Source organism: Schistocerca cancellata, chromosome 5 (assembly GCF_023864275.1).
Source record: "Schistocerca cancellata isolate TAMUIC-IGC-003103 chromosome 5, iqSchCanc2.1, whole genome shotgun sequence".
Classification (NCBI taxonomy): Eukaryota; Metazoa; Arthropoda; class Insecta; order Orthoptera; family Acrididae; genus Schistocerca; species Schistocerca cancellata.
Genome location: NC_064630.1, coordinates 184782276 through 185358991, shown reverse-complemented (window position 1 = coordinate 185358991; position 576716 = coordinate 184782276).

Sequence of the window (576716 nt, the reverse complement as noted above, 5' to 3'; positions counted from 1 at the left end):
ATCATTAAATTTAATTTCTGGGTTTTTGGTAAAGATGTTGTAGCACCTAATCATTGCGTTTGAACTGTTATTCTTACTACCGTGCCTGCTGTGTTTCAGTAAAATTCTAATGTTTAAATGAGTTTAAGAGTTGAGTTTTTGGTAAGCTGGCCCTCAAGCCTGATTTTAAACTGATTATTCTCAAATTCAATTTAAATCTTTTTGGTCTTGTAAATTCAGTGTTAAATTTTTTTGGTAACTTGGCTATCGAACTTTGTTATTTTTTTCTTTCAATAAAAATTGGTATTGAATCTAACCCACTTAATCATTCAGACATTCCATTCACATATTCCAAATAGTGCCACAACAGTTGTCACGTAATTTGTAAACATGAGGTACAAAACAAATATCTGTCAACATCAAAATGACGGGGCAGCTGATCTCGTACCAGTACTATAAAGATTTATCCACGCCAGTAATATGTACAGTCGATTTGTTACAATTATGCCCTGTTAATATGTAACGCAGCAGACAGAAGCCCACCACTAATTTCCGTTATATGATGGTGATGATTGCCACAATGCTCTCACAGCAGGAGCACAGCGGTGAGCTACTCTCACGATAGGATCAGAATCTGTATACGCCATATGGACCTGCTCCAGAGCAGCAATTGAAATGTCACTAAAGAGCTAAAAAACTTAAATGTTGCTACCAATTACATAGCCAACTCCAAATTAAAGAATGCGCCACCTTTCATAGTGGCAATAGTCACTCTGCGTAATCTATGTTGGCTGCTAGCTGCTGCCAGAAGACTCCGTGGCCTACGTTCTTCCAAATCCCCTTCTCTTGACGACATGTGTGCATCATCTTCAAACCGCTGCACGCGGAATTCGCGCCCTCTTGCGATGCGCTTAAAACAAATTCAGATACAAGTGAAGATGCAGACGCTTCTTTATAATACATAAATACGAACCTATCAGCATGTACGAAACGAAATTTCGAGGAATGCTGCTATATTTACTGAACAGATCTATGGTGCCAAGGCTATCTGAACGATGAGTTTTGTGTAACAGGCTAGCGAAAGAAGTGCAATATTTTCATTAGTCCGAGCACAACAAAACTGCTGATTTAAGATTCAGCTCAAAGCGCACTTTTAGCAATAATTACCGGAGGAAACATTCTTGCTCCCTGTCTAAACTTTCATGTCCTAAACTAACATCAAAGTCAACCAAACGAATTCACCGAACTATTGTATTAACTTCATCTTTCAGTTCAAAATGCTGCCACTGTTACACTGTGTGAACTACAGCACACCTCGATGAAGTGTCATAGTGTGCGGCAGAACTAAACATTCATACAGGTAACAAACGAGAGTTGTTTTTAAGCAGTATGGTAACAGCATACTATACTACTAATTTTTCTTACAACATAGAAGATTTGTTATCCTATGCTCATAAAGATATAGGGCAAATGCTGTGACAAATGACATAAACCAGTTTACACGGTACAGGCAATGACATTCAAGGGTGACTACCATTACCCAGATAAGCACACTTACGCATCTTTGGAGGGGCCTTTCATACATCAAGTTCTGAATGCTTCCAGATAGTTCCCAGCAGTTCTGACTACTTTGACTTTTTCCACCCACCTTTGACAAGTCCCATCATCATGTTTCAGAAAATTCTGAATGACTGCCATATTCTGTTTGCTGACTATGTGACTACCATTACACTTTGATACTGTTGGGTTGAGATGATGATGGTCAGTTGATAAGGTGACTGCCATTGCCCAGGTACTATTGGTTGTGGCAATGATGGTCAATGAACAAATGAATGTCGCTATATCACGTAGATACTGTTGTTAGGAGGGTAGTGATGATCAGAACACAGGGCCATCCAACATGTCCATTTCTCTCATGTCGGCAGAATATGACATGCTTGGAGAGTGTTTCAATGCAAATACGCACATGTCAGTAAGTCTAATCGTGATGTTGACTAATCAAGTTCACGCTTGCTCTGACAGGCTGCGACTTGTTCCAACAACCAAAAGTTATCAGTCAGTAAGTTAAGAATAATCGGTTCATCACTTTCTTCTCTCAGTGCAGTCAGTGTCAATTACTGGATCTTAAATATTGTTTTTTATGTACAGTGAGTGTCAGCCACTGGAGAGATGCCACTTGCTGCATGTGATAGTCACTAGGGAAAATTTTATTCCTTTCAATTCCTCTTTAACATATTATAGTGCTGTTGCCACATTAAAGTAAGCGCTACAGAGAGAGAGAGAGAGAGAGAGAGAGAGAGAGAGAGAGAGAGAGAGAGGAAATTAATTATGTAAATCAGACAGATGATTATGAAAAGGCAGACGTGGAAATATGTGTACAATTTTTGATGTTATGTAAACACATAAACTGTATTAACATGCCCCAAAAGTGTAAACACCTGCACCTTGAAACTGTGATATCTTACCTTGAAACTTTTAAAATTTTCCCTCCCCTCCCAAAAATCATAAGATCTTGCCCAAAAATTGTAACAACTTGCCACAAAAATTGTAAAAGCTTCTCTCACAACTGCAACAACATTCTCCCAACTATGACAGCGCCTCAACTATAACAACTCGACCTTCAGCTATAACAGCTTAGAACTGCAATAATTTTCCTCAAAACTGTAAGGACTTATCCCCAGAATTGTAAACCCCAACTGTAACTACCTTTCCAAATTGTAACAACTTGACCCACAACTTCAGCAACGTCACCCACAGTTCTAACACTTTACCCTACAACTAAATCAACTTGCACTCCAAACATAACAATTTGTCCTCCAACTGTAATAACTTGAGCCACTACTGCAACAACTGGCCCCACTAAGCCAACAACTTGCCCTCAAAACTTAACAACTTGCCATAAAAGTGTAACCAGTTTTCCTTTTAGTGACTACGTATTTCAAGGCTTCCTGCTGCTTCAGCAAGTGCTTAGGTGAAACTTCCAAAGATTTTCGTATCTTGTGTCAAATGCATGGCGAATTCCGAGGTGACTGCTTACTGTTTCCGGGGAAGTTATTAAAGTTACAGGGATAATTGTTCAAGTAATTACGTGGCAAGCTGTTACAATTGTGGGGCAAGTTATTATAGTTGTGTTGCAAATTGTTCCAGTTGGAGGGGAGGTTTTATAGCTGTGGAGCAAGTTGTTCAGTTTTGGGGAAGCTTATAATAGTTGTTGGGCAATTTGTTATGGTGGAGAAAAAAAGTCGTTATAGTCACTGAGCAAGTTATTACAACTTTAGGTAAAGTTTCTTAAGTTTTCTTTGGGCAGGGGCAAGTTGTTACAGATTCAAGCGTCGAATAGATAAACTTGTGGAACTAGCTGCTACCCTTTCGAATCAAGTAGTTATGGTTACAAGGTGGATGCTGTTACTTTTGCAGGATAAATAGGTACACTCTACAAGTGTACACAACTTCAAATCACACGTAAAGTGTTCCCATATCTGCCTCATCACCATTATCTCTCAGATTTATGTTGTTGTTGTTGATGTTGTGGTCTTCAGTCCAGAGACTGGTCCGATGTAGCTCTCCGATTTATAAAGTAAATCTCTCTCAATGTACCCAATAGCGTCAAGGCGTAGTGCAGTCACCAATAATTCTCCTGTAACATGATTGTCTGACATTTCAGAGTTAGTTGAAGTTTGTCAGAAAGAGTCCATGCACTCAGTAATATTCTCAAGTATTCACAACTTGCTGGGTAATGTGAGGGATATTATGCTAAGATGTATATGTATTCACGTATTCTTATGTGGGTTAATGGTAGTCAGCATGTAAATTATGTAAGGTATCGCTTCCCTTCAGGTTAGATTTTTGTGATTTTAAGTGTAAATTAGAAAATAAAGAGGTAACAAGAAAAGGACACAACACATTGTCAGCAAGAAAATAAAATCTATAGTTACGAAAATTAGAGCTAAGGCTCTGAACTTCCCATTGTTCTTGAAGCATAAAACGATTCTCTAAGGGATTATTTCATGAGCGCAGCAATTTTTGCTACAGGTCTAATAATCATCATGGGGAAACAGAAAATTCGGTGACATAAGATCATGTTATTATAAACTGTTCATACGAAGACATAGTTTGCATGATAATAATAATTATGATAAGACTGCATTAAATATATAGGCTGCAGTTTCGACTTACAAATGTTCAACATTTTTCATTTTAAGATATTAATTTATACGTATTTGCCTTTAGTTAGCAACTTTGCTTATTATTTAACTTGCTGGAACATGTAGTATAGCATTAGTAATATGTGGCATGCAGTGCAGATACAGTGTAAAAAGGATTAAGTATATATTTTATGACAATGGAAATCAGGAGTTGCAGATGTTGGATTTGGGTTATGGTTGGACGATTCAGCTAATAAAGAAGAGATAAGCTGGCCCCAAGGACAAAATATAGGCGACGGTTGTCAGCTGCATAAGGGCCCATCGTATTGGCTTGAATTTGGACAGCTAAGTCGATTACTGAAACAGCACGTAGTTTCATTGCATACTGAAGGGGCATCAAGTAGCCCCTGATAATTTGGTTACATGTAACAGCTGCACAAAGGAATCGAGACTACGCAATGCTTTGCATATTTACGTTGTGCTGAGAAGAAGAACTTTTTTGCATAAAAAAATCTTTCTCATCGATACGAGTAACAGAGAATAACTTATGTACATTAAAAGGATCCATTTCGAGTGAGGGACCTTTCACATTTCATTTTTTATGCAGTGCTTGGTTTTCAGTCTACAGCGATTCAAGCAATCAATTGCCGCTTTTAACCAGCAGATGAGGTCAATACCAGTATTGTACAGGAAATGTCCACAACATGTTCCGAGAAAGTCTCTGTTCGGCAAACTTTCATGCAAATTTACTGTGCAGTTTATGTCAGTAATGGCTGCGCACACTATACTTCACATCAACAATCAAGCTTTTTCAGGAGGCAGACAGGGTTGTCGGCTCGTCCACGCGAAGCACACTGATCGTCAAGCGTCGATCACAGTTTCTCAGTGAGCGCCAGTGCAAATAAAACAGTCACAATATATACAGAGACGATAATAATCTTCGAAACAGCTGATCTGAACTTCGTTAAGTGCAAAATGTTTCACTTGTTTTTTTTTGTCTATTGTTCAACATGTGCATTAACATCACCTGCACAGATCGTAAAATTTTGCTTAAACAGCAAAATATTTACAGGATAAACATCTATGTATTCCTCTGGGAAGGATATTTATAATTCATAATAAGACAGAGATTCTACATAATTTCATAGTTATTTTTTCTTTTTACTCTAGTCTGAGCTACTAAAAGTCGTATCGTTTCGTATCTTACTATTCACGTAAGCCAAGACGACATTATGTATTTATTTGACTCAAAAGTAGTCTTTTATACCGATTGCCTGAAAATCAAATCTCTCAACGCAAATCCATCAAAACACAGAAATAACGGAGGTCGTGCTCCAATACAAGAAAATATTTAGTTATGATTAGGAAAATGTCATGGAAAAATGTTATTTATGAAACTCCACATATATATAATAATACCATCGCTCATACGACTTTGAACGCTGTTAATACAAATTTCAAACTTTCCTCACAACGAGGCAACAAGATATGAGACATATGTACAAACAACCAGTAATGAACACGTTTTCTTCATACACCAAACTCTGATACCATTTACTTCAAAGGTACTAGAAAAGACAGATAAATTAATATTTCTTCTAAGTACGTAATGGTGTAGGTGAAATTAATCATTGGTGAAAATATATCTGAAGATCTTGATGGGAATAAAATTTCATTTTAGTACAACGTGGACGTTACCACCAGGCTTAGCTACAGGCCAGCCGGGGTGGGCGAGCAGTTCTAGGCGCTACAGTATGGAACCGCGCGACCGCTACGGTTGCAGGTTCGAATTCTGCCTGGGGCATGGATGTGTGTGATGTCCTTCGGTTAGTTAGGTTTACGTAGTTCTAAGTTCTAGGGGACTGATGACCTCAAAAGTTAAGTCCTATAGTGCTCAGAGCCATTTGAGCAATTTAGCTATAGTTAATAAAGAGTCCGCAGCTCGTGGTCGTGCAGTAGCGTTCTCGCTTCCCACGCCCGGGATCCCGGGTTCGATTCCCGGCGGGGTCAGGGATTTTCTCTGCCTCGTGATGACTGGGTGTTGTGTGCTGTCTTTAGGTTAGTTACGTTTAAGTAGTTCTAAGTTCTAGGGGACTGATAACCATAGATGTTAAGTCCCATAGTGCTCAGAGGCATTTGAACCATTTGAGTTAATAAAGAGCTACAGTAAGGTGATAGTTATGGCTTACAATTTCCCCTTCTAAGGTCTGTGATATTTCTTTAGTAAACATCCCTCGTTCTGTGGAAGGGATGGAGTATGATATTTTGGTAGTAAATTTTATGTGGCAATATTGGTTTTCCATATGATATTAATAGGAGCGTATAACACCTAACTTCTAATGGAAAACATGCATATACTTTAATGACATTGCTTTTCGTTCAGCCTGCTGCTGAGAATTAATATTTGAAACTTCTGTGACTTAATCATTTATGTGATCTTAGTCATTTTTCATAGAATCACAATGCGGAGTTTACCTAGTGATTCGGGCGTCTTTCGTCTTAATGAACTCAACTTATACCTTGGAAGTATTTACAATGTTCGGGTTTTGTTTTATAAAATTTGCAATAGGATTCAATGATTCACGGGCGTCGTGTCGGATAATAGTGTGGAAGCTGCTCAATGTTTCAACGAGAGAGCCGCTCGTCAACTTCAGGTTCTTGCTGAAGTGTTGCTGCAATGGCTCGTCAATATATACGCTGACTCGCAAGAAAAGCGCAGGCCCCAAAGGTTGAGACAATGACGTCATTGTAGACGAATCACAGAGCACGGCGACATCCAGTGCCCCCTGCCGTACAAGCGGACTACGGACTTCTCAGTCGCGACGCGGGAAAAACGCGGGCCTCCGCAATTAGCGGTCCAGCGCGTGCAGGCGGAGTGTTGGCACCCAATTTAAGTGTGCGGACGTTGATTCCCCGTCTGTGTTAACAGGGATTCGTTCGTCTGCGGCCGACGATGCCTTAGTACCGCCAGTGCTGGTTCCCACGCCTTACTGAGTTGATATCACGTGTCTCTATTGATCAGATCGTTACTTACACGAATTTCGACTTCTTATTTAAGGATGGAGTCCCAGTACGTGGCCGTACGGGGTAGCCGCGAGGTCTAGGAGCACGTTGCCACACAGTTTGCGCAGCTGGCCCCGTCGGAGTTCCGAGTCCTCCCTTGGGAATGGGATTTTGTGTTGTCCTTAGCGTAAGTTAATTAAAGTTGGATTAAGTAGTGTGTAAGTCTAGGGACCGACGACCTTAGCAGTTTGGTTCCAAAGGAATTTACCACAAATTTCCGATTTTCCATTACGTGGAAGCTGACGAAAGGATCTTTGTCTCTCCGCAGTTCATTCTGTGTCCGTGTGAAGGCAATGTTCAGCCACAGAAGATTTTTCTGGCTGACCCAGTCTGGTGTGATGTCTGTGTTCAGCACATCTATGCATATCAGTGCGACACATCTGGCCAAAATATGATTTCCCCCATCGGCACAGGATTTTATACATCCCTGGTCTCCTTGGACATAGGTCGTCCTTAACAGAACCCAGCATAGTTTGTACTCGCGCTGGATAGCGGAACACATTTTATTTGACGTTTTTCGAGTAGCCTGCCAATCTTAAAACTCACGCCACCAAGATAGGTAGAAAACCATCCTCGTGGAGTTCTCTGTTTCTTATGGGTGTTTTTGAGCTTTAATGCGTGCAGGATTAAATGCATGACGGAACTGTTTATTAGAGTACCTGTTTTGTACAAAGAGATAGCGAAAAGGGCTAATCTTTGCTGATAGGCTTCCGGCACCAGAGAGCTCGAGGCCTATGAACGAGATTTCGCAACACGCCACTGCGTTGAGATTAGCGTCTATTATTAAACGGACTAATGGCTTCTGGGACAGCGTGATAAACGAGGCCATAGAGGTTAGAATTTCTGACAACACCTTCAATAGAGATGGTGGAATGCAGCTCAGTACAGCGTGGGATCCGGTGTTGAGGGAGTTGAAGCAGGCCCGGAGGTCGTGCGGCCAAAACAGTACCATACATGGTGCGAGATCGAGCATCAGTGACATCACGTGAGACGTCACGAGCGACGGCACGGCTATATAAGCACGGCAATGGCAACCACACGACAGTCATCCACTTGACAATGGAAGAGGAGATCTCCGCCAAAAGCTCGTGGGCAGTAAACCACTTGTCGAGGCTTGAAACCCGAGAATGCTTTACTAACGGATATCTCAGCGAAAGCATGCATTCGTACATACATTTCCCATGTCACAACCTGACACTGACTGCTCCAACCACTTTGCAGTTTTGTACTGGGTAATTAGGTACCCTAGTAGCATCACCGATCATATAGATCTCCTGACATCAAATTTACGATTATACCTGCGTCTGTAACAGTAGAAGTCAGAGTTTTTCCCACAACAGCATTTATAGTGGTAATATCTACATTTTCACACTAAGAGCAGGATTTATAATGGTCGTATCTAATTCAAGTCTAATGTCTGTGTCTTCATTGTTTCTTAACAGATTCACTTAATTATGTTCTATGCACCCACTTCACATACGAACGTCATTGCACCTGGTTCTAGTCTGTTGAAGAAGTCATAGCTGGACCGAAGTCTTCCGTCACCTCAGTAGCATTTACTGTTACATTTTGCAGTCACCAACCCGTGTCAACCGTGCTGTTTTGTACTGAACCACTTCGTTATTCAGTTGTGTTTGTATTTAATTAACTGTGGTTTCCTGTATTTGAAGACAATTGGTTGTTATTTGTTTGATTCCATTGACCTTCTTCGTTACAGTATTATGTGAGGTTTTATCTACTATGCGCTCATTTTTTTCGTGAGAACTCGAATCGCTGTTGGCACGCGAACATTGTGCAATAGAGGTGCCATCTGCTATGTCATGAAGTTGTCTTTTGATCTGCTGTTACGGTGTAACTGTTTGCACGGTGGCGTTTTTCATCATTATTGTTGTTATTAATCACCTTAGAATTTCAATTTATTACCTTAATAGTATCTGGTATGGACATGAAGTGTTCAAATATCGTCTCGGGGAGGTAGACTACTTTTTCTCTTACATCCCTCGGCAATTTCACTTTCATTATTCGAAGGGCACATCTGAACCAAGTCGATTCATACTAAAATCTACTTTTATTTGAATACTTTTCGAAATGTTTTCGAAGACTTCCTTGCATACTGTAAAATAATTTCGGGTTCAACATTTCTTTGCAGAATCTGTCCTGTATGGAGTTTGGCCAATGATTTGACAAGAATGATTGCTCAAATTTCTCACAACTTTGGCATTTTCACACTTCCAGTTGCCCAGATGGAAGCTTCCCCTTGGATGGAATCTGTAATGAAACGTATTTTTAGTTGGTATGATTAATTTCTAGGTGAAAATTGTCTGAATAAACGTGATGCTGCACATAGGGCCTTCAAGCGTAACCCAACTCCCGAGGCGTACGAAGCTTATAGGAAACTCCGAAATAGAACCAAGCAAAGCGTGAGGAATGCCAAAATCAGACATGCCCGCTCTGTCGTATGCGGTATAACAAATCCTGCTGCACTGTGGAGAAAGCTGCGCAGTTTCGGTATAGGGAAGCGAAGATCAGACGCTGTTTATCAAGCGTCTGCAGAAGAATTCAACGATTTCTTCTCAACAGCTGTAAACTGCCACGCAGCGACAAATTACCAGCCCCAAGATATCAATCTCTCGAGAGACAAGTTTTTCCTAAAACATGTAACTACCGGCACAGTAGACAAGGCAATTATGAGAATCTCTTCCGAGGCAGTAGGAAATGATGGAGTGAGCATTGGCATGATTAAGAACGTCGTAGACACTCTTACTCCAGTTATCACAGACATCTTCAACCTGTCTCTTGTCAGCAGTACATATCCTACTGAGTGGAAGCAAAGCTTAATTCAACCTATACCCAAGACTGACAACCCTAAGTCGCCAGGTGACTACAGGCCGATCAGCATACTACCTGCAATATCTAAAGCCCTAGAATACATCGTCCATGAACAGCTGACGGATTACCTCAAAACTCATAACATCCACGACAAATATCAGTCAGGCTTTCGAAAGCACCATAGCACAGCAACTGCATTAATCAAAATAACTGATGACATTAAACATGCTATGGACAGACGTGAAGCTACCATCCTAACACTGCTTGACTTTAGCAAGGTTTTTGATACAGTTGACTTTGATATATTACTAATTAAAATGAAACAGCTGAATTTCTCAAACAGCGCTATACACTGGTTCGACAGCTACCTCAAAAACAGAAGTCAACAAGTCATTTGTGGGTCGGAAAAGTCATCATGGAAAAACGTGCGCTCTGGAGTTCCCCAAGGCTCCGTCCTTGGTCCATTACTCTTCTCACTGTACATTAATGATATTTCTTCAGTGATTCACTCCTGCAAATACCATCTATATGCCGACGACATCCAACTGTACATAAGTGCAAGCCCCAAGAACATTGCTGACGCAGTAGCGAGTATGAACGCAGATCTTTGCTCTGTTTCTCGATGGGCACAAAACCTAGGTCTGAAACTAAACCCCAAGAAATCCCAGGTCATACTTATATCTCATCCAAAGTTAATCAGTCGGTACTTTTGCGAAACAGTCCCTGAAATACTCCTCAATTGTACCCAACTACCATACCAAAAAACAGTAAAAGACCTTCGAATAATCTTGGATGAACACCTAAACTGGGAAGAACAAACAGTCACAGCTTGCCGGAAATCGCTCTCCTCCCTACATGCAATTCCAAAATTTAGAAAAATATTTCCAACCCATGTTAAACAAAAATTAGTCCAAACACTAGTCTTGCCTAATCTTTACTACTGTGATGTAGTTCAACACGGCACAAATAGTGAACATTCGAGATGCCTCGAGCTAGTGATGAATGCTTGCGTTAGATACGTATGCAATATACGGTTGTATGATCATATCAGTCCTTCATACTCCCAGCTAGGTTGGATACGCCCACATTAGGCACGCGATCTCCACACGATGTGCTTACTTCATCGATTTCTTAGCCACTGGTGCCCCCAATACTTATCTTCTCACATTAAACACCTATCATCATTCCACAACCACAATACCAGATCGGATACGTCTAGCATCTTGGCTGTACCTTTACATAACACAAAATCTTTCTCTGTCATTCTCTATCTCAGCCATACGACTATGGAACGCGCTCCCCTGTGATCTGCGTCTTATCCAGAACCACTTAACATTCAAGAGGGAACTCAGGACTTACATATTAGGGACGGTATAGCCACCATTGTCGTGCCCCTCTCATCTTTTTCTTTCTCCTCTCCATCATAGCTTCGAATTTTACCATTCTATTTCTCTTCTTCTAACCTATCTACCTCTTCTATATCTCTTTCACCCCATTCTATCGTCTTATGTCTCTGCTTGATGAGAATAACTCACAAGCTGCAAGAATATAACGAGAAAATTCCCAACTAGCAATAGGACTGACATTCATAAAAGAAAAAAATATGTTTACTTTTCTATACATAGTCATAACTATTATTATTATTCTTGATTGTTATAATTATTTTTTATTGTTATAATTATGATTGTACTACTTTTATAATCTCTAATTTTTTTCTGTAACATTAATACTGTATAACATGTTATATGTCCTTAATGTTCTGTAGAAACTGAAACTTGTTGAATCTGAGTATGCCTGGTTAGGTGTAAGAGAGTGCCTGAAGGCCCTAATCTTGCCAGGTAAAATAAATGCATAAATAAATAAAATAAATAAAGGATCTTATTAACATGATAGGATGAGTTTTTCCTTATCTGGTTTGAAAATCTAGGACTGTCAATGTTTCTACAAATTTTCTTTTAGCAAAATGGATGATACAGAAGATGTCACCATCTCATCCGACATATATTTAGACCAGCTTCATCTACTTTATCTCTACCCATTCTGCAATATGGTACGGGGCTGTTATAGCCACAACTTGCCTTAGTAATAGAGGACGACATGTCGCGTGCTACTTGTTTGACAACGGGAAACTCCTGGTGCATATTACTAACCGAAGAACGGACACAGACGTACCATTCGGTAAATCTTTAGTTAAAGTAATTTCGATTTTATTACATTCTCTTAAAACTGATTCTTCTGAAGTGTGTGTTTGAGATTAGTCTTCAGTAAGAGACTTTTGTGTACCAAATTATAATTATGAATCTAATTTTGTGTTGATCTGGATGTCTTTATCTGAAAAGGGAGCAGCTTCTTTCCCTCTGTATCATACCTGTTCCCTGGTATTAATATCTAGTTCAGCAGTAAAATTATCAGTCCTGGCAAACGGTCACAAATTACTGAAATCAGTCATGTTTTGGATACAATGAATAAAAGTTTTATCTATTTGGCCCACAGACATATTCTTTTATATGAGTTTGTTCATCAGTCGATTCTCGTATCGCGTCATTAATGCCCAGGTATGCCGTTTTCAGTTCCGGAATTTCGGTTGTTAAGTCATCTTGTTGTGATCACAAATTTTTTAGTTTAGACGACATTTCATTTTATCTTGATAACATTCCATTTTAATCGCCTCTCGTATATGAATGTTTGTTACTAACAATCGGTATGCTCTTTAATAACTGTGTCAAGTAGTTTTCAATGTGTGACAGTAGAAGGGGACTGTTTTGAAATGCAAAATGAAGTTAATGTCCAAAAGTGTGGACTCATTACAATATATGGGTAGCTTTGACAACAGTTCTAGACATGAGGTTTGACTAGTTTAGACATGGGAACATCGAATGCTTTGGTATTTATTGCAGACAAGTGCTCTTTAAGTTGTAAGTTAGATCAGCGGTAGTGATCGTGTGGGTTAGCCTCATGATATCGAGCTGTTATCCCTGTCTTGATCCATTATCATCTTCGGCCATATTTCATCTCTGCCTTGTTATACGACCATCTCCGGGTATTTTGGACGGATGTAAATATTTCAGTAGTTCTTTTAGTGCCTTACACAAATAGGCAAGTTAAGTGCTACATCACAATAAAAATCCCATCTAAATGCCTACTTCTTTCCTGCCTAAATTAATTTTTAGTCACTTCATTTCTCTTTTGGCTATATTTTCTGTGTGTGTTTACATCACGTATTTTCTCCATATTTTTATATTATTTAATAATTATTTATAGGAAAAACAGTTACTGAAATTTGTAAGGAGCTTTAGCATCATAGTTTCAGTCGTAAATATTGCAGCATTACCAGAAAATTCGTTGTGTTCATACACCTAGTTCAAATGCAGGTGAAAAGCAGTGTTGCCCTGTAAATGAGGTCGATTACATTTTCCAGTGTAGAACACAACGCATTATCTCTTATACCCCTAAAGTGGTGCTTCCTAAGATGAAATAGTCTAGATACCACCAGTAAAAAATTTCAAAGAGAAACGCCAATACCCTTCAAAATTTTAGACGTGGAGATACCACTATAACATTGGATAAACGTCATAGAACAATTTCGATTTGGTAATATTTGATTTGAGTGTGTGCTGCTTAGTACAGTAATTTAGACCACTTATGGTTTCTACAGTTATAAGCCTATTCAGGAAGTATATTGCTCATTTAGGCCTTATACGAAATATCGACTGCCTGTTTAGTATGTTATTTATAGCTATTTTGGCTTGTAAGTAGCACTGGGTCACTTATTTTAGAGTTTCAGTTAAATTTTGTGAGCAGTTTGATAGAAACGTGTGTATGTGATTGTGCAACGTGAAATCAACATTATAGTTTTTGTATTTCCGACGTATTTTTGCGGATTTTACTCATAGAAATAGCATTGGGACACTTGACAAGGTTATAGAACTATTGAAATTTAGGAAAATAATTACTATGAGGCCCTGCTGTACTTTATAACATGTATGGTACAGAAATCGATCTTCACAAATTCATGAGTGCTTCTTGATCTGTAAGTTCAGGGCATATACGTTAGTGTTTGTTTGTTAGAGAGAGAGAGAGAGAGAGTGAGAGATTCGGACACCTTTGATCACAGCTAGATGGCTGCTCTGACGCTGTATTCTGATTGGTTGCTTCGTTTTAATGAACTGTAAAATTGTGGGATGTGGGTGGAGGGCATGAGATGGGAGAGGCAGGGCAAGGGTATTGGTTTGGCCCGTCACGTGACGATGACGATATCATTGATGAGGAGGGTGGGGCATGATGGTCCTGCTTGGTGATGTTTTCACTGCATTAAGTGGCTCATGTAATAGGTAGCTCTACTACTTACGAGTATTTCTTTACACAAAAATATTTTTCTATGCTCACAAGTTTGGCTTCACAGGTATAATAATTATGGAATACATTTTTATCTTTCACTTATAGGACGAATATCGTATTCCCGGTAAGACGCTAAAGAATCTCATCTGGCAGGGCAAGCGAATGAAATTTGATCAAACTTTCAATCGAGAGATTTGAAGCTCTTTTTCATTTGGAATCCCGAGATTAAGGCAGTCGTTGTCTCGAGGATAATGAATACACGTCTTCTAGCGTCGCAAGTGAAGAAAGACGTGAAGGTCCAGGTGAGACAGATAAAAGAAATGCTGCTTTCGTTATCTGATGTGAGGGGCCTTAGCGTAGTACAATACCACGACCATTGCGCAGAATCCGAGCCCACAGGCTTATTAAATTTTCACCTGGTCCTTTAAGCTGCACTGTAACTGCCTCTCACCGGTCCCATGCGATTTCTTTGTCTCACAAAATATGCTGGCTGAGGCCGTGTGCTACCCTACTTTGGAAGATACGTGTATTCCTAGTATTACGAAAAGAAAATGGCAGGAAAGTACCTCTGAGGAAAAGGGTGCATTTTTGGGAATCCTGAGAACTGATGTGTTGGTAAAAACTGGGATGTGTTTGACAGAAAGTACTTCATGGCGACTTCTATAAACTTACATATCTGATCACATTTTATGTTCACAAAATTGACGTTATACGAAAATCCTTGAGACTCGATCAGAAACACACGGCCACAACATGGCATCAATTAGGTACATTCGGGAACTGCTCGCAGAAAACTGCCAAGAAAGTAAATATTCGGAAGAAATATTAACTGTACATGAACGACTTGTCCTTTACAGAGGCCACTGCAAGCTTGTTTAGCAGTATGCCAGAAACATGCCTGTGTTCTGCAATAAATACGCTAACGAACTACTGAACGAACCTCAATAATTATTGGAATGGGTCGTTCTTTCTCAAGTGTTGCTATTGAAAGAATTATTGGAGCACAAGAATACTGAAGAAAAATTATGGAAGTTCCACCAAAAATTGAATCTACCAAGTCCGGTGACTTTCTATCCTAATTCTTGAGTTTCAGATAGTAATATTAAGCTACTCTCATCTGCTCAACAGTGTGCTGGTTAACATTGGTAACTCAATGTAGCATCAATTCAGCGAGGCACAATTTAGATAAGTAACTGGTAGGTTTCCAATCGTGCGTGGCAACAGATGTATACGCACATGCGACACGATTCCCTTAAATTAAGTGCCACTGGTTTGTGCACACTGAGATGCCGTTTCAGTTGTGTACCATCAGGTTCTACCCCAGAAAGTTTGGAGGCTAATATGTTAGTGTGGGTTCACTATCACACTCCTCAGGCCACTGTCACATGATTATGGCCTTGCGAAAAGAGCAGTTATCCTGTTGGAAGATGCTAGCCATCTGCGTACACATCAAGCAAGCCGGGATGCAGCTGACCCCTAGTAATTTTCTTGTAACGAAATCCTTCATGATGTCTTAGATTACTTCTACAGGTCCAATGAAAGTTCAAGTGAATGTCTCACATAGTATAAGACTGTTCCCAAAGGCTTGCGTCCGTGGCATGGTGAACGTTTCTAGCAGCGGTTCACCTGTATGACGGCGTATCGACTATACGTAACAGAAAATTTGGTTCTCCCTATCAGACGACCTGTTTCCATTTATCTACAGTCCAGCTTCGAAGAGTCTGTGCCTGCTGAATTCTCAGTTTACGTTGCTGTTGGGTGAAAAAGGGACTATTTGTGGATCATGTTCAACAAAGAGCACCCAATGATTCAGTAATCCACCAGCACTGCACTCTGCCACAGATCGCCATCTATCCTACTTTACAGAGCGGCCGTGAAACCGACCTGCACGTCCTATAAAAAAGCGTGGACATCGGACACCGTGCTGCCTGCACGTGGTTTAAACGTGCAACATCACTTTCCACAGACGCTGGAGCTCACGACTGTAGCACGCGTACAATCGGCCAACGTCGCGTTTTCGAAATAGATGTTCCATGGCGCCGGGCTAGAAAACCTTACCCTGTGTAAAATCCCTTATGTCAGTGTATTACCCCATCTCCGTCCCAGATCATCGACATAATTATTCCCTAGACTCCCTGTTCCAGATATATATTTTCCACACCGCAACGCCATCAGGCGGAATTCATTACTGCTAAATCAGGAACTGACTCTCATAACATATACTTGCGAAAGACAGCCATAAAATCCCTGTGTTTATTTGACAATAACTTCCGAAGTACCAGAAAGACTGATAGGAGAAAGTGGGAGCATCACGGGTGGGAGGTGACGGCCTTCACGTACGTCTCGCCACGTTACAGTGGCATGGAAGATATTTCCAATGACTCAATCGAGAGTCGAGTGTGACTGCCGTGACGAAGAAATAGTTGTGAATTGTCGCCGGGCTCTGTGTACAACGTGAATTCATATTTTTCAACAATTTCAAATAAACTATGGGGAAACTTGAATAGGTGTGTAGTATTTTGGATACAATTAAAAAAAAACCTCAAACGAAACAACGTTTTAAGTACTCGCCGCCTGCATCATGCGCTACTAACCTCAAACAACACCATTGTTTTGCGTTACCGTATGTGCTGTGTAGTGCCTACCCTTACTTCAATACAGTTAAAATGTCACGTGACTAGGGCCTCCCGTGGGGTAGACAGTTCGCCGGGTGCAAGTCTTCCGATTTGACGCCACTTCGGCGACTTGCGCGTCGTTGGATATGTGATGATGAGGATAGGGAAAACACAACACCCAGTTCCTGAGCGGAGAAAATCCCCGCCCCGGCCGTGAATAGAACCCGGACCCTTAGGATTGACATTCTGTCACGATGACCACTCAGTAACCGGGGGCGGACATTTCAAAAATGTAGAAAACTAAATTCGTCGTAACACACGACTTGCCTGCAGTCAGCAGGCAGGTATGTGTTGTTCGGCCGCTTGGGGGTTTGCAGCTCCATGTGTCGTGTGAGCTACACCCGACTCCACACGTGCCTGGCATGCAGTTCTCACTGCAACGCTTGCTCGGAAGCCGCTTGAGATGGATGTGACATCAGGAACTCCCGTCGGGTTTGTGAATGATATTCGGTGACAATGCATTGTAGTCGTTCCGATTCCTTGCAGGTTAGACGCTTTTACTACCACTGTTCTTACTACGTGTTACGTGAATGCGAAGGATATTGCGATTCCGTCCTGGTCATGGGTACGTCCAGACACTACACATCGGTTCTATCGTTCTGTGCTAACCGAGCGAGGTGGCGCAGTGGTTAGCACACTGGACTCGCATTCGGGAGGACGAAGGTTCAATCCCGTCTCCGGCCATCCTGATTTAGGTTTTCCGTGATTTCCCTAAATCGTTTCAGGCAAATGCCGGGATGGTTCCTTTGAAAGGGCACGGCCGATTTCCTTCCCAAACCTTCCCTACCCCGAGCTTGCGCTCCGTCTCTAATGACCTCGTTGTCGACGGGACGTTAAACACTAATCTCCTCCTCCTCCTCCCTCCGTTCTGTGCTTCCTCCATGACGATTCACTTTCTGCACTCACTGTATAGCTACATGCATACAAGTGACTGACATGTACACACTCCACGCCACATCACGGCCCAGCAGCGTGGAGGGTGGCGGGGCGGGATGTGTGTGTGGGTGTGGGGGGTTGGGGGATGAAATCAGTATTTGTCGACGTAATCTCCGGTCAGTGCGACAGCCTTACGCCAGCTTATCGGCAAGGCCTGTATATCCACATGGTACCACTCCACTGATCGACGTCGAAGCCAACGTTTTGTTACATCGGTGACCACCCATCATCCATGTGCTGCTTACCGCGGACTGCATCGTTCATTGGATCAAACAGATGTAAGATATTGGGCGCGCAGACTTGTGTGAGGCCTTATGTCGTCATGGAGAAGGAGAAGTTCGTTGGCAATTTTGGGATACGAACATCCTTAACTCGTTTCTTCAATTTCCTGGGACATCACATACACTGCAGAGCGGATCGTTGCACCATTACGGAGGACATCAAACAGAACAACTCTTTAAGAGTCTCAGTAGACCGTCGTCATGATTTTACCAGTTGAGGGTGCTCCTTTGAACTTTTTCTTCGGAATAGAGGTGGTATGACACCATTCTGCCGATTGACGATTGGTTTCCGTATCAGAGTGTTGAACCCATGTTTCACTACCTATGACGATATTCGACAAACAATTGCCACCATCAGCCTTGCAGTGCGCAAACAGTTCCGCACGCATGATGTTTCATTGCTCTTTATGGTCTTCTGAGAGGCGCTGGTGAACACAGAAGGCACACACCTTTGAGAACCCCGACTGGTGGACGATTACGAACAGAGACGTCAAGCTGTGCAGCGGGATGTTTAAAAACAATGTTAAAATGTGTGTGAAACCTTATGGGACTTAACTGCTAAGGTCATCAGTCCCTAAGCTTACACACTACTTAACATAAATTATCCTAAGGACAAACACACATACCCATGCCCGAGGGAGGACTCGAACCTCCGCCGGGATCAGCCGTACAGTCCATGACTGCAGCGCCCCAGACAGCTCGGTTAATCCCACGCCAGGATGTTTAAATATAATTCACCGACTACACAGAATGAGAGTGTCCGCACGTTCCAAACAGCTGTGTGTGGCCGGCCGGGACGCCTACAGGTTTGCGTGACGTTGTTGCGATGATGACGAACGCCTCAGCCAACGTCTAACCGTGCTTTTGATCACCGCCAAGTCCCCGTAGACATTCAGCAAGCGCCTATGAATACCTGCGATGCTCTCGTTTCCCACCAAAAGAAACGAAGGGACAGTTCTCTGCTGCTTGGAAAGAGACTCCGTTGAAGATACGACTTTCAAGTCTACGTACAGCGCCGCACCTATCGGAACTTCATGAAACTATCAGGCTGAAGCTGAAATATTCCAGAACGTCCCACCAGTAAGTCGACAATTTTTCAGCCGAAACTCCGAGACAAAGAAAACGTGTTGCATAACTTATCGAACGCCAATCGTAACTAATATTTACACTAGGTTAGACTGGGTATGGTTGTGACAATTTTCATTTGATTCCCTATATTGTTGTTACTATGTGAGTTAGATGGAGTAAAAATATTAAAATTTTGTCGCTAGTTACAATGGTTATCTCATAGGAGCAAATTAGAAAAAAAAATGAAAAATGTCACAACCGACCACACCCCAGGGGCGGTTGTGACAGTACCTGGGGTCGGTAGCGACACGTTAAATATTGCATCAAAATAATATAAAATCAGTTTTATTGCAACTAATATCTAACATAATAGCAACGTCATCTTCTTCTGTAAAAATTTATCTTTTATGCAGCAAAGGAAATATAATCTTGGAACACTTTAATAGCTTGTAATTAATAAGGAACTCTAGCATTTATAGCTGTTATTATAACAGTCATCATATTACAATCAGCAAAAGAATTTAACTAAAATATCAACTATCCAACATAATAAGTGTGTTGAAATACAAAACATATAAATAAATAGGCATTATAAAAACCAGTGAAACTAAAATCTTAAATTGTCTTATTCAAGGAAAATCTAGGCATTTGTGTAAATATGATCACAAAAAAACAAAGAACAGTAGAAATATAAGGTTGATTCTTAGTTCTAAAGTGCAAAAGTACGACACTGAGATCTAGTCTGACTCATCACAATTATGACAAATGTAAAACCGACTGCCAGCTGCGCCGTCCAAGTGGGACCAGAGCTCACATTTACCTTGACATTTTATCCATTTTTCGCCAGGCCTACTCTTTGAATATGGGCCTAAGCAAACCAGACTGAAATAATCTTCTTCATCCGATGACGATGGTGGTATCATCCTTTTCTTTGCTTTGTTTTTTCCTTTTCCTTTATTTATTCCTCTTGATTCAGTAAGGTGTTTCTTTACCTGCTGAGCCTTCAATCGTTTTTCTTTTTCATCATATTCTTGCCTAACTGCCTCTTTTTCGGGCGTGGCTGTGTAAATGGTTGACTTTTTAGTTCTGGAACCTCTTGTTTTTCTTTGCGGAGCCTTAGGAAAAGGCCGAACAATTTCAGACGAGAAAACAGGTGGAGTGGGTGAGAATGACGCAGTTAGCTCAATACTACTTGAACTTGGGATTGAATATTCGCATAATAAAGAAGCTGAAAGTGGCTCCAATTCATCACTGCGTTCAGGATTGTTCTCTCCAGAGTCAGGTCTTTCTATTTCAGACGATGGTGAAAAGCCAAATTCTTGTGTTAAAAACTGTGGTATTTCATTGTTAACTCCAGCATTGTTTTTCCCAGTCTCAGGGTTCGGTGTGTGCATTTCAAGAGATGGTGTTGCACAAGTGTTCTTTTCTGTGTCAGGGTTTGCTCTGTCCGTAACAGAGGAAGATGCAAAGTCAATTTCTTGAAATACATTACGATTATAGGGGTGAATACCAGTTTTGCAAAAAACAGCCTGAATGTTCGATTGCGTGAAAGCCAGAGGCATAGCAGTTTTGATAATACCTGGTATATCGTAGATTGTCGTTTTTCCATGGTGACTCCGCATCCAGCCATCACAAGCAGTATTTATACTTTACTTGAAGGGTCCGAACACAGATCTATCAAAGGGTTGAAGTTTGTGCGAACAGTGTGGATGAAATGAAAGCAATGTGATTCCATTTTCTTTACAAAAATCCAGTGTGTTGATATGGATGTGTGAGGAATGGTTATCCAGCAATAGCAACAATTTATGCGTTTGAGAAGCATTAGAGAATTTCTTAAAATGTTGGAGAAATACTAAGAACGATTCATCTTGCTGTAACGTTCCCTGGCAACACTCACACTATTAATAAACTAAAATTTAATTGTACTATATACGCCGCTATGAAGCAATTTGTATATACTGTAATTATTTAACAAAAAATATTATTTAATTTTGTGTAAAGGACATTCATTATTATTGTAATACTTTCTGTAGTAATATTCTCGATGTATTTATGATTGTAATATTTCTATACTCATACTGTAATTGCGAAATGTGTTAATATCTGCGATAACAGAAATGTAAAATTCAGCCACAGAGGAAAATAATGTTGTAAGATTACAAAGAGATGTTAATGGTCAGCAGTAGTATAAAAAGCACCACGTAGTATGTATTCTTTGTCGTCTTCCTGGAGAGCTGAAAGTGACAGGAACCTGTGACGTAGCATTTTATGAATCGGTAGACTTCTTTTGTCTGTATCTAGATTTAGCCGCCAATAGAGGAGAAATTGCAAACTAATGTAAGTAGAATTATTGTTGTGGTCTAAATACATTATAATTTATCAAAAGTGTGTATTACTAATGTAAATTAGCTTGCCCATGTCATCTATAACATTTCTTTAAATAATTTTCAGCATTTTTAGCGGTGTTGCTGGGCTGTGCCGCGACCGAACGATTTGCAGCGGCGGCACATTTAAAAAATTGTACCGCTAAGAAAAATTAACCAACCTGTAAATCGGGAGCAGATAAAAATTAGCAGTGAATTAAGAAAATGTTTTTCTTTTACAGCGATCCTGAGACTGACGGAATTTATTACTAGTTTCACATTTGTGCATTCATAGGCGGATAGTTAACGTTGAAATTTAACAATTTCGGTTCTTTCAAATAACTTAAATGTATAGTGAAGTGTGTTTTATCAATGATAATTAAACGTCGGCTTGGCAATATTTAACCATTCTCTGCTAATAGAGACAGTCTTGTGTTCCATAGCTAACGCCGGGAAAGTATTCAGTAAATATTAAAAAAAACCACTGCATTTAGAAAATGTGTGCCAAGGCCGAATTATGTAAAGGATATAATTCTCAACTAAATATTCTTAATCAGTTAATATGAATTCACGTAATTTTAAATGTACTTAATTCTGTGTAAATGAATTTTTACTACCACACGTAAATAAGAGGTCCTACAACTAAGTTCGTACATACAGAAGGAAAGAAAGGCAAATTAACTAAAAACAAATTTTATAAAAGGGTAACTGATTATTTTTTAATGTAATTTCATTAAATTGCGTCCATCCTGAAGGATTTGCGGTCCCAATTGATCCTACAGGCCCATCCCTAACAAAATGATCACGATAACGAACCCGTGGAAATATAAATAGAGGAGGCATAGTATTCCCCAAGGCATCTACTGCAAAAGCAAATGTGACTAATGTGCCTCGCTCAGCTGAAGTAAGAGCTCCCTCTTGGCGTACCCCACGTCTTGTTACCTCCTTGTCAGGTTTTTGGACAGTAGTGACGCCTGTTTCGTCAACATTGTATATATCCTGTGGTTCATATTTCTGTCTGTCCATAACAGTTTGCAAATTGTCATGAAAAGCTTTTACATTTGTTTTATTAAAGATCGTTGCTCTTGAAAGGCTAGTTGCTTGAGCTACGCGAACAGAGAGTGGAGGATTTCTATTCATGAATGAACGAAACCGTTCCTCGCCAGCCATCTCATTCTCGAGCCAAGTAGCAGGTCGCTTCAGATTGTATTTAGTACTAAGTTCGAAATCTAGCTTCCGCACCTCTTTCGGAGAAAGGCCAAAATATATTTCTGCGCATCGTGTTATATAAAGTGCCAGCTACTGTTCCTACTCCTCAGAGAACACTTTATTATGTGCGACATATCCCATGCTGACGCTGTCTTCATTCTGGCCTGCAGCGACTCCATCGCGTTTACGAATGTATCGTAGCAAAGACATGCGATTAACGTCGGGCATTTACGCGGCTCTGCATATAGAACTCCAGTTTTTCACTTCTTTATAAGCGTCCTCATATTTTGTAGTGCCACACTGCCCTCTGTCAGTCTTCCTCAACCTCTTTCTGGGCATCTAGAAAAAAAATAATTATCTTCGTGTCACAACGGTACCCAGAAAATATGTCACAACCGTACGCTTAAAACATGTCACAACCGTACTCAGAGAATATGTCAAAACCGTACCCAACGCACTCCTTCACAAGAAAAACATCGCAATGGCAATACAAAATTTTCTACGTGCGAAGTAATCACTGATATTAAACTACTAATGTTTAACGTTTAACGAGAAGAAACTCTCATTACTTTATCAGTACACATATAGCAACAATCAGTAAAAGAAATGGAATCAATAAACTTACTTTTGACTGTTGAAAAGTAATGTAGACCGATGCTAGCGTTATTGTCGCGCGACGGCTGACGTAATACTGTGACACAAGTCCAGACAGGCACGCCGCTTTTGTCTCCCTCCCACTCTCCACGTTATTCTTTTTCGTTTGGCTAATATAACGACTGTCACAACCGTAATCTGGCACAACCGCACCCAGTCTACCCTACTGGCCATTAAAATTGCTACACCAAGAGGAAATGCAGATGATAAACGGGTACTCATTGGACAAATATATTACACTAGAACTGATATGTGATTATATTTTCACGCAATTTGGGCGCATAGATCATGAGAATTCAGTACCCAGAACAACCACCTCTGGCCGTAATAACGGCCTTGATACCGCCTTGGATGACGTGTGCAGGTACAGCTGCCCATGCAGGTTCAACACGATACCACAGTTCATTAAGAGTAGTGACTGGCGTATTGTGACGAGCCAGTTGCTCCACCACCATTGACCAGACGTTTTCCATTGGTGAGAGGTCTCGAGAATGTGCTGGCCAGGGCAACAGTCGAACATTTTCTGTACGCAGAAGGGCCCCTACAGGACCTGAAACATGCGGTCGTGCATTAACCTGCGGAAATGTAGGGTTTCGCAGGGATCGAATGAAGGGTAGAGCCACGGGTCGTAACACATCTTAAATGTAATGTCCACTGTTCAAAGTGCCGTCAATGCGAACAAGAGGTGACCGAGACGTGTAACAAATGGCACCCCATACCATCACGCCAGGTGATACGCCAGTATGGCGATGAAGAATACACGCTTCCAATGTACGTTCGCCTCGATGTCACCAAACACGGATGCGACGACCATGATGCTGTAAACAGAACCTGGATTCATCCGAAAAAATGACGTTTTGCCATTCGCGCACCAAGGTACGTCGTTAGTACACCATCGCAGGCGCTCCTGTCTGTGATTCAGCGTCAAGGGTAGCCGCATCCATGGTCTCCGAGCTGGTAGTCCATGCTGCTGAAAACGTCGTCGAACTGTTCGTGCAGATGGTTGTTGTCTTGTAAATGTCCCCATCTGTTGACTCAGAGATGGAGACGTGGCTGCACGATCCGTTAGAGCCACACTGATAAGATGCCTGTCATCTCGACTACTAGTGATACGAGGCCGTTGGGATTCAGCACGGCGTTGCGTATTACCCTCCTGAACCCACCGATTCCATACTCAGCTAACAGTCATTGCATCTCGACCTACGCGAGCAGCAATGTCGCGATACGATAAACCGCAATCGCGCTAGGCTACAATCCGACCTTTATCAAAGTCGGAAACGTGATGGTACGCATTTCTCCTCCTTATACGAGGCATCACAACATCGTTTCACCAGGCAACGCCGGTCAACTGCTGTTTGTGAATGAGAAATCGGTTGGAAACTTTCCTCACGTCAGCACGTTGTAGGAGTCGCCACCGGCGCCAACCTTGTGTGAATGCTCTGAAAAGCTAATCATTTGCATATCACAGCATCTTCTTCCTGTCGGTTAAATTTCGCGTCTGTAGCACGTCATCTTCTTGGTGTAGCAATATTAATGGCCAGTAGTGTACTTTGTGTGATGAAATTAAGAATGTTCACGCAAGTAACTGTATTGACAAGTGATGAAAATGCGTCCGCGTGGCTGAAACAGAGGAAGCCGGGGGAGAAGGAGCAGCAGAGGGAGGAGAAATCTGTGTGCTGAGGCGGCGGCTGCAGGGGCGCGGTGAGCCGGACACGGAGCAGCGGGAGGCCGGAGGCCGCGACCCGCCCCGTCCGGCTAAGTAAATTACGGCGCCCACGGCGGGAGCCGCTGCCGCTGCCGCTGCCGGTCTTTCCGCCTGCCAGGCTGGAGGCCGTACCCACACACACCACCGACCGCCTCTGTGTCAGCCGCCTCCTCTCACAGACTAGGGAGCGGCGCGCGCTGCCCTAGTGCGCCGGGGACATGTGGCACCACGAGTACACTTCGTTCGTAGTTCTTAGTTGCTCATAAATTATAGCCCGGTTGCACAGGGTGAATCATCAAGGACTTCAGGAATAGTAAAGAAATTTATTGAGAGAACTTACAGAAACAGTAGATGTGTCATTTTCTAGCAAACGCCCTCAAGTTTGATTCACGTACTGAATCAATACACTACTCCTTCACCAGGAGCACCAGCGTAGGGCATTGTTAGAATGGCTACTTTCTCTGGTTCGGAGAGTGCTCACTGTGTGTTTTGGTTTCATGAAATGAACTCTGGAGGAACAGTTCGTGTATATTTCGCACAGAATATTGTTAAGGTGCAGGCATACAGTTAACTCTTGGCAAAAGAACTTATGGGGCTGTTCACTGTGACATGATAAAACAGCAGGTCGCCCGCGTGTTGTTGATTATGTCGACCAAGTTAGGCAGAGCTTTGCCCGGAGTCCACAAGAATTAATGCGGCGCGCGTCTCGTGAGGCTGGCATTGCGCAAAACAGCGTTTCCAGAATACTGTGTATATGTTTACTTTTGAAACCATACAGACTCTAATGGCACAGCACATTATTGACGCTTTTAAGGCTGCTCTTGGGGAACTCTGTGCAGTAATTTTGCATCTGACAGAGGACCACGATACATTCCTGAATACAATAATCTTCAGCGATGAGTCAGTATTTCATATTAGAGGCACGCTAAATACCCACAACTACAGAATACAGGGCAGAGCAAATCCACGTGCAACACTATAATAGGTTTGTGACAGCCCCAAAGCCAATGCATTTTGTGCCCTTACAAAATTCCAGTGTACGGACGTTTCTTCGTCATGGAGAAAACGGTCACTGGCATTGTGCATCTGGTCCCGGTGGAGGTTCGAGTCCTCCCTCGGGCATGGGTGTGTGTTTTTGTCCTTAGGATAATTTTGGTTAGGTAGTGTGTAAGCTTATGGACTGATGACCCTAGCAGTTAATTCCCATAAGATTTCACACACATTTTTATTGTGTATCTGGATATGCTTCAAACTTTTTAATTCCACAGATCGATGGAGATAACCGAGATGGAGGTTTACTACCGAAGTTTCCTCGATAATCGCATCCGAGGTCAGCGGATGGGCGTGAAAGGCCAATGTCAAGATCCCCATCACTCCCCAGACTTGACACCACTGGTTTTTTTTCTCTTGGTTGTCATTAAAGACCGCATGTATGTTCCTCTCCTACCAAAGAATTTAGCCGACATGAAAAATCGAATCTAGGCTGCCGTTGTAAGGTTACGTCTGATTTGCTGCAACCAGTGTGGGCAGAAATTGGTTACCGATGATCAGGTCGCTGTGGCCGAGCGGTTGTAGGTGCTTCAGTTCTGAACCGGGCTGCTGCTGCTACGGTCGCAGGTTCGAATCCTGCCACTGGCATGGATGCGTGTGATGTCCTTAGGTTGATTAGGTTTAAGTAGTTCTAAGTCTAGCGGACTGATGACCTCAGAGTTAAGTCCCATAGTGCTTAGAGCCATTTTTTTTATTACCGATGGGCTGCTTGCCGCATCAAAAAATGGTAGTCACATCGAACCAAAATGACACTTGACACTTTTATGTGAAACTGTAGGTTGTTTGCTACAAAATGAAACACCTACAGGTTCTGTGAGTTACGTCCATAAATTACTTTATCGTCCCAGAAGTGTAAAGTTCTTCTTGATCACCCCGTATCTTGGGAATACTTTGTTATTATTAATGAGGTTCTACATTATGTGTAGAGTTCCTGTTTGTGTAATGTAAGCTGACAAGTATTCTATAGTTTACTGGTACATGTATGGGTCGATAGTTACAACTGTAAGGATGGGTTAGGATAAGCTGGAGGGAAAATCCTCCGCGTGGAGGCAAAGGCACAGCTATGGAAAAGGTAGGGGCGGGAGGAGAGCGCGCAAACTGAGTACAAGCTAACAGCCAGTAGTTAATTTCCAGACTGTGTAGATACTGGCCTCATTGTGGATCTAAGAAAATGTACAGTTTCAAGGAAGTAAGCTTAGGCAGAAAGTTGATTTCGTCTGTAAAGATATGGAAATATTTTATAGTGTTCCATTGAAATTAGTATAGGAAGAGCTATGTCCGAACTACATAGATTTTTAGGTTATGTTGCTGCAATACTCGCAGACTTCCACGCAGGACTTAGTATCGTTGCCTACAGCAGAAGCAACTGTTTTCTTTAGTACTGTAAAAGCGTGTTTCCAGTATTTAATGTTGCTTGTGTAGTGAACGTGTAGATGAAATTAACTTTGCGTGTGTAGGTAGTTCCTCATCGGCCGGAGTTAAGTAACTTGTGGTAGAATCCTTGTCCAGTTCCTAAAAAAGTACCATAGGACTTAATGTCTGAATAACGATATGACAAGGATTTAGGAAAGTGGAAAGTGCTGAAGGTTTGCTTAATGTCAACGAAAAGTCCAATATTGCTTCACAGTTGTACAGCGTTCTTCAGTGTTACTTTATTCTTAGCATAACAATTAATTCTCGACAGCATTTACTACATAAGTAAATTCTGTTTTAGATTTAATGTAGACACCAGTTAATAAAAATTAAAACTGAAAAATAGAAACATCATACACTGTTACTTGCCTTACTAGGTGAGCGGTGAGGCGACACAAGCACTGTATCATTGTAAGAAGTACAGTGGAGACCGAGCGTGCCAACGCTTACCCCAGTTCACTTCTACCAGCACCACGTCATCATAACCAGCCAGAGCTTAGAATACAAAGGATTACACCATAATTTAAGAAATAAATAAAATATTAAGGTAACTTTTTCAAAATTTTACTGTCATTTGTATTTGTTATAGAAAGATTTACTTGCAGCGCTCCATTACATTTACGAAATAATACATCTGTACCAAGTTCCAGACATTGTTATCAATTACAATCATCCAAGGAACTTTAAAGACGCAATGTAGAGGTCACGTTCTACCATTAGATCCCTTCTAAAAATCCTACCCGGCAAAGTTTAAATGTAGTGGAGCTAAAGCTGTTCAGTGGGCTAAGGTATATTCAACTCTACTTATAATAAAGATTAAGAAAGTTGTAACCTGATTAAGGAACAGAAGTATATATATATATATATATATATACACGGCCAGAGGTCAGAGAGGCAGTAAGGGAGACACTATGCACCGAGAAACGAATGTGTCCACGTCAGTCAAACGCCTGCATGAGCTGCGCCTCGAATGACGTCAGAGCTAGGCACATACCAAAAAGGATTTTCGGCAAAAGTGGGAAAAGAACAAGCGACCACTGAACACCGTCCTAGTTCGCTTCGATGTGTGGCGCTCGTGATGTTGACTAAATCGCGTGGCAAGTGGTGACATGATTTTCCACTTTTAAGGCGAGTAATTAACTTCTGGGGCTTGGAAGTCAGGGCGATAGACCATTTGATCTGGAATTTTCCGTAGAGGTCGCCTCTGAAATGTTAACAGTGCCATTACCTTCAGTGACATTAGTATTACTATTACTACACTCCTGGAAATTGAAATAAGAACACCGTGAATTCATTGTCCCAGGAAGGGGAAACTTTATTGACACATTCCTGGGGTCAGATACATCACATGATCACACTGACAGAACCACAGGCACATAGACACAGGCAACAGAGCATGCACAATGTCGGCACTAGTACAGTGTATATCCACCTTTCGCAGCAATGCAGGCTGCTATTCTCCCATGGAGACGATCGTAGAGATGCTGGATGTAGTCCTGTGGAACGGCTTGCCATGCCATTTCCACCTGGCGCCTCAGTTGGACCAGCGTTCGTGCTGGACGTGCAGATCGCGTGAGACGACGCTTCATCCAGTCCCAAACATGCTCAATGGGGGACAGATTCGGAGATCTTGCTGGCCAGGGTAGTTGACTTACACCTTCTAGAGCACGTTGGGTGGCACGGGATACATGCGGACGTGCATTGTCCTGTTGGAACAGCAAGTTCCCTTGCCGGTCTAGGAATGGTAGAACGATGGGTTCGATGACGGTTTGGATGTACCGTGCACTATTCAGTGCCCCCTCGTGAGCGGAAGACGGCCTAACGGTGTGCGGGACCGTAGCCCAGCTTCATGGAGACGGTAGCGAATGGTCCTCGCCGATACCCCAGGAGCAACAGTGTCCCTAATTTGCTGGGAAGTGGCGGTGCGGTCCCCTACGGCACTGCGTAGGATCCTACGGTCTTGGCGTGCATCCGTGCGTCGCTGCGGTCCGGTCCCAGGTCGACGGGCACGTGCACCTTCCGCCGACCACTGGCGACAACATCGATGTACTGTGGAGACCTCACGCCCCACGTGTTGAGCAATTCGGCGGTACGTCCACCCGGCCTCCCGCATGCCCACTATACGCCCTCGCTCAAAGTCCGTCAACTGCACATATGGTTCACGTCCACGCTGTCGCGGCATGCTACCAGTGTTAAAGACTGCCGTATGCCACGGCAAACTGGCTGACACTGACGGCGGCGGTTCTTTTTTCCATTTCCAGGAGTGTATTATTGAAACTTCCTGGCAGATTAAAACTGTGTGCCCGACCGAGACTCGAACTCGGGACATTTGCCTTTCGCAGGAAAGTGCTCTACCATCTGAGCTACCGAAGCACGACTCACGCCCGGTACTCACAGCTTTACTTCTGCCAGTATCTCGTCTACTACCTTCCAAACTTTACAGAAGCTCTCCTGCGACCCTTGCAGAACTAGCAGTCCCGAACGAAAGGATATTGCGGAGACATGGCTTAGCCACAGCCTGGGGGATGTTTCCAGAATGAGATTTTCACTCTGCAACGGAGTGTGCGCTGCTTTGAAACTTCCTGGCAGATTAAAACTGTGTGCTCGACCGAGACTCGATCTCGGGACCTTTGCCTTTCGCGGGCAAGTGCTCTACCATCTGAGCTACCGAAGCACAACTCACGCCTGGTACTCACAGCTTTACTTCTGCCAGTATCTCGTCTCCTACCTTCCAAACTTTACAGAAGCTCTCCTGCGAACCTTGCAGAACTAGCACTCCTGAAAGAAAGGATATTGCCGAGACATGGTTTAGCCACAGCCTGGGGGATGTTTCCAGAATGAGATTTTCACTCTGCATCGGAGTGTTGCTGATATGAATCTGGATTACTATTACTCTTGTAATTATTATTACTATTATTATTATCATTCAGAATTGTAGTATATTTTATGTGTGTGAACTTTTCTGATTGTATCAATCATTTAAAACTTAAAAATTTTACTTATAGTCATGGTCCCTGATACGGCTGAGTAAAAAGCGGTATGAACATTTTCTTGCAGTGAACACAAGAGTAACGTCGAAAAGCAGATCTTAAATTATGGTCGGTATGTTTTCATCGCTTTCTGGCTGACCGAAAATATGGTTTTCAGGCTCTTGAAAAAGGCGAAGGGAGATGTAAAGCACACATACACAATTTAAGGGTGTTTTCATTAATGATATAATAAGTAAAGACCAGTCATATTATTTACCAGCCTCCCCACACAGGCTTTTATAAATCATACTGACCTTTGAGTAAGTATGCTCTAAACACACCCGTTCTACAATAACCAGAAAATTTATAAAGCTTCTCTTGTGATTAGCAAGCGTATATACCCACTGAAAAGCCATGTAAAATATACACTCGGCATTTAACCTAAACCTGATCATCAAAAGCAGTTTACTTCTTAAGCACTGTGCACTAGTTTCACCGGTGTGTTTCTCAAAACATCAGGCAATGTTACTCCTTTTCCTTTAAGGTGAACCCGACAGTAAAACTTAACGTAATTCCTCAAATTGCGAATAGCCAGCTACAGTAGGGTAAGAGTCCTACTGCCTTGGCAGCCACAGTCACCTTGTATTGATATTTTTTAAAAAATGTCATCTTACCGCTTTGAGCTTCTGGTGAAATACTTTATTGTACAATACGTTTCAGTCGTCTGACCATCATCAGGTTCACAGCAGTATCAACAGCATAATGTTAGGAGAATGCTGTGATTACTTTTATTAATCTGGTAATGGTCAAGTGACTGAAAATTGTTGAATAATAAAGTATTTTACCAGAAGCTCAAAGCGGTAAGATGAAGTTTTTCAAACATGTAAGAGCTATGGGGCACCACTTCCCGAAAGTATAAAGAGAACTGTAATATACTGTAATTGTGTTAGCGAGCATCCTCACATGTCAAGAACGTCGCTTCACTGGTTGTTAAGTCTGTCGACTCCTCCGATTTACTTACTATCTGTCTTAGCACGTAGTTGAACATCAGCTGCATGTTTCTCTGTCCTCGTCGATGCCCTGCCATTCGACGCACAGTGATAAAGCTTCTGTCGAGCAGAAGCTAACGGGTACAAATTCCGTCCACGTGTTGTGTTTTTGCACATAAAACCCGAATGGCGCTACATTTTATTGAAAGAGAGTTTTCAGTTTTATTGTCAAAATGCATTTTTAATTGGTTTGTTTCATTTTAAACCGTTTCCGCGCATTCAGTTCAGGCAAGAAAGAATTTACTTGCAACATTTAGCTCGATCTGAACCACTGTATCTCGACAATGGACAAACATTACCGGATAAAAAAAAGTGGTTTCAGCTTTATCCATTTATCAACCTTGGCGCAAAGTCATACACAATTCGTACAAGTAAGTATAAAAGTGTGGACTTCAAAAGCCGTCCACAAAAACTTGTTATTTTTTTTTTTTTTTGCACGCAAAATCGGGTTACATAAGAAAGAGCAGTCAGTTCACATAATAACAAATTCTATGGGCTACGTTGAGAGGTTACAGGTCTCTTGCGGCCTGTCTCCTCTGTTTTCTCAGTTTTTCTGATTTGATATCATTTTATTAATGTGTCTCAGTCGGGGCAGGCTGAGATAGGCCATTGCTGTGAATGAAACCCGTAACGAGGACTCTGATTTTTATTTGTGATATTTCAACTGATGCTGGGGCATTACTTGTTCATCTGTCCTAATGTGGGTGAGTTGGGGCTGGACAAGATTAAGATTGGACCGGGCAATCTTTTCTGTGCCAATGGGGGACGGGATCGTGGACAATGTCATGTGACAGCTCCTCAGGGCGGCCACTCTGCTACGGCTCAAGGCCATTGTGGTGGCATGAAGCGACGCCCAGCACGACTTTCTGGAGTAGCGTTAAGCGTGTAATTGCAGTTTACTTGACCGACGGCAGGTGTTAGTATCGTTTCTAGCGGTTCTCAGAATCAGAGGTCTGAAGCCATAGGACGTGTGACAAACCGTTGCCTAGTGCCCGAGATATATTTTGTTCGTTTTGGCGGTGGTTTTCGTGGCTACTTTCCCACATCCCGTGAAATGCTGTGTTGATCAAGAAGACTCGATGTGACGTCAGAGGATGCTACTGAAAATTGGTGGAAATGAACACGATTCTTACAGAAATGTTGCCAGCCAGGTTCATGGGATTTTTGAGAATGCTTTGAACACAGATGATGGGTGGATTTTCCCACGGCCTTATGTGATTGGAAATATTCAATCTTGGGGGGGGGGGATGGGGTTTTCGGTCTTGGTTCATTGTACAGGAGAGGCTGTTTCACCTCTGTAACACGTGGGAGAGAGAAGTTATCTTCTCTAGACCACCAGGGATAGCAGGTGTATTGATAGTGTGTCCTCCAGGACATACTCTTCTACAGACTTAGAAGTAGGATTGTTTCATTGGTTGGGACAGAACTTTAGGTTCTTTCCGGAATTAATCTCATCGGGTTTTATCAGCAGCCATCGATCATGAGAGAGCCCAGCAGTACACAGGTTTGCAGCTGCACAACCTAACTCCTGTCTGCTGCTAACACAATGAGATCTTGATAGTAAAGTATTTGCAGCACCAGCGTAATGGGAGCCGCAATTTTTCTCTGACGCCCTTAGCAGCCTAAGCTCTCTGTTTGGCTCTACAATACCTATGACTTTGCGTGTGGATTTTTCACATACTTCTCATTTTCTATCATCATTCTGTTGCACAGTCAGGTTTACCATTATCTCTATGGATTGACTCATGATTGTATTCAGTATTCCAGAGTAGGTGTCGCTCTAAAAAGCCTGCCAACTGCTTATTCTCAACACCAGTATTCTGTGACCTTGCTCTATTAAAGCATTGTTCACTGAGTCACTTATTTACATGTTTATTAGATAACATAATCTCTTTGTTATACTCAATTTGTTTGTCATTTTGGAGTGAGATGATAAATTTCATTTCCTACTCATGTTTATAACTACTGAACATAAAGTCTCATTAGTAACTTTAATAAATTTTAGTGTGTGTGCAACCACTTTCACTACTCATGTAGCAGGGTTATTAATAATTTTCTTAGCGTTCACTTCTCCACTGTGCATAAGTTAAGGTGGTAGTCAAAGGGGAGTCGGGAGGGTGGTTAAGTGTATGAGAAGTTCTCATGCAAATTCAGTTGAGTACAAGTGTTACATACACTTCTCCACCCCAGCTCCTCGCAACATTTGGATCGACTTTAAACCATCGTATCTCGACAACGGATAGATTACTCAATAAAAAAAAGTCGTTTTGACTATCTGTTTGTTTACCTTTGCCTGAAATATGAACCGAGTCATACAAGTTAAAGTATAGAACCGGTGCACTTTAAAAGTCTCCCAGAAAAAAAAAAATGTTTATGCATGTTCTTGCACGTAAAATGGTGCTATTATTTATGCATTAGTTTCTAACCAGTTAAAATCTGTTGAAAAATGAATTAATCTACTTGCACAATTCGCCTAGACGCCTGCTGCAGTTCGTCGTCGTTCAAGCCTGCGTGACACATGTAAACTGAAGGTGTGTGTATGTGGAGGGGTGGAGTGGTGGGGGGGTGAAGGGGAAGGAAACGGAAGAGATTACTAACGTCAGCTGCATCCTAACGTTATGCGGAATCAACAGAGACGAGCGATAATGTGTACCAGACAGGGACTGGCACCCACTCTCTCCTGCTTACTACGCAGGTGCGTTAACTTATGCGCCACACGGGACATATACACTCCTGGAAATTGAAATAAGAACACCGTGAATTCATTGTCCCAGGAAGGGGAAACTTTATTGACACATTCCTGGGGTCAGATACATCACATGATCACACTGACAGAACCACAGGCACATAGACACAGGCAACAGAGCATGCACAATGTCGGCAATGCAGGCTGCTATTCTCCCATGGAGACGATCGTAGAGATGCTGGAGGTAGTCCTGTGGAACGGCTTGCCATGCCATTTCCACCTGGCGCCTCAGTTGGACCAGCGTTCGTGCTGGACGTGCAGACCGCGTGAGACGACGCTTCATCCAGTCCCAAACATGCTCAATGGGGGACAGATCCGGAGATCTTGCTGGCCAGGGTAGTTGACTTACACCTTCTAGAGCACGTTGGGTGGCACGGGATACATGCGGACGTGCATTGTCCTGTTGGAACAGCAAGTTCCCTTGCCGGTCTAGGAATGGTAGAACGATGGGTTCGATGACGGTTTGGATGTACCGTGCATTATTCAGTGTCCCCTCGACGATCACCAGCGGTGTACGGCCAGTGTAGGAGATCGCTCCCCACACCATGATGCCGGGTGTTGGCCCTGTGTGCCTCGGTCGTATGCAGTCCTGATTGTGGCGCTCACCTGCACGGCGCCAAACACGCCTACGACCATCATTGGCACCAAGGCAGAAGCGACTCTCATCGCTGAAGACGACACGTCTCCATTCGTCCCTCCATTCACGCCTGTCGCGACACCACTGGAGGCGGGCTGCACGATGTTGGGGCGTGAGCGGAAGACGGCATAACGGTGTGCGGGACCGTATCCCAGCTTCATGGAGACGGTTGCGAATGGTCCTCGCCGATACCCCAGGAGCAACAGTGTCCCTAATTTGCTGTGAAGTGGCGGTGCGGTCCCCTACGGCACTGCGTAGGATCCTACGGTCTTGGCGTGCATCCGTGCGTCGCTGCGGTCCGGTCCCAGGTCGACGGGCACGTGCACCTTCCGCCGACCACTGGCGACAACATCGATGTACTGTGGAGACCTCACGCCTCACGTGTTGAGCAATTCGGCGGTACGTCCACCCGGCCTCCCGCATGCCCACTATACGCCCTCGCTCAAAGTCCGTCAACTGCACATACGGTTCACGTCCACGCTGTCGCGGCATGCTACCAGTGTTAAAGACTGCGATGGAGCTCCGTATGCCACGGCAAACTGGCTGACACTGACGGCGGCGGTGCACAAATGCTGCGCAGCTAGCGCCATTCGACGGCCAACACCGCGGTTCCTGGTGTGTCCGCTGTGCCGTGCGTGTGATCATTGCTTGTACAGCCCTCTCGCAGTGTGCGGAGCAAGTATGGTGGGTCTGACACACCGGTGTCAATGTGTTCTTTTCTCCATTTCCAGGAGTGTAGTTATCACAATTGTGCGCACTGTCTCGGTACGCCTCACAACGGACCCACTTCCCCTCCGAGGAAATGAGCTGTAACATAGCTATTGGAGGAACGAATGGCTACAAATCGCCGCTGGTCCCGTCTAAACTAACAACTTGTTACCCCATATTCCTGGCTCAAACACGTACAGAGCACCAAGACCCTTTCAAACCGCGTTTCTCGCCGGGGTCTTCTCATATTTCGATTTTTCTAACAAGGACTGTGAGAGATTAGCAGAAGTAGTTACAGTTTCGGCAAAGCCAGAAAAATATCAAGTTCACTATTTCGCAATTAAATAATGGTATATAAAGTTTATAAAAAGCTAATTTTCTTATCGTAACATGATTCGGACTATAATACTCAATGAATATTAAGATAAATGTCCAAATTTTACCCATAATTTTACTATGTGTAACACTGTATACCCATCTATGTGTACTTGGGCATTAGAACAAATCAAGTATGTGTGCTTGTGGGTTAACTTCTCAATTAACTTTAGAAGCTTTATTTAGGACTGCTTTTCCTATTAATCAATATCCTACAGTAAAAGGAAACAACACTATAACTTACTTTTATTGAAATGCTATGATATATGGAAACAGTTATCTTGTTTAAAAAAAAGTGTATTCCATATGGACTGCCGTGATATTAGTTTGCTAAAACTCGTGCCAACAGCTTTGTGTGACCTAACAGAAATGTTTGATAATCTGTATTTCTCTGTATGTTGATTTTCGTATGTTTCGGAGAGAAATGGATAATTAACTTTTGCCGACCGTTGTGACCAAGCGGTTCTAGTCGCTTCTGTCTGGAACCGCGTGGCCGCTACGGTCTCAGGTTCGAATCCTGCCTCGGCATGGATGTGTGTAAAGCCCTTAGGTTAGTTAGGTTTAAGTAGTTCTAAGTTCTAGAGGACTGATGACCTCAGATGTTAAGTCCCATGGTGCTCAGAGCCATTTGAACCATTTTAATTAACTTTTCATAAGTTCGTAACTCGTTGCCTTAACAAACCATTAGTAAAACTGCCCCGGCGGAAAATTGAGAAATGTAACTTCACATGACTTGTACAAATGGAAGATGTCATTATAGACAACCACACTACATTATCCATACTTAAAGGGTGACAATTATTGAACTATACGATATAAAATCGACATAACTTCTGAACGGGTTGCTTTATTACGTTCAAACTGCACGGTTGGAGGGAGGGGGGGGGGGCTGATGGGAATTAGTAAGCGCATTATGGTTTGATTCAGAGACGAAGCCCACTTTCATTTGGAAGGGATCGTCAATAAGCAAAATTGGTGCAATTGGGGGTACGAAAATCCGCATTTCGCGTCAAGAAGTCTCTTCACCCTCAACAAGTGACTGTGTGGTGTGCAATGTCCAGTTACGTAATCGGTGCGGTATTCTTTGATGGCACGATGACTACCGAACGTTACGTAAAAGTTTTTGAAGATGATTTCATCCTCATTATCCAAGGTCACCCTGACTTCATGCAAGACGGAGCTCGACCCCATCGAGGCAAGAGAGTCTTTGATGTCATGGAGGAGCACTTTGGGGACCACATTCTGGCGCTGGGGCACCCTGAGGCCACTGCAATGGTCTTCGGTTGGTCGCCATATCCACCAGATCTGAACACATGCGACTTCTTTTTGTGGATCTGTATTAAAGACAATGTGTATAGCAATAACCGCAGAACCATTGCTGAGCTGAAAACAGCCACCAGGAACTCACCGACGGCATTGATGTCCCGACACTTGAGCGGGTCATGCACAATTTCGCTATTCGTCTGCGCCACTTCATCGCCAATGATGGCAGCCACATCGAACATGTCATAACCTAAATCTGAATATCTGTTGTGACATATTGTATTTTACCCGTCTTTCCCTATATGTATCCCCATTTTCTCAGAAATTCTAGCGTCTGGATTCATTTGACACTGTCGAACGCTTTTTCAGCTCGACACATCCTTTGAGCCTGACGTAATTTTCCAGTGATGTTAAATAACGTGTGAGCACGCCATAGTTTGTAACTAATTTACTTTTTTCCATATAGTTCAATAATTGTCGCCCTGCAGATCTGATAGTCTACTTCAGAGTTCACTCACGATTAACTCACGCAATAGAAAAGATCGATAAATACGTTTTTATGACTGCTTCTAAAAGGTGAAGATTCACGGGACATTATCTCCTTTTGTGGTATTGTAGAAAGGAGTCATATATATAGGGCGTTCAATAAATTTTAAATAATATTTCGGAAAAACAATTTTGCGACGACGTAAGAGGTTTATAGTGTTAGTCCATCCCGACGTATTCAAGCTGGAATACGAGCTATTTCTCACAGTTATGGAAGAACCAGAAAAGGGAAATATTAACGCCCAGTCTAAAAATAGTGGGAGGCAGTGAAGTGAAATGGAAGACAAGTATTCCTGGTCAGATGAATAGCGGGTGATATTAACAGCAGTAGAAAATGGTATAACGGGAGTAAGATTCTTTACGAATATGAAGATAAGGCACAGAGTGAGTTACTGTGAACAGTTCACTGACGGAACTGTTACCATCAGAATCAATTGTGAAACAACACCGACAACGATAGTTCAAGTACCCACGCCGAGGTCCCAATCGGAGATGAATAAAATAGAGTATATGAGGATACTGAGGGTGCAAAGGGAGATTAAAGACTAATAGTCAAGGGGAATTGGAATTCGGTTGTAAGAGAAGGAGTAGAAGAATGTGGCGTCGGTACTAAGGAATGAGAGTGGAGAAACACTAACTGAGTTCTGTAATAAATTTTAGACACTAATAGCGAATACTCTATTTCACAATCACAAGAGGAGGACGTGTACTTGGAAACGGCTGGGAGGTATGGGAAGATTTCAGTTATACTACAACATAGTCAGGGATACATTACGAAATCAGATACTGATTGTAAGGCTATCCATGAGGATACAGAGATACAATTTAGTAGTAATGAAGAATTGGCTGTAGTTAAAGAGACAATTATGAATGAAACAAAGAGAAAGTAAAGGAAGCTAAGATGGAATGGCTACATGTAAAATGTGAAGAAATGATAGCCGGAAGGACTGACGTAGCGTACAGAACATGCAAAACAGCCGTCGGCGAAATTAAAAGCAAGTTCTAAATTCTGGGAAAAATAGGGATACGCCGGCCGGAGTGGCCGAGCTACAGTCTGGAACCGCGCAACCACTACGGTCGCAGGTTCGAATCCTGCCTCAGGCATGGATGTGTGTGATGTCCTTAGGTTGGTGGGGACTGATGACCTCAAATATTAAGTCCCATAGTGCTCAGACCCATTTGAACCATTTGAAAATAGGGATAAACTATAGGCAAAAACAGGTTATAAACAAGAGATAAAAGAGCCAGATTCCTTACCTTATCAGTCCACCTAATTTTTAACGTTCGTCTATAGCACCACATCTCAAATGCTTCGATTCTCTTCTGTTCCGGTTTTCCCACAGTCCATGTTTCACTACCATACGACGCTGTACTCCAGACGTACACCCTCAGAAATTTCTTCCTCAAATTAAGGCCGGTATTAGATATTAGTAGACTTCTCTTCGCCAGAAATGCCTTTTTTGCCATAGCGAGTCTGCTTTTGATGTCCTCCTTGCTCCGTCCGTCATTGGTTATTTTACTGCCTAGGTAGCAGAATTCCTTAACTTCATTGACTTCGTGACCATCAATCCTGATGTTAAGTTTCTCGCTGTTCTCATTTCTACTACTTCTCATTACCTTCGTCTTTCTCCGATTTACTCTCAAACTATACTGTGTACTCATTAGACTGTTCATTCCGTTCAGCAGATCATTTAATTCTTCTTCACTTTCACTCAGGATAGCAATGTCATCAGTGAATCGTATCATTGATATCCTTTCACCTTGTATTTTAATTCCACTCCTGGACCTTTCTTTTATTTCCATCATTGCTTCCTCGATGTACAGATCGAAGAGTAGGGGCGAAAGGCTACAGCCTTGTCTTACACCCATCTTAATACGAGAACTTCGTTCTTGATCGTCCACTCATATTATTCCCTCTTGGTTGTTGTACATATTGTATATGACCCGTCTCTCCGTATAGCTTACCCTAACTTTTTTTTAGAATCTCGAACAGCTTGCACCATTTTACATTGTCGAACGCTTTTTCCAGGTCTACAAATCCTATGAAAGTGTCTTGATCTTTCTATAGCCTTGCTTCCATTATTAGCCGTAACGTCAGAACTGCTTCTCTCGTCCCTTTACTTTTCCTAAAGCCAAACTGATCGTCACCTAGCGCATTCTCAATTTTCTTTTCCATTCTTCTGTATATTATTCTTGTAAGCAGCTTCGATGCATGAGCTGTTAAGCTGATTGTGCGATAATTCTCGCACTTGTCAGCTCTTGCCGTCTTCGGAATTGTGTGGATGATGCTTTTCCGAAAGTCAGATGGTATATCGCCAGACTCATATATTCTACACACGAACGTGAATAGTCGTTTTGTTGCCACTTCCCCCAACGATTTTAGAAATTCTGATGGAATGTTATCAATCCCTTCTGCCTTATTTGACCGTAAGTCCTCCAAAGCTCTTTTCAATTCCGATTCTAATACTGGATCCCCTATCTCTTCTAAATCGACTCCTGCTTCATCTTCTATCACATCAGACATAGAGGCTTTCAATGTATTCTTTCCACCTGTCTGCTCTCTCCTCTTCATTTAACAGTGGAATTCCCGTTGCACTCTTAATGTTACCACCGTTGCTTTTAATGTCACCAAAGGTTGTTTTGACTTTCCTGTATGCTGAGTCTGTCCTTTCGACAATCATATCTTTTTCGATGTCTTCACATTTTTCCTACAGTCATTTCGTCTTAGCTTCCCTGCACTTCCTATTTATTTCATTCCTGAGCGACTTGTATATCTGTATTCCTGATTTTCCCGGCACATGTTTGTACTTCCACCTATCATCAATCAACTGAAGTATTTTTTCTGTTACCCATGGTTTCTTCGCAGCTACCTTCTTTGTACGTATGTTTTCCTTCCCAACTTTTGTGATGGCCCTTTTTAGAGATGTCCATTTCTTTTCAACTGTACTGCCTACTGCGCTATTCCTTATTGCTGTATCTACAGCGTTAGAGAACTTCAAACGTATCTCGTCATTCCTTAGTACTTCCGTATCCCACTTCTTTGCGTATTGATTCTTCCTGACTAATGTCTTGAACTTTAGCCTACTCTTCATCACTACTATATTGTGATCTGAGTCTATATCTGCTCCTGGCTACGCCTTACCATCCAGTATCTGATTTCGGAACCTCTGTCTGACCATGATGTAATCTAATTGAAATTTTCCCGTATCTCCCGGCCTTTTCCAAGTATACCTCTTTCCTCTTGTGATTCTTGAACAGGGTTTTCGCTATTACTACCTGAAACTTGTTACAGAACTCAATCTTTCTCCTCTTTCATTCCTTGTCCCAAGCCCATATTCTCCTGTAACCTTTTCTTCTACTCCTTCCCCTGCAACAGCATTCCAGTCGCCCATGACAATTAGATTTTCGTCCCCCTTTACATACTGCATTGCCCTTTCAATATCCTCATACACTCTCTATCTGTTCATCTTCAGCTTGCGACGTCGTCATGTATACCTGAACTATCGTTGTCGGTATTGGTCTGCTGTCGATTCTGATTAGAACAACCCGGTCACTGAACTGTTCTCAGTTACACACTCTCTGCCCTACCTTCCTATTCATAACGAATCCTACACCTGTTATACCATTTTCTGCTGCTGTTGATATTACCCGATACGCATGTGACCAGAAATCCTTGTCTTCCTTCCACTTCACTTCACTGACCCCTACTATATCTAAATTGAGCCTTTGCATTTCCCTTTTCAGATTTTCTAGTTTCCCTACCACGTTCAAGCTTCTGACATTCCACGCCCCGACTCTTAGAACGTTATCCTTTCGTTGATTATTCAATCTTTTTCTCATGGTAACCTCCCCCTTGGCAGTCCGCTCCCGGAGATCCGAATGGGGGACTATTCCGGAAGCTTTTGCCAATTGAGAGATCATCATGACACTTCTTCAAATACAGGTCACATGTCCTGTGGATACAAGTTACGTGTCTTTAATGCAGTGGTTTCCATTGCCTTCTGCATCCTCGTGTCGTTGATCATTGCTGATTCTTCCGCCTTTAGCGGCAATTTCCCACCCCTAGGACCAGAGAGTGCCCTGAAACTCTATCCGCTCCTCCGCCCTCTTTGACAAGGCCGTTGGCAGAATGAGGCTGACTTCTTATGCCGGAAGTTTTCGGTCGCCAATGCTGATTATTTATCAAAATTTAGGTAGTGGCGAAGATCGAACCCGGGTCCGAAGGCCTTTTTGGTTATAAATCGATGACCCTACCCCTAGCCCACGTGTTATTCCTCCATAATTATATGAATACGTGACGTCTGTTCTCTCGGACACGTCCGAAAGAACGGACACCACGTGTTCATATCAACGATTTCACTGTTTTCCGCTTCCCCGTGACACGCTTTAAACACCCTCCACTGTTAGTGTGCCGTCTGCCGCCTGTGGATAGTTGACGTCGAGTATAGGCAGTGTGGTCACACTAAGCTGAGTATTTCTTAAACAGGTCTTACTTCCAAATTTAATTAGAAAAGTAGTTTGCTTCCAGCATGGTCCCTTGGTATCTCAGTCGGAAAAGATTGTTCTTTACAACATTTAATTCAGCAGATTGTGTCGCATACCTGTTCCAAATAAAAGTTGAAGCGCCAATAAGCACCTGAGAACTGGCTATCTTCACATTTTACGTCATTTGTGGAATGCTAAACTCCCATGGCTGGTAGCCATAGAATTTCTTCCTAAATGGGAATATTTTTGTTTATACTCCATCATGAGTGCTACCAATATCAATAGAAATTTGGGTAGTGTTACAGTTTTACTAAGTGTATCAAAGAGTGCCACCTCATTTGGCAGCAGTTTGTTGTCGACGACCCGCTTGAATCTGAATTTACAATCGACGGTCCTCCTGTGCCCGTACCGTGGAGGTGCGTGTGGCGCAATCAGCTGGCGGAAATTGTTTCACTACCCAGATTTACGCCAGTCGGAATAGGTTCGCAATCCATTATCTTCGCCCAGTAATTGTGGCTTCTAGTATAACTAACGGCTACTGCAGTATGTGAATGCAAATACGGAATTCAGCCTAATTAATTCTGGTGTTGAAAGTTAATCAGTAAAACAAGGCTAACTACAAAAGGAAAATTTCGAGTAGGAAGTGACAACTATTCTTCTGAATTAGCAGTGTTTTCTTTTTTTTTAATTCAGTATACGGGGAACTGGTTACGTTAACCCACAGGTGCTCAAAAATCGATCATTTTTTAATGTGACTATCATCAACAGAGGCATTTACAGAACAAATGCCGTGAAATTAGGACTGCTCTGTGGCTGCTTACAATGTTAGCTGCTTCTGTTCTGTTTCTGCTTCTCTCCTTTTTCTAACAAACGAAATTGCATATTTTTGATTTGAAGCACACACACACACACACACACACAAACACACACACACACACACACACACACACACACACACACACACACACACACACACAGTGGTGTTGTACATTCTGCTTTGGGAAATGAATAACCTTGTCGCATATACAAACACTTAAAAGCAGTTATATAGCCCTGATTCTTCTCAGGAAACCTGGACGTTTCCCTTGTACGTTACCCTTACCTAACAGGTGAATGTCAGAGTTGCAAAGCCCCCGCGAAACATTCTCAATTCGGTACACATTACTGGCATGTTGCTGTAAGGAACCAAGTTCTACAATGGTGCACACAACCCTCTTCAGTAAGTAATGTAAGATACGAAAAAAGAAAGTAATCAGTTGGTGAGCAAGTCATCGATTTCATAGCCTGTTGTAGAATGACGTGCCCTGGGCCGAAGTGGCCGAGACAGGTTCCATTCCAAGGCACCTGGTTTTCTATGCCAGTGACGCATGTTAAGTCCCTGAAAACCTGTAGTTTGATGTGATTATAACAGAAACCTGACAGATAATAGATTACTGACGTAAAATGTTAGTGGCACCACTTATATTTAGTGTAATAATATATGTAGTTTTAGTATACTGTCGGATGAATATTAGTGTGTCATGGGAGCTTGCGCTTGACATATGTACTTAAAAGCTTAAAATTGTGATTAATGGACGATACAAAAATATCTGTAAGATTCATGGGAGGCAGATGAAATATATCAGAAAATAGTGAACATAGGGCTTCACTCGGAGTTTTAGGTCGATGTAATTGCCGTAAGTGAATCAAAACAATGTTCAAGACGATTTCTGCGCTCCGCTGTGCAAAAACTTGGATCTTTGTCGATTGCGTACAACTGAATGTGGAGCTGCAATAAATAATCTCCTAAGTGACTTACGTGGTAAATCAAAGTTCCGTGGTCTTGCCCAGACGGGCTTAGCGAGACCGACCGACTGCCATGTTATCCTCTGTAATATCGCCATTCGGATGCGATATGGATGCGCAGGGAGTCAGCATGCCGCTCTCTCCGCCTCTGTCGGCTTTGGAGCCGCAACTTCACTCAGGTGGCTACACGTTGCTGTATACACCCCGCTAGCAGCACCGGGGAATCGAACTTGATTCCCCTGTAGAGCAGTCAGACACGCTTACCTCTGAGTCACGAAGGTAGGCAGTCAATTACGTAAAGCATGCCGTGGCTGTGCGTATGAATAAGGAAGCTACTCCATTTTGTTACTTTCTTTGTCACTTCTCACATTATTTTATAAAATTGTTCTGAAGGTAACGCACCCTACGCTGTTTGAGTAATTCATAGAACGACGCCACATTACCCACGTAAGGATAAACTGCAATGGGGATTCCACAGCGACGTTTCATTCTCTTTTTTTTAATTTGTTACCTTTTGATACGTGCCCATACAGCCATCGCAATAGTGCAGTGACAACTATAACGATATGAACCTGAGGAAAACATAGCATCCAGTCCCCGACACAGTCATGAATCGAACCAGGGCCCATTCGGTTAGTAAACATCTTCGCTGAATGCGCAGTCACGAAGGCCGACAACCCACTGATAATCTTACTCCACGTTAATGATCTACCATTTTATTTGAACCAGAAGGCAGAACTGGTCCAATCTGCAGATGTTACAAGCGTAGTTGTAAAGCTGAATAAAGATGCGTGACAGTAGAAATTAATACTGTATGTTTCTGTGAAAGGTGCTGACTGGTTTTGTGTAAATGGACTAACTTTACAGGTTAAGAAAATACAGCACATCCTTCCTTTACTGTCAAAAGTGTCACATCTCGAAGTAAGGTAGTACGCTAAAAAGGAACAACAGTGTAGAAAGCTCAGTGCTCTTAGATATGCATACTGTCGAAAACATAAAGGAGTAATACCATATCGTAGACCTTCTGAAATATTTAGGGTATGCTATTTTTGCCATGACAACCATTGCAGACTTCGATAACACAGGATTCCATTAGTTAACATATTTAGAATATTTTCATTCTCTTCATTCAGGCAAAAGGAAGCAACTAGAATTATATGTAATGTTCACACCTATAGCAGTCATTTCTTTAACCAGCTGGGAAAGTCAACCACAACCTCAGTACTTTTATTAACCTATGAAATTCGGTATCAAAAATCCGTCTGAGGTTGACAGTAGCAGAGGTAGCCCCAAATACAACGCCAGCTGTATTGAATCTAATTTTGGCATTGATAGGAGTGAAACATGCAGCTACAAAACTCTTCTATTATCTTGAATCTATAAAATAAATAATTTTTACAGAAACACCTTCTAAATTGGCACTTTATAAACATAAAGTCTCTTTCCTCTCATCCAATTGTAACCTCCCCCTCACTTATCGACCTTAACGACAGTGAAATATTAAACCGCGTGTACCTAGTGGAATTTTGGGATCAGCAATCGTCACCGAAGTTAATCTGTCGGTAAAGAGGGAGGAAAGGGCTACATGTAAATGAAAGTAAAAATGTAAATGAAATTGGTGGAAATTAATTTTGAAAAAGGGTAAAGTTAATAAAGAAAGTAAATGTGCGGCCGTTACGTTAACAATTAACTGGCTTTAATTAGATATTTGAGAATTGCGGAAAATTATGGTCGCCAGTCCTATGGACAACTACTACAATTACTGAAAAAGAAAGTTTAATGCACATATAATTAGCACTAAAAGCGTGGCAACAGAAGGTTGACACGTGCTGTGTGAAAACTGAATGTTTGTCAGAAATAATAGATTTCGCTACACTCTGACTTAATTTAGCAAAAGAAGTAATAAAACTGGAAATTTGAAAGTTAAGTTAGTGACTGAAATTAATAGCGAACTTTGCTTCTGAAGCACTACGAAATTGAATAAAATAAGGTTAGTCTTGGCTACCTCAACAATCATCTCAAAAGCTACATGAATCTACGCAATTTAGAGATAAGAGATTTAACTTTGAACTTGAATTAAATGATTTTGAACAATTAACAATAATAAAATTTTGTACTTACCAAGCTGAGCTGCTGTCATAGGTAAGTTAAAATATGGTAACAAAACTCGCACTCTTAATTTTTGCTTGTGTAATCTAAATATTGTAGCCAGCTATGAATACCTTAACTGAAAATTGAAATTAAAGCAGTGAAATGGAATGATATTACTTTAATGCTGGCGTTTGAATTTCAATGACACTCGGGTTCATTCCGGAGAATGAAGGAACCCTGCATGGTAATGCAATTGGGACAATGAGCAACAAAGATTCATGCTAAGTTGCTCTATTTTTGTGATGCAAATGGAACAGTTTGAAAAGCTGAGGTCTGGCATACAGTACTAAAACTGTATGGGCCTTCAGTCTCCCTTGTTGTTTGACTGAAGATTTCAAGTCGTCGATCGAGGACGTGGCGACAGTCACTTATTGTCGGCCGTCGCTGTTGTAGAGGCTGGATGTTGGGGCGCCTTCTTCTCGATACGGTCACCAGGCGAAACGGGCTCTTGATGTGTGCCAGCTGATGTTTCCCTTCCGCGACACCGTGCCAGAAACTATCATAGCAAGTTGAGCGCAATTACATGCTGCCAAACCCCGAAAGCGCGGCAACTCGCGGGAGCGTCACTCAACACACCTCTCCACCGCCCTACTCCAGCCAGACCCTGCTCTACCCGCGCTCTGCGTGGAAGAGCCAACACTGCCAAAGATCCTAAACACTTTGGTTCTCCACACGACCTATCGATGAAATCGTTCGATAGCATAGTTTTCCCTAGGTGAGACGCAATGTAAAAATACAAATAATATTTACAAAACAATTACAATATATAAAGACACAGAAATGTCATATCTTCTGGTAACATAATAAGGAAAAAATTATAGTACAATAGACGGAAATGGAAGGATATGCATTTCCGGCGTTACACAATCTTCTCTGTTGGATCCGTTGACACGTTTCAGATCGTAACGCTAACTGAGTATGATATTTGAAATAACTGACTAATGAACTATCTGGCCGCAAATGTGTCTCAGATCTCTCAGTTGGTAGTATGCCGCAGATGCTTGTTTAGCAACTTGCTGGCTGATTCGGTATGACAATTTGCTACACAGGACATACAAAGATATCTGCAACAAGGACTAGGGGACGTATCAGAACCTGGAAGTAAAGGCAGTGTGAAAATGAACATTCGCCGGAGCGAGTGTGCCTCACAGTTACGTCAGTCGATAGTAACGTACACTGCTTATTTTGTCCGTATATCTGGGCAACAAAACGAGAGATGAAGAAATGTACTGGGTGCTGTGCACACGCTTCCCTCTCTATGTAAGCGAGTGGCCATTTCACCATGAGTCTGAAATGTGGGGCCATGTCATAATTAATTAAAATTTTTATTGTAATTTCTTAGTTGTATGCAAACAGTGCGTTGGTAATACGGTACTACCAATTAATTAACTTAAAACGCTTTCCTCAGCCAGAAGATTTATGCAAGTAAACCGGATGGCAATTACAGATTTAAAACTCGCATCCACCACGTAACAAGTCTCTTGAACTTGTTTATTGCTCAAAAATAAAGGAAAGGGTGAATTACAGTCACAGAGTCTGTAAATGAGAATCACATTTTATAACCGCACTGCGTCACCCACATTCAGAACGACAGACTGGGAAACATCAGAGAGTGGTTTACATCCTCATACGATGTGCGCACATACATTACATATTAAGTTTTATACCTAGGCAGAATATTAAATAGAAGAAGAGCACTACGCGGTGGCTTGAGGAATATAAATATAGATGTGTGTAGGTAGAAATTAAATGGGAAATAAAACGACAGGAATATATGACTGGAGGCTTTATGTAAGTCTGCAGGCTTTCGTGTGAGTAGCATACAGTGGTCAAAACAATTAAGGCATCAGTTGAGATATCTAGGTTCTGTAGTATTGTCATCGGCAGAATTAACTAAAATGGTTCGATGTAATTCTGATGGTTCTACAGAGTGGAGACAACAAGATTACGGTCACCGAGATAGTGGTAAGTTGCTGCAGGGGGCGGGGGGGGGGGAGGGTTGACTTGTGTTTACTCTACGAAACAACGAATTACACAAGTAGCTGGGTTCAGGTGGTGTAGTGAGCGGGTATAGCAATGCAGCAACAACGTGACATATGCGAAGCTATAGAACGGTTGGAAGCGGGGCAGACACAGAGGGAGGTGGATGCAGCTGTTGGAGTGTCCCAAAGTGTAATTTCCAGGGCCTGGAGGCGATTTCAGACAACACGAACCGTTAAAACGAGGCGACGCCAAGGTCGTACACAGGTAACGTCAGCAAGAGATGTCCGTTATCTCCGGTTAAGAGCCCGTCGAGACAGGAGGCTAAAAGCAACTCACCTGCAACGCCCCCTCCAGTCAGCAACAGGACGCGCAATGTCAAAACAAACAGTCCGAAATCACCTTCAGGAATGTGGATTCTATGCACGGAGGCCTATGGTGTGTATCCCATTAAAACCACGGCACCGTTTAACCCACAGAAACTGGGCGGAGGAACATCAGGATTGGAGTTGTAACGCATGGCGCCTGGTACTGTTCACAGATAAATCAAGACTTTATGTTCAGTTGGACAATCGTCGTTCCTTCATCTGGAGAGAACGTGGAACTCAGAACAATCCCGCTTATGTGCAGGAAACATCACCATATCATGGTGGTGGATGAGTGGTGTGGGCTGGAGTCAGTATTGGCGGACATACGGACCTCTATACCGTTCAGAATGGCGCTTTGATTGCTCAGAAGTATAGAGAAGAAATCCTGCGAACTTTCGTTGTGCCCTACGGTGGTGCCAAAGGTGACCGGGCTCCTTCTGGTGGACGATAACGCTCGTCCCCACAGAGCTGCACTGGTGGACCACATCCTTGAAGCTGAGGGAATTGAACGGATGGAGTGGCCAGCTTGTTCACCGGGCCTAACCCCGATTGACCATGTCAGGGATGCACTTTGCAGGCGCATTGTAGTAAGACCAGCACCTCCCACAACGTTTGCAGGACTTTATATTGCACTCATGGAAGAATGGCCAAATATTCATACTGTCCATGCCACGCAGGTATGCAACTGTACTGGCCGTCCGAGGTGATCACACACCATATTACAGGGTAACGAGAATGACTGTTTCACTATTATGGTAGCCCCATGGAGCCTCGCTCTACGTAAACGCCATGTAAACCTCAAGTAAAGAGTTGAGACAGTTAAATATCATACTGTATCACACACAAATTACAGTTGTAACCGGTAAGTGAATAAAATGCTTTACCATATGCCTATTGCGTATGATATATCTCCAGATCCGTTAATTGTTTTAAGCAGTGTACTCGTAGTTTTGCAAATGCATAGAAAGAAGACATAAGGCTGAAGACTGACGCCGTTTAAAGGATGGTGTACATGTTCAGTTACAGACGGTTTTAAATTTCCCGCTAAAATATTAATTTAAAACATAAAGCTAGGAGGATAATCATTTCAGAGTTGCTCAGTTGTTAGACAAGATTCCTATGTGTCGAAGACTGCGCAGCCGATACATAGCTTTGAGTTCTGGGAAATGCAGTATACGGAGAACACACGTACGTGTTATGTTCCGGATGAGAAAGCGCGGAACTGTGGACTAGCGTGCAATCCAAAACCGGTCGTTGTATCGCATAAAGAGAAAAACACTGGAATTATTTTGTCATTCGTTGTGTTGTATTTCTTTTGTACTTACACATATAATAGCATCAGACCTATTGCAACATAATGGATTTCTGTTTCACAATTATCAGGAACTTACTACTAAGAGGTGCAGTTCCTGCAATGTTTTCAGAAAAGTATGTTCTGTTTTGTTCCCATTAATCAGGCGTTTTCTTCACACGATGAAACTAAAGTAACATGAGATTTTTTACTGTCAACATGGAGGTGTAACAAGAGGAGATGCGCTACAGATTCCACGTTTCTTTGAAGCCAGCGGTGCGGTATTAGGTCTCCTAAAAATTAGTAGACTATTGTTTACGATTGCTTCTTGTTCTTCATTTCTGTACTTGAAAAAGTGTCATGATGATCTCCCCACTGGCAAAGATTCCGGAGTAGTCCCCCATTTGGAACTCTGGGAAGAGGCTGCCAAGGGGGAGGTGACCATGAAAAAGGTATTGAATAACAAACGAAAGGAATATCAGAAGCTTGAACGTGGTATACTGTAGAAGCTGGAAAATCTGGAAAGGGAGATACAAAGGCTCAATCTAGATATAGCAGGGGTCAGTGAAGTGAAATGGAAAGAAGACAAGGCTTTCTGGTCAGATGAGTATACGGTAATATGAACAGGATTTGTTATGAATAGGGAGGCAGGGCAGAGAGTGTGTTACTGTGAACAGTTCAGTGATAGGAGTGTTCTTATCAGAATCGACAGAAAACCATCACCCACAACTATAGATGGTTGAAGATATTGTTGAAGTACATGAGAATATTGAAAGAATAATGCAGTACATAAAGTTAGACAAAAATATAATAGTCCTGGGGTATGGGAACGCAGTTGTAGGGGAAGCAGCAGAAGAAATGGTTACAGGAGAATGTGGGCTTGGGAAAAGAAATCAGAGAGAATAAGGACTGATTGAGTTCTATAATATATTAACACTAGTTATAGCGAATATTCTGTTGCAGAATCACAAGAGGAGCGGATATACTGGGAAAAGTCCAGGTGTTACGGAAAGATTTCGGTTAAATTATATCATCGTCAGACAGAGATTCCGAAATCGGGAGCAGATATAGACTCCGAATAGTAGTGATGAAGCGTAGGCTGAAGTTTAAGAGATTAGTCAGGAAGGCTCGATAAACAAGGAAGTGGGATACAAAAGTACGAAAGAATGACGAGATATGCTTGAAGCTCTCTATAGATACAACAGTAAGGAACAGGGCAGTAGGCGTACAGTTGAAGACGGATGGACATCTCTGAAAAAGGGAATCACAGAAGTAGCAGAGAAAAACATAGGTACAAAGAAAGTGACTGCGAAGAAATCATGATTAACAGAAAAAGTACTTCAGTTGATCGATGAAAGAAGGAAGTACAAAAATGTTCAAGGAAATACAGGCATGCAGAAATACAAGGCGCTGAGGAATGAAATAAATAGGAACTGCATTCAAGCTAATACGAACCGGCTGTATGAAAAATGTGAAGAGAGACAAAAAGAAATCATTTTCGAAGGACCGACTCAGCATATAGGAAAGTCACAACAACTTGTGCTCAAATTAAAAGTTGGGGCAGTAATATTAAGAGTGTAGCGGGAACATAACAGAGGAGAGAGAGGATGGGTGAAAAGAGTACATTGAACCCTCTATGAGGGGAAGACTGATGTGGTAGAAGAAGAAACAGTAGACTATTTAGAAGAGATAGGGGATCAAGTATTAGTACTAACTATATGGAATATTGTCAAACGGGAGAAAGGGCAGAGTGACAGTGCACATCATACTATAGCAATAAAGTTAAATGATGATGTTGTGAGTGATAATTCAGAAGTTGCAAGTATTTTTAACAATCACATTCTGAATGTAGCAGCAAAAATAGGGTTAAAGGTTCAGTTGAAGGAGCAAAAAATATGTTAAAAGTGTCATTCCTAGGACTTACAGCCTTTAGAAACAGCACCAACATCCAGCACTAAAATTAAGAGAATTATAAATATACTGAAAAAAGAGCTGATGTGGTGCTGATTGAGTCTATAACATAATTTTGATGTGTTGTTCTAATTCCTTAGTGATATACGTAATGCTTCGCTGGCACAGGGGATTTTTCCGGACAGATTGAAATACGCAGTTGTCAAACATCTTCATAAGAAAGGGGACAAGACTGACTTAAATAATTATAGACCAATCTCATTGCTGACTTCATTTTCTAAAACATTCGAAAACGTTATGTATTCAAGGGAAGTCTCACATTGAAATGAAAATAATTTACACAGGATGTCACAGTTCGGATTCCGGAAAGGTTACTCGACTGAGAATGCTATCTATACATTTACACATTAAATAGTACAAGCCTTAAATAAAAATTATTGCCAGTTGGTACTTTTTATGATCTTTCCGAAGCACTTGACTGTGCGGATCATGTCACACTCTTAGAAAAACTCAGGTTTCAATCATAATTAACCAACAGAAAGTTAAAAGTTGTGCTGAATAACACAAATATGTTGGGATGGTGGTAAATTCTAGTGTATGGGGAGTTATGACAAAACGACTCCCACAGGCTTCAATTTTGGGTTCTCTGCTGTTCCTTATTAATGTGAATGACCTCTCACTTAAAGTTCAACTAGCAGAATTCTTACTTCTTGCAGATGACACGACTATTATAATAAATCTCATTCCACAAAAAGCAGTTGAAGATATTGTTAAGGATGTCTTTCAAACAATTATTAAGTCATTCTCAGAAAATTGACTCTCCCTTAATTTCGAAGAAAACTCACTATATCCAATTCTGTACACTGAATAAAGTCATACCGACAATTGATGTAGCGTAGGAACAGGGCTCAGTTAACAGGGTAGATTTCTCCAAATTTTTGGGTGTTCACATTGATGACAACTTGAACTTGAATAAGCATACTACTGCGCTTCTCAAAGTGTTAAGTTCAGCTTCTTTCGCTCTTCGTATAATAGCTTGTCCTGTTAATAAACAGATTAGCCTCCGAACGTACTTCAACACTTTCCACTCCATAATGTCTTATAGAATAGTCTTCTGGAGTAACTCACCACTTAGACATAAAGTACCGATTACACAAAAGAGAGCAATGAGAATAATTAGAGGTGTTCATCCAAGGACGTCATGTAGGCACCTATTCAAGGAGTTAGGTATTTTAACTGCACCATCAGAGTACATATTGAGCCATGGTAAAAATTGCCGTTCTGAAGAGTGCGCCGCAGCACATAGTGTAAAGCCATCGTCCTATGTTTCTGGAGGTGGCGCCGCTGTGGCAATCGTAGCTTTGGTGTCTCCCTCTGGTGGGACAGGGGAAAAGTTGCCTGTGCACGTGCATTTAAGGGGCGCTATAATCCATTGGTTACAAACTGTAGATTAAAACTGAAGAAACTGGAAAAAGGTAGGAATTCAAGGAGTTGGGATCTGGACAAACTGACCAAACCAGAGGTTGTACAGACTTTCAGGGAGAGCATAAAAGAACAATTGACAGGAATGGGGGAAAGATATACAGTAGAAGAAGAATGGGTACCTTTGAGGGATGAAATAGTGAAGGTAGCAGAGGATTAAAAAGGTAAAAAGACAAGGGCTAGTAGAAACCCTTGGGTAAGGGAAGAAATATTGAATTTAATTGATGGAAGGAGAAAATATAAAAATGCAGTAAATGAAGCAGGCAAAGAGCAATACAAACGTCTCAAAAATGATATCGACAGGAAGTACAAAAGGGCTAAGCAGGGATGGCTAGAGGACAAATGTAAGGATGTAGAGGCTTATCTCACTAGGGGTAAGATAGATACTGCCTACAGAAAAATTTAGGAGACCTTTGGAGAAAGGAGAACCACTTGCATGAATATCAAGAGCTTTGAGGAAACCCAGTTATAAGCAAAGAAGGGGAAGCAGAAAGGTGGAAGGAGTATATAGAGGGTCTATACAGAGTCGATGTACTTGAGGACAATATTATGGAAATGGAAGAGGATGTAGGTGAAGATGAAATGGGAGACATGATACTGCGTAAAGTGTTTGACAGAGCACTGAAAGACCTGAGCCGAAACAAGGCCCCGGGAGTAGACAATATTCCATTGGAACTACTGACGGCCTTGGAAGAGCCAGTCCTGACAAAACTCTACCATCTGGTGAGCAAGATGTATGAGTCAGGCGAAATTCCGTCAGACTTCAAGAAGAATATAATAATTCCAATACCAAAGAAAGCAGGTGTTGACAGATGTGAAAATTACCGAATTATCAGTTTAATAAGTCACAACTGCGAAATACTATCGCAAATACCTTACAGACGAATGGGAAAGCTGATAGAAGCCGACCTCGGGGAAGATCAGTTTGGATTACGTAGAAATGTTGGAACACGTGATGCAATACTGACCTTACGACTTAACTTAGAAGAAAGATTAAGGAAAGGCAAAACCTACGTTTCTAGCATATGTAGACTTAGAGAAAGCTTTTGACAATGTTGACTGAAATACTGAAGGTGGCAGGGGTAAAATACAGGGAGCGAAAGGCTATTTACAATTTGTACAGAAACCAGATGGCAGTTATAAGAGTCGAGGGGTATGAATGGGAAGCAGTGGTTGGGAAGGGAGTAAGACAGGGTTGTAGCCTATCCCCGATGTTATTCAATCTGTATATTAAGCAAGCAGTGAAGGAAACAAAAGAAAATTTTGGAGTAGGTATTAAAATCCATGAGGAAGAAATAAAAACTTTGAGGTTCGTCGATGACATTTTAATTGTGTCAGAGACAGCAAAGGACTTGGAAGAGCAGTTGAACAGGATGGACAGTATCTTGAAAGGAGGGTATAAGGTGAACATCAACAAAAGAAAAACGAGGATAATGGAATGTAGTCGAATTAAGTCGGGTGATGCTGAGCGAATTAGATTAGGAAATGAGACACTTAAAGTAGTAAAGGAGTTTTGCTATTTGGGGAGCAAAATAACTGATGATGGTCGAAGTAGAGAGGACATCAAATGTAGACTGGCATTGGGAAGGAAAACGTTTCTGAAGAAGAAAAATTTGTTAACATCGAGTATAGATTTAAATGCCAGAAAGTCGTTTCTGAAAGTATTTGTATGGAGTGTAGCCATGTATGGAAGTGAAACGTGGACGATAAATAGTTTACACAAGAAGAGAATAGAAGCTTTCGAAATGTGGTGCTACAGAAGAATGCTGAAGATTAGATGGATAGATCACATAACTGATGAGGAGATATTGAATTGAATTGGAGGGAGGAGAAATTTATGGCACAACTTGACTAGAAGAAGGGATCGGTTGGTAGGACATGTTCTGAGACATCAAGGGATCACCAGTTTAGTATTGGAGAGCACTGTGGGATGTAAAAATCGTAGAGTGAGTCCAAGAGATGAATACACGAAGCAGATTCAGAAGGATATAGGCTGGAGTAGGTACTGGGAGATGAAGAAGCTTGCACAGGATAGAGTAGCATGGAGAGCTGCATCAAACCAGTCTCAGGACTGAAGACCACAAGAACAACAATATGTGCTCGGCATGGGTCAGTCTGTCAGTCGGCGAGTCTGGTCAGTTGGTCAGCTGGGTCATTGTGGGGCAGTCAGTGTCTGTCTGTCGTCTCGAGTGCTAGTAAGTGTTAGGCCGCCAGTCTGCTCGAGTTTCTTCAGGCAATAGACATTGGCTGTGGGATTGATCGGTAGGTTGGTCTCATCCCGGGACAGGATGTCGGGTAGCCTGAGGGCATGTTTCCTCTGCAGGGTCTGGTCCGACTGAGTGATCGCGTAGTCACTGTCGGTCTGCCCTCTAGGGTGCGAGGATGTCTGTAGTTCGAATCGACGTTAAGGCCAGTTGGATCGATCGGTTGGTTGGTCGCACACTGAGACACAAGATGGTTTGTCCGCCTGGAGCGTCGGCGTACGTGAGGTCACCACGTGAGTCCAGTGGCCGCGATGTATATCGAGGAGTAGTGGCTTCGCGGCTGACACGAGAGCAATAATGGACCGTGAATTTACTTTCAAAATCTTTTCTTTAGGAATTTACTTTATTTAATAGCGATTCATCAAGAACATTTAACACATTTAGTTGTGGATAGTAGTTGTATGGAAGTCACTGATGAAAATAAAGCTACCGTTAACACATGAGGATTTTATTCATAAAAGCATTTACAAAACAGATTTAAAATTTATAAACAGAAAAGCTCCATCGAAATATCAAATTACGATTTTATTTAGAGGTAGAAAGACAATACTGACAGCTTGAGCCTTCAGGCTGAGAGGCTTGCCGCTCCCTTTCTACACGGCCGTAGTCACGACCGCTCACAACAACCTCTGAAAGACTGCAGTGGTGCAATCTGCAACACAACAGATTACTTAAAAATAAAATTTTAACAACTCACACAGACACTTTAACTAAGCACCCCGTAAGAGGTATGGAAATGGTACAAACACTCACACTAAGATATTACACTCCTGGAAATGGAAAAAAGAACACATTGACACCGGTGTGTCAGACCCACCATACTTGCTCCGGGCACTGCGAGAGGGCTGTACAAGCAATGATCACACGCACGGCACAGCGGACACACCAGGAACCGCGGCGTTGGCCGTCGAATGGCGCTAGCTGCACAGCATTTGTGCACCGCCGCCGTCAGTGTCAGCCAGTTTGCCGTGGCATACGGAGCTCCATCGCAGTCTTTAACACTGGTAGCGTGCCGCGACAGCGTGGACGTGAACCGTATGTGCAGTTGACGGACTTTGAGCGAGGGCGTATAGTGGGCATGCGGGAGGCCGGGTGGACGTACCGCCGAATTGCTCAACACGTGGGGCGTGAGGTCTCCACTGTACATCGATGTTGTCGCCCGTGGTCGGCGGAAGGTGCACGTGCCCGTCGACCTGGGACCGGACCGCAGCGACGCCCGGATGCACGCCAAAATCGTAGGATCCTACTCAGTGCCGTAGGGGACCGCACCGCCACTTCCCAGCAAATTAGGGACACTGTTGCTCCTGGGGTATCGGCGAGGACCATTCGCAACCGTCTCCATGAAGCTGGGCTACGGTCCCGCACACCGTTAGGCCGTCTTCCGCTCACGCCCCAACATCGTGCAGCCCGCCTCCAGTGGTGTCGCGACAGGGGTGAATGGAGGGACGAATGGAGACGTGTCGTCTTCAGCGATGAGAGTCGCTTGCCTTGGTGCCAATGATGGTCGTATGCGTGTTTGGCGCCGTGCAGGTGAGTGCCACAATCAGGACTGCATACGACCGAGGCACACAGGGCCAACACCCGGCATCATGGTGTGGGGAGCGATCTCCTACACTGGCCGTACACCACTGGTGATCGTCGAGGGGACACTGAATAATGCACGGTACATCCAAACCGTCATCGAACCCATCGTTCTACCATTCCTAGACCGGCAAGGGAACTTGCTGTTCCAACAGGACAATGTACGTCCGCATGTATCCCGTGCCACCCAACGTGCTCTAGAAGGTGTAAGTCAACTACCCTGGCCAGCAAGATCTCCGGATCTGTCCCCCATTGAGCATGTTTGGGACTGGATGAAGCGTCGTCTCACGCGGTCTGCACGTCCAGCACGAACGCTGGTCCAACTGAGGCGCCAGGTGGAAATGGCATCGCAAGCCGTTCCACAGGACAACATCCAGCATCTCTACGATCGTCTCCATGGGAGAATGGCAGCCTGCATTGCTGCGAAAGGTGGATATACACTGTACTAGTGCCGACATTGTGCATGCTCTGTTGCCTGTGTCTATGTGCCTGTGGTTCTGTCAGTGTGATCATGTGATGTATCTGACCCCAGGAATGTGTCAATAAAGTTTCCCCTTCCTGGGACAATGAATTCACGGTGTTCTTATTTCAATTTCCATGAGTGTATTTGCCACCGAAAGTGCAATTTGTTTTCAAAAGGACTCTTACAGTGGAAGGGTGGCAACTTTATAAAAATGGCTATTTAAATAAAAACCTAGAAATTCAGACTTACATAAAATGTACAACATGCTCTACATTACTCATATACCGCCTCGCAAGATGATAGCCAAGATAAAACATATTTCAGGACTTCGGCCTTTGCACCTTAATTCTATAAATCCGTTAACACCGAATCCGACAAACATGACCGAGGCAGCTATTAACGAATGGCAAACCGACCGACAGAAAGACAGACACTAACTGCCTAAGAAATGCGGTCGAAAGACAGGCGAGCAAGCTGGGGACGAGAGACTGACCAAAAAAACAAGTAGAATTTAACAAGTAAATGAAACAACATATCAGCAATCACTTAACTTCTAATAAACGGCGAAGTCTGCCGAAGACCTGCCGCAGGACCCCCAAAACGCTCTCCCGAACCGCCCGCTGCCAGGCGCTTCAACGGACGCAGGAAGGCGCGCCGATCTCCCGTCTCACGGCGTCGTAGCTCGCGCCGGCCAGACCGATGTCGTGCGTTGACTCCTGTTTCTCTCGTGTCGGCCACGAAGCCACTACGCCTCGATATACATCGCGGCCACTGGACTCACGTGGCGACCTCACGTACGCCGACGCTCCAGGCGGACAAATCATCTTGTGTCTCAGTGCGCGACCGACCAACCGATCGATCCAACTGGCCTTAAGGTCAATTCGAACTACACACATCCTCGCACCCTAGAGGGCAGACCGACATTGACTACGAGATCACTCGGTCGGACCCAACCCTGCAGAGGAAACATGCCCTCAGGCTACCCGACATCCCGGCCCCGGGAAGAGACCGACCTACCGATCAATCCAACCGCCAATGTCGATTGCCTGAACAAACTCGACTGACAGACTGACCCATGCCGATTTTTTTCCCCTTTATTGTAATTTTGATACCTGTACAAAACAACAGGTAGGCTGGCAGCAGCATTCTACGAAGCTCTTCAGCCTTAAAGTAGACAATGAGAAAACAGAAAGAATACTCATAATTGACATAATGGCGGGTAAAAAACAGTAGACATAGAACACAAAATCAAGGAGCCGTTCACACTCGACGATAATACACCTACAAACCAATGACACGACGCACCAACACTGATGATTTCGATGGCACATGTGAACTAAGGAGCGTGACGGCGAACAATAAACACAAAACACGATGGCACACACGAGAAACGAATGGCGATGATCTCCGGCGCGCGAATGTCCACGAAACTTGTGCGGGTCCGAGGACCTGCCAAGAGGGGAAGAATGGTGAGGGGGAGGGAGAGAGGAGAGCAAAGATACCAATGGCAGAGGAGATGGGAGGAGGAGTGGGGGGAAAGGGGTAGGGGAAGCTCGGGGGAGGAGTGTGGAGAAAGGAAGGAGGGAGGGAACTGGGGAGAAGGGAGAGAGGGTGCCCAAAAGAACAAACATAGGAAGAGGGAGGGAGGATCAAAGTTGGTAGGAGGGTTATATGGAGGGGAGGAGGACATCATCAGGGAGGGGGAGCTGGCGGAAGCCACCTTGGGAGAGGGTATGGAGAGTGGAGAGATGGAGAGCAGGTGGGACGTGCAAGTACAGGCGCGGGCGCGGACGGGGGCGGGAGAGGATGGGAGAGAAAAGAGAGTGAGGAGGATCGAGTTTACGGGACGTGTAGAGGATCCGTATCCGTGCCCATAACAATCTCATATCGCCCCTTAAATGCACGTGAACAGGCAATTTTTCCCCTTTCCCACCAGATGGAGACACCAAAGCTGCGGTTGCCACAGCGGCGCCACCGCCAGAAACGGAGGGCGACTGCTTCACACTACGCGCTGTGGCGCGCTCTTCAAAACGGCAAGTTTTACCACGACTCACATATATTCGCTAATGAAATTCATTATAAATAATCAATCTCAATTCACGAAGAACAATAATGTTAATACGTACAACACTAGAGGGAAAAATGACCTTTCCTATCTGTAATTTAAGTTGTCAGTTGCTCAAAAAGGAGTACATTATTCACCAACAAAAATCTTTGATCACTAGCCCAACAACATAAAGTGTCTGGCAGGTAGATCATGTTTTAAATCTACGTTAAAATCATTTCTTTGGACAACTCCTCCTATCACATGGACGAGTTTCTGTTTCAGAACTGCTAAAATAAATATTTCAGTAATATTAATATTAGCACTATATATATATATATATATATATATATATATATATATATATATATATATATATTGTAATCTGACTTGTTTCACATCATATAGATAAAATAATCGTAAAACTGATATACGGAACATGACGTAATTAAACTAAAACTAAACTATCAGAATAAAAGAGGTTTGGAAGACTTATTATCAGGTAAGGCAGAAGGCATAGATAACATTCCATCAGAATTTCTAAAATCATTGGAGGAAGTGGCAACAAAGCGACTATAAACGTTGGTGAGCAGAACGTATGCATCTGGTGACATATCTGACTTCCGGCAAAATATCTTCCACACAATTCTGATAACTGCAGGAGCCAACAAGTGTGACACTTATCGCACAATCAGCTTAATAGCTCATGCATGCAAGTTACTGAAACGAATGACATACAGAAGAATGGAAAAGAAAATTGTGGATTTGCCAGTAGACGATCAGTTTGGCTTTATTAAGGTAAATTAACCAGAAAGGCAGTTCAGACGTTGCGGTTGGTATAGGAAGTGAGGCTAAAGAAAAATCAAGACACGTTCATACGATTTGTCGACCTAGAAAAAGCGTTCGACAATATAAAATGATGCAAGATGCGCGAAATTCTACAACAAATAGGGGTAAGCTTTAGGGTAAGACGGGTACCATACAATATCAATATGTCAAGAGTCAAGAGGGAATAATAAGAGTGGACGACCAAGAACGTAGCCTCGGATTCTTTTGTAAGACAGGGACGTAGTCTTTCGCTCCTACTGATCAGTCTCTACATCGAGGAAGCCATGATGGAAATAAAAGAAGGGTTCAGGAATTGAATTAAAATTCGAGGCGAATGGATGTCAGTAATACGATTCGCTGATGACAATGAAGAAGAATTACATGATCTGCTGAACGTAATGAACAGTCTAATGAGCACAAAGTATGAATTGAGAGTAAGTCGAAGAAAACGAAAGTATTGAGAAGCAGCTAAATGAGAACAGCGAGAAACTTAACAACAGGATTGATGCTAACGAAGTAGATGAAATGAAGGAATTCAGCTATCTAGGCAGCGAAACAACCAATAACGGACGGAGCAAGGACGACATTAAAAGCAGCATAGCAATGGCAGAAAGGCCATTTATGGCAAAGAGAAATCTACTATTATCAAACATTGGCCTTCATTTGAGGAAGAAATTTCTGAAATTGTATGCTTGGAGAACAGCATTGTGCTACAAACGAATGTTCAAATTAGGTTGAGTGATAAGGTATGAAATGAGCAGTTTACGCAAAGAATCGGAGAGGAAAGGTATATGTGGAAAACACTGACAGGGAGAAGGGGCTGGATGACAGAACATCCGTTAAGGTATTAGGGAATGACCTCCACGGTACAAGACAGAGCTTCAGAGGGCAAAACCTGAAGTGGAAGACAGAGACTGTAATACATCCAGCAAATAATTGAGGACGTGGGTTGCAGTGCTACTCTGAGTTGAAGAGGTTGGCAGTGGGTGCGTCAAACCAATCAGAAGACTGATGACTCAAAAAAAGGTGCTTCTGCAATAGTTGTTTTAAACTGAAAATGTTACAGTGCTTTCGTGTCAGGACTTGAATTTCAGACGTTTTTCTGGCGTTAAATGAATATAAGTATTGATTTGATCTGAAATTGTCTTCCTGATACGAAATCACTGTGACATTTTCTGTTTAAAACACCTGTTGCAGTCTCACTTCCCTTTTTTTCGTTTTATTATACTTTTGAATAACCAACAAAGAAGTATGTGATGTGAAGGGACTACTTCCGAAAGCGAGCATTTTCCGTAGTAGAGAATGATGAAACTGATATTCGGTCTATATCCTCTTCCCGAAAATTGTAAGTACAAATTTTTCTGTTTTTGGTGGGTTCTCACTCTTTTATTATTCACAGTCTTCACCAGACATCTTCTCGAGTTTGACCGCTAGGAAATCTAAAGGAAAACGACAGAAATAAAACTGCCGCAGTAAAAGTAAAGAGCGCAACCAAAATCCAAGAATGTAAATTAAAATGTCGCTTGAGTGAGTTCCAGTTAAAAATGAAATGTTATTTCTTTACACATTATATGACTACTAGAATTGTTACCATGCCCATAAATGAAAAAAACCTGACTTTTTTTCTGAACAGTTCTACCAGAAGTAAATGTTTGGCGCATTTGACATGCTGACTGTGGGGTTCAAGTTTACGCCGTTATGGCAACTTTCCTTATTACACCTCCTTGATATTCCATCAGTTAGTGTATTTTGCAACTGCTTAGCGTCGCGTGAAGCTAAGACCAGTATTCACTCATTGTATTGCCACTTAGTACTCCCTGGAGCAAAGCTGTATACGAAGCGGTGGAACATAATTGAAAAAAGTCAGAAGGATAATGTACGGCCCCAGTAATGAATCTTATGCACATAATTTGCATTTTCTAGGCATCTTTTATTTTAGGTCATTTATAGAGAGAAACTATTATAAGTCGAAATTTTACTTAACTATGGTGCCGAGGATTCAGTCCTCAGTATTTCTAGGCGCTCAGTCCGGAGCCGCGCGACTGCTACGGTCGCAGGTTCGAATCCTGCCTCGGGCATGGATGTGTGTGATGTCCTTAGGTTAGTTAGGTTTAAGTAGTTCTAAGTTCTAGGGGACTGATGACCATAGATGTTAAGTCCCATAGTGCTCAGAGCCATTTGAACCATTTGAACCTCAGTATTTTTTAGAAAGGGAGCTCCCCGCAAGGGTTACAGATTTTGGAGGTAGACTTACGTTTTGTCTGCCGACTGTTTTCATGATCTTCAGATCATTTATTGTAGTTTCAGAATAAACAGTCATAACAGAAACTTCAGTGCCACTACATATGAGTATACGTGTATAAAAAACTATTGAACGGGTTGTGGAATACACAACACTTCCACGCATATGCTTGTCCACTTTTGCGTCCATATTTGCGTTGGATGAATCTTTTGCGTGATACTGAGGTGAAGCCTTAAGATGCCTCAGTCTCTACGCCAATTTAGCAGAATAAAAAATATGAAATATACCTAAGAAAGCATTCTGAGTATACGTATAACTCCATCCTGCAGAATGCATGTGGTCGCAGTCAATGAATATCATTGATAGTCTTATCGTAAGTAATAATATCCGTGTATTAATTTATAATGCAATGTTTAACCTTTGGTCTTTAGAGAACTGTGATACAAGTGACCTTTGTGGGTGAAATGATTGACCGTTTTTTCTCTTTTGATGCCTGCTGGTACGAATATTAATAGAGCACCAAATGTCAGACGCATACGTGCCCACGACAGACCAAAAAAGAGCACAGTACTGGTAAATGCTTATAAGGTCGGAGATTCTGACTGGAGTAGTCACAGCACGACAGACAGTTTTATTACTTTAAAGATTTTCAGCCAAAAAGACGTTGTCTTTTATTGTATTTAGTAGCTAGCTGGTTAGCTGCCGTGTTACACATGTCACATGGACCATTTCTATCGTAATAATGTGCACGGACGTAACCATCTCACTATACTAAGAAGAATCTTTCACTTAGCTTTGTTCATTTCAGCAGGAGAAATCACAGTAATGATCTTAAGAAATTCGGGATTATTATTCACCAGAATCTCACAGGCCATCCTTATCAAAAGGGTATATAGATATCTGAGCCTAAATGAATAACATTTACTCAGATGACACGCACCTGGCGATTTTGTAGTCAAAGGAGACCACGTCTTCAGTACGTATTCAGTTAATACTCTGTAGAAGAAAGTCTGCACTTCTCGTGAGATTTATTTATTTATGTATTTATTGTTCCGTGGGACCAAATTAAGGAGAAGTCTCCATGGTCATGGAACGAGTCAATACATGAAATTATAACATGATATTAGAAACAGATAAAACGAAATATAAAAAAAAAAAAACATATTCAGGTCACAATGTGTAAGTTTAAATAAAGAAAATCAACAATGTAACACTGGAATTTGCTTAAATTTTTAGCTCCTCCAGGAGCTCCTCGACAGAATAGAAGGGGTGAGCCATGAGGAAACTCATCAGTTTAGACTTAAAAGAGTTTGGGCTACTGCTAAGATTTTTGAGTCCTTGGGTAGCTTATTGAAAATGGATGCAGCAGAATACTGCACTCCTTTCTGTACAAGAGTCAAGGAAGTGCATTCCACATGCAGATTGGATTTCTGCCTAGTATTAACTGAGTGAAAGCTGCTAACTCTTGGGAATAGGCTAATATTGCTAACAACAAACGACATTAAAGAAAATATATACTGTGAGGGCAATTCCCAGACTATTGAATAGGGGTCGACAAGAGGTTCTCGAACTTACACCACATATAGCTCGAACAGCCCGTTTTTGAGCCAAAAATACCCTTTTTGAATCAGAAGAATTACCCCAAAAAATAATACCATACGACATTAGCGTATGAAAATATGCGAAGTTGACTACTTTTCGTGTTGAAGTGTCACTTATTTCAGATACTGTTCTAATTGTAAATAAAGCAGCATTTAGTTTCTGAACAAGATCCTAGATATTGGCTTTCCACAACAGCTTACTATCTATCCGAACGCCTAGGAACTTGAACTGTTCCGTCTCGCTTATAATATGCCCATTCTGTCTGATCAAAATATCGGTTCTTGTTGAATTGTGATTTAGAAACTGTAAGAACTGAGTCTTACTGTGATTTAGCATCAAATTATTTTCCACAAGCCACGAACTTATTTCATGAACTACATTATTTGATACTGTTTCAATATTACACACAAGATCCTTCATTATTAAACTGGCGTCATTCGCAAACAGAAATATTTTTGAATCACCTGTAATACTAGAAGGCATATTTATATAAATTAGAAACAGCAATGGCCCCAGCACCGACCCTTGGGGAACGCCCCACTTAACAGTGCCCCATTGGGACTGAACATCACTACCACTCTCAATATTGCGGAGAATTACCTTCTGCTTTCTGTTCTTAAAGTAAGAGGCGAAGCAATTGTAAGCTACTCCCCTTACTCCATAGTGGTCCTACTTCTGCAGTAATATTTTGTGGTCAACACAGTCAAAAGCCTTAGTTAAATCAAAGAAAACACCTAGCGTTCGCAACCTTTTACATCCACATCAGCTCAACAGGTATGAAACACAGATCAAAAATCACTGCAAAAAATTATAGCTTCATGAAGGATCTGTAAGAGGAACATCAAAAGGATGCTACAAAAGACCACTGACGGCCAACAGTAATCTACTAAGTGTTCCATGTCGTATAATGCTTATGACTGCCACTCCTAAGTAATGAATTGCTTCCTTAGGTAGGCAACAGAAATCATAGAAGCATTTGATGCGTTCCTGTATCTTGCGCTGATCGAGTGGAGACTGTATTACATTGGTAATGACTCCTATGGAACACCATCCCTGCCGATGCACTTTATCCTTAACGCTTATAAGTATCGGAAAGTTAATCAAACAATATTTTTTTAAGAACAGAGGCAATCAGTTGCACACACTTTATTAAATTAACTTTTTGCCATCGTCAGAAGATCATACAATTAAGGTTACTTGACGACTGCTTTCCGATGGAAGTTTAATTGTATGATCTTCTGAGGATGGCAAATTACTTTGCCGAACCTAGTCAAGAAGTCTGTTCTTAAAACGTGTTTCTCATCTGCTGACTGGTAGCCATGAATAAAAAGAAAGCCAAACAAGAATTCATTGAAGATTGGATTCATACTACCTGTTCACAAGGTCTCCTAATTACACATTACATGGGATATACCGTTGCCTTTGGGTTACATCCCCAGGCTTGTCACTTGTTATTACGGTTTATTACGGAATAAATGAGTAGAAGAGCTAGTACGAGATGCGAGTATTACTTTTCTTCTAAACAAAATACAATTTTATTTCCAAACTCCCACTTAGAGAAAGTAACACCCAAATCAATTTTAATACAGCGACGTGGATCCCCTTCCTCAATTTCCTCAGCAATTATCAACTGCAGCTACAATAATTTGTGAAAAACACGATGATAAAATAAGTTTGATGAATTTATTTATAAATCCGCCTTTACCCATTTCTGGAAATATACTGCTTTCACAAGAATTACATAAAGCCTCAATAAGACAAAAAAACCGAAATAAAAGCATTTTCCTTAACATTAACAATCATTTCAGTTTATGAATATAGTCAATGAAATTTGTAATAACGTTTCCTTCAACTGAGCTCCGTTTAAATACAGTTGTCGATAAGGCTGGAGCCATCACAGGCCAACCTGTCTTTGGCCAGCTACACCAACTGTTTACTGAACCACAACCAGAGCCTTTCTGGATAACAAACGAGCTACGCAGCACTTCCGTGGATGGCGCGCGGTACAGCAGGGTCCACAACCCTTAGAAGGGACCACCAGAGGGTAGAAACAGCCCCTGTAGATACTGAGCCACAAAAGCAAAACACGGCCAACTACGGCTCCACCGGGAAGGACTCCGCCGATGGGCGCCGATGGTCACCGCCGGTTTTCTGCTGGCGGTGGAAGATCACCCGTTTGGTGTTACTCCGTGGCAGACGGTAGGCAGCCTCGGGTAGCAGGCGTCGCGGTCGCTCTGCCCTTAGCGCCACCGAGCGGCCTCAGCAGCAGAGGCGCGCGCGGGGGTTCAAATGCAGTATTGACTTTTGGAGGGCGCGTTGTTATATTTATTAACTGTGAGAAACGTACCTCTGTTTGAGTACATCTTTCATTAGGATTTATTCCATCAATCAGAAATGGTCTTATCATTTTCACATGCCATATTTATCATTTTCTACTCACTAGGGGTTGAAAATACCGCTACAGTTATAAGGTTCCTTTATTTAGAACTCGAATATTTTCGGGCTCTTATACGCCCATCTTCAGGTGTTATTAGTTCGTGCTGTTACCCCGAGCGCCGCGGTGGACTGGTCTCCATGCTCTGCGCAAGCTTATAATATACTGGGTCCTGCCCCAGTCCACCGCGGCGCTCGGGGTCGTAGTGTGAACTAATAACACCTGAAGCAGGGCGTATAAGAGCCCGAAACTGGTCGAGTTCTAAATAAAAGTACCTTACAAGTGTAGCGGTATTTTCAACCCGCGGTATAATGCTCAGTTGCGGATGTTCCTCCTACAGGATTGTTTATATTCTACTCAGTTCATTGCCTGTAGGAACTGATAGATGGGCAATGTGTTTTATTTAATATTAGCTTCCCCTTTATGATCGGCAGCCCATATTTCATGAACACCTCCTGTCTTGCATAAAATAAGTTCTGCTAGTTTGAGTGTGGGTGTAGGCGAATTTTCATTTCTCTTCGAGTTTATAAACGGAAGGCTGAGTCGTTGCAATGCACAGGATAATGCCAGCGTGGGAAGAGGGGGCCGGGGGATGAGGAGTGGAAGGCCAGTCGAAGCCTTCACTGGCATGCAGTATGTGACGCGGAGCACGTAGGTAGGACGATCTTGCCGAATTTGTGGTAGTAGATGGTGGTAAGAGGACAGTCTAGGGGTAGCGTCTTTGATTCATAATCAAAACGTCTTCGGTCCCGGGTTCGATCCCCGCCACTGCCTACATTTTGATAAATAATCAGCATTGGCGGCCGAAGACTTCCGCCATAAGAAGTCAGCCTCATTCTGCCAACGGCCTTGTCAAAGAGGGCGGAGGAGCGGCTAGAGGTTCAGGGCACTCTCTTGTCCTAGGGGTGGGAAATTGCCCCTAAAGGCGGAAGAATCAGCAATGATCAGCGACATGAGGATGCAGAAAGCAATGGAAACCACTGCATTAAAGACACGTAACGTGTATCCACAGGACATGTAATTGAAGAAGTGTCATGATGATCTCTACATTGGCAAAAGATTCCGGAATAGTCCCCATTTGGATCTCCGGGAGGGGACTGCCAAGGGGGAGGTTACCAAGAGAAAAAGATTGAATAATCAACGAAAGGATAACATTCTAAGAGTCGGGGCATGGAATTTCAGTAGCTTGAACGTGGTAGGGAAACTAGATAATCTGAAAATGGAAATGCAAAGGCTCAATCTAGATGTAGTAGGGGTCAGTGAAGTGAAGTGGAAGAAAGACAAGGATTTCTGGTCAGATGAGTATCAGGTAATATCAACAGCAGCAGAAAATGGTAACAACAGGTGTAGGATTCGTTATGGATAGGAAGGTAGGGCAGAGGGTGTGTTACTGTGAACAGTTCAGTGACCGGGTTGTTCTAATCAGAATCGACAGCAGACCAACACCGACAACGTTAGTTCAGGTATACATGCCGACGTCGCAAGCTGAAGATGAACAGATAGAGAAAGTGTATGAGGATATGGAAAGGGTAATGCAGTATGTAAAGGGGGACGGAGATCTAATGGTCATGGGCGACTGGAATGCAGTTGCAGGGGAAGGAGTAGAAGAAAAGGTTACAGGAGAATATGGGCTTGGGATAAGGAATGAAAGAGGAGAAGGACTAATTGAGTTCTGTAACAAGTTTCAGCTAGTTATAGCGAATACCTTGTTCAAGAATCACAAGAGGAAGAGGTATACTTGGAGAAGGCCGGGAGATGCGGGAAGATTTCAATTAGATTACATCATGGTCAGACAGAGATTCCGAAATCAGATACTGGATTGTAAGGCGTACCCAGGAGCAGATATAGACTCAGTTCACAATATAGTAGTGATGAAGAGTAGGCTAAAGTTCAAGACATTAGTCAGGAAGAATCAATACGCAAAGAAGTGGGATACGGAAGTACTAAGGAATGACGAGATACGTTTGAAGATCTCTAACGCTATAGATACAGCAATAAGGAATAGCGCAGTAGGCAGTACAGTTGAAGAGGAATGGACATCTCTAAAAAGGGCCATCACAAAAGTTGGGAAGGAAAACATACGTACAAAGAAGGTAGCTGCGAAGAAACCATGGGTAACAGAAGAAATACTTCAGTTGATTGATGAATGGAGGAAGTACAAACATGTTCCGGGAAAATCAGGAATACAGATATACAAGTCGCTCAGGAATGAAATAAATAGGAAGTGCAGGGAAGCTAAGACGAAATGACTGTAGGAAAAATGTGAAGACATCGAAAAAGATATGATTGTCGAAAGGACAGACTCAGCATACAGGAAAGTCAAAACAACCTTTGGTGACATTAAAAGCAACGGTGGTAACATTAAGAGTGCAACGGGAATTCCACTGTTAAATGAAGAGGAGAGAGCAGACAGGTGGAAAGAATACATTGAAAGCCTCTATGTCTGATGTGATAGAAGATGAAGCAGGAGTCGATTTAGAAGAGATAGGGGATCCAGTATTAGAATCGGAATTGAAAAGAGCTTTGGAGGACTTACGGTCAAATAAGGCAGAAGGGATTGATAACATTCCATCAGAATTTCTAAAATCGTTGGGGGAAGTGGCAACAAAACGACTATTCACGTTCGTGTGTAGAATATATGAGTCTGGCGATATACCATCTGACTTTCGGAAAAGCATCATCCACACAATTCCGAAGACGGCAAGAGCTGACAAGTGCGAGAATTATCGCACAATCAGCTTAACAGCTCATGCATCGAAGCTGCTTACAAGAATAATATACAGAAGAATGGAAAAGAAAATTGAGAATGCGCTAGGTGACGATCAGTTTGGCTTTAGGAAAAGTAAAGGGACGAGAGAAGCAGTTCTGACGTTACGGCTAATAATGGAAGCAAGGCTATAGAAAGATCAAGACACTTTCATAGGATTTGTAGACCTGGAAAAAGCGTTCGACAATGTAAAATGGTGCAAGCTGTTCGAGATTCTAAAAAAAGTAAGGGTAAGCTATACGGAGAGACGGGTCATATACAATATGTACAACAACCAGGAGGGAATAATAAGAGTGGACGATCAAGAACGAAGTTCTCGTATTAAGAAGGATGTAAGACAAGGCTGTAGCCTTTCGCCCCTACTCTTCAATCTGTACATCGAGGAAGAAATGATAGAGATAAAAGAAAGGTTCAGGAGTGGAATTAAAATACAAGGTTAAAGAGTATCAATGATACGATTCGCTGATGACATTGCTATCCTGAGTGAAAGTGAAGAAGAATTAAATGATCTGCTGAACGGAATGAACAGTCTAATGAGTACACAGTATGGTTTGAGAGTAAATCGGAGAAAGACGGAGGTAATGAGAAGTAGTAGAAATGAGAACAGCGAGAAACTTAACATCAGGATTGATGGTCACGAAGTCAATGAAGTTAAGGAATTCTGCTACCTAGGCAGTAAAATAACCAATGACGGACGGAGCAAGGAGGACATCAAAAGCAGACTCGCTATGGCAAAAAAGGCATTTCTGGCCAAGAGAAGTCTACTAATATCAAATACAGGCCTTAATCTGAGGAAGAAATTTCTGAGAATGTACGTCTGGAGTACAGCATTGTATGTTAGTGAAACATGGACTGTGGGAAAACCGGAACAGAAGAGAATCGAAGGATTTGAGATGTGGTGCTATAGACGAATGTTGAAAATTAGGTGGACTGATAAGGGAAGGAATGAGGAGGTTCTACGCAGAAACGGAGAGGGAATGAATATGTGGAAAACACTGATAAGGAGAAGGGACAGGATGATAGGAAATCTGCTAAGACATGAGGGAATGACTTCCATGGTACTAGAGGGAGCTGTAGAGGGCAAAAACTGTAGAGGAAGACAGAGATTGGAATACGTCAAGGAAATAATTGAGGACGTAGGTTGCAAGTGCTACTCTGAGATGAAGAGGTTAGCTCAGGAAAGGAATTCGTGGCGGGCCGCATCAAACCAGTCAGTAGACTGATGACAAAAAACAAAAAAACAGGGAGGCCTAACTGGGCAATAGATGGACCTGCTTCAGTGTTGATGGATAAATACGTCCGACCTCCTGTAGGAATCTCAGAGAGCGAATGTGGAGGAAATGGGCATGGACTGCAGGTAGGTGGCGCTCGATAGGAATGTGTATCAGCCTTGAGGCGGGCCGAGATAGCAAGCACAGTTGCAGTGATTAACGCACCTGTCCACTAATCAGGACATCCGGGCTTCGCATCCCGGTTCGGTACACATTTTCTCTTGTCGCCACTGTATCCGTGTACTGTCTCGATGCAGCCGACAGCAATGATCCACTCCCTTTCCTTTCCCTTCTTCCCCTCTCCACCTTCAATTTCATATTGTACTGTATTGTGTTGTATTGAACCGGGGACGTAGAAGCGACGGAGGGGCTTCGTCCCGCCGTAGGCTGCAGTGGTCCACAACTCCACAACAGGACACAGCAGTCCACCCACCCCGCCGCCGCCCCACACCGAACCCAGGGTAATTGTGTGGTTCGGCAATGGGCGAGACCAACCCTCCCCCCCCCCCCCCTGGAACGTCTCATACCAGACGATTGTAACCCCACAAGTTTGCGTATCAGAGTAATTATGGTGTACAGATATGGAGAGACTGTGATTGCGAAGCGATCACCGACATAGTGTAAATGAGGCCGAATAAGGGGAACCAGCCCGCATTCGCCGAGACAGATGGAAAACCGCCTTAAAGACCTTCAGCAGTGTGGCCGGTACAACGTACCTCGACACGAATCCGCCGGGAGGATTCGTACCCCTGGCTGACACACCTTCCCTTTCGGGAAGCAACGCGTTAGACCGCGCGGCTAATTTTCATTTGTTGTAATGGGGAAATGGAGCAATTTACATGACGACCAAAAGGGTCTAATCATTGGCTCTCGGATCGTGGATGGAAGGATTTCTGAAACGACTTAGTTTGTAAACGATTCGCGTATCGGTATGGTGAAAATGACAGAGTGAACGGAGGCTGCGGATATGTGTATGGGCGAACAGACGCGAAACTGTTGAGGCACTGACCGCTCAAATGAATCAAGGGGCTACCAACAATGTTTCCTCAACAAGTGTTCAGCGGAAGTTGCTGCCAATGGACTCTGCAGCAGGTGCCTGTTTCATAAACTAATACTGACGGCCGTTCGTTGGCGACGATGGCTGGAATTTGCGCAATACTATAAATGGGCTTCTTCTGAGTGGTGGGAGATGGCCTTATCAGATGAGGTATGGCCATTGGCGTGTACGACGTGAAACGTCTTAAAGCAAACACCTTGCAACAATCTTCGGAAGGATCCAGGCCTGAAGAGAGAGCGTTATGGTCTGGAAAATATTGTCGCGATGAGTGATATCGACATTGTGAAAAGCACGACGGATCAACATAGGTATGCATCTGCTCTTGGGGACATGTCCACCCCTACATGTTTGTTTTTCATCGGCACAATGGCATCAGACAGCAGAACGGTATAACGTGTCACACAGCCCACAATGTACGTGCGTGGTTCGAAGAGTACTAGGATGACTTTACGGTTCTCCCCTGGCCACCAAATTCCCCAGATTTATCTCAAATCGGCAATCTGTTGGAGCACCTCGTTCGGGCTGCTAGCGCCACGGGTTCTCATCCGAGAAATCTAGCTCAGCTGGCCATGGCACTGGAGTGGTCATGGCTTCACAGCCCGTGGATACGTTCGAGAATCTCGTTGACACTCTTCTTGCATCTCCCGCACTGGCCCGCACTGCAAAGGGTGATCACTGAGGCTTCTGACTGGTGTCCACATTAATGTGACTGCACAGCGCAAAACCTACAAAATCCATTTTCAGCTTTCAGACGAAGGAAAAGAAGACATGTTTATTAGACTGAGCTTACGACATTTACTGGGGCGTTATCTGGCCGACAGAAATCTTTGGTCTTTGTAATGCTGATAATGCGGTGCTTCAATTCGAGTGCACGTGAATATTCATGTAGTCAATGAGTTATTGGAGTGCAGCGGAGACTGTCAAAATTTTAAGGAAAAGAGGTACGTCAACCGTTCTTGACATGCAGTGTTCAATTAATGCCGATAATAGCTAGCATGAGAATGCGATGAGAGGAGGAATAGTAATTAGTGATATGCAAGGAAAGATTGTACGATATGCAACCATTTAGAAAACACTTGTATTTGAGATAACGCTAGACACAAACAGACGGGGGTAGACCAGTTGCGTACTAGAGGGAGGTTTCCTTTAATTTACGTCTATGGTCACTAACTTTCTGCTCACAGATTACCGCTTTCGGTCTATAATGATCATCATCAGATCTGCTTTATAAAAACAAAGTCCTGATGCACTGCAGCCATAGTGGCATCGTCAAATGAGCATTTAACATTTGATGATGCCACTATGCCTGCAGTACATTAGGACTTTCTTTTATAAAACAGATCTGATGATCGTCATTATAGACTGAAACCGGTAATCTGTGAACAAAAAGTTTGTGACCATAGGCGTAAATTAAAGGAAACTTATTGTATATACGTACCACTGTTTTATTCGCGACAATGCCACAGCTTGTGAAACTAGAGGTAAGTGGTGGCGTCAGGAAGGGAATCCGATGACCCGCTACGATTATCAGTGCCAAAACGGTGATAACATGACGACGCAGCGGAAACACGGGATAATTACAAGCAGAACTTCATGAAGAAGAAGAAGAAGAGCAAGAAGAATTCTGAGTGGAAGGTTGTGGAAAAATAGTGATTAGACAAAAATTGTGCTGATTAAATGTGACTCAACTGTTTAAGGTTAAAAACTGCGTGTGAATTCTAAGAGACATTAATTGCATATAAGATTGAAAATAATATGGTAAAAGTAGTCACGAGTGCGAGTGACAACTATATGTGTTAGGGTTTAGGTGATTTTCTAACAAATAGTTGCTATAATTTATGTTGCCCGTATAAATTACTCGATTCTTTTACCTATATGAACTAATGATAAATATTAACCACGTATTTTAGTCGAACTTGAATTGCGCGGGAAGGGGGGGGGGAGGGTTAAGTATCGGAAACACCGTTATAGCTCTTAATCTCCCCCTGTTTAACTGGACTTGAGTGCCAGGTGTGACTCGAATGGGTGGAATCGGAAAGAACGAACTTGACGACTGGTGACATCTGCCTGAGTGGTGTAAACAGTAGCTCGTAGCTTGTGACATGAAGATTGCATGGGCGGGAATAAGTCATTCGGCTATGCAAATATATCTTTCGCTTAGTTACCTTAAATCACTTAAGGCCAACGCATGAGTAGATCCTCCGGAAATGACAGTGCTGATTTTCTCCCTCGTCCAAGCATCGTTCTATCTCTGACGACAATGTCGTTGACGCATAGCGAAACCGTAATCTTCGTTGCTTTTAAAGACAGGCAAGAAACCGACGTCTGACTGTGTAAGCTTAATGGTAACTTCCCTAACCACTAACTTTAATCAAAATGGTTCATCGTTACTTCCTCTCCCGTGGCAACCACGTCGTCTCAGAACAGCACCAGCGCCCAAAGTCCTCAATTATTCTGATCTCTGTCTTCCAATACTGTTTCCACTATCCTCAACTTTCTCTAGTATTGCGAATGATATTCCCTGATAACTCAACTCATACCTTGTTGTTCTGTCTTTTCTTATTATCTGCGTTTTCCATATATTTCTAATCTTCATACTGTAGAGAATGTCCTCATTTCGAATCTTACCATCCCACTTAACTTTCTGCGCTCTTTTGTAGCTACAGGTCTCAAGAGTTTAGATTCTCATCTTTTCCAGTACAAATGCAACCCATCACTCACTTCCGTACAATGTTCGGCTACCTGAGTATATGCTAAATATTTTCTTCGCATATACACATTGAGCAACCAGAACATTATGATCACCGAATCACTATCGATATAAAACCGTCCAGACAATAGCAATGTTACCTGGCGATGAATGACTGATAGTCAGACACACACATGATGCATATAGTATGTGTGAGCGTCCTCACCGCATGGTAGAGGGAGCAAGGTGCGCAATCAATTTGAGTTTGACCGTCGGCAGATTATGATATCCCGGAGGCTCGGCACTAGCATTTCAGAAACTGCACGACTTCTCCGCTGTTCGAGGAGGGCTGTGCTGAGTGTCTTTAACATGTGGCGAAACCATAGTGAAATCACGCCCAGACGTCGTGGGGTTGGGCGACCACCCCTCATTACAGATGCCGGATATCGAAAGCTGGAAAGCCAGGTAAAGCAGGACAGGCGGCGAACTGTACCGTAACTGACATGCTGGGCAGAGTACAAGAGTGTCTGAAAACACAGTGCACCGAACGCTTCTGAAGATGGGCATCCACGGTGACATCCGCAACTGCGACAGAAATGGACATGTGACCATCGGCACCGGACGTTGGGGCAGTGGTAGAGAGTTGTATGGTTTGAGAAATTTCGATATAAATCCGTGGTCTTCCAGGGGAACAGTTCTTTTATATCTGTACTTCAGTGTGGAGACAAGCTGGCAGCGGCTTCATTATGCTCTAGGGAACAGCACGTGGGCATCCATCGCTGCAGTGGAGCTCCTGCAAGCCACCATTATTACCAAGGAGTATCGTACACTGGTAGCAGACCACGTACACCCCTTCGTGACTATCATATTCCCGTCGTGGAATTTTTGATCAAGATAATGCCCAAGTGACGAGGCCAAATGTGTGATAGAGTGATTCTAAGAACATAGTGGCGAGTATCAATTGATGTGCTGGCACGCAGCTCGCCAGAACTGAACCCGATCGGTCACATCTGGGATGTGACTGAGCATGGCCTCAGAACTCATCGCTCCCTCCCCGGAATTTAGGAGAATTGGTGAATGTGCGTGTAGATGTGGAGCCAGCTCTCTCCAGTGGCCTACCAAGGGCTCACTGCTTCCATGACACGAAGCGTGGCCGCTGTTAGCCATGCCAAAAGACGACGTCCGGCTTGTCACATTCTGGCTGATCAGTGTATCAGGAGCAGACAAATGGAAATCGAACAGCCACCACAACCGCACACTCTCCTGCTCTTCTTCGTACCGCGGGTATTAAGGTCTCCGAGGATGTGAGAATCACACGATGAAAGATCCAAGTAGGATAAATGTTATAACAGCTGTTGTGTTTACTTTTGAATGGAGCCATTCCTTGGTCCCGTTGTGGTCGGTATTCGGTTTTCATTTGACAGCCACATCTATATATTCGACACTAAAAGACTTATTTTTAGCAAGGAATGCTGTCTTGCTTGTGCTAATCTGTTTTTTATATCCACGTTATTTCGTCCTGCAGTATTTTGCTTCTTAGGTCTTAGAATTTTTCCGCTTTGTTTAATAATTGGTCCTCAAATATCCACGTTAAGTTAGTCCCTAATCCCATTTCTGCTGCAACTCATTATTTTCCTTTCTCTTTGGTTTATTCTCAGTCCATATTTAGAGGCTAAAACCAACAATTATAGGTAAATAGACGTAATGTGAAAGGTTAGGGCCCACGTACCGTCATGCGTGATTTCCTGTTACTACAATACTGACAAAAATATCTTTCAGATAGGCATGCCTCTGGCTATCAAAATGTCAGTTAATTACAACATAGACTGAGTAAGGTATCATATCTCAAAAATAGGGCAATAAAACAAGAAGGCTCTGATTAAAAAGAATTTAAAAATGGTTCAAATGGCTCTGAGCACTATGGGACTTAACGTCTAAGGTCATCAGTCCCCTAAAACTTAGAACTTCTTAAAACTAACTAAACTAAGGACATCACACACATCCATACCCGAGGCAGGATTCGAACCTGGGACCGTAGCGGTCGCGCGGTTCCAGACTGGAGCGCCTAGAACCGCTCGGCCACCCCGGCCGGCCAACAAGAGTTTCAGCTAACCCAAATTATGAAATAGCAAATATGATACAGGCAGGCCTTCAATGATAACAGTTTCATTTAAGTAAAATTTCCAAACAGAAAACAGGTAGGCCTTCAATGATAAGAATTTCAGTTAAGAAAAATATCAAATGCAAACAGATAAGCCTTCAATAATAACAACTTAAGTAAAATTACTAAACAGATAGAAGGTCAACCTTCTCTAATAATAGCTTCTGTTAAGTAAATTTACCAAAGAGAAATCAGTCAGGTCTTCAATGATGAGAGCTTCAGTTAAACAAAATTACCAAATGCTAACAGTCGGGCCCTCAATAACACAGATTGAGTTAAGTAAAATTATTAAATAGAAAACTGGCTGGCTTTCTCTAATAACATCTTCAGTTAAGCGAAATTACCAAATGCCAAATTGGCATGTCTTCCATAGTACCACTTAAGACCTCAAACAAGAAACTTAATTGGAGTTCACGAATCGAATGTGAATCTAGCCGGTTAGAAACGGGTCCCAGAATTCAGACCAGCGGAACTCCTTCTACTCTCTGATCAGTGTGCCACGTCCCAAAGCCGACTGGCCAGGCTACGCCCAAAGGCAGGACTCGAAGTCAGCCACGGATTCAAATCGTCCTGCAAATTTGCCTAACAACCACTCGCCCGTCTGTGCCCAAGACAGGTGCGCAAGTGCTCGCCTTACTCGCCAGGCGACATTCCACGCCGTCCTCCTCTCTCCATTCCCCCATGCGAACTTGCTATACCACAAGACGCCTCATTGCCATCAACAACCTCGAGCAAAGATCTTAGCGCCTTAAATCAGAGGGATATCACACGACAGATCGAGCTAGTGGCGCCTGGACAGCAACTGCGTCGTAGCTCAACCACCCAACCCCCCCTTAAACAAATGGATACCGATCCAGTCTATGGAAGGAGAAGAGGAATGTTTTGATTAATGGGCTTAAATTATTTAAGGTGCACCCTGAGGACCTTACCATTGGCCACATGCCTGACAACGAAGTTAACCGGACCCAGAATTTTGATAATGGAGCATTGGCCTATTGGAACTATTACCCCGGCCGTCTCTGACCAGTGGCAACTCTTGCACAGTGGCCACATAACATATCTGAGTACAGGGGTGCGCGGAAGGTAATTTACACACATGTCCGAACTCCAAATACCAATTATAATTGCTGTAAGTGCTCCTTCTCTAGATGCCAGAGTCTGGGACAGCCCAGGAAGCTAGCTCACAAAAATACGGAATAAATTAATACCATACTTCTTACACATAAGGATATTATCACAGGAAATGACAAATATCCAGAGAAAAGGGTAGACAATTCTAACCCCTCCCCCCCTCCCGCCGACGGAACGCAACCACACTCTGTGTATACCAGCTGAAACCTTCAACTATAGATACAGGGACGTCAGGGAAAAGTTTAGCCATGTACCATCGTTTGTCATTTCCTATTACCACCCAACTGACATAAATACCTCTGAAACAAGTCGGCCTGTGCCAATCACAATTTCAGTTAATTACGGTACAGACTCAGTAAGATATAAGATCCAAATAATGTGGCAATTTAACAAGAAGGCCTGGATTAATAAGAGTTTCAGGTAATCCAAATTATGAAATAGTTCTTAATTTAAATAAAAGGGAATACCTAGCCTTATAATAAACACTTCAATTACGTAAAATTACCAAATAAAAACAAGCAGGCCTTCATTAGTAAGAGCCTCAGTTAAGCAAAATTACCAAATGCAAAACTGGCAGGCCTTCCACCGTAATGGCTTTACTGAAGTAAAATTACTAAAAAGAAAATAGACATGCATTCTTTAATAACAGCTTTAGATAAGTAAAAACCAAATAGAAAACAGGAGGCCTTCAATAATATCACTTGAGACCTCAAAATAAGAAACTTAACTGGAGTTCATGAATCGAAGCTGAAGCTTGCCGGTTCCAAATGCGTCCCAGAATTCAGACCAGCGGAACTCCTTCAACTCTCTGATCGGTGTGCCACGTCTCAGAGCTGGCTGGTTAGGCTACACCCAAAGACACCACTCGAAGTTAGCACGGATTCAAATCGGCCCACAAATAAGTCCAGAAACCCTTCGCCGGATTCTGTGCTCAATACAATTGCGCAAGTGCTCGCCTTACTCGCCAGTCGGACATCTCACACCGTCCTCCTCTCTCCGTTACCGCACGCCAACTCGCCACGCCACAACACGCCCCGTTCCCATCAACAACCTCGAGCAAAGATCTTACCTGAGGGGTATCACACGACAGATCGACCTAGTGGCGCCAGGAATTTATAAGGCTTTGGAGTGGGTTAACCATTCCATTCCACAGATCCCGTAATTCTCCACCCTTTCACTGAGGAAATCGTTGCCATCAGTGAATTTTATAAATGATATTTACATATATCGTCAAAATGACGAAGGTATGCAATGTCTGCTTTGCTGTACACAACAGCAATACGTACTTCAAGCTTCTTTTATTTTCATGGCATTGTTATTATAGAGTTTATAGTTCAATATCGTTTGCTAGTATATTTTTTACGGAAATATCCACCATAATGAATAGGTTTATTAATGGTGAATTTATCACTGCCCAGTCTCCTGTATGAGTTCACGGAATGCAGGTACGACGATGGTATCTTCACCTATTCCTGCAGAGAAGGGATGAGTCGCCATAATTTTATTCATATAAAATAAACATATTTTACGGTGTGTGTTCTGCGATCATATTAAGACCGATATGACTTTTAATACATTTGTCTAAATATTTAAAAATGAACGGACAGAAAATGCTAGCGATTTTCTGGTTGTAAGCAACGAAATTTTAATTTGGTGGCGAAATTGAAACATCCAACACCAGCAATCGATGTCTTTAAAAGTTATTCAAGTCCCAATTCAACGTAACTTACAGTGACTGTTTACTAGTATAAAAAATTCAAAACGTTCCTGTTATGATACTGATCGCATGAATGTGATTTACCAGTGCATCCTGATACCAAATTTGTGTTCATTTTAGACATCCAGAACCAATGTTTGCAAGAGCATAACATTTTGACTTGGTGTGTATTATTACACTGCATACGTCAATCCAGGATGAAATTGATCGATCATCGCGCAATTTTTTCAGCACTTTCTATGCAGAGGCACCAGAAAAGGCAAGCTAGAAGTATGTAGTATCACGCACAGCCCTGCAGATGAGGTATGGAGTAACAATGACTTGACAAGGTCTTTTCTGGTAGCTGAGGACTGGCAAAAACTTTCTCTCTCTTTCTATCCCTCTCCAGCCTTCTAACTGCCACTAAGTGCATAATAACCTATTCAGATATGTATGTGTATGTGTGTGTGTGTGTGTGTGTGTGTGTGTGTGTGTGTGTGTGTGTGTGTGTGAGTGAGTTTTTGTGTGTGTGTGTGTGTGTGTGTGTGTGTGTGTGTGTGTGTGTGTGTGTGTGTGTGTGCGAAAGAGAAATGCAAAGCGCCAGTTTACGCTATTCAGGTGAAGCTTACGTAATTTTTGGGAAGACTGTAGTGCTAGTAGCAGTTTGTTTTTTAAAATGGCACCATTTTTACGGGATTCATCGGAAGCGTACATACTTTGTCTGCAGTGAAATACTATAGTTCTGGCAATATTTTGTTTTTATCGGGATTAGCAAAATGATTATATCTATCTAACATTAATTTATTTATGATGGTATTCGGAATTATATGGTGCCAGTTTGAGAAAATCAGGCGAACCTCGCGTAAATAGCATTCTCAAATATCTTCGAACACGACACTATTTTTGTTGCGGTTGGCAAAAGAGCCAACACGGTTTTACTAGAGGAGCGCGAAAGGCACGCGTTTTAGCTCACGCAGGCTGGCGTGAGGTCTGGAACAGGACAAGGAAATTATAATTTAGAAAAACGACCGTAGCTGGTGGAATACTTAACTTTACTCCATTAAAGATGAACGTCGCTCTTGACGGTACATGATTCACAATATCAATAGTAACTGAATATGGCGCCTTGCTAGGTCGTAGCAAATGACGTAGCTGAAGGCTACGCTAAACTATCGTCTCGGCAAATGAGAGCGTATTTTGTCAGTGAACCATCGCTATCAAAGTCGGTTATGCAACTGGTGCGAGTGCTAGGAAGTCTCTCTAAATTTGCCGTGTGGCGGCGCTCGGTCTGCAAGCACTGATAGTGGCGACACGCGGGTCCGACGTATACTACCGAACCGCGGCCGATTTAAAGCAAGTGTGGTGTCTGGCGGTGACACCACATTCCTCCCCCGCAAATCGGCGTACGGGAGGACCACATGTTGACGTATGCGACGAGGTGGGGAGCCTAACAACAGGCGAGGCTGTGTCACCCGCACCCTGCCATTCGGACCGCGGGGAGCTAGGAAACGCCTGAAAACCTGCTCCAGTGTGCACGCCAACATGCGGTGTATGCGCCGCAGAGAGACAGGAGGGGCCGAAGGGTCGAGCCCCATGGGGCCGGGGCACCCGACGGGCGAAGACGACATATGGTCCGGAGCGGGCAAGAGTTCCATGTCGGAGGACAACTGGTCACGGGAAGCGATCGGCGGCGCGTGACCCAGGAAGGCGCCCAGCGGTTGCAGAGACGCGTCCACTGCGGGCGTCGCCGGCAGGAGAACAGGCGGCGGAGGCGGTGGCGGCAGCGCGTCGCCATGGGGCAAAATGGAAGGCAGCGTCGGTAAGACCTGGGGCTGAGGCGAGCCAGCAGATGGGTCCCCAGGGCGCTGACCGGACGCCACCGTCGCTGAAAGCAGACGAGGAGCGGCAGATCCCTTGCGACGACAGAGGCGCAGCTGATTGAGATGCCGACGCACCTCACCAGAGGCGCCCAAAACCAGATACATAGCGCGGCCGAGGCAGCGAAGAATGCGCCCTTCGAGCCAACGCCGTGAACCGCGATAGTGGCGATAGTAGACAACGTCGCCTGGAGAAAAAGCAGGTGTCGGCCGCTGCACAGGAACCTGATGCGGCGGATGTAGCAAAGACATCAAGGATCGATGATGACGACCGTGGAGCAACTGAGCCGGCGGGCGACCATCTCAGGACTGAGAGCGATATGAGGACAAAAAGAGAAATAACGCGTCCTCCCGAGAATGCGACTTTTTCAACTTCAACATCTGCGATTTGAAAGTCGTTCAGCGGCACCGTTTGACTGTGGCGAAAACGGCACGGACATCAGATGTTGAATACCATTGGCCTTGCAGAATGATTGAAATTCTGCGGACATGAAATGTGGGCCATTGTCGGAAACAATAGTCTGTGGAAGACCTTCAATGCAAAAGATAGCAGATAACCGTTGGATGGTGGCAGAGGACGTCGTGGAAGACATCCGGTTAACAAAAGGAAAATTCCTGAATGAATCTACCACAACCAACCATCGAGCATTCCAGAATGGACCAGCAAAATCGATATGTAAGCGTTGCCAAGGGGAAGTGGCTTTTGGCCATGCAAAGAATTTCCGCGGTGGTGCTGATTGTTGTTCGGCATACACCATGCAAGAAGAGCACATACTCGTAATCGCGGCATCGATTCCGAACCAAGTACAGTGCTGACGAGCAAGTTGTTTCGTTCTCACTATACCCCAATGTCCTTGGTGGAGATGCTGTAAGACAGAGGACTGTAACGAACGTGGTACCACGACCCTGGACTGATCATTATCAGAACGCATCAGCAAAACACCACGTCGTACAAAAAGTCTTTCCTGGTGAGCAAAAAATCGGCGAACCAACGGATCCCCGATCCGTGACTTTGACAAGGGCCATTGCGTAGCAACAAAACGCAGAATGGTAGCAAGGACAGGGTCGGCAGCTGTGGCTGTAGCTACACGACGAAAATCAATCAGAATCGATTCGACCACGTCATCGGTTTCCGCATCAATGAACATGCAAGCAAGTTCGGAGGAATCGAATTCCCTATCCTCAGCAACAGGTAAGTGGGACAACGCATCGGTGTTTCCGTGCTTAGCAGTGGACCGATACAAGATATCGTAGCGGTACTGCAAGAGGAAAATAGACCAGCGAATGAATTTCAGCGCTGTACGTGGAGGTACAGGCTTGGTCGGATGAAAAAGCGATGTCAAAGGTTTGTGGTCTGTGATTATGGTAAAGTGACGACCATACAAGGAATCATGAAACTTTGTAACACCAAATACGAGAGGCAATGCTTCTTTCTCGATCTGTGAATAATTTCTTTGCGCCGGCAATAGCAATTTGTACGCAATGGCAATAGGGCGATCGTGCGATCCATCTTTGTGCGCAAGCACAGCACCGATCCCGAAATCCGATGCATCCACCATCAACAAAAGGGGCTTCTGGGGATCGAATGGCGTAAGGCAAGTATTGGAAAGCTGCGCCGATTTCAACTGGCGAAAGGCGCGTTCGAATTCCATCGTCCAGACGAACGGAACACCTTTACAGCGTAAGCGATGAAGCGGAGCTGAAATGGAAGAGGCATGTGGCACATATCTGTTATAGTAATTTATTTTTCCCAGCACACACTGTAGCTGCTTCAAATTCTGTGGCGAAGGCAAGTCTTGTATGGCACAAAGGTGCGTGGGACTGGGATGTATGCCTTTGGCATTGAGTACATGTTCCGGGTATGGCAAATCACGAGCAAAAAACACACATTTGTCCTTCTGCAAGCGAAGACCATTTTGTTACAAGACCTGAAATAAAGTTCTGAGATGGGCCAAATGTTATTTTTCCGTCTTTCCGGAGATCACAGTATCGTCCAGATAATGTGCTGCAGTAGGGAGCGACGCACAAACAGTTTGCAGGTATTGTTGAAACAATGCAGGGGCGGATGCACACCCGAATTGCAGTCGTTTGAATTGATACAACCCAAGATGCGTGTTAACCACCAAAACGCGCTGGGATTCTGCGTCCACCAGAAGTACGCATCTGCGAGGTCCAACTTCGAAAAATATTTACCCGGCCACAGTTTGTCAAAAAGATCTTCCGGGTGGGGTAAAGGAAAAGTAGCAATCACTAGTTGTGGATTCACTGTTGGCTTGAAGTCCACACAAAGTCTCAATTTTCCGGAAGGTTTTGGCAAAATTACTAAGGGTGATGCCCAGAGAGAAGCCTGCACACGTTCAATTACACCTTGTGATTCCAAATCGTGTAATGTTTTTGCGACCTCATCATGCAATGCGTGGGAAACATTGCGTGCTCTGAAAAATTTCGGTTGCGCGTTACTTTCAGTTCCAAATGTGCTTTATAGTTCTTAGCGCAATCGAGGCCCAGTGCAAAAATGTCTGCAAATTCTTCTGAAGGCACAGTCTAGTTCACTGATAGGACCTGATTTACTATAGACAAGTTAAACAACTGAAGTAAATCTAAACCAAACAAGTTCACTGCAGAAGAAGAACGAAGGACGTAAAATGACGCAAGTTTTGTTTGTCCTTTGTATGTTGCAAGAAGGTTGCACTGTCCTAACACAGGGATATCTTGACCTGAATAACAAGTTAACATTTGTGGCACACAATGGAGGTGTGCCCATCAGTTTGTAAGTGTCTTGATTGATCAGTGAAACTGCAGCCCTTGTATCGAGCTGGAATGGCATCACTTTACCATTAATGTCCAAGCCCACAAAAAGTTTAATGTCCAGCTGATGATAAGAGCGACTGTCACTTGCAACATGAACTGACACTGGTACAAAATCGCTTGCGACTTGACGGGAGTTCCGGCAATGTCGACGCACACTATTTGTGGGTCGAACACAGTCACTGTTAGAGAGAGTGGCACTGGGTGGAGTGGAATGAACTACATGAATTTCCCTGGGCGAAGTTTCTCGAGCCTGAGTATCCTTGGATCGATTCTGATTCCGGTGCAAAGCAAAGGGCCTGGAATGGTTTTGAGCTTCCGATCTCAGCTTTTTCTGGCAAGCACTCTGAACATGTCCTTTTTTATTACAATAAAAGCAAATAGCTTGGCGTGACGGGCAGTTCTCACGCGAATGTGTAGTAGCGCACCGCGGGCAGGATTTGAGCACTATATTTGCTTGCCAGCGTGACACACGAGGCTGAGAGCCTGGCGACATCGGCGCGGCAGGGAGCGAGGGCTGTTTACTGCTCCGTGCAGCTCGCCCGGCGGGCCGGTTAACCTGACACGCAGCTGGCGAAGTTTCAAATGATTCCTGAGCAAAGCCAAGTGCGTCCTGCCGATCCAATATGTCCATCACTTGTTGAAGGGAGGGATTGACTAGTTTCAAAATCTGTTCCCTTATACAAACATCAGAAACGTTCTGTGTAATTGCATCACGTACCATAGTATCTGAATAAGGGAGTCCACATTGACACTCAAAAGCACAGTCCCTAGTAAGGCTTTGCAAGGTTGCAACCCACTTCCGATTAGTCAGACCTGCCGTACGTTTTGTACGAAAGAAGGTATACCGTTTCGCAACGACATTTACTGACTCTTTGAAATATGCATCTAATGCAGACAAAATTTCTTCGTAAGACAGAGTTGCTACATCGCGTATGGGAAATAATTTGACTATCACACGGTATGGTTGTACGCTGACCGATGATAAGAGACAAGGCTGCCGCTTGTTACCTTAAATTCTGTAGGCGGCGAGATGGAATCCAAATTGGCGTGACCACTCCGTCAAGCTTTCCAGTGCAGCATCAAAAGGTAGAAAAGTTGGTGCAACTGCGTGTTGTGGCTGCGTTAGCAGTGGAGAGGCTGCTGCTGAATCGTTTTGCATCGCACGTTGACCCTGAACAAGCTGTCCAAGGGCATCCAGTAAGGCCTGCGTCTGCTGATTCTCTAAGCGATACAATTCGGACAGTACATCTGGAGATTGTGGCGAAGCCATTACACAAGTAAATCAGGGCAATATCGATAAGAACGCGGTTTTAACTCGTCGCTATTATTGTGGTTGGCAAGAGAGTGAACACCGTTTTACTAGAGGAGGCCGAAAGGCACACGATTTAGCTCATGCAGGCAGGCGTGAGGTCTGGAACAGGTCAAGGAAATTAGAATTTATAAAAACGGACGTAGCTGGTGGAATACTTAACTTTAATCCATTAATTATGAACGTCGCTCTTGACGGTACATGATTCACAATATCAATTGTAACTGAATATGGCGCCTTGCTAGGTTGTAGCAAATGACGTAGCTGAAGGCTATGCTAAACTATCGTCTCGACAAATGAGAGCGTATTTTGTCAGTGAACCATCGCTAGCAAAGTCGGTTGTACAACTGGGGCGAGTGCTAGGAAGTCTCTCTAGACCTGCCATGTGGCGGCGCTTGGTCTGCAATCACTGATAGTGGCGACAAACGGGTCCGACGTATACTACCGGACCGTGGCCGATTTAAAAGCTACCACCTACCAAGTGTGGTGTCTGGCGGTGACACCACAATTTTAGGCATCTCAATTTCAGATTTCATGAAAGAGATGATACTAGTGGTTTGAATTGAACATGAAAGATACGTACTGATTTTCTGTTTCATCAGCAATTTTTGAACCTCTCATGAATGTGACACCATGCTTACAATGTCATTGAGAGTGCATTACCACATCTTAGATGAGGGGGCATGGCTTGTGAAATCAGTGGTATCGAATGGTTGAGCACTATATTTCAGTGCAAAGCGACTGCCATTTTGCACTGGGATTGTGACGCCCATGATATCACGAATTTCAGTACCACTTTTAAGTACAAAGCGTGGCAGTTTTCCATAGCCATACCACTCTCATATCAGAGTTGTCCAAGTTATGGTGCCGACTTTATTGATGCTGTTGTCCACTGAACGAGGAAGCTGACTTTTCCTTTATCTTTCTTTTCCAGTGCTCTACGCAACATTTCGGATACATCTATTGACGCTTATTATGTGATACTAGATGTTTCAAACAGATTTATACGATTTATACATAAATATTTGAGGTTACTTTTAATTAATCGAAACAAAATATTTACCGTAGCACCAGTTACCGGTTCTAATGGTTGCTGACAGGCGTCTCACTGATGCAGCTAGCAAGCTCGCTTGTTCATGTGGCTCCCACCCACTGCCCCATAAACACGGCGAGAACTTCATTCTACAACAGGAAGGAGCATCTCGGCACTGGCATATCCGTGTAAGAGCATTTGTGACAACTCAGATTAATTGGGACGCCACGTAGTAAATGCAGTAACTACCAACACCATTGCATAAGTACGAGACGAGTATCACTATCGTTTGACTGTGCATCGTTGGTCTCGTAGAACGCAGGTTGAACATTTGTGAAAATTGAATGAAAACGTCGATCCTAAACGTAATTGTAAAATGTACCCTAAGCTTTTCTGTGCATGCATGTAAGAGATGTATAGCCGTAAAATCGGACAGTTATTTAAAGATAAAAGCTCTATAGGTATATGCGTAAGTTAAAATTCACCCTAAGTTTCTTTCTTTAGCCATGTAGAAGAATATTGTGGAATCTGATAAATATTTTATAAACGCCCTTTACTGTAAAACAACCAGCAGACAGCACCATGTTGTGTAAAGTGTATCGGCTGCATTTAATTTCGTGAAGGATGCTTTTCGCATTGCTGTTACAATTTTCACACGGCGGCTTCTTTTTGACTGCTGTTATTGTACGGAAATAAATCACTTCCTGCTTGCAACGTACCACCCTTAGATTACCGTTCTCAGGCAGTGGAAATTTTCAGGTAAATTGTGTTGTAGGAGGATCAGTACATCAGGACATAATGAGCGCATATTAAGGTGGTTTTGGGTTCGGCGATAATCACTAGTACGTGGCTGTGGCGGTGCGTGTGTTGTTTTGTGTGTTGCCGGGGGAGGCGCACACACACCTGCGTATGTGGCCGGCGGTCATTACGCAGTGATCGACTGAGCCGGTGGCTTACTGTGTGTGGCAGACAAACGGCGCACGCAACGCGGCGATTAGGCGCTCCCCAGAGGGCTGCGGGCACGTGGAGCCAGTGCGCTGCACGTGTGCAGTACAGTGTGTATGTCCATGTCGCTCTCTGTCGTAGTGTCACTCCTGCAGCAAATGTCTTTCTTCGTCTCAAGTGTCCTTCAGTCTGACGGCGATTCGTATGTGGCCTCATACTGGAGCTCTTTCCGGGTTCAAAACGTTTTCTTACCAATGTCTGAAGAAATAACATGGACAGGTGCCTGTAGATCTCGTTCTCCGAGGGTTCTGTACAAACTCAGTTGTGTATAAACAGAGTTCATCGATAACGGGAATCGAGTACCTCGACGATTTTGCTTCTTACAGGCGTTGATACTATGAAGGTATAGGCTCAGAGAATTCCAATAGTTTCGAGAATGTTTTACGTTTAAGTTTGGTGTCGTATCATAAAAGAATGGGGGAAATCCTTTTTGGGTGATATTGTTACAAATCAAAAGTTTTCAGACATTTTTCTGTACTTGTACTGTGAAATCTTGCTTCTTGCGGAATTTTATAATTATTAGTCAAAAAGAATTTCCGTATCGGTTTTTTATGACTGACTTCACGAGTTTCAAAGCATGTGTCATAAATGGCCGTATTTTTTGACTGGATTGACTTTGCAGCATAAATGTCCTGAGAAAAAGAGGTCTTCGTTGATGTAGAAGCTTCAGCTTTTTTCATCGCCAAGGGAGTAAAGATATTAGCATGTGGCATAGACTTCGACTTGATACGTCTACGAGTACTCCCTCTTCAGACAAACGGTTTTTAACAGTCTGACAGAGAGACGGACAGACGGACAACAAAGTGATCCCACAAGGGTTCCGTTTGTATCAGCTGAGTTACGGAACGCTAAAAATGAATCACGTGCTCACAGTTTCTAAGTTTTTCTATGCGTAGCTGTATGTACACTCCTAACCGTTGGAGACCTGTTTATAACATGAGATGTATGTCGCCCAAAACAGACTCATATTGCAATGGGGACCTCTGTACCTCAAAGCGCTGTGGATAAAACTCAACCCTTTCAGCTTTAACATTTTATGTATGGCTGTAAAATCATACGGCCAAAGGCCTATAACAAAGGGAAAAAACATGTCCACATTTAGATGCACGCTGCTAAGACCCTGCAAGAACCATAGAAACTGCAGAAACTCAAGACTGCCATTAAAACACACAATTGTCCTATTGATAGATTAAATGAGAAACCCACAATTTCTCTTAGCTCTTGACAATTCCTATCCAGAGTGCTGTCGTCGTCTACTTGAACTGTATTGGCTCTAGACGGAGCTGTAAGTATGAATACTTGTAGAACTGAGGTGTTAGTGAAATTTCCAAATTAGAGGATAAAACTTGTCATTGTTCATTCATGACGTCTTCGAACTATCAAGTACAAGAAGATGTTTTCAGTGTAGCATTTGAAATTAATACTAACGACCAATGTAATAGCTCGTGAAGTGTTGAGGAAACACAGCGAAACTCCTTTCATGCGAATATGAGTAGCTTTTATATATTTTCCTGATTTTGAAGCTGTTAAATTCCGACAAGCTTGTGTAGTACATTCATTCACACTTAACTGTTCATTAAATTAAAGAAACAAGTGTATTCAGTTAACTGTCGTAAGAGATAAGGTTACAATGTTAACAGGTAACATAAATTTTTCTGTAAGTGTAACAGATTGTTTAGTTTGTTAGGCTACGATAAATTTTGTGGTTGGAACGTGTTTGGCCTCCCAAAAGCATTAATCTCGACTTTAAAAAAGATCGAAGGAAAATTGTCTTCATTATTGTGCACTGTTGAGCCGAAAACGAAATGAAGACTCTCCCCTTTGAAATCACAAAAGAAGTAGAAATCTGCCTCTCATTAAGCATGAGATTTCTTTCTGTCAAATAACTCCATAAAGCCCTCCTCGTTATGACTGTTAATGACGACAGTGTTCAGTGACTTCAACTTCAGCCTCTGGACAAAAGTAACGAGCTGTATCACAATATGTCACGGCCACTGTGTTCGTTGGTGTGGCAAATACCACTGTGTTTAATAAAGTTAAATCAGCATCGACGCTTTGAGCTAAAATATGCTCTACAGTCATATAATTGTAAACAGCAACAGATATTCTTCATAATCTGATGCGAATTTTCGTATCAGATTTAAGTACTATAATACATCAACAATTTAAATCAAGTCACAGGCTTCTACAACCAGACCCTTATAGCCTGATCTGTCGCTACGTTCTTCACAGACAGGAGAAAGGTCCTATGTACAACCAGCAACGATACAGGTGCACCGAAAACTCGTTTGTAGTCGATATATTTGTAGTTGATACTCCGTGGAGAAACAAATATTGCTACCTAGACACATCAAAATTGGTTTCAGAAAGGAAGTTTTCTCACAGGGTAAGAACCAATCCCTCCCCCCATGAACTATGGACCTTGCCGTAGGTGGGGAGGTTTGCGTGCCTCAACGATACAGATAGCCGTACCGTAGGTGCAACCACAACGGAGGGGTATCTGTTGAGAGGCCAGACAAACGTGTGGTTCCTGAAGAGGGGCAGCAGCCTTTTCAGTAGTTGCAGGGGCAACAGTCTGGATGATTGACTGATCTGGCCTTGTAACACTAACCAAAATGGCCTTGCTGTTCTGGTACTGCGAACGGCTGAAAGCAAGGGGAAACTGCAGTCGTAATTTTTCCCGAGGGCATGCAGCTTTACTTTATGATTAAATGATGATGGCGTCCTCTTGGGTAAAATATTCCGGAGGTAAAATAGTCCCCCATTCGGATCTGAGGACGGGGACTACTCAAGAGGAAGTTGTTATCACGAGAAAGAAAACTGGCGTTCCACAGATCGGAGCGTGGAATCTCAGATCCCTTAATCGGGCAGGTAGGTTAGAAAATTTAAAAATGAAAATGGATAGGTTAAAGTTAGATATAGTGGGAATAAGTAAAGTTCGCTGGCAGGAGGAACAAGACTTTTGGTGAGGTGAATATAGGGCTATAAATACAAAATCAAGTAGGAGTAATGCATGAGTAGGTTTAATAATGAATAAAAATTAAGAGTCGTGTAAGCTACTACAAACAGCATAGTGAACGCATTATTGTGACCAAGATAGACACGAAACCCACGCCTACTACAGTAGTACAAATTTATATGCCAACCAGTTCCGTAGATGACGAAGAAACTGATGAAATGTATGATGAAATAAAATAAATTATTCAGATAGTGAAGGGAGATGAAAGTTTAATAGTCATGGGTGACTGGAATTCAAGAATAGGAAAAGGGTGTGAAGGAAACATAGTAGGTGAATATGGATTGTAGCTAAGAAATGAAAGAGGAAGCCGCCTGGTAGAATTTTGCAGTGAGCATAACTTAATCATAGCTAACACTTGGTTTAAGAATCATGAAAGAAGGTTGTATACGTGGAAGAATCCTGGAGATACTAGAAGGTATCAGATAGATTATATAATAGGAAGACAGAGATTTAGGAACCACGTTTTAAATTGTAAAACATTTACAGGGGCAGATGTGGACTCTGACGACAATCTATTGGTTATGAACTGTAGATTAAAACTGAAGAAACTGCAAAAAGGTGGGAATTGCAGAAGATGGGACCTGGATAAACTGAAAGAACCAGAGGTTGTACAGAGGTTCACGGAGAGCATAAGGGAACAGTTGACAGGAATGGGGGAAATAAACACAGTAGGAGAAGAATGGGTACCTTTGAAGGATGTAATAGTGAAGGCAGCAGAGGATGAAGTAGGTAAAAAGATGAGGGCTAGTAGAAACCCTTGGATAGCAGAAGAAATACTGAATTTAATTGATGAAAGGAGAAAATACAAAAATGCAGTAAATGAAGCAGGCAAAAAGGAATACAAACGTCTCAAAAATGAGATCGACAGGAAGTGCAAAATGACTAAGCAGGGATGGCTAGAGAACAAATGTATGGATGTAGAGGCTTCTCTCACTAGGGGTAAGATAGATACTGCCTACAGGAATATTAAACAGACCTTTGCAAAAAGGAGATCCACTTGCATGAATATCAAAAGCTTTGAGGAAAACCCAGTTCTAAGCAAAGAAGGGAAATCAGGAAGGTGGAAGGACTATATTGATTACTAAAGGGCGATTTACTTGAGGACAATGTTAAGGAAATGGAAGAGGATGTAGATGAAGATTAAATGGGAGATATGTTACTGCGTGAAGAGTTTGACAGAGCACTGAAACACCTTAGTCGAAACAAGGCCCCGGGAGTAGACAACATTCCATTAGAACTACTGACAGCCTTGGGGGAGCCAGTCCTGACAAAGCTCTACTGTCTGGTGAGCAAGATGTATGAGACAGCAGAAATAATCTCAGACTTCAAGAAGGATATAATAATTCCAATACTAAAGAAAGCAGGTGTTGACAGATGTGAAAATTACTGAACTATCAGTTTAATAAGTCACAGCTGCAAAATACTATCGCGAATACCTTACAGACGAATGGGAAAACTGATAGAAGCCGACCTCGGGGAAGATCAGTTTGGATTACGTAGAAATGTTGGAACACGTGAGGTAATACTGACCCTACGACTTAACTTAGAAGAAAGATTAAGGAAAGGCAAAACCTACGTTACTAGCATATGTAGACTTAGAGAAAGCTACTCTCTACTTCGAAATTACTATGGCCATCAACGAAATTATGGGCACGCCATCACGAATCTGACATATAAGACTTTAAATAAGCAAAAATATCTCTATTTTGTTTGTCGAATTGTTTCTGTAAAATCGTTTGAGAAAGGCAGGGTGTGCACGTCCATTCAGTCATCGCCGATCTGCCGAAAGGTTTCAGACGCTGTCGGCCTCCAATTTCGAACAAACGAATGAACTCGCCAGCGCTTTGGACGAAAATTGGACACTGCGCATCGGTCATTGTATTCGGCAGGGGCTGTACCTACAGCGTTGATCGTAATAATCACTCATTACTCCCGTTTGTGGCAGGTAATGAGATACTTTCAAATACATTTTGGTACTATTTACAGCAGCAAACGTGTCAATTCATATGTGACAAATGACGTCGTCACACTCTAGGATAATATTTACTGCAGAAATATTGGAGATCCCACGACGTATATGAAAAGAACAAAAAACTTTGCTGCTACGGTCATTAGGTGATAATGTTCTCTTTCCTGTGCTACCAATGACTGCTAAACACTGATCTTGCCTAGCACTGACCATGCCGTAGGTATCAAGTTTTGTGAAATGAGGACACTTGTACCTTTAGGTGAGAACCGTAACGTTTATAACGGCTTATATTGTCGAAATAAAGTGTTCGCCACATATTAGTTTATTACCGGTTTCCCATCTGCAGCCATTAAGAGACCTAAAACGAAAAGATAAACGAGAAATATATAAAAATTTATGAAACAAAGAAACAGTAATATTATATCAGCGAAAAAGTGAACAAGCTTTAGAATGACTGCATCAGTAATTTCTTTTTAAATTTTTTATTATTTTCTTTTATTATTTCAATTTTCAAGAAAGGTTCTAGGAGTAAGCCACTAAATGACAGGCTCATATCATTAACGTCGAAATGCTGCAGTGTTTGGAACATATATGGTGTTCAAATATATGAATTAACTCGACGAAAACACAGTCAACACGGATTTAAGCATCGTTCTTGTGAAACTCAACTAGCTCTTTAAGCTAGAACACATGGAAACTGTTGTGGGTAAGGCAAACCAAAGACTGCGTTTTATCGCCAGGACACTTAGAAAATGAAACAGATCTACTAAAGAGGATGCCTACACTACGCTTGTCCGTCCCCTTTTAGAATACTGCTGCGCGGTGTGGGTGCCTTACTAGATAGGATTGACGGAGTACATCGAAAAGGTTCAAAGAAAGGCAGTACGTTTTATATTATCTGGAAATACGGGAGAGAGTGTCACGACAGGGACATGATACAGGTTTTGGGATGAACATTATTAAAATAACGGCGTTTTCTGTTGCGGCGGAATCTCATTACGAAATTTCAATCACCAATTTCTCCTCCGAATGCGAAAATATTTTGTCGACGCCATCCTACATAGGGAGATACGATAACCATAATAAAACGAGGGCAATCAGAGATCGCACGGGAAGATAAGGTGTTCGTTTCTTCCATGGGCTATACGAAATTGGAGTAATAGCGAATTGTGTAGGTGGTTCGATGAATCCTCTTCCTGGCATTTACATGTGATTTGCAGAATATCCATGTAGGTGTAGATGTAGTTACAGGTAGGTGAGCAGTCAGTACATAAAAGGACATGAGCAGGCATTTTATTGTTAAAGATACAACTAAAGATCTATGTTCGGCGCTAGTAAGATAGCTGAAACATATTTTCTAAAATACTATTATTTTAATTCTATAATTTTACAAAGGATGCTATATTTAATATTTGAAAACCTCATTTATCAGCTCGTTATATGTACAATGAAAGAACGAAAACATAATGCAACTTAAAACTTAAAAACAGAGAAGGGTTTTTGAGGTACGTCTAAGAACTGCACTTCCTAAGCCAGAACATAAATTGACCACATGAAAGGAAATTGGAGAGCGTAATGTTGATAATATACTAAGGAGGAATCAGAAGTATAGACAAAATAGCATAAGATTCAAAACATTAAATATAAAATTGAAAGACAACTACAATAAAACACACTGAAGCGCCAAAGAAACTGACATAGGCGTCCGTATTCAAATACAGAGATATAATTACAGGCAGAATACAGCTCTGCAACGCCTATATAAGGCACTAAATACCCGTCACTGTTGTTAGATCGGTTACTGCTGCTACAGTGGCATGTTAACAAGATATAAGTGAATTTTACATGGTGCTATAGTAGGCGCATGAGCGATGGGACCCAGCATCTCAGTGCCAGTGGTGACGTGGGGATTTTCTTGTGCTACCATTTCTCGAGAATACCGTGAATATCAGGTATCTGGTAAAACATCAGATCTCCGACATCGTTGTGGCCGGAAAAAAGATTCTGATGACCGGAAACGTGTTGCCTGGTCGGACGAGTCTCGTTTGAAATTGTATCCAGCGGATGGACGTGTAAGGGTACGGAGACAACCATATAAATCTATGGATCGTGCTTGTCAGCAGTGGACTGTTCAGGCTGGTGCAGGCTCTGTAATGGTGTGGAACGTTGGAGTGATATGGGAGCCGTGATGCGCCTAGATACAACTTTGAGAGGTGACACCCTGTCTTATCATCTGCATCCTCTCACGTCTATTATGCATTCCGATGGAATTGGGCAATTCCATTATGGCAATGTGACACACCTCACGTCCAGTATTGCTAGAGAGTGGCTCTAGGAACACTCTCCTGAGCTTTAACAGTTCCGCTTCTCACGAAAGACCCCAGACATGAACATTATTGAGCACATCTAGGATGACTTGCAACGCGCTATTCAGAAGAGATCTCCAACCCTTCGTACTCTTACGGATTTATGTACAGCCCTGCAGTATTCATGGTGTCAGTTCCCTCTAGCACTACGTCAGACATTAGTCGAGTCCAAGCCACGTCGTGTTGCGGCGGTTCTGCGTGCTCGCAGGAGCCCTATACGATATTAGGCAGATGTACCAGTTTATATGGCTCTTCAGTGTATAAGAAGTGGATAACAGTACAAAGGTGGGAATACAATTCGAAAAATCTGAATGTAGTAATAGGCTTTTATTACCTTTCTGATAGGCGTTATTAATTACAGGCTTTTGCTTAATGATAATAGTAATAAATAATGTTACAGTCAGAATAAAGCACTTCTGCAATAAGTGACTAACGTGAAATAAGATAGTGAAGTTTTCAGTTGCATACACATTGATTCTCATAAACTTTTTATACCTGGGAATCACAGTCACGCAGAACTGTATAAAAGACATCGTATGTACGCCTATGACTAACACTTTCTTCATTTCACGATTGCAATTTCAACCTTAGGCCATTATCAAGTGAAGATGTTATGGCTATTAGGCCATCTCAACTTAAAATGAGCTCACCATTTATATGTCGTTGTCATTACTATTAAATACACTGGTGACGCTAATACATAGTGCGAGCTCACATATCCGTACGTCATAAAGCAACATAGACTGTAGACACTCATGTTCGTTGGCCCATCACTAGTCATATATGCACTAAACTGCAGCGGCAGGTTTTACGAAGCTTACCTATGACCACATCTTGAATGTAAGGTCAACAACACTTTATGTTATAGCCGTTGCTTTAGTTCTTCCACGCGAAATTTTCGATGCAGTATTACTGTATGGAAAAAAAGATGATGCAGTTTCATTTGGCAGTCCAATAACTGGTAGCTACGGTCATGTTTTACGCTGTGATAAACAGATGCAACTTCAACACGTATTATGGCATCTTCTTCAGACGTGTGTTTCTTCGCAAAGAAAGTTAAAACTGTTTTACTTTTAAGATACTGCGGTTGTGCCAGAATGTGCCTCTGAAGATCCTCAACAACTTTTCTACTTTCAAGTTTCATCGAAAACGTGGCGGGGTAAATCACACACTTTGCTGTGAGGTAATTTTCTTTCATCAACCTATTTGACAAATTTTTGTTTTCTAACTAGTTTTTCTTGAAAACCATATATCTTCCCATTTTATTCTTCGGAACAGGCTAGATTAACGAACTGTCTTCATTAATAGAGGAAGCACGAAACACATTTTCCGAAGGCCACATCTTCTTACCTGAAATTGTATGTGAAAAGCGTTGACGGTTTAAACACCCAAAAACCTCTAATTTAACAGGCATATATGTATTTTGAATCACGTGTAGTGATTAGGGTGAGGAATTTCATACGTCATTCTTTCTCTTCGTTCGCATGATTTACAAATTCGTCACAAGGTGGGATAAAAGTGTGTCCCGAGTCCCTTTACCCGAGATCGTAGACAGTACAATCCCACCAAAAACTTTCCGGTTGGCAACCCTACTGGCAGAGAGAGTACGCCGCTTCACTGGCCTACTACCTGGGATTCGTGCTACAGCTAAATGCCACGTAGTCGGAAGAGGTTATACGGCTGCGTACGGAGTGAGTTAACATGAAGAAAAAATGCAAATGCTCAATGTGAGAAAGAAGATTTGACGAAATATAGTACTCTAATCGTAAGTAAACTGAAGTTAATCGATATAATTATTTTTCTTTCCTTAAATACTTACGAAAGACTCTAATAAATATAATTAATATTGTGTAAGTAACTAAAAGAGGTATTCACAGAAAATTAAATTAGTGGTGGGCCTAGCAAGTTAATTCAGTGCTGGCCTGTGCGGTACTAAGTGCTTATAATGAAAGTGTAGCTACATACAGAGGTCCACTGTGAGCTGTCGTTATTGTATGGAAGCAAAACTTGGTAAATATTCTAACGCGTTAATGCCGAACATATTTACGCTGGAAAAGTTTAATTCTAATTTTGGCGACAGGTGCAAATCTGGTGCCGTGAGTTCAAGTAAGACATACAGAAATGTTTCCATATGTAATGGATTAGGAACGGGACTTGGACAGAAAGGTTAAACACGGGATAATGGTATAATGTTGATTTTATTATTAACCGCCGCTTACACTATTTCTTCAGTATGAGCACCGTAAACGTCGACCATGTCCTGCAGCCGTAAAATGATGTGATCAGAAACAGCTCGAAGCCGTTCCAATGGAATCTGTGTACTTGACTCCAGATCAAGTGGAGATCGAACGTGCCCCTGATACAGGCGTTCTATTACATGTCCCCAGAGACACAAGTCACATGGATTCAGATTAGGTCATCTCACAGGTCATGCATCTGAAGAACCTCTGGAGATAGCACGTTGTGCGTATCTTTCACTAGGATAGCGGTACGAGGTGTTATCCCATCTTTCCTGAAAACAGTGCTTTCCACACACTTGAGCTCTTCCAAAGCGCGAATCACAAGCTGCACCTGGAAGTCTCGATAACGTGCAGACGCCACGGTACGCCTGACAGGCCTTCTGGGTGTTTTCTCTTCCAAGAAGAGCGAACCGAGAATAAAGGCGTTTGTGAATTCACATACGGCGAGTGCAGTAACTCTTCGTGTACAACACATCGTTTACGCGTACCCCAGTACCCCATATTCAGCATTTATGTGCATTCACTGCATCGTCTAGTGTAACATGTGCAGCCTCGCTCCACAGAATACTGCCCGGCCACATATCGGCAACTTCGATTGGTGTCAGAAATCAAAGAGCACATTCAGAACGTTGCTGAGGATCATGAGGTTTCAGTTGCTGCACCGTCAAAATCTTGTGCGGGTACCAGTGTAAAACACTGTTGACCGTGGGATTGATAATTTCCGTGGCTCTCCACGGCACTAGCACTACCCGAGGCAACAGCAGCCCCGCCAAGGGCTTCCACTGGGACAGGACGCCTTCCTCTTCCAGCAGCCACACCAAGCTCACTCGCATCCTCTTCCTTATACCATGGAACGACGTAGGTGCCCCCTCAGGCCTTTCAGTCGGCGATACTCTCTCACTGAAGCACTATAATTGCTATCGCTCACCTAAAACTGTCTAGCGGCACACGGTCTATTTTCTCGTTAGCCGTACTGTTCACTGTCATACAATGTACAGCACCAGATTTGCACCTGGTGGCCACAAATGAAGCCATTTCTCCTCCAATGTAAATCGGTTCCGCATCAATACATTACCACATGTACCATGTTTCGATACCGTATAGTAATTAAAACCCACACTGGACCTCTGTGAGTAGTTTCACCTTCACTGTAACCTTCCAGTCCTTGTGGTCTACCGCTACGAGGCCTGTTAAAGCAATTTTTGAAGCCGTTTCTTACTGTGAAGGAGTGATCCTTAGCGTGTTGTTTACAACAAATTTACTTTCTAAATGCTTCTTGTTACATTCATTTTACGATCACGGCTAATATACTGGTAGACTCAAAGTCGATTTGCTAAACAGTCAAACGCTTATACACCTCTCTGATGTGCTCGTAACAATTTTGAATGCTTTTTTCCTGTACACATCAGGAACCAGCACTTGCGAGAACTGTTGCATTAAATTTTCAAGGACACCAATGCCTGATAGTCCACTAAAATAAAGTAATCAATTTCCCCTTAATCGTTTGCTTAGCCTGATTCCGGAAACTCACCTTTTCCATCCCTTATGTTTGGAGCTCCAACTATTTACTTATATATTTACTGTGTCTGCACCTTGTTCTATATTCACTTTGTGGTACATGGCAGATGGTGCATTGTGCATATCTGGCACTCTCCCCTTTTCCAGTTGCGAATGCTCCATAGGAATAACGATTGTTGGTAAGCCTGCGTGTGAGTTTCAGTCTCTCTGGCTGTACCTTCACGGTCATTTCGCAATGTGTGTGTAGGAGGAAGCAGTATATTAATTGACTCCACTTGCATCACACGTTCTCGGCATTTTAGCGGTAGAGCACACAGTGACACGCAAATCCTTTCTCGTAACGTCTGAGAGCTGCTTGAGCATCTCCGTGACGCTTTCGCGCTTCATAAATGAACCTCTAACGAATCGCGCTGCTCCTCTTTGCATCTTCTCGATTTCCTCTGCCAGCCATATCTGTTAAGGATCCCAAAGTGACGAGCAATATTCAGGCTTTGTACATATGCCCACAGGTATTTAAAGGCTGTGACTGTTTTTAGTAATTTTACTGAAATATCTGCCTTTTTACTCGCAACACGCTTCATTTTTTCTCTTGAGAGTTAATCAAGCTTCCGTCCTCTACAAGTAATCCACGAGAAACCTCGTTTAACCTCCAGCATGATCCACTAGGTCATTTATATACGGGGTGATTTCGTGATGATGTTAAAAACTATTTGGGGTGATGGAGAAGGATAAATGTTTCTGTTTAAGGTACGGGTTTCTGGTGCGGAAATGACCTAGTTGAAAGTTTCGTGCGAAAATCGTTATGATACCTCTGACTGTGGACAACACGCACCACTACTCCTCTCGCTAAGACTGTAGGATAGGCGACTTCCCGACTTGTTATTATGCCCCAAAACAAGAAACAAAGGCCAGTAAAAAGGATTCTAAAATGCATTCCTTAACAGCTATGACTATTTTTTCAGTAGGCCACATGTGTTTCATAGTAACGAATATGGGCGATTGCTCATGACTCTTGTGGTATGCTTTTCAGAAACCTTCTTTACTGGACATTTTTACTTTTCTATGGCCCGTACTACCTCCTCCAAAAAATGGAAACCGAAGAGCTTGCAGTAGAAGACAGGTGTTTTACAGTATCGAAGATGAGCAAGTGTTGTAGCTTGTAAGACAAACATTTTGAGGCCCAGGTTTACTAGACTTTTTTCCTTGTTCTGGTGCAAACTGTTACAGTCGCTTATGATACAGTCTTTGCAACAACAGTTATCGGTATATGTATTCCATTGATAGAGATGTGAGAAGAACGCTTTTTCTTATAACGTTCAACTTGGTCATTCCCAGTCCAGGACCCAGGACCTCAAATTGATAAATTTTCCCATCATCTCTGAAAGTTTAAAACATCATCGCGGAATCACCCAGCGGCCTCTGTTAGGGGTAAAATTGACCGGTTAAAACCGATACCGGTGTTTCAGTTCTGTATAAGGGATATTTTTTGTTATTTGTTTAGTCTCGGTTATGGATGGTGTACTTTTATTTTTTACTAATACTAAAATAAAATGAAAAAGGAAACAAACGAAGTATAAATTAGCCATTTTTCGTCTATAATAAAGCTTGTTTTTTTTCTAAAAAAAAGGAAGCAATCTTTATTCCTAGAGTTCACACTGATTGGAATTATGGCGTTATTATAGGAAGTGGGAAAAGGCTCTGTGCCATTCTAATAATAATGACGACAGAAACGAGCAACAAACATACGGCATGAGAATGGTGCAGCACTGTTGAGAGAATAACGTCCCTGTTGCCCGTGTGTGGTGTCTTAAGGTACGCTTGTAGGTGCCGTGTACAAGACTTGCTCCCACCTGGTCTATACGGTAGTTTGTTATTGTCATCGCCGGGTAGCCATTGCACAGCAGAGTGGCATCAGTCCTAGTCAGGAAATATTTTTACAGAGTGACGTAGCAATGAAGTATAGTACTTTATTTGCCTTACAAGATTAATGATTTGTCTGCCGTTTCTATGAAATAATAAAACCGGAAGGTAACAGTAAGTGACAGTAATGAAGCCCGTCCGGTTGGCCATGTGGTCTAACGCACGGCTTTCCGGGGGGGAAGGAGCGCCGGTCCCCGGCCGGATCCGCCCGGCGAATTTGTGACGAGGTCCGGTGATTCGATCAGTCTGTGGATGGTTTTTAGGCGGTTTTCCATCTGGCTCGGCAAATGAGGGCTGGTTCCCCTTATTCCGCCTCAGCTACACTGTGTCGGCGATTGCTGCGCAAACAAGTTCTCCACGTACGCGTACACCACTATTACACTACCGCACGAACATAGGGGCTACACTCGTCTGGTGTGAGACGTTCCCTGGGGGGTCCACCGGGGGCCGAACCGCACAATAACCCTGCGTTCGGTGTGGGGCGGCGGAAGGGTGAACTCAAACGGAAAATAGATTTTCAACCTCAATTATCACTCTTTGGCAATCAGTGTTCGTAACGCCAATGTGGCGTTACGATCCCCGATTACAACATGATTTTTGATTAGAGTTTCAAAATTTAGAATCAATAAGAGAACACTGGTAATTTTTATACCATTCAGCCACTTATAACTTTTCGATGAAAGCAGCGGAAGGTGGACAGACTGTTTTCTTTTATTTGTTTATTTGATTTGATTTTTTTCCTATTTAACGGTATCTAGAAATTATGAATGGTATCTATTAAAATTCCGCGAGCAATAAATGATTGTAATTTACCACATGGAGGATAAGGCTAATCAAACGGGAGTGTGCATTCTGTTCTCAGTCAGGCAATCAGTCTTTTCGTAGGCTATGTACTTTACAAAAACTGAAATTTTACTTAACAAGCAGTGAAATAAGCAGTCCTGCATCAGTTGCACAAAGAATAAAGTGTAGAATGTATCCTATGAAACAGAGCCATGTGTACTTGGGATAAAACATTAACAGTGAAATTTAATATATGTTAGATTGACCGATTTTTATGGAATAAAATTAGAACAACATTACACATTTACATAGAAACGTAATGGTTGCTGATTCCTGCTTTAAATAACCACGTGATTGCAACAGAGAATCAGTTGCCTTGTCTGATGGGCTTGTAAATCACTGGAGTCTCCTAAAACAGAAATACCTTAATGAGAAGGAGTCACATACACACTGAAAGTTCATATTAACACCACACAGAAAATAGAAAAGGAACTAAGAGTTATAACGTGCACCAAAAACACATATATTCCACAAAACATTCGCTCCACCGGCCTAATGCGCAACACGAAAAATTGAACCCATGGACTTGAACGAGAATTACGATCCGAAATGCAGATCAGATCGGGAGTGCTTGTAAAACAACACACACGTGAAGGCAATGTAATTGAAGGCCTGAAGGTCTAGAACAAGAACAGAAGATCGACGAGCTGAAGACTCGATCGTTTTTCTAACACGTGGCCTTACACACACAAATCCAGAATAAGGAAAAATGTACAAATTTCGGAAAGTTGCTTAATGTGTTCGAGGAATTATCCACATAAGTAAATTACCGTGGAATAATTACAGGATGAATCAGCCACCGAAAACTGAAAGTTCTCCATAACAACGACGAAGGAGAGGGATTGAACAAATAAAAGCACACACACTAAATAAGGGAAATTGGGGAATACCGATGAAACCAACGAAACAGAAAGTAAGTAATATTCGAAACACAAGCACATCCACATTCACACTGTGAAACACCAAGTATAACTGAAACTAAACAGAGTTTGCACACCTTGCTCCCACACTTCTAAACTCTGTCTGAACAAACTAAGTACTAGTAAAATCGAACAATTACAAATCTCTACCCCGAACGAAATATTATGCATTATTGTAATCGTTCAAATGGCTCTGAGCACTATGCGACTTAACTTCTAAGGTCATCAGTCGCCTAGAACTTAGAACTAATTAAACCTAACTAACCTAAGGACATCACACACATCCATGCCCGAGGCAGGATTCGAACCTGCGACCGTAGCGGTCCCGCGGTATTGTAATCGTCTGAAGCTAGAAAAGAAGTGGGTTAAAATTCAGCTAGATTGAAATTTACACAGACTTAGTTACCATATTAACTACTGCAAACGAGTTGCCATGAGCAACGTTTCGCTTCAACATCACAGGACCCCATGACCAGCACGCCGACCAAATCGTGGTCCACATTCAGGTAGCGGAAATTGTCAAAGAACACCCATACTGCACCTTGCGAACTTAAGCACAATAGCGTTTCTACCAGAGTGGAATGAAACTCTTTGCCAATATAACCTTAATCCAAAGTTGGCTAAACTGCCAAAGTAGCAGACAAGAGGTTTACCCTCCACCAGACATTACGAAAACTTAACACACACACATTCACTCAATTGTTCTTAGGTGGTTGAAATGGGAAAGAGTGCTAGCGTAAAGATATAAATACATTGTAATTAAGTGTTAGGAACTCATATAAATCAATACTCAAATGTAAAATGAACATAGAATAAATATGAATTCGGTAAATGCATGCTCACGTGCCGATTCTTCCTCCTGATATATCATTGACTACAACGAAAGTATAAAGTGCTGGAGGACACGTGAAACGTTAAATTATATTGAAACATTAGAAGGTGCTAATATGGAGACCCTTTACCATTTAGCTTGAAACTGACTGAGCCAAAATTCTTGGATCTATGTTCGATTAATTTTGAGCGGTTTTTAACAGTCAGTTTAATCTTGGGTGGAAGAGAAAACGAAATAACTGAAAACCAGTTGTCTCAGAGATAACCGCCAATCCTACCCTCCGTTAAGAACGGCGTGCTGTGTTTTCTTAGTTAGAAGCCCCTGAAATCTACCACACAGCTGATCTCATACACTGCAGCTATATCAATTGCAGTAAATTTATCGTTCGCATCAGCTGTTGCCTAATTACAGTGGAAAATTTTTGCCGATAAAAGGAAATGAGAGCTTAAGGGGTTTAATTGTGGTTTCTTGTCTATCGTTTACTACAGAGAAAGATTATAGGACCGTCCAGGCCAGCATGTTCAAAGTCCCATAATAGGGCAGCGTCCACTGTGGCAGCAACGGCTGCCAGCGTCCCAGTGTTCCGGTGGCCCTGGCCCGCGCTGTGCTGTGAATCGTGGTGGCCAATTCGTATTACGCGCGCCAGCTTCCGCCCTGCCTAACTGTCATTTACGCAAATGTCAACGATCTTGTGTTGACATTCAGGAGCTCACATCGTCCTATTTTAAGACTTTCCATATTATTCAGATCCAGATCATCTTTCATGGAAATGTTTATTATTATTATTAATTTTTAAGATGGAGAACATGTTTGAATAGCTTTTTGTATTGTGGAAAATTATCCATTCGTATTATACAAATGGATGGGTGTATGTATATATGTGAAGGTGTGTTTTTATTTGTATGTTCCAGATCTCCTCCTACACTAAACTCAACCAAAAGTGATACACAAAGCTCTTTCTATCAGGCAACAATCGCTGTGGGGGTAAGAAAGATCTGACATAAGTCCATCACAGATCAGGAGATATGACTACTAAAAAATGAGATGAATAAACAATGCACCATCATGCATGGAATTTCAGTGCATTTATTCCTTACTACTAAGACACTCGTACAGTCTAGACAACTTGACGAAATTGGTTTGGATAGTCTGCAACTGAGATGCGCAAACGGCTGCAAGCGAAAACGCTAGCCTTCTATAGAGCTATGAAAAGGCGTTGCCATAGAGACGTTTACAAAATCGCCTCGTAGTCAACCGAAACAGCTGCGCCCCGCGTATAGAGATAGAGAATCTTCGGGATAATGTTTATTAATATGGATACTGTACTTACGTATTTGTATATCTGGCATAATTCTTTGTATCACTGTTTTGCAATTTCAAAGGTGTCTCCACGAATACATGGAAATGCAAATTTTTCGCTACTTCACTACTAACACAGTTCTTTTATTTTATTTTCGTTTATAATAGAAAACTGGCAAAATGTGTAAACGGTCAGTCCTGGGTTTGTCAATTACTGGACAAATAAAATTTCCGTGATGAACTCTTCCATCTTGTTACGAGCAATTATCTTGGCTGATGGACAATGTTTTCCTGAACCGAAAGTCTTCAATCGGATTACACACCTTGAACGATACTCTGCAAACACGGATTTTGTGTACGGAATGGCTCGTGAGAGTCAACACGGTGCAGAAAGAACTATCGTTAGGAGTGCGAGCCTTCGCGTCTTCGCCCTGAGATGTTATGTCTCAAGAGTAACAGTAAGAGAGCAGCTTGCTCTGAGAGGCATTTCTTGAAGCAGCATCGTTGCGTCCGCTCCCGACGTGACGACGTGGGAGTCGTGCGTCAGGCGGCGCAATTTGCGAGGCACGGCTCGCGTGTCGCGCCTTCCGCCCTCCGACGGGCGTCGCTGCCGTCGCCGCCGCCGCCGCCGCCGCTGTAACTTCCCCTAGCAGCCCCGGGGCTCGGCTACGGCAGCTTAACGCGCCAGTTCTTCCTCCCCAGACCGCCGCGGGCCTTCATCCGTCGTTCTCAGCACTTCAACTGGCAGCGATGGCGTAGCGTGCGTCCGAAACTGGCGTCGACAAACAAAAAAAAAAAAAAGCCCTCCCCATCAGGGCTATCCAATAGTCACATCCAGAGATTCCTGCTGCTTCAATCCATTCCATGTCGATATTATTGGCCTGGTGGGTACGCAGCCTGGTTTAGTTTCCGTAAGACCTTAGTTGTAGACCTCGTCGCATTGTAAAACGAACGAAGATAGAAGCACAACTAACACACCCTAAGGCAGGAAACAGAAAAAAACGGCACCACGAAGAAATTATCCCAATGCGGCTGAAATCGGTAGTTATGACGTGCATGTACAGACAAACAAACGATTACAATTCATTCAAGATAGACAGCTTCATAAATTGAGCAATTCAGTAGAGGTTCAAATGGCTCTGAGCACTGTGGAACTTAACTGCTGAGGTCATCAGTCCCCTAGAACTTAGAGCTACTTAAACGTAACTAAGCTAAGGACAAAAAAATGCTTCAAATGGCTCTGAGCACTATCTGACTTGTGCCTAGTACCGCTCGGCCACTCCGGCAGGCACCTAAGGACATCACACATATCCATGCCCGAGGCAGGATTCGAACCTGCGTCCGTAGCGGTCGCGCGGTTCCAGACTGTAGCGCCTACAGCCGCTCGGCCACCCCGGACGGTAATTCAGTAAAGCGTTCGGTCACTTCTGGTTCTTACGTAAACAGTTCTTCGGCTTGGTATGGATCGACAGAGCTGTAGCTGTCATCCTCATTGATATCGTTCCTAGTTCTGACAAGCAGCGCATTATATCGTCTGAATCCGGACCTGGTTGGAGGACCCGACCCACAATGCTCCAAGCTTTTTCAGTCGGGGAGAGATCCGGCAACATTGGTAGCCAAGTGTGGTTTGGCGAGCACGAAGAAAAGCTATAGAAATTTTCGCTTGTGCGGGCGGGCTTTAGATGCCTGAAATGTAAACCCACAGTCGCTTGCCATGAAGGGAACAAAACGGGGCTTAGAATATCGTCGACACACGACTGTCTTTTAAAGGTGCAGAGGCTGACAGCCAAAGTGGTCCTACTGTAAAAATTAAATGGTACCCCAGAACAACAGCTCTGAGTGTCAGGCTGCTTGGCGAGAGACAGCCCAGTTGGTGACCCAGCGCTGTCAAGGCGTCTTCAGACAAGTCTTCGCTAGTCATCGGGGGCTCAGTTCGAAGCCGGGCTCATAACCGGTCTCATTACTGTAGACAGTTGTACTCCCGTCATCCCGTGAATGAGATTCCAGGCTGAAGGCTGGAGGCGCCCCGTCGGCTTTGAGATACCAACGTCACTGTCACCCAACGTACGGCCCGTCAACCAGGAGTAATGATCTGGGTGTCATTGCTTTTCTTTCTCCAGCCAGCTCGGTAAATTCACGATCTAACCCGTCAGTTCGACAGAAACTGGCACGGTATCCCACAGGAGGACATCAAAAAACTCTATCAATCAGTCCAAGCCGAACAACTGATTGCAAAAGAGGCGGAGGTGTACCAATGTGTTATTGACTTGCTCAATTTGTGTAGCTGTTTCACTGAATAAACCATCAATTTTTTGTGAAACTGCAATAATTCGTTTATACATCTACATCACACCGATTTCCGTCCCATTCATATATTCCCTTTGGGATGCGAGTGCATTTATTATTCAGGTGGTAAAGCCCCAACAGAATTATTTACCAGGATTACGCCAAGACTTTGGTTCATTATTAAATGACGCTGACGAGATATATGAGTTGTATGAAACACTATTTGTATTGTCATCTTACGTATCTTACGTACTTTATTTATTTCTTAGTTGCTTACACAGTGAAGCCCCATAAAGCTGGTATAGGCATGCGTATTGAAATACAGATATATGTAAACAGGCAGAATACGACACTGAGGTCGTCATCGCCTGTGTAAGACAAGAAGTGTCTGGCGCAGTTGCTATATCGGTTACTGCTGCTACGATGGCAGGTTATCAAGATTTAAGTGAGTTTGAACGTGGCGTTGGTAGTGGCTGTTCTAGAGGCGCATATTTATTTATTTAGTCGGTGTCCGTAAAAACACATGTAAATTTAACTGTGTGGTCCAATATTCAAAATTTGTTAAATGATTTACTTCCAAAAATATTACGTGAGAATGAAAATATAACATTATTATAATTAGCCTCGGCGTATTTGTACTTTAAAGAGCATGAATTCAAATACTGAAGTTGTTATGGACCCACTCGAAGAATACTCCTCTTACCATCATATTCAGGCTGTGGTAGTCGAATCCTGGTTCTTGGCGTAGGCTCAAAAGTAAAATCTTTAACTACAAATGCTGCTCTCCGCTGCAGCTCATAGCTGTCAAAAAATGTTTGTTAAATGTCAAAGCGGGAGATCTCTGCACTTCCGCTATGATTTCGCTTTTTATATCGAAGCGTTACGGCGTCCGTTGAAGCAGCGGTCGCTAAAATTGTGGAGCTGTAGACGTCTTAAGAAAAATTAAAAAATTGTTCAAATGGCTCTGAGCACTATGGGACTTAACATCTACGGTCATCAATCCCCTAGAACTTAGAACTACTTAAACTTAACTAACCTAAGGACATCACACAACATCCAGTCATCACGAGGCAGAGAAAATCCGTGACCCCGCCGGGAATCGAACCCGGGAACCCGGGCGCGGGGAAAAATTAAACCAATGCAAGAAACATGACAGAGGACTCACTGTACATCGAAATAAACTTTAACGTACTGTATCAACAAGGTTAACAGCATAAATGCTTACATCACTTTCGTGCAGCAAGATGTTTGCTTCTTAACATCATAGAAGCTATTAGATAAATAGTTTACTCTTTGATACCAAGATTAAATTTAATATTTACTATAAAACATGGACATTTCACGCCGCCTATGCGGTCGGTAAAACACATATCGTTCGTGTACATTTATTCCATCGCAAAATTCACTTCTCGTTCCAATTTTTTTGTTTAAAATGTCTTTACAACACGATTGACGCTGGGACGGCTCATGTTTTAGTCGGCGCTTGAGCGATGGGATACAGCACCTCCGAGGCAGCGATGAAATGGGGATTTTTCCGTACGCCAATTTCACGAGTATACTGTGAATATCAAGCATCCGGTTGAACATCAAATCTCCGACATCGCTGCGGCTGGAAAAAGATCCTGAAAGAACGGGACGAACGACGACTGTGGAGAATTGTTCAACACGACAGAAGTGCCACACTTCCGCAGATTTCTGCAGATTTCAGTGATGAATCTTCACCAAATGTTAGCGTGTGAACCATTCAACAAAACATCTTCGATATGGGCTTTCGGAGCCAAAGGCCCAGCTCAGGTACAAAAATGGTTCAAATGGCTCTGAGCACTATGGGACTCAACTGCTGTGGTCATAAGTCCCCTAGAACTTAGAACTACTTAAACCTAACTAACCTAAGGACAGCACACAACACCCAGCCATCACGAGGCAGAGAAAATCCCTGACCCCGCCGGGAATCGAACCCGGGAACCCGGGCGTGGGAAGCGAGAACGCTACCGCACGACCACGAGATGCGGGCAGCTCAGGTACCCTTGGTGGCTGCACGACACAAAGCTTTACGCTTCACCTGGACCCGTCGGCACCGAAATTTGACTGTTGACGACAGGGAACATGTTGCCTGGTCGGACGAGTCTCGTATTAAATTGTATGGAAGAGATGGACGTGTTCGGGTATGGAGACAACCTCATGAATCCATAGAACCTGCTTGTCAGCAGGGGACTGTTCAAGCTAGTGGAGCCTCTGTATACGACTCTCACAGGTGACACGTACGTAAGCATTGTGTCCGATCACCTGCATCCATTCATGTCCATTATGCATTCCAACGGGCCGGCCAGGGTGGCCGAGCAGGGTTTAGGCGCTACAGTCTGTAACCGCGCGACCGCTACGGTCACAGGTTCGAATCCTACCTCGGGCATGGATGTACGTGATATCCTTAGGTTAGTTAGGTTTAAGTAGATCTAAGTTCTAGGGGGCTGATGACTCAGAAGTTAAGTCCCATAGTGCTCAGAGCCATTTGAACCATTTGAACCATTCCAACGGACTTGGGAAATTCCAGCAGGACTATGCGACACTCCACACGTCCGGAAATGCTATAGAGTGGCTCCAAGAACACACTCCTTATTTTAAACACTTTCGCTACCCACTAAACGCCTCAGACATTATCATTATTGCGTATATCTTGGATGCCTTCCAACGTGCCGCTCAGGAGAGGTCTCCATCCCTTCGTATTCTTAGGGTTTACGGAGAGCCCTGCAGGAATCATGGTGTAACTTCTCTTCAGCACTACTTCAGACACTACTTCAGACACTACTTCTGCATGCTCGCGGGGGCCCTACTGTATGTTAGGCAGGTGTACCAGTTTCTTTGGGTCTTCAGTCTATATTCTTGCAGATGTGTCCTGTTTGTGCATTTAAATGAAAGGCTGTTTCTTCTGTGCCGCACGCGTTTTGCTTCTTTTCATTTCAGGAGAATATTCACTGTTCTCTTATGGTCAAAACAGTTTGAAAAGCTTGTAAGTGTGCTACAAGGTAGGCTGTGCTAAGAAATTCAATATGTAGTGCCGTTTATGACTTAATTATTACTGAAGTTAGAAAAAAAAAATCAGGTCGATGCGCCGTCAAGTTGAACCAGCTTGCCAGGGACAGAGTCGCCAAACGTGATCTTAGTCAGGTTTCGAAAAGGAACAAACGTAGTTTTCGCTCATTTAGTGTAAGTTCGTCACTTCCAAAACAGGCACAGTTTAACTGCTGATTACCATTTCAGCAAGTGGTAACTCACAGACCCGCAGATGTATGTGTATTGCCACATTTGAGCCCGTGTAAGTTCTTGAATTTGCACGCGCAAAGACCTGATGGGCTAACGTCGGAGGTAATTCAATCGGAAACGCCACATCGTATCGAATTTTTTTGCTAACCATTATTTCTCAGCACAACAAATCCTGCAACACACAAGCTTTTCACATGGTTTCTGACCATCGGCAATCGTCATTATGGTATATAGATATTCGAGCTAAGTTGGAACGTCGAATTTGTTTTTATTCTCTTGTTAGGGAAGAAACAATTTTGTGGAACGCAAGTTTCGGAAGGTTAAATTACTATTTGGTTCTGTTTACGATTTTGTAATCTCCCATTTGTGCTGTCCTGTGCACACCACAATACCAGATTTTCGATGTTCTCGAGCACACTTTTCTTTCAATCTCTCACTGTGAGTTGGTTGTGTGTTTACTGAAGCAAGTGTTGTGAATTGTCACTGTGAGCTTTCCGATCGCCTGTTGTCCGTGTTGTGGGTATCTGTGTATAATTTTATATTAGTTTATTTGTTATGTGTGAGTTCGTGTTTTAGTTTGTATATTGGGGCCTGCAAAGGGGAAAAATCGGGATCTAAAAAACCAGGGATCATTTTTTTAGTGTCTATGGTAGGAGATTAAGTTTCCCCCAGAAACGTCCTCACCATACATAACACACGCACACACATAATAAATAAAAAATGTCGAACTACACATACACATCACAACACAAATTAAAGAAGTACGGTTAACACATACCGACAACACTACATACAATGAGCACACACAGCGAACACACGAGGTCGTAAACGTCGAAAATCGGATATCCTGGTACATCCATATCACCTTGCTATGTGCAACTGCAGTACGACACATGTGGACTAACAGGATCATAAAATCGAAACAGAACCAAATTGTAATTTACGCTTACGAAACCAGCACTGAACAAAGTGCTTACCTAACAGGAGAATAAGATTAGACTGCAATACATCGTCTTATCTTAACACAGTATATAAGGCCCTGTTTGTATACAGAAACAAAAGTGTATTTTCAGGTCACTGAAGATGCACCACAAACTAAGCGAAACCGGTATGGTACAAAACAAACGGGATTCAATTTTCTTGCATAGACGGGCCACATTTTCCAGAGTACATATATTATTGATATTTATATGATCGACTGGTTACTGTCATAGTTCCATATGAAAGGAAAGAAAAGTCAATGACGTCATTAGAGACAAAGTGCAAGACCTAGTTGGAGATGGATGACTCACTTTTCTGCTTTACGCGACAGCCTCTTAGAAATGTTAATTGGTTTTAAAAATATGAAAATCTGGCAAATTGAATTTTATTTTTTCCATAAATGCAAGAAGTTATCGACTACTTTTCATGTAAACTTGGAAAGTGGGAGCAAAACACAATCCCAAAAATGGGCAGCTATTACAGACATTGGAGGTAGGTAGCAGTTATTGCGTAGGACAACGAAAACCAGGAGCATGTATAAGATCCCGCTACTCCGATTCTGTTTCCGTTACAAGTAAGTGGGTGAAATAGGATGTCTGATATGATGTTACCGATCTTAACCGTTAAGAGGATCATTAGGGTATAATTTACATTTACGATGGTATGAAAAGTATTGGGCAGCAAATGAAACATCGTAAATTATACTGAAATTTGTTGTACGGGAATCTTATCCTTCTAGGATATGGAAAAACAAGAACGTGGATGCAGTCAACGTAACATATCTACTAATGGAGCCCAATTCCTAATACAACACTTCATGAAAGTAACTAAGTCAAACATGTGTTACAGCGTGTAAGAAGAACCTGAGATATAAAAGTCTATGGACGCCCTCGGTGTAGCACATCTGTCGGAAAAGTAACTCACTATGGAAATTTATGGACAAGCGTTTCCTCCAGGTGTGTCTTGCTCGGTACGCTAGCTGGTTTGATAGAGCCTCAGGGCTAAAGATGTGTGTTAGGCGTCGGACAGACCGCAGCCTCTGTGGATACTCCACGAGGGATGGGCTTTGTGGTACCATGGTGCTGTGAGACATTAGGTCGTAACGATCACTGTGTGTGGTGTGGCGCAGAGCGTGGAAGGTAACTGCCGAGCGGGTCTTGAAACTCTTGGTTGCAAGTTAGAGGGCGTATTTCACTGCAGATTTACTGAAATTTCATATACGCGTCTGGTGACTTTTAATATTGTGAAACTGGACTAATAGGTTTGTTTCGTTGAAGACCCACTGTACTTTAATGTCTCGCATCGCGCTTAGCCGAACAAAGATAAGAGTAACAATGTTGGAGGGCATCAACGTGTGTAATTTACAAAGGGTTTTTCATATGGTGAGATCGTTGCAATTTTGCTTCTCTCGTCTTGAATTATAACTTTGAAATCTTTCTGCGTGGTAATGCCGTTCCGTGGCAAATTTGTGGTAATCTTCAATTATGTGACTACATAATACGTACTGAGGGTTCTCACCCTTCGTTTTTGGTATTCCCACTAACTTTGAAATGTTGGGACGGTAGATTGCTACACTCCATTTTGTGTGCAAACAGCCACTGGACGTATGAATAACCTCTGTTTTTTGAGTCATCAGTCTTATTACTGGTTTTTTGCGGTCCACCACGAATTCCTGTCCTGTTTCAACATCTTCGTCTTAGAGTATCATTTGGAACCTACGTCCTCAATTATTTTCTCGATAAATTCCAATCTCTATTTTCCTCTGCAGTTTTCAACCTCTACGGCTCCATCTTGTATCATATAAGTTGTGCCGTGATGTCTTAACAGATGTCCTACCTCCCTGCTATTTTTCTTGTCAGTGTTTCCAATATATTAATTTCTTCGCCGATACTGCGCGAAACCTCCTCATTCACAACTTTGTCAGTCCACTTAATTTTCGGTGTTCTTCTGTAGCAACACATCCCAAATGCTTAGATTTTCTTCTGTTCCGGTTTTCCCAAAGCCCATGTTTCTCGACCAAAAGACGATGGCCTACCAACGCACATACTCCGAAACTTCATCTTCAAAGTAAGTCTTATGTTTGATATTAGTAGATTTTTCATGCTCAACTGTGCCCTTTTGCCAGTGACACTCTGCTTCTTATACACTTATTGCTCCGTCCATAGTCGGTTATTTTGCTGCCTATGTATCAAGATGCCTTAACTTCATCTACTTCTTCACCCGGAATTTTTACCACACCCTTCAACCTTTCTTTTATATCTGTCTCTCCTTCATAGATTGAACAGTAGAGGCGATAGACTACGTGATTGCTTTACGCTGTTTTTAATCCGATTACTACGTTCTTAGTCTTCCAATCTTATTGTTCCATCATGTTTCGTTGCCTGTAGGTCCCTATTTTTTATACTTATTTTTCTGAGAGCTTCGAACATCTTGCTTCATTTTACATTCTTTAATGCTTTTTCGAGGTCGACAAATCGTATGAACATGTCTTGATTTTTCTTCAGTTTTGCCTCCATTTTCAATCTCAACTTGAGATCAGCCTCTATGCTGTCTTTAAATTTCCTAAAGACTAACTAAACGTCGTTTAACAAATCCTCCATTTTCTTTTGCACTCTTCTGTAGGCCTATATTATTGTTGTCAGAAACTTGGATGCGCGAGCTGTCAAGCTAATTATGTTACAATTCTCTCACTCCTCGGCTCTTGAAGCTTTGGATAGGTGAGAGTGATGTTTATCCGAAAGTCTGATGGAATATCGTCGGTCTCCAACATTGTAGGCACCATAGATTGTTTAGGCACTTCCACAATGGTTTCTGTACCACTAATAAATAACGATGATAAGCAGCGCTGACACCACCGTATGAGGAACTGAAGAAAGTCGTACCGACCGCAAAATGCTGTACCAACTGGCGGCATAAACAATGCCGCATCACGCTGTTAATGAAATATCGTTCTGTACCGATTAATTTCGAGAAGGACAAAGTAAAGCGTAGAGGCGCCGAGATAGGCCAAGCCTCGGGCCACATGCGTGCATCACATCGTGCTTGCGTGACATTTTGCCCTTTGTGACGACCGTAGCGTATAATTTCACTATTGTTGTCTCCCTTTGCTCGACAGATCAAGCTGACCATTCCGTAGGTCTTCGTTCCTAACAATTCAGTTTCCGCCAGAGGGAAGCTCACAGTTTACAATGGGAGGTTCCTACCCCATTCTGTGGCATCTAGTAGTCAGGCCTACAAGATGAGTGGCTTGCCAAGCGAGTTCTATTATTATTCGTACATCACAAATATTTTCATGTTTATCATACCCACTGCAACTATGCTTGAAATATGAGCCCTAAGGCCGGCAGCGGTGTCCGAGCAGTTCTGGGCACTTCAGTCCGGAACTGCGCGACTGCTACGGTCGCAGGTTCGAATCCTGCCTCGGGTATGGATGTGTGTGGTGTCCTTAGGTTAGTTAGGTTTAAGTAGTTCTAAGTTCTAGGGAACTGATGACTTCTGATGTTAAGTCCCATAGTGCTCAGAGCCATTTGAACCATTATGAACCCTATGGCCTATCAGTTAAGGTATAATTTATTCTCGTCCTCACTTCTTAACGCAACGGAATGGATAAAACATCTGACTAATACCTAGTGCACATTTCTGGACTCACTTCACCACGGCAAGGCCACATTTCCTTCGTGTGGTATATATTTTATCCAAAGCTAGGACATCCCAGCAACAAAATGGAAGTTATGGCAAAATACCTCAACAAAACGGCAACCCACAACTCAATAATCAAAAAATAGTTCAAATGGCTCCTAGTACTATGGAATTTAACATCTGAAGTCATCAGTCCCCTAGACTTAGAACTACTTAAACCTAATTAACCTAAGGACATCACACACATCCATGCCTGAGGCAGGATTGGAACCACCGACTGTAGTGCAGCGCGGTTCCGGATTGAAGAGCCTAGAACCGCTCGGCCATAGCGGTTGGACTCAATAATCAAGACCACTATTTGTCTCACATATCTCGTCTTTCATTACAATAAATTCTCTCACCCTAATGTTGCAAAATTTCTTGCATTACTCTTAAGGGGAGACGGTGGCAGTCTTGCACTGATATTTTCGTAAATCCATATCTTTGCCATTTTTTGTTCAATCTCATTGAAATTTTGCACACTTGTGTATAGAGATCTAATATGATTCTTAAAAAAATTTAGAATTTTTAATAACAATCTAATGCAGTGAGATAATTTTGAGTTTTCTATTGCGTTATTATTTTAAGGTACATTTTTTCATAATTTCGAGGCAAATTTGGCAAATTTTTTTAATGGTAAAATAATCTACACTAATAGGTGTACAATTAAGTGCAGTAACGTTTGGTAAATTAATACTATTATTTTCTGTGTGATTTTGGATTCGAACATTTTTTACAAGCAAACTTTTCAATATATTATCAACCACAAAACTGTGTATAATATCTCGATTAAAATTTTGTTCCAATTAAATATTGCTTCAAACTAAAAGAATAGGTGTGCCAAATTTCATTGCAATCCTTCCAGTAGTTTCTGATATATGTGTTCCTGAAAGGAGAAATATCATTTTAAAGTTTGGATGAAATGTAAAAAAAAAAAAATCTATCGTACCTTATCATACCTTAGCTAAAACTGCCCATATCCTTAATCCATTTCTTCCTCATCATCCTCTACAGCTTTTTTAGCTTCTCTTCCCCATTGACTAGCAATTTTTTGTATTTTCTGGACTGAAGTCTCCGTCTTCGCGTGATTCTTTGCTCATCGATGATGTGCAGTATCTGCTCAGTGAAGCCCAGGTGTAAAGCCCAACTTGCTGAGGTTGTGAAGTCTTGCCACATTCCCATCATTAAACACTGCTGCAGCTTCCAAAGCAGAAATCTTCACGCCCAAAGTGTAAACAAACACAGTCTTTGGACATCTTTTCCAAATAAGAGCATTGAAACTTTCATTTGGGTTGTGTTTTCCCATGCAGACATTTTTCTAGCAGTTATGGTGAAGCCAGTGCTGTAAAAGTTGGTTTAATGACCATTTAAACCTCATAAGGAAGGTTATTTTTATGGGTATAAGCTTCCCCACTTTCCTTACTTTTCAAAAATTTTCACCATTCATTAGAAGAGAGGCCATGTTGAGTTGTAGTGTCTGTCGACAAGTAATGAAACCAAATGGCCCATACTGCTTTCTTCATACTGTCCAAGCTTGTGAGGTTACTTCTAATTGCAGCACCATAATAGACTTGTAGGCTGTCAATTCTCTTCTTTGTTAGTCTGTTTTCACCTCCCAGTGGCTTCCCATCCACTAGTAGCTTGGCTTTATATTCTGCAACAAGTCTTCGGAGTCGTCCACCCATCCTCTTTTGAATATGGCCTAAGCACTCCAGTTTCTCAATAGTGCAATCTTTTCCATAGGACTGACTTTCAACTACATTCTTGAAAGGACTAGAGTCTCCATCTCCTAAATAGTGAAATAGTGTACCTACCTTACTCCACACTTTTGTAATGATCTATGGAAAATATTTTCATACTTGCAGCATCCCTCAACTGGAGCCTGCATAATTTATGCTGCAAACAACTTTATGGGCTTCTTGACATTCTGTTTCCTTACCTGCAGCAATATATTTCTTTTGCAAGGAACATGCAGAACAAAATTTTGACATCACCTCTAAGTCTAATATTTTTCCACTGTCGACACTAATGACTGTTGAAACTCCATGCAGTGAAGTATGCCTAGGAACTGAAACAGGAAACTGCTATATCGTTGCTGTTAGTTGCTTCACAATTTTCTTGAATAGCCCCCAGGACTTCCATTTTCATGCTTTCTTCACTTACTTCTGCAACTGCATTGAGGAGAGAAGTATTCATTGCAGAAAATTTTAGGGGAGGACCAGGAATGTTCATAATACCACATAAAAGGTTTCCACCATCTCTTCCAGTCCCTATACATCTTAGTCCATAAGAAAATCTCATATTGGCTTCATAGATTCATTTGACCTTTGATGTCTAGAATTTTCTGTCAGCATCACAGTTTTGACACAAAATGTGCAATGTACAAACCAAACCTTCCCTCTTTCCATCATCAATCAAATCCACATTTCCTCCACAAACAGATCACTTGCTGGCTTTTCTAAATGCTTCTGCCACCATTTCCAGATCCACAATTCTGAAACCTGTATTTCTGTCATGAATTGTTTCTTCTGACACAATCCCTTTCGTAAGATTTATTTTAGATGCACTTGGAGACAAGCTAATGTTTGCGTCTGCAGGCCCGACCCTAACCTCAATGTCAGTTTTTCGCTTTATATTGGAAATATGAGACTTACTATATTTTTAAATACTTTACCAGGCCTAGGCATTGTAAAAAGGGATCAACAGATTCAACCTTACACAAAGAATGGCACAATAAATCAAGCTTCACTCGAATTCCATTGAACAGCACAAAACTTGTTTACAACACTCCACAGCCTTCTATACCACACTGATTGAACCAGAAAATGGCTCCACAACCTTCATTACAACACTGGCGTTATGTATACAAAAAAATCGCAGCCTTCTAAAGCTGTATTTTCTAGGTTCACAGGCCAAATTCTGCAATAAAATTTGTCCTCCATTTGGTACATTGAAAAGCGGGCTTGAAGCATTACACTGCTTAGGGTTTCAATTTTTTTATGCCATTTGTAGTTTGAATTTCAAGGAAAAAATTTGGGATAATAATCTCAAGTATATTTACTATCAAATAAGCAAATAAAAATAATTTGTAAATTTATCATTATTTCTGCCACCGTGTCCCCTTAAACACAGTAGTTAAACAAGGGATTCTCCACCCAATGGTCATGACATAACATTAGCATTTTACCACGCTATGGTTTCGTAATATTTCTGTCTATTGCACATTCTTGATTAGTAAGGAATCTTTCGCTACTTCATTCTCTCCCACACTCTCTTAACCTCATTTATTAGCAACATAACGTATTTGCTGACTTTCGTGCAGTACTAGGAAAAATCATGCTTCACCCACCATATTTGAAACTAATCTGTCTCATGCAAATCAGACAGATTAAATACACATAATAAATCACACTGCAGTATAAAACACATCTCAAAAACAATGTTTAGTTTTCTACTCGTTCTGCTTTCCCACATCAAACAGTAGTCATCCCAGACTCACACGTCAATGACCTATGTAATAATTTTCCTACCACAAACTCTGGAGGATTTATGCACATCTCACTGTGCAATGCAATCCACATGGAGTTGCCGAGTAGATGGCTGACTCCCCTTAATTCACTCTCAGAGTATGTCAATATCAAGCTGGCGCCACACGAATGTATCTCATAATGGAAGTTTTGATATCTTACCTATCTCACACACGGATCCTCAACTGAATGCTAGGACAAGCACTTCTAGTTCTTTTTATTGTCTCATAGTCAGGTTAAGACTCACAATGTACACACCACGTGGAAGTGCTTCTCACTAATTGATGTTTGCACACGGAAACGTTAATTATTTTCAACTTAGATTTACACACGCAAGCCTTTCGTCATAAGGCCAGTACTGTACCCTTTCACCAGTTAATGCCAATCTTCGCTAAATCATGTTTTAACTTCTCTGCCCAGCAACTGAGTGTAGCTGTGCGGCTGGTCCCGGCGGAGGTTCGAGTCCTCTGTCGGGCATGTGTGTGTGTGTGTGTGTGTGTGTGTGTGTGTGTGTTTGTTTGTCCTTAGGATAATTTAGGTTAAGTAGTGTGTATGCTTAGGGGCTGATGACCTTAGCAGTTAAGTTCCATAAGATTTCACACACATTTGAACATTTTTTTGAACTGAGTGTACAAACACAGAAGCACAGACACACTACTCACCTACTTTGAAACTGAAAGCGGGATTATTAAAGATAGATAAAAATGGACCCCAGCTAGTGTTGCCATATTCATGTAACAAAATGACATAGATTCGAATCTAGGAGATATCATTTATTACTCATTTGAAATTAATTTACTGGGTATTTATCGCATATTGATTTCTAAAGCACGTCGGCATCTTAATAGCCAATACATCGATCTAATATTTTTTTAAATATTGTGCACTAGATATGATGACTGCAATGGGAAGGAGGATGAGGCAGCAGGGCTAAAGGTGTAAATTGCTGTTGAGAGTATAACATTTGCTCAGTTGTCTCATTTGTTACTATGGTGCATAACCAAGAATTTTTAAGTTATCGCTGGAGAGCTGTGATGGGAATCGAACCACTAAACAATTCTTTGTCATACAACGACATGTGTATACTACGAGTACAATAGTTCTCACATAGCTAGGTACATTGAATTTATGCTGACTATTGGTCGCTACGGACGACGTGCTTCTGTAAAATTAATTCAGGACGTGGAACAGTAGCGTTCGTATGTGACGGAAACCGCCACCTTGCCCCGTCGGAAGGCACGAGGCTGCCCGCCTGCACTGTACATGTCATAGAAGCACATAGCGACACGGCGGTTCGATACTCGTAACTTATTCAAGGCGCACGTCTGATGATTAGGGCTTTCATCTGTTAACGGCGCCGGGGACAGACTTAATCTTTCAGAGAGGCTTTTCTTGAACACTGGCTTCCGCCTACTTGTATCGTCCTGGATCCGTCACGAGCAAAGCCTTCTCGGCCGGAGTGGCGATCGCTCGTGCGCCGTCATATCGGCTTAGTAAATTCTCTTTATCGAGTCACTGCTGCACTACTTTACAGTTGACTCATTTCTGCTGTTGAAAAGTTTATGTACAATGCCCTGAATGGCCATGAGTAACCATTCCATTATACGCTCACGGTCCTCCTGGTGTAAGCTAAGGTTGGTAGCTAATACTGTGTGTGCTGGAGCCCATAACATTATGGCCGAATCAGCCATACGATATTATTCATTCACCTGGTTTTACTGTGTATATTGGCATAGTGCTATGCGTCCAGCAACCTTTTCCATAACCCGAGGAACTATTATGCTACAATTAAATACAAGAATCATCTATGCAAATAAAACATACCCCAATTTAATCTGATGCAGCAGTCTCTTTGCTGTAGCTTATGGCTCTTCTTTTCAGCAAAAACCACTGAATAACAATATACTTACTCATCGTATGAGTAGCTGCAGCTCTCTCGTCTATGTGATTAAGTCACTTCTTCGTACTTATGATAAAAATACATTGCACATCATAGCAACAAATAGACAAGATCTACTTCAGGCTGTCCACATTGAAACTGGTCTCATTGATCACGAAAAAGTTGTAGCAACAATTAACTACCTAAGTGAAAAGGGCAATTAAAACAGGTAGAAGCCTTTTATTTCCAGCACAGTAGATAATGAGTCCGCATTGTAGCACCGCAGTAAAGGATTCGGAACATTTAGCTTTGGAGAGGCGAATGTGGAGGATATCTGCCTCAAGTTTAGAAGATGAGTTGACCTGTACCTAACAGAAAAGTTCATATTGGGAAGCACATTCCATGATACACGGGCACTTTAGTGAAACTTCTAAAGAAACAGGCATTACGGCATAGCGCGTGTAAAACAAAACACAGCGTTCTAGAAAGGGAGATGATGTACGTTTCTGTCTGTGTTTGTCTGTCAGATGGGCAACCCGTGAAGCTTTCAGTGACAGAAATAGCAAAATATATAGAAAGCTCTCTCAAAACACCAAAATAAATTTTGGTCAAATGTAAAGTCCGTTAATGCTAACGACCTTAGTGCTCAAACACTCATGCACGAGAAAGAAACTGAGATTGGCAGTATAAAAAACACGTTAGCACAAATGGCAGGTATAACAGATTGCCAACAGTTGCAATAAATGATGGTTTTCAGATAACGTTTACAGTGGTTTCTACGGATCTAAACCTGTGTTCCTCGGAAGAAGAAACAAACTTCACTTTAGTAATCAGTCAGTAAAGCCATAGCCACACGAATTGTATCAGCAACGGTCAGTATGTCCGTATGTTAAAATTAAGACCCCTAGCAATTTGTACTTGTGGACATACAGACCGTTGGCGATTGATGTCATGTGGAGACACCTTTACTGACGTGGTTACTAATGTGAAGTTTGTTCTTGTGGAAGGCAGGTTTAAATTCGTGGAAACCACGGATTTGAAAACCACCGTTTATTGAACTGGCTGGTTGTCTATTATACCTGCTGTTGCTGTAGTGCAGCCATGTTCAAAATATAAGCAGAAATTTTAATCTCCGTTTTCAAATGTTCCTTCACAAAATAAAATTGAAGAGTATTGCCCCGACTGAATACCCACATAACTTTGTATAGAAGTGATATAGATATTTGTGTCAGTATTGGTGAGAAACTACTGACAACACTAAAACTGGAAAAAGCTCCAGGGACCGACGGAATACTTATGAGACTCTGTATCGAATTTGCGCCTGAGTTACAACCTGTTTCGGCTACAGTGTATCAGAGATTTCTGTAGTTGGAAAAAAACACAGGCCACACCTGTGTACAAAAGGTGTACCAGAAGTGATCCGCAAAACTACTGCCAAGTATGTTTGGCACCCATTTGTTGCAGTAAGGCCTGAGAAAATATCAGGAGCTCAAAAATAATGAGGTATCTCCAAAACAAAGACGTCGTCCTTGTCACCCATCACGAACTCTGAAAGCATCAATGATGTGAAACCCAACTTGCACTTTCCTCACACTACATCTTGCAAGACATGGACAATAGTTGCCAGGCGCATGCAGTATATCTGTAGCATCGAAAAGCATCTGATTAAGTACTTCATCTACGCTTATTATCGAATGTACCGTGAGGAGTATGAAGCGATATTTATGAAAGGGTTGAAGATTTCTCGAGGGAGGATGCAACATTTTATTGTGGACAAAGAGTCATCGACAAATGTAGAATAAACGTAGGTGTGCCATTTCTGCTCATGTTGCATATTAATGACCTTACAGACAATACTAACAGTAACATCAGACTTTCCGCAAATGTTGCAGCTATCCATAACGAAGTACTCTCAGAAAAAGTTACACAAACATTCAGTCGGATCACGATGTCAAAGTGGTCCGGAGATTCACAGCTTGATTTAAATGTTCTCAGTAGTAAAATTTTGTGTTTAAGAAAACGAAATAACAGTATGCTATGATTAAAATGTCAAGGAGTTGCAACTGGAATCGATCAATTCATACAACCACATGGGTTGACAGTATGTAGGGATATGAAATGGAACGATCACATAGTCTCAATCGTAGGTTCTTCCGGTTGTTGTGCATAATATACCCTTCCCTTCCGCTCACAGACGACTGTGAGACCTATCAGGATAATCCCTCTTTGGGATGTTGTGGAACTTGAGCGTCATGTTGGCTTCAACGTTAGTTGTGTCGTCAAGGCGTAGATACTTCATGTGAAATTCAACAGTTTGTCGTTTTGTGGCAGGTTCGTATTTATAATATCAAGTATCGTCACCTGTGATGATCTGTTCTCTAGAGGTGCACTCATTGTCTTATCATTAGTTACGCTATGTATCTTTCTGATCTCTGACAGTGTTCTGTAACACCACATGTAGAAAATTTCTACATGTGAAAAGGATAGTTGTTACCCACCACACAGCGGAGATGCTGAGTCGAAGAAAGGAACAACAAAAAGACCGTCGGAAAGCCAGCAAACTCAAATCACACACACATTACCAGAGTCGCTGGCAGTCTGGCTAGAGATGCGAGAGACTGTGGTCATGTGTGTGTGAGTTGGTCTGTGTGAGTATGTGCATGAGTATGTGCTGTCCATTTTTGACAAAGGCGTTGTTGGCCCACAGCTGGCTTTGAGACAGTCTTTTTGTTGTGCCTTTCTGTGACTCAGCATCTTAGCTACACTCCTGGAAATGGAAAAAGGAACACATTGACACCGGTGTGTCAGACCCACCATACTTGCTCCGGACACTGCGAGAGGGCTGTACAAGCAATGATCACACGCACGGCACAGCGGACACACCAGGAACCGCGGTGTTGGCCGTCGAATGGCGCTAGCTGCGCAGCATTTGTGCACTGCCGCCGTCAGTGTCAGCCAGTTTGCCGTGGCATACGGAGCTCCATCGCAGTCTTTAACACTGGTAGCATGCCGCGACAGCGTGGACGTGAACCGTATGTGCAGTTGACGGACTTTGAGCGAGGGCGTATAGTGGGCATGCGGGAGGCCGGGTGGACGTACCGCCGAATTGCTCAACACGTGGGGCGTGAGGTCTCCACAGTACATCGATGTTGTCGCCAGTGGTCGGCGGAAGGTGCACGTGCCCGTCGACCTGGGACCGGACCGCAGCGACGCACGGATGCACGCCAAGACCGTAGGATCCTACGCAGTGCCGTAGGGGACCGCACCGCCACTTCCCAGCAAATTAGGGACACTGTTGCTCCTGGGGTATCGGCGAGGACCATTCGCAACCGTCTCCATGAAGCTGTGCTACGGTCCCGCACACCGTTAGGCCGTCTTCCGCTCACGCCCCAACATCGTGCAGCCCGCCTCCAGTGGTGTCGCGACAGGCGTGAATGGAGGGACGAATGGAGACGTGTCGTCTTCAGCGATGAGAGTCGCTTCTGCCTTGGTGCCAATGATGGTCGTATGCGTGTTTGGCGCCGTGCAGGTGAGCGCCACAATCAGGACTGCATACGACCGAGGCACACAGGGCCAACACCCGGCATCATGGTGTGGGGAGCGATCTCCTACACTGGCCGTACACCACTGGTGATCGTCGAGGGGACACTGAATAGTGCACGGTACATCCAAACCGTCATCGAACCCATCGTTCTACCATTCCTAGACCGGCAAGGGAACTTGCTGTTCCAACAGGACAATGCACGTCCGCATGTATCCCGTGCCACCCAACGTGCTCTAGAAGGTGTAAGTCAACTACCCTGGCCAGCAAGATCTCCGGATCTGTCCCCCATTGAGCATGTTTGGGACTGGATGAAGCGTCGTCTCACGCGGTCTGCACGTCCAGCACGAACGCTGGTCCAACTGAGGCGCCAGGTGGAAATGGCATGGCAAGCCGTTCCACAGGACTACATCCAGCATCTCTACGATCGTCTCCATGGGAGAATAGCAGCCTGCATTGCTGCGAAAGGTGGATATACACTGTACTAGTGCCGACATTGTGCATGCTCTGTTGCCTGTGTCTATGTGCCTGTGGTTCTGTCAGTGTGATCATGTGATGTATCTGACCCCAGGAATGTGTCAATAAAGTTTCCCCTTCCTGGGACAATGAATTCACGGTGTTCTTATTTCAATTTCCAGGAGTGTATATGATAAGTAGAAACTATCCTTTTCAATGTATTGTTACATTCCAGACTGGATTTTCCATTGTTTGAAGTTACTACATCAACATTAACATATCTACCCTGCTAGCCACTGCAGACTCCATCAGTGGTTTTCTGTCCTATTCCAACAAAATATTGTACGACGAAAACAAAGGAATGTTTGGCTCTGTAAGCGCTGTAATTGCAGTCCGTGACTCTGATTTCATTTAAGTCGTGGCAGGGCTCAACGTGTCGCCTTTTCTGTTAGGGAGTCAAGGTGTGCGGGAGCATCATCTTAAAAACATTGTGAAGAATATCATGAACACATGACTCAGAGATGTTGCTCCATTGCGATTTGTGACAGAACGACGTTGACGCACTATGATCGCAAGAGCGCTGTTTCTCCTAACACCACCTGCTATCAACTAACTGATCCAATGTACGTCTCTTGTTCAGAGTTGTTAGTTCAAGTTGCCACTTTAGTTGCTACGTTGACGTCGCTTACCGCCAAGAATAAAATAAACCTCTGAACTTTTTGGGCGGACAGTGTACACTGAATTTGGCTGCACTAACCTGTCGGATGCAATTTCATTTATAAATTTACTGCACTTTCAGAAAAGCTCCCAATCAGATCTTCGTCGTATAGGACTGCTTGTCCCAGTTCCTTCAATTTCATATCATATCTAGTATTACACTTAAATAATTATACTATGTAAAATACTCAACGTGTTCTCCCATTACACTGTACGCAGATGCTATCGACTTTGTTACTATAATCATTAAACTGAGTTTATCAACGGTTCTTCCCTTTCAATAGTTTTATGTGGTTTTGAGTGCCGAGTGTTATTGGACCAGTATCCAACTTTAGAGCGTCTGTGCGTCGGTTATTCATTGGTACAGTTGCATCCTCATGTGTAAATACGGTTTTAAACAGCTTTCCCACCGACCGACGGCAAACTCTTTTACGAAAAATGGAAGAGATGGTTTCGATTCGGATTCGTCCATCGAATTTACATATTTCTGGACCTAACTAGTAATTTCTTTTTAATTTATTAGTTTTTGGAACATGCCCATAGAGACAGACATTCACATTAATTATTACACTCCTGGAAATTGAAATAAGAACACCGTGAATTCATTGTCCCAGGAAGGGGAAACTTTATTGACACATTCCTGGGGCCAGATACATCACATGATCACACTGACAGAACCACAGGCACATAGACACAGGCAACAGAGCATGCACAATGTCGGCACTAGTACAGTGTATATCCACCTTTCGCAGCAATGCAGGCTGCTATTCTCCCATGGAGACGATCGTAGAGATGCTGGATGTAGTCCTGTGGAACGGCTTGCCATGCCATTTCCACCTGGCGCCTCAGTTGGACCAGCGTTCGTGCTGGACGTGCAGACCGCGTGAGACGACGCTTCATCCAGTCCCAAACATGCTCAATGGGGGACAGATCCGGAGATCTTGCTGGCCAGGGTAGTTGACTTACACCTTCTAGAGCACGTTGGGTGGCACGGGATACATGCGGACGTGCATTGTCCTGTTGGAACAGCAAGTTCCCTTGCCGGTCTAGGAATGGTAGAACGATGGGTTCGATGACGGTTTGGATGTACCGTGCACTATTCAGTGTCCCCTCGACGATCACCAGTGGTGTACGGCCAGTGTAGGAGATCGCTCCCCACACCATGATGCCGGGTGTTGGCCCTGTGTGCCTCGGTCGTATGCAGTCCTGATTGTGGCGCTCACCTGCACGGCGCCAAACACGCATACGACCATCATTGGCACCAAGGCAGAAGCGACTCTCATCGCTGAAGACGACACGTCTCCATTCGTCCCTCCATTCACGCCTGTCGCGACACCACTGGAGGCGGGCTGCACGATGTTGGGGCGTGTGCGGGACCGTAGCCCAGCTTCATGGAGACGGTTGCGAATGGTCCTCGCCGATACCCCAGGAGCAACAGTGTCCCTAATTTGCTGGGAAGTGGCGGTGCGGTCCCCTACGGCACTGCGTAGGATCCTACGGTCTTGGCGTGCATCCGTGCGTCGCTGCGGTCCGGTCCCAGGTCGACGGGCACGTGCACCTTCCGCCGACCACTGGCGACAACATCGATGTACTGTGGAGACCTCACGCCCCACGTGTTGAACAATTCGGCGGTACGTCCACCCGGCCTCCCGCATGCCCACTATACGCCCTCGCTCAAAGTCCGTCAACTACACATACGGTTCACGTCCACGCTGTCGCGGCGTGCTACCAGTGTTAAAGACTGCGATGGAGCTCCGTATGCCACGGCGAACTGGCTGACACTGACGGCGGCGGTGCACAAATGCTGCGCAGCAAGCGCCATTCGACGGCCAACACCGCAGTTCCTGGTGTGTCCGCTGTGCCGTGCCTGTGATCATTGCTTGTACAGCCCTCTCGCAGTGTCCGGAGCAAGTATGGTGGGTCTGACACACCGGTGTCAATGTGTTCTTTTTTCCATTTCCAGGAGTGTATATTACAGTTGGTTTCGATAGTTCATGATAGACATTTTTAGGTCGTGCCCTGGTACGATAAAACCGATATCCCGGAGCATATGACAGCATGAGAAAACAAGACGTCATCATTCGTCGTTCACAAATCCATATTTAATTTTAACAAATATAATACTTTAACAAATTACATGAACAATAAGTGCCCAAGTTAAAAACGCTCTATATTTCACCCCTCAAATTTAACCAATAATTAAAATCAATGATACCATAATGTAACTTAAAACGAAATTATAATTTTAAAAAATCGAGCTATCTCGACCCTTAACATTGAATACCCTTACATTGAATACTTAATAAACCTCAAGTAAGGCACCTACATATAATTTTGGCATAGAGATAGGTAAACGCAAATGGCCTTAACAAACGATCTAAATGTGGACAAGTAGAACAATAGACAAATTTTCTTCAGAATTGAAACAATTTTTAGATGACACAAGTGACACTGTATTACAATATTAATTACTAAAAGTAAGGACTTAAAAACTACCCTTCAGATTAAGAGAAAATTTTAGCCTCAAAACACGACGTCTACTTGTACAGGCAGCCGTTAAAACAATAATCTTTAGGCGGGAAAGAGAAAGGGTGATCAAACTCAAATAATCTGTAGACAGCCGACGATAACAAACTTGCGCACCAAAGTCCGACACCACGCTAGCTACCAGCCGATGCCGCAAAACACCGCGGTCCCACACCAACAGGCCTTCCGCACGCGGCAAGCTAGCTACAATAGCGCGAGGGCTGAAAATTCATGAACAGAATTGGCAAGAGCTGCCAACAAGAAGTTCATAGCCTAAGCGCAGATACATTAAGCCAAGATAACTCAAGCCTCTTCTAACATTACTCGCCAAAAGGCGCCTTTAGAGGCTAATGCTAAGATACCAGAAAATTATTCAGTCAGCTACGCATCTAGAAATCCCTTTACACATTTTAACATAACTGGGAGTTTAAAACAAAATTTACATCACTGAGAGACCAAAGCTAACTCGAACCAGAAAAAACGAAGTGAACAAATTGTGCCGTGCCTTATCAATGCAGATCCTGCAAAGGTCCAATTAGCAATCACCGTCTTAAAGGATGCATAAACCCTACCTCTATAATTGACTGGGGTTTAGCGTAACCTTCTGGCCACCAACAAATACGGAATAGTCTTAACCTCACGCAATAGAACCTAGAATAACTCATACCCATACTAACAATGGCCTATAAAATCACAAAATTTCATTTTAAGAAATACACAATCTCAATAAATAAGAATTTAGATGCAACAAATTTCAAGATTATGTCTGATCACTAATTAACCTTCAAATTTTACACAAAAATGTTTTTCTCGTCGCCGTGGCAACGCTAAATCCAGAGTCACTACCAACTTTCGTGATGCCAGTTCATCAGAAAAATAAACGAGTCAACGAAAACTCATAATTTCCAAAATCATATAAGGTGAAATAAATATAGACCATTGCACTCTGAATAATTTACATCAAATTAAATTGCAACAAATCACTGAGAATCATACAAGGCAGTACCGAGTGAGCAGGCAGGTAAATAACACCGATCATTGCAAACCAAGTGCTGTCCTACCCAAACACATTAAATTTCAGTCAATGAACGGACGGCCAAATCCACAGTTTACAGCTGTGCAATACTGTCGGAGACGACTCTCAACACCAATAACGGTGACATTTCGTCGAAGCCACACACTGCTCTCTCGGCACGCAGAGCTTGTTCTTCTAAGAGCTGGCCTCCACCATGCGGCATCGTACTCCTGAACTCGGCCCATCCTAAGTACCGGTAGGTGCGCTGGACTTGGTTTTCTCGTCACCTTGACAACGGTAAGTCAAGAGATACTACGTTACAATCATACCACCAGTCGAGATGCCAGTACATCAGACAAATAAGCGAACCATTTAGTCGACACGAGCCGGCACGGCTCAGTAACTTAGGATTAACACAGGACTGCTTCGACATGAAACAATATTTACAATCAGAATATAGGACAACGAGTAAACAGGATGAAAATGGAATCCAGGATGTACAGTGATAGTTATAAAAATCCTCCTACTGGTGACACAATAAGAAATGTAAATCGCTGTTGGCACACATTTGTGTAATTCCCCATTCTATCCAAGTTAACGATTATCTGTTTAACTAAATTAACATTAAAATGTTCTTTATGCGTCCTGTCAGAATTGTTCAAAATCTGTCTGTATATTTGGGCACATGTATAGGTACCATTTAGACAGAACAGGTTTGCAAGAACTATAGTTCTGTATTACAACCACATGTATGGATACACCAATATTCGAACAGGTACACATAGGAGGTACATAGTGAAATACAATTACAGGATGAGTGTTCCACATTCTGCAGAGTAGCACGTGAAGATGTAGTCAGTTAATTGAGCATTGGTCTTATGCTGTGCGTCGAAACCTTCGGCAAAGTTTTGGTATTTTTCGACCTTGTGCCTCTCTGGTGGAATCGCTCGTTGTATAGAATCTCTTAGCCAGATAGTCTTGCGGTGCGAATGCGGTCCACGAATCGGCGTGCGACAGACAGTGATGGAACTCTTAGCAGCTCCACGAGACATGTGGCGAGCGGGACCCTGTGCTTAGAGCAGCCCGTCTATGTGCCGGAAAACGACTTGGCCGCACCTACATTGATAACATGGCCTAGTTTCAGTTGAGAGCCATTGTTTGGAAAGCTGTAATTCGGAAAGGTCCCCTTTGCGTGCAATAGCGCTTCGATTGCAGAAGACTGTTGTTGCCCGAAGTAGATCGGTGCTTAAAGCAACGGTTGGATCTCTGTACAGCCATCATTATACTGTCGCTGCGCCCTGGTTGCAATTTACACACGAGCACTGCATAACTCCACTTGAGGCTGAGTAACTTTACTATTGAGCACTTGCCGATCTGTGTATTTTAGTTGTTCGTCTCGTAACATTGTAAATCAGTCTGCCCTTGTGGGGCTCATTAGTTCCACTATTTCGTGACTGCTAATTTGTTTGTTTTAACTGTTCATGTTACGAGGTTATCATTGAGTTTACCATTCCGAGGGCAATTATTTCGTATGCGTAAGTGAGACAAGTGATAAGTGTTTATCTTTCAGGTCTTAATACGCCAATTTAATGATGTGTGTTATGTATTGCCAGGAAGTCAGCACAAGACCGACATTTGAATTAAAGTAAGATTGCACATGAATGTTGTTAGATAATCTGTGCCGCTAGACAGACATTCCTTGGGTTCCGGCAGCACAGCAACACTATGTGATCAACAGTATCCCGACACCTGGCTGAAAATCACTTACAAGTTTGTGGCGCTCTCTATCGGTAATGCTGGAATTCAATATGGTGTTGGCCCACCCTTAGCCTTGATGACAGCTTCGACTCTCGAACGCATACGTTCAATTAGGTGCTGGAAGGTTTCTTGGGGAATGGCAGCCCATTCTTCACGGAGTGCCGCACTGAGGAGAGGTACCGATGTCTGACGGTGAGACCTAGCACGAAGTTGGCGTTCCAAAACATCCCAGATGTGTTCTATACGATTAAGGTCAGGACCCTGTGCAGGCAAGTCCATTACAGGGATGTTAATGTCGTGTAACCACTCCGCCACAGACCGTGCATTACGAAAAGGTGGTCGACCTTGCGGAAAGATGCAACCGCCATTCCCGAATTGCTCTTCAACAGTGGGAAGCAAGAAGGTGCTTAAAACAGCAATGTAGATGTGCGCTGTGATAGTGCGACGCAAAACAACAAGGGTTGCAAGCCCCCTACAGAAAAATGCGACCACATCATAACACCACGGCCTCCGAATTTTGCTATTTTGCTTTTGGCACTACACACGCTGAGAGATGGCGTTCACCGGGCATTCTCCGTATCCACAACCTGCCATCGGAACGCCACATTGTGTACCGTGATTCGTCACTACACACAACGTTTGTCCACTGCTACGTCGTCCAATGTTTACGCTCCTTACACTAAGTGAGGCTTCGTCTGGCATTTACCGACGTGATGTGTGGCTTATGAGCAGCCGCCCGGCCATGGAATCCAAGTTTTATCACCTTCTGCCATACTGTCATTTTACTTGCAGTGGATCCTGATGCAGTTTGGAATTCCTGTGTGATGGTCTGGATAGATGTCTGCCTATTACACATTGCGACCCTCATCAACTGTCGGCGGTCTCTGTCAGTCAACAGACGGGGCTGGCCTGAACGCTTTTGTGCTGTATGTGTCCTTTCACGTTTCCACTTCAGTATCATATCGGAAAGAGTGGACCTAGGGATGTTCAGAGTATGGAAATCTCTCGTACAGACGTACGACACAAGTGACACCCAGTCTGACAACGTTCGGAGTCCGCGAGTTACGCTAAGCGCCCCATTCTGCTCTCTCACGTTGCCTAATGACTACTGAGGTCGCTGATATGGAGTACCCGGCAGTAGGTGGCAGTACAATACACCTAATATGAAAAACCTATGTTTTCTAAGTGTCCGGATACTTTTGATCACAAAGTGTAGCAAGCTGATTCCTCAGGGGCGAACCAACTAAACCACGGCCACACGTGCTAAGTGTCAAATGGTAGCTGTTAGCGCCTGCTTATTCTCGTTGGTGTGTTGGCCGCCCCAAAAACGTCTGCCAGAAATCATTGTGAGCTGGCAGAGTTTCCGCCAAAACAGTGTTCGTTCCTGCTACAGAAGCAGGCCCCGCGTGACGAAATAAAGTATCTCAGCGGCGTCTCAGAGTTATTCTTCGTTATTCCATGAACGCACAATTCATTTTCATTTACAACTTAATTTATATATTTTGAACATCTCTACGATCACAAGAACTAAATAAAACTATACTTCCAATTATTTGTCAATGTAAATATAAGGCAAAAACCTTTTCTTAGTGAAGCAACTGTTGATCATCTCCAATAAAGTAAATTAGCAGCAAATTTATATTTTGTGATTACTCCTCTTGTCCTGAATCGTTTTGCATAAAGAATAAAATGCAAACATACTTACGTAGTACTTGATAAAATTCGGTTTTTTAGTATTAAGTGATACTGACTGATACGTACTCAACTATTATCCTTGTGAACTTCTGACACAACCGTATTGAAGATTAGCGTTTTGTTGTGTAATGTCCCAGAGTGGCACAATATTATTTCAGCATTTCACCAATTCTGGAAAAAAACATAAATTTTTGAGTTGAAATTTAATTTTCAGGAAATAACTTACACTGAAAAGTTGCAAATTTGTTAAAAAATAACACCAAATTTTTATTAATGTGACCAGATGAAAAAAACTCTCTTAGAAGGTAGTCTGCAAAATTAACCCAGGTTATGAAACAACTTCGTAATCATTTTATTTCCGTCAAGTGCGATAGAGTATCCCTGTTTTATATTTAAAGTTGCTAACTCATTTTGTATGTACTAATTTGGAGGTAAGCTACTTATATCTAAGTTATGTTGTCATTTTAATCAAACAGACTGTGATGCCTAGCTATATTTGTTATCTTATCTGATGGAAGACTAATAGGAGTTTCGTCTTCTTTGGGTTCTGGTGTTTACTGAAGCAGGGGATTTTTTTATGCCAATACTGACTGTCGAATTTTGTGGCAATGGGAATTGTATTCTTTTCAAAAAGAGAGAGAACGAGGTTAGGGTGACGTGAAAATCACGTATCATTGAGTGAAATTTAACTATTTATCAGCTAATTTCATGGCTACTTTTGAGGAGATTGCGTGATTTGTTATCTATGAAAGAAAGCTTCAAATTATCTTGTTGAAAAACTAGTGGGCTCAGGAGCTTGTCCAATTGTCTGTCTTCATCACAGGAGGTGAATCACTGACGCTTTAGGGAAGCGAAGTAGGTCCTTGCGGTAAGCCGCTGTTCCACGCTTTTGTGGCAGATACAGTTTTCTCCTTTCATGGCAGCTGCTGCGAAACCACTGGAAGTCCCTAAAGTGTAACTATGCATGACGAATACACCTCCCTGTACGGAGATCGAAAAGCGGACTGCCACGGCACTCCTCAGCCACTGTCAGATAATTCGTTATCTTCCCCTTCAGATCTAGTTATCCAATCAAGTGAACCTTGCCGGCCACCATGCTTAGGCACAAATGGCTCGGCCAGCGAGTGGAACAGGCCTAGCAGCTCTTGAATGCTGTAAGCTAAGAAGTGAAATTGCTATTTACATAATTAAAGCGAAGTTCTTGTTGTTCACTGTGGCAATGGCTGTGTGTCCTCTCATCCATGCAGAACTTTTCCAAGTTGGGTATAAGGTTTAGAGGATTTTTTTTAAAACCAGACGTGCTGCTTTAGGCGGGGAGAGCGTTGTGGTACTGGCATCTAGTGGGACACTCATTCACTGAGTTTGGGATTTGTGTTGCATTTCGCATATGCGCTACCTACTACCTGAGCGTTTCTCGATTAACGGTATTTGCTACGCAGCTTGTATTGTCTAACTGTATCGTGTCGTGGGCCTTGGACTCGTTTGATTTGCATTTAAGAACTTACTGCGTATCCCGAGCAGAGCTCAATGAGGTACCCTCCCACAGTGTTGGAGGTACATTCATGCCTAAACTGAGCATCTAAAGACGTTTGTCTTCCTTTACTTTTAGTGACATTGTGCTCGTGGAGTTGGAGCAATTTCCCAGACAGCTTTACGAGACATAATGCTGCTATCGTTGGAGATTTATTTGCTTTGATTTTATTGTGATGTGGTGAGATCTTAGAGAAAATAAATGACGCGTTAAACTCAGATTTCATTTCCATCACTGAACAAAACTTTTGTCTTACAATTGATCCTGGTTAGGTGAACCTCTTAAAACTACTGTAATCCCACCATTCTTAATTTGCTTGTCTCACTGCGACGGTGTTCCATTGTAAAGCAAATGCGGACTCTATATATTAAATATACGAGTACATTGATCCGTGGTCATAACTTGTGATTTACAAGCATTGCACTGAGCTTGTAACAGATGTACTGAAGACAGGTTAGAGAGAGAGAGAGACTTAAGAGAGATAGTCACGGAAGGTTCTGTTCAATCTAATTATCTGCATCGTTCACTCGAAACAAATATTTTCAAGAGTTATGTCCCACGTAGACTTATATCTTTTGCTATCATATTTACCGATCTCATGAAAGCTTTCCATGCAAATGAGTTTTATATACACTTGACGCGTGCCGTCGACAGTTATTTTGCTGTTCGAATCTTAAGACTTGTCTACTAGTCTTAACATATAATTTCCTGGTGTAGTTCCTTCTGCACCACCTGGCTTAATAAAACACTCCGGTATGTTTTCTTTAGTGTTATTAATGTTAATCTTATACCCACTTCACAAGACGCTGTCGACTCCGTTCAATATAATCATCCAAGTAATTCTCTCTCTTTGACAGAATGTATTCTCACAGCCAACTTCTATAATTCCCCTGAAATTTCATTTCCTTTCCCCATTCCTATTTCGGTTTCTCTTGATGCTTGGTCATTGATATGATTGGGAAAGGTAGGGCATGTGGGGAGAATAATATAAGAATGTGTCTTTTTCCTAAGATTATTCGTAGTCAGTATTGTCTCGCATACATGAAAATTTCACCGGAGCTGAATCTCATCGACTTCAAGACGGAGTCCTGTTTGTCACTGGCGTATATAAACTTCGTCTGAAAACGAAAACCTGCATGTAATGAATTTGAATGTAGGACTAATAGTTATATTGAGACTGAAACAATGTAAAATGAACACACGAAATTAAAAATTTTACACTTGAAGACTAGAGTTGTTGAAGGCTACGGTAAAGGAGCACAGCTCGGTTTGATTTCGGCAGTAATTTATTGAATTCAGTTGCTAAACTTGTTTATCCATAAATGGAGAGATGCAAAGTTGGTATTTCTGGAACGGACAGGAATAGAAACAAAAGAACCTGAGAACACAATGGAGTAGAGGAAGCAACGACTACTGCGATGAAAATGGAGAGAAAATTGGTGGAGCATGCAGCCAGAGAATATGCGCAAAGGAAATAAATCTCTCTTAATTTATCAATGGTAAATAACATTCATCTGCAGTAACATTTGTCTTACGCAGTATGGATTACGCAAAATCGACACAGTGCAGTTTAGTGACAGAGCGAAAAGCCTGGATGAAAAGAGCTCTCAGGCTATGTAGCATACATACAAAAAGTATTCTATGGCAGTACAGCAAATCAGGCTGTATCTGTGAAAGGCTGGCATGGATTTCCCACTGAGCTACAGTGTTCAGGCATTGATTAAAGTCGATCTGTGCGAAAACCTATGCAAGTGCAATGCAGCATACAAAATTGAAATTGAATTGTGCTCTCCTCGTAAATTAGTAGTCGTTCTATAAATGACCAGAGGTGAAAGCACTGTAATTAGTGGTTGGTACTGTTGAATAACAGGTGCAGCACATAGAAATGGAACAGTAATTTGCTGAGGTGAATTGCTAGACACGTATAATGCAGGTCAAAATGTCTGTAAATGAGTAGTTCAGATTCGCAGAATTACGGCCCTATTGCTGGGTGCCAGCTATAATGTAGTGGCGTTGCTCGTCAACGCATGTAATAAGCACACCTCTTTGTTCCAGCAGAAACAGATACAGACTTCAGATCAATATGTACAATAGTTGTACCCAATAGGTTTTACCTAAGCCTACACAGTCTGCCACATGCATGTACACATCATGCGTGCTGCTGAAAGACGCTACCACATTTCGTACACGTCTACCTTTCGGAGAGCGCTCCTTGTAATGCATATTATATATCCATATATGCAAATTGTAATGCATATTATCCGCTCTCACAACTCAATAAACGAAGATATACTCCTATATTTAATGTTATTGCATGATTACAAAATGCATTAATTTATCTACTTATACGAAGCAATTACCGTCCCATTAGATGTTTAGTACAATAATGTACCTATGTGCATACTATGAGGGTCAACAGTGGTTCACATACGACAGTGGCATCTGCCCTACTATTTGAAGTAGTATCCGTTATAACAGCAACTGTAAAATGAAAGAAAATATATTTAGTCACACTGTCCATCGTGGATGGATACACCAGATAACGACTGGTTTCCGCCTCGGTGTGACAGATGGAGATCTCCGTGGGTGAGAAGGAGGTAAATTAAAATATATTTCACCAAATTATCATTCATCTATTAGCTCAATCAAGTGAGAAATAATTTTCTTGATACAAGAAGTGAGTTCCTATTGTCGCTCCTTCGTCCAGTGAACCATGGACCTTGCCGTTGGTGGAGAGGCTTGCGTGCCTCTGGATACAGATAGGCACACCGTAGGTGCAACCACAATGGAGGGTTATCTGCTGAGAGGTCAGACAGACGTGTGGTTCCTGAAGAGGATTAGCAGCCTTTTTAGTAATAGCAGCGGCAAAAGTCTGGACGATTGGCTGAACTGGCCTTGTAACATGAACCAAAATAACATCGCGGCAATGGTATTGCATATGGCTGAAAGCAAAGAGAAACTACAGCCGTAATTTTTCTTGTGGGCATCCCAGCTTTACCGTACTGTTAAATGATCATGGCGTACTCCTGGGTAAAATATTACGGAGTTAAAATAGTCCCCCAATCCAATTTCCGGGTGGAGACTACTCAGGAAGGCGTCGTTATCAGAAGAAACAAAACTTGTGTTTTACGGATCGATGTGTGGAATGTCAGATCCCTTGATAAAGCAAGTTGGTTAGAAAATTTAAAAAGGGAAATGAATAGTTTACAGTTAGATATAGTGGAAATTAGTGAAGTTCGGTGGCAGGTGGAACATGAAATGTGATCAAATGAATATAGGTTCATAAATACGAAATCATATGGAGGTAAAGCAAGAGTAGGTTCATTAATGAATGAAAAAGTAGGAACGCAGATAAGCTACTACGAACAGCATAGTAAATGCATTATTGCAGCCAAGATAGACAAGAAGCCCACTCCTGCCATAGTAGTACAAATTGATACGCCAACTAGCTCCCAAAAGATTGAAGAAACGTATGATGAGATAAAAGAAATTATTCAGGTAGTTAGTTAAGGGGGACGAAAATTAGAAAATTATGCAGGACAGGAATTCGATAGCAGGAAGGGAAGGAAATGTAGTAGGTGAATATGAACTGCAGCTATGGAATGAAAGAGGAAGGCGCTTGATAGCATTTTCACAGCATGTATCTTAATCCTTGCTAACACTTGGTTTAACAATCATGAAAGAAGCTTGTATACGTTGAAGAGACCCAGAGACAATGGAACGTTTCAGACTGATTATACAAAAGCAACACAGAGATTTAAGAAACAGGTTTTAAATTGTAAGACATTTACAGGGGCAGGTGAGGACTCTGACCACAATTTATTGTTTATAAACTATAGATTAAAACGGAAGAAACTGCAAAACAGTATTAACATAATGAAATGGCACCTGGATAAAATTAAAGAACCAGAGGTTGTAGAGAGTTACAGGGGGAGCATTAATCAACGATTGACAAGAACAGAGGAAAACAATACAATAGAAAGCGAATAGATAGCTATAAGAGACGAAATAGTGAAGGCAGAAAAGGATGAAGCAGGTAAAAATACGAGGGTTAATTGAAATACTTGGGTAACACATGAGATACTGAATTTAATTGATGAAAGGAGAAACTATAAAAAATAATGAAATGAAGCAGGTGAAAAAGAATACAAACGTTTCAAAAATGAGATCGACGGCAAATGGAAAATGTTAAGGTTTTTAATTAGTGCCACCAGTCACATAATTTGATCATTAATGTATTAATTATTTATAGTGCGACATGTTTCAAGGGTATAACTCATCATCAGGCTTATGGCATCACTAAAAGTTTCACAATAGGATGAAGTAAATATTAAACCGTTTTTTTATAAGCGATGTGATTATCCTGTGGAAGAAGAGAAGACCTAGTAAGAGGCTATGTCACCGTAACCTTGATTGATGTTTGCATTAAAATGTCTTATAGCTGTCGCTCACCTTGTTCTTATGGCGTGGCAGTCTCGTTGTGATGAACTGAGGTGTTTCCATTTCTGGGATTGTCTTGGCTTTCTTGATCACTGTTCACAAATTATCACATACAAACCAGTAACTTAGAAACACGACACAAAAATAAATCTGTAGTGCAGTGGACAAGATGGCGGTAAAAATACAGATCGTTTCGATTTGGCTATCGATCTGTCCATTTATGTGGATGTTTACGATGTCTTCTGCACGTTGTTGAGAAATAGCTTACAAATTAAGCACGTGTAACAATATTATTGCACAAATCATGATATAAAAACTATTTGTTTTACACAATACTATACTTTTTCTGGGGCTGGAGTCAAATGACTGGGATGTTATGTATCTTTTTTCTAGGAGAACCGTAATGAAACTGGAAAAGAAATGTGAATTTCTTCAAGTCCGCCATTTGCTTCAGTATCTCGTTATTCCCCATGTGGCCATGGATGAATATTTCCATTTCTTCCTAGATGTCCAGTATGCAGCTATTTTCTAAATTATGTAGTACTTTGAGATCGTTGTCTATTGTAACACTCTATCCTGTTTCATTTATATCTTTCGCTATAGCTGATTTATTCGGTTTGCCAAGTCTGAAACAGTCTATGAGTTCTTTAAGGGGGGTTTAGAAGTTCTTTCTGTTTGGCCAATATAGTATATGTTGCAGTGACTGCATGTCATTTTGTAAAATTCCTGATTTTTTCAGGTTCTTTGTATGATGTGAGATGTCATGTACCAGTTTCTTATTTAAGTTGTTGTTGGTTGCAAACGTGATCCTGATGTCTGTTTTTCTAAACCACTTGCCTATTTTGTCTGATATGACACATAAGTATGGTAATGTTATATACTTGGGTTTTTGGACATTCTGTGAGGAAGCTGTGTCACATTGTTTGTTGTAATTTTTAGTTGTGCATTGTGAAAGTGTGTCTACTTCATGTTCGTGATCGCTGATACTATGTGCAATGTATTTGATAGTGTTCACTGCTGTCTCACAGTCGGCAGCATTAAGTAGGAATTTCTGTGCTCTGTTTAACAAACTTCTGAATGCAGCGTATTTATGTGAGTTGGGATGTGTGGAAGATTTATTAATGACTGTGTCTGTGTGTGTTGGTTATGACTGTGTCTGTGTATGTTGGTTTTCTGTATAAATAGATATTTAGGGTTTGTCTGCGTTAGTTATTGTCATGTCTAGAAAATTAATTTTGTTATCCTTAATGTGTTCTATGATGAATTGGATGTTATTGTGAAAATTACTGAACCTGTTTAATAGAGTTTTAGTTTCTTCATCAGTTCCATTGTATACAATGAATGTGTCATCAACATATCTGCAGTAGTGTAAAATTTTCTGGGTTATCATGTCTTTGTTGTTGAGAAGTTTATTTTCAAGGGGGTTAATGAAACTGTCTGTAATGATTCCACTTAGAGGACTCCCCATTGCTAGGCCTACACCATGTTCATACATTTTATCGTGAAATATGAAGTAACTGTGTGAAAGGACAAGCTCTAGCAATTCTTTTAACTCAATTACTTCAGCTGTGGACATAGTCTGACCTTTTAATAAATTATTTTAATTATATCTATGAATTCTTTGATGGGTATGCTGTTATGTATGTTTACTATGTAATGGTAGATGAGCTTTGCATTGACTCAGTAATGAAAGAAAGCATAAGGCTCTGCCAGAAATATCGACTCTTAGACAGTGTGTCTAATAGTGTATTTTAATACGACAGTATGCCATCTTAGGTAAATTATAACACTTGAAACACTTGATAATGGCACTTTCAAGCCTAAATCATAATTGTGTAGGTTTAAATGTAACACTGTACATAAACAACATTCTAATGGCACTACTGACTTTAAAGAAATTGCATATAAGGTTGACGATAAAGAACAATTATCTAATTAAAATACTTTAGACAAATTGCATTCACAGCTGAAAGTCTTATTGACCAAAAATTCAAATTATTTGTCAGCTGAAGGCCCCAACAGTAATTACTCACAACAGTTTGATGGCTGAAGGCCTAGATAGCAAATTCGTACTAAAATGCTATAAAAAAGGACAATCACATAACGAGAAAATATCTAATTAAAATTCTGAAGACAAATTGCATTCACAGCTGAAGGTCTATTAGAACAGAAATTGAAATTCTTTGTCGGCTGAAGGCCCCAATAGTAATAACTCAAAAAACAATTTGACAGCTGAAGGCCTAGATAGCAAATTCTTACTAAAATATTTTTTCAGAAAAAGACAATCATAATAAGATCCAATATCTAATTAAAAATTCTTAAGAGAAATTGGATTCACAGCTGATGGCCTTACTGACAATCATCACAATCTGATCAAAACAAGAGAGAAGTGGTCCTCAGGCAGTGCTCTAAGGATCGGCCTGGGAAATGTCGCTCAACTCCGTAAGCGATTAGACAGGTAGCCAAGAGTTGTATTCACTTAACGGATGGCAACTAAAACTAGTGACAGTTTAAACGCAAACCAACACTCTTGCAAAATCTACCTAACATCTGGTAACCAACAGAACGGTGGAATAACCCATTCAAGGCGGAACGAGTGGACCACAATGCGTCTTCAGAATTCGGTGTTTAAAACATCCAAAAGCAGAAGGAACCACAGAGACCGAGGTAGTTCTAAAGAACAAAATATCCGAACCACAATCAAGGAGGCTGTCAAACTACATGACTTACCGGACAGCAGCGGCAAGGCGAGGAAAAGTGCACTGCCACGAAAATACGTTAACCTCCGGGGCAGGTAATTGGGGCGTTAGCGGCCACTAGGCAGAACCATACCGCTGATTGAACTTCATGAATAAACACAAGGAATTCAATGATTAATAATAAGAAGTGGAGGATAGCTAACTAATTTCGCCAACTCCAAGCACTCCACTCACTGCTCATCGTGTCAGCGACCCTGTGAGCAGCAACGCACGAAAAAAAAAAAAAAACGGCGTGATCTCAAATAGTGGAGATGTCACTACTGGGTTAATGTTCACTTAAATAAAACATCCCGGGTCCCAAGGATAACGAGGTTGTGGCCCTCGCAACTAGAGCCCATCGCTCCGGCAATGCCTGTGTGCCACCAACCGTCCCAGCATGTCCTCGTGCTGACGCACCTCCCTCCAGCTATGTCCCCACCGAACTGCCAACACACCAGACCTGGAAACACTTGATGTCCATCCAAAGATAGTACCATGGTACTAGATATCGACAAACTCTGCTGCTGCCACTTGTGGACAGATAACGATAGCAAATGTAGTGGCACCAGTAAACACAAGAAGAAAACGAGACGCTACTATCCCTATTACGCAATGCCAACCTACCAGCAGCACCAACGCAAGCCACACATGGCTAGAGACGGCAAAGAAAGCGTTTCTGAAGAAGAGAAAATTGTTAACATAGAATATAGATTTTAAGTATCAGGAAGTCTTATCTGAAAGTATTTGAATGGAGTACATTGTATGGAAATGAAACGTGGACGACAAACAGTTTAGGCAAGAACAGAATAGAGGCTTTTGAAATGTGTTGCCACAGAAGAATTCTGAAGATTAGATAGGTTGATCATGTAACTAATGAGAAGGTATATAATTGAGGAAAAGGTGAAATTTTTGCATAAATTGACTATAAGAAGGGATCGTTTGGTACCACACGTTCTGAGACGTCAATGGATCACCAATTTAGTAACATAGGGAAGATTGGAGGGTAAAAATCGTGGAGGGAGAGCAAGAGATTATTACAGCAGAAGGAAGTAGGTTGGAATAGTTGCTCGGAGATGAAGAGGCTTCCACGGGATGGAGTAGCACGGAGAGCTGTAACAAATCAGTTTTTGAACTGAAGACCACAACAACAAAAACAACATTATCATGTAAAACTCACGTGTAGGAAAGGAGAAATGGGCACGGGCTACATTCTGACTGACGACAAGGATATGTTGGTCTGTGATTTGTGTAGTTAGACAGGGGACATGACCAGAGTTGGCCAATCAGGGCACTGCAGCAGGGGTCTCCGAGGATAAGGGGTCCATGGCGCCCGAAATAACGAAACGAAAAAGAAGGAAAATTGAATTGGAAAATTAATGAGGAAGATCAGTCAAGTGAAGTCCTTCGTTATATTAAAATAAAAGTTTGTTACAAAAATCGAACTTAACGCAAAGATATGGGAATAATTTGGTCATCTTTACCTAGCAGGCCATGCTACGTTCAGTGCAGCTATGTACTCGTCAACGAGAGCAAACGTAGCACATGGAGTCTAACATTTCAGGAAAGTTGCATGCAACAGAATTTCAAATGGTTTAAATATACTGATTCGATCAATGAAGACACTCTTAGCTTACAACACTGAAAGCAAAAATTAGTACTAACTGAAAGCAAATGAATATCGTTTCTAAATCACACGAAGTCTTTCGACATCTATCGAGGCAGCTACTCACGTCAGCCACTGCTGCGAGTGTCATCTTAGTATGGTGGATTAACATATGTTGTGTCTGATCATGGAGCTACACAACGGCTTATGAGGTCATTTACAAGCGATACTGCTACAAATTATACATCATTGAAATGAACACAACATAGTACGTTGTCCTCGACGGCGAGTGTTCACCGGAGACATGGGTAACATCATGAGTGTCACAGGAAAATGTGACAGGACCGTTGTTATTTACTATGTACATAAATAACTGGCAGGGAGGGTGACCAGAAATCTTCTGTTGTTCGTTGATGATGCTGTGATGTACAGGAAGCTGTCGAAAATAAGTGACTGTAAGTTGATACAAGATGATCAAGACAAAATTTCTAGTTGATGTGATGAATGGCAGCTAGCTCTCAATTCAAAAAAAATTAAGTTAATGTGCATGAGTAGGACAAACTAACGGTTAATGTTCGAATACAGCATTAATAGTGTTCTGTTTGACACGTTGTTGTTGTGGTCTTCAGTCCTGAGACTGGTTTGATGAAGCTCTCCATGCTACTCTATCCTGTGCAAGCTTCTTCATCTCCCAGTACCTACTGCAACCTACATCCTTCTGAATCTGCTGAGTGTATTCATCTCTTGGTCTCCCCCTACGATTTTTACCCTCCACGCTGCGCTCCAATATTAAATTGGTGATCCCTTGATGCCTCAGAACATGTCCTACCAACCGATCCCTTCTTCTGGTCAAGTTGTGCCACAAACTTCTCTTCTCCCCAATCCTATTCAATACTTCCTCATTAGTTATGTAATCTACCCATCTATTCTTCAGCATTCTTCTGTAGCACCACATTTCGAAAGCTTCTATTCTCTTCTTGTCCAAACTATTTACCGTCCATGTTTCACTTCCATACATGGCTACACTCAATACAAATACTTTCAGAAATGACTTCCTGACACTTAAATCTATACTCGATGTTAACAAATTTCTCTTCTTCAGAAACTCTTTCCTTGTCATTGCCAGTCTACATTTTATACCCTCTCCACTTCGACCATCATCAGTTATTTTGCTCCCCAAATAGCAAAACTCCTTTACTACTTTAAGTGTCTCATTTCCTAATCTAATTCCCTCAGCATCACCCGACATAATTCGACAACATTCCATTATCCTCGTTTTTTGTTGATGTTCATCTTATATCCTCCTTTCAAGACACTGTCCATTCCGTTCAACTGCTCTTCCAGGTCCTTTGCTGTCTCTGACAGAATTACAATGTCATCGGCAAACCTAAAAGTTTTTATTTCTTCTCCATGGATTTTAATACCTACTCCGAATTTTTCTTTTGTTTCCTTTACTGCTTGCTCAATATACAGATTGATTAACATCGGGGAGAGGCTACAACCCTGTCTCACTCCCTTCCCAACCACTGCTTCCCTTTCATGTCCCTCGACTCTTATAACTGCCATCTGGTTTCTGTACAAATTGTAAATAGCCTTTCGCTCCCTGTATTTTACCCTTGCCACCTTTAGAATTTGAAAGAGAGTATTCCATTCAACATTGTCAAAAGCTTTCTCTAAGTCTACAAATGCTAGAAACGTAGGTTTGCCTTTCCTTAATCTTTCTTCTAAGATAAGTCGTAAGGTCAGTATTGCCTCACGTGTTCCAGTATTTCTACGGAATCCAAACTGATCTTCCCCGAGGTCGGCTTCTACCAGTTTTTCCATTCGTCTGTAAAGAATTCGTGTTAGTATTTTGCAGCTGTGGCTTATTAAGCTGATTGTTCGGTAATTTTCACATCTGTCAACACCTGCTTTCTTTGGGATTGGAATTATTATATTCTTCTTGAAGTCTGAGGGTATTTCGCCTGTTTCATACATCTTGCTCACCAGATGGTAGAGTTTTGTCAGGACTGGCTCTCCCAAGGCCGTCAGTAGTTCCAATGGAATGTTGTCTACTCCGGGGGCCTTGTTTCGACTCAGGTCTTTCAGTGCTCTGTCAAACTCTTCACGCAGTATCGTATCTCCCATTTCATCTTCATCTACATCCTCTTCCATTTCCATAATATTGCCTTCAAGTACATCGCCCTTGTATAGACCCTCTATATACTCCTTCCACCTTTCTGCTTTCCCTTCTTTGCATAGAACTGGGTTTCCATCTGAGCTCTTGATGTTCATACAAGTGGTTCTCTTATCTCCAAAGGTCTCTTTAATTTTCCTGTAGGCAGTATCTATCTTACCCCTAGTGAGATAAGCCTCTACATCCTTACATTTGTCCTCTAGCCATCCCTGCTTAGCCATTTTGCACTTCCTGTCGATCTCATTTTTGAGACGTTTGTATTCCTTTTTGCCTGCTTCATTAACTGCATTTTTATATTTTCTCCTTTCATCAATTAAATTCAATATTTCTTCTGTTACCCAAGGATTTCTAAGAGCCCTGGTCTTTTTACCTACTTGATCCTCTGCTGCCTTCACTACTTCATCCCTCAAAGCTACCCATTCTTCTTCTACTGTAATTCTTTCATCCATTCCTGTCAATTGTTCCCTTATGCTCTCCCTAAAACTCTGTACAACCTCTGGTTCTTTCAGTTTATTCAGTTCCCATCTCCTTAAATTCCCACCTTTTTGCAGTTTCTTCAGTTTTAATCTACAGCTCATAACCAATAGATTGTGGTCAGAGTCCACATCTGCCCATCTGTTTGACACAGTCACGTCATTTAGATATGTGAGTGTAATGTTGCGAAGGGATGTGAAATGGAAGGAGCATATGGGGATTGTAATACTGTAGGCGTATGGTCGACTTCGGATTATTGAGAGATTTTAGGATAGTGTGGTTCATCTGTAAAGGAGACTCCATATAGGAGGCTAGTCCGACCAAGTCTTGAGTACTGCTCGGGTGTTTGGGATTGTCAGGAGGTCGGATTGAAGGAAAATATCGAAGCAATTCAGAGACGAGATGCTAGATTAGCTACTTTGCGGATTCGATCACCATGGAGGTGTTGCGGATATGGTTTGGGAACTCAAGTGGAATCCACGGAGGGAAGAAGACATTCGTTTCGAAGAATACTGCTGAAAAAGTTTAGAGAACGGCATTCGAAGCTGACTGCAGAATGATCCTACTTCCAACAACATACACTTCGCGTAGGGACGATGAAGATAAGAAAATAGGGCTCATACGGACGCTTATAGATACAGGGTGGCGCACGGCAAGTCACGTGATTTCTTTCATGAATAACACATTTGTTGTCGACAAGATGTGTAATTTATTGATGTAGAAGTAAAGAATACATTTTGGAAATACAACCTAATGAATAACATGTTCAATATGACTACCGTTTTAGTTTACAGCTTCTTCAAATCACACACATGCATTTGTGACAACTCTCGGACACAAATCTTCTAGAATGGCGCTGCACAACTGCACAATGATGGCCCTAATTTTCACTGTATTTTCGGTTTTTCTGTGGTACACCTTCTCCTTCAAATGGTTCAAATGGCTCTGAGCACTATGGGACTCAACATCTTAGGTCATAAGTCCCCTAGAACTTAGAACTACTTAAACCTAACTAACCTAAGGACATCACACACACCCATGCCCGAGGCAAAATTCGAACCTGCGACCGTAGCAGTCCCGCGGTTCCGGACTGAAGCGCCTAGAACTGCTCGCCCACCGCAGGCTCGAATCCAGCCTCGGGCATGGATGTGTGTGGTGTCCTTAGGTTAGGTAGGTTTAAATAGTTCTAAGATCTAGAGGACTGATGACCTCCGATGTTAAGTCCCATAGTGCTCAGAGCCATTTGTTTGTACCAGCATTCACCAGTTACTGTATCATCGAAGAAGAACGGACTGATGATTTCATGGCTTGACATCACGACCCACAAGCACACTTTCTCCCCGTAGGTGTCTTCCGTGTGAATTATTCGAGGACGCTCACGTGTCCACAATCGAACGTTATGTTTGTTCACAACACCGCCAACTTGGTACTGGCTCTTCTTGTTGATTTACTCGAACTACGAGTCAAAGCCACTTGAACTGCTTCAATGTTTTGCGGCGAACGTACGGTACGTGCATGTGGCCGCTGACACTCCAAAGCAGATCCAGTACCTCCTTTTTTATGTAATTGGCGTATTGTTTGTGGGCTGGGAGTCAATGCAACGCTGTTCGGCACCGCAAACGGTGACACCATCTTCGTCTTTTGTGCGACAGTCAACCGTCCTTTGTCCGCCATCGCGGCAAACTGAAAAGGTGGACTCACAACGGAAATGATGAACTCGCAACAACATCTGTCTTAATTTCCATGATCTGCACGAAGTTGAGCGCACAATTTGAATGCTACTTCCCTAATAGTAAACTTGTTGGATTAAAATTCAATCCGCTTACTTATTGTGTGCCACCCTGTAGTTAGTTGTTTACCCCTCGCTCTATCTGTGAGTGGAACAGCAAAGGAATCGACTAGAAAAGTATACCCTCCGCCACGCACCGTACGGTGGCTTGCGGAGTGTGTATGTAGGTGTAGATGTAGATCTAAATCATATCTTCGAAATTAACATTCAAGTGATTCGCAAACGGTTCGCAGTGCCACTTTGAGTTTATTTCACGATCATTACACTCTTGAATAGCAGACGCGAAAAAAAGAAAAATGTGACCGTGCGAACTCTGCTTTCTCTTGCTTTATTACGGTGGTAGGTTTTCCCTGTGTAGGCTGTTTGAGACTTTCCTGACGTAGCAACTGCTTCATTGGTTCACGGACGTTGCGTGGAATAATGTTGTGGAAGCTGATCAATATTTCATCGAGTCAGCTGCCCGTCATCTTCAGGTGCTCACTGACGTTTCGCTGCAGTGGCTCGCCAATACATAAGCTGACACGCTAGAAAAGCGCAGACGCCAAGAGGTGAGGCAATAACGCCATTGTAGAGCACGGCGACATTCGGTGATAATGACTGAAATCCTGTGAAAAGATCTCGCCGCAACGGGAAGCGCATTAGTGTTGATGATTGCCACTCCATCTCTCGTAACATATTCGTGACGCTTCGTTCCCTGTTTCACGATAATACAAAACGAAGTGCCCTTCTTCGAATTTTTTCACAGTCTTCTGTGAAACCTGTCTGGTAAGGATCCCACACCACGTCTATGGCGTCTATAATTTAATATAAAAGCTTATTAGCGCTGTAGGAACGAAATTTAATTCGCTAAGAGTGAAAGAATAATTGGGATACATCTCGTCAGCAATTAACCTGTAGGAATCGGAGTGAAACAAGCTTCTCCTTGAAACGAAGTCTTATGAACTACTAGCAAAATTTTGGTCTTAACTTCAAAGTTGAAGTGAAGTGTCTGGAAGAATGAAAGAATTTGCGTTGATCATAATTTTAACGGTCAGGTAGAATCTAAATATAGACTCGGGTCGTACAGTGAAGGGTCAGATATGGCCTATTTCTTTTTCAAATAACCCAACTAGGCGCTGTCTTTAAGCATTTCAAGAAGAAAATGCAAAATACAAATCTCAATAGGCAATCAGTGTTTGAACTCTACCCTTCCCGGATTCGTATTCAGTGACGTAACCAGCAAGAGAGCTGTCTATGTAAGTCGACGTTCAGGTTCTAAATATAGCCGCTGTGGATAATAAGAATGAATTGATGAGTATATTTTAATAAATTTAATGAGTGAGACAACCGAACTTTCTGCAAAATTCCTATTTGATTACTAATTCTTATTTTTCACCTTCGTCACCCTATAACACGTTTTGGCAATGATATGTTTCCTGAAACCGTGAAAAGGGAATTCCTGTTTCTCAACCCGGGTCTCAGAATCGTCTGGATGTCCTCGACTATATTCATTTTGGGTGAAAACTATACTCACAGGGTACTAAATCAGCACTGCATAGCGGATAAGGCAGCAAGGCGAGTTTCAGCGATCCAGATTCCTCTATACTAACTAATAATTGTTGCAATAATCCATTGTCTTTCCAACCGGCAATTATCGTTTGGCGCTCTTTTTCCGATGGGAACGTTGATAGTGATACCGTTTAGTTGGAATCAGTTTCTCGATTTTCCCATTGTGAAACGAGTCGTTTGCTAGCAGATGTTGCCTGTTTCCGGTTCAAATGGTGCTAATGGTTCTGAGCACTATGGGACTTAACTTCTGAGGTCATCAGCCCCTAGAACTTAGAACTACTTAAACCCAACTAACCTAAATACGCCACACACATCCATGCCCGTGGCAGGATTCGAAACTTATCTCTTTTTGTTTGTCCCACAATTCCATTCTTCCTAGTTGGGCAGCTATCCATCAATTTCTAGACATTTAAAAGGAAAGTTACCAAATTCCAATTATTTTAAATCTGTAAACCTCTTAGTACAAAACAAGCGGCACAATAAACCGTTAATCCCACAGTGATGACAAAAATCTGTAAGTGCTATCAAGGAAGGAGATAGGGAAATGAATTATGTCAGACATTGAAAAGTGACTATATATACCATTCATACTTTTTTTAAAGAACACTGGTCATTCAAATGGCTTCACATTGTGCTGTGTCTTTACAAATTAGTCTTTAGCTAGCGTACAATACCTAAAAACAGCAGTTAGAGGAATAATTGTATCGTGAAGTAAAGTTGTTGTTAATAAATCAGTAATTATATATGAGACGTGGGACACGCTCTCAAAGACGTGGTCTTCAGTCCTGAGACTGGTTTGATGCAGCTCTCCATGCTACTATATCCTGTGAAAGTTTCTTCATCTCCCAGTATTTACTGCAACCTACATCCTTCTGAATCTGCATAGTGCATTCATCTCTTGGTCTCCTTCTACGATTTTTACCCTCCGCGCTGTCCTCCAATGCTAAATTTGTGATCCCTTGATGCCTCAGAACAGGTCCTAGCCACCGGTCCCGTCTTCTTGTCAAGTTGTGCCACAAATTCCTCTTCTCCCCAATTCAATTCAATACCTTCTCATTAGTTATGTGATCTACCCATCGAATCTTCAGCATTCTTCTGTAGCACTACATTTCTAAAGCATCTATTCTCTTCTTGTCCAAACTATTTATCACCCATGCTTCACTTCCATACATGGCTAAACTCAATACAAATACTTCCAGAAACGACTTCCTGACACTTAAATCTATACTCGATGTTAACGAATTTCTCTTCTTCAGAAACGCTTTCCTTACCATTGCCAGTCTACATTTTATATCCTTTCTACTTCGACCATCATCAGTTATTTTGCTCCCCAAATAGAAAAACTCCTTTACTCTTTCAAGTGTCTCATTTTCTATTCTAATAGCCCTCACCATTACCCGACTTAATTCTACTGCATTCCCTTATCCTCGTTTTGCTTTTATTGATGTTCATCTTATATCTTCCTTTCAGGACACTGTCCATTCCGTTCAAATGCTCTTCCAAGTCCTTTGCTGTCTCTGACCCAATTACAATGTCATCGGGGAACCTCAAAATTTTTATTTCTTCACCATGGATTTTAATACCTGCTCCGAAATTTTCTTTCGTTTCCTTTACTGCTTGCTCAATATACAGATTGAATAAAATCGGGGAGAGGTTACAACCCTGACTCACTCCCTTCCCAACCGTTGCTTCCCTATCATGCCCCTCGACTCTTATAACTGCCAAGATCCATGGTTCATGGGGGAGATACTTCAACTCAATAAAGACATTGCTATAATTACTACACAAACACAAACTCTGGCTTGTAAGCTCCAACAGATTTTATTTAATAATTGCCCGACAATAGCAAACTACTGATACCCCAGAATAATATACATAATTGCCCTAGAATTTGAATCATTACTCAACAGTCAAAATGTCTAGGGGCGTCAAAGCCCACCCCAAACAACAAGTAATTTTAAAACACTCTTTACTTAAATCTTAAGTATCATACAATAACAAATGTTTATTGCGAAAAACTCCCACAGAAGAAGGACACCTTTTAAGACATAACAGCAAGAAAAACCCACAATTTCTCTTTTTGAATAAGATATTAAAAACCCAGTACAATGCAAGGCATCTTTCAGGTATTACCAAATTTCAGAGCCAAGTAATGGCACATTAAAGGTGCGAGGAAACTACACTTCAGATAGTGCCTGAATGAAAGCTGAAAGGAACGGTGGAGAAGGAAAGACGGGCGCTTCGGCGTCACCAGGAACAAATAATAAGATACTCAACTTAAATTCGCTGAAGAACTGGAGCCTACTGACAGACACAGCCACCTAGCTATCGGTTACAATTCACTGGCTCCCGCCAACGCGTCGTCCCCCAGTTAAACCGACCAGCTACGACGGACGACGCACGCCGCTGATTATATCACTCAAACAACAACATAAAACCACACAGCAACTGGGCAGTATCCAGAGCAACACAGTCCTTAAAACATTAGAAAAATTTCTAAACAGGACTAGATTCACACTTTGCAGCCAAATTGAATCTCTTGCAATCACTGTCTACAACAACAGTTCGCACTGTCTTATCACAGGAACCACGATACATAAACATTCACATGAGGACACTGTTGAACGTGTAGAAACCAGAACACATAATCTGTCTTATACTGCTCAATAGTAATTACATACAAGAAAGAAAACAGTATCATAGATCTCGTAATTTTACAAAGAATGCCATAGAGGTGGATTACACGTAATAACAAAAGGCAGAAAGAAGTGCCACAAAATGAGATCCGTCGTTTTTCGAGAGTGCGCAGACCCCCACTTAGATATACACTCCCTGCCAGTATCTCAACTGCATCCAAAACAGGCAAACCACTGTTCAATAAGTTGTGCAACAGTAATCAAAACGAAACAGATACCATAGGCGTCCAAACACTGGGAGAGCCGTTAACTGCAAACAGCACGAAACTCAATATACATATATACAGGAGGACTTTAAAAGTACCTGAACAATTCCCATCGTTTGATTCTGTAGCATATTCGGTTGCAGGCTGATGCACTCCAAAAGCACTAGCACAGGTTCATATCGTTCAGCGGCACAGACTAAACCATCTCTGGAATCACGTGACCGCTACAATCGTAGGTTCGAATCGTACCTCGGGCTTGGATGTTTATGATGTCCCTAGGTTGGTTAGGTTTAAGTAGTTCTAAGTTTCAAGGGACTGATGACCGCAGATGTTAAGTCCCATAGTGCTCAGAGCCATTAGAACCATTTTTTGAACGAGACCGTCGTCCTCTCACTAGTTGCAGTACACGCTTCCAACTGGACGCATGTCTCCGTCACAGCCGATTTGCCCACGTAACGGAGAGAGGCAGAAGATGCGCAAAGAGCGACCGCCGACAACCAGACTGCACGGTGGATAGCCAATCAACTGACTGAATTCAGCCCTCTCAGAAATGGTTCAGATGGCTCTGAGCACTGTGGGACTTAACATCTGAGGTCGTCAGTCCCCTAGTACTTAGAACTACTTAAACCTAACTAACCTAAGGACATCACACACATCATTGCCCGAGGCAGGATTTGAACCTGCGGCCGTAGCGGTCCCGCAGTTCCAGATTGAATTGCGTAGAACCGCTCGGCCATCGTGCGCTTAAATAGCCGACAAGCGACCAGAGAGGAAAAACCGAGGCCACGCCATACAGTGTCGATAGCCGGTATGTTACATGAGTACAGACACGGCGCCGGTATCAATATACATAAAAATTAAGGGGCGTACGCTAAGTTCTTCTTCCTAATGTGAGTTTAACTGACGTTACTGATTGGAGTTTACGGCAGTTTACAACCGATAGAAGACTGTAGTAGAAGTTGTCTGGCTCCGCACCTGAATGGTCAACCCGGCTAAATACTATGCTGAGGGCTCGGGTTCGATTCCCATAAGGGGCTTGAGGTCTTCCTCCTCTCGAGGACAGCGTGTTGTGTTTCCCTTATCACCATTTCATCTTCATCGACACGCAATTCGCCCTTCTGGAGTCAAATAATACCAGGTGATGGAACGCCTTGATAGGGGGCTCCCGGCCAAATATGCCATACCAACATTTCATTTTTTAGTAAAATTTGAAACTGCTACTGTCTAAAGAATCAAGTTGAGTTAAGTGGAAACTTTTTATTCCATGTATCCTTGACGTCTGACTCTTTAAACATCTTCCACCATTATATGCACAGCTACCCTAGATAACAACAGAGATTTTTGTGGGTTGTATCTCCTCTATTATCTTATGAACGTGCTAACGTGCTGCTTACCTCACATCTCTCCTCACACTCACGCTCTTGTCTGAAGAACATGGCAGAAACACCCGTGCCCATCAGAGGAAAATCCTTTTTGTCCCACTTCATCGCTCAGCCACACTATCGAAATGTTTCTCAGTAACACGAACCGGATTCCGGAGTAACTTCAACCATTGTACTAGAGGACTGAATAACATCTACAGTTTCAAAAGTGAGTTAACCCATTGTAGCAACAATAACGACTACCATTGTCGATGTTCTCACTCCTTACCTCTTTGCATCCTTATTTCAAAACAGATCTTCCTCATTTCCAATTATTCGTAGCTGCTGCAGTCTCCTTAAATTTCCCTTACCCTGAGCTCGCTATATCAGAAAATATCTATTTTGTACAGCTACACCGTCTTTCATAGTTTTTCCATTACTACTACTACCACTACTACTACGACTACTATTCTTATTATTACTGGAAGCTCCAGTGGTAGAAGTACTGACAGTATTACTTTCATTAGCTCTTAGTCAATATTATTCATGGTTATTCTCTCTGCAGACACTCAAATCGTTTTATTACTATTTGTCATATTAAATTTTTTAAATGCTTTCGGCAGATGAGATATAAGAAAAGGCACTTTATTTGTGAATTCTCGATATGATATAAGAGAGAGCCTGAAGGTAACAATCTGATAAGGTTAAATAAATCAGTAAAATAAAACGTTCGCGGAATGATAAATAATCAGTGTGGATTACAGAATTGTGGGTGTGGGCGAATAGAGGGGAACATTCACCGCTGAGCAGCTGTAAAACAAGTTTAAAGACACGTTGCTGCCATTTTTAAAATACTCAATTGTACTCGTAATTAATATTTCGATCACCATTAATTACATTTTCTGAACAATAGCTAGACTTTAACAATCAAATGCAACGGTCTCTACCGCAATAAAACGTTTAGTTCGATGGCTACCAGTTTTGGTCAGTATATGGCCACCGTGAAACCCTTTATATTACGATGAGAGCCGGGGCGGTGGAAAGAGCGAGTTTTATAACTTCACGATCAGCTCGATCAGCTGACCTTCGTAGAGGCATAGGCATAACACCTGCTTCATTCACCGCCACCGCCTCCGATCATGGTATAAAGGATCTCAAGGTGGGCACATATTGACCGAAATCGGTAACCGTCGAAATCAACGTTATATTGCGGTCGAGACTGTTTGTAATACATTTTTAAAGTACTTTTAGCCAGACCGCTATTTCTCCACGTGAAAATCTCTCAAAAATTACTGAATAGCTAGACAGTTTGTTTTCGTGTCGGACGTGAAGCATTGTAAGCTGACTCCGTTAGAAGTCCGATCGCCAGAAAGTTAAATAACCTGTAATGTACCTAATATTCGAAGCGGAATACTTACAACAGTATAAACCTTCTAAATATACATATTGGACTGAGATTAATTTAGGAGCTTTCATCGCAGTGCTGTCGCTGCTGTTACGAATTAGTCCGATACTGCTTTGTAATGGCGGAATCCCGGCCACCGCAGCTCCTGCCCAGACCTCCGCGACCCCCGTCGGCTGCCCCCTCTCCCTCCTCTGCGGTCTCGCATAACGGTCCGCCAGAGGTCACCCGCAGGTCCACAATTCGCCAGCACGAAAAAATTTATCAGCTGCCCGCAACGTGGCGTTCAATACGGTCGACGAAATTACCTTTTGCGGGCGAGTTGACACAATGGCCATCGTTCGCTTTGTTTCCGGCCTCCCATAATCGGGCCGTGGGCCCCTCACGCGTGGGCGGACATAACTGCGCGATCCGGTGCGCGGGGGCCGGCGAGCGCACACGCGGCATCATGCGGGCCGGCCTGTGACAATGCACAGTGGCGGGGAGCGCCGGCGCTATGCGGGCGCACAGGAGGCTACGCAGCATAGCGCAGCACGGCAGACTACAGAGGCGGGCTGCCTCCTCCAGGCCGGCAGATAACGCTCCGCCTGCGTGGGCGTGCAAAAGCCGGCCTCAGGTGCGCCGAGACAATGTGGCGGCAAACAGGCCGTGCAAGTGGCGGCGAGCCAGATCGCTGTGTGCGGTCGCGCCGGCTGCCCCTAAACACAGCACAGTGTACCGGACGCCCTCCTGTCTAATCCATGGACGGCGCGATAGTGTATTTACCTTGCACAAAACTGATACACACAGTAGGGGAACGAAACTGGCCCGGAGCTCCCTGGTTCAACTGGCAGTTGATGGTCGGAGTGCTGACACATTATCTGCGTATCCAGTAATGCTGGCAACTGACGTGTTATGCACGGGCATCATATGAACCTGTATCGCATCAAACACCGCCTGAAGATGACGCACAGAAGAATCGAAACTGGCAGCGACAAAATAAAATCTTAAGGACGGCTGTAGGTGTTTTTATTTATTTGTCACGATAGTAAACGGTCGTCGTCCTAGAGACGTCCTGCTAAAAGGATGGACATAGAAAATCTATTCTAAAGATGTTTCTAACAGTTATTCAATTCCATTGTGGCAGTCTGGTACTGCCACAAGATTCGTATTATTTCGGAATAAAAACAGTTCAGGTTGCGAAATCATTTAATGTAATCGACGCGTTTCACCCCTTTGGGCACTTCCAGATTGTAGAAAAGTAAGTGGATATGAAAAACATTCTTCGTGTTCTCACTTAAAATGGAAAATGTAATTCACCCGTCATAAAAACGCACATCCAGCTACTGTTATACGAGGATTGACTGAAAAGTAATGCCTCCACCTTCGTAACTCTTCAACAGTAGGCATAATTTGTATGCTCTAAGCACTGGCTTGTTCCGTAGCCTCTTCTCTACAGCTCCAGTTGGAGGGAAGCCCTAGCACAGTGTAAAGAATGGAACCCTGCGCAGACGGTCGGTCAATGCGATTTAAGCATCGTGAGGCCATCGAATTCTTGACAGCAGGAGGTGTCACCCCAAAGGAGATTAATCAGAGAATGAAAGCAGTTTAAGGTGATGATGTTGATGTGAGTTCTGTGCGTCGTTGGGCGACTATGTTTAACTATGTTGAGGTGGGAACATATGACTTGCGTCACAAATAAAGAGTTGGACGTCCTGTGACAGCAACCACGGCATCCTACATACAGTGCAGATTTAGCTCTGTCTGACTTCCATCTGTTCCCTATAATGAAAGACGATCTGCGGGGACTTAATTATGCTTCTGATTGAGACGTTGAGACAACTGTGAGATTGTAGTTGCGGAAACAGAGTGTAGACTTCTTCCGTGACGGCTTCAGAAAACTTGTTCATCGTTGGCAGAAATGTTTCCAAGTGGCTGGTGATTATGTGGAAAAGTGAATGTTGTTAATTAAAGAGCATATTCTCAGGATCACTTCTTCGTTCGATTTACTAAAATGTCCCCACCCAGACCCAATTAACGAAGGTGGAGGCATTGCATTTCATTCAACACTCGTACAATCTGTTGTTCGCCCGAAATGCAGCACTGACATTAAATAATTTCGCAACCAAGACAGTTTCTGTTCTGGGATCGTATGAACTCCATAAGTATTCATTGCTGGTACCCATGATCCGAGAGTAGACTTTTCAATCAATAAACGGAACGTTTTCGGTCCCGGGTTCGAATTCCGCCACCACTTACATCTTGAATGATAATCAGCATTGGTGGCCGAAGACTTCTCGCATAAGAAGTCACTCTCATTCTGCCAACGACCTTTTCAAAAGAGAGCGGAGGAGTGGAAAGTGGTTCAGGACACTTTGGTCCTTTGGGTAGGAAACTGCCCTAAAGGCGGAAGAATCAGCAATGATAAACGGGATGAGTATGCAGAAGCAATGGAAACCATCACATTAAAGACACCTAACGTGTATCTACAGGACATGTGGCGTGTAACTAAAGAAGTGTCATGATGATCTCTCCATCGGCAAAAGATTCCGGATCTCCGGGAACGGACTGCCATGGGAGTAGTGACCATGAGAAAATGATTGAATAACCAACGGAAGCATAACGTTCTACGAGTCTGGACGAGGAATGTCAGAACCTTGAACGAGGTAGGGAAGCTATAAAATCTGTAAAGGGAAAGGCTCAATCTAGATATAATAACGATCAGTGAAATTAAATGGAAAGAAGATACAGACCTCTTGTCAGATGAGTGTAGGGTACTATCAAAAGCACCGGAAAACTGTATAACGGGAATAGGATTCGTTATGAATAGAAAGGTAGAGCAGAAGGTATGTTACTGTGAAAACTTCAGTGAAAGGGTTGTTGTAACCGGAGTCGACAGCAAACCAACACGGTCACGATAGTTCAGGTGTGCAAACCGACGTCGCAGGCTGAAGATGAGATTATGACCTTCGGACAAGTAATGAGAGAGGAGAAAGACTGATTGAGGTCTGTAATGAATTTCAGCCAGTGATTCCGAATACTCTGTTCAAGAATCACAGTAGGAGGTGGTATACTTGGAAAAGCCAGGTGATACGGGAAGGTTTCAGTTAGATCATATCATGGTCTGGCAGAGATTCCGAAATCAGTTACTGGATGAGGAGCAGATATACGCTCGGATCACAATGTCGAAGTGACGAAGAGTAGGCTGAAGTTTAACAGATTTGTCAGGTATACACAAGACTCAAAGAAGTGGTATACAGAAGTACAAAGGAAAGAAGAGGTACACTTGAAGTTCTCAAGATTATAGACACAGCAACGAAGAATAGCTCAGTACGCAGTACAGGTCAAGGGGAATGGACATACCTGAAAAGGCGGGACACGGAAAAAGGAAAAGAAAGCATAGGTACAAAGATGGTAACTGCGAAGAAACCATGGGTAACAAAAGAAGTACGTCAGTTGATCGATGAAGGAAGGAAGTACAAAATTGTTTAGGGAAACTCTGGAATACAAAAATACAAGTCGCTGAGGAATGAAATAAATAGGAAGTGCAGAGGGAACTAAGATGAAGTGGCTGCATAGAAAGTGTGAAAAATCGAAAAAAAAAAGATTGTCGGAATGCCTGACTCAGCACACAGCAAAGACGAAACAGCCTTCGAGGAAATTATAAGCCGGGGTGGTAACATGAAGAGTGCAACGAGAATCCCACTGTTAAACGAAGAGGAGAGATTGGATAGGTGTAAAGAGTACACTGAAGGTCTCTGTGAGGGGGAAGATTTGTCTGATGTGATAGAAGAAAAAACAGAAATCGATTAGAAGATGTTGTGGGTTGGCAGGAGAGTCAACACCGTATTATTAGAGGAAGCCGAAAGGCATGCGTTTTAGCTCACGCAGGCTGGCGTGAGGTCTGGAACAGGACAAGGAAATTAGACTTTAGAAAGACGGACGTAGCTGGTGGAATACTTAACTTTAATCCATAAATGGTGAACGTCGCTCTTGACGGTACATTATTCATAATCTCAATAGTAACTGGTAATGGCGCCTTGTTAGGTCGTAGCAAATGACGTAGCTGAAGGCCATGCTAACTATCGTCTCGGCAAATGAGAGCGTATTTTGTCGGTGAACCATCGCTAGCAAAGTCGGTTGTACAACGGGGCGAGTGCCAGGAAGTCTCTCTAGACTTGCCGTGTGGCGGTGCTCGGTCTGCAATCACTGATAGTGACGACACGCGGATCCGACTTATACTAACGGACCGCGGCCGATTTAAAGGCTACCACCTAGCAAGTATGGTGTCTGGCGGTGACACCACAGAAGAAAAAGTAGATCCAGTATTAGAATCGGAATTTATGAGGGCCTTGCACGATTTAAAATCAAATAAAGTCAAAGGGATAGATAATATTCCATCAGAAATCCTAAAATCATTGGCCGCAATGTGTATGTATGAGTTTCGTGACATACCGTCTTACTTTTGGAAAAGTATCACACACAACTCCAAAGACTGCAAGAGCTGACAAGTGCGAGAATTATCGCACAATCAGCTTAGAGCTATACATCCACGTTGCTGACAAGAACAGTATACAGAAGAATTGAAAAGAAAGTTGAGGATGCGCTAGATGACGATTAGTTTGGGTTTAATAAAAGTACAGGCAAGAGAGCGGCAATTCTGACTTTGCGGTTAATAATGGAAACAAGACTAAAGAAAAATCAAGACACGTTCATAGGAGTTGTTGACCTGAAGAAAGCGTTTGACAATGTAAAATGGCGCAAGACGTTCGAAATTCTGAGGAAAATGGGGGTACGCCATAAGGAGAGACTGATAATAGGCAATATGTACAAGAGCCAAGAAGGAATAATAAGGGTGGACGACCAAGAGTGAAGAACGCGGACTAAAAGGAGTGTAAGACAGGGCGTGTTCTTTCATCCTTACTGTTCAGTCTGTGTATCGAAGAAGCAATGATGGATATAAATGAAAGCTTCAGAAGTGGTATCAACATTCAAGGTGAAGGAATATGAATGATACGATTCGCTGATGACATTTCTATCCTGAGTGAAAGTGAAGAAGAATTACAGGAATGAGTGCAATGAACAATCTAAAGAGTACAGAATCTGGATTGAGAGTAGATCGGAGAAACACGAAAGTAATGAGGAGTCGCACAAATGAGAACTGAAAAACTTAACATCAGGATTGACGGTCACGAAAGTAGGTGAAGTTAAGCAACTCTACTAACTAGGTATCAAAATAACCAACAATGGACGGAGCAAGGAGGACATCACAAGCAGACTGTCTCTGGCAAAATAAAACACTATGTTTGATAGTAGTGGACTTCCCTTGGCCAGGAGTGCCCATCTCTGGCAAAATGGACACTCCTGGCCAAGGAAAATACACTACTGATTTAAGGAAGAAATTTCTGAGACAGTACGTTTGGAGCACTGCATTTTATAGTCACGAAACATGGATTTTGGGAAAACCGGAACAGATGAGACTCGAAGCATTGGAGATGTAATGGTACAGAGGAATGTTGTAAATTAGGTGGACTGATAAAGTAAGAAATGAGGAGGATCTGCACAGAGTCGGAGAGTAAAGGAATATGTGGAAAACACTGACAAGGAGAAGAAACAGGATGATAAGACATCTGTTAAGACATCAGCGACTGACTTCCATGGTAGTAGGTGGAACTGTAGAGGGCAAAAATTGTAGATTACGACAGAGATATGAATATATCCATCAAGTAATTGAGGAAGTAGGTTGCAAGTGCTACTCTGAGATGAAGAAGTTGGTACAGGAGAGAAGTTCTTGGTGGGCCGCATCAAACCAGTCAGAAGACTGATGACTGAAAAAAAAGGCAATTATTATGTTTCCTTCGTCACTCCCAAAGGTGTTCGGGGAATATAGAATGGCAGATCGGTTAGTGCCTATTAACACACGGAGGTGGACCAAAAGGACAACTCATTATCACCCCTAATGCGGTGTAGGAGAACCTTTGGCACTCAAAACAACTTCCAGTCGTTTGGGATGGATAAATACAGCTCATGTATGGTTTCCAAGGACATACGAGTATTAAGCCACACCCGGGCAAAACAGTGGCGAGTTCGAGTTGGTGGCGGAGGGGAGCAGTTACGCGCCCTTCTCCCCAAAGCAGACCACAAAGGCAAAATACGAGGCCTGTGGAAGTGTGATGTGATAGGACGCGAAACGGAAGCCACAGTGACAATCCGATCTACGTAGTTTACCAGTCGATCGCGTCACATTTTTTGTTTTTAGTTCTGAGCGCAGAGTGAACATGGAGGAATGCCTAGAAAATAATATCTCCCGCCAAGTATGAGGGCCTGGTGATACATTTCGGCTGATGCCACGCAGCTCACATAAAACAACTACCATTCGTGTCCTCCTGCATGACAATTCTTGGCCGCACAATCCGGGGGAAACGAAACGTTTTTGATGAGAAGTGCGGCTATGTAGAGAAGTAGCTGGTAGGTATATTTAACTGTTGCAAATTAAAAATTTTTGAATTTCACTGTAGTTCCCATTTCGCGACCGACTAAACATACGAATATCCCTCGAAATATTGACATTTGGTAACTGTGTTGTTCAGGGCAGGTGCGTCAGTTCATCGTCAGGCTCACAAATCCAGTAGAGCACAACTTGAAGTGTGGGAACTACGGCTTGTTTTACTGTGTTCTGTGCAGAATGAGGTGGGTTGTTGCCGGGGAGCAATACCTCTCTTTTGGGCAGCTTCCCGTGATGCTTCCTCTTGACAGCCTCTAATTAGCTCGTTTGGTGTCTCCGACAGTGTGTTCCTGTCATTGTTTGCTCCTTCCTCTTTTTCTTCCTTTCAAATATTACGCCTTTGTCTGTCATGATGCCCACCTGACTTCATTGGTCTATTGGGTTATAAGTTATGACTTTGTAAGGCAGTCTGACAACTTCATTCTGTCGTTAAATTCACTCTATTTTCTTCTCTTGTCTTCATGTCTCTTCCTTATGTTAAATTGTTTGATTGCTTCCAAATGTCGCAGTTTCTGAAATTGTCTATTCTGGTAGAGGATTTCATAGCCCTCGTAGTTCTTTACCTGCGTGATTCCTACTGCTTTGTCGTTTGTAAATGTCCCATGACTAAATTCCGTGGAGCAGTGTAGCAACTTGTATTTTTTTTTGTCAGTTTCCTAAGTACCTGTTTGTTTTCGCACATAAATTCCCAAATTTTGCTACTTATGGTTTATTTCTTTGTCTTACTTGAACGTGAGATATAAAATCTACTACTATATTTATAACATAGTTCTTACGGGGTTTCGTCTTACGTAAGTCCTTTTTTGGTTACTGTTGTAGTCATACTGTAGTATTCACCTGTTTTTGTTGGGTGGTAAATTGCTGTTTGCATGCCAATCTCTTTTGCCCCTTCTGTATAAGCTTCTTAAGGTGTTTATTAACTAGGGCGGGTATCCTGTTTTCTCCGTTAGACTCCGTAGTTCCTTCACATCAGTTTTATCAAATGCTTTCTTTAAAAAAAACATACGTTACATGGGTCTCTCATGACTGGTTTCGTCACAACTACTCCGTCCGTAATCAAACTTCCTCTACTGAAACGCATTTTTCGTCACTTAATAACCATTCTGATATTAATTTTAATCAGCTATGCTGTATCATAGCGTAAGCCTTATTTGCAGATTCTGGTAAGCTAATCTCACTAACATTCTGCCAGTTACCTATATTTCATTTTTTAGTCACTAATACAACTTCTTTTGTTGTCATTCTCATTGTAAACTTCAGTTCTGATACTGAATATAATTAGTAGTCCCGCATTTCAGAAGGAGAGGAATCCAACCATACTAAGAGCTCAGTTGATGGTCCCCGTGCTTGCAGCTGAACAACGAAAAGGGGCTTCCAGAATCGAAAAGGGCACAAATAGGATCGCCACCTACTCGAGAACGAATATAAGGCAGGGGAGGTGACGATCGAGCAGCGACACGGTCACACCAAGATTTAAGGTCTTGATCCAGAGGTCGCTGCCCAGCCCAGCGTCATTTATTGGCTGTGGGTGCTCGCGGTTGAACGCAAGAACGAACTAAATGAGGTGTCCGACGGCACCTAAAGCAACTCCGCGGTTACCTTTTAGCAGACTCAGCTGGTGTAAGAAATCCGGTGTTCTCCTTGATAACGTGATAACGTCCGCAGGCTGAAACTTAACTTCACGGTCTAGATCGTCCTCGAGCTGTAACGCAGTTATCGATACAACGGCGACTCGAAGTTCTTCCCAGGTGGAGGGACGACCACGAAAAACAAAGTGCGACTTATCCGCCGCTCGCATTCCCCTTAGGACAATAGAAACTAAATCCCGTTCTGGCAAATCGACTAACAAGACCAAGCAGGCCGTTTTGACTCTGTCCACATATTCATGTAACACCTCCTTATCTTGCTGCATGTGCCTAATATAGCGACACTCGAGCTGTTTGCGAACTTCCAAGGTCAATCTTTCGTTAATTACAAGTTCCCTCAATCGCCGCAAGGAAGACCCTACTGTCATGGCTCTGGATGTGAGGGTCCTCATTTCGCCTCTAGCTAAGAGATATAATAGAGACAAAACTACTTGACGCGAAACACCTAAGGCATCAGCGTGTTGCTCAAGGCAAACCAACAACCATAATAACCTTTCAGTTTGTTCGAGTGGGTCTATTACTAATTCTGTGATGTCCTGAAAGAGATGCACCAGCGGATTAGGCAATTTAGCAGACGCTGCGCCAAATCTCTCAGGAGACATGAGTGCATTATTCCCGGGCTGGCTCGCCTCCCTGAAGACAGCAAGTCCTGATTTTCAGTCCTCTTCCCATCAATCTCTCAACATGTAATCTTAATCTGCAATTCATTAATCAAGGAGCCCAATTTAGCGGTTGATTCCTTATAACGATCCTCTAACTTTAATGTCCTTAAATCCGCTATCTGGTTGGTTAAATGTATTGACTGTGCCCACACCCTGTCTAACTGACTGCCACTAGGTTGAGTGCCCTCCAAAAAGCCGATGGTGTCCTCAAGACCCCCAACAGCCTTACACAAAAACTCAAAGGTTGCTTCTGTCTCACCCACAACATCCGGCGTGACGTCAACCAGCTGAAGAAAAGTAGCACGCAAACGGGCGGCTAAGTCTGGGACACTACCCTCAATAGGTTGGCGCTGTATCCTCAGCTCATAGATGAGGTGGTCCTTCCTCAAAAGGCCGATCCCGGTGCACTGCCTGACCACCATTAGAATTGGTCACCTGAAACAACCAAATAGTAAATACGAATATCTGTAACACTGACAGGGTTATAATTCGAACCAACGGTTACTGTAATGATAATATTACAATCATAACCACGCTCTGCTACCACTGAGACGGGATTCAGTGTGCACGGGGCTGAACTCAGTTACCGTTGTTTGCTCCGTTTTCCTTTTATCTAATCACGTAAACTTTTTTTTGAAAATAATTCCAAGTAAGGTTGACAATAAGAAACAATTATCAAATTTGAGTGTTAAGACACAGTGTCTAATTAAAAATTTCTTAAGTAAGTTGCACTCACGGCTGAAGGCCTTTTTGACAAGAAATTCAAATTATTTGTCTGCTGAAGACCCCAATAGCAATAACTCAAAAGACAATCTGACAGCTGAAGGCCTAGATAGCAAATTCTTAATAAGAGGTTAACTTCTCCAAGAGATACTAAAATATCATAAAAAAGAACAATCATCAAATTTTCACTATTGAGAGACAATATCTAATTAAAATTCTTAAGACAAATTGCATTGTCGCGCGGAATTAGCCGAGCGGCCTAAGGCGCTGCAGTCATGGACTGTGTGGCTGATCCCGGCGGAGGTTCTGGTCCTCCCTCGCGCATAGGTGTGTGTGTTTGTCCTTAGGATAATTTAGGTTAAATAGTGTGTAAGCTTAGGGACTGATGACCTTAGCCGTTAAGCACTATAAGATTTCACACACATTTGAACATTTTTTTTAAATTGCATTCACGGCTGAAAGCCTTATTGACAAGAAATCCAAATTATTTGTTGACTGAGGGCCCCAATCTGAGGGCTGAAGGCCTAGAAAGCAAATTCTTAAGAACGAGTTAACTTCTCCAAGAAATACTAAAATATTATAAAAGAACAATCATCAAATTTTCACTAGTATGAGACAATACCTAATTAAAAATTGTTAACACAAATTGCATTCATGGGTAAGACCTTATTGACAATTATCACAATCTGACCAAATGAAGAGAGAATGGGACCTCAGACAGTGCTCCAAGGATCGACCTGGGAAAGGCGCTCACCTTCGCAAACGGTGAGACAAGCAGCCAGAGTTGTATTCAGTTAACCGGATGGCAACTCAAACTAGTGACCGTTTAAACGCAGGCCAACACTCTTGCAACATCTACCTAATGTGTGATAACCAACACAACATTGGAATTACCCAGGCAAGGTGGAACCGGCAGACAGTACTGCGTCTTCACGATCTGGTATTCAGAATATCGAGAAGCAGAGGGATCCACTATGACCAAAGTTGTCCAAAAGAAACAAATGTCTAAATCACAATCAAGGTGGCTGTCGAACTACCGGACAGCACTGGCAAGGCAAGGAAAGGTACACTGCCGCCAAAATATGCTAACCTCCAGGGCAGGGAACTGGGGCGTTAGCGGTCATTAGGCATAAAAATACCGCTGGTTGAACTTCATCCATAAACACAAGGAATTAAATGATTCATAATAAAAGGTGGAGGTCAGCTAATTAATTTCGCCAACTCCAAACATTCCACTTGTTGTTCTTCGTCTCAGCGACCCTGCTAGCAGCAACGCGCAAACAAAAGAAGTGATCTCAAAATAGTGGAGGTTTCACTACTGGCTTAATGTTCACTCAACTCAAAAGTCCTGGGTCCGGTGGAGAACGAGGTTCTAGCCCTCGCAACTACAGCCCCTCGACATGGCCGTGCCTGCATGCCGCCAGCAGTCCCGGCATGTCCTCACGCTGCCAGACCCCACTGCTGCTCCATCCCAACCAAACTGCCTGCCATACTCCGACCCAGAAAACACTTGACGCCCTTACAAGGATAGTTCTAGGGTACTAGACATCGATAAGCGCTGCTGCTGCCACTCGTGGACAGACAACGCTAGCAAACTTAGTGGCGCCAGTAAAGGCGAGAAGAAAACGAAACGCCACTATCCCTATTACACAATGCCAACCAACGAACGGCACCAACATAAGCCGCAACACGGCTCATCTCTCTCATTTCCTTTTCAACCACTGCTTAACTTATATGCCCCTCAATTTCTATAATTGGTGTGTGGTTTTTGGACAAGTTGGACAAGTTGTAACTAGACTTTCATTCCCTGTTCTCCTCCACTGCTACCTTCTGAATTTCAGATGGAATAATCCAACCATCATTCTCAAAAGCTTTCTCTTACTTTGAAAATGCTATAAACATAGGTTTACCTTCCCTTCAACTATCTTCGAAGATTAGTCATACGGTCAGTGCTGCGTAATGTGTCCCCAAACTGATCTGACTTCGGCTTCTACCAGTTTTCCATTATGCTATAAGGAACTAGTGTTACTGTTTTGCAACATGACTAACTGAATTGATAGTTCGGTAATGTTGAGACCTGTCAGCACCTGCTTTATTTGGAATTCGAGTTATCTCATTCTTTTTTAAGTCTGAGTTTATTTCACCTGTCTCATACATCTTTTTCAAGGCTATCAGTAGTGCTCACGGAATGTTGTTATTGCAGGTGACATATTCTTGTACTGAAGGAGTCATTACATAGACTTAAGAAATAACTGCAATGACAATACGAAACTCAACTGTTATCTACTTAAATGAATAGCTACACTACAAGAGAAGCAGCTTCTGTGACAATGTCTGTGATGTGCTTAAACAACCAACCCTGGAGTCGGAATAGGCAGCGGCACAAAGACCTGGGGCGCTACTGGTCCGGTACTGCCGGTGTGTGACGGCTGACGTGCTGCTGGTACAGAGCAGAACGTACTGGGCGGGACTGCCGGAGTTAATCGCTGAGACGAAACTGCTGGTACTACCAACTTGTAGCTCAGAGACTGAACTGCGGCCAAACGGAACTGCCGGTACGGTCGGCTGGAGGTGCAGGCATAACTCACTTTACACGGTGGGCCAGTGGCCGATAAATTCGGGAGCGGTTAAATATGCGTATGTAGCTGCGAGAACAAGTGAATTGGCGTGGCGAAATAGTGCTCAGCCGATAGTGGTCTCTGTTGCGATAGGCAGCCTGTTAGCGAGGTTGGCTGCTGCGGAACCCGTGGGAACGACATATAATTCCTTGGTGAATAACCCAGGCCATACGGGAAAATTATATTGATACTATATTTATCAAATGAGTTCACCCACATCCTCCTGGCAGGGCGGCTGCCTGCACGTCCAGCCTGGTGTGCAGTGGAAACGACAAATAGGCGAATAAAACACCAGTGGCCTCGTTTCGACTTAATTCTTTGCATATTTTACATTGAAGAGCCAAAGAAACTGGTACACTTTCCAAATATCGTGTAGGACCCCATCGAGCGCCCACATGTTTCACAACACGACGTGTCATGGCCTCGGCTAATGTCTGAAATAGTGATGGAGGGAATTGACGTCATGAATCCTTCAGGGCTGTCCATAAATCCGTAAGAGTACGAGGGGGTGGTGATCTATTCTGAACAGCACTTTGATAGGCATCCCAGATACGCACTATGATGTTCATGTCTGGGGAGTATGGTGGCTAGCGGAAGTGTTTAAACTTAGAGTTATCCTGGGGCCAGTCTGTAGCAATTCTGGACCAGTGGGGTGTCGCATTGTTCTACTGGATCCGCCATGTCCGTCGGAATGCATAATGGATATGAATAGATGAAGGTGATCAGACAGGATGCTTACGTACGTGTCACCTGTCAGAGTCGTATCTAGACATATCAAGAGTCCCATATCACTCCATCTGCACACCCCCAACACCATTACAGGGCTTCCAACAGACTGAACAGTCCCCTGCTGACATGCAGGGTTCATGAATTCATGAGGTTGTCTCTATACCCGTGAACGTCCACCCGCTCGTCCAGTTTGAAACGAGACTCGTCCGACCAGTCAACATGTTTCCCGTTATCAACGTTCAATGTCTTGTTGACGGATCCATGTGAGGCGTAAAGCTTAGTGTCGTGCATTCATGAAGGGTACACGAGTGGGCTTTCGCCTTCAAAATCCCACATCGATGATGTTTCGTTGAATGACTTGGGAGCTGATGGCCCAGCATTGAAATCTGCAGCAGTTTACGGAAGGGTTGCACTTCTTTCTCGTTGAACGATTCTCTTCACAAGTCGTTAGCCCCGTTCTTGTCGTATCTTTTTCCATCTTCAACGATTTCTGAGATCTGACGTTTTACCGAGTTCCTGACATTCAGCCGGCCGACGTTCTAGGTACTACAGTCTGGAACCGCACGACCGCTACGGTCGCAGGTTCGAATCCTTCCTCGGACATGGATGTGTGTGATGTCTTTAGGCTAGTAAGGTTTAAGTAGTTCTAAGTTCTAGGGGACTGATGACCTTAGAAGTTAAGTCCCATAGTGCTCAGAGCCATATGAACCTGACATTCACAGTACACTCGCAAAATGGTCGTACGGGGAAATCTTCACTTCATCCCCACCTCGTAGATTCTGTGTCCCATTGCTCGTGCTCCGACTACAACATCATGTTCAAACTGACTTAAATCTTGATAACCTGCCATTGGAGCAGCATTAACCGATCTATCAACTGCGCCAGACACTTCTTCTCTTATAGAGGCGTTGGCTACAGCAATGCTGTATTCTGTATTTGAATACTCTAGCCTATACCAGTCTTATGGGGCTTCAGTGTATAATTTTCATCAGCTGTTTGTTCTAAAGTAAATGCAGAGTCTTCTTCCATTTTTTGAACAATTGTTTTGGGTATCAGTATAAAATTACGTGATACCTAGTGAGATATCCTTTAAAGCTTGAGGTCTTTCACTCATTCCTCTTGTTTGTTGTTGATTTTTATGTAATCTATGACCGATTTGTAACTTCTCGCTGAAAATTTAAATTTGTAATATCTTTTTTTCAAAAAGCTATGTTTATTGTTTGTATGTCATATGTGCCTCACGAGCAAAGTTTTCTATTAGCACACTACTTCTGTCATAAAAAGACACTCACCGTTACTATACCCATTAACAGACCTTCACCTTCCTCAATGGTGGTGAATCCACGTATTTCCCCTGCTTGCTTTACTCCTTTATGTCGGAATGGTAGCAAATTCTAAGAATGCCGATTGCGCGGATGGAGATCTGGGTTGCCTCACAATGCTGCAGCTATTACGCTGCTGCATCGTTTCGGCGACGACCCTTTGTAGACTTCAAAATGTCGTTGAAATGTTCAAAGGCGAACCATGGCGGACTACGGACTATCGCTTTCATTGTTGTAAGCCGGTCGTCTAGCGCCAAGCCATCCACATCTCCTATGATTCTCTCTGCTGAACAGAGAGATGGGATGGTACCTTATTATTCGTCATGCCGACCCTTGTAGCCTCAGTTCAAAGTCTGGGCCATGTACCGACGGTGTCAAATGACGGTACGTTGTTACCGTACACTTCCCGGATCTCAACACGGAGTGTTGTCCCACTGTCCGCCTCAAATACAGAAAAGAAATTATCGCGTGGTAGTCCAGTCTAGCAATGGGCTACACCACTCTGTTTCGACTTCCATAGTTAGATGCTACAGTACTGTGGCGTGGGTGTTTCAGTGTGTACGAGGGCTGCAGTTATACATCTGCGAACGAACATTAATTTATGACCGTCACCTTTCCGTGGCAGTCATTGAAATTCGTCACTACTCCTCGTAATGTCCTCAGGAGTCCTTGGTGTTTCATTGTAGAGCTTTTGTTTTAGTTTTCTCCACGAATATATATGCTGAAGAATTTAGTCATATTACCACGCAGTCTATTCTGTGTTTCTCGAATACCAATCCAACGCTCTACACATGTTCTATTAACTTTAGAATGCCCAATCTATTTTATAACTGTAGACACCTGAGGTGAGTCTATCTAGCAAGAAGGCTGCTTTATGTTTCTCGAAAATACATCCAATGTTATCTTCATAATATTATTTTTACCCATAATATAACAATAAAAATATGAACAGTATTTTAGCAATTTCTTATAGTTATCAACATAAATATTTAATGTGGTGATACAATAAATTCCACTGAATGTCTAACCCTTGAAACAACGTCCTATATATCTATTACAAATTTATTTGCTGGAGTTCTTTCTTTTACTGTCACACTGACGTCTTCAGGTTCCTGCACAACGATTTCTATACAACGGTTAACAGTTTTCTGAAGTCCTAGTTGTGGCCTTCTGTTCACGTGTTGTTGGATCAAGTCATCAGTGAGTCTGGTACCTTAAATCTGACGTCTAGTGAGTACACTCAACGACTTTCCCTGTAACATCAGAAGAAATGTGTATTTGAAGTGCGTCTATCGGCAGTACAATTGTTTTCTAAGGAGGGAGCCTGACTACATCACTTGTGGTTTTGTTATATTAAGATTCCTTAATTTGTTTCTTCGCATGCAACAGGCACATTTTTCCTAGATATACACTTTCAGTACTTCCAGTATTATTAATATGAAGTTCACTTACTTTACTGACAACATCTTTACTTCACTAACTACATCGCTACCCATCTTTACCTTCACCTGTTGGTATGTAACCCGAATCACTGAAATCGCTGAGATCGTCAGATTCTTCAAATACTTTAAGAGTTTTACCATCTGTTAACTTTCTCTTAGAAATTTTGTCAGACTAATAACAAATATGTTTTTTACCTACCAGATATTCTTCTACAGTGGAGAATTAAATTGCGGAAATGTACAATAAACAATTAACTATAAATGAAGCGAAGAGGTAAAAAGAATGCATGAAATGTGTCTGACAGACCCGGCTCAGGTATTAATGCACAAATATTTCTGAAAATCAGTTTAGATATGGAAAATCAATAAGATGTCTCAGTGTTTATCATTTATAAGAGGAAACCGTGATGCTAGAAGAATATTCAAATGATGAAACTGCAGTACAAATATTTACGGCTAATAAATAAGAAAATGTAAGCTAATGTATCACAGAGACTCACCTTAGGTGTTCTTCGGTTAAGAACGTCATTAAATATCTGCACCGGTTGACGGGTAGATACGTTATGCTGGTACGATCGGGAATGCCTCATGTCCAGTAGGAATTCTTTTTTTGTGAGTTAGTTATTTACGTTTCACAGATGATTTGAACAATTTATTTATCGAGATGATGTAAGACTAATTTACGAATTTGTGGGATATGTACACATGATTACTTTTAACATTAATGAACACATTTCCAATTTCCTACTCAAAGAACTACGCTACAGGCCTTTTCTGTTTCTCTTTCCTTTCTTTATTTTAAATAATAATTGGTCAATAGAATAGAAGGAGTTGTCGAGGAGAATTGATTTTACTCTAGATTTAAAACTTGCTGGGTTACTTGTAAGAAATTTTGTGTTGTTTCCTAAATAATCAAAGACATGTTGATGCATATTGAACTTCTTTCTACGCCACTGGCAGCTTAAAGAGTGGGAGGTGAATGTAACGTTTTCCTTAAAGGTTGTATCTATAGACATCTTCATCCTTGTCATATTACTTTTGGTTATTTTTGAACTTTTTTGTGTGCTACCTGAATTGTTGGCATGGCTAATTGTGGTATTTTCTCGAGATTTATGCACAGTCCATTTTCAGAGAACCACTTAATCGCTTGAAAAAGGCCAACAACTATATCTTCTCTCCAAATGGATTTTCACAACAATTAGTTTATTTTATAAAACGTACATATCTGCTTGATGATGTTAAGTGGAAGGTCATTCTCATAAACAAAGAATACTAATTCTTTTTTACTAGTTAATCCTACTTCCTCAGCGCAACGACCTCTCTTGGCTTAAAATCCTGGCACACCAGCATCTTGAAATTCTATGCCCAGTCCCTGATCCTGTACCAAAAATCCAGAAGATTCACCAGACATAGTAATCAATGTTAAAGATCATATGGCTGAAAGGCATAGATATAACAGCTGAAATAGTTTTTCTGAAGGGGGAGGGTGGCGGAGGAGGGGAGGGATAAAATTCCTGTAGGTGGATTTATTCCTGAAGGGGAAGAGCGCTAAAACAGATTTTTATATCTGTTTGGGGGGGGGGGGAGGGGGTAAGGGGGAAACTGGTTGATTTTTTTTCCCTGAGGAGACAATTTCTCTCGCAAACCTAATCCCTGTAATATGAATGGGGGGACGTGTAAGAACAAACAGACACAAATATATTGGATGCATCTACAGTAGGAAGTATCCGAGAGTAGGGGAGTATCTATAATAGGAAATACCTCAAACATAACCATAAATCTGAGGAAGAGTTTTCAGAGAATATACGTTTCGATCACAACAGAATAGAGGAGTGTATCGTCGGTTGTGGGGAAATCGGAAAATACGAAGGTACAAGAGTCTGAAATTTAATGTTGTAGAAGAACGTTGAAAATTGGACAGACTCGTCAGGAACGAGGACGTTCTCCGCAGACTCGGTGAGGAAAGGGACTGACGTAAAACACTGAAAAGAAGAAAGGTCAGGATGATTGGGCATGTGTCAAGACACCGGAAAAAGCTACCGTCGTACTAGTGGGCGCTGTAAGGGGTGAAAGTTGAAGGGGAAAACAAAGATTGGGATGTTAGATGAAAGTGCAACTCTGATATGAAAAGTTAGATCCAAGAGAATAATTCGCGGCTGGTGGCATCAAACCATTCACAAGAGTGATGACACAAAAAAAAATTCTATGAAGCTGATGATGCCGGAGAGCGATGATTTGAAAAATAGAAAAATACTACTACATATTGTTCAGTGTGTGGTGAAAATAATACCTGTAGACGAAATGGTCCGATAATGTTCGATTACGAGACAGGTGATAAGACAGTGGAATTGATCAGTGCCGTTGAAGACACATAGTGTACTCCATCCAATTCGTATGTTTTGGGATAATGTGCACCGACATTTTCAAGGTAATTGGTTATAGCAAGACAACGACCTTCTCATATCTGTCAGTCTAATGTCTTGAATTCAAACAAATGCCGGTGGTGGTACAGTCTTGAAATTCTTTGATAGTTGTTTCATCGTACAGCAAGCATTTGAACGCTTCAGTTGAAAGCTGAGGATTGTTTCCAGAACGATTCTTTCACTGTGTAGTGGATATAATGCTATTTAGAAACTTCATGACGAATTAAAACTGGGCTTGGATGGGCCTGGAAAGCGGAACCTTACCTTTCATGAGTGAAGTTCATACAGACTCATTTGTGCAAACACGACCTACCTTTAGCTGCATTCTTCTGAAATGCAAGTTACAAGTTCAACTTCCAATCTGTCACATACTTTTAATCTCTCACGGTTTCCTAAGAGGTTTTTATATCACTTAGCACCCCCGATTTAATTGTTTTGCCTTGGGAACGTTTGTCACAGCTAATAAAATATCTTTGTTACTAGTATCGCACTGCCGTAGTGTCGGGTGATGTACCTTATTCAGTGAGAAACTACTGACTTTCCCCAGTTTTGTACAGGTATCACTATGTATACGCGGCCGGGCGACTATTCCGGCGTAGCGGTAATGAATCACACGAGTATACACTAGCCTAACTCTGCGCCAGTGGAAACAATATAAAACTTACTACAATAGTTTATGAGATTAGCCTTCACACATGGACAGAAAAAAGGTACAGGGAACTGTAATTTGTAAGATAAAGTGCTGAAATGAAAAGCTTGTATGTACAAATCTGACATTTGTTACGACAATAATAAAGCAATGTGTCTCTTCTGTACAGGAATTACTTATCCAAAATCTGAGACGGTATTCTGATGCCACAGAAAGCAAAAAAGGCTCAAATGAGAAAACGAATAATTTATTAAGAACGCTCTGAGTCCTCTACCAGGCAACAGGTTGTTTCCGATTACCAGTAAGAAAGCTGGTTTTGCAGGTGCCATTACGTCAAAGAGACTAAGTTTTATTTACCATCATGCAAGCAGGTAAGTACAGCACTAATTCCTTAAGTAGTAGAACTGTAGTCAAGAAATATCACATTTATTTTAATTTTTTTCAGTAGAGTACCATAATTAAATTCAAGGAAAACGATCTTAGGCACTGACTTCTATTTAATACACAACTCTATTCATGGGGTTAGATGCTGCGAAGCTTAGTGTAATGCTTCACCAACAGGCCTTTCTGTTTTGCAACAGATAAACTTCGCTGGTCTTTCAGATGATGTACGTAAAGGCACACATCTAACATGGTCTTTCTTCTTTTCAATACACAGACATCTTTCTACTCTTCTGTTTCAGAGAAGGAATTTTTATATAGCTATTTCAGATGAATGCGTATGAAACACATTGATCATACTGCATTTGGAGGTCTTATACGCCTGCATCGACAACAATAATTCAGCAGCATCTTTAATATCAAATAACTTAATTTTATGCATTGGATTTACATGGATTGGGTTCATAGCTTTAGGTATCTACTTCCAATGCAACAATGTTGTGCAAATCTAGCGGAACAAAGGCTTTATTTATAATTCTTAATGTACATTCACAAAATCTCTGTCGCAGCTCAAAAAGCTGTAAGCACTGACCAAGAACTTGTGTTCTATCTGTTCAAAACATCCCAGGCTAAATGGAGGATAAGTTAACGCATCGCACTTGGAACTCCATTGCGAAGAATTTTCTCATATTGGGAAATAAGGAGGAACAATTTGGTTTACTCGATAAGAACTTCCTAAAACTAAGATCGCATAAACAGTTCCTTATTTACAAACAAACGGTTCTACACACTTCGCTGTCATCTCACGATCTTAAACAAAGTTTGTTTTAAAATGCATTAATTTCGAGTTAGATTTGTTGTCAAGTTGACATGTACATAAAATGTAGCACATTATATCGAGGATTGTCGTAAATGATTTGAAATGTGTTATTTATAAGAAACCGTTATATAATACCTGAGTTCGAACTCAAGACGAACAGATTAAACTGGTTATTTGTAAATAACGAAATGTTTATGTGCTCTTGGTTATAGGACGTTTTTCTCTAACACCGCTTGGTGCAATGGCCATGATCCATCTAATAGTGTATATTTACAGCATTTTCTCAATGGCAAATATGAGCAGTACAGATTTTGATCTAGCTTCGCTGTTTTAAGTTGTGGCGGATGTTTACTTTACAACTTTTCGGTATAGATACACCTACCTCCAAAGTTAAACACACCTTCATTGCAACGAGATGTCATTTATAACGCCAATTAAATAGCGAACGGGTACATATAGTACACATTCATCATTACTATAAGTATAAATAAGATACACAAAAACCTCCCTTGTTAATCAGTATATTTGTTAGGGAAAACCGTATCATTACCCCTACAGTAGTTTCTAGATTACCCTTAAAATATAGACAGAAAAACGGGGGTTTCAATCTAATAATATGTATAACTGAAGCCAGAGGGCATTTAGATAGTCCAATATAGGAGATGGAATAAGGTAGAACGAACTAATGGCAGTGGTTACCCACTATTGGCGGTTTAGGAAGTCATGCCGGAGTGCGGGACGGGTTCGCCTTTGTGCCGCCGGTGGCGCCGTAATCGCAGCGCAGAGGTCGTGGGGCGCGGTGCGGCGGTATCTGCACAGTGGTGGTGCTTCCATTACGCGACCTCGGCCCCAACGTATTGGCCCATTACTGTATCGAATGAACACGAGGCAGCGCTCCATAACGGCAAAGCCAATTCTTTCTAATTAACGAGCTCGTTTGCATTTACCATGATCCGTAATGAAGCACTCGGCCGGCGACACAATGGGTTCGCGCGCCCGGCGGCCTATCGCAGGGGCGAGCAGCTGCGCTAGTGATCTCTGCCGGCGCTGGGTAACCTCCGCTGACGGACGGTCGCTGGTGGCGGACGCTGTGTTACAGGAAGCGGTCGCTCGCGCTCGTCGTACGAGGACAATCGATAGCCGCGCCGAACACGTGGCACCGAGCGAGTTCGGTCTTGTTTTCTTTACGAGGGATGTGCTGTAAGTCTGTCCATAACCCGTTTAAAAGAGTCGACGACGGCACATCTACTGCCCGCTGCGACGTTAAATTTACTGTTGCGGAGAACTCGTGGGCTGGGTCCTCCTATCTCGGCAGTTAACCAGCCGGCACTAGACAATTCCGTAAATGTCCTGATTTACATCCAATCACACACAAAACTCACAAATAACCGTACAACCCTTCATTTTATGTACACTCAAAGCTTCAAGGCTTCACTGTTCTTGGTGAAACACTACCAGCGTATAGAAAAACACTGTCTGTTTACTTGTCGCGTGGAATCTGGGTTAAATCTCGAACTTTCGATGAAAGTCTCCACCATCTGCGTCAGAAATCCAAGACTGTCGTGGCTGGTGTTATAGTGATCATTTACAGCCCATAGGCGGCTTCCGATAGCTCAGTGTACTACACTACATCATGCTGCCAGAGGTGGTGTCCACGTTTACACTGGTGGTAGCGGCGCTCACATAGGACGTAAACAGTTCACATAGAACTTCGTAATGCAGGCAGTCTTAGCCGTTTAACTTCATAAGGAATGAAGTAAAATAATCTGCAAGACAGCTGTAATTGGTGACTTCTTCATTGTCACAACCGGTTTCACTACATTAAAACTGCGTTTACAGGTGAACTACATAAAAAGGATGTGATCCCACGTAATATGTAAGACAAAACTCCATAAAAATCATTTTAAAAATATTGAAAGAAACATAAATTTCTTAGAAAACATTTAAGAAATTTTTTATAATATTTTTGAAGACTCGGTGTGTAAAGTATTAAAAAACAGATAGAAAACATGAAAGAAAAAAACTACAGTGTCACGTATGCGCATAGAGACATCCCCTACGGTCGTAGGAAAACATCAAACCCCTGAAGAGGAGCAGTCGTCAAAACAAGTATAACAGGGAATCAAGGCGAATAGTACAAGTGAAAATGAAAGACATAAAAAAGGACTCATAAAATTGGGTCCTCCAGCGAGTTAAATAACCACCCCATACCTACTTCCCCATCCCCTGACCCCTCTAATCTTTGTCACACCCTGCCCTCTGCACTTGCCCACTCCATTACCAATGAATGTCAGGACCGTAATGCTGACCGAGCCAGGTGGCGTAGTGGCTAGCACATTGGAGTCGCATTCGGGAGGACGACGGTTCAATCCCGCGTCCGGCCATCCTCATTTAGGTTTTCCGTGATTTCCCTAAATCACTCAAGGCAAATGCCGAGATGGTTCCTTTGAAAGAGCACGGTCGACTTCCTCTCCCGTCCTTCCCTAATCCGATGACCTCGCTGTCTGGTGTCCTCCCCCAAACAACCCAACCCAACCGTAATGCTGACTGAGCAACAAGACAATAAGCGTATCCATGAGAAATTCATGAAATTGAGGATACTAAATTGCAAGTGCAGTATGCTGACCCACTTATTCACACTTTAGAAATTCCACACAGATACTCTTATCGTCTTCTCGGTGAATCGATCCTACGGTCTTGGCTTTCATTAATAATGGGGTGAGGATGCATGAAGGGGGGACGTTGTGTAATGGGTCTGTAGGGGGGAGGGTGTTGGTTATCTAGCCTACTGGAGATTGCAGTTTTGATCTTTGCTTTTTTGTGTCTCTGTTTTCACTCATTGTACTTTTATGTGGTTAACTATTTGCCCCAATGTCTTGGTTTATTTATTTTGATGATTCCTCTTTTCAGGTGTTTGATTTTTCACTGCGAATTCTGACGTGAGACCGCGTCAAGTACGTTTTAATTTTGATTTTTCTGCCTGTTTAAACACTTTACATATATTCTATAAAAATATTCCGACAATTTTTCTTTAAAATTTACAGTAAAATTTAAAACCCTTTAAAATTATTTAAAAGACTGATATTATTTTTACCATATGTATTATCTCGCATGTTCTCCTTCTTCTGTAGTTCACCTGAGGATACTGTTTTGATGCAGCTAAACCGATTGTAACAATAAAGAAATCACCAAATTAGCATTCCTGCGCTTCATTTTACTTCCATTCATTATTGTAATCAATTCAGAGCATTTCTGTGAATCTTCTCCGCGTAGACAGCTTGCTTCCATCACCGCTAAATCATAGCCGCTGTCACGGTACAAAATATCTCTCTTGATTTCTAATGCGTATCATTTCGTTAGTAACAGAATCACGCTAAGCAGATGCGTACGACAAGGTTTTAGTTTCATCAGACGTTGTTTTGTGTTTGATTAAAAGACTGTTTTCATTTCACATCTGATTTCTCAAGTTTTTGACTGTCAATACACCTGCTGTGTTCTGCACAGCAATAGGTAACAGTGTATTAAAATCGAGAACTCGCTGAATCAGCAATTACTGAATACAGTCCCAGAAGCAAAGGCTTCTTCTGAATTTCTGTGTATTAAGACTGTGTTACCGAAGAAGATTTAGAAATGAAAACGTGCTTGATCATCTTTCACCGGTACAGTCTGTGTTATCTTAGTTGTGCACACAGTCGAGCTCTCGACCCGGAAGACGCAGACAAGTACACTGAAATATTTGACTTCCTACAAGAGCACTCGCATCACCGCGCAGACACGGACACATTCTCAGTCGGCGTGACGTAGTGACGTACGCTGACCAATCATAATCTGTCACCACAAGATCACTAATGATTTTTGTTTCTTCCAGCTGAAGATAGTAACTGATTCCGTAGAAACTTCAAAATTTTACCCAGATCTGAGGCGACAAACAAACGGAGGACGTATGGATGTCATAGAGAGAAATTTTTATCATTAATAGTTGATGCGCCAAACATAATGCACAAAAAATCTGCAGCATATTTTGCATGTAGTCATCGGGTGGCAGAACATTATCCCGTTTCTATTCACTCCCTTTTTCGTCTTGGGTCGTCTGGAGCTCCAAACTCATCAAAAAAGCTGAAAACCTCAACATGTTAACGTTCTGTAAATAAACGTTTGACTTATTACTTACCTACAAAAACTGTGTATGTAACCCGACAATACGCAGTAACCGATCTCGTGTTATAGTGTTGGAAAGGACAACATATCCCTCGCGCTGCAGGTGCCAGGAATTTTTAAATAGTTTTCAAAATGTTTTATTTCTGGACTAAATCTCATGTAATTTCATAAAGGAATTACTGACTTTTGGCGATCAGATCATAAGAATGAGGCAGTGTATCACTGCAAAATAGTCAGAAAACCATTTCTCCAACATTATCTTTGACATAAGCTCCTGCCTTCTTTTTATGCTCTGAAAATCACCTGTGACTGCCGAAACCAGTAATTTCGTCCTGAAATCGTGATTGTGCAGGAAAATAAACTATCTTTAGAAAGGAGTGTGGTAGTACCGAGGGGTAGGCAGCTCCCAGCTGAATAAAATATACACATTCGTTAAAAAACGGTGCGGGAAACAGCTTTGTATAAAACTAATCAGGAAAGCACACATTGATTCCAGGTATCAAAAATTAACATTAAACATTAGTGGCAGTGAAATACACTTTTAAAAACCATCCACAGAGAGCTGTTGTAAAGTCTGACTGTAAAACAGCTGTACAAGTACTGCAGCACCACCGTAAACGACCCCAGAATATAAGACAATTCAACACGTTCATCAATTGCTGAGAATAAAGTTCATTTTACATGTACCAGCATCCCACTGAATGAACATACTAACCTTTCAACAAAGATTTTACTCGATAGCGCATAACAGTGGCATATCTAAATATGGATTACGATAGAAATAAGATCTGCACCGAATTGCGGAGGTAGACTGACTTATTGTGACTGTGGAGAATAAGGTACGAAGTTACAAAAAAGAATAAAAATAAAAAAAAATGGCTCTGAGCACTATGTGACTTAACATCTGAGGTCATCAGTCCCCTAGAACTTAGAACTACGTAAACCTAATTAACCTAAGGACATCACACACATCCATGCCCGAGGCAGGATTCGAACCTGCGACCGTAGCAGACGCGCAGTTCCGGACTGAAGCGCCTAGAACCGCTCGGTGGCCGGCACGAAGTTGCATAAAGGACTTCCTACTCCATCAGTTGCTCAACCTGGACCACAGCGACACACTCTTAAGTCTATGGATGATGTAAACTTTGTCAAACAACTCACTTACTGCGGACGCGGCGGAGTTTTGACATTAATAGACTCAATTAACACTTAAAAGTAGCTCAATGTTAACGCGATGCTTAAAGCAGTTTCGTACGTACTGTTGTGGTTTTCATTCCCTAATTTGATGGAGCTCACCATACTTCCTTACCGCGAAAGCCTCTTCATCTCTGCACTGACAGCCAAACGCATTTTAACTTGACAACTGTTCTCAAGCTTCTCCCTCTACAATTAAAATGTCTCACACTTCCGTCCATTACCAAACAAGATTCGTCGATGCCTCCGAGTGCATTCTGTCAACTGATTTCTTATTTTACTTGTGTTGGGCTGCATATTTCTTTTTTCCCCAGTTCGATTCCGTGCCTCTTCTGTAGTTGTCCAGTCTACCCACCTTCAGAATTTTCCTGTAGGACCACATTTCAGAAGCATCTATTAGCCTTGGATTTGAAGTTTATCGTCCCTTTTTCCCTCCAGAAAAATGTCTGTAGAAAAGACTTCCTAACATTTACAACTATACTGATATTCGACGTTCACTAATTCTTGTTTTTCAGAAATGCTTTTCCAACTACTGCCATTGTGCATTTACGAGTAAAAGCCTAATGACTTCGAACATAGTCATTTATTTTGCCGCCCAAATGGCAAGACACACTCACTGCTCTTATATCAGGGAGTTAAGAGCAGTGAAATGTTTTAAGTAAATAAAACTAAATTCATACGATAAAATAAATATGGGTGTTTTCGTAAATGCAAAATCGGATTTCAAACCCCTTTAATAACTATTTTCGCTGTCTCATTACCTCACGTAGTTTTCTCAGCATCATCTTCTTTGGCTCAGTAATACTGGGAATGACGTGCAGCCGTGTCTGACATCGTTCTACACTGCTTATGTCGTCCGATTCCTGTGACTGCAGTCTGGGTTCTACAGAAGTTATATATAAGCTTCTTATCCGTTATTTTATACCTGTTTCTCTTCGAACGATGATGTGAGTGTGTGTGGGTTGTTGTCAAAACAACACCATGTGTTCCTTGGTAAACTATTCTCTACAAACGACATTCCTCCTTCCCTTCTTACCGCAAAATTTTCACGGTTATCGATCTTTTACGACAGACAACCAAAAAATCTACAGCAAGATATATATATATATATATATATGTCTGTCGTAAAATCTGTGAATGCATTCTTAAAAACTCTATGTGTGAAGACAGTAAAACTGTACTTCTTTTATTTAAAAGAAAATAAAAAAAAAATCCTCTCATGGTCCTATAAACTCAGCAAAACTGGTCTCGGTAAAAAGAACAAAAAATGTGCTTTGTCAACTCGGAGCCCATTCAAAATCACATTATTTTGCAAACAAACATGGGACACAAGAGTGACCTTCAAGATAAATATGTCTTTCGTACCACCTTTCTTATAAAGAGTTTAAATCTGCCTGGCAAAATTCGCTGGGCCAGTGATGCGTTACATGTAGCACTGAAGACATTATGTATTAAGCCAGAACAGCTTTTGAGAAGTCTGTACGAAATCAGATCAACGCCATAGGAGCTTTTCTTTTCTAGTATTTTGTAATTCTGTTAATTTCATTGAAGGATGTTGGTCCTACTTCTTGTTCCTTCGTCAAAGATTCGATTAATGTATTCTCTTATTTCTTCAACTGAACGATGTTATCCTATTTATGCTGCTACGTCTAGTAAGAGATGCCTAAATATATAAAATGTGAATTATTAGTCACAACATTGGCATTTAGTTTAATTGTTATGCTGCCTTTTACACTGATTGGGTATCCTGTCTCTTGCTCCAAAAGTCCCTTGCAGTTTTACTATTGTTATCTGCTATATTAATTTCTATCATTCTTTGCACGTTTTGGACATTTTAACGACTTTGCTTGAAATTAACTATTTTTAATAGCATGCAAATAACGTGGAATCTTGAGTTGTTCTGAACTGCATACAATTTTCTCCCATTTGCTTTACATGATAATTTAATCCCTTCGGTTATCCATGGATTAGTAATTTTTTTTTTTTTTTTGACGGGCTCTCAAGATAACTGTTTACGAAAGTTACTTTCATATATTAACCCAAATTTATTACAGAATATATTGCATTTGTAAACTTATCATCTCTTTTATGTGAATATGTTACAGGAATGAAGTCACACAATATTAGAAAATATCTGTGTGGAAGATCGGAGGAGATTATTACCACAAATTATTATGTTTAGTTTTATGAAATAAGTTAGCAACTGTAATAATATATCTTTGTGCACCCGTATCTTTCCAGTTTAATACTGGTGCAGCGCTCACTGGTTATTATCTTTGAGGTTGGGCAAATTAATTAACAACTACCATAGTGCATTTGCCACATTGTACACGCTTTGTCAGCTACAAAATAATAACGTATCCTGTACGTAATTTTCTAGCTTCCACAAATGTTGAAACAAATAATTATGAATATGTCAAATGAGAAAGATAACTAGAATTTCTGTGATTACATAATTCTATCAAGATTTCTGGAGAATTTCATTGACTTATCGTATTTGTACAGAACACATGATCAATGATCATCTACATTTTACACTAGAAAATAGTTACTTGAATTAGTAGACATGTGTTTTACCCTAATGACCAATACATGAAACGGATGGAGCACCGATAATAATGATTTTAGTTCAGCAATTACAATTTTCTGCGTTTGTCCTCTGCGAAGCACTTCTGTTTGTACACATTCCGAATAGCTGTCTTTGAAATAAGCTACAATTTCCGACAACATCCATCTCTCATACTACCACTCATTACTTTCTATAAGTTTTGTCTGTTCAAGCCCTTTCCTTTCCGCTTATTTCAGTTTTTCTCCGGGTGAAGAGAAGCATACAGCGACTCGTCCTCTGTTTATATTGTTTGGTCTTCTAAATATAATAAGGTGGATCGACGCAACAACGCAACGCACTTAATTGAGTGACGAATCACCTCTTTCCTCTTTTTTCCCTCATATCTTCATGACGATTCTGCTACGATCTGTAGCAGTCTTTAGAACCATAAAGTGAGCCCCTTTCACTTTACAATTTTCTGTTATTTCATAAAAACACTGAATAGGCGGAAGACTATACACCCGATTTGGAGATCAACGTGAGTGATAATCGTAAGAAGGAGCTGAATGGTCACGATAACCAGGTATGTTCCTCGTGATCTGTTGTGGCCCAATCTGTTTTTGCGGTCTTGAACTAAATTGTTTTGCATGATATTTTTGAAACATAATGAGAATACACGCTGAAGAACCGAAGAAACTGATATACATACAATATATTGAGCACACAGAAGTGCCGCAACATGACGTGGCGTGGACTCGACTAATGTCTGAAACAGAGCTGGAGGGAGTTCACACCACGACTCCTGCAGGGCTGTCCATAAAACCGTAAGAGTACGAGGTGATGGAGATCTCTTCTGAATAGCACGTTCCTAGGCATCTCTGATATGTTCAATACTGTTCATGTCTGGGGAGTCTGGGGGCCAGCGGAAGTGCTTAAACTCAGAACAGTGCCCCCGGAGCCACTTCGTAGCAGCTGTGAATATGTGGGGTGTCACATTGTCCTGTTGGAAATGCCCAAGTGCGACGGAATGCAAAATGGACATGAATGGATGCAGGTGATCAGAAAAGATGCTTACTCTACGTGCCACCTATCAGAGTGGCATCTAGGCGCATCAGGGGTCTCATACCACTCAAACTGCACTCGCTCCGTACCATTACACACCTCTACCACCTTGAACAGTACCCTGCTGACATGCAGGGACAATGGATTCAAGAAGTTGTTTCCATACCCCCACACGTCCATCCACTAGATACAATATGAAACGAGACTCGTCCGACTAGACAACATGTTTCCAATCACCAACAGTCCAATGTCGATGTTGACGGGCCCAGGCGAGGCGTAAAGCCTTATGTTGTGCAGTCGTCAATGGTACACGAAAGGGCCTTCGGCTCCGAAAGCCCATATCGACGACGCTTCGTTGAATGGCTCCCATGTTGATACTTGCTGATGGCCCGGGATTGAAACCTGCAGCAATTTGTTGAAGGCTTGCACGTCTGTAACGCTGAATGATCTTCTTCACTAGTCGTTGGTCCCGTTTTGCAGGATCTTTTTCCGGTAGCAGTGATTGCGGAGATTTGATGTTTTACCGGATTTCTGATATACACAACACACTCGTCAATAATTCGTTCGGGAAAATCCGATTTTCATCGCTACCTCGGAGATGCTGGGTCCCATCGCCCCCGTGTCGACTATAGCACCACGTCGAGACTTACTTAAATCTTGATAACCAGTCGTCATTGTAGCAGCAGTAACCGATCTAACAACTGCGCCAGATGCTTGTCTTATGTAAGTGTTGCCGACCGCAGCGCCGTATTCTGCCTGTTTACGTATGTCTGTATTTGAATCCGCATGCCTATATCAGTTTCTCTGACGCTTCAATGAATATATGTCTGAAGTGAGTAAACTACCTTTGTAATGGTTCAGAACATAATCCAAATCTGGTTTCTTAATGTAAATGAACTTTGTTGCAGAGCTGCAATGTTTTTGTAAGAACAGAGTTAATGCCCGAACCTGGAACATTGCTTCTTGTAATAGCTTTTGAACATAGTGCCATATTTGGATTATAGGCATGGTTTAATGTTTTCTAATGTTATACTCATTTAATAGTGAAAAAACATAATCCTTCAGGTAGTAAATGTTTACAGTCGAAAGAAAGAAAGGAACATCTGAAAATTAATGACTTATTTTTTGCTGTATTATGGTAATAAATTTGTGAAGATACTATCTGAAAGAAACAAACGATTATCAACTTGACACTCCGGATTTCCATTAGGACCATTGATTGTGTGCTGTCATTAATTTTTAAGGTTTAATTAGTTTCATTAAGCTACATGAGATAAACAACACTACGACTCATAATACCGATTGTTAGACACTAGTCCCATCTGCAGCTCCATATTAACCAGGAAATGAAACGAAACATCCGGTTTGTTCTTGTGGTCTTCAGTGCATGGGGGCTAAATTAAAATTAAATATGAATGCAAATATTTTTAGTAGCTGTATGTCCGATTACGCAAGTCTCGTCAACGGCTGGCCCTGACAACTAATTGTTACGCTATCTGACTGCATAGAATGACAACTAAGAATGTAAGAAAATTTTCGTTAACACAGTTAATTAATTAAGTCCCCAGCAACTATAAAACCTACGAAGCCAACATAGCACAAGTGTAGCTGTTCTGTGTGTGGTAGTGTGACTCAACGCACATCTGGCACGGTTCTTCTTCAACAAAACAAGAATTTTTAAATACCAATTATACTGACGTGATAAAAGAAAATTAGAAATACAATAATTGCGTAAGGAAAGCAGAATTACACTCTAATACAAGAACACAAGCCAGATGCTTTGTTGACTGAACCTGTAATGAAGCATTATTCAGGCACACAAATAATAAGAAAATAAAGAACAGTAGGTAGTTACCTTAATTTATATTGACGAAAAGCACTCAGATCATTACAATATCTCCATTGGAACAACATCTGCTATCTCTCCCATCAAATAACTGCATAAACATGGAACACCACTCTCCACTACCGCATCTCACTCTGACTTCAGCCACAAGCAGTGTCCACCACAACTTATCGGCAAGAACTGCCTGTCGCTGCGTCTCAATAATCACTGCCAGTGGAGGCGGCGGAACAGTACTCTCTGGCGCGATTTCTGGCGCTGTGGCTCAGTGTAGCCACCTTTCATATACTCTCTGGCGCGATTTCTGGCGCTGTGGCTCAGTGTAGCCACCTTTCATATGCCCTTCCTCCACGGGCTAGAATTTGATGGTATTTTTGCCAGCATTGGTGGTGAAAATACCACCAAATTCGTCAAAAAAATACAGACAAAAATAAAAGATAATATTAATACGTAAGTATCATATAACTAGATAAAATTTTGGCTTTGCACTGACCTTACAATAGCCTAATATATAAAATACAGTAAGGAATACAAATTCTTTCATACATATGACTTTACATAATAGTTTACAGAAATATCATGTGGTTAAACAATTCAATCGATAGCGTCAGCAATGACGACTATGAGCAGGTAAGAGTCTTATAACTTTTCACAAACAATAATACACAAAAAATCAGTTGATACAATATTCACATAAAATGTTTTCATAACAAGTGGTTGACAGTTCCAGCAGTAGCACCCAGCAATGTTGAGTAGGTGCAGACACCATCAGGTGACATCATTTCAGTAGAAGCAGTCCATCAGTGGCACCCAGCATTGTGGAACAGGTGCAGACTCCAACAGGTGACATCATTTCAGTAGAAGCAGTCCATCAGTGGCACCCAGCAATGTTAAGTAGGTGCAGACTCCAACAGGTGATATCATTTCAGTAGAAGCAGTTCATCAGTGGCACCCAGCAATGTTGAAGATGTACAGACAGCAAGAAGTAACACATCATTTCAGTAGAAGCAGTTCAATCTGTGGTACCCAGCAATGTTGAAGAGGTACAGACAGCAAGAAGTAGCATCATTTCAGTAGAAGCAGTTCCATCTGTGGTACTCAGCAATGTTGAAGAGGTACAGACAGCAAGAAGTAACCATTTCAGTAGAAGCAGTTCCATCTGTGGTACCCAGCAATGTTGAAGAGGTACACACAGCAACAAGTCACATTTCTCAGTAGAAGCAGTTCATCAATGGCACCCAGCAATGTTGAGTAGGTGCAAACAGCAACAGGTGACATCATCTCAGTAGAATCAGTCCATCAGTGGCACCCAGCAATGTTGAGTAGGTGCAGACAGCAAGAAGTAACATCATTTCAGTAGAAGCAGTTCCATCTGTGGTACCCAGCAATGTTGAAGAGGTACACACAGCAACAAGTCAAATTTCTCAGTAGAAGCAGTTCATCAGTGGCACCCAGCAATGTTGAGTAGGTGCAAACAGCAACAGGTGACATCATCTCAGTAGAATCAGTCCATCAGTGGCACCCAGCAATGTTGAGTAGGTGCAGACAGCAAGATGTAACATCATTTCAGTAGAAGCAGTTCCATCTGTGGTACCCAGCAATGTTGAAGAGGTACAGACAGCAAGAAGTAACATCATTTCAGTAGAAACAGTCCATCAGTGGCACCCAACAATGTTGAACAGGTGCTACAGCAACAAGTGACATTATTTCAATAGATGCAGTCATCAGTGGCACCCAGCAATGTTGAACAGGTGCAGACACCAACAAGTGACATTATTTCAATAGATGCAGTCCATCAGTGGCACCCAGTAATGTTGAACAGGTGCAGACACCAACAAGTGACATCATCTCAGTAGAAACAGTCCATCAGTGGCACCCAACAATGTTGAACAGGAGCTACAGCAACAAGTGACATTATTTCAATAGATGCAGTCATCAGTGGCACCCAGCAATGTTGAACAGCTGCAGACATCAGTCCATAATATTCACTATCACTAATCACACTGTTGATCAGAGTTTATCAGCAGAAATGAAACATGTCCTAGTGGCACCAATCGCGTAGAAAAAGTGCAGGTAACAGTCCATAATATTCACTATCACTAATTAGACAGTTCATCAGCAGAAATTAAACATTTCCAGGTGGCACCCATTATGTTGAACAAGTGCAGGTAACAGTCCATAATATTCACTATCACTAATCAGACAGTTCATCAGCAGAAATTAAACGTTTCTAAGTGTCACCAATCATGTAGAAAAAGTACAAGTAACAGTCCATAATGTTTACTATCACTAATCAGACAGTTCAAGCATGAACAATAGTCTGAATGCACATACAAATGCTTTTACAATGCTCTTACACTAAACATACAAATTCTAATAAACACACAAATGATATCAGATAATTGTCATATTACTATTACAAATACACAAACATCAGTAAACCTATAATATTTATGGGTGTCAGTGCAAGCCACTACAAACAAATAAAATAATATTCAGGAGATAGGTGGGTAGGATTAGGAAAGGAAAACACACAAAACACACTCACTCATCTTTTATCCACATTAAGTACTACTGTGTAATTGAATAGTGTTAACTGTGTACATGCAATTCTGTCAAAATTTCATGTTCATCATGTGTATCAAGTAATAGTGGCAGCAATGTATAACAGTCAATAATAGTTAAGTCAACGTCATAGTCATCATGTCAAGACCAATGTTTGCCAAGCCAAATAAAAATGTACGGTTGCTGAACAACTGTCAGTGTGCCAAGATATGCAACTTCCTCTCTCCAAAAAAAAGTACATACTGCTTAGTGATTTAACAAAGTGTGTGTAGACAATCTTCCTTCCATTTTAGTGTTCTAGTCTGCTATCTTCATCCTCCTTGTTCCATATAGACCAACCAAAAAAAAAAAAAAAATTATGCACCTCACTTATTTTACCTCTTATACACCAAAACTCCAATCAACTTCATATAATCTCAATACCTCAATAATACCTCTTCAATACGTCGATACATATAAACCTTATTGCCAGTATCATTTCACTTCCATAACAACTCTTTCTTCTAGTCAGTCTCCTCAAACAAGTACGGATAAAATCCTAATGCAAACCTCCTCTTCCCATACAATCCGAAGACACACTGTCAACACACAACCTCTGTGTAATCCATCTGACCAAATCTTCTACTCATTATGAATTATAAACAAAGAATGCATACATGACCTCTAACAGACTTAGTTCGAATAACTCTCAGTAATTAAGTACGATTACGGAGTGTGAATGATCCTAATATTTCACAGTGTGTACACCACTTCAAGAATTATGGCAAACAGAAGCAAACATGTGGAGTATTTCTTGTGTGAAGTGTCACTTCCTATTTCAATTGCTCACGAAATTGCAGTGTAATAACTGTGTTGGTATGTCATGTCGTTAGCTTCCTTCCTATTGGCATACATTTATACAGCTTTCATAAAACCTCCAGCTCATGTGACTTCTATGAAGTTTCTTGTACTAATGTCGTTCGTCGAATTATAGCAGTTCATTTTCTTATCTTAAAAATATAAGGCACTGAGCGTAAGCAAGGCAAGCAATAGCGAGTAAATATACCAGTAGTGAACAGAATGTCAACAAGTGGATGCAGCACAATTCTTACAACGAGGCTCTGCCAAGCGAACAATCTGTAACTACATCTGCTATCTCTCCCATCAAATAACTGCATAAACATGGAACAACACTCTCCACTACCGCATCTCACTCTGACATCAGCCACAAGCAGTGTCCACCACAACTTATCGGCAAGAACTGCCTGTCGCTGCGTCTCAATAATCACTGCCAGTGGAGGCGGCGCGATTTCTGGCGCTGTGGCTCAGTGTAGCCACCTTTCATATACTCTCTGGCGCGATTTCTGGCGCTGTGGCTCAGTGTAGCCACCTTTCATCAGTCAAGAGACTGGTTTGATGCAGTTCTCCATGCTATTCTATCCTGCAAGCCTCCTCATCGACAAATAACTACTGCAACCTCAATCCTCCTGAATCTGCTTATTGTAATCATCTCTTGGTGCCCCTCTACAATTTTTACCCTCCCCGCTCCCTCCTATACTAAATGGGTGATTCCTTGATGCCTCAGAATGTGTCCTACCAACCAAACCCTTCTTCTAGTCGAGTTGTGCCACAAATTAATCTTCTCCCCAATACTATTCAGTACCTCCTCATCAGTTACGTGATCTACCCAATTTATCTTCAGCATTTTTCTGTAGCACCACATTTCGAAAGCTGCTATTCTCTTTTTGTCTGCACTGTTTATCGTCCATGTTTCACTTCCATACATAGCTATACTCCATACAAACACTTTCAGAAAAGACTTCCTAACACTTAAATCCATATCCGATGTTCATACTCATCTCTTCTTCAGAAACTCTTTCCTTGCCATGGCCATTCTACAGTTTCCATCCTCTCTACTTCGATCATTATCAGTTATTTTACTCCCCAAACAGCAAAACTCATCTACTACTTCAAGTGTCTCATTTCCCAATCCAGTTCCCTCAGCCTAACATGATTTAATTCTACTAAAGTCCATTATCCTCGTTCTCCTTTTGTTGATGTTCATCTTATACCTTCCTTTCAAGACACCGTCCGTTCCGTTCTGCTGGTCTTCGAGGTCCTTTGCTGTCTCTGAGAGAATTATAATGTCGTCGGATAACGTCAAAGATTTTATTTCTTCTCCATTGGTTTTAATTCCTACTCCAAATTTTTCTTTTGTTTCCTTGCTCAATATAGGCTACAATCCTGTCCAACCCCCTTCTCAACCACTGCTTCACCTTCATGCGCCTCGACTCTTATAACTGCCATTTGGTTCTTGTACTAATTGCAAATTGCCCTTAGTTCCCTATATTTTACACCTGTCACCTTCAGATTTTGAAAGAGACTATTCCAGTCAACTTTGTCAAAACCTTTCTCTAAGTCTAAAAATGCGATAGACGCCGGTTTGCCTTTCCTTAATCTATATTCTAAAATATGTCGTAGGGTCAGTATTGCCTCGAATGTTCCAACTTTTTTACAGAATCCAAACCGATCTTCCGCGAGGTCGGGTTCTACTGGTTTTTCCGTTAGTTTGCAGAGAATTCATGTACCTATTTTGCCACCATGACTTATTAAACTGATAGTTCGGTAATTTCCACATCTGCCAATAACTTCTTCCCTTAGGATTTTAATTATTATATTCTTCATGAAGTCTGAAGGTATTTCGCCTGTCTCATACATCTCGTTCACCACATGGGAGAGTTTAGTCTTGGCTGGCACTTCCAAGGCTATCAGTAGTTCTAATGGAATGTTGTCTACTCTCGGGGCCTGTTTCGACTTAGGTCTCTCAGTGCTCTGTCAAGTTCTTCACGCAGTATCGTATCCCCATTTAATTTTCATATATGTTCTCTTCCATTACCACAATATTGCTCTCACGCACATCGCCTTCATCTACATCTACATTTATACTCCGCAAGCCACCCAACGGTGTGTGGCGGAGGGCACTTTACGTGCCACTGTCATTATCTCCCTTTCCTGTTCCAGTCTTGTATAGACACTCTATATACTCCTACACTTATATACTATATACACCTTTCTGCTTTCCCTTCTTAAGAGTGGTGTTCCATTTTAGTTCTTCATATCCATACTGGTCGTTCTCCTTCTCCAAATGTCTCTTTAATTTTCCTGTTCACTGTATCTATCTTACCCCTCGTGATATAAGCTTCTGCATACTTACATCTGTCCTCTAGCCATCCCTACTTAGCCATTTTGCACTTCCTGCGTTCCTGTGGATCTCAGTTTTGAAACGTTTGTATTCCTTTTCGCCTACTTCACTTACTGCGTTTTTATATTTTCTCCTTTCGTCAGTTAAATTCAAGGTCTCTTCTGTTACCCAACTACTTGATCTTCTGCTGCCTTCACTAATCATCCTTCTTTGTCTGTATTTCTTTCCCCCGTCCTTGTCAAACTTTCCCTAAAGCTCTCTCTGAAACTCTTTACAACCTCTGATTCTTTCAGTTTATCCCGGTCCCATCTTCTTAAATTCCCACCTTTTTGCAGTTTCTTCCATTTTAATCTACAGTTCATAACCAATAAACTGTGGTCAGAGTCTACATCTGCCCCTGGAGATGTTTTACAATTTAGAACCTGTTTCCTGAATTACTGTCTATAAGTATATAATCTATCTGAAACCTTCAAGTGTCTCCAGGACTCTTCCACGTATACAATCTTCTTTCATGATTCTTAAACCAAGTGCTAACAATGATTAAGTTCTGTTCTGTACAAAATTCTACCAGGTAACTTCCTCTTTCATTCCTTACCCCAGTCCATATTCACCTACTACTTTTCCTTTTCTTATTATTGGATTCCAGTCCCCCACGACTAGTAAATTATCTCTCGCTTAACTATCTGAATAACTTTTTTTTATCGCATCACACATTTCTTCAATCTGTTCCTCATCTCCGGAGTTAGTTGGCATATAAACTTGTACTACTGTGGTAGGTGTGGGCTTCGTGTCTATCTTGGCTACAGTAATGCGTTCACTATCCTGTTCGTAGTAGCTTATCTGCGTCCCAAATTTTTTATTCATTCCTTCGTTGCCGTTATTTAACTTTTTATTTATAGACTTGAATTCACCTGGCCAGAAGTCTTGTTCCTCCTGCCACCGAACTTCACTAGTTTCCCACTGTATCTAAATTTAACCTATCCATTTCCACTTTTAAATTTTCTGACCTACCTGCTCGATATCAGGATCTGACATTCAGCGCTCCGATCCGTTGAGCGCCAGTTTTGTTCCTCCTGATAATGACGTTTTCCTGAGTAGTCCCAGCCCAGAGATCCGAATACCTCCACAATATTTTATTCAAGAGGATGCCAGCATTCTTTAACCATACAGTAAAACTGCATGCCCTCGGGAACAATTTCGGCTCTAATATTCCCTTGATTTCAGCCGTTCGCAGTATCAGCACAGCAAGGCCGTTTTGCTTGATGTTACAAGGCCAGATCAGTCAATGATTCAGAATGTTGCCCCTGCAACTACTGAAAAGGCTGCTGCCCCTCTTCAGGAACCACACGTTTGTCTGGCCTCTCAACAGATACCCCTCCGTTGTGGCTGCACCTATGATACGGCTGTCTGTATCGCTGAGGCAAGCAACCTTCCCCGACGAGGCAAGGTTCAGGGGAGGTGGGGAGGACTGAACCACCTAATAAATAAGATATATGAAGTGAAAAAGTCAACTGAAACGACTTTAGTACTTTCAGTGGAACACTGGTCATGAAGTGAGAACAGGAGACCTGAACAAAGAAATAATTGTACAAGAATTTTTCGCAAGATGCAAATATCGTCCTCTTTACAGATGATATAAACCTTACAAATAAACGAATAAACCAATCGCGTTACTGAATATTAAGCGAAGGAAGTATTCGAAAACATCAACAGATGTTTCAATGCAAGTATATTATTATAGAATTTTGAGAGGACTCAGTAAGGTAAATACATCTCAGTACTTATTATAGAACCCCACTGGCTGTAAAAATTATTCTTTGAAACAATTATATGCAGCAAGCAGAAAGTGCTAAATTTTTCGTACTTCCAGCTGAACAAAGCCTTAATTGGAAAACCCATTGGTTAGAATTAATAAACTGCCTCGTTTCAGCTTCGTTTGTAGTACACTCCTACGATTGATTTATAAAAGAGAAAGTAGTATATCCCGAACACATCTATCCAGTAATGGTTTATTGTATATCTTGTTTGATAAGACACGACATGAAACTTGCAGGAACAACTTCAATAAACCTGGTATTTTGACCCCTACTTCACAATATACACATTCATTAGTTTTCTTTCTGATTTATCAACATTTTCCTCTTCTCGAAAAATAGTGAAGTGCATTTCTCTAACACTATGGCCACGAAAACCTCAATAAAGGCTTCAGGGTTTAACATTAATATAGAAAAGAGTTAGTGGCATGGGTATAAACATATTGAACAATGTGTGCAACTAATATGTAAAAAGTGGGTACAGTTTTAGACTGAAATAAAGAATTTTATGTTAACATGTTAAAAATCTTTTTTCTAAAACGTTTTAATTGGCTAGATCCTATACACGTATGAAAATTAAAACATGGTGACTAGTCTAACCTCAGTTGATAGTGCAACTTCCTCAAATCCCTGAAAAAGCAGAAAAAACACAAAATCGGCTTAGAAAAACCCTTTTTTACAAAGTAGCCGTAGTGTTTAAAATGTCTGAAGTAGATACAGATACAAAGCTAGTAGCCTATCAGTCATGGTAAAAATGTCAGTATAAGACTTCGGCACAGAAAGTAAATATTATCTGAACTTGAATGTCATGCAACTTTAGAGTGTTACACTGAAGGAAAAGTCTTTTTATACCTATCATGCACGTATTAGATGCATGTTCAACAAACACTCGATGTACCAGTAACAACCATATCACACTATAACTAGCACATGTATAAAAGGCAAGTTCAGTGAAAGAAACATTTGGTTTTATCAACACAATAAAAATACTACTGGTTGTACACATGTACAATCAAACATGCAGATAATCGTTGTTCAAATACATTTGGGGTCCAAGTTTGGTAAAGAGACACCGTCACAACACTTCTAGATAGGCGAAGCAATTCGATGAGGCAAGATGTATAAACAAGAAGAAAATCACGGGGTGGTCAGCTGACGACATTTAAGTGGCGGGAGATTTTCGTACGATCTACGAAAGAAACCCTAGGAAATCCACACTTTGTGCTAGCATAGATGTAGAAATGGTGCAACAACCAATGTGGCGAGTGTTGCACGAACATCTACATTTCACAGCTTACACAATGCACAGGTTGCAGGCGCTAAAATCTGCCAATAAAATAAGACAGAAAAATTTTTCTTTGAGTTTCAAGCGCGGATGAATGTGGATGGTTTCGCAGACAGACAGGTGTTCTCTGACGAAGCCACACTTCAATTAAGTGGAAAAGCGAACGCTGGTTATTTGAGGATATGGGATGCTGAGAGCCAGGATGCCTTTCCGGAACACGAACATCGTTCTCTGAAAGGTAATTTTCTTTGCGCCATAACCAACCGCAGAGTCCTTGGTTCTTTCTTCCTTGTAGAAAAAATGTACTGCCACATGCATAACTTAACTCGATATGCTTTTTCTCGGGTTGTTGAATCTTTTACATCTACATCGATACTCTGCAAAACACATTTAAGTGGTTGGCAGATGGTAAACACAAGAAGGCGACAAAGCACCGCCACAGTGGCATAAAACCTCGTACGTAGTCACCTCAACGAATGTCTTCCACAACACGGTATTGGTCATGCAGGGTAGAAAGATGTACCGTGTTGTAGCCACCCAGGTTACCTGACCTTAAACCAATCGATTTCTACTTTAGGGGATGTTTAAGTACCCATACTTCCAGAGGACTAACCTTTCACAATGTAACGTTAAATGAATAACCTATTTCGATGCCCTTTCATTCGGGTTTTTACTTTTGATACAAGAAGTACCCGACTACACTTCGCAGCACCGCAACGCCACTTTGGAATAAACTCGTACTTAGTCACCTCTACCAACATCTTCCACAGCAGTGGGTCTATAGAGCAGGGCTCAATGACTCACCGTTCATGTTGTAGGCCCAGGTCTCCGACCTTACACCAATGGACCTATTGTGTTGGAGTTATGTGAAAGATATGGCTTACTTACTTCTGTTTCCACAGGACGTACGGAAGCTAAGGCTCGGTTTAGTCGACGCTGTTAACTCCATTAATCAGGTTACTGTGGGACGAAAAATGGACAGGAAATGCCGTACCAGATAGACAGCTGTCGTCTTACAAGTAGAGCCCGCACTGAACATATGTGAATGTTCATAGGAACCGTGAGAGTTATCCTTTCAATCTATATGTACAGTTCTGAATAAACTCATTGCGGTGGTCACAGGAATACTGTTATTTTGTTCCATCCACCTTCAGTCACCCTCTACAATTACTGAATCGTTTCCAATACTGTAGGATACTTAAAGGTACCTGGGATAAGTACGCAGAACATGGACGTTAAAGATTTCGATAAACCGCAACGTCTTCTAGAAAACCACGTTAAGCGGTGTCTCGAAGAGAAAAGAAGAGTATGCCTGTTTATATTATCCAATTAAACAACAAGCACCCACAAATACTTCATGAGATACACGTCTGGTGGCTGCAGAATTTCCAGAAACCAGCCTCTCGCTTACGAACTCGTGGTCACTGCCAGCGACACAACAGATGTCGTGACGTCTCATCAACTAATATCCTGGACAAAGCGACTACTTTATAAGAAAACTCGTGTCAATGGCGTCAGTCTGTGGCATCATTATGTACACTGCAGGTGACTTCTTCTCTATGTCAGTGGTGTAAACTATCCTAAGACATTACTAGAGACAGCGCCGAAGGAACGATCAGGATTAGCACCCGATATTAAATAGACATGAGTGATGATCCAGAGAAACTTATTTTCACTGTGTAGAAGAGCGTATAACAAATACGAGGGTCACTCTAAGAGGAAAAACTGTATGACCTGATGGACCGGGCAATGCTCTCTTCACAGTGGTAGTCATGTCATACACCTTCCTATTAGTTGGGATAGTATGACGCTGTCATCGAGTAGGAACGGTCATTTAACGTTTACTTTATAGGATTTCAAAATGTGTGACAATTTTACAGTGTCAAAAAGTGTGGGATTCGTACTGCAGTATTGTTCCTGAATGCATAAAAAGTCCATCTCAGTCGACGTTTGTGGATAATACTAGTTTTTGGAACATCATAAATGAAGCTTGAGTTCGAAAACGGCGGATAATGTTTAGTGACAGCCGAACGAATATTCTTCATGAAGAACGATCAAGCCGACCTTCAGCTGTGACGAACTCAAATCAAGGCCTTTGGAAGAACTTAAAGTAAATAGACGTTTCACAAGTGATGGATTCAGATTGAGATTTCCTGTAATTTCAAGATTGATCCCTTACCGGACTATCAGCCGTGATTTGCGCTATTGAGAAATTTGTGCCTGGTGGATTCCTCGACTTTGACAAATGGACAAAAGAAAAGGTTTTGGGATTAAGAGATCCGGGTTTTAAATTGAAGCCCGTAAATAAAGCGCCAGTCTATAAAATAGCCTTATTCCCGAAGACTAACAAAACCGGAAAAGGCCAAACAAATTCTCAGCACGAAAAAGCATTACGGCCTCAGGGTTTTGGGATCGGAAGGGCATCCTACCCAGCAACTTCACACCAAGAGGCGAGACCATAAATGCTTCCAGACCATACACCGACCACCTCGGGCCGTACAGAATAAGCGGTATGGATTGTTGTCCTCCTTCACGATAACACTCACCCGCTTTATGTTCTGTTGACGATCTATTTACTTCGGTATTTTAAGAGGGAACATCTACCTTACAGACCGGACTTGCCCTCAAGTAATTATTGTGTTTCTTCCAAAATGACAGATTTTTTTGTGTGAAAAGCTGTATCGGAGTGACTAAGTACCTAAAGAGGACGTTAGTGACTAGTTGAACAATTTAGTACGCAAAAGGCACCGAAAATATTGTGTGGCGTAGAGTCAAATGTTTAAATTTAAGCAGCAACTATGTAGGAATATAATTTACATATCAAGGTATGCTGAAAAATCAATTTTACTTTTTACTTTTACAATGACCCTCCTGTTACACACATCATCATCCAGCAAAACATATTACTTAAATTGCTAAAAATGTATAAACCGCGATACATACATAAACATACAATGCAGATTAGAAGACGTTAATGTTGTGCTTGTTCTGGATTTATGAGGTGGTTGTAAAGGACACCAAACACATGGGCGAGAGGAGAACAGAGTTATGTAAATGACGAAAGTGAAGATTCGATCTCGTTGCGTGTACGGCAGCATCAGAGTGCCATGGAAAATACCTATAATATTAGGTAAAGAGTTTGTCTTACAGGCTGGTGTATAGGGGCTGTAAAAATTTAACGAGAACTATCCAAGTTCATTCTTGTTTGTTCCTCTGCCTCGTTTTCTCACCGTAATCTCCGGTATTTTCTCCATAACGTACACATTTGTGTTTCAGAATCCTTAATAAACCTTCGCATTCATGATGACACTCACATGTCTATATACAGTTCTCCAGCAACAATTCACATGAAGTCGGCAGTTGCATGAATAGCCTCATTCGCCGATATGTTTCTGTATGACGCCAACACTCATTCCATAAAGCAAAGCTCCTCATTCGAGGAGGACAACCGACTGTAATATTCTCCTAGTACTGAAGACAGAAATTGTTTCGCCGCAAAAGACATCCGAAGACTAAATCCATAAAACTGTCACCAAATATTTACAACATGTTTATTCCTAGCGCGTTACATTATGTAACTGCTTGCGCAGTCTGCCGACTATGTTGTCTGCTACTCTTTTATAATTACCTGCGATGTTTGTTTAGCTTTATTCTTGCCCATTTCTTGCAAGTCGATCTGTCATGCAGTGCTATGGAACATAAGGCCTTCATACTGATTGAAAAATCAAATCAGACCTTATCTTTACATGCTGTATATTGGGGCTTAACAAATCACTCAGAGCATTATGTGTCAATTGTTCTTCCTTCATGGCCATTATCATAGTAACTTCTTTTACAATGGAAAATTTAAATATTGAAATTTAGATGCTTAAGGAATTGCAAATTACACCCAATAAAGGAAAAGAGAAAATATTGTTAAATCCATAGCGACACCATTTCGCTGTAACGAGCGGAATTTAAATTCAAGAAAGACTTAGCAGCATAAAGTATAGGGAGGAATAGCTTGTCAACAACCTACATAAAAAGCAGACATGGAAGATAGACAATAGATCAGAATAGAGTGACAATTTAGGAGACTGCCTTCTTGTTATTGACTATGTACGTTGAGCAAGCAATAAAGGAAATTAAAGAGAAATTTGAGAAGGAAGTTAAAATCCAGGGATAAGAAATAATAGATTTCAGATTTTCAGATAATACTGTAATTCCTTGGGATACGGATGTGGACTTCGAAAGTTATGTGAATGGAATGGATGACAACATGGACACAGGTTAGGAGATAAAAATCAGAAAAACCCAAAACTAAGGTAATTAAACATAGTCCAGTCACGTATGATAATATTGGAGAAATTACACTAGGAAATGAGACATTGAAAAATGTAGATCACCTCTGCTGTAACTGACGATGGCAGACGTGAAGAATTTCATAAATCAAGTAATCACATTTCTCATTTAAATCGAATCAAGGGAAATTTTGTTTTAGTAACATGGAGCAATCATACACACCTGGCTCTGGGAAGCAGTAGTTCACTGTTGACATGTTATTGTGTTGTAAAGTTATATTAATCTTGTGACATGCAGTTTTGCAGTTTCTCAGAAATGAGTTGCCAAAATTATTTGAATAAAGCAAAGGTATTCTGTTATGTTTATGGTAGTTATTTTACCTTTAAGGAAGTACAGAACATTAATAGTTGGATGAAAAACGTCTGCTACACATACTTAGGTATAAGAGATAAAGACAAAAGCTAGGCACCGCACAAGGGGTGTGCCAAACATAAGTTGAGGGAGTGAGACAGTGGGAAAATGGGAAGAAGAAATCAGTGCCATACGAAAATCTGATGGCATGGAGGAAGCCACAACATGATTATCATTTCTGTATGGTTAACACTGAAGGTCGTAATACGAAAATTGAGACGTATATAAGATATTCCGACAATGTTACAGAGCTTCATGACATTTGGCGATGTCAATAAAGAACAAGGAGAAGGGACCTAACAGATCTTCAAGGGGATTGGAAAGGGATACCAGAGAAGGTGGAATGCCAACATTGTGCCTTAATGCTGCTTTATGTCTTAGAGAGATGGCTCTCGTAAAGGGAGCTAATCACGGAACAGAAGTTTCACCCAATGTTAGAAAGAAATTGATACAATGAAAGCAACGATTGAAAACTGAACTGTCATATATGCGATGTGTTTTCTCAATAATTATTGAAATTTTTAAGTGATGGTGTTTGATGCAGATAAGCTTCTGCTGGCAACTAATGCCCTCTTGGGCTAGGCTGATCTACCTTTTAGGTTCTCTCTCCTTCGTCCGTCATTTGTTATTTCGCTTCCAAGGCCGCAGAATTCTTTCACATCATTTACACGGTGGTCGTGACTTCTGAAAATTTTGTGGTTAATTTCATTTCTGCTACTCATCAATGCTTTTCACCGTTCTTCGGTTTACGATTAACTCACATTCTGTATCAACAGGTCCTGTACTTCTTCTTCACTTTAACTTAGGAAGAGTATTGTGTGATAACTTTTTACCCTGAATTTCAGTTTCACTTTAAAGCCACTCTTTGTTTACGCTACTGGTTATACAGGAGGGGCAAAATTTGCGTTTCTATCTTACACCCTTTCCAATCAGACCATTTCTTTTTTGGTCACCCATTCCTGCTCTTGTACATATTGCATATAGCCCGACTTTTCCTACAATTTACTCTTATTTCTTTCAGAATTTCGTACATTTTACGCTGTCTAAAGGTTTTTCTTGGCCGGAAAATCCAATGAGTAAGTATCAATTTTTCGTCTAACACATCAAACAAGTACGCCCTCCCGTAAAGGTCTTCTCGTACTCTTTCCATCCATCCGCTGTCTCCTCTGGGTTTAACAGTCACATTACCATTGCACTCTTCTATGTTGACGCTCTTGATTCTAATTTCGCCGAATGTTGTTTTGACGTTTCATTGTGGTGAACAAGTCCTTCAGACAAAAATTTCTTATTCTATTTATTGTATTTTTCTTGCAGCTGTTATACCTTGGATTTCCTAAAATGCTGTTTATTTCTTTACAAACTGACCTATAAAACTGAAGTCCAGTCTTTCTCTGAACACTTCTGTACGTCTTTCTTTCGTAGAATAATTGAATTATTTTTGCTGTTCCTCATGGTTTCTCCGCTACTGTCTTAGCTGTACACGCGTTTGTCTGTCCATATTCTGTGACTAATAGTTTTAAACATGGCCATTCTCTACAACCAAATGGCCTACTGTGGTATTCATTATCTCATTATTAGACAACTCCAAGAGCATCTCATCATTCCTCAGTCTTTCCGTATCCCCAATATGTCTACACTGATCCTTCCACACACCACTGTATGGTAGAGAAACATGGACGGTAGGGAAACTGGAAAATAAGAGAATCGTAGCTTTAAACGTGCCCATTGAGGGATATTGAAAATTTAGGGAATTTATAACAACTCGGAGGTTCTCTGCAGAACTGTTGAGGAGAGAAACATGTGGACGACATAGACAAGATGAATGGAAAGAATGACAGTACATGTGTTAAAACATCAGGGCCACTTTTCAAGGCACTCAAGGGCTCTTTAGAGTGCAGAAACTGTAGAGGCTGACAGAGACTATTACATATATATATATATATATATATATATATATATATATATATATATATATATATATATATATATATATATATATATATATAATTGAGAACGTAGGTTGCAAGTGCTCCTCTAAGATGAAGAGGTAAGGGCAGGAGAGGAACTCCTAGCGGTGTAAGTCAGATCAGTCAGAAGACTGATGTCCAACGAAGTGTGAAAGGCCTAAAGTGGTCCCAGTTCTAAGGGTAAAATTTTACCAACAGAATTTGCCAAATTATTTCTTTTATCTAATTTGAAATTTTTATTCTTTATTTCAATATCTAAATTTTATGAATAATAATAAATATAAAAATAGCCTAAGAATATGTACATACTGATATTTGGGATGTGTCAGTATTGGTGTTGGATACTAAACGGTATTCAAGTCTGTATTGTTTATTTCTCATGATATGGCACAAAGCACTTCATACACAGCGTCACGCGGCCATATGTTTTTCGTTTACCTTTGCGTATCTTTTTGTATGTTTCTTTGATCAGTTATACGACCAATTCCATTACACCTGACGTCCAGTTTCACCTTCATCTGACAAGATGGAGATTCTAATGGGTGTCCGAATTTCTTTCTTTCAGCATCTAGTGTCAGGTATGTAACTGTAACATCATGTCAGAGAGCCATTAAATCCAGCGCATTTTCCCCAAGTACTAGTCTCAGAGTCCGTCTTTTATGCGTGTCATTTCCTGCGTACCTATAAGTAGGACCCAATATCATTTTTTCCCTCTGATTCCTGTAGCATATTTTCCCACTAACCAGTTATGATGATCAGCTCCTCACGTGTGTCCATTATGTGACTTCAAAATGGTAGGTTGTTGCACTTAGGTCTCTATTTGCTCGTCTACTATACTTGGTAGCTGATACTAAAGGTTTAACGTTGAAAAAGTTGTACTTTTCTAACACACCTAGTGACGTGCCATCTAACAAATAAGACTTTATCACTCCTGCCGAATTGATTGTCACATTCACCTTCTGCTGTCTTTTTCGGCTCCTTACAGTCCCAGTTGCACGATAACCTATATTTTTGAGATAAATCAGAAGATACAAGATCTATATTCACATTTACGAATCTGGTGAAACTCCAGATGTACAGTTTATTAATGTCAATGAAAATCTGTGCCCGACTCGAGCGTGGATTTTCAACTTTACGCGAGTGGTCGTCTTCACCGTTTCAGCTATCTGAGCACTTTCCTTGACAGACCTAAACTTCCATATTCACCGTTTTCCTACATCTCATACACACACAGATACGAGGTGCATTCAAGTTCTAAGGCCTCCGATTTTTTTTTCTCCAGACTGGAAATTGATAGAAACATGCGCATTGTTTTAAAATGAGGCCGCGTTCATTGTCAGTACGTCCCAGAGATGGCAGCACCGTGCGGCAGATGGAAGTTTACCGCCAGCGGCGAGAATGAGAACTTTTTTAAATACTTAAAATGGCGACGTTTTCCTTACTTGAACAGCGTGCAATCATTCGTTTTCTGAATTTGCGTGGTGTGAAACCAATTGAAATTCATCGACAGTTGAAGGAGACATGTGGTGATGGAGTTATGGATGTGTGAAAAGTGCGTTTGTGGGTGCGATAGTTTAATGAATGCAGAATATCGTGTGACAACAAACCGAAACAACCTCGGGCTCGCACAAACCGGTCTGACGACATGATCGAGAAAGTGGAGAGAAATGTTTTGGGGGATCGCTGAATGACTGTTGAACAGATCGCCTCCAGAGTTGGCATTTCTGTGGGTTCTGTGCACACAATCCTGCATGACAACCTGAAAAAGCGAAAAGTGTCATCCAGGTGGGTGCCACGAATGCTGACGGACGACCACATGGCTGCCTGTGTGGCATGTTGCCAAGCAATGTTGACGTGCCACGACAGCATGAATGGGACTTTCTTTTCGTCGGTTGTGACAATGGATGAGACGTGGATGCCATTTTTCAATCCGGAAACAAAGCGCCAGTCAGCTCATTGGAAGCACACAGATTCACCGCCACGAAAAAAATTTCGGGTAACCGCCAGTGCTGAAAAAATGATAGTGTCCATGTTCTGGTACAGAGAGGGCGTAATCCTTACCCATTGCGTTCCAAAGGGCACTACGGTAACAGGTGCATCCTACGAAGATTCCTTCCTGCACTGAAACAAAAACGTCTGGCAAGGGCTGCGCGTGTGCTGTTTCACCAAGACAACGCACCTGCACATCGAGCTAACGTTACGCAACAGTTTCTTCGTGATTACAACTTTGAAGTGATTTCTCATGCTCCCTACTCACCTGACCTGGCTCCTAGTGACTTTTGGCTTTTTCCAACAATGAAAGACACTCTCCGTGGAAGCACATTCACCAGCCATGCTGCTATTGCCTCAGCGATTTTTCAGTAGTCAAAACAGACTCCTAAATAAGCCTTCGCCGCTGCCTTGGAATCATGGCGTCAACGTTGTGAAAAATGTGTACGTCTGCAGGGCGATTACGTCGAGAAGTATCGCCAGTTTTATCGATTTCGGGTGAGTAGTTAATTAGAAAAAAAAATCGGAGGCCTTAGAATTTGAATGCACCTCGTACTCTGAATCCTGTACTGGGAGAGACTAATGATTAAAGTGGTCTTCTTTTTAGTCATGAAATATTATATTGCAGTGCCTGTGCTGTTCCAGTATATTCTGCATTGTCCTTCTGATATCCATTCAGTAAATAAATAGACATGGTACAAGTATCACACACAAATATAATATATTGAATGTTTTAAAAAATCACTTGGTATAGTAATAGACGCTCCTAAGAACGATATACATCTGCAGTCTCAGCATTTCAAGTTGAAAAAGGCACCAAAATGGATAACTGAAGTGATAACTCCACGTTCCAGTGTCCTTTTTATGGTACACAAAAACGTGCAACCATGCAAAATAATCAACATGGTTGTTATCAAGCTAACAATACAACGAGCAAAAAAGGCAGATGGTTGACTATAGATACCAAAAGTTCATTGCTATATAGTTAAAATTCGCACTTGTTATCAGGAATGAAAATACCTGTAACAACTAAAAAATGTGACTCTGTATTGAAGAAGAAATTAAGGATAGAATTTATTGTTTTTAATTTTCAGCAAGCGTCAGTTTTTTTCAAAAATACTAATGAATAATATAGAGCAGTAAAAGTAAGACAATAGTAATTAATTGTAGATTAATAAATAAATATGTGCACTGCTCTTTAAACTGGAAACTGGGAGGTACTGGGCTATCTTCGGCAGGATATGTTTTAAAGATATTTCTGTCTGTGCAGATCCTTTAGGACAGCTAAACTAGGGGCAGTTAACTATTCAGCTCATTTACAAGAGTCAGTATTCCATCGTAAACCACTTATTCAAACACTCTAGAAACGATTGAAAGGAGTAAAATACGAGTAGTTTTGTAATTCGGTCTAGGTTGCTTATCTCCACATTTATAGATGGTTTTTGGTTCAGTGTACTCAAGTCTCTCAAGAAATATACCCCTGGGTGCAAAATTATCATAAGGGCAATACTATCCTGTCAGGTCAATGTTTTTGTTCTGCTGCGCCATCATAGCGTAATTACTAATATCTATTAACTTGATATATATTTAAGTCTTTTTAGCGATTCTGTTTCGGAACCCATTGTCTCTTGGTGGTTCATTCAAAGTCTGAATAATGTAATGGATGTATTATTTATTAGTCCGTGTAGTGTATCCTGCCACACTAAGGCAGTAATAATTGAATTTGGTTGCTTTTGATTCGACTATATCACAATTACTGACAGAGTTATAAGCTGCCAGCTCAATTTCGGTCGCTATTTTTATTTGCTACTTGTTTAATAATGTTCCAGTTTTTTTAGTCTCATTTTGTTGTATTTTATTGATTTAACACAGTTTCGCTCATTTAATAACAGTATGGAGTATATTACAGTTTCAACACTTGACCACGGTTTTCCCTCTCTTCTTAGAACACTATACTTTACTTTCAATAGTTATCCATTATATTTGTACGATATACCATCCATCAGCATTGTACAGTCGCTTGTGGGTTATATATCTAGATGTAGACTATCACTTATCGTTGTTTCTGTTGGATCTTAAGCTTGTTTATTGAGGGAAAACTAGAATCAAAATTGTCATCTACACTTTCAGATAAGCTTATCACCAGCGTCCTTCCCTTACTTTACTTTTCAATATTGTGATCGAGTCATTGTTCACGTGTCTCCAATATAAGACTTTTATTCTATGTACTTTGCGTAATTATTTATTGTATAGAATTCTTAAAATTAGACCATAATCATAAGATTCGCCACTGACTGCTGGTTTCATAAGACAGTTGTAGAAAGTTAAGCAATCTAAATGCGGGCATGTGACTTTCTTGAGATCAAGAAGAAGGCAGTTATCGGCTTATACCAAGATTCATGAAGCAACAGGAAAAACCATAAACATTGTACTTAAAAGTATTTTCTTCGAATGGTCTCATTCTCAATTTAAAACTGATACAATGGATTCAATTCCGCACATCTACTACACCAATGAATACTCTAATAAATGGCGAGGAAACAATAACTAGGGTTAAAACCTAAAAATGCTAGAGTCTCCATACTGATGAGAATTAAAAGCTGATAAAATATAGGTTTGAAATTCTAAAACCAGTTCAGTCGCACTAAGCTGACATATTCTGCGTACTTTCATTCAGTAGTGCCTTATGGGCTAATGTTCTGGGATAATTCATCTACAAGAAAGAACGTTTTCATTACTCAGGAACGCCACAATCATCTTTTAGATATCTGTTCCAGGAGTTACTCATTGCAACTACTGGTTTCCTTACCAAGTATGTGGTGAATAACACTCTACAGCTCAAAAGGAACAGTGATGTACAGAAAGAGAGTAGCAGAAGAAGATATGACAGTCATTATTTCAAATTAAGGTCATGTTTAGTACAATAAGGTAATACAGTATCATTAGGAACATTTTTGGTTACTTACCTAACGATATAAAATGTCTGGAAGACAAAAAAGTTAAATTCAAAAACGAACGGAAAAAGTTTATTCCAGACAACTTATTTCTGTACTAGATAATCTACTTATAATAATCATAAAAGTAAGTAAGTAATTAAATGAGAAATATATCAAGCAATAAAAGCTAAGTCCCGAAGGAAGTTGTATCAGGAACTAGAGGACTGGAAGACTACAGTGGTCACATCAGCCTGATTAAAGGGCTGCAACGGTTATTTTCATGTTTCAGGGGCAGTCTGTGTTGTTCCCAGTCTTTTTCGTCTTACACGGGTTCTTATTTTCGGCATCTGTCTTTTTCCCGAGAAAGGTCAAAGACGGCTGGCGGCGATGTAGCGCGGCGAACGTTTCGGAGGTCCATTAGGAATTCCGTCAGACAGGGCACCGAACGGATGGACGCTCGGAGTGTGGCTGTAGAGGGTGAGGCGGAATTGAGGAGGGAAGGGGGAAAGGGGAAAGGGTGCCATCGAACAATGGACACGTTCGAGTTTAGACGACCGTCTCTGACGGGACGCAGAAGCGAAGGAAGCCACATGCAAGGCGATGTGCTAGGGACAGCCAAGGGAATGCAGCGGAGCTATGGAAGAAACGTGCCCCCTCACAGAAAAAGAAAGTGAATAATATGTAGATAGTTAACAGATGGACATTGCAAAGAAGTTATTAATTAATCTGTACTACCAGCAGCCTGAATGCTCTGTGTCTGAGCTCGTTTGCCAGTGACAATCAATACACTTTTCCTGTGCGGTTCGCATAGATATACCTCTATCATCTGGTGGACATATATCAATTAACAAAGCACTGATTTACATTGTGTAATACGTTTGTGTAACATTAGTCACTATATGGCACAAGAAGGCGACAGACATCGAAATTTATTCTCATTGACCAGAAAGAAAAATTAAAATTTTAGTCCAGTGGAATTTCCGTATTATTTTGTATAGTTTATTACGAGATTAGTATTACGGCGTCACAGTAAACGAATAATTTTACTGCAAGACTACGCATTAAATGGAGAGGAGAGAGGAATGCTCAACTCATATCCGTTGGATATTTCAGTACATAAAAGTTTTATTCTCTAGCCTGATTCATGTCACTATCTTTTTAAAAATTAATGCTCTTCGTCATTGGGTGACATTTACGGAGAAAATTATTTGTTTTAAAAATTGTTATTTGAATTTTGAAACAACCTTTCTTTACCTCAGACAATCCTGACTCACTCTATACGGAGAAGCCATAGGTAATTCCAACGTCCCTTAAGTGAAGGAACGCTTACAGAGACACTGAGAGGGACTTCCATTCCACACAACGCAGTGGTAGTTATAAGATACGTCTCATTTAGAATATTGCCAATATCTACATCTACAACTACGTGATTGCTCTGCTATTCACAATTAAGTGCCTGACAGAGGATTCAATGAACCACTTTCAAGCTATCTCTCTTCCGTCCCACTCTCGAACGGCGAGCGGGAAAAACAAGCACTTAAATTTGTCTTTGTGAGGCCTGATTTCTCCTATTTTATCGTGATGATCAGTCCTCCCTATGAGGGTGGGTGCCAACAGAATGTTTTCGCAATCGGAGGAGAAAACTGGTGATGGAAATTTCATGAGAAGATCCCGCCGCAACGAAAAACGCCTTTCCTTTAACGGTTGCCACACCAATTCACGTATCATGTCTGTGGCACTATCTCCCCTATTAAGCCGTTGCATAAAACGAGCTGCCCTTCTTTGAACTCTTAGATGTCATCCGTCAGTCCCACCTGATGCGTATCTCACACCGCACGGAAACTCTCCAGGATAGGGTGGACAAGCGTGGTGTAGGCGGTCTCTTTGGTAGAACTGTTGCACCATCTAAGAGTTCTGCCAATGAATCGCAGTCTTTGGTTTGCTCTACCCGCAATTTGTCTATGTGATCGTTCCAATTTAGATTATTTGTAACTGTAATCCCTAACAGTTGCATTTACTGTATTCAGATTTGTCTGACTTAACGCGTAATCGATATTTAGCGGAATTCTTTTTTTACTACTCATGTGAATAACTTCACACTTTTCTTTATTCAGGGTGAATTGCCACTTTTCGCACCACACATATACCTCACCTAAATTATTTTGCAATTGTAATGACTTTACAATGGTGGAAAACTAAAAATGACGAAGACCATAAAAGATATATAGAGGAAAAGAAGAAGTGCAAAGAAATAGTGGAAACAGCAAAGAAAAAGGCATGGGAAGAGTTTACAAAAAAACTTGAAGAAGATGTGAAGAGCAATAAGAAAATGTTCTATAAAATGATGAAAAATAAAAGGAAGGCTTCTGAAGTACCAGTAAAGATGGAAACAGAGGACGGTACCATTATTGAAGATCCAGGGAATATAAAAGATCTCTGGAAAGAACATTTTAGGAAGCTGTTAAACGCTGAGGACCAGGTACATGAGGAAACAACAAATAATGGAGAAATTGAGAGAAGTTGGGAAGCAGAATTAGGACAAATTACACAGGAAGAAATGGAAAAAGCTGTGAAGAAGATGAACGGGGGGAAAGCCCCAGGACCTGATGAAGTATCAGTGGACATGATAAGAGCAGCAGGTCCAGTGGGAATGCAGTGGCTGTATAGAGTACTATCAAGCGTGTGGAGAAATAGTAAAATACCTGGCGACTGGAGAACAGGAGACATTGTTCCCATCTTCAAGAAAGGCAATAAAAGACTCTGTAAAAACTACAGAGGAATAACCCTCATGAGTCATACAGCCAAGATTTTTGAAAGAATTTTACTAAATCGAATAAGTGAAAAGATAGAAAAGGAGCTGAGTGAAGAACAGCATGGGTTTAGGAAAGGAAGGAGCACAATCGACCTGATATTTTCTATCCGTCAACTGATGGAAAAAAGTTGGGAGTATAACAAAAGGGTGATAATGGTTTTTATTGACATAGAAAAGGCATATGACTCAGTTGACAGGGAAAGACTCTGGGAAGAACTGAAGAAGATAGATATAGAAGATGGATACATTAATGTTATAAAGACAATGTACAGAGGCCACAATTGTAGAATTAGAACACCATTGGGGAACTCTGAATACTTCGAAATAAGACAAGGACTTAAGCAAGGAAGTATTCTATCTCCTGCGCTTTTCAATGTTGTGATGGAGGGAATGAATAGGGCAGTTAAAGATATAGTAAAAGAAAAAAGACAAAAAGATGATTTTTGCAGACGATATGGTAATATGGGGTGATAAAGAGGTAGATGTACAGTTACAGCTTGATGCGTGGAAGGAAATAATGAAAAGGTATGGATTAAGAATAAATAAAGATAAGAGTGAAGTAATGGTATTTGGAAGAGAGAAAGGAATCAATGGAAATATTACCTTGAATGGAGAACCCCTCAAAGTGGTAGAAAGTTTCACTTATTTAGGGAGTGAAATATCTAGGGATGGAAGAATAACTAACGAAATTAATAGGAGGTTACAGAAGGGAGGCAATTTCTACCAAACAATAAAACATCTGATTTGGAATAATGAAGTTCCAGAAAGAGCAAAACTCCTGATGTATAAGAATTATTACTTCCCTATTGTCACCTATGGTGGAGAAACATGGACAATGAAAGAAAGGGACTGGAGCAGACTGCAAGCAGGGGAAATGAAATTTCTCAGAGCAGTAAAGGGAAAAACAAGAATGGACAGAGTAAGGAATGTAGAGATTAGAAAGGACCTCAAACAAGAAAGTATGAGAGAGGAAATTGAAAGAAAGAGATTAAGATGGTATGGGCATGTTAAGAGGATGCATGGGCAGAGACTCCCCAAAATTATGGAAGAACTAAAGATGGATGGGAAACGACCTAGAGGGCGCCCAAGAACACGGTGGAAAATGGGAGTGAGAATATCTGTTGAAAGGAGAGGTGTGACCTGGCAGCAAGTGGAGGAAGAAAAGTGGTGGGAGGACCGAGCCAAATGGAGAGGACTCGTCAGCACCCAGACCCGGCAGTAGCTGGAGCGGGATTCGGATATAGATAGATAGATAGAATGACTTTACAAGACGGTAAATGACAGCATCATCTGCAATTAATCTAAGGCGGCTACTCAGATTGTCTCCTATGTAGGTAATATAGATCAGGAACAATAGAGGGCATATAACACTTCCTTCTGGAACGCCGGATATTAATTCTGATTTACTGGATGACTTTCCGTCTATTACTACGAACTGTGACCTTTCAGATAGGAAATCACGAATCTAGTCGCACAACTGAGGCGAGTTTAGTTAGAAGACGCTTGTGAGGAACGGTGTTTAGAGCCTTCTGCAAATCTAAAAATATGGAATCAATTTGACATCCCCTTTCGATAGCAGTCATTACTTCATGAGTATAAAGAGCTAGTTGTGTTTCACAAGAATGACAATTTCTGAATCCGTGCTGACTATGTGTCAATAAATCGTTTTCCTAGTGATACCTTGTAATGATCGAACACAGTATGTGATCCAAACCCCTACTGCAAATCTTCGTTAGTGATATGGGCCTGTAATTCAGCGGATTACTTCCCTTATAGGGTATTGGTGTGACGCGAGCAATTTTTTAGTCTTCATGTATGGATCTTTCTGTGAGCGAGTGGTTGTATATAATTCGTAATATGGAGCTCTAGTGTCAGCATACTCTGAAAGGAACCTGACTGGTATACAATTTGGACCGGAGGCCTTGCCTTTATTAAGAGATTCAATCTCCTTTTTTTACTCCGAGGATACCTACTTCTATCTTTCTCATCTTGGCATTTGTTCTTGATTGGAGTTCAGGACTATTTACTTTGTCTTCTTTGCTGAAGGAGTTGCAGAAAACCATATTTAATAACTCTGCATTAGTGGCACTGTCATCACTGACTTTACCGTTGATTTCGGCAGTGAAGGTATTGATTGCGTGCTTTATGTGTGACCAGAATCGCTTTGGGTTCTCTGCCAGATTCCGGGCCAGAGTTTCGTTGTGGAAATTATTAAAAGCATCTCGCATTGAAGTACGCGCTATATTTCGAACTTCTGTAAAACTTTGCCAATCTTGGCGATTTTGAGTTCTTTTAAATCTGGCATGCTTTCTTCGTTGCTTCTGTAACAGCGATCTAACCCGTTTTGAGTACCATGGGGAATCAGTACCATCACTTATTATTTTATGTGGTATATATCTCTCAATTGCCGTCGATACCATCTCTCTTAAATCATTCCACATCTTTTCTACGCTTACAAGACCAGATCGGATGAACCTGTATACTGTATCTTTTGACGGACGTCTCAACAGTATATTCAGGTGGCGTATTATTAGTTTAAGGTATTCTCGTACTTGGTGTAAATAAACGAAAACAGTGTCGTAATCATTTGACAAAGTGATCAGTAATAAATCATTTGAAACCGCCACTGAAGTTAGGAACGTAGTATTACTTGTGGAAGCTTATAACATGACAGTGACATCAATTCAGCAATGTGGGACTGAGATTTAACGCAGGATCTCTAAGGAAGCGTTATTACAGACTCAAGAAAGAGGTTGCTTATAAATCCGTGGTTCACCCCATTCCTAAGTACTACATATTGCTTTGGAATCCTCACAGAGCTCTTCGGATTAAATTCGGTGAGGGTTCCAGACTGATAACTAGTACTCAAGAATGGGATGAACGACTGATTTATAAGCAGACACTTGATTTATTTTGCGCGACACCGTCTGGGTAACGTTCAACAGTCTCCAGTGAGAGATCCCGCAAATAAATCGCACTTACCAGCTACAATGATGTCAGAGCAGTTCATATTGGAATGTAAAGTAGAAATAAAGCCTTGATAGTAACCGGTTATCGTGCTTTGGAGTATCTTGGCCCTGAAAACTTGGTTACTAAAATCTTGCGTCTTATAATCTAAGTAACGTGTGATCAAAAAGTCAGTACAAATTTGAAAACTGAATAAATCACGGAATAATGTAGATAGAGAGGTACAAATTGACACACACGCTTGGAATGACATGGGGTTTAACCAGAACAAAAAAAAAAAAAAAATACAAAAGTTTAAAAAAATAGAATAGCAATAATTAGCGTAACAAAGTAAGGCAAAGCAAAGATGATGTTCTTTACAGGAAATGCTCAATACATCCACCATCATTCCTCAACAATAGCTGTAGACGAGGAATAATGTTGTTAACAGCACTGTAAAACATGTCCGGAGTTGTGGTGAGGCATTGGCGTCGGATATTCTCTTTCAGCATCCCTAGAGATGTCGGTCGATCACGATACACTTGCGACTTCAGGTAACCCCAAAGCCAATAATCGCACATACTGAGGTTTGTGGACCTGGGAGGCCAAGCATGACGAAAGTGGCGGCTGAGCAAACGATCATCACCAAACGACGCGAGCAAGAGATCTTTCACGTGTCTAGCAATATGGGGTGGAGCGCCATCCTGCATAAACATGGTACGTTCCAGCAGGTGTTTATCAGCCAGGCTGGCGATGATGCGATTCTGTAACATACCGGCGTATCTCTCACCCGTCACGGTAGCAGTTACAAAGTCAGAATCACGCATTTCCTCGAAGAAAAAAGGCCCGGTAACGGTAGATGTGGTAAATCCAACCCATACCGTAACTTTCTCGTCGTGCAATGGAGTTTCTACGACAGTTCTAGGATTTTCGGTAGCCCAAATTCTGCAGTTGTGGGCGTTGGTAGACCCTCGGAGCATGAAATGAGCTTTGTCGATCCACATGACGTTACTCAACCAATCGTCATCCTCCGCCATCTTTTGAAACGCCCACGCCGCAAATGCCCTCGGCTTCACTAAATTGCCAGGTAACAGTTCATGATGCCGATGGGTTTTGTACGGATAGCATCGATGGGTACGCCTCTGTGCCAACCAAACAGTAGTGTATGGAATGCCGGTGCTACGTGCGACTGCACGAGCGCTGATTTCAACGTGCATAGACGAACCCGCTACAGTCTCCATTTCTTCCTGAACTGTCTGAGCAGCATTAGACCTTGTGCTCGGTCGGCCACTACGAGGTCCATCGTCTAAGCAACCCATGGCTTCGAACTTCGAAATCATTCTCACCACAGCTGCATTTTCAACGGACCTTTACCCGTTCGAATCCCATCCAATGGCGATAGGATCATAAGGCTGAACTAGCACATTCCCCATTCTGAAAATACAGCTTCACTAAAAGCGCCTTTTCAGGTAACGTCAACATGCTGCGACTGCTGGCACATCTGATTCTCTCTCTCTCATTACAGCTCCTTTTACACACGATTGTCATGCGCAGTAACTGACGTTTTGCTGTCAAGCGCCATCTGTCGGACATTTTGTGAACTTTGTTTCTTTTGTTCTAATGAAACCCCATGTCATTCCAAGCATGTGTGTCAATTTTTACCCCTCTATCTACATTATTCCTTGGTTTATTAAGTTTTCAAATTTATACTGACTTTTTGATCACGCGGTTTTTCCTTACTAATTTATTGCCTGAAAACATTTTCAGCTCGAAAAGCTTTGTCAACATTAGGGAATTGAAGATGCAGACGTATTTTGCATGTAATGAACAAGTGCGAAACAAATATTCATTACAGGTTAATAAAACAAGAGGAAAATACCAGTGTATAACTTGTACGCATTGAAAATTATACTTGAACCAATAGGACGACGTAGACTTCCATGGTCGGTGTCATTTTGGATAAAGTAATTTTGGGTATTGGGCCGCGTCATTGTAACTACTAAAACACTTAAGCTACCGAAGTCAGTAACGACTTTCTGTGGTCCCCTTCATCCTAAAACACAATTACCAGTCCAACTACTTTAAAATAAATGTACAAATGACTATCACGTATCTTACACTGTTCGCGCAAGACAAAGCGCTCAGGACCGTGGGAAATCAAACGAAAACTCACCAAGCCTATTTTCACTTACATTTAAAAAATCGAACGAACAACCGAAATTCATCGATACATAATCTACAGATAATATTGTAACGCAATTCTTAAGACTATTTCGTGTTCGCAGCCTATTCTTTAAGAGAGGATAAGTTTCTCATAATTGACAACTAAAAGCGTCTCGAATAAGGTAACCTCCAATAACTCATGAGAAAGCACTGTTTTCACTTAAACGTTGCACAAATTCTGGCAACATTAATGATTACCTGATAAGACAAAGGACTTGGGGATTACTAACACGTGATACGCAAACTCGTGAACTTAAGAAGAATTTCCTCTTCAGAAAGTTACGAACGTATCACACACTTCTGCGCAGAAAATTCCCAAATGGTTACGAAATACGTGGCCTACGAGCGACTGCAAAATTATCATGTGACCTCACAGAAAGGAATATGGCAGAGGAAAGAAGGAAGGTTAAACGTTATTGTCCCATCGGCCGCTGGGTCATTAGAGATAGAGTAAAAGCCCGGATAGCGAGGGAGGGAATTCGGCCGTACCGTTTTCAAAGCAACCACCCTGTCACTTACCTGGAGCTATTTGGGGAAACATAGGAAACCCAAATTCTAATGGCCGGACGGGGATGTGGGTCGTCGTTCTCCCGGATGTGAGAAACATAGCAGGAAACTCCAATCGGCATCTTTGCACGTTAATCTACGAATCATTTTAAGTACGGAAAGACATAAAGCATTGCAAGATAAAGCATTTATGAACTAAACGAGTTAAAAGTGATATTAAAACTGAGGAGTGGCTGAGGGCCACGTGGGCTTTGAAAACACATCATTCAAAAATTTTCGGTGGTATACAGTCATAGTCAAGTAATATTTTTCGAAAGAGTAAACCGATGTTTCTCTGTGTATTACAATATGTATCTTCTTCTCTACGTAGTTTTAGAGTTTTATACCATTGTCAAGTGCAATTTCAAAAGTTGTTAGACCATTTAACGTGTCATATCTAAACTCATATGACACGTTTAGCATTTTCTTGAGAATGGCATAAAAGTCGAAATGTAGATAGTACAGAAGATAAATATAGTAACACACAGTAAAATGGCAGTTTGATTTTCAAACAAAAATCATTCAAAATATTTGAATCATCGATTTCATAAAATGAACTGATATCGATAATTAAACTGAGAGAAGACGGGTTATGACCAAAATGGTATAATTAGTGCTCTTCCTCTCGGGCAAACGGCGTACTAGGCAGCGGATGCGACTCAACGTCGGTACGAGTGAAGTTGGGGAAACGACACTCGCTTTAGAACCACCTCGAGATTTCCCCGATACGCTGTAAAACTCTATACATTATAGAGATCTGCTACAGCAATAAATCCTACCACTGTGCCAACATATGTAGTATTAGAAATAATTTACAATACTAGTTCTCATACAGAATTTATAGACACCTTAGATAGACATCTATGGTGATTTTTTAAGTAAAGCAAACAATCAAAGGTGAAAGTATTGTCCATCGAAACTAGTACTTCAATCTGAACTCAATAACTAATTTATATGGTTATTAGCGACGACAATAATATACCAGTTGAGTTGCACATGAGCGTTTAGGTCCCTGTTCATTTATTACAATAATGTGGGAAAATAAACCAACATTTAGTCAGATTGGAAACCAGATGGTAAAGTTCAGGTGGAGGAAGAATGATTATTAATTGGAAATTAAATTCCGAATAAATGAAATAAATCATTTCAAATTTATAGTAATTTTGATCATTAGAATAAATAACAACGGAGAGATACATTGCCGAGAAATCACCAACACGTCACTAGATCGCATGACGAGCTTAAGCCCGAAAATTAATGTCGTGATGACATCACGATAATAAGAGAGGACAATGAAATTGAATTGTGATTCTAATGATTTATTTGTTTATTAGTGGCTGTGTTTACATAAGAGTTGTACAGTATAAGGTGCTGCAGCGAGTGTTCCACGGGTATTTTTATGATTAAAATCTGTAGTATGTAAATAGCGGTTTGACGCGTCGTTGAGGTAGTACCAGTAGAAGTCGCCAGATAGCTCGATAGAAAGTTCGAGCAAAGCCTAAGATTTCTTGATCTGTCACGTTGACTTCTCGATCAATTAGCGTGGTGCTCAAGCATAGCGTTACACACCACCATATACGCAAGGCTGTGTCAGCGGGCATTTGTTGACTCGTATCCGCTAAATCTTTTTCTAAAAAAAGAAGATGTTAAGATTCGTTGACGACATTGTTATCGTCAGTGAAATTGAAGAAGAATTACAGGATCTGTTGAATATAATATACAGGCTAATGAGTACGGAATATGAATTAAGAGTAAATCGAAGAAACAAGAAAGTGTTGGGAAGCAGCAGAAACGAGAACAGAGAGAAACTTAACACCTCAGTTCGTGATTACGAAGTATATTAAGTTAAGAAATTTTCCCACCTAGGCAAGAAAATAACTCATGACGTATGGAGCAAGGAGGACATAAAAAGCAAATTAGTACTAGTGAAAAGGGCATTGGTGGTCAAGAGAAGAACACTAATATCAAAAACAGGTCTTAATTTGAGGAATAAGTTTCTGAGAATGTGGTATCGAACACAGAAGTATTTCAACGACCTCAATTGCGTTTCGCTTGATATGAATGCAGCCCTCATAACTTAGCTGTCTTCTAGGTCGTCTAATTGCTTTGCAGTACAGCCGTTTGATAATACAAAATGGCTACTACAAGGGGTCACTAGAAAACAATGCTAATTAATGTAATCAGTCGAGATACAAATTAACATCACGATATTTGCAAATACTAGGAAAGGCGTCATTAAGGACAGGACCGCCCTTAACGCTTGCAAACTGAATTTTATTACGCTAAGTGACATTTCAATGTCACTAACACGCTCATCAGGATTTGAGTAAAGTCATTCCAAAAATTTTAACACAAAATTAAATACATTTATGAACCAGACATTTTGAGAGAATAGCTGAATCTTAAGACAAAATTAAATATATTTATGAACCAGAGATTTTGTGAGAATAGCTGGACCCCTAAATATTTATGAAGTTCCGAAGTATTTTTCTATTTAAAAGGTTTTTCCACACCTGTGAAAAGCCGTTTCTGATATAAGAGCCTTGTCGTAAACTGGATGTTGAACTAAGAAGTTAAAACCACCGCGATTAACACCACCAAGCGTTCTATGGGAACCTCAGAATTAACGCGAAACCATCAGTAATGTCGCTGCACTCATGACTGAGCTATTATTTATGCAAACGTCTGAACGTCAAACGACTCGACGAACTTTTTTGTTCCGGATCTGGAATGAAACCAAAAACCCATAGCCAGTGTAACTAAACAAAGCTTTCGTGTCTCGAGGACAGCAACGTTCGTCATTGGTGGTTAGGCATAAAGAGTAGTGAAATATCGAAGCTGTCACCACTGTCAGTTAGCAAATCTCAAATTGAAAAATTTTGTGCTCCACCTGGAATCCTGTCAAGATCGTGACCTGCCTGTAAACACAAAAAGAAAAAAACTTTTCATGTAATGTCAAGTAACAAACTTTGCAAGTCTTTAATATGAAGTGCCATGATGAAAAGTTCTGTGACGGAGACTCGAACGCAGGACGTAATCAGGTTATTAACTAAATAAAATAAAAATGTTCCGTATCGAACTTTTTCACCATAAGCCAGATGTTTGAATGTGAAATTAGGATACAATTTTTTTGCCTTACCGGGAATCGAACTCTGCACCTACCGCCGTTGTGTTATACACAAGAATTATTTTCTCACCGTTAGTGAGACGTGTGTATGTTTGATTAGAAATAACTGCACTTAACGTTATTGTTGACAACACATGAAGATACACTAAATATGAAAATTATTTCTATCACTATCAGATCGGAGTGTGTGTGCTAAGGCCTGGAACTAAACCATGAATTTTCTTGTGCTGGATCAGGATTCTAACTCAAGTATGTGCCTTTCGAAATATCCTAGTGGACTTCGCCAATGGCCGAACTATATTGGTCTTTATGGGTCACATACTGCGGAAAAGGAAATTCGAATTTTATTTCCAGTCCACATCAAATTTTATAACGTCTCAAGTTTAAATACAATGAGAGCCCTGTGATTTTATATGGCTATTGGTTCGTTAAATACAAGGAAATTACTACCATAAGGAAGCTCACTGGCGACAGATATATGTTATGTGGTGTATACAGTGCAGTTTCTGGAATACAGTGCAACATGACGTTCTTCAGCTGGCGTTACTAGAGGTGGAGGAGATCTGTTCGTGTGTGTTTAAAATACCGGAAATGGGAATGGAGCCCACACCTTGCAAGAAACCAGGATAAATCCACCAAACAATTGAACCAACATTTGCTACAGACAAGATTGTAGCGTAACGTAGGATGCACCTGGCTCACAAACTAGGCACGGTCAAAAAATTTCAGTTCTCTATTAGTAAATTAATTATCAGTACGATTCTGACTCTGAGATTCTGATCGTCTCACGTCAGGGTGATGTAAAACGCTTTTAGCCGTCAGAGCCTCGATTCGAAACCAGTTTGAAATTTACAATTTTTCAAGATATTTCATAGCTAGATAAATACCATTGCAGAGTACGAAGTTACCAACTACCTCGATTATTAATGCCATTACACTATTAACTTCTTCATTCTTGCTACTTCAACAAGCGTGGTTGAGGAAAGCATGAATGCTTCTGGCAATTTTTAGAAGAATTGTCCCAAAACATGAAAATATTTTGGTCACAGGAAAGGGTTGCGACGTCCTAAGGCAACTGGACCGTAACAAGTAGTTGTTTAGTTATTTCGATGTCTAGCGAATACTTTTCAGGTTAATATCGAACATGTCCAGTTATTCGTAAATTACATTAAAACTACATTAACTGATGAACACGTTACTTCATAAAAAAGAGAAACCACGTTGCGTTATTCACCTGCGCTTAGCAACGAAAATTGTAAAATTTTAAAGTTGTCAATAAACGTCACATTAAAATCCTGAGGATGTTACTGGCTTCTGTTAAATATCACGATCTTTCTGTCCTGATCACTTGGTCAACGTCACCTATTCCAAGTAGTACAAGGAAGAAAATGTTGCAGAAGGTCAACTGTTTTCCGTTGCAAAAACTCTTTCCACGTGGTCCAAGTTCACATTTTTGCGGGATTACTCTAATTGTAGTATCCACTCCAACGAAGTAAAAAAAATTTCGAAGTTGCAAAAATCACATCCGACTCAGAGGCCGTACTCTTATTCGCAAATTGGAAAATAATTCTATGCAACACAAGTTCCAATAAATTGATGTAGCGAACATTGTTTACCACTTCTCTTTCTCACTGGAAAATAAGCAGTTCACTTATCGGCTTCCACGAATATACAAAAGTAATTTGGTGTGCAAGCAATGCATGGGAACTGCGGAATTTAGTAGAGCCATGGTTTCCCATCCTGTACATTACGGACCTAACCTAGCTCATACAGCAAACTTCACTGTTCCTTTGAGTTGATTTTGTAATCATTGAAATAAAAATCAAATGAGAGATTCCGCTTCGGGTTCTCCTTTCCTTCTGGTGACAAGTTTTCTGGTTAGTAAGCTTTCCCCCTTCTAACTTGCGAAACACTGGAAAAATGTGGTAAGCAATCGATTCACAAACCGCTTTTTAGTGCTTTTATGTCTTTTAATGATGTCATAGGTGAAGAAATTTAGTTTAGTCTTAAAACATCTGTGGAACAACAATGTTCACAAATTTACCGAATATCAGAAGTTTATTGTTCAGGTAGAATGAAATGATACAAGTGGGATGGGAGTAGTAATGTGCCGAGCCAATTTACAATCATACTTTAAAACAGATTTATTGTTAATCTCTTCAAAACTTTAAATATTTGAACAAAGGTTCAGAAAAACCAAGAAAACTCTGATAACGAGCTTTAAAGGACATTACTCACTTTACAGTTCTGATTGCTAAAGGTTAAATAATATTGGCTATAAATAATATGTAAAAGGATTCCAAGAAACTTCAAGAATGAAATTTCTCCTTAAAACAAATAATTACAACTCATAATGTCAAAAATACATCACTTGAGACAATCAGTTAAATAGCAAATACAACTCTTGCAAATCGATTGACAACCAAGGGGTAATCAACGGTACTTAACTTGTGTGGGGTGGGAGAGGGGGGGGAAGGGTTTTAGCACCACAATTTGGGTATTAAACTTCCTAGCAGATTTAAACTGTATGCTGGACCGAGACTCTAGCTCGGGACTTCTGATTTTCGCTGGCAATTGCTCTATCGAAGTACCCAAGAACGGCTCACAACCCGTACTCAGAGTTTTACTTCAGCCAGTACCTTCTCTCTTAACTTCCAAGAGCACTTGTCCGCGAAAGGCAAAAGTTCCCAGTTTGAGTCTCGGTCCGCCACAAACTTATAATCTGCCTGGAAGTTCCATATCATTCCACACTCCGTAACAAAACGGAAGTTTCATTCTTGGAATATGTTAGGTCCATCAGTGAACTTTCCAGCCTTTCTCTTTACAGTAGTGCCTGTATTGGCTCTTCTGGTTAGAATAACTTATGGTACCTTTTAGTACAAGGCACAAACAAGAAGTCACAGCATTTAATTAAAATGTTTAATAAGGCAACAAATATACATATACATATTTCGAACCTGACATTTAAAAAATTCCTAATCACCAAAATAATAAAAAAGTTCTATAACCTGATAAATTTTATAAGGACAGCAGCGCTGACCTTCGGCCCTGTATTCTGAATAAAACAAGCAAAAAATTCTTACCTAAATAAAACTGCAATTCTATCCGTTATTAATTACTCTTTTTTTTTTGACACTGCTTCGTGCAATGCTGGCATATATTTTTTTTAATTCTTGGATGCAATGATAATGCATTGGAAATTCTTTAAATTGAAATGAATGCTTTTCTTTAAAAGAGTTGCATTATATTATAAAATTATTATTGGGGGATTTCTTTGAACAAATGAAATTACAATTAACATACATTATTAAATATGCGCAAGGCTGCTTTTTTACCATCTACAACAATACTCATCCTCCAGAGTCCTGACCAGAGTCGCGAGCAGAGCACACAGCCGACGCATGCTGACTCCCGCCGACTAGCACGGACTAGCACGGACTGACGACTACTACCGACTCGCTACCCACTCGTTACTACACCTGTCGACTCGCGCGGTCAAGCGCAGACTAGCAACAGCTAACGATAAACTACTCTCTGGTCAGAGATTCTGTCATGCCTCGCCCAACGCTGGCAATGTATACATCTTTCACCGTGTCATCCTCAAACCACAGGCCTCACTGGATGTGGATATGGAGGGGCATACGATCAGCACACTGCTCTCATTCTGATAGGCCTGCATTATATGTGTCCTAAGAGATATCTAACGTTGTGTTGCTACAGCTGTGGAAATCCTGTTGAAACCGAGTTAAACATTTAAGGGTACTATTCGGCTAAAAATACAAAACGATTAGCAAAGCAAGACTAAGTACTTAAGGAAACCAGGGGAGATTGACTGTCCTTGCCTTCCTCCAACGAGATTTGGAAGCCTTATACACAAATGTTTCAAATACTATGAGTACTTCGGATGTTGTAATTGATGTCGTTCTTCTAAACTAACAAATATTTGTTTGCAACTAATTTAAATTTGAAGAAACAGCAGGATTCCTACCCAGTAACAAGAGATTACAAATTCATCGCCTTTTTTTTTCCCTACAGGAGCATAAATCTATTAATGTCAATTCCATTCCAAGACAGCATCCTCCACCACAAGATCGTACATCAGCAACTGAGCACTTCAACCGATACACAATAACAGTAATCTGTAAAAATTCGACTACTGTACGAAGTGCTGTTACAGACTCCTGCTGTGTAATATGTGAGATAACACAGTTGACGAAATACGACAGCATGAGGAACATGACCTGCATCACAACGTAAATCGGAATTTTACTTTTAACCGATTAGCGCCGGTTGTCCTCGATTAAGGTCAGTCCATTTTTCCGTCATTCGGGTTGCATGATGCTCCAAACCAACAATGGAATTTTCTTAGTAAGCTTTCCGTCAACAACGGGTCCCATTGTTATCTCTCTACCACAGTTATTCACTCGAAGACTGTTAACAGAAATGGCACATTTCTGCAGAGACTGCTGCTAGAGAGGTATTTTAATTTTTTGGCTGCATATAAGGTAAGGATCACTGTCATTTTCTGGCTGCTGCGTAATTTAATGCTGTGATACTGTTTTATACTTACAAAGGCGTGAATAGATTATTAGATTTTATGTCCTAATACATGAAAACTTTTTGACGAGCTTGGTTTCAAATAGTGAGAGATGTGATGAGTCGTATAAAGTATCTTGAACGGAAATCTTTAACATGCTTCAATGAAAATAAAATAGCCAATGAAGACAAAAGTGACAAATCTTTTAAAATACAACAAATCATTAGCAGAGGCTCTGGTAAAAAATTATTGAAATTGGGGAGTGTTTCAGGAAAATTTGGCAGTTGATGAAATGATTGTAAGATACTATGGACTTCGCCATATAAAGCAATTTAGCAGACTGAAGCCCATCTGCTTTGGACATAAACTTTGGGCCATAAGTGGTACTGATGACTACTGTTACAATTTGTTACTGCACTGCAGGAAGGACCAGACTGATGACAATACAAATCGACCCCTGGGTTCCAAAGTAGTTTTGAAAATGTTGTCGCTTATTGATGATCCGAAGAGTTACCTACTTGTCCAACTAAAGGAACTGCGACTCCATACAAGTGGAACTACAGGAGAAAACTGGACAAGGAAGTGCCCCTATCAACATATAATATTATGAAAAAGAAAGAAAGGAAATATTTTGAGCTCAGAATCGACAGAAAGAAGTAAGTTTTGACCAAAAAATGGAATAACAACAAGTGTGTTACACTAGCAACTAATATCGACACTCTGCTTCCTAGCGTCAAAGTCCAATGTTAGAATTCGTCCCAGGAAGGAAACATCAGTGTTCTACAACCAGATGCATGAAATATATGCAAGAATTAATGGGAGGTGTCGATCATCACGACTGGCTAATACCGTTTCAGTGTGCGGTAGAAAGTGGTACTGGTGTCTTTTTACGAAGATTGTAAATATGACTGTTGCTAATGTATGCTTGGCTTTCAAGAGATGCAATGAAGAAACTTCTCTTTCAGTGAAAGAATTCAGAAGACAGATTGCGAGAAAATACCTTAAGAAAGCTCTAGAAATGAGGTCAGCTAAGGGAAGATTAACAAAAATCATCTCGCCTTCCAGGAGTAATGTGCCAGATAAACGACATGACAAGATGCCTGAAAATCAAAGACGATTCCAGTATCATAACTGCAAAGGGAAACCGAGAACATATTGTGGGATGTATAGAGCTACGCTTCGTATTGAATGCTTTCGCAAATATCATATTAGGCCTTAATTAATTTCACTTTTGGAGAATTTTTAGTTTAAAACTTTTGTAAATGTCACTTATTGTAAAATAAATAATAGTTTTCAAATGTTATTTTGAGTTTATTATTACCAATTTCTGTATCCCTTGTCATTATTCCTAGCAAGCAATTTAATGACGAAACGACTGCCAAGCGCCCAGCGTCCTCAAACGTGGACGGACAAAGATTTTACATTTAGCGAACAAGCGTACAATATTTCTTCATATTTCCAGAAATTAGGTTGCCAAGACACAGTTTTCCCAAAATACAGATTATATCTTCACTAAAAATAAATTGGGCACTATGGGCTAGTTCCGGAATCCCGTGTCATTATTATTACTATTCATGATGTTTAGAGACAAAATATACTTACGTGATACTCTATGCAACACTCATGAGGAAAAATTAAATAGATATTTTTTCAAAGCATTTAATAGGGAATGAATTAGACTTGTAAACCAAAGAAAGTGCTCTCCACCTTTATCGTAATTCATTTCCTCCTACCTTGTCAGTAGGTTCTTATTTACGAAATGTCACAGCTCAAGGAATTTGATAGAGGAGGATTTATTCTCGCTTTTTATGAAGATGGATACTGTATGAGCGCCTTATCCCGTGCCCTAGGACACGGAACATATGCGATACACTTCTGGGAGAGGAGGACGGCGGAGGAAGGCAACGTCAACCGTCGACGCCATACTGGACTTCCACGGACTACCACGAAGGGTCAAGACAATAGTATACTCGACTGCAGTGATGAAGATCCTTTCAGGATTATCACAGAAATTAGAAACATCCTCTAACTGAGTGGGAGCAGGTCGACCATACATCATAGTCTCAACGAGAAAGTAAGGTATGGACTTAAATCGATGGTTAAGGAAATGTTGCAGGAGTAACATAAGGCTACCACATCAAACTTTGCACAGGTGGACGGAAGAAAACCACTTTCATACAGGGAGTGGATTATAATTAGAGACGAGAACATACTTTCTACTGCAACAAATACTTCAGTCCATGTGTGTCAACCAAGTAGGTCTTGTTCCGACAACAGATATGTCCATCAGTGGCAAAAGTGTGGCCGACTGTGGTCACCGTTTCGGGAATGGTTATCGGAAAGAGTTTGTGGCGTACCGTGGCAAGTGGACTGTGCGTTTTCTAGTCGTTACTACACTGAAACACTGGAGAACGTAATGCTTATTTCTGTTCGTCAGGATTTTTCGAGAGATAGAATAATCTCCCAACATGACCGTTCTTCCCACATTGCGAACAGAGTGAAACACGGGTTTCAAAATAAAGGAGACTTTGAGCTGCTGGACTGGCCTTCAAAAGATGCTGACCTCAATCCCATAGAGCATGTATAGGCAGAGATGGAGAAAATTGTTAGGTATAAAACACCAGCACCGACAACCAAACCAGCGCTGTCAGAAGCAGTTCATAACACATGGAATGAACTGTCACGGAGTAACAGATTCATCCGGAAACTCACTGCCTCTGTTTGCCGGCGCCTAAATGTAATTGTAGAGGACGACAGAAACTGGACAGATTACTGAAAGATTGTGCTGTTAGGGAGAAAATAATCTTATTGCCAAATGAACGTTTTGTTTTCCACCGAAGAAGGGGAAATTTGTCTATGTAACATTATTTTTTTCTTTTCTTTTTTTCTTTGTCTTAAGAGGAACTCATCATACACACAAAATAGGCTCTCTGTTTACTCTTTTCAGTCATTCAATACTCTGTTGATTTTAAATTATCTTACGATCGTTGATAAAAAAAACTGAGATAGACAAGAAATATTGTTACCTTTTTTGGTCACATGGTGCATGAAGAAGTAAGTGCTTACGAAGGCTTCAGAGACATCAGGTTTTCTTTCACATCGAAAAAGAGCATCACATTAATCTGTTTTGTCTTTATTTACACGCAGGAAAGGATTCAGTACCGACGAAAGCACAAAGGAGATATTTTCTTTATCGCCAAGGAGAAATCACAAAACATAAACAGAAAAAGCGATGCAAGACCGGTGGTGTGGACATACATGGAGCGTTTCAGTCCATTACATCCTCAGTTATATGATTATGTATTCTTTACTATTATGGATACTTAATAATTCTCGTTTTCTCCTACGCTCACAACGAATTAACACTCATGGTAATGACAAGATTTGAACCCACTACCTGCAGACTAGAAACTGACCGCCTTAACCACAACGGCATTCTAAAAATCGCGTCCAATATGCTTACGAAGTGGAATTATATGTTTTGTGCTGTCGCACTTTTTCCCTGAAAGAGAAATGGTACAGCAAATGAAAGCGTCGCACTGCATTCGACGGAAATTCAGACAGTCAATCTGACTTTGAATTCATGACAGGAGATATGAAGAACATAAGTTAATTTGACGTGACACAGTAGATATTCTGCTAGGTTTCCACAGATCTCTTTCCTCTGGAGATGTTTTGTGTGGGAGAACGTGAGAACTTAATAGCTACAAACGCATTGTCGTAAAATATCGACACAGCGATGGCGAAATTATTCATATGGAAACTGCTCAAGAGAAAATTGCTGTAGTCTTTGAAGCATATATTTTATCAGCATGATTGAAATGTATCAGATAGGAAGTTAAATTATACACGTAGATTGCTGGCCTCTGTGGTCGAGAGGTTCTAGGCGCTTCACTCCGGAACCACGCGGCTACTACGGTCGGAGGTTCGAATCCTGCCTTGGGCATGGATGTGTGTGTTGTCCTTAGGTTAGTTAGGTTTAAGTAGTTCTAAGTCTAGGGGACTGATGACCTCAGATGTTAAGTCCCATAGTGCATAGAGCCATTTGAACCATTTGAACACTTAGATTATCTATCCTATGACGAAAGTTTGATGTAATGAGCAAAACTAGGTTTTAGTAACGGGTCAAGTATATCATCCAGTAATAAAAATACATATTTACCATATTTACAAGAAAAGTGCATCTCTTCTGATGCAGTTACAAAGGAAGGACATGACAAAGTATACAGTTCTACTGTTCAATACGTTTTCACCTCCAGATTTACATCACTATGTTCATTGCTCTATAATGTCTGTCTCAGGTGACGTATTAACTAAATGTCAAACGACACACAAATTACTGTCATTAACGGTCCCTTCGAGTCTTTTATGAGCCTTTCTTGTGAAGTAACTCAGTATTTCAAAAATAGACACTTGTGATTATCCCTACAATGTGTTGAATAGAAACTGTGAGATGGCTTATGATGCAGAGCTTGTCTTATAATTTACTCAGTGAATTGCGTTCTGGACATTTGCAGTTCAGATAAAAGATGAGAAAAAGACACACGCTGCTGCGTTTCTTCAGCAGGAACCAAACCGCCTTGTATACCAACCAACGCATTGGAGATCGAGCGTGTTCCTACTAAGCCAACTTGACACTGTTGCAGTATACCTTATGTAGGTTACTCAGATTGTGCCACTAGAGAGAAATTGTCACTTACGTACTAAATATCAAATCTCGCTTAAAACAATGAGTTCTACTTACTTAGGGTTTCATCTTGCATGGAAGCTATTCAGAATATTTTATCGAGGTGACAAGAAAGTACAGGTGGAGTTACAAAACCTGTCGGCCAGGGTGCCACAACAGACGAAGTCTGAGTGACTCGTTTGTCAAGGTGGCCAACATTCCTGTTCATCATTCGGAATGTGCGCCCATAAGCGAGATCTAGCAACACTGTAGGATGCGGAAGAATATGGAGGAAGTTCTGTTTGTCTTCCAGAGCTGTTCTGGAAGTACATCGGCGAGGTACCTACAGGTAAGCTTTGTGATTCATCATCAGTCACTTTCTTAACTGCAGTTCTCGTATTTATCTCGTAGATACGAGTGGGATTTCACATGCCTGAAACTTATGAATTTGGTTATAGTGCGGAAAAGGTCTAACGTATGTGACATACTGTTCGCTGTCGGTTTGGCAGAGGGGTGAAGACAGCAGAGGCAGTTCTGAAACTTTGTATTGATTGGAGTGTGGGCGAAGTGTTTTTGGGCAAAACACATAAGAACAGACTTTTTACTTTGAGAAAGATTGTTCTGGCATGAATGATTTTGCGCATCAGGAAGCCTCGATAACTGAAATAGTGAGCCCTAATAAGAGACATGCACTTGGTCAAAGAGAAGTGCGAACATAATATTTGGCTCTGGTGTCTCCAAACGAGTGTTATGTATTACGAAGACCTCCCCAGGAGAGAGAATACCGCAGTTTTCGTTTTTTTCCAACGGTTAAGACATAGATCGCTTGCACTGTAAGAAAAACGAACTAACTTCACCTCGTTTTGATACTACACGATAACGAACTCTTCTATTTCACTAAAAAATCTGTCCGGGAGATTGATAAGACATCTCCCGCGCACTTATTCTTCTCCCCTTATGTTCTTAATTGTTTGCTTTTCACACTCCTTATCGAAAGAACAGTCAAGGAAATTCTCTATGGAAGGAAATGCACTTCAAACCTGGTCTGACGACGTCTTTAACAGACATTCAGTAGGTGTCTACACGTTGGAATCGGTACTCTACCTGAGCGTTGTGGGACAGTTTTAGATAATGTGAGAGAGTATACAGTTGATAACTAATTTCTCTCTCTCAATAAAATAGTGAACAACGCTATTAAACAATGCACTGTACTAATTGAAATGAAATTCAGGTTACCACGGTATATGTACGAGGAAAGTCTATTTTAATGAAACATAAAATATCTGTAACTGGAGCGTACCTATATCAGCACGAATTAGTAAGATATTTCTCATTCATGATTTCAGAAGGGTCTGTGTTTACTTGATGTCCTGCGTTGCAATGAAGTAGGGGTAGGCATTTCCCAAACAAAATTTCGTTGCTGATTTTCGATTTGACTCCTTGTAGCTCTTTCACGAAACGGCTAAATTCCCCTCACCGAGACTGCAACCTGAACTAAAGCAGTCTCTAATTAACAGACGACTACGTTACCTCACAGCTAACGGAATTCCGCAGCTGTCTGTTCTTCCTTATTAGCCCAATGGCCCAATGCTGGCTACTACAGGGAAGTTCGCAATATGAAAGATCAGATCAATTACAATTTCCATGTCGAATGACTTTCCCAGACCCAAAACCACGAAGTTGGTAACTTTATTTCATATCCTGTGTGGAAATCAGTCTCATTATTTAATGGAAATGATACGAATATATCAAGTAGGTTAATTCTGTGTAACCCAGGAAGTAGCTCTTCGGTGATAGGGTTGCCAAACATATCCTGCGTTGTTGCCAAGGTTAAGTTACATTTCTAAGAGGAAGAATACCTACCTTTAGCAATCTGGTAAGTGACTACAGTTCATGTGTCAACGGCATGGCGGCCGAGGGCCGAAATACGCAAAGTATTTGTAACTGGGTTTAGGCACTAGAACTTCATCACTAATAATATTGAGATGCGCCAACTGCATACTAAACAGCCCACATCATTTACTGTCACAGTTACATGTGGCTTTGCGTCGTACTCTAACTGAAACTAAAAAGCTGATGTCGAGACATTTTTCACATTTTAAAGTAACGAATGTATGCAGCACAACTTAGAGTACAGCTTCTGCTAATACGAAAGGAGAAACTGTTGTTATCGGGAAATTGAACAATTATGAGGAACTGCTGACGCTAATATGTAGAGTAAGTCGCCCTTGAGTAAAACATTTATTCAGTCCATAAATACTAAAACAAAGATACGGATCATCTATCATCCACTTTTTCTCTTTATGTTTTGTGATTTATGCTTGGCATTAAACGAAACTGATATTTCCTTTGCGCTTTCGTCGGTATTGGCATCCCGTCAGCATGTAGATAAAGAGAACACTAATTAACGTGATACTTTTTCTCGATGTAAAAAAAAAGATAAACCAAATACTCTCTCTCTGATCCGATAATCAGTCATGCTCCATGTGACAGAAAAAATGAATTTCACGTTTGTCTCACTCTTTTTGATCAATGACGAAAGATAATTTAAAATTTTCTGCTTCTTCAAGGGAAAACAAACTGTTCGTTTGTCATGAACAAAATTTTCTCCTTAAAAGCACAACAATTCAGTACATTGTCCTGTTTCGATCCTCCTCTACAACTGTATTTAGCCGTCGGGGAATAGAGGCCACAAGTTTCCGGATGAATCTGTTACTTTGTGACAACTTTTCCCATCCATCACCAACTGTTCCGGATAGTGCTGGTCTCCTACACGCAACAGCTTTCTCCATCTCTGCCCACACGTGCTCTGTGGGACTCAGGTCAGCACCTTTGGGATGCTAGAATCACCTCAGAATCACCGTTTATTTGAAACTAGTGTTTTCTGTAGTTCCCAATGTAGACAGGAGAATGATCATATTGCCTTCCGAAACGGTCTGATGAAGAGAAGGAAAAATACGTTCTCCACTATCCCGCAACAGTTATGAGTAGAAAACGGACCGTCCACTTGCCACATAACGCCACAACCACTTGCTGATATCTATCCCGAAACTGGGACCCCAATTCGGCCATACCTTTACCTCTTATGTGCTGTCGATTCTCGCTCTATTTTGTCTATATACACTCCTGGAAATTGAAATAAGAACACCGTGAATTCATTGTCCCAGGAAGGGGAAACTTTATTGACACATTCCTGGGGTCAGATACATCACATGATCACACTGACAGAACCACAGGCACATAGACACAGGCAACAGAGCATGCACAATGTCGGCACTAGTACAGTGTATATCCACATTTCGCAGCAATGCAGGCTGCTATTCTCCCATGGAGACGATCGAAGAGATGCTGGATGTAGTCCTGTGGAACGGCTCGCCATGCCATTTCCACCTGGCGCCTCAGTTGGACCAGCGTTCGTGCTGGACGTGCAGACCGCGTGAGACGACGCTTCATCCAGTCCCAAACATGCTCAATGGGGGACAGATCCGGAGATCGTGCTGGCCAGGGTAGTTGACTTACACCTTCTAGAGCACGTTGGGTGGCACGGGATACATGCGGACGTGCATTGTCCTGTTGGAACAGCAAGTCCCCTTGCCGGTCTAGGAATGGTAGAACGATGGGTTCGATGACGGTTTGGATGTACCGTGCACTATTCAGTGTCCCCTCGACGACCACCAGTGGTGTACGGCCAGTGTAGGAGATCGCTCCCCACACCATGATGCCGGGTGTTGGCCCTGTGTGCCTCGGTCGTATGCAGTCCTGATTGTGGCGCTCACCTGCACGGCGCCAAACACGCATACGACCATCACTGGCACCAAGGCAGAAGCGACTCTCATCGCTGAAGACGACACGTCTCCATTCGTCCCTCCATTCACGCCTGTCGCGACACCACTGGAGGCGGGCTGCACGATGTTGGGGCGTGAGCGGAAGACGGCCTAACGGTGTGCGGGACCGTAGCCCAGCTTCATGGAGATGGTTGCGAATGGTCCTCGCGGATACGCCAGGAGCAACAGTGTCCCTAATTTGCTGGGAAGTGGCGGTGCGGTCCCCTACGGCACTGCGTAGGATCCTACGGTCTTGGCGTGCATCCGTGCGTCGCTGCGGTCCGGTCCCAGGTCGACGGGCACGTGCACCTTCCGCCGACCACTGGCGACAACATCGATGTACTGTGGAGACCTCACGCCCCACGTGTTGAGCAATTCGGCGGTACGTCCACCCGGCCTCCCGCATGCCCACTATACGCCCTCGCTCAAAGTCCGTCAACTGCACATACGGTTCACGTCCACGCTGTCGCGGCATGCTACCAGTGTTAAAGACTGCGATGGAGCTCGGTATGCCACGGCAAACTGGCTGACACTGACGGCGGCGGTGCACAAATGCTGCGCAGCTAGCGTCATTCGACGGCCAACACCGCGGTTCCTGGTGTGTCCGCTGTGCCGTGCGTGTGATCATTGCTTGTACAGCCCTCTCGCAGTGTCCGGAGCAAGTATGGTGGGTCTGACACACCGGTGTCAATGTGTTCTTTTCTTCCATTTCCAGGAGTGTACATGACCTGAAGTGTTCTTTGAAGTAGAATGTCTGCTCCCAGTGCGAAAGCCATTTCCTTCTGTACCCCTGTTAAAGTTTTACTTGCAGCCTTATGTTGCTCTTCCAGCATTCCCTTAACCACCGATTTTAGTCCACACCTTCCTCTCTCGTTGAGCGGAAGATAAATGGTCGACTTGCTCACATTTAGCTCGAATATGTTTCTAATAGTCCTGAAAGAGTCTTCATCACTGCAATGGAGTATACTATTTTCTTTATCCTACGTGGTAATCTGTCCAGGCCGACATGGACGGTTTACGTGGCCTTCCTACGCCGCCCCCTTCACCCAGAGATATATCTCAGCTTTGCTGTATTCTAGTGATCAACATATGGCGCTGATACACTATCCATCTTCATAAAAGACCTTTAGCATATTCCTTGAGCTGTGACATTTCACAAGACAGGAGGAAACGATTTGCGATACTAGGTGGAGAGCACTTCCTTCACCTCAGAAGACAAATTCATTCCCGATTACAAGCTATGATAAAAGATTTAACAAATTAGTTTCTTGTGAGTGCTGTTTAGAGTATCATGTAACTGTTTTTTGTCTCTAAATACCATATGTAGCAATAATAAGGACACTGTTATCAGACAGCGAAGATAAAATTTAGATTCAAGTTGTGATTTAGATCATGTTGGTCCGTCTATCGTACCTTAGTTATAGAAACCAGTAACAACGCCCATTAAGTAATCAAATTGTTGCTAGTTATTGTTACTGTGTATTGGAAAAAGTGCTCAGTAGCTAATGTATGATTTTGTGATGATACAGAGAGGACGAATCACTCTTTCGCTGTTTTTCATATCCAAGGCTACACTTTAATGTTGGTTTTACACCCAAGACATCATTTTTGTGAGACGGCAGGAAGTAATTAACAAGAACAGGCATTGCTGGGGGCATATGCGTTGTTGTGGCTGTCCTTCGAACAGTATTTGCTGGAGCTGAGAATAAGCAGGCGATTTGGTCATTTAACAGTAAACCGTGTAGCAGGTGTTTGGCGCTTGGAAACCATGTGCAGCTATTAAGGAAAGGAACATCTCAAAGCACTTAATGGGAACAGAACGCAGGTTCTAAGAATTTCTCGCATCGGTGTGCTTTCAACCAAAAAGAAGGAAAAACTGTCTCCCTGGATCTACCTGTTAAGCACCTCTAGCTACAGCAGGAACACGGACCAAGATGTTTCAACGGTATCGTAAATGCACTTGAGGGATGGTGAGTTTCAATCTTCGTCATGGAGCAAGCTGTCAGGTCGTGTAATCCCTCAGTCTGCCGAGTTTCAGGGAACCTCAGGCCTTAGAAAGACTTTTAAAATGGAAAGCAACATTTATAGTGGCTTCGAAATAACCTATGTTTTGACAAAAAAACACTTCGCCTTCTTCAGCTAAGGCCCCTGGTCGGACATGCTGTACCATTAGGCCCGTCCAGATAAGGCTCTCTGAGAAAAATGTGTTATTCACTTTAGGCCTACATGGAAACTCAAAACATGCTGCATAAAGTGGTCGTGGGGAAGACAAGTCGGGAACGCAACGTCGTTTCTTCTCTATGCGGGAATTTACGGGTCAGGAACTGGCTGTTTCTCCGGAAAAGAGAAGAGTATTATTAACTTTGTTTAGGATTGGCTGATGGGTAGAGCAGATAAATTAGAGGGGTATTATGGAGCTCGTGGAGTCCTATGATTGACACGTAATCCCTGTGGGGGTGGTTACATGAGTGCTTTTGGAGAGTTTACCGAGGTTTTATCGAAAGAAAGGAGTGGAGAAACATGTTCTTCCGATTAAGACTCCGTTCTGGAGAGGATTCCGGTCTTGGCTCTTGTTCTGAGTGGGTTGCATTTGGGACCCTCATCCTGAGTATGACTTCGCACTGCCATTGGTCTTGACTCGACAGCCTATGGTGAGGGCTTAGCTGTACTGACAATTTAGTACTGACAGTTTAGCCATCAGTTGTCTCACACAATTTGCTCTGCTGAGGGCAGTCTTATTCTTGCCGAGTCTGCCACCTTGACATTTGATCTCCTTGTGTGTACTGCCGTATAGGCGATTCAAATTGGCCTGTGGTATGACCGGCAAATGGGAGTGTCACGTGCTGGAATCTGCCAAGAGTTCAGGAGTAATTGCGACCCCTCTAAAACATTTCCAGCCGCTACTTTGCGTGTTTCATGCCAGTGATAATGAATTGCAGGCGCCACACAACGCTACTCTGCAGATGCTTGCACCACGACCGTCAGCTAAGACAACGGAACACATAGTGAAAGGGATATAATATTGCTGTTCCAGCTTTTAAGAGCAAACAGATTCACTGTCCTGGTACTTGTTCGTAGCTGCACCAACTTCTGTGTGAAATAAGTCCATCAACGTATATTTAGCGTTAGACAGTTTCATACTGCGTTATTCATGTTTTCAGCCAGGGCGAATAGATTAATCATACCAACCTCAGTCTTTGCCAACCAAACCCAACCCAGTGGAATGAAGACTACTTGCGGCACCTATCTGTGTTGTTAACAGTACATAATTTATTTGTTCTCTCGTTGAACTTGAAATTTTTTATTCTATTTTGTGATCAACAAACTTCTGCGATAATTTTCTTTCTTGCAAAAGATCAATCCCGTGTTGATACATTAATCATTTATGAATAATTTACTACAAAAATGACAGGGACACTGTTTCATTAAATTATTTCAGCGTTCAAGTTTATTTGGATTCTGATAAACGTGGTAATCTCTAATGCTGGCTGTCAAGAAAAACCACTGTCGAAGGTCAAGATCAATTTAGCAAATGCATGGGCAAGGTAGGCAAGTGGAATGCTTACTAGTTAAGGTGATTGCTGTCAGGACGTAGACTCATAGTCGCCTGTAGCCTTTCAAATCATAACGCAAGACCATTGTAGTCTTGCAACATTAACAGATATAAGCTGCCGCGAAAACAAAAGTTACATTGTAATAGGTGAAGCGGTTCTAATCAAAAAGCCTCTGCAAATTTTAATTCGTTGTAGACAAAGAATTGTTACTTTAGGAGGACAACGTCGAGTGTATCGTTCAGAGAACTCGTAGTATTGTAAACATATGTGTATATAGCTTCCAATGAACCTTGTATGAAGCCAAAGACAAAGAATACCCCCTGATTTTTCCATTATAAATACACCTTAGTTTAAGGATTAGTTTTCGTTTGTTAATCGTTACTTTTAGCAATACCATACCCTTTGTTGTTAAACTCACTTTCAGTTAATGAATTCAACAGCTGCAGAAACACAACAAGTGATACATCTCTGGCAAACTATAACGCAGCGGTGTCAAACGAAAACATCAACCTGGCCCTGATATTTTTTAACGTTTTCCTACCTGGACAAGAAGCTTTTGTTATTCGAAATTCGTGAACATTTTTAGATTAAACTAAATTCCTTCACCTACTACGATGTTGAAAGATATCTTAAGGGAAGAAGCTTACTGACCATAAAACTAATCTCCCAGAAGGAAAGGAGGAACGAAAAGAAACCTCTCATTTTGGGGAGGACATATGAATTTTATTTCAGTGATTATAAGCTCAATGGAAGGAACAACTGAGATTGCAGTAAGGCACACTATTTGAGTCAGTAAGACCTTTCAATACCTTGGAACTGAAGTGATGCAGAGGCACTTTAGGTCAGGAATGGATGTCATGATAGTATTCAATTTCGGTCATTCGTATGCATTGCTTGCACGCGAAATTAATATTGCGGTATACTTATCGAGCCCAAAAAGTGAACTGTGTGCTTTACAGTGAGAAATGCCGCAACATCAGTTTACCGAATATGGTGTACCACAGCGTTAGACTTTCTGGTTGGTGACTAAGTGTAAGGCCTCTGAATCGGATGTGAGTTATGCGACGCTGAAATATCTTTCTACATTGTTGCAAAGGATATTATAGTCAGAGTAATTCCGCAAATATATGAACTGGGACCACGTAAAATGAGCTTACTGCAACGAAAAACAGTTGACCTTCTGCATCATTTTCTTCCTTGTACTACTTGAAAAATGTGAGGACGGCCAAGACATGTGGATGGAATGATCGTGACATTTAAAAGAAAATATAAACATGCACTAGCTCTGAAAGTTTACCACCCCCCAGTTTCAGCATCCTACAAGCGTAGTTGCTAAGCACAAGTAAATGAAGAAATCAACGCAATTTCGGTTATGAAGTAACGTCTTCATCAGTTAATGTAGTTTTAACGTAAACTACAACTAACTGGAGATATCCGATGTTAACTTGAAAAGAAACAGAGAGAAGTAAATAACTATTTGTTACGGTCCAGTTGCCACATAACGCCTCAACCATTTGATGCAATCGAAATATTTAAAAAAAAAAAAAATGGTTCAAATGGCTCTGAGCACTATGGGACTTAACATCTATGGTCATCAGTCCCCTAGAACTTAGAACTACTTAAACCTAACTAACCTAAGGACATCACACAACACCCAGCCATCACGAGGCAAAGAAAATCCCTGATCCGCCGGGAATCGAACCCGGGAACCCGGACGTGGGAAGCGAGAACGCTACCGCACGACCACGAGATGCGGGCCACGAAATTGTTCCCTGCTTATGAGCAACTGCTTGCAAAAATGACCAAAAGAATTGATGGTTCCTTCAACTCCAAGTGTAGCAGTAGCTAGATTGAAGAAGTTAATAGTGACCTTGGCAATAATAATCGAAGTATTTTTTATCTTCATACTCTCCAATCGTATTTCTCAAGCTAAGAAATATCTTGAAAAAGTGAAAATTTCAAAATGGCTTCAATTCGAGGCTAAAAGCGTGTTTACATGCCGCTGAAATCATACTAGCATAACTTCCGTGTCAGAATCCTCCCGATAATTAACCAGTAAATAGGAAACTGATTTCTGACAATGTCTCATTTGTACTTTAAGCCCAGCCACCGTTACGCCACAGTCACCTTATGTAGGATACGTGGGATTCCGTGGTTTGATGGCTCGATCCTATTTCCTTGTTGCGAGGAATGGGTATGATCCCAACTTCCAGGATGTATTTTGAACACACACGAACGAATCTGCTTCAAGTCTTGTAAAGACAAGTGAAGACCTCAGGTTGCACCGTAGTTCAGAATCCACATTATGAACATCATTTCGCTTCGCTACCAGATGGGACAGAGCCGGTTTAGGTTCGGCCAAAACAGAGGCGGAAGATGCGGTAAAGAGAAACTCTGTCACCAGGGAACTTGCTTACACTAGAATCTTTATTTCATTTAATGAGTTAATGGACGTTTAAGGTCACAGGCCTCTTGCTTTACTTGAAACTGAGACGTTGAAAAATTTGGTGGTGGACTGGAATTCTAATTCGGATCTCCACGAGTCCCCATGAGGTGGCTTTTGAAGTATAGTAGGTAGATGCAGATAAAATCTGAGATCTACCTCGAGGGCAAAAATGCTCAGTAAGTATATGAAATAACGATTTGAAATTACAATTAATGTCCTCTGTATCTGTAAAGTGATAAATAGCTTTACACCTCGTAATTCAAATTAGTAGTGTTCTATGTGCAGCTTTTGTCATCCTCGCTCAGAAATGATAAATATTTTAGAAACTTTCTTGTGAATCGATACATCGTGTTCTTTTGGCCATTCTACCTCGTGGAATTACACGAAAATTTAGCATGTACACCTCAAAAAGCAATGGCATGGCGAAATCTTTCTTTCATAGAGATGGGAGAGACTCGCCTGCGATAACACAATTTAGATAATATGACTTTTAGGCCGTGTAAACTAACATATTTTAAGTTTCATTTACCTTTGCAAAGAAGAGTGTACAGCATATTTTGCTATTATTTTGCTTAATAATCAATTATGCTTCTCACCGTTTAGAGGCAAGAGAAATTAATATTTACACTTAGTCAAGAAACATACTTGAGACTCTAATATCAATGTCTTTCTCAGTTCTATAACATTGCAGTACTGACAGCCCACAGCTAATGGTCCAGTGGTTAGCGTTGCTGCCCCTGGTTCACCGGGCGCCTGGTTGGATTCCTGGCACGGGGATTAGGCGTTTGTGTTGTCCTAATCATTTCATCATCATTCAGGAACAGGGCGAGACTGGAATGTGTAAAGTTTGGGAGTTTGTTCGGTCTCACATAACCACGCAAACCAAAATCATTATTATCATCAGTACTGAATCTCAACAGTTACATTCTCAGTAGTAAGTTACAGCGAATAATACAGTTATGTGTACTGACTATCGAAGTAGGCAATATAAATTGTTTTAAAGGTCAGAAAATAAAGATAATACTAGATCTTAAATGATTTCGTAGCGATGTAACATGAAGTTCCTCTGCCACATTTTTCATCAGCTCCTCCTCCTCCTTTCTCTTCCTTAGTTTCCTACAGTCATTCAATTCATTCATAGAAGTAATCGTGAAATGAGAGAAATTGCTTGTTAGGGTGTATCACTGTGGCAACTGCGAATGGTACAGCGTTCCCAAATAGTGCCTCAGCTCTTCGAGCTCGCAGATTTTGCCGTAATCAGACCAGCTACCCATCTTTCCACAGCAACATCTCCCAAAGAACCATTAGAACAAAACTCTGACTAGCCCAAATTTCGCACGCCTCTCACGTATTTCAAGGAGCTCGAACTTCGGATGTGAAATGAAATTCCGCTTAAGACTTCAGCGGGTAACTTACCAACACTGGTCTGCAGCGGCCGTCCAAGAAACGTATGGTTCACAAGCAACATGAAAATTTCTCTACACTTAGTCCTTCTTTTACCTTATCAAACAATCCAGGTAAGATGGCTCACCACCAACGCCCCTGATGCGCATGCCGCGCGCGAATGTGTGTGTGTGTGTGTGTGTGTGTGTGTTTGTTAGTGTGGGAGGGTGGAGTTGACATGTATACCTGTGTGTGCGGAAAAAGTTTCGTAACAGAAACTGGTGAACAGCTGGTGAAGGGCAGAAGCAATTCGGATTTTGTTCGATGGTATATAGCTGCTTTATCATTACATACGCATAGCTTCGAATAGCCCATTTCTCGAGAATCTCGGAATTTTAAATGTAACATTTCTATTACTTCATGAGATTAGCGATTAATGTTTGTTAAATAGTCTTCATGTATTGGCATTCATTGTGAACCACATTAAAGAGTTTTAAAATTTTTTTTTTTCTTTTGCATCGTGGCGCCTCTGTGGTTACTTCATGAATGATATTTGCTAGTCTAATTGAGTGCTTAACAAATGGAAGCGGACAGATGGCCTACCTGTAAAAAGTACGTCTATGATACTGCTCTCGCCCTGTTAGGAAGTTTGACAATGCCTTCGTAAAATTACTGGTAATTTCTTGGCCATCAGAAATGGCAGGCATAGTTCTCTGTCCGAAGCTAGTTATATTTCATAACTTTAATGTAACTTTCGATATCAAGCGTACATATACAGGAAGTTCATCCTTTACTATCGCATTCGTCCATAGATAGCCAGTAAGGACAACATCTGTGTTGTAGGAAATCGGTATGTTTTGTGTGATATTGTACTGTACTACGTTCAGGACAGTGAGATTCAAGGCGTACAGATTTATCAATATTTTCAGTGGCACATATAAATAATTTAATATCATAAAGAAATGATCATTAAAAATTTCTGTCTACCTGATACAAAGTACACCATATTTTTCCTTCCTGGATCCACAAATGAAGAAGACATCGCAGTGCTTCAAATCTCGAGTCTGGATATTTTTCTGCACAGTGTCTTCTGATAAAAATAATAGAAAGAAAAAATGCTCGGATCATTTCCAGTTGACAGTTGTGTCCTGGTGGTGAATCATCAAATATGCGGATACGTAGATAATTTTTTTTGCCTTTGGAGTCAAAATTGCCACTAAAAAGTGCTAATTTCCTAATCGTTTAACTACCACAGATTGTTTGATTCGTATGTGCTATTAAATACATCTGTGGTTAAAGCGTAATGCTTTAATGTCACACACGCAGACGTAAAGGGTTTATGACTTGCTTTAAGTTGGCTCACCAGCTCTAGTCATTTATCCGCGAGGCATATTCGATCTGGAGAAGGCTAGCCTCGTCATATCCCGGAAGCTGAGCTTTAATGTGCTCAGCTATCAAGGCGGCGTGAAAAGCTACTGACATACGGGGCGGAAAATCCGACGTTGACTTGTCAGGATGACGCACATACCAGAGTGTTTGCGCCATTGTGCTCGTCATAAGTTTGCAGCTGAAGACAGAGAGTCGAGTTAACTCGTCAAAAGCAGTCATATGGTTTAGAAACAAATATTAAAGCATTTCCCCCAAAAGACAAGTACTCCAGTCACCCTTCTTTCCAAATTACTTTATTGATGCCACGTTAAAAGTTTTCGATTTTAAGCATTTCCTGGAAGACGCTGTATCACTTGGATATAATTTTCGCTCTCTGAAACGTAACTCCACAATAATTAAACGACTTTTTACTATTATTTCGTATCTAGTAAGCCTCTGCATCAGATGGTCATTCAAATGAGAGTAGTTTGCATTCCATCACTCTTATCCACATTATGTCCAGTTTTTCATCACTGATTCATAATCCAATTCTGTTCGTCTGTTATTTAATGTTAAACACAGCTCTCTCGTTCCATTGTTGCTGATCAATGATTTGGTACGATTTCTCTGTTCCTCAATGTGACGACTTAAACGTCTTATGCCACATAACTAGAAAATAACTGGTAACGTTGACTGCTTGTATTAGCTGTTTGCAGTGATCTGTCAGGGCGAAAACGATTTTTGGTCACTAAACGTCTACTTTCTAAAGATATTTAGCTTGTGGCCTCTACTACCAAATGGTTTCTAGGTCCTGCAGACTCCATGTGTACAGGTGATAGCAAACGGGCAAACCAACTTCTCATATGATATCGTTGGCCAAGGGGCGCCAGCACGGTAGCTGAGCGTGGTCGGTCAGAGGCCTGGCCGTCCTCCGTGATAAAAAAGAAAGAAATGAGTGAAATGCTCAAAGATGAACTTGAAGGGGTATCGTGTGGTGTCTGCTCATCCCAAATGTCAGGAACAGTGACGGACGTAAGTGTTGTTCGAACGTGCCGGTAACAGATCTAGCAGCCCGCCACTGAAGTGCGTCGATGTCTTCCTTCAATCCGACCTGGTACGGATACCTAACATTCGAGCAATACTCAAGAATAGGTGGCACCAGCGTCCTATATGCGGTCTCCTTTATAGGTGAACCACTCTTCCCTAAAATTCTGTCAATAAACCAAAGTCGGCCATCTGCTTTCCGTACCACAGTTCTCACATACCTGTTCCATCTCATACCGCTTTGCAACGTTACACCCAGATATTTAAACGAATTGACTGTGTCAAGCAGGACACTAGTAATATTGAATTCGAATATTATAGGTTTGATCTTCCTACTCATCCGCATTAATTTACATTTTTCCACGTTTATGGTTAGCTGCCATTCATTATGGTTAGCTGCCATTCATCACACCCACTGCAAATTTTGTCTAAATCATCTTGTATCTTCTTACAGTATTTCAACTTCGACACCTTACCATACACCACAGCATCATCAGCAAACAACCACAGATTGCGGCCCACCCTGTCCGTGAAATCATTTTGTATTCATGGAACAACAGCGCTCCTATCACACCTGCCTCAGTCTCTCCTGACAGTACCCCTGCCTCTGATGTACAATCGCCGTCGAGGACCACATACTGGGTTTTATGATTTAAGAAGTCTTAGAGCCACTCTCATATCCGTGAACGTATTCCACACGATCATATCTTCATTAACAGCCTGCAATGTGACACCATGTCAAATGCTTTCCGGAAGTCTATAAATATGGAATCTCAGTCCAGATTTAGTGAGTGTCAGTGAAATGAAATGGAAAGAACATGACTTCTTGTCAGATGAATACAGGGTAATATCAACAGCAGCATAAAATGGTATAACTGGGAAGGGATTCGTTATGAATGGGGGAAATGATAATATTCGCCAAGTTTTCGTATCGTCCACTCTGGAAGTATACGTAACCATCTCGAACGCCACAGTTAAAACTTTTAAAACTAGCGTTTTATAAGGCTGTCGTTTATGTGTGGGCAATAATGTCATTATTGACGCACGGCCAACGCCAGTTTCATGCTATAGACGGAGACTACTACGCCTTAGACTCTTACTGGGCTACGCCGGATCAGCGATTGGTGTTGTTTCATTCCAAGCTGTTTCCCACAGCTTCACGCAACTACACAACAAGTTTCACCACCGAACTGGTCTATCTAGGTGGCGGTGGCTGACGTCCTCTGCGATCAGGCTAGCGCTACTCTCTGACGATATCAGGACGACCTCACTGTATTGCACTTTAGTTAATGGCATCTTTCGCATCGTCTGTAATGAAGAAACAGCAGTCATAACCCGAAAATGAATAAAGCTACGCTCAAACGAAAGGCAACATTATTTTTCTCGTGTAATCCTCTACCCGTCTGACATGCCACCTAACACCTTTTCCATTTGAAAATTGGAAGTTCACCCTAGATGGCAGCTCCCAAACAGACTGCCATGTTGGTAACATAGTCCAAAAGATTATTACCGTTCCAAACTACATCTACATCTACATCAATACCCCGCAAGCTACCTAAAAGTGTGCGGCGGAAGGTACTTCTGGTACTAATAACTGATCCCCCTTCCCTGTTCCACTTGCCTGTGGCGCGTCGTGAGTATGATCTTTGTTATGCTTCTATATTAGCTTTAATTTCTTAATTTTCTCATTGTGGTGATTTAGCGAGCCGTATGTAGGAGGAGGTAATATGTCTCACAATTTCTCGGAAAGCAATTTCTCGAAATTTCAACAGTAAACCTCTCCGTAAAGCACAGCGTCTCTTGCAGCGTCTGTGACTGTAATGATCTCGTTCTTCCCTATCTCTTCTTTCGGTTCTACATGGTAATTGTCCCACACTGATGACGAGTACTCAAGAATCGGTCAAACAAGCGCCATATCAGTCACTTCTTTAGTGGAAATTTCCTTCAGACTCTTTCTATGAATCTCAGTCTGGTATCTGCTTTTCCCATGTGGTCGCTCCTAATTTTGCTATAGTCACTGTTTTCAGCAACTTATCATCACCAGTGTAGTTTTACATTAGGGTATTTCTTTTCGTACGTATGCGTGGTGTGCTATATTTATTTACGTTCTGGGTCAACTGCCAGTCTGTGCACCACTCAGCAATCCTCAGTAAGCCCTGCAGGTCGTAGCTGTCTTCTGACGTTGTTACCTTCTTATAGACAAGCGCACCATCAGCGAAGAGTATTTAAGAGTTTCGACGCATTCTGCTAGATCTCTTATTTATATACACTGACAGAAAACATTCCTAACACCAAGAAGAAGGGATGCGGGAGAAACGACATCTTTCACCTAGGGTTCCATATCTCAAAAGTGACGTCTGTTTAAATTTCATGACAGTCGCATAAGAGTGGCGATAGTAGCACCCACTATGGCGATGCACATCCCATTTACTTTAAATACGAGCTGTAACGGTCGTAAGCGTTTGTTACCTTTGAGACTGGACATAATGAGCTACTATTAGTAGAGAATGTTCTTAAACTGAGTTTAAACGGAGTCATATAATAGAGCTACGATAATCTAGATGTTCGTTGCACAATACCACAGAAAAATTTCGGAGGAATTTAGCCACTGTTCATGAGTGCTGGTAGCAGCTGTCAGGGGTAGGTATGGTCGCAAGAAGAACGCGCTCCGGAAGGCCATATGGCGCTACTGACAGGGGAACCTCCCCATCGCACCCCCCTCAAATTTAGTTATAAGTTGGCACAGTGGATAGGCCTTGAAAAACCGAACACAGATCAATCGAGAAAAGAGGAAGAAGTTGTGTGGAACTATGAAAAAAATTAGTAAAATATACAAACTGAGTAGTCCAAGCGAAGACAGGCAACATCAAGGACGCTGGGAGTCAAGGAGCGCCGTGGTCCCGTGGTTTGTCCCAATCAAGCATGTATGAGACATCGTCGGACGACAACTGAAGCGTCATCCCAAACGCATTAATCGTACTGTATTGAGCGACCAAGTGCAACAGGTATGGAATTCCATCCCACAAACTGACATTCGGCACCTGTACGAAACACTACATTTGTGCAGCATGCTTGCATTCAACGTTACGACAGTTACACCAGTTATTAATAAACCGGTACTCCATATTTGCGATGGATTTTCTCATGCTTGCATTAACTTGGGAACTTGCAACGTTAATCAGTTGACATATTACCTAGACAAACGGATTCCCAAAATTTCATTATTCTACATTATTTATCTCTGGCGCTGAGATTTGTTTTCCTTCGGTGCATATAAATCGTAAACAGTAACGGTCGTATCATACTAATTACTAAATGATTTTAAAATTCCGTTCATCCACCTTCTTTACGTTACAAGTGGAGTTCCACGCCTGCGGACCAACCTGTATTAATTAAATTCACTCAGAATCATTATCATGGAATTTACTACTCGTTACAGTGAGATTAACACTATACTCACGGTAGTGTCGTCGTGCGAGTCGTTAGCGGGTGACGGTCGGATTATCGGCATCGACGCCGAGTTCATTCAGCAGGTAGCTGGCACTAGTCTGTGTTGCAGTATGAGGCATTAGCCGGTGGGCGTCTTGCGGTCCGGGCACTCATGGACCTCAGGCGCTAGTGACAACATCTCTCAGTGAGAATCGCTGCTGTCAAAAACAATGTCGCCTATAGATTTATCAGTTTATCAGTAAGGTAGTTACATAAAAATATACGTTTTACCGTTAAACATAAACTGTACGTCATTGAAGAGGACTTACCAAAGTATACTAATGCGTCCCTAATTTTTTTCTACGTCTTAGACATTCGACACTTGTAGGTGCCAAAAGATACTGTTATCTTTTCTACACCAGAAGCCCAATTCTTGGTCCAGAAGTAACTACAACAAAATCTTGACTACTGTGAAATTAATATCAGGTGACCTTTTCCCGTGTCTCCGTGGGTCCGAGAAAGTCATTTCCGAACTGGAAATATCAGTGATAGTCGGTGGTCGGTCGTCCGTGCTGAGGGCGTCACTTCCCCCTAGTATGGAATTCGTGTACGCCATCAACTAGCCTGAGGTCTACACCTCCATCACAGGTTCAAGTGTGACAACGTTTCCCATATGTTTGCATATCATGTGTCTTAGGTGAGACATAGATACCAGCCCGTATTTGCCTACGTGGATGGCAGAAACCACCTAAAAACCACATCCGGACTCGTCAGTCCGCCGGAGCGCCTCTCCGCACGTCGGAAGAGGGCGATGCAACGAGCGTGGCCGTTCTGGATGGCCAATGTAAGTTACAGTCATGTTCGGTAATTTAAATTTTTGCCGTTACTTCAAATATCCGCAATAATCGTAAATTTAGACAACATAGTCTATGAAGAATAGCGACCTGATGCAATTTTTAACTTAGAAAAACAGCCAAGATAGCCATAATATTTAACCCGTGGCTCCACAGCCATAATTCAGGGTACGCTGATGATGTATGGTTTATGGGGCACTCAAATGCGCGGTCATTAGCGCCCTTGTAAATTCCCAATTTTTTCGTGATACCACGATCGTTCACTGACTGCCGACCTCTGGATCACGGGGCTCCGGTTTCGATTCCCGGCAGGGTTGGGGATTTTCTCTGCCCGGGGAGTGGGAGTTTGTGCTGTCCTCATAATTTCATCATCATCATCATTCGTGACATTGACTAGATAGGACTGGGTTGTCTTCACAGTCGAATTTTTATTGGACTGTGAAGTCAACCGAGGAGCCACCAGCACCAGCCATAAGGGGTCAAAAGTTCTGACGATGGTTTTTACATAAGCCTAAACCGGTTAATAAACGAATATTTTTGAGATCTTGACTATTCAAAAAATGGTTCAAATGGCTCTGAGCACTATGGGACTTAACTTCTGAGGTCATCAGTTCCCTAGAACTTAAAACTACTTAAACCTAACCAACCTAAGGACATAACACACATCCATGCCCGAGGCAGGAATCGAACCTGCGACCGTTGCGGTCACGCGGTTCCAGACTGTAGCGCCTAGAACCGCTCGGCCACTCCGGCCGGCTTGACTATTCATTCTAACTCAAATATCATATCCATTTGAATTTTAGTTTCATTCTTCATTCTTTGTATGATTCATCCTCTCTGTAAGCTAGTGATCCTAACTCTTAACACGTTCAGTATCAGCAGGTACGGGTTGGGGTTGATTTGGTGGAAGAGACCAAACAGCGAGGTCATCGGTCTCATTGGATTAGGGAAGGAAGTCGCCCGTGCCCTTTCAAAGGAACCATCCCAGCATTTGCCTGAAGCGATTTAGGGAAATCACGGAAAACCTAAATCTGGATGGCCGGACGCGGGATTGAACCGTCGACCTCTCGAATGCGAGTCCAGTCTGAGGTACGTCTTACAGAATAGTGTGGACTTGTTCACTATTGGATAAGAAAGGGATAGAATTCGTAACAGCTGTAGAAAAATACCCTGTGAAGCTAGGGTAATCATACTTTCTTACCTGTCTCTCACTTTTGTATCTTCGTTAGTAACAAAATTTTGTAAGCACTCACCGCTTCCAAAGTACACACACCGCTTCCAAAGTAATGGAAACTTATAAAATTGCGATGTAACATTACTTAATAAAATTTATAAAAGGGTTATAGCAACTTGAAACATATAATAATAATAATGACTTACCAAATACTTTGTCAAAATTTTATGAAATCCTAATAAAAATATTTTTAAAACTCCAAGCTCCTATCTCCCACCGTGGAAGCTAGAAAGCCAAATTGTGACGGGAAGGACAAGGTTTACTACCACTGCTGTAAAGATTCATTGGTCCTACTTAATGCCGTCTATGCAGACTACTCAGACTGTCTGCCACATGTATGGCACAAAGCCAAAAAACAAACCTTCCATCCAACCCTAAATACAGCAACGACATGTGGAGTCAAACAAACAGGAAAAATCTAAAATTTAAGGACGGAACTTTGATGTGGAATGGAGAGATATCAGCAGAAACAACTAAAACTCGATCTGCAGTAGCTTATATTAAAATTTAAACATTATTATTTTCATTGGTTTAGTTGCCTGACTGCTAAAGGTATTCACTGCCCTTCTTATGTATAAGCTCACAATATATTTTTCCCCCGTTTTCATCCGAAAGAATCACTCAAAATGTTCACATTTGTCTCATATGTGAAAGTAAAATTTTGGATCTCAGTTTATGTCAAACAGCCAAAATTTATTCACGAGTTCGTACGTTAGTTGAGATGCAACATACACTCATTTGCATAACTAAGTCAATCATTGTTCGTTATACAGCACACTTCACTGGGGCGTAATTATACTGAATGTTGATAAAGTAAAGTACTAAGTGAAAGAAGGTAACAGAGAGACTTAAAATGGAGCAATTTTGCACTGTGGTGATAAGTCTATAACGAAAGCAAAATTCGAAACTTCGGAAAGAAGTTCTAGGTTCTTTTGGGAGCTGCGGCTGAATTGCTTGGATGGTCATACTTGTTTGAATGCGGGAGAGGATTTCATGGCTTTTCAGAGACTCCAAGGAGAGCAGACACGTGTGTTCACATTACAGCGACACGTGTGGCCAATCAATATGTAGGGTCTCCGAGGCTGGGCGGACGTGGCCTATTTCACTTCCCTTCCCATCCCTTCGCTTCGGACTTCTCCCCAGCCGCTTCTGAGCTCAACTGCGCGCCCCTAATATTGTTAGAAACGCGAGATGCCATATTTCGTTCACGTCAGAGGGGAGAGTCCCACCATAATACCTGTCCCGCAGGGATAATAATATACATAGGAAGTAACCTGAGCAGCGGCGACAGACGGAACGCTCGCTGAAGGAGGGCCACGAGGAACAACGCAGTTCCATACTGCTTCACAGATATACTACCGAAAGCGTAATAAAACCACTGCAGGCGTCTACACTCAACGATAAAAAGTTGCTTCGTTATTCTCCTATGGCTATTCCGACGTGTTTTTTATTATTAGTGGTATTCTCCTTCCGATTTATATTTTTTTTTAAAGATTTTCTTAACTAATTCATTATTTTAGTAAGACTTCTGGTACCCACTTCCAGACTGCGTATCAGTTTGGTGAGACAACAGTGGATGTTTTAGTTAACTCATACTGGTTGGAATGGAAGATATTCATGCTTTTTAACAGATGTTTGTTAATTCGGCACAGTCTCTAATCTGTAGGAATGCTCAGCTCTTGTAAGATGCACTACCTTCATTGTGTCACTGGTATAGAAAAGCTATAACACACACTCGAGTTTTTCGTTTGTCATTACGAACATTCTAGTGAAAGAAAGCCATTTTACACTCTTCAACCTGCGGTATTTAACTGTTGTCTCTCTACACTCCTCCATCTGTCCTCCATTGCTAAGCTTAGGCTTCTATTCTCCTGGTTTAAATCTGATATCATTTCATTTTTAATGTATTCCACCAAACAGTCTCACTTTAGATTACTGCCTTCGATACCACATCCTTGCAGATCTTCCTCAAAAGTTTGAAGTTGTTCATAATGACGTCTCTTAGGGATCTTTAGTTAGTATGTTAGGATACACTTTCAGAACGTTGGAGACTGTAGTAAAAATTTTTTTGCATAATGTTTTTTCCAAATGGTATAATATACTGAACATAAAATGCAGTACTAAAAATCAGTTAACAATAATTTTCTACGATACAGAGATTGTTTTAATAGTTAGTTAAAACAGTTTTTGATGAACACGATGTATTGATGTTATTCCTATGTGATATACGTTCTGTGTCTTGTCTGCTCAGCAGTAGATGTCTTTGTGTTCTCATCCGTACCTGTTAGCTGAATTCTTTGCATTTATTTACGCTTCTATATTTTGATAATAATTATTTATTAAAATTAATGGATTTAGGAGAAATTTATACGTTTTTAGAGTTACGCTTCTTCTGTGTCTGCAACAGAATAGTTCACATGTACCCATTTTGCTGCACACTCCAACAGACCTGCATATTTTACAACTGTAGAAGATTCAGAAAATTTGAGAAAAATAATCTGTCAAATTTTAGCTGCTTACTGCAGCATCTTTTGCAATCCTAATTCCTGGTTTTCCAAAATTCAATTCAATAACAGAGTGTACTTTGATATCCATCAAGAAAATATGTCGGATGTATTTTACTATAAACCATACTAGTATTTACTTATCATTTCTTGGTGCATTCAGATTTCAGTTAGATTTGACGGTGAGTATGGAAAATCGTGGTACTTACAATGATTATGCATATTGACTGTTTGGCCCTGTTTTTTATGTGCCTACATTATGAAATAAAATAAGAAAGAGAAGAACAGACAGTTAATTCTCAGACGGGAACATTCATCCAATGTAGATTAGAGAACAAATCAAAATACATATAGAAAAGATCTATCTCGATATAAATTGGTACAGATGCTACAGTGGGAATTATTTCCTCTCTTTTTCACATTAAAGATACTATTTTCGCAATCGTTATCTATTGCCAGTCTGTACTCCATACAGTGTGAACACATAACACACTTCGCAACATCTAAGAGGACGACTAAGTCGTTCTTCAAAAATTGTGTATAAAAATGGAATCAATAACTCGGTTCACCATGAACAACTGTATTTCTCTCTCTCCAATTGTACTAGATAAGTATTATTTTGGGAAGGTAATATGGTTACTCCATATTTTTAGTTTTTATTACTTGGAACAGTGTTTTGCACTGGATGCACATCTCGGAGATCTCCATTCCATGAGTGGCTTTCGCCTTGTGCCGCTTTGATATCCGTTATGATTGTATAGGCTTTAATATGTAACCCTCACCATAACAAGGGGAGGGGGGGAGGGGAACTTTATGACAACCTTTTGTAAATATTATAACCTAGACAGTTACTCTATGTTTTAAAATTTCAGAATAAATATCTATTGTTTTAAAGAATTCTTCTACCATATGTGCTGAGATTTTTCGTTGTACTTAACACAAAACTTATGTCTTAGTAGCCTGAATGTAGTATTCAATAATATATTCAGGATTAGTTGCTTACTTACTCTATTGGAGAAAGGGTGCTGTCAGTAAAAGTCAACAGTGATGAATGAAATTTACATTTTTAATTGTTTTGTGGTGATAGTAAGGTACCCTCCCCCCTGCCTCCCCTCGACCCCCACGGTAGTGCACGATGTTGAAAGTGCAGTGATATTGCTAAGAGTCTGCTAAAACGTATTCTCAGGTGCTGGACCTTACTTACACACCAGCACTACTTCTTTAAAAAAAGTATGTTTTTAATATGTCAAGAACAACTGACGAATTTATTTTGTAGTTTATTTATTTGTTTCTTTGGTGAGTATGAATAATCGTCGCCTCTCCCCTGTCCCCATCTGCTGGTAACGCGCGTTATGGAAAATACGTTGGTATCGCAAGGTTTAACGAACGCACGAATATCATGTGTCCCATGACAGATTGAATTTAAATAGAACTTATGTTGCTGATCTCTACATTAAAGGTATTTTTATTTTTATTTATTCGAATTTTACTGAACTACACGCAAATATGAACTAAAGAATTTACTTGCTCAACCACTTTTTTAATATTCGTTACCTTCTAGGGTCCTGAAATGGTATAACACGAAGAAAACATATCGTAAATACTGAAAATTATGGTCGCATATAATATGTCAGCGACTGCATCTAATTTCGAAAACATCCTTTTTCGTGCAGATTATATTTTGATCTATTACATGAGGCTCCCGATCAGTTAATGTGAGTCGACTACACAAGAAAAAAAAATCTTTTAGCTCGATTAACGTTGGAAATAACTGATCTTTAGAATGTACTCTTCACAAAGATTCTAACAATTTAGCAAGCGAATTATTTCGCAACAGCTCTATGCGAACTATAGAATGTATCCTCGGAATTTCATTAGCTATCAGCTATATGGTGATATCTGAGAAGGGATTAATCCGTTTTTAATGGTGCAAATATCATATAATAATAAAGTAGTACACGGAAGTGTTAAAGCTTTGTCCAGACGTGTGTGGACACAAATTTTAAAGTCTTATTTAACAACATGCATGAACTTCCAGTTTACAGTACTTTCAGAAGATCAGTTAAAATCCATTAAACCACAGTTTTGGAGTGGCAAACAGAAACAATTATCTATTAAGAGACCAAGGCCTGCCAGTCAAGGCAGAATGCAGAAGTGATTATAAGAATAAAATCGAAGGGGATAGAAGAAGCCCCAAAAGATAAAAATGATAGTAACCATAATATTAAAAGTGGGACTGTTAACTTGCATTGGGCCGGCTGCTGTGGCCGAGCGGTTCTAGGCGCTTCAGGCCGGAACCGCACTGCTGCTGCGGTCGTACGTTGGAGTCATGCCTCGGGCATGGATATGGGTGATGTCGTTAGGTTAGTTAGGTTTAAGTAGTTTTAAGTCTAGGGGACTGATGAACTCAGATGTTAAGTGCCATAGTGCTTAGGGCCATTTTTTTAACTTGCATTGGGCAGAGTCATGGAGTAAAAACAATTCAGAAATAATATACAGGCTTCGTAATACGCCCGAAGCAAAAGGAGCCAGAGGACTGAATAAAATCGCACCATACGAACGACACAAATTACACAAGAAAATTTCTCTAGTAAATACTGCACACTGCCTCTATCAAACTGAACAATGGCAAGAAATCAGAGTTATAATTAAGTGTAATTTACCCCAGAACTAGTTTATTATCCAGATGCACTGGTATCAGTAATCATATATAGACTCTGGTTCACTGAATACTAATGTATGAACAGTCCGAAATAACCTTAGCTTCTATAGTCAGAAACAGGCGTGACCATTCGCCCGTAAACCAATTAACAACACAGTAATAACTATGTAGAGTAACAGAGTAACAGAGTAACTGCCTGCATACCCCTCACAATACGAATGCCTGCTGTTTCCCGTCAATACATTACCGCTCGTATAGCTGGCGTATTCAACAATTTACTCTGCATCTAAGGAAGTGCACACAAACGTAGCTCAAGACGCTACCGCTGTTCGCGCTCTCCAGGAACAGCAAGAAACTGACTGCTGGACACCGAAACAGCACCGGACGTAGCGTACCACCACCCACCGGGACCGTACACACGTGCTGTCCGTCACCGACGTGCCAACGGCTACCCAGGCGCCTCTTCAGACGCCGTCCTCTTCGGCTGCTCCATAACGTACCGTCTTGCAGTCACAGCGGACCTTCCTCGTTGCCCCCGATAGCTGCGCCCTCCGATACGGGCGTGACAGAACTGCAGCAGACTTGGAGTCACGGAAAACGTAGGGTAAAGAAAAGAAAACCATTTAAGGGAAATATCGTTTCACTAGCCTTTCTTCTGTTAGTCCGATGACGAATTTTTCAAAGTCACTGGTACACCTTGGGAACGCATGAGAGCGCAGGGCTACCATAGAGTAAATATCCCTGGAGTGAGCATTCAGATGAGTAGAACAGAATTTGTGTTGTCAACATACATTTCCGGCCTGGTTACGTGTCGTCTGGACGTCGTGTATTTGACCGTATAGCGCCCTGTTATTTCAAATGTCACTACATCCCTAGTACAGGCAGATTCTTTTCGTACGTGTCGTGGAGTATTTATATATGTTGCACAGACATTTTAACAGTATCCATTTGATACCGGGAATAAACCAATTACTTAAGGGCAAGTGATATTGCATTCTGCTTCTTTGCAATAGGTCTCACAGCTCAGATGAACTCGATTTTTGGAAGTTTTCGGTATGATACGGCACTTTATAGTACTATTACAGAGCCTGACGTACATTTTTGCAGTGATAGTCTTGCAAAACGACTTGACAGTACGCTAGTACTTTTGAAAGTGTCCGAAAAACACTGAATTGGCCACACATTAGCGATTATATCCCTGCTCATTCGTCCTTTTTCTCTGCTATTTCTGCGTATTTATTTTCTCGTTTTTGCGACCTAAAGCACATATTTTTCTTACTGGTGACACTTTGAAGTGTTTATTTAACGCAATTTACCTACTTGCTTCCAGTTTATTAAATAAATAGTAGTCTGAGTAAGAAGGGGGAAAAAGGTGATCGGAGAATAAATGTGCTGTAAAGCAAATACAGTTGGTCATGTAACAGTCAACCCATATAACACCATTAAGGGAAGTGGAAAGTGACACAAATGAAAGAGTTTGGAGACATGTTTATTAATATTTTATGCTTCTTAATCAAATGATGAAGAAAATAAATTCAAGGCAAAATAAACCAAAGAAGATGAATGTGTACTTTGATTAACTACACTATTGTGTTTTTTATTTGATTTGTGCAGAAAATTTATTTAAGCTGAATGCAGAAATTGGTAGTAGGTGCTGTGGAAAATTAAAAATAGTTGGTATAGCATCTACCTTCAGCCACACACGTCCAAATTTTTCTCTGTCTAAACATTCCTGTTCAAAGTGTTTTAAACATACTTCGGAATATTTTACGGGGACAAAATTACTCCCCCTTATTTTCTGGAGCCACATCTCTATTCGTTGTTCATCCTTCGGGAAACTCACATATATATCACACATAATCATTCTCCATGTCCTAGACACAATTAACATGGCCTCCTATTGTAACTTTATAGTAACCAAAAGGTTTTGACACACATATTATGTGAAGACAATTACACCACCTCTCTATTGAATTTATCTGTCTCCCGTCTTTCAAATCTATATACATAATCGACAAGTCACAGACAGATGCATGGAGGATAGTATTTGCTGAAACAACTAACCATTCCCTTTCCTGTTCCACTAGCAAATTTATGAGAGGAAGCGATTGTTTGTAAGCTGTTGTACGAGCCGTAATATCTATTATATAGTCATAAAATCGTATAAAAATAGGTCTACAGAATCAAGCCTTAATTATAATGAGTCTCGAAATTTTTAAGCATAGTACCCATGAAAAGTTACTATCCCTCCTTTCACATATTTTTCTTTGCATCCGTATCAACAACAGTAATTCACTATAGCTATTACACTATCAACGAACGGTGAAAACACAACAAAGGCTCTTGATATTATAAACATCAAACTCTGCGGAAAGCACACACGCACAGCGAAGTCCGGAAAACACGTGACAATCCTGGTTAAATGTTTACAACATTCACAGAACGCAATACTCACTCCAGTGATATTTACTCTATGAAGGCTGCCAACGATCCTGTAATCTTAATTAGCATGAATACTTGGGAGGTATCTTGAAAGACGTATACGTGCTGCTCCTCCTAATTGTTACCCAGCGTCGTGGCGCAGTTGCTCGCATACTGGACCTATATTTTGGGCGAGTGGGTCCACCTCCTAAGACCTCGTTCTCTATGACGATAACTCCTGATCTTCCTTCCTTCCGCGAAACATTGCACACATTACCGTCCTGCTGTCTGTATTTGGATTTTCCGTTGCGTCTCAATGATTACTTAACGCGAAATACTAAAATGTTCCATTAGCGATTACCTTATGCGCCCCAAGGAGGTTACAATTTAGGGAGACGCCCTTATGCCGGAAAAGTGAAGCGTTTCTCCACCTTACTGGTGAGCCTTGGTGAAGTGTTCGTATTGCAGTGCTGCTCTTCGATGTCAAATCAGGAATAAAACGTTCAGTTGTCTTGCTGCGATCTACACCATGATTGAAGAATGAGAATTTTCATTAAAATTTATGTTTTCATCTGTCTGATGATAAGCATTCATTCATCCACGAACGTATACTGTTTCAGAGAAACACTCAGAACTGACTTAATTCGATGAATTAAAAGAATAGGTTTAACGCAGGGCTCTACCGGAAAAATAGTCGTCTAAGACTCTCAAGGTCGACGGTAAGCTTAAAGTGACGCCTGTGCTCGGCATAGATACCGCCTTATACTTTTTATTTTAGCCTCCTCGACTGAGCCTTACCCATACAAATGACATCGTTGACGACGTTAAACATCGACGATCCTCCTCTCCTCCGTTGTCTCATGACACAGGTGCTATGGTATCCCGTGTACACACTGGATGTCGATGTCGAGGAAAAGTAGAGGAAGAGAACATTCCTGGAAAAATTTTTCACTTCTACTTACACGACGGGCGCGGGTGGGTTGACATGTTGCCGCCTACACGTTTCATAGTGAAGCTTGGGAACTACCAGTATTTAAAATTTTCTTACATCGATCCCTAATAACTACATCCCTCCTCTTCGCTGCTGGGAATCACATCTACTGACCAGATGCTCACAGCTCCTAAGGTATGTATTTTAGTGCCCATATCTACTGGACTTTCTTGCTTTGGACCATACTGCCTCTTCCCAGAATACGAAAAGCAATGAGCCTGCAGTAGAACAGACGTGTTTCGTATTAGCAAAGATGAAGCAGTGTCCTTAGCTCTGAAGGTGTGGGTTTTAGAACCCATGTTTACTACATATCTTTTCTTATTTTCATGTAATAAACCTGCCCCTAAAATTTGTAAAAGTAGTTTTGAAGCACCTTGCATGTGTACTCGTCACTTTACACTTGCAGATTCCTATCTACGGGATGCGCATCATCTGGTTGGTAGCGTTTTATTTAATACGGTATCACGCAGATTATGGTCTTGATCCTAGTATTCGTTTGCGATTTGCCATTCATAATATGGGGAGCTTGTATTGGACACCAATGACCCACAGCATCAAAAAGGTCTTTCGTGGATTGGTTTCGTCTTTCTGTTCTCTTTTACGCTGGCTTCAGGCTTTATGCTTAAACGTTACTCATTTTTAATTGTCTACCTTCCACTACAGTAACACCGGAGATTACTTACATTTTTCTCATGAGTTGGGCGGGGGAGGGGGAAGGCAGCAACGCCTTTATTTACTGTAGTATACCCTATCAAATTTTGTCAAATTTTGGGATTGTGGTGTTTTATTTTTATTTTGCGATTAAGATCTCTCCTTTTATTCGCAATTTACTCGTAATAGACACAGTGGGTGGGACTGCGTAGACAGGCAGCGTACATGTGAATTAACATGTGATTGTCACTCCGTTTGGATGTGTCTACCGTGAGACACTGTTTGTATAACTGTAAGTAGGCTGTTTATGTTTTCTTTATGTAAGTAGGCTGTTTATATTTTCTTACTGGCAACGTTACGTAGCGCTCTGTATGAAAATCACTGGCTGTGCTGTGTGCAGTATGTGGCTAGTTTGCATTGTTGTCTGCCATTGTAGTGTTGGGCAGCGGCAGCTGGATGTGAACAGCGCGTAGCGTTGCGCAGTTGGAGGTGAGCCGCCAGCAGTGGTGGATGTGGGGAGAGAGATGGCGGAGTTTTGTAATTTGTCATGAACTGCTATATATATTACGACTATTAAGGTAAATACATTGTTTGTTCTCTATTAAAATCTTTCATTTGATAACTATCCCTATCAGTAGTTAGTGCCTTCAGTAGTTTGAATCTTCTATTTAGCTGGCAGTAGTGGCGCTCGCTGTATTGCAGTAGTTCCAGTAACGAAGATTTTTGTGAGGTAAGTGATCTGTGAAAGGTATAGGTTAAAGTTAGTCAGGGCCATTGTTATGTAGGGATTATTGAAAGTCAGATTGCGTTGCGCTAAAAACATTGTGTGTCAGGTTAAGCACAGTCTTGTACAATTGTTCTAAGGGGAAGTTTCATAACTTATTACACAAATTGCGCTATATGTTTGTGACTTCGTTAGTTTACACGATTGGCCGCTCTTGATGATGAACGCACCGATTGTTCTAGTCGTTTGGGGTGTCACAGTAAATATGTTATTTAAGAACAAAATTATTGTGTTGACTTCATGGTATAATGATCTCGCTGTTAACATAGAGTCATATAAGTGGTATGTTTTGCTACTTTTTTCAGTTGCGTTGGTTACAGTTACGTATGCATCATGATCTTGTATTTGTTGAATAACTTGTGGTATTGTCAAATTTTCTGTTCATAGGGGACTGGTGACGGTAAAATGGACCACCGTGCACGGTCGCATTTAAATAAGTAGATGCTAACACACGGTTGACGGTGTTGTGATTACTCCTCGCGCAAGTGTCACCTGTTCTTCGTAGCGTCGTGTGTAGCACAGTGCACAATGGGACACCTCTGCGGGAATATTGGCCCGTCCATCAGGACTCAGTCAGCCGTAACCGTCCTGGCAAGTATGTCACCTTGTGCTAGACTGTGTCTACTCCCTCACCGATGCTCTTCTTGGTAGCAAACAAGTGTGTGGATAATTTTGTCAAATTTTCTATATAAGACACACGGCTGTCACTCATTTAACAACACTTTGGTGATAAGAACACTCTCGCCGTAGAAGACTTAAGATATAGGCATGTAACTGTATAAACATAAACTATCATGATGAACTAATGTGTTGCTCTCTTCCCAGCCTCCAAATCTTTAATTTTACCCTTCCTGCAATTAGTTTATAAACCGTATTGATAATCAAATATCTCTTTATATAACTGTCTGTACTTATATGTCTAATTTATAGTATGCACTCAGTTGCCTTTATTGTATTTCCACTGACACTAACAAAAGAAAAAACAAAAAGATTCTCCTGTTGTCTTTTAATAATAAATTTACTCTTGGAATGCTAACATTTTTCTGCTATTAACGTGTTACATTTTGCACAACATGCCTGCTCTGTATACATCTTTAGCAATAGAAAGTGAGTCATACCTTTACGTATTTACTTAATGATACTCTCTGCATACTAACAAACACATCAGTTGCATAGGATACGCTTCATACTCAACACTGTCATTAAGAATATTATGAAGTGTGCAACAGTACATTATTTACGGTGTGTGGAATTCTACAATATATATACATTGATCTGAAGTGCCAAATGGTCCACGAACAAAATAAAATGCTATCCACTGCTACTTACGTAAGTGAACGCAACTACTTTGTATCATAAATAAATTAATGCGAGTATTGTATCGTATTTTTGTTAATGAAACAATTCACAAAGTAACACTAAATACTCAAATATTTTTGCGTAGTGTGAGAGCGGGCGACATGCTGTTGTTCAAAACAGCTCTGTAACAAAAAAATTAAGCATCGGAAGATGGTCATGGTAGCCCGAAACCGGATATATCACTAAAACAAATCATTTAAAAAGTATTAGCGGCCGGTTGCCATTCAAAGATTACTCTTATATGTTGATATTTGTATAACATTTGTTACAGCAGATGTATTCTAAAGGTCACAGACATTTTAAAAGTCTGCTATCTCTGCCATAGTGTAGTCGGCAATTCTGTATTCCGCTGGTCTAGGTGTTTTTGTGTAAGGGCAACTAGCAACCACATGCGTGCAACAAAACGGTCTTTTCGCATTAACTGTACACGAATCTGCAGTACTAAAAGTTCCCTACCAATTATGAAATACCCACGATCAGCGCAACAGAAAACAAAGTTGTACAGGAGAAAACTTTTGGGAAGCGTACGCCACAGGGTGTGTCCCAAATTATAATATTCATGTCTAATTAAATTCCAGGTGCGCAGTGACATTAATGTCTCTTCTCCTTCTAATACTTCTACTGTATAAAATTTTATTCGTGTCTGTCATTCAGCAAATGGTAGGGTTTTATTACATTAATTTTTTGACTAGTTTCGGCAAATTAATTTGCCTTCTCAGAATCTCGTTTAATTTAATTAAAGTTACATCGGAACGCAATCGTCAAGCAAACACTGGACGATAGAGTCATACAATAAAAGGTATAGAATAAGAATTTAGTGGTTATTCGGGTTGGATCACAGTTAACAGCAGATTAGTAACAATAAGTGTGCAGTAATAAACAGATTATAGGCCTACGTTCGTTAAAACTTTTTACGTAATACTGTGAAGCAGTGCAACGTAAAAGTGCCAAGATGTGGTTCCCACAGAAAACTTCGCATCTTAAGAAAAGCATTAAAACACACGAGACATATGGTGATTAGCATCAACAGACTGATAGTTTAACTATCAAAGATTTAACTTACAGACCGCTACGATCACAGGTTTGAATCCTGCCTCGGGCATGGCTGTGTGTGATGTCTTTAGGTTAGTTAGGTTTAATTAGTTCTAAGTTCTAGGCGACTCATGACCTCAGAAGTTACGTCGCATAGTGCTCAGAGCCATTTGAGCCATTTAACTTACATAAGAAACAACGTGCGGCCAACGTGTCTACAACTTAACGAAGACTAAACAAAGCGAGAGCGCTCGTGTCTATAACATTAAGTCGGACGAAACTGAGAAGCAATCTTAAAGAGATGAAACACCTGTAAGACCTTATGTCAAGGGCTATATAATGTCTAAATTATACACAAAAATGACATAGCCTGTAGAAAGGGCTGGCGGTGGCGCCATGGACAGATGGAGAAGAGGCGCAACACTGATCTTTCCAGTATGTTGGTATAGAGGCCGGCCGCTGGATACAAGTTTTCACCGACGCAAGTAAGTACGCGTGCTCCGGCTGAGACATCCGACTCGATGGCGAGCGCGACGTCCCAAAGGGTATTTACAAGTTGTCTTTCCGTTTAGCACATCTACCTATAACCCTTATAAATACTAGCTACAGGTCCGCCCCTGGTAGCTGAGAGGTCAGCGCGACGGAATGTCATATCTAATGGACTAAGTTCGATTCCCGGCTGGGTCGGAGAATTTCTCCGCTCAGGGACTGGGTGTTGTGTTGTCCTTATCATCATCATTTCATCCCCATCGACACGCAAGTCGCCGAACTAGCGTCAACTCGAAAGACTATCACCAGGTGAACGGTCTACCCGACGGGAGGCCCTAGTCACACGCCATTTCCATTTCCACTGGCTACACCATAGCACGATCTCGTAACTAAAGAGATGAAGAATAGCAGCCAGGTTTAGAATAAATCCCTTGCAACAGTTACGCTTATTAATAAAACAGCGATGAAAATGCACTCATCACCATGGCAGATGAAAGGAGCTCCTCTGTCACCTTGTACAGATACGATTACGTTAACAAACCGTTAGATTTCTTCTCTGAGAATAATATCCATTCCATCAGCAGGAACTCCAAGACTAGTTTCCAGGCAGAACTCAAAGATGCCTTTGATTCTTGTGATTCTCTTTTTCCGCCTAAAGGCTGTACGAGATTGTATCGTATGAACCCCAGGACTTCAATCATGCGATCACAAGTTAAAATACGTAAAGGAAAAAATAGCTGATTCGTCCTACTGTTAATGGAATTGGCAGACCTGACCACTTCCTATCTAAGAAAATGCTATTTCTTCTAAAACTTTTTACACATTTAAACCTTTATTTTCTGTTAAAAATAGGGAAGAAAGAACTAATTGCATTCCCATCTGGCATCCCTTAACATTACCGATCACAATACTAACATTCCAATATAGAAGACAATCACCCTTATCGGAAACAAATATAAGAAAATACTGACTGTAGAAACTGAAGAAATGACCACACTTTAGAAAATTATTCTTAAGTAGAATTAGTCCAGTTTCAGTGGCCAACTATTCCAGCAAAATGAAGGCCTCGCTACGCGGAACTGCCTATCCGGGATTTTAGCTGACGTATTCATTTATCACTCCGAGATCAGGTTCTCTGAATCTCATCCCGCCGTGTCTGGTAAAATTTCTTGCTACAGGCGGTACTTGGATGGTACAATCATATTCTTCGGGTGATGTCCTTGAGTTTATATCTCTAAGCTACACAATGAATCGTTTCCACCCGCAAATTAAATTAACGTATGAAATCGAGAGTCATTGTCATGAAATTCGTTTCCTTGACCAGAAATTGCGGTTACCAGATGTAAAATTAGCGTTCATATCTACATAAAACCAACTACGACTGAAAATATCGTCACAGCGTCTTTCTGTCATCCCTATAGACATTAAACTGCATTCTGTCGTGTTATGATTGACCGAATGTTTGACTGTTTAACACAGTCCACTGGTGTCACGGAACTTAATGATCTCAAGCCTATTGCTGTCAGTAACGGCTATCAAGCCATTCTCGCGCAGGCCGGAACCGCGGGACTGCTACGGTCGCAGGTTCGAATCCTGCCTCGGGCGTGGGTGTGTGTGATGTCCTTAGGTTGGTTAGGTTTAAGTAGTTCTAAGTTCTAGGGGACTTATGACCTAAGATGTTGAGTCCCATAGTGCTCAGAGCCATTTGAACCATTCTCGCGCAAATGCTTGACACGGCAAATTCTAGTAAGACCTCTGGTACATCTTTACTGTATAAAGATGGCCCTACTGCAAAGATATACACAGGAGGCCCAAATTAAAGCAGAAACCGCTGTTTCCCCGTGCTTTGTCTGATTCATGATATAATCACGCAGACTGCCAACAGATGTCCACACGATGGTGTTCTACAAGGAAGATGGCATTCTGGTCAAGGGACAACCACGGCAACGATGATATCAAGGATCTATCAAATTAGAGGATGTTTGCCGGGTAGTCCTACAGTCAAAGTCGCCGTGTACACAGTTACAGACGGAGCAGTACAGCACAGAGGACACCTACCAGGCTCTCTGCGGTGGAGGTCTATGGGAAGAATGGAAGTGCGACATTCGTAAAGTGAGTTCCCTGATGACTCAATGTGAATCGGTCTGTTATTTTTCGCATGTAGTGACAGTTTATAGATACCGAAACTGTATCCCAAAGAATGAAGGCTTTCACGACCGGATGACATAGCTGCTTGTAAACCTTTCGGGATGAGAGGTCGTGGTCCAAGAAACTCTTCCGTTCCTAAAGTTTCGTCCAGGACTGCGCTGGACATCTTCAGAGGCGCTCCTCAGTCTGTTTATTACCAGCAGCTATGTATCCCGAAGACCAGGGCGGAGCCGACCACATGTAAAGTCAGAAAGAGATAACCGATATATGGCTGTAGGGGTGCGACGGTACCGCCTTAGTACCACACAGCAACTGACATCTAACCACGCAGTTTCCACTGGACGTGTTGTGTGTACGTCTAACGCGTCTTCACAGAAAGGAACGTCTAGTGTGGAGCCGTCAACATGTTATCGGAGCTTTCTAACAGTAAGTCAATTTCCTCCTCACGGATGAGTGTCGATTTGGTCTGGACAGTGTGGTCTTCGACAGGTCCGCATCTGGAGGGAACGTGGAATACGACTTCTGGAAAGAGATTGATATTGAGGGTGATCCATAATGGTGTGGGCAGGGATTATGTTCACCACTCTAACACCTCTTCATGAAATTGTACAGTTTAATCTCCAAGGTTTAACTGCTGTCAGGTATCGTGACAAGATCTTGGGACCTCGTTTGCAGTTGCTACGAGGTGCTGTGGGCCCAGACTTTGTATTTCTTGATGATAATGCTCTGCCTCATAGAGCACGGATGATCGATGATTCTTGGAAACGGAAGATATTGCACACACGGCACGGCCTGATCGCTCTCCCGATATGAATCCCATAGAGCACGTCAGATGCATTAGGGACACGTATTGAATCACATGAGCACCCACCAACCACTCGCTAAGCCTTGCGACCAAGAAAGGGCGTTATTGCCTCAACATGAGGTCGATAACACCATCCACAACATGCCCCGTCGTTTGTCAGGCCTGTATTGCTGCCAGAGGTGGTCACACCCCATACTGAGTGCATCAACCAATTGTTGGAATGTGTCCGTAAATCCGAAAAAAAATGTTGTCTATCGTTATGTAAGCCAACGGCCTTGCCGCAGTGGTAACACCGGTTCAAGGTGGCGCTCACCACAAATAACCGCACTGCGCTTCTTTTCGTACTTTAGGGAGAACTTCTATTCTTCTCAGCCGTAACAACAACGTTCCTCTTGATTGGAATATAAAAAATTTAGTGTAGCGTATGCCCAGGCTTTTATACCGGACAAACAAGAAAGGCATCTAAAACTCGATTTCGTGAACGTTTATTGAACAAAGAGTGCGAGAATGCTTGTAAGTCAATGTTCGCAGAACGTCTTAAAGCTGAGCAGTTCTTACACCCACCGCTTTCGTTACTTAATGTGGAAATCTTGCACATAGTGGATAAAGGGTACAAAATGAATCTTTTGGAAGAGATTGAAATTTATGAGCATTTACGTCCAGGCTCCAAAGTGCTGCTGAATGATCAGCTCTCGCCTAGACACAGTATTTTTTAATTTTTTTCTTGTCTTTTCAGATTATGTTTAACCTGCCTATTTGCATAACCAGTGGTATTCATCACATACTAAAAACGGCCATACATTTCACTTGTAGCCTCCGTATTTCCTTAAAGCTTTTTTCTGCTTATTGAGAACCACTATTTGGATCTGTTGTTTGCTCACTTTTTCCTTAACTTTGTTATCTAGTTAAGATGCCTTAGTGCTTTTTAACGTAATTTATTTTCACATATTTTTGAAATGTATGTTTCAGCTGTGATGGATAGTCAGAGCCGAAGGCCACATACTTGCGTAGTGATCAGTGTGCCTAATCGGTTTTCCTCCTTTACGTCGTTATCTGGCTAAGGTTCTAAGTTACTAATGTAGATGTGCTGCGCTGCAGCTAGTATTTACACGTGTTATAGGTAGAGATCGTAAACGGAAGGACAACTTATAAATGTGCACTGGGATCTCGCGCTCGCCATTGAGTCTCATGTCTCGCAGACTGCGAAACTGCGATGTGGCCACAGATACTTAGGCGCCAGTGACCTTGATCAACGGCAATGAAGTACCTATAAGCATGAATTAGAACTGCGGTTACGTGGTCGATCCACTCTGGAAAATCGCTGTATCAGTGTGAGCTGCACTATGACGTCATAGTTGCCACTCTATTAAAGAAGGCGCCGGATTTCATGACTTGTTCAAGCTGAAACCTCTGTCTCCGTTTGTTAAATTCGTCGCAAAACTGTTATCAACAGCTTCTTTCAGCACCGAGATCAAAAGAATGTGAAATCGATGCTACAAGATCGACATTTTCGTATAACATAGAAAGACTAGTATCTACACAGTTCTCTACAGCAGCCGATTTAATGGGCTGCAAAAGTCGGATGTACCTACAGTGATTCAAGTATATTTCTTCGACTGTACGAGCCATCTGTTCGATGTATGAAAGGCCACACTCGCAGCGGATCTTGTAAACGTCCATAGCATCAAACGTTCGTAGCATCCAATCATCTTTAAAGGAACTAAAGAGCGCTGCTCATCCTAGAACAGTGAAAATGTTCAGAGTCCTCCTCTTTATGGATCCTGATACACCAGTGTCACAGACCTCATCCTATCGACCTACCAGCCTTACGTCAGTTTCAGCAAATATTTGAAACCTTTCTTAAGCGAAAAATCCGTCAGTATGTTACAATCCGCCTAACGATTCTGAACACCCAGTGTGGCTCTTGTCCCAGCTACTCCATCGACGACCAGCTTCTTTAACTTACCCACCTAATCTCTCATCGACTAAATAGACGGAAGTCGGCCATATCTGTCTCCCTTGAAATCCAAAAGTACTTTCTCCTGGTGTGACATTCTTCACTGCTCTTAAAGCTTAAACCTTTGCACTCCCAGTTAACTATGTTCACTTTACAGCATCCTTCCCTCACCACTGTCATATATGTCACAATGAACCACGCCTGCCCCCGAATATTTCGTCTCGCTGCAGGTGCGCCACAAAACTGTCCTTTGGCTCCTCGTTTCGTCCTGTACATTGCAGAAATTCCCAAACCGCCTCCCTGAAACTATCTCCTGCATTACGCTGACGACACCACCTACCTATCCACTCACCACACCCTTCAACTTTCCCATGCTTCTCGCCAACGCCATAAAAGCCAACAAACCTTTTTGACGTTACGTAGTAAAGTATTTGAGTCTGACCGTTGACGGAGAAATAACATGGAATGCATATCTCCTTCTCTCTTAACACAAAGTCCAAAAGTAACTAAAATCGTGTTATCTACTAACGTACCCCTCCTCAGGTCTACAACCTTCTACCGATATCCTCACCTACATATCCTTCAAACGCCAGCGTTGCCTTTGTCTGTCTCTCCTAAATTCCACGGGCCTCTTCGAACCCTGGAAAGGCAGGCATTCCGCCTTTTGTACCAAATAGCCTACCCATTTTATGGAGTGTAGCCATGTATGAAAGTGAAACATGGACGAGAAATAGTTTAGACAAGAAGAGATTAGAAGCTTTCGAAATGTGGTTCTACAGAAGAATGATGAAGATTAGATGGGCAGATCACGTAACTATTGAGGAGGTATTGAACAGGATTGGGGTGAAGAGGAGTTTGTGGCACAACTTGACTAGAAGAAGGGATCGATTGGTAGGACATGTTCTGAGGCATCAAGGGATCACCAATTTAGTACTGGAGGGCAGCGTGGAGGGTAAAAATCGTAGAGGGAGACCAAGAGATGAATACACTAAGCAGATTCAGAAGGATGTAGGCTGCAGTAGATACTGGGAGATGAAGAAGCCTGCACAGGATAGAGTAGCGTGGAGAGCTGCATCAAACCAGTCTCAGGACTGAAGACCACAACAACAACAACAGCCTACCCACCCGAACCCAAACACTCACACACCCTCTCCTATTCGTAGAACATCATCGGATCCGATACATTAATCGAAAACCTCAGTCGCAGCACCCAGTTTCCTACCCACTGATCACCAATCCATGTTCCGCTTTCAGTCTGGAACCACGCGACCGCTACGGTCGCAGGTTCGACTCCTGCCTCGGGCATGGATGTGTGTGCTGTCCTTAGGTTAGTTAGGTTTAAGTAGTTCTAAGTTCTAGGGGACTGATGACCTCAGATGTTAAGTCCCATAGTGCTCAGAGCCATTTGAACCATTTTTTGAACCAATCCAGGTTCACTGCTGCGCCGCTACACTCATATCCATCACCCTTGGACCATCATGCCCTACCCATTCTGTCGCCCTGGGTTTCAACTCCCAATTCCCACCAACGAAATCCGTCCCTAGAAACATTCCTCTTTGACATCCAAATAGCAATGCTCCATCTCACAACGGACTCCGTTTTCAGTTTCTCCCTTCCTACACCTTGGTGACTTTTAGTCGGTACCTGCCACGTTACAGGAACCCATAGTCAAACTCATCCGAGTACCTTCATCATTACCATATAATTTTCACATGTCACCAGCATCACGCGTGAATGCACCCCACACCTTTATCTGTAACTGTAGTTTTACAAACATCAAGTGCTATTGGCATCGTTTTCTGTATTCTAGCAATATTTGAAATATACCTAACCTTTGGCTGAAGAGTGAATATGATCCTCTGCCAGCCCGTCCACCTTGCGGGGAATTGAAACAAAAATAAAGGAAAAAAAAAGATGGTACTGTCAGTCATTTGGTTCACTCACAAGCAGAATTATAAGAATAACAAGCGTAATTTATGCGGCTATACCCCCGCAGTTAAACTGAACAGCCATTGCGCCGATTAAACATGAAGATCTACATAAAATATTCCTGCAGACCAGTATCATACTTCAACGTCAGTCCTGCCGTTCAGAGGGCCAATAATTTGTAATAATTGCGTATTGGAAGCAGTCGATAGAAGCAGCTGAAGTCATTTACGTAACATCAAGCAACGCAAACGATTAATCTTAATTCCCTCACTGAAGTAATACCAAAATATCAGAACTGACATAACTGAAACTGTAGTAGGTAGGATTCAGAACACACTTAAATGTCAGCGTCGATCACAACTTCATACATTCCAGATAAACCGTTGAATTCACGTCGGTTTAAACGCGGTTCACAAAAATAGAATTCACAACAACAAAACCGACCTCACCTCCCACGTGTTAGTGCTTGCATATTTACTCGTCATTAACACTATCACACACACATATGAATAATAAATAATTATAATTTTCATAAATGTGATGCAGTAATAATAAGTAGTGGCGAGAGCAATGCTGCTGTCGTTTTTCTCTTCGAATGGCTGCTCATTAAAATGCAGCACAATATACACTGTCTGACAAAAATAATGAAGGAAGAAACATTGGAGTTTAACATCCCGTCGACAAGAATAGCGGTAGAATCCTGAAGGGGAAGAGGAAATGAAATTAAACTTCAAGTATCGAAATCAGATGTGTTACTATCTCAGCGATTACAAAAACGAGTCAAATTTACATGGAATTGCCAGCATTATCAGTGTGATGTTGCATCCCCTCTGGAATAGGTAAATGAACTGATTCGATTCACAAGGGTGTTATAAAGCCGTTCTTCGCTCTGTTTAGGCAAACTCCCCACAACTGTTGTAACTGATCTAGGATATTCGCATATTGGCAATGGGAACAAGTTGACGTCTTAGCTGGTCGCACACATCCTTTATCAGGGACATACTGCTGACCATGACACTGTGCTTTGTGTACAACTTAATGGTCCACCCTGGTGGTGGGCGACGAGAACCTTGGTGTCGAAAACGCCCGCTCTCACTCTCCAGTACTAGTCAACGTCGGGCCACTGTTATGCCAGAATAGACCATAAATTTTGATTTGTGCTTTTCATCATGTGGCCAAATTGAAACCCACAATGAGGTCACTTACAATCTCTGTCGCTGTATCATACGTTTATGCGAGGTCTCCGCGCCCTTTACTGTAATAAATCAATAGCTGATGCTGTTACACACCGTATCAGGCTTCATAACAACACCAAACTGGGACAACACTATTGCACTGTGATGGGCGTGGCGTCCTAGCAGTTACACAGTTACAACGATAATCAGTTACGTAACCGCCAATGGTGTGAATGTGCACGAATTCACATTGACATCTCACCTTTTCTTCCATCTGTTCCACTTTCTTACTGTCACGAACTACACGTATAACAACTTAATAAATTTTTCTAATGAGTTTAATGGTAAGATACAATTTTAGCAATTAGTAACGCAATTCTTCACGTCACAAGAATTTTTTTGTAAAAAAAGGTAAATCACCATACTCGACACTTCATATATTACCTTTGTCGTCGTAAATTTAATGAACAAGAAAGTCTGCAGTCCTAATACACTGCTGTAAAGAATAACTGTACACTAGGAAAGACTACGCCGACTTTGATCTTTGATGGCATAAGCCACCTGGGGGATAGCAGATTTACTGATAATGGTTTCAGCGTCGTCCGCCAACAGATAGCATAGTGGCTTAGATACCAGAGCGCCATCTGTGTCTACCTTTTCACAGGGAATGCTCATAGGCTCATCGTCATTCTACTGTGTGATGCAAGCAGGCAACTATCCCAAGAAGACGCAGACGTGATTCCTACAGCAAAATGAGTGAATGAACTAGTTTGAAAGGGATCAAACTGTGGCCTTCCGAGTGGTGGGTGATCCTTTATGAGAAATGTCACACAGTTTGAACGTGATGCGTCAGTAGTGCAACGACGGTCACGTGAACTTACTCACTATCGTAGACGAGATTTGGTTGACGGCGCAGCAAAGACGTACACATGATCGTCCTAAAGGCAGCAGTGGCATATCGCAAAGCTATCATAGCAGAGATAAGAGGAATTGTTCGCCCAGGCATTTCAAAACGAACCGTTGGGAACCGGCTATTAGCAGTGGGGAAAAAGGCGCGCACACCTCGAGCTCGTCTTCCACTCATGCCACAGCATCGACGTGCACGTCAGAAAATCACTTGGAAGATGGAATGGCACGCTGTGGTCTACAGCGACGAAAGCACATTATGGCAGCACGCGAGTGATGGTCGATTTCGCGACACAGACCTGATGAGTGCTGTCTCGTAGAGTGCGTCCAAGACACCCAGGCCCCACCCCAAGATATAAGCTACAACTCTCGTTTTTTGTTGTTGTTCTTGTTGTGGTCTTCAGTCCTGAGACTGGTTTGATGTATCTCTCCATGCTACTCTATCCTCTGCAAGCTTCTTCATCTCCCACTACCTACCGCAGCCTACATCCTTCTGAATCTGCTTAGTGTATTCATCTCTTGGTCTCCCTCTACGATTTTTACCCTCCACGCTCCCCTCCACTACTAAATTGGTGATTCCTTGATGCCTCAGAATGTGCCCTAACAACCGATCCCTTCTTCTAGTCAATTTGTGAAACAAACTTCTCTTCTCCCCAAACCTATTCAATACCTCCTCATTAGTTATGTGATCTTCCCATCTAATCTTCAGCATTCTTCTGTAGCACCACATTTCGAAAGCTTCTATTCTCTTCTTGTCCATACTATTTATCGCCCATGTTTCACTTCCATACATGACTACACTCCATACAAATACTTTCAGAAACGACTTCCTGACACTTAAATCTATACTCGATGTTAACAAATTTCTCTTCTTCAGAAACGCTTTCCTTCCCATTGCTAGTCTACATTTTATATCCTCTCTACTTCGACCATCATCAGTTATTTTGCTCCCCAAATAGCAAAACCCATTTACTACTTGTGTCTCATTTCCTAATCTAATTCCCTCAGCATCATCCGACTTAATTCGACTACATTCCATTATCCTCGTTTTGCTTTTGTTGATGTTCATCCTATATCCTCCTTTCAAGACACTATCCATTCCGTTCAAATGCTCCTCCAAGTCCTTTGCTGTCTCAGACAGGATTACAATGTCATCGATGAACGTCAAAGTTTTTATTCTTCTACATGGATTTTAATGCCTACTCCAAACTTTTCTTTTGTTTCTTTTACTGCTTGTTCAATATATAGATTGAATAGCATCTGGGAGAGGCTACAACCCTGTCTCACTCCCTTTCCAACCACTCCTTCCCTTTCATGTCCCTCAACTGCTACCTGCTTTCTGTGCAAATTGTAAATAGCCTTTCGCTCCTTGTATTTTACCCCTGCCACCTCAGAATTTGAAAGAGAGTATTCCAGTCAACATTGTCAAAAGCTTTCTCTAAGTCTACAAATGCTATCTTTCTTCTAAGATAAGTCATCGGGTCAATATTGCCTGACGTGTTCCGACATTTCTACGGAATCCAAACTGATCTTCCCCAAGGTCTGCTTCTACCAATTTTTCTATTCGTTAGTAAAGAATTCGCGTTAGTATTTTGTAGCTGTGACTTATTAAACTGATAGTTCGGTAATTTTCACATCTTTCAACACCTGCATTCCTTGGGATTCGAATTATTATATTCTTCTTGAAGTCTGAGGGAATTTCGCCTGTCTCATACATCTTGCTCACCAGATGGTAGAGTTTGGTCAGGACTGGCTCTCCCAAGGCTGTCAGTAGTTGTAATGGAATTTTGTCTACTCCCGGCGCCTTGTTTCCACTTAGGTCTTTCAGTGCTCTGTCAAACTCTTCACGCAGTATCATATCTCCCATTTCATCTTCATCTACATCCTCTTCGATCTCCATAATAATGTCCTCAAGAACATCGCCCCTGTATAGACCATCTAATACTCCTTCCATCTTCTGCTTTCCCTTCTTTGCTTAGAACTGGGTTTCCATCTCAGCTCTTGATATTCATGCAAGTGGTTCTCTTTTCTCCAAAGGTCTCTTTAATTTTCCTGTAGGCAGTAGCCATCGTACCCCTAGTGAGATAAACCTCAACATCCTTACATTTCACCTCTAGCCATCCCTGCTTAGCCATTTTGCACTTCCTGTCGTTCTCATTTTTGAGACGTTGGTATTCCATTTTGCCTGCTTCATTTACTGCATTTTGTATTTTCTCCTTTCGTTAATAAAATTTAGTATCTCTTCTGTTACCCAAGGATTTCTCCTAGCCCTCGTCTTTTTACCTTCTTGATCCTTCACTATTTCATCCCTCAAAGCTACCCATTCTTCTTCTACTGTATTTCTTTCCCCCATTTCTGTCAATTGTTCCCTTATGCTCGCCCTGAAACTCTGTACAACCTCTGGTTCTCTCTGTTTATCCAGGTCCCATTTCCTTAAATTCCCACCTTTTTGCAGTTTCTTCAGTTTTAATCTACAGTTCATAACCAATAGATTGTGGCCAGAGTCCACATCTGCCCCTGGAAATATCTTATAATTTAAAACCTGGTTCCTAAATACCGGTCTTACCTTTAAATAATCTATCTGAAACTTCCTAGTATCTCCAGATTTCTTCCATGTATACAACCTTCTCTCGTTTACCTTTGGTTTTTCTGAAGGAGCTTTCGGTACGTGTTGAATGTTGTTAGGCCCATTCTTCTTCCGTTCTCACAACAAAATGGTGATTTCCAACAGGATAATGCTTGCATACACATTTTCCTTGAAAGTCAACGTCCTCTGCCGGACTTGCAGCTCCCATGACTAGAACGATCTCCGGATTTGTCCTCAATCGAGCACATGTGGGATATGATGGGACGAGAAGTGACACGTGGGACTCGTCAACAAGCAACTGTTATAGAACTACGTGAACAGGTCGAGCAGGCGTGGTATAACGTAACCCGTGGCAGTACGATCTACAGAACGACTTGCATTGCCGCCCATGGAGGCTACACCACATACAAATACGGGTGTTTCAGCATGGATCAATATCTGGCACATCTGAACCGCCTATGCTGTTGATATGTAAGTGTAATCATTTCATGTGCTCCGTAAGCGTAGTTGGAACAATAATTCTTGAACGAATTGAAAACTCTTAAAAGAGTGTCCTATTTTTCGAGCAATTCTGGAAACGGTTAATGGAACTTTGCAGTGAGGAATCGGAAGTGAACAAGTAAAAAAAAAAAATTAATTCGCTTCCGTAGGTGCATTTCAGTCCACCACGGCAGCTGAATGGTCAGCGCGTCTGACTGCCATGTGGGGGACCGGAGGTCAATTCCCGATACTGCCAGGGATAGTTTCTTGACGGTAGGACACGAATGGACTCAGTTAAGGTTAGTGATCCCCATAGGTGATCTGCATGATGAGAAGTAACGATAACGACTGGGAAAGCGGTATGCGACCGCAGGCCTCTCCACCCCATACCGCTTCCGAATGTTGACACATGGCAAAGGATGGCATCGCATGATCTTCTGATACTGATTGGAGAGTTACGGTGTCTTTTTTGTGTTACGTATATACAATAAACCTTATTAAAATAGGCATGACTCATTCAATATCGATGTATTACTTAGTACTACAGCAAAAAATACTGAATAGATATACAGGGTTATTACAAATGATTGAAGCGATTTCACAGCTCTACAATAACATTATTATTTGAGATATTTTCGCAATACTTTGCACACACATACAAAAACTCAAAAAGTTTTTTTATGCATTCACAAATGTTCGATATGTGCCCCTTTAGTGATTCGGCAGACTTCAAGCCGATAATCAAGTTCGTCCCACACTCGGCGCAGCATGTCCCCATCAATGAGTTCGAAAGCATCGTTGATGCGAGCTCGCAGCTCTGGCACGTTTCTTGGTAGAGGTGGTTTAAACACTGAATCTTTCACATAACCCCACAGAAAGAAATCGCATGGGGTTAAGTCGGGAGAGCGTGGGCGCCATGACATGAATTGCTGATCATGATCTCCACCACGACCGATCCATCTGTTTTCCAATCTCCTGTTTAAGAAATGCCGAACTTCATCATGGAAGTGCGGTGGGGCACCATCCTGTAGAAAGATTAAGTCGGCACTGTCGGTCTCCAGTTGTGGCATGAGCCAATTTTCCAGCATGTCCAGATACACGTGTCCTGTAACGTTTCTTTCGCAGAAGAAAAAGGGGCCGTAAACTTTAAACCGTGAGATTGCACAAAACACGTTAGAAGCTTTAAACTGCGCATACCATCGCTGAATGGAGTTAGCAGTTGGTGGATCTTTGTTGAACTTCATCCTGAAGTGTCGTTGCACTGTTATGACTGACTGATGTGAGTGCATTTCAAGCACGACATATGCTTTCTCGGCTCCTGTCGCCATTTTGTCTCACTGCGTTCTCGAGCGCTCTGGCGGCAGAAACCTGAAGTGCGGCTTCAGCCGAACAAAACTTTATGAGTTTTTCTACGTATCTTTAGTGTGTCTTGACCATATGTCAATGAATGGAGCTACAGTGAATTTATGAAATCGCTTCAATCATTTGTAATAGCCCTTTACTGTCCCATCATTCGTTATGGAAGTGAGCGATACGCTTTAAAAGTAATGGAATGATATTTACACAATAAGATTTGAGCCCCTGTACATCGCCATGCCGATGGTGGTGTAACGCTCAGTAACATTGCCTTACTGGAAAATCTGATTGAGTCAGCCAAGCAAAACGGAATTTCACCTATGTTAAAGGCCTCATAGCGCCTCCATTCAGTACTAGTCCATATACCTTCGTGTATAGTGTCCATATGACTCCCCTGTGACCGATACATTTCAATCATCTTCAACCGTATGACATCTACATACATTTATGTGCATTTAGGTATGCCTTTACATGCATCCATGCATGTTCAGAATTTTTGTTAAGTCATCCACTCGAATTCATCTTCATTATTTTATATCGCTTGATAGGAATCCCTATATTTCCTTGGTCTATTTACTTTTCCAATCGCATTTCTATGTGTTTGGACGACATTTATTTCATCTGCAGTGCCCTTACGTGTTTTTCATCCTACTGTTGTTTCATTACTTTCTTTCTTTTCCCGTTTTTATAGTAGTTACCAATTAGGATCTCTGTTTTTCTCGCTGAGTGAGCCACAGTTTTCGAATGCTATTTGTATCTTAAGCTCATGTCTCAGCATTATACATCAAAACTAATAGTATGAACTGATCGTAAACATTTCGTCTGAGAGACGTAGGCAAAGAATAGTCTTCATGATACCTGGCTTCTTAATCGTCATACAGAGAGCACAGTGAGTCTTCTACAAAACATTTGCAGTTAAGTACCAGGAACACATAAATGGAAATACAAAAGTTTTCTTTAGTCAGTTTTTATTGAAAGATTTGGCATGTCGTGGACGCCAATTGTTTCGCACCACTGTATCTACTAGACTCCAGTTTTATTTTGCGTGTACTCTACCGCAATTGTCCCATCGATTAATACCACCTATTACTCTTGCCGCGTTCAGTTCCATTACACTTCGTTAGAGCCTTGCGTCATCAGGAAGGCTGCCAAAGTGCTTTGCAAATAATTTCTTTGTGACCATTGGGGCATAGTACACAGGGGACTTACCAAATGCAGAGTCGCGTCCACGACGTGCAAATGGTTTCTTTAAGAGCTGACCAATGAAAACGATTGCACTTCCATTTCTGTGTTCATAGTACGTAACTGGAAACGTTTAGTAGAAGACTCGCTGTAATTGCTGTAAGATGGTTGAGACGCCAGATGCCGTACTGGGCAGACTACTTTTAACAGATAAAATCAAATATCCCTCGACCCAGAATAGAATCTTCGAGCTTGTACACGCTAACCCGAAATGTTATCCACTGCACCAGTTGCGCAGCTTTGATGTTCTTGCTGACAGAGAGTTACCGTACACGTGATTACAGTGTTTCCGTATTGTCAATCATTAATGGCTATTTACTGTCCGAATTATGCACAGGACGAAAAATTGTGACAGATATATTTGTATTGGCAGTATGTGAGGAATCGCACTGCGAAGTCCGAGTGCGTGAATTTTTCTTCACCATCTATATGTAATCGTCTCGCAATTGTTCTCATTCGATTTGCTGTTTCATCGGCAGCCATATTTTGTGGTCTCAATTTAATTAAATTGTCTGTCTTTATAAAACTGTCTTCGAATGGCCTGGATGTAATGGTTGCCAAGGCGAGCGTAAATCACCGATAGTAGATCTATGATCTTCGCTCTCTTTTTTTTCCAGAATGCTCCTTTGTTTTTAATAACATCTCACATCTCTCTCTTACTCGCATACAACGATATGTTTCAACATTTAAGGAAATATTTAAGTACTTACTCACTCACTTATTCCTTACTGAGCCATTTATCATCTTAATTGAGCTTGCTACCCAGAGTACGTTGTTATTTTTAAGGCCTTAATGTCTTAATGCTTTCAACAGTTTCTCGCACATCACCTTGAAAAACGTAGGTATAGCTTATTTTCCATTCAGCTCTATCTGCCATATTCGTATTATTCCTTGCTTGCTTTCCTTTCACTTGCTACTTCATTCCTTTTGAGATTATCTCTCCTTTTGCTTTCTATTTGCTTAGCATATTCTTTGCTATCAGCTTGTTTACATTCGTTTAATAATTGCTCCTTTCGTCTTGTGTAATCTTCACTTTCTGGGAAACTACGTGTTGCTAAACGTAATCTGATAAACCTCCCTATCCCCGAATGCTCCAACTCAACATGTCTGACAGTTTAGGCTAAATGTCGTCTTTTGCTTTACAATTGCAAAAATGGTATTTTACCAATACCACTCGTGTATCTGCAACTGCAGAAGAAAGAGGCCGAAAGACAAAGAAGACAATATCTAAATATCTAAATTCCTGCCTGACAGGTACTTCTCTTTCCAGCTACCATTTTATTTTCACTATCGATCTTACTCATAAATTACTATTTAAATTGTTAAGTCCTTTTTCCCTGCATGTAATTTCCTTATTGTTAAATTAAATATTGTTTCAATGGTCGTTGTGTATTCGCCTTACTAATTGCTTTTTTCTGGAACGATGTGTCTGCTAAAGTAAGACAGCCACCATTTGTGGCAATATATCTAATGCATTTTATTTAAAAGATTTCGTTAGTTTTCATCTTACCTCAAAATTAATTCATCAGTATTAGCCAAAAGTATCGTAGTATGGTGCAGGAATTACGTTACCCGAAAAATTCTTCTACACATGTCAGAGTTGCGAGGTAACAGGATATCACACTTACCAACACGATATCCAAGAACCTTCCACGTGATATACTGTACCCTCACGATCCAGAACAATATCAGCAAAGCTATAGTCACTGCGGACTCAGCCTGGTTCTAGTGCACTGTAAATGGCAATGCCTGTGCTCGCCCTGGTCAGTTCCTATGCTGATCATGTGCCATCAGCAAGCGCACAGCTATATTTTCATTTAGTGGTCAGTCCATTTTCGTGACAGTCGTGACAAATATTTTATTCAAGAGGCTAGAAAACTAGACTCACCACAACCTCTGTAGTGCATGTTGTTAAGCAGCACCGCTACACTTGACCCTGCAACGTTTTTATTCTATAGGTACTAACTGCAGCACAACCTGAACATCTGGGCTGAACATTTGTATCAACTTTGGTCTATTGAATTACTCTCCACAGGCAACAGCACTTGACATTTAAACAGCGCGAATCAATGGTAGTGACTATCTATGAAGAAATTACGAGATCGGAAGAGCAGAAACGAAACTAACTCTCATAGTGGTGGATACAAAATGATATATCGTTTAATGATGGGGTCGTGATTCAAGGCAAAGTAAGAAAAGCTGTTGACTGTGAATTCAAGATAGTCTCATAAATATTTCTGATAGGAGGAAGTATTTAATTTCGATAAAACCATAACAGAAAAATGTTTTGAACTCTTGGACCTATGAACGAGGGCTTGCTGAAAAGAAATGCCTCCGAATTTTTGAAATAAAATCTCTTAAAGCCTTTTAAATAGAACAAATGCGATTAACTTTCTATGTCTGTATTCTTCATGTCTACATACTTGTTTGTCAACTTAGTCACCCTTGTAAGAAAACATTTCTCCTAATGGGAAACCAGTTTGTTGATACAGGCACGGAGGAAGATTTGTTCACGGAGCCACCTCAGGTAGGCTTGCACCGCTACCTCACTATCAAAATGGAGTCCTCTAAGGTGTTCTTTAATTTTTAGCAATACATGAGAATCGGATGGGGTCATGTCGGCACTGTATGGATGATGATCGGTGACAGTGGACCCAAGGCGTCGGAGTGTTGCAGATGTGTGTGCTCTCGTTTGTGGCCAGGGATTGTCATGCTGAATGACACGGTGCGACAGCATGTGATCAAAAGTATCAGGACGCAACCAAAAACATACGTTTGTCATATTAGGTTCATTGTGCTGCCACCTATTGCCAGGTTCTCCATATCAGCAACATGAGTAGTCATTAGACATCGTGAGAGAGCAGAATGGGGTGGTCCGGGGAACTCGCGGTCTTCGAACGTGGACAGGTAATTGAGTGTCACTTGCGTCATGAGTCTGTACGCGAGATTTCCACACTCGTAACATCCCTAGGTCCTCTGTTTCCGATGTGATAGTGAAGTGGAAACGTGATGGGAAACGTACAGCACAAAAACGTACAGGTCGACCTCGTTTTTTTACTGACAGGGACCGGCGACAGTTGAAGAGGGCTGTAATGTGTAACAGGCAGACATCCATCCAGACCATCACGCAGGAATTCCAGACTGCATCAGAAACAACTGCAAGCACTATGACAGTTAGATGTGAGGTGAGAAAACTTGGATTTCATGACCGAGCGGCTGCTCATAAGCCACACACCAGGCCGGTAAATGCCAAACGACACCTCTCTTGGTCTAAGGAGCGTAGACGTTGGACGATTGAACAGTGGAAAAATGTTGTGTGGAATGACGAATCACGGCACACACTGTGGCCATTTGAGGGCAGGGTGTGGGTATGGAGAATTCCCTGTGAAAGTCATCTGCCAGCGTGTGTAGTGTCAACAGTAAATTTCGGAGGCAGTGGTGTTATGGTCTGGTCGTGTTATTAATGGAGGGGGCTTGCACCCCTTGTTGTTTTCGTGGTACTATCACAGAACAGGCCTACATTGAGGTTTTATGCACTTTCTTGCTTCCCACTGTTAAAGAGCAATTCGGGGATGGCGGTTGCATCTTTCAAGACGATCGAGCACCTGTTCATAATGCACGTCCTGTGGCGGAGTAGTTACACGTTAATAACATTCCTGTAACGGACTAGCCTGCACAGAGTCCTGACCTGAATCCTGTAGAACACCTTTGGAATGTTTGGAACGCCGTCTTCTTGCCAGGCCTCATCGACCGACTTCGATACCGCTCCTCAGAGCAGCACTCCGTGAAGAATGGGCCGTCATTCCCCAAGAAACCTTCCAGCTCGTGATTGAACGTATGCCTGCAAGAGTGAAAGCTGTCATCAAGGGTAAGGGTGGGCCAAAACCATATTGAATTACAGCATTACCGATAGTGTGCGCCACGAAATTCTAACTCATTTTCAGCCTGATGTCCGGATACTTTTGATCACATAGTGTATGTGTGTGGACGAACTTCCGAATTCGAAACTCAATTACGGCACGTTGGTTCCCAAGCACCGTCTTAGTTACGTTAGACAACGCCACGTTACGCGCTACAGTTCGGTGCCCTCTAACGACAGACGGCTGCTAATACATGGACATGAAGAATAAAGGTGAAGAGTTTTAATAAAATGTTTTATTTAAAAATCTTTAAGAGTGAAGACTATGATTTACCTTTGTACTGGATGAGACAATAAAACATCACCTGCCACCTCTTCTCAGTTTATCCTTATGCTTATGCACAACATCGTATTCATCGTTTCCACCAACTCTTCGCAGCCTATTAGAAAAATATATACCTCTTCATCCACATGTCAGAGGACAACAGTCACTAAAATCGAGGACAGGCATGCTAATTATCCTCATTCAGTTATGCTTTCACTTAGTTTGCTATTTATTTTCTACACTTTTAATTAATCTGATAACCTTCAGGTGCAGATTTACATCCATTCAGACTTAGGGGTTAACATCCTGTCCACTACGACGTCACTAGAGACTGAGTACTATCTAAAATTAGAGGGAGGATACAGACGGAATTATTCCGCATCCTTGTCTGTCAAGCCATCCCGATCTCTAGTGTGTTAGGAAAACCACGGAGAGATCGATCTGGATAGCGACACTATCATCAGAGACACCGTTCTCCCAAATGCGAATCCACTTTGCCAACCACTGCGCAACTTTGCTTAGTCAGGAGACTAAGGTAAACACACTGCAATGTCGTAGTGCAGTTACAGACTACCGACAGATATTTGAAAAGATTGGAGGAGTAATGAAAAATTATTGAGTAACTGATGAAGGACGTATAGAGGATGGAACTAAGGTCGTATGTTCCATAACGTAACCCTGAGGACAAGAAGTAATAATAAGACCAAACAATCGAATCGTACGCTTGTAATGTGTGCATTGATATGTAACATTACTAGTCTGTTCCCTATTTCTAACAAGTTTACGTACATTACGTAGTAGAAATGTAGCATTACTAGTGACTGAAAGAGACAGTATTTTAGTTTTGTCGGTAATACTTTCCTAGTTTCTTTATTGGGTACAGCGATAGAGAGATTTCATGGGATTATTTAAGTTTAAATGTTTATCCACAGCTTCGCATAAATATTTCCGGTTTTGGATAGGACAAGGGCGTCACTTACGATGTGCAGGATAGAAATGGAAAGAAGGAAACGAGAAATAAAAAATATTCCTTAGAGGAATAATTGTTTCACAGATTTACAAACAGTACAACACATAGTACTGAATGAAGGTATCTTATATACCACACCCAATAGATGATAGCTAATTAACAGTCACTAACAACGGCACATTCAGAATATGGTGAATAGTGTCAGAGAAAATCTCGGCTACATGGTTTTTGTGCTTTCGGTTCCAGTAACACTGGTAAACATTTTACCTACATGTGTATTACTTAACAGCAGTAAAATGAACAAAGTGTGATGCACTTGCAGGTGATACGAATGTGGTTTTCAAATTATCACTGACCTGGAATTGATAACGTCAGGTACAAAAGGAAATAACAGGGCACGTATCAAATTTATCTTATTTAGTGCCGAATCAGTTTTAAATAATTGAGCATAACTTAGGAATAATGATATCTCAAGGAGAAGCGATAGCTAACCAAAGCGAATTACCTAATCCCTATAATCAAACCTTCACAGGTTGTAGCACCACGCATGAACGACATCCACGAATTAACAGTGCTGTAATTTATAGGGTATAGATTAATTACATCAGCTTGAGTACTCAGACAATAAACGCCTTTGTTTAACGCGCTCACAGCCAATTAACGGCCCAAACGAGATACGTTATTGGAAATGAACGGAAAGAATGAAAACTCTCAAAGAATAAAACTCTCATTATGATACTAAAAAACGGTAATTGCTTCTCGTTTTTAATGAAGACACGTCTTTCAGCAACAAACACGTTATTGTTCCATAGCTGCGACAGTTCTCATATCGCACGAAGCTTTGTCAGCCCTTTCGTGAATTGTTTATAACAAAGAAGAGCAGTGAGTTATATGTTTTTACGCTGGGGAAAGTGAATCGCAAATTCGGATGACGATATAGATTAATGAAAATTTTATGTCCTCTTAGTGTCTGTAAGTGTATTAAGATGGTTTTTACCGTGACATTTCGCTCAAAATAATTAAACCACACATATCCCATTCTCCGGAAAATTCAGTTGTAATCTAAGAGTGCTAAGAAAGCTACGTGTCCCAAATAATTGTTTCAGTCTGCAATAGTGCAGAGCGTGTCCACGGTTTCAAGGAACACAATATTAACCATTCAGCAGCTACTTTTGTTAGGAAAGTCGTAACTGTACAAATGAGGTAAGGGGAATGTTTCTTATGAAAGCGTAGCAGATATTTCGAAAGCATTATGAATCCGAATGTGTTTCCTCCACTTGCCGAAAAATCATCGATCTTGATGTCCCAAGCCTCTTGTGCAATTATTTTGTTCCAATGAACTTACACACATTGCAATAAATAAATTAAAAATTAAAATAACTATTTAAAAACTTTAGCTAAAGGAACTGATATTATTTTGCCCGTTGTTCATTTCTTCACAAATGTAGGTCACTAGTGGCCAGCTAATCTAATGTTTCGGTGATCAGGTCGTGGGCGTCTTGTAACGCACCTCTGAAGGACGTATCGCAGCAAATCATAGCCAGATGGGAGATTGTTTGCTGTTCAGCTCAAAGTTGATCACACGAGGGGCATTCTGAAATTCTCTCTTGAGTCATGCTCCTGTTGCAAAATACGGTTCTTTGTGCATCTTCTGAAAAAAGAAATCCTGGTATCATCGGAGTAGAATCTGTCACGAGGTGATAGTTCTTGACAGTCTGACCTGGCCAAAGTGATGCCAATTCATTACTGATGTTGAAGTCGTTGAGCTGCTTGTAGATTGGTACAGGTAGATGTCTCAACTTCAGTCTCAGTTTCTGCCATGTAAGGAAATCTACAAGCACATTAATGGGAAGAGATGGGCTGGCATTAAATTTTTCCAACTGGTTTGAGAGCTGCCAGTTGTCTAGTTTGTGGAGGTGCGATATTACTCAGAAATGGAAGCGACTTGAGCAGAGTTGTTCGGATAGTTTCAGTTATGGTCGTATTTTCTTGATTAGCTGCATGTCGACAAAATTGGTATGGCAGCTACTGACCCAGACAGGAGCGCAGTATTCCTCACTAGAGAACTTGAGGACTATTACGCTAATTCTAAAGGTATCGGTGGCAGCGCAAGTCAGTCCCCAGCTTCTGAATAAGGTTAGGTCTAGTTTTGACTTTTTTTGAAAATTTTTCCACACGATGTTTCGATGTGTGTACTGTCGAGAGTGACGCAAAGGTACATAGCGTGTAGATTATGTTTCTCTGTGACTCCTTTACAGTGAATGAAAAGAGCTGTTTGAGCTTCTCTGTTGTCAAGAAGAAAAGATGCGACTACAATTCTGTTTAATTCGCTCGAATCCCATTTTTTGAAATATTTACTAACTATGGCAAACTTTTCCGTCAGTACATCCTCAGTTTTGGCGAAGCTGCAATTTTGGGTATCGACTGCAGGTTCACAAGAAAAAAAAATTTCCAAGTTGCCGTTGGTGGTATATTGAACACTAGAGCTAGTTGTAGATCCTTGTGGTAGACCTTTTGTACGCTATATAGAATACTTCTCACTGTGAAAGGCTTTCCAGGGACTAAAATGGTACTCCTTGAGTAGTAGTCCTTCTTTCCAAACTGTGTTGTAGACTTAAACTGATGGACGCAAAAGATATTTTCACTTCTCGCTGGAATCCGCTATGTAGGTTGTGAGTGGGATGACCTGATCGTAACTACTTCTTCCCGGCGTAACACTAACGTGCTCTGTTGTCGTGTGGAAAATGGGAATTTGATTGAGGGGGCAGGCACGCTTATATAGTCCGTGCAGTTATACCTAACCAGTGTGCCGAGGTTGCGATGCTAAACGCATCTGCCCAGTAGGCGGGACACTCGGGCTTAAATCCTGGAGAAGGTACAAATTTTGGTTTGTCGCTACAGAATTTTTTCAATGACCGGAAGTGGTAGATATGGGAATTTCTCCTTTCTGGACACATTCCATGACCTCCCGAGAGATCAAACACGAAAATGACGTGTGTTCTTTCGGACGAGTCCGAAAGAATGTGCACCACTCACATAGATAATGCGCCGTGAAGGCTAATATTATCATTCAGTGCAGAGCACTCTGTGCCCGACCTCGCGCGTCGAGCACAAAGAGAAAAAAGGGTCACGATGTGCTATTTTGGTAGAGTGCGGCAATAGGGAATCTGGACTGAGTTGGCAGGTAAGCTTAGGTAGCACGTGGGTTGCTGCCTAGCAAGCAGTACACCCCGGTTTGAGTCCGTGCCTTGGTACAAATTTTCATTGAACACCAATGAGGTCTTTCATTGCCCAGATGCGGCAGAGATCAGAATTTCTAATTTCTGAACGTGTTTACAATTGGGTTTAGACGTACATGAAGTGTTCTGTCAAGGATACTGAAGCAAACGCTTAAGAGTGCAGTTGGCTAGTAGCTTTCTGGTAAAGCGGTGTTTTTCCTAGCTTAGGAATAGCAAAAGCCTTGCGTCTCTTGAAAGGTTTTGGTAACTAGCTTATTCGCAGAATATCATAATGTAAATTTAATGCTCGTCATGCAGAACTCATACTTCTTTGCAAATGACACAAGTGTTATAATTCCTTTAGTTAGAGAGAGACAGCATTAGATGACCAGTTTAATACAGTTTTTCAAAGTATTATTAACAAAGTTTCTTAGGAAGTTTTCAATTTTAAAACAAGAAAGCATACTGAGGTCACAAGTAGTTAATGTCGCGAGTGGTAAAGAGTCAAACAGGGTAGTGAGCTCCATGCCCTTATGTATATACTATGATGAAATTTAAACTGGAAAAAAGCAAAACTTCTTCTCTTTCTATAACAGGCAGTTTGGAAAAAACAATTTGGCATATCAACCTGTTAGCATATTATCATCCTTGAACGTTGTCTGATACAATTTCTTGATTCCCTGGGGTAATTCTTACCAAATGAAGATGATTTAATTGTAGAAAAGAGAGCAGTGAGTGTTAAGTGCTGTTCACTCTTAGTTATCTTGTTGATACCTATTCAAGCATTTGGAATTCCAAGTAGACACTCAGAATATCGATGCTATAACGTACGTATATAATATCCATCCGTATACTAAGTTTTGTAACACATGTACCTAATGTTCCGCAACTGCTGTAAACAAGCCAGCAATTTTGAAGAACAATGTTTAATTACAACAATGATCTAAAAATAAAATGATGATAGATTACCGATTCGCTGTAGATAGGAAGGTGCTACACCAAGGATAAGTGTAACGCATAGTGAGGAAGTAATAAATAGTGCGGAAACTTCAAAATCCTTAGGCGTCCACAGTAATGAGAATGAAAAACGGATAAAGCAGATTTCGGAACCCGTAAAACAACTTAGATGGCATGTTAAATCAACAGTCGAGATCGCTATAACATTTGTTTATTATGACACGTTTCGTCTTATGTTCATGTCATCCTCAGATTTTTGGGCCCCTGATGTTGGTGTTTGTGGCTCCTCGGTTTTTCACGCGATACCACGATCGTACACTGACACGACTGTTATGGCGATCTCGACTGTTGATTTAACCTAAGTATAGCGCCAGATCGCTGCGCGCAAAAGACAATGCTGTTTAAAGTATAAACTTCATTTTGCCACATTTGCACTTACTAGTATTACAAATAATGGTGACAAACAAACCCGTAACCTGACATAAGTTGCATACTTTCATTGAGTAATGTCATATGGAATATGTTTCTGAGGTAAGTCATCTTCAATAAAGAAAGACTGTGTTTCTCGACATCGTGTTGTAAGAATAGTATATGTGGCCCCCATTTAGACATCTGTTTAAGGAGTTGGGCAATCTGACTGCTGCATCACATTATATTTTCTGTCATGAAGCTTGTAGCAAACAATCAATCACAGTTTAAAGGAACGAAGATACATAATTACAATACCAGAAGGAAAAATGGCATTCATTACTCCACATTAAGATTGTCTTTAGCAGAAAAAAGGGTGCACAGTGCTGCAAAAAGAACTTTCAATCACTTACCCAGTGGTACAAAATGTCTGACAGAAAGCAAAGTAAAATTTTAAAACGAACTGAGAAACTTTCTTCTTATCAAATCTATTCTGCAGAAAAGTTCAATTATTGAATGTATAAAAGGTTGTGGGTAGAAATTACTAACCCGCATCTGCGTATGTTTTTTCCTTTTCTGTAAAAAAAGAGAGGTTAGAAACGTCCAGAAATTTCAAATTTATTTGCGATCTGAATGTAAAGTGACTGGTTACATATCATCACTATTTACTGCGCATATTGAACCATGGAACACGAAATTAAATAACTGACTAACCAGCAACAATTCTGAATAATTAAATGGGTGAGTAAATTTAAACTGCAGAATAATTACGGTCGCCAGCTCAAACACAAACAAACTTTAAATTTGATTTGTGGCTGACGTGACTTTGAAATCACGCAATGACTAAGGGTCACTAATAACGCAGCAGCTAAACAAAATGCTTATATGTTACAGACATGTGTAACATAAACAAAATGATGTCACTTTTGAATATATTGCTATTAACATATAATAGGTAACTCGGAGCTTGCTCCATACAAGGTTGACTACCTTTGAAAGTCAAACATGGAAGGAAATCTTTCAAGGAATAATCCACCGCTTGGCAATAACCAAGGAAGACTGCACTCGGATACGGTGGGCAGTCACCTGAAAGATAACTTGGATGAGTCGGAGCATCTGAAAATACCCAAAACGGACAGACGATCAAAACTCAAGACAGGACAAATAAACTACATTGCGACACACAATATAAATTCCCTCATACAACCAGGCAAACTCAAAATTCTGACGGATGAAATGAATCGCAAGGGGATTCTCATAACCGGACTTCAAGAAATGAGAAATACTGATCAGGAGCCGATAGAATCACAAGGATATAGGATTTATAAGGGAATACCAGGAAAAAGAGTCATGAAACAGTGTCCACAATTTGGAACAGGATTCGTGGTGAGTCTGAAAATAATAGAGTCCATAATAGAATTTAAAGCACAATCTCCCAGGATCTCAACATTAACTCTAAAAGCTGCAAATAAAATGTACACAATAATAAATGCCCATGCCCCGACAAATGATAAAAATAATAAAAAAGAACACAAAGAAGAGGTAGAAAAATTTTGGGAGCTCTTAGATCAAACGACGAATAACATTAATAAAAATCACATCAAAATTTTAATTGGAGACTTCAATGCCCAGTTAGGAAGGGAAAAGAGATATAGAGACTTAATAGGGAAATGGACAGCACAAAGAAGAACAAACAAAAATGGCATAAGACTAGTGGAATTTTGCAGAAACCATGACATGATCTCAAAGTCGACGTATTTTAAGAGAAGACCAAGTAAACTAAAAACTTGGAAACATCCAGACTGGAAAAAAGGAGAATGGCAACTGGACCATGTCTGCATGGACAAGAATTACCACAAGGAAATTTACAATGTGAAAGTACTGAGAGGGACAGATACCGGATCAGATCATTACATGATAAAAATTAAAATTAAATTAACCCCATTAGCAAAGAAAAAATCCCACCAGAAGAAGAAGAGAACCTATGACCCTCATAAACTGATACAAAATGAGGATTATGAAGCACAAACCAGGGATATAAAAATAACAGATGATCTGGAAGAAATAATTCCCAAATTGAAACAAATAGCTGAACAAGTTGCCCCTATAAATCCAAGGAAAAAACACCAGTGGTGGAACGATGAATGTGATGAAGCAGTGTTGGATCGACACCAAGCCTGGTTAAGGCATCAAAATGAAAAAACAGAAAAATCATATTTGGAACTCACAAAACAAAGGAAGACAACACAAAAAATAATAAGGAGAGTTAAACGTCAGTACCAAAAAGATATACTTCTAATGATAGAAACAAATAGTGAAAAAACAAACTCAAGAGACTATTACAAAATATTTGGCAGACAATTACAAAGATATGATCCTCCAACATTAATGTTAAAAGATAAAGATAATAACCTAGCCCATAGCAATAGTAAAAATACAGAAATTCTAGCAGAAACATTTAACAAGTTACTAAATTGTGAAGATCCCCCAGAACTTCTTCAGATAAACACAGAAACCCCAATTAAAACACCAGCAGAAAATATAAGTCCACCTACAATTAATGAGGTCTACAGAGCTTTGAAAGAACTCAAAAACTACAAAGCAAGTGGAGAAGATCAAACGTTTGCTGAACTCTGGAAATATGCAGCAGAACCAGTAAAGATAGCATTACACCAATGCATAGTAAAAATCTGGAATGAAGAGAAATTACCAGAAAATTGGACTACTGCTATAATACATCCATTACATAAGAAAGGAGAAAAATCAAATCCAGACAACTATAGAGGAATTTCCCTTTTGGACTGCACGTATAAGATCATGGCAAGAATACTATACAACCGCTGTAAAGATCAACTAGAACTGGAACTGGGAGAATATCAAGGAGGATTTAGATCCTGGAGAAGCTGCCCAGAACAGATAATCACCTTGAAGTTAGTTATGGATATCTACAAAAGAAGGCAAAAACAACTAGTCATAACCTTTGTAGATTTCAAAAAGGCGTATGATTGCATCCATAGATCTTCAATGATGAAAATGTTAAGGAATTTTGGACTTCATCCTAAATTAATAAAAATGATACAGTTAACCTTAACAAACACCAAATCCAAAGTAAAATTTAGAGGAGAAATATCTAAACCATTTACGATTAAAACAGGGTTGAGACAGGGAGATTGTTTATCACCATTGCTATTCAATTGTGCTCTTGAATATGTAATGAGAGAATGGTACAAGGAAAATCTTATGAATATTAAAATTGGAACTAAGAAAGATAAAATAAACCTAAATTGCTTGGGATTTGCTGATGACCTAGCATTACTAGCTAATAATATTCAGGAAGCCACGAAACAAATAACAAGCCTACAAAATATAGCACAAAAATTAGGACTCCAGATATCATTTGAAAAGACTGAAATAATGGTAACGGATCCACTTGTAATAGATCACATCACAGTGAACAATAGGGAAATTAAAATAGTGAAACAATTTAAATACCTGGGTGAAATTATAACACATAAATTGGACGAGAAACCTGCATGGCGAGCAAGAACTAATAAAATGATAAAAGCTCAAAAACTAACATGGTCTACGTACAATAAAAAATGTCTATCAATTAAAACAAAATTAAAACATTACAAGACGGTGGTTCAACCAGAGGTTACATACGGAAGTGAAACTCTTTTTAAAGTCACCCAGAAAAACAGAATTGACAAAATTTTAAAAGTAGAGAGAAGAATTGCTAGAACATGCATAAATAAGAAATATCAAAAAGCTGGGCAATGGCGGATAGTTCCAAATGAAGTGGTATACAGAGAACTGGAGCCCATCACCGATACTATACGAAAGAAAAGGATCTCTTTTTGTGGTCACATTCTGAGGACACCAGAAACCAGATTATCAAGGAAAATTATTGAGAAACTCTGGAATTTGAAACAACAAGGAGGATGGCTTAAGGAAATAAGAGCGGATATGGAAGAACTGGAAATAACTCTGGATGATTTGCAGAACAAAACGCCAAATTTAAAGAAGTTGAGGGACACAGAAATAAGATTTAAACCAAAAATTGACAAACGACATACAATGAAAAGGGTATTTACAGATGAGGAACGACGAAAAGCATCGGAACGAATGAAGAGATACTGGGCCACTCGGAAGGGGAAAATACCAAAGAAGAGGACCAGAAATGATTGACTGAAGTGGTCCAATGAGGCCGTAAAAGCAGAAGAAGAAGAAGAAGGTAATGACAGTAACATTTTATGGGAACTTTATTGAGTTACTTAACTTACGAGAATGTTGTCTGACAATTTGCAAAATCATAACCATAGCAAATTGTTGTTCCTTAATGACTACTTCTCCAATTATGGTTGTAAATGGTTTCATTTGTAGCAGCAGCTATTTGGCAATGCTAATGTAATGAAAACATAATCACATTAAATTATTAGTAAAACATTTCACAAAATCGGAAAATTACTTTGGCTGCAGTAGTGTCAACATATTTTGTTTCTGAAACAGAAAATACTTTTAAGTAACTTTTAGTTTGAGTGATGGTCTGCGATGGTAGTGCAACACTGTATGAAAACAATAACTACTTCAGCCTTTCATTCCAATGATTATTTGTAAGTGTAAATTTAATATTATTTATCATATTTTAACTATTTCTTTCGCTTGTGTCGTTCTCAGATATTTTCGTGAAAGGATGTGACTTTGCTGATAGTTAACGACTTGGGTCAATTAACTTCACTCAATAAATTATGATTTGACTAAACAACACTATAATATTAAAAAAATTAACTACTACGCTGGCAAGCATTGTACACAGCTACAAAATAACTGGCTTGACCTCACTTTGCGAAGAGTTTCTTGTGGTGCGACGTAATACTTCTTATGGTATCCACTTTTGATAACAGGTTCTTCTTGGTAAGCAAGCATCTTCAGTAACTTTAGGCCACACAGCAATCTTCCTTATCTATCGGATCTTCTTATAACCATGTACTGTACCCATACACATGCTCGCAGACTTATGTATTTTTTTTCAATATGTCAACAAAACCAACTCCAGAAAAGTCTCCATTTGTCATATGCACAAAAAATTTTGAAGTCCATATCCCACCATAGATGATTTGCAACTCTGGTCTTCGCCTTCACTACTACGACTGCACCTCCTAAAGCTAACGATGTTGGTATAGTAGGAGCTGCAGAAAGCGGTATGGTTCCGGCTAACATTATTCAGAAACGTTTTTGAAACAAAATTTACTAACAGGAAATTCCTACTGAACGTTTATAAAAACAGTTGTTACCCAGCCATATTTTAAAAGATTAATAATTAATCATTACAATACCCTTAATGAAATACTAACCCTGATTCAATATCGATAACAAATAGCGATAATACAATGATATCTGACTGAGCTACATCAAAAATTTCTTCTCAATCTAGGTAAGAAGTGTCATTAAAATTTAAATCCCCAAACAACTTGAAAATGAGTCCAGTAAAACCTCAAACAAGATTTATGATAATGAACTGACATCAATTCAAATTGCAAAACCATTTTCAGATAAAATCAATTTAGAAACCGAATTTAAAATACAAAATATTAATTTCAGTGGGCCCCGTACTCGAACGTCTTCCACCAGTTTTACTCGTGGCACGACTTAAGGTTTACTCAAGTACTGTATGGAAGTACCAGACAATTTCAAAACAAACTTAGGCGCAGAGAGCCTTCAAATGAACGCCAAATAACGAAATGCGAGTTGTTCCGTTACTAAAGGTGATTACTTAACTCAAATACGTATCTTCCACATTAGAATATATCCGCGGCTACCTGGATGGGTTTACAGTGCCGTAAGATTACAGTGATATCTTATTTCACACTTCAGTCCTGCGTACACTCCTGAGCGATACAATAAGCACATCATTAAACAGACACGGTAAAACCAGAAACATAAATCAGCTACCACCGGTGCCACACATACAGACAACACAAACGTCGCCCACATAGGCAGACTCAATGTCAACCCTTATAACATGAGCAGATAAAACAAAGAGATCAGTTATTAAGTAATAAAACTACTCAGATGAACTTGAAGTAAACAAGTTCTCGTCCACAAATGCAAACAGCATCCAGCGACAGTACAGTGAAGTCTGTACAGACCTTCCAGCTTTAATTTGACATACAGTCTCTCCTGGATCACGGATACAGTATCCGAAATCATGGACACTGTTGAATGTCTACACATGTACTAACTCCAGTACAGTGCGCCCAGTGTACACTTGAATCCCGAAGAGATTCTTTTTTTTTTTTAAACAAACGGCCCCCCTATCACTTCAGGTAGAGACATTTTCCGACACAAACATGGCTCTGTTTCCGTCATCGACCCGACTCGCTACCTTGCTCGTGCCGCTAGTAACCCAAACCATTACTCACTGACTTGCACGTGCCCACAGCCAACCACATTCAAACGATAAGTTACTCATTGGGAGGAGACTCTAGACCATCAGAGGGGCACAAAGTCGGCAAAATACAAAAACACTTTGAGCGGTTTCTGCGTACGGCACAGATATTATTGTTACATTAAACACATTCTTTAGGTTCTGCTCAGTATGAATTTCCCTGATACTGTCACCATGTTTACTAAAAGGCACTGACATAATTATTTCTAATTCTGCTTGAATCATATTATAGTTTCATGAACGCTAATTACTAGTGGTTTTAATATCATACTCTCAAGAGACTGTTGACAAGTGAGGCACTGTGTTGGAGTAGTATACTTTCTAATAATACTTCTAATATGCAAGTCATCACAAATTTAGGAAAGTAGTAATGTGAAAGGATGATAACTTGACAATACTTTGTCTCATAGAGCGTTTAAAATTAGTTGCGGCTTTCGTTAGTTCCGCACAGGGTGAATAGGGGGAAGCGTACTTGCCAGTGTGTGCCAGCGCGTCAACGGCCGGCAATAAAGTCACGCCTACCTTACGTTGTGGACGTTAGCGGCCGCCAGGCAAAAATTGTTTGGCGGTAAAGAAACGTCAGAAATAAACAGAACAGTTAAATCAATGATTTTTTTTACATACAGGTATGGTGTAAATGGAGCGACCCTAAGGGTAGATTCGTCACTGTCCTCTTCCTTGGAACTAGTGCTGGCACCGACTACAATCTCCAGCCCTCCAATCTGTTCTCTCAGCACTCCTTCACTAATCCACGCCTCCTCGACTACATTCTTCGTATGGCTCACAACACGAAACCAATCCTGAGGGGTAACACTTGCAACGGCTTCTTTTGTCAGCATTTCAACCTCACTGTGCTTAAACTTCCTGTTGCTTTTTGCCACACTACCTTTCACCTGCGCCCGTATTTTCTCAATGGGATTTAAATGTGCCTGATATGGAGGAAGCCTGGTAACATTATGCCCCTTATCAGTAGCCAGTTCGTCGATCTCATAGCATGGAGTTTTTGTCTTGTAAAGTGCTACAAGTTCCATTAACTCTGCCTTGTTCATGTCAGGTTGAACTTTATCCTATGGAACATTTCTTTGCACGCAGAGTAAAATATCTGCTTTCCTCCACTGCACTGTTGGGTCATTATCTATCCCAACGGAATGATATGGCGCATTGTCCATTGCTATTGTAGTATTTGGAGGAATATTCTGAAGCAGAACTTCAGATAACAACACCATGAAAACTTTGGCATTCATTTCCTTGTGGTAATCGCTTTGCTTCCTAGAACGGATCAGCCGGAAACAGTTTAGAATAAAACCACTTGCAGAGCCAGCAAGGAGGACGATTATCCTGCCACCCTTGCCTATTGGCTCTTTCGTCGTTCCTTGTGCTGTGCGAGCCGTCCACCCCTTTGCAACGCTTGACGCGCTTAACACACAATGTCTTCGAACGAAACATTTGTCACTGCACGAAAATATCTGCCTCACCACGCTACTGTGTCGCTTCTCTCGACGATTAATGTACGAGACAAAAACTTTTCCTGCCGGAATCCAAGCTCGTGTAAACAATTTCGAAATGACGACCTTTACTCACGTCTTGCTTTTTTTCCCTCTCCTTGCTAATTCTGAGCATTGTTGACCGATGAATGTTAAGTTCAGCATCTGTTCTGCCCGCCACTCGTGTAACATCTCAAATAGGACCACCGTATTGCACTCGAGTTCTAAATAACTGCGCATAGAGCCGGCCGGAGTGGCCGAGCAGTTCTAGGCGCTACAGTCTGGAACCGCGCAACCGCTACGGTCGCAGGTTCGAATCCTGCCTCGGGGATGGATGTGTGTGATGTCCTTAGGTTAGTTAGGTTTAAGTAGTTCTAAGTTCTAGGGGACTGATGACCACAGTAGTTAAGTCCCGTAGTGCTCAGAGCCAATTGCGCATAGAGCACACAAATTCGCGACGTTGGCCCCGTATCGGAATTCCGTTTCCACAGCCCGTTATCTTCGAAGCCGGTGAACGTGTTCCTGGACGACCTCTTCTACTGTGAGTCTTGCGTTCAGTCTTGCTGCACTGTTCAAATGGCTCTGAGCACTATGGGACTTAACTTCTAAGGTCATCAGTCCCCTAGAACTTAGAACTACTTAAACCTAAGTAACCTAAGGACATCACACACATCCATGCCCGAGGTAGGATTCGAACCTGCGACCGTAGCGGTCGCGCGGTTGCAGACTGTAGCGCCTTTAACCGCTTGGCCACCCCGGCCGGCGCTGCCTTGTTATTATCAACGCAAAGCCAACACAAAACACTCGTTCACAACACCTGAGCCCTGGAGAACACTTCAAGGACAAAAAATAACAATTCATAAAGAGAGCTTACGAACGCAGAAGCAACTGAAGCGCAACACCCCGTGGTATTGTTTACCCCCGGCGTGGCAAGAGGGGCGCTTTACCAAGTGAACCGTTGGTAGCGTGGTAGGGTAAGCGGGCTCGCTATTGGTGTTACCTGGGCAAAGGCGTCGCGTCCCCTCCGGCGAGCCAAATGTCAAACGTCGCAACTAGTTTTAAACGCACTGTAGTAACAGTTGAAGGTATATGAATTAGTTATAAAATGTCTCAAACATATAAAAGTTATAGAACTCAATAAGACAAAGGGTATCTGACAGCCAAATAATTCACAGACAGACTTCTTCACTTACACACAAACTGGCCAGAGGGGACCATGAATCTAGTTGTAAGACATGTACAGTATCTCTGCACTCGTGGTCTAGGAATATCGTCCATCATTAGTATACAAACTTCTTCGGTCCCGGGTTCGAAACCCAACCGCATTTAAAAATTGATTAATATTCAGTACAGGTGGCTGAATATATACAGCAGTAGTCTCTCTCACTCTGCCAATGGCCTTGTCAAACTGGGCGGAGCAGCGGACAGAGGTTCAGGGCACTCTCTTGTCCTTGGGGCGGCAAAGTGCCCCTAAAGGCGGAAGAATCAGCAGTGATCAGTGGAATGAGGAAGCAGAAATAGTGGAAAATACTGCTTTAATGACATATAACTTGTATTTACGGGACATTTGGTCTGTAATTAAAAATGTGACATGATGATCAAATGGTTCAAATGGCTCTGAGCACTATGGGACTCAACTGCTGTGGTCATAAGTCCCCTAGAACTTAGAACTGCTTAAACCTAACTAACCTAAGGACAGCACACAACACCCAGCCATCACGAGGCAGAGAAAATCCCTGACCCCGCCGGGAATCGAACCCGGGAACCCGGGCGTGGGAAGCGAGAACGCTACCGCACGACCACGAGATGCGGGCCATGATGATCATTCCGTAGGCAAGAGTTTCCACAATAGTCCAAATGGTTCAAATGGTTCAAATGGCTCTGAGCACTATGGGACTCAACATCTTAGGTCATAAGTCCCCTAGAACTTAGAACTATTTAAACCTAACTAACCTAAGGACATCACACACACCCATGCCCGAGGCAGGATTCGAACCTGCGACCGTAGCAGTCCCGCGGTTCCGGACTGCAGCGCCAGAACCGTACGGCCACCGCGGCCGGCCCACAATTGTCCCCCATTATGATCTCTGCGAGGGGACCCCAAGAGGGAGGTGACGATGAAAAGAGATTGAATAACCAACGAAAGGATAACATTCTACGAGTCAGGGCGTGGAGCGTCAGAACCTAGAACATGGTAGGAAAGCTAGAAAACTGCCAAGGGAAATGCAAAGGCTTAGCCTAGATGTAGTAAGGGCAAGGGAAGTGTAATGGAATAAGACTGGTCAGATGAGTATAGGGTAATATCAGCAGCAGGAGAAAATGGTTAAAAAATGGTTCAAATGGCTCTGAGCACTATGGGACTTAACTTCTGAGGTCATCAGTCCCCTAGAACTTAGAACTACTTAAACCTAACTAACCTAAGGACATCACACACATCCATGCCCAAGGCAGGATTCGAACCTGTGACCGTAGCGGTCGCTCGGTTCCAGACTGTAGCGCCTAGAACCGTTCGGCCACCTCGGCCGGCGAGAAAATGATATAACGAGAGTAGGATTCGTCATGAATAGTAAGATAGGGCAAAGATGTGTTACTGTGAATAGTTCAGTGATATCGTTGTTCTTACTACAATCGAAACCAAACCAACACTGACAACAATAGTGTAGGTATACATGCTGAAGTCGAAGCAGTAGATGAAGAGATAGAGAAAGTATAATATGAGGATATTAAAAGGGTAACACAGCAAGTGAAGCGAAATGAAAATCTAATAGTCATTGGGGACTGGATGCAGTTGTAGGGAAGGTGTAGAAGAAACGGTTACAGGAGAATATATGCTTGGGACAAGGAACGAGAGAAGACTAATTGAATTCTGTAATAAATTTCAGCTAGTAATCGAATAGTAGTGATGAATAGCAGGCTGAAGTTCAAGAGATTAGAGATTAAGGAATGACGAGTTATGTTTGAAGTTATCTAAGGCTATAGTTAAAGTAATAAGGAATAGCTTAGTAGGCAGTGAAGTTGGAGAGGAATTTTCCAAAAATGGCAATCATAAAAGCTGGAAAAGTACTGCAACTGTGAAGAAATCATGTGTAACAGAAGATATATTTCAGTTGATCTATGGAAGAAGGAAATGCAAAAATGTTCAGGTATATTCAGGAAAACAGAGATACAAGCCACAGGGGACTGATATAAATAGGAAGTGCAGGAAAGCTAAGACGAAATGACATCATGCAAAACGTGAATAAATTGAAAGAAATGATTGTCAGAAGGACTGACTCAGCATGCAGAAAACTCAAAAGAACCCGAGGTGAAATTAAAAGCGACGGTGGTAACTTTAAGAGTGCAACGGGTATTCCACTATTAAATGCAGAGGAGAGAGTGGATAGGCGGAAAGAGCACAATGAAGACCTCTTTGAGGGCGAACATTTTTCTGATGTGATGGGAGAAGGAACAGGAGTCGAATTTAAAAGAGATAGGGGATTCAGTGTTAGAAACAGAATTTAAGGGAACTTAGGTGCACTTAAGATTAAATGGGACGGAAGCAACAGATAACATTGCATTATTATTTCTAAAATCACTGGGGGAATTGGCAAGAAAACGACAGTTCACGCTGGTGTGTAGAAGATACAAGTATGGCGAAATACCACCTGACTTTGGGAAGAATTTCACCCACACAACTTCGAAGCCTCCAAGAGTCGACAAGTGTGAGGATTGTCGCACACTCAGCTTAAAGTTCATGCATCCAAGTTGCTGACAAGAATAGCATACAGAAGAATGGAAAATAAAGTTGAGGATGTGTTAGATGATGATCAGTTTACTTTATGAAATACAGAAGCACCAGAGAGGCAGTTCTGATGGGGCGGTAGAAAATAGAGCAAGACTGAAGAAAAGTCAAGACACGTTCATAGGATCTGTCGACCTGGAAAAATCTGAAACTCTTAGAAAAACAGGGGTTAGCCGTAGAGAGAGACGGTTAACATGCAATATGTACAAGAGCCAAGAGGGAATAATAACAGTGGAACACGAAGAACGAAGTCCTCGGATTAAAAAATGTAATACTAAAATGTAGCCTTTTGTTCCTACTGTTCAATCTCCGCATCGAAGAAGCAATGATGGAAGTAAAACAAACCTGCAAGAGCGAAATTAAAATTCAAGGTGAAAGAATATCATTTACACGATTCGCTGATGACATTGCGGTCCTGAGTGGCAGGGAAAAGGAATTACGTGATCTGCTGAATGAAGTGAACAGTTTTATGAGTACAAAATACAGGTTAAGAGTAGGTCGAAGGAAGACGATGGTGATGAGGAGTAGCAGAAATGAGAATTGCTAGGAACTTAACATCAGAACTGATAATCACGAAGGAAATAATGTTAAAGAATTCGGCTACCTAGGTAGCAAAATAGCCAATGACGAACGGATCAAGGAGGAGATCATAAGCAGTCTAGCACAGGTATAAAGGGCATTTCTGGACAAGAGAATTCTACTAGTATCAAACACAGACCTTAATTTGAGGAAGAAATTTCTGAGAATGTACGTTGGAGTTCAGAACTGTATTGTGCTGAAACATGGATTTTGGGAAAACCGCAATATGAGTGAATCGAAGCATTTGAGATGTCGTGCTACAGATTAATGTTGAAAATTAGGTGGACTGATAAGGTAGGGAATGAGGAGGTCACTAGACTGACGACTAAAAAAAAAAAAAAAAAAAAAAAGCACTAGCAGTGTGGTCTTGCTCACTCGTCTCGTATAGGGTGCCTACTAAAGTATGCGTCGTTTCGAAGTGCTATACAACAATTCAAACGAAGCACGTGAGTAGTTTTTATTACAAAGAAGGAGACTGATAAAACTCAACTTTAAATTTACAACGGTATCGCAAGCTATGGGCGACATGCGAACGATCAGAGTCCTTTGCTGTATACTAGGTCCATTTAAGCTCAAATGGTTCAAATGGCTCTGAGTACTATGGGACTTAACATCTGAGGTGTCATTAGTCCCCTAGAACTTAGAACTACTCAAACCTAACTAACCTAAGGATATGACACACATCCATGCCCGAGGCAGGATTCGAACCTGCGACCGTATCTGTCGCGCGGTTTGAGACTGAAGCGCCTAGAACCGCTCGGCCCCTGCAGCCGGCGGTCCATTTAAGCAATTGACATGGATCGCACTTCACTGCTCTCGTAGTACTGCGCTAACACTGTCCGGCCGAGGCTGGCAGGAGCGACACTTACATTCTCTTCGGCAATAAGGCGTCCCTGTCGTGGTTTGGTCCTAATCAGCGCACCATTGGCCGACGTCGTCTCACCCCCTTCTCTTCTCTTGCATTCTTCATCTGCGTTCCGGCGCTTATGGTAATACCAGAACGTTCCTCTCACACAAAAGCGACGGACCGTCGTCGTGTAGAGAGTGCGACCACGGCGGGGGAGGCAGGAGTGTGGGCGTATCGCTGGTCCGGAAGCTGTTGCTGCAGGGGATGTCAAGCTTCCGGCCCTATCCCTCCATCCGGCCTGCGCTCTGGCGGAAACGTACCCCGAAAAACGACCAGATAGGTAAGTGTCCATCTCCTGATGCCAGGAACTATATGAAGAAGGCAGGTGATGTGGGCAGGTCCAACTCCATTAGCAGGATGAGACGCGTAGGAGGATCGAAGGCTCCGTGTCCATGGGGTCGCCCGTGGTGACGTGATGACACCCTCTGGCGGCTGATGCGGCAGCGCTGTCCTTTTGACGCGTGAATCTTGGAGAAGAGAGACTGAAAGATCATCGTGTATATGAAAGAGGCGAAGTTTATTTTGATATCGACGCTGCAAGCCATCTGGACCTGAAATAATATACACGCAAGCACAAGCAACCACCAAATCTAGAGACGAAGTCGCCTAGCTAAAAACACTGCATCTAAAAACACTGTAAAGGACAATATGCGGCGCGAAGCGATACTTGCGGCCTTCCTTCAGTGCCGGATGCTGATGAGTGTGGAGCAGGTGGAGAACTGCTTGATGGCTGCGGCCGTAAATCAATTCCACCGGCGATGGTCCATCTTTCGGGTGCGAACGACACGAGGTGAAAAACAGTTGCAATGCTTGATCTCTGGTGTGTGTGTGGAGCAAAGTTTGGCCGTCTGCTGCTTGAATTTTGCTACGTGACGTTGTCGAGTTCATTGGCACAGCAAAATGAAACTTGCTGTATGAGTCCACCACAATCAACCAATGGGTGTTCCAAAAAGTTCCCGCAAAGTCTATGTGCACAAGATTGCCATGTGGCTTGCGGCTTAGGCCAAGCAGATAATTTTTGTGGCGGAGCGGACTGATTTTCCGCACATGCGTGACACTGTGACGATATCAGTTCTATTTGGGTGTCGACACACTGCCAAGTACAGTGTCGACGCTTTAACTGTTTCGTACGAAAAATCCCCCAGTTTCCTGGGTGAAGTAACTGGAATACTTCTTTTTGCAGAGTTTTAGGGATGAACACACGTGATTGGCCACTGTCATTCTGAACTAGAATCACACGCTTCTGTGCAGCAAGGCTATGGCGACGTGCGAAGTATCAGCGCACTACAGAGGTCTTTATCCTATGAAAAGAACCAGGCCAAGATGTTCGAAAGTAGCCGGCCGCGGTGGTCAAGCAGTTCTAGGCGCTTCAGTCCGGAACCGCACGACGGCTATGGCCGCAGGTTCGAATCCTGCCTCGTGCATGGATGTGTGTGATGTCTTTAGGTTAGCTAGGTTTAAGTAGTTTTAAGTTCTAGGGGACTGATTACCGCCAATGTTAAGTCCCGTAGTGCTCGGAGCCATTTGAACCATTTTTGTGTGAATGTATGTTAGCAAAATATTCAAATCTGAATCAGATTCCGTGGCTTCTGGAATTTACCTATAGTTCCGCGGAAAGATTGAAGACATTGAAAATCTTGAGCATCGATGTGACAACAAGATGCAGCAGAGGCGCCGAAGTCTGTACCAGAGTTAACCGGAAGACCTGAAAGTGCTTCCACATTACCACGTTGAGCTGTCGGACGATACACAATCTCGCACTGGTATTGAGACAACGACAAAGCCCATCTTTGCAATCATTGGGCAGTTCGTACAGGAACTGGTTTCGTCAGATGAAACAAGGATTGCAATTGTTTGTGATCCATTACTAAATAGAATTTTCGGCCATATATATACTGGCGAAATTTGGTGACACCATACACAACAGCCAAAGCCTCGTTCTCAATTTGTTAATAGTTACACTGAGCTTTGGACAACACTTTTGATGCGGAATCAGTAGGCCTGTCTTTATCACCAATTCTGTGTGAGAGCACTGCACCGATTCCGTAAGAAGATGTGTCAGCTTGCAATACAACTGGTTTGTCAAGATCAAAGTGAACTAAGCATCGATCACTGAGCAATGCGTCTTTATGTTTTTGAAAAGCTGCTTGGCACACATCTGTAAAAACAAAGGGGACATTCTTGCGACACAAGTGATGGAATGGCACCGCTATTAGCGCAGCATTCGGTATGAACCGAATATAACAGTTCATTTAACCTAAGACTGACTGCAATTCTGTGACATTGCAAGGAACTGGAAAATCTCGTATGGCTAACAAATGCCACTGAAGAGGATGGACGCCTTGACTGTTTATGAGATGACCAAGATACTGCAACTCAGATTTCAAAATGGTTCAAATGGCTCTGAGGACTATGGGACGTAACATCTGAGTCATCAGTCCCCTAGACTTAGAACTACATAAACCTAAGGACATCACACACTTCCGTGCCCGAGGCAGGGTTCGAATCGGCGAACGTAGCAGCAACGCGGTTTCACACTGAAGGCTCTAGAACCACTCGGCCACAGCGGTCGGCAACTCAGGCTTAAAAAAGTCATACTTGCCCAGTCTACACATTAGTCCTGCCTTAGATAACACTCAAAACAACACACGTAAATTTGCAATGTCTACGACCTGCTAGGAGAATATCGTCCAAATAAGAAACTTCCTGGCAGATTAAAACTGTGTGCCCGACCGAGACTCGAACCCGGGACCTTTGCCTTTCGCGGGCAAGTGCTCTACCAACTGAGCTACCGAAGCACGACTCGCGTCCGGTACTCACAGGTTTACTTCTGCCAGTACCTCGTCTCCTACCTTCCAAACTTTACAGAAGCTCTCCTGCGAACCTTGCAGAACCAGCACTCCTGAAAGAAAGGATATTGCGGAGACATGGCTTAGCCACAGCCTGGGGGATGTTTCCAGAATGAGATTTTCACTCTGCAGCGGAGTGTGCGCTGATATGAAACTTCATATCAGCGCACACTCCGCTGCAGAGTGAAAATCTCATTCTGGATCGTCCAAATAGTTTGAACCGCTGGGCACTTGCGCAGTCAGTTGTTCCAAACACCGTTGGAAAATTGTGGGTGTGGAAGTAATGCCAAAACGCAAATGCAAATATTTAAACAAGCCGAATTGAGTGTCTACTACAGACACTTTATGAGATTCATCAAGCGGCATGTGAAGATATGCATCGTGCAAATCAATTTTTGAAAAGAAGCGTCCTGCGCCTAATTTGTCCACGACATCCTCTGGTCGTGGCAATGAATAAGTATCAGTGACAGTTTTATCTGTAGACATAAAGTCAACACAGAGGCGAATGCGACCAGAAGGTTTGTGGAGCAAAACCAGCAAACTTGCCCAATGGCTCGCTGATATGGGCGCAATGATTCCAGTATCTTGCAATTCTTTAAGTTCAGCGGTGAGTTTGTCCCGTAATACAGTAGGAACATTAGCCCGGCTAAAATTCGTCTGAGCATTGTCTTTCAGCGTAGGAAGTTTTTATAGACCACCAGCATCCACGACAAACGTCGTAGAACATTTCAGGGAAAGTCTTGAGTACATAGGAAATAAATATCCAAATTATCCATTAGTTGTAGGTGGAGACTTTAATATGGCATCCACTGACAGGCAAAATTACACGTTTATCACAGGGGGCAGCAGCAAAGACTCGTGTGAAGTTATTCTAGGAGCGCTCTCAACATATAACCTTGAGCAATTGGTTAGAAAACCAACTCGAGGTCGGAACATATTAGATCTCTTGGCCACAAAGAGATCTGATCTTTTTGAGGAAGTTAAGCTAGAAGAATGTATTAGCGACCATAATGTCGTTGTGGCTTCCATGTCAGTGGAACTAGCAAAAAACCAAACAATCTGCGTAGAGTTTTCTTGTTTCGGAAAGCACATTGAAGGGTCATTAATGAATATCTTAATAGTCAGCTCCAAGCATTTTACCAGAAATTATGCGAAATGAAAGCAGTTGTCAAACGGTCAAAGAGAAATTCTTTTAACGAATTTAAAAGTAATATTTTATCGGTAGATACTAAAATTAAAAAAAATTTGGTCGTACGTAAAATCTATGAAGGCTACTAATAATTCATTACCTTCTCTTGCAGACAGTACGGGTAATGTAACGGATGATGATTAACAGAATGCCGAAATTCTAAATCTAGCTTTCAAAAACTCGTTTACGGTAGAGGACTGCAGCATCATTACCCTTCATTTATCGAACAAACGCAAGGATGCCTGACATAGTGTTTAGTGTATCTGGGATTGTAAAACAGTTAAGATCCCTAGACGCCAGGAAGGCATCTGGCCCAGAAGGTATCCCCGTAAGAGTATATGTTGACTATGCTTCAAATGTAGCACCATTTTTATCCATCATCTATCAGAGATCATCGAAACAGAGGAAAGTTCCACGGGACTGGAAGAAGGCCCAGGTCATAGAAGTCTATATAAAGGGGAGAAAATCGGATGCACATAATTACCGGCTAATTTCACGGACATCTATTTGTTATACAATCATGGAACATATTCTCAGTTGACATAATGACCTTTCTAGACTCTGAGAAACTCATCTGCAGAAACCAGCACGGTTATAGGTAACAGCGGTCATGCGGGACACAGCTGGCCTTCTTAGTGCGTGATATACAACAGGCTCTATATACCGGCTCCCTGGTTGATGCCATGTTTCTCGACTTTCGAAAGGTGTTCGACTCAGTTCCGCACTGTCGCATGCTCCAAAAAGTGCGCGCTTACGGTCTATCCGATGACATATACGGTAGGATAGAAAGTTTTCTAACAGACAGGCAGCAGTATGTCGTCCAGAATGGGGTGACTTCAACAGAAACAAGCAGAACTTCAAGTGTGCCCCAGGGCAGCGTAATAGGTCCGCTTGTTTTAACGATTTACATAAACGGTTTGGTTGTTGGTATTGACAGCGGCATTACACTGTTTGCTGATGATGATGTAGTCCATAGGAAAGTAATAAAAAAAGGAAGTTGTGAACAAATCAATGAGGATTCGCAGAAATTAAATCTCATTATTAGTAAGTGTAAAAATGGTTCAAATGGCCCTGAGCACTATGGGACTTAACTTCTGAGGTCATTAGTCCCCTAGAACTTAGAACTACTTAAACATAACTAACCTAATGACATCACACGCATCAATGCCCGAGGCAGGATTCGAACCTGCGACCGGAGTCGGCGCGCGGTTCCAGATTGAAGCGCCTAGAACCGCTCGGCCACATCGCCCGGCTTTAGTAAGTGTAACCTATTGCGTATAACATGGCGAAACTCCCCATTTATATACGAGTTCAAAAAGCGGTAACATCGGTCAAGTATCTGGTTGTAGTGACGCCAAACAAATGGTCTCAAATTGAACGGATTACACAAGTAACAAGCAAGGCGATCAGTAGATTGCGATATATTGGTAGAATCCTGCAGCGATGCGGTCCTTCAACAAAGGAATTTGCTTACAATACAATAGTTCGTCCAGTCTTAGATTATTGTTCGTTTATATGGGACCCTTACCAGTTGGGTCTGATTCAAGACATTGAGAGGGTTCAAATAAGAGCAGCAAGATTCGTGACTGGTACATTTAGCCATTGCGAGAGCAGTACAAATCTCGTAGAAAGTTTGAAATGGACACACTTGCAGATAGACGACGTGCTAAATGGAAGGGGCTGCTCACTAAATTCCAAAATCGCATCTTCGCCCACGCCCGGGTTCCCGGGTTCGATTCCCGGCGGGGTCAGGGATTTTCTCTGCCTCGTGATGGCTGGGTGTTGTGTGCTGTCCTTAGGTTAGTTAGGTTTAAGTAGTTCTAAGTTCTAGGGGACTTATGACCACAGCAGTTGAGTCCCATAGTGCTCAGAGCCATTTGAACCATTTGAACCATTTTCGCCGAGGATATAGAGCATATATTATTATCACCATTCAAAGATAAGGGAAATTAGAGCTCGTACTGAGGCGTTCAGGCAGTCGCTTTTCCCTTGCGCGATCCACGAGTGGAGCAGAGCGGGAGGAAATACACTCCTGGAAATGGAAAAAAGAACACATTGACACCGGTGTGTCAGACCCACCATACTTGCTCCGGACACTGCGAGAGGGCTGTACAAGCAATGATCACACGCACGGCACAGCGGACACACCAGGAACCGCGGTGTTGGCCGTCGAATGGCGCTAGCTGCGCAGCATTTGTGCACCGCCGCCGTCAGTGTCAGCCAGTTTGCCGTGGCATACGGAGCTCCATCGCAGTCTTTAACATTGGTAGCATGCCGCGACAGCGTGGACGTGAACCGTATGTGCAGTTGACGGACTTTGAGCGAGGGCGTATAGTGGGCATGCGGGAGACCGGGTGGACGTACCGCCTAATTGCTCAACACGTGGGGCGTGAGGTCTCCACAGTACATCGATGTTGTCGCCAGTGGTCGGCGGAAGGTGCACGTGCCCGTCGACCTGGGACCGGACCGCAGCGACGCACGGATGCACGCCAAGACCGTAGGATCCTACGCAGTGCCGTAGGGGACCGCACCGCCACTTCCCAGCAAATTAGGGACACTGTTGCTCCTGGGGTATCGGCGAGGACCATTCGCAACTGTCTCCATGAAGCTGGGCTACGGTCCCGCACACCGTTAGGCCGTCTTCCGCTCACGCCCCAACATCGTGCAGCCCGCCGCCAGTGGTGTCGCGACAGGCGTGAATGGAGGGACGAATGGAGACGTGTCGTCTTCAGCGATGAGAGTCGCTTCTGCCTTGGTGCCAATGATGGTCATATGCGTGTTTGGCACCGTGCAGGTGAGCGCCACAATCAGGACTGCATACGACCGAGGCACACAGGGCCAACACCCGGCATCATGGTGTGGGGAGCGATCTCCTACACTGGCCGTACACCACTGGTGATCGTCGAGGGGACACTGAATAGTGCACGGTACATCCAAACCGTCATCGAACCCATCGTTCTACCATTCCTAGACCGGCAAGGGAACTTGCTGTTCCAACAGGACAATGCACGTCCGCATGTATCCCGTGCCACCCAACGTGCTCTAGAAGGTGTAAGTCAACTACCCTGGCCAGCAAGATCTCCGGATCTGTCCCCCATTGAGCATGTTTGGGACTGGATGAAGCGTCGTCTCACGCGGTCTGCACGTCCAGCACGAACGCTGGTCCAACTGAGGCGCCAGGTGGAAATGGCATGGCAAGCCGTTCCACAGGACTACATCCAGCATCTCTACGATCGTCTCCATGGGAGAATAGCAGCCTGCATTGCTGCGAAAGGTGGATATACACTGTACTAGTGCCGACATTGTGCATGCTCTGTTGCCTGTGTCTATGTGCCTGTGGTTCTGTCAGTGTGATCATGTGATGTATCTGACCCCAGGAATGTGTCAATAAAGTTTCCCCTTCCTGGGACAATGAATTCACGGTGTTCTTATTTCAATTTCCAGGAGTGTATCACTTTGGTGCGAATTGTGCCCTCCGCCACGCACCGCTTGGTGGCTGTCGGGGTGTATATGTAGATGTAGATGTAGAAGTAGATGTAGTATGTTCAACAAAACTGTTAGCTTTGCCAAAACCTTCAGCAAAGAGTTCTGTGAATTCTTTTAGCAAGCTAGCTTCACCGTGTTTTGCATTGAATGCAGACACTGACGACACGTTTTCTTGAATGTTAAAGCGAAAAAAATCACAAAATTCAGTGATTGCAGCACTATAAAAGTAACTGTTCGCGTATGCCAGCAATATATGGCAGGCAAAGTACATGTCCAAGAATGGGAATGTCCTGTCCACTGTAAGCTGTCAGTTGCGTGCTAGTTTTAGACAGGCGTTGGGAGCTTAACAGTTTATATGTCTGACGACTGAGCAATGTGTCAGAGGCACCCATGTCCAACTGAAGTATCACACGTTTCCCAAAAATAAGTAAATAAATAAAAAGTTTGTTTGACTGGCGTATCACTCAAGAAACTGCACGCTTGCTAATTTTGCTAATACATGTTGCAGACTTAGAATATACGGCATTTATGACATCAGCCTTGTGACTAGAGCTTTGCGAGTGGGCCGCATTATTATGTTTGTTCCGTTGCAAACATACGGATTGTACATGTCCTTTCCTTCAAAAAGCATAATAGTGAGCTTCTCGGGAGGGGCAGTCTTGGTGTTTGTACCTCAAATACGATCGACGGCAAGACGTAATTCTGTTCGCTTTTTTAGCTGCCGGTGTAGCGAACAGCTTATGCGGTGTGGAAGGTTGCTTACTCGGCGTGTCGAGCTGCCGCCACCGCTGAATAGGCCGATCGGAAACAAGGGAGTCAACCCCACAAATAGCTGGTCACTCGAATTTATGAGCTGACAGGGCACCTGAATCGCACTGATCTAATATATCTGCACTACCTGCTGAAATGACGGATCAGATTGTTGCAAAATGTGTTCTCTGAGTTTGACATCGGGTACATTTTTCACGACATAATGTCTGAATATAAAGCACTGCAAGCATGTGTGAATTTTCATTTTCTTGTCATACCCTCTCGTGATAATTTGTTCTGACCGGTTTTTGCCACTAAAGAACTGATACGTAGCAGCTATCACATTCACTTGTCGGTCATAATGGTTAGTCAGCGAAGAGATGACTGGATCATACGCATATTCCCTCTGAGTGGCGTTTGAAAAGAATTTCTGAATGAGGCAGAACACTGCACTTCCTTCTGTGGATAACAGATGTGGAAGTTTTGCAGTACCTGGTACTTTGTGAATGATGACGTGTAACCATTCGAGCCAGTCCTATTCTTGGTCACGAAACTGTTGAAAAGAAGGTGTAGCAGCTGTAGTAGACGGTGCTTGTTCCACTGGGCCCGCAGTGTTTCCCAGTAACTACTGCACCATGTTGAGTAACGCGGAGATCTGTGCCATCTGGAACTGAAGCGTCTCCATTAGTTGTGTGGCACCTATCGCTTCCAGTTGTGGCATCTGAGTAGAAGGCGGGGCAGGAGGGGTGGGCGTGTTGGAAGACACAAATTTCTGCATCACCCACCTGAAAATATCGATTAGCAAAAACAACAAGAAACTGTACCATCAATTAAACGCCACTGTAAAGAAAAGACAAGAGAGAATTAATGCGCCAGAAATAAAACAGAAACCTCTGTGGCCGTTTGGCAGTGTGTCCGGCAGATACTCTCCGCCAAATGTGGGGTCCTGCTTACTCGTCTCGTATAGGGTGCCTGAAAGATGCAGCGTTCCCGGAATGCTACATAAGAATAAAAACAAATCGCATTAGATAGTGTTGGAAGTTCCATGCGCCTTTTCGCGGGTGATGCTGTAGTATACAGAGAAGTTGCAGCATTAGAAAACTGCAGCGAAATGCAGAAAGATCTGCAGCGGATAGGCACTTGGTGCAGGGAGTGGTAACTGATCCTTAACATAGTCAAATGGAATGTATTGCGATTACATAGAAAGAAGGATCCTTTATTGTATGATTATATGATAGAGGAACAAACACTGGTAGCAGTTACTTCTGTAAAATATCTGGGAGTATGCGTACGGAACGATTTGAAGTGCAATGATCGTATAAAAGTAATTGTTGGTAATGCGGGTGCCAGTTTGAGATTCATTGGGAGAGTCCTTAGAAAATGTACTCCAACAACAAAGGAGATGGCTTTCAAAACACTCGTTCGACCTATACTTGAGTATGGCTCATCAGTGTGGCATCCGTACTAGGTCGGGCTGACAGAGGAGACAGAAAAGATCCAAAGAAGAGCGGTGCGTTTCGTCACAGGGTTATCTGGTAAGCGTGATAGCGTTACGGAGGTGTTTAGCAAACTCAAGTGGCAGACTCTGCAAGCGCTCTGCATCACGGTGTAGCTTGCTGTCCAGGTTTCGAGAGGGTGCGTGTCTGGATGAGGTATCGAATATATTGCTTCCCCCTACTTATGCCTCTCGAGGAGATCACGAATGTAAAATTAGAGAGATTCGAGCGCGCATGGAGGCTTTCCGGTAGTCGTTCTTCCCGCGAACCATACGCGAGTGGAACAGGAAAGGAAGGTAATGACAGTGGCACGTAAAGTGCCCTCCGCCACACACCGTTGGGTGGCTTGCGGAGTATAAATGTAGATGTAGATTATTAGCTTTTATTACAAGTAAGATGATTGACAATACTTAACTTTAAATTTACAATGACGTCGCAAGTAATGGGCGACATGCAAACAATCAATGTCCTTTGCTGCATACAAAGTCCATGTAAGCAACTGATATGGATCACACGTCACTGCTGTCACGGTGCTCTCGTAGTACTGTGATAATACCGTCCGGCCAAGGGTGGCAGGAGCGGCGCTTATAATCCCTTCGGCTAGAGGGCGATCCTCTCATGATATGGTCTTATTCAGCGCACCATTGGCTGACGCCGTCTCACTGCCGTCTCTTCTCTTGCATTCTTCGTCTTCGTGATTACGCCAGAAAACTACCTGATAAAAATTATTTGGACAGCTATTAGTGGACATTAATGTTGGTTAGTCCAGCCTTCGTTGTTATAAGAGATTCAGTTCTGTTGGTGACACTTTCAAGGAGTTATCTGAACGTCTGAGGACCCATGGCGGCCGATTCTTCCTAAATAGCCCGTAGCCCAAAATAGAGAAAGTAATGTGTCGGACACTGAGATCTGGAGCGATGTCGACGTTCTGCCCTGTCCTTTAGGAGATACACTGTGTTCAGGTTGGTACTCCTGAACAGAACAGTCCATTTAAGTAACGTTATTGTCCACAAACTATTGACCCACAGTTGCTGCTTTATATAAGGTTAAATTATCATGCTGATGCAGTCAATGTCTCTTCAATAATCCTCTACTGTACGCCATAAACAATGTTTCAAAATACGCTCATAGATTTCCGTATTTGTTATTTACCTAAGCGCAATAAGGGGACCGTAACCTTATCACGAAAAATACCCCATAGTGTAACAAACCCTTCTCTATACTTCACTGCTGATACTATAGAGGGTGGCAGGTAACTTTATTCAGGCATTCGCCAAACCCAAATCATTCCATCAGATCCGTACAGTGTACGGTATCATTCATCACTGCATATCATTCTTTTCTAGTCATCCACTATCGAGTGACGTCGCTCTTTATACCTCGCGAAGCGTCGCTTAGCACTGACGGTGTAAAGAGATGTGACTTAATGAGGAACCGCCCTAGCACCAAACCCCATTCTTTTTAATTCACTATGCACAGGCGTTGTGCTAGCTGTACTGCCGTTTGCACATTGAATAATGATTCTTTCTGCTTATTGCTTGTAATGTTAAACGACTACAATACCTCTAACCTCATATTTCTAACGTGCCAACAAAAGCCAATACATAACGTGCAGCAGGACCTCTGATCGTGAGTTATTCTGACTTACAACTCTGCCAGGTGCAGAAATTTCTAGGGTACCATCTACAACAGAGTCTGTACATGAACACTTACATTTATCGTTTGCATTTTTAAAATTACTTTTATTGCTCAGTATGCATTGGGAACTGATCCAGGCCAGGAAACGACACTGGAAAAATAAAATTAATCACCTCCAGTAGAGCCGGCCGGTGTGGCCGAGGGGGTCAAGGCGCTTCAGTCTGGAACCGTGCGACCACTACGGACGCAGGTTCGAATCCTGCCTCGGGCGTGGATGTGTGTGATGACCTTAGATTAGTTAGGTTTAATTAGTTCTTAGTTCTAGGGGACTGATGACCTCAGACGTTAAGTCCCATAGTTCTCAGAGCCATTTGAACCATTTTCACCTCCAGCAGGCATCAGGCGACTACCATGTGACAATGCATTGGTTTGGAAAGGAAAAGAATCCACGTGCTTTTTCAAGCTAGAGTCACTCACTGAATACGCTGAGCTGACTAAAGTCGAGGGATAGCGGTATGCACATATACAGACGGCGGTAGTATCGCGTACGCAAGGTATAGATGGGCAGTGCATTGGCGGAGCTGTCGTTTATACTCAGATGATGATGTGAAAAAGGCTCCGACGCGGCTATGGTTGCACGACGGGAATTAGCAGACTTTGAACGCGGAATGGTAGTTGCAGCTATACACATGTGGCATGCCATTTCTGAAATCCTTTGGGAATTTAGTGTTCTAAAATCCACTGTATCATGACTGTGCCAAGAATACCAACATTCAGTCATTACTTATTACCACGGAAAAGCAGTGGCCGACGGCCTTCACTTAACGAACGAGAGCAGTGGCGTTTGCGTAGACTTACCAGTGCTAACAGACAAACAGCACTACGTGAAATAACAGCAGAAATCTATGTGAGAAGTACGACGAACGTACGCAATAGGACAGTGCGGCAAACTTTAGGTTTAGTGGGATATGGTAGAGGACGATCAAAGCGACTGTCCTTCCTAACAGCATGACGTCGGCTGCAGCGCCTCTCCTGGGCTCGTGACCATATCAGTTGGAGCCCTGACGACTGAAGAACTGCGGTCCCGTAAGATGAAACCCCACTCCAGATGATAATAGCTGATAGTAGGATTCGAGTGCGGCGCACACCCCCGAAGCAGCCCACCAAGGCACTGTGAAATCTGGCTGTGGCTCCATAATGGTGTAGACTGTGTTTACATGGAATGGACTGAGTCATCTTGTCCAGCTGAACCGATCAGTGTCTGGAAGTGAGTATGTTTGGCTGTGTTGTGACCATTTGTAGCATTTCATGGATTTCATGTCCCCAAACAATATTTCTGCAGAGTATTTCTAACGGCTTGTTGAACCCATGCCACTTCTTGTTGTTGCACTGTGCTGGGCAAAGGGAGATCCGACACGATATCAGCAGGTATCCCAGGCCTTCAGTCACCTCAGTGAATTAGGTGCCGCAGGGCTACCAAATTTTGAGAATTGCTTTCGCCTGCTATACTTCATAGTCCCAAACTTCCGCATGGAGTTATGACCTAGTAATTTAGTGAGTTTGTCGAAGTGCCAAAAGATGCCTGTGTGTTCCACGTATCAGGAACAAAAGAAGGAAGGAAGATTGTGTTTAATGTCCCATCGACATCGAGTTCGTTAGAGACGGAGAACAAGCTCGGATTGTGTCAAGGATGGTGGAAGGAAATCGGCCTTCCCCTTTCGAAGAAATCATCCCGGCATTTTCCTCAAGGGATTTAGGGAAATCACCAAAAATTTAAATCTCGAGGGCCGTCGTCCGGCGGAATGCGAGCCCAGTGTGTTCCCACTGCGCCAACCTGTTCGATCCACGTACCAGTAATGAGTGAATTAATGTTACACTATGAACATAGCGTTCATCGTTTTGGAAGACGGTGGTGTGTACAGTGTACTCACCATGAAGACGTAGAAAAATGGGCAACCTTTGATCATTAAGAATGCTGTAACACTTTGGTCAGCCTGAAATACACTCTCCATACAGTGCGGGGTAACTGCATCCACCGGTACTTGGAGCAATCGTCACCATATATTAACTGCAAAGCAGCAGAATCGTGGTAATGGGTAATGCTAATCACACTGTAAACTGAGCGTCATTGTCCTACCCTTTCAACTGACCATTAAGCCTCATCTTGTAAGCAGACAGTGATCGCCCACCCTGTAAACAGAAAATCAGTGCCACACCCTGTAAACTGATCACCATTATCCCACCCTGTAAAGTCAGCAAAATTAACCCAGCTTGTAAACTGAACGTTATTAATCCACACTCTAAACTGACCACCATTGCCCCAGCCTGGAAAATGACCGTTATTATCCCATCCTGTAAACTGATCCTCATGGCCACACTCTGTGTAGTGTCTTGCCTCGTCCTATAAACTAACGGTCATTGCTGCTGTAAACAGTCGACTACCTGTCCTGTTTCCACGTTGTTTGGCCCACTGGCCCACGTTGTTTGGCCCACTTTATGTGCTGTTAAGTCTGACGGCCTTTTACGAGCTACTTATCTCCAGACGTCTATAGCATAAAGTTCCCTTTTACAAAATGTGGTTTACATGGAACTCCATTCACCGACAAAAGCAACTAATGTAGGACTCGTCAGTGACGTCACGCTCTTCTCTGGCCCTTGTCAGTTAGGCTCTTTTAACGACCCTTGTCTTTCACCGTGTTACAAGGATGCGTAGACACGTTGAGCAGTTTATGCTGATACACCAGAGATCGAGATCCTTAACACAGTACCTCATTTCAGCCTTTCTGTTGCCCCACCCCTCCATTACGAACAACGAAGTATTAAATTACTTGAATGTTTCTGTCTTGTAATAGTTGGGAAGATGTTACTGATGGTACTGATTATACCACTTAATTTGTCCACTTATCAAATATTGTGGTTTAATAACAACTTACCACGTTGTCAACCAGAGCCACTCATCTCGTAGTGATAGCGGCGTAATTATTCGATCACCACACGTGTCTAATAATTCTCGCGTATGCGAGAGTTAACTCTTAGGGACGACTTAAAATTGTGTAAATTGTTGCCAGACCAGTTTCTACATCACGACACTTCGATTTCGTCGCACAAAGTTTTCATAGGCTTCAGAGCATCATTTAAACGACTTCACTTTCTGATTAGCATCATTTCCGTGACTTAACTTTCTGGTAAATGGCATCACTCAACTCAAAAAGAATTTTAAAACATTTTCATCATCAAAGCACGTTACAGGAATGATACAGCAGCACTGTTATTATTATTTAACAAAGAATTTGACATCAGTGTTTGCCGTCACACAGTGTGTGCACTAGGCATTTGTCCTCGGAGCTCGCTTAACTTCGATTCCATTCCTGCCGCGCTGCAAACAGTGGGCCTATATCATCCACACAAGCGCATTGGGAGAGAAGGTAGTGCAGTAAATCACTTGATAAAAACAAGGTCTCCGGTCCAGATTGTTTACTAGTCAGATTCCTTCTTAGTATGTTGATACAATGGCTCCATATGTAGCAATTGTGTACAACCGTTCGCTCATAGAAAGATCCTTACCTAAGGACTAGAAAATTGCTTTAGTCACACCAATACCGAAAGAGGGAGGGAGGAGTAATTGGCTGAATTACAGGTTTTGGGACTTATACTGCGTTCGAACATTACGAATTACCTCGAAGAAAACGATTTATTGACAAGGATTTAGAAAATATCGTTCTTGTGAAACACAACTAGCTCTTTATATTCATGAAGCAATGGGTGCTGTCGACAGGGGACGTCAAATCGATTCCACGTTTTTAGATTTACGGAAGGATTTGAACACCATTCCTCACAAGCGTCTTCTAACCAAATTGCATGTCTATGGAATATCACCTCAGTCGTGCGACTGGATTCGTGATTTCCTGTCAGAAAGGTCACAGTTCGTAGTAATAGACGGAAACTCATCGGGGAAAACCGAAGTAATATCCAGTGTTCCCCAAGGCCCTCTATTGTTCCTGATCTACATTAACGACATAGGAGACAATCTGAGTAGCCCTCTTAGATTGTTTGCAGATTATGCTGTCATTTACCGTATTGAAAAGTCATCAGATGACGAAAACCAACTGCAGAATGATTTAGATAAGTTCGTTCGAAAAGTGGCAATTGACCCTGAATAAAGAAAAATTTGAAGTTATTCACATGAACACTAGAAGAAATCGACTAAATTTCGATTACGCGAAAAACACACAAATATGAAGGCCGTAAATTCAACTACATACTTAAGCATTTCAATTACAAATAACCTAAATTGAAACGATCTCATAGCTAAAGTTGTGGGTAGAGCCAACCAAAGACTGTGATTCACTCGTAGAACACTTAGAAGATGCAACAGGTCAACTAAAGAGACTGCTTACACCATGCTTGCCTGCCCTATGCTGGAGTATTGCTGTGCGGTGTGGGATCCGCATCAGGTAGGACTGACGGATAACATTGAAACAGTTCAAAGAAGGGGAGCTCGTTTTGTATCATAGCGAAATAGGAGAGACAGTGTCACAGGTATGATACGTGAACTGTAGTGACAATCATAAAAACTAAGGCGTTTTTCATTACGACGGCACCTTCTCATGATATTTCAATCAGCACTATCCGCCTTGGACTGCTAAAACATTCTGTTGGCACCCATCTACATAGGGAGGAATGATCATCACGATAAAATAAGAGAAATCATGGTCTGAAAAGAAAAATTTAAGTGTTTGTTTTCCCGAGACGTCCGAGAGGGAACGGTAGAGAGACAGGTTGAAGGTGATTCTTTGAACCCTCTACCAGGCACTTTTCAACAGCAGAGTAATGACGTAGATGTAGATGTTGTTCATCAGCTTACTCTGTTTACTATTCGAAATGCTAATTCAATATCATAAAGGTCCTTAGGGCGGTACATAGTCATTTATTTACGATTACTAAATGAGTTTTACACTGTTAACTACTCTGAATTCATACATACTCATACAGATTTAAAATATTTAACAACAAAAAACCAACAGTCTCACTGGCTTTGTCTATCAGGCAGCTTCTCATACACTGCAAGACAGAAATAATCTCACCACGCACCACGAAGTGATAACCCGAATCGGACGGAAAGCGGTAAATGTGATGCAAATGTACAGACAAAAAAAAATCACAATTTCAGAATAATTGCATCATTTATTCAAGAGAAAGTGTTTTACGAATAGAACAAGTCAATAGCTCGCTGGTCCAGGTGTAGCCCTTGTGTAAGCTCTTATTCAGCTAGGCAATGAGTAGAGTTGTTGCTCATCATGCTCCAAACGTTCTCTAGCGGGAGAGATCCGGCTAACTCGCTTGGCAATACCAAGAAAAGCAGTAGAAGCTCTCGCTGTGTCCAAGCGGGCGTTATATTGCTGAAATGTAAGCCCAGGATGGCTTTCCGTGATCGGGAACGAAACAGAGCGTAGAACTTCGGTCAACGTACCATCATGTAGTGAAGATCGCCGATGATGACAACCTAAATCGTCCTGCTGTGAAATGGAATGGTACCCATGACAATCACTGCTGGATGTTGCGCCGTATGGCGGTCGACAGCGAGGTTGGTATCCCACCGTTGTCCAGGGCATCTCCACCCAAGTCTTTGCTGTCCATCGGGACTTAATCCGAAGCAGGACTCATGACTGAATACAACTGTATTCCAGTCAATAAGATTCCAGGCCGAATAACTGCTTGCTTAAAAGCCAGAGGCGGTACAGCGCATCACTGACTTTCTCAATTTGCGAAGCTCTTCTCTTGAATAAATCATTTAATTATTGTGAAATTGTACTCATTTGTTCCTAAATGTACATCAAATTATATTCAAGACAAATTTTAAGCTTTTATAGCGTAATTAGGTAGTTTGATACGTAGTCAGCTATCCTAGTAGTCGTATTCTGCTTGGCTCGAATATTAAGGGGGAGGGGGCGGTTTTATAGTTCTTCAGCCGATATCGGAGGTACAGAACGGAGATAGATTAATCCAAGATAGTCACAGAATCGCCTGATATTGAGCATTCGACCCAGCTCCATACCATAGGACTGTGGAGGTTTCTCGAAACGATGCTTCTTCTACCATGCGAGAGGAGTTTCCTGTCTCGACCAAAATTGCCAAACGCCTGTAGGAACTATGTACGGTCGGCTCCGTTCGCACCAATATGAGACTCCCAGACGGGTGCACCCTGTGTGCTCACTTGCTCGAGCGATTCTAGGCGCTTCAGTCTGCAACCACGCCTAACATTGGAGCTCCCAATGAAAATCAATCACATACCCTTGGTATGTGTGGACTTTTCAGGAAGATCAAAGCAGTTCCAACAGACGCAGGGTTCCATGCTGGCACTGTCGTACTTTTAGATCCTTCCTTCAGTCGTAGTGGGGTAGCCGTGAGGCCCGCACTTTTACCCCTTTATCCAAATCCTCGTAACGCTGTCAGGTAAGTGTCAACCAAACGGAACGAGCGAACCGGAAGACGCTGCGATGTCAGGGATCTCAGACAATACTGTAGGCACCAGAAGTGCCAGCGTATGCGTCTCTGGTACCCCAACACCACCACAGCCTGTAGTCGTCGGCCAAGTTAAGAAAAGCTTCCATGTCTCCACAAGCAAGAACAAATTTTCCAATATTCCATACATCTCTATACATAGTTATGCTGCAATTAATGCTTTCTACATAAGTTAGTACAGTACCAAGTAATTCTTCCACACTACAAATCAATGTAGGCTTAAAAGAGATCCAAAAATTACGGAAGCATGCTGAAAAGTAATGTGTCCGCATTTTTTTATAATAAAACTCTTTAAATGGAACAAATGTTATTAACAGTCTTTATGTTTATTCTTCGTGTCTAATTATCAGCCACTCTCAGGCGCTAGAAGTCTTCGAACTGTAACGTGTATCATAATGGTACGTAAAGTAACAATGTTGGTGCGCGAGAAAAAGCGTGCTATAATCGAGTTTCGAATTCGAAGAGTTCGTCCACGCGTGGAATGAACTTTTCTTCAGCATGACAAAGCCGGACCTCACACGAGCGCTGCGACATCTGCAGATATCCGACGCCTTGTGTTCACTGTCATCTGTCGTCCTCCACACAGTGCCGACTTGGCCACATACGATTTTCATCTGTTTCCAAAACATGAAGACCTCCTTCGAGGACTTCACACTGACAGCGATGTAGCAGTGCAGGTTAGGTCGTGGCCCCAGCAACAAAGATAAACATTCTACGTGACAAATAAAACTTTAAGATCTTTCCCGTAAGCCTTCAGCGTGGCCTCGTAATAACACTAACACCCCATATAGACTACGATCAGCTTGAATTATTGGAGCTTCTACGTACGTCCCAGTGTGTCTGACGAGCTTGGACTTTGATTCGACTTTTCTGATTTTCAGACGGGCAGAAAACATTTAACCGTGTGTTTTCTAGCTTCGCAAAGCATATTACTATTGCGAAAAGCATAAGATCGCTGATGGTGTATATTTAAACTAATATCAGAACATCAGAAGACCTGATTCCCAATATACATTTACTGCATTAATTCTTATGAAGTCTGTCAAAAAATATGTCCCAACCCATGGCGTAGGAGTGCTGACATAAGCTGCCTTGCAGCTAGTACTTTATCCTCCACTCTTTCAGCAACCTACCACTCATTCAGTCTCTGGTTTTAAATAACTAAAAGTTTATTGTCCGAAAATGTGATAATATTATCCGATAAATCTCGTTTTCAAAAAGAATATGACAATCTGAAATGTTATGTACAGGGTGTGCAGAGATTCCCGTTACAATCTTATACGATTTATAGAGGGGAGGAAATACGTAATATTTTGAGAAGTTACTCATGTCAGGATACGTTATCCAACGACACTACAGAGCGTCAAAGTTGTAGGCGCCGGCGCCTGTAAATTTATTAAAGTTATTTACTCAGTCCCCTCTACAAATCCTTTAAGTTTGTAACGGTAATTTCCGAACATCCTGCATATTAGAACACACAATATTGATTTCTGTTCATTGTCGTTTGCCGAATAACTGGCTGATGCGTTTCCTCAAAGACTGCCGCCGTAGCATTTTGAACATCCTCAGAGAGGGCACTACTGGGAACGCCGGGTTACACGTCAGTGTACAGGAATCATTGTCTCGCTGGAATTCCTGTGGTCTCATGCTTCTTGGAACGGCAGCAATCAGGAGCACAATGGCGGATATTCTGCTGTATTATTGAGTGAAATGTGTTGTAATTTCAGTGAGCAGTTTCATCCGCTGCTCCTGAAATCCTCCTGCGTTTGCTACAGTGTTCCTGCAAAAAGCGTTTGTGAACCTGTCACTTGACAGGGATGTAAGACGTGCGAGTAACTCTAATAATCTCGTTATCGACAGTACTGTCGGACATTTTACACATTTAGGTCTACAATACGTAGCTGTCCAAGGAAATCCGACAGTGGTTAAGACACCAGACACCTTTTTCAGGATAGTTAATCATCTGACTCATTTGATACTGCAACGCCACGGTTTCCTCTCTAGTGCCAGTCTCTTAATCCGAGAATACCTTTTACATGCGAAATTCTCAATTATTTGTTGGACTGCTCCAATTTCACTCTTTCCGTACGGTTTCTATCCTCTAGAAGTCCCTCTAAATATATCTCATGTCTAAACTCATGTCCTATCATCCTGTCCTCTCTTCTTTTCAATATTTTCCACATACGATGTACGTTCTGTGAGTAATGGAACAAATGTTTTTGTGTGAAAGCAGGTTGGGTTTATTCAGGATTCCTATAAATCATGTATTCCTCACTCTTTTGGCTACAAAATGTAAAAAAATCCTGTATTTGTGCATAACCTTCGTTCAATACGACGACATTTCGCCACATTATTGTGAGGGTTTGTATGCCCTCATGGTACCACTCTACTGGTCGATGTCGGAGCCAACGTCTTGCTCCATCAATAACCTCCACAGCATCCACCTACAGCCACCCACGAATTGCATCCTTCATCGGATGTCGAAAGTGGTAAGATTCGGGCTGTAGGGTGGATGAGGAAAAAAGGTCCAAAGGAGTTTTGTGGCGGCTAACACGCTACAAATTTTTCTTCTATTTTCTGAAGGTAGCACATTACCATTTAGAGTTGATCGTTATACCATGGTGGACAACATCAAATAGAATAATCCCTTCACAGTCTCGGAAGATGGTCGCTATGACTTTATCGGCTGAAAGTGCGCCTGTAAATTTCATTCTTGGGAGGAGAGGTGATGTGGTGCTACTGCATGGATTGATGTTCTGTTTCCGGTTCGAAGTGATGAACCTATGTTTCATTGCCTGTGACTGTTTTCCAAAGCTTGTTGCTATCAGCCTTGTAACGCGCACTTACCTCCGCACAGACGGTCCTTTTGTTGCTCTTTATGATCTCATCGCCTTCTGTTAGGTGGCGACGAAACCAGGAGATCCACACCTTTGAGTACCCCAACTGGTGGACAGGACTGCACTACCAGCAGAGGCGTCCAATTGACCATGCGAGGTGTTTGGTTGTGACCCTTCGATCACCTCGAATGAGATTGTCTGCACGTTTCAACGTTGGAAGAGTCGCAGCAGTGACCCGCCGGCATGCGGGAGATCGGACATGTTTGTGCGACCTTGTTGCTATGTTAACTAGACCTCGGACTTTTAGGTTCTAAAATATTTTAATTAGGTACCTAAAATAGGTTCTGTCACATAGAAATACAGGTTATAAAAATCAGAAAATAGGTGACCAAAATCTGATTTATTTTTTTTTGCCTAGAAAGATAAATAGACAAAAATCCACATTATATTATTGTCCGTCTCCATAATTACAGTCACAGCGAATAATTGACACTTTCTCCAGATTTTCCGTTGAGAAATTGCATCTATTGTTTGATAATAGCATATTGTATCCGGAGAATGAGCGTTCTACGTCAACAGGGTCACCGGATCATATTTAAATGACGGTGTTAGGAGCAATAGGACCGCAGACTCATGTTCTGTTGATTTACCTGATAAGATGTCAGCCACTGTGCAGGGGGTGGTCTGTCCTGGGTCCAATACAACCTGGGAAGAAGTTGAATTTTTTGTGTCACCTCTTGTATCAACCGCAGGCCACGGTGGCCAAGCTGTTCTAGGCGCTTCAGTCACGAACCACACTGCTGCTACGGTCCCAGGTTCGAATGCTGCCCCAGGCATGGATGTGTGCGATGTCCTTAGGTTAGTTAGGTTTAAGTAGTTCCAAGTCTAGGGGACTGATGACCTCAGATGTTAAGTCCCGTAGTTCTTAGAACCATCTGAACCATTTTTTGACAGTATTTCTCTAAAAAAACTTTTGAACTGGCTATTTTCAACTGCATTGAATGGTGTGCTTGCTGTAACATCAGCTCGACATAGGTCAGGATGATATTTGTTTTTGTTTGTGGCATTTGGTTTAGTTACCAACGTTTGTTTCGTATTCGATTTATCCCTGCAACAATGCGACCTCTGTTCAGAACGTACCTAAAAACAAAAAGAAATGAGAAATACTTTGTGGAAGAATTTACAGACGAGATCTACTTAGCAAAATTAACCTACATTATGGGTTTAGAAACCACATTTTCGCATTTGCGTGTATTTGGTCCAAGTTAACCCAGCAAAAACAATAGCTTCACTGTGGGTGTACCAGATAAAAGGTTAACATTTTACTTACGTCTTTGTTGAATGCATTGCAGTGTATTAACTCTTCCATCTGTAGAGAAATCAGAAAATTCTTGTAACCACCGACGAATCAGAGATGATTTGAATCTGGCTACTTTCGGCATCCTTGACTTTCCACAAAATACACTGTCGCTGTGAAACTTATAACCACATCCAAGCAGCACATTGAACGACTGAATAAAGACATTGCAGGTGTTTTAATCAGGCTGTTCCGATAGAGCAGGAAGGCGCCGCAGGCAGATCACATTGCTCCTCCGTGCCCTACCAACCCATTTGACGGTTCGCAGCGAGCGACATCGCTTTGCGAAGCAGGGCGGCCTGGAGCAGCCTGGCGTATGCTGTCGTAGTCTGACTCACGATTGGCGTCCCAGTATGCAAACAAACCAGTTTACAGATATTGTTTTGTAAGTAGCGGGGAAGACCAGAAGAGTACATTTAGTCATACAAATTTCATTTGACTGGAGTTTTAAAAATTAGATACAGTTGAGTTCTAACGTTAAATTAGGTACTTTTAGGATTTTAAAAAATGAGGTACAATCAGGTTCTAACATGAAATTGGGTATGTTAGGTACAATAAAGTTACAATTTTCGATAAAATATTTCCGTAATTCTTAACTGAGAAGACCACAAGAGAATGTTAGTCATAAAAAATTTTGTTTAATTGCATTTTTAAAATTTAGGTACAATCAGGTATTAAACTGAAATTAGATAATTTTAGGTGATATAAAATTTGCGTTTTCGATCACAAATTGGCGTAATTCCTGTAGGTACAACTTTTATTGCCTTTATTTAATGATGAATAAAATAGGTTTTTACCAAAAATCCGATGTATAATGATTACAGACGCCTAGCCCAACGAGTCACCGTGCCTTTGTTCACTGACAGGTGTCTATCGCCATTATGCAAGCGCCTGCGTATATGTGCAGTGCTTTGGTTTCCCGTCAAAAGAAACTCAATGACAGCTCTCAGCTTGGAACAAACCTCCATTTTGAAGGCTTCATACAGCGCCGCTACAAATTGGAACTTCATGAGACCATAACGGCTGAATTGGGAATGTTCCAAGATGTCCCTCAAAAAATTACGCATGTTTTCAGCAGAAACTGGCTGCGAGAAAAAGTGTTGAATTACTTATTGAACGCCCCTCGTACGAGGGTAATCCCAAAAGTATGGTCTCCTATTTGTTTATGAGTACATAGGCCTGTTTATTTCTACAATGGTTTACATCAGTTTACAGCTTGAACATTTCTGTCGACGCATTTTGTAGACGCTGTTGCCGTTTTTTGTGCCCATGTCATACCAGCTCGCCGCCATGCTGTTCAGAAAATTATAAACCTCTTCTTTCACCTCGTCGTTGGAGATAAATCGCTTTCCTGCCAAATATTCTTTTAACCTAGGCAACAGGTGATGGTCACTGGACGCCAAGTCAGTACTATAGGGTGGGTGGGTGACTATGTTCCACTGGAACTGTTGCTGGAGAGCAACGGTTTGCCGATCGTTGTGTGGGCGAGCGTTGTCATGGAGAATGTGTACGCCCTTCCTCAACATTCCTCTTTTCCTGTTCTGAATTGCCCGTTTGAGTTTATTCAGAGTCTCACAGTACCTGTCAGCGTTAATTGTGGTCCCACCGATTCAGCTTCGATGACGAGGTATAAGAAGAGGTTCATAACTTTCTGAACAGCATGGCGGCGAGCAGATATGACACGGGCATACAAAACCTGCCACAGCGTCTACAAAAATGCATCGACAGAAATTGTGATTATGTCGAAAAATAGCTAAATATTCAAGCTGTAAACTGATGGAAACCATTGTAGAAATAAACATGTCTATGTACTTATAAAAAAATAGGATAGCTTACTTTTGGGATTACCCTCGTATAAGCTCGCCAGTTCTGCGGAGAAACTCCCCATTTCTTATCAGTCCAGCTAATTTTCAGTCCGTCTACAGTATCATATATCAAAATGCTTTCATTCACTTCTCTCAGCTTTCTCTTAGAGACCATGAATCATTTCCATAAAATACTGTTATCCAGACATGGGGCAAAGAGGGGTTAGACCTGATAGAGTGGTAGAAACGAATACTGTCTTCGTAATGTCACTATTTATGCCCTCGGGTGGAATGATACATAACTACACTTCACTAGTCGAGAAGAAAAAGCAACCATATTGGTGTATTGTGGCTGTTCAGTTCACTATGTCTGTGAAAGTAAGTTTGTTTCACAGTACCAACTGACTAATGCCCTTTATTTAATTACTGTTATTTCAGATTCATTACACTTATAAAAAGAGCCAGGAAAGTTAGATGAATAGTAGGTTGGAATTGGGTCCAACAATAGCGTGCTTCTGTTTTGCTTTTATAACTTCTGCATTTGGGGTAACTGTGAGTATATTAGTGGGGACAACAGTGGGAAATTTCAGTAAAAAAAAATACAGCATAAAATTGTATCAGGGAACAGAGAGTTGTTTCTGGGAGACAGAAAAAAAACAGAAGAAGATATCATCAAAGAATAATCATCTAAAAAAGGACGCATGTTAAAAATCAACAGAGAAAGGAAGTGACATCAATACATTCAAAGTCCTTCAAAAATGATTCTACGAATGAAAATGAAAACAAAACAAACGTCACTTGTTTGTATTGTGACGACGTATTTTCAAAGTCAGAAGAAGGAGGAAGTGGAATTCAATGCAGGAAAGGCCTTTGCTGGCCCCACGATAGCTCCAGTGAATCGGATGGCGAGGGCTGTTATTTTACACAGGAATTTTGTGAATAATATTGTTATTCAAATAATGTTTGAATAAGATTTTTTTATTTTAGTTCTTCTATTAAGGAACCTCTCCTTAAAAGGAATTGAGACTATGATTTTTTAGGGATAATAAATTATACTCAATTAAACAATGATTACTTCTACTACATATGGAAATCTCTATGTTAAATAGTTTAGCTGCAAAGGGATTTCGAGAGTTAGCCACGTGATCCTACTTCACTTTCCCCTACAGTTTTCCTCAAATTAACGCTGTTTGATCCGAGTACTAGAGTGATTTTTAGGTCGTCGTTGTTTCATCCGTCATACGTTGTTTTGCTTCCAAGACAGTAGAATTCATTCACTTCACGATCCCAAAATTTCTCTCGCTAATCACATTTTTGCTACTAATAGTCACTTTTTCTTCCTCAACTCTCAGTCCATATTCTGTGTTCAGTAGATTGTTCATTTCGTGAGATAACCCTTTCTCACTTCTATTAAGGAAAGCAACGTCTTTAACGAATCTCACTGTTTCACGTTGAATTGTAACGCTTCCTCTGAACCTTGTTTTTACGTCCATTTGTGCTCCTTTGATGCATAAATTGAACAGCTGAGGAGAAAGGCTGTGTCCTCGTCTTACAGACATCTTAAACCAAGCACTCCGTTCGCCATTTAAATGCATGTTCTTCTCCTCTCATATACATTATATATTACACATCTTGCCTTTTCCTTACACCTATTTTTCTGACAATTTTAAACATCTTGAACTACTTTAAATTGCCGAGCTCTTTTACTAGGTGTACAGATCATTTCCTTTAGTCGTGCTTCCATTATCAAGTGCATCGTCAGGATAGCATGTATGTCGCCTTATTTTTTCTAAAGCATAACTGATCCACTAAGAGATGCTCAGTTTTACTTCAATGTTCTGTGTATTATTATTCTCAGCAGCTCTGAAGCATGAGCTGCTGAGCTGGTTGTCAGTTAGTTTTTGTACGTATCCGCCCTTACTACTTCTGAGATTGTGTGCATGTATTTTTTTCCAAGAACTCGTTGGTATTTTTCCACCCTATACACTGTGTGAAATTCTGTAGCTGCAAAGCAGTAATAGGACATCTCATGCTTGCATTACACAGAATCTGACAAGAGCGAAGCACAGTTTCGGAGTTATGAAACAAGAGCACAGTGTGATGATGATAAGGGCAGTAATAGCCAGAGTAACTGCTAAGACAAGACGCAAGAAATTAAAATGGCAGTTCCGAACTGTGGCTGGTATTGCTTTGTTCACTGAGCAGTGACGGATGATGACTTTATACTCAGGAAACTGCATATTTTGACGGCGCGGTTTTACTTGCATGCATAAACACAGAAGGAAAAAATAGAACGTGCTTGTATTTGCACATGTGTGGAGATGATACTCAACACACAATACACGCAATGCGCAGTACTTGTAATACACTACTGACAACACTCTAGGTTATGAAGTGAATAAGCCAAGTAGTCGTTCAGCTAGCGGTTCAACAATTTTATATTGTGCAGTTACAACATCTCAGAATCGAGACGTCAACATGACAGTGGCTAGGCAAGAAGTTGCATCAGACACCAATTCACTAGTCAGTGCAGCACAAAACACAAATGTATAGAAGATGTAAATGTATAACAACAGTACAACTGAAAGCGGTTAAATAATGTGTGTATGTACATCTACGTGATTACTCTGCCATTCAGAATAAAGTGCCTGGTAGAGAGTTCAGTGAACCATGTTCAAGCTGTTTCTCTACCGTTCAACTCTCGAACTGCGCGCGGGAAAAAAACGAGCCATGATTTCTCTTATTTTATAGTGATGATGATTTCTCGCTACGTAGGTGTGTGCCAACAGAATGCTTTCGCCCTCGGAGGAGAAAATTGGTGATTGAAATTTCATAAGAAGATCCCGTCGGAACGAAAGCACCTTTGTTTCAATGATTACCCCCAATTCACGTATCATGTTTGTGGCACGATCTCCCCTATTTAGCGATGTGTACAATGACTAAATTATTAATAAGAATAATGGAGTTACCAACTTTCAACAATAGGAAATTAGCAGGACTAGCAACGAACACAATATGTCGTAGCTCTTTGCTATCAGTTACTTAATGAACACATCCAAACTCAAGAAATGTGAATCTCGTACTACACTAGACCCTTGCACTAATATCACTTTGCGTACTTGTTGTGGAAACTTTGGGTGCAGAAACTCTGCATCAGTGAAAAGGCAACACTTTAGCCGAACAAGAAGTAGCAAGCAGGTTGGCTAAGTAAAGGATGGAAGGACTCACGTATCTGAAGATGCAGAGGGTGACTGGGATATTTTTCGTCTAAATGACGAGAAAGAGTTGTCGTATATATCGGCCTACTTAGAAGACACAGCTGTCCCACACTACAGCTTTTCGGAAAATATTTGAAGGGTAGAAATTAAATTGTTATAACAGCCATTTTTTCATAAACGCGTTGTAAGTGCTGCCTTGTTCTCAGTACACTTTTGCGTGGCCCTAAAATATTTCAAACAGGCATGAAAATTGCATGGTCTTCTTGCCCAGCAGTACTTCCATCAGAAGACCCGTAAGATAATGCTGCCAACCCGTTCCATGTAAATTTATTGCATACAACTGACTTCTTCTTTCTATTTAAGGGTACTGCTGAGACATTGTTGTCAGTTCTGGCTTGTAAGATCCCAAAATGCAGTATGATCAATGTATCTCATACTCATCCATCTCAAAAAGCTATTAAAAGTTCTTACACTGAAACAGAAGAATGCACAATTTTCAGCGTATTCAATAGAGGAAAAGTCATGCCGGGCGTACGTCATTACGTTCTTCGTCTGAAAGACCAGTCACGTTTATCACTCGCAAAACAGTAAGACTTATTGGCGCTGTGGTCGTTTCTTCCTCATAAGAACAAGGAGTTTTACAGTAAACTTTCCAACATCTGATTTTGAAGAATGAACTTGTGTATGAAACAGAAGTCAATACTTGATGGATTTTTAAATGACTTTAGTTTAGTTATTGTCTTGTAAATAAATGCAAAAGAAACCATTTTTTTTACTACTAATGTACCACATCAATACTAATGCTGTATTTCTGTGATTGTTTTATCACAAATAAAACGTAGTGCCTCTGTATTAACAACACTTGGTAAAAAACCTTCTTTATTGGCACCTAGAACCAGACCGCTCCCTGGTATGGCACTTAAAACGTTCTTAACAAATTATTTATATTCTGATTCGACTGAATATCTTCTCAATTTTGGTACAAGTAAATTATATACAAAAAAAATACATTTTCTCTGATTCTCTTGACGAAAATAAGATTCGGCTTTTCCACTCTACATTTCTTAATAGAGACGTCAGGTGCCTTCGGGATGGCGAACTTACTGCAGCAGACAACTTTTTCCTGAGATTAAACACTACCTTCATTACCAACGATTATTAAAATTAAACATTTCTATTAGTAATTGACATTTGTTACGGGAATAGTATTAACACTAATATCAGACTTCATACACTTCACTAGTTAACAGCAAAGTATTATTAATGATAATAATAATAATAATGATAACAGTAACTGTAGGTATCGAAATTTTACATATGTCGATGTCGAGCAATGGAAATTCTACGTATTTGGATGTGTATTGGATAGTACAGTATAACGTGCTTCTATTTCTGATATTTCTGCTGCTGACGGAGGGAAAACTGAAGAATGAATTTTTAATCCACTGAATTCACGACACTATTCTTTTTGCATTACTCAGTCAGCATGAAATGAATTGTTAATCACTGCAATTTCGGCGTAATTGGAAGTGAATTAATGTTAGCATATCAAACAAATTTGTATTTAATTTTATTGTACTCTTATTTTTGCAAATGTGAGAGCAGTTCGGAAAGAGGACGTCGAAGCCCAGAAATTGCAACACCAGTCGTCGTCAAATTGTGCCGAATGTTGGAACGATTCTGCTTTATGTTTGATTAACAATTCGTCTTGATTTCGATATAATATCTTTATATAGAAACAACCGTGGGGTGGTTGGACAGGGTCGTGGCCGAGGGGGTTAAGGGGTTCAAATGTGACAGATTTGTACAGTAAATATTGCACAACGATTCCATTAACTTGTGATCTTATCCACACAAATAACTCCGGTATTAATATGCAGCCTAGTCTTCGGGGAATGTGCAGACGTGTATCTGTAGAACTGCTTTATAAGCCTGTTTAAAGTACATAGCGGGGGCGTGGATGAGTTGCTTTTTTTGCGTATCCGTTCGTTACAGCTACCCTAGATTAGTCTCGTGCAATATTCGTTTTGTCGATATCTATCAACTTATTTTACTTTCAAAGGCTTCTCCAGTCTTCAGCAGTTGCCCTATATTTCCTTTCGGCAACTTTCACCATTATGATAGTCTTCCTCTTTCATACCGCTATCTATCGCTTAAACCTTGTGCCACAGTGACGCAGGATCAGCCATCGTTAATCGGATTTGACATGTTAATGTTTAAGGGGAGGCCAGATGCTCATCCTGCTGCCACCCCGTACCCCCAGGACGCAATTAGTGTACCCCAAATGTCTGCGTCGAGGGTAATCCATGGAATAGTGTGAAAGTGTTCAGATGTCTACGAGCCGTGTAATTGAGGTGGAACATGGGGACCAGCCCGGTATTCACCTAGCAGGATGTAGAAAACCGCCCAAAAACCACATCCCGGCTGGCCGGCACATCAGCCCTCGTCGTTAATCCGCCGGGATGATTCGATCCGAGGCCAGCACGCCTACTCGAGTCCAGGAAGCAGCGCGTTAGCGCTCTCGGCTAACCTGGCGGGTTTCCTCTTTCAGAACGCTCTTGCTCATCGATCCAATCATTGCTGCTCTCCGTGTTAATCTTGGCCATCTTCGCTTCCTCCTGCTTGGCGGCGACCATTCATGGATTGCTTCTGACCATCGTTCTTTCTGTACTCGGTGTGTATGGCCATGCCACTGAAGATCTTTAGCTTCAATTTTTTTTGCACGACTGATTGTTCCGTATCAATTATCTCCCTAGTTCCCTCATTTCTTCCCCACTCTGTCCTTGACGTCCAGACTGCCCTCCTTATTCTATCACCGAGTGAGGTGGGGCAGTGTTTAGCACACTGGACTCGCATTTGGGAGGACGACAGTCATAATTCGTGTCCGACCTTCCTAATTTAGGTTTCCTGTGAGTTTCCTAAATCGATTCAGACAAATGCCAGGATGGTTTCTTTCAAAGGGCACTGCCGATTTCCTTCGCCATTCTTCCCTAATCCGAGCTCGTGCTCCATCTTTAATGACCTCGTTGCCGATGGGACGTTAAACACTAATCTCCTCCTTCTCCTCCTCCTCCTAATTCTACCCATCACTACTGCCTGTGCTCTGCTTCTCTGCCGCTCCCTCAGGGCCCATTCTTTTGTCACCTTTTGTTAGTGTACTTTCCACTACTATTCGCAGAATCCTCTTCTTTGTTCCTTTTCATATTGCCTGGAAACGCAGAACTGCATAAGACACTTTAATTGCTCCTCTTGCCCGCTGGATCCTGCGTTACACATCTGCTTCGCAGCTTCCCCAAGAATGGATAATCGATTCTAAGTATTTAAAATGCTTTACAGTTTCATTAGTACCTTGCGACAGTATTATACCCCTACCATCACTTCCCACTACTAGATATTCTGCCTTCTGCATATTTATTCTGAGAACTACAAGTTCAAAAGCTGCCATTAGTTTCACTACCATAAATCTGACATCCTTTCTATTCTATGCTGTCAATATATGATCCCCGGCAATGCAGCGGGTCAGGGTTTAGTGATACTAGAGATTGACGATGATGATGATGTTTAGTTTGTGGGGTGCTCAAGTGTGTGGTAATCAACGCACGTATAAATTCCCAGCCTTAGATCAGTCCAATCGTGACACTTTCATGAATAATGATAATGAAATGAGGACAACACACACACAGTCATCTCAAAGCAGGTGAAAATCGAATCGAACCCGGGACCCCAAATAAGGTACTGAGCGTCAGTGACAGAGAGCAGAGAGGAGCATAGTTCAGGGACGGCGGGAGGGAAAGAGCACTTTCTGAACAGTGGAATGGGCTCTTTCCTTGGCTCAGTGGGTGAGGTGGTTCCACTAACAGACGTTTATTGAGACAAGAGACCCCTTAAACAAGAAGAGTAATACATTGTGTTTTAATATGATCAGTTCCTCGGGGCTGCAGAGCGTCGGAGTCGTAGTGTTCAGATTTCAGTGACCGCTGATACAGCGACAGCTAGTTTGCATCAGCCTGCCAGACAGCAAGTTCTTCCATTGAGTACCGTAACCATTACTCACAGCAGCAGCGGCGCGGTCCTCCCCTTGCCAATTCCTTCATTGCGTTATTAAGCGGTTACGGCATAGAACAGAGTACTCTGTCCAGAAATCGAATCAACAACCCGAAGGTTCGCCGTCTTCTGGCAGAATTCTAGGTTCACAGGTGACTCATTTGGTGAGGCCGCTGTCTCTTCGTCTTCACCAGCCACTTGGGTAAGTACTACACGAACTTCTCTCTGGTAACATCTGGGATGACATCTTGTGCGTTAACCTGTTGGCAATTTATCGACATCTTCTTCTGCCAAGCAGTGTAGCGACTAAGTCGTAGCGAAGTATGGCGTCTGCTGACTAACCATCAGTCCATAAGTAGGGGGACTAGGCAGTTTCTAGGGCATTTTGTTAGTGTGGACTGCCTACACCAGGGATAGGTATGTACTCAGGGGCAGAGCTATTGTTCTCCTCTAATTGACAGATACTTAACCTATTGTTCTGCTAAGTGGCTTTCCATGTTGCTGCACTTAACCTAATGTCCCCCTCCACACAATCCCCTCCCACTCCCCCGGAGGGGTCAGGGATTTTCTCTGCTTTGTGATGACTGGGTGTTGTGTGATGTCCTTAGGTTAGTTAGGTTTACTTAGTTCTAAGTTCTAGGGGACTGATGACCATAGCTGTTAAGTCCCATAGTGCTCAGAGCCATTTTGAACCCTCCCACTCCCCTCCCCCCTCAGGAAACTCACCACCCCTCTCTGATAAATGTGCACTTTCAGGACTGAGTTAACCTATTGTTTTTTAAGTGCTTTTACATGTCACTACCACTTCCTTTTGACCGACAATCACTTAACCTATTGTCCCCAAGCCCCCTCCCCCAACCCTCTCCCGCCCTCGCTGCTACAGATACACATTCAGGTCTGTGTTATTGGAATAGGCCCCGTCCTCTCACTCTTATCAATTTGATTGACTACTTAAATAAACTGATCAATTAATTAACCTCTCTGGTGGGGAAGTGCCATGCCTCCCTGGTGGGAACCGACCGTCATGTTGGCGGGCTAGCGTGTACTAAGATTTACTAATGTGCACTAATGGGCACTAACAAGTTCTAACGTGTACGAATGTGCACTGACATGTACTAATGTGCACAGTGCACGACCTCATCCGAGATGGCAGCCGTGACGTTGGTTGATGACACAAGTGCCACACACCCTGGATGTTAGTTTGAGTTTTGGCGGAAAAAACTTAAGTCATCGGACTGCCACCTCTTTTAAGGAATTGGCGGTAAAGTGACTCAGTTGATCCATCATTTATAGGGTATCAGATTGTTGTGTATGGAATACTGTTTAAACAATTTAGACATTGTGTGGAATATCTTTAGTTAAACAATTGAGGCGATTCAAGGCATTGTATGGAATATATGGAATCTGGAGGAGAGGAAGGGTCTCATAACTGGAAATTCATGGGTATATTGTTTATTTATAAAAATTCAATTTTTGGGGGTCCAATTTCCCTTGCTCATCATTCTCTGCTGTTTGGAAACATGTAGGTCTTGCAAAAAGCAGTTACATGGGGCAAACATCCTGCATCCTGCATAACCTAATATTCAGCACTGTACTGTGGGTGTCTTAACCTAATGTTTGGGGCCTTGTCCGCTCTTAGCCCATTGCTCCATTAACTGGTTTTGCATGTCATCTCTATTTCCTTATATTATTGTACTGCCTTTGATACCAAATTAAGTTATCAGTTACGTCCTCTCACCATTTCCTGGTACACTTTTCGAATTTCACATGCTTTTCAGTGCCATTTCTGACGCATTTTCCTTTGTCACCCACCACCTTAAACTATTGTACTGCATTTTACATAAAAATTATGCAAATTAACGTAGTGTTCAGCACATAACCTGCTGTTCTGCTGCATATCACCCACTCACACAATCTCTCCCATTAACTACTGTACCACTAACACCACATTGATATAAGAAATGAATGCAACTTAATTACTCGGTATTCTTCACATGGATGCTCAAGGTTTTCTTAATTCACAGCGTCCTATTTGTTGGTGAAATCGATGGAATATAGTGTACACAAAAGATTTCTAATAAAAACCATATCCCACCACTTCTCGCCCAACGCAGACTCCACCCCTGTTGCAGCTGCCACTGCGAGCCACTGCTGAAGGCAAGCCAGTGGGAACGATCGCTCTCACACCACAGCAGGTGAAAATTTTGACTACTTTCGTGTATACAGTTACAATACCTCGGGAGTTACACCGACATCACAGAACTCCAAGGTGCGATCACACTGGTCCCATAAGAAATGATGCATAGCTGTGAAATAGTCCAGCACCGAAAGAGATGTTCCAATGCTTCCCATAATAGCACAGAGTACATTGTTCCTATCAATTCTTTTGCTATTGTTTTCTGCAGATGAGACTTTCACGGTAAAATTATTTTGCACAGATCGCTAAATTGCACCGACAGTTAAACACCGCACAAGTTGTCCTCAGATCATCAAATACATACAAGACTCACAAGAAAATTGAAAGCCAGGAACATATTGACCAGTGTAACTACAATTAAATATTACAATTGCTGCTGCAGTCTGACACCGATTGATGTACAGGTAATGTCTCCTCTTGACGGCTGTGGGTCTGGAATTTTCGGTATCCTACAGCTATAAGTCTGGAGATGTCCTAATGTCACAGTGGCGGATGAGTGACGGCATCCCCGCCAGAGATGGATGGTCTCCTTCAACTGGTCTTTGAACACTTGCTTTCTTAGAACTTTCTGTACACACCTTGTCTCCATCTTGTTCGATTCAGTTTGTAGACACTCCTACATCCCAGCACAATGGATGTTTTTTTGTATGAATAGAGCATTATGACTGTATTTTGTACAGATCACCATATTGTATCAACAATTAAACCCTGCAATGTGCCCTACATATCATAAAATACGGAAAGATTATACTCAATTACACTGCTCTCACACTAAGGACAGGAGCTAGAATATTAGAGCGAAGAACAAATCTCCAACCAAGGAATATATCACCAAGTACTATGTCGATGTAGTAAACATACATTTCCTATCCTGCGCCATACAAAATCATCCCTTTTACGTTATCCATGCATATACCAGAAGACAGAGAGCAGCATATATACTTCTCGCAGCACTTGATATTTCCTTGCGAGGTCGGCAGTCATCTACCTCGGATGGGTAAACAGAGTGCTCTCAGCGGACCGAAATCACTCTCAGAACTGTTCTACAAACTCGGACTCGTTTGTCCTCAGCGTTACTGTTTCTGGTCCAGACCTGCTTCCTTGCTCGCTTTTCTACACATATCTCCTGACTCGGGGATTACAAGAACACACGTATTTTTGCATGGTTTGCCATAATATTACACCATTTTTGCGGTACTTCTCGATATCAATCACACAGTAATATCCTACCGATCGCTCACGTAACATAATTCCAAAGATATAGACTGGAAATTATTGGTCTACAAAACCCATAACTTTAGCTAGGTGGGGGCGTGCTGTAAGCTACTAACTAACTAGAAACTTGTCATGTCTACGAAGACATTTACGAGGAAACTCGAGAAAAATAGAAGGAACTGATTTCCACTCGCAAATAACGCATGCCGGTGATGTAGCAGATTCCAAATTATTCCTATAATTTACATGGTCAACTAAGGCGTTTCTCATGTCTAGACATCCGGTAAACATTTCTTCCATATGCTTGATGTGCACACCACAATCGACTTTCCCTCAACTAAATAAAGGCGCGAAATGTGCAGAAACAGTCAACTGATCAATTTACATGTGAGGCAATAATGGTCCAGCACAATCGCACCTCCATATTCAATCTCAAATTTCCCTGCTATCATGAAAGCTACGCAACACATACTAAGTATTAGTTCGCTATTCGGTAGTCTAGAGGACAACATGTTAATACATTTCTACACTCCAACAGAGCTCAAAATTCTGACAGCTCCTACCTTTAAAGGGAAACGTGAATCCCCCCCACCTCCTCCCACACGTCACCAGATCTGCAGGCCAAGCACGCAGAGGTAGAATCAATCATCCTAGGAAATCGGCCACATATATATTTTATCCCTGTACTTACAGCTAAATGTTACGATAATAGTCTCTGTTGAAGAACATTCTACAATGAGCGAAGTATCGGAAATCACCCTGTTGACGGCTATTACTCTGGAAATAGGAATATCAGTACCATTCTTATGACGACATACTCTTACCTTTGCTATCACAGTACTAGACGTCAAATCCATACCCTCCTTATGAATGGACATGGTCATTTTCTTTGTATATGTCGGAACCCAAACACATACTTTATAATCCTGATGCTCAAAGCGAACATATCACGCACCTCCTACTACTAAGTATAATACTTCATCAATAACTGATTACCTACGATACAGAATAATACTGAGAGAAAGTCAGTGATGGGAGGACATATCTCATAAGTTTTTCTTGTGAGTAGTACCACAGTATCTTAGAAAGAGAGCTTTAATCGTCTCATATGTTTAAAAAACCCGATCGCAACACCTACTGTATGTTACTGTCAGAAGCGGTCTTGGTTCTACAGGTGCACACAGATATCCATGTTAAATGCTATACTTGCATTATATATCCAAAATTTCGTGGGTTTTCCAGACACATACCAAGAGGGTGATCGTCTTACAGACCGCCAGATGTTAAAAAATCCGGTCCCAACAACTATTGAATGTTACTGTTACAAGCAGTCGTGGTTCTACAGATGTACACAAGTATCCATGTTAAAAACTATATATGCTTTATAAATCCTCATATGTCATTAGCTACGAGTGACGTTGTTTTTCAGTCCAGACAAATAACGAGTCGGTGATCACTGGAGTGTATATTATCACACCAGCAGCGCGCTTACACTTAGCCCACGATTCAACCTCGTGATAAAATCGCTGAATTTTGGAAGTGAGTCGGCTCAGGAGCGTGGTATGAAACAGATATGTACAACCCCCTCACACCACCGCCACTTGATATTTCTTCAGTGCTTGTAATGCATTCTGTCTCGATGCCATATCATACTTCTGGTAATCGCTTATCTCGAAAACGATCCAACTTTCTCGAACCTATCAGCTACAGTAAAATTCCAACGCGGTTTAAGGTAGCCCCTATGTATCTTGCAACTACGCACCACACACTGCACTACCACCCCTACAGCTTTGCGCATGTCATTGTTCCAATGTAAGTTGGAACTGAGTAGAAGTAAGAGAAAGCGACATCTACCACCTTAGGCAACCTGTGTAGAAACAGGCAAAGCTGAGTCACTGTGACAGAACTGCGTTTGGATCATTCAACGGAAACTAAGCCTGATTCTGCAACACGAGATGGTATACAAGATAATACAGGAGTTGAGCGAAGGACATGGATTTTGCTACTGCATTGTGGTGCTTCTCCAAAATACAAGCAGGTACTACAGATCCACGTCGATCAGGGTCCATTCACTTCTATCACCCCAACATTCTGTCTTCGTTATTCTATTCCATCAGGCAGAGAAACACTATGAACAATGAAAGCTCAACTAACTTCATCTGACAGAGAACAAGATGTTTAACACATCTCTCTACTCCCATATATCGAAACCAGATACCACATGCGTGCAAGCATCGAGCCCATGTGACGATCTTATTAAATTTAATGGTATTGATCAACTGCACAGACCAGTTATGTATCCCATAGAATAAGTCGCAAGAGACTCTCTCTCTGTGACCCTGTGTCATCGATTGAAACATTGTTTTCTAATACGTTTTCTAGACTGCCATATATTTTCTTTTTCTGGCACGAATTTGAGGTGTGTGTCAGGTACTAAAGCGACATTAAGACGCTCTGATCCACGGGACCTCGCAGAAAACTGGACATTGCATGGCGTAAATTATTTTGTTACTGGAACTACCATAACATACGACACATGGTAGATGATTTTAAATAAAAGACAGTTACAACATAAGGAAACTAGAAGAGTTTGGCTGCATTGTAGAAAGTTTTCCAACTGATTGACGACCTCTACATTTAAACTAATCTGCCACAGTGACGGAATAGTTGATGGCTTTTCATTCTCTTTCGACTGATTTCTCATACTGCACTCAAGTACGTGATCACTGTTTCAGTGCTAGCAACTCCCAGAAGGTGTCACCCATCCACAAAACTCATTCCCCAACTCAAACAAGCGCTGTCATTCAATCATTATGTGGTAACCAACAACGCCCCAATGCATAGATGGGATGGAAAAGACATCGCCGATGTACTGTAATAATAATCACCACAGTTGATAGCGCAAACAATTTTAGCAATTTTACAGTAATGTCAACACCAGCCAATGATGTGGCAGCATGTTTCCCCAATTTCAGTATCATAGCTAAATTGCCCCTTCTCCACTTCGCGAGTATCATTTCGAATGTAGATAGATGAATGTGCAGTACGTCCATTCAGTGTTAATTCTCCAACACATGAATCATCAAAGTGTACGAAACAGAGCTCTACATATTTCTAACACCTCGAGCACAGTGCTTAATTTATGATCTATCTCTCTGAGTATGAGAGTCACAGAGCATACTCTAAAGTATTGTTCTACAGTCTAGGATTGGTACCTGGAAGGTACTGAAAAGAGAGAACATAAACACACGCACACCTAGGGCTACAACGTTCCGCACTTAAGACAGGCTATAATGTTAGACCGCCTGCGTTTCCATCCTATCAGTCATATGGAATGTAGCGCCGTTAATATTCCAATGTAAGAAATATATTTCAAGTGCATGATATACATCCTTCTTCTCGGTTTTTCTATGATAAACTATGTTATCGAATCATAAAACGAAAAAATTACTTCCTTAAAACACTGGCTGTGTGTGGTACAGGTATAATATAGCTTTCCAGAGATGTACAGCACCCAGTATTCACATCTGATTACGGTTTGGAAATTATACTATGCCTGCATCAGCCCTATATAAAATCATCGTTAGTAACGGTGAATACCTCTTACAAGGAAACAGATAAATGAATAGCAGCAGCATCAGACATGTGAAAATTACCATTCATTCCGTCACTAACTCTGTAAACAACACACCTGTCAGGCAAATGTGTACACGGGGAATGCAGTGCATCGCTAGCACCTATCGCTTAGTTATGACGCTGAAGTCTAGATTTTACACCCAAGATGCCACAGGGGGGCTGGAGTACATAAAAAAAATGGTTCAAATATCTCTGAGAACAATGGGACTTAACATCTGAAGTCATCAGTCCCCTAGAACTTAGAACTACTTAAACCTAACTAACCTAAGGATCCAGAATGAGATTTTCACTCTGCAGCGGAGTGTGCGCTGATATGAAACTTCCTGGCAGATTTAAACTGTGTGCCCGACCGAGACTCGAACTCGGTACCTTTGCCTTTCGCGGGCAAGTGCTCTACCATCTGAGCTACCGAAGCACGACTCACGCCCGGTCTCACAGCTTTACTTCTGCCAGTATCACACACATCACACACATCACACACATCCATGCCCAAGGCAGGGTTCGAACCTCCGACTGTAGTGGTTGCGCGGTTCCAGACTGAAGTACCTACAACCGCTTGACCACACCGGCTGACGGAGTACATCACATAAATGAAAGTTACCTTAGAGAAACATGTTACGTCTCATCACACATGAGATGGAAGACCTCTGATGACCGATATGTACACCGTTAACGATTGCAAGCACACAGTGCTTTACACCACGTACAAAACACGTGGTTCTATACGAGTAGAAAGCTGGCTACATCACGTGACTGATGTTTCCTGACAGAACTGTGTAAAATTAACCTGCAGCAACTTCTACTTCTCTACAATGCGTCATCAGTCAGCCATTAAATCGTACTTCGTTACAGCTCCATCTCAATCGATCAATGTCAATTCCGTATTTTGCTATATGTAGGGCATGTTGCAGGGTTTAATTGTCGATGTAATATGGTGATATGTTCAAAATACAATCATAATGGCCTATTCATTCACAAGGCATCCATTGTCTCGGGACATGGGAGCGTCTTCAAACTGATCCGAACAAGATGGAGACAAGGTATGTACAGAAAGTCCTGAGAAACCAAGTGTTTAAAGACAAGTTGAAGCAGACCATGCATCTCTGGCGGGGATGCTGTCACTCATCCGCCACTGTGACATTAGGACATCTCCAGTCCTGTAGCTGCAAGATACCAAAAATTCCAGTAATTTTTTTCTGTTCTGTGAGACAGTGCCTCGAATTCTGAGTGTGTAATTGTTCTGATTTCCCCCGTCTGTGCTTAGAGAGTGCTCTCTTTCCAAACAACAAGAGTGCTTTTATTATTAACGGTTTTTTTGCGAGCGTGCACAGCCTTTTAGTTCAAAAAATGGTTCAAATGGCTCTGAGCATTATGGGACTTAACATCTATAGTCATCAGTCCCCTAGAACTACTTAAACCTAACTAACCTAAGGACATCACACAACACCCAGTCATCACGAGGCAGAGAAAATCCCGGACCGCGCCGGGAATCGAACCTGGGAACCCGGGCGTGGGAAGCGAGAACGCTACCGCACGACCACGAGCTGCGGACACAGCCTTTTAGCAGTGAGAACATCTATGTATGTTGAAAGCAGGAAGGGTAACATGTGATGGACGCGATGCCACATTATTCTGCGCTATTTTCGTAAATGTGTTCTGTTAGTGCAAGAATTTCTGTACATACAAGCCGAGACATGAGGAAAACTCCAACAAAAGTGCACATTAAGTATTTCTGGAACACTATGCAATTTGCGAGGGTTCGCTATAAATACTGAGATTCGTTCCAGAACCACAGCCGTCAAGAGGAGACATTGCCTGTACATCGATCGGTGTCAGACTGTAGCAGCAATCGTAATATTTCATTGTAGTTACACTGGTGAATATGTTCCTGGCTTTCAGTATTCTTGTGAGTCTTGTATGTATTTGATGATATGAAGACACCTTGTGCGGTGTTTAACTGTCGGTGCAATTTAGCGATCTGTGGAAAATAATTTTACCGTGAAAGTCTCGTCTGCAGAAAACAAAGGCAAAAGGATCGCTAGGAACAATGCACACTACGCTATTCTGGGAAGCATTGGAACATCTCTCTCGGTGCTGGACTATTTCACAGCTATGCGTCATTTCTTATGGGACCAGCGTGAGCGCCCCTTGGAGTTTTGTGGCGTCGGTATATTATCCAAAGAATTCTAGCTGTATACACGAAAATAGACCCAACTTTCACTTGCCGCAGTGTGAGATCAATGGCTCGTGTTGGCGTGCCTCCAGCAGTGGCTCATGGTGGTGGCTGCGGCTATTTCACTAACAAATAGGATGCTGCAGATTAAGAGAAACAAGCCTATACATTTGAAGAATACCCATTTAATTAATTTGTATAAATTTTTAATATGAATGTGGTGTTAGTGGTACAGTAGTTAATGGAGAGAGTGAGTGAGTGGGTGTCATGGTGCAGAATAGCAGGTTATGTGCAGAACACAACGTTAATTTGCATAATTTTTATGTAAAATGCAGTACAATAGTTTAAGGGGAGGGAGGTGACAAAGGGGAATGCGTCAGACACGGCATTTAAAAGCATGTGAAATCCGAAAAGTGTACCAGAAAATGGTCAGAGGACATAATTGATTACTTAATTTGGTATCAAAGGCAGTAAATAGTTAAGGAAATGGGGATGACATGGAAAACCAGTTAACGGAACAATAGGTTAAGTGCCAATAAGGGCCCAAACATTAGGTTAAGACACCTACAGTACAGTTCCGAACATTAGATTATGCAGTATGTCTGCCCCATGTAACTGCTTTTTGCAAGACCTACATGTTTTCAAACAGCAGAGAATGATGAGCAAGGGAAATCGGACCCCCCAAAAATGGAATTTTGATAAATAAACAATATACCCTTGAATTTCCAGTTATGAGACCCTCCCTCTCCACCAATTTCTATATATTCCATAAAGTGGCTTAATACCCTAAGTTGTTTAAATAAACAATATTCTAATCAATGTCTAATCTGTTTAAACAATATTCCATATACTACAATCGAATACCCTTCCAAGGATCAGTCAAATGAGTTTTTTCCCGCCAATTCCTATGAAGAGGAAGTGGTTGCATGAGTTAAGTTAGTGGACGTACCCTTTTTTTGCGTAATAATTTAAACTTCCAGCGAGGGAGGTGTGGCACTTGGGTCATCAACTAATGTCATGGCCACCATCTCGGATGTGGTCGTGTGCTCTGCACATTAGTGCATGTCATTGCACATTAGTACACATTAGTACATGTAAGTGCATGTCAATGCACGTTAGTACATGTTAGTACACGTTAGCCCACCAACATGATTGGTAAGGGAACATGGTAGGCGGTTGAGGATCGTGGTGGAGACTGTAAATATTTCATTCCAAGTCCAGGTGGGCGTAGCACTCACGGGAATCTGACAAAATTTGAATTTCTCGCCAGTGGGGGGTGTGGCAGTGGGAGCGTGTCACTTTCCCACCAGAGAGTTAAATTAATTCATTAATTTAATTAAATAGTGAATGCGACCTAGCTTCTCGCCATTATCTTAGGTTGGTAGAGATGGCATTGTCATGACGGAATTTGAACTTCCCACCAGGGAGGCATGGCACTTACCCACAAGAGAGGATAATTAATTGATCAGTTTAATTAAATAGTCGATCAGGATGGAAAGTGTGCCTGTAGTATCTAGATGGGGGATGGTGTTGGGGTGAGGGGGTGGGCGGCAATAGGTTAAGTGCCCGTCAATCGAAAGGAAATGGAGGTGACATGGAAAAGCACTTAACAGTACAATAGGTTAACTCAGGCCAGAAGGTTGTACCTGTAGCAGCGAGGAGTGGGGAGTTCCCTGAGGGAGAGGGGAGTGGGGACAGTGAGGGTGACAATAGATTAAGTGCAGCAACATGGAAAACCAATTAGTGGAACAATAGGTTAAGTACCTGTCAATTAAAGGAGAACAATAGCTCTGCTCGAGAGTGCATACCTGCCTCTGATGTAGGCAAGTTGTACTAACAAAATGCACCAGAAACAGCCTAGTCCCCATACTTCCGTCCATCCAGGCAACGTTTCTTCATATCTTCTATCTCCCCTCAAAGGATCGTTAAAGGACCACTTAAGGTCTGGTGTTTTTTTCTGAAGTCACGAAGTTTCTAGAGTGGCGACTAATACTTCGGTCGTTCATCTATGCTTCTCACGCTGGGCAGAAATGTGACCAATGTCATACAAGTGCCGACTTTCCTTGTTCGACTGCTGCCACATCCCAATATTGTGACATAACTTTTCAAATTCTCTAAAATATTCACTGAACCTGTAATAAGTCTTTATGTATTTTTCTGATTTGAACAAAATCAAATACCACACCCTAAAGCAAATAATAATGCGTAGACACTACTGTGCTTTAAGGGAAATGCTATATCTCTGCATAACTGGTTCCAACGATCCAGTATATACTGCATATTTATTTCAAACAGGGTCTGTAGTATACAACAGCCCTGTAAGTGCTTTCGATGTCTGGAATGTCTTACTCAACTATTTTCCTACTTTAACTGCTGTGTACGTTTCGCACTATGTTCTTTGAAGTAGGGATATCTGTTGTGCTTCTTCACCTACATACTCCATCGCTTCTAATAGTCCGCTGATGGGTACAGTAACATATGTCTGTTTTAAATCCACAAATGATATGTGTACTTCCTGGCCCTTAGATATGACCGTGCAGGGAGGCGGCAGACTGTACATACACCAGATATTGGGGACCTGGTTCTAGTGCTCTCTGCACGTTCGTCTGTCTGAAAGGACCCATGTCCACACAAACGTCCAAAAAGGGCTTCAAATGTTGTATAGATATGGTTGGTGTCTGTGAGGGTAACTGTTTTGGTATAACCATGTTGTCTCTCGATCGTTTGCATCCGCTGGGCTGTAGACAAACATAATCTCGGCCCATATCCGACATGAATACCGGACCATTCTGCTACTTGCAGTACGCTTCGTCAGACACACTGCCTGAAACATGCAAGGAACATACGACACATGGTCAGCGGAACTTTGGTTCTTCAGCAGCACTTATCGAGGCTACGATGCATTTCTGGACACATGTTCAAACGACCATTCTTCCCCCATTTCAAGTCTCCGTCACTGCAGATTGTCGGTTTTGTTGAAATTCACCTAATACATGCTGGCTGGAGTAGTACAGAATATAATAATACGAGGGTCAGTCAAATGAAAACCTTAAACACATTTTAAAATATTATTTATTGTGCAGAAGTGGTACTAAGCTGTATCACTTTTCAACACAATCCCCCCCACCCTCAATGTAATTCCTCCAGCGCTTACAAAGTGCATAAATTCCTTTAGAAAGAAATTCTTTTGGTAGTCCGCGCAACCACTCATGCACCACGTGGCGTACCTCTTTATCAGAACGGAACTTCTTCCCTGCCATTGAGTCTTTGAGTGGTCCAAACATACGGAAATCACTTAGGGCAAGGTCTGGTGACTACGGTGGATGATGGTTCAAATGGCTCTGAGCACTATGGGGCTAAACTTCTGGGGTCATCAGTCCCCTAGAACTTAGATCTACTTAAACCTAACCAACAGAAGGACATCACACACATCCATGTTCGAGGCAGTATTCGAACCTGCGACCGTAGCGGTCGCGCGGTTCCAGACTGTAGCGCCTAGAACCGATCGGCCACTCCGGTCGGCTATTGTGGATGAGGAAGACACTCAAAACGCAGTTCTGTGATTGTTGTACGGGCAGTGTGGGGCTTTGCATTGTCATGTTGCAAAAGGACACCTGCAGACAGCAATCCACGTCGCTTTGATTTGATTGCAGGCCGCAGATGATTTTTTAGGAGATTTGTGTATGATGCATTTGTGACAGTGGTCTCTCTAGGGATGTAATGCTCCAAAATTAGGCGTTTTTCGTCGCAAACGAGCGTAACCTTCCCTGCTGATGGCTCTGTTCGAAACGTCTTTGGTTTTGGTGATAAAGAATGGCGCCATTCCTTGCTCGCTCTCTTCGTTTCCTGTTGGTGGAAGTGAACTCAGGTTTCGTCCCCAGTAACGATTCTGGCGTGGACGTCATCACCTCGTTCAAATAGCCGAAGAAGTTCTTCACAAGCATAATCACGTCGTTCTCTCATTTCAGGAGTCAGCTGCCGTGGCACCCATCTTGCAGACACTTTGTGAAACTGGAGCACATCATGTACAATGTGTTTTGCTGACCCATGACTAATCTGTAAAAATGCTGTTATGTCATTCAGTGTCAATCGGGGGTTTTCCTTTACTGTGGCTTCAATTGCTGCAATGTTCCGTGGAGTCACAACTCGTTGTGCCTGACCTGGACGGGGAGCATCTTACACTGAAGTCACACCATTTGCGAACTTCCTACTCCATTCGTAGACTTGATGCTGTGACAACCATGCATCACAATACTGAACCTTCATTCGTCGATGAATTTCTGTAGGTTTCATATCTTGACTACGCAAAAACCGAATACCAGAACGCTGTTCTTCCCTGGTGCAAGACGCAAGTGGGGCGGCCATACTGATACTGTGACGTTATGTGTGCATCTGCGCCATGCTGCCGCCTACAGGCCATTCTGCACGCTGTTTGTAGCACGCTTACCAACTTACAGGATAACGGCGCGAAATTTCGATTCTTTATTACAAATTTAAGGTTATCATTTGACTCGCCCTCGTATGAGTAACAATAGAAATAAAATCTTCTAGAGAAAAAAATGTTTTCATCTGAAGTAATAACAAATCGAGACTGCAATAAAAATGAGCATTTAGTTTTGACAGAATTTCGTGCTGGTGAACGACATGAGTGAGAATATCCTTCGAAAATAAACAATTAAAAAATTTAAAAAATAAATAATTAAAACAACCGGGACATTTATGAGTATGTGGCTTTGTCGAAAGACTTGTGATAGAGTAGTATTGGAAGTATAAGTTTGAGCGATGTACAGATAACGGATTAAACGTTCCCTTATTGCTGGGTGTCTCCAAGTGAACGCAAGTAATAGCGACGGCGCTGACGAGTCCCGTCGGATGGCCCGAGATACGGCCGCTTGTTATGCGCGGCTATCTCCACCCTAATGAGTCTGATGATATCGCCTCTGATGCTCTGTCGGCCGCGCCGCCCGCATGCAACAATTACGGAGTCCGCCAGTCGATACCCGGCGCGGGCCCGGCTCACGTGCTGATCGCTGGCCAGATGCCGCCCACGTGGCTGAAGCGAAGTGAAGTGGACTGACGTAGCGTGTGGAGGCCGAAGTGCGCGGCCGGCCTCATTAGGCAGTGACTTTAAAAAGAGGTCGGCACGGAACGCTGAGTGCTGCCCAGTTTCCCACGCGGGTGACCCATGTAGGTCAACATAACATCGCACGGGGAAACTGTTGCCTGAACCCTTGTCGCTCTTGAAGAACACCCGTAAAATTATGGCTCCAACTCTGACCTGTGTCGTCTACCATACCACCCCTTCCTTCCGTGTGCTCAGAGGATTTCTGTTGGAATCGTAAGTCATAAGTTGTGAGTTTATTTGTTTTTTCTAATTTACTGTGATGAGATTACTTGGGAAACGTAAATGCTGTTTTCTTCTTTTTTTAACGTGTTAGTTTGACCGAACATTGCTGAGATGGGAAGTCCTACTCAGCAATAAGCGTCAGACCACATGCGATAATGTAATTAATATTGTCATGGAGACAGACATACACAACACTTTTTACCATACATATGGAGTGATTATTCTGATGCGCAGAACGAGAATTCTGTCCACAACATCCGATGCAGCTCAAATTTTGGGACGAGAATTAAAAGCAAAGTAGGAACCAATCTAGCCTCAAACAAAATTTAAAAAGAAAGAAGTCTTAATCCAGCAAATAAACAGTAACGCATAATTATTAACATAAAAACCGCATTTTAACCCCTACAGCGCTTAGCATATTTTGAGTGTCATTAATTCGCTACTAGAGGTAGATCGCACCCACGAGCACAGTGAAACTTTGTATACGCGTCCTACAGACATTTTAACACTCCGATACCAGGAACTGTTTGTTTAAGATGTGAAGAATAACATAGCTCAGATTCCGCTTTATTTACGTTTCCTTTTTTTTTGTGACGGGTTAAAGAGTGACAGCCAACAATATTTTTCCATGCTTTCTGCAGCACTTATTCGTACTGTCGAATCTCTGTTGTAGTTAATTGCTTTACAATGTCGCTGTAGACAGCGCAATGTGTCACGAAAATACAACGCATTTGCAACTACGAAATTGTTAGAGCAAACACGCTAAGCGATTTGCGCCATCTGCTTGTCCATTATTGTTTTAAATTTTTCCTGATTTACCTTTCCGCTTTTTACAGGCAAGTAAAATAACATTTGTTCGTCATCACGTGAGAATATTAAAACCATACACTATGCACAAGAAAAAAAAAAAAAACGATATCAGTGCTCGAATTTCGGAGTAATAAAAGAAGTGACAGCCAATAACAGTCTTTTTACGTTTTCCACTGCACTGATTCATGTTGTCGAATCTGTTGCAATGGTAGTGTGTAGGGAACTGCCTCATGCAGAAATACTTAGGTACACATAAGCGTTTGAGAAAGTGGATAAATTTTAGGCAAATTATCAGAGTGTCATGCACAAATTTTGTTTATGTACGAACATAGCATACACTGACAGGCAATTTACTCAGACACACTTGCAGATTTATCGAGCACTTACCATGTAAACACATCACCATAAAATCGCATAAGCTATGTCTACAATACTAGAATTTATAATACAGTGTCTCGATATTTTTACAGTGCATCACTTCCATATAAAATTTACAGTTATACATTTCTTGTACATACCTATGAAAAGTGAATGGTTCTCATTCCATATACTTATCTTTACATGTCGCGCGAGGTAGCCACGCGGTTTGCGGCGCCTTGCACGATTCGCTCGGCTCCCCCCCCCCCCCCCCCCGGAGGTTCGACTCCTCCCTCGGACATGGGTGTTTGTGTAGTCATTAGTGTTAGTTAGTTTAAGTTACATAAATTAGTGTGTAAGCCCTGGAACCAACGTCCTCAGCAGTTTGGTCCCGTAGAACCTTACCACACATTTTCCAAATTTCTCTTCAGATCAGTAGCAACAATACCGCACCACAGCTGTTACTAAATGTCAGACTTGCAGAAATGTATTTAAAACAAGGCGAGTGTGTGTAATGTTCAAGTTTCGCCATTAACAGAAGGTGTAAACAAGGAGCATCTGATTAATGTCGAGAATAAGCGCAGAGGGCTATGCTCACTCCATAGATGTACACTCCTGGAAATGGAAAAAAGAACACATTGACACCGGTGTGTCAGACCTACCATACTTGCTCCGGACACTGCGAGAGGGCTGTACAAGCAATAATCACACGCACGGCACAGCGGACACACCAGGAACCGCGGTGTTGAACGTCGAATGGCGCTAGCTGCGCAGCATTTGTGCACCGCCGCCGTCAGTGTCAGCCAGTTTGCCGTGGCACACGGAGCTCCATCGCAGTCTTTAACACTGGTAGCATGCCGCGACAGCGTGGACGTGAACCGTATGTGCAGTTGACGGACTTTGAGCGAGGGCGTATAGTGGGCATTCGGGAGGCCGGGTGGACGTACCGCCGAATTGCTCAACACGTGGGGCGTGAGGTCTCCACAGTACATCGATGTTGTCGCAAGTGGTCGGCGGAAGGTGCACGTGCCCGTCGACCTGGGACCGGACCGCAGCGACGCACGGATGCACGCCAAGACCGTAGGATCCTACGCAGTGCCGTAGGGGACCGCACCGCCACTTCCCAGCAAATTAGGGACACTGTTGCTCCTGGGGTATCGGCGAGGACCATTCGCAACCGTCTCCATAAAGCTGGGCTACGGTCCCGTACACCGTTAGGCCGTCTTCCGCTCACGCCCCAACATCGTGCAGCCCGCCTCCAGTGGTGTCGCGACAGGCGTGAATGGAGGGACGAATGGAGACGTGTCGTCTTCAGCGATGAGAGTCGCTTCTGCCTTGGTGCCAATGATGGTCGTATGCGTGTTTGGCGCCGTGCAGGTGAGCGCCACAATCAGGACTGCATACGACCGAGGCACACAGGGCCAACACCCGGCATCATGGTGTGGGGAGCGATCTCCTACACTGGCCGTACACCACTGGTGATCGTCGAGGGGACACTGAATAGTGCACGGTACATCCAAACCGTCATCGAACCCATCGTTCTACCATTCCTAGACCGGCAAGGGAACTTGCTGTTCCAACAGGACAATGCATGTTCGCATGTATCCCGTGCCATCCAACGTGCCCTAGAAGGTGTAAGTCAACTACCCTGGCCAGCAAGATCTCCGGATCTGTCCCCCATTGAGCATGTTTGGGACTGGATGAAGCGTCGTTTCACGCGGTCTGCACGTCCAGCACGAACGCTGGTCCAACTGAGGCGCCAGGTGGAAATGGCATGGCAAGCCGTTCCACAGGACTACATCCAGCATCTCTACGATCGTCTCCATGGGAGAATAGCAGCCTGCATTGCTGCGAAAGGTGGATATACACTGTACTAGTGCCGACATTGTGCATGCTCTGTTGCCTGTGTCTATGTGCCTGTGGTTCTGTCAGTGTGATCATGTGATGTATCTGACCCCAGGAATGTGTCAATAAAGTTTCCCCTTCCTGGGACAATGAATTCACGGTGTTCTTATTTCAATTTCCAGGAGTGTATATGTTAATGAAGGAATTCGTCAAACACAAAATGAAACTTGGGGTCATAATAACAATTTTGTTTATTACTATTAGACTTCTAGGAAAATGATTTACTCATTGAGTGAAGAATGTAGATATTTAATTAATGGACAAGAATTTTCAGTAATTAGCTATAGCCTTGGCACGGATGAGTGGACACATGAAAGCCTAATGTGAAATATCATGGATACATCCAGTGACTGGAGGAATGTTTAGTGATTTCAAGGAAGCTCCCTCAGCAAGCAAGAACAAGCTCGAATACTAACACCAAAGTGCACAATGAATTAGACTAGCACGCTGTGAATGTTAACTCTGCACAACAAAACTCTGTTTTGAATTGACTGCCTTCGCGTCCCTATAACTTTTGTAGCTGCATCACTGGCACATGCTTGCCACACGTAAACAGCGCTAGTGCAAGAGACAGCGGCGGTAGTGGCTGTAAATTCTGATTCCAGCTCAACATCTGTACTTTGCTGTAATTGTAAGTTGGAGACAGCTCTCTCTGCACTCCTCTGCGACAACCTGGATCTTTCTGAGTAGGTTTGTATTTGAAAAGTGCCCCTCAATCAAGTGTGTTCTGACTTTACGCGCCGAAACAGCTGATTTCGTCAATGTAGGAATCTCCCCACCCATATGCGACACACCTTGAAACTTCTGACCAATAACAATTTTGTAAACATTTTTAACAATGTCCTGCTATTGTAGCTATCTTCATGGTTAACCAGTAGCACAGGAAGGAAGACAGAATAGCTCTTCCACTACATAACAGGTTTACAACCACAAAGCCTTGCACGTAGGCATGCACAGAAAATAGCGACTTCTACCTAAATAATTTTTGTGACCCAATCACAGAACCCCTTACTCAGATTTGAAAGAAAATTCCTGTGTCGCATACCAACGTCCACTGTCTGGTCTCGCTGTCTTAAGCTTTCCATGTTTCACCTGGACTTCAGATATTATCTAACCTAAAGGATTCCTTTTAGTGTCTTACACAATGCAGTTTTCATGGAATGCATTCCGCCTTCCCCTACTGTATTGACACAGGAGAGAGGTATTTCCCCGTCCGAAATCTACATGGAGACAGCTTTCAGCGCCAAACAAGTTTATGACACTCCAGTCCTCCTAACTTAAATATCCTGTCACGAACCAGGTAAATAGGGCCCTCAAGAGTGCAGAAAATAACAGATGACAATTTGTACCAAGTCCACGATTCAAACCCAGTACAAATTTTAATTCATCGCTTCAGTCAGGATATACACATCATAGATATTTAAGACTTGAAAAAGTCTCTGGAACCATGTAGTTTCATTTGATTACAAAAAATTGCTGCTGTATGAAGAGGATGAGGTAAAAACTATTAAAGCGTGTTGTGAGTGTCACATTTAACATTGGTAGTCTCACACAATGTAATAACACTACTATAGCATACCTTCAGAACAGCCATAAGATTACAAATAGACAATAACTGTAACATCGCTCATGGAATATGTGAAGATGACTGTGTAACAAAATAGCACAAAGTTATAAATGCAGACAAACTGCTGCAACACCAGTGGCTGTGCACGTCAAATCATTTCAATAATGAGTCCTTCTTGGTATGCCCTACTGTTAGCAATTGAAATTAGTGAAAACAACAAAAGATCCCCGAAAGTTTACATATAAAATAACAAATGATACATAAATACACTTCACTGTTCTCGTGTAAGCACACTGAGAAATCTCATTCCTTGCCGTAGATAATGGAGTCGATATAGGGGTCTGGTCTTACACATCCGTAACGCCGCCTAGTAGGAGCTGCTGATCTAGTTCATATTTTAAGGCATGTGTGAGTGTGTGTTATGTAATAAATGTAATTATAACATCTGGTTTTTACAACTCCTAAATTAACAGTGACTGGTCTGATTGGATTTAGGAGAACGAAGAATAAACACCAGTCCAGTAATCCAGCAGCGCATGAGTTGCGCTGTTGCCTGCCAGTAGAGACAAGACATCTTGCAGCTTTCCGCCACACGAGACGGAACAAAGAGGATGCTACAACAGCTATTGTTCTTCTATTTTTGCTAACCGTGTTAATTAACATATCGGTAAAAAGCCAAGTAGGCTAATATGGGACCATGCTTTCTTGTGAAAAGTTGTACATACGAAATAATATGTAGCCGAATGAGTTAATCTTCTTGTAGTTCTTCTCATAGAAGTGCAGCACGATTCTTAGTTCAAATCATTAGCTCGATCGAGTAATCGGTGGTACACTTCGGTCTGGCTAGCAAAATGTTCCCATGTAAATAACATTCAAAAACGAATTTCATGAAGAGACTGACGGTGCCGCCATGGGTAGTCCTTTGTAGCCTTTGTGGCCAACTTTTTTATGGAGTACTTCGAGGAGAAGGCACTGGAATCTGCCGGCTTGAAGCCCACAGTATTTTGGAAGTATGTTAATGACACGTTTGTAGTGTGGCCCCATGGTGACGACAAGTTAAAAGAATTTTTAGATCATCTGAATTCCATCCACAGACAACTTCAGTTCACGATGGAAATCGAAAAAAAGGTGGATGCCGTCAATTTTTGGATGTGTTGGTACGGCGCTAAGATGATGGCGCTTTGGGACACGCAGTATATTAATATCTACGCGCAAATAGCTGCCACCATCCTTTACAGACAATGAGTGTACTCAGAACTCTAGTACACAGAGCATATGTCATTGCTGACGACAGCAGTATGGACGAAGAGGTTCTACACCTGAGAAGAGTTTTTGAAGCCAGTGGGTACTCTGCACAGTAGATAGGTAACGCGCTACAAATGAAACCAATTGTGGGGACAAGAAAAGCAGAAGAAGACAAGGAAAGTTTTAAATCGATGACTTTTCTGCCAGCCGGCCGCGGTGGCCATGCGGTTCTAGGCATTTTAGTCCGGAACCGCGTGACTGCTACGGTCGCAGGTTCGAATCCTGCCTCGGGCATAGATGTGTGTGATGTCCTTAGGTTAGTTAGGTTTAAGTAGTTCTAAGTTCTAGGGGACTGATGACCTCAGATGTTGAGTCCCATAGTGCTCAGAGCCATTTGAACCATTCGAACTTTTCTGCATTACTTGGGAAGCCTATCGTCAAAAATAGGACGGATCCTCAGTAAGCCCTCCACCAAAGACAGCAGCACTCCTGGGTGCCGTTAAAGATGGTTTGGTGCTTCGGAAGCCTGCGGCTTATAAGATCCCCTGTGAATGCGGCCGTTTATACATCGGACAGACGTCACGTTCTGTCCAGGAGAGATGCACAGAGCACAGCAGATACACTCGGCTCTTACAACCTAATAAATCTGCGATGGCAGAACACTGTATTGACATTGGGCACTCTATGGTGTACGATAAAGTCGAAATTTTTTCCTCGACTTCATCTTTCTGGGACTCAGTGGTGAAGAAAGAAATTGAAATTCGGTTGGAGACGCATTTAATTAAAGGGGATAGCGGCTTCAGCTTGGACAAATCATGGAATCTGACAATTTCCGTAATAAAATCACAAAGACGTCGCGACGGTGCAGCTCTCAGTGATACATCGATATCACCGTGTGGATCGAATGCGCACCCATAGATCTATTTCCTTGCATATGCCATATCTCTTTGCCGCCGATTAACGTCTCTGGCGCCTTGTGTATCGGTATCTGTGGCTAAATGCGCAGTGGTGCGGTCCACGGGTTTAAAAGGACAGAGCAAGTGCTAGAGCGTCCTTCATCTCGGTTCACTCTGAATATGGCTGGACGTTATTCATCCGAAATATTAGAAGAAGAAGTTGAATTTATGCAGCTGCACGCCACAAAATTTATGGATCAGTCTTTGCGCCGCGAAAATATGAAGATGCGAAGATGCACATCCTCGTGATAGCTTTTCATTTCTTCTCATACTGTTTAAAGATCCTATCATAGTATAGTTAATAAATTGTTGCTGTCGAGATTGGCGTAATAATATTCATTGTCACACACGAGTAACAAAGAAACACGACGGTTGCATCTGTATCACTTGCCTCAAGGTTTAAGTGCGTAATCCAATAAGAGTTCAAAGCAGGTCATCATCATCATCATCATCATCATCATCTCAGCCTTTTCCCACGTCATGTAGGGTCGCAATTGCTTTGCTGGATCCGTTTCTTCCATAAACGTCTATCCAGTGCTTCTTCTCTGAGCTATCCTATCTCCCGTAGGTCCGCTGCTACCTTGTCCTTCCATCTTAGTTTCGGTCTTCCTCTTCTCCTTGGGCCTTGGATTTTTAGGTCTTCAATTCTTCTCTCCGCGTAGTACTCCCCTCTTCTCTGCACATGTCCATACCATCTTAGCATACTTTCTTGGATTTTCTTCCCTAAGGGCCCCACTTTCACTGTTCCCCTGACGTACTCATTCCTTAGTCTATGCTTTCGTGTCATCCCACTCATCCACCTTAACATTCTCATTTCTGCCACATCCATCTTTTTCTCTTGAGCTTTTGTAATTGGCCAAGTTTTTGCGCTATACAGCATCGCAGGCCGCTCCACAGACTTGTAAAACTCTCCTATCATTCTGCCGCTAACCTTCTTATTACACAGTACTCCGCTCAGTTTCCTCCTGTTGATCCCCCTACTATTTATCCTGTGCTTTATTTCGGCCTACAGTCCTCCATCGCTTTGCATGTAAGAGCCTAGGTATTTAAATTTCTTGACCAGCGTCAGTTGTTCTCCTTGCAGTTTAGTATATAGGTCTTTGGCAATCTTTGTACATGTATACTCTGTTTTCATCCTGCTAATTCTCATTCCCCTTTCCTCTAGAGCTTTTCTCCACTGTTCAAGCTTGTCTTGAAGTCCCTCCTGGGTGGGTTCACAGATTACAAAATCATCGGCAAACATCATGCTCCAAGGGGCCTCGTTTTTCATATCTTTGACTAGTGCATCCATGACAAGGTCAAAGACATATGGGCTGAGAGCAGATCCCTGATGTAGTCCTACTCTCACTGGAAATGCCTTTGTTGCACCTGCACTGCTCCTGAATGGTGTCATTGCACCTTCATACAAGTCTTCTACCACCCTGATATATTTTTCTGGTAGGCATTTACTGTTTGCGGAATTCATATTGATTTTATAGAGGATATTTTCTTTGTTCAAAAAGCCGTAATACCATGAGCAAAAAAGATATTCCAAAATTCTACAACAGTTTGACGTCAACGATTTAGAATTACAATTATGAGCATCTGTGCTAGTTATCTTCTGGAAACATTTTATTACATTCACTAGGTACCCTTTGTTGCTTCAGCGAACTACGATAAACTGCTTCTAGAAGAGGAGCAATGTCTTTCGTACTATCTTTGTAGAAACTCACAGGTATCTCATCTTGTACTGATGCCTTTCCTTTATTAAGCGACAGTGGTTACTTTACCATTCCGCTATCGGCTATCTCAGTATCTGTCGTTTCTAACATCGTACGACGGCTAACAGGAGCTGGCCTTCTACGATCATCCGTGGCGACACAATTCCAGCCTTCTCTCTATCATACTCCGTTTCGATGCCAGTACGGTCAGTAAGTGAATAGGTGCTTTCGAACCGTTTACTGATTTTACACATGATGTAAACCTCTTAGAGTTTCTGTTCAGATCGGCTGGCAAGATTTTCTTTTCAAAGTCACCGAATGTTTTCTCGTTTCTCTTCATAAGCTGATTTTCACTTCGTTCAGCTTTTGTTTGTCAGCCAAGTTTTGATTTCCCTTGTATGTGTAACCCTAGGATGCATGGTGACGAAACCACACATGAATGCATATGCAATGCATCCAAGGGCCTGCCCTAATTTAAAATTTTCCTCTTTTCATATAATCATTCTTTGGAGTTAAATTTATTTCTGTCAAATTTATTGTCATATTGAAAGATTCCTAAGATGCAGTAACAGGATCTGGTGGGCCTGATTAAAATTTTATTAATTTTTTCAATAAATCTAAGAGTGAATTTTTATTAGTTACATCCATCTACATACAACATATTCAAATTATTTTATTAATTCACTTATAAGTTGCAGTTTACATTTTATAACATTTATTACAACCAATTTCTTCAATTAAAACATTCTCATTATACACAATATTATGTATATAGGCAATATTTTGGCAAAAAGTTATTATTCATTGTTCACATAAAATTGCATTTTTCTTAGTTTTCAACACGTGACAAACAAGAAGCACAAAGAACGCCACTATGTTCCTTACAAATGTTGGTTTACACTTAATGCATTTCATAGCACTTTTCCTGTGTCTATTATATGGACATTAATTGCATCTTCTTCTTTTACCTGAAACAGGTAGTTGGTTCGGCAGTATGACATCTTTTTCAACACCACATCTTTGCATGTCATCAACGATTTTCTTTGGAAGATTGGGGATCTGAATACGGAGTTCCATTAGTGGTCTTACCATTTCTTTTGCTAAATCTCTTAGGAACAAACGCCTTTTATAACTTCTTCCAGTATGGTATGCCAGATTTCGGGCGGAAAATAAATTTCCCCTGTTCATTGCTGCGATGTCCATCATATTCATCCATAATGCAAATGGCCATCTTCTTGTTTGTCTCATGCAAGTGTAATAACGATTTTTCTGGTCAATTTGATCTACTCCACCCTTCGTAGAGTTATAGAACTTAATTATATGTGGTTCCTTTTTGCATGAGTTTCATCAATGTTTCTGTCGTGATGCATTGTGCTATTGAGAACTACAGACTTTTTCTTTTTGGGAACATAACTCACCATTGTAATGTCACCTCTAGATGCAAACGAAGAGGAAAGAATGGCTCTTGAAACAGATGGCTTCATCTCATTAGGAATTTCTGGTTTATTTTTTTTTTTTTATTGTTCCCACCACTGTAATTTGCTTCTGAAGCATCTCGTCTGCCAGCTACGCACTAGTATAGAAGTTGTCAACAGTAACATTTTTTGATGATCCTTTAATGCTTTTAGCAAGATCTTTCACCACATTCAATCCAAGATTTTTCTGAATAGGTTCATGGGGCTTCCTACCCGTCTAAACAATTCCGTCTAAAGCATATGCAGATGTAGCATCACATAACGAAAATATTTTTATGCCATGCTTGGCTGGTTTAGAGGGCATATACTGGGTGAAGCTGCATCTTCCACGGCATGAGACTAGCTGTTCGTCAACTGTGAGCGAATCATTGGGAATCATTCTATTTTTACATTTGTCAAGAAGTAGTTCCCATACATAGCGAACAGCTGCAAGTGTGTCATTTGCAGATCGGGCTTCACGGGTACGCCTGTCATAAAATTTAATCATTGTCCTTATATACTCGAATATATTTACTGACATGGTGGCCTTATACGTAGGATTTGCCTTTTCATCCAAGAATAATTCTCTAATAGGAACATACCAACTCTTCTCAACACCAGAAACCAGTAAAAGACCAAGAACTGTTTTCCACGTTTTATCACGTAAAGCAGCCACTCTTCTGCCTTCAATATTTGTGCAGTTGATCATTTCCTCTAGTATTTCCTTGGAGATGAAATAGTCCCAGGCATCCTTAGGTTTACAGGTTTTCAAACCACGGGCTGGACCAGGTGCCTTCTTTACGATATTATGGACAGGCGTACGAAAAGTTGCAGGAGGATCTAATTTCCAAATCGTTCCATTCCGACTAATGTATGTGTGGTATTCTGTATCTTTTTGTGGTGGTTCTTCATTTTCAGACTCTGATGAAGTAATATTATCGGAAGGACTGTCATCTGCCTCAATATTCACATCTGCAGGTTCATTGGCTGATTCTTCACTACTTGCATCTCCAAAAATATTTCCGTCCTCGGAAGAATCATCTTCTTCAAACCACTGAGCCATAACACTTTCAAAATTAGCTGCATTTGCACTACTGACTCTCTTGCTTTGCGTGTCGAAGACATTGCAAAAGGCGTGTCTCTCGAATAGCAGCTTTTACAGCACTAAACGAGTCAGCGTAACAACATGGGCCTTGCAGCAACAAACAAACTACAGTAACATTGAGGCTGATAAGAGCAGCACAGCATAACAATACTATCCAATAATAAAACATTTGATAGCAAAAAGATAAATAATACACCGACATCGCCAATATGTGAAAGTAGTGTGTATTATTTTTTAGTTATACTATTACAACTACAGCTACTGCTGCTGTTGGCACTCCTGTTACTGGAAATACCACTACAGTTATTGTTGAATTAATAACTGCTCCCAAACAAATCTTGAAGACAATATAAACTAAAGAACATTTATAAATGTGTGAGGGCCTCTGAAACCCTCCTTACGCATTCACGGTGTGTGGGTAAACGTATTGAATTATACAAAAACTTAAAGAGGTATCTCGTTCAGAGTTGATAGAAGGAATGTCACAGTGTTAGTGAAAGATTACTGGAAAGCAGTTTGAAATCAAACAAAAAATTACAGAATTTTTTTAAATTTGAAGACATTCAAGGGCCTCGGAGGCCCTGTATATGCATTCTAGGGGTAAGGAAGCTCTATTTATCTAAGTAACAGTTTTCTAAAGTGGCTATTAAACCACTGAGAGTCTTTCCCACCGTTTAATACATTTGCTTGGAACACACATGTATAAGGCCCGCTGAAAGATACTTTTAAGTTTTTTTTCCATTTGTGTTGCACTTGTTCTGCCTCAGCACTATTTGATGTCGACTAGTCTGATACTCTGCAAGTTGCATCCTGCCACTATTGCTAAGCAAAAATATTTTTCTACCTTTCTTAACATTCCTTGCACAGCCTGTAGTCAAAGTTGCTGTCACAGCGTTAGGATCACTGACACATTTGTGACACGTTTGTCTGCATTAACTGATTCGAAATTTCAGTTATCTTTGTTTCTAGAAGATCTATGACCTTTCCTTCACAAGTTGGTTCTGTAATTATGTGCTCGAACTGATTTTCGGACAAGACATTCTAAATAATGCCACACGAATCATGTCTCTGGTATCAGTTTTTAATAGCATAAATCTGACTATATACAGAAATTGATATCACCCGTTATTATTATGGCTCAACAATCAGGAATGTTAGTAAAAATTGTTCAAATGGCTCTGAGCACTATAGGACTTAGCTTCTGAGGTCATCATTCCCCTAGAACTTAGAACTACTGAAACCTAACTAACCTAAGGACATCACACACATCCATGCCCGAGGCAGGATTCGAACCTGCGACAGTGGCGGACGCGCGGTTTCAGACTGTAGCGCCTAGAACCGCTCGGCCACTCCGGCCGGCAGGAAAGTTGGTAACGACTATCTGAAAGTGGTCTCTCTAAAGAGCATTATCACTATAATTCATGACACAGTCCGCCTGCTTAGCTGGGTGGTAACGTGCACGTCTCCAATGCAAGCGAGCACGGGTTCGATTTCCGACCGGGTTGGAGATTTTCATCCTCATCACCGGCGCAAAAGTCGCCCAACGTGGCACCGACTGCCGTCAGACTTGCACTTGGCGGCTGAACTTCCCCGAATGGGGCCTTCCGGCCAACGATGCCATACGCTCTTTTCCATTTCTGTGACACAGACGATCGATAAAAGTATTTTGTTACCATTTTGACCGACCGTCAACGCTTAGTGCCACTCTAATAGAAATTCTTGTTCCTGGTACAGCGTTAATTGTTAAAAAAATTACTAATAGAATTTAAGAGAGCAGGAATTTATTATGAGGAAGACGAAACTTTCTGTTGAAGTAGAGAAAATAATCGGTATAGATGGTTTTTCTGGTCAGTCACTGATAGTGTGATGCTAGATAATGATGACAGGTTCTATGGCTGATCATGCAAATTTGCATATAGGCTGCTAAAACCGCGGCTGATGAGTTGCATCACCTTGTCAAGACTTCCACGTGTCTCGTTCCTTTAGTGCTGAGACAGAGAAATACATGTTATCACAAGGTAGATATAGAGCCTGTGCTGTCTTTTAAACTGTTTTGTGAATACATTAATTTAGCAGCGTCCAACATAAATATTTAAACATGACTACAGTTCTAAATTGTCATTCAGTTACTGCATTACCCAGCTAGAATATGACATGAGTATGAATGTGGACTGAATTGAAAAACATAACCGTTTTCATATGTTGTCTGTAAAGAAAATTATTCAATTATCTTCATTGACAACTTTCATACAAACTTAGGTTACTCTTAAATATCACTTCACTTTTATAACACGTAGACACATAACACTGGAATCGGCTAGTTTTACGTTACGTGGATTCTTTTCACAATGACAAATATATATGTCTGAATTATTCGACAATTTAAATTCGCCGCATAATGCTTTCATGAAATGGCGGCAGATAATTTAACATCGGTGTATCACAGAATCTATCTGTTCCGATTACATGAAAATAACAGACTGAATTCGATTTGAAAAAAAAAGAAAACAACATTAATCAGCATTAAATATTTGTTCGCAGCATTTTCAATCTCAAATAAATCTATGGCTCTTGCCAATAAAGTCATATAAATATGTTACCGGTAATGGCAGCGTTGCCGTTCGTACGCAGCGACGAAAAGATGGAATGCAGAGGATCAAGATTAGTAATATTCTTATAGAAAATATGAGACAAAGTTGAGTAACATTATTCTCTATTTTTCTCCACTAATTTACAATAGATAGTTCACATAATAGTGATAACACCGGAGTTTATCATGCGCGGCAGATTAACGTGCGTCTTGCTAGTATCATGGCTGCCTGAACAAGAAGAAAGAATGCAACAAAAAATCAGTGATAGCGGTAATTGTACATATAATTAAAAGATATCATTGAACATCAACAAAAGCAAAACGAGGATAATAGAATGTAGTCGAATTAAGTCGGGTGATGCTGAGGGAATTAGATTAGGAAATGAGATACTTAAAGTAGTAAAGGAGTTTTGCTATTTGGGGAGCAAAATAACTGATGATGGTCGAAGTAGATAGGATATAAAATGTAGACTGGCAATGGCAAGGAAAGCGATTCTGAAGAAGAGAAATTTGTTAACATCGAGTATTGATTTGAGTGCCAGGAAGTCGTTTCTGAAAGTATTTGTATGGAGTGTAGCCATGTATGGAAGTGATACATGGACGATAAATAGTTTAGACTAGAAGAGAATAGAAGCTTTCGAAATGTGGTGCTACAGAAAAATAGTGAAGATTAGATGGGTAGATCACACAACTAATGAGGAGGTATTGAAAAGAATTGGGGAGAAGAGGAGCTTGTGGCACAACTTGACTAGAAGAAGGGATCGGTTGGTAGGACATGTTCTGAGGTATCAATGGATCACTAATTTAGTACTGGAGGGCAGGATGGAGGGTAAAAATCGTAGAGGGGGACTAAGAGATGAATACACTAAGCAGATTCAGAAGGATGTAGGTTGCAGTAGGTACTGGGAGATGAAGAAGCTTGCACAGGATACAGTAGCATGGAGAGCTGCATCAAACCGGTCTCAGGACTGAAGACCACAACAACAACACCATTGTTTTCAGTCTATTTTCTGTGGCTTCTGAAGGTGCTGTTATACCGTCTCTGCACTACCAAAACCAAACTGTTTCTCTGACAACACACTTACCTCTCAGGATATCACATATTAAAAAAAATTGTAAAAAAATTATCTATCAACTATAAAATAGGGGCGTGGTTGGTACAAGCCCTTTTCTAAAAAAAAGAATATTCTATACTTTAATTAATACATTATCATAAAAGACACAAACATGAAAAAACTACCTCACATCTTCTCAAAGCATTCGCCTGCACATGAGGCGATACAGAAGAAGTGTGTTCGAGACAGAATTCCTCGCTAAATCAGCTCTTTATCTTTCATAAATTGTTTTTAAATAAGTTTTTTATAACGTTTCGTCGTTATATCTGTGGCGTGGTCGACTGTCCAATTAATTTAGAAAAATGGGTATCACACTGCCGCTTTTCCATAGCTGATGGCCTACCTTGGCAACATTATTCAAGAAGTAGCAAGGTGGTTATTGTTGACTGTTTGTTACCCTCTTAATCATTTCTCATTAACACATATTCACAACTAACAATGCAATAACCTACTTCACAGTACATTTCGCAGAGTTTCACTTTGCATATATGTAAGGTCTTAATAATAAATGGTATATTTATTTACAAAGGTATTTTGTTTATTCACTTTGGAGCTGCGCTGACCTTCCCTTTCGCGTATAACGTTCTTAGCATGCTTATTCTTTGAAGCTAATAGATGCTACATAGTCGTTTCACTGTTAACGAGAAGGAAGGGTTTACATAATGAACAAAGATTGTAATTTTTGATTTTTCATTAATCATGTACCACAATACATTATGTTTCTAGACGTAGAAATATGCCGAGTGGTACCAGCTTAGGGTTTAGGACCCAAGTAAGGAGTTGTCTGACCATGAGCTGTGGTGCATGGCGTTGTAGGACGACCAGGATCTCATTCTGGTAGGCCTCAGGTTCAGGATTCATTGAACAATCACACCGCACGATGGTTTTGCTGAAAGGAAAAGATTAGACATATAAATACAAAGTTGTCGTTCTTCATATCAAGTGCAAGAATATGAAGTTAAATTCTTTTTGCGTTTATCTTCTTGATCGACTAAGTTTCCTGTCATTAGACATGACTTTTGTAAAAATTTATTTGTCTTATCTTGTTTCCTACTCTTCGTTGTATAAACACACGAGTTCTGCGATTGCGGTACAACACTACGTATTGCAGTTCACTGTAGATATTCATAATAGCAACTGTGTATTAGCGTCCATGTTAGTCCTTCTCTTTACGTTCATGTCACTTTACGTTATTTGAAATCCTGCAACAGCGATAATTTCTTAGCAGTCAGCTCAAGTATGTGGTACACAGTAAGGACTGTCGACAGAGAAGCACATGCGGCTTGTCACTAGAGTGCAGCAGCAGGGTGTGTAGCGTGTTCTCGTGTGAGAAACGTGAAGATGGCGCCGCTATGAAGAGTCCATGGGCACCCATCGCCCCACACCGTACACCACAACTAGATAACTCACATGTTATAGTTCAGGTAAGAAAAGTGCTTGTTCTTTCTCACAGTGTAGGCGTAATAGACGTTCACAGGTTGCAACTTACAAAAAACACTCAACCTGTCGCAGTTCATATCTTCACGTTCACCAACACTTCATGGTAGACACACACTAGCAAAATTGTCTCCCATAGATTTCACTCTAGTACCTATACTGCACTTTCACTTTGTGGCTTGTTAGAGCTTTTTACATGGCGCAACCACGGTTCAGATTTGTCCCTGCTGATCACAGAAAGAAATATATTTACTTATTCGGTACATTTTACTTTCAAATATTAACTATTTTCCTTTGTATATATCTGTCTAGACCTTTTTTTTTTAATTTGTCGTAAGGTGTTATGGGACCAAACTGCTGAGGCCATCGGTCCCTATGCTTGCACACTACTTAATCTAATTTAAACTAACTTACGCTAAAGGGCGACACATACACCCATTCCCGAGGGAGGACTCGAACGTCCGACGGAGGGAGCCAGGTGGACCGTGACAAGACGCCTCAGACCGCACGGCTACCCCACGCGGCTATGAGTCTAACCTAGTCCTTCAAAAAAAAAAAAAAAAAAAAAAAAAGTTTAATTTGTATCTCATTGTATCACGTAAAGGCAAGTAAATATAAATTAGGCAGATATGGTTTTATAATACTTATTACGGCGCTACACTACTATGCGGAGACATCTGCACTCGACGGAGCCACGAAAACCTAAAGTTTGCTAAAATGAACACATGCTGAGTCAAAGTAAGGACAAGCTCAAACACGGAGCATCACCGGACAGTGTACCTAAAATCAACTTCGCTAAAACGTTCGTTCACTAGGCCCTACTACTTTCTTATTCTACATACAACTATCACAATAATTCCTTAAATAGGCTTTGAAATTTCTTACATAATTTACCATAAGGACAAAGTAAATGCGTTTAGGATACTGCTTCACAGTAAAACTGTTACATAACAAAAATTTATCGCCGCTCATTATAAAGCACTTGTCATATGTAGTCATGGGGGTATAGCGGCTTAGTCACCATTGCAGTCCATAGCAAACCTTATAAACTAGTATATACTGTGGTATTCATATCACTCTTTAGCTTAAAGCCCTAGCAGGCACGAAAGACAGTATAGCTCATGCCACTTACTGTTTCAAAGAGCACAATAGTCATCGAATAAGATAAATTGTCTTGTTCGAAATATTCACATTGGTTATACATTAGTACAAATCCTGCTTCACACTATAGCTACTTTCCTTTCAACGTAAATAAGCAGTTAAATTGTGACTGCTGTCTTAGTACATAAATTCACGTCTTTTCATGTTAAACAAAAGCTTAGAGACACAGAAAAGATGTTTCGATATCAAATGGCTCTTCAGTCTTTCATACAAACAGCTGCGTATACTCAGTATACCAGCGTTAATGACTTTTCGAACAATGTAGTTACATGAACAAGAACTTGAATCTGTCATAACATTTCACAATTTGTCGGTAGTAAATAAAAAATTTTAATGATGTTTCGCAGTTTAAAGACCTTGCAGATGTTTATACCTCTTCAGACCTTGGTGGGCACATAAACGTTTAATTTCTTCTTACCTTACAAACGTTAGGTTTAGATATCTAATGATCATATATGTATCTGTGTAGATAACTTCCATTTACCGCTGTGTTCGTGCAGTGCAGAAGATTTCACATATCACCTTACCAAAACTATTTTTCCAAGAGTGTATATGTTCGTACTCGCCTTAACTTTTTATCGTGTGTTTTCTTCCGAATTCCGAAGTGTTCTGCAAGTGCTATTTGTTAGTGATTCCTTCTTTCGGCAGATTTAACAAGGGATTTATCCAATCATTTACCTCTTTGTTGTTGCCAAGTAATTCAGCAGACATGTATGGCGTCGAGTAAATTGGCAAGTTATTTACTATCTGTTCAAAAGGTTCTATAACCTCTATCAATCGTGGTTGTTACGTATTTGCAGATGTTCTTCTATGCTTTAACTTCATGTAATGTAAGAGGGCAGTTTCACAACAGCTTCCTTAAGATCATATGATGGCAGCAAAATACTGTTGAAACTAGTCAACTTGGAACAATAAAAGTGTCTCTATTGCGATCGTGGCGTAAAACGTGTGTCCATATCCGACCACTTCGATTGTCCCACAGCACACCATATGTACCTTACATCTTACAAACCGGTGAAATTCCTTAAAAATTTGTTCGATGAAAGAACATTGCGGATGCAAACGGGATATCAAAATATGCTTAATGTCAATCTCTTTCAGAAATCCCATTTCCTACATGTACCGGGTTATTACAAATGATTGAAGCGATTTCACAGCTCTACAATAACCTTATTATTTGAGATATTTTCACAATGCTTTGCACACACATACAAAAACTCAAAAATTTTTTTAGGCATTCACAAATGTTCGATATGTGCCCCTTTAGTGATTCGGCAGACATCAAGCCGATAATCAAGTTCCTCCCACACTCGGCGCAGCATGTCCCCATCAATGAGTTCGAAAGCATCGTTGATGCGAGCTCGCAGTTCAGGCACGTTTCTTGGTAGAGGAGGTTTAAACACTGAATCTTTCACATAACCCCACAGAAAGAAATCGCATGGGGTTAAGTCGGCAGAGCGTGGAGGCCATGACATGAATTGCTGATCATGATCTCCACCACGACCGATACATCGGTTTTCCAATCTCCTGTTTAAGAAATGCCGAACATCATGATGGAAGTGGGTTGGAGCACAATCCTGTTGAAAGATGAAGTCGTCGCTGTCGGTCTCCAGTTGTGGCATGAGCCAATTTTCCAGCATGTCCAGATACACGTGTCCTGTAACGTTTTTTTCGCAGTAGAAAAAGGGGCCGTAAACTTTAAACAGTGAGATTGCACAAAACACGTTAACTTTTGGTGAATTGCGAATTTGCTGCACGAATGCGTGAGGATTCTCTACCGCCCAGATTCGCACATTGTGTCTGTTCACTTCACCATTAAGAAAAAATGTTGCTTCATCACTGAAAACAAGTTTCGCACTGAATGCATTCTCTTCCAAGAGCTGTTGCAACCGCGCCGATAACTCAAAGCGTTTGACTTTGTCATCGAGTGTCAGGGCTTGTAGCAATTGTAAACGGTAAGGCTTCTGCTTTAGCCTTTTCCAAACCGTCGGCTGTGGTACGTTTACCTCTCTGCTTGCTTTATTCGTCGACTTCCGCGGGCAACGCGTGAAACTTGCCCGCACGCGTTCAACTGTTTCTTCGCTCACTGCAGGCCGACCAGTTGATTTCCCCTTACAGAGGCATCCAGAAGCTTTAAACTGCGCGTACCATCGCCGAATGGAGTTAGCAGTTGGTGGATCTTTGTTGAACTTCGCCCTGAAGTGTCGTTGCACTGTTATGACTGACTGATGTGAGTGCATTTCAAGCACGACATACGCTTTCTCGGCTCCTGTCGCTATTTTGTCTCACTGCGCTCTCGAACGCTCTGGCGGCAGAAACCTGAAGTGCGGCATCAGCCGAACAAAACTTTATGAGTTTTTCTACGTATCTGTAGTGTGACGTGACCATATGTCAATGAATGGAGCTACAATGAATTTATGAAATCGCTTCAATCATTATTAATAGCCCTGTAAATGGTTTCCTAAGTGCCGACGGAAACTACTTTGCTTAGAACTGAATCATTCTGGCTTAAAAACTACTTCCTTTAGATTTTTCTGATGAACTCTAGGCCAATATTTTGAGAAAAGGTCTCGCTCGAACTGTTCACATATTTGACCGTACTGCCCATAGGGCTCTATATTTCCTTTTATATGTATCCCATCGAGTAGCGTATCTTCTGCTGCTCCGACCAGGATGGCGGCAACAAAACTTCAACGACCTTAATGAATACAATCGGGTGGTGAGTATTCTGTTCTTTTACATAAGGCTGGAATTGTCTGTCTCTCAGTAGGATCTCTTCAAGCGTTACATCGTGCAGCGTAGATGTTGCTGGCATTTCGTATAGTACATCACTCGTTAACAAACCACTAAAAGTTATAGCGTTGCCGTACAGCACAGGGAGAACAGTGAGTGGGATTAACACTTTGATTATATATTTGGTTTTCAGTCGGTGCTGCATCTCCTACTAAACCTCTGACTGCAGATATTTTTTGTTGCATGGTAGAAATCTTCGTGGTCATTTTACACGCCATTCTGGTAAGCCTTTACTTCAAAACTGTTTAAACTGCTCTACCTCTGTTTTAACAGCTTCAGCAGAACTCACACAGTTCGAAACTGCGGCAGTGACTCTTTCGCTGACAACTCGTTTGAGATCGGAATTTAATTTGTCATTCATTTCTCTATCTTTCGTCACCCGCTACGAAAGATCGCCAACAGTGACTTTACACTGACCTGTAAACTGGTTTCCCACTTTCGCCCCCAGCTCATCGACGAAAGTATTTGCATTATTCTCTAACTGTTTTACGGAACCCCGCATTTGTTTTCGCTATTTTGTCAAAACTGATAAATCTTGAGTAATATCACGTTAATCTGTATTGGAAAGTGGCTCTTTAGTCGCTGAATTATCGTACTCCATAGACAATTTATTAACATTAGCTGTTAAAGTCAGTAATTCATTGTATAGTTTTCCCTGTTCTGTTTTAAAGCTCCTAAAATCTCTATGTAGCTCTTGTTGTTCAGCTGACAATTCATTAAATTTTTTCAACCGTAACGAAGTCAGATCAATTGGCTGGTTATCAGTAAAACCATAATTCTGAGAGACTACATTTAGTGATCGATTGTCTCCATGAAAATCGTCTTCACACAGAAGATTTTTGACTAAGATACGTTTCAAGCGTCAATTCTGATTCTAACTCGGAAACATGAGAATTCTCTACATCAGTAGTGGCAAGTTCACTTCATTCAGTGTTCATCTCTACAATATTCTTACTTTGTGAAGCCACTTCGTTAACTTTTCCTACATTCAGCATAACAAAGATATTGAACGAAAAAATTTTGAAGGAACCCAAAACTTGAAAAATTATCTACATAATTATGCTGACAATAAGCGGTGGCTAGTGTCAGAAATTTACTTCAAGGCACACGCTACGAAATTTGTCATTCGCAATTACACATAAGTTAGTAAAAGAGCTGCCATCTGAAAACACATAGCTCGTTGATGCTTTGTACTTACAATAAAATTCAATAAAGGAAAACTTAATACATCAGACAGTTATGAAAAAAAATGCTTTGGTGTTGTTGATTGTATACAACGGAGCAGGAAGCTTGCTAGGCCTAATATCTGTATCTGAAATAGTGACGATGTCGCGTTGTCGTCAACAATGGGTGGTTTCTTTAAACAATTGCATCCAGTTTTGGTCCGCAGATTTTCCTTCATGTATATTCCATGAACAACAATATTTTCGTGCAGCACGGTTCAGGACGAATTTCATAAAACAAGGCAGAAAACACAAAAATTTTGCATGTCCTGACTCGGTTTCCCCATTTATAGAAAAAATTCTTGCTCCTGGTAAAACGTTTCTCGCTAAAAATGTGTACTAATGGAACTGATGAGTACCGCAAATTATTATAAGGAAAAGGAGACGTTCTGCTGGGGAAAATGAAATGATTCGTGTAGCTGGTTTTCATGGTGTGTCATTAACAGGATGATGTTAAACATTGTGTCAGTAACTAGGGTTTGAATGGCGAATGCTGACGTTTATAAAAATGCATATAAGGAATTCCAATTGGATTGTGTAAATCATGAAAAGTTAAGGAAAGCAGAGTCTGTGATTGATCATGCCAAATTGCATATAGGCAGCTGCAATGGCGCTACGTCAGTTGCAGTATTGTATCAAGACTTCCACAGTGCCTAGTCTCATTAATGCTGAAATAGGGAAAAGCGCATTAGCGCAAGGTAGATATACTGCTATTTTCCAAAAAAAGAACGTTTAAAAGTTTAACGAATGTGCTGTCACAAAAGACAGAAGCATGAAAAGATACCACACCTCCCCTCAAAGTGTGCGTCCATACGGTTTGAGACAAAATACCTCGCTAAATAAGCTTCACAGATTTTTTTACGTAAGTTTTTTTGCAGCATTGCATCGTTCCACTTGTGAAGCAGTCGACTGTCTGTTTAATTTAGAAAAAGGGATATCACAACAGATTAATTCACCTTCGGAAACTTGGTAACCTTTCTAGATACTGCCGAATCCTTTACTGCAACAAATACGCCACCGCCGTTGGCGATTAACCTGTCCTTACGGTAGATATTTCACACTGAATTAGGATTTTGTTGCTGTTCACTTCCAGTTCCTACCCACTTTCTGTTGTTTGTAGTATCTGGACATTGCAATTTTCAATAACTGATATCTTGGAACCTTTCCTTAAATGCTCTTGCATTTTAATAATTAACCTTTTCTACACTCGATGTGCGACGACGAGCAGTGTCCAATTAAATTTTAGTTGATGTACCTTCGCTTTTGACAGGCAATTTGTCTCTGATCCATAAGGAAGTTTCCTCCAACCTTAGGAAATCTCAGGTGCACACCACATGTTCTAAACTGCCACAGTAGCACCCTGTAGTGGAGGAAGTGAAATCGCATCCGATGTCGCTGTAGACTCGTTCGAATCACTCTGTTCCAAAAACTGCAAACAACCCTGCGTACAATGCTATCAAATAGCGAGCTAAACCAGCACCACATGTGCAGTGCCAGTTGCCATCACCGTATCAGCCACCAATCGAAAGGAACCATGGATGGCCTCAGAATCCAGGCGACAGTTGTGATCATGCTGACACGTGCCACTATTTGCTGCCAGTTTTGCCAAGCGTGCTTGATGGTACCAGCAAGAGACTCCTCCACGTCTCAGATGAGACCCTCCAGGGAGCATACTGTGCACTCTGGCATTCATTCACAACCGACCTGCTATTTACCTGAGGGGCTCCTTTACCCATGTAACTTTGGAGCTCCAAAACACCAGCCTATTAAGTTCTGTTGAGAAGAGATCTCCACCCCCTCGTACTCTTACGGATTTATGGACAGCCCTGCAGGATTCATGGTGTCATTTCCCTCCTGCCCCCCCCCCCCCCAACACTACTTCAGACTTTAGTCGATTCCATGCCACGTCGTTTTGCGCCACTTCTGCGTGCTCGCGGGGGCCTGCGTGATATTAGCTACGTGTATCAGTTTCTTTGGCTCTTCAGTATATAAAATCTCTTGATTCACGTTTTATTTCGATAAGGACTACTATGGCGTCACGACCGATATCTATATGTAAGTCCATGAACATCGACGCTTCTGATTGGGACTGAATTCTGCTGTCTTATATAGTATCGTGCATTTTGTCTATTAGCTTACTAAATTGTGGTGCTGCCAGTGTATCTCCGGTCCCAGTTATAGTTTTCTTTCGTGACTCATCTTCATCTCCAACTTCTTCATCGTCATCATCATCATCATCATCATCATCATCTCCTCCTCCATTACGTGTATCATGTTACTTCGTAAATGCCTTGTTTTCTTTAGTTTCATTTTCTTTGCCTCGGTCTGTCTTCTTCTCCTTTTAGAATAGCTGTACTTCTTGAATCAATGTCTACTCTTTAACCTCATTTGGAGGGTGCTGAAGGGTATTTAAACTTTTCAGCCACTCTTCCAGACATTAGTCGACTCCATGTCACGTCGTGTAGCGCCACTTCCGTGTGCTCCCCGGGGCCTACGCAGTGTTAGCTACATGTATAAGTTTCTTTGGCTCTTCAATATCAATAAACCTTCAGCGAAGGCTCATTTCGCTTGTTTCAAATCATATGCGTTCCATTTCGCTTTATCGATCTTGCTTAGACCCTTTCTAACCATCTGAAACATAGAAAAATATATAAAAACGAGTACTGTTGGAACAGAGATTATCACGTTGCCGAGTGACTGTCAATATCACGGCACACATCGTTTTATTCAGTAATTAAACAAAATGTACGTTAAATCTGTAATAAAGACATACGTCATACGAAAATAGGGCTTAATTTGGTACTGCGTAATTTTTGGTGTATCTGCAGGACCAGTGAGACAGGACACTGATATTGTGGTCTGCACCATGGGTTTGATTGCAACACTCTATCTCAATCAATATCGAAACAAAAGCTCTCAAGATGGCCACATTGCACCTCTTAAATTTAGAAGATTAATTTTTTGCGCTCGCCATCGCGACGATTATGGAACTAGAAGGGAGAAGCAGACATAAGAACCAAATTCTATAGAATCATCCGTTTTTCCCTTGAACAGCAGTGCGTCTTCTCATCACCATGTACCAGTATGATATTGTTAATAGCATAATATGAAGTTGACAATGCAGGTAATTTAACTGGTCCACTGACTTATCGATGCTAAGTCAACACATGTAATACACATAAGCAAGACAAACCATTATTGAACGTATTTTAATGCATCTTTGCAACTACAAGAAAACACATGTTTTTGTCATCAAGCAAATTCCGTTGTACTGAAATAAAACGTCATCAGTGGTGCGTAATGATATGTTCTTGCAAGTTGATTTTCTTTCGAGATATGAATGAATTTCTTTAGAAAAATGTTGATTTTACTTACGATATTTTATGCTTGGTTTCAGACAAAAAGTATTTAGAAGGCAAAACCTTGATGCCGTTTTGATTATCAGTTGCGTTATTTTTATTCTAACCATCAAAAAACGATGAAGCCAACTATAGTTTTGTCGATCAACAGAGCTACTTGTTTCACCAATTTATGTTATTATTCGTGTCCAGTACAGATTTTTCCTTTGCAAAGTTATTGTACACCTTAAATCATTTTTCTCTTTCGGCTGTGATCTTTTTCTAGCATCACACGGCAAAAAAACGCTATTCTTCAAGGGCAATTCGCAACGTGTCCAAAATCATAAAAAGTTAATATCGTTCAGCACAACATGCGTGAGTGTGTGTCGACATCTAATGTTAGCGAAAGACGCATGACCCCTCCCTCCTCCCCCCTTCAGAGTCAACGCAAAACTGCAAGGAACGCTGATAGTCTCTGTGAATGCCGCCGTTTGAGACGTTTCGTGGAACTTTTCGAAGTTCTGATCCGTAGCGGTTCTGTTCCATTTTGACGATGTGTAAGTGAATAACAATTTAGAATTTTTTTGAAGTTGCGATATGCCACTTTGCATTCTGGCTTGACGACCTGCGTGAATTCCTCTTGAAATGCATTATGGAATCTCTTGACGCTCGGATTTATTCTGTTTCGTTCCATTAAAGGTCGCATACGATAGGTGGAGCAATGATCTCCACTGACTGCCATACTGTTCTGTTGGTACAATGATCGTTAATTTAGAGGGTGGCAACAATACCCTTAGGAAAATGCTGGTCAGTTCATAGTGTGGCCACTTCCGATTAAGTAATTCTAAAACTTTCTCTCATGTCACGCTTAGCGGAACATCTCAGATGAAGTGGTTTGAAGTGAAATGTCAACAAAAAGTATAAAAGTGTATAAATTTCGATAGTTGACGGGAAAATGCCTGTTTGCTTGCTGTTTATGAATTTTATTTGTGCGTTCTGACGTGTCTCGCAATTTGACAAGGCTTCTTCAGTTGGTGTCCTGGAATAACATCATATTTTTTGTTCTTAGATATAAAACAGTTCAGGGAATAGTTTAATGATAGTAAAACGGGTAAGTCCTTATTTGGAAACCATTTAGTTTCCCCTGATTTACAAATTGTTAGAAAGCAACCACTTTATCAGTTAGTCCCTCTGTATTCTCTATACCTAGAAAACGCGAATTGCAGACGATGGAATTTCGGGATATTTTGTATTTCGGCCCCTAGCTTCCAGTAGCTCATTGCAATTCATTTGCAATATTATTACACTGAAAATACTGCAGTTCTTGAGGGTATGTGCTGTGCGTCTTGTTTCATTCGTCCTTGATACCTGCTGAAAGTAACGGTAATGCCTCCTGTACCCTCCTTTACCTTTACATTCAGAAGTGATTGGGTTTGTCCTTCCAGCGCTGTGACCTGCACATTAATAGCGATAACGCAGAATCATTGATAAGTTTACTAATGGAGAGTTTATGGATAACTATCTCACGTCCGAATTCATTGAATGCAGAGGGCAGGGCGGTGTAACGACGCTTTATTGAGCTGCGTACGCAGCCTCGGCATCAGTTGTTGTTACGGTGTAAATGCTTTCAGAGACTTGCAGATTAAGCACATCAAAATCCTGAGTAACGGTCTCCCCAAAGGACCAATGCTTGCCTCTCTGCTGTCCAATCTCTATGTAGGCGACCTACCACCTACCAAAAATATTGTTCAAATGGTTCTGAGCACAATGGGACTTAACATCTATGGTCATCAGTCCCCTAGAACTTAGAACTACTTAAACCTAACTAACCTAAGGACAACACACAAAACCTAGTCATCACGAGGCAGAGGAAATCCCTGACCCCGCCGGGAATCGAACCCGGGAATCTGGGAGCGGGAAGCGAGAACACTATCGCATGATCACGAGATGCGGACTACCAACTACCGCATACAGAAAATTTTCCTACGCAGATTGAATCACTCTTGCACGCCAACGTACTAATATGACTGCTCTTGAACCGACTCTCTCCCAAGATCTGGAAATGAAGACTGAATACTTCAGGAAATGTCGACTAATCCCAAGCGCACTTAAAACGGAGACCTCATGCTTCCACCTAAATAATAGGCTGGCTGGAATACCTCTACAAGTATCTCTGAATGGTACTGCGCTTTCTTGCAATTACTATCCAAAACATCTGGGCGTAACATTGGATCGCACTCTCTGTTGTAAAAAACACCTATGAAACCTGTCCGCAAAACTGAAATCACGGAACAACATCCTCCACAAATCAGCGGCAACGACCTGGGGATGGTGCAGAGACACCCAGAACCATCTCTCTAAGCTTGGTCTACACGACAGCTGAATACTGCGCATCGGTGTGGCTAAACCGCCTGCACATGGGAAAAGTAGAAGTAGTGCTAAATCAGACGATGTGAATAGTTGCTGGAGCTATTAAAACCACTCCACTCTATTGGCTACCAGTTCTCAGTAACGTCGAACCGTCTTATGTACGACGATGCAACATATTCATAAGAGAGTTTAAAAAGATCTCCAGTAATACAACTCTGCCAATCCACCAGGGCCTTACTATATTTGGAAGACTCAAATCCAGAAATCCCTCTGTGAAGACAGCACTGCAATTTCTGAGCCAAAACTGTAGTAGTGTTTAAATTTGGCGAACGGACTTGAGAAACATTGCCAATCCAGTATGGCATACTTTGAGACTCCCAACCATCCAGCGGGCTTTCACCTCCCAAGGAAAACCTAGATAACACTGTATAGAATACGGGCAGGTCATGGCCGATGCGAATCCTCGCTGTACAGATGGAACTTGAGACCTGACCCTGGATGCGACTGTGGTGCCAAAGAACAAACCATTCACCACATCGTTAGCGAGTGTACACTGAGGGCGTTCACCGACACTGATGGCGACTTCCTGAGGGCAACACCACAAGCTGTGGAGTGGCTGCAGAATCTAAGTGTGGAATTGTGATCGCTGAAAATACTGTAATCTGAACTTAATTCAATCTTATTGATTTGTAATGTAGTTATACATTTATTGTTATGTGCCAGTGTTCAATTTACATTACGTTATTATGTTTGTACCCTATATTTTAACAATGTATTTTCTCTTTTAAGATGTTTCAAGCGCAGCGTGACATGCCATAAGCTAAATAAATGAATAACTGATTTTATCTAGGTTTTTTATTGTTTTCAAACAAGACGAACGTTAATTGAACCATATATTCGGCCATCATGTTAACCGTGATATGATTTCATTGCTTTTCTCGAAATGTACTAAACTCGATGTAATTCAAGTTGAAAGTATATTAGCATAAAAAGCTCAAAAACTGCGCTATACACATGACACTAACCACATGAATATAATGTATAATTAAATTGTCAAACCAAATTTAATGTTCCTAAGTCAGATCATATGTAAGATCTTTATTTTATTTTAAACATCAATGAATTGCTAATGACTCCTGAATTATTGGTTGGTTCGAGGAGTACCTTTACACCGTGAGCATGAATCCACAATGAAAGTTATGGCTTACATTAGAACTCATTTCTGCAGCACTATGCTGTCCTGCTTTCTGCAGGGGCGCGTCTGTATGTAGCAATATTTACGTGTTATCATGCATCACCTGCAGCTCGGCAATAATTGAAACACTTCATTGTCGACATGACAGGGTATTGTTAAGCAGCCAGGATGTCGCACAGAAACTTTCTCTCTGTCTCTCTCTCTCTCTCTCTCTCTCTCTCTCTCTCTCTCCCTCTCTCTCTCTCTCCTGCCTTCCAGCAGCCCTCAGGCCTGCAGGGGATGAAAGCATGGCATATTTCTCAGGTGAGTGTGTGTGTATGTGTGTGTGTGTGTGTGTGTGTGTGTGTGTGTGTGTGTGTGAGTGAGTGAGTGGACATGTGCGTGTGTTGGAAAGAGGGATGAATAGAACTGTCTTGCGCAATCAATTGAAGCATAATCATTTTTCGGACTGATGTATTCCCAATATTATCTTTTATCACGGTGCCATTTCGTGCATTTCGGGTGAAGGTCAGGCTACACATTTTTTAATAATTAAGAAAAATGCCAGTCGCTCAGACTGAACGTGGTGGGTATATTCTGTCTGTGTCGTGAGTATGTTTTTGAAATTCCTGCCAACATGTTGATGGTTATGACGTCACCACTTTTGAGTGCAAAGTGGCAGTGCACAATTTAAATCCGCATGTAAGTGCGAAGTGGGCCAACGTCGGCATAGACATACTACTGACACGTGTGGCTGAAGCCTGTAAAATGGTAAAAACTCGACATCAATAACAATGTGAATGCACATTACAAAGTAATGAGTGCATGTCCAGTCATACACACACACACTCACACACACATTATTATATAAAGTTGGCTGTTTAACGGGATGATTGTGGCTGGCTGATCACTGGGCTGAGAGGATGGAGCTAGCCCCCCTTCAACACAATAAGACCTCAATGTTAAAAGCTTATGCTGTAGTATAGTTTGTAAAAAAAATTACAGTATTCACCTCACTGGATGTTTCGAAGCTATAAAAATGCCAAGTCTCAACTTAGATATGCTACTGCCGCTTAATTAAAATAGAAACTGCTCAGTCGGCCTGTGAGGCACAGTGACGTTTATACACCACAGGCCTTTGGACTAGAGGGTTCACTCGACGGAGTATGAGGCCATGAATTATTGACTTCTGTTTCGTTGGAGAGTTTTGCATTTACAGTTTCACAGGGACTGATAAATATTTACATTGATGTTAATCAGTAGTGCGTTCTTTTTATAAAATCGTTTCCAGAACTGTTAGATTGTCACCAAAATATGTAATTTTTTTCAGTAGAGGATACATTGAAGTACTAATGCAGGTAAAAATTCCAACAACAACTAATTACGTTTTATGTATTTGTCGCTAGGTATGTACAGCAGTAAGTAGGTTTGTCAAGTAACGTGAAATAGACCAAATTATATGGCTCACGTATAGTGGGACAAAATAAGCGAAATTGTGTTGTACGTACTACGAGTCGATTGGGGCTTCGCAGTGTCTCTGTCCTGATCTTTAGACAACAAGCATACTGTTACTAAGACATCTCTTTTCGGAACGGTGTGTCCCTGATGCAGTAACGTCTAGGTTTCCCGCCTGAATTATTCGGATGGGAGTGAGGCGTGCCGCCGCCGGGTCACGTTTGGATGGGAACAGACTGCTGAGCTGCGATAAGCGCGCCGGCGAGGAAATGATGTCGTTACAGTAGGCGGCTAGCGACCACCGGTTCGCGAGCCATCCATCACCGCCGTCTGACACCAGCCAGCACTGGGAGAGGCGCGCTGCAAGGCTGCCTAACCCGCAGGCGCGACCAGCCGCGCGGCGGGCAGCCACGCGAGAACTGACACACCCCAGCACACGAGACGCAGTAAGTTCGTCCCACCCTGCCGGTGGACCCCGTCCAACACTACCGTGCTCACGACCTTCCACAATGTGTTACCTGCTAAAAATGAAAAGTCTAGGCTTGGCAGAGAGAGATTTTTACATTATTTTACTACCTTCTTGCGAACCGACTCTGACGTTTGGCCAGCGCAAGTGGTTAGGATTGTCAAAGATCCATCTTCAAGTTTGGTGGGGTCTTTCCCTGGTCATTATAGCTGTGCTCCTCGCCGGTTAAGTACAATGGTATCGTATGCTGCAATAACGGACCGTTGCACGTAATTGAAAGGACAGGTAAGAGGAAGTAAAAGAAGCTGGGAAAGGAGATGTGATACAGCGAGAGGAATTCGACAGAGACCTAAGTCGAAAAAACTCTCCTGGACGATTTTCCCTGAAAACTACCGAGATCCTTCCGAGCGCCAGTCAGGACAAATGTATTTTATCACGTGTGCAAGTAATATAAGACAGGCGAAACTCCTCTGACTTAACGGAGAATGTAATAATTTCATTTCCAATGAAGGCAGATAATGACTACTGTGAATGTAACCAAATCAACAGTTTGGGAGACAGTTTGCTTTCGATAGGAGTGTAGGAGCTTGTAAGGTAATACTAACGACATGCCTTATCTTATAACACAGGTTAAAGTAAGGCAGCCCTACATGTATCGAAATTTTAGATACAGAGATATCTATATACAAGGTTGATTGGAATACACTCTCCAAAATTGTATAAACCACAGGAAGCGAAAGTTTATCTTGTACAGATAACATACTTAGTTAAAAGAGACGTAGGACATGAAATAGAAGCAGTGGCTGAGACGTAAGTGAGTATGGTGGAAGTCTAACCCAGATGTTCCTCATATTCAAACTGTAGATTGAATGAGCAGTATAGGAAACAAAGGAGAAATTTGGAAATGCAACTAAAGTTCAGGAGGAAGAAAAATTTTGAAGTTTGCGGATGTAATTGTTGTTCTTTCAGAGACAGCAATGAACTGGAAAACCAGCTGAGCTGTACGAATAGTCCTTCAGTTTAAACTTGCAGATTGAGAGGCCGTGGTCGAAATATAAAACTATCCCACGACATTCTGTCGACTTATTGCAGGATTTTGAAACGTATGCTGTGTTTGAATATTATGAGTTATCACGAAGAAAACGATTTATTGACAAACAGCCAACACGGACTCACAAAATATCTTTCCCATGAGACACAACAACCTCTTTATTCTCACGAAGTAATGAGTACTATCAACAGGAGAAAGTCAAATTGATACCATATTTTTAGGTTTCCAGAAGGCTTTTGACGCCGTCCCTCACAAGCGACTCCTAATTAAATTGCGTTCCCTCTGAAGTATCGTCTCAGTTGTTTGACTGGGTTCAAGATTTCCTGTCAGAAAGGTCACAGTTCATAGTAACTGACGGAAAGCCTTCGAGTAAAAGAGAAGAAATATATGGCGTTCCCGAAGTGGGTGTTATAGGCGCTTTGCTTAATTAATGTCGTGTGACTAGGGCCTCCCGTCGGTTAGACCTTAAGCCGGGTACAAGTCTTTCGATTTGACACCACTTCGGAGACTTGCGCGTCGATGGGGATGAAATGATGATGATTAGGACAACACAACACCCGGTCCCTGAGCGGAGAAAATCTCCGACCCAGGCGGGAATCGAATCCGGGCCCTTAGGATTGACAGGCGCTCTGCTCTTCCTGATCTACATGATTGATTTAGGAGGTAATCTAAGTTGTACTCTTAGACTGTTGGCAGATGACGCTTTAATTACCGTCTTATAAGGCCATCAGATGATCTAAATAAATTGCAAAATGATTTAGAAAAGTATCTGTGGGGTTCGATATATGGGGACTGACGCAAATAATCAAAAGTGTGAAGTCAGCCACATAAGTACGAAGAAGAATCCGCTAAATTTCAGTTGCTGCAAACTCAACCAATCCACGAATAACTTAAGTTGGAACGATCACATTGATAATGCTGTGGGTAAAGCAAACCAAAGACTACGATGTATTGGCACATCATTGAGAAAATGCAACAGGTATATTAAAGAGACTGCCGACACTACGACTGTACACCCTCTTCCTGATTATTGCTGTGTAGTGTGGGATCCGCATCTTGAAGGAAGGATGGAGGACATCGAAGAAGTTCAACGAAGAGCAGCTCGTTCTGTACTGTCACGAGATAGGGGAGAGAGCGCCAGGATATGATATGTGAACAGAGGAGGCAATTATTAAAACAAAGGCGTTTTTTGTTACGGCAGGATCGTTTCATGAAATTAGAATCACCAACTTTTTCCTCAGAGTGTGAAAATGTTTTGTTGACGCCCAGCTACCTAACATCATAACACAATAGTGGAAACCGAGCTCGCACAGAAAGATTTAAGTGTACGTTTCTCCAACGCCGTGAGTGGAACGGTAAAGACACAGCATGAAGGCGGTTCGATGAACCCTCTGCCAGGCACTTAACTGTGAATTGCAGAGGACTCATATAAATGTAGATATCTCCCAGCAGTAGACGAGGCCATAGACGATACCTAAAACTATTCTCTGACTTTCTGTCTCCGATTGTAGGTGATAAAATCTCAGGGAAGGGTTTCTGTACCTACCACGACTTTCAACCCGGAAGTTCCAACTGAAACATACAAAGGCAATGCAAGTTTAAGTAGCAGCAATAGATAACGTCTGGAAAAGGAGTTGTAAGACGGTCATCAATAAAATTCAAGCAGGAGTAAAGGAATGTAGACGATTTAAATGAGGCAAAACTGAGAGAATTGAACTAATAGATGACACTCTAAAATTAGTAAATTACTTTTGCTATATGGGCAACAAAATAAGTGAGGTGGCGTAAGTGAGGAGGATATCAAATGCAGACTAGCAACAGCAAGAAAAGTATTTCTGCAAAAGAGGATTTTGTTAACATCTCACACAAATTTAAGTGTTAGGAAGTCTTTTCGGAAGGTATTTGCATGGAGTATAGCTATCCACGGCAGTGAAACGAAGGCTACAAGCAATTCAGACACGAAGAGAAAAATAATGGGGAGGCATTGAATCGAATATATTAATAATTAAGGCACAACATAGCTAAGAAAAGAGATCGGTTGATAGGAACCATCCTGAATCATCAAGATTTGAGGACTCGGATAGTGGGATAGTGTGTAGGGGATGGATAAAGTTGTTGTGAGACATCAAGAGGAAATTACAGTGTTCGGGTTCAAATAGATTTAGATTGCAGCAGTTATTCACATGACAAGGATATACTAGCGTGGGGAGCATCAGACTGAAGACCATAATAACAGAAACGTATCTGCTAAGCACAAGAATTCAAGAACCGTTGTAATTTTGTTTTTCCTCCACTTGTTGATTTCAAAGTTAAGAAAAAAATCATGTAATGGGACACAGAAGAGCCTGAAAGTTCGGAGATGTTATTCTCCCACGAAGATAGAGGAAACAACACATTACAATGTACAATACGAGTAGTCATATAAGAATCTATTAACCGTAAGTAACCGACAGTGACAGAATGCAGAGGTTCGTGCCATGTAGTTCTAAAGCTAAAAACGGAGATAGTCGGCTATCCGCAAGGAAGAATGTTGTTCACAGCAGCCCCCCCCCCCCCCCCCCGCCTCTCGCTCTAGGTGATACGCATCATATCAAGACCTCTAACCTCTAATGGATGTTTCGAAATGTTACCTCCATAGCAATGACCACGAACCAGTAATATGCCGCCGTGTTGAAGCGTCTGCTCGCGTACGATAAATAAATGTGTGATAATAATTTTATTTTAAATACAAAATTAAATTAATCACTGGAAATAAAAGTGTTGAAATTAACTGGAGCAGACGGCCATTTTTGATGCTGGATACATCTTTGTTAGTGGCCAGCATGACTTCTAGATAAATGCTATAAATTTAGAAGTACCACCATCTGTTTTGCGTGGCTGGTCTCTGTTATTTACGGGTGAAACGGAATCATTGTCTGGAGACTGTGGCCAGATCATTAGAGGTTTCGCGCTGAGGTTGCTCTGAGATGAAGAGGTTGACACAGAAAAGGACATTTGTCGCAGCCCGCTTCAAATCAGTCGGATGACTGATGACCGCAAAAAAATGCTACCATCTTTTGGGCTACTCCTAAAGGCATCCCTCATCAGAGCGACTACGTGTGGATGTGGTTATTGCTTTGTGCGTATTATCGGAAAGGACAGCGAATATTTAACAGGGGAAAGATGCACCGTATACATGTGACACGGGGACGCACTGTCAACATATTAACCGCAGGGTACGTGATACAGCTTCAGGGTTCTACTTGCGATGGAAGTCCGTCAGGCAGGTGAGTGCTGAATCTGGCGCTGTAATATTCCAGTGCTAAGCGAAGAACAGCCGTCGACCCTCTCCATACCTCCATGATGTATCCGTACATGAAACATAAGAACCAAACTAACAAAAATATTGTAGTTCTTCAATAAAGAAAACCTGCTACAGTGAAATCATTAAATTTATTTTATAACGTACCATATAGGCCGGCTCCATAGCCGAACGGAGGAGGTGGAGGAGATTACTGTTTAACGTCCCGTCGACAACGAGGTCATTAGAGACGGAGCCCAAGCTCGGATTAGGGAAAGATGGGGAAGGAAATCGGCCGTGCCCTTTCTAAGGAACCATCCCGGCATTTGCCTGAAGCGATTTAAGGAAAGCACGGAAAACCTAAATTAGGATGGCCGGACGCGGGATTGAACCGTCGTCCTCCCGAATGCGAGTCCAGTGTGCTAACCACTGCGCCACATCCATAGCCGAACGGTTAGCGTCGCTTCGTTCAGTGCGGGATGATTTGGGTTCGAGTGGGTTCGGATACCAGTATCTCCTCTGATTTTTCTGCTGTAGGGAGGTCTGCATAGAGATCCCCCAGCCCCGTGAGGCCAGCCGGTGCTGCTGACAGTAACGGGCGAGGGACTGGAGACATGCTGTTCAGATCACCTAAGTTCATAGATTGCTCCTCGTACTACCTTATAGGCAGCAGTCGGCAGTCGGAATATGCCTAGGACATAATACATGAGTGTGTTTACGAGACACAACGAACCATGTAGCGTACATTAATAGGCACCGTGTCTGTGGGAATGTTCTCAGTGTACAGTTAAAATTCTGTATCACCGTACTACGCATGTCGGAGGATTGACCAAGCTTGCATGCGGTCGACGGACAACACCATTTCGTCTGCCTACGACTCAGTTTTGTTAGCCAATGTTCCCGAAAACAGCTTGCTCTGACTTCATCTGCAAGTAACTAAATTATTTTACAAGTAACGAGATAACTGTTGAAGTCTATGTTTATTGCTACGAATATTTGCTATTAATTAAATGATCACTCAGTGTATGTCACATGCAAGTGCTAACGGTTAGTTTTAATTAACAGAGATGTGGTATGGTGACATTAAGATGGCGAACCGGGACTGCAGTTAATTGCTAGAAGACACTAGAGGTGCCTGACTCAATCTTATCATTAGACAATGCCTGTATAACCCTTAGCCAAAATTCATGCACCGTACAAGTCAGTAACGTAGGACATAGCAGGTGAGCAACGCAGATTTTTTCTTTTTATTTATTTATTTTTATTTTTTTTTTTTGTTAAACGCTGTAGTCGTATTACTACCTGAGGCCCGTTTTTACCGCCTTACGTAATTTAAAAATAGTTGGTTATATTGATATACCATTTTTATTGAATAACGGGATCACGGAGGAGGTATATGTTTATTGCTGGGAATATTTGATATTAATTTCCATTAGTTGTCACTGGCGAATGTAGTAGAAGATGTCGTAATGACTTGCTGATTACGCAGTGGCCGAAGGCGCCTGACAGCTGTCATGCTTCCTGTTGCCTGCAAGCCGTATTGATGGCGATCAGGGGGCAGATAAGATAGCACTGCCGACAGAGGCAGTTCATGTCTTTTTTCCCCCCTCAGGGCATGAAGTACTCAGCCAGATAGAATTCAGGTTGAACTACCACCTGCTATGTCGGCGACCTCAGTGAATTCTCTGTTAGAAATCGCTGCCCAATTAAAGTACGACCTTAACTGAACTGTATTATCATACTGCTGTCTCTAATTTACCAGTACAGACAAGTTCAGAATCGTAGAATTGTACCAAGTCTCTCACTGCATTGTTACTGTAGTATATGGGTTGAAATCAGCTTAGGTACAAAATCGTGCCCATATCACTAACGCCTGGTACGTGTGCTAGGATGGTGAATTGCCGTGACACTATTTCCTGATCTTCCACTAATCATCACAGCTTCGTGTACGGTACTCTCGGTATATAAAATTCGCCTAAAAGTCGTTGGTACCCTGCTAAATTCAGTATTGCACCAAGTTCTTCTGCGCTGGATGCTGATGTGACACTGCGTTCAGATATGTAAACGTGTTAGTTGGCTAGCTTAACAGTAAGTTTCCGGACGTGTGTACGCTTTCAGACATCACATCACTTCGAGTTCCACCGACAACGACATTTTATATGTGTTTTGTTGTTGATGGAAACAGTGAATTTGGTTTTCCCTTGTCGCAAAATGACGAAGTGTCGTCCACATACCGGAACAAACAATGTGAGCACACTGCAACAAAGAGCTGTACAGTTTGTTCGAAATCTCCCATGAACAATTCTGCGGCTATTGACTGAGGAGACCCAATTGTCATATTGTCTGTGTGTTCAAAACACCTGCTTTTTCATTTGAAGTAAATTGTAGTCAGGCAGTGCGTAACAACGTTACACAAATAGGATGCTCCCGTTAAATACTCAGAATCCTTTAAAAAAATAAGCATAAAGCAGTAATCACAAACCACAAATTTTCAGCCTGATGAATGATTACTGCACGAGTAGCCGAAATGTTTACTTTTTTTTATTTTTACACATGCCACCTTTATTTACCCATAGGAATTTTATTAAAATTAACACAAAATTTTCAGCATCGTGTTCTTCTCCTCTTAATCAACTACTACGCTGCCTTATTCGTACATATAATTTTTGGTATTATAAAACCAAGCCTTGGATCCAGTTACATTTTAAAAACTCGTATTACTGTCTTTTCTTTGTTTCTGGGTAAACTTCGAAAACAAGTGAACTGAACTCACTACATAAAATCACACATACCTTAAATGAGTAACCATCATACAGTAAGTTACCAAATACGTAAATATTTCAATTACTAGACGATTCGGTATATTTTTCATGGTAGGAGTTAATTGTTGCACAACGGTAGATCTTCACAGTAGGGGAGAACCAACTCCAATTTCAGCCCTAAATTTCTGAAATGAAATAATATTTTCGATATCATAGGGAAGATCTTCGTTTTCTGTAAGCTCCCTCAGTCACTGAAACACATCGCACTTTGGCAGATGTTCTTAAGTTATAATTTCGCAGTACTTCAATAATGCGGTGCTCTCACTGTGTGGTACACTGAGACTATTGCCTGACGCATGGAGTCGGCGTATTAGCACATCATAGCTATTAGGGAGCGGTGGCGGGCGAGTCGGGCCCAGCCTGCTATCGCGTGTCTGTGGGCCACCCCACGCACAGCGGGTACACATGTTTGCTGTAAATACCAGTTAATGAAGCACTGTCCTGTTTGACCAATGGCATTCAAACACGAATCTCTACCCTTTACCGTGCGGGCGAAACTCTGCGAGGGCTGAGCTGTCCGTAGGCCGGTCCAGCTGGCCGGTTATTAAACTTTGGGGCGACCGGTGTAACAAAATGGGTACTATATATACGAGTAACAGCCCTTTACTAGGAAGACTGGAATGCTTTATATTTTAGAACTGATTCAGACTGCGAATGCTTCATGGATACATTCCTCTTTGAATGAGTAATTCTGCACATTATAAATTAAGCAATTCAAGCAGTAGGTTGTCCTGAGTTCCAAATTATCTGAATGAAAATATCCTTTCGTAGATAGCAGATATTGGCAAAAACAAGAAACGGACACCTAGAAGAGATATTTCTTTTCAGAATACAAATTGCTGATTTCGTTTCTGTAGATGACATCTGCCTACTTCTAAAAGTGGGATTACCTTAATGAGAAAACTTGAAACTCTAGAACTCTTGGTGTAAAATGATGAGCTACTTAGAGAAAACGTAGTAGCTGCATTTTCGAAACCCGATACTAACATACATATTCCCTAATAAAATTCATCACAAATACTCTACTACAACTTGAGAAGAACAGTGATGTAAAAAAATTACCTTTACTATCCATTGCCAATGCTTTCAGTGGCCCAGAAGGGAATTCAATACGCAGGACCAAAATTTTTTGATCCTGTTCCGAATGACATAATACGTTTGACAGGTACTGAAACAAGTCTTAAATCTAATTTAAAACCATGTATCCTGGACTGCTCATTCTATTCCATTGACGAATTTGTACTTAAAAACTGGTAGCAAAATAAAATAAAAAAGAAAAGAAAACCAGAGTGTAATTTCATGAGTAGGACAGAAAATAATAATGTAATCACTAACGTTAATACTAATCAAGTATACGTAACACGTAAACCAACTCGTTCCGCATGATTTGGATAAAATAATCGTACAGATGATGTATGTAAAATGTAACTAACTACCTAACGGCCCCAAACGACAATTTGCCGGAAACGTCCACCTTCAGTACATACGTTAAGCTGTGTCAACAATAAATGAGGTGGTGTCCGTCGATTGGCATTATGAGGTACTATGGTTTGACTGGGATGGTTGTTTTTAACGAACAATGGATTTCGTAGCAACAAGGACTTTTTAAGACCAATTCTTGTACAGGATGTGTATATAGGTAATCTTGTGGTTAATATAACTCTTACTCTGTTCGCAGATAATACTACTGTATGAAATTGCAACGCTAGAAAACTAGCAAAACTTAGGGCACCCTACAAGAGTAATCGCTTCCTGTATGTACTGACAACTAATCCAGGAAAACTCAGGGCATCCACCAAGAGTAAACGCTTGCTGCAGGTACTGACAATTAATACTGAACTTAAATAAACGTTTTTCTCAGAAACTGGTGAAATCACGAGTTGGTGTTCGATTATACACTGAGAGATCTGGAAAATATGCTGACCAGGACAGCAGTCGAACATTTTCTGTATCCAGAAAGGCCTGAACATGACCCGCAACATCTGGTCGTGCATTATCCTGCTGAAATGTAGGGTTTCGCAGGAATAGAATGAAGGGTAGAGCCACGGATTGTAACACATCTGAAAAGTAACATCCACTGTTCAAATTGCCGTCAATGCGAAAAAGAGTTGACCGAGACGTGTAAACCAATGGCACCCCATACCATCACGCCGTGTGATACGCCAGTATGGAGATGACGAACAAGCTTACAATGTGCGTTCATCGCGCTGTCGCCAGACACGGATGTGGCCATCATGATGCTGTAAACAGAACCTGGATTCATCCGAAAAAACTACGTTTTGCCATTCGTGCACCCAGGTTCGTCGTTGAGTACACCATCGTAGGCGCTCCTGTCTGTGATGCAGCGTCAAGGGTAACCGCAGCCATGGTCTCCGAGCCGATAGTCCATGTTTCTACAGACGTCGTCCAACTGTTCGTGCAGATGGTTGTTGTCTTGCAAACGTCCCTATCTGTTGACTCAGGGATCGAGACGTGGCTGCACGATCCGTTACAGCCATGCAGATAAGATGCCTGTCATCTCGGCTGCTAGTGATACGAGGCCGTTGGTATCCAGCAAGGCGTTCCAGATTACCCTCCTGAACCCACCGATTCCATAGTCTGCTAACAGTCATTGGATTTCGACCAACGCGAGCAACAATTTCGCGATACGATAAACCGCAATCGCGATAGGCTACAATCCGCTACAACGTTTCACCAGGCTGTGACGGTCAGGCCGGCCGTGGTGGCCGAGCGGTTCTAGGCGCTTCATTCTGGAACTGCGCGACCGCCACGGTCGCAGCTTCGAATCCTGCCTCGGGCATGGATGTGTATGATGTCCTTAGGTTAGTTAGGTTTAAGCAGTTCTAAATTCTAGGGGACTGATGACCTGAGATTTTAAGTCCCATAGTGCTCAGAGCCATTTGAACCTTTTTTTGTGACGGTCAACTGGTATTTGTGTATGAGAAATCGGCTGGAAACTTTCCTCATGTCAGCACGTTGTAGTTGTCGCCACCGGGGCCAACCTTGTGTGAATGCTCTGAAAAGCTGATCACTTCCATATCACAGCATCTTCTTCCTGTCGGTTAAATTTCGCGTCTGTAGCACGTCATCTTCGTGGTGTAGCAATTTTAATGGCCAGTAGTGTATTATTGGTTTGGAAGGACGTCAAGTGCATTTTTACCTTTTTTTTGGGTAGGTGTTCTTTTCGTTTATTTTTGGAGGGTTTGGGGCTTACAATATTCAATCTCGCTACGACAACCCTGTGTTCACTAATCCCTGTATCCATTTTTATGCTCGTTATTAACTCAGGATTAATTTTTGCTAAGAGGTCAAGAGCGTTTTCACAACCGTCTAGTATTCGCGTGGGCTTATGAAATAACTGCTCGAAATAATTTTCACGGAATGCGTTTAGCACAATTTCAGATGATATTATATGCGTACCTCCGGGATTAAACCTTTATTTTTGCCAACATATCGAGGATAAATTGAAGTCACTACAAACTACATTCGTATGAGTCTTGTACGTGTGTGAAATCAAACTCAGGTTTTCTTTGTACCTTTCAGCAGCTGTATCATCTGAATTGGGAGGTCGGTAAAAAGATCCAATTATTATTTTATTTCGGTTGCCAACAAAAACCTCTGCCCATACTAACTCACAGGAACTGTGTATTTCAGTTTCGCGACAAACAAAACAACTTCTAACAGCACAAACACGCCACTGCCAAACTTTATACCACTAAACACCATTAGGTTCTTCGCAAAAATTTCGGCTCAGCTTACCTTAGGCTTTAGCCAGCTTTCAGTGCCTATAACGATTCGAGCATCAGTGCTTTCTATTAGCGCTTGGAGCTCTGGTACTTTGCCATCACAACTATGACCATTTACATCTGTTGTACCGACGATTCCTGTATCTACGTTCTTCCTCTGTTCGGCCTGCATCCTTTGTGACTGAAGCCATTCTTGTGTTTTCCCGAGAGCCTCTAAGCTAAAAAAAACCGCCCTTGCTACCCGTGTAGGCGCCTCCTGCGTTTAATGGACACCTGACCTCTTCAGCGGAACCCGAAACCCAACCACCCTTTGGCGCAAGTCAAGGGATCTGCAGCCTTCACGGTCACAGAACCGTCTGATCCTCTGATTCAGACCCTTCACTCGGCTCTGTACCAAGGGTCCGCAATCGGTCCTGTCGACTATGCTGCAAATGGTCAGCTATGCTTTCATCTTGCAAGCAAGACTGGCAGCGTTTACCACTTCTGGTAGCCTCTCGAAACCAGAGAGGAATTTCTTCTGATTCAAATTGACACACATCTTTGGTACCGACGTGAGTAACCAACTGCAGTTGGCAGCATCCTGTGTTCTTCATGGCATCCGGGAGAGCCAGTTCCACATCTGGAATGACTCCACCCGGTATGCACAGGGAGGGCACATTGATTTCTTTCCCTTTTTGGCAGCCATGTCCATAATGGGCCCCATAATGCGCCTAAAGTTGGAGCTCCCTACTATCAATAATGCCACGCTTTGTGGTCGTTCGGATCTTGCAGGCTGAGAGCTTTCCTCTCAAACAGGACAGGCGACAGCATCTGGCTCAGCGACAGTGTCAGCCGCATACACTATCTGGAACCTGTTCGTCAGAGTAACCAGAGAGGTCTTATGTGCGGCCGCCTGGGAAGTCTTTCGCCGCCTGCTATGCCCCGGGGTGACCTCCCGCTCGATCAAAGGTGAGGGGTTAACCTCAGTGCGAGCAGTAACTGTGCTGGCCACCGGTGAGGACCGATCGGAGGACTCGGACGTGCTGGACGTCCGTTGGATCCCCATGGCCAGCCCGCAACAGTCATACCCATCCACTGCAGCCTCAAGCTGTGTAACCGAAGACATCACAGCCTGAAGCTCAGAGCGAAGTGTCACCAACTCGGCTAACAACCCCACACATCAATCACAGTCCTTGTCCTCACTAAAGACCGCGGAAAACGGACTATAGGCACGTGCTGCTCAACTCTACTGACAAAAACGCAGGAACTGTGCCTAATAAATTAGATTAATACGCAGAGATTCAGAAACATAACTGCCGAAGCACTCAGGTGAAACTAAGCCCGCATCTCGTGGTCGTGTGGTAGCGTTCTCGCTTCCCACGCCCGGGTTCCCGGGTTCGATTCCCGGCGGGGTCAGGGATTTTCTCTGCCTCGTGATGGCTGGGTGTTGTGTGCTGTCCTTAGGTTAGTTAGGTTTAAGTAGTTCTAAGTTCTAGGGGACTGATGACCATAGATGTTAAGTCCCATAGTGCTCAGAGCCATTTGAACCATTTTGAAACTAAATAATTCACCCCTGATTAGGAACTTGTAATAAGTCATAAAATCGGTTTGCGACGCAAACGACGCAAACGAAAACGCTAGAACTGTGGGTATTACATATTAAATTAACGCAGAGAAACTCAAGAAACTAAACTATTAAAGCAGACAGATTATATTATAAAATTCTCTGAGGTCTAGGAACTCGTAAAAGTCACAATATCGGTTACTTCCCTGTTGCTTCTTGTGTCTCGGCCGGCTACTGCTGCCTGACTGACTAGCTGACTAATGCCAACAAGCGGTCGACCATAACTGCGGAAGTGTTGCCGATGCAGGATTTTGGGGAAGAACAGAACTCTCAAAATGTCACATAAATGATCGACAGGATTTATGTCGGGTGATCTGGGTGGCCAAATCTTTCACTCAAACTATCGAAAATGTTCTTCATACTAACTGCGAACAATTGTGGCCCGACGACATTGCACATTGTCATCCATAATAATTCCATCCTTGTTTGGGAGCACGAAGTCCATGAATGGCTGCAAATGGTCTCCAAGCAGTCACATACGGCCAGGACCCACCAGCCCACACCATTATGGAGGTACTACCAGCTTGCACAGTGCTCCGTTGTCACCTTGGGTCCATGGGTTTTTGGGGTCCGCACCATACTCGAAACGTGCTATCAGCTCTTACCACCTGAAATCGGTTGTTTCCCAGTCGTCTAGGGTGCAGCCGATATGGTCTAGAGCATAGCAGGGACGCTATAGGCGATTCTGTGCTGTTAGCAAAGGCACTCGATTCGGTCGGCTACTGCCAAAGCCCATTAACGCCCAATATCGCTGCACAGTCTTAACGTATAAGTTAATCGCACGACCCCATTGATTTCTGTGTTTATTTCACACAGTGTTGCTTGTCTGTCATCACTGACAAATCTACGAAAAAGCAGCAGCTATCGGTCGTTAAGTCACGTGGGAGGTAATGCCCGAAATTTGGTGTTCTTGCCGCACTCGTGACGCTGTGACTGTCGGAATACTGAATTCCTTAATGAATTCCGAAATGTAATGTGCTATGTGTCTATCTCCAACTATCATTCTGCGCCGAAAGTGTGTTAGTTCTCGTCGTGCGGACGTAATCACTTTGGAAACCTTTCCACATGAATCAACCGAGTACAAACGATAGCTCCGCCAGTTATCCCATGACTTTGGCACCTCATAGAGTACATCTGACGACAGAATACTGGAATAGTAATAACTTCATACTATCTGAAATTTACAGTCCACAGTGGCCGAAACTTGAATGACTCAATAAATCTAGCTGCAATGAAAGTATAGATCACACTGAAAATCACTGAAAGAATTCTGTTCAAATGCAACTCACCCACGAAAATATGTTGCCAAGAAAACTTCCATTTTGCCCATTTCTGGACATTTCCCCTCAGTCTGAGACTATTACCAGGTAGGAAATCCATCTAAGGTTGATTGCTAGACAAGCACAATGCTTCTGTCATGGAATCGTTTAGGAAGCGCGACACTGTTAAGATATTTTCAACGATCTCCGGTGGGAGGTGACCGAAGGCAGGTGTTATACCTCTCGAAGAGGGTTGTTTTTGAATTAGGATAGCGTATGGTCCGAGAAGAGGAAACGCAATACTTCCTCAAATGTACATCTCTCGAAATGACCAAGAGGAGAAATTCCTAGGAATTACACCTCAAACAAAGGTTAACCATCATCATTGCACCATCTCCCCTTTCACGATTGGTGACGGGGCAGTTACAGGCGGGTCGGTCCAAGCCGTACCAGAATACATACGTTCTAAGGCAGCTCGGGTGCTACAGATACATACATACAACAAAATAGGTTTTGCATCACCCCGGTTCCCACAACTCCTGAAGATAGACGTTGCTGTGGATATTGTATCACTGACTGTTCCGAGATGTCACTAAACCTGTCCAAAGATGTAAACAACCATGCATGAGCCGTGTATTAGACGGGTCCGACTGAGGAGGTAGGACAGCCGATCAGTTCCAGTCATTCCACCAGGAAAGAGGTACAAAAATGGTTCAAATGGCTCTGAGCACTATGGGACTCAACATCTTAGGTCATAAGTCCCCTAGAACTTAGAACTACTTAAACCTAACTAACCTAAGGACATCACACACACCCATGCCCGAGGCAGGATTCGAACCTGCGACCGTAGCAGTCCCGCGGTTCCGGATTGCAGAGCCAGAACCGCTAGACCACCGCGGCCGGCAAAGAGGTACATGTTCGAGGCATCATATAGTGCTCTCCACAATTATTTTAGTTGACGATAGCTTCATTGTGGTATTGACATTATCCCAAAACTGCTTCTTTCTGTTAAGAGCAGTTGATCCGTAGGGCCAGGAAATGGAGCTGAATTCACCGGAGTGTTCAGAAATCAATCAGCATGCAACCGAAGAGCTGTGACATGTCAGATTGTCCAGTTGAAACTCGCCCTTCCTTCTGGCTACTCCAACGACAGATGACTTTCCAGAATGGCCAAGTGATTCTAGTCGCACAGTTGAGGCTAATTACGACCATGTGAACAAACTCTAGACCATATGTAAGTCACGCCTTGCCCGACAACCGTTTAAACGTAAATGTCATAGCGTTATATATTATGCACCACGTTCTCACACGTCCTTCAGCCCAGAGTCTTGGTTCATGAAAGCATGCTACATTCCGCACTGTTCCACGAGTCAGAGACGTTGTTCGACGGCCGGCGTAATGTAGCTCGTGTTGTCAGTAGTTCAACCATGCCTAGACGGCCAATACCACGGTTCGATCGCGTCCGAATTGTTACTTTGTATCAGGAAGGGCTCTCAACAAGGGAAGCGTCCAGGAGTCGCGGAGTGAACCAAAGCGATATCGTCCGGACATTGAGGGGAATCAGAGAGACAAGAACTGTCGATGACTTCCTCGCTCAGGCCGCTAAAGGGCTACTAATGCAGTGAATGATCGCTACGTGGGGATCACGGCTCGGAGGAATCCCCTGTCTCTAGAACGATTCTGACACGTCTTGGAAATCATCCCTCCACAATTTACTGCGGTTGTTTATTTATTTTCTTTTATTTGTTTATTTAATCTGGTGTAAATTGGGCCACCAAACGCTGCTTTTCATCGGACAAGTGTTTCACACATTCAGTACCTTTTTTACATCATAGTTACCTCATGAAAAATAGTTTTACTGTGACATCTACCATTAAAATTAAATGAGTGTCTGGAGTGGTAGTGTGAATAAATTACACTGATTATGACCTAATAAAGTCAGTACTGACAGTTCTTGTCCTACGGTTGCTAATTGTGACAGTGGTAATAATATTAATACTAATGAAAACAATGATGACAATAACGATAGTGGCAGATATAAGAAAAATTTATAGGTGGAAGGAATAGATGCTTTCTGATACAGAGTTCTGGGGAAAGGAATTTAAGGAGACTACATCGGCTATGAATTGTGGGAAATGAGGAAGGGAAGGGGGATAATTTCATGTGGCCAGGGCCTCCCGTCGGGTAGACCGTTCGCCTGGTGCAAGTCTTCCTAGTTGACGCCACTTCGGCATCTTGCATGTCGATGAGGATGAGATGATGATAAGGACAAGACAACACTCAGTCCCTGAGCGGAGAAAATCTCCGACCGAGCCGGGAATCGAACCCGGGCCGTTAGGTATGACAATCCGTCGCGCTGACCACTCAGCTACCAGGGGCGGAAGAAGAGCGATGTACATGGGCAACGAATGTGTATGGCTGGATCATCGCTATGAAGAGGAAATAAGTTCGACATGGATAACTGCTCTTGACCGTCCTGACAATGCAGTTGTCGCTGATCACAGCTTATAGGGTACGACATTTTAGCTATGGATTATAGTGTGTGCCAATAATTGACATGTGCTTTAAGAATAATAAACATCATCCTAATTAACAATTGTGTCCACCTGGTAATTTATCCCGCTCATAAACCAAGCAGGATCCTAACCTGGTACATGAAAATTCCGAGTGACCTGTATCCAGCGAAGACTGTGAAATCTTTAATATATTGTTGGCAAATCAGTGATTAATCAGTGAAATAATTGATGGAAAGAATAACTGAGAATTTCATAATTAACATTGCTATTATTTTCTGTGTTAAAATGATTACGTAAGGTTATGCCAGATTCAGAGACCATATTAGATAAATTGTTTGCTGCTTTCACATTACATATTAATGAAAGGAACTACTAAGTTGATGATTAATGGTGATAAATAGTAACGTTAAACAGTTTATAGGGAATCAATGAGATATTGAGTACGAAATATGCCGGTGTAAGGAACCCCCCCTGTCCAAATTTACTTTTGTTTTCATGAACTCAGTCTGTTTGATTAAGCAATTGGGTGCTGTAGTTTTTTTTCGAGCGGCTAAACTTTTATCGTATTACTGAACCATCTTTTATCTAAATCTAAAGTGAAGTCTGTTAGGTAAGTAGGGAGTTGCAATCTTTTCTGCTGTCCTACTCAGCTTCATTACGTGTGCCTAATTAGATTGGCGCATAATAGTGCACCACCAACCACCTATATTGTTATCGATGCAGAATGGTAGTCTAACTACTGTTATTTGCCATACCTCTGAAGTAATGTCTTATGTGAAGAAACGAGTTAAAGTCTGATGCTTATTCCTTAGGTTAACACACACGGTTATTACACTTCTTTTTGTGGTTTTGCTGTCAGAATAGGTAACTGTATTTCTGTTTGTTACTTTGCTTATTATAAACAGTAAGGTATAAGAATTTTATAGTTGGCTTTGCATGACAGTATGTTTTGTAAACCAATTCAGAGAATACAAAATACACGCAGTTATTACATCCGGTTCTACATATCAGGACAGTAAATAAGACACACAACATAAGGAAGAATATTACTGTATAAGGAACAGTGTTCATTGATAAGACTGTAGAAAAGACAAAGTCTGCAACACAGCCAGGATAGCTAAGCATGTGGTAGCGAGAAGTGATCGCAGAATCGAACATCACTAATAAATGGAACACAGGCATTCACAACTAGTTCCAGGTGCCGTGAGCTTTCCTGACAAAGGCCTTGCAGGATAGCATCGCTGTTATCGTTAACTGGAAGTATAAGTGTTTGTACATGTTTATCTTTCCGCTGAAGAAGGAGGAGCTATTTATTAATGGTTCAAATGGCTCTAACCACTATGGGACTTAACTTCTAAGGCCATCAGTCCCCTGGAACTTAGAACTACTTAGACCTAACTAACCTAATGAACACACACACATCCATGCCAGAGGCAGGATGTGAACCTGCGACCGTAGCAGCAGCGCGGTTCTGGACTGAAGCGCCTAGAACCGCTCGGTTACTCCGGCCGGCAACTTTTTATTACTTTGCAGGACATGGGGAGAAGTTGACGCCTTCTTGCACACTGCAGTTACATCTCAGTCAAAATCTATTATTAGTCCTAGATTCTTTGCTGAAGGAGAGAAGTTGATATTTGTCCTGCTTATGGTTAAATTTAGTTGGTAGAGATTCGCGACATTTCTTGCTAATGGACCTAGAATGACTAACCAGTACCCTACATTCCCTACCAATATCGATAGCGCAATCGGGTCCTCTTGAGATTCTTGATATATGGCTTAAGGTTTATTGGTTTTGAACTTAGATACAACGGGAGATCATGAGAGTAGATGTGATATATACTGTAGGACTAAGCTAGTCCCACATCTTTTACGTACGATTAAAAGAATATAGGACACATACACTAATAGCCATTAAAATTGCTACACCAAGAAGAAATGCAGATGATAAACGGGTATTCACTGGATAAATATATTATACTAGAACAGACATGTGATTACATTTTCACGCAATTTGGGTGCATAGATCCTGACAAATCAGTACTCAGAACAACCACCTCTGACCGTAATAACGGCCTTGATACGCCTGGGCATTGAGTCAAACAGAGCTTGGATGCCGTTTACCGTTACAGCTGCATATGCAGCTTGAACACGATACCACAGTTCATTAAGAGTAGTGGCTGGCGTATAGTGACGAGCCAACTGCTCGGCCAACATTGACCAGACGTTATCAATTGGTGAGAGATCTGGAGAATGTGCTGGCCAGGGCAGCAGTCGAACATTTTCTGTATCCAGAAAGGCACGTACAGGATCTGCAACATGCAGTCGTGCATTATCCTGCTGATAAGTAGGGTTTCGCAGGGATCGAATTAAGGGTAGAGCCACGGGTCGTAACACATCTGAAATGTAACGTCCACTGTTCAAAGTGCCGTCAATGCGAACAAGAGGTGACCGAGACGTGTAAACCAATGGCACCCCATACCATCACGCCGGGTGATACGCCAGTAAGGACATGACGAATACACGCTTCCAACGTGCGTACACGGCGATGTCGCCAAACACGGATGCGACCATCATGATACTGTAAACAGAAGCTGGATTCGTCCGAAAAAATGACGTTTTGCCATTCGTGCACCCAGGTTCGTCGTTGAGTAGATCATCGCAGGCGCTCCTGCCTGTAATGCAGCGTCAAGGATAACCGCAGCCATGATCTCCGAGCTGATAGTCCATGCTGCTGCAAACGTCGTCGAACTGTTGGTGCAGATGGTTGTAGTCTTGCAAACGTCCCTATCTGTTGATTCAGGGATCGAGACGTGGCTGCACGATCCGTTACAGCCATGCAGATAAGATGCCTGTCATCTCGGCTGCTAGTGATACGAGGCCGTTGGAATCCGGCACGGCGTCCCGTATTACCCTCCTGAACCCACCTCTTCCATATTCTGCTAACAGTCATTGGAACTGGAATAACGCGAGCAGCAATGTCGCGAAACGATAAACCGCAATCGCGATATGCTACAATCCAACCTTTATCAAAGTCGGAGAGGTGATGGTACGCATTTCCCCTCCTTACACGAATCATCACAACAACGTTTCACCAGGCAACGCCGGTCAACTGCTGTTTGTGTATGAGCAATCGGTTGCATGCTACTGTCGCAGGTTCGAATCCTGCCTCGGGCATGGATGTGTGTGATGTCCTTAGGTTAGTTAGGTTTAAGTAGTTCTAAGTTCTAGGGAACTGATGACCACAGATGTTTAGTCCCATAGTGCTCAGAGCCATTTGAACCAAATTGGTTGCAAACTTTCCTCATGTCAGCACGTTGTAGGTGTCGCGACCAGCGCCAGCCTTGTGTGAATGCTCTGGAGAGCTAATCATTTGCATATCATAGCATCTTCTTCCTGTCGGTTAAATTTCGCATCTGTAGCACGTGATCTTCGTGGTATAGCAATTTTAATGGCTAGTAGTGTAATTTTGATAGAATGACTCGATAATAACAACACATCCAATTGCTTTCCCAGTCATCAGGTTTTGAAATATGCGTTTCTCTACGATTAGACGCCAGTGTCGCTTAGTGTCTCAAAGTCGACAAACTTCGGCGCTGCTCACTGCCGGTGGGTAGAGAGAGCGCAGTGCCAAATTATGCATGGCTGGCATTTGACTTCCGTCGCCGCGCCACTGTCGCCTAATGGAGGGGACAGAGGCCCTGCAGCCGGTATCTGAGGGATTAAGAGACCTCGTGGGCGGTCTTCCCCGCCACTCCCTCCCCCCCCCCCCCCCCCGCCTCCACACCTCTCGTTAATGATTCATAACGGAGATCGCCGGCCGGCGATCTTGCGGCGATGAATTATGTGCGCCCGGCCGGCGAAGTGCTGATGCATTATGCAGCGCCGCGCCAACCGGCGGGAGCCAGCCGGCTACACTGACGCCTCCGACGCCGCCGACGCTCTGATTCGGCGCCCGGCGTCCGTGGGGCCGCGGCGCGCCCGTGCGGATGTCCAGTCGCCGTCTCCGGGGAGTCGCTTATTCCCGGCCGAGCCGCCGCTACATCTAAGACGAGCGGCAACCACGTCGGGGCTTAGGCGCTCCGGCTGAAAATCTCATAATATTCTCCCGGCGGGAGGCGGAAATGGCTTGCTGAGTCCTCCCACGATACGGCTGGCAGTAACGTACGTCATCAGTTCCAACCTGGCCTTCCGTCGGGTGCTAAGGTAAACACGTATCCAAAGGCTGTACTACATATAGGACATTTGCATTTTCGTGAAGCTACAATACAACCAACAGCTCTCTCTCTCTCTCTCTCTCTCGCTTTGTTTTTGGCAATCCACGCCTAATTCCTCTCTTGCGTCAACTTATTCATCTCACTTGGGATCTACGTCCTCAATTGAGGACCGGTTTTGCAAAACTCGGGTCAAAACATCACAAAATACTTCTGATCCATAAAAATAAGTCTTACCATTGGTCGGTCTGTAAGTTATTGCTCGTGCATCCATCATTTTGAAAGGCAAGGTAGACTTCACTATTTCCTTATATATCCGTTAGAAGTCGTACGAAAGCCAGTTTCTCCGCACACAAGCAGCTTTCCTAACTTCGATAAAACAATTCTCTGGAATTATAATTACAAAATATTTTAGGTCAAAGTGCAGCTTATAGTAAAGAGGAGGTGGGTTACAATAGACTGTTTTTTATACAAAGGATTCGATGGTGAAATACTGTTGATGAAGGTGGATTTGATAGTAATTTGATTTATATAATTTAACTGATATTGGCTCTGAGTTGTGTACACATCGCCCATCGCTCTCATTATTGATTATTCTATTTGAATTATTTTAAGGTAGCTTCAATTTAGATAAGTCGTAACATAGTAGATGTACTGGAAAGTGTATTTAGGGAAAGTTTCAAGATATAACTTATTAGTAAGGTATTTCACTTGTAAGTAGGCAACGTTACGTAGCGCTCTGTATGAAAATCACTGGCTGTGCTGTGTGCAGTCTGTGGCTAGTTTGCATTGTTGTCTGCCATTGTAGCGTTGGGCAGCTGGATGTGAACAGGGCATAGCGTTGGACAGTTGGAGGTGAGCCGCCAGCAGTGGTGGATGTGGGGAGAGAGATGGCGGAGTTTTGAAGTTTGTAATACTGGATATCATATATTATGACTATTAAGGTAAATACATTGTTTGTTCTCTATTAAAATCTTTCATTTGCTAACTATCCCTATCAGTAGTTAGTGCCTTCAGTAGTTTGAATCTTTTATTTAGCTGGCAGTAGTGGAGCTCGCTGTATTGCAGTAGTTCGAGCAACGATGATTTTTGTGAGGTAAGTGATTTGTGAAGGGTATAGCTTAATGTTATTAGTCAGGGCCATTCTTTTGTAGGGATTTATGAACGTCAGATTGCGTTGCGCTAAAAATATTGTGTGTCAGTTTAAGCACGTCGTGTAAAATAGTTCTAAGGGGGATTGCGTTGCGCTAAAAATATTGTGTGTCAGTTTAAGAACAGTCGTGTAAAATAGTTCTAAGGGGACGTTTCACACTTACACTGAAAATTTTTCTGTGGAAGTCAGGAGTCTTCATTATTTATTTTATTATGTTGATTTCTTGTTTATTTAATTATTTAATGTAAATAATTTCTTTATTATTCTGAAACTATTCATGAGGTAGTGATAACCCTTCTCATCTCTACCGAATACACAATCCGGTGGCCCGAAACTATTGTTGCGAATAGGAATATAGTGGGTTAGTCAGAGAACACTTTAGTGTGTTCTATAAACTGTGCCATCATGTAGAGCATTATAGATTTCTTATTCTGGCTGGTGCACGAGTCGGGAGGAAGCTCAAGTTTTAGTTCTCTCTCTTACCAATACCAATAGTCCTCTCTTCCAAATAATATAGGAGAAAATGTTGCAGTGATGATGCTCTTTCACATGAGTCTCTCTCATCTTTTGTTTCGCTCCAAACGTACTAAAAAAATGTTATTTGTACCTTGGTTAGGTTGATATGTCACCAGATACAGGTTACAGAACCATACTTGTCACGTGTAAAAGACTTCCTCACTAGAGAGCTTTGGCAGAGGTTGATTTGCAGAGTACCTGTTCATGATGCTGAGGAACTTCTTTGCACTGGCTTTATGCAAGCACAGGTTCGTTTTACAGACTTCCTTCCAAGTTTCGGTTTTCTGCAACCTTTATTTTCAGTTCGAGCACCTTGCATGTTGTACAAATGCCACTGTGAAGATTACCAAAGCCACGATAACTCTTTTTATAGAACACTGTTTTGAATTCTGACATAGGACAGCTTTTGTTGCCTGTTTGTCTTTGTTCTTTTCAAAAGTTTTCCCACATTACATTTTATGTTGGCGGCAAAAATGACGTACACATTTTCCTTTTGCTATAATGATTCTGTCTACGGTTACACTTCAAAATATGCTCTTTCGCTTGCTGGGTCACAGCTATGTCGGCTTGAGTTGCATTTCAGCTACTCCTTCGTTCTTGTAGTGCTGTCTCATGTTCCTGATAGTGGCAAGCAATCCTGGCTAAGAAATCTCACGATACTCCTGTTATTTTTTAAATATAGCAGCGCTGACTGGTACTGTGGATCCGTCTCGAAGTTTTGTCTTATGCTTGATAGGAATGGATTCAGATGCCTTGGCTTCAGTGGGACATACAATATATCTACATGGCGCTAAGATACCCATTCACGACCAAAGGATTGCATATTGCTTACTTTTGCCTCCTGTAGACTGTACTAGATTACCGAAATATGGTGCCAGCATAAGAGTGACAGCCTGCATGACATCCTTTCCCTCCGTGGTTGCTTACGGCACTTCTTTTAGCATGCTAGCAGTCAACATCAGGTGCAGCATTTTGCTGTGAATATCGAGACGCTTTTGCTTTGGAGATGTTAGACTGCTTTTCCTTTTACGCCCGCTAGCGTTCCACTGACGAGAATATTATATTCACCATCATTTTCCATGTTCACTATTTAACACAAATCTAGTCCTCCATACTTAACTTCCACCAAACGGCAATAACGGGCAACCAACTCTCATAACAGCTATCGTAGTTTAAAACTGACCGAGCGAGCTAGACACCCGGCGCGGAGGCTAATGGGAGCTCCCATAAGCCACTTAGCCTACTGTCTGTCACCTTACTTGGCGTCCACTGCCATCTACCACCAAGGAATGCAGTTATTCCAGGAGTGCCATAACACAGCCAGAAAAAGTACTTTTCCTGACAGAACATTAAACAACTTACGAGAATACCCAGCAATACCTCCAACATCTTTCGCGAGCCAAGTAGAATTAAACGAGTTTCAGATGACCCTCCCACACACATGAGGCGAGTTTTGCGAAAACCGGCTGTATTATCTGTGTTACAAGTGCGGAATAAAGCAACTTTTGCTAAAGGCGGATTCATGGGTTTGCAGAGGAAACTGAACAGGATTTGTTACCAAAAAAGATATTTTTTGAAAAAATGTACAAAGCGAAATTTGCGAAAGCGGTCCTTAATTGTTTGTTGGATGCATTCCAGTCTGTGTCTTCCTCTACAGTTTTCAGTTTTTACCCTCTACAGCTACCTCTAAAGCCATGGAGGTTATTCTTTGATGCCTTAACTCGTGTCCTGTCATTCTGTCCCTTCTTCTTGTCAGTGTTTTGCGTATACTGATTTCCTCTCCGATTCTCCCCATATCTTCCTCATTCCTTACCACATCAGCCAACCTATTTTTCAACGTTGCTCTGTAAAACCACAACTCCAAAGCTTCTGTTCTCTTCTGTACCGGTTGTACCACAGTCCGTGTTTAGCTATTCTCCAATGCTTTGTTCCAGATCTACACTCCTTGAAATGGAAAAAAGAACACATTGACACCGGTGTGTCAGACCCACCATACTTGCTCCGGACACTGCGAGAGGGCTGTACAAGCAATGATCACACGCACGGCACAGCGGACACACCAGGAACCGCGATGTTGGCCGTCGAATGGCGCTAGCTGCGCAGCATTTGTGCACCGCCGCCGTCAGTGTCAGCCAGTTTGCCGTGGCATACGGAGCTCCATCGCAGTCTTTAACACTGGTGGCATGCCGCGACAGCGTGGACGTGAACCGTATGTGCAGTTGACGGACTTTGAGCGAGGGCGTATAGTGGGCATGCGGGAGGCCGGGTGGACGTACCGACGAATTGCTCAACACGTGGGGCGTGAGGTCTCCACAGTACATCGATGTTGTCGCCAGTGGTCGGCGGAAGGTGCACGTGCCCGTCGACCTGGGACCGGACCGCAGCGACGCACGGATGCACGCCAAGACCGTAGAATCCTACGCAGTGCCGTAGGGGACCGCACCGCCACTTCCCAGCAAATTAGGGACACTGTTGCTCCTGGGGTATCGGCGAGGACCATTTGCAACCGTCTCCATGAAGCTGGGCTACGGCCCCGCACACCGTTAGGCCGTCTTCCGCTCACGCCCCAACATCGTGCAGCCCGCCTCCAGTGGTGTCGCGACAGGCGTGAATGGAGGGACGAATGGAGACGTGTCGTCTTCAGCGATGAGAGTCGCTTCTGCCTTGGTGCCAATGATGGTCGTATGCGTGTTTGGCGCCGTGCAGGTGAGCGCCACAATCAGGACTGCATACGACCGAGGCACACAGGGCCAACACCCGGCATCATGGTGTGGGGAGCGATCTCCTACACTGGCCGTACACCACTGGTGATCGTCGAGGGGACACTGAATAGTGCACGGTACATCCAAACCGTCATCGAATCCATCGTTCTACCATTCCTAGACCGGCAAGGAAACTTGCTGTTCCAACAGGACAATGCACGTCCGCATGTATTCCGTGCCACCCAACGTGCTCTAGAAGGTGTAAGTCAACTACCTTGGCCAGCAAGATCTCCGGATCTGTCCCCCATTGAGAATGTTTGGGACTGGATGAAGCGTCGTCTCACGCGGTCTGCACGTCCAGCACGAACGCTGGTCCAACTGAGGCACCAGGTGGAAATGGCATTGCAAGCCGTTCCACAGGACTACATCCAGCATCTCTACGATCGTCTCCATGGGAGAATAGCAGCCTGCATTGCTGCGAAAGGTGGCTATACACTGTACTAGTGCCGACATTGTGCATGCTCTGTTGGCTGTGTCTATGTGCCTGTGGTTCTGTCAGTGTGATCATGTGATATATCTGACCCCAGGAATGTGTCAATAAAGTTTCCCCTTCCTGGGACAATGAATTCACGGTGTTCTTATTTCAATTTCCAGGAGTGTATATTACCAGAAATTTATTCCTCAAATTAAGGGCTAAATCCTCCTTGCTCCGTCCATCACGGATTATTTTGCTTCCTAGGTAGTAGAACTCCTTAAATTCAAATAATGTGTGCCAATAAATAGTGATATTAAGTTTCTCGCTCTTTTAATTTTTGCTGCATCTCAGTACTTTCTTCGTTCTTCGTTTTACCCTCGGTTCTGTATTCATTGCATTCAAAATACCCTGTATTTTTCTTCACTATCACTGAGGGTAGCTACGTCATAAGTGTTATTGATTTGTATTCCTTTTCTTCTTATTCTTCTTTTTATTCTTATTCTTCTTCTTCCTTTCTTCTGGGGCTAAAGCCTGTTTCCTTAAGTTCCCCTCAGTCTATCCACAGGGTGTCGCTCCATCTCATCCTTACAGGACCAGCAGTTCTTTTACCAGATGGCGATTTATCTCCTAAAATCTTCACAATCTTCTGTTCATCCATTCTCTCTACGTTATCATTCTATTCATATTTTCTCTTATATACCCACTCATTACTGAATGCCACTTGACGTCCTTATCTACTGCCTTCTCTCTGTCTCTGTGTCTTCCCTGTAATCCTTCGCAGAGTTTTCATTTCTGTTGCTTCCAAAAGTCTTTTTGTTTTTCATGTCTCCTGTCTGGTCTCAGCTATGTAAGTCATGACCGGTATCACTATTATTTTGTGCATTATTGCCTTTCCATCTTTTGCTGTATGTCACTTTTTCCAAATAGTGTCATTTAACTACTCGGCACTTTGGTTTGCTTTAGCTAGTTGTTCTCTAACTTTCCTTTTCACATTTCCACTGCTGGACAGTTCAGTACGAAGGTATTTAAATTACATTACTTGCTTTGCATCTAATTCGTTCCACAGACGTGGCCGCACATTTTTCTTTATCAGTGGATATGACCATAATTTGGTTTTTGGCTGTCACCTAATTCGTTCCACAGATGTGTCCACACATTTGATTTTTTGAGTGGATGTGACCATATTACGGTTTTTTTGGCTGTCACCTTAAATATATGTAAAAGTTTCTGCAGGTTATATTCACTGTTTGCCAAATGCACTGCATCGTCCACATAACAAATGATTTTAATTTCTTCGTCCCTTACTCTGTTACCACTATCAGCCAATACCTTCTTTATTACCCCGTCCACGACCATATTAAAATGTAGCGGACTCAAAGAGTCACCTTGTCCAGTACCACTATTAGCTGCTATGGAGATAATTAAGCTGGAACCAATTTGTGTCTAGATTTACTTGTTGGAAAAAAGTTGTTTTTATTAAACGGGAAGGAGTCCCCATATAGTAGAGTACGTCCAAAACATCTTTTAACTCAATGCTATCAAATCCTTCTGTAAATCAATAAAACGAAGATATTATCTGTCTAAGAATGAATACTGCATCTGTCATGACATACGGGATCTAAAACCATATTCATCCTCTGCGAAGGACGTACTGCTTTTCATTTTATTTCTTACTGAAGCCAGCAATTTCTTATGGCTACACTAAAAGTTAATGTGACGTTTGTTTATTATGTACAAGCAGTTGTGCTAAGGTGTAGCGTTAGTATTCAATACAAGATACCATGGAGTTGCAGAAATGTAGTTGCTTTTATTGCCGTAGTTAAATTGATTGCAGGTATCCTTCACTAAATTTCCTCTAAAACAATTAAAATCCAATTATATGCTCATTACGTTATACGTAGGTCATTTTTATAGACGACAGTCATTATTTTGCGAAAAAAAGGACCCTGGCCGTTGTATTTCTATTGGAAAGGTTCGGCTTCTACCACCACAACGCAGTGTTGGGCCGATATGCTGTTCTCTGATCGCTGAACAGGGCTCAGGCCTCGTCAAATACATGTTTGTGTCAGAGATTCAATGTTTCCAATAATGTTTCTTAGTGGCAGAAACAGCTTACACACGTGACCATATCTAGAGCGATGTCCCTACAGTATTTTAAGTGCCCATATCGAGACCAGCACAATAGATATGGAATGGAAATGAAGACCCACGCTTCTTGACAGATCGAAGGGGAACGATGCGGGAGACCCGCACCGCTGTACTAGACACGGTCTTAGTTGCCATCCGCCGACCGTAATGGGGATGAATAATGATGATAATGATGATGAAATTGACACAACCAAACGCAGTCGTCTCGGGACAGGTGAAAATCCCTGACCCCGCCGGGAATCAAAAAAAGGACCCCGTGTCCGGGAAGCGAGAACGCTGCCGCGAGACCAAGAGCTGCCGACATAAAACATTTCACTCTGTTTAATGGTGATGCTGATTTTGAGTAAACAGCCAGTATCAGTAGCCCTTAGACATGTCTTGGGTGAAGCCTGCACCAAAGCATGCTAGGGGTTTTGGCCGGGAAACTCCCATTGCTCTGCTAACACAGTCCAAACACATATTAAATTATTAAATGAGAAAAGACTGGGTCATAATTATGGAACTACAGTTGCTGGCTGCAGTACTACACCACAACTGCACTGGTAACACAGCGATATTTCCTGAAACAGGCCGCAGCTTGTACGTGAACTAGAACCAGCTGGTGAAGATCATTGCGTCATCGGTCTCAGGCAGGCCTCAGCAGCCAGTCAAGGGGCCTATGTAATTTTGTACTTGATCTGTGCAGTAACCCTAGTGCAGCATTCTGCGACAGAGCAGTTTGCTGTAGTGATGGACTGGACTGCAATATTGTGTACCACAAAACAAGGGTTCATAGCCTGCTACGTGATGGAAACCCATCTTCTGTCTCGATACACCCGGCCATGGTGTTCAGTAGTTCAGTCTGTAGCTTCATTCCATCAGCGCCGTGCATTCGTGTGGTGACATCTCTGTTCAAGTCATCAACTGAATGTGCTGCCAAGCAGCTACTGCCTGATAGAGCAACAATATCAACTCCGACAAACCGCTGGTCTAGAAGTCGCCAGCTATCCTTGATGATTCTGCTTTCGTAAATGGTCCTGTGGAGGTTAAGCCTCTGATCAGATTACATCGCGTGACTGTCCAGGTCACGTTCGAGAGTTCTGCCATGCGCCTTGGGCCGTGGGCTGGGAACGTCAGTCCAGCTGTAAGCTCAGTGTGCTGCGGAGCGGAAAGCCGTGATGTTGTCGAGGCATCTCAGCCTTCTGCAGCCTCAACACACTCACTCGCTGTTGCTAGCAACTGTCAGCACCTGCACCGCCGCTGTCGACCTGCTGTATGGGAAACTTCGAACAATAGAACTTATTTAATTGTGCAATCATTTCTGACTGCACGTTTGCCATGATACACAAAAATCACGTCATCACAGCCTTTCACACACATCATTCTGGGAGCAGAAGCAGCCGTTCAATGACTTCGATGTCAGGGCAATGGTCAGAACAAACATGACACAATTCATGTATCGTCGGCAGTGAGATCAGTAGAAGTGCTATCGTCATCCTTAAGGCTCTCGAGAAAAAGTCGCAGGATGTGTATCCTACAGCTTCTCGTGGATTCTTTGCGACCCTTATTGCTGGATTTACGTCTGTCCTCTTGCCATTGTCCTGTAGATACCTTCTTATTTTGTACACATGAAGTTGTGGTCCTTGGAAAGTCAACAAAGGACGAACCAGTGAATCTGGTAGCGTCCTCACAGTGTAACCGAATTAATCATGTTGCTGCATGTACGGGGTCGCATTATATATTACGTTGGACGTGTCGACAAAGGGGGCATTACGCCAGGCAAGGAGTAGATGCCTAAGATTTGAGAAACCGTAGGTACTGGGGAAGTCTAGGGTAACGTACATGTTAGGCGAGTGACTGCAGTGCAATTGTTAGCAACCTAATTAATACCATGGTAATGACAGTGATACTACCATTGAGCTTACTATGTGGATATGATGGTGAAAGTAGCTAAACTGTGTCTCATTTATGAGTTGAATTAATGTTGTTCATTACACAGCGCAAGTATTTAGCTAAATATGGTAAAAGTATTTGGAGCAAACTTTTTATCTTGTGATTGGGAATACAGTGAAATTGTTATTTTCTATTTATGAAGCAATAAGGTTTACAGTTTTCATGCAAAAAAGTATTATTTATCATTTCTTTCAAGTACAGGTATAGAGCCTCAGTGTGTTTTCTGCGTTGTTGAACTATTTTAACCATTGTCGGCTGTCAGTTTTAGTCTTCCAATGCACCATGCATATAAATTAGATTACTGGCGAGCTTCAGCCTTAATCCATTTTCAAATATATGTAACATAATACCAAAAGTACGTTAAATACTTAAGACACATTAGCAAACAACACTCTGCTTGCATATAACATATGTTTTTTAAATTACCTACATGATATTGGAGATGTGTGTGTTACATTTAAAAAACTTGTTTCGTGTTATGTGGGTAGCAACACGTTCCCACACACAGCCTTGCGACACATGTCGTTAATTCCTATTACATTTCTTACATAAAGGACGTTGACATTACCATTTGTAACGATTTTAGAAGTTGTGGTAATGCAATCGAGAGGTGTCGGCAACCATTTGATCATTATTGAACATTTCTTTATTTCATAAAACAAATTAAATGCAAGTTCTCTATCAAGAGCGGTGACCCCAATCTTTGCTTTGTACTTTATTATTAATTAAGGAAACAACAAGCCACAATCATTAAACTAGCATCAAGGAAGCCTCTTCAATGTTGGCCAACAACGACACAGAAATTTAAGAATATTCTAATAATAAACAAATAGTTTTACTCCAATAATCATATTAAAAATACATCACATTTAGCCAGGATTGTGCCCGCCGAATATGGAGTGAACACAGCCGAACAAGAAATGAACTCATGAAGCGATGTACGTTAGCATGTGGAAGAGCAGTTTATACTCTAAATCACCAAGAGAAGCTTTCAATTTCAAACAAAGCTTTCTTAAAAACATTCCAAAACATTCGTTGTTGCTGTACTGATACTATGAGGTCTTACTTAAATTTTTTAACAATTTTTTGTTACATGTCATAGCTAAAAATAGCCTCTATCCTTGTTTTCATTACACAACCCATAACATGACACATTGATTACTCTTGCCACTGGAGCAAAACGTTCCTTATATACGATTAAATTTCTATGTAACAGCGATCTGTGAACTGCTAAAATTATTTGAAATACTGTCAGAATTGTTCACAATACTGTCAGTTGCTAAACTCTTTTACGTTCTGTTTTACAGAATAAAAATAATTGCCATTATAGTAATATTTTTCTGTGATGTGGTCTCACGCGTCGTTTTCCAAAGGGGTGTACTGAAATTAAACGATTTTGTTATTAGTAAAATTACGAAATTATTGCTGTGCAGAGATACCATACTGCTCTGCCACTTCCGACTAGAGTACATGATGATAACATCAGTCCCTCTTGTTATCCAGTTGACAAGGAACATAAAATACGACTAAAATTGTATACAAGTCTTCTATTTCGGAAGTCTGTCGCCCATTTAACATATGTATCGGCTGCTTTATGAGGTGCTCATACATCTCAACCTCTTCAAAGATATCTCTGGCTTTTCCTTTATCTGCCTTGTGTAAAATGTTTAATGTTTTGTTTATGTAACTAATGTGAGTGGCTGATTTTTCCCATATTCAGTACAAATGTTGAAGGAGCAGACAGACTTGCGAAAGAAAAAAATTTAGTCAATTTTAACCGCATTTTTGTGTTCTACATCGATTAGGTAACAAGAGTGATTAATCTTATCGCCATGGAATCTGGTAATTTGGGCAGAGCAGTACCGTCTCTCTCTGCATAGAAGTAATTTCGTAAGTTTGTGAATATGGTGAATTAATAATTTTAATACACTGTTTTAATAAAATGAACGAGTGAGGCAACTTCAGAGAAAATTATTACGAAAATGACGGTTACTTTTTTACTGTAGTACGGAATATAAGTGATTTTAGTAACGGACACTATGTTAAACAACACTTAATATGATTATAAATAATTTCACAATTCACAGATCGGTTTGACATAGGGCTCTCACCAAATATATGGTACGTATTATTCAAGAGGCGAGTGACATAAATGTGCCATTTCATGGTTTGTGTGTTGACAACGAAGAGTACAGTGTATTTTCAGCAATGGCACACAAAACAGAAAACCATTTTTGCAAAGATGTGATAAGACCTCCTAGCTTCAGTGCAACAACGAGTCTTTAATTGTGCCTCTAATGGTTGTAGGTATAATCAAAGTCCATGAGGTAAGAAATTTAAGAAAACAAAAGACATGCACGGAATAATGTGATTAAGTGACTAGAGCTCCCGTCATACGCCTGCAGCTCCCTCTGGTGATGGCTTAGTCTCTGCAGAATGGCAGTTAAACGAATGTGCAAAGACCAGTAAGCAAGTTGTCAGTAGGCTTTTGCCTACACGAGATGTTCTTAAGGTTTGTAAGCTGACTGATATGCGCAAGACTACATTTGAAACATTCCACATCTGTAGTTATGAAAACGTGTCTGTCACCATATATCACGAAATCAGTTTTCTAAATGTGACACACACATCACCAACACCAAGTAAGTAATTTAAACAACAGTTGTCATATACAAGCATCATTTAATAATGTGTCTTATTTATTAGCTGTTCTTTTGCTATTATTTTGCAGACCTCTGAAAATGGCCTAAGGCCGAAACTGGCAAGTAATGTGATTTATAAGTTTGGTGCATTAAAGGGGTAATACTGACAGACTATAGTGGTAGAAAATGGTTCCATCATTGAGATGGTATCTGTCAGATTTGTGGAAGTGATTTGTTTAGTTTAGTCTCACCAGCTTTTTTATTATGTCTTGGAAGAACATTGATTTATTCTACCTTTCGTGTAACACATAAATATTCCTATTATAGCTTTAGTATGTAGGATATGTTTCTTGTTGGTTGAGGAAGAGTTAGGTTTTGCAGTGCATTTCATCAGGTTTTAGCAGGAAGATGTCTGTAGTGCAGGTCCGATTCGCGACAAATAGGCTTAACGGAAACTGACTGTATTTGGGAGAAAATTGGAGCGTAATTGTAGTTGGAAATTCAACATATTACGGTAGAAACTGTGGACTTACTGAAATTTCAGCCCCCCCCCCCCTCTACCGCCACGCCACTCAACCTATCCCCAGCGCACTTGAGTGACATAGGGGAAGACTAGACTTACAGCGGTAATAGAGGAGCAGTGTCCAAATAGTTAATGTGTGATAATTATGATGAAGAAGGCAAATATTATTCAGTTACTTTATTTTATGACTTTGGAAAACGTACGTAACCTAGTGTATCCCGTGTGTGATACAAGTTGTGAAGTGAGTTTAGATATTTTGAGCGAACGGTGAATGTGATGAGGCAATGTTTTTAAAGAACATTTTTCAGGAAACTCCTTGCTCTCTCATTTCTATTGTGATAATTATTCATTTTTCGCCTTTTTTGGCGTGTTATAATTTTCGGCTGTAACCTGGGTTTTGGTGATTGTAGACGATAATTAGGAGTTTGTGAGCTATATTCTTTGTTGATTTGGTTTGCGAGCGATTATTGGGGAATTTTGAGGGGAACTTTTCGTTTGTAATCTGATCTGGACTGACACGATCCTTTTAACTTAGTGCTTTTTTGAGATTTTTTTAGTTTGTAGCCTGTTCTTTGGTAGTATTAATATTCATTACATTATGAAAGAAACTAGTGTTAGTCAGAGAGAGACTGGAAGGTCACGTATCGAAAATATGGAAAAGGTGAGGTATCTCGAGTTATAGAACATTCTGATGTTTTATCTGTGTTGCTACTCAAGGCAGTGATACTGCACTGAGTAATGATTCATTTAGCATGTGTAGCAATCGAAGAGAATGTGGCCTAGCCAGTGATGTTGATATTGTGAGGGAGCTAACCAGTAAGGTCATCATGCATGAAAGTGAGGTTGGATCTTGTTTAGATGTGACACGTGGTTCTGGTATATCAACAGATCTGTCCAATATTTCTATAGCTTGCCCTTTACTGGTTGAACATTAGAACTTCAAACAATTCCTACGCTTTCCTGTCAATCAAAGGTTTCGTAATTCATTAGTATCAGCTTTATGTGAAACGTTGGAGGCTAGTAACGAAACACAATTTGATAATCTAGGGAGTAATACGAAAGAATTGGAACGTGATGTGAGGGGCTTGTTGAGGAAAACGGAAAGTAGTGAGAAGGAACGTGATGAGAAGGGAGAGGACAGAAGCAGGTGAAAAGGACTTAACTGACAAAATAGCGGCTAATGTTACCGTATGCTTTAGACCAAATATGTGAATCGGTTAGTGGGGCGACTACAGGGAGATTAACCAAATTGTTATGGTAGGATGCATGTACCTCGGGAGGAGGGAGATTCAGTTCATGAAGATGAGGTAGATCCTATGTCTCATCATCACAGGGGGAAAATCCATCGCTGTCATAAGGAGCTTCAGAGAGAGAATGATTGTTGTGAGCACATGTCTGACTCTGATTGCTGTAAAAATTTTTCGAGTATTTAGAAGTTCAATAAATGACAATCTTCCTTGGCCTTAGTTGGAATAATTTCATTTTTGATATTCTTGTCCTGTTGGTCACAGGACTCAGTTAATGTATGGTTACTTGGAAGATGAAGTTGCCATATGGATTCAGACATAGAAATTCTGAGACTTATAGGGAGTTTAGAATCTTTACATTTAAGTAATTGTTAAATGTAAATGTTTTGGCTATGACACGGCTCTGTGCAACCTTAGGAGTGGGATACCCAAGCACAAGCAGTATTTAGAAGCTTAGAGCTGGCCTTTCTGTGAGCACTTCTTCCATCACACTAAGAATTAACTAATGATTTTTATCTAAGTTCAGACCATTCTTATATGATTCTGAATATCAAGTGATGGAGTAATGAAGTGTCAGACCATTGGTTTTACGAGCCAGATGTTCACGATGTGTGACTGCAACAATTTAGTCTAAAATGCTAAGGCTCTAGCTGTTGTATTTAGTTTCATGAATTACTTGTTTGGAAGCATGAGGAAGGGTTATGGTAAGTGCAAAGCTGACACTCTTTCGATATCTCAAGCAATGAGGTTTGTGTCAAAGGTTTAAACGGAATACAAGAATTTTAAGGCCATGTTCTTAGATGAAGAAGCAGTTATATATATTGCTAAGGAGCCACAGAGGGATTCAGAATGCAGAGAGGTTAAGGTGAACTGGACCGACAGAGCAAACATTGCAATTACACAGTCTTTTTAAGGATGACATTTTGTTTAAGAAGAGAAGTGGCAGAACATTCAGTGGGTTGTTCATATTCCTGACGAATTGGTCAGTACAGCATATATATTTAACGTAAGCACATTTTTTTGGCAGTAAGTGTTTTCGTAAGTTTCATGATACACGCAGCTTTGTCAGTAAAGAGGAATATGTTTGTAAGATTTTGGATTCTTGTAATGTCTGTAAAATGGTGAATATGCAAACAGTAACACATCATATGCCTTTATTTTCGATTACTTCCTCAAGACTGAAAGAATGTGCAACCAGTGATGTATCTGTACTTCTCTCTAAAAGTACTAAAAGTTGCTTTCATGTTTTTGTTGATTTTGAGTTGATTTCGGAATTAGTTTAGTTTCGTTCATATTTCGAGTATTTTTCTGTACAAAAATGAACATATCTGCGAAGTAATTTCTGATAATGATCCACAACGCAGGTCAGTAGTTTGAGAACACATTTCGCACAGTAAAAAAAGGAAACGATTTAATTCTCATTTTGCCAACCTCTCAATGTGTCCTGAATGAGCTTGGCAGTTAGTGTAGGCCGCATTGTCAGTGATGCCATAGATCTTGGAATTCATGTTAGCTCGTATCTGATGAAGCTGTGCTATGAATTGTGGCTCATTTGTCTTTTTGATGCTGATTGGACTTGATCACACTGGCGGTCAAGCTTGAGACAGACCATACCAGACACAATAAGTGGTCTGTGCGCCAACATGGGACAGGTAGCTACTGTGAAGCAGGAGGAGGGGCGAATCATTCAGTGAATGGATCACTACTACGAGCTTGGATGGCGAGGACCGCCTCCTGAAGAGGTGAAACGCGAAACGTGTCGGGAGGACGCAAGGCAATATGGTAGACAGATATGTGTTAGCTGTCAACATGGGCATCAAACCAGCTGGGTCAGTAGGCGTTGCCGGGCTTCACGACTGCAAGGAATGCAGCACGGGCAGGAGTAAAGATCTGGTAGCTGTGGAGTGTTTTCTGGCATTATGGAAGAGTTTATCTTTCTTTTGTTAAGTGCTGGGTGTATTGCATACAAGTAATATGGGAGTGGTCTACTTGAGTTGATTATTAATTATGTGGTGACACACAGGAGGCCACTGATGGACCTAGTGTATTCAACTAAAGGACTACAAACTGAATGAGGTGTGCCTAGCGAAAATGAAATTGTCATTCCTTTTGAAAAATTCGTTGGTTAACTACTCCAATATTCTTTGTGCTGTGGATTATTTAGATCGTTGGCCCCAATGTGAATGTTGTCTTGCTTTTTTCTGTTTAGTGTCAAGTAGGATGTTGGGTTTGGTTGGGTCCTTTCGAAGTTGGTTTTGGGTTGAGATCTGTTACTGAGATTCTCGAATGCTATCAGGGTGTACTGTTATTTATCTGTCTTAACTCATGCCCTCATGTGCAGCCTGAATGAACTCAGAGTGTATGATTTATTGACATTCTGGCTAATTCATAATACCAGTACTGTGTTGCTAAATTGTATATTCCTTTGTGCCACTTATTGTCCCATTGACATATTCTATTGGGGCAAGTTATTTAAACCAGCTTTATTCGTATTAGCTTGTGAAATACAATTTTTATTAACGCGATTCCTTTGGTCACAGCTTATTTTGTGTGCACTCTGGTTTGTTGTACCAATCAATAAATTGATGACTATATTGAAGGGTACCGTAGAGAGTAGACGTTGAGCTGCAAACAGTCACAACAAATGACTAATATACATTTGAGCTTTTAACCAAAATGCCTGCATACAAAGTAAACCCACACACATTCACACATGGTAGTCACACACACGTGACCAATGTCTTAGGCTGTTGATACTGGACTGCATACAGCAACTGCACTTAAAGGGAGAAGCAATCTGTGGTCATCAGTCCAGCCTGAATTCTCAATAGTTTGGTCAATAAACTGGATTACATTTAATGAAGAAATTACGTCCAGAAACCACTCTCAACAATTCCTGAGTCACTTTGGTAGCAGAATGTGGTTGCGAATTGTGTTTCCATGACGTTAATCGTTATGATTACTCTTAAAATTCTGTGTCCTTGCGCTTTAATGTTGTTGTGTTAAATTACAGATGCAGCCTGGTTAGAAGGTATGAGTTGGCATATGAGAGGGCCAGTCACGGGAAGGTCCATGCAGGTATGGTGTCAAAGTTCACCAAACAGGTTTGCTATGTGATGCGAGAGTTGCTGTGGTTAACATTAAAGGACCAGCATGGCCTGAGAAACGAGTTTACTACCATTTAGTTAGGTCTGACTGAGGCAAAGAAAGTTGCTAATTTTTTGATGGTGAGATGACCTTCCATTCACAGTTAATGTGGTCTCAGTCTACAATGAGTCATTGCACAAACAGGCTCACTGCTTTGACATTATGTAAAGACAAAAATAAAGTATTAAAACGTTTAAATTTAAGAGCTGTCGAGATAAAATTAAGGGTGATATGATGACAGCTAAATCGCCGAGAGGTAGCGGGTTGAATCCAGTAGGGTGCTGGATGGAGACAGCAATTAGGTGAGGGCATTAGTGGCCTCAGGAACTGAGACAGGACAGTGGAGTAAACAATTCACAAGGTTACCGCATGCTCTGTTAGTTATGAGAAAGGAACGGGAGTTGTTCACTGATTCGATTGTGGAAATGGTACAGATTTTATTTTACTTGATATTATTGAATGAACATAAGGAGATGTTAATTAAGGCCCCAAAGAGTTTGTATGGGTATTACACATGCACACTAGGGAACGTTTAGTTTCAGAGGGTTGCTGAAGCTCTATCTGTTACCAAGTCAGCTGTCACAGTTGATGTGTAAGAAGCAGATTTCGGACATGGCCTTGAGAATGTTAATACACACAAGTCATGAATGTTGACAGGGAGTGAAGGAACTGTTCAGTGAATAACGTATGAACAGCCACCATGGCATTGTGCCTTTCAGATACGGAGGTAGAGGTTGTAGCAAATATCATCAAAGAAATTTAGCAGTTGACTGGTCGCGCATTATATTTGATGAAATCGCCAATAAAGTCCGGGATACGGAGGAATCAGCCGATAAAACCAAGAGCGTTACTTACGTTGATCAAGGTACGGCGTGGGAGGTGAAAGAGGGCAGAGAGTGACGAAGCTAGTGGATACTGTGGGAACAGTTCCATGGTCCTTGAACTGAGGTGATGTGGGTGTTTGGTTTGTCACAGGGCACCTCTAAAACATCCTGAGATATGGAAGAATAAGCATAGAAAATCCAAGACATTAGGAATGATAGGAGGTGGGCTGAGGGGTGGACAGAAAGTTAGAGAGCTAGTGGGTATAAAGGGAATGATTCGAGTGTTCGCAACCTGATCTACATCTACACCTACATGATTACTCTGCAATTCATATTTAAGTGCTTGGCAGAGGGTTCATCAAACCACAATCGTACTATCTCCCTACCATTCCACTTCCGAACAGCGCGTGGGAAAAACTAACACCTAAACATTTCTGTTCGAGCTCTGATTTCTCTTATTTTATTTTGATGATCATTCCTACCTATGTAGGTTGGGCTCAACAAAATATTTTCGCATTCGGAAGAGAAAGTTGGTGACTGAAATTTCGTAAATAGATTTCGCCGCTACGAAAAACGTCTTTGCTTTAATGACTTCCATCCCAACTCGCGTATCATATCTGCCACACTCTCTCCCCTATTACGCGATAATACAAAACGAGCTGCCCTTTTTTGCACCCTTTCGATGTCTTCGGTCAATCCCACCTGGTAAGGATCCCACACCGCGCAGCAATATTCTAACTGAGGACGAACGAGTGTAGTGTAAGCCGTCTCTTTAGTGGACTTGTTGCATCTTCTAAGTGTCCTGCCAATGAAACGCAACCTTTGGCTCGCCTTCCCCACAATATAATCTATGTGGTCTTTCCAACGGAAGTTGTTCGTAATTTTTACACCCAGGTACTTAGTTGAATTGACAGCCTTGAGAATTTTACTATTTACCGAGTAATCGAATTCCAACGGATATCTTTTGGAACTCATGTGGATCACCTCACACTTATCGTTATTTAGAGTCAACTGCTACCTGCCACACCATGCAGCGATCTTTTCTATATCGCTTTGCAACTGATACTGGTCTTCGGATTACCTTACTAGACGGTAAATTACAGCATCATCTGGGAACAACCTAAGAGAACTGCTCAGATTGTCACCCAGGTCATTTATATAAATCAGGAACAGCAGAAGTCCCAGGACGCTTCCCTGGGGAACACCTGATACCACTTCAGTTTTACTCGATGATTTGCCGTCTATTACTACGAACTGCGAACTTCCTGACAGGAAATCACGAATCCAGTCGCATAACTGAGACGATACCCCATAGGACCGCAGCTTGATTAGAAGTCGCTAGTGAGGAACGGTGTCAAAAGCTTTCCGGAAATCTAGAAATACGGAATCAACTTGAGATCCCCTGTCGACAGCGGCCATTACTTCGTGCGAATAAAGAGCTAGCTGCGTTGCACAAGAACGATGTTTCCTGAAACCATGCTGATTACGTATCAATAGATCGTTCCACTCGAGGTGATTCATTATGTCTGAATACAGTATATGCTCCAAAACCCTACTGCAAACCGACGTCAATGATATAGGTCTGTTGTTCGATGGATTACTCCTACAACCCTCCTTAAACACTGGTGCGACCTGCGCAATTTTCCAGTGTGTAGGTACAGATCTATGGGTGAGCGAGCGGTTGTATATGATTTCTAAGTAAGAAGCTGTTGTATCAGCGTAATCGCAAAGGAACCTAATCGGTATACAATCTGGAGCTGAAGACTTGCCCGTATCAAGCGATTCGAGTTGCTTCGCAACCCCTAAAGCTGTCGGCACACAGACCGTGCATCTGAACGTTGAGCGTTGAGCGTGCCGAGTTTCTGACGTCATAGCGTGGAATAGCACGTTCCGGAGTCTTTCCGAACGTGCACAGCAATATCTGGCATGTCAGATATCCTGAGCGTGCGTGTGAGCGTTGACCAATCAGATGGCACAACGCCACCTACGTAACACGCACGCCAGCTCCCTTCACCATTGGTCTGTGAGGCGCCATATTGGCATTCAGTTCAAGCTTACACGTATATATGTCGTTTCTGAGCAGCAGCAAATTGAGAATCATTCGAAAACCTGTTGTTAACTGCGTGATTCGTTGCAAGAAAATAATGGGAGACATCATATTCGTGGCAAAGAATTGTTGTAACTTGCATATTATGAGAGTGTATCATTTGAAGTTAGCGACACACTGAGGATCCACGAAAAACACATTGTTCTTGGTACAATTTGTTATAATTAAATTTCAATTAGTAACATAGATTCGCTTAAAGCCTTTAGCAAAGGGTACATCTTATAAGAGGGCCCTAATGAAGTTGTTGTCAATTTAGCGTAGTGAGTAGCATTTATGATTGTGAAACTAACTACAGATGTATGAATGGTTCGCATCTCGCTAACTGTAAATATTTTTTTCATAATATTCGCGTATATAATAGGTTCTGATGCTTTATTGTTAGTTTAATGTAAGTACATACTACAGTATTTGATGTTATGTAAAAATAAGTTCACCTTTTTTTCAGGAGTGAGTTTGTTCGATTGGCTTAATCTACAGGACAGCTTGCGCTGCTTGTATAAAAATATTTTGTTCCTTTTTCTTTTGAGTTTCGTGATTTACATGTTGTAAAGTTTCTGCTACTGGGTAGGAACAGTGATCAAGTAAGAATGACTTTAGGGTTTTACTAAAATGTGGGGAAGATAAAATAGTGTTATCTTATGTGAACTAATGCAAATTTGTGTCTCATTGTTTGTAATGGAACTTTTATAAGCCTGTGTCCTTATTGATTGGACACGGTACTTTCCTTTTTGTATTAAAACATACAACATTGATATTGAAGTTTTTATTTGTGTGTATTACATATAGAACAACGTGACTAGGATATGAACAATGGAGGAAATGTGCGTTTTAATAGAGCTAACGTGGGAATTTTACGCAGCGTGTTGAGTAAACAGTGTGATTTACGAGCTAGAAACATCCCACAACTGCCGCTGGAGTGCGATGCGATCGCGTATACCACGTTGGGGCCCACGTACCGTATGCACATGTCGCATCGTTCCTGAGCGTTCAGCAGCACGTTGAACTCGGCACGCTCAACGTTAACGTTCGACAGCACGGTCCGTGTGCCGACGGCTTCTAAGAAACTCATGCTAGCAGCAGTTCGTGTTTCAAATTCTGGAATATTCCATTCGTCTTCCCTGGTGAAGGAATTTCGGAAAACTGCTTTCAATAACTCCGCTTTAACGGCACAATCGTCGGTCACAGTACAATCGGCACTGCGCAGCGAAGGTATTGACTGCGTCTTGCCGCTTGTGTACTTTACATACGACCAGAGTTTCTTCGGATTTTCTACCAAATTTCGAGACAATGTTTCGTTGTGGAACCTATTAAAGGCATCTCGCATTGAAGTCCGTGGCAAATTTCGCTCGTCTGTAAATTTTAGCCAATCTTCGGGATTTCGCGTTCTTCTGAACTTCGCATGCTTTTTCCGTTGCCTCTGCAACAGCGTTCGGACCTGTTTTGCGTACCATGGGGGATCAGTTCCATCTCTTACCAATTTATGAGGTATGAATCTTTCAATTGCTGTTGTTACTATATCTTTGAATTTGAGCCAAATCTCGTCTACATTTTCATAGTCAGTTCGGAAGGAATGGATATTCTCTCTTAGGAAAGCTTCTAGTGACATTTTATCCGCTTTTTTAAAAAAAATTATTTTGCGTTTGTTTCTGGTGGATTTGGAAGAAACTTTATTGATGTTGATAGGTTGTTAGCTTTGTGAATTAAAATGACACATTAGGCATGACTGTCTGCAGGGGAAGTGAGATTCTGTGCTGACTTGAGGGTTGAAAGGTTGGATGATGCTCTAGTTCACACTCAGTTGTTGGAAACTATCAGTATGAGAAACCATTCATTTTGAAATGGATGCCTTACTGTTGATGTTGGCAGCTGTGCTCCTACAGGAATATCCAGGCTGTAGGTGGCCTCTGTCATATGCATCTAGGAAACTGCCACCATTAGAACAAAAAATTCCATTCATGAGATGGAAATCATGACGTATCACTTACGCTTGACGTTTTGAACTGGGTGTTACTAAGACCTAGACACAGGGGAAGAATAACTATAAGGACAACCCAGATATCAGCATTTCATTTTGTAAAGGTATCTTGCGTAGGGTAGAATCAGACTATTGTACTATTCTTAGTAGCTTTGGTCACTTAATACTACAAAAGCGTTACCTCTGCATTGGGTGTGTTGCGTGCCCTTCATATACCTTCATACAGTTTCTAGATGGTTTACCACTTCCATTTTCTAGGGGAATCTAGTAAGACGTCGACAGCCTTATTTTGATCGCTTTCTTTGCATATGACGAATATGAATTTTTTCAAGTGAATAGTCCTTTTTCCCGTTTTAAATCCTTATGTTACTTGGCGCTCCTGAATATAGATATAAAGCTGCGGAGGGAATAAGCCACTGATTCTTATCACTGGCATTGTTTTATACGAATGTATTACAGCATTCGCTGACTGCACAAATGGCTCCGTCTTTCTTAATTTCTTTTTTTCTCAAAATAATAAAGTGGGGTTTGCATGAAACTGACTGATTGGGTTTATACGCAGCATTTTTGGGGATAACAAGAAGCTTCGTCTTCAGATCAGATAAGACTTTCTCTATAGCACTGCCTATTAGTTACATCACCTGTACACATTTACTTGAGGTTAACATTTAGTTTTGTAACTTTCTTTTGCGTATAATTTCCTGAATCTGTGTAACCGGCTCGAAATCAGTATTTTTCACGTAAGCGTGCATTGACTCTCACGAGCATATCTAAATCATTCTAACAGTGTTCGCTTCACACTTACGCTCGTTACATTTTTGCGCATATTTTGTGGTGCATTTAGATATTTCTTCTATTTATACAATTCATGTTCAGATTTTTTACGGAACGAAGCCGGTTCTGCACACTGGTTATGCATATGTATGAGCGTTTCCTCCCTAATTCGTTCTGTTAAAAATTAATATCGTTTTCTTTCTCACTGAAAACTATTACTGTACATTTTTCTTTGGTTGTGGAAGATAAAGTATTTTTGTTCTGGACTTTAATTAGCACATTAATCATCGTTCGAATCACAGTTCACAGAATCGTCCAAGATAATTCCTGTGTCCAAAAATTAGCTAATAAATAACGCATAGATAGGTCTTCAGGAGAAGTAGGTAATGTCGATTACGTAACACATTCTTCATAATTGGTCTTTTCACGGTGAAAAACATTAACTGAATCCACTCTGAAGCCTGCAAAAAGACAGACGCTGTCAACAAGCGAATACGAAGATATCACAAACAAAATCAAATCATGAAACTTCCTGGCAGATTAAAACTGTGTGCCCGACCGAGACTCGAACTCGGGACCTTTGCCTTTCGCGGGCAAGTGCTCTACCAGTTTCGCAGGAGAGCTTCTGTAAAGTTTGGAAGGTAGGAGACGAGATACTGGCAGAAGTAAAGCTGTGAGTACCGGGCGTGAGTCGTGCTTCGGTAGCTCAGATGGTAGAGCACTTGCCCGCGAAAGGCAAAGGTCCCGAGTTCGAGTCTCGGTCGGGCACACAGTTTTAATCTGCCAGGAAGTTTCATATCAGCGCACACTCCGCTGCACAGTGAAAATCTCATTCTGAAAATCAAATCAGTTTTATCTCCATTGTTAACAGTTAGCGATACTGGAAAGCCTATCGCGAATTATTATGGATATTAAATTAGTTGCAAATTCGAGGGAATAATAAGTCAACAATTTTGTCATAGAAATATCAAAGGAAACCGAAATTTGATTCATAAATTACAAAAGGGTTGTGCCGTGTTAACTATTTACCTATGTTCCGTCAACTAAGGATATGTGATCGCTGTGTTGTACATGTGCCATCTGTTTCAACTACGGCAGAGATATACGTTTTTCCAGGCACCCGGCGAGGTACGAATTTCGCAAATTTCAACATTTTTGTTGCAGTATGTCTTCGAAACTAAAATTTTGACATTGTGTTTCTTTGGGTCTGATCTTCCTGAATAAAAAAAAACGTGTCGTATCTGACAACTACTATGTAAGGTTAGACAAATAGTGGCTACAAAGAAAGTCGTTCCCTTTGTGTTACGTATCACGAATCACAGCTGGTAACAAATTTTGACGCCTTATCTCCGCCTGGTAATTAGTGTTACCAACTATCATCTAAGGTAAGTCGACGTGGGTTGCTGTTGGTAAACATCTGGCTGTTGCATATGGTAACAGCGTTTCACAGAATCATATTTCATTGTACTTATGAGAAGTTTAGAAGTGTTATAATGTGTTTCTTATTCAGATGCTTAGCTTCTGCGTGGATGAGTACATACTTGGGGAAAAAACCTTGCGCTGGGGATCTCTTAAAATATATAGCCGACACAAATTAGTAGCACATGTTGTTTTTATTTGGTATATTATTGTTTACTGAGACATGTTGACCCCTTATTTCCCGTTCCACTCAAATATGTGTAAGTGTGTTCTGTGTACTATTTTTGAAACATTTATAATTCAGGACACATACACAAAAGTGCATATATATTGCCAAAAGACAAACTAAGTGTTTAAACATGATACTGGAAAGGAAGAAAGCGGTGTAGTATTTAAACTACATATTTTCGTGATACACTAACAGTAATTCTTCCAACATTACGACAAAAGATGGTCCTGGAACAAGACAGACATGGCACATATCCAAAGGCTACTGTGTAACAACACAGAAGGATGGTCGGTGTCTTGGCAGTAAATTCTTTACATAAAAGTAGAATTACTTTTCACAATAAGTAATTTAAGTTTCTCATCACAATACGCAAATATAGTTATAGATCCAGAATGAGATTTTCACTCTGCAGCGGAGTGTGCGCTGATATGAAACTTCCTGGCAGATTAAAACTGTGTGCCCGACCGAGACTCGAACTCGGGATCCTTTCTTTCAGGAGTGTTAGTTCTGCAAGGTTTGCAGGACAGCTTCTGTGAAGTTTGGAAGGTAGCAGACGAGGTACTGGCAGAAGTAAAGCTATCAGTACCGGGCGTGAGTCGTGCTTCGGTAGCTCAGTTGGTAGAGCACTTGCCCGCGAAAGGCAGAGGTCCCGAGTTCGAGTCTTGGTCGGGCACACAGTTTTAATCTGCTAGGAAGTTTCATAGTTATAGATCTCTCATCACAGATGTAAATCGAGCTGAAAATTAAAATTGTATTTTTTCTCAAGATGGGGAACATTTTGAGCACTAAAGGCAAGTTACACTGCTGTCATAATTTCATTATAGTACAAGGTTATTAAAAAAATTCAAATCACTTGCATACAAGTATTAACGTTGCTGATAACAATTGTTGGTTAAATGACACTTGTCAATGACCAGAGTTCAACTGTTTTACCATACGTTGCAAGCACAGTTGTCTTTCACGTTAAATATCTCAATATCTAAATTATCTGTATTACTATTATCTAAATTCAGGTCTCTTGCTTATTGGCTCTACTGAAATAAATTATGGATTAGTACTTGACCATAGCTCGATCCTTGTTCCGCGCACTTAACTCATACAATGTGAAAACAAACATATTCTCTAACGTTGCAAAACACACTTCAGTACTACTTCTGATCTAGCTTACAAGTTTCAAGTTAATTCGTCGATGAGAGTTATAAACGTATACAATGTTATTCTCTCAACTATATTCATCAAAAACTCGTCCGACATCGAAGTCAGTCAATGTTTTAAAGTCACAATTTATAGAACAATAACTTCATCTATCAGTTGGAACAGTTGTCATCTTCTGCTGTTACGCAGTTGAAACGTGCGGACTATGTATTTATTTAATTTAAGTATACATTACAGCGTTTCCCTCCCACTGTAGTACAATATTATTACCTCATTACCCACTGAGTCCCAACAACATAAACGAAATTAATTTTAAAATTTTCACAAAATTGCCCTTTATCACCATAGTAAACAACAGTTACAAGAATAAATTAGCAAAAAGTCAAAGATCAGTTATTTTACGTTGATGGCTTCACATTAGAGATACCCATTATTCACAAAATAGCCGTTTATTATCGTAGTGAGCAACGAATAAATGCAGGAATTGCAAAAAGTTAACAATCGATTGTTTTAAAGTTGGACGAACAGGTATCAACAATTCAACGTTTCATGAACTATATTTGAAAGCAATTTAGCAATCTTCTGAGACATAACCCCACGTTTCTAAGCTTCCATGAACTCATAATGCCTAAAACAAAACACATCCAAAATAACAAGCAAAATAGGACTAAAATTTAATAAAGTTATGTCAGAAGTAGATACTACTCAGTGGTTTGAATTCGGTACCACTCACAACAGCCGCAATACAAACAGAAATTTACGTTACAGTAACTTCAGATATATTTACTTTCACTGTCAATGACCCCTCAGTATTATAAAAACACTACACATCACAATATCTTACGACCACGTAGCACCATCTCTGTGCTGACTGTTCCTTTGAACGCTTTAAGTGACTATTAAAATGCACTACATTCGCATACGTACCTCAGTGTACCACTAGATGTCTTTGTCTTGCATTAGCATAGGTGCTTTTATGCCAAAAGCAATGGTACTACAATAAACATTAATATAATTGTGGTTTTGGGCAGAAACTACTGGTACAGAAAGGAAGCTGATGTCAGCTGCTGGACCCATGAGGTTGTCAGCTGCTGGGGAAAGCTGCATTTTAAGTCAACATAAAATACACTTTCGCACTCGTATTTTTAGTAGAAAACGAGCTTTGAAGTCTGTTGAGTATTTAAACCAGTAACACTGACGCCCCAAAACAAACGGCCTTGTCTGGAGTTGCGTCGTGACGGGGGAGCATGATCTGCCGATAAAAAGCATCACACTGTGTACTGCACAAACCTGAGTGAACATTGTCAAGTGAACATTTTGGTGGCGACCTAGGTTCAAAATGGTTCAAATGGCTCTGAGCACTATGGGACTTAACATCTGAGGTCATCAGTATTCTATAACTTAGAAATACTTAAACGTAACTACCCTAAGGACATCACACACATCCATGCCCGAGGAAGGATTCGAACCTGCGATCGTAGCGGTCGCGCGGTTCCAGACTGAAGCGCCTAGAACCGCTCGGCCACACCGGCCGTCTGCGACCTACGGAGAGATCACATACTTATAAAGTTTTCGAGAGACACAGTGGAGTCACTCACGGCGTACTGGTATGGAGAGTCGTGGTGTATGACTTTATGTGACGGTTAGTACAATGTTAGCACAATGTTAAGTCAGGGACAGCACGCGTCGTCACCTCACACGAGACTGCGGTGTGGTGCCGTATCTCAATACAACAGTACTCGTCCTCACATACGGTATGTATTTCTAAGAACTATCTGCGTGATGTTGAGATAATCCTGTGGCCAGCATGGTGCCTAGATGTGTCTCCGTCAACACAGTCGCAGCGCCAATAAGCAGCATACTTAGAACCAGTTACAACAGTTGCAGGCCAACAGGCCTCAGGAGAGAAAACAAAAGCTTTACGACGCCCTTCCCAACAGTCAGTGCATTGAGGCCGCTTGGAGTACGTCGTCAAACTAATAAGTGGGCCCATATAGCCAAGTTCTTTGTAGATTTCACCTGATACTGTACTCACTGACATAATTTCAGATAGTATCTCCTCCAGAGAAGTTTCACTTCATTTCCTTCTCCACTCCTCGCTGCTTTACTTTTCTTTGTCCTATCTTCTCATCTACTTAGTCGAGATAGCTTGCTCACTATTCGCCAGAAATAGTTTTTACCTGTAAGGGTAATATATAAAAATACTTCTCTTACAACCTAAAACAATCAGGTCACAGGTGTTGCAGCAAATGTAGTGAGTTTTGCGGTTCACTGCGCGTCTTGTAACATGAATGGTCTGACCCAACTTTTTCTTTGGAGTACAGTGAACCTACGTGTAACTGACAGCTTCATCGGTGTATAAAATCAGTTAAATTATTTGTCAATGGCCTTCTAATGACGAAAGCTGTATTTCGCGGCCAGATACCAGTTTAATGAAATTCACCTTGGTGTGTAACTGCGACATCCGTGACGAAACTACGGTGACTCGACTATAGTACTAGCAACCACAATTAGTGAGACCTGAAGATGGCTGCCTGTAATCGTATCCGGAACATCATTTTATGACATATGATGGCGCTCAAACATTGCTGAGGAATTCGGTTTCTCGTTTGACTGTTGTCAGTATTCAAGTAACTCAGTGCCAATAACACACAACGCCTGGTTCTTAGTTAACTCCTCGCGTTGAATTGTTTGCACTATTTCTTCTGTTGTTGTAAGGTCTGCTAATTCATGAACCATTAACAACCGTTAACAAACTCTAGTTCTTTATGTAGGGCTAGGTCCGTTGTTGCAGCTCTTAACGCGATCGCGGTAATTAGCTCTTCAGGAATAAGTGACCACGTTCTGGCAGTTCCAACTGTATACTGTTAAAATGCTGGAGCAAACTTGTTATGAAACTACATTGAGGGTTGTGGATTTCCGTTGGTAATAAAGTTTCCAGTGCGAAAAGTTTTAATTCGGCACGTTATCCATTTAAAAGAGACTCACATATGACTACTATTAAAAGCTGTCTAAACAAAACTATTTTCTAGATCATACGGTCTGTTAATCGACGTCATTGCGCAACGGCTATCAACATAACAATAAATGAAATTGCATCGATGACAACGCCATCTTTGTGTCGGTCCGAGCAATTTTCTCGTCGAGCCAACATCGCCAGTTTCGATTTTATCCCAGATATTACAAGCACTGTACAGAATTTCAGGGGATCTATTTGTAAGCTGAAATCCAACTGCGCTAAATGTTTTGGGGGACATTCAATATACCGTTATTCGCAGGTCCGACAAAATGCGAGTTTTACCTGTTTGAAAGGCGACACAGCGGAACAGGATATGGGATACGATTACGCACGTTCGCCGCACCGTATATGATTGAGGTCTGGCCACAGCGGTCGGCTGATTGTCCCGGCACCAATTGCTTTGCACGGGACTCGTTAATACTCGTACTGGGCGACCTCGCTGTATTTCCACACCAAAGCCATAAGCATTCGCCCAACGCGCAGAGCATGCAAAGCGCGTAGGAAAACACAATCGTAAAAAATATTTTAATGCAGCTGTCGCTCCACGCACAAAGCCGCAAACGCAAGCGGCTCAAGCGGCGGAAACGGCCTGCCGTTCAAATTTGCCATTTCCATTAAAATAATTTTTCGAAGCGTTATACCTGCGACGCCCGCTGAGAAATCCCCCTCTTCCTCTTTGTCTCCCATCCTCTCTGTTTCTCTCTCTCTCTGTCTCTCTCTCTCTGTGCTCGTACTCCTCCGCTTCTCCTCCTTTTGAGTTTGTGTTTATGTGCACTCGCGTCGCCCGGCGTCATGTTAAAAGTTACCTCCATAATGGGGGCCATCTCATTTCCAGAGGAAATCCGCGACGGCCCGCACCGCCGGGCGCGGCCTCGCCGGCGACCCAGGGGAAATAACAGACGGTCCGCAGATAATTACGAGCAAGCGCCGGAACGAGATCAAAAGAATAACTGAAGCTTCCGGCCGCGGCACCGGACCGCCCGCCCTGTGGACGCTTTTCCTATTGCGAGCGGCGCTGTCTGAGATTAAAGTAAAGGGAACGACTGGGGTCCCCTCCTTCCCAGCAGTCTCGCTTACCTGCCTCTTACCTGCCTCGTGGCCAAGGAGATGTCAATAGCCTCCCGCACGTAGAGACAACGGCTCTTTATCTTTAAAGGAAGGTTTGTAGGCGCCTGATCGTCTTCCACCGCTCACGTAGAAGCAACCGCCGTTCGCATTACGGAACACTACAAATCTCGTGCCAGATATAGATAAAGACTTAGAAAACAGTATCTCCAACGTGAATGAAGACAGAAATTTGGGGAAGATCTTCGCTTAAACACCAAAATACAACACATTACTACAACTACACTACTGGTCATTACAATTGATACACCACGAAGATGGCGTGCTACAGACGCGAAAGAAGATGCTGCGATATGCAAATGATATGCTTTTCAGAGCATTCACATAAGGTTGGCGCCGGTGGCGACACTTACACCGTGCTGACATGAGTAAAGTTTCCAACCGATTTCTCATACACAAACAGCAGTTGACCGGCGTTGCCTGGTGAAAAGTTGTTGTCATGCCTCGTGTAAGGAGGAGAAATGCGTACCATCACGTTTCCGACTTTGATGAAGGTCGGATTGTAGCCTAGCGCGATTGCGATTTATCGTATCGCGACATTGCTGCTAACGTTGGTCGAGATCCAATCACTGTTAGCACAATATGGAATCGGTGGGTTCACGAGGGTAATACGGAACGTCGTGCAGGATCCCAACGGCCTCGTATCACTAGCAGTTGAGATGACAGGCATCTTATGCACATGGCTGTAACGTATCAGTTCTGTTTACAGCATCATGATGGTCGCATCCGTGTTTGATGACTTCGCGATGAGCGCACTTTGGAATCGTGTATTCGTCATCGCCATACTGGCGTATCACCCGGCGTGATGGTATGGGGTGCCATTGGTTACACGTCTCGGTCACCTCTTGTTCGCACTGACGGCACTTTGAACAGTGAACGTTACATTTCAGATGTGTTACAACCCGTGGCTCTACCCTTCATTCAATCCCTGCGAAACCCTTCATTTCAGCAGGATAATGCACGACCAGATGTTGCAGGTCATGTTCAGGCCTTTCTGGATGCAGATAATGCTCGACTGCTGCCCTGGCCAGCACATTCTCCAGATCTCTCTCACCAACTGAAAACGCCTGGTCAATGGTGGCCGAGCAACTGCCTGGCCACAATACCCCAGTCACTACTCTTGATGAACTGTGGTATCGTGTTGAAGCTGCATGGGCAGCTGTACCTGTACACGCTCTGACTCAATGCCCAGGCGTATCAAGGCCGTTATTACGGCCTGTGGTGGTTGTTCTGGGTACTCATTTGTCAGGATCTATGCACCCAAACTGCTTGAAAAGTTAATCAGATGTCAGTTCTAGCATAATATATTTGTCCAATGAAAAGCCGTTTATCATCTGCATTTCCTCTTGGTGTAGCAATTTTAATGTTCAGTAGTGTAATACGGTGTAGAAAAACCGTTGGCATCAATAACAGTTTTCAGTGTTCTTGGGATAGATAGACATATTCTGTATGATCTTCACGGTACACGTGTACCGTTATTCCTCAAAAATATTGGAAAGTTCAGGTAACTATGATGGGGGCAGACAGCAATCGCGCACACTGGTTTCCAAATTAGATAACAAAGGCTGAATAATACTGATATTTGGTGGCTGTGGTGGTCAATGCCTGTGCAACGCAACGCTGTGTCATGTCGGCCTTGGCCAGCCCGCTGAGTTCCGATGACGTCAGAATGGCTGTACCAGCAGCCAACTCAGAGGCCACCATCCCCGTTGACTCCGCGCTGCTCTGCCAGGAGCCATAGGCCGGCTGTGCTGCTGCTTCTTCCTCGCTGGCATGGCTGAGAACGCGGCGGCAACGACCGCCCGCAATCCAGCATCCGAATCTGCAGCCCTCCCCTCAGAACACTCCAGCGTGTGTCGGGAACCAAGACGACTGCCCGCAGTAACAAGCCAAAGAGTGGCCTGCTACTGACTGGCTGCGGATCCTGTGTCGGCCTCAGAGGGTCGAACCAACAACCCGCTGTGGACTGGAATGCTGGTGCCCCATCTGTTGCTGCCTATTTATACTCGGCTGCACGCCTCTGTTTAGTTAATGCACCGCTTCGCATCACGTATGCATAACTCTTAGGTTGTCCAGTCGACCTCATCTGCCTGTGACTTGCACCATGGAAACTGCTGTGTGCACCCCCTCCCGCAGTTATACACCCCGTGGCCTCTATTTGCCTTCGCAATTGCTGGTATGTGTAACTTACTGCAATCCACGCCGGACTTGGCTGTAACTCGTGCTCCGAATGTTACCAAAAACTAACTTTCACTATCCCAAACGGTGGTGCCGCTACAATACCGACAAGGTGCTCTCCTCATAGCCAACATTCTTATGATGAAATTTGAAGGGAATTCCCGGAAATCAAAGGAATTTTAACCGACTGTACACACATAAAATAAGTTTTGCATCATTACCGTTTCCAGAAGACTGGAAGACAGAAATTCACTATGGATGTTGTATCACAGACACAGTCCCTTTGACTGGGCAGGGATGTCACTAAGACCGCCCAAAGAGCAATTAGATAGAGGGGGTCCGACGGCCGATCAGTTCCAGTTATTCCACCAGGAAGGAGGTATACGCATCGTTCTGTCTGTAGTTCAACCATGCCTAGATGGCCAATACCGCGGTTAGATCGTGTCCGTATTGTTACTTTGTGCCAGGAAGGGCTCTCAACAAGGGAAGTGTCCAGGTGTCTCAATGTGAACCAAAGTGATGTTGTTCGGACATCGAGGAGATACAGAGAGACAGGAACTGTCGATGACATGCCTCGCTCAGGCCGCCCAAGGGCTACTACTGCAGTGAATGGCCGATACCTGCGGATTACGGCACGGAGGAACCCTTACATCAACATCACCATGTTGAATAATGCTATTCGTGCCACCACAGGACTCAAACTGTGCGCAATAGGCTGCATGACACGCAATTGCGCTCCTGACGTCCATGACAACGTTCATCTTTGCAATCATGACACCATGCAGCGCGGTGCAGTTGGATCCAACAGCAAGCCGAATGGACCGCTCAGGATTGGCATCACATTCTCTTCACCGATGAGTGTCGCATAAGCCTTCAACCATATTGGCAGCGTATTGGCGAGGCATTCATCTTCATGGACGACAATTCGCGCCCCCAACGTGCACACCTTGTGAATCGCTTCCTTCAGAATAACGAAATCGCTCGACTAGACTGGCCAGCATGCTCTCCAGACATGAACCCTACCGAACATACCCGCAATAGATTGGAAAAGGCTGTTTATGGACGACGTGACCCACCAACCACTCTGACTGATCTATGCCGAATCGCCGTAGAGGAGTGGGAGAATCGGGACGAACAGCGCCTTGATGAACTTGTGGATAGTATGCCACGACGAATACAGGCATGCATCAATGCAAGAGGACGTGCTTCTGGGTATTATAGATGCCAGTATGTACAGCAATGTGGATCATCGCCGCTTTATAGTGGTGCAACATGCAATGTGTGGTTTTCATGAGCAATAAAAAGGGCGGAAATAATGTTTATGTTGATCTCTATTCCATTTATCTGTACAGGTTCCAGACCTCTCGCAAACGAGGTGATGTAAAACTTTTTTTGAGGCGTGTATTTTGAACGCATGTAGACTACACTTTCGTAATGCGACCTCGCTTGATATTGTACTTGAGTTCTTACATCACCTCAACTCCGTTCACAAGAGCACTCATGTCACTATATGGAGAAAAAATGGTTGTTTGCCTTTGTTGGATCTTACGATTAGACGTACGAACGGCGGCTCTCTCGGGCATTCAGTTTATCGAATGCCCACTTACACAGATTTATGTTGACAGTCTCCTACTTCACATAACGCAGTCTACGAGTCTTCACCTAATGAGCTCGTCCATCCAAGGAAAATATCTAGCGATATGACCATTCTAGTCAGCAGATTAAGAGGACACTCTCATTTAAATGCAAAAACCAGGAAATGAATTGCCTATCTCGGCAATACTTCATTCAAGGTTAACGGAATCCTCCAGGAGTCTTATGTTAATAACATTTTTCGTCCTCCATCTAAAATTCCATTTCTCCTAGGGCCATTCGTTCTGTGGAGTGCCAGAAACTACACAATACCTTGGAGTGTGGTATGGCCTTCATAGACCAGATCACTTTCACCGTGGAATAACGCTGCACCGAACCCAAACGTTGTACTAGCCTTACGCAAGAAAAGCAAACTTTTCGAGTGTCCCACCTACAGAGAAGTTGTTAGAAATGGGGCATTAACTCGAATTATTTCAGAAATATTTCACAAACCCAGATCGCTTGAATACGGTTTACTGAATGACTGGTTTCAGCACACTAAGGGAGCCACCATCGGATCTGAATGTAGCTTATCATTTATAAAGCATTTGGTTATAACGATACGTGAGGCAGACCAACTGATATAAAATCATTTTCACAAAAATAAAAAATTAATTTTTTTGTGACAATGATTTTATATCAGCTGGTCTGACTCATTTATCGTTAAATCCAGATAGCGAAATAGAAACAGCGAACGCTCCAAGTACAAGAAGTGCTATGAAGAGCAGCTTCGAAGAGCAGCAGCGTAGGCACGATATCGAGGTTCTGGACGGCCTTGTGGGCGAGCCGTTTTCGTAACTCACTGGTGCCATTTTTTTTTTCACAGCATTATGCACTGTCTCTCGGCTCATGGAAATGTATTTTTCTTTTTCTGTAACCTTGGCAGCTGTCATACTATATATTGGTTATGGAATATGAGTCATGGATTAAGAATAAGTTATCGTCGCAAGTAAATGTGACGAATAGTGAGATCAGACGAGATAACAGATAGACGTCTCACATATAGAAAACAACAAATAAATGAGTTTGAACTAGATTACAACAAAGGAATTCAAGAGTCAAGACTTCCAAAGCGAAATACAAACTTCAAAACCGTTAAAAACATATGTTTTGACAGAGCGAAGAGAAACAGTGTGATTAAGAAACTATAGCGTTCATATATTATAGCTTATATGTTTTCATCATTTCCTTTGGAGTGATCACATTCACATTCATACGAACACCTATATGGGGGAAGAGGGCATATCTCACTCATTTACAAGTCGCACAAATTAGGTGCTTCAAGAAGAGTTTCCTATTATATAACACTCGTACTGTCACTAATACCGTTTATGGAACACAAGACGTGTTTTCTGGTGGAAGATTCGGTTGACTTGTCGCCTTTTCATCAAACTTTTACGGTTGCCATTCGAAAGCCATTTTCTTTTGGTTGCTTATGGAGTAGTTGTGAAAAACCAGCTGTCATTATAGGTCCCCACCTAAATTGGCACGAGGACGATCGAACATGGTTCGGCTTCCGAGCGGTTCGCCCCGCCAGTAGTCCATCACCTTAACCATTTTTTTCTTTCTTCGTTTTTTTACAGCACTTTTTTATTTTTCTTAATTAATTACCCTTGGGAGTATAAGAGTGATTCAAAGACAAGGAAGGAAAATTGCTACCGTCACCTTTGCCCTACTTAAAAAAACAAACCTCCACTTCAGGTGTTGGTCCCTGTCTAACACTACTCCCAGGAAGGCTAACCTAGGGCTTTACCGGGGCGAGAACGGATGTCGTTGTTGTTGTAGTCTTCAGTCCTGAGACTGGTTTGATGCAGCTCTCCATGCTACTCTATCCTGTGCAAGCTTCTTCATCTCCCAGTACCTACTGCAACCTATATCCTTCTAAATCTCCTTAGTGTACTCATCTCTTGGTCTCCCCCTACGTTTTTTACCCTCCACGCTGCCCTCCAATACTAAATTGGTGATCCCTTGATGCCTCAGAACATGTCCTATCAACTGATCCCTTCTTCTGGTCAAGTTGTGCCACAAACTTCTTTTCTCCCCAATCCTATTCAATACTTCCTCATTAGTTATGTGATCTACCCGTCTAATCTTCAGCATTCTTCTGTAGCACCACATTTCGAAAGCTTCTAGTCTCTTCTTGTCCAAACTATTTACCGTCCATGTTTCACTTCCATACATGGCTACACTCCATACAAAAACTTTCAGAAATGACTTCCTGACACTCAACTCTATACTCGATGTTAACAAATTTCTCTTCTTCAGAAACGCTTTCCTTGCCATTGCCAGGCTACATTTTATATCCTCTCTACTTAGACCATCATCAGTTACTTTGCTCCCCAAATAGCAAAACTCCTTTACTACTTTGTCTCTTTTCCTAATCTAATATCCTCAACATTACCCGACTTAATTCGACTACATTCCATTATCCTCGTTTTGCTTTTGTTGAAGTTCATCTCATATCCTCCCTTCAAGACACCATCCATTCCGTTCAACTGCTCGTCAAAGTCCTTTGATGTCTCTGACAGATTTACAATGTCATCGGCGAACCTCAAAATTGTTATTTCTTCTCCATGGATTTTAATACCTACTCCGAATTTTTCTTTTGTTTCCTTTACTGCTTGCTCTATATACAGGTTGAATAACGTCGGGGAGTGGCTACAACCCTGTCTCACTCCCTTCCCAACCACTGCTTCCCTTTCGTGCCCCTCGATTCTTATAACTGCCATCTGCTTTCTGTACAAATTGTAAATAGCCTTTCACTCCCTGTATTTTACCCCTGCCACCTTTAGAATTTGAAAGAGAGTATTCCAGTCAACATTGTCAAAAGCTTTCTCTAAGTCTAATGCTAGAAATGTAGGTTTGCCTTTCCTTAATCTTTCTTCTAAGATAAGTCGTAAGGTCAGTATTGCCTCACGTGTTCCAGTATTTCTACGGAATCCAAACTGATCTTCCCCGAGGTCGGCTTCTACTAGTTTTTCCATTCGTGTGTAAAGAATTTGTGTTAGTATTTTGCAGCTGTGGCTTATTAAACTGATTGTTCGATAATTTTCACATCTGTCAACACCTGCTTTATTTGGGATTGGAATTATTATATTCTTCTTGAAGTCTGAGGATATTTCGCCTGTTTCATACATATTGCTCACCAGATAGTAGAGTTTTGTCAGGACTGGCTCTCCGAAGGCCGTCAGTAGTTCCAATGGAATGTTGTCTACTCCGGGGGCCTTGCTTCGACTCAGGTCATTCAGTGCTCTGTCAAACTCTTCACGCAGTATCGTATCTCCCATTTCATCTTCTTCTACATCCTCTTCCATTTCCATAATATTGTCCTCAAGTACATCGCCCTTGTATAGACCCTCTATGTACTCCTTCCAACTTTCTGCTTTCCCTTCTTTGCTTAGAACTGGGTTTCCATCTGAGCTCTTGATGTTCATACAAGTGGTTCTCTTATCTCCAAAGGTCTCTTTAATTTTCCTGTAGGCAGTATCTATCTTATCCCTAGTGAGATAAGCCTCTACATCCTTACATTTGTCCTCTAGCCATCCCTGATTAGCCATTTTGCACTTCCTGTCGATCTCATTTTTGAGACGTTTGTATTCCTTTTTGCCTGTTTCATTTACTGCATTTCTATATTTTCTCCTTTCATCAATTAAATTCAATATTTCTTCTGTTACCCAAGGATTTCTACTAGCCCTCGTCTTTTTACCTACTTGATCCTCTGCTGCCTTCACTACTTCATCCCTCAAAGCTACCCATTCTTTCTCTACTGTACTTATTTTTTCCACTCCTGTCAATTGTTCCCATATGCTCTCCCTGAAACTCTGTACAACCTCTGGTTCTTTCAGTTTATCCAGGTCCCATCTCCTTAAATTCCCACCTTTTTGCAGTTTCTTCAGTTTTAATCTACAGGTCATAACCAATAGATTGTGGTCAGAGGCCACATCTGCCGCTGGAAATAACTTACAATTTAAAACCTGGTTGCTAAATCTCTGTCTTATCATTATATAATCTGACTGATACCTTTTAGTATCTCCAGGGTACTTCCATGTATACAACATTCTATCATGATTCTTAAACCAAGTGTTAGCTATGATTAAGTTGTGCTCTGTGCAAAATTCTACCAGGCGGCATCCTCTTTCATTTCTTAGCCCCAATCCATATTCACCTACTACGTTTCCTTCTCTCCCTATTCCTAGACTCGAATTCCAGTCACCCATGACTGTTAAATTTTCGTCTCTCTTCACTATCTAAATAATTTCTTTTATTTCATCTTACATTTCTTCAATTTCTTCGTCATCTGCAGAGCTAGTTGGCATATAAACTTGTACTACTGTAGTAGGTGTGGGCTTCGTATCTATCTTGGCCACAATAATGCGTTCATTATGCTGTTTGTAGTAGCTTACCCGAATTCCTATTTTCCTATTCATTATTAAACCTACTCCTGCATTACCCCTATTTGACTTTGTGTTTATAACCCTGTAGTCACTTCTCCAGAAGTCTTGTTCTTCCTGCCACCTAACTTCACTAATTCCCACTGTTTCTAACTTTATCCTATCGATTTCCCTTTTTAAATTTTCTAACCTACCTGCCCGATTAAGGGATCGGACATTGCACGCTCCGATCCGTAGAACGCCAGTTTCCTTTCTCCTGATAACGACATCCTCTTGAGTAGTCCCCGCCAGGAGATCCCAGTGGGGGACTATTTTACCTCCGGAATATTTTACCCAAGAGGACGCCATCATCATTTAATCATACAGTAAAGCAGCATGCCCTCGGGAAAAATTAAGGCCGTAGTTTCCCCTTGCTTTCAGCCGTTCGCAGTACCAGCACAGCAAGGCCGTTTTGGTTATTGTTACAAGGCCAGATCAGTGAATCATCCAGACTGCTGGCCTTGCAACTACTGAAAAGGCTGCTGCCCCTCTTCAGGAACCACACGTTTGTCTGGCCTCTCAACAAATACCCCTCCGTTGTGGTTGTATCTACGGTACTGCTATCTGTATCGCTGAGGCACGCAAGCCTCCCCACCAACGGCAAGGTCCATGGTTCATGGGGGAGACGAGAAAGGATAAAGGAAAGAAAATCACAGTGGAGCCATGAAAATTTAACACAATTAGAGTTTTGTTTTCTTAATGTTTATTTAACTAATTTTTTTATTTTAATTTTAATTAAATCATTTATTTATTTATTTTTGTTTTGTTTTATATACGAGCGCCTTGAGTAGCGAGTCCTGCGTCTGCCAGCACTTCCAAACGTGTCTTGTCGTTGAAAGGGAGTAGATTCCGCTATCGGTTCTGTTCGGTTCAGATTAGTTCAGGTCACTTTCCGGCTGCACGTGGCCACGACGCTCCAGCTGTGAGGCGGATCGTTAAAGAAACTGGCGAAGTATTGTAACTTGGGTTGCGTATTAGGACGCAGTGTCATTTGTTGAGATAATTCCAGTACTCTAGCATTGACTTATGGCCAGAACTAAAAAGATAACTGGTCGTGTGGCCACAGATCCATTTCATAGAGGGAGTTTTCGTGGTAGGGTAAAAATTCCCCTCCGGAAATAAAAGTGTGTGTGCGTCGATCTGAGTGGGTGTCTGGCCAAAATACGCCGCTCAAGTGTCAAGACATCGGACACTGTGCCAAAGTGGAACCGGTGGTCGTCTTTGTCGTCCATTCCACAGCGGTTGCAGAGGGGCGAGTTAGCTAAATGGATGCCATGTAGTCAATATCAGTTAACTTGTTGGCCATTCACTGTGATATACCACGCTGATTGGACGTTGGATTGTAGAAAGCGCACATGGACCGCTTTCCATATGTGCCACCACTCATTCTGATGATAATTTCGATGGGGCTGAGCAGGTGGCATTGTCGTAACATTTGGTAAACTAATTTTGTCTGTATCAACCGCGTGAGGGTAAACCAGTTGACATAACTAACGTACATGAAAAATCGCCGGATATGATAAAACGGGGATGGGATGGGTGAGACGAAAAGTGGAGCGGACAAAGAGACCGGTGCAAAGTCTTGGAATAGGAGTTCATTGAGGTGTTACAGGCAACGATGCTTGAGTTTGAGTTGGGGGCTAACGTGCAGTGCCGTGACTCTTGTCGTCTTATTACCCCACCACGGTCCTGTGGGAGTGCAACGTAATCATACTGCACTTTGAATAACATCCCTGAGATGACGAAGGAGCCCAAAGCCATAAATAGACGCCGGCCAGGAGAGTTGTGACAGGTGGTAACTGAGCCATGTCTCGTATATAGGAGGCATGATAGATGTTCACATGTAGGCCGTGTTGGATAATTTCAAAGGCTCGTATCCGGTGATCTGCAAGGCTAGCTCTGATGGTCTGTAGGAAACGCCTAGCGTTAATAGCCGCTTATTGACGGAGATAGGTGGTGAATTCAGTGCCAAGACATCGACGTTTAGGGGGGGGGGGGCGGCACTTCTCTCTCGTAGGCCCTTACCGATGTGAGAGGCCTTGGATTTCTACATGTCGAGGGAGCTGTCCGATGCTTCGCCGTAAGTCACCACCCATGTCAGGGCTGCTCGAACTCCATCCTCACCGAACAGATAAAGGACTAGGTCGTCTGCATAGTCCATCCAACAGAAACGTTGCCCGTGCAACGTCATGCCTTTTAAACGTTGGCACAGGCCCTGGAGCAGGAGTTCCAAAGCGAAAGCGTATAAAGTCCTGGAAATGGGACAGCTTCACCGGAGAGATCATGCTGTGTGAAAAGGGAGGCGACGCTGTACAGGATTCTGGAGGTTGCGTCGCTCAAAAGGCGCCGCTAGGGAAGTCCATATGTTGAAGGACTGCCCGCAAATAGGAGTTGTATACATGGTCGAAGGCCTGACCTCCTAGCGAAGTTTGGTCGCTGGAGGTGACGTAATGTGTGGCCTTCTTGAGTCGTGATGCCAGTAGCCGTGTAAACATTTTCATATCGCTGTTCAGCAACGTGGCTGGTCGATAATAGTGGGAGCTCTATCGCCCGAGCAGTTTGTGAACGGGTATAATGATGCCCTCAAGAAAGGTATTAGGGACTACTGGCATAAGAAACATCAGGTCTTACACTATGATCGTCCATGTGTAAGCAAACAAAAAAACTTTTGTAAAATTCGATGGAAATACCATCAGGCCCTGGGGATCTGTTATCAGATCCCACCTCAACAGCGTCGAGTACTTCATCTGTGGTCATGTCTTCTTGGAGTTCATGCACTACCTTTACTGGGAGAGAGCTCGTATTAAGTCGATCGACCTCTATGATTAGCTCCTCACGGAATGCTGTACAGCTGCATACAATCCAGCGAAATGTTTGCAGAGAGCATGGCTGATGGTTTGTCGGGTCTCATGCCCGTGGCCATCTGCATCAGTGCGGACGTGTATCGGAGCAATGCGTCTGCGGACGTGTATCAGAGCAATGCGTCTTGGTTGTCTTTCCTGGAGGAGGTGGTACATCCATGAATGTTCTTGACGTATACGATTAGAGGTCCGAGATCGGACTACAGTGCCTTCCAGGTGACGGTGCATGATCCTGGAGGTCAGCGCCTTTCTGCTGTGTACCCCCGTCTTCCGGGCTGGCGAAAAAGGCAACGTGGCAAAGTAACGAAAAATTGTATAATAAAAGTGCAAGGTACTAGTACACCATGCTTTGGTTTCCTTGTGATATCAATGTTTTACGGAGGGATGCCTTTGCGCAGGAGAGCGGCCAAGGTAAGGTTGAGTCACAGGCGTCACGACGACGTTCTTCCTCAATCATATGGCGACAGTCTGGGCAGGTCAGATGGGCGACGTTGAATTTCCACTGCCCATGACTATAACATTCACGCTGTCACCCGAGAGCGACGTTGCAAATGAAATCTAATGGTCAGGACAATGAGTAGCAGGCAATCGATGACCATCGAGAGAGGCGCATAAGTTGAATGCCGTGGGAGATGATTAGTGGGCCCTTGCGTCGAGTTGAAGCCTCCACCAAATAGTCTTCTGGGCCTGTGAAGAGTGGTGTGAATTCCTCGGCGAATAATGTATGTCGGTCATGACGGCGGGTAGAGCCAAACGGTGTGGAGATGTTAATGATACGCACGCCGAATAAGGTGAGGGCCATACCCTGTGCAGTGGGGTGGTATGCGACACCCTCTGCAGGAAGCCCATATCGTAGGAGGATGGTGACATCACTACCAGCGTTGGAGGTGTGAGAAACGTAGGCGGTGTACCCGGTGGGCACTTGGAAGTCGGTGATGAATACTTCCTGTAGGAGTGCCATATCAGCATCTGCAGAGTAGACAGTTTCTCGGAACATGGCCACTTTGTGAGGGACTCGGATGGTGGCAAGATTCGTTGTGGCGACACGATATTGCTGTGTACAGTCCCTTGCAGTGGATGCAGAATGCATGAAGGAAGCATACTGCAAGTGTAGACCCGCCGGGTCTGCCAGAGTGGTCATGGTTACTGGCGGGGGGCCGGCTCAGGCGCCCCTGTGGGATTCTCTCGATCTGGTACTGGTGGTCTGACCCCCCCTTCCTCAACATCATCGGCCAAGGATTCTCACGCCAAAGACATGTGACAGTCGTTTACTGTCGGAGTGGGGGAGCAGACGCTGTGACAATAGCTATTCGGGATCTGTCGTCCTTACGTGCTGGCAACACTGAGTTAGTGTTCTGGGTTGAGAGAGGATTCGTCACAGGAGGGGCGTCAGGACTGCTCGCACCATGCGACTGGACGCAATATGGAAGGTCACCATTAGACATCCGCTCGTCATCTCGCGAGGTCATCTGAAGGAGAGCGTCATTGGAGGGTGTTCCTCGGCGTTTCTTGCGCTTCCTGGGCGACCACGTTTTCTGTTGTGTTGTTCGGAATCAGAACGTGGTCGCCCATCATCCGATGCCATACCCGTCTGGATAAAAGCAGCAGTCGGCACCACATCTAGCTCGACGTCCATGGTTCAAGCAGCGTCGTTTGCTACGGTCCTGAAAGTGGATGTTCCCGGTGCGAGCACTGAGGCTGACGCCATGCTGGTCACGTCGGAATGTTGTGTGACGAGGCTTCAGTCGTATCCTGAAGTGGCGTGGCAGTTTTCCGTGCTACCGTCGTGTAGGTGACTGGTAGGGACGTAAAGGTCGATGTCAGGGTCGCGTCACCAAGTGTTGTCTTAATAGACGGCAGAGTATACATTCTGACCGGACATGTCCTTCCTGGCCTCATCCGGAGCACGTTTGAGGCTGACCACTGTACATTACGATGGCCCGCACACCGCCGGTCATCAGGTACCATGGATCGAGTTTCTTCATCTCAGTTTTGTGTTGCCAGACGCTATGTAACACTGGGTAGGTCTAAATGTTTGCCACTTCTGCTCGAGGTGACCCAAGACGTCTCCATGCGGCTGGAAAGTGGCAATGACCACTTCTTGAGGCACCTCGAAAGAGAGTTCAAACACCAGCAAAGTTCGGAGGCCTAAGCCCGCATGGTCTACTATCAGTGCTCCTACGTGTCCATCAGAGTATTTAAATTTTAGTGTGGCAGCATATCGTTGGACAACTTCAGCGCTTAGCGCCTCCGGCGACATCTTGATGTGTGAAACACTTCCTGTGAATGCAAAATGAATTCCGATCACGTGCAGGAGGTTCAGAAGTAGATCCTCTATTATGAACCGTTCATCTTCAAAAGCTATAAGAGTGCGCCTTTAGCTACGGTAGTAGTGGATTCTATAAACACGAGTACCGTGACGGGGAAGTAAACAACAAACGGAGTGCTGGCAGGGGCGCAAGGCGGTTCCGCACGCTACCACGGCTGAGACCCTACCAATGAGCCCATTTATTTATCCGGGTGCTTTATATTAAACGTTTTAATCTTGTACTGTTCACTGTTCCTTTTTTTCACAATGCAGTACACTTGATCTGTGTTCAGTTTTTGACGGGCTGTCCGACTGGACCGTCTTACCACTAAATCTAAGGAGAATGCGATGGAGAGTTTCTCCGGTACGAAAACTGATTCTGGTTCACTTTGTGAGTGCTTCCGCAGTGATATGTAGTTCCTAATTTGGGACATTATTTATTACCTGCCGCGAACTATGTGTAGGATCAGGGACCAACGGTTGGTTTATCTGGTGCCTTGTACTGCTATTTGTCTATTGGGATCTTGAAAAAAATAGGAAATTTGTGGTAAGGTCTTATGGGACTGTTGAGGTCATCTGTCCCTAAGCTTATACACAGCTTAATCTAACTTAAACTAACTTACGCTGAGGACGACACACACACACCCATCCCCGAGGAAGGACTCGAACCTGTGACGGAGGGAGCCGCGCCGCGCGGTATTAGCCGAGCGGTCTCAGGCGCTGCAGTCATGGACTGTGCAGTTCGTCCCGGCGGAGGTTCGAGTCCTCCCTCAGGCATGGGTGTGTGTGTTTGTCCTTAGGAGAATTAAGTAGCGTGTAAGCTTAGGGACTGATGACCTTAGCAGTTAAGTCCCATAAGATTTCACACACATTAGACCATTTTTGGGGGAGCCGCGCGGGCCGTGGCAAGGTGCCTAAGTCCGTGCGGCTACCCCGCGAGACTGTAATGGGATCTTGAGTTTTAGATATTATTTAATTCTTGTACCTATTTCCTACACCAGTGACTGGACCATTCGTGTAGTGTGTTTAGTAGTGCGCAATGAAACCTGCGTGTCATTCAGTGTCAGTTGTTGTACTATGTAGAGGATTTCGCAACTGTAAGTCAATGTGTTTGGCGTAATTGACACAGACTGTATCGTTTGTTTGAATAGTCACTCGCTTGCTGGTATGTTCGTGTTTAGATTGGCGGAGGCCGTGTGCTCCTTAAAGCACTGGATTTCTGGTTGGCTCACGGTTAATGAATTTGTCTTCCTGTTGTTAGATGTGTATGTTTGCACCCACATGTGCGTATCTATTTATGTGGTTGCCTTGTGCTGATCGCTGTCCTCTAGCGTGTTGACATGTTCATTGAGATGAGTTATCAGGAATGAAGTTCTGCACGTGATTTGGCAGGAAAAGATCAGCCAATCTCGGTCGTTGCGCGGTCTAGTATTTTAAACTACCGCAATGGATGTGCTTGTTATAATTGAGACAGGATGCCCCATTGTAGGTGAAATTGCCACGTACTCGCGTGTTTCCGTGTTTGGGTTGTTCAAGGTAGTCTGGTCGCGAGACCCTTTTTTGAATGAGCCTTTAGTTTTGACTGGCTGCATTTTATGAACTTTTCGCAATCTTGTTGATTTTGTCACTTAATGTATACGTGTGTCGATCAGTGTCTCCAGTGGCTACTTTGTTATGGCTTTACATGTCGAATATTGTCAAGCACTGACGTAGGCTGAAAGCAGCAACCGACGTGCACAGTTGCTTTTCATTCGCTTGCTCAGTGAGATAGCCAGCCGCATTGGCCGAGCGGTTCTAGGCGCTACAGTCTGGAACCGCGCGACCTCTACAGTCGGAGGTTCGAATCCTGCCTCGGGCATGGATGAGTATGATGTCCTTAGGTTCGATAGGTTTAAGTAGTTCTAAGTTCTAGGGCTCTGATGACCTCAGAAGTTAAGTCCCATAGTGCTCAGAGCAATTCATTGAGATATCTGGAGCTGTTAACCGAAGAAGCCTACACCGAGAATGGGCCTGCATACACCAGCTATAGACAAGCATCAGCGCGCTGTTTACTAGCAAGATCATCTGTGGTTACTTTGTTTAAAGCTATTGTTAGTATTCAACAGTCCTATGCCTTTGTAGTTATCAAGGGGCTATACACTGATAACAAAGAGAAGCTATGGATTATGCTGCCGTGCGCTAAGGGGTTATTGTTCGATAGCTCTCACATAATGTCAAGGCCTCGTAGCCGGTGATCTGCAAGGCTAGATCTGATGGTCTGTAGAAAACGCCTAGCGTTAACAGACGGCTACTGCCTTAGCAATATGTATACTACAATTATTAAGGTACTGAACATCAAATGAGTGCTTGTGGTTAAGATTTAACTTGAGTTTAGCAAAGTGAGTTATCGCTAGTGTCTAAATGATTAGCAACCCACACTATTAATCGAGTACATGTTAATATCCGACTTATATAGATAACTAAATCTGCTATGCATGTGATTTGGTAATGATAACCGATGATGACCATTTGACCTGTGTGTTCGTCAAAAATACTAGGTGATTTTGTGAAGCAGCATACAACGATTATGACCATTTTTAGGTAGTATCCATTGTACGATGACGAATGGAAGCGCATTGTTGTCTTGACATTTAATATTCATTCATGATAAGATTTTACTTTCCTCTGTTAAGTGTGAGCAGTGACACATTTCTGATTATTTATTGTAACTATTGTTTAGCTGTGCGTTGTTTTCATATTAAGTGGAGGTTTACTATCGTTGGCCCGAAAAAAGTATGTTTTTTTAGAATTGTTTTCTCGGAATTTGTTGTACATATCAATGTCAAATTTGGTCAAAATGTTTATTTATATTTTTTGACCGTAAATATCTATGAGCAAGGGGGTAAGTGCCGTCGGAACGAAACAAAATTTCGATGTAGACCTCCACGCGTGGTATGTCACAGGGCAGTCAGCTCGTCTGAAATCAAAACTGAGTTAATATATAAGATTCTTTAGGAGTTGTACCTCGCTTAAGTTATCTGGACCAAATGAAACAAAACGGCGGCTATTTGAAAATAAGAGGTTTTTTTAATCGATTGTTCGACTTCGTTGGCCAAGTAGATGTATTTATGGTTGATGGATCAGAATACAAGTGGCACATCTCTTAGACAATTTAGTTACCTTCGTCGGAAACAAAGAATCATGCCAGTCGGTTCAGTAAATTTGAAATTACCATACTGCGGGATAAAAAAAAGTCATTTCGAGAAAAACACGTTTGAAGTTTTGACTACATATAAATGCAATATTATGCAACTTACGTTCAATCCGCTATTTCGGTTTTCGGTCGCTTGAATCTAGTGGTCGTCCGAATGCTGGCGAAATGCGTCGAATAGAAACCCAGGATGACGTCCATCGTTGTCATGGTCTTTAGAATGGCTGAATACCCTTCGTTGAAGCTGCTCACTGCCAGGATAGTCGCAATCTCCACAGTCTTCGCACCAGAATGCAAATTCTTGCGGGCTAACTTCCAAACACACGAGTTCAAACTGTCATTTGAATTTTGTGTGTTTAATCCCAAGAACCGGTACAATAACTCGTCCTCAGAAAGAAAAAAAACTGGTGCGTGAAAAAGGCCGATTATCATGCAGGATCATTTTTTTGTTCAACGGTATTCTGAAAAACTGTTTCATGGGTGGATTCTAAACCATTTTATCGATCCAAAAACGAAATTTTAAAAAAATCGATTTTTTGAACCAAAAGATAGTAAACCTACCCTTAAGGATTGAAAATCGTCTTAAGCCAAGACCTCAAATAGTCTGTCATTACGGTTACTAGTTTCAGCTCCACGCGAACTAACTGCAAATGAAAATAACGTTCTAGACAAGTGTAATTGTCATAACGACTCAACATATCGCAAAAATATTTTTTTTAAATGACAGAATTCATACAAATCATTTACGTAAATTAATTTTGAATCGGTCGTAACAAACCAATTTGAACCATTGTCATAAAACTAAGGCGTTATGCCGTTAAAACGTATTAGTTGACATAATTTAATCGGTATTTGTGTTGTATCAGAGGTCATCGTGAATACGTTATTACAACGTGGTATATAAGAAGAGTGTAGCAGTTGATATCCATTACAACGATCAAAAAATATAACATCTGAAATACACATAGTGTAAACATGTGTGGCAATTACTGCAGTGAAGAGCAGACGCCTTAGTGTTATGGCCTTCGTTTTGCTTGACTGGTTATGATCGATGTTAAGCTATTTTACCTAAACATTATGTATGGAAGTTGTTAAGAAATATTTGAACGACGTGCTGATCAATTATGGCAATTGCACTAATCAAGAATCTTTTATGATTTGAGGATGGCTCGTGTGTACCTGAAATTTGTAGTTAACATAAAGGAACAATATTTGCGATCTTCGAGGATTTTCTATCTCCAATACAAAAGTAACGATAGATCGCTTGTTTTTGACGTTGGCGATGTCAAAAAACATTAAGTGCGTGCTATGTTTGGTGTGACATAAAAATAAAGTTTTCAGCCAGTCCTGCCATTGGTTGAAGCAAAACGGAATTGTCATCTTCAACGACCAAATTAGATATCCAAATCTGTTTGGAGAACAAAGCTGCTTGTGCCTTCCAAAAGTTTTCCTCATTCAGTATCTCTGTGGGTTGTACGGTTGCTGATACCGGATAAATCATGGAATACTTCTAGATAAGCTCAAGTACTGTGGTATGAATGGGACAGCGCTCAAATGGTTTAAATCATACCTAACTGGAAGAGTGCAGAAAGTTGAAATAAGCAGTTCACATAATATGCAAAAACCTGGTGATTTCTCAAACTGGGGAACAATCAAGAATGGTGTGCCGCAAGGTTCGCTCTTGGGTCCTTAATAGATATTAATGACTTGGCATTCTATATCCACGAAGATGCAAAGCTGGTACTTTTTGCCGATGATACACGTATAAACTACCACACCCAACAGACAAGAATTAACTGGTGAAATTGTAAATGATGTTTTTCAGAAAGTCATTAAGTGGTTCTCTGCAAATGAGCTCTCATCAAACTTTGACAAAACGCAGTACATACCGTTCCACACAGTAAATAGAATGACACTATTAATAAATATAGACTTCGATCAGAAATCGGTCGCTAAGGTAGAATATTCAAAATTTCTAGGTGTATGCACTTATGAGGGGTTGAACTGAAAAAACAAAAGAAAAAAAACACACACTGAAGATCTGCTGGAACGTTTGAGTTCAGCTACTTATGCTATTAGGGTCATTGCAAATTTTGGCGATATACATGTCAGTAAATTAGCTTACCACGCCTATTTTCATTCTCTGCTTTCGTATGACATCATAATCTGGGTTAACTCGTCATTGAGAGTGTTCATTGCACAAAAGCGTGTAATCAGAATTATTGCTGGAGCTCATCCAAGATCATCCGGCAGACACTTATTTAAAGAGCTAGAGATCTTCACTCTAGCCTGAAACACCCCCCCCCCCCCGATATCGAAGGCGCCAAACAGTTAATTATTATGATTATATGACCATGCGCTTAATGGATGAAAGACTATCGGTTTTTCTGCTATGGTTTCGGGGGTATTCCAACCGAGTGCGGCTGTTTTGCAACAGAATAGTGGAATGATTGAAAGTTTGTCTATTATTAAGGACCACAAAGGTGCCGATGTACAAACTGTATTGTATTTTCTACGGACACACAAATTCTGAGGCAGTTGCTACCTTCGCCTTACACATCTGATTACGATTATATCTCTTATTGGTTGCTGATTTTACGTATTTCGTCACACGCAATTATGATGGTTAACATCCACAACAATCCTCACTGCAATCCATGGTTCTTGCTGGCCGACGCGGTTGACGCGAAAAACACGAAATTCGGCACTTGTCACTTTTGTTTCATATCACTCGCGAATCGGTATTAGTGAGTGTCAACCCCACGACGATCAGGGGGACGTGCTCACTCGTCATACTCCGGTGAATTTACTCGACCACCATTTTTGCCTGTCTCTCCAGCACCACTTCTCGCTCGTCACTTACTCAACTACTACTGCCCACTCAACACTAGTCTCACTGCTTTCTGCAGCGTTTGACAATCGACTACTGTCTACTATCGACCTGGGCGTCGGATACTAGCATCTATGTTCGTGGGATCACGGATCCCTTACAAGCCTCACAATATATATATTTACTTATAAAATTTGTTATTAACAATCCGAACGCATTCAAAAGTAAAAGCAGTGTGCATGGCTACAACACTAGGAGAAAGGATCTTCACTACTCAAGGTTAAATCTAACTTTGCTCAGAAGGGGAAAAATTATGCTGCCACAAAAGTCTTTGGTCACTTACCTAATAGCATCACAAGTCTGACAGATAGCCATATAGCATTTAAAAGGAAATTAAAAGAATTTCTTAATGGCAACTCCCTCTACTCATTAGATTAATTTTTGGATATAGTAAGTGGGTAATTTTCCCAACCCCCCCCCCCCCAAAAAATGAATAAATAAATAAAATATAAAAATAAAAATATTAAGTGTCATGTAATATTTTGTGTAATGTAATATCTTGTATAGACATCATTTTTTAACCTGACACATTCCACACCATTACGAAGTGTCATATTCATGATCTACGGAACAAGTATTAATCTAATCTAATCTAATCTAATCGCCATCGTCACGCTGGTTCTAGTTCCAACGTTTGGACCCAGGTTCGCTCCCAAGATTTGGGAGGTCGATACTTTCTGCAGGTTCCGAAGACTGAAATTTGGGAGCTTTTCAGATTAAGAGATTAAATAAAAGAGACGTTTTTAATAAACTAACCCTCAGTCACGAAAACCTATATATGGCTCCACCATTCAGTCACGTTGTCATGTTGCAACGGTAAAAGTTATTTGTTAATGTTAGCAAAATTTTGGACTTGTGGCCATTATCAAGAAGTGTACTGGAAAAGCTTTGCTTTTTCATATGTTAGGTACGAAAATCATCTGACTGGTATACGTTCCTTTATTGTGTGCCACTTGATGATGGCCACTAGATCAAAACTGCAATAGAGCAAATAAACAACTTTTATAGTCAGTGGCGACTACAGTGTCTCTTTCAAAAATTACATGCCTGTGAACCTCGACCACAAGAAGAAGAGTACGCCGATGGTCGCGGCGTCCGACTACCCTAACGACAGTTGAGGTCCACAATTCCTCCATCGAAGGCGCTGCCGGCTTGGTATGTGGTCAGTCCCCTCTTAACTCGTGCTCGAAATATACATAGCGCGCTAATAAATTGCAGGATGCGGGAAGACCCCTACGGTCTTCGATGACTCGCCTGAAGATGGCTGAAATATCACAGACCGTGGATGACGACAGGCAACAAGCCTGAAACTTAAAAAAAAAATTATTTCCTTTAGACAACCGTGTTGACAAAGTGTATCAGCCACTATTTTATGTTAATAATGATATTATGTGTGGTACACACCTTCAGTTACAAAGTAAACAGAATCTCAGAAGACGACATAGGGGTCATTTTAACTGCTGTGTAATTTTCACAAAGTTAGTGAAGTAAGAAGTCCAAAATAGGTAAAGCGCCGAAGTTATGATTTATAATGTCAATTATGTAGTGAGCTCTAAGATTTTCGTGTAATACAGCTCTCTATTCTGTACTGAATTTCTAAATTAGTTAGGTGTACTATTTAGTCCTCGATCGCAAAACTCTTAATAAGGTCATATCCATTTTGTTTCGGAGAAATGGACAACGGAGTCTCTGAATCCTCACACGTCTCTTATGAGTGCTGATACTGAATATTTGTTTGACAGTGCCTCTGACCGCCCGACTCCAGCACTGCTGGATAACTCTTTGATCGAGTATGATTCAATGTTCTTTCGTTGCCTGAGAGCGTTTTCATTATTGCTTTTTTGTGTCATAGAGCACAAGGAAATTCCTTGAACACTCGATTTGCGGACACAATCAGAGGTTTTCTCTTACAACAGACAGAAAACTGACAATACAATAGAATTTACCTTTTTAGTTTTGTCCTTATTTTGCAGCTGTAGATGTGATTGTATTCACAACACAGGAAGTTCGAATTAAAACCGGCTTCAGACACAACTTTTTTTATATTTTATTAATTTACGCAATGCATTTCGGACCCTGTGGGTCCATCTTCAGATGTAAATCATCTAATAAATAATTTACATTTCGTCTTGAGTGAGGTGAAAATGTATTTTCCTGTGACGAGAAAGTTATAAATTAGGTTCCGGAATCACCGCACTCGATTCACGAAATACAAAACCTAACACTTTTCTTTCTATTAACAGGAAAATGCATTTCATCTCACAAATGTTAATTATGTACTGGACGATTTGATCCTGAAGATGGGCCCAAAGTCTCCAAAATGTTTCGTGTAATTTAATAAAACACGAAAAAATGGTGACTGATGGCGTTTTTACCCATTGTTTCCGTGGGTCTTGTACCAGTCCAGACCTTACACATCTCACTCACTCTTGGAAACCAGCTGATGATCAACATCTATACCCTGCGGAATCTCATTTAGATATGAGGAGCAGTTTATTTCGTGGACTGCATTCCCGTTCCATTAGCCAATGGTGTGAGGATATAAGAAACCTTTACTTATTACGTAACAATATAATATTGGAGAATTTCGTAAATTTAACAAAACTGACATCGTAACGAAATAAATACCATCGCAGAAAAATCACAGAGACTATATAATCAATTAATATTATATGTAAACGTAATTGTAATCTCTGTCCCGTTTGAAAAAGGATCGCACTTACTTCCCTTCTGTTTCTTTGTTATGTAAGAAGTCATTTTTTAATGAAGCACGAAAACTTGTAAGTTTCATGTAACATGTAGACTAAATATAATCAAATATTACTTAAAAGTATCGCTGAGACTTTACTGTAACAGATCCTATACTCATGAAGTGAATGACTTATGCAAATTTTGTAGGGGAACGTTGACACAGTGGTCAGTGCCATTGTTCTAAATGATAACGGCCCAGAGTGGTAATCAGTATCTTAATATTTGCTAATTTTGACAAATAGAAATAAATGTAGGATGTTCCTCTTGATTAGCGGTTCTTCCTTTCAGACAGAAAACGTAATCAGTCTTTCCAGTATTTCGAGTAAAATAGCTTCAGCAAATTTTTTTGATCCCTGCTTAACGAAGGGTCTGAGGATCTCCTTGGCACTGTAATTTCACAGATGTAAATCCAGTTATAAATAATGCAGCAGTATATGTGGAACTTCGTGTGATGGCGGTGTCTTTTAATATAGAAATAGCGTGCCGGGCAAAATAACTGCGAGTAGTGCCACAACGTAGTCTCTGACGTAAATAATTTTCCAGTTGTGAAGCAGGCGGAACAATATTAAGTCTTATTTGTCACAACATATAAAAATCAAAATACAATATGTAAAAAGAACCACCACACCTCCGCAGTAATGATTTTTCCTTTATGATCACTTCATTATATCTAAAGGGAGCGTAGGACTAAACTTTCCCTATTTGAGGGGCCCCTGGAAAAGGGGTGACCGTAGAACAATGAAACTTAGCCGAAACGTTTGTATGTACATGCAGAAGAGCACAAATAAACCACTTTAATTTCCGTATGAGAGGTTAGCTTATGATGATAGAGTACCATGTTTACATTCCAACTCGTGAACCTAGCTCAGTGTGACAACCATCTGCAGTCTGGTATTGTGCTAGAGACAAATGTTGACAGCGCTTTTCGAAAAGTGGACCATGGTTTGTACAGATATCGCGACACAGCTCGTGCACTGCTTGAAGATCACACATTGCGTCCAGCGTTCTCAGCCATGGCAACAGGAACTTCTTCAAAAATGTATGGCGCAATTGGCCATCGAAAGTTCCCAGAAGCGAATGCCAACGGAAAACTTTGGATTCAGTATATCCAGTGACGTATGTGGGCGCATACTCAATGTGTATGGATGGATAATGGAGTTTAGATCTGTGATTACTGCAAATAAACTTGCCCTTCAAACTTGTTATTAAATATGTTTCCTTCACGTTAAAGGTCGTCCAATCTGGACCCAAGAAAAAAAATTTGCGTGTTCGTATTGGTTTTCTAATAAATTATTTAAAATAAGAAGGATGTTTTTTAATTGTTTAATACCGCATAACTTTGAAGGACACATGTCATTGTACCATCCCAGGGTTTCTTCAATAATTTCATCCTTAACAGAAAAATGTTACTGTGTAAAAATCTTAGCTAGCCTATATTTGGACATTCTCCTCTATTACTAACATAGAAAATAGGGTAACCTCCGGTAGCTGCTAAAATACTACTGTACAGCATGCTGCTTTAGTTGTCGTAGCTTTTATCAGATGTCGTCAATTTTTACTTTTTGATCCAGACAAACAAATTCACCCGTTAGAGTTCCGGAATGATTTCGGGGATGTTTTAACAATGCGAGAGAAAATTTCTTTCATGAGACGTCATTTGTCAGAAGACGCTTTGCGATGATCAGCTGACATAATGGCTAGATGTAAAACTCTTTCTGAATTTAAAACTGCATTTGTTAGTGAGTACTAGTCAGAGAACAAACAAAACGATGTTCTGAGACAATTTTGGAGTGACCAAAAATTTACTCCACGTCGTGGATCAGTTAATGAGTTCTCTAGAAAATCGGTTTCACTGCTGTCACATCTGACAGAAAAGACGAAACCGAAAATGATGATCATTGGACTGGAAGGTAAGCTGCCTTGGCATTGGCAGAAAATAATTTCCGCTCCTATAGCTAATAATGATAGTTTCGTTGAGTATCTGGAGCTAGTGGAAAGAGTAGCCTGCTTTTGAGGGGCATATGTGGAATAGTAATAGGTCCTATTACAGTCATATAAACAACTAAAGTAAGACATTGGGAACGTGAACGTCAGAAGTATGGAAGTTCAGAATACACTATCTAAATATCGTGATCAAGGCCGAGGCAGAGAACGAGAAAGTAGACAGCCAACGCGCTTTCTCAGTGGTTATTATGACAAAGGCAGAAATACAAATAATGTACCGTAGAGACAGACGAAGAGCAGAATGCTACTCGATCTGATTGGGAGTCAAACGAACGCAATAGGCTGCGTTTGGTTAACCAAGTCCCGTCTATGAGGAAACTGACGCTCACCAGGCACAAACAGTAATACACCCAGTAAGGAAAACACAGGTCACAGTCAGTCAGCACACGCATATCGATAACAGGGATGATGAAATAGGAGCAGAGAGTACCATAATGTGCTAAACCACTCTCATTATCTAGGTGACAGCATTTCGGACACATTAGAAAAATGAGGCTACAGATAATAGGGATGAACATATTAAATGAGAATCAGATCAGAACTAAGATGAAGTAAAGGCTTACATCTTCCACAATAGTGGCAATTTGAAGGCTAAAGTTTCGGTAGACAAAGTAGAGTCAGTTTTGCAAGGTTTTGAGGGGGAGGACAAATTGTTGGATAAAGGGTGTAGCAAAACAATGAAGTCAGGGAACCCATTAGTCCTGTTGACTTACCACAAACTGTAGAATCATATGACAGTATTACCTGTAACAATGTTGCTCGGAGACAGAAAGTAGTTAAGTTCATGTGCAGCAAATGAAATAGAGGAGTCGTCAACTGCTTTGATTTAAAATTGGTGGTTAAGTTGGAAAAGGCAGCTGGGGATGTAGAGGGTGGTGACCCCATGAATCGAAGTTTAGATCTACTTGCAACTGAACAAAATTATTATAGATATAGAAGGACTGAAGGAGATCTATTAGAAGACTTCCAGGAGGAACCTGTTCGAATTAGAATAACTCACCTGCAACTAACATCGCAGGAATAACAGTGCTTTGTCTTCTTGATAGTGGCACCGAAGCAAATGGTATGTCCCAAGCCTTCTATGGTTCTGTTCCTCATAAGAATAACTGTCGTGAATGTGAATGATTAAGATTAATGGGTGCTACTAGAAACATTTATACACCAGAATAGCACGAAGCATTGATACTATTTGGCATAGATAACAAAATAATAGATCATTCCCATTTAATTGTGTTTGTGCTAACATCGCAATGTCAATTCGTGCAGACCTTTTAACTAAATATCAAGGAAAGATTGACCTCGATCAGAGCCACTTAGTTCTAACTTTCCCAGGTTCTCTAGTGACTTTGGAGCCTTTCACTGGAAGTTATTAGGGCAGTAATAATGAAGCATGAGAATTGCATATGATAGTAACGAGAAAAAAAATGATGAGTGCAGGAAGGCATTGAATTCGGGAATAATGTATAATATGCTAATGAGAAAGAGAACTATATCTTGGAAGAAACAGAGGGTAAGGTACAGTCAATAGATCAGATTTCTAATAAACAAAGGGCATAATTAAGGGAAATATTAAACACTCGTCACAATATATTGCCAAATGCTCCTGGTGAAGTTAGAGGGTGTGAACTCTGTTTGAGTGTAAAGCCTGAGCAGGTATTTAACTAGGAGAAAATTTCAGCGAAAACAAGATCATGCATGTTTACCAAGGACCATTCAGGATAACTGGTAAGTTTCACGCAAACGCATACTGTTTGGAGTACCCAAAAAGTAAGAGAGAACTAGGTCTATGAAACATAGCAGGTCTGAAGCCTTTCAGAACTGACAATAATTAGAACCTGCAGGAGTCAGGCACTCGTTGTCTGACAGACAGTTCAGCGTTTCATGCAGTCCCAGTTGGATGAGACCTTATTATCCTTTCAAATTTCACTCTCTTCTTCTGTGCCATGTATGATGAGGAAGGAATATATGAGTTCATGTTGTACATGCCTTAATGTTGAATATAGCATAGTCATATGCTGTTAGTTTGTATCATTTTCCTAATAAGTAAGAACGAAATAGAAATGAGAGTTTGGCATCATTGGACGGGAGGCCCCTTTCGGGGCAGGTCCGGCCACCTTGGTGCAGGTGTTCTTACATTCGACGCCACACTGGGCGATCTGTGCGCCGGGTGGGGATGAAATGTTGATGAAGACAACACCCAGTCCCTGAGCGGAGATAATCTCCGATTCAGCCGGAAATCGAACACAGGAAACGTAGGACGGCAATCCGTCACGCTGACCACTCAGCTATCAGGGCGGACATAAGTAAGAATGATTCCTAATAATAATATTGCTGAAATCATGACTTATAAGACATCATGAGACGTAGTTTGCAATAGTAAATTCTAAATCTTAAAAATCAAAGGGTACCTTTTTAACAGCAATGACAGAAGTGATAGCTAAAGTAAACAAATAATAAATAGGAACCACAGAAAGGAACAGTAGCTACAAAATACAGATACATTGCGTTAAAAGAAGTAAATGAAGCTGTAAATTACAAAAATCTGAAAGAATAAAGTCTACATAAAGTAATGATGTTCATGCTGGAAGCAAGGTTGTCTTTAGGAAATTAAGAGTAATAATATGGTGCCAATAAAGACAGTCCAAAGCGCTTTAATATTAATTGAAAAGGATATGTCGACCTATACTTGAGTATTGCGCATCAGTGTGGGATCCGTACCAGATCGGGTTGACGGAGGAGATAGAGAAGATCCAAAGAAGAGCGGCGCGTTTCGTCACAGGGTTATTTGGTAACCGTGATAGCGTTACGGAGATGTTTAACAAATTAAAGTGGCAGACTCTGCAAGAGAGGCGCTCTGCATCGCGGTGTAGCTTGCTCGCCAGGTTTCGAGAGGATGCGTTTCTGGATGAGGTATTGAATATATTGCTTCCCCCTACTTATACCTCCCGAGGAGATCACGAATGTAAAATTAGAGAGATTAGAGCGCGCATGGAGGCTTTCAGACAGTCGTTCTTCCCGCGAACCATACGCGACTGGAACAGGAAACAGAGGTAATGACAATGGCACGTAATGTGCCCTCCACCACACACCGTTGGGTGGCTTGCGGAGTATAAATGTAGATGTAGATGTAGAATGTCGCGTGAGAATCACACGAAAAAGTCTGTAAATAATGAGATATGTAGGCAGCAAAGGTAAAAGGAAGAAAAAAGCGTCAAAACATGTAGTAAAGAGAAATATATAGGTAAATGAAAATAAGAAGAGAAATAAAGTCTGTAGGCTGACACATAAGGTCAAATGGTGGAAAATTGATGTGTAGTTCCCTCACGTGTCGGAAAAAGAACTGAGAAACACATAATGTTGCTTATGGCAGATGGTTAATTAACAGATAAAAATTGTCCCTTTTCGGCAACAAATGTGTTAAGAAATGCAGATTGTATATTGGTATGTAATAGTAAAAACTGGTTTTTAATTATCTGTGTTAAAAAAAGTGTCGAACAAATAAATTCCTCAGCATACAGATCAGTACGACAGCTGAGCCATATGATGATAGAGCTTACAAAGTTAAATCGATTTTCTAAGTAAAGCCGCATCTAAGGTAATGAAATAAATTGCAAACTAGAGAAAAATGTATCCTAAAAAGTCAGTGTTAACTATCATACCCTAATAGCTATAGTTAATAAAAGAAATAAAAGAAAGATTATTTTGAAGTTGATGATTCGAGCTCACTAATAATGTAATTAGTAAAATAGAGCTAGAGTAATGTCAAGATTTTATGAAGCAGAGAACTGGCAACAATAATTTTCAAAACATTAATAGTAGTTTTCAAATTAATATTTTTCCTATAAATGATAAAATTTTAAAAACCTTTCTGATTACTTCTCTATTAATTACTTAAATTATGAAAGGAAATTCGAGTATAGAACGTGTTTTTTCCTCCCTTAGATATGAATTGAGAAGCTCAGGCTATGTTATCTGTTTCTCAGGGATATGGAGGCTTCATGAAAGGCAATCTACAAACTGTACTGGAGAAGGAAACGAGAGGGACTCCAACCACAATGATTCCTCTCCTTTTCCTTTTTGTAATAATGTGTCGAGAAGGACCCAACCGTAATGACTTACCACAAACTGCTTAAATGTTTTAGTGGAAGCAGTTTGTAAGGACACACACCAAAGTGCTTGCAGTGTGATTAAATGATTTAGTACTGAAAAACCATTCCAATGTTTCTCTCTTTCAGGTAAGTACTGATAACTCTAAAGCTAACAATTAACTTTGTATTAATCGAAAATATTATTTCATTTTTGCGTGTTATTTTAGGTACATGATTTGTAAGAGTCCACTATTATACGTTTTCTATATATATATACATACGGTTAATTTTGTGGGTGATGTATTAGGGAAAATTTAGCTAAAATCAATTTCATAAAGCAGAGGTCAAACGTAGTATTTCCACGTGTTTATAATATTTGATTCTGTGCAAAAATAATTTTTTTTTACAAAAATAAACGGTGGGTGATGATGAAACAACCGCGACTACTATATTTTATGTGTGTGTGCTTGTGTAAATTTTACTCGATGTATAAAAGAGTTAAATCACTAAACTTTTATTTATAGTCATAATTCTTTATCCCGCTGAGTCTGGAAGACTGCAAAAAAATAGTTTTCACGCTCTTGTAATGGGGGAAGGTAGAATGTAACATACACAGACAATTTACGTGACTTTTTATGAGGACATAACGACGTGTCGATAGTCTGAATATTACCCGTCACCCTTCCAGTTCAGACGGTACAGCGCTTGCCCTCGAAAGACAAAGTTCTCGAGTTCGAGTCTTGGTCAGGTAAACAGGTTTAATCTGCCAGGATATTAGATACCAGCACACACTCCGCTGCAAAGTGAAAATTTGATTCTGAACACGGATCCTGCTTCCAGACGACAGGAAACTGATTGTTTGGCTGTGGCATACGGAAACCATACAGCTTCTCCGAATGAGAAATTTTCTGAGTTCGGAAATGTGAAGTATGACGTAACTCCACTTTGTACTAACTGGTCAATCAACTTAACCTTCGGTTCTTGACTATACTGATACAGTAGACGTTAAGATAAACTTGTGCAAACCGCATAATACCAGTCTCAAGGATCAAGTTATACTTCATGTTGAGATACTGTAACATTCTTTTGAATAGGTGGTCAGTTCAAAGCCTGTGTATGTAATATTTTAATGCACATCTTCTACAGAAAAGGTGCTCGGAGGAAAACGAGTCTTGAAAGTTCTCCATGACAGGAATAATTACATCACAAATTTCGAATGTAATATAGCTGAATTGTATTCTCTAGGTTCTAAGTAAAACTCTTCTTTCTGGGAAGTATTTATAGTACTTAATCTACAACATTTACCCAAAAAGACAAATTGTTCATTTCGACCTAAATACTTGCCCAAGTGTTAAGAAACTCAACATCTGCTATCTTTATTATATCCTTAGTGAAATGGGGTAAGCAATATACAGGGAGTCCATAATTAAAGCTCTAGTTTCAAAACGCTGTAGAAAGAGAACCACTGCTCAGAATGAAGTCAAATTTGAATAGCATATTATTGATGTAGGGGGAAACGTCATGGAACGTATAAATTTAACGAAAAATTAGCGAGTAGATGGCGGTATGAGCATTCTGACGTAAATAGAGTCGACTACAGATGACAGACGAATCGCGATACGATGGCTGTGGTTTGAGTTGCACATTACATCATCCTTACTGTTAAGTGCTCATGACTACACAAGTTCGGCAGTCAACATTTGTGGCGCTGTTAGTTAGACAAGCCCATCCACCACGGCAAGGTCTTACCACATCGGATGGGGCCAAAAAGCATATAAAAAGCAAAATGAATTCCGTTTTTAACTGTCGTGAGACTGCACGACATGCTCAATATTCTGTCCACAGTTTTCTATTCCAAGTTGAAATCGAGAAGCGGCATGTTCCACAATGGATCGGAGTGTCTCGGTGGCCAAGTTGAGAATGAGTTGCACAGTGTGCGCCTTCAGTTCTCGTATGTTCGTAGTTGGAGCACTGAACACAACATCTTTCTAATAACCCCACTGACAGAAGTCATACAGATTAAGGTCAGATGATCTGTACGGCAGGATCTAGGTAAATTACAGCAGAATGAGATTTTCACTCTGCAGCGGAGTGTGCGCTGATATGAAACTTCCTGGCAGATTAAAACTGTGTGCCCGACCGAGACTCGAACTCGGGACCTTTGCCTTTCGCGGGCAAGTGCTCTACCAACTGAGCTACCGAAGCACGACTCACGCCCGCTACTCACAGCTTTACTTCTGCCAGTATCTCGTCTCCTACCTTCCAAGCTTTACAGAAGCTCTCCTGCGAACCTTGCAGAACTAGCACTCCTGAAAGAAAGGATATAGCGGAGACATGGCTTAGCCACAGCCTGGGGGATGTTTCCAGAATGAGATTTTCACTCTGCAGCGGAGTGTGCGCTGATATGAAACTTCCTGGCAGATTAAAACTGTGTGCCCGACCGAGACTCGAACTCGGGACCTTTGCCTTTCGCGGGCAAGTGCTCTACCAACTGAGCTACCGAAGCACGACTCACGCCCGCTACTCACAGCTTTACTTCTGCCAGTATCTCGTCTCCTACCTTCCAAACTTTACAGAAGCTCTCCTGCGAACCTTGCAGAACTAGCACTCCTGAAAGAAAGGATATAGCGGAGACATGGCTTAGCCACAGCCTGGGGGATGTTTCCAGAATGAGATTTTCACTCTGCAGCGGAGTGTGCGCTGATATGAAACTTCCTGGCAGATTAAAACTGTGTGCCCGACCGAGACTCGAACTCGGGACCTTTGCCTTTCGCGGGCAAGTGCTCTACCAACTGAGCTACCGAAGCACGACTCACGCCCGCTACTCACAGCTTTACTTCTGCCAGTATCTCGTCTCCTACCTTCCAAGCTTTACAGAAGCTCTCCTGCGAACCTTGCAGAACTAGCACTCCTGAAAGAAAGGATATAGCGGAGACATGGCTTAGCCACAGCCTGGGGGATGTTTCCAGAATGAGATTTTCACTCTGCAGCGGAGTGTGCGCTGATATGAAACTTCCTGGCAGATTAAAACTGTGTGCCCGACCGAGACTCGAACTCGGGACCTTTGCCTTTCGCGGGCAAGTGCTCTACCAACTGAGCTACCGAAGCACGACTCACGCCCGCTACTCACAGCTTTACTTCTGCCAGTATCTCGTCTCCTACCTTCCAAGCTTTACAGAAGCTCTCCTGCGAACCTTGCAGAACTAGCACTCCTGAAAGAAAGGATATAGCGGAGACATGGCTTAGCCACAGCCTGGGGGATGTTTCCAGAATGAGATTTTCACTCTGCAGCGGAGTGTGCGCTGATATGAAACTTCCTGGCAGATTAAAACTGTGTGCCCGACCGAGACTCGAACTCGGGACCTTTGCCTTTCGCGGGCAAGTGCTCTACCAACTGAGCTACCGAAGCACGACTCACGCCCGGTACTCACAGCTTTACTTCTGCCAGTATCTCGTCTCCTACCTTCCAAACTTTACAGAAGCTCTCCTGCGAACCTTGCAGAACTAGCACTCCTGAAAGAAAGGATATAGCGGAGACATGGCTTAGCCACAGCCTGGGGGATGTTTCCAGAATGAGATTTTCACTCTGCAGCGGAGTGTGCGCTGATATGAAACTTCCTGGCAGATTAAAACTGTGTGCCCGACCGAGACTCGAACTCGGGACCTTTGCCTTTCGCGGGCAAGTGCTCTACCAACTGAGCTACCGAAGCACGACTCACGCCCGCTACTCACAGCTTTACTTCTGCCAGTATCTCGTCTCCTACCTTCCAAGCTTTACAGAAGCTCTCCTGCGAACCTTGCAGAACTAGCACTCCTGAAAGAAAGGATATAGCGGAGACATGGCTTAGCCACAGCCTGGGGGATGTTTCCAGAATGAGATTTTCACTCTGCAGCGGAGTGTGCGCTGATATGAAACTTCCTGGCAGATTAAAACTGTGTGCCCGACCGAGACTCGAACTCGGGACCTTTGCCTTTCGCGGGCAAGTGCTCTACCAACTGAGCTACCGAAGCACGACTCACGCCCGGTACTCACAGCTTTACTTCTGCCAGTATCTCGTCTCCTACCTTCCAAGCTTTACAGAAGCTCTCCTGCGAACCTTGCAGAACTAGCACTCCTGAAAGAAAGGATATAGCGGAGACATGGCTTAGCCACAGCCTGGGGGATGTTTCCAGAATGAGATTTTCACTCTGCAGTGGAGTGTGCGCTGATATGAAACTTCCTGGCAGATTAAAACTGTGTGCCCGACCGAGACTCGAACTCGGGACCTTTGCCTTTCGCGGGCAAGTGCTCTACCAACTGAGCTACCGAAGCACGACTCACGCCCGCTACTCACAGCTTTACTTCTGCCAGTATCTCGTCTCCTACCTTCCAAACTTTACAGAAGCTCTCCTGCGAACCTTGCAGAACTAGAACTCCTGAAAGAAAGGATATAGCGGAGACATGACTTATCCACAGCCTGGGGGATGTTTCCAGAATGAGATTTTCACTCTGCAGCGGAGTGTGCGCTGATATGAAACTTCCAGGCAGGTACTTGGAAGGTAGGAGACGAGATACTGGCAGAAGTACAGCTGTGAGTACTGGGCGTGAGTCGTGCTTCGGTAGCTCAGTTGGTAGAGCACTTGCCCACGAAAGGCAAAGGTCCCGAGTTCGAGTCTCGGTCGGGCACACAGTTTTAATCTGCCAGGAAGTTTAAATTACAGCAGATAATTCCACCATTCCCGAAAAGCGTCTGCACCAGCCAATTCACTGTCTGTACAATGTGCAGAGAAGCCACCTCTCGGATAAAAATAATCCTACCCACACAACTTCGCTATTGAAGGCTTTGGATCACGCTGGTGCGTTTGCCAGTGATGGTTGAAGTAACAGAACCATCAGGACTTATCTCTTGCAAAATATATGGCCGTACAATATAAGCTCAAAATTGGAGCTGAAAATTCAAAAAATCAGAAAGAAGCGATGAGGAACATACTGATCATAACGCCTAGTCTACAAAACGACAATACTCTTCGTGCTCCCTGAAAGAAAATGTTCCTACTTACTGTTTAATCAGCAGGCAGCAAAAATAAAAGAAAGAACAAAGCGTCAAAACACGTAGGAAAGTGAAACATATGGATAAATGAAAACAGGGAGAGTAATGAAGTCAGTAGGCTGACATATAAGGTGAAATGGTGGAAAACTGGTGTGTAATTCCCTCCAGAGAGCGAGCCGAGTGCCTACGTATTTTGTTGTTTGAAAACTTACACGTTTGTATCTGGCTCGGCAATTCATTTCTGTCTAAGAACACTTCTGTTCCATAAACGGGATTGTTAACGACAAATAACTTTAAATTTGAAATCATTTTGGCAGATTATGAAACACTACTCTCAAACTGCAATAGATTGTTGACAATTTATTTCATCAGCAATTTTTTCTACACTGGAGTTGGGGGTAATATTCCTAACTACTTTACCACTGTCAGCAGGACGTAAATATTTTATCGTTCACATAATTCTGTTTAGTAAAATAGATCCTTTTCGCATAAGGGTGATTCCTCCGTAATATTATTGAGCTCTACATCAGTGAATGGGAATGTGCAGAATATGTTAATTCATTCATATCTAAGTAACCAAAGTCGACAATTATTATTATTGTGAAAGTAGCTAAAACTACACTTTCTGCTTATATTCCGATTTCAACTTATCATCAATAAGTACAACGGAGAATATAGAACCCCTTAGGATTGTAAGATACGTCAGTGATGTATCGTACAGCGTTTACGACACCCTGACATTGATTACTGATGATCTTATGGTCTACAGAAAAATATCACTGTTAAACAATCGTTAAAAACTTCTGATACACCGCATTGTTACTCGAAAGCCTATCCTTCCGAGCAGTGATTTCAGTTATAGGGAAAGTACTTTTTTATTTCTGTCATCAGAGCTCTGTCTTTCAGACTAGTTGGACGTGGCCAGCCACGAATTTCTCATTTCAGATTACGTTCTCAGTTATTGCGATCACTGTCTTCCTCTATACGTTTCACACTTTACAGCTCCCTCTGGAAACATAGAAGTTACTCTCTGACGTCGAAACACTTGTCCTGTCATCCTATCCCTTCTTCTTGTAGTGTTTTCAGTGCGTCAGGAGGGCGAATAGAAAACTTAAATTTCTAGGAAGGGTACTTTGAAAGTAATGTGCAACTGCAGAGGAAATTGTGTATTGCTCTGTTCGTATCAGTTCTTATCACGTGGGCATAGCAATAGATATCGATTGAATTAAGAGACGTAGATAGCAACAGATCAGTGGAGATTATTATACGAAGATGAACCAAAGATAATCAAGGAATTCCAGTGGAAATCTCTGTCAGAAGGCCTTTTGGATATTCACAGATAGCCTTAGAGGTGCTCTGAGCAACCAATCTGTTCCTCCATCGGCTATCACGCGTGTGGACAGTGATATCACTGTAAGAGGGATTAGGTAAAAAAGAGATTAGGTAACGTAGTCAGGTATATAAACTCTTACACCTTCCACGCTTATTACACGAATGGTATATGAGACAAAACCCTTTAAAATGAAGCGATTTACCCTCTGGCGTGTGTCATATGGTGGATAACGGAGTATGAACATCGACGCAGATGCGTAAGCGAAAATTACTTTATGCATCGTCCGCTCAAATTTCATTACAAACTTCGCTATGAAATGGATTATACTTGGAAGTAATTGTTTTCTTTAGGCGTTGAGTTGCAAAATGACTTGAATCATTGTACTAGGGAGAACTGAAAACCACTGCCATTTCGAAACTGCTCTCATTAAAATCAGCATTTTGATACACAATACGTCCTTACAAATTTCACAGACTATACTTTCTATTTCTTTATAACGCAAAGTACAAATATGAGGTAAAATCATGGGGGAACATGGTTTTTACGATACACAGGCATGCTGTGCAACTTTTCTGTGCCTTTGGCGAATAAAGCGATTCTTTGGCATATGAAGTGATTATCAGGGAAGGCCTGTAACGTCATACTTGCACCATGCGCGGTGAAAGTGCATCGACCGATAATATCAATTGTTTGCTTGGCATTAACATTTAATCTTCTTTTTCATCCTCAGTGTCTTATTTTCGTAGGGTGGCGGTGGAGGGGGGGGGGGGGACGTTCTCCCACTTATTTGTTACAGGCGGCCATCTATACAACCTAGAGTAACAGTTAAGCGAATGTTGATAATTTGTTGTGAAATAAATTCCTATCTCTGTTTTCCCCTATAGTTGTAGCCCTCTACCACTCACTCTATCACCATGGAAGTTATTATCTGATGCTTAACACATGTTCTTCCTCCAACCCTTCCTCTTGTCTGCATTCTCAATAAATACCTTTCTTCTCCAGTTACAGTAATCCTGTCGTATACTTCCTTCTCTAGCGCCACATCTAAAACGTGTCGATTTTCAGATTTTAAGGCTTCCGAGGAGACTATGAGTCATTTCCATGTTGTGATGTTCTCCAAACTCCCATTTTCAGAAAATTTTTGTCTCAAATTGTCGTCGATGTTTAAAACTAATTAACTTGTTTTGGACAAGAATGCCCTCTATGCCTGTGTTAGTCTGCTTTTTATGTCTTGTTTCTTACAGTCTCCTTCATGGTGGTATTGTACGGGACATGCTCATTTCTCATCTTAATATTCTACTTAATTTTCAACATCCCTCAGTAATACCACACTTAAGCGTTAGGATTCTTTTCTGATCATGTTTCCCTACAACTAATCGTAAATTTCCTGATAAACCAGTGCTCCAATCGTAAATTATGAGGAATGTTTTCTTCAAATTTCGGCCTATATTTGATATCAGTGCTCATAACGGCCTCTATGACTGTGAAAGCCTGTTTTGATATCCTTGCTTCGTCCATTATATTACTTTGCGTCTGAAGTAACATCAGTCCTCCACTTCGTTTACTATGTCTTCACCCCCTCCCCTGCCATGCAGTGGTTGTTATTTGGTTTATCAGGATTTCCAATTTTGCTACTTCTGATTACTTTCGTCTTTCTTTGGTTCACTCCGCTAGTGTTCTGACTAAATAAACTAACCATTCTATTCAGGAGAGCCTGCAATACTACCTCACCTCCACATAAGAAAGCAAATCATTAGTAAATCTCATTGTTGATACTATTTCACCCTGCATTTAATACGACTCCTAACATTCATTTTATTTCAATCATTGTGCCATCGTTGAACAAGCTGAAAAGGGGGAGAGAATGATTACATGTTTACCTTACGCCCCTCTTTAAATAGAGTACTTCTCTCTTGGTCTTACATCCTCACAGCCCTATTTAAGCACTTATATTGTGTATTAGCCGCCTTTACTACCCACAGTTTAGGTCCATTTCTCTGAGGCATTCAGGTGTCGTTTCCATTTTAGGTCATCTATCACTTTTCCTAGATCGTCCAATTTTATGAAAGATTTTTTGTCTCGGTTCTTGCCTCCATTAATATGTACATCGTCAGAAACACTTCTCTGGTTACCTTTCCTAAATACGAATCGCTCGTTTATAAATAGGTCCTCCGATTTGGTATCCATTCTTGTGTATACCGTTCTTGTCAGGAACTTCAATATTAAGTTCATCGCTGATCGCATTTTCATTCGACTTCGAAGTGGACAAAGTGACAATTGTGGTGACTTGCGATTTTCGCCACACTTAACTGCTTTGATATCTTATGAATTATGTGAATGAAACTTCGACTGTATAAGATGTCTCATCTCATACAGCCATCACACTACCTTCTATAACTATTGGTTGCCATTTCCTCTGATTGTTTTAAAAATTTGTTAGACATTCCGAAGGAATTTTATCTTTACCTATTTACTTCATTTTGCCTTAGGCGTTTCGCACATATGATAATACTGTTTGAATTATGTCTGCAAGGACGAGACACATTTCTTCTTCTGTCACGTCAGCAGTCACTTCCTCTCTGCCGTAGAAGTCCTCGAAGTACTCTTTCTGCCTACCCACACTACTCTGCGTTGAAAAGAGTAATTATCTTTTTTTCATTCTTAATTTTGAAGAATCTGGAGATCAGAACAGATATTATGACCTTGATATTGCAGTTCTTACAGGGTTTTTAGCTTGCATTACGATAACGATCACCAGTAATGTGACAGTGAACTATACTGGGAGAAATGCAAGGTACACACTGTGCTGTTTACAGTACATTTATTCAATACTGGGTTCGATCATGGACCATCTTCAAAATGGTAAAGTAATTATTGTGACAACTTCATATGGCGTACATGCTGTTTAATCGGGGAAGTATACGCCATTGCTGACTACAAACGTAAGGCAATTGATATTTCGCAATACAGGCATAACCAAGCATTTTAAATTATAAACATAACAATAGATATTTTTTTCTCAGTGAAGATGGTCCAATATCTGTACCAGAAGTGAATAAATGACTATAAGACAGCACAATGTGTATCATGCATTTCGGCAAGTACATCAATACTGCCGACAGTTGCCTGAAACTGTTGACAGTTGTCTGAAAATTTTTTAACACGAAACTATGGTAAGCCTCATTAAGGTCGATGATCCTGAAAGTTGGACGTTCACTGTTTTTTGGAAAGTAGCCTTCGTATTCTACTTCTGCGTGCATACACAAACTCTGAGATATTATTACGACGAGTGGTTGCGAGTGAACAGTTGTTGAGGGCATTCGAACCCATCCCGGCAAGGAGAGAAACCACGTATCCCGAGAAGTTGCAGCCTGCTGTGGCCATGCTAGTAGCGCCACGGGAGATTTTCCTATTTATCGAGGATTTTTTGATAATTGGCCTTTTGCTGTACGTAGCTGTTGCTTGTTTCCGCATTGGAGGGATTTCATCAGATTTCTGTTTCTATACACCGAGAATAATATTCGTACCTTTGTTATGACCAGATAGGTGATGACGTTGTGGAATAATTAAGGTTTTCAAACTGTTCAAGTGTCCGACCCCGGTACGTGAGTGGTCAGCGCGACAGACTGTCAGTCCGAATGGACCGCATTCGATTTTCGTCTGGGTTGGAAATTTTCTCCGCTCGGGGTTTGGGTGTTGTGTTATCCTAATCATTATCATTTCATTCCCATCGACGCGCAAGTCGCCGAAGTAGGGTCAAACGGAAAGACTTACCCCCGGCGAACGGTTTACCCGACGGGAGGCCCCAGTCACACGACATTTACACTGTTCAAGGAATAGCTATAAAGGACAAGAAGTAGCTCCAGACGATGTTTAGAAAAATTTGAGATACTGTGTAGAAAATTCTTCTCAGAATGGTGAAGTCGAATTTTCGAACAATACGGTGAATAATCAGAGTGTGGGCATGAGGAAGTGCAGGGAACTACAGGCATTTTAGGAGGGCAAACTATCGTGAGACAGTCTGTACTGTTATGAGTCAGTCAGGTATTTCTTCTGATTCCACAGAGCAAAACAATTTTGTCTTCCTTCTTTCAGTAATAATACCACACAATCAATACTAGCTCAAAATGATGAGATTAAAAAATCTAATGACGAACTTCGTGAAGAGATTAAAGAATCTAGTAGCAAAAAGGTATAAAATTTGAAACTACAGGAAGAGAACTTCCTATTGTTTTGGGTCGACATAAATGACAATTTAAATCGTAAATTCGAGGAAATGTCAGAGCGGTTGAAAACTCAGGTACGTGAGGAACTAAAGTCTAATGATAATAATCGTAAGTCCACGCTTGACCAGGTACAGCTGACGATGTTGATGAGTTGAGACAACAGACATCACGACACGAATTGCAAATTGAGGAATTCGCACAAAAGTTCGAATCAGAACTGTTAGAAACTAGCACAGGAGTTTCAAAGAGGCAAACTCAGTTGATCGCAGTTGCCAATCGAATCGAACAATTATCCGAGAAAGTGATTCCCACGAACAGTGAGTGAGATAAGACATCAGATGACACTCAGCCAGTTCCTTTCGCTTATTTCAGTCTTTTTAACGTTTCAAAGAAGGGCATATGACGTTAAACAGCAAAATAAACGTGACATGTGGGAGATACAGGAACAACTTGCTAGATCGGTCGCAACAACTATACCAATAAGTTCAATAACTATCACATTAGAAATCACAAGGATCGGACTAATTTTGGAAACGCTGATCACTTCACCAGTGAACATGACATGTTCGCAAGACACAGTGACTAGAATGCGAGTTACCGTATGAGAAAATAACTTACCCACTCAGAAAAACGATGGTTTTGACTACAAAAAATTTGTCAAAGTTATGAAAAAGTTTTCGTAGTGCCAGCAATTAAATACAAACCAGGCAGTCGGTACAATAATTTGACTATTCTTTGCCACCAATACTGCCAATTGGCCAGAAACCTGCATTGGTTTGGCGTTATCTCGAAGCAGAACCTGCGACTAAAATTAGATCCTTAGCGCATAAATGTCCAATGTACGACGACAGTTGCATGAAAGACATAATAACATTTCATGTTGAAGCTTAAGAATCTGTTAGCTCAGAACAGTCAATTAAAAAGAAACTACAAAGAGGTCAAGTAGATTCTGATGCAGACACACATGAATTATTCAGAATTTTAAAATCACGTTCGGAAATTTTTTCTCACTGGACAGGAACTATACATAATTTTCTTTATGAATTCAAAGTTAAGGAACATAGTAAATTTTTTGTGTCACCATATGTTATTCCGTTGACATATAGGTCAAACAGAGACACAATCGAGGCTACATCAGGGGATAATGGAGCATGCTGTGCAACAGCCCGTTACATGTTTTAAAAAGGAGGATGGTTTTATTAAACTTGTTCTCGATTCCAGACAGATCAACGCTACAACACAACCAGGGAAAGATCGACCACAAACACTATACGAATTATTACAGAAATTTCATGACGTGCAGGTAATGTTTTCTCTAGATTCATGAGACATCTTTTGGCAAATCGAATACCATCCAAAATGTAGGCCATACACAGCCTTCCTCTGTTTTGGAAACTGCGAAAATTTCGAAAATTGTTCAGTATGTTTCGTCTTCTGCACTTATCCAAAGTCTGAATACTATCTTACCAAAGCATTTGAAAGACAGGGTCACCACTTATGTTGATGATATTTGACCGCTAAAAATTCGTGGAGAGAACACAACCAATACTGAGCGAACTATTACAGGCATTTCTTGAATATGGCATTACAGTCAATTTGGAAAAATCAGAATTCGGTGAAATACAAATTACATTTCCTTGCCACGTTGTCTCTATGAAAGGTGTCTCATCCGATCCAGAGAAACTGAAAGCAATTGAAGAAATACCTGTACCTACAAATAAACGATAAGTTACAGGATTCTTGGGCCTTATGAACTTTGGTAGATGTTCCATTAGGTTAAGAAACTTGTCTACATTTACACTATGTCAGCTCACAGTTATGAATACAGTTTGGGGCAGGGATGATGTCGCCCATACCAAATACGATGATCTGAAAACTGCACTGCTCTATGCACCTGTATTACCACATCCTGATTAAATTCTGATTTTTGCCTTTCGACTGCTGGCTCAAAATTTGGTCTTGGTGTACATTTGTTTCAAGAAGTTGTAGAAAATGTAATTCTTACACAGAAAAGTGTAGGTTGTGCCAACCAAGCCTTAATCAGAGCCAAACGTAACTATACTGTGATCGAGTTTGAAGCATTAGCCATAGTCTGGGAATTTGATGAATTTCGTTATTTTCTACAGAGTAAACACACTAAGGTATATACCAATCATCAGGGACTTCAGTTTCTTATGACAGCTAAACTAAATCATGATCGTTTCAGATATTGGGCATTGTTCCTTCAGGACTTCAGTTTCACTGTGATTTACATTCTGGGTTCAGAAGACATTATTGCTTATCCACTTTCACAGGCACCTATTGGTTTATTCCAGAGTCATGAGAAAGTTTCCAAAGAAAATAATTTTAGATTGTTATATATCCAAAAAGTAGCCTTTGAAAACTTTATTTTTATCTTCATTATGTGATATTGTTCATGATCAGGAGAAAGATCCAATCAGGGATGACACGAAAAAGAAATGGGAAAACAAATCAAATACTACTATAAGACAATTTTAACTTGTAAATAACAACATTTTATTTAGATTTAGATGTCACATTTCGGTACTGGGCATCCCAGAAGAACTCATCAACAGACTTATATGGGACACACATCTCAGTTACACTTCGGTGCTATCAAATGTTTTCAGAAATTACAGGGTACTTGTTACTTCAACTAACTCGTACAGCCTAAGCTAAAGTCAAACTGTGCCAAAAGGCAATCCCACCCACCGTTAGACACAGGACACCACTGTTTCCGATCATTCCCGTGAAACTAAGAGAATTGTTGACGTTTCCAGTCCAGTTATGAGATCTAAACATGTTCACTCACTTGTTTTTCTATCTGTTGAGCTTACCTCTAAATTTGTGTCATTCACACCTTTACGAAAAACAACTGCAAAATCTGTTTCTATAGCATTCATAAAGAATTTTCTGAAAGAAGCAGGGCAAGCTGACAAAGTAATTTCTGATAATGACCCGCAGTTTCAAATCAAATGGTTCAAATGACTCTGAGCACTATGGGACTCAACATCTGAGGTCATCAGTCCCCTAGAACTTAGAACTACTTAAATCTAACTAACCTAAGGACATCACACACATCCATGCCCGAGGCAGGTTCGAACATGCGACCGTAGCGGTCGCGAAGTTCCAGACTGCAGCGCCTAGAACCGCTCGGCCACTCCGGCCGGCCCCACAGTTTCGTTCAAATACACAGCTAAGAATATGTAAGCATAGAAAGGTTAAACCAATATTTATATCAAATTTTATGCTTTCTTCCAACCCTTCAGAACGCATTATGAAAGAATTAGATAAAATTTGCAGATTGTATTGCTACTGCCAACAGAGAAACTAGGATTTGCACTTTTCGGATTTTCAAAATATCATTAAAGAACTACAACTCTGAATTCGTTCTTTGTGTTAAAGAAAGAATTTCCCTCTACAACAACGTTTAAGACATCGTGAAGTAATCAATGTAGCTTTGGAAAACATCATAGTAGTCACAGAGAAACGGAAGAAGCTATAGTACCCACGATTGAACATCATGAACTTACAAGTAGGTCAGGAAGTGTTGCTTGAATCGCATCGCTTATCTCATAGAGGAAAATTAATCAGCAGCACATTTTTCCCGGGGGTATGGAGGTCCTTATCAAATGTGGCGAATCTCACATGCAAACACTGTGGAACTTGAAAGCATACCATATGGTCTTATAACCCTACCAGTACTATTGTAATTTAGAATGCTTTTATCTAAATAACACAAAACCTGTCACTATGTCCCCACGTATAACCCTCTTACTCAATTTAGTTTAGTTTCCAAATAATGTACACTATGGGAGGATAGTCATGTTAATAGGGAAATGTTAATCAATATAGTTACCCTTTTTTACGGCATTTGACCGTGTGTTGTGTCTAATGGATAAGTGAATCAGACTACTCAGTTCTTCTCCTAAGATCTTACCAGAGGTTAGATAGAAATGCCGTATGAATAGTATTATATTGAAGCTAGGACAACTCAGTTCCTCGTTCATTTAGTGGTTTAAAAAAACGTACTAACGTTCGCCAGCCTATCTAATCAATGAAACGATGAAGTATTGGAAAAGCATAAGTATGAATTTTTCCTACCTTCTTGCTGCTGTTTAAGTTGCTTCTTCAAATAAATATTACTCCACGTAAACATTATTGGTGCAAGCACTGGAATTATTTGACTACTACACCCTTATTCATTACGTTTTTAAAAGAGAAAAACCCCGACAGATATCTTCAAGGAAGGTAAAATAAATTTTGGCCAGGGTTTCTTTAGAAAAGCACTTTCCATAACCAATAAACTTAAATACTACAATGCTTACATACTAAAGTACACACTTTTTATACTGAACATTTCACGTCAAGAAAACCTCTTTCCTACTGGAATTTACTTTAAAAAGCTATTACTCTCATTATTTACACAAAACAGTTCAAATGATGCCACTTTGTATTAAACTGGCACTTCATAGGTCTGTAAAACAGGGTACTCGGATTAATCAAACACCGGGAAGGAACCCTATATAGTATGATTAGGATTAAATAAGAGGGTGAACCAGTATCTTTTAAAGTTCAAGAATAATTATTCACTAATAAAACGTACTTTAAATTAATACATCGCGGTGTACAAAAGTAAACTACAAAGAAAATCTTATCTGGTCGTTGTACGCTTGTGTGTGGCGAACAGTTACGGCGGCTACAATACCCACTGTACATCCTGCAAGTATCTTGCTGTATAGGCTTAATTTCTCTTCTTGGTGTCATTCAGTTTTACATATAGTAGCCCAACAACTCGCAGCTATGCTGTAAGCCGTTTGCGGTCTTCAAACGAGACATTTTTGTGCAAATTTGGAGGCTATGCTTCTCGTGCTCCACAAGGATGCTGCTTAAATCACTGCTGCCTACCGACTGTGTGACTTACTTCCCGTACTTGCTGTAGGCAGCTCACCAATTCACCCTTGCCACCTTCTCCACTCCCCAGAGCCACTTTCGTTCCAACGAAAGCACACTGGCTTTTACATAACACCTATTTCTTACATTGTGCCTTAGCGTGACCGTTTCTTACAATTGTCATATTTACGTGAACATGGACAATTGACACCCACAAATATTTTTAAATACAAAACATCATCAGAAAATTATTTAACGTAATGAACAATTCACATAGTGCTTTACATATATTACCCACATACATTGCATAGAACTTTAATCTCCAGTATAGTACACTTCACTTTACATCTACAGAAAATATAGCACCAAGCCTCAAAAATATTTAAGCAAAAAAAATTTATAAAAATAATCAGATGGACCGTAAATAAGTAGTGTTATAGTCTCCATCATGTATCTAACATCAAGGTATAGAAGGAGTATTGGACTAAGGAGTTTACTTTTCTTTGATAAACTTTTGCGTAAGTGCCGCAGCTGTTGCAGTGATTTTTCTTACTTTAGCTTTCAGCACTGTTTCTACTATTCAACTAATCTGCATATTTGTTAATGTATCTTTTACTGAAATCTCCGTAACAGGGAATTTTAACGAATAGTGCCGATCTATTATTTGTATTGTATGCAGGAAAGTACTTTGAATTTGCCAAGCATAATTGAAAAGCTGTTGGTACAGAGGAAGTAGAAACTTTTTTGCATCTATATTTGCACTACGACAACATGGATTGGTAAGCCATCTGCGAACAAAACGTATTCAGTGGGTATTATTACGATTTTACTGGTGAATATCTGATTGAAATGTAGTATTGTTATCTTATTTCACGAGTTTGGAACTTCTCTTTTGAGATCGTGGTATAGTAGAGTAGACTTTATATTGAGGTTCGAAGCTAATAGTTTGTTCTTCAGGAAAATAGACTGCACATATAACGAAGTTTCTTGTGTCTGTTGGTAATTTGCTATGCGCATTTTGCTTTACCTATACCAGAGGGAATATTGCGTTACTTTTTAGGAAAGTGCATGATCTATTTTCAGGACGTATATATTTTGTGAAGCTGGCCACGCATTTTAGAGGTACAGATAACTGCTGACTTTATGTTGGATAAGAGTTTGTGTATGGCTAGTTCTGCACTGATTTAGGTATTGCTGATGGGCAGTAGTTTAACTAGGAATTTTCTGACTGGTACGTGTTCTGCTGTTTACAAAGTATCTTAAAGAGTGATAACTTCAGAGCTGTATGCATACACATGAGGAATCTCTGGAAAACAGTGCGATATGGATTTGGAACATGATGAGGAATTTTGCTTAGGTTTTCCATGTAAGGCTTACGATATTATTATGGTTTATTATGGTCCAACTATGGTATATTATGGTGCAATTATGGTATATTATGTGAAGTCGATATAATTTGTAGGACACTATGCTGATGTTCATTGAATTATATTATTCTGAGGAAGATACACGAGGTATTATATATGAGTTTAGTGGGTAAACTTTTTTTGCAGCTATTTATGGAAGAAGAGAAAGTAAAAGTTTAAACGAAACTACCGACAGCTGTAAAAGATATATGGAGGTTCTGTTCCTCCATACTGTGTTCCAAGGGAGATTTATTTTTTCATGAAAGCATTTCTGAGAGGAGAGTGTTACTGAAGTTTTATTGCTGCTGGTGAGATGTACTAAGACATATAACAACCATCAGTTACAGAGAGAACACGAATTACAGTTTGAGATACCAATCATACCTGCTACATACAGTGTTAACTCCAAGAAAGACGAAACTTTTACGTGTATGAAACAACAGCGCTTGAAGGTAACACATTTTCTTTTCATCTGTCTGGAAATGTGAGTCCATGTGTGGATGTGTCTGTCAAGTAATGAGGATGAATGGTTATAAAAAAAATTTTTCTCTATTGCACAATTGTGTGAAGTATGTGTGAGATGAATTTTTTAACTTTGCGAAACTGTAGAATAAAATCGTCTTAGTAAAATATTTTGTTACTTTATTTATTACTGTCTACACTGACTCTATTTTCTTTTTTTAGTTGTGATGTGGTCGTAAATGAATTTTTCTCTGTTGCAGAAGTAATACAAAAACACAGAACTGTATGTATTCTATGGACTAAGGAATATTTTCAGATCAAAGTGTAACATACATAGCGACCAGGTTACGATCTAACAAAACGATTGTTGCAGTGGTCTCTTACGGAAAATTAGACATTCCAGAAGTACCCGGGCGTGTTAAAAACGTTGGTTCATGATTTGCATATAAATAAGTTATCCGTTTTGACTGCTTTATTCTTTTCAGCTTGTAGTATTTTTTACACGTAGATGCAGGATGATCAACATTTTTATGCATGTTGTAAATAGCTGGGTAAAATAAGTTACTTCAACACTTAAGAGCTTTTCTATTTGAAGAATTTTGTTGTAGAATTTCTCTTAGTTATGAATGAAGACGTAGCTTCTACTACCATAGTGATGCAGTGACGATTCCAGCACGTTAAGTTAATGATTGTAAGATGATGTTTTTTTCTTGTCATCAAGCAGTACTGAAGCCCAAGAGAAGTTATTTGCTTCATTTTCTGTTAATAAACCATTTCTTTGAGCTACTACCGAATAGTTCAAGGATAAATCTTTTTTGTGTTATTATTAGTTGCTTTATAAGATATATCTTTTGAATGTTGTATTTATTCTGCTGTTGTTATTATGACCATACAGTTCTGACTCTACGCAATATATGTTAACATTTGACATCTGGCGATATTGACCTTGCGATGCTGGTTGCTACTTTCTGTTCGATGAACATTGTGTAAACATTGGTATGACTTTTTAAAAACGCAATATTTGTACTGTAATAAAAAGGAAGTACTTGTGATAATCACTGACCCAACACTGTAACAAGTTGTGAAAACAGAATGCAGGGATTTCAAAAGACATTCTTTACGAAAATCCACTTATGTATACTGGAGCTCAAGTCCCTTATAATGTATGTGAAGGAATTGCATATATACCCAAATATATCATGATACACTGCATACTGTACCACAAGAAAATAAATTAGTATAGAATTGTACTTAATATTTACAACTGTACCTCAAGAACCCTACCACACTTATGTAATTATCTGTGGCCATACATATTTTGAGTCTTTCACTGAACTCAGAGCTTGTGTGCCTATTGACAGGATGTAGATTTTATACTCAGGTGTATATAACTTACTATTGTTCATTTAATCACTATAATTCGTTTCTGTTATTGTGTCACATATGAGACTTTTGATCTTCTGCGTCAGTTATGAGAACATGTTTTCTCAGAGAAACACAACTTCAATGCTTTCATGACCTTATCATGAACTTTTTGGTATTCGACAAGTCATACTTGAGCTTTATACAACCAGTACTGATTCTGTACAGTATCTTTGTATAAATATGAAAAGGAGGGACACACTAAAACTTTTTTGTGTGATTTTCTGTGGACATAGCGCATGCATCTAGTCGCTGAGTCTGCTTACACCTCAAACTCGTATGTCCTGATCTGAATGTATTATCATTTCGGTGTGCTTGTCAGTGCACATAGCGTAAGTTGTCCCTGGCTCTGCTGCATCTAAAACATGCGTTTCTTGACTTGGTTACCTATTGCAGATTATTTCTACCCTCTTGAAGAACTTTAAATAACATTTTGTTATCTTCTGAAATAAACTACCGCCAACGTCTTGCAGCTATTAGTGCCTACCTGCACAATGATACTTGTTTATTCATTTTCTTTCTCTTTACATTTCAGCCGTGTGTGGCTAGTGTTCCCGCCATCATCTATTTTACACCCTGTTTTAACGTATTTCCACCTCACTACGTTAATTTAAATTAGGGAGGACAGAAAGAAAGCAAATTTTAAGAGAGGTTAGAACTGAGACAAACCTTAAGTTTGAGAAAGAAATAAAAAAACATAATTCCAGCTTACTACATCAGCATAAACAGCTATTGGTTAAGAATTTTCAACAGTCAGCAGATATTATAACTCTACCAAATTTCAACTCAGTCAATGTGAAATGTCAGCTATCTTTAGTGCATCAAAATATTCAAGGACTGAGAAATAAAATTAATGAATTAACTATCTGCATAGATGAATTAGAGTCTCCTAACCGAGCTGACATAATCTGCCTCTCTGAAGATTATGTGACCACTGGTATAGAACTTTTAAGTGTTACAGGATTTAGGTTAGCATCTCACTTTTGTAGATCAGAAATGGAGAAAAGAGGAGTTACCACATTCATTAGGAACTGTCATAAATTTAAGAACATAGATATTCATAAATTTTGCCTAGAACAGCATACGGAAACATGTGCAACAGAATTAGAATTTCACAAAAAATCCTTCATAATATTAAGTGTATATCGAGCACCTACAGGTAACTTTAATCTGTTTGTAAACCACCTTGAAGCTGTACTGGCCCATTTAACAACCAAAAACAAAGAAATAGTGGTTGCTGGTGATTTCAATGTAGATTTCCCTACAGACTCTCCAAATAAGAACTTACTTGAGTTAGTAACACTATCATTCAACTTAATTACCACTGTGAAGTTTCCCACTTGCTCACAAACAGCCATTGATAATATCTTTATAGAAAGGTCCAATGAACAAAATTATATTACAAAACCAATAGTCAATGACCTCTCAGACCATGACATGCAGTTCTTTCTGTTAAATGTTAATAGTGAACAGGATATAAAATCTGTTAAATCTGAGCTCAAGAGGGTAATCAATAAGCCAAAAATTGATTATTTTAGGACACTCCTCAGAGACATTCACTGGACTGATGTTTACAGTGCTCATGGCATGAATGAAAAATATAATACTTTTGCTAATACAGTGATTACCTTATTCGAACACTGTTTTCTCTCAAAACGTACCAAGGTTAGAACAAAGTGTACAAAAAGCCATGGATTACTCAAGGAATAAGGGTATCTTGTAAAACAACAAGAAAACTGTATCTGTCAAACCAAAACAGTTCCGATGTTGATGCTATAGCACACTACAAGAAATACTGGAAAATATTAAAGACTGTAACATGGATGTCACAGCAAATATATTACAAGGAAAAGGTAGAAATATCAGATAACAAAATAAAGGCAATATGGGATTTAGTGAAGGAGGAGACCAGTAGAACCAGACATGAAGAGGAACAAATAGCATTAAGAGTAAATGATACATTGGTGACAGATGTGTATAGTGTTGCAGAAAATTTTAATAAACATTTTATAACTGTTACTGAAATGATGGGGTTGTCAGGTTCGGTAGTTGCTGCTATGGAATACCTCAGACCAAATATTTCAAGCAACTTCCATAATATGAATTTGACCCCCACTACCCCAACAGAAATAATGTCCATCATAAAATCTTTAAAATCAAAAACATCTGGTGGGTATGATGAAATATCAACAAAGTTAATTAAAGAATGTGATTCTGAGCTAAGTAACATATTAAGCTATCTGTGTAACCAGTCATTTACCAGTGGAATATTTCCTGATTGGCTGAAATATGCTGAAGTTAAGCCACTGTTTAAGAAGGGAGATAAAGAAATAGCATCAAATTTCCGTCCAGTTTCACTGTTGCCAGCATTCTCAAACAATTTCGAAAAAGTAATGTACAGTCGGCTTTATAACCATCTTGTTTCAAATAACATACTGTCAAAGTCACAGTTTGGATTTCTAAAAGGTTCTGATATTGAGAAGGCTATCTATACTTACAGTAAAAATGTGCTTAATTCATTAGACCAAATACTGCACGCAACTGGTATATTTTGTGATCTGTCAAAGACATTTGACTGTGTAAATCACAATATCCTTTTAAGTAAATTAGAGTATTATAGTGTAACAGGAAATGCTGCAAAATGGTTCAAATCTTGTATCTCTGGCAGGAAACAAAGGGTATTATTAGGAAAGAGACATGTATCAAGCTATCAGGCATCATCCAACTGGGAACTAATTACATGTGGGGTCCCACGAGGTTCCATTTTGGGGCCCTTACTTTTTCTCTTTTTCTTGTGTATATCAATGACCTTTCATCAGTAACATTACCAGATGCCAAGTTCGTTTTGTTTCCCGATGATACAAACATTGCAATAAATAGCAAATCAAGTGTAGTCTTAGAAAAATCAGCTAATAAAATATTTGTGGACATTAATCACTGGTTTCTAGCTAATTCTTTGTCACTGAACTTTGAAAAAACACACTACATGCAGTTCAGAACTTGTAAGGGGTGTTCCACAAGTATATGTCTAACATACGATGACAAGAAGATTGAAGAAGTGGACAGTGTTAATTTCTTGGGATTACAGCTTGATAATAAATTCAACTGGGAGTAGCACACCACAGAACTGCTGAAGCATCTTAACAAATCTCTGTTTACAATGCGAATTGTGTCAGACATAGTGGATATAAAAATGAAAAAACTGCATACTATGCTTACTTTCATTCCCTAATGTCATATGGAATTATTTTTTGGGGTAATTCATCAAACCAAGCTGGAGTTTTCCGGGCACAAAAACGTGCAGTAAGAGTTATATGTGGTGTGAACTCAAGAACATCCTGCAGAAGCCTGTTTAGAGAACTATGGATACTAACTACTGCTTCCCAATATATTTATTCCTTAATGAAATTTGTCATTAAAAATATATCACTTTTTCAGACCAACAGCTTAATTCATGGAATCAATACTAGAAATAAGAATAATCTTCACAAGGATTTAAAGTCACTTAGTCTTGTACAAAAAGGTGTGCATTATTCAGGAACACACATTTTCAATAATGTACCAGCAGCCATAAAAAGTTTATCAACCAATGAAATTCAGTTTAAGAGAAGCCTAAAGGATTTATTGGTGGCCAACTCCTTCTACTCCATTGATGAATTTCTCAGTAAAACCAACTGATATATATATATATATATATATATATATATATATATATATATATATATATATATATATAACTTCTGCACAATTTCAGTGCAGTAATGTGATCATTGTAAATAAGTATTATAGTATTTGTATTACATGTTTATTATGTTATAAATAAACAAAACAATTTTTTTTAATTCAGTGCATTAGTATTTGTAAAATGACTTTCATATAGTGTTCATTAAAAAAATTACGATCATTCCACTTGGGACCTGTGGAATGGTACATTAGCTTATTTGTTTTAGTTGTAAATGTTTGTAATGTATTGTTGTTTTTCTGACATGTTCCACATCTTGGAGGACCTCCTAACTACGGATCAATTGGAATGAAAGTAAATCTAATCTAATCTAAGCTAACTACTGTCACTGAGCTGCCGCTTTGCCTGACCGCGAGAGGCGTTTGCAGCGCGTATCGATATGTCCCTTCTTGTAGTATCTTTGGTCGACTGCTACTACTTCCCTGTCATTGGCTGTCCTAAGCCAGTTCGGCTAGGCGAGTTCAGGTCGCGAGTTAGGGCTGCCAGGCAGTTGGAACATGTCTGGAGCGCAGTCTGGACCCGCCAGTTGGGCACTTGCAATGTGGCACTAGTGCAGTCGGGTTGGAGCAGTGAGGTCTGTATCGACATGGCTCGTCCGATCATTGCCGCCACGCATCACTTCAGGCGGCTACGGTCTAGGTGGATCATCGATCGGTCGTCCTACCGGACGACGCGTTTTGGTTCGCTGATCGTTCATGAGTCTACTGTGTGTGTGTGTGTATGTGTGTGTCTGCATCAACTCCCGATTGGTCTTCGTGCATATTTATATACTGTTGAGTATCGTTTAGGTCTTCATGCAAGTGTTTGTCAGCTTGTGTGTGTAGTGGCGTTATTTCCACTGACAACTGTTTTAGATGTTGTCGCCACTCTGAGGAGTCAGTCGGTTGCTGCGTACCAGCGAAGTTATCTCCGCCTGGTGCAGTCAGCGGGGTCTGCTGGCAATCCCTGCACAGTGTCGGAGCGTATGTGGAGCTGCCTGATCGCTAGGAGACCGACCCAGGACGTCAAAGTTGAGTAGTGGTTTCAAATACCCAAACCATGTCCATTCGTGTTGTGTGGTTCGTTTCGGCGGTTCGCTGTTGGGGAGGTTTTCCTGTGAGCAACATCCAGTGTTCAATGATTTAAAAAATTCTTGCATTGGATTTTATGTATTTTTGAATTTTGGAGAATCAATTGTGGGCCTTCAGCCACTTAAATCCCATTTTAACTGCATGTTTGTACCATTTGAGATTTATCTTGTTGCTTTAAGAGTTCTTGTTTGAAGGCCTTCAGCCGCGAAACGATTGCCTTTTTGAAGCTCATAGTTCTAAAGATTTGGCTATGTGCCGCTTTGGTTTAAAGGTGTTATTAAATTATAATAAATTACAATTTTGACTGAACCTGACCGACGCCTTATTAGGCCCTATCCACAATCCTAATCAGCTGTTCTGCACAGCGGGTTTAGCAATTGTGTGTAATATTTCTATCTATGCCACTCAAAGAAATTTTTATATTCTTGGACAACCATAAGTAACATTTTTTATTCTATTAAGTACTTTCAATGTCATTTGGATATGAATGCTCACATGGACAAGACGATGCTTGTATAATATTCTCCTTGACTACACTGTACAGCTTATCAACTTCCTATTACTTACAAAATCTTTCACTTACGTTTACGTGTTTTGCCACTTTTGTAAGACAGCGATGCAAGTTTACAAAGTTTTTTTTAATTTAAGAATTTTGCGTTTGCTTCTTGCCAATATGTTAGGCATGAATCACTCCACAGAATCCTTAAAAGGGAGGATGGGTGCTATGAAAGATGGATGTTGATATCTTTTAGAAAGTTCCCTTATGATTCTGTAGCAGCGTGCATACACAAACTCTGAGTCTGAGATATTAATGACGCCAGTGGTTACGAACGAACAGTTGTCGAGGGGAGTCGGACGTAGCCTCGCGTGTAAAGAAGCCACACATCACGAGATGTTGGAGTCTAGCATACCCGTGCTAGTATCGCCGGAGGAGATTTCGATATTATTCGAGGATTATTCTGGTAATATGCCTTGTTGCTGCATGCTTGCGCACTGGAGGGATTTTGTCAGATTTGTGTATACATACACTGAGAGTATTATTCGTATCTTTGTTGTGACCAGATATGACTATTGATTATAAGCATTGGGAAATAATTGAAGTTTTCCAAATTGTTTAAGGAAAAGAATGGGGTAAGTAAAGCTTGTCAATGTATGAATCTTCATTCTTAGAATATAGTAAATTAGAAGTTTTATTGGTTCCTTTCATTTTTTACACGGCCTAAGGCTTGTTGGCCTAGCCCCTCCCGATAATTCAATTTCTATATATATAAAGTCATAGGAATGGTTGCATCAGTAGTTGTAACCATACATTGCACTCCGCATGGATCGCAATATTTCTTTTGAATAATTTTAGTAAGCTGCTGGTCACGCAGTTGAGCGGCAAGTCGAGGTGAGTTGCTGTTGCGTGTAGGAGCATTGCAGTATAATTGTTAGGAGACATTACGGAATATTTGAAAATTCGCAATCAGGTACTAGAGAACTTATTTTTCATGATCTGTAGGAAGAGTAATTAACTTCTGTATTGGTTCTCTATCAGAATGCTGACATGTCCGGTAATAAGAGGTTCCACAAAATGTTTGAATACTGACTTGTCGGCATACGGGTTTTCATAATACAAGTTGTACGACTACATATCAGATTCTATGATAACGATATCACAGTTTCACTAGACTGCTTTGCAATTTTTAGAGAATAGTATAGATAACGATAAAATTGTCAGAGACGGAGCATCACCGATTTCCGTAAGTCTTTCACTAGCCTAATAATAATAATTTCATTTTTAACTAACAACTTTCAGTCCATTATACTGACCAGTAGCGTAATGACAACCGTGAGGCATTTTGCTAACACAGAGAATAGGCATAATCAGTCGAAAGTACTTCCGGACGTTCTCCGAGCTGAGCAAGTAATCTGAAAGGACTTCATCAGGAGGTGCAGCAAGTTACGGCCGGGATATTTCCCTGGGACACCGCGGCCCGCCCCCCCCCCCCCTCCCAGTAATCCCGGCCCATTCCTCTGCACTCCCATCGCCACAACACCGGAGTCTACTCTCGCGGCCGCTCCTTCCGCCTTCCCCAGCCGCACCGCTTCGTGGAAATGAAATTCGTTGTCGTAACCCATGTCGCAATCTCGCCGCCCGCGCCGCCAACTTTTATGCTGCTCTTGTCTAGCAGTGCGCTGCGGCCGTCCCCAGTTTTATGGGACATATTGCGGTATAAGGCGGTGGGGCGGACCCACCTAGTGCCGTATTGTCTGTGTGTACAGTGGTGCAGCTAGCCGGGGGAGCCCGTTATTGCTAGATGCCACCTAGCCTGGTTCCCTAGGCAGGCACTGCAGCGCACACGCGGGTTATTTATGTGTTGCGGAGATGGGGCGTAGTCGAGAGGGCCGCCACTGACCGCTACATTTGCGCTACACTGTGTGAGGAATGCGATAGTATGGCACTAAATTCATCACTAGAGACGGTACAGGTCAGTCTGTTGAGTGGTTGGGATGAGAATAACAAACCTTAGTTGGCTCATTCTGAACATTCTTAAAAGAACTTGTTGAATACCAAAATTATTTGTTGGCTCTCGGAACTAAAGTAACAACGAACTCTTGAATGTGTGTATACCATAAACAAGAAAATGAACTACCCTTATCAGCAAGTAGATTTATATGGTCTTAGTTGACCATCTAAAATGGGTGTCGCCAAGACGACTAAAAAGGGAGGTGAGATTTCCACTACGTTTCCCCGAGATATTGTGACGAATTTTCTGGCGCAAGCAAGCAGTTATCAACTCTTGTAAATGCTAAGTTACAGCGCCAGATTTTTAGCAGAATTGTACATTTTCAGTGGGAGTGAAAAAAGCATTCGAAGAGAACATCACATATTAATGGAACAATTCAAATAGTAATACGATAACAGCACCTTAAACAAATGTCGGGAGAAAAAGTCCTGTAACTATCCTCCCTACTGCCCCAAAAGTCATAATATTCCGTACTTCAGGTACGGTATAAGTGTTTGTTATTGTGTCATATCCATCTACATCTACATGGATACTAAGCAAATCACATTCAACTGCCTGGCAGAGGGTTCATCGAACCCCCTTCACAATTCTCTTTTATTCCAATCTCGTGTAGCGCACAGAAAGAACGAACAATTATATATCTCAGTACGAGCTCTGATTTCCCTTATTTTCTCACAGTGATCGTTTCTCCCTATGTAGGTCGGTGTCAACATAATATTTTCCCATTCGGAAGAGAAAGTTGGTGATTGGAATATCATGAGAAGATTCCGTCGCAACGAAAAACGCCTTTCTTTTAATGACGTCCCGCCCAAATACTGTATCATTTCTGTGACACTCTCTCCCATATTTCGCGATAATACAAAACGTGCTGCCCTTCTTTGAACTTTTTCGATGTACTCCGTCAGTCCCATCTGGTAAGGATCCCACAACGCGCAGTAGTATTCTAAAAGAGGACGGACAAGCGTACTGTAGGCAGTCTCCTTAGTAGATCTGTTACATTTTCTAAGTGTCCTGCCAATAAAACGCAGTCTTTGGTTAGCCTCCCCTACTTCATTTTCTGTGTGTTCCTTCCAATTTAAGTTGTTCGTAAATGTAATTCCTAGGTATTTAGTTGAATTTACGGCCTTTATATGTAACAGATTTATCGTGTAACCGAAGTTTAACGAATTCCTTTTAGCACTCAGGTGGATGACGTCACAATTTTCTTTATTTATTGTCAACTGACAATTTTCGCACCATTCAGATATCATTTACAAACCGTTTTGCAATTTGTTTTGATCTTCTGGCGACATTATTAGTCGATAAACGGTAGCGTCTTCTGCACGGATACTCAGATTGTCTGCCAAACCGTTCATATAGATAAGGAACGGCAAAGGGCCTATAACACGACCTTGGAGAACGCTAGAAATCACTTCCGTTCTACTCGACGACTTTCCGTCAGTTACTACCAACTGTGACATCTCTGACAGGAAATCACAAATCCAGTCAAATAATTGAGACGATATTCCATAAGTACGCAATTTCACAAGAAGCCCCTTGTCTGGTACAGTGTCAGAAGCCTTCCGGAAATCTAGGTGTACGGAATCGATCTGAAATCCCCTGTCAATAGCACTCAACACTTCATGCGAATAAAGAGCTCGTTGTGATTCACCAGAACGATGTTCTCTAAACACATGTTGACTGTGCGTCAATAGACCGTTTCCTTCGAGGTAATTCATAATGTTCTAACACAATATATGTTTCAAAATCCTGCTGTATATCGATGTTAATGGTATGGGCCTGTAATTAAGTGGATTACTCGTACTACCTTTCTTGAATATTGGTGGGACTTGTGCAACTTTCCAGACCTTGGGTACGGATCTTTCGTCGAACGAACGGTTGTACATGATTAAGTATGGATCTAATGCATCACCATACTCTGAAAGGAACCTAATCTGTATACGGATCAAGTCTGGACTAGAAGACTTGCTTCGGTTAAGTGATTTAAGTTTCCTCACTACTCCGAGGATAGTTACTTCTACGTTAGACATGCTGGCAGCTGTTCTCGATTCGTATTCCGGAATATTTACTTCGCCTTCTTTTGTGCAGACATTTCGGAAGGCTGTGATTAGTACTCTGCTTTGGAAGAAATGTCTTCGATACTATCTCCATTGCTATTGCGCAGAGAAGGCACTGTTTGTTTCTTGCCCCTAACATACTTCACATACGATTTTCTGCCATGTTTGGAGACAAACTTTCGTTGTGGACACTGTTATAAGCATCTCCAATAGAAGTCCGTGCTAAATTTAAGGCTTGTGTAAAAGCTCCATTGCTCAAAAGGTAGATCATGCTCTTTGATATACACACATCGAAAAAAGTTTTGGATCACCTCGGTTCCGAAAGTTCCGGTACCTGTACAGAAAATTGGAAAAGAGATCAACGTAAATATCATTTTCGCCCTTTTTATTGCTCATGAAAACTACACATTTCATGTTGTACCACCATAGAGCGAGACTTTCAGAGGTGGTGGTCCTGATTGCTGTACACACTGGTACCTCTAATCCCCGGGTAGCACGACCTCTTGCACTGATGCATGCCGGCAGTCGTCGTGGCATACTATCCACAAGTTCATCAAGGCACCGTTTTTCCCGATTTTCCCACTCCTCAACGGCGATTCGGCGTACATCCCTCAGAGTGGTTGGTGGGTCACATCGTCCATAAACAGCCCTTTTCAATCCATTTGAGTCAGGTTCGACAGGGGTCATGTCTGTAGAACATGCTGGCCACCCTAGTCGAGCGATGTCGTTATCCTGAAGGAAATCATTCACAAGGTGTGCATGATAGGGGCGCGAATTGTCGTTAATGAAGACGAATGCCTCGCCAATATGCTGCCGATATACTTACACTATCGGTCGGAGGATGACATTCACGTATCGTACAGCCGTTACGGTGCCTTTTATGACCACCAAGGCGTACGTCGTCCCCACATAATGCCAATACCAAAACATCAGGGAACCTCCACCTAGCTGCACTCGCTGCACAGTGTATCTACGGCGTTCAGCCTTACTGGGTTGCCTACAAACACGTCTCCGACGATTGGTTGAAGGCATATGAGAGACTCATCGGTGACGTGAACGTGTTGCCAATCCTCAGCGGTCCATTCGGCATGTTGTTGGGCCCATCTGTACCTCGCTGTATGGTGTCGTGTTTGCAAAGATGGACCTCGCCAGGGACGTCGCGAGTGAAGTTGCGCATCATACAGCCTATTGCGCACAGTTTGTGTCGTAACACGACGTGGTGTGGCTGCACGAAAAGCATTGGTGTCTGGGTTCCTCCGAGCCATAACCGCAGGTAGCGGTCATCGACTTAAGTAGTAGCCCTTGGGTGGCCTAAGTGAGGTATATCATCGACAGTTCATGTCTCTCTGTATCTCCTCCATGTCCGATAAACATCGCTTTGTTTCACTCCGAGTCGTTTGGACACTTCCCTTGTTGAGAGCCCTTTCTAGCACAAAGTAACAATGCGAACGCGATCGAACCGCGGTATTGAGCGTCTAGGCATGTTTCAACTGTAGACAACATGAGCCGTGTACCTCCTTCCTGGTGGAATGACTGGAACTGATCGGCTGTCGGACCCCCTCCATCTAATAGACGCTACTCATGTATCGTTGTTTACATCTTTGGGCGGGTTTAGTGACATCTCTGAACAGCCAAAGGGACTGTGTGACACAACACCCACAGTCAACGTCTATCTTCCAGAGTTCTGGGAAACGGGGTGATGCAAAGCTTTTTTTGATGTGTGTATTTTATTCGAATAAATTCTATGAAAGAGCTCTGTAAAGATATACTGCAGGTTAATTTCATTTGGAATTATCGCAGCAGTGTTATATGTCACACCCTAGAATACACTTTAACACAATGAATACCAATGTTCGCAGCGTTTTCAGATGTCTTCTTCGCAGGAAATCGAGAAGCAAAGTGCAATGAAACTATATTCAGTCCTTACCTAATACATTTCAAAGCTGATAAAGTACACTACATCTAGAGGCTTCCGAGAAACTGCAGAAAATTGAAAAGTATTTACGATAGTGGAAATTTTACATCACAGATCAAATTAGGTTCTCAACCTCATTGAAGACTAACAATAACACGCTGGTACCATATTCAGAGCAAATAATAATACTTATTGCTTATTTAACAGCTACTCTTCAGAATAAAGAAGCCCTTTTTAAGAATATGAACATAAGACAATCAATAACTAGTTGAAATTCCTAGACGCCAAATAACTTATTTATTTAACACGAAGATATTTCCTGCTACGTTGTACTTAACATATACAGCAGGAGGACTATATACTTACTATTGTTTTTATGCGTGGTCTGGATCCAGCCTGGCAAAATAATTTTCTGTGACAGTTTATAAATCTCATGTTCCCTCTGGGACGTTCGGCAGATCAGCTACCTAAGGCTTCATCGCCGATTCTTCCAATACCACCAGCTATCCCCCAAACCGAGCCTGTGCCTTGCACAGATAACCCAAGTAGATTAAATGTGGTAGTTTTGGGCAGTAATACAGTGATGGTGCAGCACTGGGACCAAATCTTGGTGTGACTAACGTTATCTTAGTTCCACATAAGTTCGTAGCGTTTTTTTTTTTTTTCATTCTGGTATTCCGGTTACTACGGTTCATTTAACGGTTGTCATTTTTATTTGTAATTTACTGTTGTGTTTATATATGGTCACACTATCATTTGGCGGTAGTGATTGGAGCTATGGACGCTAGAAAATAGATTGCCAAGTGGACAAATCTGAGCTTTTACGACATACTCTTCTAAGTTTGATAGAGGGTTGACAGCAGCGGAGTCAGCCAGAATATTTGTGTTGTGAATGGGGATAATGCCACTGGACAGAGCACGGTAAGAAAATGTTGTTCTCGTTTTAAGCCGATTTTGACGTTAGTGACTCTCCACGTTCAGTAAGACCTTCAGGTTTCGATGAAGATCGTTTAAACGAATTAATGATCCATGTCAATGTACTCAAGAAATTATGAGCATAAGTGTGGTGGTTCAAATGGCTCTGAGCACTGTGGGGAATCCCGAGGCAGGATTCGAACCAGCGACCGTAACGGTCGCGCGGCTTCAGACTGAAGCGCCTAGAACCGCTCGGCCACTGCGGCCAGCAACAGATGAGCATTTCAGAGACTTTAGGCATCAGTAATGTATTCTCCTTCCCTATTATGACAGTCTGCTAAAACTGGCCGTGTTCATCGAGAGACGCTCTTCTTTACTGACCTTAAATTTGCAATTACTGGCCCATTAACTTATCACAGCAACCGTTCATTAATTGTTTGTTATTGCTCGGCCATTACTAAAATATATTGCCTTTTTAAGTGAAATAACTCAATGAATCCTATCGGCGATGGAGGACGCTGTAGAACAAGCGCCGACCTCACAATGCTCCTCCATAGACGGCGACCTTGTGCGCTATAGACCCAGTTGTCACGGACTCCTAGTTGGCAGAGGTGTTTCTGTAGCTCATCCTTCTATCGCTTCCTGGGTCTTCCGGTTGGACGGGTACCGTCAGGTCTTTCATAAGTACGGCTTTTGCACGAGAGGTGTCTGGTCTTCCAGCAATGTGGTCTGTCAAGCTTATTCTCTGCGCTTTCAGTTTTTGAACAATGTACGGTTGCCTCATCAGCTCATACAGTTCTTGTTTTTTTCTACGTCTCCACGAACTCTCTTCCTGGACAGGTCCAAAGTTCCTTCTCATAATTTTTCTCTCGAAGATCAACAAGTTTTATTCATCCTTCTTTGCTGTGCTTAGGCTTTCTGTCCCCGTACAACAATACTGGCACTATCACGGCATTGTATGTTTTAAGTTTGGTCTTAATTGACAGATTCTTGGATTATATTGTCTGCTTTAGATTATTTCCTTTTCCGCATTAATCCGTAACCCGACCTTATTTGCATTTTGCGCTAGGTCCTCTACAGTATCTGCCATCTCTTCCTCTGATTCTGCTAGAACTGCGATGTCGTCTGCATAACCCAATAAATCTGTTCTACCATTTAGCGTCACCCCTTTATTATCTCTTTTCATTTCTCGGATTGCTTTCTCTAGGACCAGATTAAATAACAGTGGTGAAATAACATCACCTTGTCTCAGACCCGTTCTGATATGGAATTCCTCGGGCAGTGAAATAACTACTCAGTAAGGTTGTGGCGCTGTTAACAGACGGCGTGCATATTTGATTTAAAATTGGGTTTTAAAATTTTGTAATTTATGAAAATATTTTAACAATTTTACTTATTGCTATTGTGTTGTGCAACACCGAGATGTGGGCGGGTTTTCGGATTGTGAAATCATTGTGTTTGTTGTTACATGTATGCTCGTTACATTTTTCAAAAGTTTCCTTCTGTACCAGCCACTAATCAGTGTGTTCATGATATAGCAGTGGGTCACTGGATGCGTGTTATGTGTGTCTGTCACCGCCTTTGTAATTAACAATATTTTTTTTTATTTGGTTACTGCTATTAATTTGACGTAAAAGATTGTCATAAAGCCTTGCGAATTTAAGGATGTAGCTTCTGCGTTATGTTCCTGTGCACTCACGAATTCGGATGTATTTTGTCCTTTCTTTTGTGTTCCTGATTGTTTTCAAGCTGTATTTAACATCTCGAATATACAGCTTAGCTTCAAGGAAGCTCCACATTCTAATGTTATGTTTTGGTTATGAAAGAGAAGGATAGCTCAAGATTGCAGATTTTTCATTTGGCTCGGCAAGCTAAGGTCATAATTAGGTATCTCAATTAATAAGTCTGTGACTCAGGTTGCTTCTGTTTGTGGCTCCGATAGCGAACATTTTGGAAAAACTGTGTGTTTTTCGTTTCGTTACATAACATTTATGCGTTTCTCTTCTTGTCTCTCTTCAAATTACTTCGCGACCTTCCCTCGATATTCCATAACTACCTACTTCCTTTCCTTATCATTTTCTATAAACATTCATTTCATCCCTTTAATGAGCACCGTAATTACGTCCTCAGAATCGGAATCTTTGAACCCTCCAATACACGCGTTTGCTCTTTTACTAGCGACATCATTATACTTTAAAGTTCAAAGCACAAAAAACAAGCCTAACTACTTTCACGCAATATTCATCACCTATAGCAGCAATTTCAAACTACGCACAGTTGGCTTTTTTGCAACACTTAAGTTTACCATTTGCAAGTATTGACTGATGTATCGTGGGGTAAATGTGTGAACTGCATCCTTTGTGTGGCTGACATGGTCATCTTGAACCACTGCAATCCAAGATGCTGCAAATTTCAGCTTCGCACTCAGTTTTGTCGGTGATGACGCATAGTTATCACTTTCTCTGTGCGTAGACTCGTTACTCTAACGTTCAATACTCATTATTGCAACGTACTAAGTGCTGTTAAGCAGGATGATTTGGATATAGGATCTTCTGTTGACAAACCGCTGGGCATTTTCTTTAAGATTTTCACTTTGAATCATTTATTTCATGTCACAGAAAATACTTGCGTACAATTGTACTATAACAATATAAGTTGAGAGTTAATTTGACCAAATCCTTAAAACAAATACAGCAGCTGCAGTCATAAACCTTGATTTTAGAACCTAGTAAAATTCCTCAGAATCCTTTGGGCAGGTGATGCCAGTAAAGTTTTCGATTTAGATTGAACGAACTAACTCCTAAAGCTTTATCAGCAACGAATGTTTCAAAGCAAAAGAACAAATGAATATTAACACTGGTGATTGTAGACATTTAAATGAGTTGATCAAAACTTGGCCGGTCGCAGGTTCGCATCCTGCCTCGGGCATGGATGTGTGTGATGTCCTTAGGTTAGTTAGGTTTAAGTAGTTCTATGTGTAGGGGACTGCTGACCTCAGATGTTAAGTCCCATAGTGCTCAGAGCCATTTGAACCATTTTGAAAACTTGGCCACGCCGCTGACAATCACAGAAGAAAAAAAAATTATCAACAGTTGACTTGGTTAGAAACGTTTGTGAGCAGCTGACAGCAATATTTACAAGACCTTAATTTCAGTAACAGAGTCAATTCAATACTACTGTCAGTATAGCTAAGCCGCTGACCAAATACAGCATCGTAACCTTCATGGTCTGGTCAGATCTAAACGCATTCACTCAAATACAGGATTTGCTGTTACCGCGTTACTTTATCAAACGACGATGATGAAAACGGAGGGAGGCTCCTTGATCGTGGAGGCGGTATGCCAGACAGAAGACACACACAGAGGCAAATACACCGGTGAGCCATGCGCCTTACAATACAGAAACCCAGATGTTGACCACTATAAAACAGAAAACTACAGTAAACGACACAGCACTGATTCAGCAATCATATAACGAATGTGAGTTGTAAATCAATTCATTGGTATAAACTTCTAAAACAGTAACACACACTTTAATACCGCGGTAACTGACGGCTGCACAACTGTGAAACTGGAAAATCAGTCATTAAATTACTTTACCTAGATGCGAGATGAGTTCCTACTTTGTCCAGGCAGATTTAAACGTCCCAGGCCGTGAAAACATTGCCTTAATGGGAATCCCAAAACCTAATTGACGGTGCTCAGGTTGACGCGGCCATCTCACACCTTTCTTGTTCCGGGTGTCGGTTGCTGTGTACTGCGGTGCAGTTTCCCGGCTGTGACAGTAACAATTCCTTTCTTCTCGGCCGACGGTTCCAACTCTTGTTGCCCAACCCCAGGAAACTCGCGTGTTCGGCATACAAGCGTTCGGCGCACATCAGTCCCGCTCTCTCTTTCTCTTCTCTCTATCTCTCCCTCACTCACTCACTCTCTCTCTCTCTTCCCAGGCTTCTGCTGCAATCCAGACCCCGGCTCCGCGCTTGAGCACCGCTGAAGAAGACAATTTCATGCCGCGCGCGCCCTTTGACCACAGATAGCTGTTAAAAAGGCCCTTAGCGGCGTTGACAGCCTGTAAGTCGGCAACTTCATCGGTGATTGCTTACCACCTCCTCGTTCTTCACCCGAAAAGCACTATTTCCGTGACAGTCGCCAAGTGTAATGTAGCTGTAATTTTACAGTGATAAAATATGAAATGTGACTTGCGCGGAGACAAGGTAGTGTGATTGTCTGTGTGTTTTCAGTTTGGTACTTTTTTGCTGTAGGATGCCGTTTGAGTGGATTTTCTGAGGGAACGCACTTACTTACAAAATAAACACGAATATTAGCGTTTTCAACATGGCTGCTTAGTTCTGTGACCGTTTATAAATTAAGGTTAAACTAAATAAGCACTCGGTCACAAATTTTAGTCTTTGGACCAGGTTTCAACACTTCTCTGAGTGCGTTCATCAGTAATTAAACATTCAAATTGTCCTATAACGTAAGTACAAATGTATGGGAAATTTTTTTATATAAAAGCGTAAGTACTGACTAAAGATACAAGAGAGAAACAGTAATTTCGTATAAGTTAATTATCAAGCCAGAAAGGCTTTAGTCACAAAAATTTAAAAAGAATACATAAAAGGCGAGCCACTGTGGGCTGCTCATACATATATAGCCACAGGTAGCAACAGACTGAGGCGCCCTCGTGAGCAAGTGCGGGCAGGTCAACATCAAACCAAGATTACCATCTAGTAGCCGCAAACATAAGTAGGCTACTTAACATTTAAAATATAGAAAGTTAAATGTTAAAATGAACAGTTTTTAGTACATAAACTAACAGGCAGAGTTTTATTTGACAACAGCAGACATGGTAACTTTTGGCTTATGTAAAAGCACTGGAATACAGTATGTAGAATGAAAACCGAGTAACAGTACAAAAAGAAGCAGTACTTACACGTCACGAACGAAATAAATATTAAGCGAAAAATCTTTCGCCACAATTTTAAAGCAGAATGCGAGGAAAGCAAGCCGCTACAGACTGATCGCATATGCTCGGGCCACAGATAGCATCAGACTGAGGCGCCAGTGTTAACAACTGCTGGCAGGTTAACATTGCACCGAGATTGTCATCTAGCAGCCGCAAGTACAACTCGGCTGCTTAACATTCAGATAAAGACAGACGAATATTATGATGAACGTTATTCAGTACGTGATGTGAAGGACAATACTTTGTTTAACAGCAGCAGATAAAGTAACGTTTTGTCTACATCAGAGCTTAGAAGGACAATTTAAAGTATGAAAAGACCATTATAGAAAATACAAAATGAGCTGAATGGCCCAGCCTCTAGAAAATTATATAACATGAAATACGGCCTATATTAACATTTAGTAAACGAAAAATTATGAGTTGACTTAGATGGAAAAAACATTTCGGTAACTGCACAAGGAAACCCGAAATTAAATATCAAGTAAGGGCTTTATACCGTTGAGGAAGTTTTTATTACGCAAATTCAGCTGTTCATTGAGAATGAGGCTGTCATTTCGAGAAAGATGTTTAAAAACTTCTAATTATTAAAGAATATATAATCTATACCCTTTATTCTCGGTGTGCAAAATGTTGATATCGTGAATAACTTTAGGCGCGTGACCTGCAATGGTTCAAATGGCTCTGAGTAGTATGAGACTTAACTTCTGAGGTCATCAGTCCCCTAGAACTTAAAACTACTTAAACCTAACCAACCTAAGGACATCACACACAACCATGCCCGAGACAGGATTCGAACCTGGGACCGTAGCGGCTGCGATGTTCCAGACTATAGCGCCTAGAACCCCGGCCGAATGATCTGTAATCAGAAGGTGATCGGCAAAAGAAGAATTTTGGGTGCTAGTGCCATTTTTCTTAGAAGCTGTTGTTTATATCTGATTGTAAAGGTACGTCCTGTTTGTCCTCTGTACTAAGAAGAGCAGGTGTGACAGAAAATCTTACAGGCACCAGAACGTTCTAAAGGGGAACGAGTCGATTTTAAATTATGAATGAAATTTTTTTCAAATTATTATTGGCAGGAAAGGCAACGTTAAAGTTGTATTTATTACGAAAAAGGCGTTGTATCTGATACGAGACGGGCCCCAAGAAAGAAATAGAAAAATATTTTTTTTGGATTAGATTCAGTGTTAGAGATGTTGACCGTAATGACTCTTTTAACAGTTTTCTTATTACGGATGTCATCTACTATGCCAGTTTCACATTCGTTTTGAGTAAAGAAAACTGTTAAAAGAGCTACTACGCTCGGCAGGAAGACTGGTCACAGTCCGGCGCACTCATGCCCATCTGTCGTCATTCCCCACCGTGGCGACCCCGCAAGCAAGGTACATTTTGTTTAGGAATTATATCAATGTAGCGGCATCGCATTCTGTTCCGCAGGGGAGGATGATGACTGGCACCAGCCAATGCCCTGATTCCTCCTGGTGGGACCCAGAATGTCCGCGTCATATGGCGTGACGGAGGCTGGCTTCCAGTCGTTCTAAATGGCATACCACGTGGGAGATATATGTTGCTTATAAACGGATGGATGCTTCCACTGAGCACTTTCCGGGTCTCCCGGTTGCAGGTGCATCTTCCGATCTACGAAGCGGTTTAACCACGCCGTTTTCTCTCGCCAAACTCTAAGGGCCTTGATGTCCTTATCAAATACATAGCCCGTCTACGAGCAGACCCACTATTCCATGGTTCTTCATTTGACTGACGACGCAAAACGTGTTCTTGTGAACATCTTTAATGACATCTGGAGGGATGAGAACGATACTGACGACTGGAGGACTCACATACTGGTTCCCATACTGAACCGTGGGAAAGATCGTGGTCAACAGACATCGTATCACTTGACTGCGTTGTCGTTCTGTGTTTAAGACACTCCAACGGCTCCTCAAGCTCCGCTTAGAATGGTGGTTGGAACACGAGAACTTGCACCCACGGACGCAAAATGGTTTCCGTAACGGCAGAAGTACTTAGGATAACATTATCTTGCTTGCGATGGACACTGAAAACATATTCTTCACTAACTGGTACTTAACGACCTTATTTCTTGACTCTCTGAGGGCGTACGCCTATGTTCCGAGGTCTGCACGTACCAACAAACTGCCACTGCTGCACCTCCCGGTAATGATTTTACGGATTATATACAGTTTGCATGGTTGTCGTACCGTATACACACGCCATCAGGACAACGTTTTGTACGGACCTCGCATAGTGTCTCGTTGCCTATGTTGCTATATGCCTATACAATGCAGATCTAGAGAGTTTGTTTAGCCCAACCGTCGACGTTCTTAAATATGGGGACAACGCCTACATGTACGACCACTCGTCGTGCTATTGGGTGACACACCTACGGCTTACTGACACATGTGACATGTTGGCTGCATTAGCTCACTTTGACACCTGATAAGTCAGTTGATATTCACGAGGAAACGCCGCAACGACGTCTCATTCGAAATTCAGCTTGACCTGTACACATTTCCTGTTTGGTCACATGCTAACCTCCTTGGTATCTACTTCGAGAGCAAACTCACGTGGACGTGACATGTTTCTTACATCGTCGACAAGGTGGATAACATTGGGAATATGTTGCTTTTGCTTGCCCGAGTATGCTGGGGAGAGGAACAGATTTTGAACTTGATTCCGTATAGTTTTGACCCGTTGCGTCTTAGATTAAGGTAAAACTGTCTACGGCCTTGCCAAGTGACACGCCCTACTAAACCCATTCGATGGGACATGTAGTTTAAATTGTGGAAAGGGGCCAAAATAAGCTGCTGTCAGTTCCACTCGAACACACAACTTCATTTATTTGACCAAAAATTACAAGAGCAAAGAAAATTAAAAAAAAAAAAAAAAACAGCAAACCATCTGACACCTCAAGAGCAAAACAACTTTAATTTAAAAATCGGCTGAAAGCCCTTAAGACTCAAACCAAAATAAATTTTTAAAAGGCAAAAGGCCTTATCTTAAAACAGTTCATTCATTAGGCTGAAGACCCAAACAATGTGACACCTTAAGAGCAAAACCACTTTAATCCAAAATCGGCTGAAGGCCGGTCACTTAAGAGCCACCAAAATTAAATTTAGAAAAAGGCCTAAGGCCTTACTTAAAACAGTTCTCTAAATTAGGCGGAAGCGCCAAACAATCTTACGCCTTAAGGGCAAAAAAACCTTACATAAAAATCGGCTAGAAGCCATGCAAATACAAACAACAATAACAAATAAGAGAAGGCAGTACACCCAACGGCGCTCAGAAGTTTCTGAGGGTCGGCCTGGATTTGAAACACTAACGCTCGCTTAGGTAAGACAGGCAGTCGGCCCAACCATTCTCGATCCGACAACAACCCAACTGGCAGACAGTCAACGTCCCACCGACAAGATAACTTCCGCTCCACTCGATCAGCACACAACAGGGAGTTCAATGGAACAACGTAGAAAATATTGGCGCCCACAACCAATTATACAATAAGCTGTCAAACTACACACCGTACTGGACAGTCACAACATAATTAGGAAAATACCCTGCATGAATTTACGTCAACGGCCAGGGCAGGTAACCGGAACGTTAACGGCCACATGGCAGAAGATTCCGTTGGTGCACTTCAATTCAAATAACCAAGAACAGTTAAACGGCACCGGACGGTGGCTAAAATTTGCCAACTTGAAGACATTCATAGTTGCTCGCGGGGATCTCGCAACAGCCCACAACGAACTCCAAACGACACAGTGTGAACAGTCGTGACTTACTGGTAGATGACGTAAAAACTCAACTTTCTTGTCCAAGATTGGTGAGCCACGGACCTCGTAGCAACAAGAACAGCACCATACACTCCGACCGCACTTAGACGTCGCCAGCGGCCCAGCCGAACTACATGCCGTGGAGGGTTTTATCGGTGCTCCACGCCAACCGACCAAGGGGTCGCACACAGCGCAGCCAGAGACTATAAGCGCCAGGCCAAAGATAGTACAAGTTGCGAATATCGATACACACCGCTACTGCCACTCACGGAGAGAAATGATAACAGCATAATCGTGATAACCACGGGAGACTAAACATAAAATAGCAACCAAGGTTCAATCCAATGCATAACATGAGCCAGTCACGGCTCAACCTCCCCCACCCCCAACATACTTAATACAGGGAGGGGATGAGTCAGCCCCTGAGCTACCTGAACTGAACTTGCCTAAGATGAGCGCCATTCTGCATACCTGAACTTTTCCCCTTGAACAACAGATTTACCAGGCAAAAAATACGCACGATACTGCAAGGCCCCAGAAAACGCACCGGCCTCCCCGGAAAATTGCGGACATAAAATTGATCCCCTGGCCTGTCCTTAAAGGTTTCTCGATTAGGATTATAATGCCCAGTTTATTTATTATGTGCTCTGAGTATATTACGCGTGCCCGGTACCAGTTGGTAACACGAGGACTAATATCTGCTGGAATAATATCTTGAATTCCCCACAAGTTCGAAAGAGGGGAGTTAACTGGATAGGAAGGGATCAACGAGGTGGGCGTAGCTCCCTCGGCTTCATGTCTGGTGGTTTTAAAGGCAAAACTAAGCCAGGAACGACTGGGTCCCCATTTACTAGGGGTTTCCTGATGATAAATAATCAACGAGGGCTTAAGATATAGTTTAACTCTCTCCGCAAAGGACCGCTTGAGATAACACGGGGTGGTCGTGGTATGATTGAAACCGATCTGAAAACAGAATGCCTTGAAAGGAGTCGAAAGAAAAGCTGGAACATTATCGCTAACAAGCTGCTTGGGTGAGAAAAAAACGCTGAAGACATTAGTTAAATGATAAATAGTGGTGGCAGCGGTAATGTTACTGCTCGGGAGGACCAAGTAAATCTGGAGAACTCGCCTATAATAACTAGTACATATCGATGACCCCTGTCAGTAAGACGTAAAGGTCCTAAATAATCAATATACAGTTTGTGCATAGGATAGGACTCTCGTTCAGAACCCAACAAACCCTGTTGAAGAGCATTGTGGGGTTTGTCTACATTACACAAGCGGCATTGGGATATCATCTCTCTCACATCCTGGTCCATGGAGGGCCAAGTTAAATGCTCCTTGAGTTTTTGAAGAGTCTTACAAGTACCTAAATGGCTACCCACCAACGAATCATTAAAATAACTAAAAACCAGGCGCACAAAAGTTACAGGGATACAGATCTTGCATTGCTTAGCATCGCCCTCCCTCTTACAAAGAATACCACTCTTTACAACATGCGCATCCGACAGCTCTCCTGCCAATACACGTTACTTATTGGGGGCCCAAACAGGGTCCTTATCCTGATGCTGAGCCACATCTTCAAACAAGAGTGGAATTTCACATAACACAATACAATTAAGACTGTCTTCCTCTAGCCGGTCGGTGTGGCCGAGCGGTTCTAGGCGATTCAGTCTGGCACCGTGCTACCGCTACGGTTGCAGGTTCGAATCCTGCCTGGGGCATGGGTGTGTGTGATGTCCTTAGGTTAGTTAGGTTTCAGCAGTTCTAAGTTCTACAGGACTGATGACCTCAGATGTTAAGTTCCATAGTGCTCAGAGACATTATTTTTCTCCCTCTACCTACCGGTTTCTCACACTAGGTGTAGTTTCGGCAAACATCCGGCTGAGGACATCCGCAAGGATATTTTCAGAGCCCTTCACAGGTTTAACTTCAAATTTGAGAGGTGCCGGGGCCAGCAGTGTATTTAACACTAAACTCTTCTACAATCTTCATATGGAAATGATGCTTTAGCCCCCCCCCCTTTTCTAACTCCGACTTTTGCTGTTGCAGATGGATTAAGAAGAAATGCGAACTGACCCCAATCGACCCTGCAAGGGGAGTAGAAAAGAGTTTGGCACCTGCCATAATTTAATTTGATAGAAATTAATTTGATAAATAAGTTTCATTAATGTGGTGAGAAATGAAAGGGTTGATCTATCGATCTATAGAATGAAAGTTCTGTCCAAAGTAACAATTTGATTTATTATGACTAAACTCAAAATAATAAACACAACACATGAAACATTTACAATGCTTCAATTTCGATATTCAAATAAATGCTGTGAAGGTGGAGTTGTCCATAAACTAGCCTGTGATTCGTATGACCAAGTGGTATGTGGAGGCAATTCCTTGCAACTCAAATCCTAAGAGAACACCCAGCCAACCCAACATTAATTGCTGTTACAGTGGTGAGAACTCAGACAATGAACACCCAAGACAGAACCACGTAAGAAAAGACGGGAACAGGCGCGCTCTGCTGTGCTCTGATTATCACAGAGCAAAATTCCCTAATCTGCCGGTGCTGCGGACATACTTTACCAAGCTGTCTTCTTAACTGCAAGGACACGAACTGGCATACCCGAAGCGATGGCTTCATGGTGATGATAATGTCACAAGTATAGCCTGAAACAAATTATCCTGGTCTGGTTGTTCCAGACTAAAGACTACCTATCAATATAAATGCGCTTCTGAGGGAGACGAAGAAGGCTCGCCACAGTATCACCGACGGTACAGTGATTGATTTTAAAAAGCGAAGTCACACAGTAACTCCGATACAGTCAACTTTAGCCAAAACTGCTCAAGACGGACAACATAGGCTGCTTGTACGCAGAACGCTCAACTGCCAACTGTACTCGGAAAGTTACGTTGAAGTCGAAACCTCAGCAACCTCGTCAAACAGTTAAAATTAAATGAAAGTATATTAGACAGCCAACGGAAAGCAGGCTGGCCAGAGCAGTGAGAGCTCAAACCTACTCCAACCGAAAGGCGAGAGCTGACTTCCTCTAGAGCACCCGTACAATCCGAACACAGAACATTTCCGCCCCCACAACAGACCGGCGGAAAACTCCACTTTATTGCCGATGGTCTACTATTCCACCAATGGAGATGCTTGACGCCAATTTCTGCCCCGATTTTGCTATGTCACGGGGCTATCCCCTGAGCAAACCAATCACAGTTATAATTTTGCTGAAAACGCGGGAATTTGCACGCCGAGACTGCCTGGGAACACAAGTCATTCCCACGACTCGCTGGTAGCCCACCAGAAAGTGTTTTCACTAAGTTTCTGCGAAGTAACGGAATCTCTAGCCCAGCTGCTCCGTCAGGCCCCTGCGGCCGTGTCGCCCCTGCTCTTATGACAATGTCGGCGTCTGGAAAACATCCACTCAACTCCCTCACACCCGTCGGCTTAACCCCTTCAAGATCAGCAGAACCCGCCTGTCACCGGACCACCCTGGTGGGAAGTCTGCGTGTGAAGTCTGCGTGTGAAGGAGTAGCAACTTTTCACCGCATGCAATTAGAGAGGAAAATCGAATTAGAGTAAGATAGAAATATGAGGGGGGCTCATGCCACCTCTCAGACTGAAATACCGAAATACGTACTGCCCACCTGACAATACGGCCAGTTCTACAAGGCCTAGCCAACACCCACCTCAAAGCCTGATTGTCGGTTTCTAAATGGAAAACCCTATGTTCAACTTAGAAGCGGTACTTCTCTTTTGCAAATAAAATGGCAAAGCCTCACATTCATAGACGGAGTACTTGAGTTTGGCATCAGTTAACCGACGAGACGCATAGGCTAATGGCTGTCTCTGCCTCTCAAACGCCTGAAGGAGAACAGCTGAAATATCAGCATTAAAAGTGTGAGTGTGAACAACAACCAGTATTAAAATCGGGTACCCCAAGAACCGGAGGATTGTCTATTTCTGCCTTCATGTGCTTAAAGGTAACCTCCCATTCAAAACGCGCGCCCTTCCAGTGTAACCGATTTAAGGGTGCCACCAACTGAGCAAAATTGGGAACGATACGGCTAAAGGAATTTTCCATGCCTATAAATTTAGCAATTCCCCGTCTATGAGTAGGTGGAGGCAAAACCCGGAAGGCTTTAGTTCGCTCTTGGTAATGCGAATACTCTGACCTGATACTAATGACCTAAGAAAGATACCTGCTGCTTGGCTAGCGTCATCTTACTAGGCTTAACGGCCAGCCCGGCTCCCAAGTCGTCCAAGTAATTATACACACAGACTAACTTCAAGACGCCAAGGATATTATCCAACAAACGAGTAAGCACAGACGCTCTAGATGCTAGCCCAAAAGGAACTCTGTTAAATTCAAACAACTTCCAATCAGCACAAAATGCGGAAACATGTTTACATTCTCCAGTCAATGGAATCTGATAATAGACCAGAGTCAAATCAAGAACCGTAAACCAATTGGCGGCGGCAAACCAAGTAAAAGAATTAAATGGCGGTAGTCAACCACAGTTCTGAAATCACGCCCCTCATCTTTATGTAAAAGAAATATTTGGGAAGCATAAGCAGATGTAGAAGGCCTAATCACTCCTTATTGGAGCATCATAGATGTTTTAGCCTGGAGTATCTTCACCTTAGGGGGTGAGAGGCGGTATAGGGTCTGCCTAACCGGAATATTGTAGGACGGACGGATATGACAATCAAGAACGTTGGTAACACGCAGGTTATCACTAAGGAGCTGGGTAAATCTGTGCAATAAATCGTGCAACTGAAAAGCCTGATGGGGCAAGAGATATGCCAGATCAAACTCGTTAGCTATTGCCTCAACAGCCATCGCCCCTACAGTCGGATGCACAAGAGGTTTAGTGGATTCACAAGGACCAACCTTCTCTTCAGGAGAGAACTGAAAGGAAAAGGTGTGTCCGGAATAATCCAAGACCAACCAGGTTTTATTGACGAAATCACACCCGAAAATTAGATTAATGGGCAGTTCCTTACCCAGGGCTAAGGGCATAGGCCAGGAAAAATCGCCGACCGATATACACCCCCGGACCCAACCATGCAGAGGCAACACCTGGGCATTGGCCACACGACATCTCTGCACCAGCGAAGGGACCGACCGACGTTTCGTAAGATGCCCAAATTCAAAAAACCACCTGAAGCTCAATAATGAAATGGAACTACCAAAATCCAGAAGAGCACAAACCGGCTCGCCCCCTACCCGAGAACAAACCTAAGGCAAGGGGGGACAGGGGTGATAATAGAGCGACCACCCGATTTCGCCGTGGTCTGAAAGCTCGAAACCGAGAACGAGGATCAACCCGGCGTCATCTATTGGCTCCGGGTACACGAGGCTGAACACACGACAGCAACTAATGAGCCGTACTGTCGCGCCTGAAACAACGCCGTGGTTCCCTTTTGATAACTTCAGCGGATGTCGATACTCCGGAATCAGCGCCGACGTCCCGCCCCTTAACCTCGTGACGTACATGATTCTCAAGTGGTAATGCGGATGCTGCTACGACCACGTCACGGAGCTCTTCCCAGGTTTAAGGCTGCTTACGGAAGTCAAAATGCGACTTATCCGCCGCACGCATTCCCCCAAGAACGATTGAGACCAATTGTTGTTCAGGTAAATCAATTAACAAGACCAAAGAGGCTATCTGAACTCTATGATGTAACTGCTCCTCACCCCGCTGCACTTCCCAAATGAAACGACACTGAAACTGTTTACGAACCCCGGTGGTCAACTTCTGCCTAATTACGAGCTCCCTTAATTGCTGCAAAGAAAACCCTTCCGCCATGGCTATTCAGAGATGCTGTAACTTTTCTCCGCTTATTGTAACGATAGACTTGCATATGAGATCGTTTTGTGGACTTGTTCTTCTCCAATTCTACCCTCAAGCCGTAACCACAGGCATCTGATCCTAAACAACAACGTTTTGAAAAATCAGGATGATTTAAAATCTGGCTACTCACTAGTGCTTCCTTAAGTTTTTCAAAACCGGTTTTCCATTCCTGGATCCACTTATAGGGAACATTTTTATTCAACAATTCCATTAAACAAGGATCATTAAATAATTGCCCTGTCACAAGTTGGCGATAAAATTCAAACAAACTGAACATTCCTTTTAGTTCATAGTCCCAAACAGCATTTATTTCACTTGGGTCGTGCATAATTCCTTCCCCGCTTACTACATGTCCCAGGAATTTAACCTCTTCTTTGACAACTTCTGTCTTATCTAATTTCAATTTCAACCCTCCCGTTTTAATAGCATTTAACACATTGTCTAACAGCTAACAGTGCTCTTCCCAAGTGGGAGTCGAAATCAGTACATCGTCCACGTAAACAGTAATTCGCCTCAATAACTGAACACCTAAAACCTGAGACATTGCCCTGAAAAATGCACAGACACTGATACACAACCCAAAAGGCACAACCTTATACTGATAACATCGTCCTCCAAACAGTAACGATGTATACTTCCTGGATTCCTTAGCCAGAAGTAGATTCCAGTATCCACACGTAACATCCATATAAGTAAAAAATTTATCCCCTTTAAACTTCTGTAATAGTTCTTCAATGTTTTCTGGCCTGTCACTCTCTGGTAAAACCATCATATTCAAAGCCCTAGCGTCTAAAACCAGCCCAATCGGGCCCTCCTTCTCAGGTAATACAACCAATGGGTTATTAAACATGCTAACAGCCTTTTCAATGATCCCCCAATCAGGAATTTTCTGTATTAAGTCACGAACGGCTTCCTTACGCACTTCTGGAACGGCAAATGGTTATTTGAAAAAAATGTGTATCTGCTTTCACGGTTAAAGAGCATTCGTAATTACGAACTAATCCAGGCTGATGTGAAAACACCTCACAATGTTTATTAAAAATTTGTCTCAAATCGTCCTTTTGTATAGGCCTATCACTTAACTCAATAAGTTCCTCCAGTTTTTTTATCTATCCCGATTCTGACAATTTCTAGTTCAGAAGGATCCACTTCCTCGCTTTCTCAATATTCGTTATAGCCTTCGATCAATGTAGCCGCCCTGCAGTATCGTAATGTAAGGTCACTTTGTCCTTCGCTTGCTCTCTGTCTTTTTCCAATGAATGGAATAACTACAGACCACTCACTAGCATTACAACTATTTGTTTATTCTTTGAGAGAGCATTTACAAAAATACTGTGATACAGTACACACTTCCGAACCGGTATCAATTAGACAAGGAACTTTTTCTCCAAACATCATTACTTCAATAATCGGTTGTCCTACATAGTCTCTCTTGATTACAGTCTCAGGCTCCTCTAACAAGTCCTGCACCACTTCTCGTCTGTCGAATCCTACATCCCTTGTGGAAATCATACTTAAATTTACTGGGTCCTCTTTTTGCTTATTATTAGTAGCGGCAGCTTCCACATGTCTGTCCACTATTGACAACTTAAAATACTTCTCCCACTTCTCACCATAATTTTCCTCTGATTCTGCAATCCCTTCCAAGGTATGGTAAAAAATTTCTACACAACTTTCTTCTTCCCCTTCTTCCGATTCTCCATTCTCACTTTCAGAAATGACTTCAATTAATTTATTCAAAATTTCCTCGACCCTTACACCCGAATTAATTCCATAATTCATTGGTAACCTCTCATCTGTTTCGGAATACTGATTCACCCCCCTTTCCTGATCTGAATATTCACTTAAATTTACTTGTTCCTTAACATTATGGTCCACATGATCTTTATTTGCACTGTCTCTATCACATAATGCTACTTTATTTACTGGATATACCTTTAGTTTCTCTCTGTCACTCTCCTCTGCTCTCTTAGTGGCTAAATTATTATTACCAATATGTTGTTTTGTAGGCGCCTTCCTTACAAATGGTGTCGCTAGCCGGTTTAACCTGAAATGTTTTTTTTTTTTTTTTTCTGTGTGCGCCAGCTTTATGCCAGACCGCTAGCAGTTTTCCTGCTGGGGGTTGTTATTATGTCTAAGATGCCTGTCAACGGGCGGGCACTGCCCCTGTGTTACGTCATCAGCCGACAGCTGACGGAAGTCGTAATACTCAACCCGTTCGTTGAACCTGTTCCCACTAGTATCTCCTCGCCCTCTAAATCTACCTCTGTATCCATTACCTCTTTGGACGCTAATTCTGTTTATATTAACTTCAGCTCTATTATCATTCGGTCTGACAAGAGGCCTGTACTCTCTCCTGGCATTTTCTTCTTCCTTTAAAATATTTTCTACCCATTCCAGATAGTGAATAAATCTATCAAGAAATTATTTTTGTTTTTCCAGTACAATGGCAGCTTTTCTACCCCCATAATTATTTGCTCAATTTCTACTTTAGCAATTAAATATGACAAAGTTGTTACCCATTTCTGTACAAACCTTTTAATGTCGTTTCTCTTGGGATCATACTTTTCCCCTGACCAAAATTTAATTAAAAATCCTTTTGTTTTCTTTTTCGCCAAAAACTCATCGAAAAAACCTTTTTGGACTAGCTGGTCGTATTTATCTGAGGCCAAGTTTCCCCAAATTCTTGCCCCTCCCATAAAATTTGAAAGAATGAATCCTATCTTTTGTTTATCATTCCAAGATCTAGACAAAACATTCTCAAAATCACTCCAAAAATCCTTTGGATGAACATTTTTACTATGATGTGTTACAATGGCAATCTCAGATGATTATACTACACCAGTAGTTGCTACACAACCACTATGGTTGTTAACATTTTGTTCTACTCGGGTTAGTCAACTCTCATGCTCGCACAATTGCTCATTCACACTGGTACTGAATTGCTGGATATTAGTTTCTATGTTAGTAATTTTACTAGCCACTTACACACCCAACTTAGCACACACAACTTTTCCTTTTTTAACAAGACTTTCTAATGAAACATGACTATCCTTACAGTGTTTTTCTATATTCCGAACCTGTACATGAACTTTATTTAGTTCTGAATTTACCTGATCTTCCAATTGCTTACTATCCTCGGCAACTTGCTTAATCTGAACAGTCAATTCATCCTTTACTGTTGCAACAGCCTGGTTACATTCTCGTTTTATATCATTAAGTTCACATTTCACATTATTACCGAAAAAGGTCATATCACTTTTCGAAGTATCCCTCAAATTTGATATTTTATCTTCCATTCTAGTACCATTTCTATTGACAAGTTAGTAAATCCCAGGTCAACTTCAGTATGTAACTTATTTATTTCAGAACTTAAGGAAGTTTTTATGTCACTACCCATTTTATTCATTTTAATGTCGATATTAGACCCCATTTTATTAATTTTTGTCTCAGTATAAGAACTTAATGAAGATTTTATATCTGAACCCATCTCCTTCATATGTTTGAGAATATTCGCAAACATATCTGAAACATCTTTTGGTTCACAAGCCACTGGCATTGGTTCCTGCTTTATTTCTTGTACAGTTACAGGTATATTTTCAACTACATCTCCCGTCATGCTTTGTTCACTATCAGTCCCACAGCTAACATACTGTGAATCTGGCAAAGTATTATTAACATTTGCCTGTGACATATCAAAACTGAAATGCTCCCATTCATCTGGTTTGTTTACTGCAGTAGCGCAGCGCCTGTCGATCGTCAGTTGTCGGTACGTTATCTGCTACAGCGCATTGTCTGTTGTTCTCGCTGCATGGTACACTTTACTAATAACTTCGCACTCGAGTTCTTTGCTGCTGTGCACCAAATACAATACATTAGTACACGTGTCTGTTGTCCTACAATAGTTTTTTCTTTCACTTGTGTGTCATCATTTAACGAGTCCATTTAAACACTGCCACATTTCATAAAGTTCCTCCACACCCGAACTTTATTACTGTTTTCCCGGCCGATAAAGCATCAATAGCGGCGGGTCGGGGTTAATTTTTTCATGTCTATTCGTCATTGTCACTGTGCAGGCTGCAAATTAAAATTCACCTACTTAGAACGGAGTTTGCTCAATGTACCTTCACTCGGCAACATAGATACTTACAAGATGATGTAAAAACAGCGTTGATAAAAAACACCACCTAATATCCATACTTACTGAGGCCACACAACTCTAGTTATGAAAGAAAGTTGTATAGAAATACTGTCATCCAATTTTATCGGGCAGTAAGGAAATGGATTGTCCTCTGAGAAGTAATGCCCGAAATTTCCACACAATAATGTTTATTTTGGCCTTCATTACCGAAGAAAAGGTACTATCCAGTCCACACTTAACTATTAGCTATTTCCTTCCACTTCACGATTCGTACACACATTTCACACGTACAGCAGCCAGGAATCTTTCCAAACCTGACCCGAACCAAACAACGTTTTCACAGTCATTAATTTTACCACTAATATGAGTTATTACACTCGGTCCTTCTTGTGGATTTCTAAAAAAAGAAACTGCTCGCCAAAAAATGTTCGGTAGTTGAATACGGAAACATGCCATGCGGATTCTATGAAGGCCAATATTTCACATACGAATATCTGTCCAACAGATGTAGTCAAAACCTCTGAAATTTCGAAAAGCAGTTCTCAACAACAACTGCTATAAACTTAGCTCACCAATAACTCATACACTAAGTCATTCTTCATCTTACACATTATTGTTACTGGCACTAGTAACATGAACGTCCGCATTCAAAGCTAGCGAGCGACTTCCTTCTTCCAGTCTCACTCCCAGTATGACTATCAGTTAACGAGCGGGAATGGTCGCAATTCTGATTGGCTGACCATACTGACTGCCAATCAGAATACTCACTCGTGATCATATTCGCGCCAAAACTGCTCTGCACCAGTCCTTGTACACAGACGCATAAGCGTCAATCGGACATACAAATATTATAGTAATGTTCAAAAAACGAAAACGAAAAGACAGTAAGTCTGGAAATACTCTTTACACACAGATTTACTCCAGCTGACTTTCTGGCTGCTCTGTTACAATAGCAATCACACCTAGACATATGTCATCAGCAAAGTCGGTAAATCCCCTAGGATCATTTTCCCATGACAGGGTGGTTTAACTCTTTCACATTACTTAAGACAGTATGTAATGCAATATTGAAATTTGATGAATGTCCCACATACACGCTCTCATTTACTCACAGGCTCACATAACACATAATGAAACAAATATTGATTTTAATGGTTCTTTCTTAAGTTATTCTAGATTTCTTATATCGGAAATTGTAAGGTATTTGATATTTTGAAATTGAATTTCAATTAAATAATTCTATAGCCTGATACTTCAGGTGTGTTTCAATTGACAACCTTAAACAAGTAATACATGTTCCCAGGTGAATTTGCATTCTTAAGTGTAGTTTTTCTAACGTTGAAGTAAATTTTTCTATCTCCGAAAACATGCCCGCTAGAAAGCTGAGATTTTCACACCACCTTTCTATTAATAACAAAGTGCGTAAAGGTAACAAAGTATTATATCGCACATAGTAGATAAAATATTTGCCATGAAATTATACAGGTACAACACAATCGATGTGATATTGTTACAGTAAGAACAGCATGCTGTAACTGAATACATGTCTTCACTCTGCAACAGATCTATGTCTGACATAAGAGGTAGACTGTTCTTGAACTATATAGTGTTAATGGGCTACCCTACTAACATCTCGTTAGGTAATACCATAGGGCACAGCATCCAACATGTAGAACTGTACAAACTTTCAATGACTTAAAATAAACTGCAGAGAATGCAAAAACGTTTATACGGGACAAACAGGTAGACGATATGCGATTAATTAACTTTTATTTAAATTTAGGATTACTTACAATGTTACACATGTTTTTTAAAGGTGTTGTTTTCTGTGCCTAAGCTCGTCACTTCATTTTTACAGTATGATATGTTAGTTGCGATTATATGTACGTGTATTTGTGTAAGTTAGTAACACATAATTGTAAAGAGTATAATCACATTTTTACATCACATGAGAGGTATCACACATCATGAGTGCTTTTATGTGCTTATTTTACGTGGGTGGAGATCTGTCTTGACACTTAGGATTCTTCACCCTGTTACAGACGTTTCTTTGAAGTGTTCTATCTGACTAGACAAGTAACGTCGTCCTGACTGTACGATGTGTCCAATACGGTTAGATATACAGATATTATATACTTCAATTTACATACGTGATTTTATTCGTTTCATTTTAAATCACTATATATACATTGTTCACATTATTCCGTTGCAGATACACATTTTGAAAACCACATGATATCGAGCCCATATTCTGGTACCTTTGTGCCCACAAACTCACACTCTGTGTGATTATAACCTGTCATTTTACCACTTTTGTAAACCAATAGCCACGTTGGTTACACGAGCATTTTCGATGTGAACTCTGGGTGCAAGTTCTAGTTTTTTGCGAACTGATTCGTGTTATTGTGCTCGCCTCGTTGTTCTTGCTCACTTGGTGTTAGAAACAATGGGCATATTTGCACCATTGTAGGTTTTCAAGATCCTAATTGCACCACTGCCCTCGCCCTCAGTCACACATCATAAATCATAACGATCCCTCCAAATCCACCTCTGTTTGCCTCCTGGTGTATCGAATGGCTCCTCAAGATCAATCTCTCCAAAAGCGCAAGCAGTAATGGTAGGAAGAACCACCCGCACCTACCACTTCCGTGCACCCAGCTTACCGTTTACAGCTGTCCTAACCAGTTAACCAACACACTAAAATCTCATGGATAACCCTCGACCGGCAACAAATGTGGAAACCTCACATACTAACCATTCAAAAGAAAGTGTATAGTGGACTAAAACTACTGACGGGCAATCTTGAGGATTGCACCCCTCCAGTATTCTTCACCCCTACAAAACCCTGTTCCGACCAACCCTCTGCTAAGCAAATGTTACCTGGATCTCTGCCCCACCAAAATTGTGTAAGTCCCTCCAAAACCTAGATATCATGCAACCCATCTCGCTCTGTACATCCGCTTAGCTTCATCCTCTACCTTCTCAACAAATGCCCATCCCTCTTCACCCTAACCGAACACCTCTGAATCTTCTATAACATCCAAAAAGTTGATTCCAATAATCCCTGCTGCAGCACTTTCACGCACACATTCCTCCATCCCTACACCTAGGCACACGCTATATATCATCCCGCACAACTTCAGCCAACTCCCTCTCCAACACAATGAGATTCGTATGGATATTTATCCCTCCTACCAAGCTTTAACCCATCCCCATCTACCCTACTCCACATCAGGGCTCCTCTCTCCTTTTCATTCTCCATCTGTCTCCATCCCTTTCTTTTGTAATCACTACCCTACCCACACACCAAATTACTCCTCACTCTCTGCCTTTCCCAGGGTCAGTATTTTCCACTATCCACCCCGACTCCTATCTGTGATCTCTGTAGTTTTGATACCTAACAGACACCTAACATTTTTCCCCTGTGGAACGTATTCACTCCTCCGACTATAATTCTCACATTCTCACCCAGTTTAGGTCTTCGGATTTTAAGTGAAAGTGCTTTTAATGTTTTCTATTAGATGAATTCCATCTCTCTGTGACGGGTTTTGAAAATGTATATATTTTAGTTTTTTCAGGTGTCCGCTTTTGCTTTTTCATTTAAAACAGAAAACAGCCCTTATGTCTATTTTTAATTCTCATTCTATATTTTATAATTCGCTTGGCTGAAGAGCGGAGTATCTTACCGCTCTAAGTACAGTCCATCCCGTATGGTCGAGTGGGCTGAATTAACAATAAAGGAAAAAAATTAAATTATGTTTCATCGTGTCACTACTTGACGTTGTAAAGTTGGCTATAACATGCCACTTAAGTACACTTATGTTTGCAGCTCTAAAACTCTGTTACTTTATATTTAAATTCTAGCATTCTTTATTTTGTGACTGCTTTCAGAATTCTTGACAATGAAAAAACGTCGGAATGGCAGTCATAATGAATATCTTTAATATCAATATGCGGAATGATTACTTTCAATAAAATAAAACGATGGCTGAAATTTCAAGTTAATTCTCCGGCACGATCCCTCAAACTGAACAACTGATATTTGTGCCTGTTTAAAGAATCTAGTTTCTTATGAAAGCATAAAGAAAAGCTGTGTTATCACGACTACCATGCCATGTTAAACGTTCAGAAAATAAGTTAAAGGTTCGAAATGTCCAATTACCTTGCGTTGGTGTTGGTTGCGGCAAGCAGCATAAAACTTGGCGCATCTCTGTGCTGCGATTCATCGTTTGCGTTTTAGGCTGGTGGCGAAATTTCCTGCTCAATCCTTTCTACAGGCGCAGAGAACCGTTCAGAGCTCGGATTATGCTTTGGCATGTGTTGAGCTTCTCCGTCATGGATGTAAACTGGCGTGCTCGTTTCAGTAACCCGATTTTCACCACACGAATTTATAACACGATTTCTCAGGGTCAGTCTTCGTCGATTAGAGGCGTTACATTACGAATACAACAAAAATGCCCTGTTCTCAGTGAAGGCACATAGAACATTTATGAAACGTTCCACGTGCAAAGTCGGTTTGATGTGCTCCTTTCAAATATAGCCTGATGAACCACTGTCTGAGAAGTGGTGCGTTTTATTCAACTGAAGACGTATGAACGTAGTTGTTCATAGGCAGAAGTACCAATACCGTAGCATTTTGTCTTACTTATCCAAAAGTAGTATTGAGCGTGATGATAATGACAGTGTCATACCGATTAGTTTTGTCTTCAACAGATCTCAGTGTTTTGAAACTCCACTGTTTCGTAGTTGTGCAAATGCTGTATAATCGAATAACAGATATCCGTACATGTTCCTTGTGATCAGTTTACGAAGAATGGACTAGCTACATGCTCGTAATTTTTTAATGTTATTACTCTTATGATGATATTTTTATCTACTTATGATTTAAGTCCTCTGTAGTTGGCATGTGAAGTAAATAACGACGTAAAATATTTGTTTAACTCGAAATCTTGAAATACACCTAGCAGCTGTTTGTAATGACAGACATCCTGATAGTGACGAACTGTGGAGTGTGGCCTCGTCTATGGACCACTTGTGTCCAAGTCATTTACGATTACTGCGAACATTTTTAAGCAGCTAAAACATCTTATGCTGAATATTTCTTTTATTTTTCACTGCACTTTGGAACACATTTCACTACCCAGCATGTTCAGTGTGCTGACAGTCGGAGACACAGACAAATCATAGAAACTAAATCAATAAATTGAAAGTAATTATATTCTTAATTACAGCCCACTATTTTTGCTTTGAAAGAAAAGGAGATCAGATTGAAACCAGTCCCCTAAATTGAAGACGATTTCTAAAGATACGCTTGCCACACCAGGAACATGCTGGGTTACTCCTCATTTCTGCCAGCATTCAGTCTCAATCTTCCACAACGACTTCTCACGTCACAGTAATTTTTCTGCTCCAATTAATGTAGACGTTGAGATCTTGAAAAGTAGTTAATGTTTAAGTTGCAACTTGAAGACGTGTCGAGTATTCGTAGTTAAGCTAATGGCTCATTTAGGGACTGTAAATATGGAATTTCAACATATTCAAGGACCCTGCGGTATGTAAGAATGAATACTACTGTGTCGCATTAACGTACTCTAAGTTTCACAACTACAATTATCATAAGTATCAGTATCCGTTTTCTCGAGACAGCTGAAATGTTGATGCAGATATTGCTCGGAAGTTTGAATTCAACCACCCAAACGATTCCTAAAGTGGTACTGGAAATTAAATTTCAATGTGCGCTTGTCAAGAACTTGGCGGTCGCAGCGAACTGCCAACCAGTTTAGGCAGCACAACTCGTCGCAAGAGCAGAGCGTGGCCAAGCGGGGGCTCCGGCACGGGGAGAAGTACTGAGGAAGTTAACAAATGATCCCGACGCTTTAAATATGTCAACGCGGCACATTTTGATATAAATTTAATGGAGTGAAGGAAACAAGAATAACGGCAGTGGCATTTCCCCTTAACAAGAAACGATAATTAAATTCTGTCCGAATTTGCACATTCATTTGCGAGCTCAGTAAGAAAATAATACATCAGCACAAGGGGCGTGCGGCTGGCTGCCTCCAGGGCGGAGAGTCCTCGGTGGGAGGGGTTGGCAGCACTGCGTGCGGGAATTCCCCGCATAGCACCGGCTGCCGTGGCGCGCAGACGCCTACAGTTAAACTGAGGGGTGCGACAGAGTCCGCTCTTCCGCGACCCGCCCCGCCGCGCCTGGCAGCTTGTTTAATTAAGAAACTTGAGCAGCAAGTTTCCTCAGTTGTCACCCCATTCTCATCTCAAACAGCATATCATCTTGCGCCCCGCCACCGCACCCGCCACCGCATTCCTCCGCGGTCGCTGCCGGCGCCCTAAACACCTCGGAGGTCGAGCCGGCTCAGCACTGACAGCGCTGCTACTCGGTTGGAAGTGCAGGCTCGGGTTGTCCGTCTACCGTCCAAGGGCACAGCTGCGAGGAACGCAGAAGTGACTTGTGACGCAACAGTTTCTAATGAATTACCCTGTCCTCCATATGGACTGAGTACCAAACGCCGATCTTTCTGTTTATTAATACTCACAACACAACTAGCTGCAGAGCCCAGCGGTGCTCAGAATGCTTAATATCTGCCGGACAAAGTGCTTGGCCCTGTATGAAAAGATGATTTTTTTGCGCCATCTGTCACTTTTGCGATTTTTCGAGAACTTTATTTCAGCTCAGTTTTCATTGATTCAGGAAGGGCACTCTCGAACAGTTTACGTCACAGTTCGGGAAAATTCTGGATCTGTTTGATCTTTTGATCGGCCCACGGTCTAATGACTATTGGAGGTGCTATATCCACGATCTGCCTCAGCGTTTGTATGGTGCAGTGGGCTGAATAATATAAATAACTAGGGCATATGTCGTGTATAACAACAGCAACTAATCAATAAATACGAGTTTTCAGTCATATTTCTGTCAAATTCTAGAGCTTTCACTCTTCCCCCTATCTACTGACGTCTCATGGTACTATCTCCAAGCTGGTAATGCCGCTGTAGTTTATTCTCGCGATAGGAATTACAGTTTACCGTGATACGTGTCGTTTGTTACGCATTTATGTTTCATTAATTTTTTTCATTGTTCATCAAAATGTATAAACTTCAAGTAAATCGGCCAAGAACATAGAATTAAATCTTGATGCACTTCTTGACAAGTTTAGTAACAACATTTCTCCTTCATATATATTTTAGCGTTGTGCCTATTAAAAAAGTGTATGGCCCATGTCATATATATATATATATATATATATATATATATATATATATATATATATATATACTCCTGGAAATTGAAATAAGAGATCTTGCTGGCCAGGGTAGTTGACTTTCACCTTCTAGAGCACGTTGGGTGGCACGGGATACATGCGGACGTGCATTGTCCTGTTGCAACAGCACGTTCCCTTGCCGGTCTAGGAATGGTAGAACGATGGGTTCGATGACGGTTTGGATGTACCGTGCACTATTCAGTGTCCCCTCGACGATCACCAGTAGTGTACGGCCAGTGTAGGAGATCGCTCCCCACACCATGATGCCGGGTGTTGGCCCTGTGTGCCTCGGTCGTATGCAGTCCTGATTGTGGCGCTCACCTGCACGGCGCCAAACACGCATACGACCATCATTGGCACCAAGGCAGAAGCGACTCTCATCGCTGAAGACGACACGTCTCCATTCGTCCCTCCATTCACGCCTGTCGCGACACCACTGGAGGCGGGCTGCACGATGTTGGGGCGTGAGCGGAAGACGGCCTAACGGTGTGCGGGACCGTAGCCCAGCTTCATGGAGACGGTTGCGAATGGTCCTCGCCGATACCCCAGGAGCAACAGTGTCCCTAATTTGCTGGGAAGTGGCGGTGCGGTCCCCTACGGCACTGCGTAGGATCCTACGGTCTTGGCGTGCATCCGTGCGTCGCTGCGGTCCGGTCCCAGGTCGACGGGCACGTGCACCTTCCGCCGACCACTGGCGACAACATCGATGTACTGTGGAGACCTCACGCCCCACGTGTTGAGCAATTCGGCGGTACGTCCACCCGGCCTCCCGCATGCCCACTATACGCCCTCGCTCAAAGTCCGTCAACTGCACATACGGATCACGTCCACGCTGTCGCGGCATGCTACCAGTGTTAAAGACTGCGATGGAGCTCCGTATGCCACGACAAACTGGCTGACACTGACGGCGGCGGTGCACAAATGCTGCGCAGCTAGCGCCATTCGACGGCCAACACCGCGGTTCCTTGTGTGTCCGCTGTGCCGTGCGTGTGATCATTGCTTGTACAGCCCTCTCGCAGTGTCCGGAGCAAGTATGGTGGGTCTGACACACCGGTGTCAATGTGTTCTTTTTTCCATTTCCAGGAGTATATATATATATATATATATATATATGTGTGTGTGTGTGTGTGTGTGTGTGTGCCTGTGTGTGTGTGTGTGTATCTGTGTGTGTGTGTGAATGTGTGTGTACATGTGTGTACGTATTCGTCTTCCACATCTCCTCCTAAACCGCTCGACCGATTTCGACAGAACTTGGTACACATTCCCCATTAGTGTCAGGTAACAATTGCTATCGAGGTGAGAACCACCCAACTGTCACATCTTAAGAGATTTTACGTTGTAAAGAATGAGACGTGTGAAAAACACCGCATCATAAATGACGTTTAAATTATTACTATTTCGCTACTACATCTATTCGCAAAATACTTCGCAAACTGACCCACATATGCCATTCAACGCACCTGTACAATACACCATTGTTCGACACATAGTTCAAGAGATATGACGTCATTAACTTTGCGCGTGTGTGAAACAAATGACCCATCATGTATGACGTTTTAATACTTTACTCTCCACTACTGAGACATTCCTACAGTCGAGTCAGCTTGGGGGAATTCCTGACATCTAACAGCGCTTTCAACAGCTTTTAACTACTAAGCGCAAACGGTTGTAAGAGAAAATATTAGCCGTCTGTAAAGCTATGAAGAGGCGTTGCCATAGGGACGCTTTTAAAAAATCGATCTGTAGACACGCAAAGCGGCCATATAGATACATTTGTACTTACGCAATCTTCTTCGCACGACTGTTTCATCATGTCGAAAGTGTTTTCACGAATTTATGTAAATCAAATTTTTTCGAGATTACACAACACACACATTTCATTTTTCTGTTTCCGCTTGTAATAGAAAATTGGCAAAATGAATACCTGGAAAATGTCAGGCGTTTCAGTTAATATTCGGTATTCTACGTCCATGTTTAGAGTCTAATAACCAAATTCTCATTACGGGCACTGTTATGAAATGAAACGATCTGCATTGAAACTGGTATACCGGTGCAAACATTTTACCATATTCCGTTTCTCGCTGTCTATTTTCATTATCAATAATTATCGTCAGAGGTTTTTTCGTTGTAGACCCTATGGTGTATGTTATCTAACCGCCCAGGAACGTGTCCATGGTAAGCATTCTGCCCCGTGGTCGTATGCAAGTCGAAGAGTGTTCGTTAGTTTGTAATTCATGCAGATCTACGGGTTTATTCCGATGTTGATGAAATTTTGCACACTTTGCCTTCAAGAAAAGACGGAGATCACTGTCCACATGTTTTGTCATTTGATTTGGAACCAATATGTATGTAATAAATGCAGGGGAAGGTTTGTTACCAAATACCTTAAAAGTTCTTGGCCAATCTACTTGAGATTTCTACACGAACCCCTAAAGAACATTAGGTCGCGGGGGTGGGGGGTAACATGGGTCATACAAAAATGGTTCAAATGGCTCTGAGCACTATGGGACTTAACATCTGTGATCATCAGTCCCCTATAACTTAGAACTACTTATACCGAACTAACCTAAGGACATCACACAACACCCAGTCATCACAAGGCAGAGAAAATCCCTGACCCCGCCGGGAATCGAACCCGGGAACCCGGGCGCGGGAAACGAGAACGCTACCGCACGATATTAACAATATGTGTAGATAATTCAGTGCCTCCTGAATATCCAAAAGTCCATAATTATTTCAAATAATATCTCAGAATCCGATCTATACGATGTTATGCCTCATTTAGGTGTAGAAAGCGGTTTCCAGGAAAAATTGGCAACATACGACATGCTGACTTAGCGGCAACAATTACCAATTCTTTGGATTGCAACTATAACAAACGACGTTTTACAACGGTGAAATAAGAAACTAGTTTTTACAATTAAGAGAAGAAAACCTGCTTACTCGTTCCACCGGAAATGAAGTACTAAGAATCGGCTACTCCAGTTTCGGCACAGAAGAAAAACTACACGCTCAGTGCATTAGGTAGCGGTGAAAGACAGTATGGTTGAAGAAACTGGATCACTGGCCAGGAATGCGAACGAGGGGACCAACACACAACTATAGCCCTGTTAGCTAACTACCCAAATTATTAATCTATAACGTTGCCGAAACATGAGAAATTAGCATTTTTTTAAGCACACTGCTGGCCATTAAAATTGCCACACCATGAAGGTGACGTGCTAAAGACGCGAAATTTAACCGACAGGAAGAAGATGCTGTGATGTGCAAATGATTAGCTTTTCAGAGCATTCACACAAGGTTGGCGCCGGTGGCGACACCTACAACGTGCTGACATGAGGAAAGCTTCCAACCGATTTTTCATACACTAACAGCAGTTGACCGGCGTTGTGATGCCTCGTGTAAGGAGGAGAAATGCGTACCATCACTTTTCCGACTTTGATAAAGGTCGGATTGTAGCCTATCGCGATTGCGGTTTATCGTATCGCGACATTGCTGCTCGCGTTTGTCGAGATCCAATGACTATTAGCAGAATGTGGAATCGGTGTGTTCAGGAGGGTAACACGGCCTCGTATCACTAGCAGTCCAGATGACAGGCATCTTATGCGCATGGCTGTAACCGATCGTGCAGCCACGCCTCGATCCCTGAGTCAACAGATGGGTACATTTGCAAGACTACAACCATCTGCACCAACAGTTCGACGACATTTGCAGCAGCATGGACTATCAGCTGGGAGACCATGGCTGCGGTTATCCTTGACGCTGCATCACAGACAGGAGCGCCTGCGATGGTGTACCCAACGACGAACCTGGCTGCACGAATGGCAAAACGTCATTTTTTCAGATGAATTCAGGTTCTGTCTACAGCATCATGATGGTCGCATCCGTGTTTGGCGACATCGCGGTGAACGCACATTTGAAGCGTGTATTCGGCATCTCTATACTGGAGTATCACCCGGCATGATGGTATGGGGTGCCAATGGTTACACGTCTCGGTCACCTCTTGTTCGTATTGGCGGCACTTTGAACAGTGGACGTTACATTTCAGATGTTTTACAACCCAAGGCTCTACCCTTCATTCGATCCCTGCGAAACCCTACATTTCAGCACGATAATGCACGACCGCTTGTGTCAGGTCCTGTACGGGCCTTTCTGGATACAAAAAATGTTCGACTGCTGCCCTGGCCAGCACATTCTCCAGATTCATCTACTGAAAAAGTCTGGTCAATGGTGGCCGAGCAACTGGCTCGTCGCAATACGCCAGTCACTACTCTTGATGAACTGTGGTATCGTGTTGAAGCTGCATGGGGAGCTGTACCTGTACACGGCGTCGAAGCTCTGTTTGACTCAATGTCCAGGCGTATCAAGGCCGCTATTACGGCCAGAGGTGGTTGTTCTGGGTACTGATTTCTCAGGATCTATGCACCCAAATTGCGTGAATATGTAATCACATGTCAGTTCTAGTATAATATATTTGTCCAATGACTACCCATTTATCATCTGCATTCCATCTTGGTGTAGCAATTTTAATGGCCAGTAGTGTAGTAAATGCTACAGCAATGAGTTTCAAATAATCTTTATCGCAAATCCAGATTTATCTTCCTGTCCAGCCATCTTTAGTGTAATAAATCTATGTTGAAACATTAAAACTATACACGTACTGTCAGTAGTGGAGTATCCATGTCAAAGCTCACTGTGTACCCGAAATCTGCAATTTGCAATAAACATTATTTGCGACTGACTGCTGTATCCTTTACCACCTGAAATACACAACGCCGGTGGACACATCTGCTTCCACATGGAACCATACCTTATAATATTAAGAAATTATTTCCACATCTTCAAAGAGACAGGTTCCTTGACGGTCAGTTTCTCCCTATCATCCTGGGATGCCCCAGGAATGATTTTCGAAAACCACAGATATATTTAAGTAGAACAGGTACTTCGGTTAAATAGGCATCTACAGCTGTCTTTATTTTTCAGGTCGTTTAATTGACCTACAATTAACGTAGCACAACAAGCAGAAGTCGAGTATTCATACATAGAATCTATTGTCTTCCAATTTATTTGTTATAATGAATCACATTCCAAAAACATATAAAGTTGGCCTACAGGGGGACTAAGTTCCAGTGAATTAAGCCCCCATAAAAGATTTACCACACTTAAGTACACCTTCAGGCGATAGACGTTGCGGAGAAAGAATTTCAGAGAATTACATTCCCATAGCATATATAAGAGGAGCTAAAACACTCCTACAGGGGATATATTATTTCATTATGGCATTCCTCACATTGCGTTTCAGGAGCATTAGCTTTTCACTGACTACCCTCAGATCTTGAGAGCCAGTACTTACCGATCGTACTTGTAGGACACCCCTCATTTTTGACGATGGTTAAGGATGTACACGACACATAGAGAGATCTCTGTAATTTTAACTGAATTTTCATCTTAAATTAGGTCAGGTATTACACCACAAATTCGTCAATTAGTTGTTGTCTTGCAGTTTGGTGGCAAATCCCCCGGTTGGAAACCTAGCTAAAAATGAGATTTTTGCGAAATGACTTTTTCCCTCGTTTCCCGCTTATGTTGTTTCTGAAATGTCCCAGGACACAAAAGCTTCTGTGATTGTTGCAGCGTCAAGAGAGATACAGGTCATTAAAGTGAAATGCATACTGCAAATTAGGTTATTGGTCGTAGGCAACTGCCTACGATTATAGTTATTATCATTAATTGCCGACGTATGAATTCAATACGGCGTACAGCCGTCGACTACAGTAAAAACAGTTCATTAAAATGTTCAGATAATTTACGGAAATGCACACAAATGACGTCTTCAACAACAGCCAATATTTCGACAACTACACCCATCCCGTAGTTATCAAGGCAGAAATGCAAAGAGAAATGGGGATGGCGCAGCATGATGGCGTCTTTGTTATCTTGGTTCACAGAACCCAAGTCATCCCAGACTCTAAACATTTTTCACCCGAGTTATCTCTTCCCGAAGCCACCTCCCGTGAGAATGGTTATAATAAAAGATAGCTCAGACGCCCTTTGCGCTACTGACCAACTGTGAATTGGGTGGGTGGTGGCAATAACGAGGTGGCATCAAAGTCTACGTACGGCCTTTTCGCGTGGCGCAGTAAGCTTTTACAACAGCATTTTCAACGTATTCTGTGGAAATACATGCTAGGAGAAAAGAAAACGACTCACCACGAAGCACTAATGCGAATGGAATGGAAATCGGTAAATGAGCTGTACATGTAACGATAAACAAATGAATACATTTTTAGTACAATCGGTTGATTTTCTCAAGAGAAAGAGCTTCAGTAACTGAGCAAGTCAATAACCCGTTGGTCCACCTTTGGCCACTTTGCGAAAAGTTGTTCGGCTTGGCATTGATTGACAGAGTTGTAGGATGTCCTCCTGAGGGATATCGTGTCAAATTCTGTCCTATAGCCACCTTAGATCGCCAAAATCCCTAGCTGAATGGAGGGCCTGACTCACAGTGCTACAAACGTTCTCAGCAGTCTTGCTGACTAAGGTGTGATTTGGTAAGCTAGAAGACAAGCAGTAGAAACTCTCACAGTGTGCTGGCGGGCATTATCGTCCTGAAAAGGTAGCCTAAAACGACATACTGTGAAGGGCAAGAAAACGGGGCATAGAAGATCGTCGAGGTACCTCTATGCTATAAGGGTGCCGTGGATGACAACCAAAGGACTTTTTCCATTTGTAAGTAGGCTGTTTAGGTTCTTATATTGGTAACGCCACCGCCACGTAGCGCTCTGTATGAAAATCATTGGCTGTGCTGCGTGCAGTCTGTGGCTGGGTGGCATTGTTAGAATTTGCTATTGTAGTGTTGGGCAGTTGGCTGTTAACAGCGCGTAGCGTTGCGCAGTTGGAGGTGAGCCGCCAGCAGTGGTGGATGTGGGGAGAGAGATGGCGGAGTTTTGAGAGCGGATGATCTGGACGTGTGTCCATCAGAGACAGTAAATTTGTAAGTCTAGATGTCATGAACTGCTATATATTATGGCCTTTGAACACTATTAAGGTAAATAAATTGTTTGTTCTCTTTCAAAATCTTTAATTTTCTAACTATGCCTATCAGTAGTTAGTGCCTTCAGTAATTTGAATCTTTTATTTTGGTGGCAGTAGTGGCGCTTGCTGTATTGCAGTAGTTCAAGTAACAAAGATTCTTGTGAGGTAAGTAGATTGACTTCTGCAGAACTTAGATTTCGGAGGACGATAACTACGACACTCCCACAGAATTATCTTACAGCAAGACGCACATTTAGCGCTAAAGGACACGTATTTGAGTGATTAATTTTGTACTTAAGACATTAATTTCTAAAGATTTTTGAATTTCAATGATACAAAGGCTTTCCGTGGCACATTTCATTCGAATGCTGTAATCTGTAACACCTGAAGGTATAATTACATTAATCCTCAGGGGGGTACACTCCAACTTTGTGTACCATGTGTCTGGCAAGCACAAGGATCCCTAGCTAATATGGTATTTGCTTATACAACTTTACACATCGGTACCATATTTCTGTAACACATAAATTACACAGCTATCTGATCAGTTAACTGAGAGAGACAAACATTTATTATACTACATCGGGAGAGATGTTTACGTAATTACACCTTTGGATGGCTTCACACTTTTGAAATGGTATTTTGTCTGTACTTTTTGAACTGTTCATATTCTTTCCGGAACCTTTGTGGTACTATGAGAGCTTTGAATTATGTATTTGGTATGGGATCATGATTTTTAAAGTACGTTTGAGGTAGATGACACTACTGAAATGAGCAGATAATTTTTTTTAGCTTTTGAAATTATTTCAGAAAGCTACGACGTTTTTGATATTTGGCTGAGTTTTTATGATATTATTACGATGATGATGTGTATTATGCTGTTGAGGTATGTTTATGATCAATAAGATGATGCTACCATATATGAGGAATATGATTACGTGTTTATATGTACATGAATAATGAATAGAAGTTAAGGACTCTGGTTTGTGAAAAAGGATGTGGGAAACCAACAATGGTACTTTAAGAGTTATGAAATGTGTTAAATGCGTGAATGTATCACACTGCTGGTGAAAATTTTTTGGACAGTGTTATATTTACAGGACTTTTATTCTACACATTTGTAAGGCAAATTCTTGACCTGTGAAATTTTAATATGATACTGTCACTGTAGCGGAAACTGCTGTCATAAATATTTCGGTAAGAAAGGTAAGTGACCTTGACGTAATGCGTTTTGGGCGCCCAGCTGAGAGATAGTCGTCTGACAAAAGAAAGCCATTAGGTGGGAAAAAAAAGAGGCCATTATCCTCACTATTGACATTTCTTTGTAAAAAGCATCGCAAATACGACACTCTCAAACTTGAAAACATATGATTACACTACGGAGCTCTTAATTTGTGATATTTACTAAAATGCCTAATGAAATGATGAGAAACATTTTACATCTATTGTCTGTCTAGTAGAGAGAATTTTTTTGGCCTTTGGAGACGCCATTTGCGTAGTGAATGACGTTTCATATGTAATTCTTGTAACAGTCTATGAAAGGCTTCAATGTTGTCTTTGCAACGTCCCGCCAAAATAATATGTCGTAAACGTTCAGTCAATTTGATTAAGCACATGCGGATGAGTTATGAGGGGCTGTATGGGTTTGAAAGATACTGATTATTATGTAACATATATATATATATTTCCTCATTTTGTTTAATATCTAGTTTCTAGCTGCAGCTGCATTGGTTAAAATACAATTTAATAGATGTATTAATATATATATATATATATATATATATATATATTATGCCTACAGATCCAGTAAATAATAATTTTATGATATACTTCCAAAGAAACGAGGGAGCACAAAAAGACATTTCCCTTCACAGGAATTGCAGAGATAATTTTTGTCAATGACTTGGTAACTTTTTTGGTACAGTAAGTCAAGGTGATGCATCACTCTAAGTGTTAACATGTGACATAGGTATTAGACATGGCCATCTTTACTGTAATATTTTTTCTGCTTAAGCTTTGTCATGTTTAGATATTAGTTATTGTATTTTCTGCTGCTGGTTGCCAGGCATAGTGCTACTAAATTTCACTTTGTATTACTCTGTTAAGCCAGTTTTACTACTGATTTATTTTTCTAGTTTGCTGCACAGTGTCTTATATTAGTTGTAATATTGCAATTGCTTTGCTAATTTAGATATACTGCTGCTAGCTTTGCCAATATGCATTTTTTTGTCATTGCTGTTTGTGTTAATTGTTTTGTACTGCTGCATTGCCTCGTCCCTTAGTATATGTATCTGAGCTCAGTAGATTTAAGTTAACTTAAGAGGGGGTAGACCATATAAGAAACTAACTATGGAGAATAGGGAAAGAATGCATTGAGAAGTTATATGAAAAAGATTTGGGACAAAATGAGTATTTTACACTGAGAAATAATTATTTTGAAAGAAATATGAATAGAATACAGAAAGCAGGTATAGGTAGGACATTTGGGAATTATAATGAATGAAGGGAAATCTCCAAGTAGTAAAGAAAGTTTTGTTTGCAAAATACTGCAGTAAAACAAACCCTGTCCTTTCCTTTTTTATTATTCCTCTATGTGTTTGTGTACCCTTGTATATTTGTGTTCTTCCTGTCTTTATGTGTTTCTCTGATAAGACTTATATAGTAGAATTTTCCTAATACTCAGCTACATTCACTATGATGAGGAATACTGTTATCCTTAAATATAATTTGCTTTTATAATATGTTATTTACTTTGCAAAGATGTTTAGACATTATTTATTCTGTTTTGTTTTAATGATCACGTGTGAAGTTGATGTTTCGAAAGTTATTCTGACCTTTTATATATTTAATTATGTCATAATTCCTGTAACACTGATGTATATGTCTATTTCTATTCTTTTGTAAAGCCTGTATTACTACAAATGTTATCTGTATTATGTTTTTAATGATGTTCTCTGTACCTTTGTGATTGTATTCTCATGTTATAAAATTGTAATTGACACCAGTTCATCAAATTAAGTTACATTTCACTGCACACGTTTCGGTTGGTCATAGTATATGCACAATATATGGAAAAAAAGGGATTGTTAGTGCTCTCACGTGTGTTGATAATTCAGCAAGGGACTGGTTAACAGCATTGCTGGTTCTAAGGACAATTCCAAAAACTTTGTAAGTGCACAAGTGGTGGTTGATGGACTTGCTATATTGTCCACAAGACTCTTCGATGGTGATTGTGCGCCTGCACAGTCGCAACACATGGCTGTTGGCCGTCTCTAAAATAACTACAGTGGGTCTGCATCTTTGGTGGCCCACCAATACCGTAATCTCTACCAGGACTATAGTGGGTCTGCTCTGTGATGACCTACCAACCAGTGTCGGTTGGTCACAGCCAGTGTGCTCTCTGCCGCCGGTGGATAAGCAGCTGCCAGCAGAAAGTCGTATACTCTTAGCTCACTTATTTGTTACATAGTTTCATTAATTTCTTTGCGTGTTTTTGGTACTTGGATTGTTTAATTCATAAATTTCGGGCGTATTATAGTATTTGAGAGTTGTAGCATCGCGTTTTAGTACCTGAATAATTGTAAAATTGCGTAGTCTCCTTCCGCCGCCGAGCAGTGTGTCAGCAGTGCGCAAGTAGCAGCATTACTGCATATACTAGACAACCTTGTATTTTAATAACCGTTTAAATTTTGTGTCGATTTGTTTGTGCTCTCTGTACATTAGTTCAGACGTTCTTTGCACAACAGTTTTTAGCATGGATAGGGACTGCAACTGCTGTGTTCGGATGCAGGCTGAGTTGGCATCCCTTCGCTCCCAGCTTCAGGAAGTGTTGGCATCGGTCACACAGCTTGAGGCTGTTGCCAATGGGCATCACTGTGGGGGTCCAGATGGGGCTTTATCGGGGACGGCCAGCTCGTCCCACGCATGCCCCGGTCGGGCTACGACTGTGGCTGCCCGGGATACTGCCCACATTGAGGCTGATCCCTCACCTGTGGTAGAGTGGGAGGTCGTCTCGAGGTGAGGCAGGGGGCGAAAGACATTCCGGAGGGCTGAACAGAAGGCCTCTCCAGTTTGTCTGACGAAACGGTTTCAGGCGCTGTCTCAGGCTGATACTGATCTTCGGCCGGACATGGCTGCTTGTCCTGTTCAAGAGGTTGCCGCTCAGTCTGCAAGATCTGGGCGGTCGCAGAGGGTGGGCTTACTGGTAGTTGGGAGCTCCAACGTCAGGCGCGTAATGGGGCCCCTTAGGGATATGGCAGCAAGAGAGGGGAAGAAAACCAATGTGCACTCCTTGTGCATACCAGGCAGATGTGGAAAGGGTTCATCCGGATGCCATGAAGGGTACAAGGTGCACCCATCTGCAGGTGGTTGCTCATGTCGGCAGCAATGATGTGTGTCGCTATGCATCGGAGGAAATCCTCTCTGGCTTCCGGCGGCTATCTGATTTGGTGAAGACTGCCAGTCACGCTAGTGGGATGAAAGCAGAGCTCACCATCTGCAGCATCGTCGACAGGACTGACTGTGGACCTCTGGTACAGAGCCGAGTGGAGGGTCTGAATCAGAGACTGAGACGGTTCTGCGACTGTGTGGGCTGCAGATTCCTCGACTTGCGCCATAGGGTGGTAGGGTTTCGGGCTCCGCTGGATAGGTCAGGAGTCCACTACACGCAGCAAGCGGCTACATGGGTAGCAGGAGTTGTGTGGCGTGGACTGGGCCGTTTTTTAGGTTAGATGGCCTCGGGCAAGTACAGAAAGGGCAACAGCCTCAAAGGGTGCGGTGCAAAGTCAGGAAATGCGGGGACCAAGCAGCAATCAGTATTGTAATTGTAAACTGTCGAAGCTGCAGTGGTAAAGTACCGGAACTTCGAGCGCTGATAGAAAGCACCGAAGCTGAAATCGTTATAGGTACAGAAAGCTGGCTGAAGCCAGAGATAAATTCTGCCGAAATTTTTACAAAGGCACAGGCGGTGTTTAGAAAGGATAGATTGCATGCGACCGGTGGTGGCGTGTTTGTCGCTGTTAGTAGTAGTTTATCCTGTAGTGAAGTAGAAGTGGATAGTTCCTGTGAATTATTATCGGTAGAGGTTACACTCAACAACCGAGCTAGGTTAATAATTGGCTCCTTTTACCAACCTCCCGGCTCAGCAGCATTAGTGGCAGAACAACTGAGAGAGAATTTGGAATACATTTCACATAAATTTTCTCAGCATGTTATAGTCTTAGGTGGAGACTTCAATTTACCACATATAGACTGGGACACTCAGATGTTTAGGAATGGTGGTAGGGACAGGGCATCAAGTGACATTATACTGAGTGCACTATCCGAAAATTACCTCGAGCAATTAAACATAGAACCGACTCGTGGAGATAACATCTAGGACCTACTGATAACAAACAGACCCGAACTTTTCGACTCTGTAAGTGCAGAACAGGGAATCAGTGATCATAAGGCCATTGCAGCATCTCTGAATATGGAAGTTAATAGGAATATAAAAAAGGGAGGAAGGTTTATCTGTTTAAAAAGAGTAATAGAAGACAGATTTCAGACTACCTAACAGATCAAAACAAAAATTTCTGTTCCGACACTGACAATGTTGAGTGTTTATGGAAAAAGTTCAAGGCAATCGTAAAATGCGTTTTAGACAGGTACGTGCCTAGTAAAACTGTGAGGGACGGGAAAAACCCACCGTGGTTCAACAGCAAAGTTAGGAAACTACTGCGAAAGCAAAGAGAGCTTCACTGCAAGTTTAAACGCAGCCAGAATTTCTCAGACAAACAGAAGCTAAACGATGTCAAAGTTACCGTGAGGAGGGCTATGCGTGAAGCGTTCAGTGAATTCGAAAGTAAAATTCTATGTACCGACTTGACAGAAAATCCTAGGAAGTTCTGGTCTTACGTTAAATCAGTAAGTGGCTCCAAACAGCATATCCAGACACTCCGGGATGATGATGGCATTGAAACAGAGGATGACACGCGTAAAGCTCAAATACTAAACACCTTTTTCCAAAGCTGTTTCACACACGATGACCGCACTGCAGTTCCTTCTCTAAATCTTCGCACAAACGAAAAAATGGCTGACATCGAAATAAGTGTCCAAGGAATAGGAAAGCAACTGGAATCACTCAACAGAGGAAAGTCCACTGGACCTGACGGGATACCAATTCGATTGTACACAGAGTACGCGAAAGAACTTGCCCACCTTCTAACAGCCGTGTACCGCAAGTCTCTAGAGGAGCGGAAGGTTCCAAATGATTGGAAAAGAGCACAGGTAGTCCCAGCATTCAAGAAGCGTCGTCGAGCAGATGCGCAAAACTATAGGCCTATATCTGTGACATCGATCTGTTGTAGAATTTTAGAACATGCTTTTCGCTCGAGTATCATGTCGTTTTTGGAAACCCAGAATCTACTCTGTAGGAATCAACATGGATTCTGGAAACAGCGATCATGTGAGAGCCAACTCGCTTTATTTGTTCATGAGACCCAGAAAATAATAGATACAGGCTCCCAGGTAGATGCTATTTTCCTTGACTTCCGGAAGGCGTTCGATACAGTTCCGCACTGTCGCCTGATAAACAAAGCTGTGTGGCTGGATTGAAGAATTTTTAGCAAACAGAAATGGCTCTGAGCACTATGGGACTTAACATCTGTGGTTATCAGTCCCCTAGAACTTAGAACTACTTAAAACTAACTAACCTAAGGACATCACACACATCCATGCCCGATGCAGGATTCGAACCTGCGACCGTAGCAGTCGTGCGGTTCCGGACTGAGCGCCTTAACCGAGAGACCACCGCGGCTGGCAGCAAACAAAACACAGCATCTTATCAATGGAGAGACGTCTACAGACGTTAAAGTAACCTCTGGTGTGCCACAGGGGAGTGTTATGGGACCATTACTTTTCACAATATATACACTCCAGGAAATGGAAAAAAGAACACATTGACACCGGTGTGTCAGACCCACCATACTTGCTCCGGACACTGCGAGAGGGCTGTACAAGCAATGATCACATGCACGGCACAGCGGACACACCAGGAACCGCGGTGTTGGCCGTCGAATGGCGCTAGCTGCGCAGCATTTGTGCACCGCCGCCGTCAGTGTCAGCCAGTTTGCCGTGGCATACGGAGCTCCATCGCAGTCTTTAACACTGGTAGCATGCCGCGACAGCGTGGACGTGAACTGTATGTGCAGTTGACGGACTTTGAGCGAGGGCGTATAGTGGGCATGCTGGAGGCCGGGTGGACGTACCGCCGAATTGCTCAACACGTGGGGCATGAGGTCTCCACAGTACATCGATGTTGTCGCCAGTGGTCGGCGGAAGGTGCACGTGCCCGTCAACCTGGGACCGGACCGCAGCGACGCACGGATGCACGCCAAGACCGTAGGATCCTACGCAGTGCCGTAGGGGACCTCACCGCCACTTCCCAGCAAATTAGGGACACTGTTGCTCCTGGGGTATCGGCGAGGACCATTCGTAACCGTCTCCATGAAGCTGGGCTACGGTCCCGCACACCGTTAGGCCGTCTTCCGCTCACGCCCCAACATCGTGCAGCCCGCCTCCAGTGGTGTCGCGACAGGCGTGAATGGAGGGACGAATGGAGACGTGTCGTCTTCAGCGATGAGAGTCGCTTCTGCCTTGGTGTCAATAATGGTCGTATGCGTGTTTGGCGCCGTGCAGGTGAGCGCCACAATCAGGACTGCATACGACCGAGGCACACAGGGCCAACACCCGGCATCATGGTGTGGGGAGCGATCTCCTACACTGGCCGTACACCACTGGTGATCGTCGAGGGGACACTGAATAGTGCACGGTACATCCAAATCGTCATCGAACCCATCGTTCTACCATTCCTAGACCGGTAAGGGAACTTGCTGTTCCAACAGGACAATGCACGTCCGCATGTATCCCGTGGCACCCAACGTGCTCTAGAAGGTGTAAGTCAACTACCCTGGCCAGCAAGATCTACGGATCTGTCCCCCATTGAGCATGTTTGGGACTGGATGAAGCGTCGTCTCACGCAGTCTGCACGTCCAGCACGAACGCTGGTCCAACTGAGGCGCCAGGTGGAAATGGCATGGCAAGCCGTTCCACAGGACTACATCCAGCATCTCTACGATCATCTCCATGGGAGAATAGCAGCCTGCATTGCTGCGAAAGGTGGATATACACTGTACTAGTGCCGACATTGTGCATGCTCTGTTGCCTGTGTCTATGTGCCTGTGGTTCTGTCAGTGTGATCATGTGATGTATCTGACCCCAGGAATGTGTCAATAAAGTTTCCCCTTCCTGGGACAATGAATTCACGGTGTTCTTATTTCAATTTCCAGGAGTGTATATATGACCTAGTAGATAGTGTCGGAAGTTCCATGCGGCTTTTCGCGGTTGATGCTGTAGTATACAGAGAAGTTGCAGCATTAGAAAATTATAGCAAAATGCAGGAAGATCTGCAGCGGATAGGCACTTGGTGCAGGGAGTGGCAACTGACCCTTAACATAGACAAATGTAATGTATTGCGACTACATAGAAAGAAGGATCCTTTATTGTGTGATTACATGATAGCGGAACAAACACTGGTAGCAGTTACTTCTGTAAAACATCTGGGAGTATGCGTGGAATGATCATACAAAATTAATTGTTGGTAAGGCGGGTACCAGGTTGAGATTCATTGGAAGAGTCCTTAGAAAATGTAGTCCATCAACAAAGGAGGTGGCTTACAAAACACTCGTTCGACCTATACTTCAGTATTGCTCATCAGTGTGGGATCCGTACCAGATCGGGTTGACGGAAGAGATAGAGAAGATCCTAAGAAGAGCGGCGCGTTTGGTCACAGGGTTATTTGATAACCGTGATAGCGTTACGGAGATGTTTAGCAAACTCAAGTGGCAGACTCAGTAAGAGAGGCGCCGTGCATCGCGGTGTAGCTTGCTCGCCAGGTTTCGAGAGGGTGCGTTTCTGGATGAGGTATTGAATGTATTGCTTCCCCCTACTTATACCTCCCGAGGAGATCACGAATGTAAAATTAGAGAAATTCGAGCGCGCACGGAGGCTTTCAGACAGTCGTTCTTCCCGCGAACCACACGCGACTGGAACAGAAAAGGGAAGTAATGACAGTGGCACCTAAAGTACCCTCCGCCACACACCGTTGGGTGGCTTGCGGAGTATAAATGTAGAAAAAAAAATATTCTTGAAAACTTCGACTGACTCTGCTGTGGGTTTGCTCTGTTGTGGCCCATTACCAGTCTGCATGTCAAGAGTCAGCACTGTCTTTCGTTGGAAGGACGACACTCCTTCTTCAAGACTGCATGGAAATCCACTACTTCCATGTGCATGTTGTTTTACTGCTCAGACTTTGAGAAAAACACTGCAATATTACTGTGATGAACGATAAGGACTGTCTTTATGGACTCTGAGAATATTTTATTTTTTGACCAACATTGTATCAATAAGTGTGTGCATTTGATTTCTTTGTTATTGTAATTGTGAAAAATATTTAACAAACATGTATTGGCCAGTGCCCAAAACAATCTGTAAATTTTTTTTGTGGGCAGCATGAGGGCTATGTAAGTAGGCTCTTTAGGTTCTTATATTGGTAACGCCACCGTCACGTAGCGCTCTGTATGAAAATCACTGGCTGTGCTGTGTGCAGTCTGTGGCTTGGTGGCATTGTTGGAATTTGCTATTGTAGTTTTGGGCAGTTAGCTGCGTTAGCTGCGTAGCGTTGTGCAGTTAGAGGTGAGCCGCCAGCAGTGGTGGATGTGGCTAGAGAGATGGCGGAGTTTTGAGAGCAGATGATCTGGACGTGTGTACATCAGAGACAGTAAATTTGTAAGACTGGATGTCATGAACTGCTATATATTACGACCTTTGAACACTATTGAGGTAAATACATTGTTTGTTCTCTATCATGCGATAGCGTTCTCGCTTCCCACGCCCGGGTTCCCGAGTTCGATTCCCGGCGGAGCCAGGGATTTTCTCTGCCTCGTGATGACTGGGTGTTGTGTGCCGTCCTTAGGTTAGTTAGGTTTAAGTAGTTCTAAGTTCTAGGGGACTGATGATCATAGATGTTAAGTCCCATAGTGCTCAGAGCCATTTGAACCATTTTGTCCTCTATCAAAATCTTTTATTTGCTAACTATGCCTATCAGTCGTTAGTGCCTTCAGTAGTTTGAATCTTTTATTTAGCTGGCAGTAGTGGCGCTTGCTGTATTGCAGTAGTTCGATTAACGAAGATTTTTGTGAGGTAAGTGATTTGTGAAAGGTATGGTTTAATGTTAGTCAGGGCCATTCTTTTGTAGGGATTATTGAAAGTCAGATTGCGTTGCGCTGAAAATATTGTGTGTCAGTTTAGTTTTGATCAGAATAGGTAAAGAGCGAAATGTCTGAGTACGTTCAGTTCTGCTCAGCTGTTTGAAAATTAAATATTGTAAGAGGTTTATCAGCACAGTAATTCAATAATTTTTCTAAGGGGACGTTTCACAGTTCATAAGTGGGATGGTGCAGCAACAAGGACTTATGATATAAAGAAACAAACAGTCTTGTTTGCAGTGTTAATTTTTTTATTTATATATGACGCATTTCACCTTTATTTAGGCTTTTTCAGACTGGCTGATATTTGGTACCGATGGCAGATATATCCCAGCAGGTAAAAGCTCCTTTTCAGAGGTTAACACTGTGCAGTGTCCTTATTACGTGATGTGGCACAGTCAAACGAAAAAGAAAAACGGGATCAGGACTACAGTAAAGCTTTTCATCATAAACTTGCGGTAGGTGTTGTGCGTATTCTGGTGCTTTGCATCATAAACATGCCGAGGCTCTAGTGCATATTCTGCGGCAACCGGAGGTGTCTAAATAAAGAGTGAAACGCACATTGGGAAATAATAAAAAAAATTAACATTTTAACGAAGACTGCTTGTTTCTTCACATGATGACAACCTAAGGAGCCCTGCTATGAAAAGAAATGGAACGCCACACCACAACTCATGGTTTTCGGGCCGTATGGCGGGCAACAATCAGGTTGGAATTGCACCGCTGTCCGCGGCCTCTCCAGACACATCCTCGGCCTGAAGTCTCAGTGACTGAAGTAGAAATGCATGCAGTAATAAGTAGAGCACCGAAATGAACCCCGATGATCATGATGTCATTATGGCATCAATGTCGATTAGTTACACATCAGCAACGTAGCAGGTTGCTGATCTGGGTTTGTGTCTGATTTTACAGTTCTTCATTTATTCTTTCTAGGATGAGTAGGATGTGTGCTTGCTGTGTGTCGTCAAAGGTGGAGCTGGCCGCTTTTTTCGTACATTTGAATGCACTTTTGTCTTAGTGTTGGCCGGCCGTTGTGGCCGACCGGTTCTAGGCGCTACAGTCTGGATCCGCGCGACCGCTACAGTCGCAGTTTCGAATCCTGCCTCGGACATGGATGTGTGTGATGTCCTTAGGTTAGTTAGTTTTAAGTAGTTCTAAGTTCTAGGGGACTGATGACCTCAGATGTTAAGTCCCATAGTTCTCAGAGCCATTTGAACCTTAGGGTTGCTGCCTGTGTAGCGATGGTGGAGAATCTGGCGCGTCGAAGGGGCACCTCATGTGCCGCTTGTTTCGCCTATAGGCTTGCTGCCGAAACACCTCCTAGTGTACCCAACGCTATGGATCGACCCTCACATTAGGGTGAATGGAGGGTGGTGCACGTTCGCCTCGCTCGAGATGGAAGGCCAGTATGGAGGTTGGCTGGCTGGTCTGTGAGTGAACAGATGGCCATTCCGTCAGCGGGATACGATCAGCACAAGTGAGCAGAAAACTGTTTGTTATCGGGAGCTCCCACGTTATGCGCGTTATGAAGCCTCGTAGGAAGATAGCGTTCAGGGCTAGAAAGAAAGTCACTGTGCACCTGATATGGCTGCCATGATGTGTCATCCGAGATGTTAAGGCGGCCATGCCTGCGGCTGTCGAGCATGTAGGGTGTAATAGTCCGCAAGTTGTGGCTCACGTCAGCACCAACGACGACTGTCACATGGGTTCTGAGACCATTCTCAGTTAACGAGCGGCAGGCGGATGTGAAGGATGCTGACCTCGCGTGCGAGTTCCAAGCAGAGATCAACATTTGCAGTATTGTTCGCAGAGTTGAATGGGGTCCTTTGCTTTGGAGCCGAGTGGAGTGTCTCAGCCAAAGGCTTCGTCGACTCTGTGACTGTCTTGGCTGCAGATATCTAGCTCTGTGTTATCGGTTGGGGAATTGCAGGACTTTCCTTGGTCGGTCAGGGGTGCACTACGCAAAGGAAGCAGCATAGTCGGATATCAGAGTACTTGTCCAGTGCACATACAGTTTTTTAGGTTAGGTTGTAGTTTGAGGTACCCATACTCTGACGAGCACCTGCCAGTAAAAGTACAGACAGCGAAATCAGACCTCGTTCCGAGTAAAGGAACTTCGACTGTCAAAATTTTATCAGTATATTGTCGACGTATTCGGAACAAAGGTTTAGAATTTACTTCCCTCCAGGAAAATTCTTATTCTCAAATTATTCCTGGGACCGAGAGCTGACAGAATCCGAAGTAGGAAGCTCTGAGATATTTGGCGTGGCGTGGGATGTCCATTGGAGAGAAAGATTACGCTCCACAGGAGGAGGTGTTTTCACTGCAGCTGACAGAAATATTGTGTGAGAGAGAATGTATCTGATCGTCTATAACAGGTGTAGGTGAAATGAAGATAAATGATGGAAGTTTTCAAACGGCCACCAGATTCCGCTGTGACAGTTCTACAGTCATTCAGAGACAGTCTATGGGTCAATGACGAGTAAATACCTACATCATGCATTACTAGTTGGAGGTGAATGTAACACACCAAGTATAGACTGGGACGTCTACGGATTCATTGAAGGGGTTACAGAGAGAGTCTTGCGAAATACTTTTGAACATGTTTTGGGAAAACTGTCTTGAGCAGCTACTTCAGCAGGCCACACTCAATGGGAATAACTTAGACATTGTAGTTATTAACAGGCCGGACCTTATGGATGGCATTAGTACAGTGACGTGGTTAGTGATAATGAAGTCATAATAACAGCTCTGATTACGGAAGTAAAGACTAGGTCTGATACAAATAACAGGTAAGCAGTTGTTGGCATCTCACTTAAACAATAAATTCACATCACTTGGTTGCAGTATGACTGACATAGAGAAATTATGGGAAAAGATAAAACAGATGATAAATCGTACTCTGGTCAGGTGTGGGCCTAGTAAGTGCATTATGGATGTAAAAGACCCACTGTGGTCCAACATTGAAATTCGGAAAACTTCTTAATAGAATCGAGTATGTTTTTCTCGACGGCCAGTGCTCGTCAGAGACAAGGGTATCGTCAAAGTGTATTGTCTGTAACACCCCAGGGAAAGGCAATAGGACTGCTATTATTTTCTATGGGCATAAATGATCTTGCGGACAGAGTGGACAAAAATCCGCAATTTTTTGCTGATAATGCTGTAGTATACGGGAAGATGTTGAAGTTGAGTGATTGTAACAGCATACAAGATGATTCAGGCAAACCTTCTCGTTGGTGTGATTAATGACAGCCAGCACTAATTGACAAAAATGTGAGTTAATCCAGAAGAATCTTTCTTTCATTCGCTTACGCCATAGCCCCTCAGTGATCGCAGGGTCGGTGTGGTTACAACGGATTTGGTAATGTTAGTTGTACGGATGGCCGGATGCCCTTTCTGCCGCCACCACGTATCCCCCAGTACGGAATCAGTGTACCCCAACTGTCTGCGTCTAGTGTACATCGTGAAATAGTGCGGACGTGTTCCAAATGTCTGCGACGTGTGTGACGGAGGCGGAACGTGGGGACCAGTCCGTGATTGTGCGGACAAGTTACTATAACCCAGCGTTCCTGTACTTGTTTATTGTAATTTGGTTAATGAAGTGTTTCTGTGTGTGTGTATATTGACCTACATACGTATACACAAGACTATACGCTAGTGTGATTATGTTTTAGGTGTTGGCATTCATGACTATATGTTCCTTGTCTTCGGTACTTGATCAGTCTATCAGAGTGAGTTGTGTGTCTACGTGGATCGCCATGGCACGAGTGAGCTTAGCTAACATTTGCACTTTCAGTGTGGTTGCAGTGCGTCCTGACTTCGGTTGTGTTTTCCACTTGAAGTACAGTTTTTCAAATTAGATGTCAATTATGTTGACAGTTCTTTTATATTACCAACTTGATGGATAGATGAAGTATTATTTCGTGGACTCAAAGGTACTCATGAGCTTACAGCTATTCTCTATTATATATGCTCCACATGTGAGAATGTACTAGGTAATTTCCATACTTGTTTACTTTGAGTGTTTTATTTGTTTCTATGTTTTGAATGTTTTAGTTGGCGCGTATGGACAGTTAAATGCTCTCGGAAAAATATAAAATTGTATATCTGACTAGGTTACGGAAGCTAGCAGTTTATTATAAATTGGGTGGTTTAACGTCGGTTTTGTAAATTGTTTTAGAGACTGTGGAGGAAGTCAGTCTAATACGGAGTGTTCCAAAAGTCTCTCCGCAGTGCCATTTGATCGTTAGCGGCGCATGCAGTATGCCGCAGTGAATATACCAAAATGAAATTCAGTGAAATACATGTTATTAATTTATTGAATATTCATTTTTACTTACAAATTTTCACATTAAATGTAGAAAATGCCCCCTCTGTTGTTGAATACAAAATTAAATTCGTCTAATCATGTTTCAAATCGTTCAAATGGCTCTGAGCACTATGGGACGTAACATCTGAGGTCATTAGTCCCCTAGGACTTAGAACTATTTGAACCTAACTAACCTAAGGACATCACACACATCCATGCCCGAGGCAGGACTCGAATCTGCGACCGTAGCAGTCGCGCGGTTCCAGACTGCAGAACTTAGAACCGCTCGGCCACCGCGGCCGGCAATCATGTTTCCAGACACAAACTGTAACATTTTCTTCTGTAACAGAAGTAGTGAAAGTGCATATTGCAATTTTCAATTCATCAATGGGGTTAGGACGGTTTTTATAGACAGTTGCTTTCGCTGCACCCCAGAAGATGAAGTTAGGCGGTGTTAGGTGATCGAGGAGGACAAAGTCCCTGTGAAATTATGGGATCACCAAAAACATCAGCAATCTGTGACATTGAAACGCGAGCTGTATGCGCGGTTGCACCATCTTGTTGAAAATAACCGTTCAGTATTTCACTTAACACAAGTTCTCCTATGAATGGGTACAGAATATCACTCCAGTTTCGATATGCGTTTATTGTATCGCTGAAAAATATGGGACCCACAATCCGACGGCTGGAAACTGCTATCCAAACTCCTATTTTCACGGAATGAAATGGTTCCTCATGAATACACAATGGATTTGCAGTACTCCACAAACGAGAATTTCGCGAGTTCATGTACACGGATAAATGAAACCACGCCAAATCAGTGAAAAACGTTTCATTAAGAATATCCCTTCATTTTGTTCAACGAAGTTTTTGAATCATTGACAATAATGCAGTCTCTTACCATGATCAGTATTTTTCAGTTCTTGCACGACTGTCACTTTGTAATAGAAAAGTTCTAGTTTATTCCGCACACTAACATCGATTTCCTGGGCGAGTTTTCTTGCTGACTTCTTCGGAGCCATAGACATTTTATTGGAAATATCGAGTAGTTTGTCCTCAGACAAAACTCTAGGACGACCACTTCTCGGAGCATCTGTCACTGAACCCGTACTCCGAAATTTGTTAATCAAATCTCGCGCAGTATCGCGATGTGGGAGTGTTGTCTCAGTGAAAACCGAATTAAATGTTTGACGAACTGAAACTGTGTATTCACCGCCAACTTTGAACACTTGTTCGACTAAAACACAAGTTCTTCAATCATTAGCATTTTAACAAAGACAAAAACGAAACAAACGAACAAAGGAAACAAACGTTCACGTCAGCACTTAACGACACACACCAACAATACTACTGACGCTGTCTGAGGTAAACTAAACAGAGGAATGTTAGGAGAGTCCATTTGAAGGGGAGTAACCCAGGCAGGCGAACAATCATACGGTACGCGCGGCTAAGAATCAAACGGCACTGCGGAGAGACTTTTTGAACACTCCGTACTTACGAACTTTTCTTAAGCCTGTCGTCATAAACTTATGTAAATTTTGTTTTCTGCAAAAGAGTAATACATGCCTCGAGTCAAAGAAATATTCATTTTAGGACAAATGGGTTTTTACTGGTAGTTTGCACTTCCAGCTCCCACAAAGAAAAAGACAATAACACGTAGGTGCTTCAGAGAGCACCATAAAATTTTTTCAGCTGACCTGATATTTATTCCGTTCAAGATAAGTGTGAGAGTAACGCTCACGTCTATAATTGTAGCATATGACTAAAAGTTGTTGCTAACCAGTGGTACCTCTTCCCCCTTCGATCACATCCTCCCATCAGCCGTTTTCGTCGCTAAGGATAGAGGTTTTGCTTTTCGATTTTTCCATGAGATACAATCTCTTCAATAGTTACCTCGTTGAAGGCATCACACTGGTACTCATCAGAAATTACTTAGAAATGCTGTACATCTGCGTCTACATGTTTATCAGTATTTTAAAATTCACAAGTAAGTGCATAGTAGAGGGTTCATCTTCAGGCTATATCCCGCTCTTAAGCAGCGCGCGGGAAAAACTAACACTACAGTCTTTCGGTGCGAACTCTGACGTCTCTTATGTTATAACAATGATCATTTCTCCCTGTGTAGGTGGGTGCCAACAAAACATTTTTGCGTTCACGGAAGAAAGTTTGTGAATGAAATTCCGTGAAAAGATTCTGCCGCAACGAAAATCGCCTCGGTCAAGTGATTGCCTCCCAATTCGCATATGCTATACATGACACTCTCACCCCTTTTTCGCGACAGTATGTAACGAGCTGTCCTTCTTTGAACTTTGTCGGTGACTCCGTCAATCCTACCTGATGCGGATCCCACACTGCTCAGCAGTGCGCCAGAAGAGAAAAGACAAGCATAGTGTAGGCAGTCTCTGTAGTAAACATGCTGCAGATTTTAAGTGTTTTGTCAGTAAATCGCAGATTTTGGTTAGGTTTCCCCACAACATTATCTCTGTAATTGTTCAAATTTAAGCTATTCGTTATTTTAATCCTTAAGTATTTAGCTGAATTCTCAGCCTTTAGATGCGTGTGATTTATCATTTAACCGAAATGTAGCGGAATTCGTTTAGTATTCATGTGGAAGACTTCCAATTTCTTAATTATTTACAGTCAATTACCACTTTTCGCACCATACAGACATATTGCCGAAATCATATTGCAATTGGTTTTGATCAACTGATGACTTTACGAAACGGTAAACGACTAAATTATCTGCGATAAATCAAAGAGGGTTGCTCAGATTGTCCCCTAAATCGTTTACGTAGATTAGGAGCAGCATAGGGCCTTCCTAGTAGAAAACCACATAGCATTTGTGTTTGGTTCGATGACTTACCGTTAATTACTATGAACTGTGACCTTTCTGAGAGGAAATCACGAATGCTGTCGCACATCTGAGATGCTCCGTAGGCACGCAATTAGATTAGAAGCCGCTTGTGACGAACAGCATCAAAAGTCTTTTAGAGATATGAAATTAATTGGAGATCCGCTGTCGATAACATTCATAACTTCATGTGAATTTAGAACTTGCTGTGTTTAAGAAGAACGCTATTTTCTGATCTGCGTTGTCCATTTGTTGATTAGTTTATATTTACTGTTTCTATCCTTTCAACGGCGTTACCTGTTAATCAGCTTAAAAAAAATAAAGGTTGCTTGTTCTGTAAGTAGTATTACTTGATTTATTAATTTGGTGCCAGGACGTGTTTAACTAAATATCTCAGTTGTAATATCCCATTAGCGCCGTATATTTGTTAATCAATCTTTGCTTATTACTACTCAAAGGTGTGAGTTCGAAGCCTAATTGTACGTTCTTGACTATTGTTGGTGGTTCTTTTTGAGCAAAGAAACTAAAGTAAAGCTTCGCTAATACCATTGTGACACGGTTTTCAGTCTCGTACTTGTAGCTATCCGTTGTCGGTGAATTAAAATTATTTTTCTTATCTTCAGTCGGCCTTGTCTATATTCCAATCTGGCATTCTGTGTATGTTAAGTACAATTTTGAGGCGTCCCATATGTTGTATACTTATAACTGACTGTCAACCCAAATTACTGTTTTTAATTATTTATTCATTTGCCAGAAGGCCTCGATTGTTTCTTAAAATTCTGAAATTCTGTTTTATTTTAATATTACCCTGAGGCATTCAGGTTTTTATAAGCTTATATTTACCTGTCGTGGTGAAAGAACAATAGCCAACTCTCTTCCTAAATTATTTTCTCGGTGGAGAATAGTAATACAGGGTATTTGTAAATGAATATCGGGATTTTAACGCTTTATAATATTTATTACATTAAACTTACAGTTATAAATGAAATGTCAATTGAAAGAGCAACTCAAACAGTTTTACAAAGAATCTTATAAATGTTCAATGTGGGCACCATTTGTCACACGGCACACATCATGTCTATAGCAGAGCATTGAGTGGGCAGCAAGGGGCCCAATGACAGAGCTTGCTTTGCGTGGCCTCCACGTTCACCAGACCTAACGCCATGCGATATTTTCCTTTGGGGCTTCGTCAAGGATCGTGTGTACGTGCCTCCACTACCAGCAGACCTTCCTGAACTAAGAAACCGGATTGAAGCAGCTGTTGCTACACTCACTGAAGACACACTCATCAACGTTTGGGAAGAACTCAGCTATAGACTTGATGTGTGCCGTGTGACAAATGGTACTCACATTGGAAATTTATAAGATTCTTGGTAAAAATGTTTGAGTTGCTCTTTCATTTGACATATTATTTATAACTGTAAGTTTAATAAATATTATAAAGCGTTAAAACCCCGATATTCATTTATAAACACCCTGTATTTATTTATTTTGCCTTGAAAGGTGCTTTCTAAAATCCGTAAAAGCTTCCACATGAAGTGTTCATTGTTTGTTTATTTCGTGACTCTTAATATTAATAAATCGTTGTTAAAATATTATATGTTTTTATTGGCCCAGCACCTTACCAGTTAGCTTCATACAAGCTCCCTGCCACTTCAAATTACTCGCCAGTTTTTGTATTTCTTGCCGTTTTGTATATAGGGAAACCAGTCACGACGTCAAAGGGGAGGAGAAGATGAAAACTGGCGATGTTGTATGATGTCATCGATGATGTAATTGGGGCAGGGGTGGGTGAAAATCTGGCAACAATGTAGCCTAGACTCCTATGCGCACGGCTACGCTGCTGACACCAGCTATACCATTCAAAATAACTTCTTCAGAAACCCCTTCCTCCAGCCTTTCGTGGGTACGTTTGTATATCAGTTACAGGGCATATACATTTGCAAGGGTAAAAAAGCAGTTAGTATAAGTTACTACTACATTAGGGAGTTATAGTTCTGCCAAGGATTTTGAAGTGACGAGGACACTCTCACACTGTGAAGTTAGTAAATATATTAAAATAGATATGCAGCGTAAATTACAATATTGAAGGCTCAATATAACTTCAACGAACATCTGAGAATTGATATGGGAGCTAGAAATCTTAAAGAAAAATCATGAAAGTATATCTGACGTCCTGTGAGATCTAAATACTACGTGTTAAGAAGGGTACACACTGGTGTACATGATATGCATTGTATTTGATAATCGGTTATCATTACTCGCTTTTATTTGACTGTAAATGTACGGCAGTTACTGGAAGAGCTTAACAGAAAGTCTGTTGTAGAACTTTGGAACATGTTTTATGGTAGCGTATTACGACACATATTGACACCGCAAATCTGCTCTGCAAGGATCAACATCGGTTCCGAAAATAACGAGTGTGTGAAACGCACCACGTTTTGCTCGTTCACAAGCCCCGGAAAACTATAAATGCTGGCGCCCAGGTTGATGCCGTATTCTTTGACTTCCGGAAGGCTTTCGGTACAGTTCCGCACTGGAGCCTAATGAACAAAATCCGAGCGTGCGAAATATCAGACCAAACTAAGTGATTAGAATGAAGAGTTTCTAACAACCTGAACATAGAATGTCATTCTAAACGGAGAGAAGCCTCCAGACAAAAAAATGGCTCTGAGCACTATGGGACTCGACATCTTAGGTCATAAGTCCCCTAGAACTTAGAACTACTTAAATCTAACTAACCTAAGTACATCACACACACCCATGCCCGAGGCAGGATTCGAACCTGCGACCGTAGCAGTCCCGCGGTTCCGGACTGCAGCGCCAGAACCGCTAGATCACCGCGGCCGGCGTCTCCAGACAAAAAAGTAGCTTCGGGCGGAGCTCAAAGGAGCGCTATAGCCAATTATCTTTCTCAGTCTATATAAATGACTTATTAGATAACTGTGAAAACTGCATGAGGCTTTTAGCAAATGATTCTGTTGTAGCAACGCTAGAAAATTACACCAAAATGCTGGAAGACATTCAGAGGATCAAAGTTTGGTGCAGGGAGCGAAATTCACCCTCAATATAAACAAATGTATTGCTTATCCTTAGACATTATTCTATAATAGCACGAGTGACACATCCTTAAAATACACTCAAGAGCCAAATAAATTGGTACACCTGCCTAATATCGTGTAGGGCCCCCGCGAACACGCAGAAATACCACAACATGACGTTCCATGGACTCGACTAATTCTGAAGTAGTGCTGGACGGATCTGATACCATGAATCCTGCAGGGCTGCCCATAAATCCGCAAGAGTACGAGTGGGTGGAGATCTCTTCTGAACAGCACATTGCAAGGCATCCCAGATATCCTCAATAATGCTCATGTCTGGGGAGTTTGGTGGCTAGCGAAAGTGTTTGAACACAGAAGACTGTTCCTGGAGCCACTCTGTAGCAATGCTGGACATTTAGGGTGTCGTATTGTCCTGCTGGAATGGCCCAAGTCCGTTCGAATGCACAACGGTTATGAATGGATGCAGGTAATCAGACAGAATGCTTACGTAAGTGTCAGCTGTCAACGGAATGCTTACGTAAGTGTCACCTGTCACAGCCGTATCTAGACATATCAGGACTCACATATCACTCTAACTGCACACGCCCCACACATTTAAAGAGCCTCCACCAGCTTGAACAGTACCCTGCTGACATGCTAGGTCCATGGATTCATGAGGTTTTCTCCATACCTGTACACGTCTAAACGCTCGATACAATTAGGAAGATGCTTCAAGTCATCAACAGTCCAAGGCCGGAGATGACGGGCCCAGGTGAGGCGTAAAGCTTTGTGTCGTGCAGTCATCAAGGGCGCACGACTGGGCCTTCGGCTCCGAAAGCCCATGTCGACGATGTTTTTTTGAATGGTTCCACGCTGACACTTGTTGATGAACCAGCATTGAAATCTGCTGCTGTGTGTGGAAGGGATGCACTTCCGTCGCGTTGAATGATTCTTTTCAGTCGTCGTTGGCCCGTTCTTACAGGATCTTTTTCCGGTCGCAGCGATGTCGGAGATCTGATGTTTTACCGGATTGCTGATATTCAGGCTACACTCGTGAAATGGCCGTTCGGGAAAATCCCCACTTCATCACTCGTGCGCCGACTATAGTATCTTCAGACTTACTTAATTCTTGATAACATGCCATTGTAGCAACAGTAGCCGATCTAACAGCTGCGTCAGACCCTTGTTGTCGTATATAGGTGTTGCCGCCCGCAGCGCCGTATTCTGTCCGTTTACACATCTCTGTATTTGAATACGCATGCCTGTACCAGTTTCTTTGGCAACTTCAGTGTATATAGGAATATGCGTACAGAGTGATTTAAAGTGGGAAGATCACATTAAATTAATCCCGCTTACGCACATGCCAAGCTGAGTTTGATTGAAATAATCATCAAGAAATGAAGTCCGTCAACAAAGGAGGTAGCTTACAAGACAGTCGTTCGATCAGTACCTGATTATTGCTCTGCAATCTCGCATCCAAACCGCATGGGACTGATAGAGGAAATGAAGATCCAAAGAAGAGCAGCACGTTTTGTTACAGGTTATTTACTAAGTACGAACCGGTACAGGACGTACTCTGGCAACCCCTTTGGCAGACGCTTTTAGACAGGCGTTCTGTGAAACTGTGTGGTTTACCGTTAATGTTCCGGGAGCGTCCGTTCCAAAAAGAGTCAACGAATATATTGCTCCCATGTGTAGCTTGCGAAAAGACCGTGAAGATAAAATTATAGAGATCCAAGAGCACACAAACGTTTACCAGCGCAATCATTCTTTCCGCGAACCTTTAACAACTGGAACAGAAAAATGGAGCAGTGGATCTGGTACTGAAAATTTCCTTCGCCGCACATCTTAAGGTGGATTGCGAATATGTATAGTTCCTAAGACAGCGCATCAAACGAATTGGATCTCCTACTGGACAAATGAACATTGTAGCTGAAAGAAGTCGATGTGTAAACAATCTGATTCTGCAGAGCCAATTGATTTATTCATGTTTGCAGACAATTCAACAGATTTAAGCCAAATTTCTCCACATCTGAGTTTGCTTGATCCTAGATAAGGAAAAATCTATTTCATTCAACTCAGTATATTTTCTGACAGATCAATGTGTCAGTTATTATATGCACGAATTGTTGAGCCCTGAAAATGTAGATGCAACTGAGAACTGTAACACAACTGATAACTCAAATGTAACTGAATTCTACATTATAGGAAGCATCTGCTGGTTTCATATGTTGGTACAATCTGTATAACGTGTAAACCTATTTGACTACATCGGAAAGAAAAGACGATGCGCCACTGACTGCAGATCGTATTATTTCATTATTTGAAGAAAGGTGATATGATTATAGCTCAAAGTAATTGACTGCATATGGTCGCCGGATCCACTGATTGTTGGCTCACCTCGTGAGGCTGAAAATTACATACGATCAAAAAATTATCTGCGCATTTTTTAATGTAGTGTATTTCGAGCAGTAAGTACAGTTGACTAGGGTCACATGCATAGAACCACCTACCAGTACTGTAGTAGTAGTAGCTTTATTCGTCTGTAGATCTCTTTTTACAAAGATATAGGACATATCAAAGTATTTACAAGTTTAGATCAATTTCAAATAAGCTAATTCATATAGACATAGATTTACTGACTACTAGTTAGAGATAATGACTAGATTTACTCCTGGTATACAATACTTTTTCTGCAAATAACTTCTTAAATAATGTAATGCCACACTGTTCATTCGTAACTCACTACCAGTCACTGTACACATTATACACATATTTTTCATAACACTTCACTCACTATACACACAAACACACACACACACACACACACACACACACACACACACACACACACCACACACCCGTGATCTCTGGGCCATTTTCTGTTCCACAACATTCCATTTGCTATCCTGAAAAACTGAGTCAGCATCCCTCTATAATGAGTGAGATGTTGAGCTCAGAAAGAGGAAGAGGTGTTAGTGCTGTGCTATGCATACCTTGTGGATACGTATTTATAGGAAAGGAAAATAGAAGGAAAAAAACGTAGTGTGAAGGTGTTATGTGGAATGTTGTATGTTTTATAATCATTGCGTATTATTGTTTATTTGTATAACCTTTCTTTAACCAAACCCCTACTCTGTTTTATGTAAGTATCTTTCAATGTATAAAATGTATTGCATAACAGGTACTTTTTAGCTGCCATTTTAAATATGTGTATTTTTGCAATTTCTTTGATCTCTTTTCGTAACTTATTGTACTGTTTTATTCCTTGGTAGAAAACGCTGTTTTGAGTTTTATGTTGTTTTTTTTTTTTTTTTTTTTTTTTGGTAAATGTAAGTAGAGGCTAGCTCTTGTGCCATGGTCATGGACAGAGCTGTATGTGCAGTAATTACAAATGCAATTTTTAATGTTTACAACTGACGGGTAATTGTTGTGCAATTGAAATCTCCAGTGTTTGGAACAGATCTTTACAACGACCTCGACTACTGTTTTTGGTTATTATTCTTATGGCTCTTTTCTGAAGTTTTAAAACTGTGTTCATATATTGTGCATTTGTTCTCTAAAACAGATGGCCTGTTTACGAAGGCCTGAAACAGTTTTAAAGTGACGAGGACGGAAATAAATCTCGGAAAAATTGCTCATATCCGGACAAGATGCATTTTAGCACACCTGCGTTAATTAGTTGACATGTTATAAACAGCACTGACTTATGAGGTAGATTCGCTAAGTAACAATCTCTTTAACCCACAGGTAGTCCACTAGCAGCATGGATATAAAGAGTTAACAGCCTACGTAATTTGTCAAACATTAGTTCAAAGGGCAAGTCAGTAGCTGTATCTATTATTCATACACGTGGACTTCAGTTTCACAAAGCAGGTCAACTATCAAGTAATGCTTTTCACAACACTTGAAGATCATTCAACGCCCGCAAGCCACTAAAACACTCAACTTACTTACACGTCAGAGAGGCTGCGAAAGTATTAAAAGAACTGACGATGAAAGATTGGACATCCTAGACCTCGTTAGTTTGGCCGAAAATGTTCACAAATCACTCAATTTCTCTCAGGTGATTTATCAATAAATTTAGTTACTTTACTACGCGTGGAGAATACATTGAAGGCAGAGTGACTTCTAGTAAGTTAATGCGGAAGCTTGTAATAGGGTGCGTGTCAATACAGATCTGAGTTCCTACCCTCCCACTCCCCTTCCCCCCCCCCCCCCCCCGGCCCATCTCAGGCTTTCAACGGCCGAGTGGTGTATGCTGCAGCAACAAAAATCTGTTATCGTCACCCTGCCGTCCGACGTCCCGAAGATAATCGAACGCATTTCATCAACTAAATAATGCACGTATGCATATACGGAAATTTCTTCGCGTGTATATCTTTGTTTTTTTGGGTAGATATAAAGTTTAATCTCTGTCTTATCGTATGTTATTGCTTAGTTGGACGTCTCACAAGTAAAACGTGAGTTATATGTATTCTTCTGTTAACTGAATGATAATCAATTGAAAGACTGTGTCAGAAGATTGAATCAGAATTAGATTTCATAAATATTAATGAGAGAAATAATCAACTAATGTTAAATGTGGCAGTCTTTAAAAACGGAATCGTTTCGTTTCGTGTGATAATTTTGAGTTTCATTCGCGATTCCAGTTTATTCACTACCGTTGTAAAAATTGGAACTGAAGAATTAATAGCCGAAGTCCGATTATTACACTACATAAGATTTTCAGGTAGACAGTACTGTTCAATAATCACGCGGTCGCACAATTATTAAGCGAATCGATTCGATAAAGATTATGAGCTTAGCTGATATTTTGTTAGTCTGTAAAAGCTGAATGAAATCCCTATTGATATTTAAAGTATTTCATTTAAAGGAGGAATATCAGCCATAGTCATTACATTTTGGTTTTTAGTGGGGACAAAGATTAATGTTATTTGGTTTCTCTACTGTGGTCTTGCCATTCCGTCATCACTGTTAATGAAGTAGTAGTAGTAGCAGCAGTAGAGATCACTGGCATCGCAGTCAGGACATAGACACAGTTGTTACGAGAAAAGCTAATGCAGTAGGAATGTACCCATTCAGTTTCACAGAAGACAGAGTAACAAAATTTTTTGCTAATTTTGAAGGTGTAAATAAAGTCTCGGTCGAAATGGCAAATTCGTAGGCATCGTTAGGAAGCAGCCTACAATGACGGTAAAAAGTTAAAGGGTCACAGGTGAAGTAATCTGGAAAAAGGGCTTTCATACAGCAGTGGATGCAAAGTGATGATGAGCGTGACGATGGTGATAACAATGCTGCTCACACGAAATAAGTTTACAGTTCATGTTGTTAAAAAACTTATCAGTTTGTTTAAAGTGGAAAGAGTTGAAGCGTGACATTAATACGACTAACAGATAATGCAATGATACGCTTTGGAAGCCCTGCCGGATAATGAGTGGAAGCAGTCTTCTACGAATAATGACAAAGACGTTCCCTTCTTTCAGCTTTCTCTAAATGAGGCTTAAGTTAATAGCTTCGTCGTTCCTGTGGCTCCGACAGCGGAAATAAATGGAGAAACTGTCTCTCGCCCCATGCGACATAGAAATGGGCATTTCCGTGGAAACGTCGGGTTAGACTGCGGATTTCAACAGAAGCAGCTCTTACGATGTGGCGACCACAGCGCGCCTGCTGAATCGGTTCCCGTAAACGACGTTCCCCTAATGACCCTGCAGCAAGGTCAAAGGCCGCCTGTATGACTGAACCCGTTTCATTCAAAGACACCCCGGACAAATAATTTACCCCTTTTCGCGATGGCGTAAAGAATTTCCCTCTCCCGCTGGTAGCTGTGTCCCCCTCATTAACGCAGATGTTTCACGCTATTTAATACTGTGCGGTGTAGAAGAAAGGCCTCTGGCTCTCAACAAACGAAGCGGCAGGCGCCAGAACCAGGGGGAGCTAGCTGTGTTAATTGAGTCTTCTGCGGGTTTACCCAACTCGTCTGACAACCGGCTGTGGTGTTTGTCGCAAACTCCTTGTGAATCGAGGCACCCATCTCCCATCGTCAAGCAAAAAGGAATGCAACAACTTTACAAGCAGAACCTGCAACTAAATTTGAGACTTCCAATACATTTTAGGCGTTAAGAATAAATTATATAGAAAAATGAGAGTACTATCTCAAAACCCGTTCATAAACAAATTTAATGATTGAGCGCTCGTGTGTGTGTTTGTATACTGACTCAAATGGCAGTACAACCCACCGGCGTGAAACAACTGAGAGCTTCTAAAGCGGTCAGTACACGGGACGAATTAGCTATCGTTGAAGAGGTGACTGTCTACGAGTTTTGAGACAACACTTCCTGCTATAACACCTTCAGGAGCTACTTCCTCATGCCTAACAGAAAATAAGTTCAGCGATATTTCGGTGACGTTCCACGTAAAGTAGAACCAATGGGAAGCAAGGACGCTCCATACGCCACAAGTAATAAAATTGAAGCCGACAGAAAAAAAGACGCCATTTCTACTTCAAAAGAAAACCCTATTCTCTGAGTTCGATACATTACACCTCATGAATGTATGGTGTTTCTAAGCATGAGCGCTTTGAATGTCTCGAGAATGAATCGTTATCGGTACTATTTGTTGTACTAAAACGAGGGAAACCTCATGCTGGTGGTTGGAGAATTTTCGTATTTAGTTACCATCGCGCTATAACAGCGTCTTATGAGAGCAAGCCGTTTCAAGCCGACGGCATCTTGAAGATTCACGATAAACGTGTCTTTCTCGTAAGGCTGCGTTATAACTGAATGTAAACGAATAACATCTTGGTAATGAAAGCCTCCAGAATACTTGAATATAAAATACAAACTCTTTTATAGCGAAGCTACAGCCTTACGTTAAGGCGGAACATAGGTTACGTCGGTATGAGATTCGATTACTGTTGTACCAAATCTTTTTTCACCTTCACAAGCTGCGACATTGTCGCGAATTGAGCAGTGACCTGAACACAGAATAAATTTCCTTTAATTTACGTCTATGGTCACAAATTTTTTGTCATCAGACTACCTGTTTCGGTTTATAATGACAATTTTCAGTATGTTTTACAAAAAAATGTCCTAATGTACTGGAGCCATAGTGCCGTCGTCAAGTGCGAAACGCAAAATAAGCTTCAGCGATGGCGCTGATTTTTTGTTTAGCACTTGACAATGTTACTATGGTTCCAGTATATTAGGACATGTTTTTTATAAAACAGATCTGAAGATGGTCATTATAGACCGAAACCGGTAGTCTGATAACAAAAAAATTTGTGACCAGAGACGTAAATTAAGGGAAACTTTTTCACCGTCGCGTTTTACTGAATGTTGCGTGACTTTCTGAGGAAATTAATAGAAATATTTTCTATAATGCCTTATGTAATGTAAATACAAGTGTGTTCTTGGTCAGGTGTGAGTTTGTTCGATCTGGTGAACTTTTGTGAGCTGATATCCTCGCTAACTGGACACGTATCTTTCCATTCTGTCTTATTACATGATCACAGGTGTTTAAGTTTTTACGTATGTACTAGCGGAGAAACTCGGCGTTGCCCAAGTGTTCATTTACAGATGAGTGTCCATGCCTGTAACACGTAGCGTCTGGCATTATGCTTTATATTTATGACGTCATGTCTTTTTAATTATGTGCCTTACTGCGATATAATGAGGCATATGTGGATACAGTCCGCAAAATTTGCTGCTAATGGAGTTAGCAGAAATCAAGTAACAAGTTTATACTTCATGTACGATGCTGCAGTTTCCCGCGCATTTCACTGTTTATCACATCTCCTAAACTATTGTAAGTAGGCTGTTTATGTTTTCTTTATGTAAGTAGGCTGTTTATGTTTTCTTATTGGCAACGTTACGTAGCGCTCTATATACAAATCACTGGCTGTGCTGTGTGCAGTCTGTGGCTAGTTTGCATTGTTGTCTGCCATTGTAGTGTTGGGTAGCGGCAGCTGGATGTGAACAGCGCGTAGCGTTGCGCAGTTGGAGGTGAGCCGCCAGCAGTGGTGGATGTGAGGAGAGAGATGGCGGAGTTTTGAAATTACATATATTATGACTTGTGATGATATTAAGGTAAATGCATTGTTTGTTCTCCATTAAAATCTTTCATTTGCTAACTATCCCTATCAGTAGTTAGTGCCTTCCGTAGTTTGAATCTTTTATTTAGCTGGCAGTAGTGGCGCTCGCTGTATTACAGTAGTTCGAGTAAGGAAGATTTTTGGTGAGGTAAGTGATTTGTGAAACGTATAGTTTAATGTTTGTCTGGGCCATTCTTTTGTAGGGATTTTTGATAGTCAGATTGCGTTGCGCTAAAATTATTGTGTGTCAGTTTAAGCACAGTCTCGTATACAATTGTGCTAAGGGGACGTCCCATATGACGAATTTTTTTTGTTTTTGATTTTTGCCATTATTGTCACAATATTTCACATGATAACACAGAAAAGCACAATTTGAAGAACAAAAATAAGAGAACACATTAACATAGGACTGAAAATAATATGTAGTTAATTGCAAGCGCAGCTGCGAAATACTTGGTGCAAATCTACATGCATGCCACACTGTTTTACTGTACAACAATGAAAGACTGCACTACAAAGGAGATTCTCTCTACAATTACGCACTAGCAATAAACAATAGCTACACTAATTACACAAACTACAAGAAAAAATCAGAAGATTCCAGTGAGGTATCCTCGGCTAAGGGTCGACATATGAAACGTCCCCTTAGCACAATTGTATACGAGACTGTGCTTAAACTGACACACAATAATTTTAGCGCAACGCAATCTGACTATCAAAAATCCCTACAAAAGAATGGCCCAGACAAACATTAAACTATACGTTTCACAAATCACTTACCTCACCAAAAATCTTCCTTACTCGAACTACTGCAATACAGCGAGCGCCACTACTGCCAGCTAAATAAAATTTTCAAACTACGGAAGGCACTAACTACTGATAGGGATAGTTAGCAAATGAAAGATTTTAATGGAGAACAAACAATGTATTTCCTTAATATCATCACAAGTCATAATATATGTAATTTCAAAACTCCGCCATCTCTCTCCTCACATCCACCGGGCTATGTAAGTAGGCTGTTTATGTTTTCTTTATGTAAGTAGGCTGTTTATGTTTTCTTATTGAGAACCTTACGTAGCGCTCTATATGAAAATCACTGGCTGTGCTGTGTGCAGTCTGTGGCTAGTTTGCATTGTTGTCTGCCATTGTAGTGTTGGGCAGCGGCAGCTGGATGTGAACAGCGCGTAGCGTTGCGCAGTTGGAGGTGAGCCGCCAGCAGTGGTGGATGTGAGGAGAGAGATGGCGGAGTTTTGAAATTATATATATTATGACTTGTGATGATATTAAGGTAAATACATTGTTTGTTCTCCATCAAAATCTTTCATTTGCTAACTATCCCTATCAGTAGTGAGTGCCTTCCGTAATTTGAATCTTTTATTTAGCTGGCAGTAGTGGCGCTCGCTGTATTGCAGTAGTTCGAGTATGGAAGATTTTTGGTGAGGTAAATGATTTGTGAAACGTATAGTTTAAGGTTTGTCTGGGCCATTCTTTTGTAGGGTTTTTTGATAGTCAGATTGCGTTGCGCTAAAATTATTGTGTGTCAGTTTAAGCACAGTCTCGTATACAATTGTGCTAAGGGGACGTTCCATACTATGAGTCGTGAAATGATATAATTTTGCTTTTACATGTAGTGCTATATGTGCGTACTGCCTGTAGAACGTGTCATGAACATAGTAGCAAGGAAGTAATAAATTACAACGTCATGCTTCATACGGTACTTGAACTGCATGATCTACGGAAAAGTAGTGAGTTATAAACTTTTTTCCTTTCATCGTTTCGTAGGAGACGTCAACGGGAAAATTTCTGTAAACGCTTGATATTATGAGAAAAGTTTGTTGCAAGCCTGTAAGTGCTCTCATTCTCAGATACAGGGTTAATAAATTCTGGGAATTCACGTGTCGCGGGCTACGTTTATTTTTCATACCCGCCGCCGCCGCTTGGAAAGGTAGGAGGTTCTTACCCCCACAGAGATGGTTACATGACAATAAGGTATATTTTTCCAGTAGTGTAGAAGGATTTGTGGACCATACACAAACACACAGACACTTACATACATACATACACTTTTTTAATATACGAGGGTTGTCCAGAAAGTAAGTTCCGATCGGTCGCTAAATGTAAACGACAGTGAAAATCAGAAACATTTTATTTGCAAGAGTTTGCTACACTTCCAAGATACTTCTCTACATAGTCGCCGCTCCGACTTAGACATTTGTCGGAGCGTTATACCAAATTTCCAACACCGTCGTCATAGAAGGCAGCCGCCTGTGCTTTCCTACAATTCTCTGCGCTGGTCTATAGCACGTAGCCTGCGCCAAAGTGTTGGCTTTGTATCTAGCGTTTCATATAATAGAGATGATACTCAGGACTGGCCAGTTAGGACTGTGTTGTGGGTGATCGAACACTTCCCATCGAAAAGGCTGCAGGGGTGTCTTCACTTCCCCTGCAGAGTGCGGCTGAGAACGGCCATGAAGAAGGAAGTGCGTGGCAGTTGTGTTAGGTGGGCTGCATTCATTCAGGCAAAGCCTCTCAGTGAGCCCTCCTACTTGGAGGGAGACATCGTTGTTCTAGGCACCTTTACCCGCTCGAAGTGCTCTCACAACTGAAAAGAGCGTCTTGGTGCGATCGACAGTCATACTAGAGACACTACCCAACACATTTGTCATCGGGTTTTCACTGTGGTGTCTATTTCGCGACCGATCGGAACTTACTTTCTGCACAACCCTCGTGCATGTGGTACACCCTGCTGGTGTAAGGTTGCCTGGGGGTGGGAGGACTGGACAGAATCAGCACTGAACATAACTGGTATCAAGATTTTTAACACTCCCCATGAAAAGTAACTTTACTAATTACGTCAACAGGGCCATGATATATTAAGGCTAAACTATCTAATTAGATAGAACAATTTAAGAATAATTATTGATAATCGATAAAACAATCTCTTCAGATGTTCTTGTCTTTTGTTAAAAGGATAAACTACTAAGTAGAAAGCTGAAGACTGGCCCAAATAATAGTGTTTTATAACAAGTATAACATGATAGGAAAGTAGCCTTCAAAATAGGCAGTATAGTAACATCTTTATAATGTCTTGGACTAAATAAAATGTTGATAACAGTGACTTTATCGCTTTAAAGGCACTCTGGACTTACATCAACTCACCATCTTCAGTTTCGAAGGTAAGTTACGCTCACGATAGCTTGTAATGCGGGAAATGCATATCCTCCTATTTCCATCTATTGTACTATAAATTCCTTTCCTTTACTTGTTACCTGAAGATATAACATTTCTGTGTCTTTATATATTGTAATTGTTTATATATTGTAATTGTTTTATGTCGATGCTTAATTGGTTTGTTTTGTAAATATTATTTGTATTTTACGCTTGGTCTTGCCTAGGGAAAACTATGCTATCGAACGACTGTATTGATAGGTCGTGTGGAGAACCAAAGTGTTTAGGATCTTAGGTAGTGTGAACTCGGTCGCGTGGAGCGCGGGAAGAGCAGAGTCTGGCTGGGGTAGGGCGGTGGAGCAGGTGTATTGTGTGACACTACCGCGGGTTGCCGCGCATTCTGGGTTTGGCAGCATGTACACTCCTGGAAATGGAAAAAAGAACACATTGACACCGGTGTCAGACCCACCATACTTGCTCCGGACACTGCGAGAGGGCTGTACAATCAATGATCACACGCACGGCACAGCGGACACACCAGGAACCGCGGTGTTGGCCGTCGAATGGCGCTAGCTGCGCAGCATTTGTGCACCGCCGCCATCAGTGTCAGCCAGTTTGCCGTGGCATACGGAGCTCCATCGCAGTCTTTAACACTGGTTGCATGCCGCGACAGCGTGGACGTGAACCGTATGTGCAGTTGACGGACTTTGAGCGAGGGCGTATAGTGGGCATGCGGGAGGCCGGGTGGACGTACCGCCGAATTGCTCAACACGTGGGGCGTGAGGTCTCCACAGTACATCGATGTTGTCGCCAGTGGTCGGCGGAAGGTGCACGTGCCCGTCGACCTGGGACCGGACCGCAGCGACGCACGGATGCACGCCAAGACCGTAGGATCCTACGCAGTGCCGTAGGGGACCGCACCGCCACTTCCCAGCAAATTAGGGACACTGTTGCTCCTGGGGTATCGGCGAGGACCATTCGCAACCGTCTCCATGAAGCTGGGCTACGGTCCCGCACACCGTTAGGCCGTCTTCCGCTCACGCCCCAACATCGTGCAGCCCGCCTCCAGTGGTGTCGCAACAGGCGTGAATGGAGGGACGAATGGAGACGTGTCGTCCTCAGCGATGAGACTCGCTTCTGCCTTAGTGCCAATAATGGTCGTATGCGTGTTTGGCGCCGTGCAGGTGAGCGCCACAATCAGGACTGCATACGACCGAGGCACACAGGGCCAACACCCGGCATCATGGTGTGGGGAGCGATCTCCTACACTGGCCGTACACCACTGGTGATCGTCGAGGGTACACTGAATAGTGCACGGTACATCCAAACCGTCATCGAACCCATCGTTCTACCATTCCTAGACCGGCAAGGGAACTTGCTGTTCCAACAGGACAATGCACGTCCGCATGCATCCCGTGCCACCCAACGTGCTCTAGAAGGTGTAAGTCAACTACCCTGGCCAGCAAGATCTCCGGATCTGTCCCCCATTGAGCATGTTTGGGACTGGATGAAGCGTCGTCTCACGATGTCTGCACGTCCAGCACGAACGCTGGTCCAACTGAGGTGCCAGGTGGAAATGGCATGGCAAGCCGTTCCACAGGACTACATCCAGCATCTCTACGATCGTCTCCATGGGAGAATAGCAGCCTGCATTGCTGCGAAAGGTGGATATACACTGTACTAGTGCCGACATGGTGCATGCTCTGTTGCCTGTGTCTATGTGCCTGTGGTTCTGTTAGTGTGATCATGTGATGTATCTGACCCCAGGAATGTGTCAATAAAGTTTCCCCTTCCTGGGACAATGAATTCACGGTGTTCTTATTTCAATTTCCAGGAGTGTAACTGCGCTCGACTTGCTATGATGGTTTCTGACACGGTGTCGCGGACGGGAAGCTTTAGCTGGCGCACATGAAGAGCCCGGTGACCGTGTCGAGAAGGAGGCGCGCCAACATCCAGCTTCGGCAACAGCGACGGCCGACAATGAGTGACTGTCGCCACCTCCTCGACCGACGGCTTCAAACCTTCAATCAACCAACAAGGAAGACTGGAAGCACGTAAAGTTTTAGAACTGTTTGGCAGACCTCGGCTTTTCAAACTGTTCAAATCACAAAATTACAGCAACGTAGCATGAACCTTTGTTGCTCATTGTCCCAATTGCAGTATCAAGCAGGGTCCCTTCCTTTTCCGTAATGAACCCGAGTGTCGTTGAAATTCAAACGCCAGCATTAAAGTAATATCATTCTATTTCACTGCTTTAATTTCAAAGTTCAGTTAAGGTATCTATAGCTTGCTACAATATTTAAATCACACAAGCTCAAATTAAGAGTGCGAGTTTTGTTACCATATTTTAACTTACCTGTGACTGCAGCTGAGCTTGGTACGTACTAAATTTTACTATTGTTAGTTGTTCAGAATCATTTAATTCAAGTTCAAAGTTAAATCTCTTATTTCTAAATTGCGTAGATTCAAGTAGCTTTTGAAATGATTGTTAAGGTAGCCCAAGACTGACCTTATTTTCTTGAATTTCGTAGTGCTCCAGAAACAAAGTTCTCTATTAAATTCAATCACTAAATTATCTTTCAGTTTTCCGGTTTTATTAATGCTTTTGCTAAATTAAGTCAGAGTGTAGCGAAATTTATTACTTCTGACAAACATTCAGTTTTCACACAACACGTGTCAACCTTCAGTTGCCACGCTTTTAGTGCTAAATATATGTGCATTAATCTTTCATTTTCAGTTATTATAGTAGTTGTCCATGGGACTGGCCACCGTAATTTTCCCCAAATTTCAAATATCTAATTAACGCCAATTAATTGTTAACGTGACGACCGCACATTTACTTTCTTTATTAATTTTACCCTTTTCTCAAAATTCATTTCCACCAATTTCATTTGCATTTTTCCTTTCTTTTAGATGTAACCCTTTCCTCCCTCTTTACCGACAGATTAACTTCGGTGACGATTGCTTTTCCCAAATTCCCATTAGGTACACGCGGTTTAATTTTTCACTGTCATTAAGGTCGATAAGTGAGGGGGAGGTTACAAGCTACAGCGTGTGTTTAAAGGAAACCTGATTTGCATCCTCGTAGTGGTGCTATCTCTCAGATGTAGAAACACGCCTACCAACTTTCTTTGATGTCCCACAACTCCTTGGTGTTGCGATTTCTTCTTTCCGTCAGTGCAGACAAGCAAGCCAGCAACAGCTGTACCTCATAATCTTCACTCGTCCAGTTAACCCTTAGCAAATCATAACTCATAATTCATCTTTTTCTGTATCCTTGTCTGTGTGTTCTACTGTTTCCACCCGCTCACTAGCATAACCAACATCCGACGCACTTATTAGCATCTACTGATCACCGTCTGTTATGCAGTACAGCGCAAGAAAGTCTGGACCTCCACATTCTGTTATGACGCGTGGACGTCCTACAACCTGTTGCCGCTCTTGTTTTCACCGTCCCAACAACCGACCAGCTTCCTATTTTCCATATTCTCGTTCCCAACCGCTTGTCTTTAACAATCTGTGCTTTCTCAAAAATCACTTATGTCAGCTGATTTCCCCATAGATAGCCCACATCGTCGCTGAAATAACACCTCAATCGTCTATGATCCCCTTGAATACTTTCTTGTCGGCCCTGGTGGTCTAGCGTCCCTGTCAAGGGTCCCTGTGAAGCATGAGGTTGTGGGATCAAATTCCAGCCGCGCCACATATATTTTCGGTCTGTCTTAAGTTCAACAGTAGACCGCTTTTCCCCGTTTGGAGAACTGTTGCAGAACAGTCACACAACTCTCCGAAAATGCGTCCAGTTGAAATTCTTGTACCCATCCGCTGAATGCCTGCAGCCCTGCAGGGTGGCATTCATTCTCGCTGTGGGCAGAGGTTATAATGATACGGATTATCTATGTAGCAGCTACGACTGTCCGAAACGCTTCAAAATCTGTTGCAATCCTCTCAAGGCGCTGCATCTGGGTACAATCAGTAACAGATTTGTTACTGAGAAACGTGTGTGCTGATTTAGCATATGTTAAAGGAAGGAGATTAGTGTTTGACGTCCCGTCGACGACGAGGTCATTAGAGACCGAGCACAAGCTCGTATTAGGTAAGGAAGGAGAAGTAAAGCGTCCGTGCTCTTTCGAGGGAACCATCCACCATCCAGGAAATTGCCTTAAGTGAATTGGGGAATCCACGGGTAACCCATGGCCGGAAGCGGGTTTAAACCGTCGTCCTCGCTACCCGCCGTATGGAGTATGTTGAAGATGCAGCGAATATTAGACAGGCCACTAAACGAAACACCTTTGCACATTAAATATCTTATGAAAATATGAATAACATAACCTACATCTAGGGCCTGTCAATGAGTACTTTGTACGTATGGTAACCTCCGTGTTACTAATTCTGATCGGAATTCGAGATAAAGATAATTTCTGGGCAGTTACCCAAATAGGTCATAACTTCTCTTACTCATAACCTCTCTCACAATACTTCCATGCTCATTACGTGGGATTGCTACGTAGACATTATAAATGTCACCCATAACTGATATGAGAACAGGGTTTTGCAAGAAAAGCAGTCGTTTTGGCAAATTGTTACCTTTAGGTTTCCCAAACATTTCTGCGTAATTTTTTTATAATTTGTATCGTCATTGTGTTGAAACAAGATCTTACATTATTTCTTCAGCTTAGGGGAACGTACGATACCACTTTACTTTCAGCCACAGTTGCACATATTTTTCATGTATGTAGTACCTGTAATGTTTTACGATATTTACGCAACACTTTATGAGGCTGGCGGTCTGCCTTGCTTTAAGTTAACATACTATATACCGATATTTTTGCACGCTAGCGAGTTTTTCTACGAAAATTAGCCATCCTATAAATGTCACTACAAAATGTAAAACACAAACTTGCTTTTAATTCTTTTTTTATAAAATCAATGTAAAATCTCTTATGAGAGCTACCACTTATGTTTCGTTAATTTACGATCCTATGTTACGCTGAGTTTATAACGTGGCACAACATCTGTGTTTTCAAAATTACATTTAACTTATTCTGTCCCTTTCGCAAATGTCTTTTACTTCCGTAATATTTTTCGAAGCTTTTCTCTTATGAAAAAGAAACTAATCTGGGTTTGTGTTAAATCTTAAAAGGGGACATTTATCGGCATCTAATTTGATTCATCGAATCTTCTGAATGCTTTTAGAACAAATGCGTCACAAGTAGTTCGACCGTGATGAGGTTCATTTCACGAGAGTCTTTGCTATGAACCGTGTAGAACAATGAAAAACTACGCATAACGTTTTGTACAAACACTGTGATTTTATCTTCTACTTTCATTTTCTACTGAATTGTAAGAAGTAGAAATAAAGAGTGAGTATGTAAAACACAACAAGCTATACTCTGGTCATATCTGAAACAACACCCAGAACCAATTTTTGATTTCATTGTGGTTATGAACTGGAGACGACGCCTAGACGCTGGAGTCAACTGCAAGTTAAGAAAGATTTTCGTCACTGTAAAGGAATAATTTTTGAATGTATTAGGAATATTTACAAATATTGCAACATATGCGACACTTCACTAACATGCAATAACACAGAAACTATATGATGCATCTTAAAAAACCAGGAGACACAGAAACACACATACACACACACACACACACACACACACACACACACCACACACGCACACACACTTCATAATTTGTTACGATCCTGAAAGTGATTTTCTGAATTCTTTCAGTGTTCTTTCAGGTTCATTTGTAAGAACGTCGAAGAACGAAGGAACGGTTTATGAATGAATGGAAGTATTAAAGTCTTGCATGTACCCGTAGTTTCCCTAAAAGATGCATCTTATTTTCCAAGAATGTGTTTTGGAATTGTTTGTCATTAAAATTTCAGAGTATTGACTTATCTGTTCGTTCTGTTTCATATCACTACTCAGGAAAATGTCAGTACATTGAAAACATATGATACAATGACGTGTGATGTGGATCTTTCAATCCTACAAGTTATACTAGCAAATCACCACAAACGAAAGTTTCTCAATCGCAGATGTTTTTTGTGGCAGAAGAATATTTTCGGACAGGAAGACAAACAACAAATGATGCAACGGCACGCTCATTCCACAACCGACATCAAGGCTTCCGGGTTTCATAATTCAGATGGTATCTACTCGTTCCGTCTGCGTTTGTGGCTTCCTCATGTATAGCTGTGGGCTTACAGCAGTAAGAGGCCATGAATTCCTGGGCAGGTGCTCATGATATATCACGCAAGGTCCCCTCAGTTCAATTATTCATGCCTGTCTGACATTCTGAGAATTTTCCTCATTGGTGGTTTTTGTAAGCACACGCGACGTCTCTGTCAGCTATGCTCACGTCGCAAGGTGTATACACTGTGTGTTTTAGACGGTATCAGTGATAGAAGTGATGTATGCTTTTTGGTACTGGAGCAGATGTGCTCCACTATCTTTATATACGTATTGCCTTTACTGTATAGTTACCAAACAAAGTTACTGATAATGACTTTACAGAAACAACGGATGGATTTAATCTAGGAAATGAACAGTAGGTACTCACGGGTAATGTCTATATGAGAACGAGCGAGAGAGTGTAATATAATTATTTTGTAAGTGTACCTGCATGCATTTATAATAACTGTATGACAGCTGTACAGGAATATTTAAAAAATGTTTCTACAATGCTTATTGCTACATTGTATGCCATGACAATGGCTCGCTTAGTATGTCAGTCCTCAGGTAAGTACCTGACATAAATGTTAGGCTCCTAGCATTTTTTGATGCAGTCATCGGACAAGAAGTATCTTCTGGGTTACGGGCAACGACCAGTCAGTCGAAATCGCCATAGCGATTAAACAGTTTTTCGTGAGCATTGAGTGAAAAATCTCTGTACATAAAAGTTGAGAAAGCGTATGGTTATGCTCACAATTCGAAAGTTTTGGGTCTGTTGCTTTGAAAGTTTAACACAACGTTGCATGTAAATACTTTCGTGTTTACGTATACTTTATGATACTTTAATTAACGTTCGGATGGACATAGGCTACGTATTTTATTTAATTTTCTTAACTAATAGTCGGTTTTATAAGCACTCTCGACGCCTCTGTCGTTCTCAATGCGGCCATGGGTGAACATATAATACATAAGCATGTATGCAGTTTGTAAGTGGGAAACATTAGTGCCTAAAACCCTGAAACCCTCGTGACGGATTTACTTAAAACTTTACGCGTTACTCTCGCGAACGTTCGGATCTACGGTAGACTATGAGACACTTAGAGTAGTAAAGGAGTTTTGCTATTTGGGGAGCAAAATAACTGATGATGGTCAAAGTAGAGAGGATATAAAATGTAGACTGGCAATGGCAAGGAAAGCGTTTCTGAAGAAGAGAAATTTGTTAACAACGAGTATAGATTTAAGTGTCAGGAACTCGTTTCTGAAAGTATTTGTATGGAGTGTAGCCATGTATGGAAGTGAAATATGGACGATAAATAGTTTGGACAAGAAGAGAATAGAAGCTTTCGAAATGTGGTGCTACAGAAGAATGTTGAAGATTAGGTGGGTAGATCACATAACTAATGAGGAGGTATTGAATAGGATTGGGGAGAAGAGAATTTTGTGGCACAACTTGACTAGAAGAAGGGATCGGTTGGTAGGACATGTCCTGAGGCATCAAAGGATCACAAATTTAGCATTGGAGGGCAGTGTGGAGGGTAAAAATCGTAGAGGGAGACCAAGAGATGAACACACTAAGCAGATTCAGAAGGATGTAGGTTGCAGTGGGTACTGGGAGATGAAGGAGCTTGCACAGGATAGATTAGTATGGAGAGCTGCATCAAACCATTCTTAGGACTGAAGACCACAACAACAACATGTATACATTTGTAATATATAAAGGGGAAATATTGTTACCAAATATGTCAAAAAGTACTTGACCGATCTACTTTCATTTTTACGCGTTGCTCTAGTAAACGAATAAAAGACAATTTCCTAGTATATATATATAAATAAATGTGTGCATAAAACAAATAATATTCGAACGTAGCTGGCGAAAATCTTGAATGTAGTTGGCCAATTTGCTTCAAATTTGGCAGAAAAGAAGGCTTCACTTAACAACCAATGGAAAAAACCCGAAAGCTGTAAATTATAACACAGGAGAATTCTTTTTAGTCATTTCTTGTGCGACTGTCTGTTCATTCGTCTGTTAAGACTCCTTGTTTATTATTAATTTTTTAGATACTATTTCCATATGTCACCACACAGCGTACAGCAGAGGGTACTTTCCGCTGAATTTCTCTCCAGTTGTACAAATAATACTACTTTAGTTTTCTGCAACAATTGCAAAAGAATTGTGGGAAGAATGGCTGCCGGAAGACCGTCGTATCAGGTCGACTTGCTTTAATTTCACTTTCATGATCTTGTCGAGAGATGTATGTGTCTGAAAGTAATATAGTTTAACTGTGGTTGGAGTGCACGCTCTGGGAATATTTGCAATAAATTTCTCCGTCAAACACAATGCGGCATGCAACAACATTTGCCACAGGGGACTGATGACGTAGTTGTGTATCTCTTACACAAAACCTTACAAGACATGTGACCCACACGAAAGAACAATACAGTGGAAGAGAATCTGTCTAATAAGGCTTTACAATGTTCCTCCTTGGTTAGTGAATTATATTTTCTTAAGTCCTCCATGGGATCCCAGTCTGGTATCTGTCCCCAAACACGGCTAGTCTCACGCAGTCGTTCAACATTAATGTAATGTGAAGCGCAGTCACAGATGATTAATAGTCGTAGTAATGGACACTGGTTGGTTTACAACTGCAAACAAACAGACTTACACAATACGTTTGCTAGTGTTGAAGATGAAGAGAATGAGAACGTATATCGGGATACTGAAATGGTAATACAGTTCGTAAAGGGAGATGGAAATCTAATAGTCAGTTTTAGGATAAGAAGAAACGGTTACAGGAGAATGTGGAATTGTGACAAGGAATGAGACAGGAGAAAGACTAATTGAGTTCTGTAATAAATTTCAGCTAGTGATAGCGAATATCCTGTTCAATAATCATAAGAGGAGTAAGTATACTTCGAAAAGGCTGGGTGATACGGAAAGATATCCGTTAGATTACATCATATTCAGACAGAGATTCAGAAAGCAGATATTGGATTGTAAAACGTATCCAGGAGCTGATATAGACTCAAATCACGATGTAGTGGTGATGAAGAGTAGACTAAAGTTTAAGAACTTAGCCAGGAAGAATCAATAGGCAAAGAAGTGGGATACGGAAGTATTAAGGAATGACGAGATACGCTTGAAGTTTCTAAGGCCATAGATACAATAAGGAGTACCTCAGCAGGCAGTAAAGTTGAAGAGGAATGTACATCTCTAGAAAGGGCAATCACAGAAGATGCAAAGAAAAACTTAGGTACAATAAAAGGTAACTGGGAAGAAACCATGGGTAAAAGAAGAAATACTTCTGTTGATCGATGGAAGAAGGAAGTACAAAAATGTTCAGGGAAATCAGAAATACAGAAATACAAGTCGCTGAGGAATGAACTAAATAGAAAGTGCAGGGAAGCAAAAATTAATGGTTGCATGAAAAATGTAAAGAAATCGAAAAAGAAATGATTCTCCATATCACTGACAGCATAGGCAAATCAGCCTTTGGTGAAATTAAAAGCAAGGTTTGTATCATTAACGGTGAAACGGGAATTCCATAGCTAAATTTAAATCGGAGAACGGATAGGTGGAAAGAGTACACTGAAGGCCTCTAAGAGGGGATGATTTGTCTGATGTGATAGTAGAAGAAACAGGAGTCGATATAGAAGAGATAGGGAATCCAGTATTAGAAAGAGAATTTGAAAGAGCTTTGGAGGACTTAACATCAATTAAGGCAAATGGCATAGATAACATTGCATCATAATTTCTAATCCTTGGGGAGAGAACAATAAAACGACTATTCACGCAGGTGGTTAAAATGTATGAGTCTGGCGACATACCATCTGACTTCTGGAAGAATATCACGCACACTATTGCGAAGACTCTAAGAGCTGAAAAGTGCCAGAATTATCGCACAGTCAGCTTAACAGCTCATGCATCGAAGTTATTGGAAAAAAACTGAGGGTGTTTTAGATTAGAACAAATTTGGTTTTAGGAACGGTAAAGGCACCAGAGAGCCAATTCTGACGTTGTGGTTGAAACTGGACGCAAGACTAAAGCAAAATCAAGACACGTTCATACGATTTGTCGATCTGAAAAAAGCGTTCCACAATATGAGATGGTGCAAGATGTTAGAAATTCTGAGAAAAATGGGGGTAAGCTATAGGGAGAGATGGGTAATATACAGTATTTACAAGAGACGAGAGGGAATAATAAGAGTCGACGACCAAGAAAGAAGTTGTCAGATTAAAATGATTGTAAGACAGAGATGCAGTCTTTCACCCCTCCTGTTCAGTCTGTATACTGAAGAAGCAATTATAGAAATAAAAGAAAAGTTCAAGGTTAGGATTAAAATTCAAGGTAAAACGACATCAATGATACGATTCGCTGATGACATTGCTATCCTGATTGAAAGTGAAGAAGAATTACATGATATGCAGAATGGAATAAACAGTCTAATGACTACAGAATATGGATTTAGAGTAATTCGAAGAAAACGAAAGTAATGAGAAGTAGCAGAAATGAGAACAGCGAGAGAATTAACATCAGCATTGATGGTCACGAAGTAGATGAGGTTAAGGAATACTACTTCCTAGGCAGCAAAGTAACCAAGGAGACTTCAAAAGTAGACCAGTGCTGGCAAAAATGGTATTCTCGGCCAACAGCAGGCCGGTACTATCGAGTACAGGTCTTAATTTAAGGAAGAATTTTCTCAGAATGTACGTTTGGAGCACAGCATTGTATGGAAGTGCAACGGGGACTGTGGGAAAACGGGAATAGAACAGTAGCATTTGAGATGTGGCGCTACAGACGAATGTTGAAAATTAGGTGAACTGACACGGTAAGGAATGAGGAGGTTCTGCGCAGAATCGGAGAGGAAAGGAATATGTGGGAAAAACTGAAAAGGAGAAGGGACAGGATGATAGGACATCTGTTAAGACGTGAGGGAATTGTTTCCATGATACCTGAGAGGGCCGTAGAGGGCGAAAACTATGGAGGAAGACAGAGATTGCAATACATCCAGCAAATAGTTCAGTACGTAGGTTGAAAGTGCTACTGTGAGATGAAGACGTTGGCACAGGAGAGGAATTCTTGGCGTGGTGCATCTAGTAGGAGTCTGATGAATAAAAAAAAGTGTTAAAATCAACTGCTAATCGATGTGTGAAGCGCTTCCTGCATTTCGTCAGATTATTTCAGAAGAAACTTCCTGGCAGATTAAAACTGTGTGCCGGACCGAGACTCGAACTCGGGACCTTTGCCTTTCGCAGGCTAGTGCTCTACCACTGAGCTACCCAAGCGCTACTCACGACCTGTCCTCACAGCTGTAATTCTGCCAGTATCTCGTCTCCTACCTTCCCAACTTCACAGCGCACAGTCCGCTGCAGAGTGAAAATCTCAATCTGGAAACATTATTTGTTGATGTAACATGCTTATTACGACAGCCTCATCCGCGATATACCTCAAGGATCTTTCGACATTGCCGTCCATATCTTTTACAAGCATCTTGAGCAGTAACTTTCTTGTGGTGCATCTGCAAATACTCTCCGTGATAAGAATTTTCTGAGACAAAGTTTGGAATTATTCCATCCAGTCTTAAAGATGCTAGCGCCGAAATTCGGTAAATTCGTATGTTGTTCGCAAAGTGACACAACGGAGCTATATTAAATGGCTTCAGGACGTAGAGGCTAGACATCAACACGCTCGCCGATATATTGATGTCACTGATGACATCATTAATGTTATGATATTGACTTATGACACCGTTGATTATATTTTCCATGTTATTGGCAAATGGAATAACACAATTTTGATTGTAAAGTTGATTTAAATCAGTGCTTATATAAATCATTTAATCATGATACCGGTTACAATTAGATAGTCATTATTAGCACCCGGCTAGAAAAAAAGAAGAAATATACAAGAATATATATAATTATATAACATAACATTTGGAAGTGATATCGTAAACACTTCCTGACCGATGGATACATCTGAACGCTCTAGGAGCCATTTCCATGAGGTTCCCAGTGAAGCACTATGTGGGGCTACCCACTGTAAAACAGACAGGATGGCGAAAGTCATAGCAGTTTGGTTTGTGTACATTGTATAATGTTGGTAAAATTTTATGACATTCCTCCTAAGTACTACCTCAATTACGTTTATCGTTTAAATAAGCAAAATTATGCCTTTTTTTGACAGAAAGTTTATTTTTTATCATACGCTTCGCCTATTCACGTTAGGCTTCATCTGTGAGTTACAGTATGCAGAAAATTATTTAATTATGCTTATCTTATTATGACATTATAACAAGACCTGCCGAAGTTCTATATCGATAGTTGCTGCCTCATTCCTCTTCACCCTAAAGATCTAATTATATACTTCCTTTTGTTGATAATTTTTAGTTAGCAGACAATGAAACATTCGACTATAACAGTTATTCTGGGATGAGTGACTGTACGATTTACTGCCGAAATTATTACTCGTACCTAACCAGTTTGAATACACTCTGTTTTAGGAACGCCCCGTATGCCAAGATACCACATTAACCACTAAACAATGAAACTTCAAGACCGTATGGACACAGGTCGAATAATGATCCCGAATATATTAGCTAGCGCAGCCGTCCAAAAACAACAGATTCTGACCACACCAATCCGCTGCCAGAGTGATACGCCAAACATGTACACAAAGCAACAATAACATTAAATTTCAGAAAGCATTGTCAGTGGGCTAAGGCTACACTTAAATGCTGGATACGTCTAAATCAGCGGTACCTGCTGTGATATAACACACATTCGTCAATAAATCTTCAAAAATGTCACGAAATATTACAAATATACCCATGAAGGAGGATACAGGGTCTTCACAACATCTGTAGTAATTCTTGAGAGCATACGTTCATTATTGAAGACACGTCGTTGTGGATTATCATTTACTTTCATTTTTATACTTTCCATGTAGCCATGGATGCACAAAACACAGGTTTCTAATTGATAGGTCACTTTAACGATGCATAACCTTCCTGTTACAGAACGTGGTCTTGTTTACTTACTGGAAGGCTGACTGAGGATTCATGGCAGCTGTAGATGGTATGAGTGGAGTGCAGTACTGCGTTGGGGATGGAGGGAGGGTGGTTGATGGGGCATTCTGTGTGTTGTTGTTTCTTTCTTTTTATTTATTACTTTTTTATTCGCTTATTATTAAAAAAATTCTTTAATTTAATTATCTGTACTTTTCCTTATTATGGTGAGTTCTGAATTGGTAAGAAAATATCTTCATTTTGAAGTTTCATACTTCTCTGTCAAATAGTCTTCCTAAAGAACGCGTATCCTCCTCCTTTTGCAATTGCGGCACAAGATTACTATGTGTGTTTTTATCTAAAAGTAACGGTGCTTTTGTTTTGTTAGATTTTCTGCACATGCTGACTATTGGCATAAGATATTAAAATTTTCTTCCAGCCATACCAATACATTTATAGTTGTTCCTATGGTATTTTAATTCATATATTTCTGAAGAGTTGTTTTTATCTTTCACTTCCGTTACAGTTTTTAATATCCTCTGTATTGTGCTATTTGCCTTGAAGGATATTTAAGTCTGTCTCTTTGAAGGTAACAATTTTGTTTGTAAGTACGTTGTGGTAAGCTATGAAGTGTCCTTTCGTCTTTGTACTAGTGAATGAATAATCTGATCTGAGTGTGGGTTGTCTTTCACTGTTATGTGTTGCTAAGTTTCTTGTGGACAACTCTACCATCTACTGCTATGCAACCACCATTGCTTTGGCTGCAGTTTGTTCCGGGGTGACGATAGCATTTTACATGCAGGAGATGGCAGCATCATATTAAATGCTTAGGTTGGAATTCATTTTAGTTTTATATACATAATAAGAAAGAATTACGGAACAAAAAGAACCTAATGACAGAGAAAATGGAAATAGTATACAACTGTCAAGACCACACAAAATTATCGTAGCATTCGAGTGGTAGATTGAAATTAGGTCGGCAAGCACGGAACCAAAACTATTTATATTGGACTCACCTTGCCCCTTAAGAAAACTGTCAGATTTGTTCTTGGAGGTACACAGATTTAAATCACCTTAAGAGCTAGATGCTACCAACAGGATGTTTGCATGTCATCAGGCGGCTGATGATGGCGGTTGTTATAGCCTTCATCTCTTCAATGTCTTTTGTTAATTATATTCTGCCGATTTGTCCAGTATATTGTACTTCTCAAGTCAAACCGAACAACTGATACACTACGAATTTTGAGCCTCATGAGAAACCTTTTTGTTTCTAACGCCTTTCAGTTTTTTTCTCAGTCTATCAGTTGTCTTAGTGGACTACTGAGTCCAATAACACAATTTTTAATTGCTTTGTCAATGAAAGTACGCCTCTACAAATAATAATAAGAACGTTTTTTATCCTGTTTTATATTGATGTTAATAATTCAGTTCCGTTTGTTTAATATTTTAAACCCTTTAGAGTGCAGTTTTTATTTTCTTATACTGCGATGACTTATTTATTAACGTACCCATTAACCACCGCTAACTGTTTCAGTTCTGAGAGTTGATTAGTAATAGTGTATTGGCACAAAGGTAGTTTTTAAAAGCTATCGAACAGGTAATTGAAGAAGGCACGTTTCTGACAATATATCGTCGGATAATAAATAAATATTCCCATTGACTTTTTCAGTCTCGGAGATGCGTACTTGATGTTAACTTCTCAGGTAATCTTGCCATCTGTTGCTGTTCTGATTGCTAGCTAGAAACGTTCACCATCTGTCTTAACGTTCCTTTAAATATCATCAGTTACTGAGGCTATTACGACTGTCTGTTCTATGTTACCAAAATCAGTTATCTTCGATTTGCTTCTGACCGAGAATCTAAGGCAGCCCCCATGAGTCGGTTCATTTTTACAAACCTTCGAAGTATTTTTCGCACATGGTATGTAGTATTATATTTAAAATAAATGGGAAGAAAGGATTTTTTAATCCCTGAGTCGATAAGTTGTCAGCAATCAAGGCAAAGTCGCCATCTAGTGGCACAACATTATCAGGACACTTGCGCCCAACATGCTGCAATAATAGCCTGTGCTCTACCAATACGACTCTTGAGCTTCGCGATCTATAAAGGCCCCTTTAATAGTGGGTTTGGTCCACATTCTATGCTCTTTTTAGCCACGATGTTTCATTCATTGTGATAACATCAATAGGAACGATAGAATTTCTTACATCGTTATACTCAGCATCTTGCCTAACTCAGTTGACGATGGGACTTCGGAATAAGGGAAATAGTTAAATTTTTCATTCTTATTTATTTATTTTTAATCCGATCTGAATACATCCTCTTCTGTCGGTTGCAGCGCGAGGCAAGAATTACCAGACGAATTTCTGGTCTTCCAAACGCCATAGCAAATGACTATTAACTAATGACCGACATTCCCAGCGATACATTCGAAGAAACAGAGAGCGACCATATTCCAGTTACAGGACAACCATTCTTCCGTGTCCTGAAAGGCAATATAGTCGCGTACATGGCGCAGCGTGCATCCTGACGACGTTTGGTAAGTGATAAGGCTGGCCGCAAGTGGAGGATGCACAGGCTGGAACGTTAGAGGTCAGCACATCGACAAGTACACTGGACTGGGTACCATAGACAACAAAGTGTAAATTGCAGATTGATAGAAGACTGGTTCTGCTTTTATGAAATATCGGAACCAGCAATCTACTAGGACAAACCGACATACCGCTTGATGGTAGCTTTGGAAGAGGAATTGTACTACCCTACAAAGAACTTCTTAGGCACAGCGTGACTCATCACTGTAGGCTGTTGATTGTTTTCTGATGCAGTAATCATCCTTATTGATTGATTTGAACTACACCAAATGCGTAGAGCGATTTGGTCCACTTTAAATGTATTTTAATTTCAGATATATGTTCTAAGAATGGAATTTTGTTGCGGAATTTTATAAAGGCCGTGCCATCAGTACTCCATTATGACAATGTTCCAAAACATCACACAAGACTTTTGAGTAATCACAATTTTGTAATATAATCTTCGTGTACTAGACATTGATGAGTTGCGTTACTTTATAATGAGAAACAACTACAGTCCAAGCGGTTTTGAAATGGCCATTGGTCTTGCAATGGAAATGATTTTAATAGCGATATAAGGTAGTACGTTAATCAATAGTTTGCATTAGACTGCATTCTAATGAGAGAAAAGTTTCATTCCGTTATGTCATCTGGATGTAGGCTAAACAAAGATGAAGCAATTCCATTCACTTGCTACTCGAATCCATAAACAAACATATTTTGTTTAGTGTACTAATTAATGAATATGCCCAGTTCCAATTATTTGAGCCCGAGATATTTTCCTACATTTCGTACATGCTGTTTTGTTTCAACTTTCAGTAAAGAACGACTCTATCAAGACTGAAGTCAGTATCTTGCTCAACAGTATTAAAAGTGTTAAAGATGTAAATTGAATAGAGCCCGCAACAATGGCATCTGTAATTCTATATTTACCGATTACATATTACTTTCAGAAGCATTTTAATGCATAAAAATACGACGTAAATAGTAGCAGTGATACATCTACATCAGCATTACTACTCTGCAATTCACATTAAGTGCCTCACAGAGACTTCATCGAAGCACCTTAATACTACGTATTTCACCATCGCACCACTCTCGAACAGTGCATGGGGAAAGCGAGCACGTAAATCTTCCGCCAGTACCCTAATTTCACTTATTTTATTACGATGATAAATTCTGCCTACCTGTGTGGACACAAAAAAATATTTTCGCATTCAGAGGAGAATGGTGGTGATTGAAATTATGTGCAAAGATCATACCGCAACGAAAACGCCTTTGTTTTAACGAATGCCACCTCAGTTCACGTATCATATTCATGACACTCCCTCCGCTATTTCGCGGTATTACAAAACGAGCTGCCGTTCTCTGAACTTTTTATATGTCCGGGGTCAATCCTATCTAATGCGGATCTCATACCACGCAACAATGCTCCAGATGAGGACGGACAAGTGTAATGTAGGCAACTCATAAGCATCTTCTAAGTCTGCTGCCAATAAATCGCAGTCTTTGGGTCGATTTCCCTACAACATTATCAATGTGATCGTTCCAATACAAATTATTGTAATCACTAAGTATACATATGAATTCACAGCTTCTAGATTTACGCGATTTAACGTGTAACCGAAATTTAAATGATCCCTTTTAGTACTAATGTAGACGACTTTACACTTCTCGATACGTACAGTGAGTTACCATTTGCCGCACCATACAGACATATTGTCTAAATCACCTTGCAATTGGTTTCAATCATGTGGTAACTTAACGAGACAGCAAATGACACCATCATCCACAAGCAATCAAAGACTGCTGCTCAGATTGTCTCCTAAATCGCTTACACAGATTGAGAGCAGCGTAGGGCCTGTAACACCTCCTTAGGGAATACCAGATATCGCTTCTCTATGGCTCGATAACTTTCCGTTAACGACGGCGAACTGTGATTTTCTGACAGGAAATAAAATTTCCAGTAGCAAAACTGAAACGCTGCTCACAAGGTACGCAATTTGATTAAAAGTCGCCTACAAGGAACGGTATCAAAGCCATTTGGAAATATAGAAACAGGGAATAAATATAAGATCTCCAGTCGATTGCAGATATTACTTCGTGTGAATACAGAGCTACTTGTGTGCCAAAAGATCGATGTTTTCTGAATTTGTTTGTCAATAAATCGTTTTATAGAAGCATTTTATAATTTTGGAATACGGCATATATTACAAAAGCCTACTACAAATCGACGTTAGTAAAATGGATCTGTAATTCAGCGGAGTACACCTATTTTGACTCTTGAGTATTGGTATCACCCGTGCCACTTTGTACAGTCTTGAGGTACGAATCTTCGAATGAGCGGCTGTAGTGGTATCAATAGTAATAGTAGTAATGGTAGTGACTCTGACACTACATTATGCAAGTATCTGTTGTCTGCGGCGTGATGTCAGACGTAAACGACTGATAACTATAGAGCTCGACGCAGCTTCGAGTAATCTATCACCAACACTTCGTGGTAGCAGGTTGCCTGTAATCTTCCGCCCGGATCTCAGTTGCTGTAACTTCGTCAGAGACAGTAGAAAACACAACAGTCTTTTCGTGATGTAGTAGTTCAATTTGGACCTATGCCTTTTCTTCTTGCCACACTCTTGTGCTGAGTCCATGTTGTCACCACTTGTCCTGCAATCATTTCACAATGCGATTTGTAGATACGAAGTCCACACCTACTACAGTAGTACAAGTTTATATGCCAACTAGCACTGCAGATGACGAAGAAATTGAAGAAATGTATGATGAAATAAAAGAAATTATTCAAATAGTGAAGGGAGACGAAAATTTAATAGTCATGGGTGACTGGAATTCGAGTATAGGAAAAGGGAGAGAAGGAAACGTAGTAGCTAAGAAATGAAAGAGGAAGCCGCCTGGTAGAATTTTGCACAGAGCACAACTTAATCACAGGTAACACTTGGTTTAAGAATCATGATAGAAGGTTGTATACATGGATGAACCCTGGAGATACTAAAAGGTATCAGATAGATTATGTAATGGTAAGACAGAGTTTTAGGAACCAGGTTTTAAATTGTAAGACATTTCCAGGGGCAGATGTGGACTCTGACCACAATCTATTGGTTATGACCTGTAGATTAAAACTGAAGAAACTGCAAAAAGGTGGGAATTTAAGGAGATTGGACCTGGATAAACTGAAAGAAGCAGAGGCTATACAGAGTTTCAGGGAGAGCATAAGGGAACAATTGACAGGAATGGGGGAAAGAAATACAGTAGAAGAAGAATGGGTAGCTTTGAGGGATGAAGTAGTGAAGGCAGCAGAGGATCAAGTAGGTAAAAAGACGACGGATAGTCGAAATCCTTGGGTAACAGAAGAAATATTGAATTTAATTGATGAAACGAGAAAATATAAAGATGCAGTAAATGAAACAGGCAAAAAGGAATACAGACGTCTCAAAAATGAGATCGACAGGAAGTGCAAAATGGCTGAGCAGGGATGGCTAGAGGACAAATGTAAGGATGTAGAGGCTTATCTCACTAGGAGTAAGATAGATACTGCCTACAGGAAAATTAAAGTGACCTTTGGAGATAAGAGAACAACTTGTATGAACATCAAGACCTCAGATGGAAACCCAGTTCTAAGCAAAGAAGGGAAAGCAGAAAGGTAGAAGGAGAATATAGAGGGGTCTATACAAGGGCGATGTACTTGAGGACAATATTATGGAAATGGAAGAGGATGCAAATGCAGATGAAATGGGAGATACGATACTGCGTGAAGAGTTTGACAGAGCACTGACAGAACTGAGTCTAAACAAGGCCCCCGGAGTAGACAACATTCCATTGGGACTACTGACGGCCTTGGGAGAGCCAGTCCTGACGAAACTCTACCATCCGGTGAGCAAGATGTATGAAACAGGCGAAATACCCTCAGACTTCAAGAAGAATATAATAATTCCAATCCCAAAGAAAGCAGGTGTTGACAGATGTGAAAATTACAGAACAATCAGTTTAATAAGCCACAGCTGCAAAATACTAACACGAATTCTTTACAGACGAATGGAAAAACTAGTAGAAGCCGACCTCGGGGAAGATTAGTTAGGATTCCTTAGAAATACTGGAACACGTGAGGAAATACTGACCTTACGACTTATCTTAGAAGAAAGATTAAGGAAAGGCAAACGTACATTTCTAGCATTTGTAGACTTAGAGAAAGCTTTTGACAATGTTGACTGGAATACTCTCTTTCAAATTCTAAAGGTGGCAGGGGTAAAATACAGGGAGCGAAAGGCTATTTACAATTTCTACAGAAACCAGATGGCAGTTATAAGAGTTGAGGAACATGAAAGGGAAGCAGTGGTTGGGAATGGAGTAAGACAGGATTGTAACCTCTCCCCGATGTTATTCAATCTGTATATTGAGCAAGCAGCAAAGGAAAAAAAAGAAAATTTCGGAGTAGGTATTAAAATCCATGGAGAAGAAATAAAAACTTTGAGGTTCGCCAATGACATTCTAATTCTGTCAGAGACAGCAAAGGACTTGGAAGAGCAGTTGAACGGAATGTATGGTGTCTTGAAGGAAGGATATAAGATGAACATCAACAAAAGCAAAACGAGGATAATGGAATGTAGTCGATTTAAGTCGGGTGATGTTGAGTGTATTAGATTAGGAAATGATACACTTAAAGTAGTAAAAGAGTTTTGCTATTTGGGGAGCAAAATAACTGATGATGGACGAAGTAGAGAGGATATAAAATGTAGACTGGCAATGGCAAGGAAAGCGTTTCTGAAGAAGAGAAATTTGTTAACATCGAGTACAGATTTAAGTGTCAGGAACTCATTTCTGAAAGTATTTGTCTGGAATGTAGCCATGTATGGAAGTGAAAGATAGACGGTAAATAGTTTGGACAAGAAGAGAATAAAAGCTTTCGAAATGTGGTGCTACAGAAGAATGATGAAGATTAGATGGGTAGATCACATAACTAATGAGGGAGTATTGAATAGGATTGGGGAGAAGAGAAGTTTGTGGCACAACTTGACCAGAAGTAGGGATCGGTTGGTAGGACATGTTATGTGGCATCAAGGGATCACCAATTTAGAATTGGAGGGCAGCGTGGAGGGTAAAAATCGTAGAGGGAGACCAAGAGATGAATACACTAAGCAGATTCAGAAGGATGTAGGTTGTAGTAGGTACTGGGAGATGAAGAAGCTTGCACACGATAGAGTAGCATGGAGAGCTGCATCAAACCAGTCGCAGGACTGAAGACCACAACAACAACAACAGTATGATGCTCTCATGTTCCTCACGCCAATGATTCAGTCAATAATACACCAGCATAGTATAACATTTCAGCTCCTAGAAAGTCAGTTATGCTCAGAAGATCCTACTTAGTGTTTAGCACCAATGACATACTCAAGCGTTCTTCCCATTATATTTATTTCCTAAGATTGTAAGAATTTCACCCCATGATTATCACAGCGTTTCTCGTTCAACTAAGCTAATTATCCTTTTGCTGCTTACTGAATTTCCTTTACTGGCTGTACTTACACCTCGTATATGACCGGTTGAAATTTTCGTTTTGGTTTACCACTTACTTTCTGTCGTTATAAAGAATTGCCACTGTCCGATACACTCCTTCATTAAGCATAGACAGAATAACATAGAGCCATACATGGAAAAAGACAAATTCTCACCTTGAGATTCCACGAGTACCACAAACTTGCTCACATATTACTGTGAGTCCTCTGGAGGTTAAAAGGTTTACCCCTTGTATCCCCTACTATAACTAAAAACAAATAAATTTCTATAATAACTCAAACCACAATTATTTAATATCAATCATTCCTGTTGTTTGACATCCCATTACAATTTAACCAAGTAGAATCTTATAATATCAATTCAGATCCAATCCTATCAAAACCCCAAAATTCTCATGTTATATGTAACACTGCAGCATCATTTGCTTATAATATCTCCCCATTTAACGAGAGAACCACCTGTTTATCTAAAATAAAGTCTGTCTCCTTCTTAAACGCATCCAGTGAAGATACAGTTTAACATCTAATTTAAGCGCAAGAGGTAAGATTGGAACATTGAAACACGAAACAATGAGGATAGGCCGCAGTCACGCCAAATATGAGTTTCTTCACTCTGTGAACTCTTCGACTCCAGATACGTTTTGCATCTCTTCCGATACTTCCAGCAGCCGGCAGTGTTCCGAAGTCCAAATTTTTTTTAAATATTTTATACGCAGTATCCAATGAGTATTGTTGTAGAGTGTGTATTGTACATTAGACAGTCCGTGAAACTTTTTAAAATTTGGCTCTACATCAGCTAGAAAAATGAACGGACAGCTTTTTATTAAATTTTTCCTTAAAAATTGTGCAAATTACATTTTTGTTGTATTCTATTAGATAATTATGACTATATAATTATAAACATTAAAATGACTTAAGATGGAAAACTTGTAGGAATTTAGATAAAGATTATTGATTAGGAGAAAAAGAAAACGGTATAGAATGTGTGAGTTCCCACTACCCGTACCATTGCAAATGCAAGGCACTTAGTAGTACATTTCACGCCACTCGGCTGTATGTGGAATACTTATTTCTAAGTCTAGTGATCGACTGACTGTTGGGAAGCATATTTTAATGAAGGTGGAGTAGCTTCATTTAGTCTGTCTTCCACGGTGTTGTATTCTAATTACTGTTCTGTTCCAAATGAATGTAAGGTCTTGTATCGTTCTATGTGTGCGATTATTCAGTTTTATTAACACACGATCAAGTTATTTTTTATTTCCTTTTCTCGTTGAAACAAACAATGTTGCCTGCAGGGGTACAGTATTTTTATTGACGTGTTTTGCTCTTGTGAGACTTCATCAGAAAATTTTAAAATACTGCAGTTTTAAATATACTATACATTTAGTAATCCAGTAGTACAACTTCGATACTGTAGCTGTTACAGGTGTAACAGCCTATTTAGGCCATACTTATAATCTATACATGTTATTTCTTGGTGCCCACTGATTTGGGAACTGTTAGCTGTCAGACTGTCAGTGTTGAGTGTTGGATTACCCCGTTTCCCCCCATTGTGTCTCTCATTAATTATAAGCTATCATTATCAAAGTCAGTATCCTCGTCCCGCCTCCCCTCCTCCCCACCTATGTCGGTCAGTCGCTCGTAGTCTCGCGGTAGCGTTCTCGCTTCCCGAGCACAGGGTCCCGATTTCGATTCCCGGCCGGAATAGGGATTTTCACCTGCCCCGAAATGACTGGGTGTTGTGGTGTCGTACTCATCATCATCATCATTCATCCCCATTACGGTCGGAAGAAGGCAACGGAAAACCATCTCCATTAGGACCTTGCCGCGTACGGCGGTGCGGGTCTCCTGCATCGTTCCACTGCGCTCTGTCAAGAAGCAGTGGACTTCGTTATCATCATTCCTGTGTCGAATACTTTCAGTGAGACAGGTTCATCTCGGGTAACTGCCCGTCTAGTTCGTATGTACGCTCTTGAGTCTATGTATTCGGCATATAGTATTCGTGATGTAGTGTGAGCGGCTGTGTTGAGGTCTTGCCATTTATCTGCGTCACTTGTGGAGATGCAGATGTCGTGTTGTATTAAATTAGCTTTTGTGGCCGCCTGTGTAGTGTGCAATGTAGAAGTGTGTGCTCGGGGGTTCCTGATTCCCCACAGGAACACTCTATTCGCTGACTGAGATTTATTGGGTAGGGACCTTATCCTGTTAAACTTCTTACTACCAATTTTTTTTTTCAAAGATGTTCATGTATCACTATTTTAATTAATGATATAGTTGGAAGTAAGGATATGAAAAGAATATTTCCCATCGTCTCATTTGCCAACTCGGGTTGTACGTACGGGGTTCTTCACAAGTACCTCCGTGGTTTCAAAAGACGATGCACAAACTACAACACATACAGAAGAATGAACCTATCAGTTGATAGAGCATCTTTCCAATCCGTAACTCGTAGATTGAAAATTTTGGCTTCGTTTGTGACGTGGCGGACGTCAATACGTGCGTGCAATACGTTGACACAATTTTTCGGGGAAGTGCGTCGTCAGCCCGCTTTGAAGATCCGGTAAATAAGCTGCCTATCTACAGGAGCAATCTAACGAGTGTTAACAATGTAACTTATGGACTGCACAACTTACAGGTGAAATCTGTAAAAATGAGCATTCTGTAAATCATTAGTAGGCATCCTTTTACGAGTGGGACATTGATACATAGTAATAACATGTAGCAAATTCCCAATAGTTCTCTTAGAGTCTATCGTGGGATATATACGTTCCGTTGGTAGTCAGAGTGTTTAGAAATACACCATACCTCGACTGGGGTTTGCATGACATTGCCAAACCCACCCGGATGTTGGGGAAAAAGGAATAAACCCTACGACCCTTAACACAAGTCGTCCACTCAGCTGCCATGCATTCACTCGCCATTGTTTCAGTTAATGCTTGTTCCTTAAATCTAATTCGGTGATTTTTGTATTCATTACTTCATCTAGTCTGCCCTCTTCAGCTAATATGCCAGAGCTCGCTGACGGATTGGTAGGTCTGCCGAGCGAGAAACATGCTATTGTTTCAAAAAAGCACTGCGATACGTTTGATGCAGCTTGTTTTTTTAGTGAAAGTCTGAAAGTGACTTTGTTGATGCATGTTTGTTTATGTACAAGTTATTTCTGCTTTGTCACTTGCCTGCTTATAAATTGGTTAAAGATCGCCATCTCCAGAAAAATAGACATGAATGACTATGTCTATGTATTTCTCAAACAATATATTTTTACGAAGCTTACAAAATCTTTGGTCGAAATATGGGGAAGATTGGTAATGCCGTACATTTCAGTTATCATCATAATTTATTGCATTAACGGGTCTTTGAGGCCTACAGCAAAAGAACAATAGGAAAAAGAAACATTACAAACAGAAAAACCCCAATGAAAGGAATATCTGTCAATCACAAGAGATGAGGTATTTGCTGCAGATGGCACTGCATCTTTTCCGGTCCATAGCACCATCCTCCACGGCCACCAGTCCCACTTCTTAAAGGATCGTTGTCATTCGATCCTTCCATCGCGTTCTTGGTCGTCGTCTCGGGCGTTTTCTCATGGGTTCAGAGTGGAGGACTCTCTCAGGAAGGGATTCGTCCGCTCGTAAGATGTGGCCAAACAGCTGTAGTCGCCTCTGTTCCAATATTCGTCTAATGTGTGGCTCTCCAAACCTCCGGTACAGGTCTTCTTTCTTTCATCTTTCCCATTTACCTTCAATGTTATAGTAGACGTGTCCAAAGACCTCCCGAAGTACTTTTCTTTCAAACGCACGTATTGAGTCTTCTGTCGTTGCTGATGTCACCCAAGTGTCACAAACGTATAAATATTTTAATTTTTGTCTGCTGTGGGCCACCTGACGCGATGTCAGAGATCTTCCGCCCCAGCTACATGTTGAATAGAACTAGTTGGTCGAACTCATTCTGTCGTGGATTTGCTTCGTGACGGGTCAGAGCTTGCAACGTGCAGTCAAACACTCGATCGCAAGACTGGTAATCGTAATATTTATAAGCATAACTGTGTAATTCTGTTGACAGAGCCCCACTCATTTTTCACTTGTTTTAAAGTAGTTTCCCTTGCCGAAATTTTATCGTGATTTACGTTCTTAAAATTCACGACGCTTCCTGCCGTGTGAACTTTCATGTTGGTTAATCTAATGCGCTATTTATGGCGATACATTACTACAATGCAGTAACGATTGGCTTAAGGCAATCGCCAATAAAGAATTTCGAATTTTGTAACTGTTCCAGTTTATAGAAGTGGTTGTAATCATTTCTTGGGAACTGTGTAAGCCTGTTGAGATTTGCATGCCAAGTGACCTACAATAATCTTGTGTGAAATCCAGTGATGCGCAGCGACCTTAACATTCCCTGGAAACCATTTCTTTTGTATTGTTGCTTTAATAACACTTGTTTTGTGTCATTCTGGGTAACGAGAGAAGCTGAATTACTTCACTATTGAGCCAGTTCTTGCAAGTGAAAATTACTAATATTTCTGAAGTTCAATTTATAGCAGAACTTCGAGTTCACCAAATTCATTAAGCTAAAACTGAACTGTAGCGATTTATTTCTAGAGCGGGAACATTAGTTTCCTGACTCGTATGCATCACATTCACAGTACCGCTAACCTTCGCACTTCTTCTGGTGTACCTGCTGATAAAGTTGGACATTTTATCGCTTAGCTTCTGTGAAATTAGTAGCTAGCCTTTTGGTAATGGTAGAGGGCTTTGGCCAAAACGTTTCATTGTGTGGATCATAGAATGGCTTTGCTTAACTTGTAAAGTCATATGATTAGTGAAAATTTTCAACAACGATTTGCTTCTAAGGTAGAAAGCAAGAAGTTCTTCTCCAGCACTAAGTAAACGAAAAAATTTTGGTTATCTGAATCTGTCTGGCGTAATGCGAGATGCGGAAGAAGGAGGACCGAGAGCCACAGGGTTCTGTTCTGGCCTTTACTTTTCTCAATAAACATCAATGATCTCCCACTAAACGTGGCAAATGATTCCATTGTTTCTTTCGGTAGACGAAGCAAGGTTTATTGTAAATAATGCAGAATGTAACTTGACTGATGTAAGTAATAGGGTAGTTGGTGATATCAACACAGCGATTTTGTAGAGTAAATTATTGCTTATCTACAATAAAACGCTATGAATACGTCTCTGAGATGAAACTGTTGCAAAAGCGAAGCTTTAATGTTGTGTGGTGACCTACTCCTAGGAGTGAGGGTAGATGCAAAGGGCTTACACGGGGTACTGTGATTAAGATCTTGTGCAAAAGCGTTTCTAACTTCAGTAAAAGAGTAATATCTGTGGTCCCCAGCACTGATGGTTGCTTACCATCACTAGGTTATCTCCCATGGTGTTACTTTTTAGGCATCTCAATGCATACACCTCGAAAATTCTTAGCCCAGATAGGAGTGGTGATACGGATCTGTTGTTTAAATGCCTTAGAATGCTAACTGTACCTTCACTGATCTTGCACTCCTTTATGGAAATAGTTGTTGACGGCTTTAAGTCACTCGGTAGTAACTGTGGTACTTATTCAGTGTACAATAGAAGGAAGAATAATTTGCAATAGGATGACACTTTCTTTAGTTTGTATTAAAAGGACTGGTCTGTTTTAGAGGGTTTGTTTTCAGTAGGTTCCCTGCAGACCTGAAAAAACTCCTGGCCTTCAAATGTGTTTCCAAAGGCTTCCTCGTGATATACTCCGAATCTGTACAGAACTTTCAGTAGTTGAGAGATCTTCTCTCTAAACTGATACGTATTCACATACTCTAACATTTTTGGAGTTCTGCTAATGATTGTTTATTTTGTTTTGTTTATAAATTTTCCATTCGGCACTCTGTGCACTTCGTCACGTGACCATGTAGCTTTGGCTTTGGTCAGGTGAAACCATACAAATAGTAAATAACTCGATTCAGTGGCTGACGGCTTTTAGAAAGTTTTTCGTCTGTGTATTTTCGACGAGTAGTTTGGAAATTGCCTTTATAAAGAGGATTGATAGGTTCAAAGATATCGTTTCGAGATTTCTAGCTATTTTCTAAGGCCTTACAATCGGTCCTCGTGGCACTACAATTAAGGCCTTTACTTGAAGTTATTCGGTTGTCGTATCGGCATGAACTTGAGACTTATCTGCACTAGACGACGACTGCAACTGGCCTTCCCACTGAGTTGTATGTTCCAGGCAGCCGGTAATATTATTATCAGGTTCTTTGGCGTGAAATATGAATGAGAAGAAGTTTTCAGCTCATTAGTATTTCGACGACCTGTTCAGAAAATTTCTTCGTAAAGAAGGGCTTCGTCTGGCAGGACCCACTAATTTAAGACCAGATACCTTTCGGAGAATGTACTGAGGAGCTATTATTGAGGATTGTGGGTCAAAAATAAATATCTTTGCAAGGATCGTTTTTGTTCCCCTTTTCTTCAGAACACGAGACTTGTCTAAACTCTAGTTCCTCGTCAGCCTAACGTCTAGTGTTCCCGGTGGCCCGCACGTTCCAAGCAGCGCCTAATATTTTTATTCGGGTCGCTTGTATAAAATATGAATGAGAGGAAGGCCGCCGGCGTGTCGTGCTGAATAAGTGATGGACGGCGGCGCAGACGGCGGCACGCGAGGCGGCTGCCCGCCGCTCCGCCGGCTGCCGCTGTGCGGTCAGCTGGCTCTCGAACACCTGCCGAGGCGGACGCAGACGCCCCGCTTTCCCACTCGGTCCCTTTGGCTCCTCCCTGCTATTCGTCTGCACTTTCGTGATGTAACCTAAACAGTCGCTAAAGTGGTAAAATGGAAGTGTCCTCAGGTGCTCCGTGGGACGAGGGAGATCCTGCTTACTCTCGGCATATAACGGATCACTGCGCGACCTACTCCTAGCGCAAAGTGATTGTTTGTTACTCGTGTGTCGATAATCTATTTAAGTGGTCGGCTAACCAACTCACACTTACGAGTCATTCATACTGAAAAATAAGGCAAATGTGATAAAAAAGACTGAAGTGGTCCATTGTAGGGCGAATAACAAGGAGAATACACAGCAAATGAACTGTTGTATTTTTTGTATTTATGCAACGTGGCGTTCAGGGCTCAAATATCAATCCGTCGAAACAGTTCGACACTGCTCTCTATAATTCTGTAGAAAATAGACTTTGAAACTTTTTGAGCATCATTAATATCGTAAATAAAGGTTACTTTTTAGTGGTAGAATGCACATGTACCGAGTAGGGACCCTGGATTCGATTTCTGGCTGGAGCAAATTTTGTAACAAAGTTTAAAATACGTAATGATGATAAAACTAGGAGTGCTCGAGACTGGTACTTTCTGGAAAGCTGGTTCGAGTCTCGTTTCTGTCATTTTCTTCATTTTTTTTAGTTCTGTTCGAATACCTACGTCAGTTAAATACAAAATTCATCAAACGTATGCTAATTAACTCGTATACTATGTTATCTTTTTAACAAAAAACGCTGTTCTTCTTGGATCTAATTCCATTTCATACACGTAATCCAGTTTTCTTTGCAAACATACATCTTCAGTTATCGATCTTTTATGAACGACTGTTAATAAAGATAGTTTAAATTTGAAGAAAAAAACGTTAGAAGTCAACCTTCCTTTAATCTAAATGTATTTTATGCTGCATAGAAACGCACGTAGAACAGGCAACTTTGTTTAAACTTCAACGCCAGCTGGAATTCGAACCCAACCCCCTAAACCGGAGGCAAGTTTTATACCACAGAGCCACGCCGCCTACCAAATAATCATTTAATTTCGAGAATTGGGTACCAATGGAAAATTTCAAAGTAAATTTTCTCGAGAATTTTTGGGAGCTGGATCTAAATGCATTGTCGGATTTATATATCAGTTCTGAACTTTACATACCATAAATGTAAATAATAAAAAAATTGACTGCAATGTTACTCGCTGTAAGCTCACGCTGGTTAGTAATGGGACGGGCACGGTCTTCTAAAGACTTACGCAAACATTTCTCCAACAAGTTGTGGAATAAGAAGGAGTATGTACTTTGCTACTTGCCATAACGATGCTAGCACTGTATAATCAAGAAACGAACTGCAATATTGGTTTATTTTCTAGACCTACTTAGATCTCTTAATAAAACCGATCCATTTTTCATGGAACGCCAAGTTCGTAAACCCTTCGTCAGGAACGGTGTGCGGCCAAACAGCGCTTATCCTCCATGTTACCCAAAAATATCTTCGCCTATACTCATAGAATTTGGAATACAATTTACATCTTCAATAAAAGTGTATGCCTTAACTACCATATCGATCTGTTTTTCAGCTTTATACCACATTCTGACAAAAGATCTGTTACGGGATATTAAGTTAATCATATGGACTGTTTGTAACACATAATTCCAAAAAAAAAACGTTGCAAACAAAAATTCTAAGTACGTTTCAGCCATAACGTAGTAAGCAGAACATGATCTCGTAGCTATGATAACCAGTTTTACGGAACAAGATACTACACTAGCGTCTAGGCAACAGCTCAACATAAATGCACTGCTATGGAATCTATTATGTAACTACGTGTTGGAACACAACAATTATTTTGCAATGACTAAAGTAATGTACGGAAGTCTGTCATTTTTCAATGACAATGAGAAGGTGTACGCAACACTAAACTGTTAAAATCGTAGTTAGCCGCCTATACTAATGTTGCTTCGTTGTCTCTTCGCAGAATTGTGACGATGTCCACAGGTCTAGCCTGAACAAAGAACATGTACTGTTGCAGGGTTCTTAAGTTGAATAAGTCACTAACTACCACATAAAACAAGTTTCTTCATTATAACTTCTGTATTTATAATCATACAGACAGCTGATCACAATAATTGCCTGATAAAAAACAACAATTTGTATATTTACAAAAGTTCATTATTAATGTTGTTAATAATATAATTACCACAGTAACATAACTCCTATCCAGTCAGTCATGTACAAATTCCAACAAGTCAGATAAAGTCTACTGTCCGTTACAGACTCTCTTTCACAACTACTCTTTCCTCCAAGTGCAACAGAGAACAAAGACAACTTACAAAGTCAAAGAAAGAAATTATATAAATGTCTGGTAAAGACGGTATTTAAAACAACTGATACATATTTAGCAAAACTCAGTGAAAATAAAACTTCAAAATAACCTAATTACACATAATATTAACAGCCAAATATGAAATAACTAAGTTCAGTAAAATAGTTTACATTAAATTCTTCAGTTACAACCACCCTCAGGTCGGTTACATCACAGTGTACACGTCAACAACACTAAAATCCGCTCTTAAAACTACTTATTTGTGCGTAACACGACACAGTTCTTTCTCTTGTATTAAAGGAAAAGGAGTAGGCTATCTAGTTCGACCAAACATGTGCATTAATCTTCTCGAGTGGGAAGAAACTTACGACGCTTTTACCAAGTTTCAGCGAACCAGTAATATTCATTTAAGCCTGTGAATGAGCATCTGCCTGGGGAAAGAGGAAACATTCAGCTTGATTTCAGCCTTTGACTGAGGACAATGGATTTCTTACTGTTTCAGCTCCATTTCAACCTGTATATGAGGACAACAGATTTCTTAATGTTTTAGACAGTACTGAAGGTGTAGATGGTCCCAGGTCCCACCAGTTCATTCATTTTCTTTACAGACCAATTTCTTGTTGCTTAAATATGTATTTACACAGTAAATCGAAATTAAGGTATAAGTGAAACAGGTCACAAAACTTAGACCTATGTACATTTAGTTTACAATTTTGAGGAGCTGGTATACGATTTCAGGACTTTTTTCCTTCCGAAGAAGGTATTATCTTCCATCTTTTTTTCCGCAACTGATTTTCGTGAAAAGCGTAAATTAAAAAATTTCTTTCACACTTTATTACCCTATTCCATTTTTCTCAAACACAACTTCTAACTGCATACCCAAGACAGTTTTCAGATTATCATATTGTTTTGATTCCCAAAATAATCTCGTCACGAACACTTGGAAATCGACTATAATATCGATGTCACTCATGTCGATGTCACACCTATTAATTACGTAGCTCACGTTATTCCCGAGGAGACACACCAGTGCGTTGTTTTTTTATTTTACTTACATCTACGTGATTACTCTGCTTTCACAATAAAGTGCCTGGCAGAAGTTTCAATGAACCACCTTCAAGCTGTCTCTCTACCTTTCCACTCTCGAACGGCAAGCGGGAAAAAAGAGCACTTAAATTCTTCTGTGCGAGCA